Here is a 557,176-nt window from a genome sequence, read left to right as displayed (position 1 = left end):
CTTTCAGCAGTATCAAGAAACAAAAAAATGGATACAGGCTACAAAATGAATGAACCTTAAAGAAACCAAGTGCATAACACATATTGTATAATTATGTTTATATCAAATGTCCAGAAAAGGCAAATATATAGAAACAGAAAGTATATTAGTGGTGCCTGGGGCTAGAGGTAGAGACAAAGGTGGACTGCAAATGGGCATGAGGGATCATTTTGTTGTGAAAGAAATCTTCTAAAACTGGATTGTGATAATGGTTGTACAACTTCATAAATAGATCAAAAACCATTGAATCGTACGTTAAAACTGTATGTAAAATGGTAAAGATGGCAAATTATATATGTATGTTTTACCTCAATAAAAAAAAGAAATAAAATTAAATGGTACGTAAATTACACCTCCGTGAAACTTTTCATTTATTTATTTTTTCTTTTCTTTTTTTCTTTTTTTCTTTTTTTTTTTTTTGAGACAGAGTCTTGCTCTGTTGCCCAGGCTGGAGTGCAGTGGCGCGATCCTGTCTCACTGCAACCCCTGCCTCCCAGGTTCAAGTGATTCTCCTGCCTCAGCCTCCCTAGTAGATGGGATTACAGGTACATGCCACTAAACCTGGCTAATTTTTGTATTTTTAGTAGAGATGGGGTTTTGCTATGTTGGCCAGGCTGGTCTTGAACTTCTGACCTCAAGTGATCCACCCACCTCAGCCTCCCAAAGTGCTGGGATTACAGGCGTGAGCCACTGGCACCCCGCCCATTTATTTATTTTTTCAAGACAGGATCTCACTCTGTCCCCCAAGCTGGGCTCCAGTGTCATAAACTCCTGGGCTCAAGCCATCCTCTCACCTCAGCCTCCCAGGTAGATAGGACTACAGGTGTCTACCACCACGCTGAGCTAATTATAAAAAAAAAAAAATTATAGAGACTGGTCTCAAACTCCTGGCCTCAAGCAATCCTCCCGCTTCAGCCTCCTAGAATGCTGGGATTACAGGTGTGAGCCACCATCTCCCACCTCAGTGAAGCTATTTTTTTTAAATAACAACAACAATAATAATAGGGTAAATGTAAGACTGGACAAATCTGAGTAATTAGTGAACTTGGAAGATAATACTGAAAAATGCATTCAAAACACATCACAAAAAGAGATAAAACTATGAGACAGGACAGAAAAAATAACGTACAATTAATTGGAGTTCCAGAAGAAGAGACTATAAAGGAATTATAGAAAAACAGCATTAAGGCCATGTGCGGTGGCTCACGCCTGTAATCCCAACACTTTGGGAGGCTGAGGCGGCCGGATCACCTGAGGTCAGGAGTTTGAGACCAGCCTGGCCAAAGTGGTGAAATCCCATCTCTATTAAAAATACAAAAATTAGCTGGGCATGGTGGCAGGTGCCTGTAGTCCCGCTACTCAGGAGGCTGACAAAGAAGAATCGCTTGAACCTGGCAGGGGGAGGTTGCAATGAAATCATGCCATTGCACTCCAGCCTGGGAGACAGCAAGATTCCGCCTTGAAAAATTGCACTGAAAGTGATAATAGCAGAGTAGACTCAAGAACTAAAGGAACATATGAATCTTCAGATTGAAAGTCCACTTCTGCAGGATAAAGAAAAATCCACACCTTTATATCCAAACACGTAGGCTGGGCATGGAGGCTCACGCCTGTTATCCCAGCACTTTGGGAGGCTGAGGCAGGTGGATTGCTTGAGCTCAGTAGTTATAGACCAGCCTGGGCAACATGGCAAAACCTCATTTCTACAAAAACTACAAAAATTAGCCACGTATGATGGTGTGCGCCTGTAGTCCCAGCTACTCAGGAGACTGAGATGGGAGGATGGCTTGAGCCCAAGTTGGTCAAGGCTGCTGTGAGCTGAGATCACGCCACTGCACTCCAGCCTGGACAAATAAAAAAAAAAAAAAGTAACACTGAAAAACATCAAAGATATAGATAAATTGCTAAAAGTCTCTCTAATAAATTATCTATTAAAAATTATTATACATATAGGAATATTGCTTCAAATTGCTGAAAGTAAATACAGTCTTTTCTCAGTACACACAGTGGATTGGTGCCAAGATCCCCCACCACCCACCGGGTATATACCAAAATCCTTACATACTCAAGTCCCACAGCCTACCCTGAAAACCTGCATATAGGAAGTTAGCCCTCCATATAAGTGGGTTTCACATCCCACTAATGCTGTATTTTCATCTGTGTTTGGTTGGAAAAAATCCCTGTAGTAGTGGACCCATGCAGTTCAAACCCATGTTTTTCAAGCGTCAACTGTAATTGTCAACCTAAAAATCTATATGCAGCTAAACTATCATTCAAGAGTGAGGATGGGCCAGGCATAGTGCCTCACGCCTGTAATCCCAGCACTGTGGGAGGCCGAGGTGGGTGGATCACTTGAGGCCAGGAGTTCGAGACCAGCCTGGCCAACATGGTGAAACCCTGTCTCTACTAAAAATACAAAAATTAGCTAGGCATGGTGGCGCACACCTGTAATCCCAGCTACTCAGGAGGCTGAGGCAGGATAATCACTTGAAGCCGGGAGGTGGAGGTTGCAGTGAACCGAGATGGCACCACTACACTCCAGCCTTGGCGACAGAGCGAGATTCTGTTTCAAAAAAAAAGTGAGGAAGAAACAGCATATAAAGAATGGGAGAGAGTATTCTCTTCTGAGCCTCACTGAAAGAACTACCAAATGGTGTGAGTTAGCAAGAGAAATGAACTTTAAAGGAGCAGGACATAAGGCATGAGAGAACATAGAACTTGATAAAATATGTTGTTAAATTTAATTAAATGTGAACTCTAAAAATAATTTTTAGAAGAAACTAAAACTAAAACTAAAACTAAACTGAAACCCTGGACAAAAATAAGAAAATAGGGATAGGGAGTGTTCAGTGGATAATTATAGCATGAAAAGGTTCAGTAGAAGGGTAAAGATAGTGAAAAGCTTTAGCCTTTGGAAGTTTTTATATTTAAGTAGCGTGGTAGCAAGCCTCCTATGATGGCTCCCAATATCCTCACCTCCTGGTATTGTCACTTAACCTTGGCTTCCCAGTGTGCCAGATAAAATATAGCAGAAGTGAGACGGCTTTGACTCCTGAGGCTACTTCATCAAAGATGTGGCAATTTCCACCTTGGTCTCTCTCTCTCTCTCTCTCTCGAAGCATTGGCTCTATGGCAATGATTCTCAATTGTGGATGATTTTGTCCCCCACGCTCACCCCAGGGACCATTTGGAGATGTCTGGAGAGACGTTTTTGATTGTCACAACTGGGAGCACTACTGCCATCTAGTGGGTAGAGGTCAAGGATGCTGTTAAACATCCTAAATAGAACAGTACCTCTGGCCCCCTACAGCAGCAAATTATGAAGTACAAAATGTCAATAGTACTGAGGTAGAGAAACCTTCCTCTAGGGAAGACCAGACGCCATATCATGAGGATTATCCAACAGCTGTATCGAGAGGTTCACATGGTAAGGAACTAAGGCCTCCTGCCCCAACAACTTGCCAGCTACAGGGGTCCTTGAGAGTGTCCTCCAGGCCCAGTGAAGCCTCAAATGACTGTAGGCCAGCTGACATCTTGACAAGTCATGAGAGATCCCAAGCCAGAGCACCCCAATTAAGCCCCTCCTGAACTTATTACCCACAGAAGCTGGGTGAGATAATACATGTTTATTGTTTTTTTCTTGTTTGTTTGAGACTGAGTCTCGTTCTGTCTCCCAGGCTGGAGTACAGTGGCACAATCTCAGCTCACTGCAACCTCTGCTTCCCAGGTTCAAGCGATTCTCCTGCCTCAGCCTCTCGAGTAGCTGGGACTACAGGTGCCTGCCACCACGCCCAGCTAATTTTTGTATTTTTAGTAGAGATGGGGTTTCACCATACTGGTCAGGCTGGTCTTGAACTCCTGACCTCAAGTGATCTGCCCACTTCGGCCTCCCAAAGTGCTGGGATTACAGGCATGAGCCACCGTGCCCAGCCAAATGTTTATTGTTGTTTTAAGCCTCTAAATATTGGGATAATTCATTAGACAGCAATAGATAACTGATACAAATTAGTGAAGTTAAAGATTTAAGGATATGATTAAAAGAAGAGAAATATAGCTTATAGTTCCCAAACTAGCAAAGGAAAATCAAAGGGGAACTATAAAAAATGTTAATAATCCAACATAAAGCAGAGAAAGAGAAAAAAAAAAAAGTACCAGAATCATAAAATATACACATATAAAGTTAAAGGTATTAGTAATCACAATAAATGCAAATGCATTAAACTCATGTACTAAAGAGGAAAAACTCAGACAATGGATTAAAAATATCCAACCACATACTTCTTACAGAAGATAATCCTGAAACAACATAGAAAGATTGAAAATAGGCCAGGCGCAGTGGCTCACACCTGTAAACCCAGCACTTCAGGAGGATGAGGTCAGTGGATCCCTTGAGTCCAGGAGTTTGAGACTAGTCTGGGCAACGTGGCAAAACTCCATCTCTACAAAAAATACAAAAATTAACCAGGCATGGTGGCACACACCTGTAGTCTCAGCTACTGGGGAGGCTGAGATGGGAGGATCACTTGAGGAGGGAGAATGGCTTGAGCTCAGGAGGCGAAGGTTGCGGTGAGCTGCGATGGCACCACTTCACTCCAGCCTGGGTGACAGAGTGAGACCCTATATCAAAAAGAGAAGAAAAATTGAAAATAAAACAGAAGCAATTACAAATTACAGAAAATACATATGAACAGAAAGCTAATAGTAAGTAGTATCAGACAAAATAGAATTTAAGGCAAAAACAGCAATAAAAGGGGAACTACAAAAAGATTAAAGGAACACAACACGTAATAATAAATGTATTTGTATTAGTTATAAAACAGCCTTGAAACATAAAACAAAGCAAAGACTGATCTACAGAGAGACATTGGCAGAAATCACAATATTGGCAGGTATTTGCAGTTGGCATTTATTGAGAAAAGACATAAATATTTATTTATGTATTAATTTATGATGTATGTATGTATTTATTTATTTATTTTGAGACAGGGTCTTGCTCTGTCACACAGGCTGGGGTGCACTGGCATGATCGCGGCTTACTGCAGCCTTGACCTCATGAGCTCCAGGGATCCTCCCACCTCTGCCTCCCAAGTAGCTGGGACCACAGGTGGGCACCACCACACCCAGCTAATTTTTAAAATTTTTTTGTAGAGATGAGATCTTGCCATGTTGCCCAGGCTGGTCTCAAACTCCTTGGTTTAAGTGGTCCTCCCACCTCAGCCTCCTAAAGTCCTGGGATTATAGATGTGAGCCATGGAGCCTGGCCAATATGTATTTAATAGATAATGCATGTGTATGTTAAAAAATTGAAAAGGTACAATACTGTTCCCTGAAATGAAAGCCTCTGTTCTGTCCATACCCCTTAGCCTCTGAGTTCCTCTCTTCAGAGGGCAATACTATTAACACTATTAACTGTTTCTTATGTATTCTTCCAGATATGAGTCCACATACTTAAATACATAATCATACATATTATTTTCCCCTTTCAAACAATAGCAAGCTACATACAGTATAATCTGGTGTCTAGCTCTGTTTAATTTTTCTAAAGTATCTTGCAGTCATTTCCATAGCAGATATGTATTGATCCATCATTCTTACTAACAAGTGCAATGTATTCCACTGCATGACCATACCATTGATAAATGTTTAGGTGCCCATCACTTTTGCTGTTATAAACAATGCTGCAATATCAGTTCAAATAATATTTCCCATAGACATGTTATTATCTACAAGAATGAATGGGATTTCTGGGTCAAAGTGTCTATACATTATAATTTTAGTATGCATTTTCAAATTGGTCTTCATTTATGTCAATTTATACTTCAATTTACAATGCATGAGAATACATTGACAACATATTCTTGACAACACAGCAAGTTTACAAACTTTTAGCTCCTTGCCAACCTAAAGCTCCATGATCTTCAAAATGAACTTGATAACCAGATTGTCATGCCTGAGATAAAAGATTTACTGGCACAGGAGATGATTAGTAAGCTATGGCCTTTATGATGTTGAGCCTTTCAATCAAGGAACATCTCTATTTATGTCAACCTGTGAGTCTTTCAAAGTGGCTTATAATTTTCCTTTTGGGTGTATTAAATATTTTTTGTTTAGTTCAAACATAAGTCATTTATTTATTAATTTATGCTATGGCAAAGGTCTTCTATTCTATCTTCTAACTGGCTTTTCTTTGTAATATATATGAAGCTATTGGGTTTTGTGTATCAGTTTTAACACATGTTATTTTATCTATTATCTTATTGTTTGTAGCAGTTGATTCTTTTGGGTTTTCCGGATACACAGTTATATCATATCCAAATAGAAATAGCTTAACCTCCTTTTTTCACAATGCTTCTCCCCCTTTCTCTTATTAACACCTATACACTGTTAAAGACAGAGAAGCTAGTGAGCGTTCTCTATTTCTGACTTTAGAAGGAACACTTTTCATAAGTAAATGCTGTCTTTTGGGCTGAAGTATGTATGTGTGTGTGTATACACACACATAAATATAGTCATATTAAGGAAGCGTCTTTCAATTCTTATTTAGAGTTAATATTAAAGGATGTTGAATTTTGTCAGATAACTCTCCTGCATTTATGGAGATCGTGATATACTTGTTCTCCTTAGTTCTTTTAGGTTTTCTGTTTTGTTTTTTGTTTGTTTGTTTGTTTAGACAGTGTCTCGCTCTGTCGTCCAGGCTGGAGTGCAGTGACACAATCATAGCTCACTGCAACCACAAACTCCTGGGCTCAAGCGATCCTCCCACCTCAGCCTCCTGGGTAACTAGGACTTGAACCACCATGCCAGGCATTTTTTTTTTTTTCAAGAGATGGAATCTCACTATGTTGCCCAGGCTGGTCTCAGACTGCTGGTCTCAAAGCAATCCTCCCACCTCACCTCCCAAAATGTGGGATTACAGACGTGAGCCACTGCACCTGGCTGCTTTTTTGCCTTAGTTCTATTAATAAGATGAATTACACTAATGAATTTTGTAATAATAAAACACCCTTGAATTTCTGGAATAAACTCTTGGTCACAATGTATTCTCTTTGCAAAGTGCTGTTGAATTTTGTTTACCAAGATTTTATTTTAAACTTATGCATCATATTCATAGAAGAGGTTGGTTTGTAGTTTTCTGCCGAGACAAGTTTTTGTCAGGTGGGACTGAAAGTACCAACTCTCTAATGATGGCTTAATCTTTCCAGTGACTAGCCCCCATCCTGAAGTTACCTAGGGGAGGCCAGCTATCAGTCAACTTGTTAGCTCTCAAAAAGTCACTTATCACTTCGGAGTTACATGCCAGAAAACAGGGAGGAAGACCAAATACTGTATATATTTCACAATATCACAAGCCCAAATGTCCGTTAAGAACAAAATGAATAAACCAGTGTGGTAAATTCAAACAATGTAATATTACATAGTAATTAAAAAAAACAAATTACTGATATATGCAACAATATGGTCAAATTTCATAGATGTTATTATAAACCAAAAAGTATCTGAAACAGGTCTCAATCAATTTAGAAGTTTATTTTGCCAAGGTTAAGGACATTCTCAGAAGACAAGAACACAGAATCATAAAAAGTCTGTGGTCTGTGTCTTTCTCCAAAGAAGAATTTGAGGGCTTCACTACTTAATGGGGAAAAGTGGACTGGAGGGAAAAGAGGGAAGGTATAGTAATCCACATGTTGCAAGAGAAAAGAAGCAGGTAGGGGAAGGGTCAATTATGTACTGGTCTCATGCTCAGTAAATTGGCACTTCACATAAGATAAGGTGAACATAGAGTAGCTACCAGTGGAGATGCTGAGTCTTTCATCTGTAGCTCTCTGCTTATGAACAAAAGGAAAGGCAGCTTCTTGCATGACTCAGCTTTCAGCTTAATTTGTTCTCCCTTTGGCCTAGTGAATTGGGGTTCTGAGTTTTTATTTCCCTTTCACATTATGCTGTATGTTACTGTATTTTTCAGAGTAATCAACACTATCTGCCACAAATGACAAACCTCCAAATTGTAGTGACTTTATATCACAAAAGTTTATTTCTCAGTCCTGTGACACTTCTCGTGGTTCGGGAAGACTTCCACCATGCTGTAGCTATACCATCCAAATCATGAAGCCTCTAAGGTAACAGGAGTAAAGATAAGACAGGAAGGTTGCCCAAGAAGTTTTTTTGGTTTCATTTTTGTTTTGATTTTGAGACAGGGTCTCACTCTGTCACCCAGACTGGAGTGCAATGGCACAATCACAGCTCACTGCAGTCTCCACCTCCCAGGCTCAAGGAATCCTCTTGCCTTGGCCTCAAGTAGCTGGGACTATAGTGCCTCTATACCAAGCTAATTTTTTATTTTTGTAGAGACAGGGTCTCATTGTTGCCCAGATTGTTCTCAGAGTCCTGGAGTCAAGCAATCCTCTCATCTCAGCTTCCCCAAATGCTGTGATTACAGGTGTGAGCCACTGCACCTAGCCAGCCCAAGAAGTTTTTAAGGGCCAGGGCCTGAAAATGGCTAATATCAGTTCCACCCACAGCTCACCAGCCAAACTTCTAGAAAGGTTGCAACCTAACTGCCTAGGCACCCAGGAAGAGAAAAGTGAACATATAGCATTATCTGTGCCACGAGTGTCCACTTAAAGTTATTAATGGAGAATGCATAACAATTGAGGAACTTCTCCTTAAGGATGTGGCAGCTCTACAAAGTAATTACAAAAATATGAACAGATGGAGGGATCCTCCCAAACTCTAACACAGAACAAATTCATATTGTTTACATGCCTACATAGAGTAGAAATGTTCTTGACCTGCATCCTTTTACTTAATGCATGGTAGTAAGCTACATTCTCACTATTCCCTTTGTAAAATAGGCTAAAGTCATGACATACTGAACACTTTCAACTAGTAGGCTATTTTCCAGCATAATCATGTACTTCTGCTGCCAGAAGTTGGGCTGTATCCTGCTTGCTATTAGTCATATGGATTTGCTCCAAAACCTGTTTTTCCAGTCGTACATGTTATACGTTACTCTAATTATGTAATTTAATTAAATATTCCTGAAGCCCCAGAAATATGAGTTCCAAAATTCAAAGAAAAGGCTTTTCTCCTTTGAAAACCCATGGCTGGGTCTGACGCTCTGAAACTTCAAATAGGCTTGTTGAAGCCATATGAACTGTAATCCAGAGTATTAAATTATGGCACCATAGGGATTTCCTCATATAATAATAGGGTAGACTCTTAAGCAGGGCTGTGGTTGCCTCACTTGCCTCGCTCCAGCTTTAAATGATATAAAAGGCAGCTAGCCTACTGCTCTAGCACTCCTGACCTAGCAGATTTTTCATTTCCAAGGGCATCTCAGACTGTCGGCCTTTGGGTGTACCACCATGAAGAATAAAGGTAGGCTTTGGGGAACCACATTTATTCATATCTTTGGTCGTGTAAATATTTTGTTCACTGCTTTCGTACAGGTTCGGTCGTGAATAAGGAATCACTTACGTGATCATTCTCACCAATCTTTGAACCTAGCCTAGACAAGCCCTTCCGTCCAGACTAGTTCAATCATACATCAAAAGATTGGTGAACATTTTTATGTTTTAAATTAAAATATTTAAAAATAATATACCATTACTAAAATGGCAATAGAGTTGTAGCAGAATTAGACCAAAAAAAAGAAGACAGCTGATTAAAAATCTCAGCTAAAATCTGTTGACTTAGAGTTACCTATTCAATACCAATAATAAGAAAGGACAGTCTTCCCTTCTGGGCATCAGGTAGAATCATCCTGGGAGCACGTAGCCTTCAGGTTCCACATCCCAGTTTGAACCTGTGGCAGTAAGTAACTATTCTATCATATATTCTTCAACCTAGAAATCTCTGCTCCCTTGAGATGACAAATCTCCGCATCCATTGTTGTGTGACTTTATAACCATCAAACGGCTTAGAGTAAGTTTGGAGATAATTAATTAAAAATCTTAAAATTTAAGATTTAGATCTTAAATATTTAATGCTTTGTCTAGAAAATGGCCTTGTATGTTTATTATTTAAAATGTTATGCTTAAGAAAATATATCAGTGGGGCGCAGTGGCTCATTCCTATAATCTCAGCACTTTGGGAAGCCGAGGCAGGCGGATGGCTTGAGCTCAGAAGGTCAAGACCAGCCTGGGCAACATGGTGAAACCCCGTCTCTACAAAAAATACAAAAATTAAACGGGTGTAGTGGCATGTGTCTGTAGTCCCAGCTATCGGTGGGGGGTGGGGTGCTGAGGCAGGAGGATTGCTTGAGCCAGGGAGGTGGAAGTTGCAGTGAGCCCTGATCCTGCCACTGCACTCCAGCTGGGCAGCACAGAAAAACCCTGTCTCGAAAAAAAAAAAAAAAGTAGGCACCTCGTTTGGAAAGTTTAACTGTAAAAGGAAAGACAGGAATAGGAAAAGAAGTTCAGAATTTCCCTCCCTGCCAGTTCTTTTCTTCTTCTGTCATTTGTTTTTTTGAGACTAGGTCTTGCTATGTTGCCTAGGGTAGTCTCAAATACCTGATCTCAAGTGATCCTCCTGCCTCAGCTTCCTGTGTCGCTGGGATTCAAGGTGCTCACCACTGCATCCAGCTCTCTCCTTAGGATAATCCTGAACTTTAAGGTTCCTAACTTTAAACTCAACTCACTTCTTTCCTCACCATGAATCTCTTTCTTGATTTGTATTTTGTATCTCAGGAAATGTCATGATTCCGTATCCATTTGATAACTAAGACCTGTCGATTCTACTTCTGGAATTCATCCCTTCCCACTCCACCTCTTTTAACACACCAATAGCTTCCTAACGGGTCTCTCTGCCTCCTTTCTTACTTCAATGCACGTGGGAAACTGCAGGCTACTTCTCCAGTCTCATCCCTCCCCATTCCTCTCCCCTTGCAGCATACCTGCAAAGTCTTCACTGCCGCATCCTTGCGCATGTCTCCTTATTGCCCCACGTTCTTCTGCTCTCTCCTCCATTACCACTTCTTCCATTTGTCTCATCTCTTAAAACTCAGCTTAGATGTCGCCTTCATTAGGAAGTGTCCCAAATTTATTTTAGGGCTGATAGATCTTTTCTATTTTGGTCATCGTACGGTAGTTTAGTATTTAGATTGTATTATAAATGTTAGTTTGCTTATTTCTCCACTAGACTGTCCTTCGGGGCCTCTTTTGTATTCATTTCTGTATCCTTATTGTTGGTCCATACCTGGCAAGGAGTGGGCATTCCAATGATACACACTGAGAGCAAATGCTGTGTTCTTAATAAAGTCTTGTTGGAGAATCCCATATACACTCTTCTCCTCAATACACAGCCTTTTCTTAGCCCAGTACAGCTCTGAGCAATCTCCTTTTCCTTCTTCGCTTCAGTATTTCAGCCTACTTTTTGCTCCCTTGTTTATCCTTTGGAAATCCTCTCCCCCAAAGTCAACTTTCAGACTAAGTCACAGATTCCTCAGTTTCCTACTTTCTTGCTTCTTTGTACTGGTTATCTATTGCTGCATAACAAATTACTTAGGAGTGTAACACAAAAATAAACATTTACTACTATATACAATTTTTCTGAGTCAGGAAGTTAAAAGTAGCTTAAGTGCATGTTTCTGGGCCAGGCACGGTGGCTTACACCTGTAATCCCAGCACTTTGGGAGGCCAAGGCAGGTGTATCACTTGAGTCCAGGAGTTTGAGACCAACATGAGCAACATGGAGAAACCCCAACTCTACACAAAATACAAAAAATTATCTGGGTGTGGTGGCATGCACCTGTAGTCCCAGCTACTTGGGAGGCTGGTGGGAGGGTGGCTTGAGCCTGGGAAGCGTAGGTTGCAGTGACCAAGATTGTACCACTGCACTCAAGCCTGGGCAACACAGCAAAACCCTGTCTCAAAAAAGAAAAAGAAAAAGAAACAGAAAAGTGGGTGTTCTGGCTCAGGGTCTCTTATAAGGCTATAGTCAAGATATTAGCTGGGGCTGCAGTCACTTAAGGCTTGTTGGGACTGGAGGATCCCATTTCAAGATAGCTGACTCAAAGGAATGGTGAATTGGTACAGGTTGTTGTCAAAAGGCCTCAGTTCCTTGCTGTGTGGACTTCGCCTTAGGGCTACTTAAGTATCCTCACAACATGGCAGATGGATTCTTCAAGAGCAAATGACCCAAGACAGGGAAAGATAGAGGCCACAATCTCTTTTATGGCCTAACGTTAAAGTTCAAATCTATCATTTTCTCAACATCCTGTTGGTTGCACAGGTCAGCCCTATTCAACATAGGACAGTGCTACTTGAAGATGTCAATGTTGGGAGAAAGAATGATTGGGGGCCATCTTGAAGGCCATCACACCCACTTTGAAGATTAGCATACCAGTAGTTATTCTTTGGTAGGTTTAAAATAGATACCAGAAGGAATTGAGGATTAACAAAGGTTGAGCATTCATTACATGTTAGACACTTCACATACATTGTTTAAGTTTTAAAAACAAAAGTATAGCACCATCTGTTCACCTCAGAAGTAGAATTTAAATTCATGATTATATGGCCCCAAAGCCTATGCTTTCCATTTTGACCTTTTTTATTATGAGTATAATATACATAGAGAAATTTTAGAAAACACAAATAGGCTGAATGCAGTGGCTCAAGCCTGTAATCCCAGCACTTTGGGAGGCTGACGCAGGCGGATCACCTGAGGTCAGGAGTTTGAGACCAGCCTGGCCAACATGGTGAAACCCCATCTCTACTAAAAATACAAAAATTAGCCAGGTGTGGTGGCGTGTGCCTGTAGTCCCAGCTACTTGGGAGTCTGAGGCAGGAGAATCGCCTGAACCCAGGAGACGGAGGTTGTAGTGAGCCGAGATCGTGCCATCGCACTGTAGCCTGGATGACAAAGCGAGATGCCATCTCAAAATAAATAAATAAATAAATAAATAAAATATTTTCAGCATTCCAGAAGCCTTGCACATGACTCTTCCCAGTCCCTACCCTATACCTCCCAACTATATTAAGCACTATCCTGACTTGTATGGCAACCACATCCTTGTTTTCCATTACAGACTTACTACTTCAGTATATATCCCTAAATATTACAATTTGTTTTTTCTTGTATTTCAGTCATATAAATGATATGATACATTATATATTATTTGACATAATGTAAAAGAATTTACATCATGTACTTACATAAGGTAATTTATTTCAACATCATTATAATTGCTTCATATTAATTATTGTACAGTATTGCATTGTATGAATATACCACAATTAATTTATCCATTCTGCTGTTAATAGATATTTGGGTGGTTTCTAGGTTGTGACTATTACAAATAATGCTGCTATGTGTATTTGTTTTTCTATAGAGCATATACTTAGAAGTGAATTTGGGGCCGGATGTGATGGCTCATGCCTATAATACCAGCACTTTGGGAGATGTAAGTGGGAGTATCCCTTGAGTTCAGGAAGTCGAGGCTACAGTGAGCCATTACAGCACCATTGCACTGCACCCCAGCCTGGGTGACACAGTGCGATCCAGTCAAAAAACAAACAAACAAACAAAAAAACCACAAGAAAAAAGAAGTGAATTTTTGACTCAAAGAATATAAAGAATATATGGTTCTATAACTTTATTAGATAAGTCTAAACTATTTGTTAAAGTGTTGTATCCAATTTTTTTCTCCTAGTATTAAAGAGTTCCAATTATTCCATATTCTTGCCAAAACCTAGTATTGTTCTTCTCTCTGATTTAGGCATTATGCTGGAGTATAAAGACATAACATTGCAGTTTTAATATGCAATATCTTGATTACTAATGTTTGATCACTTTTTCATATATTTATTTAAATTATGTCTGTATATATATGTAATGTTATATGCACACACACACACACACACACACACACATATACCATTTGAATTGAATTTTCTCTTTGGTGAAGTGCCTTTTCAAGTCTTGATCATTTTTTTCTTTTCTTTTTTTATATTTTATTTTTTATATTTTTTTAAGACAGGGTCTCGCCCTGTCACTAAGGTTGGAGTGCAGTGGCTCGATCTCAGCTCACTGCAGCCTCTGCCTCCCGGGTTCAAGCAGTTCTCCTGCCTCAGCCTCCCAATTAGCTGGGACTAGAGACACATGCCACCGTGCCCAGCTGATTTTTGTATTTTTTTAGTAGAGACAGGGTTTTGCCATGTTGGCCAGGCTGGTCTCAAACTCCTGGCCTTAAGCAGTCCACGGGCCTTGGTGTCCCAAAGTGCTGGGACTACAGGCATGAGCCACCACGCCCGGCCTTGATCATTTTTATTCTACTGGGTTTTTTTTTTTTATGTGTTCTTTGAATATGGTGGTTATGAACCTATTGTTATCTGTGTTTTAAATACCTCTCCCTTTTGTAATTTGTCTTCTACTCTCTCAGTGGTACCTTTTAATGAGTAGAAATTATTAATTTTAGTGTAGTTATTTATATCAATCTTTTTCGTTGTAGGTGGTGCTTTTTGTGTCCTTATAAATATTTTCCTAATCCAAGGTCCTGATAATATTTTCCTAATACTATCTTTGGGGAGAAACAAATCTGAGGACTGATTTCCTCCTCCCTCTGGTAACTTAGCTCAGTATACAAGCAAGCTGACAGCAGAAACTGAACTCCAAAAGATCCTCCTTTGCAAAAAAGACTACTTTCTGGCCCAGGAAGCTCCACTATTACACAGTAGACTGACTGCTGTCCCCACTTCCCTAGAATAATGTAGAGCATTAAGGTGGTGATGTCCTTGTCAACTGGATTCCTTTCCATGCTTCACTGTGTGTGCCCTTTTTACTTCTTACCTTGTATGTTTTTCCGCTAACATTTCCCATTTTATACTTGCACACTGAACACTAGTGGTATTATTGTTTTGCCTCATATTCATGTCTCCAATCCACATGGATATTTTTTTTCATATTTGGTGTAAAGTAGTAATCCCAATGTAATCTGTTGAAAAAGTTGTCCTCACATTACCACTCTATAACGCCACTTTTGTCTAAAAGCAGGTGCATGGATCTGTTTTGGGTCCCTCTATTCTGTTCCATTGGCCTAGTTGTCAATCTCTTTGCTAACACCACATTTTAAAATAATGCTTGATGTACCATAGAACAAATGCTGATATCATTTTCCTTCCTCAAAACTTTTTGCTTATTCTTGGTCATTTGCATCCCATGTAAAATTTGAAAAAGTTTCTCAAATTCCGCTCCAAAAAAATGGTTAGTATTTTGATTGAGTCTGAATTGATAAATATATTGATTTAGGATGAACCGACATCTTTACAATATTGAGTTTTCAAAATTCATAAACCTGATACCTCTCCATTTATTTAAGTCTTTAAAAATTTTCTTCCAGGCATGGTGGCTCACGCCTGTAATCCCATCACTTTCAGAGGCCAAGGTGGAGCAGATCACCTGAGGTCAGGAGTTCCAGATCAGCCTGGCCAATATGGCAAAACCCCATCTCTACTAAAAATACAAAAATTAGCTGAGTGTGGTGGCGTGTGGCTGTAATCCCAACTACTTGAGAGACTGAGGCAGGAAAATCGCTTGAATCTGGGAGGCAGAGGTTGCAGTGAGCCGAGATCCTGCCACTGCACTCCAGCCTGAGCAACAGAGCAAGACTCCATCTCAAAAAAAAAAAAAAAAGGGCCGGGGACAGTGGCTCTCGCCTGTAATCCCAGCACTTTGGGAGGCCGAGGCAGGCAGATCATGAGGTCAAGAGATCAAGACCATCCTGGCTAACATGGTGAAACCCCGTCTCTACTAAAAATTAAAAAGAAAAAAAAATTAGCCGGTCATAGTGGTGGGCGCCTGTAGTCCAAGCTACTTGGGAGACTGAGGCAGGAGAATGGTGTGAACCCGGGAGGTGGAGCTTGCAGTGAGCCAAGATCGCTCCACTGCATTCCAGCCTGGGTGACAGAGCAAGACTCTGTCTCAAAAAAAAAAAAAAAAAAAATCCCAATAAAGTTTTGTGTTTTCCATGTAGAGTCTTCCACATATTATTAGATTTGTCCCTAGAGACGTGATATTTTTGATGTTATTTAAATGTTATTGTAAATATATAACCAGGTTACATTTGATTGAATATTAAAAATTTGGCTGGACGCGGTGACTCACACCTGTAATCTCAGCACTTTGGGAGGCTGGGGCAGGCAGATCACCTGAGGTCAGGAGTTCGAGACCAGCCTGGCCAATATGGTGAAATTCCACCTCTACTAAAAAATACAATAATTAGCTGGGTGTGATGGCGGGCGCCTGTAATCGCAGCTACTCAGGAGGCTGAGGCAGGAAAATCGCTTGAACCCCGTAGGCGTAGGTTGCAGTGAGCCGAGATCACACCACTGCACTCCAGCCTGGGTGACAGAGCAAGACTCCATCTCAAAAATAAATAAATAAATAAATAAATAAATAAATTTCACTTATTTATTCTACTTGTGAGGTAAAGAAAAAAATTTTAAATAGTGTATTTTTTAAAATTTTATTTCGTTGGCTGGGTGCAGTCCCTTACACCTATAATCCCAGTGCTATGGGAGGCTGAGATAGAAGGATTACTCAAGCCCAGGAGTTTGAGACCAGCCTAGGCAACATAGCAAGACCCTGTCTCTACAAGAAAAATTAAAATTAAAAAAAATTAGCTGGGCATGGTGGTGTAAGCCTGTAGTCACAGCTACTGCCAGTACTTTGGGAGGATGAGGCAGGAAGATCACTTGACCCCAGGAGTTTGAGGTTACAGTGAGTTATGTTCATCCTTGTAAATAGCCACCATGCTTTAGCTTGGGCAACATAGTGAGACTCTGTCTCTTAAAAAAAAATTCATCTTATTTATGGCTGATACATGGTAATGCAATTCATTGCTGTACACTGATATTGTGTTCAGAAACAAAGCAAAACTCTCATGAATTCTAATAATTCCTTTTGTAATAACATCATCTGTAGATAATGACTTGATTATTGTTTTCAGTCATATATTTTGCTTTCCTTGCCTCATTGGCCTGGCTAGGGTCTTCCATTGTACTGTAGGACAGTATCGATGTGCTTCCAATATCAAAGGGAAAAATAATAATTTTCACCATGTTTACTATAGTTTTTTTTTACATCCTTTATCAGGTTAAAATAGTTTCCTCTATTTTTACTTTGCTAGGAGATGTTAAAATCTTTAATGAATTGGCTTTTATCAAAGACTATTTGATAAAAGACTATCTTGATCTACTGAGATCATCATATGATTTTCTTTTCTATTTATTTATTTTTTTTGAGACAGAGTCTCACCCTGTCGCCCAGGCTGGAGTGCAGTGGGGCAATCTCAGCTCATTGCAACCTCCACGTCCCGGGTTCAAGCAATTCTCCTGCCTCAGCCTCCTGAGTAGCTGGCATTACAGGCGGATGCCACCATGCCCGGCTAATTCTTGTATTTTTAGTAGAGATGAGGTTTCGCCATGTTGGCCAAACTGGTTTCGAACTCCTGACCTCATGATCCACCTGCCTCGACCTCCCAAAGTACTGGGATTACAGGCGTGAGCCACTGTGCCCGGCCGATCATATGATTTTCTTTAATCTGTTAATGTGTCGAAGGACATTGGCTGATTTTTCAAATGTCTAACCTTCCATTCCTAAAATAATGCCAATTTGGTCATATGCATTACCTTTTTAAATATATTGCTATATTCAGTTTGCTAATATTTGCATCTGTTTTTGGTAAATTGTATTTATTTATTTTTGAGACAATGTCTCACTTTGTCACTCAGATTGGAATGCAGTGGTGCAATCCCGGCTCACTGCAACTTCCGTCTCCCGGGTTCAAGTGATTCTCCTGCCTCAGCCTCCCAAGTAGCTGGGATTACAGGTGTGTGCCACCATGCCCAGCTGATTTTTGTAATTTTAGTAGAGACAGGGTTTTCCCAAGTTGGCCAGGCTGGTCTTGAACTCCTGGCCCCAAGTGATCCACCCCCCTCAGCCTCCCAACGTGTTGGGATTACAGGTGTGAGCCCCTGCACTTGGCCAAATTGCAATTTTTCTAGGAATTTTAAATTTCATCTAAATTTTTTTTTTTTTTTTTGAGATGGAGTCTCACTCTGTCACCCAGGCTGGAGCGCAGTGGTGCGATCTCAGCTCACTGCAAGCTCCGCCTCCTGGGTTCACGCCATTCTTCTGCCTCAGCCTCCTAAGTAGCTGGGACTACAGGCGCCCAGCACCACGCCTGGCTAATTTTTTGTATTTTTCAGTAGAGAAGGGGTTTCACTGTGTTAGCCAGGATGGTCTCGATATGACCTTGTGATCCACCTGCCTCGGCCTCCCAAAGTGTTGGGATTACAGGCGTGAGCCACCGTGCCTGGCTGTAAATTTTCAAATATGTGGCCTGAAGTTGGCTTCCTAATACCTCTCTCTTATTTTTAATGTCTGCATGATGTGTAAAATTTTTTCTTATTCTTGATATGAATTATTTGTGTCTTTTCTGTTTTTTCTTTAAATGCCAATCTTTTAAATTTTATAAGTTTATCAAAGTGCCAGTTTTTGGCTTTGTGGATCACTCTATTGTATTTTTATTTTATATTTCATTTATTTCTACTCTTATCTTTATCCCCTTCCTTCTACTTCTTTTATTTTGCCATTCTTTTCCTAACTTAATGAGATATATACTTGGCTTATTTTTAATCTTACTTCTTTCCCAATAAGTGCATTTAATTCTATAAATTTCCCTCTAATTACTTCTTTAGCTGTTTTCCGTCAGTTGTGAAATGTTGTATCTTCATCATTATTGTGATTTCTTCTTGACCCTTGGTTTATTTCAAAGTGTATTTATTAATTTCCAAATGTATGGTGATTTTCCAATTATCTTTTTGCCTTTACTTCCAGTTAAATTGCAATGTGGTCAGAGAACATATTCTGTAATTTCAGTCCTCTGAAATTATATTGAGGCTTGCTCTATGAGTAGTACAAGATCAAATTTCTAACTGCTCAGGAATGGTTTTAAAAATATATATTCTACATTTGTTTGTCTACTAGGTCAAATTTGTGAACTGTATTGTTCAAATCTCTTATGTACTTACTGATCTTCTGCCTGTTTGTTAAATTAGTTACTGTGAGAAGTGTATTAAAAATCTCCCACAAAAAAAATTCCTACAAAAATTGCAGATTTGTCAATTTCCTTTGTAGAACTGTCAAATGTTATGTACTTTAAGGCTTTGTTATTAGGTGCACAGAAACAGAATTGTTCCATCTTCCTGGGGATTTACTCCTCAATATTAAGAGAGTCTTCTATCTTTAGTGGGTTCCCCACCCAAATGCTACATAGGTTGAGTATTCCTAATCCAAAAATCTGAAATGCTTCAAAATTCAAAACTTTTACTTTCCCATAAGTTATTGGGGTACAGGTGGTATGTGGTTACATGAATAAGTTCTTTAATGGTGACTTGTGAGATTTCTTTGCACCCATCACCCGAGCAGTATACACTGCACCATATTCGTAGTCTTTTATCCCTCGCACCCCTCCCACCCTTCCCCCCAAGTTCCCAAAATCCATTGTATATGCCTTTGCATCCTCATAGCTTAGCTTCCACATATCACTGAAAACACACGATGTTTGGTTTTCCATTCCTGAGTTAATTCACTTAAAATAATAGTCTCCAATCTCATCCAGGTTGCTGCAAATGCCGTTAATTCTTTCCTTTTTATGGCTGAGTAGTAGACCATCATATAAATATACTGCAGTTTCTTTATTCACTGATTGATGGGCATTTGGGTTGGTTCCATGATTTTGCAATTGTGAATTGTGCTGTTATAAATATGTGTGTGCAAGTATCTTTTTCATATGATGACTTTTTTTCCGAGTAGATACCCAGTACTGGGAATGCTGGATCAAATGGTAGTTCTACTTTTAGCTCTTTAAGAAATCTCCACACTGTTTTCCATAGTGGTTGTAATAGTTTACGTTCCCACCAGCAGTGTAAAAGTGTTCCCTGTTCACCACATCCACACCAACACCGACGTTTTTTGATTATGGTCATTCTTGCAGGAGTAAGGTGGTATTGCATTGATGTTTTGATTTGCATTTCCCTGATCATTAGTGATGTTGAGCATTTTCTCATATGTTTGTTGGCCATTGTATATCTTCTTTTGAGAATTGTCTATTCATGTCCTTAGCCCACTTTTTGATGGAATTGTTTGTTTTTTTCTTACTGATTTGTTTGAGTTCTTTGTAGATTCTGGATATTAGCCCTTTGTCAGATGTATAGATTATGAAGATTTTCTCCCACTCTGTGGGTTGTCTATTCACTCTGCTGACTGTTCCTTTTGCTGTGCAAAAGCTCTTTAGTTTAATTAAGTCTCAACTCTTTATTTTTGTTTTTATTGCATTTGCTTTTGGGTTCTTGGTCATGAAATCCTTGCCCAAAGCAACTTTCAAAACTTTTTGAGCACCAGCATGATATTCAAAGGAAATGCTCATTGGAGCATTTTGGATTTCAGGTTTTTGGATTAAGGATGCTCAGCTGCTAAGTATAATGTAAATACAGTTGATGCTTGCACAACATGGGTTTGAACTGCAGGAGTTCACTTATACACAGATTTTCTTCTGCCTCTGCCACCACTCCTAAGACAGTAAGACCAACCTGCTCATTCCTCCTTCCCTTCAGTATGAAGATCATGAGGACAAAGACCTATATGAACATCCACTTCCACTTGATGAATAGTATTTTCTCTTCCTTCTGATTTTCCTAATAACATTCTTTTCTCTAGCTTACTTTATTATAAGAATATAGAATATGATACATATAATATACAAAACACATGTTAATTGACTTTACGTTATTGGTAAGGCGTCTGGTCAACAGTAGGCTGTTAGTAGTTACATTTTGGGGGAGTCAAAAATTATACTTGGACTCAGGGGCTTGGTGCCCCTAACCCTGAGTTGTTCAAGGGCCAATTACATTCTAAGATCTGGAAAAAGAAATCCAAAATCCAAAACATTTCTGGTACCAAGCATTTCTGATAAGGGATACTCAACCTGTACCAGCTTTGTCTTGGCTAGTGTTTACAAAGTGCATCTTTTCCAAACGTTTGCTTTAAAGATAGATATATATATATTTTTTTTTTTTTTTTTTTTTTTTTTTTTTTTGGGATGGAGTCTCGCTCTGTAGCCCAGGCTGGAGTGCAGTGGTGCAATCTCAGCTCACTGCAACCTCTGACTCCCGGGTTCCAGCGATTCTCCTGCCTCAGCCTTGGGAGTAGCTGGGATTACAGGTGCGTGCCACCACAACCGGCTAATTTTTTGTATTTTTAGTAGAGACGGGGTTTCGCCATCTTAGCCAGGATGGTCTCGATTTCCTGACCTCGTGATCCGCCTGCCTCGGCCTCCCAAAGTGCTGGGATTACAGGTGTAAGCCACTGCACCTGGCCCATTTTTGTATATTTCTTAAATGTGTTCTTCTAACTAGTTAAAAAACTTCTGGACTGACAATTATCTTTTACCTGGAATAGTTAACCCATTAATCTTTAATGTAATTGCTTTTATGTTTGTTTTTAAATGTTTATCTTACAGCATGCTTTCTATTATCCCACTGATTCTATGTCCCCTCTTCTGTCTTGTTCTCTGGAGGATTTTTTTAATCTTAGTTTGAAAGTTATAGAGTCTTTTAATATTTGACTAGTGACTACCCTAGAAATTAGGACATGCATCTCTGACCTTTCTGTGATCATTTTCTTCTTTCTCAAGATATCATTTAGTATTTCCTTTAATGAAGATCTACCCATTGTTAATTCCCTCAGTTATTATTTGCTATTAGCTATAATTTTATTTAAGTATGGGTAAGACATCAACCTGCTATCTTCTGATTTCCTTTTTTGCTGTTGAAAAGTAAATATTCGCTGGGTGCAGTGGCTCACGCCGGTAATCCCAGCACTTTGGGAGGCCCAGGTGGGTGGATCACGAGGTCAGGAGTTCGGGACCAGTCTGGCCAACATGGCAAAACCCCATCTCTACTAAAAATACAACTAACTGGGCATCGTGGTGTGCGCCTGTAATCCCAGCTACTCAGGAGGCTGAGGCAGGAGAATCACCTGAATGCGTAAGGTGGAGGTTGCAGTGAGCCAAGATCGCAGCACTGCACTCCAGCCTGGGAGACAGAGTGAGACTCCTTCTAAAAAAAAAAAAAAAAAAAAAAAAAAAGGCCCGGGCGCGGTGGCTCACACCTGTAATCCCAGCACTTTGAGAGGCCGAGGCAGGTGGATCATGAGGTCAGGAGATCAAGACCATTCTGGCTAACAAGGTGAAACCCCATCTCTACTAAAAATATAAAAATTATCTGGGCGTGGTGGCGGGCACCTCTAGTCCCAACTACTCGGGAGGCTGAGGCAGGAGAATGGCATGAGCCCGGGAGGCGGAGCTTGCAGTGAGCCGAGATTGTGCCACTCCCCTCCAGCCTGGGCAAGAGAGCAAGACTCTGTCTCAAAAAAAGAAAAAAGAAAAGTAAACATTCAGCCAGGCGCAGTGGCTCATGCCTATAATCCCAGCACTTTGAGAGGCTGAGGCTAGGAGATCATGAGATCACGAGATCAAGAGATAGAGACCATCCTGGCCAACACGGTGAAACCCTGTCTCTACTAAAAATACAAAAATTAGCTGGGCATGGTGGCATACACCTGCAGTCCCAGCTACTCAGGAGGCTGAGGCAGGAGAATCGCTTGAACCTGGAAGGCGGAGGTTGCAGTCAGCTAAGATCACACCACTGCACTCCAGTGGCAAGACTCCATCTCAAAAAAAAAAAAAAAAAGTAAACATTTATCTTATATTTGCTCCTATGAAGGCAATCTAATGTTTTTCTCTGCCTCCTTTAAGATTTTCTCTTTGATCTTCTTCTGTAGTTTCACTATGATGTGTCTTGCATGATTTTAAAATGTATCCTACTTGGGCTTTGTTGAACTTCTTGAATCTATGGATCGATATGTTTCTTAAATTTTAGAAAATTTTCATCTATGATCTCTTCAGAGATTGGTTTGACCCCATTCTCTTTTCTTTCTGAAATTTCAACTACAATTATTTTGGATTTCTCTCTGAATTCTGTCTGTCCCTCACTGTCTGTGCTGGATATCTCCAATTTCTCCCTTCTCCAATCCTCTATTCTGTGTCCTAAGAGGCAGATATTTATTTATTTATTTATGTTTTAGATGGAGTCTTGCTCTGTTGCCTAGGCTGGAGTGCAGTGGTGCAATCTCAACTCATCGCAACCTCTGCCACCCGGTTCAAGCGATTCTCCTGCCTCAGCCTCCTGAGTAGCTGGAACTACAGGCGCCTGTCACCATGCTTGGCTACTTTTGGTATTTTTAGTAGAGACGGGGTTTCACCATGTTGGCCAGGCTGGTCTCGAACTCCTGACGTCAGGTGATCCTCCCGCCTCGGCCTCCCAAAGAGCTGGGATTACAGGCGTGAGCCACCGTGCCTGGCCTAGACACTGTAATTTAAAAAATATTTGTAAAAGCAACTTGTGAACATAGGTAATTTGTTGTATGTCCCTTCAAGGATAATTTACATTTGCTTCTGCTAGGTAGCAGTGGCATTAATATGACACCGTTAGGTCTTACAACATGACTTCATGTCATTAGCATGACATCAAGATGGCTGCAGTCTTTGCAAGGCTTTCCTTACTCTAAGTTCATGTTTTCTTCTAGAGAGCAGTCCTTTAGTGTCTCAAAAGTAAGTCTGGGGCCAGGCACGGTGGCTCATGCCTGTAATCCCAACACTTTGGGAGGCCGAGGCAGGCAGAGTACTCGAGGTCAGGAGTTCGAGAACAGCGAGGTCAGGAGCATAAGACCAGCCTGGCCACCATGGTGAAACCTCGTCTCTACAAAAATACAAAAATTTAGCTGGGCACGGTGGCGCATGACTGTAATCCCATCTGCTCAGGAGGCTGAGGCAGGATAATCACTTGAAGCCGGGAGGTGGAGGTTGCAGTGAGCTGAGATTGGGCCACGACACTCCAGCCTGAGTGACAGAGCAAGGCTCCGTCTCAAAAAAAACAAAGTAAACAAAAATACCCCAAAAAACAACAACAAAAAAACTAAGTTTGGGATGGCAAATCAGGCCCCCTTCCTTTGGCAGACTCGGCTCCACCTTTTATCCCTTAAATCACCCAAAAGTGGTGCTCAAATCTCACCTGTCTTTCAGCATTAGCAAACAGCTTCTTTTATTCCAAATGGTGGTCTCATCTCTCTAGATTTCAGCCTTCTCTCAAATTTTGGCCCAGTAATTTCTCATTACCTTGTTATTTCTTTTATGGTTTTTATGTTTTAAAAAGTTTCAAAATGTAGGCCGGGCGCAGAGGCTGACGCCTGTAATCCCAGCGCTTTGGGAGGCCGAGACGGGCGGATCATGAGGTCAGGAGATCGAGACCATCCTGGCTAACACGGTGAAACCCTATCTCTACTAAAAATGCAAAAAAATTAGCCAGGCATAGTGGCAGGTGCCTGTAGTCCCAGCTACTCGGGAGGCTGAGGCAGGAGAATGGCGTGAACCCGGGAGGCGGAGCTTGCAGTGAGCCGAGATTGTGCCAATGCACTCCAGCCTGGGCGACTGAGTGAGACTCCATCTCAAAAAAAAAAAAAGTTTCAAAGTGTTTTGTCAAACATCTTCATTATCTTCAGAGAGACATCTATATGATTTATCTCCCCATCACTATTTAATATAACCTATGTGCTTTTCATTAAGATAAGTACACAATAATGTAACTATTGTCAAAAGGAAATAGCTGAGTCAAATGAAGATGTTTCAAGGTAGGAAAGGTTTAAAAGCCTGTTCGGGCTAGGTGTGATGGCTCACGTCTGTAATCCCAGCACTTTGGGAGGCTGAAGCAGGAGGATAGTGTAAGACCAGGAATTTGAGACCAGCCTGGGCAACATAGTGAGACCCTGTCTCTACAAAAAAAAAAAAAAAAAAAAGAAAAGAAAAGAAAAATTAGCTGGGTGTGCTGGCATGCTACTTGAGAGGCTGAGGGGGAAGGATCACTTGAGCCCAGGAGTTTGAGACCAGACTGGGCAACAACGTGGTGAAACCCTGTCTCTACAAAAAATACAAAAATTAGCCAGGCATAGTGGCAGGCGCCTGTAGTCTAGCTATTCAGGAGGCTGAGGTGGGAGGATCACTTGAGCCTGGGAGGTTGAGGCTGCAGTGAGCCATGATCACGCCACTGCACTCCAGTCTGGGTGACACAGTGAGACCCTGTCAAAAGAATAAAAATAAAAACAAAAACAAAAAAAAGAGAGAGTGTAACTGTAAGTTCCCAGATAAATCTCTTAAAATCTTGAGGGCTGGGCCAGAAGATTTTTTTTTCTTTTTTTCTTTTTGAGACGGAGTCTAGCTCTGTTGCCCAGGCTGGAGTGCAATGGCGTGATCTCAGCTCACTACAACCTCCGCCTCCTGGGTTCAAGCGATTCTTCTGCCCCAGCCTCCCAAGTAGCTGGGATTACAGGTATGCACCACCATGCCCGGCTAATTTTTTGTATTTTTAGTAGAGATGGGGATTCACCATGTTGGCCAGGCTGGTCTTGAACTTCTGACCTCTAGTGATCCACCCACCTCAGCCTCCCAAAGTGCAGGGATTACAGGCATGAGCCACAGCACCCAGACTTTTTTTTTTTTTTTGAGACAGGATCTTGCTCTGTTGCCCAGGGTGGAGTGCAGCGGCCGGATCTCACTGCAACCCCTGCCTTCCGGGTTCAGGTGATTCTCCTGCCTCAGTCTCCCGAGTAGCGGGGATTACAGGTGCTCACCACCACACCCGGCTAATTTTTGTATTTTTTGTAGAGACGGGGTTTCTACTAAACCCTGTATCTTGGCCAGTTTGGTCTTGAACTCCTGACCTCAAGTGATGGGCCAGAAGATTTCTAAGGAGTCTTGCATTCTAAACTTCTATTATTGTGAATCCAATGTTGTAGCAGAGACAGAGCTGGATTTGGAATCAGGAGCCTGGGATTTGAGCACAGCTCGGCCACATACCAGCTGTGTGAACATGGGCAAGTCATTTAATCTCTCTAAGCCTCACGGAGATTTACTTGACAGACTTGGGAAGGATTAAGGGGGTTACTGTACGTCAAAGTGCCTTATAAACTGTAAAGAACTACCCTAATGTCAGGTATTCTTTTATAATGTCCAGTCTTCCTTTTTTTTGAGCCAATCAGAAAAAGTAACCTAAAGTGAGTCAGATCTCAGGAATTTAAGTTGTAAAACCAGGAAATACAGTATAGTTAATTGTGCATCATAATCACCTTATGGAATTTATAGAATCGTTTTATTTTATCAATGCTTGCACTTTGATAATGAATAATACAAGGTAAAATTACAAATAGGTACTCACTTGTACAGGCCGATCCTCCATAAGAAGATGCTCACTGTTCTTGGAATCCCAAATTTTGGGGGGCAAAATAGTGAACACAGTATATGATAACGGCAACAAGTACTTATAAGCTAGTTTTCTCTTTCATTGAACAATTTCGTGTTGAGCCATCAGGTCTACCGGGGAGGATAGCAAACCTGAGGCCAACAAGAAAGAAGTTTTCCTGTTTTTCAAGTGAGGAAGGGCAGCCCTAGAATAACCTAAGCTGCCATGGGCAGGGCGATGATGTTTTCTCCTGAGACAGCCAATGAGCCATGTGTCAAAGGCCAGCCCTTCCTATTCTTTGGACTAACAGCCCTAGAACTGCTTTGAGGTCTTTTGAATGGAACTCGGGGAACCTAGTTCGTTGGTGCACACCGGCGACAATTTTTCGATTATTCAGCAGAACTGATAAAGTATTTCCTTGAGAGGTTCAGCGCGCGCACGCGCCCCCTCGGTTTGTGTTGAGTAACGCGCGCACTATGTCATTCAGTGCCCGCACATCGTTGTTGCTCAAGACTCAAGACGTTGCAAGAAAATGGCTAACGAAGCGACGAGAGAACGGCGGCGCGGCGGACGTTGCTGCGGTAGGACGTGCCCGACCTCCCAGTCCACACAAGGGAGCGCACCGCCCAAGTGGCCGCGGCCCGCTCGACCGAGCGCGCCGCTGCCGGTCCCTGCGCCAACGCGCACGCGCGGCCGTCATCCGGGTGCTGGCGGCTGCTGCTGCAGGTTGCGCTAGGGTGGCGGACCGGGGGAGGGGCCAGCGGCTCATTGTGCGCAGCGCTGCGCGGCGCCGGCGGCCGCCGAGGCCTGGGTGGAAGTTGGCGCTGCTGCCGCCGCCCTGCAGCCCACTCGCTGCCTCGGCAGCGCGCTGCTCTTCTAAGATGGCTGCCGCTACCGGTGCGGTGGCAGCCTCGGCCGCCTCGGGTCAGGCGGAAGGTAAAAAGATCACCGATCTGCGGGTCATCGATCTGAAGTCCGAGCTGAAGCGGCGGAACTTAGACATCACCGGAGTCAAGACCGTGCTCATCTCCCGACTCAAGCAGGTGAGGCCCGGCGAGGACCGGAAAGGACCGGGAAGGGGAACTTAGGCCGCGCCTCGGCGCCCCGCTTCCGCCGCAGCCTCCGGCTGCCCGCAGCCGCTGGGACCTGCGGAACGGCATGGTAGGGAGGCCAGGGGCGGCTCCCGCGAGCGTGGAGGACGGGGACCCTTCCGCGGTGCCCCCGCCCCGCGCCCCGGGCCGGGCCGGGCCTGCGAGGGACCGGCCACCGCAGCCCAGCGTGCCTCCGCCTCCCCGGGACGTCCCCGCCAGGCTGCGAGGGTTGCGGCCGGCCGGCGCGGCCTCCCAAGGGCGATCGCGGAGACCTGGGAGGCGCTGGCTCCCCAGCCTTTAGCCATGGTGAGCGTGTGCATTTCTTGGCCTCAGAGGGAATGGTTACTTTGGTGACTTCTGCGAAGTTACCGTTTAATTGTGCCCAACCGTTTCTTCCCCATCTTGAGGGGGAATTGGTAGTGGGAGTTGATGGGTGGGTGACAGAGTTTTTGTTTTCCACTAGGCTTTTAGTTTTTGCATCAGCGCAATAATTACTTTTTCTTTCCTGATTAGCTTTCTGGTTTGAGTGAGCGTTGGAATTGTAGCAGAGGAGCAGTAAGTTTGCATTACAGAAACTAGGAAAACTCTTTTTAGTTATTTACTTTAGTAGCTAGCAACTTTTCTGCAATAGAACATATTTGGATTTTTGGCCAGTATGATGTGATATTTAATTATCTTGACACGGTAGAATTTAAAACTCCTTGCGATTTTGATACCTAATGATTTTTTTCCCCTGAAAGTTTCTCTCACTCTTTCGTGTAGTTTAATTGCTCATTTTTGAAGTCGGTTGATGAAATGACTGGCAATTCTAATGTCTTGAGGCTTGAGGTTTGCTAAATTTTTTTTCATTTCGTTTTTATAAAATAAGTTTAGATAGATTGTGTAGCATATTAACTTCTCTTTCTAATGTAGGCTATTGAAGAGGAAGGAGGCGATCCAGATAATATTGAATTAACTGTTTCAACTGATACTCCAAACAAGAAACCAACTAAAGGCAAAGGTTGTTACGAGTTATGAACATGTTTTAAAATATATTTTGGTTATATAACTTGCCTCTGCTCTTGTGCCTCTTGCCCTGTTTATATAGTGCTACTCTTTGCTATTTCCCTCTGGCAGTCTGCCTTCTTGGGTCAAGGAAGAAAAGTTACTGTTGCCAGGCTTTGGGTGACTTGTAGCCCTTAAGATTCGGCTGAAGCTGATTAGAAAGTGAGAACAGTTCTTTATTGCTTCCGGAAAAAATTACAAAGTCAAGTTGTGTAATGATGCTTCATAGTGTGAAGACCTGAATAAAATACAGTTTAACACATGTCTACCTTGCCCCACAATTGGCAGAGTTTTGATGGAATTCCTACCAAATCTTTTACCTTGCCTCCTTGCTGTTTTCTTTAGTATATTAAAATTCTATAACCTTTATGTTTAGTACTTTGTTTGACTTGGTGAACTTAATTTGCATTTATGCCATTATACCTCCTAATTTTTAGTGAAATTCAAAAAGACCTCACCAATCATACTAACAAGGTAGAGGGAAAAATCCATGATTAATTAGCTTAAAAAAGTTTTAAATTATAGGGATGTTAAAGATTCTTATTTTTAACTTTTAAGCTAGAGCAAAATATATTTATTTCTAGGATATAATGATTTAGTGACTAGCTAAAAGTGGTTTTAAATGAACGTTTTGCAGTATGAATGGAACTTAGGTATTTTTTAAAGCTTCTTGGTAAATGAAACCTTTATTTGAATAACTGCAAATTTCTCCCTCCTATAAGGACAGTGGCAGAGGGTGGACATGATATATCTGGATTCTGGTCTTTACCTACAATTTTCATGCAGAGTTTGTCATGAACAGCTGCTGCATTTTTTGTAATCTAATTTTCTTTACTGCTTTAAGTGATCCAAGTGTTACTCCCAACCACTGAATGATTGCAACTAAAATAAAATGAATGGATTAATATTGAAAAGGGAATATTAAATTTTGATCTTAAGCACACCTGGGTATCAGAGATGAGGACAACTCACTATTTTAAGTCTTCCTAGGTTAGGAGAGTCCCCTGTTTGTGCCAAAGGAAATTGAAAAGGGCTAATAAGCATTCCCTGGGAGAGGTGGGGATGTAGTTTAGAGAAGTAAAAAAGTTATCTTAAAGGTAGCTTTTAAGATAACTCTGACTCAGTGTATCACTTTGAGAGATACATTTTCTGTATTTAAAGAAGCTTGTCATGAGAAGACTGCCAACAAACCAGAGGCTATTTCAAAATGGAAAACGATAGAAATTCAGAAATAAGTATATCAGGAATTAACCATGTGTCTTGCAGTAGTTTTGATTCATATCTTTTACCTAGCATGCTGTGCTAGTTTGACAGGTACTGTGTATTAATCATAGTCCCAGGTTGTTTGAGTTGACTATTATTTTAGCATTGAAAATAAACATGATTTATTCCTTTCTCACCTACTTTTAATTTCTCTGTATATCCCTTTTTCAGTTTTGACTAGGAACATCATTTATCTCTTATTATTAGAAATAATTTCAGCAATATAAAATTTTAAGGGTTTTTTCAATACATTTTATGACAGGTATATATATCTATATATATGATATATAGATTATATATAGGTGTATATATATCATATATGATATATATATATATTTTTTAATAGGGTATTGCTCTGTTGCCCAGGCTAGAGTGCAGTGGTGCCTAGCTCTTTGCAGCCTCAAACTCCTGGGCTTAAGTGATCCCTCCCACCTTAGCCTCCCTGGTAGCTGGGACTACAGGCATGTGCCACCACAACATTTTAAATAAGTAAACATTATTTATTTTTATCAGTATGTTTGCTAATTTTTTTCTTTGTATGGGTTATACTTGAACTTTATTCCATAACTCTGATGTTAAGAGGTCTTAAGGTATTCAGTTAGAAGTTGTAACATTTGGGGGCCGGGTGCAGTGGCTCACGCCTGTAATCCCAGCAGTTTGAGAGGCTGAGGCGGGTGGATCACCTGCGGTCGGGAATTCGAGAGCAGCCTGGCCAACATGGCCAAACCCCATCTCTACTAAAAATACAAAAAAAAAAAAAAAAAAAATAGCTGGGCATGGTGGCGCGCGTGCCTGTAGTCCCAGCTACTCGGGAGGCTGGGGAGGCTGAGACAGGAGAATCGCTTGAACCCAGGAGGTGGAGGTTGCAGTGAGCTAAGGTCACTCCACTGCAGTCCAGCATGAGACCCCATCTCAAAAAAAAAAGAAGTTGTAACATTCAATCATTTGTTTGTAGCAGGCCTCATTCTAAGAGATGCATGACAAAAAGCTCTAGTCTTCTTGAAATCCGGCTATCATTGTTATGAAAATCTTGTGAATTACAAAGAATATAATGTAAATCTCCAACTCCAAACAGTTTGAATTAATTTACAATAAAGATGCTTATTGATTCAATTATTTTATTTTTATTATTTTTAATATGAGAGATTTTGAACCCAGTTTACTTATTAAAGAATGCTCTTGTCTCAAATTCCAAGCGCTACTGATCATCTTTAGAGCCAGTTTTGCTTAAATGCGTCATACCAACTCAGTTCTAGCCTTCTAAAATGGCAGAGTTCTAAAATGGCAGAGATGTTTTCTCTGCCATTTTACAAAGTGATAAGATTATTTTAGGCCGGGTGCAGTGGCTCATGCCTATAATCCCAAAAGGCCAAGGTGGGAGGATCGCTTGAGTCCAGTAGTTCAAGACCAGCCTGAGCAACATAGTGAGACCCTATCTCTATTTTAAAAAAGAATTAAGATGTTTAAATAATAACTTTTAGAAACCAAATTTGTATAGGGAAACTTATTAAAATATCAATAATGAACAGATTTGAAAACCAAGGATATATTAAATATTGTTTTAATGTGATGTCCGTTTTTCTTTTCTTTTCTTTTTTTTGAGATGGAGTTTCGCTCTTGTCACCCAGGCTAGAGTGCAATGGTGTGATCTCGGCTCACTGCAACCTCCGCCTCCCGGTTTCAAGCGATTCTCCTGCCTCAGCCTCCCGAGTAGCTGAGATTACAGGCATGCGCCACCACTCCAAACTAATTTTGTATTTTTAGTAGAGACGGGTTTCTCCAGTTGGTCAGGCTTGTCTTGAACTCCCAACCTCAGGTAATCCTCCCGCCTCGGCCTCCCAAAGTGAGCCACCGCACCTGGCTGATAATCAGTTTTTCAATCAAGTTGCTGAATTACTACATTCAATTCTTTTTGCCAGATCTTGTTTTACTTACTGGTATCTACATTGAAAATAATTTCATCTTGGTTATGCCACTTTTCCTTCAGTGCGCCTGTTTTCTCTTTTGTAAAACTGGAAATTTTACTAGGTCCCCTGTAAGGCTCTTTTAGTTCTGAAATTTAATAATTATATAGACAAAAATGAGAAGAAAATGCTTTCTGTTTAACTAAAATGATGTTTAAGGAAGCAACAGGTAAGCTCATAGGAAATCAGTATCGTTTTTCTTCAGCACAAATTATTAGAAAACGAAAAGTGCCAAGAAGGGGATTACGTAGAGGTAATTATGTAGACATCAGCGAGACATAATATATAATAGCTGGTCAGGAAAAGAAATGATTCTTATGACAATATTAAGGTAGTGAATAAAAGTTAAATGACGAGAAGCTTCATAGGTATGGAAAAAATACTTTGGTGAAACATTGAGCTTATTCTTTTATAAAATAACTATAGGGTAACTTTCTTTTAAAAATGTATGTTAAAATGATTCTATTTAGAGAGGTTAGAGGGAAAGGAACCTACATTTTTAAGTTTCTCCTAGAATATTTTTTAAATGCAGCTATTACAAGCACAAACAATGTTGATAATGTTATAGTGGGCTCTGACATTTATATCAACATATTTATAAAATTCCTTTACATGTAGTTAATAGAGTAGATGTTTGTATCTTAGAATGGCTTTCCTGAGTCTTCACACTCTCTTTGTTATGAACTTTTAAATAAGTAACTTAGGAGAAAGCTTCACCCATTGAAGTTTACGGTTATATTAATTGGGTGTGTGTTTAAAAAGTAGTTAAACAGGTAGAGCTAACTTCTCATTAGGTTGTTTTAGAGATTATAGATTTAAAGACTTTTGGTTTACCTGATGCTGGCATATCCTTTTCTTTTAAAATTTCAACCTTTAAAGTCACCAATTAACTTCAGCAAAAGTGATGTGGTTAATCAGTACAGTATTTAGAACTATATGTAATGCAATACTTACCGACATTAAAACTAATTTGCAATACCTGGCAGCTTTAAAAAGACTAAAAATGATGTGTACAATCTGATTTTTCTTCTATAGAAACAAATATATTTTGAGGTTATAGGTTTGGCCAAACATCTAATGTATAATTTTTTGTGGAAAATACCACAGACTACATATTTATAATTAAGTACATGTTTACTCTGTAAAGCTTTCTAAAACTGGTATCAATTAAATGTAGTAATCAGCCATATAAAGCACATTTCATATAACACAGTATCATAGTGTACTGTAATTAGCTTTTTTCCTCCAGCTGTAGTATGTTCAGATGTTAAGTAACACTTTAATCAGAACTGTGGCATTGAGGAGGACTTTGGGCGTATAATTGTTATAGATATTTCTTAGGTACCTGAAAGGCTGAAAGCTCTGAAGGCCAGGACATAGTTTTTCATTTACCTCTGTCTCTGTAATGCCTGGTGTAGAGCATGGCACGTAATAAGTGCTCAAAAAATATTTGTTGAATGAATACTGAGGGCCTTTTTGGGGCTTTCTTAACTGCTTTTAGAAATACCTCTTTTGGGCCAGGCGCATGGCTCACGCCTGTAATCCCAGTACTTTGGGAAGCTGAGGTGGGCGGATCACCTGATGTCAGGAGTTTGAGACCAGACTGGCTAACATGGTGAAACCCCGTTTTTACTAAAAATACAAAAAATTAGCTGGGCATGGTGTTTCGCATCTGTAATCCTCGCTACTTGGGAGGCCGAGGCAGGAGAATCTCTTGAACCTGGGAGGCAGAGGTTGCAGTGAGCTGAGATTGCGCCATTGCACTCCAGCTTGGGCAACAAGATCATCATCTTTAGATAATCTGTTCATCTTTAGAAACTTGGTCTCAAAAAACAGAAAACAAACAAAAAAAAGAAATATCTCTTTTGGTGCCTATTTTAATTGCATATTTCTTTGTAAGAAGCAGGTATATCAGGGATTAATAGTTTTTATCTTTTTTTTAAAGGTGCCTCTCTCAAGAGCATAATGGCTTCTCCTTACACATTGATATGTAAAATATACTTACTTTTAGAACACATGAATCATTGCATCATCCTTTTATTCTTTACCACATTGATGCTGTGTTGAAAAGCCTCTGAACCTTGCTGGAATACTGTCCAACCTCAGAGGTTGTATATGTCATTTTCATTTCACAAAATTAGCCCTTTTATCGCAGCCATTAAAACATACATTTGGCCAGGCGCGGTGGCTCACACCTATAATCTCAGCACTTTGGGAGGCCGAGGTGGGTGGATCACAAGGTCAGGAGTTCGAGACTAGCCTGGCCAACATGGTGAAACCCCCTCTCTACTAAAAATACAAAAATTAGCCAGGTGTGGTAGCATGTTCTGTAATCCCAGCTACTCTGGAGGCTCAGGCAGGAGAATCACTTGAACTTGGGAGGAGGAGGTTGCAGTGAGCCGAAATGGTGCTGCTGCACTCCAGCCTGGGTGACAGAACAAGACCCTGACTCAAAGAAAAAAAAAAAAAAAGGTAATCCAGAAAAGTACAAAAAAGTGAAGATTACCCGTAATCCCACCACCCTGAATTTATCATATGTAGCATTTTACATATGATATATATACATGTTTATAATTAAGTACATGTTTACTCTGTAAAGCTTTCTAAAAGTTAATCTAATATAGTAATCAACCACATAAAGCACATTTCATATTACAACACATGTTGATCTAAGTTGTGTAGGTGTATGTGCAAGTACTTACAGGAGGTTTATGTTTAAAGGTTTTTTCCCCCCTTTTCAACAACTAAAATAGATTCACACCATACATGGTGTTTTGTTGAAGGTAGATAGAACTTAAATATTTCTGTAGTCTGGAGAATCAAAAAACAATAACCTTCCGTCTATATTCTTCTCAACAGCTTCTGTAAATAGATTCACTTGTCTTAGTGGCTCATGATCTGCACTCTGCGTTAGTCATTTGAATTTTAAAAAATACAGATAGCAGGCTTTCACTCCCCATAGAGTTGGTTTGGGTTGTTATGTTGGGGGCCCAGGCATCAGTATGTATTTTCTAAAAGCTCCCCAGGTGATTCTTACATACACCTGAAGTTAAGAACTAACTAATCTAAACTAAAGCTTGAAATTTAGCATCATTTTTATTCATCTCTCTGCTGGTCAGTTTCTAGATTATTTTATATACTTTTCAGTTTTCGGAAAACTTCTACATTGCTTTATTTGATTCTCACAACGGTGCTGAGAGTTAAGCAGGACTATTTTCTTTTTACTGGTAGAATAGAAAGGTAATTCATTAAGAACCCAGTTAAATTACCTTTGACAGTCTTGTGTTTGTAGGCACACCTGCCTGAAGGAGTGTGCCGGAATTGTTTATTCTGTTCATCTTTAGATAATTAATGTAAGATATTTGAAAAATATACCTTTGGCATATTCTAGGTTTATTATAATGAATGTGAATTATCTTTGTAGTAATTTTTCAAAGTGACCTATTGGGCCAGGTGGGATGGCTCACTCTTGTAAACCCAGCACTTTGGGAGGTGGAGGCGGGTGGATCACTTGAGGTCAGGAGTTCGAGACCAGCATGGCCAACATGGTGAAACCCCATCTCTACTAAAAATACAAAAACTAGCTGGGCATGGTGTTGGGCACGTGTAACCTTAGCTACTCAGGAGGCTGAGGCAGGAGAGTCACTTGAACCCAGGATGCAGAGGTTGCACTGAGCTGAGATTGTGCCACTGCACTCCAGCCTGGGCAATAGAGTAAGACCCTGCCACAAAAACAGAAACAAAAAACTCAGAGTGACCTATTGTATGACTGTTGTGTTTAAGACAATGTGCAAGGCCTTTCAGAAAAATGATTTTGTTAGTAAAATGTCAGTTTAATAGAAGAGAAGCTAAAACACTTGCAAACAATACAAGGCATGGCCTGTGATTAAGATACTCCATGCAATTGGGAAGAGGTTGTTGCTGGAAACATTTCAGTTTGGCATATCTTCTTAATCTTCCCCTCCCTTGCAACAGAAATTTTATAACTAAGCTTTTTTTTTTTTTTTTTTTAACATTTTATCGTAGCTCTTGTGAATGTTTAAGGGGAAAAGTTACTCAGCCATAAAGTATTTTGGCAAAATGATTTTAAAATTTCCTTAGGCTGGGAGCAGTGGCTCACGCCTGTAATCCCAGCACTTTGGGAGGCCAAGGCAGGAAGATTGCTTGGACCCAGGTGGTTGAGGCTGCAGTGAACCATGACTGCCCCTGCACTCCACCCTGGGCGATAGAGCAAGACCTTGTCTCAAAGAAAAGAAACTAATTATTAAGTGGGATTTGTTTTTGTTTGGGAGGTATTTCTGAACTTAAAAAGGAAAATTGCAAACCATTATAGGGACTAGTTTGCCTTTGGAGGAAAAGGAAAATTGCAAACCCTTATAAAGACCAATTTGCCTTTGGAGGAGAAAGCCAATTTATCATCCAAAATCCTCAGAATTCTCAAATACAAAAAGTTCTGAAAACTGAAAGTTTCTTCTTAAGTTTGGTGGCAAAAGTTATTTATAGTCTTGACTTATCCCATTTGATGTGAATCTGCTTACATTTCATTGCACAAAATGTTTCTGTGATTGTGAAATACTGTTCCAGAAGCCACTGGGAGGTTTAACTTAATAAATAGTATATGCAACGTTTTACTCTTCTAAAATCTGAAAATTGTGAATTCTGAAACATATCTCAGAGGGTTTCATTAAGAATTTTTGGGCTTATACAAATTTATGCTACATAAATGTTTATAGTCTTGTCTTTCTCTGGTATATACGTTTTTACTTTGCCATTTTACTTTAGGCCCTCAAATCATGCAAGTTATATTTTAGATTTTGTTTTTGTCATTTCAAAATAGCTATGTTACTACTATGATAGTTTAGGATGTGATAGGTTAATCTTGCTTTCATTTTTTATTTTGTTATTCAGATTATGTTTACTGCCCAATTTATTTTGTAGTTTTTTCCTCAAAGCGTAAAAGTTTGGCTTCAGGCCAGGCGTGGTGGCTCACGCCTCTAATCCCAGCACCTTGGGAGGCCGAGGCCGGTGGATCACTTGAGGCCAGGAGTTCGAGACCAGCCTGGCCAACATGATGAAACCCTGTCTCTATTAAAAATACAAAAATTAGCTGGGTGTGGTGGCATGAGGCTATAATCCCAGCTACTCAGGAGGCTGAGTCAGGAGAATTGCTTGAACTCGGAAGGCAGAGGTTGCAGTGAGCCAAGATAGCGCCTCTGCACTGCACTCCAGCCTGGGCAAGAAGAGCGAGACAGTGTCTCCAAAAAAAAAAAAAAAAAAAAAAAAAAGGTTTGGCTTCAATCTGCCTTACACTTTCAGTTAGTTCCTTTATCCTGGTCATGCCACTTTCACAGTTTTGCGGCAGTTGCTAGATTCCCTGTAGGACAAAAGAGGTGAAACTATTTAGTTGATTTGCTGTAGGAGCTTTAATAGCAAAGGTTTAAATCGGGTAGACATAAATGGTTACTTGACTCTACAAAAATGTGCTGAAGATAGTGCCGCTTGTCGGAATTTAAGGGTGATTTGGTCTTTAAAATTCTTTCTCGTGTGTGATATTACAAAAGTTAGGGACCTGCAGAGGTAGTGACAGGATGTATTGACAGGATGGGGTTACACACAAAGTTAGTTGAACTGCCATGTCACCCCTTTCTCCCAGTTGGGCCAAATAGAAATCCAGACCTTGTTTTCTTGTTTTTAACTTTTAGAGATTATTTTATTTATTTGTTTGTTTTTGAGGAGTCTCACTCTGTCACCCAGATTGAAATTGAGTGGCACAATCTTGGCTCACTGCATTCTTGACCTCCTGGGCTTATGGTATCCTCCCACATCGGCCCCCCTAGTAGCTGGATGGCAGGTGCACACCACCACGCCTGGCCAATTTGTGTGTTTTTTTGTAGATACGGGGCTCCACCATGTTGTCCATACTAGTCTTGAACTTCTGACCTCAGTTAATCCTCCTGCCTTGGCCTCCCAAAGGGTTTGAGATTACAGGTTCAAGCTACCATGCCCGACCTGTTTTCCATGTGTCCAGCATAGGACTTACTCCATTATCAGTCAGAAAATATATAATGCGGCTAGGTGCAGTGGCTCACCTCTGTAATCCCAGCACTTTGGGAGGCTGAGGTGGGCTGATCACTAGAGGTCAGGAGTTCGAGACCAGTCTGGCCAACTTGGTGAAACCCCATCTCTACTAAAAATACAAAAATTAGCTGGATGTGGTGGCAGCACGTGCCTGTAATCCCAGCTACTTGGGAGGCTGAAGCGGGAGAATCGCTCGAACCCACAAGATGGAGGTGGCAGTGAGCCAAGATCACACCACTGCACTCCAGCCTGGGTGACAGAGTGAGACTCCATCTCAAAAAAAAAAGAAAAAAGAAAGATACAATGCTTGAATATCGGTTTTATATTATATATTTTATATATTTTTTATATACGCATATAATATATAATATATATTTTATACATGTATATAATATATTTTATACGTATATAATATATATTTTATACGTATATAATATATATTATATACATATTATATACATATAAAATATATTATATACGTATAAATTTTATACGTATATAATATATAATATGCATATTGTATATTATGTACTATACATATTATATATTATATAAATATATATATAGTGTTGTACTAGGTTCTGAGCTGGCTGATAAACATTATAGCTTTTTTTTTTTTTTTTTTTTTTGAGGCAGAGTTTTGCTCTTGTCACCCAGACTGGAGTGCAGTGGCATGATCTCGGCTCACTGCAACCTCCACCACCCGGGTTCAAGCAATTCTTCTGCCTCAGCCTCCCAAATAGCTGGGATTACAACCATGAGTCACCACACCCGGCTACTTTTTTGTGTTTTTAGTAGAGACAGGGTTTCACCATGTTGGCCAGGCTAGTTGCACACTCCTGACCTCAAGTGGTCCACCCACCTCGGCCTCCCAAAGTGCTGGGATTACAGGCGTGAGCCACCTCACCTAGCAACATTATAGCTTTTTAAAATGAGTTATATTTTGTATGGAGGGGAAGTGTTTTTTCACAAAATAAGAAATTACAATATAGTCGGCTGGAGTCAGGAGTTCGAGACTAGCCTGGTCAACATGCTGAAACCCTGTCTCTACTAAAAATACAAAAATTAGCTGGGGTGGTGGCATGCGCCTGTAATCCCAGCTCCTTGTGAGGCTGAGGCATGAGAATCGCTTGAACCTGGGAGGCGGAGGTTGCAGTGAGTTGAGATCATGCCACTACACTTCAGCCTGCATGACAGAGTAAGAGTCTGTCTCCAAAAAGAAAAAAAGAAAAAAAGAAGTTAACAATATTTACCATGTGTAAAGTTTGTAATTTACGATGTGTAAAACAAGCCAAAAGTTGCCAATTATGAAAGCAGTCCAAAGCTAATGTGAGATTTCATTTTTTTTGAATACTATGTATCTATCAGGTTGTTACTCCAGTTTCATCACTGTTTGACAATCTTGTCCTAATGTCTTTTAAGATTACAAGCTGAAACATTAAATGTCCAGTGTGATTGTATTGTAACAGCTGTTGGAAACAGTATGGGACAGCAAAGTTAGACCATTTTTACATACCCCAGTGCTGCCTCTTGTTGCCTGTGCGTCATCGTCATTGGGCAAGTGAGTCTCACATTTTAAAATTTCATACATGTGGATTTTGGAACTTCTGTTTACACTAAAAGAGATAATATTTTAAACAACTGGCACATTGTAACTCCTCAGAGATCGAATGGTTTTGAGGAATGGAAATTGGGCTGCATTTAAATTGAAGCACTGCCATTTACTAGCTTTGTAATCTAATTTTTCAGACTTAGTGTCTCTTTTGTAAAAGGGGCATAATTGTTTCAGAGGAGTTGTGAGGATAAAATTTTAAAATACAAGTACATAAATGCATATGAAGAATTTATCCTAGCACCTGGACCATAGATGCCACTTCAGTGGTAATGACTGCTGTTTTTGTTGCTGAAGTGTAATTTGATTTTCCTGTTTTTCACTAAAAGAAGAGAAATTCGACACAGAGTGTGCATACTATGCAATTTGTCATTATGCTGAGGACTGCCATTTCAAAGATAATACCTTTATTTTAAAAATTTTTTATTTTTTATTTTTTTGAGATGGAGTCTCACTGTGTTGCCAAGGCTAGAGTGCACTGGTGCAATCTCGGCTCACTGCAACCTTCACCTCCCGGGTTCAAAGGATTATTCTGCCTCAGCCTCCCGAGTAGCTGGGATTACAGGCGCCCATCACCACACCCGGCTAATTTTTGTGTTTTTAGTAAAGAATGGGTTCACTGTGTTGGCCAGGCTGGTCTCGAACTCCTGACCTCACGTGATCTGCCCACCTCTGCCTCCCAAAGTGTTGGGATTACAGGTGTGAGCCACCACGCCCAGCCAAAAAATTTTTATTTATTTATTTATTTATTTATTTATTTATTTATTATTTTGAGATGGAGTCCCATTCCATTGCCCAGGCTGGAGTGCTGCGTTGCTATCTTGGCTCACTGCAGCCTCCACCTCCCGGGTTCAGGTGATTCTCCTGTCTCAGCCTCCCAATTAGCTGGGATTACAGGCATGTGCCACCATGCCCAGCTAATTTTATATTTTTAGTAGAGATGGGGTTTCACTGTGTTGGCCAGGCTGGTCTCAAACTCCTAACCTCAGATGATCCACCTACCTTGGCCTCCCAAAGTGCTGGGATTACAGGCATGAGCTGCTGTGCCCAGCCTTATTTATTTATTTTACTTTCAAGACAGAGTGTCGCTCTGTCTCTCAGGCATGAGTGCAGTGGGGCGATCTCAGCTTACCGCAACCTCCACTTCCCCGGTTCAAGTGATTGAACCCAGTGCCTCAGCCTCCTGAGTAGCTGGGATTACAGGCGTGCACCACCATGCCCAGCTACTTTTTTGTATTTTTTAGTAGAGGTGGGGTTTTGCTAGTTGGCCAGGCTGCTCTCAAACTCCGGGCTTCAAGCAATCTGCCCTCCTTGGCCTCCCAAATTGCTGGGTTTACAGGCATGAGGCACTGCGCCCGGCCTCAAAGATAATTAAGTTGAATTAATTCACCACTCCTTATTAGAATAATGTGTTTTATACAGGTCATAATAAGATATAGTGGCAGGACAAGATTGGTCACGAAATCCTGGCTTCAGTTCTGACAGCACCATTTTCAAGTTTTAGGCAAGGTATTTAACCTCTCAGGCTCATTTTCTCTTTTGTAAAATTGTGATAATGGACCTATGTACCATCATAGGGTGCTTGGACAAATCAACTGAAATTTTTTTTAAGTGCTTTGCAAATTATAAGGCAGTTTGTGATTATAAGGAATAAATAGCATTTATAAATGATCTACAGGAATTCCCCCAAAAGTTCTGCTCTATAGGCTATTTGGTGGTGAGTGTGTATGGGAGAGGATTTGATGTTTTGGTTTATTTTGCTTCTGAGGTAGGGTCTCGCTCTGTTGCCCAGGCTGGAGTGCAGTGGTTGGTATAATTACAGCTCACTGCAGCCTTGCCCTCCTGGGTTCAAGCAGTTCTCCCACCTCCTGGGTTCAAGCAGTCCTCCCACCTCAGCCTCCCGAATAGCTGGGACTACCGGCATACACCGCGACACCCAGCTGTGTTTAAAAAATTTTTTTTTGAAGAGATAGGGATCTCACTGTGTTGCCTGGGCTGGTCTCAACTCATGGGCTCAAGCGATTCTCCCCCTCCAGCCTCCCAAAATGCTGGGATTACAGGCAGTAGCCACCGCTTCCAGCAGGATTTGATATTTTAAAAAAGCATTTTTCTCCCAAAAAGTAGCCTCTTTAAGGTTTTTGTATTATGGAACTTTCTCTAAATGTAATAGAAGAATTTAATTATCTGGGCGTGGTGGCTCACGCCTGTTATCCCAACACTTTGGGAGGCCGAGGTGGGTGGATCACCTAAGGTCAGGGGATCGAGACCATCCTGGCTAACACGGTGAAACCCCGTCTCTACTAAAAATACAAAACATTAGCCATGTATGGTAGCACGCGCCTGTAGTCCTACTACAGGAGGCTGAGGCAGGAGAATCGCTTGAACTCGGGAGGCAGAGGTTGCAGTGAGCCGAGATTGCGCCACTGCCTTCCACCCTGGGCGACAGAGCAAGACTCTTGTCTCAGGAAAAAAAAAAAAAGAATTTAGTAGTTTTCTTTTTCAGGAAAAGGACATCTTTAGTTTTTTTTCTTTCTTAGTGATTGCCCTTTTAGTAACTTCTAATTTTAGATTTTAGGGCAACATAATCAGATAGACTTGTTGTTATGTGAAATTCTCATGTACAAATTAAGTTTAGTGATAAAGAGAATGATGACAGTAATTATAAAATTATATGCAAAGCATTAATCTACAAAGGGAATAGTAAACCAAAAAGTTAAACCAAAAAGTTATGTTTTCCCCAAAATGCAAACGTCAACATTGTAAATAGAAAGTTAACACAACACCAAGCGCCACACTTCATTTCTTGTTTGGTTCTCACAAGCCTTCAGCTACTAATTGAGTAAAAGAAAAATCCCCACTCCTAATCTTGTTTTTTACATACTTGGAAGGACTAGCATATCTTTTCCCCTTTTATCACTCATTTGCGGAAATGACTTAGAATTGGGAGTAGATGACAGATAGGAGCTACCGAGGAGACTAGGGAAATGCAGGTTTACTAACCTTTAAAATATTTATTCCAACGGCTAAACCTCTACCCTGATTACTGAAGCTTGAACTAGGTAGTAGCACTGTCTGTGCCAGTTGTAGGCAAAGGGAAAAAAGTTCATTCGTTGGTCTTAGGAAAGAACATCCATTCATGTTTCAAAAGAAATGAAAAAAAAAATTTTTTTTAATAAACTTCCAGCAGATGTCTTTTTTTTATGGCATTTCTAGTACATTAAGGATTTTTAAGTAGGATTTTGTGGACTAGCCTGAAAACATAATAATGTTTTAGCATTGCCTCTGTGGAAAACTTTTTTTTTTTTTTAATGTGGAAAATTATTTTAAAGTTCCAACTACCAGCTGGGCGCAATGGCTCAGTGCCTGTAATCCTAGCACTTTGGGAGGCTAAGGCGGGCAGATCACTTGAGGTCAGGAGTTCGAAACCAGCCTGGCCAACGTGGTGAAACTCCATCTGTCTCTACTAAAAATACAAAAATTAGCCAGGCATGGTGCCTCGTGCCTGTAATTCCAGCTACTTGGGAGGCTGAGGTAGGAGAATCTCTTGAACCCAGGAGGGGGAAGTTACAGTGAGCCGAGATTGCGCCACTGCATTCCAGCCTGGGCGACAGAGTGCGACTCTGTCTCAAGAATAAATAAATAAATATTCTTAAAAAAAATTTCTAACTACCAGGTTGCAAAGTTTTGAAGATGGGCAAAGAAGGTCTGTAGTTTGTCGGAAAGCTATTAACAGTTTTCACTCTGCAGTAATTTCTGCATGCCTTAAATCAGTTATTATGTTAAGTGGCCAGCACTCTTTATATTTAGGCTTTTGGAGAAATAAATAATTAGCATAAAAGTAGTCACTGTATTTAAAGAATTTCTTCTCTATGAAGAGGCAAGGTGTACTAGAGACAGAGTACAAGGCAATATGTAATCAACCACCTGATGGATTGTAAGATGAAGATTAAAGTGTGAGGATTTTTATTTCAGAGAATGCTTGTTGAAGAGAAGAACATAGGAAAGGCTTTGTGGGAGGTACAGATCTTGTACTTAGCTATCAGGTGTCTATATATATAGTTAGTAGAATGCCATTGAAAGGTATCACAGCTTCTCAGATAACTGAGGATAGAAAATTCAACTGGTGTAAAGAAAAATGCACCATATATGTCAAGTCAGTTAAGCTGATGGGTTCATATGTAGGATTCTGTGCACGGTGTATTTCAATGAAGCAGCATGACATAGGAAAGCTTTTTTTGTTTGGGACAGCTCTGAGCAGGTGGTTTAGAAGCAGTTGACATTAGCTTTGTCAGATAGTTTGGGAGTGGAGAGTGCTATTGCAGGGTAAACTCTGAATATTTTTTGTTCTTAAAGTAATAAAATATTGGTTGTTAGCCCATTTTCCTTCTTTCGCAGGTAAAAAACATGAAGCAGATGAGTTGAGTGGAGATGCTTCTGTGGAAGATGATGCTTTTATCAAGGTAAAGTGTTAATTACTCAGGTTAAGATGCTTATTTTAAGCCTAGTATTTTGCATCATGAATTTTGTGCTTTTTGTTGAACAATGGTCACTGAAGTATGTAGGTTAAAGATAAAGACCTATGTAATATTGACAACGTTTAATATTGTCAATCTCATTAACTCTCATAATTGAGAAATATAGTAAATAACTTTTTCTTTAGTTAAATGAGATACAAAAGCTAAAATTAATAATCTCTCCAGGCCTTTAGGTAGAAAGCTGGCCAGGGGAATAGCTACGAGACAATTGATATACATGTTAGTTCCTGGATGAGATATCACAGGGAAGGATATTGGTAATTTGTTTTTTATCTGCCATTGCATTTAGCTTTTGTATATAATATACAGAACTTAGATTAATGTAGACCTTAAAATACACAGAGAAAATTGCTGATGTGTTACTACTTGGTAAAGATCAAATTAAGGGCCAGGCGCCGTGGCTTACGCCTGTAATCCCAGCACTTTGGGAGGTCTAGGCGGGCGGATCACTTGAGGTCAGGAGTTTGAGACCAGCCTGGCCAACATAGTAAAACCCCATCTCTACTAAAAATACAAAAATTAGCCAGGTGTGGTGGCGCATGCCTGTAATCCCAACTACTTGAGAGGCTGAGGCAGGAGAATCGCTTGAACTCGGGAGGTGGAGGGTGCAGTGAGCCGAAATTGTGCCAGTGCATTCCAGCCTGGGTAACAGCAAGACTCCGTCTCAAAAAAAAAAAAAAAGAGAGAGAGAGAGATCAAATTAAGAAATTTATTTTGCCCTTTAAAGATAAATAAGCTAGGCCTTTTGGGGCCGAAAATGAGTGTATTTCAAAACTGGCTGGCCAGAAAAATTATGGATGTAATTTTAATTGGGGTTGTGGCAGTTCTATATACTACAGCTATAGAACAAGCTATTTTTAATTGTAGTTAGGGTTTTTTAATTTTTTTTTTATTTTAATGAAAAGTGATCTACTGCTTATTAGGTCTTAAGTATTGTGGTATTTGCAGGAATTATTTCATGAGTATAGTTCCTCTTGAATTATATACATTTATGTCCCCATATATTCTGTTTTCTGGGTAAAACTAGTCCATATTGTCATCATGTCTCTCGATGTTTGTGTTTTCCATAGAGTCAGCTCATGTTCATTTACCCACCCATCTCTCCTGCCTCCTAGCTCTCTTCACTCTCCACGCTGCACACACACACACAGACACAACCCCACCCCCAAAAGATGTTTTGTTGAGGAGTTAGCCCTGAAATCAGTTAATTTTAGGAACTGTTTGCCCAGGGATCCGTTAAAATTGATGATTGCATGCCTGTAATCAGCTTGTGTTTGAGCCTTTAAGTTTTGGTATTCTGTTACCCTTACTATATATCTTCCATCAGGTTTGTTCCTTTGTTCCTATTTTCTCCAGTTGTCTTCACCAGTAAGTGTATGATTAAGCAAAGATTATCCATAAGCTGTAAAAACATTGTGACTCAGTAAAAAATCTTTTACTTTTCAAATTTGTTTCTTTCAGCTCTTCAGTTTATAAAAATGTTACAGTCATTTGAAATGGCCTAAGGAGATATATACGTCTATTGAGACGAACAATAGTACTGTCTCTTATATGTGCCACAAAGGATGCTTTTGTGTTATGATTAAATAAACCTGGTCATAATGTCTAAAAGAACAAGGGAACTTTTTTTTTGTTTTTGTTTTTGTTTTTGTTTTTGTTTTTGTTTTTTGAGATGGAGTCTCGCCCTGTTGCCCAGGCTGGAGTGCAGTGGTGCGATGTCAGCTCGCTGCAACCTCCACCTCCCAGGTTCAAGAGAGTCTCCTGCCTCAGCCTCCCAAGTAGCTGGGATTACCGGCTTACCGCACCAGGCCCGGCTAATTTTCGTATTTTAGTAGAGACGGGGTTTCACCATGTTGGCCAGGCTGGCCTCGAACTCCTGACCTCATGATCCACCCGTCGGCCTCCTAAGATGCTAGGAATACAGGTGTGAGCCACCATGCCCAGCCCTAGGAGCTTTTTAAAAATTCTGTGTAAAGATATCTTCAGTTTATTTTTGGAAGTATCAACATATGTGATGTATTTGATAGAAATTAAGTGAATATATTTTCTCATCTCCCACAGTTGATAATTTTGGAATTTATACAGTAATGGTTGGTAAATATCACCTATTGCCTAAATACCAGAATAGTATAGAAATTGCTTCTGTAAATAAGTGAGGAGATTGGTCAAAGTTGGCACCTTAGAATAGGTGAAGTTTCCTTGGTAACTTCCCTTGATCTTTCTTGCACCTATTCTTCTGCCATAATACAGCCATGTACTCCATTTTCATCCCCTCACGCTCCCCTACTCATGCTGTAGTACATTTGGTCAAACAAGAGATCCCCTGCTCCCCAAGGACTCCACCTTCCAAAACAGTCATATTCTCTATGCCCACCTCTCGATAGAAATTTCCATTTCCTCACTGCAGTTTGGCTGTGAATGATTAGTAGTCATGCCTCTGCCTCTTTCACCTTTTAACCCAGAAACCTTTTCTTAAATCTGCTGGATTTACCGTAAGAACAGGAAAAAAGGAAGTAATGTTTATTGCTTTCACCCCTTTTCTCTTCATTTAATCAGGAAATTAAGCAGATTGCTGATTTTGTTTTCACTGAAGTACCATATATTCATAAACTTTGAAGGACAAACAGATCCAATCCCAACCTATGTTCCTCTTCCTAATTGACATTTGGCACAGTGGTAGATTTCAAAACAAATACATTTCAATTAGTTATTTGCATATTTTTCAAGAACAGACATTGATGCAGCAGTTGGGAGTTCTTTATTATTAGAAATAAACTTTGTTTTAATGTATAAGACTTCCGAAGTCTTTGAAGTTAAATCAACATATGGCACATGGAAAAATGAAGCCGTATTTTTTGGACAGCTTCTAGAAGCTGGCTTGGTAAATATTAAATAACTGGAATTTAGAGCATCTCTAGCAGCAATTTGATTAGTGTGCATTTTAGTGTGAGAAATTTGAGAACTCAGATTCGTGTTTGATGATCTTGGTATTAGACCTATTTTTAAAGACACAGTAAATATATAAGGTAAAATGAATGAACTTTGGGAATATTAAAATATGATCAAATTTGACACATTTAAAGGTGTAAATTACCAAAAACGTTTGGTGGATAGCCCACACTACTTTGCCTCTAGTTGTACCAAATTTTCTTACCATTAAAAGGACTGTGAATTGGAGAATCAAGAGGCACATGAGCAAGATGGAAATGATGAACTAAAGGACTCTGAAGAATTTGGTGAAAATGAAGAAGAAAATGTGCATTCCAAGGAGTTACTCTCTGCAGAAGAAAACAAGAGAGCTCATGAATTAATAGAGGCAGAAGGAATAGAAGATATAGAAAAAGAGGACATCGAAAGTCAGGTCTTTAGCCAGTTTTTTTTAAAACATGACACAGATAAATTAAGTTTTAAATAATAAAAAGTATTTTTTTCTAGTTCAATTTGGAAGTCTCAGAATTTTTAAAAGATGTGTTACTAAAGCTACTTATAAGTCATCTAAAATCCTACCACCTTAGGCAACCTTTTAAATTTTTGCTTATTTCATATAATATATATTTATACATAGTTGTTATAGAGTAAGTTCCTATTTATTCTGTATTTTCACATGACGTATAATTTCATAATTTCCCCATAATTTATTAGACTGCTTTCTACATATCTAATAGACACTCCTTTAATTTTGGACATTTTAAGTTTTAAGGCTTTTTTCCTACTCCACGATGAATGAATGTACCAATTTCATTCTGGCATTGCCAACATTACTTGGTGGTAGGGTTTTTTCCCCTTTCTGCTACCTTAGCAAGTATAAAAGGTTACTTTAATTTACATTTCTTTGGTTATATCAAGGGTGGGGAATTACTTATGAAAGTTTAATTTTAAAGCAGATAATATTTCAAATATTTTCTTTGAAATAGACCATTTGTCCTGCCTTGAAGTATGTTAGTACATTTTAAGAAAGTCAGTGGGTTAAGGAGTCAGTGCTGTTAGTATTCATGCTTAAAACACTTCCCTTCTACCTACCCTAATAAATGAGGGGCTCAAGAGAAATATTTCTAATTCTCTAGCGACATGGCTAATTTTTTTTGGCATAAAAAATATAGTCTGAATATTAAGCATTGATTTAGTACCCATGGTATCGCAGATATTATACAGAACACAAGGCAAATGATAATCAGGTGTAAGCATAAAAGCATTCTCACGTTACCCCGATATTTTATAAAGCAAAGCTATTGTATACCCTTTTACTTAGGAAATTGAAGCTCAAGAAGGTGAAGATGATACCTTTCTAACAGCCCAAGTAAGTTTACATTTAGTCCTATGAATTCGATATTGTGGGTGGACGGGCTTGGAAAAGGAATCTTATTTTGACTTCATAATTCTTTAATTCATATAACTGTCTTAAATTTAATACTGAGTTATTTACGTGATGTACACAAAGTACTTAAAACTATTGGCAAGGTCGGGCGCGCTAGGTAGCTCACGCCTGTAATCCCAGCACTTTGGGAGGCCGAGGCGGGCGGTTCACGAGGTCAGGAGATCGAGACCATCCTGGCTAAGATGGCGAAACCCCGTCTCTACTGAAAATACAAAAAATTAGCTAGGCGTGGTGGCGGGCACCTGTAATCACAGCTACTCAGGAGGCTGAGGCAGGAGAATGGCATGAACGCAGGAGGTGGAGCTTGCAGTGAGCCGAGATTGCACCACTGCACTCCAGCCTGGGCGACAGAGTGAGACTCTGTCTCAAAAAAAAAAAAAAAAACTATTGGCAGCTGAAATTTTTGTTGCCAGAAAAATAATTGGAGTTACTATGAGTTTCCTGTCATTTTCAGAGTTTTAGAAAAAAGTCCATCCTTTCTGTAAAACCTAACTCTGGTTACTAGTCTTTTGAGAAGTCTACATTCTTCTTGATTTTTTTCTTGTCACTTGATATAAAATAAGTCATTTAAAAGTACTAATATCCTTTTCAAAGCTTTATTTGAAATTTTGTTAATGTAACACTCCTACAACAGGCATAGTCTAAAAATGATTAAAAATTTCTAGAAATTTACTTGGGGTGTGTGTGTATTGAAAATGACTGCACTTCACTGTGTAACAACGTGTTGCTGCTATATGTGATACACATAGTGTACATTTTAAAGTGACTTACAGATGCTGTAAGCAGACATCTATAGATCAGTTTCTACATAAAAATTATCCATTGTCTTTTTCTCATATCTGTGACTAAAGAACCCTTTGTTTTTGTGTCCTTAATTTTTTATTTTTATTTTTAATCTTATAAAAACCAGAGAGGGTTTGGTGGTTTTGATCTGAGTTGGTTTTCATCTGATAAATGCATGCATCCCCCGTGAAGGGAGTCAGCGCCCATTGGTATGTGTTAGCTCTAGAATTAGCACAGTTACCCAAGTAGGACAGGATTATGTCCTCTTTAAATGGTGTACTTTCAAATAGAGATATGGGTTCCTTTGTTTACTAGATTCAGAAAAAATAATGAGGAGGTCAGTTATTTCCTCTGGGTAGTATTTCCTAGAAGAGTACTTGGGCTTGTGTTTGTGGACTACTTAGTTGATTGTCTCAGCATGCTTTCTTTTCTGCAACACTCTTGCCTTTGAAATGCTAGTGAGCCACAAATGCTTCTGAGGCTATATATTGCCTCTCTGTCACAGTGGAGGAGAAGTTGTATTTTGGAGAAAAATTGCATTTCTGGGAGAAATGTTGCTGATCATTTGGAATATTCGGGAAGGAAATATTAGAATGGTGAAAGTCTGTAGGCCTGTCCCTAAGTACATTGATTTCCTAGTGATAAAGAATCTATGAGGGGCCAGGCATGGTGGCTCACACCTGTCATCCCAGCACTTTGGGAGGCCGAGGCAGGCAGATCACAAGGTCAGGAGTTGGAGACAAGCCTGGCCAATATGGTGAAACCTGGTCTCTACTAAAAATACAAAAAATTAGCCAGGCCTAGTGTTGGACACCTGTAGTTCCAGCTGCTCAGGAGGCTGAGGCAGGAGAATGGCTTGAACCTGGGAGGTGGAGGTTGCAGTGAGCCGAGATTGTGCCACTACACTCCAGCCTAGGCAACAGACCGAGACTTGTCTTGAAAAAAAAAAAAAAAAAAAGAATCTATGAGAAAAATTAACTCTCAAATTGAGAGAGTACCTTTTCTAGATTACTGATTTGCAAAAAGGGGAAGTCGAGGTCTTTATATTATTTGGCAGCTAGATATTAGCTTCTGTCAAGGACTACTCCTATAGTTTTGCACTTTGTGAGTTGCATGAAGGCATCATAGCTAAGGATCCCCACTTAAATAATAAACTTCATTACGAACAATTTTTAAACAGATGGAAATATATCTGAAGGAAGAACAGTTATGTATTTCTTATCAGGGAGCAAGATTTTGCCATATTGTATCAAAAGATGAGGTTACATTTTTAGAGAAGTTTTCTTTAAAATGACCTTTTTCCTCTTTCTAAATAATGTCTAGTGGAACATCTAGAAACATAAATGTATCTAGGTTCCATTATGATCTAATGCTTCTAAACATGCTTACTGAGTATATTACTATGTGCATTCAGGGATACTGCATAGTGTAACAATCACCTCGCTTCAGCTGTTTTCAAATAATGGCCAGTCTTATTTTCCCCTATGCCTCTGTTTACTTTCTCCCTTCTGCATTATTTTGAAACAAATCCAAACATATTTCCCTTGAAAATTTTCAATATGTATCTCTAAAAGAGAACTCTTATTTTTTATATTAGCACTCCTAAAATAAAAATTTTAATATTATGAAACATACAGTTAGGATTCAAATGTTCAATTTTCTGTAGATTTTTCTCTATTATATGCTGTTTAAATCCAGATACCAGTAAGATCTGTATGTTGTGATTGATTGAAATGTTTTAGGAGGTTTTCCCTTCCATCTGTTTTCCTCTTACTATTTTATTTGTTGAAAAAAGCAACTTGCTTATCCCATAGAGCAAGGGTTGGCAAAAACAGGCATCTCATGTAGTTTGCCAGTTGCTGCTATAGAGCTTCCAAGGCCTGGATTTTGCTGATTACATTCCTGTGGTGGTGTTCAACATATTCCTTTGTTTATTGTATTTTTTGTAAATTGTTAAGGTGGTTGTAGCATCTAGAGGCTTGCTCTCAGATTCAGCGTTAACACCCCACTCCAGCACACACACAGCCACCTCATAGGTGTAGTACTGTATTCTTCTATTTGGATGCACATAATATCTGGTTGTCTTTTTGTGATGGTACCAGTCATTGATGATTCATACCCAATTAGGGGTTGCAGAGGGATGCTATTCTAATTCTATCATTCTTCTTTATTGGTTGGACTGTTTCTAGAAAGAGAAACTTTCCCTTATTTACTATTTGGTTACCCAGTGGTATCATTTACACAGGAAAGCCAGGATATATGTTTGATTCTTTCCTTTTTATTTACCAATTTTCAGAATATTGAGCTGCTTCACTGGCATCTCTGACAGTGGCCAGTTAGTTCTTAATTTTTCCTTTTTTCCCCTTTAGATTCATTTTGAACTCATGGATTTGAATATATGTAATGTATTTTGGTCCATCGCAGTTATTATCCTTAATGCTTAAATTGTTCCATACAGTGAGAGCCTCATCAAGTTGGCTCTTGAGTCTTCTCAACATGATCCTAGTAGACTTTGATTGATTCCTTGCTTGCTGGTATGTAAAGATGTGCCATTTCCTGCTCTAGACCTATAATTAGGCATTTCTTCTTTATAGTGGTAAATGGTATTTCAAGACAACAATCTAGGTGGTGGAGGTGTTCGCTACTACTGAATTGTTCATTGTTTCTAGGTCTTTTCAATGTACAATGCTAGAGAAAATGTTGGAGTTGTTTTCTTTGTTTTTGCTTATTTTTACTTTTAAGATAAAATAGACCTTCAATTCATACGTTAGTTCCAAGATAACCATTTATCTCACGGTACACATACAACAACTTTAGAATGATAATACCAACACTACCACCAATGTAGTTACTGAAAGTAATTTAAGATTTTTTTAAGACATATTTTTTGCAAGGGTGTTTCCCTCTGGGGATGAACACTGTGTTTTAAGTTCTTTCCGTTCTGTGTGGTTGTATCACCCACTGATACATATCTAGGTTGATTTGTTTCATTTATTTTCAGTATTTAGGTATTGCTTTTGAAAGTTTAGTCTGGGCTGGGTGTGGTGGCTCCTGCCTGTAATCACAGCACTTTGGAAGGTTGAGATGAAAGGATTGCTTAAGGCCAGGAGTTCGAGACCAGCCTGGGCAACATAGTAAGACCCTGTCTCTATAAAAAAAAAATTTTAAATAGCTGGGTATGGTGGTCTGTGCCTGTAGTCCCAGCTACTCAGGAGGCTGAGGCTGGAAGATCACTTGACCCCAGGAGGTCAAGGCTGCAGTGAGCCAAGATCACACCACTGTACTCCAACCTGGGCAATAGAGCAAGACCCTATCTCAAAAAACAGTAGAAAATTTAATCTGGCTGGATGCAGTGGCTCATGCCTGTAATCCCAGTACTTTGGGAGGCTGAGGCGGGCTGATCACTTGAGCTCAAGAGTTCAAGACCAGTCTGGGCAACAAGGCAAACCCCCATCTCTACAAAAAATACAAAAGTTAGCTGGGTGTGGTGGTGCACACCTGTGGTCCTAGCTACTCAGGAGGTAGACCGAGGTGGGAGGATTGCTTGAGTCCAGGAGGTTGAGGCTGCAGTGAGCCGTGATTGTGCCACTGCACTCAATCATGGGCAACAGAGCAAGACTCTGTCTTAAAAAAAAAAAAGAAAGAAAAAGAAATTATGTATATGTACACACACACACACACACACACACACACACACACGCAGCATGTTTATATAGGGATATATCTATTTCAGGAGCCAGTCCTCAGGCTTTGACTAGAAGTTAAAATCTTTAGGCATTAGCCTCTAGGAAGTTATACTAGGTAGACTTTAGTTCAGATTCTACTTCTATTAGTTAATTACAATACTGTGATTGTGGCAGGTTCTCTATTAGTCAATTTCTATGTCTACAAAATGATTATAATTCTTACTCAGTTGATATAGGGATTAATCATAGATTCTGATGTAGTATATGTGCAATTAGTAGTCATTTGTAGTGTTGTTTTACTAGCTTGAATATACTGCTTACTTGAGAAGTTTCTGGAGCTTTTTCTCTAAAATCTTGTTTGCTAATACTTTAATTTTGTTGTTGTTGTTGTTGTTGAGACCTGGTCTTGCTCTGTCGTCCAGGCTGGAGTGTGGCGACGCGATCTCCCCTGACTGCAGCCTTGACCTCCTGGGCTCAAGTGATCACCGCACCTCAGTCTCCTGGTAGCTGGGACTACAGGCGTGCGCCACCACACCCGTCTGACTTTTGTATTTTTTGTAGAGATGGGGGTTCGCCTTGTTGCCCAGTCTGGTCTCAAACTCCTGAGCCCAAGCAGTCCACCCATCTCGGCCTCCCAAAGTATTTGGATTACAGGTGTGAGCCATCATGCCTGGCTTTAATATGCTTTTATTCTTAAAAATTTCCTCTAGTTTCAAGAACCTCTTCAGTCTATAACATCATGTATATTCCTTTTTCTATTTGCCTTTGCACCTAATGTTTCACTAACATGAAAAATCTTACTTTTTGTTATATAAAAATCTGTATACCTCTCACAGCCAGATTCACCTCTTATCTCCTCCACAAAGCTTTCTTTCATCTCTCTCTTTTATGTAGTGCTTTACTATTCACAGAGAGCTTTTTATATCCATTACCTTACTCAATCCTTGATATATCTTATATGGTTCACATGTGAACTCCATTTTATAGGTAAATTCATCTAGATAGATGACATATCACAGAGTAAAACTATTTCAGTGATAACGACAGGGTAAATACCTAGGTGTGATGATGCCTAGTCTGATATTCTTTTCACTAAATAACTCCACACTAGGAAATGTTTTCTGAGTTCTATCGTACTTAACATAGTGCCAAAGTTAAGTGCTTCAGATACATGAAAATCAAGCAGTTAGTTCAGTCTTTCCAGCTAAAAACAGCAGTCTTACACTACATTTATTTAGTAAATTCATTCAACAAGTATTTTTTGAGTACTTATGTGCCAAGCATTTTGTATTTCCCATGATGTTTAGCATATTCCCCGATAGGTAAGTAGTGGTTTAAAAGTTATTTTGAAAGTTTGTTTTAAATGTCAGTCTGAATACAGTGTTTACATTTCAAGCCAGGGGAAAGGAGGTCTTCTTGCTTAGCCTATACATGTACAGATATCATAAGATAACCTATGGGGAGTAGTAGAATTGGATATGTAGTAAATACTTGGTTCACTGAAAAATAAGTCCTAGGCTTGTCTTTGTCTCTTAGTAGTCATTGCTGCTTCTAGGATGAAATGAAAGTAAATAAAGGAGCTTTATGTATTTTAGCATTTGACTAAGGATTGCACATCCCACTGTGAAGATAAACAACATGAGTACTTACCTTGTAGACATTTGCTTCATCTTCATATGTGAAATTTTTTTTTCAAGACAAACTTGAGTGGTTAATTTAAAAAGATGCTTTACATTTGACAAATAAATGTTTTACATTTACTTGCTATATTCCTCATTTGGAAAAAAAATCTGTTTTCAGTGGGAGAAATTGTTTTCAAATAGTTGCATATCATGTCTGTGCATATATACCATTTAGACAGGGAAAGTTTCCCATTGTATTTCTTGGTTTGTTTCCTTATTGCAAGTATTTTGGATTCTTATTTAGGACTTATGGTTAGTGCTATGCTTGCTGCACATACTGCACAGTAAAATCAATAGGCATTTACGTGTGGTTCATCTTTTCTACTTTACCCAAGTTGTTTTTGTGCTCCAACCACATTGTAATCAGTTTTGTTTTCTAGAAGCTGGGTCAGACCATTTCCTACCGGCATATAAATGTATGTCATAAAGTTTGCCTTTAAATTATGAAACCCTTCAGAAGACATGCTGAATTATTAAGATAAATATCTAAAAATTCTCCAGCAAGTAAGACAAACCTTACTAGTTACTTTAGCAACTAGAAATAACATTATAATTGACAGGAACTACAATAGAATACAGTTTTTTTTTTTACATCATAGTATTTTTACTATTTTACTTTTTAAAATAGCCAATAATTTGGACATGTTATGTTTTTTTCTTGAAGCTATCAGTTTTGCATCTCTAAAACAATAACTTGGAAGTGGTGTGCTCTTCGCATCTGAGGTAGATAAGGGGAGTCAAACTGCATTCTTTTTTAAAAAATTATTTATTTTTTTAAAATATATTTTTCTAAAATAGAGATAGGGTTTTACTAGGTTGCCCAGGCTGGTCTCAAACTCGTGGCCTCAAGCAAACCTCCTGCCTCAGCCTCCTAAAGTGCTGAGATTACAGGCATGAGCCACCACGCCTGGCCACATGTTGCATTCTTTAAGTTAATTTAGTCTGCTTTAAATACAAGCTCAGGTGTCTCAGTTTATTTATTCCTTCAACAAAAATTACTAAACTAAAAGAGAATGTGAAAGAAAAAGATTTATCCATAATTCAAGCATAACTCATTCTTTCCTTGCTGTCTCTGTCTACCATTCCACCCAAGTTAAAGCGTTTTTCTTTCCTTTCCAAATATTGCAAATTGGACACATAATGCTTAAAAGTAATATTCTAGTAAAACAATTTATTAAGACATTCTTACAGGCTGGGTGCAATGGCTCCTGCCTGTAATCTCAGCACTTTGGGAAGCCGAGGCAAAAGGATCACTTGAGGCCAGGAGTTCAAGACCAGCCTGGCCAACATGGTGAAACACCATCTCTACTAAAAATACAAAAATTGGCCGGGCATGGTGGCTCACGCCTGTAATCCCAGGACTTTGGGAGGCCGAGGCAGGCGGATCATGAGGTTGGGAGTTAGAGACCATCTTGGCCAACAAGGTGAAACCCCATCTCTACTAAAAATACAAAAATTAGCTGGGCGTAGTGGTACGCACCTGTAATCCCAGCTACTTGGGAGGCTGAGGCAGGAGAATTGCTTGAACCAGGGAGTCGGAGGGTTCAGTTAGCCGAGATCGCACCACTGCACTCCAGCCTGGGAAGCAGAGCGACACTCAGTCTCAGAAAAACGAAACAAAACAGACAAAAAAAAATTGGCCGGGTGTGGTGGTGCATACTGGGAAGGCTGAGGCATGAGAATCCCTGGAACCCGGGAGGCAGAGGTTTGCAGAGAGCTGAGATCGTGCCACTGCACTCCAGCCTGGGCTGACGGAGTGAGACTCTGCCTCAAAAAAAAAAAAAAAAAATTCTTAGAGCACAGTATAATGGTCTTAGATAGTGATCGAATTTACACTGTTATCAATTGATCATTTACTTGTTCTGGACTATTTTACTTCTTAGCTTATGGCCGAGCTTTTTAGTATTTTTAGTTTCCTTCATGTTACTTTAGTTGTAAAATAGTTAGTCATTCCCTAATTGGCACACTTTAACTTAGTCCAAATATCATTTATTAATAAAATGACTTCATAGAAATTATTGTTGGCCGGGCGTGGCAGCTCATGCCTGTAATCCCAGCACTTTGGGAGGCCGAGGCAGGTAGAGCACCTGGGCTCAGGAGTTCGAGACCAGCCTGGGCAACATGGTGAAACCCTGTCTTTGCCAAAAAAAAATATCAAAAAAATTAGCCAGGTGTGGTGGCATACACCTGTGGTTCCAGCTACTCGGGAGGCCGAGGCCGGAGGATCAACTTGAGCCTGGGAGGCAGAGGTTGCAGTGAGCTGAGATCACACCACTGCACTTCAGCCTGGGTAACAGAGTGAGACCCTGTCTCTCACACAGACACAAGTTTGAAAAAGAAAGAGAGAGAGAAAATACTTAAAAAAAGAAATTATTATCCAAATGTACTTTTGAGCACATTGTAAAATATTTGACATTTTAAGAAGTGCATGCTTTTATATGAATCTAAAATTGTATTATAAATAAGCTGTTTACAGTTCTACGTACATTTCCATTTTTTTCGTCTTTTTTCACTAAGGTTGTCACTCTGTAAAGGCAGCAATGCTCAGTGTTTGCGCTGTACCAGCAGCATTAGTTTCACCTGGAACCTTGTTAGAGATGCACATTCTTTTTTTTTTTCCATTTTAATCTTTTTATTATTATTATTATTATACTTTAAGTTTTAGGGTACATGTGCACAACGTGCAGGTTTGTTACATATGTATACATGTGCCATGTTGGTGTGCTGCACCCGTTAACTCATCATTTAGCGTCAGGTATATCTCCTAATGCTATCCCTCCCCCCTCCCCGTCAGATGCACATTCTTAAGCCTCATTCCAGACCTTCTGAATCAAAATCTGTGTTTTGTTTTAACAAGCCCTCCAGGGGATTCTGATGCATGCTCAAGTTTGAGAACCACTGCTCTAAGGCTTTGTATGTGGTAATTTTACAACAAGCTTCACATCACCTGACTTTAAACAGCGTACTTCTGCTTAGTTTTCTAAGCAGAAGTTATTAAAGGCCAGGCACGCTGGCCCATGCCTGTAATCCCAGCACTTTGGGAGGCCGAGGTGGGTGGATCACCTGAGGTCAGGAGTTCAAGACCAGCCTGGCCAACATGGTGAAACCCCGTCTCTACTAAAAATAGAAAAATTAGGCTGTGTACGGTGGCTCAGCTTGTAATCCAAGCACTTTGGGAGGCTGAGGCGGGTGGATCACGAGGTCAGGAGATCGAGACTGTCTTGGCTAACATGGTGAAACCCCATCTCTACTAAAAATACAAAAATTAACTGGGTGTAGTGGCACACGCCTGTAGTCCCAGCTACTTGGGAGGCTGAAGCAGGAGAATCGCTTGAACCCGGGAGGCGGAAGTTGCAGTGAGCCAAGATCGCACCACTGCACTCCAGCCTGGGTGATAGAGGGAGACTCTGTCTCAAAAAATAAAAAATAATAATAATAAAAAATTAGCTGGGTGTGGTGGCAGGTGCCTGTAATCCTAGCTCCTTGGGAGGCTGAGGCAGGAGAATTGCTTGAACACAGGAGGCGGAGGTTGCAGTGAGCTGAGATCATGCCACTGCACTCCAGCCTGGTGGACAGAGCAAAACTCTGTCTCAAAAAAAAAAAACAAGACAAAACATACAAAACAAGTTATTAAAACATTTGGTAGGGCACAGTGGCTCACACCTGTAAATCCTAGAACTTTGGGAGGCTGAGGCAGGAGGAACGCTTGAGTCTGGGAGTTCCAGACCAGCCCGGGCAACATAGCAAGACCTCGTCTCCACTTAGAATTAAAAAAAAAAAATTCGCTGGACATGGTGGCACACATCTGTAGTCCCAGCTACTCAGGAGGCTGTGGCAGGAGGATCACTTGAGCCCAGGGGTTGAGGCTGCAGTGAGCTATGATTATGCTGCTGCACTCTAGCCTGGACGACAGAGTAAGGAACCTGTTTAAAAAAAAAAAAAAACAATCAAAACATTTCTTAAGCCAAGCGTAGTGGTTTGCATCTGTAATCCCAGCTACTTGGGAGGATAAGGTGGGAGAATCAGCTTGAGGCCAGGAGTTCGAGACCGCCTGAGCATCAATAGCAAGACTTGTCTCTAAAAAATAAAATGATTCTTTAATTTTTTCAGTTATTGAGATTATAATGCATATTACTTTATTCTTTATAGTCTTATATTTGGGAAAATGTTGGTTCTATGTTGGTTTGATTACTTCAGTGATGTTTGCATTATTTGCTTGGTAGAACAAATTAAGCTTCTCCCTTCCCTTTATGACTCTTCTGTTTTTAAGCTAGCACATTCTTAATTTTAATTTTAGCCAAACTGTCAAATATGTTAAAATTAAAGTCATATTTTAAAAATGTGAGGGTTAACTTGTTTTAATTACTTGTCACACAAATACCATTTTAAAATTGGCTTTGCCATCGGTATATGTGTGACAACTATGAACTTTTTTTTTTTTTTGAGACAGGGATTTACTCTGTCACCCAGCTGGAGTGCAGTGGTTGATATGAACTCACTTTTAACACATTAAAAGAATGAATAATTTGAAACTGACCTAGTAACTGTTCTTCTAATGTCTGATATACTTAAAGGGGAGTATTGTTTGTTTGTTTGGTTTATTACTGTGTATTCAAGCACTTGAAAGTTACGTCTACAGATTATACTTTCTGGTACTGTTTTGAATAGTATATCTTAGCTAAGAGTACCTGTGAACTGAGTGACGTAAAATACGTCATCAGGTCAGCCTTCTTATTGACAGCTCTTTGATATGAGGAAGAATTGGATTATATAAACTAGTTTTGAATAGTGAAACTAATCCAGTTTGTTATTTATGTACTCATTGATAGATATACCTGTTTTCTAAAATGTACCAAACTTGTGCCACATATCTCTCTACATGGACTCTGGTTCTGATTGGAATAGCCTATTTATTTGTTAGTGTTAGGTATCCCTAAATAATATCATTAAATTATCCACCAATTTTAACTTGGCTGATTTTGTACTATTACTAAAATCTAGTTTTATGTGAATTCATTTTACATTTGATTATTCTTTGAATTTCAGGATGGTGAGGAAGAAGAAAATGAGAAAGGTATGTTTGATGCTAGAGCTTAAAAATTGCTAAAATTTAGAAAAACAGTAAATTATGTAAAAAGCACTCCTTATTTGAAATCTTATTTTTGAAATTAGTTTATTTTCAAATTTATCCATTTAGTGAATTAAGTTAGCATCTTGATTTTATTTTCCAATTGGTTTTAATTTTCTTTTGAACACTAAAGATATATTGCAACTTAATAGTACATATCAGTTACTGTAGTGAACAATGCTATTTTTTATTTAACCCAATTTTAATTTTATTTTTAAAATAACTTCTGGTATACGGTAAGTTGATTAAATTCTTAAGACTGACACTGCAGTAACTCATGTGTGCTTATTGGAGTCCTAGTGCATAACTCACAGTGAATTTTACAACTAGTCCTAAAAATGATGAATGACCAGGAGACTGACTTTGTGTTTGCTGCTTAGAGAAACTTCCATACAGTCGTCTGACAATTTTAGTTTAGACGAGCTGTCTCATTCAATACAATTACAGGGGCAACAGTAGCAATACATGTGGTCAGTAGGAGGTTATGGAAGAGTCCTTGGACAGAAGTCAAAGGATCCTACTTTGGACTAGAAAGGACATGGAGCAGGGTTAAGCAAGGCAAATAAAAAGCCTAGAAGCAGTGATGAAATGAAGCTACTGACTGAAAATCTCACATGCCCGAAGCCTTTCTGTTTTGGGGGAATGCAAGACATCTTTGAAAACGGTAATTGCAGACTGACTGGACAGGATGAAGACTGGAAATAACCAATTTCCTGAACGTCACGGAGCAGGAGCATCTTTGGAGCCTTCTGTACCAGTTTTCCCTACGAATCCGGACTACTCAAGCATTGAAGAGTGGAAAAGATGGGGCTCTGAAATACTCTGAAGACTGATTGATATCCTCAGACTGTTACCTGTCAAGAAGTCACCATGGGAGTTCTGAAGGTCACTAGGGTTCAATCCCAGGATAATTCCAGCATTGAACAACAATCTGCACTTTTGTCACTGTCACATGGAGGAACAAAATCTTCCATATGCCATTAACTTATAACCAGAAATGAAGAGCTGGTATCTTCAGGATGGAACCATTTTCTCACTATTGTTGTTTGGTGTTTGTATGTAGAGATCATTTTTTCCATGAAGAATAAGTGATCCTGGGTAAAGGATGGTTTATGTTAGTTAATACCCTTGTGTTTTTTTTTTTTTTCCCTAACTTCCATCAGTGCTAATAACTGGCTTTATATTTTCTAGGTCCTATTCTAGCTTATGAATATGAAATTGTTTAAACTTCTTGTTTTGCCATATTTATTCCTGTTAAATCCTCTTAGATATAGCAGGTTCTGGTGATGGTACACAAGAAGTATCTAAACCTCTTCCTTCAGAAGGGAGCCTAGCTGAGGCTGATCACACAGCTCATGAAGAGATGGAAGCTCATACGACTGTGAAAGAAGCTGAGGATGACAACATCTCGGTCACAATCCAGGCTGAAGATGCCATCACTCTGGATTTTGATGGTGATGACCTCCTAGAAACAGGTAAAAATGTGAAAATTACAGATTCTGAAGCAAGTAAGCCAAAAGATGGGCAGGACGCCATTGCACAGAGCCCGGAGAAGGAAAGCAAGGATTATGAGATGAATGCGAACCATAAAGATGGTAAGAAGGAAGACTGCGTGAAGGGTGACCCTGTCGAGAAGGAAGCCAGAGAAAGTTCTAAGAAAGCAGAATCTGGAGACAAAGAAAAGGATACTTTGAAGAAAGGGCCCTCGTCTACTGGGGCCTCTGGTCAAGCAAAGAGGTTTGTTTTTCTATGTCAGTTCTTTACGATACTGAATTCCAGCATTCAATAAGATCACTCTACATTAAGGGGGTGGCTTCAAGAACATGTACAGTAATTAGTGTCTTATGATCCTGCCTATAATATTTTTGACCGTCATAAGTTACTTTTAAAAATTTTCAAGATCTTCATAATAATGCAGTGTGTTCTACTGATTGCATTGTCGAATGTCAGCATATATTTGGTTTTTTTGTTGTTTTTTGTTTTTTGTTTTTTTTTTTCAAATTGACAATTTTTTTGTGTTTTATTTTTTAAAATCCTTGTGATGATGGTTAATGAACAACTATCAGTTCTAAGAACACAAAATGAAGTCAAGTCCCAGTCCTGAAATCTGGAGAAGATGGCCATATTTCCACTGAATAGAATTGTCAGAAAATCTAGATCTTCAGGCATCTTGGGGAAAATCAGTGCAAGAATCCTCAGGGAGTCATTTGTTCAAATAACCTAATCTAGGCCTTTGGAATTGTTAATTTGTATGAATAGCACTAGTTTGAAATATAGTAAATATCAAGCTGTTCTGTTTTGGGTTTGTTTTTGTTTTTGTTTTCAATTTTCTTCTGGTGATTTGCCTCTTTAGCTCTTCAAAGGAATCTAAAGACAGCAAGACATCATCTAAAGATGACAAAGGTAAAGAATTTTTTTCCCTATTTATTTCAGTGTTGACATTGTGTATTTTCATTAAAAAGTAGTAGTTGCGCGGTGTTTTCTTTGACATTTAGTCCTTAAAAATTTTATTGACAGACTAGAAACTTGAGATGGTCTTTATATAAACTGTGGAATTATATATATTACAGAAAACTGATTGATGTGTTACTGTTTACTTTGTAAACTGGTAATGGGGTACGTTAAAAACCCATTAGCTAGGGAACACTTACCTGGTGTGTTCTAAGGGACTGTGTTGAATATTAATAGATACTTTCTTACATTATAATTTCAGAACTATTTTATCTTTTGTTACTCATTTATAACTACTGTGTATCACCACAACCTTTTTCCTGTTCTGTCTTTAAATAATACTTGTGTGTATTTGTGGAGTCTAGTGTTCTTTTTTCTTTTTTTTAAATTCTTGTAAGTTTCAAAGTGCAATATTTAGTTGCTTTCTGATACTGAGAAATCTCTGGTTATCTCATGCCCATGAGCTGTAGTTTCATCTTGTACATGTGCTGTGTTTACTTGAAAAATACTTAATTTCTAGAAAAGGATTTTAAGGGAAAATAAAACATTCAGGTACTGCAAAGCTTTTAAATACCTCCTAAATGTGTAAAGGAGAATTGTATGCATCCTCCATAGTTTATTTTAAATCGTTAGAAATCATAAGGATGTGATTTATGAATTGGTTGGTCTTGCTTAAAAGAATGTGAAATATAGAAATTGTTCCTTTTAATTGCTTGTATACTGTTTCTCTTAAAGTGAGTAAAAATTATTTTCCAAATAAAGTCAAGTGAATGAAAATTTCCCTTTTATTACAGCACATTTGAAGAAAAGGGTGACTGGCTAGGCCTGTATCCTAAGATATGGCCTCTATACATATGAAGCCATAATTTATGTGTGACATAGTACAGAAATGATTCATATAATCATTTACCTATTATAAAGGATTTTGAGACCTCTGATCTTAATCTTGTAGTTGTTTTGTTTTAGAAGATTGTTTCTTATCGAATCTAGAGTTATCCAGCTGCATATAATTCCCATTTTGTCTTACTTATTCTCTAATATGGAATGAAGGTGTACCAGTTGGTTCGTCTTTGTTATTAATCATATAAATTCTTGAAAAATGTATACCTTGCTCTGACTTTTTTCTTCTTCCATTTCAATTTCTAAGGATCTAAAGCCCACAGCAGATGTGGCAACTAAACAGTCTGTTCATTCCTAAATGACTGCTTCCTAGTTGTCTCTATTCAGTGCAGTGGTAGACTATAAATTATTAAAACTGAACAGCAAAAGTCTGAGACATGTAATTGATTTTTTTACCCTCTTCAACTTAGAACTCATACAATAGGAAATGTACATACGTTCAGATTTTTTCCCCTCACTAGTCATGTTGTCTGTTTGATTTCAATAATAGTAAACTCACAGGATTTTGATATAGTAACGTCATACTATCAAAATTATAGTTTTGAAAGAATGTGGCCCTTATAGTTTTGTATAAAGATTCTGATTGAGATACTTAAACATCTGATATTAAATCTATTCTAGGAAGTACAAGTAGTACTAGTGGTAGCAGTGGAAGCTCAACTAAAAATATCTGGGTTAGTGGACTTTCATCTAATACCAAAGCTGCTGATTTGAAGAACCTCTTTGGCAAATATGGAAAGGTACATTCTTTTTACCTTTTTATCTGTCTTTCTGGTGTCTGCATTTGAAATGAGGATTGTATTCTAAATAGTATTACATGAATATCTTCTAATTTATTGTATCTCTTAGGACTGTTAATAGACATAATTATTGAGTTCTGTGGTAATGGTAGATGAGAGTTAGGGGATAAATAGCATTTCATCATTTAATCTCTCTCTGAGCCTTGGGAATCTTTGTATTCCAAACTTTAAACCTATTTAAGCCAAGGACTAATAAGTTTATTCATCATGATACTTTGTAGCACGTAGCTTGGGATCTAGCATATTGCTGAGCCTGATTTGGACATCTTGAAAATACATTTATATTTAGACTATTATTAGTCAGTGGGATACATAATTCACGGGGGCCTGGGGAGAACCAGATATGATCCTTGTTACAGATTTCTAGTCCAGTAATGGAGAAAAATATAAAACTGGCTATATATATAGGCATGAGAATGGTTTAAACTTATATAAAGTTATATATAAACATATATCTACATTAAGTTTATATATAAACTTTTTTTTTTCTTTTTGAGACACAGTCTCACTGTGTCACCCAGGCTGGGGTGTAGCAGCGTGATGTGGGCTCACTGCGACCTCTGCCTCCCAAGTTTAAACGATTCTCATGCCTCAAGCCTACCTAGTAACTGGGATTACAGGCATGAGCAACTGCACTGGGCTAATTTTTGTATTTTTAGTAGAGATGAGTTTTTCACTATGTTGGCCAGGCTGATCTCAAACTCCTGGCTTCAGGTGATCCACCAGTCTCAGCCTCCCAAAGTGCTGGGGTTACAGGTGTGAGCCATCGCACCACGCCTAAATATATAAACCTAATCAGAAGTTGTTATAAGTCTTGTGAAGGAAAAGTACACAGGTGTTAAAAAGGGGAGGCTTTCCTGTGGTTAGTTCATCAGGAAAAGTTTCTCTGGCAGTTAAGGGGAGACCTAAAGGAAGAGAAGGAGTAGTCAAAGAATACTCAATTAATAACAAATGCTTTGAATTGTGAGCCGCATCCCTGACGGCTCTCAATACTGTCTACTTACATTATAGTTTTTCATATACATCAAATAGTTAATGTACTCCAGTGTAAGCTTTTTGAGGTCAGGGACCTTATTTAGTGTACTTCATGTGCACATGATAGGCTTTCAGATATTGAAATTACTGAATTAGTGACCATTATTGGTAAATAGCCATTAATATTACCAAAACCTGTCCTCTTGATTTTTGGAGGGTTTTTTTCCTGCTTCAATTAGTGAGTTGCCTGAGTGTAAAGGAGGTTCTTGTAGGTGTCAGAAATAGAACACTGAGAATTGTAGTCCCATGATAGGCTGTGTTATATTTTTTCTTCTGTTTTCAATAATGTATTGTTAGAGATGTGAAAACAATATTTTAATGTTGGTATTTATTAGTAGTAAAACTATATGAGGATACCATTTATTTGGTAAGAAGACCCGTGGAGTTAAAAAATAAATGGCTATGGAGCAAATCAGCCTTTCCTAGGGTTGAGGTAAAAGTTGATTTGTTCCAGCCACCCATACCATAAAACTCCTGATTTTCCTGTTTACTTCTTCCCAGCTTTATGTCTTTACTCTTCTTTGTTCAGCACCGAATCGTTCTCTCTCTTTTCTTCTCACTCATCCATCCCTGCTTTGTCTCTCTTAACTAACCATCTTACACAATTGCAATTATTTGTCATGTTCATATACGTTTTAAAAGCACATAGATTGAAAGTGTTGTCTTTCAAGCTTTAGGGTGTTTTTCGGGGGATGCATTTTTAAGTCCGCTTTTTTATATGTGATTGGTTCTTTACTCATTATAGAAAAGTGTTAACACTCATCAATAAAATACTAGAAACTTTCTCTAAAGACATTCAGGGTGGGCCTATGATAGGGATATTTTGGTTCAAATCCAATTTATTTGCTTTTATTAATTGTGCCATTACTTCATTGATGAGATTGTGTTTTGGCTACATATTTGAGGGGAGGAAATAAATATAAAAAGGTTAAATTGCTTTTTGGCACTTTAAATTGTTCCCCTGAATATTTACTAAGATGGGTAACGTAGATGGTGATCACAAGAATATGAAATAGGCTGGCTGCAGTGGCTCATGCTTGTAATCCCAGCACTGTGGGAGGCCGAGGTAGGCCGATCACCTGAGGTCAGGCCTTTGAGACCAGCCTGGCCAACATGGCAAAACCCTATCTGTACTAAAAATACAAAACTTAGCAGGGCATGGTGGTGCATGCCTGTAATCCCAGCTACTTGAGAGGCTGAAGGAGGGGAATTGCTTGAACCCAGAAGGCAGAGGTTGCAGTGAGCTGAGATCACACCACTGCACTCCAGCCTGCGTGACAGAGTGTGACTCCATCTCAAAAAAAAAAAAAAAAACATGAGACAGAATAAGATACACCCTGAATTAATATATAGTTTCAGTTGTGAAGTTTCATGTATTTAGAAGTCTGTGTACTTGGAACGTTGTAAAACTCTCTAAAGTACAGTCTGATTTTATAGGTTCTGAGTGCAAAAGTAGTTACAAATGCTCGAAGTCCTGGGGCAAAATGCTATGGCATTGTAACTATGTCTTCAAGCACAGAGGTGTCCAGGTGTATTGCACATCTTCATCGCACTGAGCTGCATGGACAGCTGATTTCTGTTGAAAAAGTAAGCTTCCCTAACTGTTTATCAAAGCAAGTCTAATTTGATGGCTAGTTCTCAACTCATAGCTGTTAACAGTAGCAGGGAGTAGAATTTGCAGTGATTTTTAATTTTTATGTATTTGTAGTTTTTACTCTCCTTATATTTTTCCTATCGTTTCCAAATTTTCTGCCATTAGCACACTTCTTATAATCACAAAAATGTAACCATATGTACAAATTGTTTTTCTGGTTCGAACCTTTCAGGTAAAAGGTGATCCCTCTAAGAAAGAAATGAAGAAAGAAAATGATGAAAAGAGTAGTTCAAGAAGTTCTGGAGATAAAAAAAATACGAGTGATAGAAGTAGCAAGTAAGGATTTATTTTTATTTATTTATTTTGATAAGCAGATAGACTTTTTTGGTACATTATGAAGTACTCATTCTGTTTTTTTGTCTGGGGCGGTATGGTCAGGACACAAGCCTCTGTCAAAAAAGAAGAGAAAAGATCGTCTGAGAAATCTGAAAAAAAAGAAAGCAAGGATACTAAGAAAATAGAAGGTAAAGATGAGAAGAATGATAATGGAGCAAGTGGCCAAACATCAGAATCGATTAAAAAAAGTGAAGAAAAGAAGCGAATAAGTATGCTATACATCTTTTCAATCCCTTTCTAATGCATTCTACTACTTAATTTTTACAGTGGAAGGGAAAACCTGAAATTCTAATCCAGATATAAGCTTTGTTGTTAGGTGTCATTGTGGTAGGAAAGGAGGTCTAGTAGGAGTAATTGTCTTCTTTTCTACTCTGGGGAAACAAACAAATGTATTCTTCCAGCTAAGCTCCTTTGCTATTCTGGGCTGACTTAAAATGGTCATTGATTAGTACTATTGAATTAGGATCTTTTGGTATCACTGAAAGTATTTATGTTAGCAGACTGAACTGTTTAAAAAACTCTTTGCATTGAAGTTCTTGTAGAATAAGTAGTTTTTTTATTTCATGTATTGGTGTGTGACTATCAGAATTTAGCATTTTTACATACATATTTTCTTTCTCAATGAAAAATTTTAGACATTGTTTTATATAATTTTTTTCCCTTAGGTTCCAAGAGTCCAGGACATATGGTAATACTAGACCAAACTAAAGGAGATCATTGTAGACCATCAAGAAGAGGAAGATATGAGAAAGTAAGTCTCTGATCAGGATGGTTGTATACTACTTCAGCTGTTTACAAAAGAAGATAATTCTGTTTTTCCATAACCATCTTTGCGTACTTGCATGCTAGCAAACCCAAGAAAAAGGAAATGTTACTAGTCATTTGAACTTTTTAAATGACCTACTAAACTTGAAAAATAAAGCCCCAAAATATTTTAATTTCTAGTGTTCTTCTAATTTTTTTCTACAGATTCATGGAAGAAGTAAGGAAAAGGAGAGAGCTAGTCTAGATAAAAAAAGAGATAAAGACTACAGAAGGAAAGAGATCTTGCCTTTTGAAAAGATGAAGGAACAAAGGTTGAGAGAACATTTAGTTCGTTTTGAAAGGCTGCGACGAGCAATGGAACTTCGAAGGTAGGAAGAGAGTCTGTTTTATACCTGTCTTTAAATATAGGTAAATATTTAACACTAGTTGTAAGCCATATTTCTGGAAATTGTATTCCCACAGAAAACTGTTTGCCACCTTAAAGAAGTTACGGTAGCATCTAATGATTTCTTAAGTTTGCATAGCACTTTACAATTTACAAAGTGCTTTTCCATCTGTTGTCTCCAACTCAACAGTTCTGTAAGGCTAGTTATGCCCATTATACAATTGAAAAAAATGGAGGCCCAGAGAGGCTAAATGACTCTTCCAATGGCCACATGGCTAACAAGTGGCAGAGTCGGGACTCAGACCCAAGTCTTCTGACTCCAAGTCCAATGCTCTTTCCTCAACACCAAAGCTGCTGCCATAAAAAACATGACTTCAAAGGAAAAATTTGAGATAAGATAGTTTCAAAGTAGCTACAGTGTTCAAATACTGTAATCTGAAATTTTAACAAATTTAGCAAAAATTTATTGTTTGCATTAGTGCCTAAGAGAAGGAAGATTTGCCCTGTGAGCCTAATGGTATTCGGATTATATCCCAAAGCAAGCATTCTCTTTAAAACAAACGGAAAATATAAACAAAGCAAGATGTTTCCATTTTTAGTGGCCATATCTCAACAGTTCACGAGTGTCAGTTTACTTTTGTATATCAATTTTTGGATGCCACTTAAAATAGTCTTGTGGGTGTGTTTTATAGTATATTATTTCAAATGTTAAGCTGTCTTGTCCAGGGGTTACTTATCATGGGATTTCATCCATTCATTGACGACAGCGTTAGGAACTACCAGAGATACTTTTAGCAACTTAGATTATTCTGTACAATAATTGACACACAACTTTACTAAAAGGAAGTAATCCTTGTAGCACATAGAACCCATTTTCTCTTTTTTAAGATGAAGTCCAAATGTGCCTAGCTTCCTGTGTATTTAGTTGACAACAGATTGAGAGGAGAGTGGGATTGAGGAGCAACTAGACCAGTGATTCTCAAACCCTATGTGACCAAATTCCCTTTTATATTAAAAAAAGTTGCAATGCCTTTACTCTCCTGAAATGAAATTGATGTATAACATACTTAAGCTATACTAACAATTTCAAAAAAAGAAAAAAATGTAATGGCTTAACTATAATATAAAGGAGAAATAAAAGTAATTTATAATAAAAATATGTATTCCAGATATGAAGGTTTAGGCATGACTTAATGAAGTAGTCAGATGTTTGCATCCCTATTTAGACTCACTGAGAATGGGACAGCTTCAAATACAGACTGACGTTGTATGTCATTTAATATGTTGTATTGGTTAGTAAATACCAGAAGTAGTGTTGACATTATGACATGATTTCTGAAATGGTGAGCAACTCTTGGTAAAAGTCGCAAGAAAGTATAATTTTCCTTCTATTTATATGGAGTTGCATTATTGGAAATTCTAGATTATAGAAATAATATCAAAGCAAACAGTATTTATTAAAAATGGGGTTGAGTTCTAGACTGACATATTATTTTTGCTTAAGGTGTTTGGTTGTTTTTAATGGTGTGCATGTCCGTTGTGGCATCTGAAAGGTATGAGAGGTGTTGGATGGTTCTTGTTGTGTACGACTATCCTCACTATTCCATGCATCAATAAGATACTTAGATACCTTCATCCTCATACACTAAACACTAGTATCTGCCCCATGGTCATTGTGATAATTAAAAATATCCCATTGATTTCTGTAGAAATAGTACTGACCCATTGAGAACCACTGGGTTACTAGAGAAAGACATGCTGATGACAGAAAAGGATGCTGACTACCTTACAGTAAGAAAATAACATTAAAAGTCTAATACAATAACAATTCAGTTCAGTGAACAATTGAACTACCTCTGACTCAGAAAAGCATGTTACCTGGAGCCATCTATTATAGGATAGTAAACATTCCAAAATAGCCCTTAAGGACACCATTTTGTTATATGTAGTATTTGCTATTATTGATGTTCATTGTTATGATCCCAAATCATCAAAGTATGTACTTGTTTAAGGAGATACAATAGAATATATAATAGGGATTAGAGCTTTTTCCATCAAAAACAAGTGTTGGAAGTTGTAGTTTTGTAAATTTACATATGCAGATTACATCCTTCTAAAATGTCAATTAATTAATGGACTATTATAGTAATTTTTATTTAAACAGGAATCATCTAAGAGGCAACTACTCTATATTATAAAATTTAGCTGCTCAGTTGACAGTCTTATTTATAGATAAGTGAAAATATTGGGATCTGTTTAAAGTTTTACTTTGAATTCTCTTTCCAATTACATTAAAACTACTTAGATTGAGTTGAAATTTAAAATTGCCAACCTCAAGGAAAAATTCAAATTCAAAGCTATTCTCTTTCACACAGTGCTAGCATAATTTAAGTATTTCTAAATACTGATTTTTGGTAGACGAAGAGAGATTGCAGAGAGAGAGCGTCGAGAGCGAGAACGCATTAGAATAATTCGTGAACGGGAAGAACGGGAACGCTTACAGAGAGAGAGAGAGCGCCTAGAAATTGAAAGGCAAAAACTAGAGAGAGAGAGAATGGAACGCGAACGCTTGGAAAGGGAACGCATTCGTATTGAACAGGTGCAGTCAGAAAATCTTTTCATCTTAAATAACTCACCTTTTTCAGACTCTGTGATTTTAGCCCTAAAACTTGCTTTACTTGTTGTAAAGCGTCTATAGAATGAGTTTAGCTAAGGAGCTTTTAAGTGTCCCTGAAAGATAACAGTGAATTAGGTACTAGTTAAAAATAGAATTAGTAGTGACTTTGTTCTAGATAACTGGTAATAATTCTAGCTCTGCAATATCATGGCAGCCTAATAGTCTGAGCATAGGACTATGAGTCCAGAGTAGTTGTAATCCAGGCTCTGTCACTATCCCAGTCTTAGAAAATAATAACGATTTCCTTACATATTATAGTGGGAATGATTTCCCAAGGCTGGAAGGAAATAATGCCTCTCTTTGCAGAATTGCACCTCAGGGTTTTAAGGCACTTAGTCTCCATGCATATTAAGAATGCTATTTCTAATTCCCTTTAGGTGCTTTTGTTTTAGTCGAATGATTAAACTAAACTTGACCTTCCCAAATACTTGCCAACTTTTACCACCCAGTCCTTGTTATTTTTAATGTTGCAGAACAATAGCTACAGCCTAGATTATTGAAATCAAATTTAGGTGTCATAGGTTTGTGTTTTGCCTGGTCTTTGCTTATGATGGTTTCTTAGCAACAGGATTAAAACAAGGTTGCATGTATACTTATCTTATGTTTTCATTTTGCCTTGGTTGGTTCTTCATTCTGTGTTGTCTGAAGGAACGTCGTAAGGAAGCTGAACGGATTGCTCGAGAAAGAGAGGAACTCAGAAGGCAACAACAGCAGCTTCGTTATGAACAAGAAAAAAGGAATTCCTTGAAACGCCCACGTGATGTAGATCATAGGTAGTTACTCATTTTATTCCTTAACAGTTAACCTTGCTGTTTTATTCCCTTTAGGCTAAGACTAGAGAATTAGAAAGTACAGGCTCCCATCACTGGAATAAAAGTCATGATCAACAGGGATGGGAAGGATTACAGTACTGGGGTAGACCCAGTGCACTAGCAAGTGGGAACAGTCTGTGTTTCTTTCCCTGTCTACCTTTCTGATGCCAAATGTTTTTCATTATGACTGGAAATACATTGTCATAGTAGGCTTCAATAATAATTAAACAGATTTTGAACATTCTTAAAAAGGTAGTGCAGGTAGTATAGAAATGGAAGTCATAAACTTGAGATTGAAAGATAGATTCTATTGTGTGTTTGGATTCATACTTCATATAGATTTAAAAACATAAGTATGCCCATTTAATCTTCTTAACATAAATTCTATGAAACTGAGTTGATTGTGTAGAGAAATAGGTGGAATGAATGAACTGTGCTTCTGACTTACCACTCTAACGTTTCCAAAGTTAAGGATAACTGAAGAGGTTGTGTGAACTGGTTAGAATTTTATTATAAAGTGGTTTCAGGTATTTTATTTGTCTTTTCCATTTAATGGTATCATTTCTCCTGAATGCTAAATGTCTTTTCCATTTAATGGAAAAGACAGGCAGTTTTTCAACTATTTTCTCTCCTGTTAAATTCCTCTCACACTATTTGACTTTATGTAATTCAACAATTAAGTCTTTGCTAGTTTGTACTCCTGATGTGTTATGTCTTGAGTTTACTAGCCCTGTTATGTCCACAGTTCTAACATGTGGTATGTATGACTCCAAGTAAATGTCGTTTGATTACTGTAGAACTAATTTATGTAAATAAGCAAATATTTCTCTTCAAGGCGAGATGATCCTTACTGGAGCGAGAATAAAAAGTTGTCTCTAGATACAGATGCACGATTTGGCCATGGATCCGACTACTCTCGCCAACAGAACAGATTTAATGACTTTGATCACCGAGAGAGGGGCAGGTTTCCTGAGAGTTCAGCAGTACAGTCTTCATCTTTTGAAAGGTAGATATGTTGAAAATTGTTATATTTATTTTATGAGCCTTGCTAGTGATAACTCTGTTTCTCCTAAAATCTTAACTGGAAGTACCAGGTCAGAACTGAATGCTCAGAACAATTTACGTGGTTTTTGTTTCTGTTAATGGGAATGTGATTCAGTATTCCAAATTAATTAACTAGAACACCATTAAGCAGGTTGGCTTTATCTTCTTATCTTTATTCTATTTTAATTTTTTTTGAGACAGGGTCTCATTCTGATTCCCAGGCTAGAACGCAGTGGTGCAATCTTGGCATACTGTACCTCTGCCTCGTGGGTTCAAACGATTCTTGTGCCTCAGCCACCCAAGTAGCTGAGATTATAGACATGCACCACCACCATGCCCGGCTAATTTTTGTATTTGTAGTAGAGACGGGGTTTTGCCATGTTGGCCAGGCTGGTCTAGCACTTCTGACCTGAAGTGATCCACCCACCTCAGCCTTCCAAAGTGCTGAGATTACAGGCCTGAGCCACCACTCCCCGCCTCTTCTTATCTTTAAAACTGTGGAAGCACTGATTGCTTTGGATATGCCTCAACTGTTAAGAACAGTAAAACATTCTTCAGCTTGGTAGTGACTTTTGAGTGTTCGGTATCATTTCTCCTGAATGCTAAAAAACCAACCTTTAGGCTAGACACTTAGTTCAGTTTAAAAGAAAATGAGTTGTAATAATCAATAACTAGCTTTTTTCCATGGCTTTGCCTTAAGTTCATTTTTTGGTTTCATTATTGTAGGTTATGCAGACAAAGTTAAGAAGAATTAAGCACTCAAGTAAGCACTTCTTGGACCTATATTCTTTGTTTCTAATCAATAGGCGGGATCGCTTTGTTGGTCAAAGTGAGGGGAAAAAAGCACGACCTACTGCACGAAGGGAAGATCCAAGCTTCGAAAGATATCCCAAAAATTTCAGTGACTCCAGAAGAAATGAGCCTCCACCACCAAGAAATGAACTTAGAGAATCAGACAGGCGAGAAGTACGAGGGGAGCGAGACGAAAGGAGAACGGTGATTATTCATGACAGGCCTGATATCACTCATCCTAGACATCCTCGAGAGGCAGGGCCCAATCCTTCCAGACCCACCAGCTGGAAAAGTGAAGGAAGCATGTCCACTGACAAACGGGAAACAAGGTAGCTGTGTACTATGTAATGCTTTCCTAGTGGTCTCATGCATTGGGGTTAAAAAAAGTTAAGATTACAGTTTTGATCATGTATGTTTTTATGTTTTGTTTAACAGAGTTGAAAGGCCAGAACGATCTGGGAGAGAAGTATCAGGGCACAGTGTGAGAGGCGCTCCCCCTGGGAATCGTAGCAGCGCTTCGGGGTACGGGAGCAGAGAGGGAGACAGAGGAGTCATCACAGACCGAGGAGGTGGATCACAGGTAAGTGCTGCGGGAGGCTTGCCGCGAGCCTGCACACATACATTTAGAGGATTCATGAGCTACTCTGGATATACAGTAGCATTTTGATGTGGCTTAGATTAGCTAGATTGGAATGATTCAGAGGCATTAATTTTTTATTTAAATTTTTAAAATCTGAATTTTTCTCATACTTTACTGTCAGTAGTTGACCATCAGTAGTCCAAAGAGTTAAGGTACTAGCCTTGAAATACTCCATTTCGATTAAACTTCCCAGTGAAATTTAAGAATTGTTAATTTGGTAAGTGAGCCTATCTAATGATAACTTTGGTTTTATTTCTTTTTAAGAAATTGAGGCTTTCAAACTGCATCTGAAATCTTTGGCCCCTACTTGTGTTTCCTTTTCAATAAAATATTCTTGGCCGGGCATGGTGGCTCATGCCAACACTTTGGGAGGTAATCCCAACACTGTGGGAGGCCGAGGTGGGCAGATCGCCTGAGCTCAGGAATTTCAGACTAGCCTGGGCAACATGGTGAAACCCCATCTCTACTAAAAATACAAAAATTAGCCGGGCGTGGTGGTGGGCGCCTGTAATCCCAGCTACTCTGGAGGCTGAAGCAGGAGAATCACTTGAGCCCAAGAGTTGGAGGTTGCAGTGAGCCAAGATGGTGCCACTGCACTCCAGCCTGGGCTACAGAGCCAGACCCTGTCTGGAAAAAAAAAAAAAAAATACACACACACACACACACACACACACACACACACACACACACACACACTCTTCTTTTTCTCCTGCTTCATTTAAGTAGCTTAAAGTGTAAAATTGAAATAGAACTTTTGTCTATTTTTTGTCTTCTTATCCTAAAGGTAGATGAGTGTAATGTTACATATTTTTAAATTTTTACTCTTGTGACACTTTATTGACTTGAATATTTTGTAAGTTAATGAGCTGGACAGAGGAAAGTGTCTTTATCTTTTAGAGACCGAAATGAACAAAAACCTTTTGCCTCATTTAAAAGTATTCTTCTACTGATGAAATACTGGCGTGTGGGTTGATAGTAGCACAGTTAGGACATACTTTCATAAATTATATACCAAAAAGAATTGTGCAGTGTGTGTGTCTCCATTATATGCTGGTGTTTGTTTTGTATTTTAATACAGTGTGTGTGTGTGTGTTGTTGTTTTTTTTGTTTTGTTTTGTTTGTTTGTTTTTTGAGATGGAGTCTTACTCTGTCAAACAGGCTGACATGCCGTGGTGCGATCTCGGCTCACGGCAACCTCCGCCTCCCAGGTTCAAGCGATTTTCCTTCCTCAGCCTCCCGATTAGCTGGGACTACAGATGTGCGCCACCACGCCTGGCTAATTTTTGTATTTTTAGTAGAGGCGGGGTTTCACCATGTTGGTCAGGCTGGTTTCAAACTTCCGACCATCCACCTCTGTCTCCCAAAGTGCTGGAATTACAAGCATGAACCATGACGCCCACCTCCTAAAAAGAATTTTTAAGACTGAGTCTATAATCCAAATAAGTCTGCCTTGTTTATAGTAAAATTTAAGTATCAAAGACTAGCCCTCCGCATTCAGAGGTCCTTTTAGAAAATGTGTCCTGAGGAGGAGATCTTGTATCCTCCCTTGAAAATTTTCTTTTTCATAATGTTAGTCTGTAAATTGTTCTGCCAGTATTATATCTAAGCCTCTCTGTGGGTACCTTCTGCTTTCTTTCCTGTAAGCTAAGTATCACAATGCTTGCTTTCTCTTTCCATAGATCTCTAGTTCTACAGTTTCTGTTTCTTTGTGTTTGCTACTCTGTTTTCCATAGTTATGGATGTAGCACCTTGTAAGTGCCATAGCACTAAGTAGTACAATGTAAAATAAGTTCACAACTCCTGTTTGCTGTGCTGTCTGCATGTTGTCCTGATAGGCTGATCATAGGCCCTGCCGTGCCTTGTCTTAAGGTTTTGATCTCTGGCTGTGCCTTCTTACAGTCAATATAAGATCCAAGTATTTGAAATAATCAAGGGTCAAAAAGCCCTTGGGTGCTAGAAAATACAGAAATACAAATTAATGGCCAGGCCTGGTGGCTCGTGGCTGTAAACCTAGCACTTTTGGAGGCCAAGGCGGGAGGATTACTTGAGGCCAAGGGTTCGAGACGAGCTTGGACAATATAGTGAGACCCCCATCTCCATAGGAAAATTAAAATTAAAGATGGGCATGGTGGTGTGCACCCTGTAGTCCCAGCTAGGCAGGAGGCTGAAGCAGGAGAATTGCTTGAGCCCCAGGAGTTCAAAGTTGCAGTGAGTTACGGTAGCAACACTGTACTCCAACCTGGGCAACAGTGTGATCATGTCTCCAAAAAAAAAAATTATTTTTTAAAAAAAGGAATTGGCCAGGTGTGGTGGCTCACACCTGTAATCCCAGCACTTTGGGAGGCCTAGGCGGGCGGATCATGAAGTCAAGAGATCAAGACCATCCTGGCCAACATGGTGAAACCCCGTCTCCACTAAAAATACAAAAATTAGCTGGGCGTGCTGGTGCATACCTGTAGTCCCAGCTACTTGGGAGGCCGAGGCAGGAGAATCGCTTGAATCCGGGGGGCGGAGGTTGCAGTGAGCCGAGATCGCGCCACTGCATTCCAGCCTGGCAACAGAGCGAGACTCTGTCTCAAAAAACAAAACAACAACAACAAAAGTATTAAATCATTTCCTCCATACCCTTCCCTGAGACCTGAGTAGCTTCTCACTACAAAATAGATATAAACTCTTTTCATATGCTGCTGCACTACTCATCCTTTTATCTTCTCAGACATCTTATTAATTTGCTTCTGACATTAAAAGCACACCAATATAAGTTGGTATGAGACCAAGACTGAGGGTATTGTGACTTCTCCTTTTTTTTTTTTTTGAGATGGGGTTTCACTCTTGTTGCCCAAGCTGGAGTGCAATGGCGCAATCTCAGCTCACTGCAACCTCTGCCTCCCGGGTTCAAGTGATTCTCCTGCCCCAGCCTCCTGAGTAGCTGGGATTATAGGTGTGGGGTACCATGCCTGACTAATTTTTTGTATTTTTAGTAGAAACGGGGTTGCACCATGTTAGCCAGGCTGGTCTCGAACTCCTGACCTCAGGTGATCCGCCTGCCTCAGCCTCCCAAAGTGCTGAGATTATAGGTATGAGCCACTGCGCCCGGCCAAGTGACTTTTCATATGCTATTCTTTTAGCACTATCCTGAGGAGCGACATGTGGTTGAACGCCATGGACGGGACACAAGCGGACCAAGGAAAGAGTGGCATGGTCCACCCTCTCAAGGGCCTAGCTATCATGATACGAGGCGAATGGGTGACGGCCGGGCAGGAGCAGGCATGATAACCCAACATTCAAGGTAAATAACTAACCAGTTTTTCTGCCAGCACACAACCAACACTTTATCCTTTCCATAAAAGTCATTATAGTTTCTGAGAGACTGAATTGCAACTACTGAAAACCCTAGATCTGCCTGAACATTTCCCTGTATCAACCCGTAGTCTCCAAAAGAGTGTTTGCAGAACAGCTGATATTAATGTGTTAGTTTGTATTCTTCCTTTTAAATGAATTCAGTGACGTTCTGGCAAGTTGATATAGATATGGGTATGTACGTATGGCAGGATCCAGTAAACAATGAATTCTTTTGTTTTGTTTTGTTTTTTGTTTTTTGAGATGGAGTCTCACTCTGTCGCCCATGCTGGACTGCAGTGGCGAGGTCTTGGCTCACTGCAACCTCCGCCTCCTGGGTTCAAGCAATTCTCTCATCTCAGCCTCCCAAGTAGCTGGGATTACAGGCATGTGCCACCATGCCCAGCTAATTTTTATATTTTTAGTAGAGACAGGGTTTCACCATGTTGCCCAGGCAGGTCTCGAACTCCTGACCTCAGGGGATCCGCCTGCCTTGGCCTCCCAAAGTGCTGAGATTACAGGCGGGAGCCACTGCACTCAGTCTAGATAATGAATCTTAACCTCACATTGGAACCATCATCTTGTTCTCTACCTAGCATTCCTCAAATTCTTAGGAAGAAAATACTGAAAGTGTGTTCTGTTTCCTCCCTTTTAAAATAACTCTTGGGAAGGCTTTTAGACATTTAACACAAAATCTCTTCATACGTTAAGAGGCGAGCTTTACTTTCTCTTCACACTGAGGTCGGATGTGGCCCTTCAGCCAGCAGGTCTTCAGCTTCCCCATCTCTTTCATGTCCTCCTTTCTTTCCCATTCCTCTTTCTTAGGAGAGTTATTGGCTTGACTCAGTGACCCAGGTCACTACTATTCCATGGTCACTTCTACCATCAAACTTCAGTAAGTGTGCTACTTCTGCCTGCACAAGCTCAACATTCATTGTATCTGGTTTGTAAAGGTCACCGATGACTTTTCTCTTGATAAATATAGATTCTTTTATTTTCATGGTTGTCAGACTCCTTGGTGGTTAAACACTGTTTCACACGGTCACTTATCTTTATTTTGAGGGAGTCTGTTTTCTAGGGCACCATCATTTTCTTTCTGCCTTTGTGACTGCCTTTGCAGGCTCCTTCCCGTGGCTAAGCTTTAGACACTGCTGTTTCCTTTCAGCTTCATGTTGCCACTGCCATGTAAGTGCTTTGCTGTTTCCATGAATTCAAGGTCACAGTCAAACTCATTCCTCTCCTTTTTCAAACCTTTGTGTCCCTTTTGTTGCCTCCAGTTTCTTTCAATTTGATAGTGCCACCATCCATTTCATTCACCCTGACTGGAAATACGGGGCTTGTCCTTACCTTTCTTCATTCCTAGTATAAATTTCTAAGTGTGGTTTTTTTTTTTTGAGACAGAGTCTTGCTCTGTCCAGGCTGGAGTGTAGTGGTGCAGTCTCGGCTCGCTGCAACCTCTGCCTCCTGGGTTCAAGTGAATAGCTGGGAATACAGGCGTGCACCACCACGCCCAGCTAATTTTTGTATTTTTAGCAAATGGGGTTTCACCATGTTGGCCAGGCTGGTCTTGAACTCCTGACCTTGTGATCTGCCCACCTCAGCCTTCTAAAGTGCTAGGATTACAGGCATGAGCCACTGCGCCCGGCCGTGTGGCTCTATTTTTTTTTAAATGTTTCTCAGGCTGGGCACAGTGGCTCATGCCTGTAATCCCAGTACTTTGGGAGGCCAAGGTAGGTAGATCACTTGAACTGAGGAGTTTGAGACCAGCCTGGGCAACATGGTAAAACCCTGTCTCTACAAAAAGAAAGTTTATCATAGCTATCCCTTATTCCTCATTTTAGCTTCTATCTGATCTTCCCAATTATTGTGTTCCATTACCCCATTTGTAAATTGAACTGTTGAAACTCCCATTTTATTATACCATTTATTGCTCTAAAACCACAACAAGCAGCTGCTCCAGGTCACAGGATTGAGCCCAGATTCCTCAGCCTGGCCCTTATAATCTAGTTTTATTCTGCCTGAACCATTTCACTGTAGATTTTTTTTTTTTTCCAAGACGAAGTATCTGTCCCCCAAGCTGGAGTGCAGTGGCACTATCTCAGCTCACTGCATCCTCCGCCTCCTGGGTTCACGTGATTCTCCTTCCTTGGCCTCCCAAGTAACTGGGACAACAGCGTGTGCCACCATGTTCAGCTGATTTTTTTGTATTTTTAGTAGAGATGGAGGTTTCACTTTGTTGGCCAGGCTGGTCTCAAACTCCTGTTCCTCAGGTGATCCTCCAGCTTCAGCCTCCCGAAGTGCTGGTATTATAGGTGTGAACCACCACACCCGGCCTTCACTGTAGATTTTTATCTCCTGGTTTGTTAAAGTTTTTTCTTTTTTGAGATGGAGTCTCGCTGTGACACCCAGGCTGGGGTGCATTGGCATGATCTCAGCTCACTGCAACCTCTGCCTCCCGGGTTCAGGCAATTCTCCTTGATCCGCCCGCCTCGGCCTCCCAAAGTGCTGGGATTACAGGCGTGAGCCACTGCGCCCGGCCTGTTAAAGGTTTTTTGTCGGGGGAGGGGGTCTGCTTTTTTGTGTTACTAACATCTGCTCTGTTGCATTACACATAAAGATTCCAGAAATATTCTTAAATGACTTCTATAATTTAGTTCACAAGCTTTAGCAAACAACAGAATCACCTGGAGGGCTTGTTAAAACACAGGTTGGCCGGGCGTGGTGGCTCCTGCCTGTAATTTCAGTACTTTGGGAGGCCAAGGCTGGCAGATCTTTTGAGCCCAGGAGTTCAAGACCAGCCTGGCCAACATGGCGCAACCCTGTCTCTAAGAAAAATAAAAAAAATTAGCTGAGCATGGCGGCACTTGCCTGTAGTCCTAGCTACTCTGGTGGCTGGCTGAAGTGGGAGAATCACCTGAGCCCAGGAAGTCAAGGCTGCTGCAGTGAGCCATGAATGTGCCACTGCACTCCAGCCTCGGTGAAGTGAGTGAGGCCCTGTCTAAAAATATATATATTTAAAAGAACAAACAAAGAAAAGCACAGGTTGCTGGGAGTCCCACCCTCAGTTTCTTTCTCTGTGGTCTGAGATGGGGGTGAGAATTTGCATTTCTAACAGGCACCCAGCTGGTGCTGCTGCTGCTGGTTTGGGGTCCACACTTAAGAGATCTGCTGCTGTAGTCCACGTGCAGATCCACAACTGGCTTCTGAAGTAATGGGGCTTCAAAGTGAGATTGCCCAAGTTCAAATCTCTGCTTCACCATTTTATTAGCTCTGTGACCTTGGAAGAGTTCCTCAACCTCCAGATCTGTTTCTTCAGTAAAGTGGGGTTAGCAATGGTTCAGACCTCACGGGACTGTTGAAAAGAGTAAATGATTTATTTTGGATAAAGTACCAAGAACAGTGCCTGGTATTTGCAGTGATGATTTGTTCTTTGTTCTCTGATGTTTTTTTCTTTTAAACCTTTTTCAGTAACGCATCCCCAATTAATAGAATTGTACAAATCAGTGGCAATTCCATGCCAAGAGGAAGTGGCTCCGGATTTAAGCCATTTAAGGGTGGACCTCCGCGACGATTCTGAAAATGAGCTCTCTGCCAAGGTTTTAAGATAATTTATTGAAATCTCCTGTAAACTTTACTTGACTACTTATGAAGAGGACCTCTGACTTGCTTGAGAGTTCTGTCAGACTTTTCTTTTTAAAAATTTAACATGATTGCTTTTCTCAATTTTGGAGAAGATGTTTAAATAGTTCTGTTGTAACTTTTAATAGTTTTGTGTATCATTCAACTTTTTTTCTTGCAGCACCGAGGCACATTTGAAAAGATGGAATTGAAGTCGTTTTGTTTAACGCTGTGTGAATATAAAGAGTAGTTTGCAGCTGTGTGGTAGTGGTTTAATTTGCAGCCTTAGCTCTGTGGTGTCTGGCTCTAGAGTTACTTCTTTTTACCAAGCATTTTCAGCCTCCATTTTGAAGGCTGTCTACACTTAAGAAGTCTTAGCTGTCTAATTTTTAGAGAATAAGATTGTTCATTGCATTTCTGAGTATTATGTAACCTATTTTTGCAGAAGGTACTGTTACATTAAGTGCATCTGTGTATCCTGGTTTAAAAAAATGTAATCTTTTTTGAAATAAACCTTCATATTCTGTATAGTTGCTAAAGTGTTGAGAACCTTTTTAATTGTAAAATGAGAACCGATTTTCAGTTTAGTGTAGCAGCACACTTGTTCAGGTTTGCATGGTATGAAACCAAATAGATTCATGAAACCTTGGCCATGAGGTTTGTTTCACAAGGTTCTTAGACCGAGTTGTGCAGGTAAGTGCACTTTTAGGTAATCTGCACTGTTTGTTTGATGGATAAATTCCATCTCTGGGAATTGTGTGGGTATTAATGTTTCCATGTTCCCAACTATGTTGAGAAGTGGAAAAAAACCCAGGTTCTAGATGGGTGAATCAGTTGGGTTTTGTAAATACTTGTATGTGGGGAAGACATTGTTGTCTTTTTGTGAAAATAAAAATCCACACCTGGAAGTGTATGTGTCTTTGTTTTCAGCGTTTTAGGTGTTAGTCGTCCAGTTCTTTCTGTAGTTCAGCCCAAGGTGACTGACTAGATATAGAGCTATAAAGGCATTCTTTTGGTCTTTGTTCTTCAGAAATAAATCTAGCTTAGACTCTTCACCTCAGTAGCTGGGCAGCACATGCTGTTCACATGTTAGAGACTTAACCACTAATCCTATGGCTTTTTTAAAGGCATCTCTTTTAGGAAAGCCCTTCAAGGTAAATGCTGCTCTTTCAAAAAAGCTTCCCACATCCCTTTATATAAATCAGTGAAGAAAAATCCAAATGGTCTAGATTTTGGTAAATTCAGCACTCTCTATGCTCAATACGGTCATGCCCATGAGATGGCTCACACTTCTGAGTGCCGTGGGGCAACCAAGGTTCTGTGGTCTCTGGTCCTTTGGGGAACTTCTCTGGATTTCTTACGTTTTCTGCCATTCCCAGTCCTACAGCTGTGGGAGCAGGTTGGGTGTCTGCGTTGGTGTAGGGGAGGTCTACCTCATTTTTGATCACTACGTGTTGTAGAGTGGCACAGGAGAAGCCTCAGTATCCATTGGAGTGAATGTTGGTGACTTTGGGTTAGAATGTCACTTCTCGTTGTTTCCTCATTTGTAGAGTGGGACTGTGCTTCTTAGAAGGGATTATCATACAGCTGCAAACACTGGCTAAGCGCTTTACGTGCTGGGCAATGTGCTAAGCGTTTGACATATGTTCCCTTGCCTAATACTCAGAAGAATCCTCCTAGCCACAGGTAGAATTACTGACCTGACCAGTTTTCAGATGGGAATCTGGATAGTAACCTGCCTTTTAAACATTAGATCCTTGATTTGTTTCAGTCTTTTCTACACTTATACTGAAGGGTACAAGCCTACAGACACTATAGGTAATTATTTTTTACTCGAGTTGCCATGGCGATGGCTTTAAGTTCAGAAAAGCTGACAAAACCACCTGATATGCTGGCATTGAGGTTGAGTGGCCCTCAACCATCATGGGCAGCAGCTAGCAGCGATCTGGCTGGCTCAGGGTCAACAGTGAAAACCAAATTTGGAGGTTTTTGTTTTGTTTTGTTTTTGTTTTTGAGACAGAGTCTAGCTCTCACCCAGGCTGGAGTATAGTGGCACGATCTCGGCTCACTGCAACCTCCGCCTCCTGGGTTCAAGCGATTCTCCTGCCCCAGCCTCCCGAGTAGCTGGGATTACAGGTGCCAGTCACCACGCCCAGCTATTTTTTTGTATTTTTAGTAGAGACGGGGTTTCACTATGTTGGCCAGGCTGGTCTCGAACTCTTGACCTCATGATCTGCCTGCCTCAGCCGCCTAAAGTGCTGTGATTACAAGCGTGAGCCACCACGCCTGGCCTATTTAGAGGTTTTGTTGTTGTTTTGAGGTGGAGTCTCACTCTGTCTCCCAGGCTGGAGTGCAGTGGCACAATCTTGGCTCACTGCAACCTCTGCCTCTCGGGTTCAAGCAATTCCCCTGCCTCAGCCTCCCAAGTAGCTGGGATTACAGGTGCCTGCCACCACGCCCGGCTAATTTTTTCTATTTTTAGTAGAGACGGGGTTTCACCATGTTGGTCAGGCTGGTCTTGAACTCCTAACTTCATGATCCACGAAGGAAGACAGATTCTTCAAAGCCAAGAGAATGGAGGAAAATGTGCCATTCCCCGTGTGCTTGATGCGTAATCCAAATGTTTCGCCACAGGACAATGGCATCAATGAGTCAGAAGCTACAGACAGCTCATATGATGCAAAAAAGATTCAAGAAAGATAGTAGCCAGTCTTGGTAAGTTGGGCAAGATGCTGACGTCAGAAACTACACATGCCAAAAATAATTGTAAAATAAAATTAAAAGCTTAGGAATTACATAGAAAAAATCTCAAGCTCTTAAATGTATGAAGTAATGAAAACATTTAAAACCTTTCTGCCTGGATTGTCAGTTAACTCAGTTCCTCCATACTTAACAGGTCCTAACAAATACTGAATCCTCATTGAAAAAATTGTCAGATTTTTTGCATTTATAAAGAACCTCATCCAATCCATCTAACTAAAGATGAATCTCTTACAATACCTCCAATAACTGCTTAATTAGCATTTCTGTCAAACACCTCAAATTTACCATGTGTAGTTACCCCCAAAAACTCATCCTCTCAAATATTTAATCACCACCTTCAACTCAGTAAGGGCATTGTAGGTAAAATTAATAATATCCCCTAAAACGCACCACTCAACAAATACTGTTTATTTTTATCTGAAACAAATTGTTTCCTGAAATCCTTTAAGTGCTTCCTACAGATAAGCCTTTATCTTTCCTTTCTCTTTCCTTTTGACTTAGCTATTCCAGCCAGGCCTGAGGGGCAGGTATCATCTAGTTAATGTTCACCTACATACTCTGTACCAAAATCACCAATATCTATGTCTTCACCGCTGCCCCTCTTACATTTTTCTCTGAGAAGACCAACTTCCCCTCCAAGCCCTCTAATGTCTCTTCATCTGTAGAATACATTCAGTCTGTCACCTCATTTCCTACTACTCTCCTCCTTGTTCACCTGGTTCCACACTGGCCTCGTCCCGTGTGTTGACCACAGCATCTCATCTCAAGCCTTTTGCTTGTGCTCACTCCTTCATCTGAAACGCTCTTCCTCAGATAGCCATGTGGGCTCGCTCCCTCATTGCTTCAGTTCTTAGCTAAAATGTCATTTTCTCAACCATGCCTTCCCGATTTTATTTAAAATTGCCACACTTAGGCTGGGTGCAGTGGCTCATGCCTGTAATCCCAGCACTTTGTGAGGCAGAGGTGGGCGGATCACCTGAGGTCAGCAGTTTGAGACCAGCCTGGCCAACATGGTGAAACCCCATCTCTACTAAAATTACAAAAAAATTAGCCGGGCATGGTGGTGGGCGCCTGTAATCCCAGCTGAGGCTTAGGCAGGAGAATTGCTTGAACCCGGGAGGCGGAGGTTGCAGTGAGCCAAGATGGTGCAATTGCAGTCCAGCCTGCATGACAAGAGCAAGACTCCCATCTCAAAATAAAATAAAATTGCCACACTTATTCCCTTTCTCAGCATTCCCCCTCCTTCCCATCTAACCTATTTATAATCCATCTTCTCCTACTTCATGTAAGCTCCAGAAGGACAGCTGTTTTTGTCTATTTTTTCTTTTCACTGCTGTATCCCTGACGCCTGGCTCTTAGTAGCCACTCAATAAATATTGGATGAATAAATAACCATGTGAAGGATTCAGAATTTTTATAATAGGGACTTAGGGAAAGCAATCTGGTTGGAATGGGGGAGCCTGGGCTTTGTCTTGAAGTTGGTGTAACATTGGTGTAGCATTGCTGTAGCAAACACACTTTTTTAAGGCTGAATACTTAAGCCACCCCATTGGTGCAGCCATCAGTAAGAAATGGGATTGTTTAGGGACAGGTTGCCCAGACCAGCATCTCTAAGCCTGGAATTCATACTGTCTGAGGTGAGATGCCTGCCCCAGGCATAAACATTAGCCATGAAGTCATCTTGGCTCCATGCTCACCATGTATATAGTTTCCCACCTGGATTTGCCAACAGGGTTAGGAAATGAGTATGAAATCTACTCACTGGTTAAATTTTCATCAGTTTATGAGACAGCCCATCAAAAGCTCAAGCAATAACCTTTCATTTGGACAGAGACAGTTTTCCTTCTCTTTTTTTTTTTTGAGATGGTATCTCACTGTCTCCCAGGCTGGAGTGCAATGGCATAATCTCAGTTCACTGCAACCTCTGCCTCCCAGATTCAAGTGATTCTTATGCCTCAGCCTCTCAAGTAGCTGGGATTACAAGGCACCTGCCATCACACCTAGCTAATTTTTGTATCTTTAGTAAAGATGGAGTTTCACTATGTTGGCCAGGCTGGTGTCAAACTCCTGACCTCAAGCGATCTGCTCTCCTCGGCATCTTAAAGTGCTGGGACTACATGGTGTGAGCCACCATGCCCTGCCCCTTCTCTCAATAAATCTAGTGATGTCCATCAAACTATAAAATTAATTTCCTCACCACATTTCAGGCATTTGGAAGGTGGATTGCAGGAGAAATGGGTCAGATACCATGACAAGAAATGGTGCATCCCTCAAGGACATGGTAATATAAGGCTAAAAATTCTAAGGAATTCTGATCCAATGAACTAACACCCTAATTTTCTAAAATTACCAAATTATCTGTTAGCTTCTTTAATGACTTTATTTCCTATGGATCTGCCATCCTAGGCCTCTGGACAGGTAGCCTGCTAGGATTTGCTTCACCTGGTTGACAGCTCACTCCCTCTGAACTACTCAAAGAACAATCAAATTTATTAGATAACATGGTACTACAGGGAAGGCCCTTGCAGCTGGGACAACGTGCAGGGGCATCCAGTCTAGAAACCATAGGCTTCAGAATGTAGAGGAATAAGGACTCAAAAACCAGTCTGCCATTTACTAGATGTGTTCAATTATGGGCAATTTATCTGTATGTCCAGAATACTATAGTCAACTTTACTAGTAGGAACAGGGCTATTGTAAGGGTTTAAGTGGGAAAATATGTGTCAAATACTGAACAAATTCTGCCCATTGTTTTTCTTGTTCTTGCAAAGTCACCTTGTGTTCCCTGATTTAAGACAAAAGAGACAACCTCATTTGTAAAAGGTCGCTGATCAAATAGAGAATTAGGCAGGGCGTGGTGGCTCATGCCTGTAATCCCAGCACTTTGGGAGGCCGAGACGGGTGGATCACCTGAGGTCAGGAGTTCAAGACCAGCCTGGCCAACACAGTGAAGCCCTGTCTCTACTAAAAGTACAAAAATTAGCCGGGCATGGCTGTGTGCACCTGTAGTCGCAGCTACTCAGGAGGCTGAGGCAGGAGAATCGCTTGAACCAGGGAGACAGAGGTTGCAGTGAGCTGAGATCATGCCACTGCACTCCAGCCTGGGAGACAGAGTGAGACTCCGACTCAAAAAAAAAAAAAAAGTAAAAATAAAAACAAGATAATTGGCCGGGTGTGGTGGCTCACGCCTGTAATCCCAGAACGTTGGGAGGCTGAGGCGGGAGGATCATGAGGTCAGGAATTCAAGACCAGCCTGACCAATATGGTGAAACCCCATCTCTACTAAAAATACAAAAATTAGCTGGGCGTGGTGGCGGGCGCCTGTAATCCCAGCTACTGGGGAGGCTGAGGCAGGAGAATTGCTTGAACCCGGAAGGCGGAGGTTGCAGTGAGCCGAAATCGTGCCATTGCACTCCATCCCGGGTGACAGAGTGCAACTGTCTCAAAAAGAAAAGATAATTGAACTGGCATATATGCTAAGTGGACAAAATCTGAGGTCTAATGGGTGATGAGCCTGGGCCACACCCCCAGAGGTTCATGGATGGAGTCCCAACATGTTTTACCCCCAAAAGTTCCTCCACAGGATTCACATGTACAGCAAGTTTTGACAATCACTCTGGAGATGTAGCTCAGAGTAGGAAAAACCAAATGCTTTTTACAAGCTGCTGGCAATCAACTCTGGGTTTTTGCCAGTGGGATGAGATGCTCTGAATAATGTAATTTTGTGGTTAAATGATCAGTTCCTCTGTAGAGCTGAATCACCCAGGGTGGGAGTGGAGGACCTCTGCATCACCTTTAGGAACTTGGGTCCAGAGCTTTCAGAACTGTCCTGCTTGCCGGGCATGGTGGCTCATGCCTCTAATCTCAGCACTTTGGGAGACTGGGGTGGGAGGATCACTTGAGGCTAGTTTAAGACCAGCCTGGGCCAAATAGTGAAACCCCGTCTCTTTAAAAACAAAAACAAAACCGAACTGCTTTGGTTAAGCTGTGAAATATTAATATTATGTATTATTTAGATAAGTAATACTTTGTTTTCATTATACTAAGTAGAGAATTCTATTTAAGTAGAGAATCACCTTTGAAAGAAGTGTAAGAGGTCAGGCGCGGTGGTTCACGCCTGTAATCCCAGCACTTTGGGAGGCTGAGGTGAGTGGATCACGAGGTCAGGAGTTCAAGACCAGCCTGGCCAAGACGGTGAAACCCTGTCTCTACTAAAAATACAAAAATTAGCTGGGTGTGGTGGCAGGCACCTATAATCCCAGCTACTCAGGAGGCTGAGGCAGAGAACTGCGTGAACCCTGGAGGCGGAGGTTGCAGTGAGCCGAGATTGCACCACTGCACTCCAGAATGGGCAACAGAGCGAGACTCCGTCTTAAAAAAGAAAGAAAGGAGTGTATCAAGAGTCTCATTTTGCATCAACTAAAATTTTCATTCACTAAGCAAAAATATTACACTTTCTATTTTACACACTGTTTAACTATTTTTTTCAAGTAAATTTTATCTTATCTGCTTTTTTTTTTTTTTTTGAGATGACATCTCGCTCTGTCACCCAGACTGGAGTATAATGGCACAATCTTGGCTCACTGCAACCTCTGCCTCCTGGGTTCAAGTGATTCTCCTGCCTCAGTCTCCTGAGTGGCTGGGATTACAAGTGCCTGCCACCACGCCCAGCTAATTTTTATATTTTTAATAGAGACAGAGTTTCACCATGTTGGCCAGGATGGTCTCGATCTCTTGACCTCGTGATCCGCCTGCCTTGGCCTCCCAAAGTGCTGGGATTACAGGTGTAAGCCACCGCGCCTGGCCTGCTTGACTATTTTTAAAATTTAAACACAAAAACTCCAAGTGGTCACATAGAATGACAAAAGTAAAGTTAACTCAAATTCTAGTTTTCAGTGCATAGGTTTTACATCTACCTCTAGTATTTTGTTTGATGCTATTATAAATGGACCTGTTGAATTTCAATTTTCAATTGTCCATTGCTAGCATACAGAAACAAAAGTATTTTGAAGTAAAATTTACAAATAGGCACACATTTTAAGTGTACAGTACATTGACAAATGTATACAGCCAAGTCATTACCACCATGATCAAGAATATTTCCATCACTGAAAGTTTCCTTGTGTCCTTTTCTGGTCATCCTAAACCACATCTCCAGCCCCAGGCAACCACCTACCTGCTTTCTACCACTGGAGACTTTATGTCTCCTAGAGTTTCATATAAACAGGATCATACAGTAATGTCTTATTTTGTGTCTGGTTCCTTTCACTCAGCACAGTGTTTCTGCAATTCAGCCATGTTGCTGTGTGTATCAGTCATTCCATCTTTTTGTTGCTGTGTAGGTTTCCCATGTACGGATGTACCACATTTTTTTGTGCATTCGCCTATTGATGGAAATTTGGGTTGTTGACAATTTTTGGCTATTATGAATAAAACTGCTATGAATATTTGTGTACAAGTCTTTGTGTGGACACGTTTTCATTTCTCTTGGGTAAACAGGATTGGATATATGGTAGTGTATATTTAACATTACAGGAAACTGCCAAAGAGTTTTCTGAAATCGTTGTACCTTTTTGCATCAGCAATGTAACGGGTTCAAATTGATTCACAGATGCACCAACACTTGGTATTGTCAATCTTTTCAATGCTAGCCTTTTTTAGTGGGTGTGCTGTACTATTTCAGTACAGTTCAATGTAGTTTTGTTTGTTTTAGTTTTTGAGATGGAGTTTTGAGCTTGTTGTCCAGGCTGGAGTGCAATGGCACGATCTCGGCTCACTGCAACCTCCACCTCCTGGGTTCAAGTTATTCTCCTGCCTCAGCCTCCTGAATAGCTGGGACTACAGGCACGTGCCACCATGCCCAACTAATTTTTTGTATTTTTAGTACAGACGGGGTTTCACCATGTTGGTGAGGCCAACTCCTGACCTCAGGTGATCCACCGGCCTTGGCCTCCCAAAGTGCTGGGATTACAGGCATGAGCCGCCGTGCCCGGCCCAAATGTGTTTACGTGTTCTTCTGACTAACGATGTTGTACATGTTTTTATGTGCTTATTGACCATTAATATATCTTCCTTTGTGAATTATTATTATTATTACTATTATTATTATTATTATTATTATTTGAGACGGAGTCTCACACTGTTGGCCAGGCTGGAGAGCAAGGGCACGATCTCGGCTCACTGCAACCTCCGCCTCCTGGGTTCAAGCGATTCTCCTGCCTCAGCCTCCCAAGTAGCTGGGATTACAGGTGCCCGCCACCACACCCGGCTAATTTTTTTTTTTTGTATTTTTTAGTAGAGATGGGGTTTCACTATGTTGGCCAGGCTGGTCTCAAACTCCTGACCTCGTGATCTGCCCACCTTAGCCTCCTAAAGTGCTGAGATTACAGGCGTGAGCCACCGCACCCAGCCATGAATTATTTATTTAAATCTTCATGTTTTAACATTTTTGTAAATTATTTATTTCTTCCATGATGATTTAGAGAGACTATCTTCAAGCCAGTACAAATATTTCATAAATGGTATGTGGCCGTTTTCTAACCAGTTGAGTAATTTGTTGCACAATAAGCCACCTCACATCTTTCAGCAAGAAATACATTAAATTTGAATAGTAAAGACATTACACACTGAATTAGGACACAACTAAAATTTGCTTTAAATATTTCTTTGGGGGAGAGGACAGCACCCTCTACTCAATAAAGACAAACTTTTTTTTTTTTTTTTGAGACAGAGTTTTGCTCTTGTTGCCCAAGCTGGAGTGCAATGGCGTGATCTCGGCCCACTACAACCTCCACCTCCTGGGTTCAAGCAATTCTCCTGCCTCAGCCTCCCGAGTAGCTGGGATTACAGGTGCCTACCACCGCACCTGGCTAATTTTGTATTTTTAGTAGCAACGGGGTTTCTCCATGCTGGTCAGGCTGGTCTCGAACTCCCGACTTCAGGTGATCCGCCCGCCTCAGCCTTCCAAAGTGCTGGGATTACAGGCGTGAGCCACCATGCCCCGCCAAGAGAAACATTTTTTACAGTGCAGAGGTCTTTTATTTTTTTAAAACACCTATTATGCTATGAATTTGTAGGGAAGAGGTTCCAGCAGCTCAGACTCCTTCCCATTGGTTCTCACAAAGTGTGCTTCTCTGGGTAGAGGCTGCTGCTTCAGTTGAACCCAGGTAGCTTTCTCTTTGGCTTCTTTCTTTTTCTGATCATTTTCCTTCACATGTTTCAGGAAGCTATCTCGGCTCTTAGAGTGCTTAATGTGCTCAATACACACATTAATTCTCTTGGCAAGAATCTTGCCCTTAACTGTTTGTTTACAACAGTGTCAACAGCATGCTGGGTAACATTGTAGACTCTTCCAGTTTAGCCGTGGTAACACTTGTGGGGTATTCCTTTTTGAACAGTACCCATTCCCTTGATGTCTACAATATCACCTTTCTTATAGATTCGCATATATGTGGCCAAAGGAACAACTTCATGTTTACTAAAAGACCTAGAGAACATATATTGGGTGCCTCTCCCCTTTCCCTTTGTGTTCGTCATTTTGGCGAATTACTGGAAGATGGCGGTTCCGGCCGAAAGGTTTACTCCATCTTTAATTGTGTTTTTAGATTTCGATGAAGTGGGCTGGGCGCAGTGGCCAGGAGTTCGAGACCAGCCTGTCCAACAGGGTGAAACCCCATGTCTACTAAAAACACAAAAATTAGCTGGGTGTGGTGGTGCACACCTGTAGTCCCAGATGCTCGGGAGGCTGAGGCAGGAGAATCGCTTGAACCCAGGAGGCAGAGGTAGTAGTCAGCCGAGATCTTGCCACTGCACTCCAGCCTGGGCGACAAACCAAGACTCCGTCTCCAAAAAAAAAAAAAGAAAAAAAAGAAAAAAATCCATTTCTAGTTAACTTATGTATGGCATAAATTAAGGATTAAGGTTCATTTTTATCTATATGTGTACCAGTGCATTCTCACATTACTATAAAATAACTGAGACTGGGTCGTTTATAAAGAAAAGAGGTTTACTTGGCTTATAGTTCTGCAGGCTGTACGGGGAAGCATAGAGGCTTCCACTTCTGGGGAGGCCTCAGAAAATTTACAATCATGGCGGAAGGCGAAGGGGAAGCAGGCACATACCACATGGCCAGAACAAGAGCAAGAGAGCGAAGTGGGGAGGTGCCACACACTTTTAAACAACCACATCTTATGAGAACTGTATCACAAGAACAGCACCAAGAGGATGGTGTTACACCATTCATGAAAGATCCATTCCCATGATCCAGTCACCTCCCAGCAGGCCCCACCTCTGGAGATTACATTTTCACATAAGATTTGGTGGGGACACAGACCCAAACCATATTAATATGGATATCCACTTTTTTCAGTATTATTTGTTGAAAATACTTATTTTCCTGGCCAGGCATGGTGGCTCATGCCTGTAATTCCAGCACTCTGGGAGGTTGAGTTGGGTGGATCGCTTGAGGTTAGGAGTTTGAAACCAGCCTGGCCAACACGGTGAAACCCAAACCAGCCTGGCCAACATGGTGAAACTCCGTCTGTAGTAAAAATTCAAAAATTAGCCAGGCGTGGTGGCGGCCCCCTGTACTCCCATATACTTTGGAGGCTGAGGCAGGGAAAATTGCTTGAACCGGGGAGGCGGAGGTTGTAGTGAGCCGAGATCGCACCACTGCACTCCTGCCTAGGCGACAGCACGAGACTCTGTCTCAAAACAAAACAAAACAAAACAAAACAAAAAAACAAAAAAGAGTATTGAATCTGTCAATCCATAATTAGTGTCTCTCTTCATTTAGTAGACCATAGGCCTTCATTAATATCTCTCAGTAATGTGTTATAATTTTCATTGTATAGGTCTGACACATTTTTCTCTAACTCTCACTGCATCCCAAATGGAAGGGATTGGTTTTATTTTGCAAGATATATACATTAAAAGTGATATATACATTAAAAGCAACAATAACTACCAAGTGTACTTTTACCATCTTTTCCTAAAAGGACATTTTAATGCCAAAGAAACAGATGGCATGAGGTCAGAGCAGTAACAGTGGCTGAAATCTACCTATTTGGCACCCACGCCGGCTCCTGTTCTGAGGAGTCACGAAAACTGGAAAGGCAGTAACCCTGAGGCCGACAAATTCCATGTTAGTTCTATTCCACCTCCAGTTCACCCTGTATTCCTCTCATCTCTATGGCAGACAGAATAATGGCCCAAAGACATACATGGCCTGATCCCCAGAACCTGCCACATGCTGTCTCACAGGCCAACAGGGACTCTGCAGACGGGAAGGAATTAAGCATTGACACGGGGAAACTATCCTAAATTTTCCTGATGGGCTCAATGTCATCACAGGCATCCTATGAAGTGACCACAGGACCTAAGAGGGTCAAGGTCAGAGGAGAGATAGGGAGACGGAAGCAGAAGTTGGAGTGCAGCACTCTGAGGACAGAGGAAGAGCCATGAGCCGAGGAATGCAGGCAGCCTCTAGGACCTGGAAAAGGCAGGAAACGGATTCTCCTCTAGAGCCTCAGGAAGGAACGTGGCTCTGCAAACACCTTGATTTTGGGCGGTGAGACCCATTTTGGACTTCTGACCTCCAGAACGATAACAGATGTGCGTTATTTGTAAGCTGCTGGGTTTGTGGTGATTTGTTACAACCCACTTTAGGGAACACTGACCCGGAAGGAGGGTGAGGATAGAGAAGCCAGAGTCAGCACAGAGGTGCTGGGAGGCGGGAGCAGAGGAGGGGCGAGCTGTATCCCAGACAGTAAGAGGGGAGAGTGTTTGGGGGCTGGTCAGGCTGCATAAGAAGGCAGAGGGACAAGGCCACTGAGTTGGGTGGCGCAGAAGCCAAGTGGCAGCCTTGACAGGAGCTGTTCCCTCTGGAAGAAAGGAAGGACCCCCGGCTGCTGTGGACTGAAGGCTTTTGCTCGCTTTGCCTCACCTAGATGCCCCCTTTCTGCTGCTACATCCCAGCACCCAGCAGGCACTCGGTACACACCTACGATGAACACCCGACTGCTCTGACTCTTCACCCTCCCACCACTGGTGACTCCAGCCTCACTGCTAACACTCCCTTACTCACGGGCCCCTCTGCTGCTCGAGGCGCCTCAGGGCCTTTGCACTGGCTGTTCCCGTGGCCTGGACCACTCTTCTCAGAGGTCTCTGCGTGGCTGCCCGCTGCTCATCACCCAGGCCCCACACAGCCCCCACCGGGCACGTGAGAGTGTCAGGTATTGAAAGGACAATATTTTGAAGACATTAGGGTCAACGAGCAGATTATCAAAACTAAATTCACCTGTTTCTTTTCACTTTTTTTTTTTTTTTTTTTTTTGAGACGGAGTCTCGCTCTGTCGCCCAGGCTGGTGTGCAGTGGCGCGATCTCTGCTCACTGCAAGCTCCGCCTCCCGGGTTCCCACCATTCTCCTGCCTCAGCCTCCCAAGTAGCTGGGACTACAGGCGCCCGCCACCACGCCTGGCTAATTTTTTTGTATTTTTAGTAGAGACGGGGTTTCAACCTGTTTAGCCAGGATGGTCTCGATCTCCTGACCTTGTGATCCGCCCGCCTCGGCCTCCCAAAATGCTGGGATTACAGGCGTGAGCCACCGCGCCCGGCCTCTTTTCACTTTTTTTAACGTGGCGACTAGAACACGTAAGATGGCGTCTGCGGTTCACCTTACACATCCTCCCTGGAGAGCGTACTCTAAACCAGGATGCAAGCTTCCCCTACAGGGCAAGACAGGAAATGCTTCCAGCTTCTCAGGCTCTCTGTCATAGTCACGGTGGCAAGAGTCAGCCACAGATGACGTAAGTGAATGGGTGTGGCTGTGCACCAAGACTTCACAAACACAGTTGCTGGGCTGGGCTGGGCGGGCCCCAGACAGTGAGTCGGCCCATACCTGCTGTGTGAAAGAATCCAAACCTGGGGCCGGGCGCGGTGGCTCACACCTGTAATCCCAGCACTTCGGCAGGCCAAGATTAGGCGGATCACCTGAGGTCAGGAGTTCGAGACCAGCCTGGCCAACAATGGTGAAACCCCATTTCTACTAAAAATACAAAAAATTAGCTGGGCATGGTGGCGGGCGCCTGTAATCCCAGCTACTCAGGAGGCTGAGGCAGGAGAATCACTTGAACCTGGGAGGCGGAGGTTGCAGTGAGTCGAGATAGCGCCACTGCACTCCAGCCTGGGCAACAAGAGCGAAACTCTGTCTCAAAAAAAAAAAAAAAGAAAAAAAAAAGAAATAATAAAAAAAGAAGAATCCAAACCTGCCCAGAGAGAGGCCTGGCTTTTGCCCTCCGCCCTCGGGAAGTCATCTCTGAGCCCTTGGTGTCTCGCGCATGAGGAGGGTCTGACTGCCTGGGGCCCTCAGGCCAGCCCGACAGCAAGATGGATTTGGGGTGGAGTTTGGGCCAGGTGGTATCCTTGAGCTTCCGGGGCTGGAGGCTGAGGTCAGCCACACAGATCGGGGAGGAGTCCCCAGTAAGAACCCGGGACACCAAGATCTGAGGAGGGTCCCTGGCTGGCAACACTCCCTGCGTGCCGGGAGGAGTGAAGGGAGAGGACAGCTGATAACTGGTCTCCGTGGAGCCTTCCGGGCCCTCTTCCTGGCTGCTTCCAGCGCGTCCTTCTCTGTGATAAGCCGTGACTGTGAACATGGCTGTGAGTCCTTCTAGAGAACTCGCAAGTATGCCAAGGTCTTGGGGGCCCTACTGACTTGCAGCTGGTGTTGGATGGAGCCCCACATGGACTGTCCCTCCTTGCTGCGCCATGGCCTCCCCACCGTGGGTCACACTGGTTTTCGGGGGCTAAGCAGCGGTTTTCCCTCCGCTTCCTCCTGGCTTCCCCGCTCCCCTGCCTCCTCCCCTCCCCCGTCGCAGCCCCGTCAGGCTCACCCAGAACTCTTCCAGCAGGGCCACCGCCTCCTCCCAGCTTAGCGGCTGACGGCTGCACACCCAGGCCTGCGTGTCGGCTGGCAGCGCGCTCAGAAACTGCTCCAGCACCAGCAGCTCCAGCATCTGCTCCTTGGTGTGCACCTCGGGCCGCAGCCGGTCCCGGCACAGGGCGCGTAGCAGCCCCAGCGCCTCGTGCGGGCCCGGCGCCTCGCCCAGGTGGAAGCGGCGGAAGCGGTGCCACGAGGAGCCCAGCGCCAGGCCCTCGGCCTCCTGCTTCAGCGGCACCGTCAGCTCCATGGGGCCTCCTGGACGGCAGCGCCTGCCCCGCGTGGCCCAGGGTGCAAAGAGGTCTCTGTGAGGGGCGGCGCTCACTCGGGCGGTGAGGAAAGGGTGTCTGTCTCGTGGGATCCCACGGAGTCAAGTGCCGGCTCTGCCCCTCGTTGGGCCCCTTCCGCGGCTTCTGTACCTCAGTCCTGCAGCTCCTCCCGCAGCCTGTCCTACAGCACAAAGGCTCTGGAGCAAATTCCAGCTCTGCCTCCCACCAGCTCTGTGTCCTTGGACAAGGTACAAGGCACCTTTTGTAATACACTGTCTCTCCATGTCCTTGGCTCACTCTCTCAGGCGAGGCCTCCCAAGCCTCTTTACCTCCGCGCACATGTGCACAGAGCTCACCGGAACTCCTCTTACACATTTTTGATTATTCGTTGCTGGTACCTAGAAATACTATTTTTGTGTATTGATCCTTCTAGCCAGTGACTTTGCAGAATTTACTTATTAATTCTAGTAGCTTTACTTTAGATGACTTAGGGTTTTCCATGTATACGATCATGTCTTCTGGGAATAAAGGCAGCATTATATCCTCCTTACCAATTTCAATGCCTTTTCTCTCCCTTGCCTTGCTGCATTGGCTGGTGTCTCCAATAGAGTGTCGAAAAGAAGTGCCGAGGGTAGACATTCTTGCACAGTTCCCAATTTTAGAAAGAAAGCATTCGGGCTTTCACCATCATTAAGTGTGGTGTCAACCTTGAGTTTGTCACTTACACCCTTTATGAGGCTGAGGAAATTCCCTTCTGTTCCTAAAATGCTCAGTTTTTATTACAAATGGGTATTAAATTCTGTCAAGGGCCGGGCGCAGTGGCTTACGCCTGTAATCCCAGCATTTTGAGAGGCCTAGGTGGGCGGAGTTTGAGACCAGCCTGGCCAACATAGTGAAACCCCGTCTCTACTAAAAATTCAAAAAAAAAAAAAAAAAAAAAAAAAAAAGCCAGGCGTGGTGGCACTGGCCTGTACTCCCAGCTACTTGGGAGGCTGAGGCAGGAGAATCTCTTGAACCCAGGAGGCGGAGGTTGTGGTGAGCGGATATTGAGGCATTGCACTCCAGCCTGGGCAACAGAGTGAGACTCGATCTAAAAAAAAAAAAAAAATTCTGTCAAATGCTTTTTCTATATCTGTTGAGATGATATGATGGTATTGACAGGGGTTTTCCCCTTCATTCTGTTAATATGGTGAATTACATTGATATTAAAATATTAAACCAATCTTGTAAGTCAGGGAAAATTGACACTTGGTTATGGTTATATATATATATATCTTACTGGATTTGATTTGTTAAAATTAAAAACTTTTCTTTTTCGAAACCACTTTATTGGCCTGGTGCAGTGGTGCACGTCTGTAATCACAGGACTTTGGGAGGCTGAGTTGGAGACCAACATGGACAACATGACGAAACTCTGTCTCCACTAAAAATACAAAAATTAGCTGGGGGTGGTGGTGCACGCCTGTAGTCCCAGCTACTCAGGAGGCTGAGGTGGAAGTCACTTGAGCCCAGGAGGTCAAAGCTGCAGTGAGCTAAGATCCCACCAGTGTACCCCAGCCTGGGAGACAGAGCAAGACCTTATCTCAAAACAAACAAACAAAAAACAAAGCAACAACAACAACAAAAAAGCTGCTGCAGTGGCTCACGTCTGTAATCCCAACACTTTGGGAGCGTGGGGGGGGGCGGGGGGGGTGGATCACCTGAGGTCAGGAGTTCGAGACCAGCCTGGCCAACATGGTGAAACTCTGTCTATACTGAAAATACAGAATTAGCCAGGTGTGGTGGCACACACATGTAGTCCCAGGTACTCGGGAGGCTGAGACAGGAGAATCTCTTGAACCCAGGAGGTGGAGACTGCAGTGAGCTGAGATTCCACCACTGCACTCCAGCCTGGGCAAGACAGAGCAAGACTCTGTCTCAAAAACAAAACACATACACACACACACACACACACACACACACACACAACCAGATTATTTTATTGAGATAGAATTCATATGCCATACAATTCAATTCACCCACTTAAAGTGTACAATTATTTTAGTATATCGTCAGATACACACAACTATCACCACAATGATTTTTAGAACATTTTCATCACCTCATGAAGAAATCCTATACTTTTCTCTTTATTTTGAGACAGAGTTTGGCTCTTGTTGGCCGGGCTGGAGGGCTGGGATTACAGGCGTGAGCCACCACCGCACCTGGCCAGAAATCCTATACTCTTTAGCTGTCACTGTTGACCCTCTCTCCCCGAGGCATAAACATCCACTAATCTACCTTATCTTCAGAGTTTACTGTAGAGATTTTATTAAATGAAATAATATAAAATGTTATCTTTGCGACTGGCTTTTTTCCCTTAGCATGATGTTTTCAAGGCTCATCTGTGTTGTGGTATACAGCAGTACTTCATTTCTTTCTCGATTTGAATAATGTTCCATTGTATGATCTACCACATACTGTTCATCCATTCATCAGCTGATGGGCATTTAGGCTGTTTTCACCTTTTATCTATTGTGAATAATGCCATTATGAACATTCCTATACAAGTTTTTGTGTGTACATGTGTTTTTATTACCTTGGGGGTATGTATCTGGGAATGAATTGCTGGGTCATATGGAAACTCTGTATTTAATCAATGAGAGAACTGCCAGATTGTTTTCCAAAGTGACTGCACCAATTTATATTCCCATCAGTCATATATGAGGGTCTGATTTTTGTTTTCTCACCAACACGTACCTTTTTTTTTGACACAGGGTCTCACTCTGTTGCTCAGGCTAGACTGCAGTGACATGATCATGGCTCACTGCAGCCTCAGCCTTCCTGGGCTCAGGTGATCCTCCCACCTCAGCTTCCTGAGTAGCTGGGACTTCAGGCACATGCTACCACACCCAGCTAATTTTTTAACATGGTTTAGAGTTAACTGTTTACTTCCTGGGAGTGGGGAAATTTTCTCTTTATCAAAAGTTGGCCCTAATATTCTAAGAGTTATAGGTAAATGTGAATCAATATGTCAGTTCCCCATCTCCCCGCTCATCTTTCTTAACTTTGTAGCTTAATGACATGAATATACAGAGCGAACAGACTTTGGTCTAAATATCAAAGTTTATTGAAATAAAATATAATCTATAATAAAAAATACTACAGGTGTTATTCACTGGTTACAGTTTTAAGTATATTAACAAAAACAGCCAACATTTTAACCCAACAATGACACTATCTTTGTGGTACAATAACAAACATGAAAGTAAATGTTGAATAATACTGAATAATTCTGTCAGAAATATTTTATACTTTACCATCTATGTATGCCTTTTAAGGAATATCCTCCCAAAGTGAAAGTTTTGAAACTGATGACATTGTTTTTAAGAATTAAGTAGTTTTAAAATAATTAGTATTTAAAACAAATTTATTTCACAGAAATTCAGTTCAACCCTAAGCTGGGTAGATGGTTTTAGGTATCTTTATGCAAAAAATGTATTTCAATGCTCTTTCCTATGAATCTCTAGGGTTGTTATTATTCCTCAATTGAAATTAAAGCTGGTCATAAAGCAAAACAGATGAATTATTTCAGAAGTAAAATGGGTATTAAGATAAAAAATGAAAGGAGGAGGAAAAAATAGGCACTCATACGTAATCTATATATTAAAACGCTTTGAGAACTCAGTAGCCAGTCTTGGCCTGGCACAAAGAGATCTTTGATATGTCACAGCAAATTGACCCAATTAGTCCAACAATAAAGTGGAGAAAGAAAACTTGTTTCTCTTCCTTGCTATATTTCAAGATAATTTTCTCTGTAGTCATTATACCATTCCACTTGCTACTCCTCAAAATATGTGCCTCAATCCAATTATTCTGCACAATTCAAGGAAAAGATTCACACGCACTAGCTTTAGGAAATGACTTTCAGGGTACCTCTGAAGTTTCACAAGCAAACATGATTCCTTTTGCTGACTGTTTTGTAGCATTCACACACCAATCTCCTGTTATACTGTCCTACTTGTAATGTGTGAATCTGTAACAAGCTGTCATTTATTAAGCAAGATAGTCTTTTAACAAAAACCTCTGAGGGCTTTTCAAAACCTCATCTTTAAAAATCTGTAAAACAAAGATACCCTATGTACCCTGAAAAAACTGCTTATTTCACATATGTGAAAAACAATAATAAAAATTCTGACAAAATTGAGAGACATACAAGACAGGTCTTCAAGGATTAAATACTGTTTGTCTTAAAACATGTTGCAATTATGTTCACAATGTAAGGTTCATTAAAAATTTTTAAAAAACACATTGCATTAGTTAGAACTGCTTTGTAAGGTATTTCAGTTACAAGGCCTATTTTGACAGATCACTGATTTGAGAACTTAAATGGGAATTTCAGTTTCTTGACTTTTTTTTTTTTTTTTTTTTGAGATATAAGAGTCTCGCTCAGTCGCCCAGGCTGGAGTGCAGTGGGGCAATCTTGGCTCACTGCAACCTCTGCCTTCCGGGTTCAAGCGATTCTTGCGCCTCAACCTCCCCAGTGGCTGGGATTACAGGCATGTGCCACCACACCCAGCTAATTTTTTTTGTATTTTTAGTAGAGACAGGGTTTCACCATGTTGGCCAGGCTGGTCTCGAACTCCTGACTTCAGGTGATCCACCCACCTCAGCCTCCCAAAGTGCTGGGATTACAGGCATGAGCCACCGCACCGGGCCAGTTTCCTGACTTTTTATTTTCAGCTATAAAACAATTATGAGAGCCAAAGGAGCCAGGATCACCTTCCAAAACATTTTGTTTTGTCCTTCTCTAATTTATGAGGCATTCTTTCTTCTCAAAGCAGGATATTACAGTGCAGATTAAAACTGGATATTAAAGTTAATGGTGACAAATTATTAAGTAGTTTGAAGAAATCCTTAGAATATCAGATAAAGAGAGACTTAATGGCAGAAGAAGAAGTCTACTGGGGTTCAAAGCTTAGGTTTTATATTTCTGCCATGGTATCTCAACACTTTCTCTGGGATAGTACGATGCCCTAAAAAATACCTGTGTTAGGCAGACAAGTCTAAATCTCCTTTCTCAGGACAATAGGACAAAACTGAACTTGAGGCAATAGTTGAAGAATTTTACCCCGTTTTTCAAGTTTAATTTTCTTGAGATCAGAAAAGTAAAATTAGAAAGTAGAATCCTTCATGTAAAAAAATATATGCGTATCACAATTTATTAAACTCTAACATCTAAGAGCAAAAACACCAGGATTAAGTAAGAACATGCATGAACTAAAATTTAGATAGATATTCAAAGTAAGTTAAATTTACCAGAGTCCTGCATCTGGCCTCTCCCATGCCATTATCGCTATTTTGCAATTTGTTTTGTTCAGGAAGCCTCTGATTTTAATATTTAAAGTGTCACCTGAGAAGAGTAACCTCAATTCTTCATGTTTTCTCAACAATCTTAGAGGTGTTGGACATCATTAATAAAATATACTAAATTATCAGAGAACTTAAGAACGCTAAGATTCTGATGAGTTCCTTTACCATTTTCAGTCACTTTCTAAAAGGGATTTAACTTCACATTATCAAATAACATTTTACACTAAAAACACAATTTATATAGCCCTAAAATAATATTACTTGAGAGATCTAAATGAATTCCACCAATGCAAACGAAGTTTATATACTGTATTAGTAATTTGATACCACCGTATTCCATGGAGAAAAAGGCAAAGAGAATCTAAATATTTAGATCTGTGAAAGATACTAGAAAAAAATAGATTTTTAAATGCTTCTGATCCTCTCAAAATACTCTTGATTTTGACTCTATAGTCTATAGAACACACAAAAAACTGTAAAATGCATTTGGGAAGAGATCACGCCATACTCAAAGAAAATTCTACAAATTTTGACAGCATTAAAAAAACTGACTTAAGATATATTTTGTTATTGAGAAAAAAGTGTGCACATTCAAGAACATAGGATGTGTAATATTTGTGATAAATTAAGTCATACTTTGTGCTTATACTATGCCCTTTATTCAGGAGTGCAAAACACTTAATCAAAAAGAGCATCCTTCACATATTTAAAGAGTACATTGAGGCACAGAAAGTTTGCCCAAGGCAAGATAGAAAGTCGGGTTTATAGACACAAAATGATCTAGAATTCTTCATGTCCAATTCCTTAAAATACAAACTGTAGACTATTTGTAATGCCTCCATCTTATTTTATCAAACATTAGTAATTTTACTATTATAAGTTTATGCATAAGTACTGTGTGATAGGTAATGCCCATAAGGTTTTTATCATGTTTTAAGGTAACTTGTGCATGGAATAGGAAAAGTTAATCAAATGTAATCAATTCGCTTTTGCTTTTTAACAAAACTTAAATAAATGAGCTATTTGAGGACAGTTCTGGAAATTCTTGCCTTGATTTTTCTCCAAGATTTTAGATATGTAGTTCACATGTGAACATTAATATATGAACAATTATTTTATTTATTGGCCTCTAGTTCTCTTTCCTCTCATGATCTGTCTCTTAGTGAATTGACTTTCTGATTCATTGAAAGCAAAATGCTAAGAAGGTTTTGTGCAAGTGCAAAATGTTTAATCTTGGGTTCAGTCAACTAGTCTCTGATACTAACTTGCTTAGTTAAGCCAAGATCAAGAAGTATGAGAAAGAACTTGAAATATGATAAAGAATTTGAAACAGAATATGGGATAAGTAGTCAATATCAGAAATGTGAGACAATAAAAACAAGATATATTCCAAAGCCTAATCCTAAATTTAAATCTACACTTCATTCAACTCTGAACCTGACCTTGAAACATGGAAGAAGTTACTTTACCTAAGCACACTGCACCAGTGTAAAACCAATGCCAATTTTAGCTGCTTTATACTGCTTAATGTGTATATGTACACATGTATTCTTAAAATGGTGATTCTTAAATTGAAGTTCTGAATTCTTTTGAGAATCTAACAGAGGTCATGAAAACTTGCTTCAGAAACACACATATGTAAAGTACTTTTAAGTGTTGATCATGTACTATAAATCACAGCATTGTGGATGCAATGGGATTAGACATGAAGAAAAATTTTATATTTTTAATAAAGACTGGTTACTAACCTTAAGGAATATACTTAGACTCTGAAAGTAAAAGGAAAGTGCAATGACCATATTTGTTCATTCATCTGCCTATTTTCAAATCTAATGATGATTTGGTTGATGCAAATATGTCCCTAATCTAGGCTATAAATGATAAAAACAAAAATGTTTAAGTTCTAACTTTTGTTAGCAGTATACATCTAAGAATTTTCAAGTATTACAAAATACTTGGAAGGAAAGACTTTAATATACCACTTTCAAAATCCTATGTACCCAAACCAGCAATGAAGTGGTGGGATATATAACGTTACCTTGGGCAAAATTTAAGAAAATAAAGACACAATAGCTCTAATTTTTTTTTTTTTTTTTTTTTTGAGACGGAGTCTCGCTCTATTGCCCAGGCTTGCATGCAGTGGTGCTATCTCAGCTCACTGCAATCACTGCCTCCTGGGTTCAAGCGATTCTCCTGCCTCAGCCTCCCAAGTAGCTGGGATGACAGGTGCCCGCCACCATGCCTGGCTAATTATTGTATTTTTAGTAGAGACAGGGTTTTGCCATGTTGGCCAGGCTGGTCTCGAACTCCTGATCTCAGGTGATCCACCTGCCTCGGCCTCCCAAAGTACTGGGATTACAGGCATGATCTAAATTCTTTATACCCTTCAAGGGCAGGAAACCAGTATCTCTGAAAAGCTTGTTTGTTTTAATACAATTGAACATTTCATCTTTCCCCCCACAGTAATCAAAGCAAACATTTTATCATTATTATTCTTGGTATATCAAAGTAAATTCCAGGAATGTAAGAAAGTCTGACTTGGAAATATTACATAGAAAAAGGCTGAATTAACACATTACATTTTTTAGTTTTTCCTTGTAAGTATACATTGACATCTACTTATCTGATAGCAGCACTGCTGGTTTTGAGTGAGTTTTGTTTTGTTTTGTTTCCTTCCAGAGGGAATGCAGTATGGCAGCATTTTCTTTGGAACAAATTAAGAAGATAGTAACAAATAACAGAAGAAATACTTCTACACATATATTTTCCATGGGCAATAAACAGATAAGTATATAATTATGAAAAAATATGCCTCAACTATGCTTTTTAAAATTTCTCAAGGTATACTGGTTTGTTTTTCTTATTCAAATATAATGCACTATCACTACTATCTGTCCCGGGAAAAACAAACCCTGAGGTTTGAGTTACCTCCTTCAGCCAACAGAGTGATATCAAGAGTAAACTTGGATTGAGGTCAACCTGTTTGAGCCAATAGAGAGTTCTGTAGTATATCTGGTTATTTTACTAACGTATACATATTCTAGGTTATAATCAAGATACTCATTAAATATTTTCTATCAGAGTTTTATATCCCAAACAGGTTCTTTGATGATTTATCATGCTACCATAGGAAATTTGAAGAAATAACAAATTGTGTAACAGAAATAGACATGCAATATAAAGGACATAAAAGATACAGCTTGACCCTGGATTTTTCCCTTAGAATAATTCCTTCCATAAATAAGACTCTATTTTTACATACAGATTCATCCTATAACTGGTCTTGGATCATAAAGTTAATGACATAGTTGAAAAAATCCAGACCACACATTTTTGTGGTCTTTTGTCACCCCAGACCACACACAAAAAAAACACTCTCCAAGTGGATGCTCAGGTCAGATTATGATGCTCTTAAATAAATGTACTGAAGCTTAGAATGTAAAGCACACAACTATTTGCAGCAGCAATAGTCTTTCAAAATAACTAAAACAAACTTTTAAATATAAGGCATATAAAACAGACTATTAAGGATAGTTTTCCAAACTATATATAGAAACACAGGAAAATATGTGTGGCCTCATAATAAAGTTAAATAAATATTATTTCTGAGTTCTTATAAACACTATGAGGTTATAGTTTTATTTGGTTCCCATAAATTAAAAACTCTGATTGCTTTTACATAAATTCTTAGCTACTCTCAGACTTTTTTTTTTTTGAGACGGAGTCTCCCTCTGTCACCCAGGCTGGAGTGCAGCAGGGCGATCTCGGCTCACTGCAACCTCTGCCTGCCGGGTTCAAGCAATTCTCCTGCCTCAGCCCTGAGTAGCTGGGACTACAGGCACGCACCACCATGCCAGGCTGATTTTTTGTATTTTTAGTAGAGACAGGGTTTCACCATGCTGGCCAGGCTGGTCTCGAACTCCTGGCCTCAGATGATCCGCCCACCTTGGCCTCCCAAAATGTTGGGATTACAGGCGTGAGCCACTGCGCCCGGCCCTTTCAGATTTTTATTAATGTCTTTTTATAAGACACAGAGATTATCTCTAACTTCATTTCAGAAATGTGCTTTTTCATTGGTTTTAATAAGTACATTTAATTTTCTAGCAATGAACATGACTTAAAATTTAAGGTTCAAGGTAGTTCTAGAAAAAGGTAGACACTGAACTATCTGCTTTTCTACATCCCCATATTTACAAAGCCTAGCATCCACTGTGCTTTCCTCCATACACTCAATCACATTGTCAATAAATAGTAACTGTGGTCCAGGTTACCTATGATAAAGACTCCAAAATTCCTCAAAATTTTACAACACTACAAAGTCATTAATATCTGATATTGATAGGTTATAAGTATTAGTGTTATGTAACTTTTTGCTATTGGAAAAGAAATACAAATCTTTATTTTTGCTATCTAAATTAAAACTAAGCTCCATGATCAAGATAATACCTAAAATGTACATTCCTAAATAAAGGTAAAGCTGTTTAAGGGCTGAACTAGTCCAATATACAATTAAGGGTTATTTATTCCTATTCTTTTGTTTTTGTTTTTTTGAATCCCTATGTTAAACCCGTGGTTTCTCATGAATTAGATCATAATTTAACATTGTAAAATTTCAGAAACTATTGTGCTAATATTTAGATTTCAGGAAGGAATCAGACTAAATCAATTACCTCCATTCATTGTTAGAACAGAAGATATAATAGCTTACTAACTGATATGAGTTATGAATGTCACTATGACACAAAATTTGCTGTGATTTGCTAATCTGGCTACAAGTGCAGTATTTTTCATGAATGTCAACACACAGCATTTCCAACTTGTAACATGAAACTCCAGCTCATAAAGAGTGTATTGTGTGACTTGAAAAAGTCTGATTGTAACTAAGTAACAACCGTTCCCCTGAAAAAACGAACAAAATCCATTAGGAAATCAGGCACAGACGGTATTGATCGGTTTTTCTTCCTTTCCTCCTGTGGTTTTGTTTCTCAAGACATATAGGTGGTTCCAACAGAAGCCAACACTTGTTACAAAATAACACAGCTATTTTTTTCCTTTTCTTTTTCTTTATCTTTTTCTCGTGGTTCCTTCCGTTTACGTTCACTATTCCCAGATTGTCTTCCACTTGATGGAGAGGCTTGTGCTGGCTGGCCCTGCTTTAAGAAAAATATACAGCAAGAAATTACTCTAACTATTCTGAGGGACTTACTCATGGTTATCTAGAAAGGAAAACTGTAACAGTGGAAGGAATCACTGATGGAAAAAGAAGCTAGCTATTGGCATACAGATTTGTTATATTACATGGTATCTGAGCCATTACCGCTACCATTCTGGATATAATTAATGTATTCATTATTCTGAATAAATAAAATTTCTTTTCCTTTTTTTTTTTTTGAGACAGAGTCTTGCACCGTCGCCCAGGCTGGAGTGCAATGGTGCAATCTTGTCTCACTGCAACCTCCACTTCCTGGGTTCAAGAGATTCTGCTGCCTCAGCCTCCCAAGTAGCTAGGATTACAGGCACCTGCCACCACGCCTGGCTAACTTTTTGTATTTTTAGTAGAGACGGGGTTTCACTATGTTGGCCAGGCTGGTCTCACACTCCTGACTTTGTGATCCGCCCACCTTGGCCTCCCAAAGTCGGTATTTCAAACAGTAAATAACGTAAGATTATATTGCCTAAAGTCAAATTGAAGACACATTTGTTAAAAGTTTAGAAAATGTTAAGGAAAGTGACACCTTTTGATAAACTATAATAGTTCTTCAAAACCTCATTAAATTCCATAATAAACAGACTTTTTTTTTTTTTTTTTTTTTTTATTGAGATGGAGTCTCACTCTGTTAGGCTGGAGTGCAGTGGCACAATCTCGGTTCACTGCAACCTCTGCCTCCCAGGTTCAAGCGATTCTCCTGCCTCAAGTCTCCCGAGTAGCTGGGACTACAGGTGCACGCCACCACACCCAGCTAATTTTTTATATTTTTAGTAGTGACAGGGTTTCATCATATTGGCCAGGCTGGTCTCGAACTCCTGGCCTCGAGATCCACCTGTCTTGGCCTCCCAAAGTGCTGGGATTATACGTGTGAGCCACCGCACCAGCCATAATAAACAGATTTTAAAAGGAGAAAAGAACCCCTGAGAATTGGGAGTTTGGAATAAGTGTATTTAGTGAAATAAGACACCTTTTTTGAGTGAAAACCTACACATAACATGGTAGGATTTAACTATTAAGCTTGGAGTAGTCAATATTTGAGCTAGAAATAGAAATTTTATACTTATTTTAATGGGGACTTCTATATTTAGTTTTATGAGACTTAAAAGGGCATCTTGCTTTCTTGTATGCCCAAATCAGAATTTCTTATGTATCTGAATCAAAATGAACAGTTTAGGCCAGGCGTGGTGCCTCACACCTGTAATCCCAGCACTTTGGGAGGCCGAGGTGGGTGAATCACTTGAGGTCAGGAGTTTGACACCAGCCTGGCCAATATGGTAAAACCTCATCTCTACTAAAAATACAAAAATTAGTTGGGCATGGTGGCACACACCTGTAATCCCAGCTACTTGGGAGGCTGAGGCAGGAGAATTGCTTGAACCCAGGAAGCAGAGGTTGGCAATGAGCGAGACTGCGCCACTGCACTCCAGCCTGGGCAACAGAGTGAGACTCTGTCTTAAAAAAAAAAAAAAAAAAAAAAAAAAAAAAAAAAAAAAAAAAAAAAAACAGGAACAGCAGTCTGGCATGGTATAAACATAAAAAAGGGGAATATTTTTAACTTAATGAAATGAGATTTAACATGTAGAATCCCACCATTAAATTTTCAGTGCTTTAAACCGTTTAACTACAGAAAGTGAAAAGTAGGGAGATGTCAACCTTTGTTGAATGCCTAGTACATGTTAAAAATTGGGGTAAGTGCTAATATTATTTGTTCTTCACAACAAACTTAAGAGTTCTTCTATTTTACAGATAGGGAAAATGAGGCTAAGAGAGGTAGAGGACGTCATCCAAGAGGTTGCAACTAGAAGGAGAGACAGGAGCAGGAAATGCAAATCCACATTTATCTGGCTCCAAAGTCTATTTTTTCTAGTAGTACCTCATACTGCCCTCTAGTTGATTGAAAGGACTTCGTCCAAATTGGCTTATTTTCTTTGCAGCTATTACGAATTTTAAAAATAAATTTGAAAATCAGAACCTCAGGAGAAAACATTTTACTAAACGAGATACAAGCTTAGGACAACGTCATAAAACCCATAGGTGCTAAAATCCTAACAAAATTGAAGAGTTAACACCTAATTTAAAATTTTTTATCTCAAGCGAAATTTACTGCTAAAGTGATCATCTTTTTTTTTTTTTTTTTTGAGAAGGAGTCTTGCTCTATCATCCTGACTGGAGTGTAGTGGCACAATCTCAGCTCGCTGCAACCTCTGCCTCCCAGGTTCAAGCAATTCTCCTGCCTCAGCCTCCCAGTAGCTGGGATTACAAGTGTTCACCACCACCACGCCCGGCTAATTTTGTATTTTTAATAGAGATAGGGTTTTGCCATGTTGGCCAGGCTGGTCTCGAACTCCTGGGCTCAAGCAATCTGCCTGCCTCAGCCTCCCAAAGGGCTGGGAATACAGGTGTGAGCCACTACACCCAGCCATGATCATCACATTTAAGACTCAAAACACTAGTTTTTACCTGAGCCTGTGTAGAAGCAGCAGCAGCAGCAGCTGCTGCTTGTTCCTGTTCCTGATAGTATTGAGAAGCCCGTCTGTCCTCTTCCTCTTGGAGTTTCTTTGCTAGTTCCAAATCACTGATTCCTTCCGGGATTTGTTCCCAATTGATCTCTTGGCTCTGCTGTTCTTGTTGTAGAGATAATGCCATAAGATAATCCTAATAAATTAAATTATAACCATCATTAGCTATGAGATTTTACCCAAGAATGAATGACTGCAAATACAAACGTTATATCTATAAAGCTGTAAGAATGGCTATTAAAAAATACACCAGGCCTGGGCAATATAGCAAGACCCTGTCTCTACAAAAAAAGTTTAAAAACCAGCCAGGTGTGGTGGTGTGCACCTATAGTCCTAGCTACTTGGGAGGCTGAGGCAGGAGGATTGCTTCAGCCCAGGAGTTTGAGGTTACAGTGAGTTATGATCTCCTCACTGCACCCCAGCATGGGTGACAGAGAGAGACCCTGTCTATAAATATGAATAAAATAAAAACAAAAAAGAAAAAGAAAACAATATAAAATAACAAAATAATTAAAATAAAATAAAAAACATTTTATTTTAAACATTAAAATGACAGTTATCTTCCTAAGTATTTCCCTTGGGGAGCTATGAACTTATTTCAGTGATTCTGTCATTGTTCTAAATATTTTTGGAGGCCAGGTGCGGTGGCTCACGCCTATAATCCCAGCACTTTGGGAGGCCAAGGCAGGTGGATCGCTTGAGCCCAGGAGTTCGAGACCACCCTGGCCAACATGGTACAACCCCGTCTCTATTAAAAACACAAAAATTAGCCAGGTGTGGTGGTGCACACCTGTAATTCTAACTACTTGGGAAGCTAAGGCAGGAAAATCACTTGAACCTGGGAGGCAGAGGTTGCAGTGAGCTGAGATCACGCCACTGCGCTCCAGCCTGGGCGACAGAGGAAGACTCAGTCGTGAAAAAAAAACAAAAAATTGGGGGAATGTATTTGAAATTTTTTCTGGAAGCCATATATAGGCAGCCAAGAAAGCTAAAAACAAAACCAAACAAAAAGTAGCGGGGAGCCAGGTACAACGGCACACACCTATATTCCCTGAACTTTGGGAGGCTGAGGCAGGCAGGCTGCTTGAGCCCAGGAGTTTGAGACCAGCCTGAGCAACATGGCAAAACTCTGTTTCTGCAAAAAACACAAAAAAATTAGCTGGGCATGGTGATGCATGCCCATGGTCCCAGCTACTAGGGGAGGCTGAGGTGGGAGGATCACTTGAGGCCAGAAAGTTGAGGCTGCAGTGAGCTGTGATCACACCATTGCACTGTAGCCTAGGTGACTGAGACCCTGTTTCATATATAAATAAATAAGTAAATTGGTTTAAAGAATTTTTTAAAAAGTTCCCCATTTACAAAAGAAACATGCCTATAGGCAATTCAGACAAAACTGAAAACCATAAACAACAAAGTTTAAATCACCATAATATCATTACATAGAGATAACTACTGTTAACAGTAGTTTATTATTATTTTTCTACATTCCCATACAAATTCAAACCAACCCTGTGAAACTACTGTAATGTTTTCTTTTCCACTTAGTGTCATAAAAGTCTTCTGTTTAAGAAAATAAGAATTTCCCAAGATTATTAAATATTCTTCTAAAAGATGACTTTTAAAGCCAACACAGTAGCCATCATATAGTCTTACTCAATTATTTAACCATCTCCTCCCTCCTCCCATGTACACACTCAGATTAGTTTCTATCAGAAACAGTGCATTTTGGTCAAGCATTAACTTAATATCCACTTTATTAAGAGTCGGTGTTGACTAAAATTTGACCAGTCTGTGTACCTCCTCCCCCATCTACCCTCAAAATAAGATAATTTTAAATAATACAGAGGATGGGTAAATGGTTTTTGCCTGTGGTCAGGTGCAGTGGCTCACGCCTGTAATCCCAGCACTTTAGGGGGCCAAGGCGGGCACATCACTTGAGCCCAGGAGTTCGAGACCAGTGTGGGTAACATGGCGAAACCCTGCCTCCACTAAAAATACAAAAATTAGCCGGGTGTGGTGGCACATGCCTGTAGTCCCAGCTACTCAGGAGGCTGAGGTGTTTGCTTGAGCCTGGGAGGTGGAGGTTGCAGTGAGCCGAGATCGCACCACTGTACTCTAGCCTTGGTGACAGAGTGAGACCCTGTCTCAAAAAATAAAAAAGGTTGTTGCCTGGAAAGATCTTGTCATATATATAGCATGACTATCTCATGGATATAAAGATATAAAGAATTTGTCCTTCAAGTTCTTCTGAATTCTTCAAACTCTGCTCTTTATGAAGCCTCATGGTCTTGAATCCACCTCTTTCTTGCTGCTTCCAGATAACAATCTCAACACCTTATCTGGACTACTGTGACAATCTATCACTCTGCCTTCATTCCCCTTCTCCAGTTTTTTTCTTTTTTGAGACGGAGTCTTGCTCTGTCGTCCAGGCTGGAGTGCAGTGGCGTCATCTTGGCTCACTGCAACCTCTGCCTCCTGGGTTCAAGCAGTTCTCCTGCCTCAGTCTCCCGAGTAGCTGAGACTACAGGTGCGTGCCACCATGCCCGGCTAATTTTTTGCATTTTTCTAATTAAAGACGGGGTTTCACCATGTTAGCCAGGATGGTCTTGATCTCCCGACCTCGTGATCGGCCCGCCTTGGCCTCCCAAAGTGCTGCGACTATAGGTGTGAGCCACCGTGCCCAGCCTTTTTTTTTTTGAGACAGACTCTTGCTCTGTCACCCATGTTGGAGTGCAATGGCATGATCTTGGCTCACTGCAACTTCCGCCCCCTGGGTTCAAGTGATTCTCTCACCTCAGCCTCCCGAGTAGTTGGGGTTACAGGTGCGCACCACCACACCTGGCTAATCTTTGTATGTTTAGTAGAGACAGGGTTTCGCCATGTTGGCCAGGCTGGTCTTGAACTCCTGACCTCAGGTGATCCACCTGCCTCAGCCTCTCAAAGTGCTGGGATTATAGGTGTGAGCCACCTTGCCTGGCCCAGTATTTTTTATATAGAATATAATGCTTAGAAAAATCTCGCATATTTCTCTTAACGTTTAAAAAACAACACCCCTGTATAGCTTCTGAAGGAAAATGAGCACGACTTTCAGAACTGTTTTTCAAAGAAAAGTCCTAGAAAGATGCATATTTGTTTGAATTAAATATTCTTTTTTTTGTTTTGAGATGGAGTCTCGCTCTGTTGCCCAGGCTGGAGTGCAGTGGCACGATCTCGGCTCGCTGCAAGCTCTGCCTCCTTGGTTCATGCCATTCTCCTGCCTCAGCCTCCTGAGTAGCTGCGACTACAGGCGCCCGCCACCATGCCCGGATAATTGATTTTTATATTTTTAGTAGAGACGGGGTTTCACCGTGTTAGCCAGGATGGTCTCGATCTCCTGACCTTGTGATCTACCCGCCTCGGCCTCCCAAAGTGCTGGGATTACAGGTGTGAGCCACCGCACCCGGAGAATTAAATATTCTTTTGTGTACTTGATAACTGCTCTTCAAATTGCCATTATAGAACATATAACATGAGTTGGTCAAATATCTGCCTTCCCTACTAGGCTGCATCTTTAAGGACAGGACTCAATGATTTATCTTTGTATCTCTAGGACCTAATTATAGTGCCAGGAATACAACTCCTCAGTGAATATTGGCTAACTGAACAGTCTTTGTGCACTTAAATTGTTATGAGTGAAATATATGTCAACTGTTTAACATGACCATATTTTTGCCTCAGTCAGGGAAGAATTCACATCACCATCATATTTCTAATAATAAACAGACCTGTGGCTCCAAGACTGCCCACTTATGGCAGGCAAAAATCTCATCTGTCAAAAAAAAAAAAAAAATCTCATCTGTCTCATTTCTAAATGCAACTTCTATTCCCTAGTGTGTCTCCTGCTACAAATGTCTACTACTCCTCCTTACCTTGGCCTCTAAGGTTTAGAATATCCACCCATTCTTTATACACTATATGCTACCTTCCAGATTCTCTCTCCTCTACTTTTTCTAACTAGTCAAAATATAGCTCAGATATGTGCTCATCTCTTCATCTCTACCACCCAAGGCTAAGCCATCATCAGCTCTTGCTTGGACTATTTGTCTCTGCTTAGACCTGTTTCCTTCTTATGTATTCTCCAAATAACAGTCTTTTAAAAAGGTAAAGAAGATCCCATCACTTCTGTGTTTAATACTTGACATAGCTTTCCTACTGCAATTAGAATAAAATTCAAACTTCTCACCATGACCTTCACAGTTCAATATGATCTGGCCTTCTGCACCAAAGTACATAATTAATGTACATGTAGAATGATCACCAACTATTCAGGAAGTGTCAGGAAAATTTCACAAGCATATTGATGAATTAATCTTTAGTTGAAAAATTTTGGATACATGAATTCACATTTGAAAAAAATCAGCATTTTAACCACTATAAAGACGACAATACAAATTTACCTGATCTATCTGATCTTGTTGTCCTTTGTATACAGTTTCAGGATCTGAAGGAGGTCGAAGATGAAATTCTGAGTCACAGAAATTTCCATCACCATCTACGTTGTGTAGGCTTTCCCAAACAACTTTCTCTTCAGTAAGAAACCCCTGGTCCGTTACCAACAAATACAGTTGACCCTTAATAAGAAGTAACAAAAGAAAAAGGACTGTTAAATTGATCAAAACTAGTAATATAATATTTAAGGAAAGTTTTACAATCTGTATCTTCAGAATATATTAAACATTCCTACTGTTTAGATCTGTACAACACAATAAATAGACCAAGTAGATATTTTACTTCCTCAAATCCACTCGGCTTTGAATATAGTTTATAATTGGCACACTACACTATAACAAGAAATAAGAGCTCTTGGCATGTTCAGCTAATGTATGACTTATAAACACCTTTGGGGGGGTTTATAATCTCATTTCACAAAATAGAAAAATACCATACAAATTCCTGAAAAATACATTACAGTCACAAAAAATGATACCATGTTGCCTGTTTTTTTTTCCAATTAAGCCTACATGACTAGTCCAATCCACACCAGTTTTTCCTTTCTCTACACCATTAGTTGCTCTTCTTTTATACACCAATAATACTTTGTACCTAGTTTGTATTATCAGTGTACTTCTTTTGTATACCAATAATAGATACAACACAATTGTTTTGTACGTGTTTCGTAGCACCAAATTGCCCAGTATTGATTGTATTTTCCTGCCTTATCACATAAACTCTGTACGTGCATACAAATTTTTTTTTAATTTTTAATTTTTGTGGATACATAGTACGTGTATGTATTTGTGGGTTACATGAGATTTTTTTTTTTTTTTTTTTTGAGGAGTCTCACTTTGTCATCCAGGCTCAGGCTGGAGTGCAGTGGTGCCACCTCAGCTCACTGCAACCTCCGCCTCCTGGGTTCAAGCGATTCTCCTGCCTCAGCCTCCTGAGTAGCTGGGACTACAGGCGTGTGCCATCATGCCCAGCTAATTTTTTGTATTTTTAGTAGAGACAGAGTTTCACCGTGTTAGCCAGGATGGTCTCGATCTCCTGACCTCGTGATCCACCCGCCTCAGCCTCCCAAAGTGCTGGGATTACAGGCGTGAGCCACCGCGCCTGGCCTACATGGTATTTTGATACAGGCATGCAATGCATAATAATCACATGAGGGTAAATGTGGTATCCAGCCTCTCAAACATTTACTGTTTGTGTTACAAACAATCCAATTATACTTTTAGTTATTTTAAAATGTACAATTAAATTATTTTTGACTATACTCACACTCTTGTGTTAGCAAATGCTAGGTCTCAATCATTCTGTTTTTTCTTTTTTTTTTTTTTTAACATCCATTAACCATCCATCCTGCCTGCCTCCAAATATGCATCCCAGCCTCTGGTAACCATCATTCTACTCTCTATCTCCAGGAGCTCAATTGTTTTAATTTCTAGCCCGCAAAAATAAGAAAGAACATGCGAAGTGTGTCTTTCTGTGCCTGGCTTATCTCACTTAACATTATGACCTCCAGTTCCATCCATGTTGTTGCATTTGACAGGATGTCATTCTGTTTTGTGTGTGAATAGTGCTCCGTTGTGTATGTGTACCACATTTTCTTTATCCACTTGTCTGTCAATGGACACAGCTTGATTCCACATCTTGGCTATTGCGAATAGTGCTGCAATAAACCTGGGAGTGCAGATATCTCTTTGATATACTGATTTCCTTTCTTTTGAGTATATTCTTAGGAGTGGGATTGCCGGATTGTATAACAGCTCTACTTTTAGTGTCTTGAGGAACCTCTAAACTGTTCTCCATAGTGGTTGTACTCATTTATATTCCCATCAACAGTGTATAAGGGTTCCCTTTTCTCCATATCCTCACCAACATTTGTTATTGTCTGTCTTTTGGAAAAAAGACATTTTAACTGGGGTGAGATGATATCTCATAGTTTTGATTTGCATTTCTCAGATGACCAGTGATGTTCAGCACCTTTTCACATACCTGTCTGCCATTTGTTTATCTTTTTTCTTTAAGATGGAGTCTCATTCTGTTGCCCAGGCTGGAGTTCAGTGGTGTGACCTTGGCTCACTGCAACCTCCATCTACCAGGTCCAAGTGATTCTCCTGTCTCAGGCTCCTGAGTAGCTGGGATTACAGATACCCACCATCACACCTGGCTAATTTTTGTATTTTTAGTAGAGATGGGGTTTTACCATGTTGGCCAGGCTGGTCTCGAATTCCTGACCTCAAGTGATCTGCCCACCTGGGCCTCCCAAAGTGCTGGGATTACAGGTGTGAGCCACCACACCTGGCCTCATTTGCATGACTTCTTTGGAGAAATGTCTACTGAAATCATTTTCCCGTTTTAAATTTGATTATGAGATTTTTTTTTTTCTAGAGAGCTGTTTGAGCTCCTTATATGTTCTGGTTATTAATCCCTTGTCACATAGGTAGTTTGCAAATGTTTTCTCCCATTTTGTGGGTTGTCCTTTCATTTTTTTTTTTTTTTTTTTTTTTTAGGCAGGGTCTCAGTCTCACTCTGTCGCCCAGGCTGGAGTGCAGTGGTGTGATCTTGGCTCACTGCAGCCTCAGCCTCTTGGGTTCAAGCGACTGTCCTGCCTCAGCCCCAAGTAGCTGCAACTATAGGAGCACACCACCACGCCTGGCTAATTTTTGTATTTTTAGTAGAGATGGAGTTTCACCATGTTGGCCAGGCTGGTCTCGAACTCCTGACCTCAGATGATCCACCGCCTCAGCTTCCCAAAGTGCTGGGATTACAGGTATGAGCCACCGCGCCTGGCCTGACGTTTATTTTTTTAAAAAAACTATAACTGGTTCACTGTCAACAATGCAGATTTTTTTTTTTTTTTTTTTTTTTGAGACGGAGTCTCGCTCTGTCGCCCAGGCTGGAGTACTGGAGTGCAGTGGCACAATCTTGGCTCACTGCAACCTCCGCCTCCTGGGTTCACCCCATTCTCCCGCCTCAGCCTCCCAAGTAGCTGGGACTACAGGCGCCCGCCACCATGCCCGGCTAATTTTTTTTTTGTATTTTTTAGTAGAGACGGGGTTTCACCGTGTTAGCCAGGATGGTCTCAATCTCCTGACCTTGTGATCCACCCGCCTCGGCCTCCCAAAGTGCTGGGATTACAGGCGTGAGCCACCGTGCCCGGCCAACAATGGAGATTATTAGTCCACAGTTCCTTTATGTAAGTATAGCATAGAATAGCAAAATATCTATGACTATAGTACTAGTTTAGGCCCATCTGATCCTGAGAGTCTATGGTTAAATCACTATCAAGAATATTTCTTGCACTGATATTCCAGCACTTTTGCTAGATTATGCAGTCAATGCTTTCTTAAGACTCAAATCTTCCTTCTAATTTCATCAGTTTTTAAAATACTGAAAAATTTCATAAATAATAATATAGAATAGGTTTTAATGCATTAAATTCTTAATTGTGTATTAGTTCAAATTATATAAATGTCAATATTGTCACAATTTGTAAATTTATAAAATATTATTAAATTTGACAAGTTTTCTTCTACTTTATCAATTTACAAATTGTGATGATATTGTCAGGATTTTTTTTTTTTTTTTTTTTTTTGAGACAGAGTCTCACTCTGTTGCCCAGGCTGGAGTGCAGTGGCGTGACTTGGCTCACTGCAAACTCCGCCTCCCAGGTTCACGCCATTCTCCTGCCTCAGCCTCCTGAGTAGCTGGGACTACAGGTGCCCACCACCACGCCCGGCTAATTTTTGTATTTTTAGTAGCGAGGGGGTTTCACTGTGTTGGTCAGGCTGGTCTCGAACTCCACTGTCAGGTATGTTGTTAATACAAGTAACTACTCCATGTAGAATTAATTTACGAGGGTATTTCTGGACAGAATAGGTTTTCATTCCGTGTTCTTTTGTGATCCAATATGGAGGAAAGCACTGGCTAAATATTTTTGGTTAACTAGCTCGGATTCAAATTACTTAACATCTCTAGGTCGGGTGTGGTGGCTCACGCCTGTAATCCTAGCACTTTGGGAGGCTGAGGTGGACATATCACTTGAGGTCAGGAGTTTCAGACCTGCCTGGCCAATATGGTGAAACCCCGTCTCTACTAAAAATACAAAAAGTTAGCCAGGTGTAGTGGTACATGCCTGTAGTCTCAGCTACTCAGGAGGCTGAGGCAGAAGAATCGCTTGAACCCAAGAGATAGAGGATCCAGTGAGCCAAGATTGTGCCACTGTACTCCAGCTTGGGCGACAGAGCGAGACTCTGTCTCAAAACAAAACACCAACACACCTAAACACAAATTACTTAACATCTCTAGACTTTAGTTTTTTCTTCTTAGAAATTTTGAAGTTTCTAAGGTACTTTATAATTTGAAAATTTATACATTTCTAAGAGAGTTTCTAAAGTATTTTAAGTATCAAAAATGAAATTACTACTCCTACTTAACAAATGTAGTCTTATCCAAAAAAGCACTTTCTTATCCACCCAGAGAGGCAGTGAAGCATAGTTGTTGACTTGAAAGTCAAGTTGAAAGTGGACTTGAAAGTCACACTGGAAATGCTGATAAGCTAAATGGTCTTGGGCAAGTTACTTAGGGTCTTTACATGTTCCCTCAGCCATTAAGTGAGAATAATAATATCCACTCCTCACAGAGGAGTTGTGAAGATTAAATGAGATAATCCATATAAAATGCTTAATATAGTACAAAGCCTCTAACTGCTTCATAAACAGAAGATATTATATTCATGAGTATCATCTAAATCGATCTCAATTTCTGTGTCTATCTGCTTCTATCTCCTATTTAAGAGAAAAAGATGAATCTCTCTGCTTGTACTATGGAATCATCACTTTCCTTATTCCAGTTTCCAAATTCTGCCCCCTCCCCTTTTAATTTAAAAAGTGACAATTTTTGATATATCAACCAGCTTTAAAAATAGCTAAACTTAATGGATTGTTACTTAAATGTAGCATTCTGTGAAAAAAATTTCCACTATGGCCTTAGTCAAAGAGGAAATAGAATAAACAAATTTATTTCTTTAACATGGTTTTAGTATTTATCCAGAACTGTACCTCCTTCTAAACTACTTTTCACTTCTAATCCCTAAACATAGAGTAAAAAAGCAAACAGAACCAACCTCATACCATCTGACTGAGTTTATGGTAAAAAAGAAATAACAACAACAAAACAACCAACCTCAAAAACGTTGGGACTGAATATACTTCAGAGATGTCAGTAATTTAAAACCAAGAGATAGGGGAAACAGTTATGACATGAATATAAAGGTTGCTATGGTAAAAGGACAATCAAGAAGTCATAATAGGAAAAGAGCTATGCAGATATCATTATATGAACCAAAGATCTAGAAGCTATGTGATCTAGACAGGGGCTATGTAATCTTAGTTAAGAGCAAGCAGAAGTTATCAGAGGGTGGTGAAGGAGGGCCATAAAAATGAAATGCAACAACTAGATCTAGGATATAGAATTAGGTAAGGATAGGAATCCAACAGTCATGATCATATGTATAATATGAGAAGCAAAACTGACTTAAATGAGTCTGTTTCTAGGACAGAAATGGTTTATTTACAACCCATCTTTACACTTTCAAATTTCCTGCATGGATAAATAGTCATCTCACTATCTATAGTGACCCACAGGAAAGCATTTGCTCTCTTATGGTCTCCTCACTCTGCTCACAGAAATCAATCTAGTTATGCTGTTGAAAAGCACAGATCAGCCGGGCGCGGTGGCTCACGCCTGTAATCCCAGCACTCTGGGAGGCCGAGGCAGGTGGATCACCTGAGGTCAGGAGTTCGAGACCAGCCTGACGAACATGGTGAAACTGTGTCTCTACTAAAAGTACAAAATTAGCCAAGCATGGTGGTATGCACCTGTAATCCCAGCTACTTGGGGGGCTAAGGCAGGAAAATTGCTTGAACCTGGGAGGCAGAGGTTGCAATGAGCCAAGATCACACCATTGCACTCCAGGAAGGGCAACAAGAGTGAAACTCTGTCTCAAAAAAAAAAAAAAAGAAAAGAAAGGAAAAGCGTATTATCTTCATAGAATCATAAACCTTCCAAAGTGTTGGGATTATAGCCGTAAGCCACTGTATCTGGCCCCCAAAATTGAAATTATTTATAAGAAAATCATGAAGTTGGCTCAGTGCAGTGGCTCATGCCTGTAATCCCAGCACTTTGGGAGGCTGAGGTGGGTGGATCACTTGAGGTCAGGAGTTCAACACCAGCCTGGTCAACATGGTGAAACTCTGTCTCTACTAAAAATACAAAAAATTAGCTGGACATGGTGGTGCGCGCCTATAATCCCAGCTACTCAGGAGTCTGAGGCATGAGAATCTCTTGAACCCGGGAGGCAGAGGTTGCAGTGAGCCAAGATCATGCCACTGCACTCTAGCCTGGGTGACAGAATGAAAGTGTCTCACACACCAAAAAAAATTAAAAAAAAAAAAAAATTGGCCAGGCGCAGTGGCTTACACCTGTAATTCCAGCACTTTGGGAGGCCGAGTCAGGCAGATCACGAGGTCAGGAGATCGAGACCATCCTGGCTAACACGGTGAAAACCCATCTCTACTAAAAATACAAAAAAAAAAAAAAAAAATTAGCTGGGCATGGTGGCGGGGGCCTGTAGTCCCAGCTACTCGGGAGGCTGAGGCAGGAGAATGGCATGAACCTGGGAGGCGGAGCTTGCACTGAGCCGAGATCACACCACTGCACTCCAGCCTGGGTGACAGAGAAAGACTCCATCTCAAAATAATAATAATAATAATAATAATAATAATAATAATAATAATAAGTAAATAAATAGTGAGGTCAATGTGTATTTCACAAAGAGGATCCGCCCAGTTTAATTGTAGAAGACCAGGTGGATGTACAAGGAAAGAAGTGATATAAATGATAGCAGAAATTAGGGCTATTCCTATTTGTTGCCAATAGATAGATGAGGAATAAAAAGTTTAATGAAGGGTTCATGGAGGATGTTATTACAAGTAATAACTAACAGAGATGGATTTTAGTTTGCTAATAATGAAAGAAACACAGAGGTATTTTTCCAGAATTTAGCAACAGTAAACCACAAAACTAGGAATGATAAGAGGACTTTCCAACAACAGGAAGTCAATTAATATCTGTGGTCAGGGAAAATGTCCTGTGCAATAAAAATCATTGTTTGTACTATATTCGTTCGGAAGTGTGGTAGATATTATTCACAAAAAATGGATCAGTTTGATTACACATCCATTGTGACCTCATGATGGCAGAAGGCTTAAAAAAGTATGTAAAGATAAAATCGAGGCCAAACGCGTGGCTCACGCCTGTAATCCTAGCACTTTGGGAGGCAGAGGCGGGCAGACTGCCTGAGGTCAGGAGTTCGAGACTAGGCTGGGCAATATGACAAAACCCCGTCTCTACTAAAAATACAAAAAATTAGCTGAGCGTGGTGGCACACACCCATAATCCCAGCTACCTGGGAGGCTGAGGCACGAGAATTGCTTGAACCTGGGAGGTGGAGGTTGCAGTGAGCTGAGATTGCTCCACTGCACTCCAGCCTGGGTGACAGAGTGAGACTCTGTCCCAAAAAGAAAAAAAAAAAAAAAGATAAAATCAGCTGTGGTAAAAATAAATAAATAGATAAAGATGAAATCATGAAGTTAATAAACAGAGAATACTTTGTCCAGGTGCAGGTTTTAGAAACAGCTATATACTTTTCAATGGTTTGCTGTACTGAAACACCACCTAGTGGTCCTTTAAACACCACTTTGGTGTATAGAGGATCACCAAAAAGCCTAACCCTAGGCTGGGTGCAATGGCTCAAACCTGTAATCTCAGCACTTTGGGAGGCCAAGGTGGGTGGATCATCTGAGGTCAACAGTTTGAGACCAGCCTGGCCAACATGGTGAAACCACATTCCTACGAAAAATACAAAAATTAGCTGGATGTGGTGGCAGGCACCTGTAATCCCAGCTACTCCGGGGGCTGAGGCAGGAGAATCACTTGAACCGGGGAGGTGGAGGTTGCAGTGAGCCAAGATTGTGCCACTGCACTCCAGCCTGGACAACAGAATGAGACTTCATCTCAAAAAAACAAACAAACAAACAAACAAAAAAACAGTCTAACTTAACAGAGAATTTGCTCCTGCTTCTATACAATATCTAGAGATGGGAGTTAGAATAGAGATGTAAACAATACCATTAATAACTAGAAAGCATATATACCTCCCTTCCCCTCTTGTCAAAGCCCACAGCTCAAACATCTCTAGAATTCCAAAAGACTCTGGATGACAAAAGATTTTAACGCACACTCAAAAAAAAATTAAATAAATAAATAAATATTTAAAAAAACTTTTCATATATAGGGTTTAGTAAATTCCTATAGAAATTGGTACAACCAGTAAAGAAACTGGAGGTGACCCTTCCTAGGTAATCATTTTTGTCCTGCCATCATGGACTTTCCCCTGTTGGCCTAGGTCTTGAGATGATAATGATATAATATAATCATGAATACTTAGAAGCATAAAGATCCTCTGAAAAGTCGTAATAAAAATTAGGCCGGGCTCAGTGGCTCACACCTGTAATCTCAGTTCTTTGGGAGGTCAAGGTGGGCAGATCACTTGATGTCAGGGATTTGAGACCAGTCTGGACAACATGGTGCAACCAATCTCTACTAAAAAAAATAAGCCAGGAGTGGTGGTACCCGCCTGTAATCCCAACTACTTGGGAGGCTGAGGCAGGACAATCGCTTGAACCTGAGAGGTGGAGGTTGTGGTGAGCTGAGATTGTGCCACCGCACTCCAGTCTGGGCAACAGAGTGAGACTCCATCTCAAAAAAAAAAAAAAAAAAAAAATCCCTAAAAAGTAGCCCCACTAACAAAATAATAGAAGTATAGATATTTATGTCTGATTGCCTGTTTATTACAGACTGGCAATTTATTATTATAAGCCCCTAGTTGTAAACACCACTGAAGTGGAAAAGTATTCTATCTAGATGTTAAATTTTGTTTGCTGAAAGTATATCTTTTTTGTTTTTTTTGAGATGGAGTCTCGCTCTGTCACCCAGGCTGGAGTGCAGTGGCATGATCTTGGCTCACTACAACCTCCGCCTCCTGGATTCAAGCGATTCTCCTGTCTCAGCCTTCTGAGTAGCTGGCATTACGGGCACACACCACCATGCCCAGCTAGTTTTTGTATTTTTAGTAGAGATGGGGTTTCACCATGTTGGCCAGGCTGGTCTCGAACTCCTGACCTTAAGTGATCCACCTGCCTTGGCCTCCTAAAGTGCTGGGATTACAGGCGTGAACCACCACACCACACCTGGCCTGAAAGTATATCTTGAATTCTGTGGGATGAAATGTATTTATGCGATAGATGTTCCAAAGAGAAAGAGTTCACAGGAGTAGAAAGATGGAAAACACTGTGACGATTAAATATAATTTTTCCTTTTTTTTTTTTTTTTTTTTTTGAAAGAAGGTCTTACTCTGTCATCCAGGTTGGAGTGCAGTGGCATGATCACAGTTAACTGTAGCTTCGATCTCCTGGACTCAAATTATCCTCCCATCTCAGCCTCCCAAAGAGCTGGGACTATGGGCACACACCACCATGCCTGGCTAATTTTTTTAAAGTTTTTTGTACAGACAAGGTCTTACTTCATTGTCCATGCTGGTCTCTAACTACTGGGCTCAAGTGATCTTCCCACCTCTGCCTCTCAAAGTACTGCAATTACATGTGTAAGCCTGGCTGGTCATTAAATATGAATGCATAAGATGTCCCTCAAAATCAGGGTTTCTCAAAAGTGAAATGCTAGAAGGCAGTAGGAAGATATGGAAGATGTAATGTAGATTTAAAAATAGCCATAGTTTGTTTAAAAAAGGTTTCCTTTTTTTTTTTTTTTGGTGCCATCATGGCTCACTGTAGCCTCACCCTCCTGGGCTCAGGGCTCAAGTGATCCTCCCACCTCAGCCACCCTAGTAACTGGGACTATAGGTGCGTACCACCACACTGGCTAACTTTCAAAATTATTTGTTGAGATGGGGTCTTCCTATGTTGTCCAGGCTGGCTTTGAACTCTGGGCCTCAAGCGACTGTCCAGCCTTGGCCTCCCAAAGTGCTAGGATTACACACATGAGCCACCATGCCCAGCCTCTATTTTTAAAAATTATTATTTGTGTCCTTATTAAATCACACATTCTCTGGGGCTCAAGTTTATAAAGTGCTACAAACAACTCAGGAATTAGTAGGAGAGAATAATAATCTTAATGATGAACAGCCTTAATAGAACAAAGGCACAATCCTCTCTCTGCCTTATTCCCTTATTAAGCAAATGGACACCATGCTGGAAGAACCCCTTCCCTAAATTTTATTTAGCATTCATTTAGTATTTTAAAAGTATTCCTTTAGGGGTTCTATTCTACACCAACAGCCAAAGTGTTATAGATTCTGTTGTAAATCAGGTAATCTGTCACTGGGTCAGTGAAGAAGACGTGCTTTTGACCCTTATAAAGAATGCACTCATGTCTGGGTGTAGTGGTTCACACCTGTAATCCCAACACTCTGGGAGGTTGAGTTGGGCAGACTGCTTGAGCCCAGGAGCTCAAGACCAATTTGGGCAACACAGGGATATCCTGTCTCTAAAAAAAAAATTTTAAATTGGCCAGGTGTGATCGTGTACACCTGTAGTCCCAGTTGCTTGGGAGGCTGAGCCATGAGGATCGCTTGAACCCAGGAGGCAGAGGTTGCAGTGATCTGAGATTGCAGCAGCGCACTCAAGCCTGGGTGACAGAGCAAGACCCTGTTTCAGGGAAAAAAATAAAAAATAAAAAAAGCACTCACTGGGTACTCTGTCAGAAGTAAAGCAGTGTCTTATCTAAAGACTCAGGATTGGAAAGCTGGTACAATAGGAATATAGGAAATAGAACCAAGAATTGTAATGGGGCATAAATAATCATCCAAATGCCCATAGGATCCCTGAAGAACACAAGATTTGGATCATATCAAAATGGAGTTACTCTATCAAATGCAATGCATGGTCTTTGATTAGATCCTGGTTTGAACAAACCATCCATAGAACTATTCTGGGGACAAGTGGCAAATTTGAATATGGACTAGATTATTAGATACTGAGAATGATAGTAGCCACTGCACTCCATCCTGGGTGATGGAGTGAGACCCCACCCTGTCTCAAAAAAAAAAAAAAAGAATTATAGTTAATTTTGAGATGCAATAGGCCGGGTGCGGTCGCTCACGCCTGTAATCCCAGCACTTTGGGAGGCCGAGGCAGGCAGATCACGAGATCAGGAGATTGAGACCATCCTGGCTAACACAGCGAAACCCTGTCTCTACTAAAAATACAAAAAAATTAGCTGGGTGTGGTGGCGGGCGCCTGTAGTCCCAGCTACTCTGGAGGCTGAGGCAGGAGAATGGCATGAACCCGGGAGGCGGAGCTTGCAGCGAGCCGAGATTGTGCCATTGCACTCCAGCCTGGGTGACAGCAAGACCCCATCTCAAAAACAAAACAAAACAAAACAAAACAAAAAACCCAAGACTTTACAAGATCTAGTGCCTGGCTATCTATTTGGCCTTTCTTCATTCCTTTTACTTGCTATGTTTCAGGGACACTGACTTTCTTTTAATTCCTCAGGAGTCAAGCTGTTTCCTTCCTCAGGGCCTTTGCATACATGTTCTATCTGCTAAGTTAACTCTTTTTTGGCCAACTGATTAAACTAGAAGATTCACTTTTTAGGTATCATTTTATTTTTATTTAATGAATTAATTAATTACTGAGACAGAGTTTCGCTCTTGTCGCTTAGGCTGGAGTGCAATGGCACATTCTCAGTTCACTGCAACCTCCACCTCCCAGGTTCTGGCGATTCTCCTGCCTCAGCCTCCCAAGTAGCTGGAATTACAGGCACCCACCACCATGCCCAGCTAATTTTTGTATTTTTAGTAAAGACGGGGTTTCACCATGTTGGCCAGGCTGGTCTCAAACTCCTGACCTCAAGTGATTCACCCGCCTCGGCCTCCTAAAGTGCTGGGATTACAGGCGTGAGACACCGCACCCAGCCTCAGGTATCATTTTAAATGTGACCTTCTTAAATAAATCTTTCCTGACAATCCCTAAGTTATAAGTCCCAATAAAAGCAACTAACTTATAAATCCTGATAAAAACACTCACAGCTTGTGATATGTATCCTTAACAAACTGTATCTCAATAGAAATAAATTAATAATTATTTGTGTAATTATTTAATATCTGCCCCTTGTCAAACTACGAGGTCCTTAATAGGCAAAAACCATAGCTTCCTTGCTCATGGCTGTATTCCTACTACTAGTGAGCACCCAGACATGATACATGCTCAATAAATATTTGTTAAATAAATGAATAAATCCTAGACTTGAGAGGTCAGGTTAAGTAAGAAATAAAATGATTTAGCAGTATTCACCATGTATCAATAAATCTGATCCTTATGTCCTTTGGCCTTAGATTTCTGAGGAGTATGGATGACTCTGGGCCCACATCTGACATACATCTAGCTAAAATGTTGAAGTTATACAAATGAGCTGTTGCTATAACTAAGATAGGAATGGGAGAGCAACGGCTTTAAGGGTATTCTTACATAAGCAAACAAGTCATTATTTTATACTACTTTGTGTAATTCATTGACTAAAGTGTTGAAGAAAATATGAAGATGTAATTCACGACTTTAATAAGCCACTTTCATTTAGAAAAAAATGACATATTTACATGGAAAGAAAACTGGTAATTAGGTATTAACCAATAAGGGCTAAAAAAAGATGATGTAGCCAATAACAGCTAGATGATGGTTAGAGAATTGTACTCTGCCTTAGCTGCACATTAAAATAACCTGAAAAGCACTCAAAATTAATGATGCTCAGATCCCACCTCCGGAGATTCTCATTTAATGGAGTTGGTGGTAGGTTCTGAGGATTGGCAGTTTTAAAAAAGCCTCCCATACAGTTTTAGCATACAATTTGGGTTGAGAACCACTGGTTTGAGGAGAGTAGAAGTAGCTTTACTAAAGAGTTAGTATTTAAAAGCTTCTTAAAGGATGGGTAAAATTGGGACAGGCAAAAAGGAATGAGAAGACCTTTCCAAACAGGGATTAAGGAGTGAGATATTGTGGGGAAAAGAGAGAGAGATCAGATTGTTACTGTGTCTGTGCAGAAAGTAGACATAGGAGACTCCCATTTTGTTCTGTATTAAGAAAAATTCTTCTGCCTTGAGATGCTGTTAATCTGTAACCCTACCCCCAACCCTGTGCTCCCTGAAACGTGTGCTGTGTCAACTAAGGGTTAAATGGATTAAGGGCTGTGCAGGGTGTGCTTTGTTAAACAAATGCTTGAAGGCAGCATGCTAGTTAAGAGTCATCACCACTCCCTAATCTCAAGTACCCAGAGACACAAAACACTGCGGAAGGCTGCAGGGACCTCTGCCTAGGAAAGCCAGGTATTGTCCAAAGTTTCTCCCCATGTGATAGTCTGAAATATGGCCTCGTGGGAAGGGAAAGACCTGACCGTCCGGCAGCCCGACACCCATAAAGGGTCTGTGCTGAGGAAGATTAGTAAAAGAGGAAGGAACGCCTCTTTGCAGTTGAGATAAGAGGAAGGCTTCTGTCTCCTGCTTGTCCCTGAGCAATGGAATGTCTTGGTGTAAAGCCCGATTGTATACTCCATCTACTGAGACAGGGGAAAACCGCCTTAGGGCTGAAGATGGGACATGCTGGCAGCAATACTGCTCCTTAAGGCATTGCGATGTTTATGTATATGCACATCAACAGCACAGCACTTTTTTCTTTACCTTGTTTATGATGCAGAGACATTTGTTCACGTGTTTACCTTCTGACCTTCTCTGCACTATTATCCTATTATCCTGCCACACCCAATAATGATCAATAAATACTAAGGGAACTCAGAGGCCGGTGCCGGCGTGGATCCTCCGCATGCTGAACGCTGGTCCCCTGGGCCCCCTTTTTTCTTTCTCTATACTTTGTCTCTGTGTCTCTGTCTTTTCCAAGTCTCTTGTTCCACCTAATGAGAAACACCCACAGGTGTGGAGGGGCAACCCACTCCTTCAAGATATGGCAGTAAAGTGCAGAAATTAGAAGGTATAGTGTGTGTATGGGATGGAGAGTTATCAGTGAATAGACACCATTTTGGCTGAAGTAAAGTGTTGGCAAATAGAACATATCTTGTATTTTTATCCCCACGCATGAAGTGCTACTGAACATTTTCGGTATATTACTGATGGGATCAGAACAGTATTCTACTGTACTACTGAAGAAATCTATGTATAAGTTGACAAACTTCTGAACTAAGTGACAGCTGTAACAACAAAAAGAATGGCTATAAGAGATAAAAAGAGTAAAACAGTAAATGTTTTTGACAGAGCCATAAATGGCACTACAGGAAGAATTTAAAGCCACACATTATTAAAGAATTTAATGTTTGGTCACATTAAAGTCATTAAAGTTTAATAATAGCAAACAGTATCATAAAGGCAAATCATCTAAATAAATAAATAAATTTATTTCTTCTAAATTCCTTTAGCACTGAAATATAAACTTCCATGATTAGATGTCATCCTAGTTCTGGCCGCACACGGTGGCTCAAGCCTGTAATCCCAGCACTTTGGGAGGCTGAGGCGGGCTATCATCTGAGGTCGGGAGTTTGAGACCAGCCTGACCAACATGGAGAAACCCTGTCTCTACTAAAAACACAAAATTAGCCAGGTGTGGTGGCGCATACCTATAATCCCAGCTACTCGGGAGGCTGAGGCAGTAGAATTGCTTGAACCTGAGGCGGAGGTTGCGGTGAACTGAAATCACGCCATTGTACTCCAGCCTGGGCAACAAGAGTGAAACTCTGTCTCAAGAAAGAAAAAAAAAAAAGTCTGGGCATGGTGGCTCACGCCTGTAATCCCAGCACTTTGGGAGGCTGAGGCGGGCGATCACCTGAGGTCAGGAGTTTGACACCAGCCTGACCAACATGGAGAAACCCCATCTCTCCTAAAAATACACAAAAATTAGCCAGGCATGGTGGTGCATGCCTGTAATCCCAGCTACTCGGGAAGCTGAGGTAGGAGAAGCGCCTGAACCTGGGAGGCAGAGGTTGCAGTGAGCCGAGATCACGCCATTGCACTCCAGCCTGGGCAACAAGAGCGAAATTCCATTTCAAAAAAAAAAAAAAAGAAGTCATCCTAGTTCTATCTCTAGGGTTTATCTTTTTTTTCTCTCAGAAAGAAAATAATAAAATACTTCTTACTGCAAAGATCTGTGAAAAAGAAGTTGAGAATTAAAAAACAAAAAGTGATTTGAGGTAATGCTTCAATTGTTAATCCATCCCATCCTTAAGAAGTACTGTATTTAATAATTACCTTCATAATTTGATGGTTAAGAAATATTACGCTAAAATCTTTTATTTATAAGCAGATCAAAAGACAACTCTAAATCAAGCTCCTTTGATTTAGAATCACGATTAAATAGCTATTTCTATATCATACCTTGTATTTGGTCATGGTGCTAAAATGATTATTCCGAAAGAACACACAAAGTTCTCCTTCCTGAACCGTTGAAGTTAGTTCACATAATCCATGGTATGTCAGTTGAGTGGCTGTGTTATTTAGAAACTGCTCAGCTACAAAGCCTATAGAACCAATGCATAACATTAGATAGAAGAATAATTTCAAAATCAAAAAGTTATTCTTTTTCTATTTAAAGTGTGTTCCAAGTATGGAAAAAGGCCAATAATTATAATACTTTCCCTACTACTTTATGATGGCTCCAAACTGGACATTTGTGTTTTTAATTTTGCAATGAAATATGTGTATACAGACATTCCTATCCTAAATAGTTATGTGAAATTCTTTTTTATAAACAAATGCATTTACTTATACTTCACCTACTATTACAAAGGATTTCATGCAGGTTGCAGTAAAAAAGCAGACACAATAAAACTAAAAGCCATGAAAGCAAGTAAAAAGACAGGTGTCAGGCAATTTTAAAAATGGGTGGGAAAGAAAAATGTCAGTCAACAGCTACCTCCCAATAGCAAGGTGTTTTCAAATTAAAAGTAGCCCTAATAAATTGAGTAGCTTAAGATTTCACAAAAATCCTAGATAATTCTTAAGTTGTAAACTTCTCAATTCTTGCTTTAAAACTAAAAGTAGGCATAAGGCTGAACAGAAAGCCGTGGGATAAATGATGCCATTTTTAATGGTTTTTTATGCCATTTTTATGCTAATCTCCTCCAACATATGCCACTCATGTAGATGTATCAAGTTCGGAAATAGATATTATGGCTTTTGTTTTTGAAATACAATAAAATATACAGAAGTGATCCGGGGTATAATTTAAAACATATATATATATATATATACACACACACACACACACACACACACAACTGATCTTCATATACACAATCGATCCTCATTGCAAGTTCATATCTACAAGTTCATCTAACTGGCTAAAATTTATTTAGATCCCCCAAATCAATACTTGCAGCATTTTCATGCTTGTTTGTGGACATGTGAAGACTGGTGAAAATTCTGAGTGGCCCAATGTGCACATTCCCAGCTGAGGTCAAACAAGGCAACATTCTGCCTTCTTGCTTCAGCTCTCTCGCATACTGTAAACAAGTGTCCCTTTCATGGTCTATTTAGTGCCATGTTTTTCACATTTTTATGCTTTCTGTTGGTGATTTTGCTGTTTCAAACAGCATCCAAGCATAATGCCAAAGTGCTGGCTAGCATTCAGTAGACAAAGGCTGTGATGTGCCTTATAGAGAAAATACATGTGCTAGATAGGTTTCGTTCAGGCATGAGTTATACAGGTTGAGTATCACTTATCTAAAATGCTTGAGATCAGAAGGGTTTTGGGTGTGGATTCTTTTGGATTTTGGAATGTCTGCATTATACTGATCAGCTGAGCATCCCTAATCTGAAAATGAGAAATCTGAAATCCTCCAATGAGCATTTCCTGTGAGCGTCATGTTGGTGTTTAGATTTTGGAGCATTTTGGATTTTGGATTTTCAGATTAGGGATATTCTATCTGTAGTGCTGTTGGCTGTGAGTTTAACGCTAGTGAATCAACAGTATATATTAAATAAGGTGTGTTTAACAGAAACACACATAAAACAAGTTTATGTACTGATCAGCTGATGAAAATGTTACCAAATGCTCCTTAAAAACTCACTCATATTTATCCTAGGGACAGTGGTTCAGCATTCACTAATTCAGTGTTCACAGTAACTTTATAGAACATAGCTACCATGAATAATGAGAATCAACTGTATACATATTTTTTAAACTTGTATTTCTCTTCTTCTTTCCCTCCTTCCTTTTGGAGTAAGTAGAGATGTCTCGGAAGCAATGGGGGAGGAGGGAAGGGAATGCCCTAAAAAGTTTCATAAGTGATCTGAGAGATATAGATACAGGGACTAAAGATAAATCTGTGGTATGAAACTAACACTTCAACAATAAATTGAAAAGAAAACTTGGTAGTGCCAGAAGCAGATAACATAGGTTTATTCCACTCCCTCGACATCCCTTAGTGTCAAACCATAGTACTTCAAGCTACAAAGTGGTTGTAAAAACTTACCACACTATAATTATCACACTATTGCAAGGACTTTGTTATGATAGAAGTACAAAAACTATAAAGAGGTCTACAGCCAAAAGAAATTCATTGAATACTTGCAACTTCTTGGGTATGCCTGTGCTGAAAAGTACCACTGCCGTCTGTAATATCTGTATTACTAAATGTTCCCTTCAGAAAGATGTTTTTAAAAGCCCCTTCCATACCTTACTCACCCAATATCCTCTCCACAGATCCCTTTCAAAAAGACACAGAAATTCAGTGGAGATATAGCACATTACTTTCATGTTAGTGTGAAATCCAAAAATTCAACATTAGAAAGGTCTTTCTCAGCTACTTCTTTTTACAGAATAGGACATAGGCTCAGAGAGAATAAGTGACTTGCCCAAGGACATCAAACTAGTTATGGCAAAGGGAAGACAGTAACCTAGGAGAATTATTATGGATATTAAATTTTAAAATTTATTGCAGATGAGTATTATAAATGCCACTTGAATTATATCTCTCCCAAAACCATAAAGCATAGCTTATTAAGAACTAGAAAAAACAATGTTTCGTAATTCTCCTGTCATCTCTTAAACAGTGGTTTTAGTGGAAAAGGCTAACCTAGTTTTAAATTTTTATAATTAATTAGCCTTTATTGAAAAGCTCAATCTAGTTTCAACTTTTTACAACTATTTAAACAAATTTTGGAAAACAACTGTAAGTGTTACACAGCAGTTTATTTATTTGTAAACTTATCAGAGAATCATTATAACGCTCAAAGAGGTGTTATTGATTCAAATAATCCAGTTTATTACAACATTCACATTAAATCTCAATTTTATTGTTATTGTAATTGATGATACTAAAGGTAAAAAACTTAATGATAATAGAGTATTATTCATGAAAATAAATTTAAATTAAGCCTTATTTTCCTGAGAAGATTACTATATTTGAAAATATTTCTTACATTCAGAAATTTAAGACTGGGCGCAGTGGCTCATGCCTGTAATCCCAGCACTTTGGAAGGCGGGCGGATCATGAGGTCAGGAGATCGAGACCATCCTGACTTACCTGGTGAAACCCCGTCTCTACTAAAAATACAAAAAAATTAGCCAGGCATGGTGGCAGGCGCCTGTAGTCCCAGCTACCCGGGAGGCTGAGGCAGGAGAATGGCGTGAACTGGGAGGCGGAGCTTTCAGTGAGCCGAGATCGCACCACTGCACTCCAGCCTGGGTGACAAAAAAAAAAAAAAAAAAAAAAGAAATTCAATAATAAATTAGTTCATTAAACTGTTTTCCTCTGTTACTGGACAGTTATTAGAGAACATGAAAGTGATGAATGCCTTAAAGATGGTGAAGTTACAGAGGTACTATAATTAGTCAAAAAGGAATAGAAAGTAGAAATAGGAAGGAAGGAAACTTGATTTATTTTAAAATGTTGCCTAGATGTGGTCCTGTCTCAGATTTGTGTTCAAATTTAAGCTTAGTGAGAACTTAACTTGTCACTGTGACAGCTTTAAACAATCTAACTTTTAAGAATTTAATCTACATTTAAGTTTCAAAGATCAAATACATTAATGTATTTTTTCCTCAAAAGGATGGGCAAAACAATTTATTTTAATGACAAATGCCCAGATTTTACTTGAAAAGATAAAAGCTCATATGATTTTTTTTTTTTTTGAGATGGAGTCTCACTCCGTTTCCAGACTGGAGTGCAGTGGCGCTATCTCGGCTCACTGCACACCCAGCTAATTTTTTGTATTTTTAGTACAGACAGGGTCTCACCATGTTGGCCAGGCTGGTCTCGAACTCCTGACCTCAGGTGATCCACCCACCTCGGCCTCCCAAAGTGCTGGGATTACAGGCATGAGCCACTGCGCCCAGCCCACTCATATGATTTGATTCCAGGAGTGCAGTAGGGAGCCCAGAACATTTTACTGTGCCAAAAAATAAGTGCTTAAGTAAAGATGAGGAGATACAAAAGAACACAAGACCCAACTTGAGGGCATCCCACTGGCCATATCACATTTAGAACAATTAAAGCATCAAAAAGAATAATGATAATGGATTATAATACACTGAATAGGCCAGGCACGGTGGCTCATGCCTGTAATCCCGGCACTTTGGGAGGACGAGGCGGGAGAATCACGAGGTCAGGAGATCGAGACCACGGTGAAACCCTGTCTCTACTAAAAGTACAAAAAAATTAGCCGGCCGTGGTGGCGGGCGCCTGTAGTCTCAGCTACTCGGGAGGCTGAGGCAAGAGAACGGCATGAACCCGGAAGGCGGAGCTTACAGTGAGCCGAGATCGCGCCACTACACTCCAGCCTGGATGACACAACAAGACTCCGTTCTGTCTGAATAAAAAGGAATCCATGAGTTTATATGGATACAATTTTTTTTAATGGGGAAAGAGGAGAAGGAAGAGAAGGGAAAACTGTTCTGTTACAGAAGAATAACAACTAATAAACAGAAGGAATAACAGAAATTATAACCACCACAGTAATAACTGATTCAGGCAAGAACCAATGGATGCCAAATCTACCTGGTTAAAGATTATTAACGAATAGCATATTCACACAGTTCAAAGAATAATATCACAGGTGACTTATTAACTACCAAGGGAAAAGGACATCTTTACAATATAAAAACCTGGCAGATATTATCTTATCATATTTGAACATCACCAATAATGAGATAATCAGGCTCATGTGCCCCCGATTTGATGCACTGGGAAAGACACAATGTCACCTACGTAGCATCCCTGCCAAAAATATATAACCTGAATCTACTAATGAGGAAATAATCAGATGAATCCAAATTGAGGAATATTCTGTGGAACAACTGGCCTGGACTATTTTAAAAAGTCAATGTCATAAACGACAAAAAAGGAAGGAAAGGAGGGAGGAAGCAAGGAAGGAAAGGAGTGAGGAAGCAAGGGAGGAAAGGAGAAATGAAGGAAGGAAGGGAGGAAGGGAGGGAGGAAGGAATAAGGTTACAGAACTATTCTAGATTACAGAAGACTAAAGAGATGTGACAACTAAATGATCCATAATTGGAGCCTCCATTGAAAAAAATTAAAAGCTATTAGGGGCATTACTGGGAAAACGGGAGAATTCTGATATGAACAATATATTAAATAATATTGTATCAATGCTAAATTGCTTGAAATAATTGCATTGTGATTATATAGGAGAATTTATATAAGAGAATTCCTTGTTCTTAGGAGACAAATGATGAAGCATTTACAGGTAAAGTGCTATATTTGCAATTAATTCTCACAAGATTTAGGGAAAAAGAGTGTGTGGGGCCAGGTGCAGTGGCTCATGTCTGTAATACCAGCACTTTGGAAGGCCAAGGCGGGCGGATCACCTGAGGTTGGGAGTTCGAGACCAGCTTGACCAACACAGAGAAACCCCATCTCTACTAAAAATACAAAATTAGCCAGGTGTGGTGGCGCATGCCTGTGATCCCAGCTACTTGGGAGGCCGAGGAAGGAGAATCGCTTGAGCCTGGGAGGCAGAGGTTGTGGTAAGCCAAGGTTGCGCCATTGTACTCCAGCCTGGGCAACAAGAGCAAAACTCCATCTCAAAAAAAAAAAAAAAAAAAAAGATTGTGTGAATACAGAAAAAAAGAAAACATTCAACATATCAACAATTGGTAAATTTACATAAAGAGCATATAAATGTTCACTGTGCTATTACAACCTTTTTTATAGGTTTGAGATTTTTTAAAATAAAAGTTGAAGAAAGAAAAAGAAAAGGAAACCAATATTATTTAATAAAAATAATAATAAGCCAAACTATAATGTTCAGTGTCTATGGCACATAATAAAGGCTCAATAAATATTTGAATTAACGAATACATATCCTAGAAATATTTTTATAAGCATATTTTTGTCCTAGGAACAACTGTTAAAGAAACATTCCTAGGCTGGGTATGGCATCTCACGCCTGTAATCCCAGCACTTTGGGAGGCTGAGGTGGGAGGATCACCTGATGTCAGGAGTTTGAGACCAGCCTGGGCAACATGGTGAAACCCTGTCTCACCTAAAAATACAAAAAATTAGCCAGCGTGGTGGCGTGAGCCTGTAGTCCCAGCTACCTGGGAGGCTAAGGCAGAAGAATTGCTTGAACCTGGGAGGCAGAGGTTGCAGTGAGCCAAAATTGTACCACTGCACTCCAGCCTCCAGCCTGGGCAGCTGAGCAAGACTCTGTCTCAAAACAAACAAACAAACAAACACCACACAAACAAACAAACAGACAAAAAAGAACCATTCCTGAGAGCATCTGGAATTAAATGAATAGCTATGGTGAAGTCTGGCTGCTGGTACTGCGCTTTTTTTTAAACTTGCTGATTTTTGCTGCCATGAAAAATCAGCATCATCACAACCAGATTCAAAAAGGTATTGTTTCTATTCATCATTGTACTGGAAAAGAAGTAGAAAATAAAAAAGGTATCGACACCCGAAAGCAGTGTATTCTACAATTAAGTATTCTACGTAAAGTAAAAGTTCTGCACCTTTACTTATAAGGCATTAGAATCAAGGAAAGCAAATGTTATCTAAAAGAAGTTGAAAGAACACCTAACTCTATTTGATTATTTGCTAAATAACATTTCTTTTCCCTTAAAAAGGAATGTTAGTGAATGTATTTCTTATTCCTCATACCTTGATAGGAAATAAAATGTTTGAATTTTTAAAAAGTTATCACCTGTGACCAAAACTTATTTTTTAATAAAGATTAGAAACAAGTCGGCTTTGAGGTATTTTATTGATTTAAAGGGAAAGCTACAATTGCAGGCTAAACAGAAAATGAAAGCAGATTACTTTAACTGAACACCACTCAAGATAATATGATATATGATGGGCTGGGCGAGGTGGCTTATGCCTGTAGTTGCAGCACTTTGGGAGGTTGAGGCTGGCGGATCACCTGAGGTCAGGAGTTTGAGACCAGCCTGGCCAACATGGTGAAATCTCATCTCTACTAAAAATACAAAAATTAGTCGGGCATGGTGGCACATGCCTGTAGTCCCAGCTACTCAGGAGGCTGAGGCAGGAGAATTGCTTGAATCCATGGGGCAGAGGTTACAGTGAGCCGAGATCGTGCCACTACACTCCAGCCTGGGTGACAGAGCGAGACTGTCTCAAAAAAAAAAAAAAAAAAGATAATATGATGAAGAAAAGCTAATTGCTGCAAAGTAAGTAAAAATGTCTATTACGGTCTTTTATTTTCCATGATTTCTTAGTGTCTTATACAAGTAACCATTGGAGTTAAGTAATTATTTCAAATGAACTACAAATTTGTAGTTACTTATGAACAAAAATCTAGTTTAGCTTTTTAATTATGCTAAATGACACATATAATTATTCTTTAATATGGAAATATGGTATGTAGAATTTCATCATTATGAAATTTATATATCAAGGAAGTAATAAATATGCCCAGCAGATATTCCCTAAAAATTCTATACCATTTTAGAGGGTTTCTTTCTTTGCTTTCACCATGATGTTCTTCCTAAATTATCAATAACACATATATTAACTATAGTTTTTCATTATCCTGAGGAATCAATGTCAGAGAAATAATAATATTTGTGACATCAGGTTAAGGAAAAAGAAGTAATGAAGGAACTGATTTTTTTGTTCATTTTGTTAATTATTATAGTACTAAGTCCTACCCTTACTGTATTTGTAGCCAGAATTGGGAAAGATGTTAACAGTGTTTCACATAGCTTCATACTCCATAAGTCAGTTTATCCAAGTATTACTTCTTGGCTAGCATTCTGTCTGTTACCACTTTCTGAATCCTATTGTTCCTTCAAGTACTACTGAATAGCATACTCTGGTATATTGGACATTACTGAAAAAGAAGGATTCCGTAGATAGACATTTTTAAAATAGGAGCTTCTTTTTAGTAATTATCTATGGTAATGAGAGCTTGTATAGGAATGCAAACTTCTAGTGAGTGGAATTTTTTTCCCCATACATTCTAGCTCATTGAGAAGGAATTTTGTTAATTGAGAGAATATACTTTTGTAATAGTTTTTATTGCTTCTTTCTCTCCTAAAATTTGAACACTGCTGCCTCATGCTGTAACAAAAGAGTTGTCAGATGAATCAATGATCAACGACTCTATACTGTTTTTTGTTTTGTTTTGTTTTGTTTTGTTTTTGAGACAGATTCTGTTCTGTTGCCCAGGCTGGAGTGTAGTGGCATGATATTGGCTCACTGCAGCCTTGACCTCCTGGGCTCAAGTGATCTTTCAGCCTCAGCCTCCCAAGTACGTGGAGCTAGAGGTGCCTGGCTAATTTTTTATTTTTATTTTTTAGAGATGGGATCTTGCTACATTGCCCAGGCTAGTCTCAAACTCCTGGGCTCAAGCAATCCTCCCGCCTCAGCCTCCCAAAGTGCTGGGATTACAGGTGTGGGCCACAATGTCCAGCCTGTCCCTGTATCTTTATATGTTTACTGCAAGTAGAAGAATAGCATAAACCTCCCAGCTTGACCAACATGACAAAATCCCATCTCTACTAAAAATACAAAATTATTGCATGCCTGTAATCCCAGCTACTCAGGAGGCTGAGGAAGGAGAATGGCTTCATCCTGGGAGGCGGAGGTTGCAGTGAGCTGAGATCGCGCCATTGCACTCCAGCCTGGGCAACAAGAGTGAAACTCCGTATCAAAAAAAAAAAAAAAGAAAAAAAAAAGATTAGGATAAACCTTAACTAAAATACTATGCATTTTCTTCTTATTTTCCTCTTTTGCAAAAATGTGTTAAACTTCTGGATAATTAAGTAATGTAATTAGTTGGATTCTGATTAATATAGATGGAATTCATGTACATATCTTTTATATGCTCATATGCTCCTGTAGTCGTTAGTTTTAATTCTTAAAAATGTGATAATTGTAATAAACTTTTATTATATCTTATGTAAAATAATTGTGTGTCTGAGAGAGACTAAAACTCATGCCCTACTTCTCATGATTTCTCTTTCTCTTTTGTTTCCCTTTCACAGACAGAAGAATTATAGCCTCAGTATTTATGTATATTTTTGAAAGAGTGAAGTGGGGACTGAGAAGGTATATCTACATGCTATGCCTTTTGATAGCATTCTGTTTCAAATCTCCTTTTCTCATCATTGACTGGAACACAGTTGAAAAAATATTAAACTGATTTTGTGACGATGAATTTAGGAATTCCAGTTAGCTAAGGATTAGAAAAACTGATTTTCAGAGGCATACTCTGATCCAGAATGGGGCTTTAATATTGTATTATACTGAAATATAAAGCAGAGGTCTACTAAAATCTAGAGTACTTGAGCACCATAATACTCATCTCAGTCAGTTGAAGTATTCAGGATCAATGATAAAGTCCATTCAGGACTCCTAAATAATAAACATTTTTTAAGAAAGTAATTATCAGTAACCTCTGGGTACCTGACCATACCAAAGTTAGCAAGTGATTCCAAAAATTTTTAATAGAATCCAGGCCTGATTTTACAAGTTAAATGAAAAAGAGTTCTAGGAAAAACCTTTCATTGGCACCTTTATGAATGATTACTTCTTCTTCTTTTTTTTTTTTTTGATACAGAGTCACTCTGTTGCCCAGGGTGGAGTACAGCGGCGCAATCTCGGCTCACTACAACCTCCACCTCCTGGGTTCAAGCGATTCTCCTGCCTCAGCCTCCTGAGTAGCTGGGATTACAGGCATGCAACACCATGGCCAACTAATTTTTTGTTGTATTTTTAGTAGACACGTGGTTTCATCATGTTGGCCAGGCTGATCCTGAACTCCTGTCCTCAGGTGATCTGCCTGCCTTGGCCTCTCAAAATGCTGGGATTACAGGCGGGAGCCACTGTGCCCAGCCTATGGATGGTTACTTCTTAAAATTCATACAAGTAATATAACATGTGTTTTTTAGAAGTCTTATTTAAGAAATTTGAAAGATATTAAGTTATAAGAAAAATTATCTTGCCAAGAATTTCAAAAGTCAGGAAATAGCAGCACTCACCCACCTTCACTAACCAGCTCACTATTGTCTGACTGTTTACAAGAGATGATCTTCTCCACTAGTTGGTTGTAGCTGCAGTTACCAACAGCTTTTACAATGTCATCAATCTAGAAAACAAATGACTGTCTCACTAATCATGGTAAGATTAGGAACAAAACAAAAGAAAGCCATATCACTCTTTAGAATTTTATTCTAATATAATACTAAATATAAAACTATTATTTACGAAAAACAAAATCAGCACTAAAATCAACACCCAACAGTTTCCAAGTTTGTTTACAGCTCAGTAGGACACATTATGAAAAATACTGCAGTTGTATTATTTTAATTATGCAAAATAAGATTAAATGGGATTATTACATGCAACTTTATTTCTTAAGGTCATAAACATGTATTTAAGTGATCAAAATAAAACATAAACTATTCCAGAAGAAAAAATAAGAAAATATCCATTTTTTTCTCCCAGCATAAAGTATCAAGTTTTTTTTTTTTTTAACTAAAAAACAAATGTTGCACATTTAAAGCAAGGCAACTTTAAATATGTTAATTTATAGGATTAATAAAATTATTCCATTTTATTACTTATTTCCTAGAAAAGTATAGTGGAGATATGAGTAGAGATAACTAATGTTATTTTCCTGAAGAAAAGTTAATATATGTTAATGGGGGATGGGATATGCGCCATGATTCTTATTTAATCTTTGTTTTTAGAGGTACAGCAGTACAGTAAACTTAAACTTTTAAGCTATAGGAAAATAAAATTGGGCTTCTCTCTCTCCATTACACTTTGCTTTGACTATAGAAGAAAAAGAGGTTTCTACTGTCTAAACAACTTATATAGTTGCCTTTCCATATATAAAAATATATTTATATTTATTTATAAATTATTTATGTGTATTGCTGTATAAGTAAGTTATATATCTAATAAAACAAATACAAATTTTAGAATTACATAAATAAAAATAAGAGGGCCAATGTTTTCTTCCTACATTCAAATGATCACCTTGAAGACTTACTCTTTGAATACCACAGGTCTCAACATATATCTGCACAATACTCACAGCAGTGGTTTTCAAACTCGGGGAGCTTGTTAAAAAGATGTAAAAGAATTTCAGGCTCATGTTGCTTCTCAATTGTCTAAGTTTTCATTCCACTGCCCAGGTGATTCCGATGCATAGCGAAGTTTGAGAACCACCATTCTATGCTATAATTTATTTTCCTTGTTTATGAAAAAGTCTACAATACTAAAAGCCTCTTAACTCATACAACTGGAACTGATGATTGGTTGAGTAAACAATCAGTTAATTCAAAAAGTCACAGCAGGAAATTGTGGAAAATGTTTACAGGCATAAATATCTTAAACTTTTTTTTTTTTTTTTTGAGATGGAGTCTCACTCTGTTGCCCAGGCTGGAGTGCAGTGGTGTGACCTCGGCTCACTGCAACCTCCACCTCCTGGGTTCAAGTGATTCTCCTGCCTCAGCCTCCTGAGTAGCAGGGATTACAGGCGCCCGCCACCACACCTGACTAATTTTTGTTTGTTTGTTTGTTTGTTTGTTTTGAGATGGAATCTCACTCTGTCGCCAGGCTAGAGTGCACTGACACAGTCTTGGCTCACTGCAACCTCTGCCTCCTGGGTTCAAGCGACTCTCCTGCCTCAGCCTCCCTAGTAGCTGAGACTACAGGTGCACGCCACCATGCCCAACTAATTTTTGTATTTTTAGTAGAGTTGCGGTTTCACTATGTTGGCCAGGATGGTCTTGAACTCCTGACCTCAAGTACTCTGCCTGCCTCAGTCTCCCAAAGTGCTGGGATTACAGGTGTGAGCCACTGTGCCTGGCCCATATCTTAAACATTTCACATTAACTTAAAACACAAAAATGTATTCAATGGTCAATCTTTTGATGCAGTGCCAAATCCTTTTCTTTGCGAGAGGATCCTTGGGATAAGATTCTATGTACATTGCACAAAAAAACATCTATGAGTTCCAGCTTTGATTTATGTGAAATGAGAAGTTAGACCCTTAAGAAACAATTTGAGGGCACAATCTGTTCAGATGTTATTTTCCTCAACACCTTTACTTTATAGTGCTTTTCATTAGTGACTCAACTTCAGTAAGTCTTTTCAAATAATCTGAATTTTCAATTCTAAGAAATCCACAAAAATATAGCTACACTAAGTTGGGTGTGGTGGCTCACACCAGTAATGCAAACAATTTAGGAGGCTGAGGCAGGAGGGTATCTTGAGGCCGGGAGTTCAAGACCAGTCTGAGTAACACAGCAAAACTCCTGTCTCTAAAAATAAAATAAAAATATTTTTGAGATTTTTTTCTTACTCTGTCTCCCACGCTCTGTCACCCACGCTGGAGTGCAGTGGTGTGATCTGGGTCTCACTGTGTCACTCTTGCTGGAATGTAGTGGCGTGATCACAGCCCACTGCAGCCTCGACCTCCCAGGCTCAAGCAATCCTTCCACCTCAGCCTCCTGCATAGCTGGGACTACAGGCAGACGCCACCACACCCAGCTAATTTTTAAATTTTTTGTAGAGACAGGTCTCATTACGTTGTCCAGGCTGGTCTCAAACTCCTGGGCTCAAGCAATTCTCCCATCTTGGTCTTTCAAAATGTTGGGATCACAGGCGTTAGCCACCATGCAAGGCCTCTAAAAAAATTTTTCTTTTTAATTAGCTGGACATGGTGGTGCACGTCCATAGTCCCAGCTATTCAAGAGGCTGAGGAAAGGATCGCTTGAGTCCAGGAGTTCAAGGCTGCAATGAGCTATGATCATGCTACTACACATCAGCCTGGGCAATGCAGCAAGACACTGTCTCTAAAACAAAACAAAACCCCCCAAAACCCAACTACAATAATAAACACAAGATCAATAGGCTGGGCATAGTGGCTCATGCCTGTAATCCCAGCACTTTGGGAAGCTGAGGTGGGCAGATCACCTGAGGTCAGCAGTTCCAGACCAGCCTGGCCAACACGAGGAAACCCCATCTCTACAAAAAATACAAAAAATTAGCCAGGCGTGGTGGTGGGCACCAGTAATCCCAGCTACTTGGGAGGCTGAGACAGGAGGATCACTTGAAACTGGGAGGTGGAGGTTGCAGTGAGCCGAGATCACACCTGGGTAGCAAGAACAAAAACACTGTCTCAAAAAAAAAAAAAAAAAATCAATATACAAAAATCAAATCTATTTCTCTAGAGTACCAATAAAAAAAGATGTCAAATATTCATAGACAGAATCTGTACATTAGTATTTCACTCAAGGCCAGGTGTAGTGGCTCATGTCTATAATCCCAGCACTTTAGGAGGCTAGCAGGGGAGGACGGCTTCAGTCCAGGAATTTGAGACCATCCTAGGCAACATAACAAGGCCCTGTCTTCACAAAAAATAAAAAATCTAGCCAGGCATGGGAGTGTGTGCCTATAGTCCCAGCTACTCAGGAAGCTGAGACAGGATTGCTTAAGCCCAGAAGTACCAGGTTGCAGTGAGCTATGATCACGCCACTGCACTCTAGCCTGGGTGTCAGAGTAAGATCTTGTCTTCCCCCACCCCCAGAATTCCATTCATCCAATTTATTTGGATGCCTATTACATACTACTACATGCAAGGTGCCACTAGAGAATCTACAGACACAACAGTGAGCAAAATGGTTTATGCTTTCATAAAGCTTATATTCTAGAGTAAAAGCAAATAATAAACCAAATCAACAAATACATAATGTAAGGTTGTTGTATATAGTGGTATGCAGATGTTTGTTTTCACTGTAGTACAGTATTCCATAGAATATACCATAATGTGGTTACTCATTTGTCTTTTGATGGCTATTCAAGTTGTTTTCAGTTTCGGACTATGGCAAATAACACTGCTGTGAAAAATTCTAGGACGTTTATCCTCTTTCACTCATCAAGAGTGTATGCCTTGCCAAATTGCTGAGTCTTAAGGAATGCTTAGCATCAACTTTAATGGATAAACCAAACTGGTTTCAAAAGTAGATGGCCAATTTCCACTCTCATCACAAGGAATGAGAATTCTCTATGCTGCACATCTTCACCAACATTTAATATTGTCAAACTTTTATTTTTTTATTTTTGTTTTTTGAGACAGAGTCTCGCTCTGTCGCCCAGGCTGGAGTGCAGTGGTGCGATCTCAGCTCACTGCAACCTCCGCCTCTCGGGTTCAAGCAATTCTCTGCCTCAGCCTCCTGAGTAGCTGGGATTACAGGCACCCACCACCATGCCCGGCTAATTTTTGTATTTTAATAGAGACAAGGTTTCACCATGTTGGCCAGGCGTCTCAAACTCCTGACCTCAGGTGATCCACCTGCCTTGGCCTCCCAAAGTGCTGGGATTACAGGTGTGAGCCACTGCGCCCAACGTAATACCATCAGACTTTTAAATGTTAGCCAGTCTGATGTATGTACAGTGGTCTCTAATTCTGATTTTAATTTGTATTTCTCTGATGACCAATTCATATGTTCATTGGCCATTTGGATATCTGTTTTTGTGAAGTGCCTATTCAAGTCATTTGCTCCTTTTTTTGGCTGGGCTATCTTTAAAAAATTATCTGTAGGAGCTCCTACTTTCTGAATATTAATCCTTTATTCATTTTTTAAAGTTGCAATTCATCTTCTACTCTGTGGCTTGCTTTTACATTCTGTTTGGAATGCCTTTAGATGAACACAAATTCTCAGTTTTAAGGTAGTCATGTTTACTAATGTTTCCTTACAGTTAATAGGTTTGTATCTTGTTTTTGAAATCCCTCCGTACAGTGATGTCATAATATCAGGAACATAGTTTCAAACTTTTGTAGTTTTATTTTTTATAGTTAAACTTTTTTTTCCCCCTCCATGTTTGTAGAGCCAGGACCTTAGTATATTGCCCAGGCTGGAGTACGGTGGCTATTCACAGGTGCTATCATAGTGCACTGCAGCCTCAAACTCCTGGCCTTAAGTGATTCTCCTACCTCAGCCTCCTGAGTAACTGCGACTACAGGGATGCCACCTCACCTGGCTTTTACAGTTAAAACTTTAATGCGCATGGAATAGAATTTTGCGGTGTGAGTTGTAGGAAACAGTTTCATTTTTTCCCTCTATGTCTACCTAATTGTCTTAGAACCTTTTGTTTAAAGGATTGCCTTTCCCCATTGCTCTAGAGTGCCCTAGTTCTATCTGTATAGTGATCTTTTTAGGCCTCTATTCTCTGTCATTGGTTTAATTCTTAATTACAATATTTAAAATACTTTGTATGTGAGCTGGGCATGCTGATGCACAACTGCAGCCCCAGCTACTTGGGAGGCTGAGGTGGGAGGATTCCTTGAGCCATCTGAGGCTGCAGTGAGCTATGATCACACTACTGCACTCTAGTCTGGGCAACAGAGCAAGATCTTGTCTCAAAAAAACAAACAAGCAAACAAAAAAAGAATTAAAAATAAAAAAAAGAATTCAGGCTTACATTCCTCAGACTGTCATTCTTCACAATCTAAATTATCTGGCATTGATCTGCCAGAATCCAACCTTGGATGTATAAACTGCTGGACATGTTGAGACTTTTCAGTGAAATTCTCAGAGTTGCCTTGCTTATAGTAAGCCATCCTTCCATTCTCCTGAATCCCAGCAGCTTTTACCAATGGACAGAGATGAAAAAAAAGCACTGCCAAGTCCTTGCTATTATGATCTCTGGTTTCCTAGAGTTAATGGATGCACACATGTATGCTGCATTCCATCAGTCAATATTTACTTATGTGCCAGGCACTGTTCTAAATACTATGCTGAGTCCAGCCCTTATAAAACCTATATTCTAGTGGGAGATGACAGTTAACCAGGTAAAGAAATAATAGCCTTTTGGCTGGGCGTGGTGGCTCACGCCTGTAATCCCAGCACTTTGGGAGGCCGAGGCAGACGGATCACGAGGTCAAGAGATCGAGACCATCCTGACCAACATGATGAAGCCCCGTCTCTACTAAAAATACAAAGATTAGCTGGGCATGCTGGTGCGCGCCTATAGTCCCAGCTGCTCAGGAGACTGAGGCAGGAAAATCACTTGAACCCGGGAGATGGAGGTTGCAGTGAGGAGATCACGCCATAGCACTCTAGCCTGGCGACAGAGTGAGACTCTGTCCAAAAAAAAAGAAAAAGAAAAAAGAAAAAGAAGGAAATAATATCCTTTCTTCTTGAGCCAAGCACAGTGGCTCATGCCTGTAATGCAGCACTTTGGGAGGCCAAGGTGGGAGGATCGCTTGAGGCTAGGAGTTTCAGACCAGCCTGGGCAACATGGTGAAATCCTGTCTCTATAAAAAATACAAAAATTGCCAGGCGTGCTGGTGTGCACCTGTAGTCCCAACTACTGGGGGGCCGAGTAGGGAGGATTGCTTGAGCACAGGAGGTCGAGGCTGCAGTGAACCAAGACTGTGCCACTGCACTCCAGCCTGGGTGACACAGAGAGACTCTGTCTCAAAAAAACAAAAAACAAAAACAAAAAAACCCCATAAATACTTATAAGTTTTAAATCTTATTTTAATTAAACTGGATGCTTTTAAGGCAATGAGGAGGGAAGGGTAAAGGGAAGGATTTATTTTACAAAGTTCATGCTAAGTTCAAGACAATTCAACAGGGTAAGAATAACCTTTTCAGCAAATGGTACTAGGACAACTGGCTATCTACATGTATATGAATAAAGTTGGGCCCTTTCCTCGAACCACATACAAAAATTAACCCAACATTGACCATATTCATAAATGTAAGTGCTAAAACTATAAAACTCTTAATAGAAAATAAAGAACTAAATCTTCTTGATTTTTGGTTAGGCAAAGCCCTCTTAGGTAGGACACCAAAAGCATAAGGGACAAAAGAAAAAATAAAGTGAACTTCACTGAAATTAAGTCCAGGCACAGTGGCTCACATTTGTAACCTCGGCACTCTGAGAGGCTGAGGTGGGAAGACTGCTTGAGGCCAGGAGTTCAAGACCAGCCTGGGAGTTCAAGCGTGTCATACAGTGACACGCCGTTTCTAAAAAAAAAAAAAAAAAAAGTTAAAATTAAAGAATATTTCCAAGTCATATATCTGACAAGAGATTTGTGCTTAGAACACATCAAGAACATTTGCAACTCAATTACAAAAAGACACATAGCCAAATAAAAAAAATGGGGAAAAGGGCTGGACATGGTGGCTCACAGCCGTAGTCTCACACTTTGGGAGGCTGAGGAGGGTTTGAGCCCAGGAGTTCGAGACCAGCCTGAGCAATATGGCGAGATCTCATTTCTACAAAAAATTAAAAAGTGAGCAGGGTATGGTGGCATGTGCCCAGCTACTTAGGAGGCTGAGGCAGGAGGATCACATGAGCTCAGGAGTTTGAGGTTGCAGTGAGCTATGATCATGCCACTGCACTCCAGCCTGGGTGACTCAGTAAGACCCTGTGTCAAAAAAAAAACAAAACCAAAAACAAAACTCAACTGTAAAGAACCAATCTAATTAGAAAGTGGGCAAAAGACATGAAGAGACATTTTACTAAAAAGAATATGCAAATGGCAAACAAGCACATCAAAAGATGTTCAGCATCATTAGCCGTTAAAGAAATGCAAATTAGGCTGGGTGCGATGGCTCACGCCTGTAATCGCAGCACTCTGGGAGGCCGAAGCGGGTGGATCACCTGAAGTCAGGAGTTCATGACCAGTCTGATTAACATGGTGAAACCCTGTCTCTACTAAAAATACAAAAAAATTCACTGGGCATGGTGGTGGGCGCCTGTAATCCCAGCTACTCGGGAGGTCGAGGCAGGAGCATCACTTGAACCTGGGAGCAGGAGGCTGCACTGAGCAAAGATTGTGCCACTGCACTCCAGCCTGGGCAACAGAATGATACTCCATCTCAAATTAAAAAAAAAAAAAAAAAAAGAAATGCAAGTTAAAACTACAATGAAATATTGCTACCTAAGAATGGCTAAAATAAAAAATAGTGACAACATTAAGTGCTGATGAAGATGCAGAGAAACTGGATCACTCATATGTTACTGGTGGGAATGTAAACTTTTCTACAGGTAATCTAGTAAACAGTTTGTCGCTTTCTTAAAAAAAAAAATACACAAGTTAACGGGGCATAATGGTGCATGCCTGTAGTCCCAGCTACTTGGGAGGCTGCGGCAAGAGGATCACTTGAGCCCAGGAATTCAAGTCCAGCCTGGGCAACAAAGCAAGACCCTGTCTCTTAAAAAACAAACAAACAAACACACAAACCAACAAGCAACTATGATATAACCCACCAACTGCACTCCTGGGCATTTAACCCAGAGAAATGAAAAACGTACCTGTACACAAATGTTTACAGCAGTTTGAGATAGAGTCTTGCTCCATCACCCAGGCTGGAGAGAAGTGGCACGATCTTGGCTCACTGCAGCCGCCACCTCTTGGGTTCAAGTGATTCTCCTGCCTCAGCCTCCCCAAGTAGCTGGGATTATAGGCACATGCCATGACAGCCAGCTGATTTTTGTATTTTTAGTAGAGATGGGGTTTCGCCATGTTGGCCAGGCTGGTCTCGAACTCCTGGTCTCAAGTGATTCACCTGCCTCAGCCTTCCAAAGTGCTGAGATTACAGGCGTGAGCCACCGTGCCCGGCGGGAAAACACCCAGATGCTCTTTAACAAGTAAAACTGCGGTAGGTCCACACCACAAAATACTACTCAGTAATGAACAGGAGCAAACTACTGATAGATGCAACAATCTGGATGATGCTTTGGAGACTTATGGTGAGTATGAAATGCAATCCAAAAAGATTACACACTGTATATAATATTCTCAAAATAACAAAATTATAGAAATGGAGAAAGATTAGTGGTTGTCAGGGGTTAAGAAGAGGGTAAGGGTGTGAGAGAAGTGGGTGTGGATATAAAAGGGCATCAGGCGGGATTCTTGTGTTAACAGAAATGTGCCATATCTTGATTTTATTTATTTACTTATTTCTCTATTTATTTTGAGACAGGGTCTCGCTCTTTCTCTCAGGCTGGAACGCAGTAGTGTGATCACAGCTCACTGCAGCTTCAACCTCCTGGGCACAAGTGATCCTCCCACCTCAGCTTCCTGAATAGCTGGGACTACAGGCATGTTCCATCATGCCTAGCTAATTTTTTATTTTTGTAGAAATAAGGTTTTGCCATGTTGCCCAGGCTAGTCTTGAATTCCTGGGCCCAAGTGGTCCTCTTGCCTTGGCCTCCCAAAGTTCTAGGATTACAGGCATGAGCCACTGTGTCCAGCCATGTATCTCGACTTTACTAATGTCAATTTCCTGGTTTTGATATTTTACTAAATTTTGCAAAATTACTAAATTTTCCCATTGGGGAAAACTGGGTAAAAGGTATGAGGGATCATTCTTTATTATTTCTTTTTTTTTTTTTTTGAGACGGACCGTTGCTCTGTTGGCCAGGCTAGAATGCAGTGGCACCATCTCGGCTCACTGCAAACTCCACCTCCCGGGTTTAAGTGATTCTCCTGCCTTGGCCTCCTGAGTAGCTAGGATTACAGGCGCCTGCCACTGCACCCGACTAATTTTTGTATTTTTTAGTAGACACAGGGTTTCACCATCTTGGCCAGACTGATCTCGAACTCCTGACTTCATGATCCACCCGCCTCGGCCTCCCAAAGTACTGGGATTACAGGCGTGAGCCACTGCGCCCAGACTGTTCTTTATTATTTCTTACACTGGCATGTGAATCTATAATTACCTCAAAATAAAAAGTTTAATTTATAAAAAAGGTAAATTCTCACCTCATACCATAAAACAAAATAAATTTGAAAGGCATTGGCTGGTATGATTCCTTTGTCTTTTTCTTTTAAAGTTTACAATTAACTAATATTATTTTGAAATTTGAATCTTACTTTATGTTAAAAAATGTAAGTAAGTGAAAATAATATTAAAACAGTATAGGAGTAGACATAACACAGATCAGTGGAAAAGAGAAGACTCTAACCTATTTAAAAATTTAGTATGTTACAGTAGAATTATTTTTTCCTTTCACCCTTCCAATTGACTCTCCATTTCTTCTCTATTCGGGAGACTAACCTCTATGGACTGCAGCAACTGGAATTCCTACTCTCTAATAATCAGTTGAATTTGGCCAAAGGGAGCTACTAGAGGAAATCAGAAAGTGGGAGTCAGAGAATGTATTACCTATGCTCTTTCCCTGCTGGGCCATAGCTTGGGGGTAGTATTCCTCTCCTGAAGGTCACATCTCCTCGTCAGGAGCTCTGTGCTTTACTAATCAATCTTGCTGTGTTCTGCTAAGTATTCCCTCTCCTTATCTCTTCAGAGTTAGGAGTGGCAATTATTTTCTGCTGTTGCTAGGTCTAAGATGCTACACCATCTCTTACTTGTTGTTCCCCTTAACTTTGCCCACACCTTTGTAAATAGTCTCTTCATTAAACTTTTGACAGTTATCCTTCAGTGTGTCGTCTACTTCCTGCCAGGACCCTGATACGCTTAACAAGAGGCAAAATCTGGATTGCTAGACTAATATACCAAAGGTCAATGTACATTTAGAAATGTACAGTTAGAGTGATGGATATATGGGGGTGCCTTTTTAAAATAAATGTTTGGGTAATACAAAATCTCTTTTCAAAGCTATGCAATAAAGAATACGGTCTTGCCCAAAGAGAGGTTTGACCTTTGTCCCAGCTCCTATGAAATAACTTCTAAATCTTGGCATTGCTGTACCAATAGGAGTGACTGTGTTATTTATTGTGGGCCCCTTGGGCCACACCTGCAGTTTATACTAATGATGGATCCCTTGAACCACATGGTGTCAGCTCAGCTTCCAGGGAGGGAAGGGTAGGAGTCTGGGTTCAATTACATGGGCAATAAATTAAATCCTACCTACATAATGAAATCTCAATAAAAAATCTGAACACTGAAGGTGGGGTGAACTTCCAGGATTGGCAGCACTCCATGCATATTTTCATACATCAGTTCCAGGAGGGTATGATGTCCTGAGGATCCAGGGGAAGCTTCACAGTTGGAACCCTCCTAGATTCTGCCGTATGTGTCTCTTTCCTTTGCTAATATTAACCTGTATCTTTGCCCTGTAATGAACTGTAATGGTGAGTATAATAGGTTTCAGGGAGTCCTGTTAGTCACTCTGGTGAATTACTGAACCTGAGGGTAGTTTTGGGAAACCTCTGAACTTGTGATTGGTGTGAGAAGTACGGGTGGTCTTCTATGAGCTCTTCCCTCTAACCTTGTAGTTGGGCCCTAGCTCCTTAGAGTTGGGGTCAGAAGCCTTGGGCAGACTTAGTAGTCTGGAGGACTCTGTTCTTAACCTCATAGTTTGGCTAATTCCAGGCAAAAGTACAAAAAAAGTAAGTAACAAAAAATATAAATTGAGATTAATTTGCCAAATTAATACATTTTTCCTGTATTTGTGTTTACATAATTTAAATTCTTCGACTTACCTGAGGGTCTACTAACCACCCATGGTACAAAGGAATATCAAGAAGATCAAATACTATGCATTCTGGTGTATATTCAAACACTCGAACACCAGTGAATCTTACATTTACATCCAGGCCTGTCTGTAGTTTGTGCAAAATTGCCATGGCATCACTCATATTCTGAAAATAGAAAAGGGGAAAGTTCTAATTCAGAAACATCAAAACGAGAACAAAAAAGATATTCAAGTACAAGCACATTTACTTTTAATTTTCCATTTTATCCAATAAATTCAATTCAACATATTTTTATTATTGAGTATCTACTATGTGTCAGAAGCTAGTTGGAGTTTGAAAGATACAACAATGAATAAAACAGACACTGAGGTGGGCGGATCACTTGAGGTCAGGAGTTTGAGACCAGCCTGGCCAACATGGTGAAACCCTGTCTCTGAAAATACAAAAATTAGCTGGGCATGGTGGCATGCGCCTGTAGTCCCAGCTACTTGGGAGGCTGAGGTGGGAGGATCACTTGAACCCAGTAGGTGTAGGTTGCAGTGAGCTGAGATTCTGCCACTGCATTCCAGCCTGGTCAACAGAGCGAGACTCTGTCTCAAAAAACGAAACAAAACAAGACAAAGTCCATGCTCTTATGCAACTAACATTCTATTGGGAGAGATAAACATGTATATATATAAAACAATGTCAAGTATTAGCAAGAAAAACTGAACAAGATGGAGTTGTAGAGAGTAATAGAAATGAAGGACCTATTTTAGACCACAAAGTCCAAAGTCAAATGTTTTTCAAGTCAAAGAGGAAGAAGGCCTCTCCTACTGGTGAATCTAAAATAACTGAAAGTAGGATCTTGAAGAGATAGTTGTACACCCACGCTCATTGCAACATTATTCATAATTCTTTATCTATTCTTAGTTACAACTGACAAATGAATAAAGAAAATGAGATATATACATACAATGGAATATTATTCAGCCTTAAAAAAAAGAAAGAAATCCTGTCAGATGCTACAACCAGATGAACCTTGAGGACATCATGCTGAGTGAAATAAGCCAGTCACAAAAGTAAAAATACTGTATGATTCTACTTATATGAGATATTTAGAGTCATCAAAATCATAAAAACAGAAAGCAGAATGGTTGTTTCCAGGGGACTGGGGGAAGTGGAAAAGGGGGGTTGTTTGATGAATATAGGGTCTCACTCTGTTGCCCAGGCTAGAGTGCAGTGGTATGATCATGGCTCACCACAGCCTCAAACTCCTGGGCTCAAGTGATCCTCCCATCTCAGTCTCCCATGTAGCTGGGGCTACAGGTATATGCTAACATGCCCAGCTAATGTTTTTGATATTTTGTAGAGACGGGGTCTCACTATGTTACCCAGGCTGGTCCTGAATTTCTGAGCTCAAGTGATTCTCCGCCTCAGCCTCTCAACGTATTGGGATTACAGACATAAGCCACCATGCCTGGCAAGTTTCAGTTTTAAAGATGAAAAAGTGGCTGGGCACGGTGGCTCCCACCTGTAATCCCAGCACTTTGGGAGGCTGAGGCGGGTGGATCACGAGGTCAGGAGATCAAGACCATCTTGGCTAACAGGGTGAAACCCCATCTCTACTAAAAATACAAAAAATTAGTCGGGCATGGTGGTGGGCACCTGTAGTCCCAGCTACTCGGGAGGCTGAGGCAGGAGAATGGCATGAACCCAGCAGGCAGAGCTTGCAGTGAGCCAAGATTGTGCCACTGCACTCCAGCCTGGGCGACAGGGCGAGACTCTGTCTCAAAAAAACAAAAACAAAAACAAAAAAACCATATATTTTATAATATGTGGTTTTTAACACAATTAAAAAAAATAGAGATGAGCTATCAAGCCATGAAAAGACACAGAGGAAACTTAAATGCGTAGTAGTAAAGAAAACAAGCTAATATGAAAAGGCTACATACTGTATAATTCCAAATGACATTCTGGAAAGGGCAAGACTACAGAGACAGTAAAAAAGATCAGTGGTTGCCAAGGATTAAGGGAAGGGAGGAATGAACAGGCAGAGTACAGAGAACTTTTAGGACAGTGAAACTATTCTGTATGATACTGTAATGGTAGATACGTGACATTATACATTTTTCAAAATCCACAGAATATACAGAACCAAGAAAGAGTAAATTATAGACTCTGGGTGATAATGATGTGGCATTGCCAGTTTATCAATAATAAATGAACCACTCTGATGCGGGATGTTGACAGTGGGGGAAGCTGTGTGTATGGGGTTAGGAGGAACAGGAGGTATATAGAAAGCCTCAGGACTTTCCATACTTAATTTTGCAGTGAATGCACTGAAAAGGAAGGAAGGATGGAAGGAAGGGAGTGAGGGAGAGAGGGAGGGAGGGGAGTGGGGAGTGTAAATGGGAGAGGAAAGAAGGAGAGGGAGGTGAGGGAGACAGGCCTCCTTGAAAATGACACTAGAATAGAGACTACAGGGAGCACTAAATGTTAGGAAGCTCTGGGCAAAGAGCATTCCAAAGTAGATGCCAGTGCAAAAACGAGTTTATTACTGTGTCCATGGAATAGCATGGGGCCCAGTGCGGCTGGGACAAAATAAAAGTGAAAAGTTGTAGGAGATAAAGTCTAAGAGACAGGCAGAGGCTGGATCACAAAGACTTGTTTGTCAGATTAAGGAGTCATTTTGTCCACATCAGTTTTCTCAATAAATGTAGTCATATACATCTGGAATAAAGACTATTTTAGGCCGGGCGCAATGGCTCACGCCTGTAATCCCAGCACTTTGGGAGGCCGAGGCGGGCGGATCACAAGGTCAGGAGATCGAGACCATCCTGGCTAACACGGTGAAACCCCGTCTCTACTAAAAAATACAAAAAACTTTTAGCCAGGCATGATGGCGGGCGCCTGTAGTCTCTCTCAGCTACTCGGGAGGCTGAGGCAGCAGAATGGCGTAAACCCGGGAGGCGGAGCTTGCAGTGAGTGGAGATCGCGCCACTGCACTCCAGCCTGGGCGACAGAGCAAGACTCGGTCTCAAAAAAAAAAAAAAAAAAAAGACTATTTTAAAATGCTTTTCTAAGCACGTTAACACATTAAGTATGGACATATGTATAGAGAATACATTTGAAAGAATAAAGAAAAACCAATACATAAAATTTAACACACTTTTACTGAATCCCTACTGCTAATCAGACACTGTACAAGATACTAAAGACACAAAATAAGAACAGTAGACTATAGTTTGTAGAGGGGTTTGATAATAAAAAGGGTGAAAATGAAGGAAATCTTACATTAAAACTACGGATTCTCTTTGAAATTTGAAAAAGACAAATTTAGGTTACAAAAATGAAGTTCTGTTTTATGAAATAATTCATAAAATTCCATTCTAACAGACTGTACAGACTGTAAACAGAAATCATTCAAATGTTTTAAATTAATGAATGATGCATTTATAATAGGATAACATTGTTATACTGCAGTCTTTGACCTTTGTCAGTTTCATCTCTTCTACTGTTCCCCCCAAACAACATATTTTCTCAACCTTCCCAAAAATTAAACGCTTAAAAACAACCAGCTTACATTTTTTCCCTTAAGTGTTTTAGAACTTTTCTTAAATCTACAGCAATGATGAATCTGAAAAAATAGTAACAACAGTGAGCAATCTAAGAATTATAGTTTTACAACCACCAGATTTTCCTCTATTTTTGTAAATTCTTGTTTGTCAACCACCCAACTTCCTTTAGGGGCAATATGATTTCTAATGGCTCTGGGCTCATGCTTATACCTTCATATATTTGCTACAATTATTCCCCATTATTTAATATTAAAACAACTAAGTTAACACCATTTGATATCTTCATAAAGATTAATAAAACGGTTAAAAGAGGCCAGTTAACAGTGGCTCATGACTGTAATCCCAGCACTTTGGGAGGCTGAAGTGAGCAGATCACTTGAGCCCAGGAGTTTGAGGCTGCAGTGAGCCACGATAGCACCACGGCAAACCAGACAAAGTGACAGAGTGAGACCCTGTCTCAAAAAAAAAAAAAAAAAAAAAGTTGGCACGTTGACTCACGCCTGTAATGCCAGACAGGTGGATCACTTGAGGCCAGGAGTTCGAGACCAGCATGGCCAACATGGTGAAATGCCATCTCTACTAAAAATAAAAAAATTAGCCAGGAGTGGTGGCACATGCCTGTAATCCCAGCTAATTGGGAGGCTGAGGCATGAGAATCTCTTGAACCTGAAAGGCGGAAGTTGTACTGAGCTGAGATCATGCCACTACACTCCAGCCTGTACAACAGAGGGAGACTTTGTCTTTTCTTTTGTTGTTTTTTTGAGACGGAGTCTCGCTCTGTCGCCCGGGCTGGAGTGCAGTGGCGTGATCTCGGCTCACTGCAACCTCCACCTCCTGGGTTCAAGGGTTCCATCTGCCTCAGCCTCTCGAGTAGCTGGGACCACAGTACGTGCCACCACGCCCAGCTAATTTTTTGTATTTTTAGTAGAGATGGGGTTTCACTGTGTTAGCCAGCATGGTCTCGATCTCCAGACCTTGTGATCCCCCCGCCTCAGCCTCCCAAAGTGCTGGGATTACAGGCATGTGCCACTGTGCCCAGCCGAGACTCTGTCTTAATAAAAAACAACAACTGATAAACCAAACAAACTTATTTTAAAAGGGTTTTAAACTCTTGGGTAAGTATTTTGCCACTTTGTTCCTAATTCCAAATTATACTTAATATTACAAAATATAAATGTGAGCTATGGTTGCTTACCTCACAAGAAGGGAGTACTAGTGGATCCTTTAAGGCAATGGTTAAACTGTTTCTTAGAACTCTTTTCAAATGAACTTTTAACATGGTCAAATATTTTAAATTTAAATACAAAATATATTTTAAGAATATATTTGCACTCATTAAAAATTTGTTATGAATACACACATCATGTTTTCTTGTGCTGTCAGTACACTATTAGACAAAACTGGAAAAAATAGGCTCTTTGCTTACATTACAACTTCTGGTAAAGAGTTTTAAATGGGAATATTGCAGCTCTGTGTTGGTCTTTCTAAAATTAGGTTTGAAGACATCTGTTCACGTAAAATTACACAAAAAAGAACACTATTACATCACACTTGTGGAACATTACACATTAGCTTAGACTCAGCCCAGCCATATAAGCTTGACATACACTATTTTCAAAACAGTAATGTAATAATAACACCTTATAGTTTCATTGTTTATTTTAAAAGCAGGGTACTTTTTGCCTGATATGTTTATGAGAAATGCAAGCAGTTGTTAGATATCCTTTGTTTCAACTTTGAGCCAATATTCCAAATTCCCTTCAAGAATCCTGATCAGTGTAATGGGAGTGTATTCCAATGCAAGATGGACTTAAACCAAATGCTGATAACATTTGCAAGCATTTTTATTTTTCTTTCTTTCCTAATTTTTTGAGATGGAGTCTTACTATATCACACCCGGATTGGTCTTGAACTCCTAGGCTCAAGTAATCCTCCTGCCTCAGTCTCCTGAGTACCTGGAATTACAGCTGTGAACCACTGTAACTGGCTGCAAACAGTTTTCTTTTCTTTTCTTTTCTTTTTTTTTTTTGTAACAGGGTCTCACTCTGTTGTCCAGGCTGGAATGCAGTGGTGTGATTTGGCTCACAGCAACCTCTGCCTCCTGGGCTCAAGCGATCCTCTGACCTCAGCCTCCCAAGTAGCTGGGACTATAGGCGTGTGCCACCATGCCTGGCAAACGTTTTGTATTTTTTGTAGAGACAGGGTTTTGCCATGTTGCCCAGGCTGGTCTCACTACTGGGCTCAAGCAATCCGCCTGCTTTGGCCTCCCAAAGTGCTGGGATTACAGGCATGAGCCACCACGCCTGGTGCTTGCAAACACGAAAATTAAGATTTTCTCATTTCAATCAAGATTTTCTCAGGATTAGGCAACGAAAGTAAAATGAATTTGGAGGTTGACATCAGACTGCAGCTATCATCCGCAGTCCCTAATTTTAAGTTTTTAATAAAAATAGCTTCATGATTTCAGTAAGAAATGATATAAATTTCATAAATACATGATATAAATTAAACTTTATCACTTTATACTTATCATGTACTGGTTTTATATATTGGAAGCTGGGATGAGATTTCATTTGAAAAGAGGTTTCTATTGCTAAAAATGTTTAAATATCACTGTTTTAAGATACAAATTCCCCTGATAAAATTTAAATCACTTAGAATACAAATCTGGCTTTAGCTACAGATTTCCTTTCTTTTCCTTCTCCTCCTCCTCCTTTTTTTTTTGTCGCCCCGGCTGGAGTGCAGTGGCGCGATCTCGGCTCACTCCAAGCTCTGCCTCCCAGGTTCACGCCATTCTCCTGCCTCAGCCTCCAGAGTAGCTAGGACTTACAGGCGCCTGCCACCACGCCTGGCTAATTTTTTGTATTTTTTTTTTTTTTTTTTTTTTTTCAGTAGAGCTGGGGTTTCACCATGTTAGCCAGGATGGTCTCAATCTCCTGACCTCGTGATCCGCCTGCCTTGGCCTACCAAAGTGCTGGAATTACAGGCGTGAGCCACCACGCCCGGCCTCTTATTTTTTGAGGCAGAGTCTCCCTCTGCTGCCCAGGACGGAGTGTAGTGACGCAATCTCGGCTCACTGCAACCTCCGCCTCCCTGGTTCAAGCAATTCTCATGCCTCAACCTCCTGAATAGCTGGGACTACAGGTACATGCTATTACACTCGGCCAATTTTTGTATTTTTAGTAGAGGTGGGGTTTTTCCATGTTGAACAGCTGGTCTCGAACTCCTGGCCTCAAGTGACCCATCCACCTTGGCCTCCCAAAGTGCTGGGATTATAGGCAGGAGTCACCGCATCTGGCCTAGATTTCCTATCTTATGATATAATGCAATGTAAGTTGTTGATTCTTCTTCTTTTTTTTTTTTTTTATGAGACAGAGTCTTGCTCTGTCACCAGCCTGGATCATAGTGGCGCGATTCCAGCTCACTGCAACTTCCGCCTCCTGGGATCAAGTGATTCTCCTGCCTCAGCCTCACGACTAGCTGGGACTACAGGCGCGCATCACCATGCCCAGCTAATTTTTTTTGTATTTTTAGTAGAAATGGGGTTTCACCATGTTGACAAGGATGGTCTCCATCTCCTGACTTCGTGATCTGCCCACCTCGGCCTCCCAAAGTGCTGGGATTACAGGCTTGAGCCACCACGCCCAGCCAACTTGTTGATTTTTCAAATTTTATTAAGACTAGATTATCTGAACATTAAATTCAAGAAATTTTGCAAGACAAATGAGTTATGCTTTCTTTTTGCAAATTTGATACTGGTGAAAGTATGTTAAAAAAGGTTGCTTTGAAAGTAAATATGAAGGTTCCAACGATGTCTCTTTCTTCCCTGGCTAATACTTCCTTCCACTCTAAGAAGCCAATTCCTTCTTGCCTTCTATTACCAAGTAAAGGAAGAATACTGAAGAAAATGAAGCTCCGCTTGCTTTTTTCCAGCACCAATAATTTTAAGCCTAGTGATACCTCCTACATTGCAGAACAGGATCTCTAAAGAACATGCCAAGAAATGTGGATACTGAAACTATCAAATAGCAAAACTTGTCCTAATGACATACCATATACATCATTTGTTCAACTTTCTCCTGAACATAACTTAATTGTAAAATATAAATAAAATGAGGACAGATACATCAATGACAAATTGACCTGGAAGTCAATTTTTCAAGAAAAACACTAGGTTTGATCTCTCATGGAATGAGAAAAAAAAGGAAAAATACTGAGAAAAAAATGAGAAAAAAAGGAAAAATCTGGCTGTGAGCTAAAAATGGATTTCATATTTTTAAAGAGGCATAAAAAAAGAAAACAAAGAATATGTAATAGAGACTGACCACATGTGGCTTGCAAAGTCTAAAGTGTTTACTATCTAATCCTTTATAGAAAAATGCTGCCAGCTACTAATAGAAACCAATGTATATATTTAAACTTTAAAATTATATACTTTAACAAAAACTGTTTATTACCTGTTCATAATTTAAACGTTGAATTTCTGAAATTTCTTTTGGCTTTGCATCAAGCATGTAATCTCCTGTAAAAAAAAAAAAAGAATTGTAAAATTGCCTTTTAAAAACTTGTTTTTCTGATTACAAAAGTAATAGATCTTAATTATAAATGTTAAAACACTGTAGCTATAGTTGACATATAAAATTGACTCCCCAATCCTACCCAGAGAAAATCAATGTTAACTTTTCCTATCACGTCAAATATTTTTTCAATGTATATACTATAGTGCTTTGAACTTTTTACTTCCATTTTATATTTCAGCATCATTCCATGTTATTATGTATAAAGGTCCCAAAGGTTATAACAAATTTCACTGCTGTCAACAATATAACTATTTCTGATTACCTCACCAACAATGGGTATTATCAGTCTTCTAAATGTCTGCAACACTGAGAAGTAAAAAAAAGAAGTTTGGCATCTGGCTGGGTTTGGTGGCTCACGCCTGTGATCCCAGCACTTTGGGAGGCTGAGGTGGGTGGATCATCTGAGGTCAGGAGTTCAGCCTGGCCAACTCTACTAAAAATACAAAAATTAGCCGGGCATGGTGGCGGGTGCCTGTAATCCCAGCTACTTGGGAGGCTGAGGCAGAAGAATCGCTTGAACCTGGGAGGTGGAGGCTGCAGTGAGCCGAGATCGCGCCACTGCACTCCAGCCTGGGCAACAAAGTGAGACTCTGCCTCAAAAAAAATTTCTTTTCTTTTCATTTAAAAAGATGGTATTTTTATATACGAGTTTTTATTTGGTATCACCTTTTAAATATATGTATAACCTTTTGGTATATGTGGCAACTTTTAAATATATGTAGTACCTTTTAAAAATATGGATCACAATTTTAATACTTTTAAATCTACGTATTATCTTTCAAATTATGTATTAACTGTATGTACATACTTTTTTCTTTGAATTTTCTACCTATATAATTATCATCTTTTTTTTTTTTTTTTTTTTTTTTTTTTTAAGAGATGGGGTCTTGCCATGTTGCAGCCTCCCAAAGTGTTGGGATCACAGGCATGAGCCACCGTTCCTGGCCTATCTTTTCTTATTGAACTGTAAAAGCTAAACTGGGCTGGGCATGATGGCTCATGCCTATAATCCCAGCACATTGGGAGGCCGAGGAGGGTGGATCACCTGAGGTTAGGAGTTTAAGACCAGCCTGGCCAACATGGTGAAATCCTGTTTCTAGTAAAAATACAAAAATTAGCCAGGCGTAGTGGCATGCACCTGTAGTCCCAACTACTCAGGAGGCTGAGGCAGGAGAATTGCTTCAACCCAGGAGGTGGAGGTTGCAGTGAGCCAAGATCACGCCACTGTACTCCAGCCTGGGTGATGCAGCGAGACTCTGTCTCAAAAACAAAAACAAATTTTATTTTTAAAAAATCTTGTCAACTGGTTAATCTGTCTCTACCCTTCCAGACAACTAGTTAACTGATTTTTTGTGAGAGCTAGACTTAGTGATGTAACTGAGATGGCACATTTTAGAAGACTTTTTTTTTTTTTTTTTTTGAGACAGAGTCTTACTCTGTTGCCCAGGCTGGAGTGCAGTGGCGTGATCACGACTTGCTGCAACCTCAACCTCCCTAGACTCAGGTGATCCTCCCACCTCAGCTTCCTGAGTAGCTGGGACTAAAGACACGCACCACCACACCTGGCTAATCGTTTCAAAAAAAAAAAAAAGCTAAACTGGATGCAGAAAAATGAGCAAAACTTGGAATGGCAATGGGAGAAAAAGCATCTTTTGAGGGGAAGAATGAATGGAGAAAGCACATATAAGAAAGATCATGTCACACGAACAGCTTATACAAAGAGTTAATACAAAAGATTTATATTGTAAAGTAGTGGCAAACATGGTTGAATGAGTAAACTTGAACAGATTTTAGAAAATCCTAAATAATATGCTGATAAGTTTGGCTGACTATAAAAGATCACAGGGATCTTTATACTTTTAAGTAGAGGAGTGAAGAATGAAATTGATGCTTTAGGAAAAGTACACTGATATGTAGGCTAATTTAGGGACAAAGAATGATACAGTTTGCAGGTAAATCAGGTTGTGAAATATGAGCATACAGAAAGAGAAAAAATTTCAAGGAAAGAATTAAGAAAACCTTGCTACTAATGGGATATTCTAAATAAACAGAAAACAAGAAACCAAAATTTGATAGCTACTTTAGGCCAAAAAAATGGAAGAGAGGGCTTGGCATAAGTTAGCTTATACCAGGTGAACATTTGGAAAAAAGGAAATACAGGCAACTCTGGGCGAAATTAAAATGCTTCAACATTGACCTCGCTTTATAGCGTATTTATATTCAAAAGATAAAATAATTTTTTAAAAGTAAGACAATGCCACCATCTCTATTATTTTTCTTAACTATGCGCCCCCGCCAGTCTCATCATCATACTAACAATTTTAGATGGCTGAAGTCACAATATACATTCCAGTTTATGTTGAGTTTCATATTCCTGCCCATTTCCTGCCTTCTCCCTACATCTCTTCCACACCTTACTTTATTACACTTCCTAACACTTCCTAGGTATCGTGTTTCTTTCTCTATGCCAAAGCCCTTCAAAAAGCCATGTCCATGTCTGGCTCTGCTCTCATATTCTAGTGACAGAAATTTCCAGATTGAAATTCACTTCTTCTCCTCTAACCTTTGCCAATCAAAATTCCCATTTCCTTGGGGTACTTCAGCTAGGTATTAGGAAAGCAATTAGTGGTTTCTCTTACAATCCCTCTACTAGTGTTTGCTTTTTTTTTTTTTTTTGAGATGGAGTCTCGCTCTGTCGCCCAGGCTGGAGTGCAGTGGTGCCATCTCGGCTCACTGCAAGCTCCGCCTCCCGGGTTCATGCCATTCTCCTGCCTCAGCCTCAGCCTCAGCCTCCCAAGTAGCTGGGACTACAGGCACCCGCCACCACGCCTGGCTAATTTTTTGTATTTTTAGTAAAGACAGGGTTTCACTGTGTTAGCCAGGATGGTCTCGATCTCCCGACCTCGTGATCCGCCTGCCTCGGCCTCCCAAAGTGCTGGGATTACAGGCGTGAGCCACCGCGCCCAGCCGTGTTTGCTTTTTAACTCAAAAACATCTCTTTTTTCTCCAGAGAAATGGAGTAATCTCAACAGAACATCTAAATAGCTTAGAAAATTGAACATTTGTTCTGGCACGACTGGCCCTGAATAAAGTTTACTTTTGGTGAGGCAGAGCCTTCAGAATTTCTTTGCCTACATCATTCTTGTTCACTTCTCCCCCACCTCCCATCAAAATATTACTTTTACATGTCCCTAGTAGCTAAGTCCTCTCACCAGTGATTCCCAAACCTCTTTAGCTACACCAGGTCTAGCTATTTCCTAATTTTTCCTTTTCCTTATTAAAATTATCTGTCCTATGTTCTGCTTCCTCAGGGCTTTGCTAGCTAAGAGTTAGATAAATTTAACATACCAAGATGTGTTAACTTTTTATTACTCTTTCCAAGAAAAATCCCATGCTGACATTTTCGTGGTTAGAGTATACTTACACAGCCCCACTAACTACATGTTGACACCTCCAAATAACTAGCTCACAATACATGCTCAGTGAATATTTACTGGATTGCTGGGCGTGGTGGCTGACGTCTGTAATCCCAGCACTTTGGGAGGCCAAGGCGGGCGGATCACCTGAAGTCAGGAGTTTGAATCCAGCCTGGCCAAGATGATGAAACCCCATCTCTACTAAAAATACAAAAATTAGCTGGGTGTGGTGGCAGGCGCTTGTAATCCCAGCTACTTGGGAGTCTGAGGTGAGATAATCGCTTGAACCCAGGAGGCAGAGGTTGCAGTGAGCCAAGATTGTGCCATTGCACTATAGGCTGGGTGACAAGAGTGAAACTCTGTCTCAAAAAAAAAAAAAATTTTTTTTTACTGCATTAAAAAAGGCAAGAAAAGGTCTGGGTGTGGTGGCTCACGCCTGTAGTCCCAGCACTTTGAGAGTGTAAGGTGGGTGGATCACGAGGTCAGGAGTTCGAGATCAGCCTGGCCAACATAGACAAATCCCATCTCTACTAAAAAAAAAAAAAAATACAAAAATTAGCTGGGCATGGTGGCGGGCGCCTGTAATCCCAGCTGCTCGGGTAGCTGAGGCAGGAGAATTGCTTGAGCTTTGGAAGCGGAGGTTGCAATGAGCCAAGATCGCACCATTATACTCCAGCCTGGGCGAAAGAGCAAGACTCCATCTCGGGAAGAAAAAAAGAAAAGAAAGAAAAACACAAGTAGAGGAACTTTCAAATATTACATCAAAAACACTTTGGGATTGTAGAGGTGTAAGAGGGATGTATTTTTGAGCATATGAGCTTTTCAGCATACTTTAAATCATAGAAGGTGCCCAGATGGAGACAGCACATTAACCCCTCTGAACATTGGTTTCCTCTTCTGTAAAACAGAGGCATTACAATTTTGTGATGGCTTTATTTTTGCACCAATCTCATCCTTTGTACTATTAGTACTTCTGCACTTATGGCTCTGCTCATCGGTTCTCTGCCACCACAACTGTATCTCTTCATTTGCAGAACTCATGGCAAAAGAGCTCATTTTGTCTCAGAAGGTATGCAGACAAAGTCAAGTAGAGTGCTAGTGATAACGAGCAGGGAAGAGGTTAGGTAAATGGTATCAACTTGTTATAGCACAGAAAGTAGAGCCAGAATGAAGATAAGAGCTATGGAGTGGCAGCACAGTTTAACACTGTCCAGTTGAAATATAATGCAAGCCACGAATTTGAGCTCAAATGTAATTTTAAATTTTCTAGCAGCCACATTAATAAAGGTCAAAATAAACAGGTAAAATTAATCTTTTTTGTTTGTTTGTTTGAGATAGGGTCTCACTTTGTCACCCAGGCTGGAGTACAGTGGCACAAACATGGCTCACTGCAGCCTTGAACTTCCAGGCTCAAGTGATCCTGCTGCCTTAACCTCCTGAGCAGCAGGGACTACTGGTAAGCATCATCACACATGGCTAATTTTTTAAATTTTTTGTAAAGATAGGGTTTTGCCATGTTGCCCAGCCTGGTCTTGAACTCCTGAGCTCAAGTGATCTGCCTGCCTCAGTCTCGCGAAGTGCTGGGATAAAAGGCATGAGCCATCACACCTGGCAAAATTAATCTTAATAATATATTTTATTTAACTTAGTACATGAACATTTCAACAATCAATATTTTTAAATTACTGATATTCTTTTTTAACCAAATCTTTGAAATCCAGTGTATATTTTACATTTACAGAACATCTCAATTCACACTGGCCACATTTCAAGGACTCAATAACCACATGTACCTAGTGGCTACTATATTCTTCAGTGCAGGTTTAGGTGATATATGGCAATGATCTAAGAAAGAATAGTAAATGAGTCCAATTTGACTCAATCTGCCTTACACAATTCCATCTGAGAACAAGGAAAGTAGGGTGGAGAGTGGATGGATATGGAAGAGCTGGATAGGAAACAGGGTCAGAAATACATGTAACTCATTACTTAAATTATATATAGTTATATATAAATGGCCAGGTGCAGTGGCTAATGCCTATAATCCCAGCACTTCCGGAGGCCAAGGCAGGTGGATCACTTGAGGTCAGGAATTCAAGACCAGCCCGGCCAACATGGGGAAACCCCATCTCTACGAAAAATACAAAAATTAGCTGGGCATGGTGGCGGTGCCTATAATCCCAGCTACTCAGGAGGCTGAGGCAAGAGAATTGCTTGAACCTGGGAGGCAGAGGTTGCAGTGAGCAAGATCGTGCCACTGCACTCCAGCTTGGGCAACAGAGAGAGACCCAGTTTCAAAAAACAAAACAAAATGAAACTACATTTAACTTGTTATTATCCCATTTAGGAAACTAAAATAGATTAAGCATCCTATTACAGTAAATTCAAACTTCCTGCCTGGCTCACAAGACTGTCTTGCCACAATCTACTTAATCCAATCTCTATTTCTCTAACTATACAACATGCAGATTTACCAACTATAGTCAAATTAGACACATACACTGTTCCTTCAATATGCCTTACATATTTCCACCTCTAGCTTGAGCTTAAGATAGTTTCCAACTAACCCTCAAACAACCTTTCCTATTCTTTACAACAGCATAGATTCTAACTATGCTTCAAAGCCGGATACAAGTCACATGTTCTCCATTAAGCCTTTTCCTACTCCTTACCCACTTCCCATACCCATTTGTACCCAAACTTCTCAAAAGTTTTCTGCCCTTGAGGCTCCATTTCCTTGCCTCCCAGATACTCTTCAACTCACCACTCCATTTCCATCTCATCACTGCAGTGACACGGTTTGATGAAGGTCACAATAACCACACTGCCAAGTCATAAAGAGAGTATTCTCCAGTATTCAATACCCTTTCTCCTTTCTTCTAACAATCTTCACCCTCTCTTGACTTCATTCTACCACTCTGTACTGGCCTTTCTCCTATCTTACCAGCTACTTCTTCACTATTTCTCTGTCCTCTACTTCATGCATTTTAGCAGAGGTAATGTTGCACTTAAAAGGGGCAAAAACTGGTTCTTGGTGCAGGAGGGAGGGTGGCCAAAAAAAAGAAAAAAAAAACTTAGACACTATAATGGTTTATAGCCTTCAAAGGGCCACAGTACAAAAAAACACATACGATAGGCTGGGCGCAGTGGCTCACGCCTGTAATCCCGGCACTTTGGGAGGCCGAGACGGGTGGATCACGAGGTCAGGAGATCGAGACCATCCTGGCTAACACGGTGAAACCCTGTCTCTACTAAAAATACAAAAAATTAGCTGGGCGTGGTGGCAGGCGCCTGTAGTCCCAGCTACTCAGGAGGCTGAGGCAGGAGAACGGCGTGAACCCGAAGGTGGAGCTTGCAGTGAGCTGAGATCGCGCCACTGCACTCCAGCCTGGGCAACAGAGCAAGACTCCGTCTCAAAAAACAAAACAAAACAAAATAACACATACTATATATCTACAGTATTAAAATGTCCTGAAGTGAGCCATTAGGACAAAAGTGTCTATAAAGGCCCCTCAGAATGGCAATAACGAAAAGAAAGTTGAAACACTGCTCCACCTAATCTCTGCATGCTGGGAAACTTCAAGGGAGAATCTTGGACCCCTCTTCTTTTCTCTATTATCTTATCAACTTCCACAGATTTATTTATTTATTTATTTATTTTTTGGAGACGAGTCTCGCTCTGGTGCCCAGGCTGGAGTGCAGTAGCGCGATCTCGGTACACTGCAAGCTCCGCCTCCCAGGTTCACGCTATTCTCCTGCCTCCGCCTCCCGAGCAGCTGGGACTACAGGCGCCCGCCACCACGCCCGGCTAATTTTTTTGTATTTTTAGTAGAGACGGGGTTTCACCGTGGTCTCGATCTCCTGACCTCGTGATCAGCCCACCTCGGCCTCCCAAAGTACTGAGATTACAGCCGTGAGCCACTGCGCCCGGCCCAACTTCCACAGATTTAAATACCATTTTTATACTGATGACTTCTAAATTCTTATCTTGAATTTCAGTGTTCTCTGTAACTCATAGTCTGCCATTAGCAAATTCCCTAGGTATTCAACTCCTCTGAATGTTCCCTTCACCTTATTATCTGAGTATTTGGCTCTGTCTTGACGACAATGCAGTTCTCTTAAGTGATAGTTCTGTTCTCTCTCATACTTCTTTTACCAGTGAACCTCAAAGTGGAATAGGTATCCACTTGCTCCTGTCATTCTCTCCCCACTTCCTCCCTAAACTCCTCAGTTTTAAAACTCAGATAATTCTACCCATTATCTACCCACCTTGTTGCAGTTATCTCCTGACCTTCAGGCCAATCCCCTTTATTCTTAGCTCACTTTCTCCAACAAAAATCCCATAATTTTTGGTAATTTCAATATGTATGGAGATGTCTCTTCCAATACCCTGCCTGTCTGTTCCTTGACCTCTTCTCCAACAAAAATATTTTATTCTTAAAACACACACACACACACACACACACACACACACACACACCCCAAAAAAAACTTTTATTCTACTTTATCTCAGAAACTCATTTCCCATGGTAATACAGTTTCATTATTACCAAAAATTCCTCAGCTCTATCAGGAATCAAGACCTACAATCCATTAATCTCATTACATTTTCCTTCAACACACTTACATCATTTCCTCTTTACGCAGCTTAAATTCTATGGCCCATAATTATAATCACTCTCTATACACACCTTCATACCTTAGATTCCTCCCCTCCTCCCCCACCGCACAACCCTGGCCCCACCACTGGCAACATGTAGAGCAACATACCCTAGATTCTTTCGTCAACACGCTCATCAGGCAAAAGTCCAGCTCTGGTTAAATCCTGGCCTCCCATTATTCAGGCCTGGACTCGTGCAGCTGAACGTGACTGAGAAAACATAACACCATGCTGGCTGGTTTCACTAACCTCAAAGGTAACACCCAAAAATCATACCACAGCTCTCTAATCCATTCAATCTCCCATTTCTCTAACCAATTATTTTATACCTTCCCTCTTACTTTCAACAACTCCTCCCCTCATCCTCACTCCCAGCTGATGACTTTGTTTCCTATTTCATTGAGAAAATAGAAGCACTCAAGAGACGCGCTGCAACCACATCCACCCACCTACCTGCACCTATTTGTAATACAGTCTGTCTTTCCTCCTATTACCATGGATGAACTATCTAAGGCTAATTTTTCTATTTGTATAAAGTATTTTTTGCAGTTCCCTTTCTCTAGTTTTCTCTTTTATAAAATGGCTTTGAGGTATAATCCACATACGATACAAGCTACTCACTTAAAATGTACAATTCAATTATTTTTTGTTGTATATTCACAGGATTATGAAACTATCATCATAATCTAATTTTATTTTTTAAATTTATTTATTTATTTACTTATTTTTTGAGACAGTTTCTCACTGTCGCCCAGGCTGGAGTGCAGTGGTGTTATCTCCACTCACTGCAACCTCCGACTGCTGGGTTCAAGCGATTCTCCTCCTCAGTTTCCCAAGTAGCTGGGACTACAGGCATGTGCCACCACACCCGACTAATTTTTTGTATTTTTAGTAGAGACGGGGTTTTGCCATGTTGCCCAGGCTGGTCTTGAACTCCTGAGCTCCAGTGAACCACCCACCTCAAGCACCCAAAGTGCTGGGATTACGGCGTGAGCCACTGTGCCAGTCCCATGATCTAATTTTAGAACATTTTGGTCTTCCCTAAAAGAAACCCTGTACCCATTAGCAGTCAACCCCCATTTCACCCCATCTCTTCCCCAGCCCTAAGCAACCACTAATCTACTTTCTGTCTCTATAAATGTGCCTATTCTGGTTTTTTTAAACTTTCATTTTTTAGAGATAAGGTTCTTGCTCTCTCACCCAGGCTGGAATGCAGTGGTATGGTCATAGCTCATTGCAGTCTCAAACTCCTGGGTTCAAGTGATCCTCCCACCTCAGCCTCCCAAGTAGCTGGGACCATAGGCACGCACCACCAGCCTGGCTAATGGATGTTTCATATAGATGGAATCATACACTATATGGTCTTTTGTACTTTGCCTCTTTCACTTAAAAGTTTCAGGGTTCATCCATGTTATAGCATGTATTCGTACTTCATACCTTTTTATGGCTGAATAATATTCCACTGTACAAATCTATATTTATCTGCTCATCAGTTGATAAGACATTTCGGTTGTTTCCATTTTTTGACTACTATGAATAATACTGCTTTGAACATTTTTCTTTTTTTCCCCCTGAGACAGAGTCTTGCTCTGTCGCCCAGGCTGGAGTGCAATCGCATGATCTCGGCTCACTGCAACGTCCGCCTCCCGGGTTCAAGCGATTCTTCTGCCTCATCCTCCCGAGTAGCTGGAATTACAGGCATGTGCCACCACGCCCGGCTAATTTTTATGTTCTTAGTAGAGACGGGGTTTTACCATGTTGGCCAGGCTGGTCTCAAACTCTTGACATTGTGATCCACCTGCCTTGGCCTCCCAAAATGCTGGGATTACAGGCGTAAGCCACCGCGTGTGGCCTGAACATTTTTATACAAGCTGTATGGACATACGTTTTCACTTCTCTTGGGTAAATACCTAGGAATGATATTTCATGGTCATACGGTAATTCTGTTTAACTTTTTAAAGAATTGCCAAACTGCTTTCCAAAGTGGCTGTATTATTTTACATTTCTACTGGCTAGGTGTGAGGGTTTCCAGTTTTTTCTTGTTTCCAGTCAGGTTTTCATTCCATACACTCATCAAGGTTATCAATGACCTCCTTATGGCTAAATCAACAGTCAATTTTTAGTATTCCTCCTGCCTGAGCTATTAGCAGCATTTGATTCAGCTCATCTCTCACTCTTCCTTGAAACATTTCTTCATTACGATTCTAGGAAATCACAGCCTCCTATTTTTCTTCTACCTGGCTGACCGTGCCGGCTCTTTCTCCTTCCCCACCTTCTAATCACTGGCATATCCCAGACTCGGTCTACTGACCTTTTCTTTTATCTACTACATTCCTTCCCTTAATGATCTCACCCAATCTAACTACTGTTTATATATGTTGTCTGTAAATATATATTTACAGGCTAGACTTGTACTGTCTAATACAGTAGCCAGTAGCAATATGTGGCTATTAAATTTAATTTATATTATATAAAATTAAAAATTCAGTTCCTTGGTCACATTACACACACACACATACACACACACACACACACACACACACACACACACACACATATTTTGAGACAGGGTCTTGCCCTGTTGCCCAGGGTAGAGTGCAGTCTTGTGATCTTGGCTCACTGCAGCCTCTGGATCCCAGGCCCAAGCAATCCTCCCACCTGAGCGTCCCAAGTAGCTGGGACTACAGGTGCACACCATCACGCCTGGCTAATTTTTGAATTTTTAAGTGGAGATGGGGGTCTCACCATGTTGCCCAGGCTGGCCTCAAACTCCTGGGCTCAAGACAGGAGCTACATTTTAAGAGCTTGAGGACCGCATGTGGCTAGTGGCTACTAACCTGGACAGCACAGATACAGAACATTTCTATCATTACAGAAATTTTAATTGAAAGTGCTGATCCAGACCTCTCCTCTGAACTCAAGATATATATATATATATATATATATATATATATATATATATAAAATTGCTTTCCTGATGGCTCCCTTTTTTTTTTTTTGAGAAGGAGTCTCACTCTGTTGTCCAGGCTGGAGTGCAGTGGCGTGATCTCGGCTCACTGCAACCTCCGCCGCCTGGGTTCAAGCCATTCTCCTGCCTCAGCCTCCCGAGTAGTTGGGACTACACGTGCCCGCCACCACTCCCAGCTAATTTTTTGTATTTTTTAGTGGAGATGGGGTTTCACCGTGTTAGCCAGTATGGTCTCGATCTCCTGACCTCATGATCTGCCTGCCTCGGCCTCCCAAACTGCTGAGATTACAGGCGTGAGCCACCACACCCAGCCTGATCGCTCCATTTTGATGTAAATAAACATCTAAAAACAAAAATCCTGCAATTTCTCCCTAAAAGCCTTGCTCCATTTTTTCCTGCTTCAGTTTTCCTATTTCCATCCTTCTACTTGTTCAAACCAAAAATGAGATAGTCCTTGACTCCACTTTCACTCTATATCCAACTGATCAGCAAATTCTGTCAACTCTGTATCCAGTATCTAACCACTTCTTACAAACTTCACTTATTTTACCTTGTTTAAAGCCACCATCTTTTGCTAGTTGTAATAACTTCCTAAATAGTTTTCCCACTTGTCTTACCCCCCACTAAGGTCTATTGTCAACATAAATGCTAGAGAATTCTTATTAAATCCAAAGTTAGATCATGTCAGTCCTCTGTTCAAAATCCTCCAACAGCTTCCCAGCTTACTCATGGCAAAAACCAAAATTGCTGTTACATCTTTAGGGCCCCATATGACCTGACTGCATCAACTCTCTGATCTCATCTCCTACAACTCCCCTTTGTGTACTCCTTGACAGTCATATTGGCTATTCCTCAAAATCACCCAGCATATTTCAGCCTTCCCCATAAAATATAACTTAGGAATCACTAACTTTAAGAATCATTTATCAAGTAGAGTCCCATGGGGAAAAAAAAACTTAAAATAATAATAAAAATAAAAAGAATCACTAAGCTAGCCTAAAAGAGGGATTTTCTTTTTAAGGCGATTTGCAGACATCTAGGTATTCAGAGTAATCTACCCTTAACTATGAGGTCCCTAGCCAGTGAATGGGGATTAAATGATATGAATTATATTTTCTAAAAAGGGTCTTCCTGCCGGGTGCAGTGGCTCATGCCTGTAATCCCAGCACTTTGGGAGGCCAAGGTGGGAGGATCGCTTGAGCCCAGGAGTTCAAGACAAGCCTGGGAAACACAGTGAAACCCAATCTCTACAAAAATAAAACTTAACCAGGCACGGTGGCTCACGCCTGCAATCCCAGCACTTTGGGAGGCTCAGGTGGGCGGATCACCTGAGGTCAGGAGTTCAAGACAAGCCTGACCAACATGGAGAAACCCCATCTCTACTAAAAATACAAAATTAGCCACGTGTGGTGGTGCATGCCTGTAATCCCAGCTACTCGGGAGGCTGAGGCAGGAGAATCACTTGAACCCAGGAGGTGGAGGTTGCGGTGAGCTGAGATCACGCCATTGCACTCCAGCCTGAGAAACAAGAGTGAAACTCTGTCTCAAAAAACAAAAAAAACAAAAACAAACCAAAAACCCAAAAATTAGCTGGGTGTGGTAGCATGTGCGTGCAGTCCCAGTTACTCGGGAGGCTGAGGTGGGAGGATCACCTGAGCCTAGGGAGGTCGAGATTGCAGCAAGTCATGATCACGCCACTGCACTCCAGCCTGGGCAATAGAGTAAGACTCTGTCTCAAAAGAAAAAAAAAAAAATCTTCTAAAATTTCCTGTCTCAGTTATATCACTAAGTCTGTATCTCACAAAAAATGAGTGAACTAGTTGCCTGGAAGGGTAGAGACAAATTAACCAGTTGATAAGATTCTTTTGTTTTTGAGACGGAGTCTCGCTCTGTTGCCCAGGCTGGAGTGCAGTGGTGCAATCTCGGCTCACTGCAAGCTATGCCTCCTGGGTTCACACCATTCTCCTGCCTCAGCCTCCCGAGTAGCTGGGACATCAGGCGTCTGCCACCATGCCCAGCTAATTTTTTGTATTTTTTAGTCGAGACGGAGTTTCACCGTGTTAGCCAGGATGTTCTTGATCTCCTGACCTTGTGATCGGCCCGCCTCGGCCTCCCAAAGTGCTGGGATTACAGGCGTGAGCCACCGTGCCCGGCCCCAGTTGACAAGATTTTTTAAAAATAAAATATGTTTTTGTTTTTGAGACGGAGTCTCACTCCATCACCCAGGCTGGAGTGCAGTGGCATGATCTTGGCTCACTGTAACCTCCACCTCTTGAGTTCAAGCAATTCTCCCACCTCAGCCTCCCGAATAGTTGGGACTATAGGTGCATGACACCACGCCTGGCTAATTTTTGTATTTTTAGTAGACACACAGGGTTTCACCATGTTGGCCAGGCAGGTCTCAAATTATTGACCTCAAGTGATCTGCCTGCCTTGACCTCCCAAAGTGCTGGGATTACAGGCGTGAGCCACCACACCTGGCCTAAATAAAAATTTAATTACTGAAAAAACTGTAGAATATGGATTAAGATTTCCTATTTGGTGATAGTATAAATATATAAATTCTTATTTGTCAGATTATAAAAGGCCACAATGTGATGTACAACTGCTTGCTCTCTAAACAAGTTCAACTCAATGTAGCCAGTCTACAAACTGTACTACTGGTCTGTTTTGAAATAAGAAGCTTAGAGAAGAATGCAATTTAATACATTACTTCCTTCAACAAGAAAATTTCCCTATAAAAAAATTTCAGTTGAAATAAACAGTGTGCTTACTAATGTAAATATTTTACATCCTAGGAGAAGATTCTACCTCACTGTAGCCTGATAACTAACATTTTGTAGATTGGCATAGGTCCATGAATCACACTTTCGGTAGCACTGCTCTAAATCACCTCCTTTGTCTTTAATTCAAGTCTACCCAATATTTTTGAACACTTTCTACATGCAATGTCAGCGATTCTGTACCATCTCCCATTCTACAATTTATTGGGATTAAGATGTATCTTGTTTTCTAGACGTTACCTAGATTCCTTATGGGTATTACAGAATTTTAATGCTGGTCAGAAAGAAGACTATACCATCTAAGAACAGTAACATACTGATAAAAATTTTTAATTAGCAGATTCAAAACTATAATTTTAAAATAGATTATATAATAGCACTTCAGAAAGGTGAGACTGGGTAATCAACTAGCTTTGAAAACTTTTGTTTTGAAAGAGATATAAAATCCACTTTTCAACACTAACCTAAATATTCCATCAGCTGCTCAGCAGTTATGATTTCCATCATCGGTGGAAGTTTCACCTGAAAAACAAAATATTATTTCTATAAAATTAAATGTTTTAGGTGACTAAAGTATTTCTTGCAGTCAGAAACACAAATACTTATGTCTAATTATGTATCTACTATACTTATACATTAACATTCACATATATTAGAATCTTTATAGCCAGGCTTTTTTTTTTTTTTTTTTGAGACGGACTCTCGCTCTGTTGCCCAGGGTGGACTGCAGTGGCGCAATCTCGGCTCACTGCAAGCTGCGCCTCTCCGGTTCAGGCCATTCTCCTGCCTCAGCCTTCCGAGTAGCTGGGACTACAGGCACCCACCACCACACCTGGCTAATTGTTTTGTATTTTTAGTAGAGAGGAGGTTCTACCTGTTAGCCAGGATGGTCTCAATCTCCTAACCTTCTGATCCACCTGCCTCGGCCTCCCAAAGTGCTGGGATTACAGGTGTGAGCCACTGCACCCAGCCTATAACCAGTCTTTACTGTATTATTCTATTTATTAGGTTGGTGCAAAACTAATTGCGGTTTTGCTATTAAAAGTAATGCAAAGCTTAAAAACAGGCAAAATTTAACTATATTGTTTAGAGCTGCACACATAGGAGATAAAACTATTAAGAAGTAAAGAAATGGGCTGGGCACAGTGGCTCCTGCCTGTAATCCCAACACTTTGGGAGGCCAAGGTGGGCAGATCACTTGAGGTCAGGAGTTGGAGACCAGCCTGGCCAACATGGTGACACCTCTGGCCTGGGCAACAGAGTAAAAAAAAAAAAAAAAAAAAAAAAGTAAAGAAATGGGCTGGGCATATGGGCTCACGCCAGTAATCCCAGCACTTTGGAAGGCCAACGCAGGCGGATCACGTGAGGTTGGGAGTTCGAGACCAGCCTAGCCAACATGGTGAAACCCTGCCTCTACTAAAACTACAAAAATTAGCTGGGCATGGTGGCGCATGCTTATAATCCCAGCTACTTGGGAGGCTGAGGCAGAAGAATCACTTGGACCCGGGAGGCAGAGGTTGCAGTGAGCCAAGAATGCACCATTGCACTCCAGCCTGGGTGACAAGAGTGAAACTCCATCTCAATAAAAAATAAATTACTAAGTAAAGAAACGGACGCTATAAAAAATCAAGATTATGGTTATCCCCAGTGGTAACAGAAGGAGTTATAGTTGGAAAGGGGCTTTTAAGGGGATTCTGAGGTGCTGACAATGCTCTGTTCTTCGACCTTCTTGACCTGCAATAGTAGTTCCAATGATGTTTGCTTTATAATAATTTATTAAACTGGATATCTGTTTTATGTATTTTTCTATGTGTTATATTTCACAATAAGAAGGTTAAAAGTAAAGATACGTTATAGTGATATTTAAACTAAAAACCCCAGAAAATCCATTAAAATTAATTCAGCTGCAACAACACATTAGTCTAAATTAATTGTTCAAATGCGTTGTCAAATGAATGACATGGATATTACAGTCAATGATTGTAAATACTTTAGCTGACAGTGACGAGCACATTCCAGGATATATTTATAGACTAGGAGAAAAAATAAATACTGTAGGATGGAAACTCAAAGTAATTACTATATCAGTGATAGAAGAATAGTAACATTGTTAAAAATTCTTCACCAATTATTTTGTGTTCATCCAAAGAAATCCTTTAAATCAGCAATTTCTCCAACAATTCCCCCAAATGTTGAAAAAGGTCCTCTAGGTGTTTACGTTATCAAATGTAATAATGTCACAATTTTGTTTTAATCAACAAGTAAAATAAGTTTTTAAAAAGATCCCTATAAAACAGAATGGTTTGAAGCCATCTGTAAGCATATATGACAGTCAATAGTTATATTTAGTCATCCAGTAGATTTATTATTCAGTAAAAACCAAGAGATGTCTTTGAAGTTTGATCATCATTTCATTCTAAATTATTTTTATTCTCTGTGACATTTTTAAATAATTTCAGGTCAGGCCTGGTGGCTCACACCTGTAATCCGGGAGGTTGAGGTGGGCAGATCACTTGAGGTCAGGAGTACGAGACGAGCCTGGCCAACTTGGTGAAACACGGACTTTACTAAAAAAACACAAAAATTAGCCAGGTGTGGTGGCGCACACCTGTAGTCCCAGCTACTTGGGAGACTGAGGCAGGAGAATTGCTTGAACCCGGGAGGCGGAGGCTTCAGTGAGCAGAGATCGTGCCACTACGCTCCAGCCTGGGTGACAGAGTGAGACTCTGTTTAAAAAAAAATTCGATAGATTATTTTTTTAAAGCAGTTTTAGGATTTACAGAAAAACTGGGCAGAAAGTACAGAGAGTTCCCATATATGGCATATTTTTAAACTGAAACTCCGGCAAATTACTGTCGACTGTCTGTTTTTCTAAATAAACGTTTTTTTGGAACACAGTCCCTCTCATCTGTTAATGTACCATCTCTGGCTGCTTTTGCACTACAATGCAGAGATGAATTTGTGCAGCAGAGACAGTATGGCATGCAAAGCCTAAAATATTAGTATTTACTATCTGATCCTTTACAGAAAAAGTTTGCTGATCTCTGCATTAGATGATTTTTTTTTTAGAAGCAAATACACAAATATTTCGACTCACTTACTTACAAGCAAAGTCAGTAGTATATTCATTTCCTGAATCATAGCCAGTAAAGTACTTTGGATGTTTATTAAAACTAAAAAGTGCCTACTTCACACTAATACTGTGGAGCCATCCACAGATCTTAATTATTTTTTTAACCATCTAAGATCTTCCCAAAAGCTTGCTTTTCTTTTTTTTTTTTTTTTTTTTTTTGCTTTCCTTCACCACCATCACTTCAAAAGCAAGTGCCAAGGGTTTTCTTAATGACCTAATAAGGCTTGTACTCCTTTGTCTTTTTAGATTTTTTCAAAGGAGAAACAGGTTATGAGATAGTTGGCTAAGAATACAGAATTAACAGTTGTGGCAGTCTGTCTGATTTTCTAAATTTTAAGCTTTACAATGAAAAAAATAACAGGCTGGGTACGGTGGCTCACGTCTACAGTCCCAGCACTTTGGGAGGCTGAAGTGAAAGGATCACTTGAGCCCAGGAGTTTGAGACCAGCCTAAGCAATACAGGGAGACCATGTCCCTACAGAAAAAGTCCCAAAACAAACAACAAAACTTAGCCAGGTGTGGTGGCACGTGCCTGTAGTTCCAGCTATTTGGGAGGCTGAGGTGGGAGCACCACTTGAACCCAGGAATTTGAAGCTGAAGTGAGCCGCTATCATGCCACTGCACTCCAGCCTGGGCAACAGAGAGAGATCCGATCTCAAAAAAAAAAAAAAAAAGGAAAGAAAGAAAGAAAAGAAAGAAAAAAATGACAAATCAACTATGACCTATTTTAGTAATTATCTACAACATAAAATAAATAAGTACTTTAACATATACAAAGGCACTTGGAAGGCACTTTAAGTAGTTTAAATATTCTCCGTAAAATTTGAACAAAGTATCTCAACATATATTAACAAATAGCTCCCAATTAATAGAGGCCAAATAAATTTTTATTATCTAGGAAAATGTCCTACCCTATAAATATTACTGAATTAACTAGATTTCCTGAGGAAATTATTATTATTATTTTTAAGACATCATGTTCTCACTGTCCTCCAGGCTGGATCGCAGTGGCAGGATCATGGCACACTGCAGCCTTGACCTCCCCAGCTCAAGCAGTCCTCCCACCTGAGCCTCCCAAGTAGCTGGAACTACAGGCACGCACCACCACACCTGGCTAATTTTTGTATTTTTTATAGAGGTGGGGTTTCACCATGTTGCCCAAGCTGGTCTTGAACTCCTGGCCTCAAGCAATCCTCCTACCTCAGCCTCGCAAATTGCTGGTATTACAGGTGTGAGCCACTGCACTCGGCCCTGGAAAATTATTAATATAAGCACAAGAATATTTAAATTAATAAAAGAAAATAGCTACTCCGACTCCAAATATTCCATTATAAGGTAAAACCTCAAAAATTTAGCCCAATTATTCTATCGTCCAGGCTGGAGTGCAGTGGCAAAATCATGGCTCATTGTACCCTCAACCTCCCCGGGCTCAGGTGATGCTCCCACCTCCACCTCCCACATAGCTGGGACCACAGGTGTGCGCCACCATGCTTGGCTAATTTTTTGTATTTTTTGTACAGATGGGGTTTTGACATGTTGAACAAACTCCTGGACTCAAGCAGGAGCCCAGACTTCTGCTTAAATCTGCCTGCCTCAGCCTCCTGAAGTGCTGGGATTACGGGTGTAAGCCACCATGCCCGGACCATTCTGTAATTCTTAATCATCTAAAGAGTAAAGTAAATTTGGGAATAGACTCAAGCAAGACCAAAAATACTAACAACAAAACCTTCTGTTTAAACTGTAAGTGAAATCTTAAACAGGAATGTAAAACATCCTAAGAGTGATATGCCAAGGTTTTGACACCTATGATTTTGATAATCCAAAGGAAAAGATAAATGCAGGGGACTCAGCAATAACTAAGAAATAAGAAGCAGTTTATGTAGGTGATGACAAGTACAAAAATTACTACTAGCCAAATAATGTTTTTAAATGCTTAACAATTAGAATACCAATATAATAAGTACTCAACAACACACAGTTTGAGTTCCAACACCTCTTCAAAGTTGGAAGATATTTGAGAAAATATAAAATTGAGTATTTGCCAGTCTCTGCTCTTTAGAAAAAAGAAGTCAGGGGCCGGGCAGAGTCGGTCACTCCTGTAATCCCAGCACTTTGGGAGGCCGAGGTGGGCGGATCACCTGAGGTTAGGAGTTCAAGACCAGCCTGGCTAACATGGTGAAATCCCGTCTCTACTAAAAATACAAACAATTAGCCAGGCGCGGTGGCAGGTGTCTGTAATCCCAGCTACTCAGGAGGCTGAGGGAGGACAATCACTTGGGCCCAGAAGACAAAGGCTGCAGTGAGTAAAGATCACGCCACTGCACTCCAGCCTGGGTGACAGAGCAAGACTCTGTCTCAAAAAAAAAAAAAAAAAAAAAAAAAACAGAGAGAAAAAATTAAATATATTGAACATCTACTAATTGTCATTCAATTTTATGTTACCTGAATCCTCAGCAATCCTATGAAGCAGGCATTATTACCTCCATTCAAAGAATAAACTAAGGCTTTAAAAAGTTAATTTAGCCAAAGTAAGTAGAAGTACTGTGATGAGAAGTGAGATCAGACACCAAAGCCAATTACCAAATTACCAATTACCAAAGCCAATTATCAATACTCACAGACTTTTTTAAGAACAGCAGAACACTTTCCACTCAATGAAATCTTATACAAAACATAATTGACAGAACTTTGTGACCAGTGAAAAGTGAAGCACGATGAGGAAAGAATAATAAAAGTTGACTCTAAGGCTCAGGAAACTCTGAAAATTAAGATCCATACAATTGATAACAATGGAAATTTGGCAAGTGAAGATTAAGTTTGTAGAAGAAAATGATGTCTGCTTTGGAACTGTGACATTTTTAGTTTGACATTCAAACAGGGAGTTGAATTTGGAACACAGAAGATAAGATTTTTATTTTGCAGTCTATTTTTGCATTACTTATGTAAGGCAAAATGGACGCACTAAATAATAGTCAAAATTTCACTAATTTGAAATATGCAGTGTATATACACATGTGTGTATATATGTAGCATTTATATATTCAGCATGAATATATAGTATTCATGATTTTTTAGTAGAAATTGTAAAGAAATTATTCTTTAGAAAATATTAGAAGTATTAATGGGAATCAAAGAGAAGCTTTACCCGCTTTTTTCAAAATAAGGACTCAAAAACTTAAGGATTCTTTTAACATGCCTTTAATTCTGGCTCCAGCAAATAAAAATTTATGTATTATAAGCTATTACACATGTTTTACATTTTAATTTCTTGTATGTACTATTCATTTACTACTAGTAATACTATACTTAAAAATACTCAAATTCAGACTTTTCAGTGAATCTAATTGGCTTTCTACTTGCCATCAGTATTTCTTTCTTTTTTTTTTCTTTTTTGAGATGGAGTCTCGCTCTGTCACCCAGGCTGGAGTGCAGTGGCACGATCTTGGCTCACTGCAAACTCCGTCTCCTGGGTTCAAGCAATTCTCTGCCTCAGCCTCCCGAGTAGCTGGGATTACAGGCGCCCGCCACCACACACGGCTAATTTTTGCATTTTTAGTAGAGACAGCGTTTCACCATCTTGGCCAGGCTGGTCTTGAACTCCTGACACTGTGATCCACCCGCCTTGGCCTCCCAAAGTGCTGGGATTACAGGCATGAGCCACTGCGCTTCGCCACCATCAGTATTTCAAAACAGGAAAATTTTAGGAGACAACCCACAAGTTAAAAAGGCTTTGAAATTCTGAAACACTTTCATCAGTTTTTATCATAATTTAGACCCTATCCTCAGAGTAAGACCAAGGCCTATTTAAAACTGTCAGAAACTGCAGATATATTCACACATATTAAATTTGCAAGAATGTCTTATTTTATATGCACTTCAAAGTGTTTTAGAGCAATAAAGAATGTTGTTGCAGTGAGATTTACTAATAAAAGATTTACTAGTAGGCTGGGTGCGGTGGCTCATGCCTGTAATCCCAGCACTTTGGGAGGCCAAGGTGGGCTGATCGCCTGAGGTCAGGAGTTCAAGACCAGCCTGGCCAACATGGTAAAACCCTGTCTCTACTAAAAATACAAAACAATTAGCTGGGCATGGGGGCAGGTGTCTGTAATCTCAGGTACTTGGGATGCTGAGGCAGGAGAATAGCTTGAACCCAGGAGGTGGAGGTTGCAGTGAGCCAAGACCACACCATTGCACTCCAGCCTGGGCAACAAGAATGAAACACTGTCTGGAAAAAAAAAATTAACTAGTAAAAGAAGGCATCTTCCATTCAGAATTCACTATTTATATTTAAGAAGCTCAGCAAGCTTACTAGGCTGAAATATCTCCCCCCTCAAAAATTGATAATAAAACTTTTACATTAATTGCTTGAAAGATGAGAATAGGGTAAGACAAGAGACCATTTTGAAGGCTACTAAGGTAGTCCAGGTGAGAGATAAAGGCCTGAACTAGGGTAGTAGCAGTAGAAACAGAAGTTACTAATGACTGAAAAAATCCAAGAATATATTTAATAAACTACAATGGGAAAGGCCAGCTGATTCACCTTAGTGCCCCAAAGAGACTCTGAAACTAGAAGTGTCAGACACTTCAGGAGACATAAGATAAAGTACAGAGAGCTAAAAACCGGAGTCTGTATAAAGACCAACTGGTACCAAGATCCCAGGAATCGATCTAAGGAATCATGAAGTCCATTTCTGCTTCTCTGACTTTATCATTGGCTGTCCCACCCTGTTTTGCCCCAGACCTACTGTCCACCAGACTTATTGCTATCTTGAACTTTATCTTCCCAATCAAACATCCTGAGTGAGAGCTCTGGTTCTAGAGTGGGTGATAATCTTACCTTGGACTAGTTATTTAAACTTTATGCACTTCAATTTTCTTTCTTTTTTTTTTTTGAGATGGAGTTTCGCTCTTGTTGCCCAGGCTGGAGTGCAATGGCGCTATCTCGGCTCACCGCAACCTCCCTCCCAGGTTAAAGTGATTCTCCTGCCTCAGCCTCCCGAGTAGCTGGGATTACAGGCATGTGCCACCACACCCGGCTAATTTTGTATTTTTAGTAGAGAAGGGGTTTCTCCACGTTGGTCAGGCTGGTCTCAAACTCCTGACATCAAGTGATCCGCCTGCCTCGGCCTCACAAAGTGCTGGGATTACAGTGTGAGCCAACCACACCTGGCCTCAATTTTCTATATATATAAAATAAGAACAATAGTCTACATAAGGATTTCATGATGTGGTTGAGAAACTTAAAAGAGAAAACACATACAATGCATGTAAAATAATGCACAGTATCTGGACACAAAAATAACTGAGTACTTACTATTATTATTCAAAGCCCCTATGATTGCTAGTACCACCTGGGCCCAAATGTCCTTCACCTGGGACTCAACAGACAAGGTTGAATGGGGAGTGAGAAGGTTTTTAACTAAAAGACTACTCATACCAAGGGGAGAAGAAAAAATGAACACATCTATCACTATTAGAGGGCAACTCCTACTGGCGGTATTTATACTCTCCTCAGCCCTTGTCTACCTTATCTTACAAATCCAGAGTTACAACACCAATTCTAATTCTTGGAGGAGACTGGGAATGAAAGCCTCAGAAAATGTTACTTAAGTCTTTTGTGTAAACAAAACCCCACAATTGTGTGAAGTTTTAATCTCTTTTTACAGGATCTATATTTAAAAACAAGGTGGGCAGAGGCTAAGATGGAACCTTTGGCTCACCATCTGTTTTTCCTTTTTTATAAGTAATAAACACACTTGGAAAACCTCAAAAGAGCTCTGTGCTACTTCAGGAAGAGAAAATTTGTGTGATTACAATGTTTCTGCAAGTCAGAGGAAAAAGCATAACCTAGATGGAAACTAGGAGAGTATGTGAAAGAATCTGAGGGAAAAAAGTCATCAAGGAGGTAGGGAGAAATAGAGCAAAAACTCAGCCCTGGCAAGAGGCTCACCTTCATGGTGCCTCACTTTGCAGGTGATGAGACAATAGCATACGTCCATTCGAACTTTGAATTTTCTGTTAACAGCCTTTTGTTCATTTTGCCATTGTGCTGTTCACCCTTTTCTAATTTATAAGGGCTCTTTGTAAATTAAGAAATTAGGGTTGGCCATGGTGACTCACGCCTGTAATCCCAGCACTCTGGGAGGCTGAGGCAGGATTACTTGAGGCCAGGAGTTCAAGGCCAGACTGGACAACATGGTGAGACACATCTCTAAAGAGAAAAAAAAAAAAATGGTTGGGCACAGTGGCTCACGCCTGTAATCTTAATAGTTTGGAAGGCTGAGGCGGGCAGGTCACTTGAGGTCAGGAGTTCAAGAACAGCCTGGCCAACATGCTGAAACCCTATCTCTACTAAAAATACAAAAATTAGCCGGAAACTGCATGAACCCAGGAGGCAGAGGTTGCAGTGAGCCAAGATCGTGCCACTGCACTCCAGCCTGGGCGACTAAATGAGATTCCGTCTCAAAAAAAAAAAAAAAAAAAAGAAAAAAAGAAAAAAAATTAGGTGGGCATGGTAGCACACACCTGTGGTCCCAGCTACTCAGGAGGCTGAGGTGGGAGGATTGCTTGAGCTCGGGAGGTCGAGGCTATTCGGAGCCATGATTGCACCACCACACTCCAGCCTGGGTGACAGAATGATAGTCTATCTCAAAAAAAAGAAAAAAAGGAAATTAGCCCTTAGACATATAATCTGGCAAACAGTTCCCTTAGTTTTTAGTGTGTTTTGATTTAGTTTATGGTGAGGTTTTTTTTTTTGGTGTGTGTCTGTTTTTTTAAGCTTTTTTTTATTTTACAGAATCAAATATATTAATCCTTATTTTACAGTTTCTAGGTTTGATGTTTGGAGAAACCAACTTTATATAAAAAAAATCCTGCTTCAGGACCCTGGCATTCCTCCCATGACTTGGAACAGGAGATAATCTCAGCTTATACTAAGCAAAGAAAAAAATTGGGAAAAGAATTCCCTACCAAAAAGAGTTAAGAAGGAAAGGAGATGTGTTTCCAGCATCTTAAATTAGTGCATTCATTTTTCTACTAAAATGCTATACAATGACTAGATATTGCAATACTCTATCTTCTCTATCACAATGTATAGTATAGGTTACATGTAAGTTTTTTGTATGTATGTTGGCCTCAGAACCTATAACATTCTTTCTAAAATAAAAAAAAAGTATAACCAAGTAGGGATTCCCTCTATTACTAAAGAAATATCTTTGTAAGCACTAAAATATATATGTTATATACCTTCTGGCTTAACTTCATAAACACCTAATTACATGGGTCACAGCCCTCAAATAAACCTATAAATAGCACTTATTACAGCTAAAATAAGATTTTTAAAAACTATTAAAAATCAAATATAGTCAAAAAGAAGCAAAACAAAAATGTATTCTAAGTCATACATTTTGATAAATTTACCTGGTATAATTTGTAATTTGAGCCCAGGAGTTTGAGACTAGCTGGGGCACTATAGTGAGACCCCGTCTCCATAAAAAAACAACAAAAAGGAAAAATACAGAGGTAGATGAAACTATCTCTTGAAAATGAGAGGTAAACAAAATTACAAATTTGAGCTCGAATTAAATGTAATAAATAGATGTCTTTCTTGATGTTAGAGCATCACAGCTCAACTATTCAACAGATTTTCTTTTTTTATAATTAAAAAAAAGTTTTTTTTTCTTTTATAGAGATGGGGTCTCATTATGTTGACCAGGCTGGTCTCAAACTCCTGGGCTCAACTGATCCTCTGGCCTCGGCCTCCCAAAGTGCTAGGATTCCAGGCGTTAGCCACACTGCCTAGCCAACTACTTAATAGATTATGAATGATCGCCTACTCTCTAGCAGTTCTGAACCAATACTTTCAACTCAGTCCTTACTCTGTTTGATCATTTTTACTGTCACTTCTCATCCAGAACCACTACACTTACTCCTTTGCTCAAATCCTCCCGGTTTGTTCAGTCTATTGATTTTCTAATAATTTCAGATGATCAGCTGTTTTCACTTTCAATTCTCTAATTCTCTGCCCCTATACCCCAGGTGTCAGTTCTTGAAAGAAAAGCCCAAGTCTTGATAACTCTAACCAGTCATTCTTCCTGCTCCTATTTCCGGACATAAGCGAACTAGGGAAAGACCAAAAACAAAGCAAAACTGATATGCTAATAGTTTTTAAAGAAAACCTCAATTTATTCATGCTACTAATTGTCAGTCTTTCTGTTTGTGCCTCAAATTCCTAAGCATAATCTCCACTGAGATTCTCCTTTAAAATGCAATATGCTTTTCTCACAAAATTCACCGGGTCAAATGCTTTACAATCTTAATTATTAATGAGTTCAATAGTTACTACTTATTAGTTCAATGGTTACTTTGCCAAACTGAAAAATATGAGGCTTCAATTTTCATCTACCTCTCTTTTTTCCTTATTATAATTTTTTTTTACAGAGATGGGGGTCTCACTATATTGCCCCAGCTGGTCTCAAACTCCTGGGCTCAAGCGATCCTCCTGTGTTAGCCTCCCACAATGCTGGGACGACAGGCATGAGCCACCACACACGGCCTACCTCTCTATCTTAACGTGACCTTGTCTCTGTATTTTTCTTGTTCCATTCCTCCCACTACTTCAGAAAATACGGTTGTTGTTCCTTTCCTCTAAAGAGAACTGAGGATTCCATGTTATCCTGACTTTTCAGTGACCTTGTCCCTACACCTGTCATTTTCAGCAGAATCTTCCCTACTCTATTAGCTCTCTGATGCTGCTGCATTTGACAATAGTAATGTACTACATTTTTATTACATTCTCTTTCCCTGAATACTATCATGACATTGCCCTATTTCTAGTTCTCATTCCACATCTCAAATTGTGCCCATGCTGGTTTTTCACTCTCTCACCCTTAATATTCTTCCCCTCCTTCCCCAGTGTAATCTTTATTCCTCTGTTTTCTCTCTGTCTCCTGGAGAATGAGGTAGGGGAGGAGAGGGAATGGGGAGACTGAGGCAGGATGGAGAGGATGTTTCTGCTGGCAATTTGTCACTCTCACATATATTGGGATGGAAGAAAAGTTGAGAACTATTGCTCACTACTCTCTGGAGAATTCATTTAGTCTCATATTTACTCTATGTAGTACTACCATATTTACTCTATGTAGTAATTTCCCAATTTGATTTTTCTCTATAATTTTATAGCCTCTTGCAGGTGGATCACCTGAGGTCAGGAGTTCGAGACCAGCCAGGCTAACATGGTGAAACCCTGTCTGTACTAAAAATACAAAATTAGCTGGTGTGGTGGCACACATCTGTATTCCAGCTACTCGAGAGGCTGAGACAGGAGAATCACTTGAACCCGGGAGGCAGAGGCTGCAGTGAGCCAAGATCCTGCCACTGCACTCTAGCCTGGGCAAGACAGAGTGAGACTCTGTCTCAAAAAAAAAAAAAAAAAAATTTAGCCTCTTTACTGAGACCCAGTCCATGCTTCTAACAGCATAACGAACATTTATATTTTTATGCCCCCCACTGGACATTTCCAACTCAACACAACCAAACTTTGGCATCAACTTTCCCATCTAAAATAATTCCCTTCATACCTTCCCTATCTTTGGAAAGATCCAGCCAATCTCTATTACCCAGGTTTGAAAAATGCTGTTACTGTCTTCACTTCTTATAGTCATCATTGGGAGAAGTCATCATTGGGAACGCTACATTATCCTCATCAAAGAGGGGGACAAAGAACTCTCTAACCAAAGCGCTATCTGCATCAATTCTTCGTGCTACACTCACTACAATCTTACTTCTAGCCTAATATCAAAGTAAAAGACCACTTTCTTCATGTCATTTCTTTATCTAGCAATTTATAATAGCTCCAATATCAGCTATATATAAAGTCTAAACACCTATAGCCATGGGTCCTCTGAAATCTGACAACCACCTTCACACCCCATTTACTGTTTTTCTCTACTAAAGCATTTCTCAAACTTTTTGTTCCCAGAGCCCTTTACAGTCTTAAAAATGATTGAGGACCCCCAATAACTTTCATCTATGTGGATATCTATCTATATCTACCTTATTATAAATTAAAATTGAGAAAAATTTAAAACACAAAGTACAGAGGCACACATTGCATTAACTGACAGAGCGATGTCATTACATCATGTAGCCTGAAAAACTCCACGGACACTTGTAAGAGAGTAAGAGTGAAAAAGGCAAATAACATCTTAGTATTATCATAAAAATAGCTTTGACTTCTAGTACCCCTGGCTCACTTTGAGAATACTGCTCTACTTTGCTTCGCTTATCCATCTCTTCATCAATGATTACTTATGACTGGTTTTTGTGGGCATCAACAGGCTGGAGAAAAAAAACACTGATAACCACAGATTTACAAAATAATCTCCAAATTCATTAGCATGCTTGCTCATTCACAGTCTGATAAAACCCATCAATTTTATGTCCTGCTATTACCACCATTTCGTTTACCTCCTATGCTGCACACTTCAACCAAGGTTGAAGGTTCCAAGTAGAAGAAACCCTTTTCTGCTTCAGTATCTTTCAATACACTATTCTCTTTGCCCAGAAGGTCTTCTCTCACTCATCCTTTGGATCTAGTTCACAGGTTATCTCTTCTATGAAGTCTTCCCTTGATAATCCCCTCCCCAATTACCGTTTTCTCTGCACTTCCATAGCATATTAGAGCTTCTCACATTGCACTGTAATTATTGTTTATATGTCTGTCATCCCACTAGATAGTCAGCTACACGAGGGCAGATTTGCATCATACTCATCTTTGCATTTCCTTTTTTTTTTTTTTTTTTCTTTTTTTGGGACGGGGTTTCACTCTTGTTGCCCAGGCTGGAGTGCAGTGGCGTGATCTCGGCTAACCGCAACCTCCACCTCCTGGGTTCAAGAGATTCTCCTGCCTCAACCTCCCAAGTAGCTGGGATTACAGGTGCCCACCACCATGCCCGTCTAATTTTTTGTATGTTTAGTAGAGACGGGGTTTCACCATGTTGGCCAGGGTGGTCTCGAACTCCTGACCTCAGGTGATCCACCCGCCTCGGCCTCCCGAAATGCTGGGAATACAGGCGTGAGCCACCGCGCCCGGCCTCATCTTTGCATTTCTAGTACCTCACGCACAGTGGGAACCCAAACACTTGATCATTCACTTGAATCTGTCTGAATTGAATGAGTCAGTTTAATATGCATCTATCCCCAAATACTCCACACCACAGTACTTGCCCTTTCCTCTGAATTTCTGCAGTACTACATAAGAAAAAAGACTAAAGGAAAATAATAGTTATTCCTTCCTACAAAAAAGATTAGGGACTCTGGCCCGTTAGAGCAAGTCTAACTAACTCCCTAGTTGAGGGCCCTTATCAAATGGCTCTTGTTCACCTTTTCAACCTTATTTTTCATTATTCTCCAACATTAGCTTACCACTTCTGTCATGTAATAAACATATAAACACACAATATCCATTCTATTTTCATTCCTTTGGTTTATACTCTTCTCTCCCCTGGGAATTCCATTTCCCTGTTATTCTAAATTCTCTTCCTTAAAAGATCTGTTAAATTGCTCTAATTTGTCTTTAAAACAAACAAACAAACGAAAAAAAAAAAGATTGGTTCAAGACCCATAAATCCCATGAAGTTTTCTAGGACTACGCCATACCAAAGGAAAATGTCCCCTTTTTGAATATCAAATGCATTTCCACAGATTTACCACAGTTTACCTACCACTTGTCTCATATAACTTACTATTTCTTGTTCTTAAACAGTTTCCAGTAAGTTAATGATGCCACCTCAAACAGCTTGACAGCCTTTTAAGGGCAGGTACTGTCTTCACTTAAAACATCTCAGTGCCATTATGCACCAGACAATGGCAAGGTTTCTAATTTTATTTCTTTTCTATCAGTCCTTGCTAGCGACAGGAAGATAAAGGCATGTTTGATAAACACTATTCCCTTTACTTGATTTTCTACCTAAGTGTTTAGAAGAATCCAGGTTATTTTTCTTTTTCTTTTAATATAGGGTCTCACTGTATTGCCCAGGCTGGTCTCAAACTTCTGGGCTCAAGCGATTGTCTTGTGTCAGCCTCCAGAGTAGCTGAGCTTACGGAGTAGCTGGGATTACAGGCGCACACCACCACACCCAGTTTGTTTTGTTTTTTTTTCCTAGGAAACATTGCATCTACAGATATAATTATCAATTTGAAAATAAAATAGGTGCTGTGAGATGCATCTTCTCAGCACCCTAACACTGCAAGCTTAAATGAGACACTTCATTTGACAGGTAACTCGCTCTGAGTCCTCAACATACCTATTTTTAAGGGTCTTTCCCTTTTTTGCTCCTTCACCTTAGACATACCTTTTCTTATTTTAGTTCTTTAGAGTTTTAGCTCCCTTAACACATTCGGATGCATGGTTACTGGTAATAATGCCAAACCATTTAAGGAGAGCCAAAGAAATGAGGCAAGTAAAAATCATGCATAAAATGAAAACAATCTTTGAAAACCAAGAAGTTACGGTAATTGGGTCTCAGACCAATGCTTTTCCTTAAATGGAATTTGTCTAAAGAGCCACATCTTCCCCATCACCATTCTCTTAAGTATCTACACACAAATGGGGCATTAGTTGGAAATCAAACTAAATATAACCATGAAAACTTAGTCCATGATATCACGGATTGATGGTAACTTCTGAAGATTACTTTCTCCAATTCTTCACTTTTTTGCATATGTGATAAGGTCAGTAAGAAAATGTAGGAAATTATAGTTTAAAATAATCATAAGATTTAAGATGCTCTAAGTCCTTCTTGTTTCTAAGTGTATCAACCACAATTGAATGTTGAACTCTTAAACACTACAAGAGAAGACTGAGGTTAGGGGCAATTCTTTTCGATATATGTATAAAGGAATATTCCTTCAACATGGAAGTCTTGGAATGAATTTCATGTAAGAAGGGGACTGATGAATGAGGAAAGAAAGGAAGCCATCACCTGACATGCAGCAGCTCCCTCACCCCGTTTTCCTCCACCCCAAAAGCTGTAGGAAGTAGAAAGCTGCAGAATGTACCTTCCAGGCCAGGAGCAAAACATTGAGGATGGCCAGCAAGGGGCAGGGTCCGTTCTCATTCTGGGTGATGATGGGTGTGTTCTCTTCCTTCCACTGGATCCACTTGATGTGATACACAGATTGTCCCGGGAAGCGTTCCTTGGAGGCCGCCAGCACCTGAGCGGTCTCCTCCCCCTCCTCCTCCTTGCACAGAGGAACAGCCCCGGGCAACACCGCCGCGCCCTCCTCCTCCTCAGGGACCCTGTTCTCCGCTCCCTCCTCACTATTGAACTCGCAGCTACTGGGAAAAGAATGCAGGTTAGAGAACGACTCCAGAGAGTCCAGGCTCGGAGATTCCCCAGGAGGGCTCGGGTCGCTGCAACTGCTGCTGAGGCCGCCGGCGCTGCTGGGCTCTTCGGAGCCGGCGGCGGTCAGTTCTGCTTGGCAGGTGCCGGCGAGATCCGGGCGGGCTCCCGCGTCTCCGGCGGTACCCAACTCATGACCCACTCCGGCCACGGCTGTCTCCGGGGAGGCGGTCACCTTGTACTGCCCTCTCAGAGGCGCCTCGGCGGCAGCAGGACTCTCCAAACCACTGTCCTTCAAGTCCAAACCCGCGGAGGAGCTGCAGGGTCCGGGAACCTCAGGAGAGCCCGCGGGAGAAGCCGAGTCCGGGAGGCTCCTCCTGGCGGCCGCCGCCCCCAGCCCATTCCCGCCGCTGGTCTCCGCCGCCCATACCCCAGGACCATCACCAGCGGCGAGCCTGGTCTCCTGTAGCCCTTCCTGCGAAGAACCTGTCCCTGACGCTGGCCCGGCCGCCACCCCGTGTTCTAGCGGCTGCAGGCTCTCGGGGCTGCTCTCCATACCGGGCCGCCCGCCCCCAGCTCTATGGAGACCGCGGCCACTTCTCCGCAGCCAGCGCCTTGGACGCCATGACAGCTGTATTGGCAGCAACAGCGCCCTGGCGCGGCCTCGGTCAGGCACGTCACCGGGGAGAGTACTAAGAACGCGCGCGGGCGCGCGCTACCGCTCTGTCCGTGCGCTCTGAGCTTGCCTCCGCCTGACTGCGCGCTGAGAGGCGAAGGCGAACCACTCAGCAGCCGCCCACGTGGCCCAGCCCTTTCCGTGCGTCCGACCGAGCTCGCTCTCGGAAGGCCGGGCGTGGAGGGCGTGGCTAGGAGGGCGCGGCCGGGGGGCGCGCCCCCGCGGCTCAGCTCCAGTAGGAAAACATCCTCTCACTATGTGGCCGGAAGTTGAACTCCCGGGCAGCTCCCTTGTGTGCGGCTTCTTTAAAGGGAAGGCAGGAGGCGGACAGCTTGGCTGTGACCCTTTAGCGCTGGGTCGCGTGTGGCCCACCCTCGGCCTGAGGCATTGTTGGGTGGTTGGAGGTGGTTGTAGTATTTGGAAAAGAACTTGTCCCTGAAGGGCTCAGGGGACTTGGTTTCTCAGCTCCTAATATGGAAAATTAAGGCATTTCTTACGAGATGCAGATTTTAAAGCAGGCATATCTACTCGACGGCTTTGGATTACTGCACTGCACAAATTCCAGTCTCTGTCGGTTTTGGCTGAGAAGAGCTGTGCTTCTCACCAGCTACTGGTGAGACATTCGCCCTACAGGAAAGGGTCGGTATGATTGTGGACATTGACATGCGTAGCAAAAGAAAGTGGCTAATTTGCGCCAATAATAATAAATTAGCTTGTATTTGAATTAGCCAAGTCTTTGCGGTTTTGCTAACTTGGCTTCACTTTGCATGGAGTGGGAAGCGCCTGCTTCTGAAAAGGTGACTTTTTTCCTAATTAGAATGGACTCCTCTTAAGGCCATGCAGTTTTCAAAGAAGAAAGACAAGCTGGACGTTTTGTTAGTAACAAAATGTATGTGGGTCCTATTCTAACTTGTTACAGAAAAGGGCTTTTTCCCCCATCTTTTTTCTTTCAACATTTTCTAGGCTGTTGGGGATAAAAAATTAACGAGACAGGTCTTCCTTCGCAGACATATAAATACCTGATACATAATTAGAATGTGATATTTTTGCACCTCTGTTGGTTAGAGAAGGCAGACAAGATTGCAAAGTAGTATTTCATTCATTCCTTTAATACATTTTAGTACCAAGTAAGTTGCTGGATGCTGTCTGTCACTGGAGATGCCATAGTGGATCACGGAGCTTATATCTTCATGGAGCTTACTGTCTTTTTTTTTCTTATTGCTATTTTTTAATACATACTTATATGTTTTTTTGTTTTTGTTTTTGCTTTTGTTTTTTTTTTTTTTTGAAACGGAGTCTCTCTCTGTCGCCCAGGCTGGAGTGCAGTGGCACGATCTTGGCTCACTGCAACCTCCGCCTCCCGGGTTCAAGCGATTCTCCTGCCTCAGCCTCCCGAGTAGCTGGGACTATAGGCGCCCGCCACCATGCCTGGCTAATTTGTTGTTGTTGTTGTTTTTGAGACGGAGTCTTGCTCTGTCGCCCAGGCTGGCGTGCAGTGGCGCGATCTCGGCTCACTGCAAGCTCCGCCTCCCGGGTTCACGCCATTCTCCTGCCTCAGCCTCCTGAGTAGCTGGGACTACAGGCGCCCGCCACCACGCCCAGCTAACTTTTTGTATTTTTAGTAGAGACGGGGTTTCACCGTGTTAGCCAGGATGGTCTTGATCTCCTGACCTCGTGATCTGCCCACCTCGGCCCCCAAAGTGCTAGGATTACAGGCGTGAGCCACCATGCCCGGCCACACATAATATGTATTACATATAATACATGAATGTTGGATACTTATATTCTTGTTTACCTGAGAATGCAGAAGACTGTGCCCCTTTTTTTTTTTTTTTTTTTTTTTTTCCCACTTGAGACGCAGTCTCGCTTTGTCACCCAGGCTATAGTACAGTGGCGCCATCTCAGCTCATTGCAACCTCCACCTCCCGGGTTCAAGTGATTCTCCTGCCTCAGCCTCCCAAGTAGCTGGGACTACAGGCGCACGCCACCAGGTCCAGCTAATTTTTTTTGTATTTTTAGTAAAGACGAGGTTTCACTACCTTGGCCAGGCTGGTCTCTAACTTCTGACCTTGTGATCCGCATTGACATGATACTATGGTATATGTCCAACTGTAGGGTCCAGCCTTACGGGGCTTAGCGGGTGTTCTCCCCGTGTTCAGAGACGAGAGATTGTAATAAATAAAGACACAAGACAGAGAGATAAAGAGAAAACAGCTAGGCCCGGCGGACCGCTACCGTAAAGATGCGGAGACCGGTAGTGGCCCCGAACGGCTGGGCTCGCTGATATTTATTGCATACAAGACAAGGGGGCAGGGTAAGGAGGGTGAATCTTTTAAGTGATTGACAAGATGAAGCAAGTCACGTGATTACAGGATGGCGGGGGCCTTCTCTTTTAGGTAGCTGAAGCAGAGAGAGAAGGCAGCATACGTCAGCATTTTCTTCTCTGCACTTACAAGAAAGATCAAAGACTTTAAGACTTTCACTGTTTCTTCTACCGCTATCTACTACGAGCTTCAAAGAGGAACCAGGAGTATGGGAGGAGCATGAAAGTGGACAAGGAACGTGACCATTGAAGCACAGCACCACAGGGAGGGATTTAGGCCCCAGGACTGCAGGCAGGCCTGGATAATATCCAGCCTTCCACAAGAAGCTGGTGGAGCAGTGTTCCCTGACTCCTCCAAGGAAAGGAGACTCCCTTTCACGGTCTGCTAAGTAACGGGTGCCTTCCCAGACACTGGCGTTACCGCTTGACCAAGGAGCCCTCAAGCGGCCCTTACGCGGGCGTGACCGAAGGCTCACCTCTTGTCTTCTAGGTCACTTCTCACAATGTCCCTTCAGCACCTGACCCTATACCCGCTGGTTATTCCTAGGTTATATTAGTAATGCAACAAAGAGTAATATTAAAAGCTAATGATTAATCATGTTTATAATAATGATTGATAATTGTCCATGATCATCTCTATATCTAATTTGTATTATGACTATTCTTATTCTAACTATTTTCTTTATTATACTGAAACAGTTTGTGCCTTCAGTCTCTTGCCTCGGCACCTAGGTAATCCTCCACCCACATCCTACTCTTGGACAACAGGAAAATTAGAAAAGATAATGGAGAGCTTTTTCAGAATGTTGAATTTAGGAGTTGTGTGTGCTTTTGATCTCCATGTCAATCCATAAACAATAAATCCTGTTCTTAAATTTGAATTTTCTGCCTAAAAAAGAATTGGAGATGTTAATAGATTAAAATATATGCTGCTGGTTTAAGCATTTTACGGTATTTTAGGCCATGAAATATAAATAAGAATAATACAGATTTCAAGGCCGGGCGCAGTGGCTCACGGCCTGTCACCTCAGCACTTTGGGAAGCTGAGGCAGGCAGATCACCTGCAGTCGGGAGTTCAAGACCAGCCTGACCAACATGGAGAAACCCTGTCCCTACTAAAAATACAAAATTAGCTGGGTGTGGTGGCACACGCCCACAATCCCAGCTACTTGGTAGCCTGAGGCAGGAGAATCGCTTGAACCTGGGAGGCAGAGGTTGCAGTGAGCCGAGATTGCGCTATTGCACTTTAGCCTGGGCAGCAAGAGTGTAACTCCATCTCAAAAAAAAAAAAAAAAAGGAATACAGATTTCAGGAAATTTAGAATTTAGCATAGTACCTCAAATGTAAAAAGGAAATGTATAAAGCTGTGTTATATGAATAAATTAAATGAATGAATCATTTATAGGCCTGTGAGCCATAGGAGAGCCAAAAATCATGGCATACACTTCTCAAATAATGGCCCTTCACCATTTTTCAAAACCTTTACTTGGATAAACCTGTACTTGCTGTGGTAGTTTTTATTGGTATGCGTTTCAAATGCTCACATGGCATCATTTAATATTTTTTTTGTAACAAACAGAACCAGTTTTTCTTTTCATGCTGTTGTCAACAATTAAGCCTAGATAAACAGCTGTGAAAATATAGGTAGTTATTTAAGTTCATGAAAAGGTACATAGTTATTTTTTAAGGGAGGTGGGGAGTGGCATCTAGGGAGAATACCAGAAGACAAACTGATATTTTATTCTTATTTTGCGTATATGTATCTTTAGGTAAACTCTGAGGTAAGATTGCTGTTTTTAAGTTAAATAGTACCATCCAAATTTTATTTAATTAAATTAATTTATTTATTTAAGACAGGGTCTCACTCTGTCAACCAGGCTGGAGCACAGTTGCGCAATCATGGCTCACTGAAATCTCAACCTCCCAGGTTCAAGTGAGCCTCCTGCCTCAGCCTCCTGAGTAGCTGGGACTACAGGTGTATATCACCATGCCCTGCTAGTTTTTAAAATTTTTGTAGCATATGTTGCCCAGGCTGGTCTTGAATTCCTGAGTACAAGCAATCCTCCCAACTTGGTCTCTCAAAATGCTGTAATTATAGGCATGAGCCACTGCACCTGGCTGCTATCCAAATTTTAAAAATTATTTTTCAAAGTTTCAGATATAATAGTCTTAAAAGTTAAATAGTTTATATAAAAACGACGCACTTCCCTGTTCTGTCCTTCCAGACCCTTGAGTCCTGTTCTTTATAAACAGCCTCACAGTCTCTTTCAACTCATAGCTGTTTCTTTTTTTTTTTTGAGACACGATCTCACTATGTTGCCCAGACTGGAGTGCTGTGGCTATTCACAGTGGCTGTTGTGGCACACTACAGCCTCTAACTTGGCTCAAGCAATCCTACTGACTCAGCCTCCAGAGTAGCACAAACTATAGGCGCTCACCACCACACCCAGCCTCATAGCTGTTCTTTAGCTCTTTGTACCCTTGCTTCTGAGAAACATGTTTACACTCTGGTTTCTACATTTAACAGTTGTAGGCTGAGTGCTGTGGCTCATGCCTGTAATCCCAACACTTTGGGAGGCCAAGGTGGGAGGATTACTTGAGCCCAGGCGTTCGAGGCTGTAGTGAGCTACGATGGCACCACTCCACTCCAGCCTGGGTAACAGAATAAGATCGTCTAAAAAAACCCAAAACACTGTATTGCATTCACTGGACAGAAAAAAATAATTGTATATATTGTTTATTGATTTATTCCCATGGAAGATGAGGATTTAGTTCTTTCCTTTCATATCATTCTTCCTCCTATTGCTCCAATCTTCCAGTTATTAAACAATTTTTTATTACATACTCAAAGATTAAAGCATTAGAGCTATGTAAGTATTCACCACTAAGTCAGGTATTTTACTGTGATTTATTTTTGTGTTAAACTTTTTGTCTGTCTTGGAATTAACAATTGCCTCAAAGAAAAAAAAGAACAAACAAAAAACAAAAGTAACCCAGTTGCCTCATTATTTTGTTTATTTGCTTAATTCTTCTCTTCCCACTAACTTAGCCACAGAGTTAGCAGTATGATCAATCATACCAAGTTATTCCTTAGGTCCATTTTAATACTGGGTACATCCTTCCTGGAACACTCACTTCTCTTGCTCTGCTCCGGACTTCTCTTTTATAAGCCTGCTACACAGGTGTCATCCTGGGATTTCTCTTGATCACTTTTTGAGGAATCCCTTCTATGTTGATTCCTTTGTTTCTTGGATCTCCTTTTTCTAAAACGATGCATTTTTTTTTTTATAATAGAGATAGGGTCTCCCTCTGTCACCCAGCCTGGAATACAGTGACATGATCGTGGCTCATTGCAGCCTCAAACTCCTGGGCTCATGTGGTCCTCCTGCCTCAGCCTCCCAAGTAGCTAGGATTATAAGCACATGCCACCATACCTGGCTCATTTAAAAAAAAAATTATTTGTAAACATAGGTTCTATGTTGTGCAGCCTTATCTCAAACTCCTGGCCTCAAGTGATCCTCCTGCCTTGGCCTCCCAAAGTGCTGGGAATATAGGTATGTGCTATGACACCCAGCCAAACATATTCTTTTTTATTTTTATTTTATTTTTTATTTTTGTGGGTTGGAGTCTCGCTCTGTCACTAGGCTGGAGTGCAGTGGTGTGATCTCAGCTAACTGCAATCTCTGCTTCCCGGATTCAAGCGATTCTCCTACCTCAGCCTCCCCAGTAGCTGGGACTACAGGCACGTGCCACCATGCCCAGATAATTTTTGTATTTTTAGTATAGATGGGGTTTCACCATGTTGGCCAGGATGGTCTCCATCTCATGACCTTGTGATCTGTCTGCCTTGGCCTCCCAAAGTGCTGGGATTACAGGCGTGAGCCACCACACCTGGCCTTTTTTTTTTTTTGATATGGAATCTAGCTCTGTCGCCCAGGCTAGAGCGCAGTGGTGAGATCTCGGCTCACTGCAACCTCCGCTTCCTGGGTTCAAACAATTTTCTGCCTCAGCCTCCCAAGTAGCTGGGATTATAAGCGCCCACCACCATGTCCAGCTAATTTTTGTATTTTTAGTAGAGATGGAGTTTCATCATCTTGGCCAGGCTGGTCTTGGACTCCTGACCTTGTGATCCACTCACCTTTGCTTCCCGAAGTGCTGGGATTACAGGCATTAGCCACCGCGCCCAGCCCAAGTGTATTCTTAATTAGCTTCCCGAGGAAGAGTGCAAGGGAAGTAAATTTTTGTAGATCTTGTAGGTTTTTACATTTTATAGTTTGGCTGGGTATAAAATCGAAGGTTGGAAATACTTTTTCTTCATTTTAAAGTAATTATTCAATTGTGTTCTAGCTTCCAGGTAATTATAGAGAAGTCTGATGTTACTGTGACTCCAGAAACTTTGTATATAACCTCTTCCTTCTCTCTGAAGTTTATTGATCTTCCCTTATTCTTGATGTTCTGACATTTCAGTATCTGATATATCTTTGTGTGAGTCTTGCTCTGTTTATTGGGCTGGCTACTTGTGTGATCACATTCAGTGTAGAAACTTATGTCCTTCAGTTCTGTGAAATTATCTGGTTTTATTTTATAATTCTTATCTTTTCTCTGATTTTACACTCTTCATCTTTTTCTTCTACTTTACATATTTAATTTCCAATAAATTATTCTAGTTTTTGTTTAATGGCATCCTCACCTTTCATCTTTTAGAATATTGATTATGACTTTTAATATATCCTTTATATTTTTCAAAAGATATCTGAACAATACACTTCAGAAAAGTATACTTAGTGAACATATAGTTAGTGATTGTGCTAGGGAGAGAGATATGGGGGATATGAGTGTAAAACATTGGACTTATTCTTTGGGAGTACAAAGTTCTTTGGGGAATTAAGAAGTATGTTCACATGAAATGATCACTGAGAATAAAACTCACTTTATAATGAACACTAAATGACTAGCACAAACAGTAAATGTTATAAAAGTTCAGATGAAGAAAAAAGTTTTTGTGTGAAACAATGGAGATTTAAGCTATACAGTGCTTGTCTAATTAAAATAACAGGCTGATTATTACCTCAGGCTTAAGAAATCCAAAAAATATATCAAAATGATTATTCTTTTAAAATTCAGTTTTTCTTTTTTCCTTCTTTTTTTTTTTTTTTTTTGAGAGAGAGTTTTGCTCTTACTGCCCAGGCCACAGTGCAATGGCACAATCTCGGCTCACCGCAACCTCTGCCTCCCAGGTTCAAGCAATTCTCCTGCCTCAGCCTCCTGAGTAGCTGGGATTACAGGCAAGCACCACCATGCCTGGCTAATTTTATATTTGTAGTAGAGACGGGGTTTCTCCATGTTGGTCAGGCTGGTCTCGAACTCCCAACTTCAGGTGATCTGCCCACCTCAGCCTCCCAAAGTGCTGGGTTTACAGGTGTGAGCCACCATGCCCAGCCTAAAATTCAGTTTTTCTTAGTTGAATCATAACATTTTTAGCTACAATGACAGAAAATTTGGTGCCATCTTTGATTTTTACGCTAGTTTACTGTTGACTATCTCATCGATAAAGTCTTGCTGATATTGTATACCCCTTTCCTTCATTCTCTTTGGGGCCACTCCCGAGTCCTTATCTCCTTGCCACTAGAGTGTAATAGCATTCTAATTATTCCCCAGCCTATGATCGCTTCCTTATCTTATTCTGCATAAACCTACAAGAGCTATAGTTCAAACATCTTGGCTTTATTATGTTGATGATGCTATGGAAAATAAATTGATTGTTCTTTATTGTCAGCTGCATCAAAATTAGCTCAGACCAGAAGATTGCACAGGTACAGGGTATATATACATTTACTCCTCCTCTTTTAACCTTCTCTTCAAGATATGTGAGAAAATTCTGAGTTAAAAATCAAAGGTTTCCATGTAACTCAAATTGCCCTGGCTCTGGCCTTCAATTGCTTGCAGAAACTCCAGCCTCCTGCAAAGAACATCCCCAACTCAATTATTTCTGAGAGCCCCCATGGGGAGTCCCACACCTGTTTAGAAACAAGTCCAATCCTGTGATATTCCACCAGGTGCTGCCTCTACTCCATGCTGTTTTACCAGATGCCCATCTGTCCTGGTAATGTTAAAAATACATGATGGTGAATGGAGGGAAATATTTTTCTCTTCCCTCTTATTATAGCCCTAATGTGCGACAGTATTAATGAAACAGTTCTCTCAGTTTTACTTATGTAGTCCTTTATGTAGTCCTTTTTAAAAGTGAGACTGAAATGTGATTCCAGGTAGGTTGCACCAGAAATGAATTTAAGAAATATATGGCATCTTCAACTTAGAATCCCTACTTCCCTAGTCTTATGGCCAATGGTTAAAGTTTTGTCATTGAATCACATGTATTATGCCTGCCTCATTCTTTCCTTAGAACTTTTCTCAGAAGTACTTCTGCCCTGCCAGCCCACCAGTTTGCCAGATATCTGTTAACTCTAGTTCTCAAAGTGTGGTTTTTGGGTTGGTAGTGTCAGTATTACCTAGGAACTTGTTAAAAATGAAAATTCTTGAGCCCTGCTGCAGACCTACAGAATCAGGAGCTGTGTGTTTTCACAAGACCTCTTGGTGATTCTGATCTTTGATGAAGTTTGAGAATTACTACTCTAGCATTAGGGGAAGCAACCCCTTCTCACTTGCATGACAAATAAATAAACCTTAGCAAGAGACAGCAAGAGGCTTCTAAATTCACCCTCTATTCACTATTATTTTTCATTACTATGCAATGCTCTTTTGGCCATGCTTTTCTATACACTTTCCCTTGAGGGGTGTGTGTGTGTGTGTGTGTGTGTGTGTGTGTGTGTGTGTGTAGGTAGGTAGATATATTTTCGAAGTAATGTCTAAGACTATATTTATCATCCTGATGTCAAATTTTTTTTGGTTCTTGTCTGTCTCATGTTTTTTTTCATATTAATATCATTCTCTCAGTCAAGTGGTTCTGTTTGATTTTTCTCACATTCAAGAAGTCCTATTTTGAAATTTATTTATTTATTTATTTATTTATTTATTTTGAGATAAGGTTTCACTCTTTCGCCCAGGCTGGAGTGCAGTGGCACAATCATAGCTCACTACAGCCTTGAACTCCTGGGTGAAGCAATCCTCTCACCTCAGCCTCCTGAGTAGCTAGGACTATAAGCATGTACTACCTCACTTGGCTAAAGAGAATGGGATCTTGCTATGTTTCCCAGGCTGGTCTCAAACTCCTGGCCTCAAATGATCCTCCCCCTTCAGCCTCCTAAAGTGTTGGGATTACACCACGCCTGGCCTAATTTTGCTTTCTCAAAACAAAACCTAAACATACCCATTTTTTAGAAAAACTAGTAAACCACTCTTTTCTTCAAAAGCTGCTATTAAATCAATGGTGTATCTTACAATTGAGGGTATCTTAGAATTGAGGAAATATATCCTCTTTTCTACTATTTTTATATGTTGACACTGACTTTCCAGAAGTACCTGGTCTTTTATTTTCACTATATCTCTTACTGTGTTTGTTTAAAACAGTGGTTGTCAAACTTTAGTGTAATTAACTCTCATGTGGGAAGTCTATTAAAATGGGTTTCTGGGCTCTATCCCCAGGAACTCCATTCATCAGAACTGGAGAAAAGCTCAGTAATCTGCAGGTTTTTTTTTTTTTTTTGAGATGGGGTCTCACTGTGTTGCCCAGGCTGGAGTGCAATGGTGCTATCAGGGCTCACTGCAGTCTTGACCTCCTGAATTTAAGTGATTCTCCCTCCTCAGCCTCCAGAGTAGCTGAGACCACAGGGGTGCGCCACCACACCTAATTTTTAAATTATCTGTAGAGATGAGTTCTCTCTGTATTGCCCAGGCTGGGGACTCTGTGGTTTTGATAAGCATCCTAAGTAACTCTAATGCAGGTATTTCACTAGCTATACATTGAGGAACACTGACCTAGAATGATATCAGTCAAAAACTACTTGCATTGTTGAGAAGTATAGTTGTCAATTGTTAATATGCATACAGTAAGAATTCTGACCCATTTGGTTTATAATCACAATAATGAACCTCCATAATTTTCACTGACTATCTAGATGTGGTGCTTTGGGGCACAAAAGAGAATATGAAGCATGGTCACATGGAGGCAACCCAATGTAACCGAAAGTGTGATGAATGGAGACCACAAGAACCTGGTCCTGCCACTGACTAATTTTACAAGCTTGGGTAAAATTAAATTCGTAAATTAACCTCTCTTCAGTTTTCACATTTTGTAAAAGAAAAAAAAAAAGGAAGACTATACTTTCAGGGATCATTTGTATAGTTCGTTACTAGAGAATTTTCTCTGAATGTGTAGAACACCAGAAACCACAAGGAGGAGGCGCAGCGTTCTCTCCTGAGCGTGAAGCCGGGTCCTGGTGTTGCTTCACTGCAACTGCCATTTGCCATTGATGATTGTTCTTCTCTTCCTTTGGGAGAGTAAGAGGCAAAGGATGCAGTCTGAATGGTTCCTATTAAAAAAACAAACAAAGAAACAAAAACCAGGAGGAAAATAGCTTGGTTAATTTTGCTGTGTGGTACTGTGAAGAAATGGAACTTATAATAAAGAGTTTATAAATTATAAAGATATTTTCAAATATATTATTATTGCCACTGCCCTCAAGTTGGTCACAATGTGGTTAGGAAGACAAAACGTAAGTGTCTACAAGTAAAATAAAAATATGACCCCTATAGACATTGCTTAAGGGGTAGTATGAAGTGCTTCTCAGTAAGATGATAATTAACCAAATCAACAGAATGAATCAGCTTAGCTATTTTTTTTTTTTAGATGGAGTGTCACTCTTATTGCCTAGGCTGGAGTGCAGTGGCACGAACTCGGCTCACTGCAACCTCCGCCCCCCGGGTTCAAGCAATTCTCCTGCCTCAGCCTCCCAAGTAGCTGGGACCACAGGCACCTGCCACTATACTCGGCTAATTTTTTTTTTTTTTTCTGAGAAAGAGTTTCACTTTGTTGCCCAGGCTGGAGTTCAGTGGCATGGTCTCGGCTCACTGCAACCTCTGCCTACCGAGTTCAAGCAATTCTCCTGTCTCAGCCTCCCACGTAGCTGGGATTACAAGTACTTGCCACCACGCCCGGCTGATTTTTTTTTTTTTTTGGTATTTTAGTAGAGATGGGGTTTCACCATGTTGCCCAAGCTGGTCTCGAACTCCTGAGCTCAGGCAATCTGCCCATCTCAGCCTCCCAAAGTGCTAGGATTACAGGCATGAGCCACTGTGCCTGGCCTAATTTTTTATATTTTTAGTAGAGACGGGGTTTGACCATATTGGCCAGGCTGGTCTCGAACTCCTGACCTTGTGATCCACCTGCCTTGGCCTCCCAAAGTGCTGGGATTACAGTCATGAGCCACGGTGCCCAGCCAGCTTAGCTATTTGTAACAGTTACTTTAGAAGATAGGATTCGTTCAGTGTTTAAAAGAAGTGAGAGTAAGGCTGGAAATAGAATCAAAGTCTGAATAAATGCAAAAAAAAGTGGTCTAAACAATTATATTATTCCCAAAGAAAGCATATAATAACTGGAAGGGAGACGGTGGTCTGCATGGAGTCCAGAGAATATCCCACAGTGTAAGGGTTTGCTGAAGTATGCTTTGATCACCATCTATTGTGGAGGTCCCCTGAACATGTGGATGGTCTGGTACCTATCTATTCCCTCGATAGATTCTACTGTGGCATGGTAAGTTGAATAGTTGGATGAATTAGCCAGCAAAATCATTCAGTTAATTTTTTCTTCAGTGATGCCTTGCTTACTAAGCCACTTTGAATTATGCTTTAGCTTCTCAACTATTGACAAGAAATAATGCATTGACTTGCTAACATGAATAGCTAACTCATAAAATTATGAGGTGACATTTTAAGACCTAAGTCCCTTAAGAGTTTAGCTCCTATAAATTAGTGCTTGTCAGTTGATCAAATCAGGTTGCACTGAGAAAAATCTAGCTTCTGGGCCTTGAAAGCTAACAGGTAGATTCTGGACCATGGCAATGATAATAAGGATGCATTTACCCAGTAATTCAAAAGACCAGACTACAAGATTTGGAGTCAAACAAACTTCGATTAGAAGCCTGGTCTGCCTGTTTCCTCATCTGTTAAATGAGATATATCTAATTCATAGCATTGTTACAAAGAGTAAATGGAATCATGTACATAAATTTCTTACCAAGGTACCTGGTACCATGTCAGGATCATGTTTTGTTTTGTTTTGGTAATCTGGAAATCCCCATAGTAGGAACAAAATAAATACTTGTCAAATGAATGAATGATTATTATCATTGCCATCCTGTAACGTTGTGGGTTGTCCTCTGCTTTGCCTCAAAACTTTCCTATCTCTGCTGTCCTTAACACTGGGATAATAGAATTTCCAGAAAGTAACACATGGTTAATTGCAGATGAGAGATATAAATCATAGGTGTTTCAGACTAAAATGTGATTGAGATTACTATGGCAAGGGGGATCTAGGAAAAAACTTCAAGGACCATTTTGAACTTGGTCTAGTTTTTAAAACGGGTCATAAACTCAAATACTGACAGGGATAACTGGAGTGGGGTTAGATTAGACAAACCCTGTCCAAAGAGGGCAGCCTCTACTCAGTTTCTGCCAATTGATTCTGTGCAAGAATCTAGGTCGGCTTGACCTTTCAGTTTCCACAGAAAATCTAGAATCTTGGTTTAACCATGAAACCTTACAATTATTTAATATTGATGAATAATTGAGAAAAAAAATTTTTGGCCAGGCTCGATGGCTCATGCCTATACTCCCAGTGCTTTGGGAGGTTGAGGAGGGAGGATCACTTGAGCCCAGGAGTTCAAGACCAGCCTGGACAACATAGAAAGATCCTGTGTCTACAAAAAAAAAAAAAAAAAAAAAATAGTGGAGCATGGCAGTGCATACCTAATACCTATAGTCCCAGCTACTTAGGAGGATGAGGCAGGAGGATCACTTAAGCCCAGGAGCTTGAGGCTGTGGTGAGTCCCACTGTACTCCAGCCTGGGTGACAGAGCAAGACTGTCTATTCCATTAGAATAGACATTCTAAATAGAATAGGGAAGATATTTTAAAAAATACAATATAGTTTGATAAAGCTACATTAGAATTATGTAAATGGTAGACATTAAGTTTTGTCTAGAGGGCAAGTTTAAAATTTTACAGAAGGGAAGAAGCCTGAGCCATATATTTAAGAATGTCTATTCCTTTACATTTTAAGGGAATGTGTTCTAATTGCTGTAAGTTATAAATACCGTATTTCACTGTTCTCTTTTCCCTAGACGTGGATTTTTTTTTTTTTAATTTTGAGACAGGGTCTCACTGTGTTGCCCAGGCTGGAGTAAACTGGTGTGATCATAGCTCACTGCAGTCTCAACCTCCTGTGCTCTAGTGATCCTCCCACCTCAGCCTCCCAAGTAGCTGGGAGTACAGGCATGTGCCACCATGCTCGGCTAATTGTTTTATTTTTTGTAGAGACAGGATCTCGTTGGTCAAGCACGGTGGCTCATGCTTGTAATCCCAGCACTTTGGGAGGTTGAGGCGGGCAAATTACCTGAGGTCAGCAGTTCAAGACCAGCCTGGCCAACATGGTGAAACCCTGTCTCTACTAACAATACAAAAGTTAGCCGGGAATGGTGGTGCATGCTTGTAATCCCAGCTCCTTGGATAGCTGAGGCATGAGAATTGCTTGAACCCAGGAGGCAGAGGTTGCCTTGAGCCGAGATTTCACCACTGCACTCCAGCCTGGGTGACTAAGTGAGACTCTGTCTCAAACAAACAAACAAAAAAGGTCAGGCACAGTGGCTCATGCCTGTAATCCTAGCACTTTGGGAGGCCGAGGCGGGTGGATAGCCTGAGCTCAGGAGTTCGAGACCAGCCTGGGCAACACGGTGAAATCCATTCTCTACTAGAACACAAAAAATTAGCCGGGCGTGGCAGCATGTGCCTATAATTCCAGCTACGTGGGAGGCTGAGGCAGAAGAATTGCTAGAACCTGGGAGGCAGAGGTTGCAATGAGCCGAGATCATGCCAGTGCACTCCAGCCTGGACTACAGAGCAAGACTCCATCTCTTAGGAAAAAAAAAAAAGAAAGAAACAGAAAAAGAAGACAGGGTGTTGCTATATTGCCCAGGCTGGTGTTGAACTCCTGGACTCAAGAAATCCTCTTGTCCGGGCCTCCCGAAGTGCTGAGATTACAGGCATGAGCCCCCGTGCCCAGGCCCAGAAGGGATTTTTAAAGTCCTTTTCTTCTCTGATTCCTCTTTTATACAGAAAGTAAAATCCTAACAAAAAAGTGTCTTAAAATGAATTATTGAAAGGATTCTCTGAGCCTAATTTCATAGAATTTATAGGATAAATGGGAGAAGCATTCCTCCTGGAGGGAATAACATGTGCAGAGATGTCGAAGAGGAAAGTGATATGTGTTTGGGAAACCAACTGCAGTTGAACAGCAGCATATTGTGATTAAAGCACATGCTCTTGAGGCAGATCTAACTTTAGGCATTGGTTCTGCCATGCACCAGCTTTCTGATTTTGGGCAAGTTATTTAAGTTGCCATTACCTTACCACTCCTCGAACTCCCGACCTGCTAGCTATTATTGTTATTGTAATTTTTGCAATTGCTACTTTTAGAAGATAAAGTAGGAAAGAGCTGGACATTGGGGACAGCAGACTTTTCATCCTAGAAACATGGCCCAGTTTGTCTAAAACATTACTGAGAAGGCCCCAACACCACCAACGAACACTGCTGTGACTTACTTGAAAACCTGGTTGGCTATATTTTGGCACTGTGCCAAGGTTGAGCTGGTTCCTCCAAGTCCTGCTTAGATTCCTAGTTATTCAGAGCTTTAAAAAAAATAGCTGGGCACGGTGGCTCACGCCTGTAATCTCAGCACTTTGGGAGGCCGAGGGGGGCAGATCATTTGAGGTCAGGAGCTCGAGACCAGCCTGGGCAACATGGTGAAACCCTGTCTCTACTTAAAAAAAAATAGAAAAATTAGCCGGGCATGCTAATTACGTGCCTGTAATCTCAGCTACTCTGGAGCCTGAGGCAGGAGAATTCCTTGAAGCCGGAAGGCAGAGGTTGCAGTGGGCCGAGATCGCGCCACTGCACTCCAGCCTGGGTGGCAGAGCGAGACTCTGTCTCAAAACAACAACAAAAAAACCACTCAGTAACTCTCAAACTGATAGCTTCAAACAGCTCACAGTTAAGGAAGCTATGCTGAATGGTTTGGTGGCCACTGAGGTGTGGATGTGATTTTATATCCAAGAGCACAAAGGCAAACATGGCATCACTGGCTATAATGTTTGAAGACCAGTCTTAAACATCTGATTCTCTTTCATTTATTTTTTGAGTATTCTTGGACTATGTGTGATCAGACTGCTTTGTGTCAAAAAAAAAAAAAGAGTGGTGAAAGACAAAGCTGGCAAGGAAAACAATGACTAGATCATGAGGTCTTGTTTTTTTTGTTTTTTTTTTGAGATGGAGATGGAGTTTCACTCTTGTTGCCCAGGCTGGAGTGCAATGGCGCAATCTTGGCTCACCGCAACCTCTGCCTCCTGGGTTCAAGCGATTCTCCTGCCTCAGCCTCCCGAGTAGCTGGGATTACAGGCATGTGCCACCATGCCCGGTTAATTCTGTATTTTTAGCAGAGATGGGGTTTCTCCACTTTGGTCAGGCTGGTCTCGAGCTCCCGACCTCAGGTGATCCACCTGCCTCAGCCTCCCAAAGTGCTGGGATTACAGGTGTAAGCCACTGCGCCCGACTGAAGGTCTTGTATTTTATCTTGCAGATAAAAGGATCTATATTTTCAAAAGACTGGCAGGTGGGGAAGCGGTGGGCAGGAGGTCAGGCAGTGGGTATGTGAGACAGGAAGACCAAGGCTTGGGCAGTGGCAGTAAAGGTAGGTAGAGGGACTTCATACAATGGAGAATAAAGGTGACTTGATAATCTATCTACTGGGATGGGAGTTTAGGTAATTGAGTGGATGGTGTTGCCATTAACCTAAATAGGGAATTTAGGAGGAAGAGAAGGTTTGGGTAGGTTGATGTAGGGGTTTTTCAGTTTGGGACATGTTACGGAGTATGGCTGTGTAATTTCAGGTAGGAGATGACTAGTAAGAGTTGGATATGTAATAATAACAACATCTAAAATATTTTATAATAGTAATTGTATGCTATGCACTGTTCTTAGTGCTTTACATCTGTTAAATTATTTGACTCCTATAGCAACGCTCTGAAGTAGATACCACTATTTTCCCCATTGTAAAGATTAGGAAACTGTGCAACAGGTGCCTTAACTTACCTAAGGTCAGGTGGCTAGGAAGTTGTGCAACTAGGATATGGGTCTTGGGTTTGGGGGCATAGGAAATGTTCCAAGAAAAAGTGATTGGAATACTGTTCCAGGAAATGTGCTGACAATGTGATAGGCATTGTCAAGACAGACCCAGGCTTTGTTTTCACGGAGTTTATAGCCTAATGAGTTGCATACATTTGGGGGTAGTAAAATATCATGCAAGTGAAAATGAGAAGATAAGAAAGCCAAGGGTAAAATCTTGAAGATCACTAATTGTGCAGTAAAGAGAAGAAAAAGTCACAGGAAAAAGATGTAGAGGAAAGTACAATTAAAGTAAAGAAGAAAGTCCAGAGTGAGTGAAGGTTTGGAAACTGTTAGAAGAGGGAGTTTTGAGGAGAGAGTGTTGTCTGAAAGGTCCAGTAAGATAAGGAGTGAAGATGTCTAGTGGAATTGATCACTAACACATCTTTGATGTCTTTGATGGCCCTAGCAAGAGTAGCTTCTTACAAAGCTAGGTGGGAACAAATTGCGGTGGATTAACAAGCAGTTTAAAAGCAGGACCAAAAGGAAGAGAGACTGGAGTAAGGGATATAAGTTAGGTGTTCTGCAGCAATCTAAGCTAGATAAAATACTATAATTAAAGTAAAGCAGTGGTCCAAACTTGTAACACTGGAATAGTTTCAGAGTGCTAGCCAATCAGAGCAACAGCAGTGAGAAGGGGAGCATTAAAGGCACAAAGACATTTTTAGGGAATAATCAATATGACTTGGTGACAAAAGAATAATCTAAAATGATTCCCCCCCTTTTTTTTTTAAATAGAGATGGGATCTCACTATGTTGTTGAGGCTAGTCTCAAATTCCTGGGCTCGAGTGATCCTCCAGCCTTGGCCTTCCAAATTGCTAGGATTTCAGGCGTGAGCTGCAGTGCCCAGGCTAAAATGATTCCAGGTTTCTGGGATAGTGGTAGTGCCAGTATCAGAGATAAGAAGTTAAATATATTGAGTTTGGCATGACAGTGGGACATCCAGCAGGCAGTTTAGTAGAATTTGGAAATTCACAATGTAATTGTTGAAATGTTTACCAGCATTGGCCTTCGGTCTGTGCAACAAGCATTCTCCTCTAGTATTACTTGTCTATTACACTGTATAATATATGAGCATTTGCTTAAAAGCTGAATTTCCCATTACTAAAACTTGAGGATAACTTTTATTATACTGGTAATATCAAAACTGTATTGTTCCTGAGGAAATAATGCTATTAAAATAATTACGGCTTTCAAGTGGATGTTTGAGTGTTCATGCAGTGACCATAATAGTTACATTTTTTTTACTTAATAGTTACATAGCAATTATTATATTCCAGGTCTATTAACTAATATTAGAAGATAATTAGTTAAAATTATTAGTTAAATTAGTTAAAAGTAACTAATAACAGATATTAACTAATTTAAATGTAATCATCAAAACAATCTGCTGAGGCAAATATTTTTTCATTGTCATTTTACAAAAGAAATATTGAGGCCAGGTGCAGTGGCTCACACCTGTAATCCTGGCACTTTGAGGGGGCCAAGGTGGGCAGATCACTTGAGCCCAGGAGTCTGAAACCAGCCTGAGCAACATGGTGAAACCCCATCTCTACAAAAAATACAACAAATTAGCCCGGCGTGGGGCCCCCCCATCTGCAGTCCCAGCTACCTGGGAGGCTGAGGGGAAGGATCACCTCAGCCCTGGAGGCTGAGGCTACAGTGAGCTGTGGTTGCACCACTGCACCCCAGCCTGGGTGACAAAGTGAGTTCCTGTCTAAAAAAAAAAAAAAGAAAAGAAAAGAAAAGAAATATTGAGGTTAGAAGGCAAAAAAACTTGGCAAAAGTCACACGGTTTATAGATGGCAGAGCTAGGAGTGAAACCCAGGCAGTCTGTGATAGTGTAGATGCAGACCTTATACTTTAATATTTCATCAGTTTTCCATACATTTGCAAAATATCAATAATGAATTAAGTTAAAATAGTAGCCCAAACTTGTAACACTGGAATACCATTCATTATCATGCTGGTATGTAATGCCATTCGTGCATGCTGGTATGTAATGCCATTCGTGCTTGACAAATAAAAAAAATACAGTTTTTCTTTTTTTTTGAGACAAGGTCTGTCTGTGTTACTCAGGCTGGAGTGCAGTGGTGTGATCACAGCTCAATGCAACCTCAACCTCCAGGGTTCAAACAGTCCTCCCATCTCGGCCTCCCGAGTACCTGGGACTACAAGTGCATACCACTGCACTGGCTATTTGATTTTTATTTTTAATTAATTAATTAATTAATTTTTTTGAGACAGAGTCTTGCCCTGTCTCCCAGGCTGGAGTGCAGTGGCGCCATCTCGACTCACTGCAACCTCCGCCTCCTAGGTTCAAGTGATTCTCCTGCCTTAGCCTCCTGAGTAGCTGGGATTACTTGCTTCAGCCTCCAGAATAGCTGGGATTACAGGCACAGGCCACCACGCCCGGCTTTTTTTTTTTTCCTAGCTCTGTCGCTCAGGCTGGAGTGCAGTGGCGCGACCTCGGCTCACTGCAAGCTCTGCGTCCCGGGTTCACGCCATTCTCCTGCCTCAGCCTCCCGAGTAGCTGGGACTACAGGCGCCCGCCATCACGCCTGGCTAATTTTTGTATTTTTAGCAGAGACGGAGTTTCACCATGTCGGCCAGGCTGGTCTCAAACTCCTGACCTCAAGTGATCTGCGGACCTTGGCCTCCCAAAGTGCTGGGATTACAGCTGTGAGCCCCGTGGCTGGCCAAAATAAATACATTTTAAAAATTAAAAAAAAAAATACAGTCTTTATAAATGTAATTTTCAGTAATCATCTTAGTAATGCAAAATATGGCTTTGGAGTTTTTTCCAGTTGAATTTTAAGGGAAAGTGCCATTTGCCTCTAATCACTGGAATTCATTATAAAAATACTGTGCAACAGAAAACATGCTATAAGGTGGTTTAAGAGCTGGAAAATAAAAATATCATTTGTTGACAGCACTACCACAAGAGATTAGTAAAAAGCACAGGTGATATGAGATGTAATGTCTGCAGGTAACTATTTCCTAAGACTGAATATTTTAATGAAGGAAAAAAAAACCATTCGTGAGATTCTGCCATCCTTTGATGATTCCATGTATCTCATTATAAATGGATACAATTATGATGGTTTTGAAACGTCCGTTTTTGAGCCTATTAATGTTGCAGCAAAACTAGAATCATTCATTTCTCAAACTGAGAATTAAAGAAGACTCTTATGGCCAGGCTCGGTGGCTCCCACCTGTAATCCCAGCACTTTGGGAGGCTGGCGGGCGGATCACCTGAGGTTGGGAGTTCGAGACCAGCCTAACCAACATGGTGAGACCCCGTCTCTATTAAAAATACAAAAAATTTGCTGGGCGTGGTGGTGCATGCCTGTAATCTCAGCAACTTGGGAGGCTGAGGCAGGAGAATCGCTTGAACCTGGGAGGCAGAGGTTGCGGTGAGTCGAGATCACACCATTGCACCCCAGCCTGGGCAACGAGAGCGAAACTCCGTCTCAAAAAAAAAAAAATTCTCTTCACTTATGTTAATGGTAATAAATGGTATAAAATATACAGGTAACAGTATAGGAATTCCAGTTTATTACAGTATCAATAACATTAAGGCCGAGCGCAGTGGCTCACGCCTGTAATCCCAGCACTTGTGGGAGGCCGAGGCGGGAGGATCGCTTGAGTTGGAGGTTACAGTGAGCTATGATCACACCACTGCACTTCAGCCTGGCGAGACAGCGGATACCTTGTCTTTAGAAAGCAAAACAAAACAATTTACACACACACACACACACACACACTCTCCCTAATTCGGCTTGAGTTGGAGGTTACAGTGAGCTATGATCACACCACTGCACTTCAGCCTGGCGAGACAGCGGAGACCTTGTCTTTAGAAAGCAAAACAAAACAATTTACACATACACACACACACACACGCACACACACACTCTCCCTAATTCGGCCTACTCAAGCACGATACCAAATAGATGAAGAATATCTAATTAAATGGCCATAAAAAGTTCTAGTTCATGACATCCAAGTTTAAAGAATCAAAATGAGTTACGAGAAAACAAACACAAGCTTTAAGAAGTTGGGGAGAAGATGTGCGTGGATTCGCTTCAAAGATGTGACAGAGAGAAAAGAGGACATTTTCTGGACTGGAGATTCAAGACAGTCTGGTTCAGGTTGCATGCTTTTGCAAAGGCTAAAGCCTTAGTCTGTGACATAAATTTGTAAAGAGCTCGGAAAATTACATCTCGGACATGGTGTCTTTTTTTCCTGCTGCTTGAAGGTCTTTGCATTTATGTTCGCATCACTGGGGCAGCTGCCGCTATAATTACTGCTTGTTGGGACTTTTTGTTTACTTGGTAGCTGTGGTGCACCAAGAGAGGCAGAAAAAGAAGAAAAAAAACCTCTGTTACTTGTGACGTTAAGAAGTCGAAAGCAGCCCTGCTTACATCTTCCACGGACCATTTTAGCCCAAGGGAAGGTCCTCAGCAGCTCTAACACGTAGCGGAGCACTATCTCCGCGTAGGAGCGCTCCCGCCCCGGGGCGGGACCAGGACAAACCCCGCCTCCCAAGCCCAATCCCAGCTCTCCGCCGGCGGACAGGAAGCGGCGGCAGGCCTAGCAGCACGGGAACCGTCCCCCGCGCGCATGCGCGCGCCCCTGAAGCGCCTGGGGGACGGGTAGGGGCGGGAGGTAGGGGCGCGGCTCCGCGTGCCAGTTGGGTGCCCGCGCGTCACGTGGTGAGGAAGGAGGCGGAGGTCTGAGTTTCGAAGGAGGGGGGGAGAGAAGAGGGAACGAGCAAGGGAAGGAAAGCGGGGAAAGGAGGAAGGAAACGAACGAGGGGGAGGGAGGTCCCTGTTTTGGAGGAGCTAGGAGCGTTGCCGGCCCCTGAAGTGGAGCGAGAGGGAGGTGCTTCGCCGTTTCTCCTGCCAGGGGAGGTCCCGGCTTCCCGTGGAGGCTCCGGACCAAGCCCCTTCAGCTTCTCCCTCCGGATCGATGTGCTGCTGTTAACCCGTGAGGAGGCGGCGGCGGCGGCAGCGGCAGCGGAAGATGGTGTTGCTGAGAGTGTTAATTCTGCTCCTCTCCTGGGCGGCGGGGATGGGAGGTGAGGCACGACTGCGAGCGCCGGGGGCGCCGCGACCACGGCGGAGCGGCGGCCGGGCCGAGCGGAGCCCAGTCGCGCCTCGCGGCGTGCGCGTCAGTCAGCCCAGCCGGCCAGCGGCGCCACTCTGGCGGGCCGCGCTCCCCGCTCCCTATTGTCCCCCGCGCCCCGACCGCTTTCCCTTCGGTGGCGGGCCGAGGAGGCTCCCAAGCCTCCGGCGAGGCCTTCCCCGCCCCCCACCGCCCTGGCGGCCCCGGGAGGCGGGGGTCGCCTCCCAGAGAAGCGAAGTCGGGGCATCCGCGTCGCCTGGTGAGAGCGGTGGAACCCAGGCTGGTGGCTGCATCCCTCCAGTCTGCTCGGCGGGCGCCGGTGCAGGCAGCCGCAGCGAGGCTGGCGGTCTCGCCGTCCTCGTTCAGCGCTCATCCTGCTCACCATTCCTCCCCCAGCCCCTGCCCGGTGGCGGATTCCGAAGTCCTCTCCGCCGCCGAGACCCGCCGCGCAGACTCGTGGGAAGTTGTGTTGTTTGCAGCTGGGCTCGTGTATTGTTCTTTACCCGGCGCGCCGGTCCTGACCGACCCCATTCTGCAGAGGGGCCGCCCGTGGAGTGGCAGCAGTCATCACCCGCTTATCTGAGACTAGTGGCCTCGGTTCTTCCTGTGTCCTGTGTTTGGAGAGAGATCACAGGAGGGTGTGTTGGTGTTCTTGAAAACATTCTGTCGCCCAGGGGAAAGGGTTTGGTCGGGAGAAGGGTAAACCATTTGGGGATGTTCTTTGATTTGTAGGCTGGATTGGGTCTCTTAGAGTAGAAGTTCGGTCCCTGGGTGACCCAACTTGAAGAGTTTCGTTAAACTTTCAGGTGGAGTAGATGTACAGTGTAGTTAGTGGATTGTCAAAACAGTGCCCCCTCCCCCCTGCACATGAAAGTCAAATTTGCTAAAAGCATGTCATTTCTTGTTTCGGGTTTTGAAGACAACGATTTTTATTTCCGGTGTGTTCTAGGACCAGCTGCATCATTTTATTCTTGCTTAAAGTGCTTTATTTTAGGTAAGCTTTTTGACTTGCCCCAGAGTAAACTTAAAAACCTCAAGGTGTGCCTAAAAGCAACGATTGAAAAAATTTGAGGAATGCTTTGGATGAGTGTCTGTAGCCTTTGATAATTTAGAAAATATCTATTTCATGTAATGTATTGTTTCTGTTTTTTTCTTTGCCACTTTGACTTATGACTGCAGGACCAAGTGTATTTCTGTCCTGTATTCTACCGAGTCCGAGGGTGGTACTGCGTAGGCAGACTTCTGTTATAGTTTGTAGTGTTCATTTTTTTGTTACACGTTTTATTTAATTTTTTTCAATCCAATTCATCAAGCAAGACACACATTATAGATTAAGAGCTGATAATAGATGTTTAGTTTTAAAAAGGATTATGTGCGGGAGACTCTCTGTTAGAGGAGCCTTTTTCATCTGACATTTGTTATTTCTGTTCTAAACGTGGCTTTCAACAAATCGTTTTCCTATCTTTTTTCACTTTTTGTGATTAAATTCAGGAGTTAAGACACTGTTCTCTATAAGGTAATAAAAAGTAAGACAAACACATGAGGCACTTTACTGAGTAGTAGTATACTAAATGTTCTTTTAAAAATAATGAAAACAGTAAGAAACTGATGTAGTCTTATATTTGAAGAAAAAACAATTGAATAACATGTTTGTGGGTTAAAACTCTTATACAAAAATTTTCTAAATTCATATTTCCAGAGTCCTTTATTGCATTAAGCATTGGTTAAAAGGCTAATTTTTGGTGTTTTTGTTAAGCAGAACTTTTTCAAAAAACATAAGACAAGTTTTATTAGTTTTATTTTAAAATTAGTATCAAGATTCTAGCTTTTGGGTACTTGGAGATACTTGTAATTTTATTGTAACTATGGGGTATTTTTATCTACTAATCTGAGCTATTTTTGGTCACTTGTAAGATCTTTGTATGATGATTTGTAGACTTCAGCACATTGAGATTGAATGTATTTGTTTTAGCATATGAGAGAAAGGAGAAATTTGTGTAGATTAGAAGTTGTGGTGGAAATTTAACTTAAAATGTAAATCATTTTCAGGTAGTTAATAAATCCTTTTTGTTGCTTCCACCTCCCCAATTTGTCAGTCACTGTTGTGTGTGAAATTTTTCTTGCTCTGTATATTACTAGGATGGGAAGCTGGAAGGAATAATTAAAGTGTTTAGAATCATAAAACAAACTTTCCTAATGGTGTCCATTTCCAGCACAGCCCCATCCTATGTTGTAGTTGTAGGAGCAAACCATGTTTTTTTATTTTATTTTTAAAATTTAACTGGTGTGTTTGAGAGCACAAAAGGCATTTCAGCTGTAGCAGTAAATTCCATAATGTTTTGGTTTGATGAAATCATGCCCGAAATGAACTTCAGAGTATGATATGTCTCTTACATTTAAAAATCTGATGTAAGTGCTTAGCTTTGTACATTACTGCTCAATAGAAATAAGTTTTCTGGAAACTTGACCAGAGCTTTAAAGGTAGTAGAGCTTAAGCAGTTAAACTTTCTCTGACTCTGAGTCGGAATCTACCAGCAAATAAGAATTTAATGAAAGAGACAGACTAATTTTGTCTTTATCCTTAAGGATCTCTGACTCTTCATCTTTTTAAAACTTCAGTTTGAGTCCAGTTAACTCCATCATCTTTTTTAAAAAATGTTTTATTTTGTTTATTTATTTTAAAAAGTAGTGATGGGGTCTTAATACGTTGCCCAGGCTGGTCTCAAACTCCTCGTCCCTAGCGACCCACCTACCTTGGCTTCCCAAAGTGCTGGGATTGCAGGCATGAGCCACCCTGACTGGCCAATTCCTTGTCTTAAGACATTTTTCTTAACAAGAAAAATTTACATATTACATATTACTAGGATGGGAAGCCAGAAGGAAGAATTAAAGTGTTTAGAATCATAAAATGTAAACTTTCCTGATGGTGCCCATTTCCGGCACAGTCCCATCCTATGTTGTAGTTGTAGGAAGGTACCATTGCCTACATTAATGGTATTTTCTGTGTGTATGTGTACAGCCTCTCCCAGCAGGCATGGCAGGCACTTCTCTGATGTGCTTTTAGTAACTTGTTTAAGATCTTCAAGGATGTGTATTATCTGATCTCTTTAAAATTTTTCTAAGGACCTTAAGGGTTGTAGGGCTTGGGGCAAATGGAACATTTCCATGATGCCTTTTGTGTGTCTAATACTGTGTTAGGAGTTTCACTTTTCAACAGTTATGAGAGAGGGGTGATAGGCAGTTGAAGAAACAGACTTGGAAATATAATTTTTCTAGCATCATCCACCACTTAGTGGTGAATTGGACATTCGAACTCAAGCTGGTTTGACCTTAAACCCTAATAAGCTTTTTATCCATTGCCCCTTCATGCCTTTTTTGAAAGCGGCTTTCATACATTAGCTCAAAGGTGGCCTCTGGACTAAACTACCTTAGAGATATGTTTTATTCACAGTGTCTTTAAGTTTGAGCTAATGATTAACATTGAAAAATTGGGATATTTCTCAGTGAAATTCATGGATTTCTGGATTTTCGGGGAAGACTTGGAAATCCAGATACTAGTGGGCTGTATTCCTATTGTGCAGAGCTGAGCAGTAGGGCAGTAGCCACCCTCTTTAAACTGGGTATGTGCTTACCGGTTACTGCAGTCCCCATCATTCCTAATGATACACCTGGCCTTTTTCACTCATTTTTGTTACCTGCTTGGGTACTGTGGGTATGTTGTTCCCATCTCTGCCTTAGCTTTATCTTGTATAGATGGCTCCAACTTTTAAAAAATGTTTGACTGTGACCCCTTATCCAACTTTTAATATTTTTTTGCAATGTTTTCTCTGTAGTCTTAAAGATTTGTTTAAAAAGAACATGGTATACACAATACTTTTTATTCAGCATTAGGTTATTAGATGTTTTTTAAAAAAACCCGTTTTCATAATAGTAGCAGCTTGAAGGTCTTTAATATAGAATGATCGTTACAGTCTCTCCACATTTCTTTATCTAAATGGGTAAGTAAGAAACCATTTCTTTTTCTACTGGGATGAGAACCACAGAAAAAATTAGTTGAGGGTCATATTAATAAAAACCAATTTAAGAATAGGATACAAACATAAACTCTGCTTTTGAAATTAAGGTGATGAAATGGAGGAACAATAACTTCAGCAATTAGCTACATTTTCCTAACATTGTTGGCAGATCAGTGGTTCAGATATGAGATGATGTCCATATAACAAACTCTGGGAATACACTTTTATTTTTTTGAGATGGAATCTCGCTCTGTCACCCAGGCTGGAGTGCAGTGGCACGATCTTGGCTCACTGCAACCTCCGTCTGCCAGGTTCAAGCGATTCTTCTGCCTCAGCCTCCAGAGTAGCTAGGACTACAGGTGCGCACCACCACGCCTGGCTAATTTTTGTATTTTTACTAGAGACGGGGTTTCACCATATTGGCCAGACTGGTCTCGAACTCCTGACTTCAGGTGATCTGCCCGCCTTGGCCTCCCAAAGTGCTGGGATTACATGCATGAGCCACTGCGCCCCGCTGGGAATACAATTGTAAATTTTTTGTGTTTTTGTTGTTGTTGTTGTTGGTCTTGGTTAGAGATGAGGTCTCACTAGGTTGCCCAAGCTGGTCTTGAACTCTTGGCTTTAAGCAATTCTCCAACCCTGGCCTCCCAAAGTGCTGGGATTACAGGTGTAAGCCACTGTGCCTGGCCAGTTTTGGGTGTTTTTGATGGAAGTTTTTCTAAAATGTGGAAAATTTACTGTAGACACATTTACTATCTCCTTAAAATGGACTGAATTTAACCTTACATGATTGAAGTTTAATATGGAGAACAGTTGTTATTCTGGGTTCTATTGTAGTTTCTGTTTTTAATTTTTCCAGAAATGACTGAAATGGCCTGGTAGTTTATTATTTTTCTAAATTTATTCTAGATGATTGTGGATTTTATTCTTGGATCTAGTTGTAGCAATATTTCCAACTTTTTGGTTAGGTTTCTTTGCTTTCTTGTAAACTTTGAAGATGTTACCTTCTAATTGGTTGTTTCTAGTATGTTTTATGTAGGAAAACTAAATAATTATATTTGAGAAACATGCTTGCATGTGAAATGAAATAAATAAATTCTAAATCTTCTGTGGAATGAAGTACATGGGCTTTAGGTAGTTTTTTCTTTCTCCCTGCCCCCCACCCCTACCCCTCACCTTTCAATATGTATAGCTTGGCTTTGTAGAGTTTAGCATTGAGGTTGCCTGGATCGTAACTTTCTAAACAGTTGGAATGATGTGGTACTAATGTGTTTTGCTAGTTACAGTTAGACAGGGAAGAATGGAGAGAAAAAACTGATGAATAACCAGGCAGGTACAGCAAATAAAATGTATTCTCATTAGGTTGCAGATAGATCGTGTCCTAGAGCTAAATCATGAGTACTCTGGTTTTATACTAATATACTAGATTATTGGTATTAAACATACTCTAAAATGTCCAACTGTAATATTTTCTACAGGAATAGAAATTGTGAATTAAGAAAAAGTGTTGGCCAGACACAGTGGCTTACGCCTGTAATCCCGGCACTTTGGGAGGCTGAGGCAGGCGGATCACCTGAAAGGTCAGGAGTTCGAGACAAGCCTGCCCAACATGGCGAAACCCCCTCTCTACTAAAAATACAAAAAATTAGCTTGGTGTGGTGGCAGGCGCCTGTAATCCCAGCTACTCAGGAAGCTGAGGCAGGAGAATCGCTTGAACCCGGGAGGTGGAGGTTGCAGTGAGCTGAGATCGCACCACTGCACTCTAGCCTGGGCGACAAGAGTGAAACTCCGTCTCAAAAAAAAAAAAAAGTATTTTGTTTAAAGGAAAGTCAGTGAAAGGTAGATGACAGGGGCTTATGGTACTGTGCTGGTTTCTAGTAAGTAGCTGTGTTACAGCAACTGTGTTACCATTTTGGTGATTTTTACATTTGTATAAAGTTAAATTTCTTGTCTGTCTTTAATTGTATTACATTATAATGGTTAGAAAAAAATTTGCTAAAGTTGGGGCATTGTTTTGGAAGGGTCTAGCTTAAAATATGGTCTATGTGGAGTACCAGAAATGTAGTTTGTGTGGAGAAGGTTGTGGGCAAGGGCAGTCATTGGCCACTGCTGCCAACACAAAGTTTCAGTGAGAGGCCTATGTGAGATAAATTGTGGATAGGAAAGGCTGCAGACAGAAAAACACATAGTGATTTCAAATCTGAACCCCCGCCCCCCGCCACCGAAGCCCAAAATCACAGGGGCAGGCCTTCCAAATTGTAGGAATGATTTGCATTTCATTTGGTTTTTACACGGGCAGCTCTATGTGACATGCTGGGGTAAAGAGGCCCAGGTTTTTGTTGTTGTTTTGTTTGTTTTTGAGACAAGGTCTCTTTCTGTTGCCCAGGTTGAAGTACAGTGGTGTGATGTCAGCTCACTGCAGCCTTGACCTCTGCAGCTCAAGCAATTCTCCAACCTCAGCCTCTCCATAGCTGGGACCACAGGCACACGCCACCATGCCTGGTTAATTTTTTGATTTTTTTGTAGAGATGAGGTCTCACTATGTTGCCCAGGCTGTGTTGTTGTTTTCTAAAGGAGTAATTGATTTAATTAATGATCGTTAATGCTCTTCCAAGCAACCCTAAAAACTCTGCTTGTTCTGAACAAAAATCTAGCAGTGGTAATTCTAAGTAGTCTAGCTGTTGATTTTTATATTAGGAAAAAGGAAGCAATGTTAAGGACAAGTGGAAAAACTATAATAACCCTACCACTTGGATTCCTGTAAGGGCAGTGACGTTGCTGTCCAGCAATGTGAAGATTTTGCGTTAGTATTAGGATAGCCTGACCCAGCTAGTTTGCAGGAAATAGCGGTGCTGAGAATATTTCTCAGGGAATGTAGTCTCCCTTTGATGCTGAGTGAATTCATTTTGAAGCTACTACAGATGCTCCTTGACTCATCATAAGTTGAAAATATCGTAAGTCGAAAATGTATGTAATGTTGGCAACAGAGATGATGGTTCAGTGTATGATTTTTCAACTTTGTGATGGTGAGAAAGTGATACACGTGCAGTAGAAACTGTAACCCCATTTAAGTTTTAAGGAGCTCTCCTCCACTTAATGTGGGGTTATGTCACAACCCATCATAAGATTGAAAAATACGAATCATAGTAAGTTGGTTAACATACATACAGTCCACTTGTACTACTGCAAGTAAACAATGTGAGATGTATACAGTGAGAACATTGCTGTTTAGTCACCAGGATTTATTATGTGTCTATGACTGTTAGGAGTCGTGAAGCCACAGTATTAAGTGAGAAGAAAAGTAAAAAATACTGAGTTTGTTGGAGTAAATGAAATGCCAAAATATAAAAATATACTTCCAATTATATATTGTAGTTGCACCTGAAATGAGGATTTGTTAAGCTTGAGGGACATCAGCAAGCGGGGAAGGCTTTCTGAGGTGGAAGAGAATGACACATAAGATGCTTGTAGGTTTACTTGCCTGGAATCGATAGTCTGTGTCAGGAAATAAGGAGAATTGCTAACTGGGCCATGATAATCAGGACTGATTATTCTAGGCCATGATAACTATGAGATAGAATATTATGGACTGTTGGGTGGAGTCCCTGTTGAGGAGTTAGGTTATGATTGACAAATTGGGTGATTGAGTCTTGGATTAGAATGATCGTAGAAATAAGTAAGGATAGAACAAGAAATGACATGGAAGAAAAACTGATAAAACTGGGCAAATGTTTAACGTGAAAGTAACAAAACTTATAGAGGGCTCACTCTGTTGAATTTAAATATTAGGCTGTTTCATTGGAGTGAGTGTGGTTTTATAAAACTTTGAAGACCTCAGTCGTTGAAGTTGAAAATGTCTTAAGATTTTGAGTCTGGATAGAAGCTTATAGGTTGGGATGGGTGTCAGCGTCTGGGATTTTATTTTATTTGCATGCTAATACTTGGGAACTGGATAAAACTTTGCATAGATCTTTAATCTCTGGCTAGTTATTTGGGAAGCAGTGCTTTAGGTAGCTGGATTATAGAAGTTTAGTGAATTTGGAGTGGAGATAGAGATTAGTTTAAAGATATACTAACACTTTTTTTTCTTACTTAAGTTGGAATTAGGCTATTCAGTTCAAAAATATGATTGACACTCTTGATTTCATGTGAACTATGAACTTCTGTTTCCAAGACAAATAGGGGAAAATAATGCGATCTTTGCATTTTAGGCAAATTTGCATATGTGATTTGTGGAGCAGAATTTGCTTACCATCTGTTTTTGCTTGTATTGATGATGGCAGGACACACGTGTGCATACATTTGAACTTTGAATTTAGCTTTCAAAAGAACACATAGAATTCTCTATGATTTGATGGGGTATTAATTTACTACCCCTTTTCCTAGGAATTAAGTGGGATAATTTGTAAAAGTGCTAAAGACTTTAAAGTACTATATAAATATTATTAAAATTATGTCGTTTCCAGACCTGCTTTCATTTGGAATCTATTAGTTACAAAATACAGATGGATAAAATCTATTTTTAGTAGTTGGAATATTAGAACATCATTACCAAACATTAGAAAATAGAATTAAAGAAAATCCGTAATTCCTCCTTCAACACAATTTTATCACTTTTTAATATTAATCATGTAGTCTTTTAAAATGCCTATTACGAATTTATAGTATTTGTGTAGTTCTGTATACCTTTAAAAAACTAATGTATAGTTAATGGCTGGGTGTGGTGGCTCATGTCTGTGATCCCAGCACTTTGGGAAGCTAAGCTCGGAGGATTAGTTTAGGCCAGGAGTCTGAGACCAGCCTGGTTAACATAGCAAGACCCTGTTTCTATGCCAAAAATAAATAAATAAATACAAGAAAAATGTAAAGTGTAGTTAAAACGCATAAGTATGCAAAGCAGACACTGAGATATGTATAAGTAGTAAAAAATGAAATCATGTCATTCCTGTTTATACCATATTTTTTCTATTTTATAGATATTGCTGTTCTTTTTTTTTTTTCTTCCCTAGAGACAGAGTCTCGCGCTGATGCCCAGGCTGGAATGCAGTGGTGCGATCTTGGCTCACTGCAGCCCCTGCCTTCTGGGTTTAAGCGATTTTTGTGCCTCAGCCTCCGAGTAGCTGGGACTACAGGCACTTGCCACCAGGCCCTTCTCATTTTTGTATTTTTAGTAGAGACGGGGTTTCACCATGTTGGCCAGGCTGGCCTCGAACTCTAGACCTCAAGTGATCCTCCTTCAGCCTCCCAAAGTTTTGGGATTACAGGCATGAGCCACCATGCCGAGCTTTGATATTGCTGTTCTTTATTTCAAGCTTTATAGTTAAGTTACTGATCTGTGTCTTCACTAGAAAGACAATGTTAAGAGGGAAGTAACTTTATTCTTAGTCTTCATGTTTTAGGACCTAGCACAGTGTCTCACTCACATTAGGATTTTATAATATGTGTTATTAAGACTACAGAATTGTTAAATACATTGCTTAGGAAGTGGACTGGACTTCTGGATACATGTTATGCACCCGTTTTCATTCAGCAGATATTGGCATTAGTGAAGCAGCCTTCATGGTACTGGCTGTCAGCTATATTATGGAAATAGTCTCATTACATGAAACTGAATGTCATAATGATTTTTGTTAAAATTGGAATATTGCTGTAGTAAAATTAGAAAGTGACCTCCTCCAATTAGTACAGCATATTATCAGAACCCTCAAATGTGTATTATAAAGGTTAGGTATTCTAATCTAGCATAACGGAGAGGACAGTTTTGTTGACAGCTTTGGAGATGGATTGGCACTGATGCTTATAAATTGGTTCGGAAATCAGAATTTAATTTTGGCAAGAATTTATAAAATTTAAGAATTTATTTTTTGAAAATATTTATTTATTTATTTATTTATTTTTTTGAGACGGAGTCTCGCTCTGTCACCCCGGCTGGAGTGCAGTGGTGCTATCTCGGCTCACTGCCAGCTCCGCCTCCCAGGTTCATGCCGTTCTTCTGCCTCAGCCTCCCGAGTAGCTGGGACTACAAGCACCTGCCACCATGCCTGGCTAATTTTTTTTTTTTTTTTTGTATTTTTGGTAGAGACGGGGTTTCACCATGTTAGCCAGGATGGTCTCAATCTCCTGACCTCGTGATTCACCTGCCTTGGCCTCCCAAAGTGCTGGGATTACAGGCGTGAGCCACCGCGCCCGGCCCAAAATTTAAGAATTTATAAATTTTCTTGGTAGCCCATAAAATTCACTTGTATCCATCCAGTAGCAGAAATCTCTTAGTAACTCCATGATCTCTAGGAGCAGTAGGCCATTTAGTAGGGAGGAGCCCTTTTTCTTTAATGTAGAGCAAGCTTTGGCATAGTGGTTCTCAGCTAGGGGCAGTGGCGGATGTTTTGGGATATCTTATGGGAAAAGGGTGAGTTAATGACAATGGGTTTAAGATGAAATGCAGGGAGTGGGACAGATGTATATCAAAAGTGAGGTGGTGGCTGTGTGAGTGTGAAAGTGATGTAGGCAGGTTGAAAGTCATACTCTATTACTGTCTGTACTTGTGTCTTATTAGAAATTGTATAAAAGATTCAATATAACCCACAGGTTCAGAAAAAAAGAATAAAAAAAGATTGTATAAAAGAATTTCAAATCAGCATAGAAATCTTACGTACACATTTCAATTTTTTGATTTTTAAATTGTATTTCATAAGTTAGTGGTATAAATTTAATACATTCAATAGATTTTAATCATTCGTGTTTTCAGCCCTTTGTATATAATTTATAAAAGAGCTACTTAGACTTCTGAGCCAGCTTGTGTTATTTTTACTTCTTAGAGACTAGCTGATTTCAAAAAGTGGGTATGTTGAAATAGGCTTTTAATTGTAGACACTCCCTCCTATCTTGAACTTTAACTTGTAACTGTTAGGTGTAGCTGTTTGCTTCTAGAAGATGATTTGACTGATTTCTAGTGAAAAAATAGGTACTGGCTTAAGTTTGAATTCACATTGTAGAAGTAGCTTTTCAAAGAGTGCATTAAAGGCACTTAAATATATTGCTGGAATATAGGGCATGATAGTTCCTGGAAGCCTACCTTTGTCATACAGGAGAACAGTTTTGTTAGTGGTATTTAGTGCCTGAAGATCTGAGTGAATATGTATTATCAAATAAAGGAAGCATTGGTCAACACAGTATGATGCCTATGACATGTAGTTGATGACTCAGTAGGAAGGAAATATATTTTTATGTTGGGGAAAAATGCTGTTGGTACCTCATTTTGAAATTATGCAAGTGAAAAGTCTGTTGAAAACAAGTTGATTACAAGTAATTTTTTTTGAGGAATGCAAATATGCCATGCTTAGCTTACTCTTATATCCTCTCATTTATTGTAATTGAGTTTTTCTGTAAATAGGAAGATCTGTAATATCAAAACATTATTGCAGATTTTCCTCTCCCATTCTTAAGATTGTATAGCCAACTTTTTGGGTATAGATAGGAAAAAACTTGCTTGTTATATGATATTTCTGTCTCACACCAAGGTGATGATGGTGACCCACTATCAGAGAGTTATTCTTTGTTTTTTCTCCTGATGTTAATGAAATTTTCATTCCGTATTTTTTTGCACAATTCTTTAATTTAGTAGATTGGAACAGAAGATTGTAAGTTTTGGGTTCAAGGATTGGGAAGGAAGCTTTTGCTTAGAAGGGTACTTGGGAAGTAAGATGCTACCTACCCATGGAATATGGAAAAAAATCACAATGGCTGGCATTTGTTGGGGTACTTAATGCCAGGCACTGTTGTTAGATCATTTTGTGTATCATATATTAACTTGGTCTTCACAGCATCTCTATGAGATACGTGTTGTTATTTTCATTTTATAAATGAGAGAGGAGGATCAGGGAGGGTTACTTATCCAGAGTCAGGAAAGTCAAATAGTAGTTATCAGTTGAGGGAAGCCAGATCTTGCCTTTACATGTAGGCTAATTTTACCCTTAAAGCGTAATTTAGGTTCTTTGTACTTACAGTATTTGAAGAATTTGCCTTTTAGTCAGTCAGGTTCTTTATAGAAGGTATTTTATTTTTTGGATGTGAAAAAATGTTTACATTTGAGGGGAGAAAAGCAGCTTACAGAAAGAACACGCATAAAACCATTTCAGTTTTGTCATAGATAAATATATATGTAATCATTTTTAGAGAACAGATACCAATTTTCTGGGTAGTAAGATTCATAATGCACTTCTGTGATTAGGAAAAATAATTTTTTAAAAGGCGGATTGGTAAATACCAGTATCCTGGCGACTTTGAGAAAAATTAAGGGAAATAAAAATACTGTTCTCAAATTGTAAAAAGGGAGAGCTCTCCTAAGCTCTCCTGTGACAAGGAGGCCAAGTTATGTTTTTTCTATTTCTTAGAACCTGCTGGTCATTTTTCTGCCACTCTTGCATGTGATTTTTTGGTATTACTTAGTCTTCCCCCTTAAAAAAAAACTAGAGATGGGGTGTTACTGTGTTGCCCAGGCTGGTCTTGAACTCCCGAGCTAAAGTGATCCTCCTAAACAATCACTTTCGACTTCCCAAAGTGCTAGGATTACATAAAATTTGATAAAGGATCTGTTTTCTCTATCTCGTAGATCCAATCTAGTTATTCTTCTGGCAGTTTTACATAGAGGCTTTTTTCGATATACTGTGTTTCTTTTTTTAATTCTTGAAAATTTTTATACTTTCTAAAAGATTGCAGGTATGCTAGTAGTTAATATTTGTATGCCTTTCACCTGAATTTATGAATGGTTACCTTTACCACATTTACTCTCTTTTTAATAATATATTATTTTTTTCCCTCTGTTTCATTTGAAAATAAGTTGTACTCTAAATACTTCAGTATGCTTGCATTTCATAAAAGTAAGGACATTCTGCTACATAACTAAGGAGATTTTTTTCTTAAGTGTGGAGATGTTCAAATTTCCCATGGGGCTTATAAGTATTAGGTGCCATGTGACTGTAGTATATGCTTTGTAGTATATGCTTTTCAGATTTCCCATGGGGCTTATAAGTATTAAGTACCATGTGACTGTAATATATGCTAGCTTTTTGGCAACTAAAACTGAGAACAAGAAAGTTAAATGCTGTTGGTGCGCTTTTCTGTGTAGGTGAAATAAAGTAACAGAAGAGAAAGGAGAAGACGTTGACTTTGCAGAGTAACTATCTTGTAGGGTGGAGCTGTTTTTATGTAGGAATAATAGCACAATAACATAGCCTTGAGGTTACTGCATCATTATGGCCTCTTCTGGTGAAGATGTTAATAAGGATAAGCCTGGCTTAACAAGAACATGTTAGAGTAGGAGGAAAATTAATCATCCATCAAATAGAAAGATATTTAGCAAGATATAATTACCTAGAAACTGTCCTTAGTGGAAGCTGTCATTTTCCATTGATGTCAGATTAGTAACATTTTATTGTCCTCTAGGTTAAATGTATTTTATTTTCATCATTGTCAGGTAGCATGTATTTCTCCACTGTTAAAGTCTTTATGTGAAAATGCCTTTTGTAAGTATGTATAAAACCATTTCAGTTTTTTCATAGATAAATATATATGTAATCATTTTAGAGAACAGATACCAACTTGCTGGGTAGTAAGATTCATAACGCACTTCTGTGATTAGGAAAAATAAATTTTTAAAAGGCAGATTAGTAAATACCAGTTGACCCTCTGTGTCTGTGAATTTTGTATTCATGGATTAAACCAACCACGAATGAAAAAATTCAAAAAATGAAATTGAGTCTGTACTTAACATGTACAGACTTTTTTCTTGTTATTATTCCCTACACAACACAGTACAACAACTATTTATATAGGATTTACATTGTATTGTGTATTATAAGTAGTCTAGAGATTATTTAAAATATACATGGGTATGTGCATAGGTTGTATGCAAATACCGCGTCATTTTGTCAGGGATTTGAGCATCAATGGATTTGGATATCTGTGGGAAGTCCTTGAACCAACCCCCCAGGGATACCAAGGGACAATTTTATTTTATTCTTTATCAGGAGGGATAAAATTAGGAATTAAGATTGGCATTCTTTGAGTCCTTACTTGTTGTTCGTTTTGTCCTGCGTAGGTAATATATCTAATAGTGATGAAAGAACCTGGACTGGGAGAGTCTAGCAAGTAGTAAGGATCAGGATAGAGTAGGTGATAAGGAATCGGAGTAAACGATTAGGCAGCTTGGAACTAGGGAATCAGGAAGATCTATAACAAGGAGAGATTCCCAGATACAAAGGTGAGTGGGTCAGAGGCCAAGCTGTGTTCAGATAGAGATGGGTGAATAGTTAACATGTTTCAGTGAGATTTGATGATACCACATGCTCTATCTATACTTTCTGAGCTCTTGACTGATTGCTAAAGTTTAGAAATAAATCTCAGTTGATAGGTCCAGTCTCTGCATGTGGGAACAGGCAATTTTGTGATGTCTGACTGAGGTAGTAAGCAGTACAAGGGTTGAAGATTAGTCAGGGCTCCTGTGGAGTAAACCATGCCCATTTCAATCACTAGCTGTGGAAATCAAGGGTATATGTATATGTATATTTTTCTGTCTATAAGAAGTATATTCTTCTTTAGTATTGCATTGCTTGTTTTCCCCATCTTAGAGGTAGACGTCAGTTTAGTTTTTGAAAGGTTTTTGCCATGTGCTGTATTTTGATAATTTTTTTTCTTTTCAGTTTTTTTTTTTTTTAATTTTGAGACAGGGTCTCACTTTGTCACCCAGGCTGCATTGCAGTGGCACGATCTTGGCTCACTGCGGCCTCTACTTCCCAGGTTCAAGCGATCCTCCCACCTCAACCCCCCAAGTAGCTGGGATGACAGGTGCATGCCACCGTGCCCGGCTGATTTTTGTATTTGTTGTAGAGATGGCGTTTTGCCATCTTGCCCAGGCTGTCTTTTCAGTTTTTTGTCATATCAGAAATATGGTGACTTACCTTGTTTATGATGAAGGTAATTCGACTCATCGTAGATTAACATGAAATCATTGAAATCAAAGTTGAGTTCTTGGCACTGCCTCCTGTTTGCTATGTGACACTGGGTTTGTTACATATCACTCAAACCTCAGTTTTCTTTAAAATGGGCTAATAGTTCTCACTTGATTGGGTGGTTTAAATGAAAAAAATGTAGAGCAGTACAGAGCCTGGCAGATAGCAAGTGCTTGATACATTTTAATTATCATGACATCCAATTTATAAGCATTATTGTTTAATTTAGTTAAACAAGAAATTGATGTAATCAGGATATTGTTCTGTACATGGTAAGATTTCAGGGTACATTTAAGAAATTAGGATACTTTTAAAAATAAAATAGGATATATAGTTTGGGATTTTTAATTTTTCCCCTTTAAATATGTGAAATGTGAAACTTAAAAAATCATTTAAAAATGTTTGTTAGCCAGATTTTAATGTGAATTTGAATATATTGGATTTCTAAAACAAGAATGAGAAGCAACAGCCTTAGTGTAATATTATTTTTATATATATATATATAATGTAATGAAAAACTAAAGATATTCTATTAAAGTCAGGGACAAAGTGAACATGCCTACACTTGTTATTCAGCATGGTTTGGTACTCCTAGTTAGTGTAGTAAGTTAAAAAACAGATAAAATTATAAATAGATGAATAAAAGATTTAAATATGCAAAGCAGAACCAATAAAAGGCCAAGAAAGAAAATAAAGAATATTTTTGGAATTTTGCCTGCAAAATTTAGGGGCTCATGAATCCCCTATAGAGGTTATGCAGTTTCTCCCTCAGTATCTATGGGGATTGGTTCCATGAATGCTCAAGTCCCTTATATAAAAAGGTATACTATTTGCATATAACCTGTGCACATCCTTCCCTGTACTTTATTTTTGTTTTAAAGGGTTAAACAATAAGGCCTTTATCTGCACAAATCAGGGTAGAATGAGGCAGGCAGTTCCAGGATTGGCTGATTCGGAAACTGGCTAGACAAATCCATCTCAGCTACCATTGTCCACAAAAAAGGGGGACCTCTGGAAATCCACAGCAGACCCCAACCCAGGTCTTTTGGGCAGGAGCTGGGTCATTTCCACACTGAAACCACTCTGAGGGAGGGGATGAAGAACCACCAGGTTTTGTTCACTCACCTAGTTGTAGGTAATCTCTACATTGTGGATAGATGGAGCAGTTCAACTTCTGGCTGACAGCTCACATTCAGAGGTCACTGTCAGCTCTTCTCTTTTATGATCATGCTATTTTGAACAATGAGACAACATCTGCCATGCACTCTTAAGGCCTCTGTCCAGTGTGAACTCTAATGCCTAATGAGGTTAGGCCTTGACTGTATGCTTTTTTACATCCGCTACACTTCTACATTTATAAGGCCTTTCTCTGTGTGAACTTTCATGTGCCAAGCAAGGTGGAAGTTTCTGCATTCCCATATTTCCTGCATACATAAGGCCTTGTTCCATCACGAATTCTCTTATATGCTGTAAGATAGGAATTGTGGCTGAAGAATTTTCCACATTTACAACACTTAGAAGTCTCTTTTCCAGTGTGAACTTTCTGGTGCTCAACAAATGTGTCTTTATAGATAAAAAGACTTGTCACATGATCTGCACTCATAAGGCCTTTCTCCACTATGAATTCTCTGCTGCTGAACAAGATAGGATCTTCTAATAAAGGATTTATCACATTAAGCTCACTCTTTTTTTTTTTTTTTTTGAGATGGAGTCTTGCTCTGTTGCCCATGCTGGAGTGCAACAGCAAGATCTCGGCTCACTGCAACCTCCGCCTTCCTGGGTTCAAGTGATTTTCCTGCCTCAGCCACCCAAGTAGCTGGGACTACAGGTGTGTACCACCATGCCTGGCTAATTTTTGTATTTTTAGTAGAGACGGGGTTTCACCATGTTGGTCAGGCTGGTCTCGAACCCCTGACCTCAGGTGATCTGCCCTCCTCAACCTCCCAAAGTGCTGGAATTACAGGCATGAGCCACCATGCCTGGCTTTAAGCTCATTCTTTGTATGACCTCTTTAAAGTATGAGGGTTGGAGGTGGAGCCAAATAATTTCCCGCAATCACTGCATTTATAAGGTATTTCTTTGCTGTGAATTCTTCTTTGTACTGTAAAGTAGGAGTTGTGACTAAAGGTTTTCTCCACATTCACCACACTCCTAAGGCTTTACTCCGTCATGGATTTTCTGTTGCTGAACAAGTTTATCTTTGCAGTTGAAGGCTTTCCCACATCACTGCACTTGCAGCCCCTTTGTCCAGTGTGAAAGGCCTCCCTACTCTCAGTACTTTGGTGTGGCTTCTTCCCCATTGGGAGGGGCCTGGTGCTTGAAAACTTCAAAGCTATTCAAGAAGTATTTTCCACCCTTCCTGCTAGTGAAAACCTTCTTTGACATGTAGGATCTGCAGATCTTCACAAACACCAGGCTCTTTTCCTTCTAGAAGATTTCTGTCTGCTGCCTCTGAATCTGGTCTAGGTTACAGTGAACCAGAAGTCTCCACCCCATGACTCACATGTGTGTGGTTGCTATTCAGAGAATGTTCCCCTTGTCCAGCTAGATGGAAAAACGTCTTTCAAGACCAGGCCGCACATGTCATGGGGTGGGCTTTCTGACCTGCCTTAGGAATTCTCACCTGTGACACTCTTAAAGAAACACCCTGCTTGGAAGGTGCATGTTCATCCTCCACTCCATACCAGTTACCTTGGGTGGGGTCACCTCAGGGTGCTTGTTGCCTTCTGAGCCTCACTGCAAAATGCCCTCTCATACTTGAATTTTAATTTTTTTATTTTTTTGAGACAGGGTCTCACTCTCTCACTCAGGCTGGAGTGCAGTGGTGTGAATACGGCTAACCCCAGCCTCGACTTCGTGGGCTCAGGTGATTCTCCCACCTCAGCCTCTTGAGCAGCTGGGACAACAAGTGTGTGCCACCACACCTGGCTAGTTTTTTGTATTTTTTTTGTTGTTGTTGAGACGGGGCTTTGCTATGTTGCCCAGGCTGGTCTCTAATTCCTGGGTTTAAGCGATCTGCCCGCCTCGGCCCCCCAAAGTGTTAGGATTACAGGTGTGAGCCACTGCACCTGGCCCCTCCCATATACTTTAAACCATCTCCAGATTTCTTATAATACTTAATATAATGCCAGCACTTCATTTGTGTGGATTCAGCATAGTACTCAGTGTACAGCAAATTCAGGTTTTGTCTTTTGGAACTTTGTGGATTTTTTTTCCCCTTCAGTATTTTGAATCCACAGTTGGTTGAATTCCACTAATGCAGAACCCATGAATACAGAGGACTGACTCTATCAGTGAGGGTTTTCCAGAGAGACAGAACCAATAGGATATACATATGTACAGATAGATACATGAGAGAGGATTTATTAGGGGAATTGGCTTACACGATTATACAGACTGAAAAGTCCCATGATAGGCAGTCTGCAAGCTGGAGACCCTAGGATGCTGGTAGTATGGCTCATTTTAGTCTTAATGTCTGGGAACCAGGGAAGCTGATATTTTAACTCTGTCTGAGGCTGAAGGCCGCAGAGGCTGGAGTCCTGATGTCCCGAGGGGAAAGAGAGGGAGAATTTTCTTTTCCTCCACCTTTTTGTTTTTTTCCTGGCCTTTAGCCAATTGGATGGTGCCTGCCCACAGTGCAGGTGGATCTTCCCCAGTCAGCCCACCACTCCACCCGCCAGTCTTCACTGGAAGCACCCTCAGAGACACATCCAGAAATAATGCTTTACCAGCTCTCTAGGTCTTCCTTAATCTAGTCAAGTTGACACCTAAAATTAACTAACACAGAGGTTTGTGGATTTCAGGTTAGTATTCCTCTTGTAGAGGAAAAAAAGGTGAATTATAACCAAAGGCAGATGAAACTAAGTGTTTAAGTGACTTACCAAAGATTTGATACCTGTTCTGTAACATTTTGTAGGATGAAACTAAGTGTTTAAGTGACTTACCAAAGATTTAATACCTGTTCTGTAACATTTTGTAATACTTCGCTTATTCAACTCTGCTGTTGTGTGAAAGCAGAGATAGAAAATATGTAAATGAATGAGCATAGCAGTGTTGTAAAAACAGGTGGCCAGCTGGAACTGGCCTTTGGGTAACAGTTTGCCAACCCTTCTTCTACGTTATTTGGAAACTTTTTCTACTCAGTATATTGCCTGAGACATCAGTTGAGGTATTTTTTGCTTAAATGGTAGCACCCATGGTGTACCTATCCCTATTAATGTATTGTTAAATGCTTACATTAAAGCAAGTGTGTAGAAATAAGGATATACAGGTTGAGTATCCTTATTTGAAATACTTGGAACCAAAAGTGTTTTGGATCTTTAAATTTTCCGATTTTGGGAATATTTGCATTATGCTTACGATTTCCTAATGTGAAAATCTAAAGTGCTTCAATGAGTTTTTTTTTTTGTTTGTTTGTTTGTTTTGTTTTTGTTTTTGTTTTTGTTTTTTTTTACAGAGCCTCGTTCTGTTGCTTACGCTGGAGTACAGTGGCACGGTCTTGGCTCGCCGCAGCCTCCGCCTCCTGGGTTCAAGCGGTTCTTCTGCCTCAGCCTTCCAAGTAGCTGGGATTACAGGGGTGTGCCACCACTCCTGGCTAATTTTGTATTTTTACTAGAGACGGTGTTTCGCCATGTTGGCCAGGCTGTCTCAAACTCCTGACCTCAAGTGATCCGCCTGCCTTGGCCTCCCAAAGTGCTGGGATTACAAGCGTGAGCCCCTGCGCCTGGCTGAGCTTTTCTTTTCAGCATCATGTTGGAGCTCAAAAAATTTTAGATTTTGGAACATTTTGGATTTCAGATTTTTGGATACTCAACCTGTATAGCTGCTGGTAGAAGTCACGGAATTTCTGAATGAAGAAAGGTTACAGTGCTTCTCAAACTTGAATGTGCATACAGATCACTCTGGGGTAGTCTGGGGTAGAGCCTGAGTCATTTGTGGGGTCAGTAGATCTGCTGGGAGCCTAGGATTCTGCATTGCTAACACTTTCCCCGGAGATACCTATGCTGTTAGTCGCTGAAAAACAGTTTGAATTAACAAGATTCTGTGTTCAGAAAATTGTAAAATGCTAGATACGGAACAAGATTTAATTGGATAAAGACTTAAACATCCATAAACACAATTTCCAGTCTCAGTGATAGTAGTTGAAAGAACTTGTTAGTTGAACACATAGTGAGTAGTAGGCCTCCATATTTTCTTTTCTTTCTTTTTTTTAAAAAATAGAGACAGGGTCTCGCTATGTTGCCCAGGCTGGTTTCAAACTCCTGGGCTCAAGCAGTTCTTCTGCCTTAGCCTCCCAAAGTGCTGGGATTACATGTGTGAGCCACTGCACATGGCTCATATTTTCTTTTATTTTAGATTCAGTGTTGAATTGGACCTTCTGGTCTTCTAAGAAGTTCTTGAAAATGGCTTAGTTGCTGTTTTCTCAATGGATATTTTGCCTTGATGTTGGTTTCCCCCAATGTTCTTTTAAGACCTGTGGTCACTGGTTGTCATTTAATCTTTTATTTCCCCATCTCTTACTACTTATGTCCTATTAGCAAACTACAGTTATGTAGGAATATTGAATCATTACAGGCTGCTTAGTATTGGAAGTAGGTAGAATGTTAATTCATTTATTTTACTGAGAAGATAACTTGGAATATTTTGAATTCTCTTTTTGATTTGTCTTTGTTTTTGATCCTGGATTTTAAAAAATTTTGTAACTTAGGGAAATTTTATAACTTTTGTAACTTTATAAATTTTATATCTTAGGGAAAAAGTAGGAAGGCCAGAAACCCATATACCTACCACTTTGCTGCAACATTTTTCTTTTTTCTTTTCTTTTTTTTTAAAAAATAGAGATGGAATCTCGCTATGTTGCCCAGGCTGGTCTCGAATGCCTCACCTTAAGCTGTCTTCTTTGGCCTCCCAAAATGCTGGGCTTATAGGTGTGAGCCACCACACCTGGCCTCAATATTTTTATTTAAAAAAAAATCTAGTCAGCTTTATTGAGGTATAGTTTACATACAATAAAATTCAACAATTTTTTAAGTGTACGAATTCATAAATTTTGAGAAGTATATTTACTTGTATAACTACCTCCATAATCATAGAACATTTATATCAATCCAAAAAGCTCCCTGGGCTATTTGCAGTCAACTCAAAATACTTTCTAATTTCCATTTGATTTCTTCTTTGACCCATGAACTACTTAGAAATGTAAATTCCTAATATTTGGGGATTTTCTGCATATCTGTTATTGGCTTAATTCTCCTGTAGTCAGAAAACATACTCTTAGATTTTAGTCTTTTAAAATTTGTGGAAACGTGCTTTGTGGCCTAGGATTAAGGTCTATCTTTGTGACTGTTCCATGTGCCCTTAAAAAGAAATATATTCTATCTATCTAGTCAAGTTCTTTGTGTTTAAGTTTTTAATAATCTTACTGATTTTTTTGTCTGCTTGTTCAGAAAGGAGTGGTATGATTTCCAACTCTAGTTACAGAGTCTGCTTTTTTCTGTTCTATCAACTTTTTCTTCACATACTTTGAAGCTTTTTTTATGTACATAAATACTTAGGCTTGTTGTGTTTTCTTCTTGAATTAGGAAATGTCCCTCTTTATCCCTCATAATTTTTTTTGTTTTGTTTTGAAGTTTGTTTTTTCAGCTATTACTGTAGCCACTCCAGCTTTCTTTGGATTAGGGTTTGGATGTTATATATTTTCCCGTCCTTTTTACTTTAACTCATCTTTATTTTTGTGTCTGTTAGCATATATTTACATTTTCCTTTTTTAAAAAATAACAAGGCTGGCGTGTCATCTCATGCCTGTAATCCCAGAACTTCGGGAGGCCAAGCCAGTAGGATTACTTAATACCAGGTGTTTGAGACCAGCCTAGACAACATAGCGAGTCCCCATTTCTACAAAAAATAAGAAAGATTAGCCAGGCTGGGCGCGGTGGCTCACACCTGTAATCCCAGCACTTTGGGAGGCCGAGGTGGTTAGATCACTTGAGGTCAGGGGTCTGAGACCAACCTGGCCAACATGGCAAAACCCTGTCTCTGCTAAAAATACAAAAATTAGCTGGGTGTGGTGGTGCATGCCTGTAATCCCAGCTACTGGGGAGGCTTAGGCAGGAGAATCACTTGAACCTGGGAGGCAGAGGTTGCAGTGAGCCGAGATTGCGCCGTTGCGCTACGGCCTGGGCAACGAGCGAAACGCTGTTTTTGGGAAAAAAAAAAAAAAAAAAAAAAAAAAAAAGATTAGTCAGGCATGGCATGGTGGTGCACCAGTTTCCAGTTACTCAGAAGGCTAAGGTGACTGGGTTGCTTGAAGCTAGGAGGTTGAGGGTACAATGAGCTATGATCACGTCACCACACTCCAGCCTGGGCAATGAGTGAGACCCTGTCTCTTAAAAATCAAAAAGCGAAATGACAGCTTTTGCCTTTTAATTGTTATGTTAGATCATTTACTTTCCCTTCTGCTTGCTCTTCCCCTTCCCCTTCGTCTTCTCCTTTTCCCTCTCCCCTCCCCTCCCCTCCCCTCCTCTCCCCTCCCCTTCGGAGATGGAGATCTCTCTCTGTTGTCCAGGTTGGAATGCAGTGGCCGTTCACAAATGTGATCATAGTGCATTGCAGCCCCAAACTTGGGCTCAAGCAGTCCTCCCACCTCACTCTCCTGAGTAGCTGGGACCACAGGTGCACACTAATGTACTCAGCTGGATCATTTACTTTTAATGTAATTATTCATATGGCTGAGTTTTAAACTGTCATCTTTCTATTTGTTTTCCATCTGTTCATAGTTCTTGTCCCCCTCTTTTCTTGCATTTTTCGGGAGTAATATACTTTTTTTTTTTTTTTTTTTTTTTTTGGGAGACTGAGGTCTCGCTCTGTCGCCCAGGCTGGAGTGTAGTGGCGCGATCTCGGCTCACTGCAACCTCTGCCTCCTGCGTTTAAGCGATTCTCATGCCTTAGCCTCCTGAGTAGCTGGGATTACATGCACCTGCCACCATGCCCCATTAATTTTTGTATTTTTAGTAGAGATGGGGTTTCACCATGTTGGCCAGGCTGGTCTCGAACTCCTCGCTTCAAGTGATCCACCCGCCTTGGCCTCTCAATATAAACTTTTAAAAATGATTCAATTTTATCTCTGCTATTGGCTTTATGATGATATACCTGTTGTATTTTTTAGAGGTTGTTCAGTGTACAATATCTATAACTTATCACTGTATACTTTCAAATAATATTACTTCACTTCATATGGAGTATATGTACACTGTGTTTCTCCTCTGTTTTCTGTTGTGCTGTTATTGTTACACATTTTAATTCTGTGTGTCATAAATTCCACAGTAGATTGTGTGTTTAAAAAATGTATTCGCTTAACTTTGAAAGAGATTAAAAATGAGAAAATAAATCCTTTTTATTTTCTTATATATTCATTATTTCTGTCACTTTTATTATTTGCATCAGTGTAGGTTTCCATCTGGTATTATTCCTTCTATCTGAAAAACTTTATCATTTCTATTAATGGAGGCTACTAGTGATGCATTGTAAGCTTTGAAGCCCAGAAGGGCTTCGTTTCACCTCCTCTTCTCACCTTCATTTGTGAAAGTTATTTTCACTGGCTATAGAATCTTAGGTTGATAGAGTTCTTTTTTTCTTGTAGTACTTTAAATATGTGGCTGCATTTTCTTCTGACTTAACATAGAGTGTGCTGTCAGTTTTATCTTTGTTCCTCTGTTTATAAAATGTGTCTTTTTTTTCTGGCTCCTTTAGTGCTTCCCTACCCACAGATGATTTTAAGAATTTTTTTTTCTCCCTAGTTTTTAGTCATTAGCTTATGACATGCCTTTATGTGGTTTTTGTTTATTTATTTATATTTTTAATTTTAATTTTTATTTTTGAGACAGGGTCTCACTTTGTTGCTGAGGCTGTTGTGATCATAGCTCACTGCAACCTTGGACTCCTGGGCTCAAGCGAACCTCCTGCCTCAGCCTCCTGAATAGCTGGGATTACAGGTGTGCAATAAAAAGTATTCCTGGCTAATTTTTACTTTTTTTTTTTTTTTTTGGTAGAGACAAGGTCTTGCTATATTGCCCAGCTGATCTTGAACTTCTTGGCCTTGAACAGTCCTCCTGCCTTAGCCTCCCAAAGTGCTGGGACTGCAGGCATGCACTACCATGCCTAATTTTCTTTTATTTTTTATATTCATATAATAAATACGATTTATTTATTTATTTATTTTGTTTGAGACAGGGTCTTGCTCTGTTGCCCAGGCTGGAGTGTGGTGGCACGATCATAGCTTACTGCAGCTTTGACTTCCTGGGCTTCAAGCAATCCTCCTACCTCAGCCTCTCGAGTAGCTGGGACTGTAGGCATGTGCCACTGTGCCCAGCTAGTTTTTATATTTAGTAGAGACAGGGTTTGGTCATGTTGCCCAGGCTCGTCTTGAACTCCTGGGCTCAAGCAATCCACCCGCCTTGGCCTCCCAAAGTGTTGGGATTATAGGTATGAACCACCGTGCCCAGGCTCTGTGGCTAATTTCACTCCACTAGTAAGGTGTTATTTTTCTGAGGACTGTAGCAATGCTCCATACATTACAAGGTCTTTCTTCTCTAGATGGTAGAAATATGAACATTTTCCAGCCCTGTGTGAGCTTTGAGGATTGTTTTGCTTCCTTCTACTGGTGGTTCATTTTTTCTGAGGCGGGAGTTTATTTTCTCACATGCTTAGATCAGTAGTCAGCCAAACCCTTAGGGAACCCCCACTTGAGGTGGCTGGAGCTCTCTCTCTGTTCAGCTTCCTCCTTTCTGACACTCTGGCACATAGATTCTAAATACCTGATCTCCCTGAACTCAGAGGTTGTCTCAATTAAGTGGAAACTTCAGGCTCTTGGTTTCTTCTCCCTGTCATTTGGCCTGGAGACTGCTTACAGGCAGTAAGCTGGGCCAGTTGTAGTAGATCTCACTTCATTTGTTTCTCTTGTCACATCTTTTATCTAGTTTTCTAATTGTTTATGGTGGTAGGCTAAATTCAGTCTCTATTACTCCTGAAGTAGCTAGTGATTTAATAATTTGCATATTTTTTTCTTTTTTACCCTGCCTCCCACCCTAGAATCTGTCTAGTGTGAGTTATGGACATCGTGTCATTTTACCCTTAAATATTTAAAATGAACCTCCCAAAATTTAGAACCTTCTCCTTATAATAACAATGTTGTTGTACTAAGGAAAATTAATATGAATTTCTTTCTTTTTTTTTTTTTGAGACGGAGTCTTGCTCTGTTGCCTAGGCTGGAGTGCAATGGCACGATTTCGGCTCACTGTAACTTCTGCCTCCCGGGTTCAAGCAATTCTCCTGCCTCAGCCTCCCGAGTGGAGACAGGGTTTCACCATGTTGGCCAGGCTGGTCTTGAACTCCTGACCTTGGGTGATCCACCTGCCTCGGCCTCCCATAGTGCTGGGATTACAGGTGTGAGCCATCACGTCTGGCCAATATGAATTTCTTAATATAATCTAAGACTGATTCTGCTTTGTCTAGGATTGTTTCCAAATGTCGTTTGTTTTCTTCTCAATTGGATTCTTTTTCTATTTTCCTTTTATTGTTTCTTTCATGGTTTTTTTCTCCAGTGTGTTTTTACAATGTTATGTTCATGGTTGTGTGTCTCTTCTCTACCCAGTTATTCTTTTTGCTATGATATAAAGTGGGTGAGTTTATTTTTTATTTTTTATTTTTTGAGGTGGAGGCTCACTGTTGTTGCCCAGGCTGGAGAGCAGTGGCGTGACCTTGGCTCACTGCAACCTCCGTCTCCCGGGTTCAAGAGATTCTCCTGCCTTAGTCTCCCAAGTAGCTGGGATTACAGGCGTCAGTCACCACGGCAGGCTAATTTTTTTTTGTATTTTTAGTAGAGACTATGGGTTTCACTATGGTTTCACCACTCTGTTGGCCAGGCTGGTCTCAAACTCCTGACCTCAGGTGATCTACCCACCTCAGCTTCCCAAATTGTTGGGATTACAGGCATGAGCCACCACACCCGGCTTGTGATTTCTTTTTTCTTTTCTTTCTGCCTCTGAGACCAGTGTATTTTTTTTCCGCCTTCCAATCTTAGTTTGAGGGGCTGATTATTTTGTGTTTTATTCACGTTTCTGCAGTCACGGGGCTGTGATCATATATAATTTTTTTGAGAATTCCAGGACTCCCATTCTCTTGAGATTTTTAAATAAGTGAATTGTGTGGCATCTGAGGGCTAGGGGCAACATCAGAAGTCCAGTGTGCCATGCTTTCCTACATTTTCATTAAAATATTATTTCATTCCTTGGCTGCCTGTTTGAAAGATTATATTATTAGGTTATGACCAGTGTTGTATTTAGCACACTGTCTTGAAAAAAGAAAAAAAAAATCCTCTGATTTGGCTGGGTATGGTGGCTCACACCTGTAATCCCAGCACTTTGGGAGGCTGAGGCAGGAGGATCGCTTGAGCCCAGGAGTTTGAGACCAGCCTGGTCAACACAGTGAGACCCTGTCTCTACAAGAAATACAAAAGTTAGCCAGGCATAGTGGTGCGTGCCTGTAGCCTGAGCTACTGGGAAGGCTGATGTAGGAGAATCACCTGAGCCCTGGAGGTCAAGGCTACAGTGAGCCTTGATAGTGCTACTGCACTCCAGCCTGGGCAACAAAGTCAGACCTTGTCTCAAAAAAAAAAAAAAAAAAAAAAAGTTCTCAAATTTGTAGCCTTTTCAATGTCAGTTTCCATGGTGGTGTAAATACTCCCTTCATGGCTGATTTCAAGCTACAAACATAATGTTACAGAGCATGAAGTTGGGAAGGGAACTGACACTCATGAGCATGTATCAGCCAAATTGCTTATCTTTTTTTATTTGATTTCAGTTCTTTTCTTTTTTTTTTTTTTGAGATAGGGTCTCTGTCATCTAGGCTGGAGTGCACTGGCCGTTATCATAGCTCACTGTGGCCTTGAACTCTTGGGATTAAGTGATACTCCCTCAGCCTCTTGGGTAGCTTGGATTACAGGTGCATGCCATCATTCCTGGCTAGTTTTTTTGTATTATTTATTTATTTATTTTTACTTATTATTATTTTTTGTGACAGAGTTTTGCTCTTCTTGCCCAGGCTGAAGTGCAGTGGTGCGATCTTGGCTCACTGCACCCTCCACCTTCCGGGTTCAAGTGATTCTCCTGCCTCAGCCTCTTGAGTAGCTGGTGTTATAGATGCATGCCATCACGCCAGGCTAAGTTTTGTTATTTTTAGTGGAGACGGGGGTTTCACCATGTTGGCCAGGCTGGCCTTGAACTCTTGACCTCAGGTGATCCACTCGCCTCGGCCTTCCAAAGTGCTGGGATTACAGGCATGAGCCACCGTGCCCGGCCTATTATTTACATATATATATTTATTATTTCAGACAGAGTTTTGCTCTTGTCACCCAGGCTGGATTGCAATGGTGCGGTTTTGGCTCACCGTAACCTTCGCCTCCCGGGTTCAAACGATTCTCCTGCCTCAGCCTCCCGAGTAGCTGGGATTACAGGCACCTGCCACCATGCCCAGCTATTTTTTGTATTTTTAGCAGAGGTGGGGTTTCACCATGTTGGCCAGGCTAGTCTTGAACTCCTGACCTCAAGCGATTCACCCCCCTCAGCCTCCCAAAGTGCTGGGACTACAGGTGTGAACTACCACACCCGGCCACCTGGCTAATTTTTAATTTTTTGTAGAGACAGGGGCCTTTCTATGTTGCCTAGGCTGGTCTTGAACTCCTGGACTCAAGTGATCCTCCCACTCTGGCCTCTCAAAGTATTGGGATTACAGGTGTGAGCTACTGCATCTGACCTGATTTCAGTTCTTGAAGTTTGTTCTATGTGTGTGTGGGGTGGGGGCAGAGGGGCAGGTAGGCTGCTTTATCCTCTACCCATGGCCCCCTTATTTCCCTCTTCATTAAGTATTAGGGAATAGAAATTATGTAATTCAATTTCATACATTATCTTAATATAAGTTTTTTTCCCACAGTACTGAGATTACACAAATACTGATATTTAGGCATAATTAAGATAAACATTCATAGGTCTTATATAGAAGATGATAATGAGATGGACTTGGTAACTGTGTGTCCCGGGGAAGTGTTTTTAGCTTTCCCAATTAAACCCTATGAATCATGTTCTATCTCAATTACAAAGATTCAGAAAATCATTACTCAGGTCTTTTGCCAGTGAAAGTGAATAGTATGTTGCTTTTATAAAATTTGTGTGTGGGACAGAGAAAAGATGACTTTGTTTAATAACTCTCCCAGTAGAATTTCAGCTGTGTAAATCGTTGAGCTTTTGTCATGAGTGCTTCAGAACAGCAATAGTTATTGTTTTAAGTTATCAAAAGTGACAGAATACTTTATCTGAACTGCGACTTAAAAACTTGACTTTTTCCTGATTTAAGCAGCAGAGACAGAAATAAAAACCAGCTTGACGCCTTTGGTGCCGAAAAAGGAGTGGAATCCACAGTTCTGCAAAGCCAAGCTTGTGCTATGGCAACTCAGACCACTTAAATCCAATTCAGTAATCCAGTGGAAATTTTCAAAATGAAAGAAATTATTCAAAAGTTCTCATTCTTCCCCATTATTGATTTCTTCTTTTTTGCTAAACTCAATTATACTACATTTATAAGTATGTTTAAAGGATACAGAAGATGCATTGGTATATTTGATTCCATTATTTAGTCTTGATTTTTAAAAGTTCCATGCTAGGCCGGGCGTGGTGGCTCATGCCTGTAATCCCAGCACTTTGGGAGGCTGAGGTGGGCGGATCACGAGGTCAGGAGATCGAGACTATCCTGACTAACATGGTGAAACCCCGTCTCTACTAAAAATACAAAAAATTAGCCGGGCGTGGTGGCAGGTGCCTGTAGTCTCCAGTTACTCGGGAGGCTGAGGCGGGAGAATGGCGTGAACTCAGGAAGTGGAGCTTGCGGTGAGCCGAGATTGTGCCATTGAACTGCAGTCTGGGTGACAGAGCGAGACTCTGTCTCAAAAAAAAAAAAAATAAAATAAAATAAAATAAAATAAAATAAAATAAAAGTTTCATGCTAGTGGGTTTTATTATCTCTTAGACATTGGCTTCACTGAAATTTCTTTGCTACTTGTGAAGATAGTTTTGGACTCATTCTTCTCACCTCTCTTGGGAGGAGTGTGTTCAAGAGGAGAAGGAAGTAACTCAATAGTAGTTTAAGTTGAATTGTCCTTTTATGCCGCTCTTTGTGCTCGTAAGCATTTTGCATGCATTTAAGGTAGGCATTGTTGTCTCCATTTTACAGATTAAAAAACCACCTCCTGAGATTTAAAAAAGTTAAATAATTACTTAGCTCATGTGGTTATGGCTAGGAAGTGTCAGAATTCAACCCAGTTTTGTTTTTTCTTCCTGAATTCTTGGCTTCAGTGTGTGTATATTGGTCTGAAAGGCAAAGTGTGGGAGAAGGAAGAAAAGGAGGAAGGGGGAAGAGATGATGATGATGGATAATTTATTGAACCTTGCCTCTTTGGTAGGCTCTCTAATATTAATTGTCACACATGGTTTAAATCATTTAATCTGTGAGTCTTAAGAGAGAGCTACTCTAGTTTCTTCATTTTATGGACAGGAGACTGAACCTGAGTAGTTTTCTATTCGATCTGGGAAACAACTAATGATTGAAGGTAGTGGTATTCAAACCCAGATCATTTTTTTTTATTCTAGTAAAAAATGCTTAAGGTAAAATGTACTGTCTTAACCACTTCTAAGTATACACTTCAGTAGTGTTAAGTATATTCACATTGTTGTCTAACAAATCTTAGAACTTGAACCCAGATAATCTGACATCAGAGTTTATGCCCTTAACCACATAGTGCATAAACAGAAAATTTAGTGTTGGATCACAGAATTTAGTGTTGGATAATAGATGAACCATTTTTAGACAACTTGTTTTATAAAAGAGGACAATTTAGTTAAAAATTTTACTTGATTTGTCAAAGAATCACTTTTTTTTTTCTTCTCTTGAAGATGGAGAAATAAGGATTAAATTTACTTTCCTGCATGAAAGGAAACAAGGAAACCAGGAAAAATACAGAAAGACAATTTTTTTTTTTCTTTGAGACGGAATTTCACTTTCGTTGCCCAGGCTGGAGTGCAATGGCATGATCTCGGCTCACTACAACCTCTGCCTCCTGGGTTCAAGTGATTCTCCTGCCTCAGCCTCCTGAGTAGCTAGGTTTATATGCAGCCACCACCACACCCAGCTAGTTTTTGTATTTTTAGTAGAGATAGGGTTTCACCATGTTGGTCAGGCTGGTCTCGAACTCCTGACCTTAGGCGATCCACCTGCCTCGGCCTCCCAAAGTGCTCGGATTACAGGCGTGAGCCACCACGCCCAGCGAAACAATGGTTTTTAAGGCATTGGTCATCAGGTAGTGAAGGACCCTGAGAGGGGAAACAGTAAGGTTGGCCCTTCGATTGTGCCAGCTTTCTGCCTTGAGAGATTTATGGGTTGTGGTACTATGAGAGGGAACCTAGGTAGAGTCCAGGGAACTTCCTCAGTTGAAGAGATGAAGCTGAGGGTCAGGGGAGACCAAAGTGGCTGGAGTTCACAGACAGAATATCAGGGTGAAGAGAGAGCTGCACAGAGGATCCCTGAGATCTGCAGAGGCTTCCACTGTAGTGTTCAGCAGAGCTCTAATCAGCCCATATGTGGAAACTACCTGAGGCTAAAGAATCATCCCAAAAGATTAGATTGAACGGTACCTGGTGCTCAGATAGGGCTATAAGTAGTGCCTTTTCTTACCAGGTAGACTGGAAAAACTCAGTTCATGGAGCATTGGGTAGACTACTGAGATAGGTCTTGCCTCAGTAGTGGGAAATAATTAGCCCCAGACTGAGCACTCATTCTACATAAATTTGTCCAGAGAATTGAAGAAGAGGTAATACTTCTCAACACATTTTTTTTTTACCCCAATACCAAAACTTGACAAAGATAGTACAAGAAAAGAAAACTGTAAGCCGGTATATACCCTGAACACAGAAAACAAAATTCTAAACAAAATTACAGTAAATTGAATCTGACAACATGACCAAGTAGGGTTTATCTCAGTAATGCAAGGTTGGCTTAACGTTCAAAAATCAGTAAAATTTAATTCACCATATTAATACATTAAAAAGAAAAAATATGATCATCTTAATAGCTGCAGAAAGAGCAGGTACAGAAATAAGCATTTGTTCCCGATAGTTTTTTAACTTTTTATTTATTTTTATACTTTTTATTTATTTTTATTTTATTTTTTATTTTTATTAGGGATGAAGTCTTGCTATGTTGACCAGGCTGGTCTGGAATTCCTGGCCTCAAGCAGTCCTTCCATCTCAGCCTCCTAAAATGCTGGGATTACAGGAGTGAGCCCCTGCACCTGGTCCTGATAGTTTTTATCAGCAAAATGTGAATAGAAGAGAACTTGCTCAGCTTGATAAAGGACATCTAAAACAAACCTATGGCTAACATCCAAACTTGTGTGTGCGGTTGGAATTACCCTCACAATAAGTTTTAATAATATATGTGTTAATATTAATGCAGAATTCATAATAGTGCTGGGATTAGGGAGAAGTTGTTTCATACATATTCATAGATACTTGAATAATCGTGTTAGAACTAGAAGGGGTCTTCAAGATGATACTAATTCAGAATGTTGTTTTTTTTTTATAGGTCAGTATGGGAATCCTTTAAATAAATATATCAGACATTATGAAGGATTATCTTACAATGTGGATTCATTACACCAAAAACACCAGCGTGCCAAAAGAGCAGTCTCACATGAAGACCAATTTTTACGTCTAGATTTCCATGCCCATGGAAGGTAAGTAAATTTATTGCTGACTGTGTCTGAAGTTCCTCTATATTCAATCTAAGTTAAAGAGGAGATTTATATCCTTAATTTTCCTTCTCTAATGCAAGGTCTTCATTTGGAAATTCCATTTCCACTGGAATTTGGTATATGCATTAAAAAATGACTTATTTTAAAATGGATTGCCCTTTTATATTGTTGAGGAAACAGTCAAATTTAAATGTTTTTGAATTTATGAATCAGATCTTACATTAGTAAAAGATATGTCTTTAAAGAAGATTCTGTGTACATAGTTTCTGACTACTTTTTATATGTTTTATGGTCAATATATCTATCTACTGGTGCCAGCAGTGAAGGTAACTACTTATATGCCATTGAATACATCATTTACTCAGTTTTACCAGTTCTAAAATGACAGCTGGTAGACAGATTACCTGCTGTTTTGTTCAGTTCTCAAACAGAATTGTTAAGTGATAAAGGGGAGTCAAGGGAGAGAGGTTAAAAAAAATCACTTATTGAGTACCTGTTGTGTTCTAGATGCTTTATATGCATTTTCTTGTTTAATCTTCTCAACATCCAGACAGAGGTAAATAGCTTTTTATATCCGAGGAAACTAAGGCTCAGAGAAGTTAAATAACTTACACAGCACTGATTTTACCGAGACCTGGCTGAACACCCCTTATTTTTTCTCTATCTGTTAGGGACACTTACAGAATCTTGGGGATCTTTGTGAAGCCCTCTCTGTCTTATGTGTAATTATTAAATCTATTCCTTTTGTACTTTTTGTACTGATGTAACCCTGATTGATTACTGTAGTGTTCACTTCCTAATAAGTTTCCCCGCTTCTGCTCTGTTTATCAATAAAGCTATTCTACTGCTATGAGATGACTTTTCTCTAAATACTTCTTTTTTCATGTCAGCTTATTGATCTAAAGTCTTCAATTAATGATTGTTAGCCAGATTTTCTTAATTTGACTTTTAAGTTTCTCTGTAAATTAATCCTAGTCTATTATTCTAAACTTACTTTGTTTTACTTGCCAGCATCAAGTGTGTATTTCACCCAGAATGATCTTCTAGTCTGTGAATATACCATGTAAACTTTGTTCTGTGTCATTTGTCCTAAATCCTGATCATCTTTTAATGTACAATTCAACTTCTGCCTCTTAGACACTTTACTTTTTAATTCCGTCTAAACTTTAAAGTTACTTATCTGAATCATTGGCATCATTTGTGCCCTCTTCCTTTTTGTGGGTACTTCTTATTAATTTTTCCATAACCGTGTTTTCTGTTCCTCACAGCAGGCATCCTGGCTACTATTTGGTATTATCCATTATATTGCACATATGGTACACGTGCTTAAACATTTTAATGGATGAAAAATCAGATAATTAGGAATGCTGTGAAACTTAAAGTATTTTGTACATGAAAATAAATGTGTCACTTAAATTAATGTATTTTCCGTATTACAAAAGTAATGATTATTGTTGAAAAAATTACTTTTAAGTTATAAAATCTTCTTTATCTGAAGGAGGGAAAAAGATTTATTTCAGGGTCTTTTCTTCTAGATAAACATTTTAGTGTATTTATGTACTATGAAATTACAAGCAATCATTAGTCTTACTGTTTTTAATGAGCATCTCAAAATATACTTAGTATTATTAATTATATTAATCTATACCAAATATGGTTTGACTGCCAAAAGGAAAAGATTTTAGCTGCTTTTGGCTTAAATATCTATTCCTATTATATAATTAGATTTTTGTTAGCTGTGTCATGTAATTCATATTGAATAAATGGCAAAACTAAATCCCTAGCTCCTTTGTGTGTGTGTCAGTGAGTGAGAGAGAGCAGGGAAAGCGAGAGAGTTTGCATGAGTGAGTGGGCTGCCATGTAGTTGTCCAAAAAATGTTTACTGACTGCTAGTGAAAAGTTACTTAGTATAGACTGTGGGTGATAGAAACATAAATCAAACATAGATCTCATAGGAGCAGTTAGATGTGCCTGTTATTGTATAAGGCACATGTGATGTGTTACATTACAGATAAAATGCTATAGATATTCAAAGGAGGGAGAACTTCTTGCTGAGGCACTAAAAAAGGACCTGAAACCAGGAAATCTCATGTAATGTGGTCTCATTTATACAGGTCATTTTAGGGTACTTTTTTTTTTTTTTTGAGACAGAGTCTTGCTCTGTTGCCTGGGCTGGAGTGTAATGATCCTCTCTTGGCTTATTGCAACCTCTGGGTTCAAGTGATTCTCCTGCCTCAGTCTCCCAAGTAGCTGGGACTACAGGTGTGCGCCACCATGCCCGGCTAATTTTTGTATTTTTAGTAGAGACGGGGTTTCACCATGTTGGCCAGGCTGGTCTCGAACTCCTGATTTCAAGTGATCCGCTCACCTCGGTCTCCCAAAGTGCTGGGATTACAGGCATGAGCCACCATACCTGGCCCATTTTAGGGTGCTTTTAACACAAATCTGCTTAATTAACTATACAAACTTACTGTATTTTCTGTAATTCATCCAATTTCAGATATTTTAGTTTATTTTCCCAATTTTTATATATTCACTCTGTCTCAGAATTTCTGCCCTAAACCGTGGTCATTTTAATTACCTTTTAAAATACTTTACTTAAAAATGTAAAGGGCTGATGATCTTGTTCCTCCCTTTCCTTGAAAATAGGCCTACAAAATGACTGGAGTAGTATAATTACAGATTTCCTGCTAGGTCTTTCTTCCTCTTCTATCGTCTAACAAATATTAGTCTTGGTACACTGTAACTCCTCCTAACAGGATTTCTATCTGTATATAAATTATTTATTATTTGTTAATAACATTTTGTATTTTATTTTTATAAATTTTTATTTTTTGTATTTAATACGAATATGTTTTATTTTTATTTTTAGGTAGATTGGCTCAACACATAATAAATATAACTTTGAAATGACTTTGAGTTAGAGTTACTTGTAGCCCAGCCTATAAGATGTGTACTATCTTGTAGCCCAGCCTATAAAATTGTACTGTCTTATACATTGTGGCTAGAATTGTTTTCTGTATTTCACCCTTTAAAAAATATCAAGTAGAGTTTATTTTTTTTATTCACATAATAGGCTTTAGTCCCCTAGAATCTGATCAGTATACTTTAACACATAATAGAATATATTAAATACTGTGCAGTTAACTTAGACATACCAAGAAGAATATACTTGGAAGGGGTTTTGCTTATACAGTTGTGACTTACATTTCTGGGTAGTAGCACAGCTTCTGTGTGTGTGTGTGTGTGTGTGTGTGTGTGTGTGTATGTGTATGTATAAGTATTAAAGTAATTTTTTGTGGTTTTTATGTCTAAGCACATGAACACACTTTCAGCATGGCTTCCAAGTTTTCTGATTAACAGAGTATATTATATGCCATGTTTACAGATGTTACTGTTAAATGAAGAAACGTTTATATTTTTCCAAACCAAAAGTCCATTCTTAAGAATTCTATGGCCAGGTGCGGTGGCTCATGCCTGGAATCCCAGCACTTTGGGAGGCTGAGGCGGGTGGATCACGAGGTCAAGAGATCGAGGCCATCATGGCCAACATGGTGTAACCCCGTCTCTACTAAAAATACAAACAATTAGCTGGGCATGCGCCTGTAGTCCCAGCTACTCAAGAGGCTGAGGCATGACAATCGCTTGAACCAGGGACACAGAGGTTGCAGTGAGCCGAGATCACGCCACTGCAGTCCAGCCTGGCGACAGAGCAAGACTTCATCTCAGAAAAAAAAAAAAAAGAAAAGAATTCTATGAAAAGCTGTTGCTCTTGAAATAAAGCTTAAAGTTGTTTGAAAATAAAAGTACCATTTGAGTCAGTGCCATAGTCGTTAAGGAAACAACTCCAGTAATACTTACTAGAAGATTAAACTGTTTTGATAATAGATATTAGGGTAAAATACATCTCTTAGCTTGGCTGAGAAATTAAGAATCAGTTTTCTGAGTTTCAGAAATCACTGAATAAGTTCTGATGAATTGGATTGCTCACTTAGCAATGCTGTATATATGTCAGTTATGGCATTTATTTTATTATAACTTTATTTACATGCATATGTCCTCTACTCCTTGTGAACTTGAAGTGCAGAGTGTGAATCTTACTCATCTTTTTGATGTCGATGATGGTCATTTTAGTTATATTGAGTGAGTGAATTGCTGGACATGGTGGCTCATGTCTGTAATCCCAGCACTTTGGGAGGCTGAGGTGAAAGGATCACTTGAGCCCAGCAGTTTGAGACCAGTCTGGGCAACATGGCAAGATCCTGACTCTACAGAAAGATTAGAAGAAACTTAGCAAAGTGTGGTGGTGCATGCCTATAGTCCCAGCTACTTGGGAGGCTGAGGTGGGAGGATCACTTGAGTCTAGGAAGGTTGAGGCTGCCGTGAGCCATGATTGTGCCACTGCGCTCCAGCTTGGGCGACAAGAGTGAGACCCTGTCTCAACAAACAAAACACCACCAACAAAACATTTAAGTACATAGATACTAGGAAACAGATTTTCTTCTTAAATATTTTATACTCTATGTCATCCTCATCGGTAATTGTTCTTAATGACTAAGTAGTAAGCAGATTTGTCATATTGTGGGATGCAGGATTTTTGTTCGAAATTTGTTTTCTCTCAGTCCTCGTGTTCATGTGAAAGTGCGTGATGTATCAGGGACTGTCTTGTAATTTCCCTTCTCTTGTTCTTAGATACCATGTTGTCCTGCCGTTCCTGTCTTGTTCTTTTTTTTGAGGCGGAGTCTCGCTGTGTCACCCAGGCTGGAGTGCAGTGGGGGGAACTTGGCTTACTGCAAGCTCCCTCTCCTGGGTTCATGCCATTGTCCTGCCTCAGCCTCCTGAGTAGCTGGGACTAGAGGCGCCCACCACCGCTCCCGGCTAATTTTTTTTTTTGGTATTTTTTAGTAGAGACGGGGCTTCACCATGTGAGCCAGGATGGTCTTGATCTCCTGACCTCATGATCCGCCCACCTTGGCCTCCCAAAGTGCTGGGATTACAGGTGTGAGCCACCACGTCTGGCCTTTTTTTTTTTTTTGAAACAGGGCCGGGCTCTGTTGCCCAGGCTAGGGTAGAGTGGTGAGATCTTATTTCACTGAAACTCTTGCCTCCTGGACTCAAGCCATCCTCTCACCTCAGCCTCCTGAGTAGCTGGGACTACAGGCACACACCACCATGCCTAGCTAATTTTCATATTTTTTTTTGGTAGAAATGGGGTTTTGCCATGTTGCCCAGGTTCCCTTGGCCTCCCAAAGCTGGGATTACAGGTGTGAGCCACCGTGCCTGGCCATTCCTATCTTAACCATCATGTACTTTAGCATACTATAATTTCCAGAAATTTTTCTTACGTGGTTTTTGTAAAATGCAGGTTAATATTGTTTATGTTTTGATTCTATATAACATGTTGGAATATCTCTGTATCACCTATATTGATATAGGTGAAAATAAGAATAAATATCTGTCTTAGATTTAACAAAGGTTATTAATATAGCATGAGAAAAACTTCATTGCAAGATTGATCGCTTTTATAGCTTTTAGTATGATTCTTACGTTGTATGTATATATATATTTTAACTTATGCCTTTTGTTTGCACCTGTCATTGAAGAGAAGCATAAGGGATCACTCCACTCTTTCTTCTTCCTAATAGAGCTTGTAGGAATTTTCTGAAACACCGTTTCAAAGTGATAATTAAAAAAATAAGTAAAATGAAGTATCTGAGACTCTTACTTAAAACGATTGTCTGTTATGATATAGTTTATCTTTTTGGTAGGAAGTATATATACACTATTATATTGAATTATTTTTGTGGTTGTATGTATATGTACGTTTAAACCTTTTCATTCTTCATATCTTGTTTTCCAAATTATGTACTTTGGGGTAGGCATCTTGTCTTTATTTTCTGGTCTTCTCGCCACTTTGCTAACTTGACTGTCTTTGATAGAGTTGGTAGCTTACAGCCACCAACTTTGCATTTGAGTAGGAAGCCACTTAGTAAAGAATTTTGTGATTTTATATATGTATTGGAGTAGTCATAAACTGGATGGAGAAAGGAGTAGTGTGGTTAATTCAGACTAATTGACTTTCCTTCTGACTTGACATGAAATCTAGAGATTTCTTCTGAGCCTCAGTTTCCTCATTAGTAAAACCTTGAAGTTTAGACAAGATAATATTTAAGCTCCTTTATGCTTTAAAATTCTACAAAATATATTAGTATACTAAGTTTAAAACATTAAAACACTAGTCAGTAATAAACCATATTTTTCTGCCTGTGTATTTATTTGGGTACCTCAGTCCATACATCAGAAATGATTTTTATGTAATATGTGATTTGTATATAATATAGAAGAAACCAAAAACTTTCCTTAAGTGCAATATAATTGTTTGGAGAATATACAACTTTATTTTTTTCTGAATTGACAAGGTAATTCTTCCTGTAGCCTTAAGAGTAAATTTCCAAACTGTTTAAAACAAATGATTAGACATTTGGTTGGAAGTTTTCTTTGTGGTTTGGGATTTGAGTTCTCCCTACTCCTGAAATATGAAGGTTTCAAGAATATGGCCCAGGTAACCTGTAAAAGGCATAAATATTCCCTTCACTGGTTCTTGCCTGGAGTTGGGTTAGTCTGGAGATGTCTGTGACTTAATCTCTGTTATATCATGAGTCAGGTAGCAGAAATCTAGGGCACTTTTAAATCTGTAGACAAACCAGCAGACTTTGAGAAGCAGAGGTAAGAATCTAGGGAACACAAATGAATGCCTGATCATAGAGAAGAGCTAGGGAATAAATTTGAATGGTGTAAAAATACTATTGTTATAGATGTTTAAAAACAAAAATTTAAAAAATACTGATGGTAGTTAAATCTCTTCCAACAAAATTTGAGCAAAAATTCCCAAAGGAAAATAATATTTATTTAGTACCTACTTCGTGTCAGGTATAGTGCAACATACGTTAGTTAAAGTACATTTTACATTGCTTTTTATCTCAGTATTGGATTTTCTAGGATATGGTATTCTTTATTCTTGCCTGATTCCGCTTTATACGGAAATTAAAATCCCAAGAAAGCTGTTTGTAAAGAAATCTGAAGGGATAATGGCTACTTGAATTACTTACTGAAGCATAAGGAAAAGGAAAAGCTGATCTGTGTTCATGTTATTTTTGTATGACTAAAAGTAACTAATATTGCTGACAAAAGGGTATGTGAATTTTATATGACTAAAGGTTATTAGGAGCTGATCATTGCTTTGAGTTTAGTGTCTTAGATATAATTTTAATATGAAATATCAATTTTATTTTCCACATTTTTTTCCAGGCTGGGGTGTAGTGGTGTGATCTTGGCTCACGCAACCTCTGCCTCCTGGGTTTAAGTGATTCTCCAGCCTCAGCCTCCCGAGTAGCTGGGACTATAGGCGTGCACCACCACACCCAGCTAAATTTTTGTATTTTTAGTAGAGATGGGGTTTCACCATGTTGGCCGGGATGGTCTCGATCTCCTAACATGATCCGCCTGCCTTGGCCTCCTAGAGTGCTGGGATTACAGGCGTGAGCCACTGCACCTGGCCTATTTTACATGTTTTTAAGCACTAACCAGGCCTTACCTGGAAGAGAGGGAATGAGGGTTTTTGTTGTTGTTGTTGTTTTAAAATATAAACTCAACTTTCTCCCTCCTCCTTTGAAAAGGGTATGGAAGTAAGAGCGTGAAAGTATTTTTCTGGCTGTTTTTAATTCTTTGGAGAAATTGTTTCCTCTAAAAGGTAATCTAAAACAGGCTTATATCTGATGGCTTATTTAGTGGTGTATTTTTTATTTTTTATTTATTTTTTGAGGTGGAGTCTTGCTCTGTCACCCAGGCTGGAGTGCAGTGGTGCAATCTTGTCTCACTGCAACCTCTGCCACCTGGGTTCACGCAATTCTCCTGCCTCAGCCTACCTAGTAGCTGGCATTACAGGTGTGCACCACGACACCTGGCTAATTTTTGTATTTTTAGTAGAGATGGGGGTTTCACTATGTTGGCCAGGCTGGTCTCGAACTCCTGACCTCAGATGATCTGCCCACCTTGGCCTCCCAAAGTTCTGGGATTACAGGCGTGAGTCACCGTGCCTGGCCAGTGGTGTAGTTTTTAATGCCAGAGTTTCTAGAGTTGGTGACCTAGACAGTGAATGTCAGAAATTACGTATATGCCTAGTAGAAAAGCCTATATATTGTTTTTCTTAATTATGTTATATTTCATGCTAAAATGTTTCATGTTCAGTTGGATCTTTTGTGAGATAAGTACCCTAGCTCAGATTTTATCTAGATTCATAGTCAACCTTGGATTTTTCTGTTGTTCAAGTGGTTAAGCTCCTTATAAGGTTGTTGTGGCGTTTTCTTAAAGGTGCAGCAAGGATTTTATGTGACTAAAGGTTCTTTTAATGTTTATCCTATTTCATTATACCTGAAAATCTTTTATAGTAACTGTGTTGAATATGTTTAGTTTATTGGTTTGAATATGCTTGTTTGGTGTGTTTTATTAAGCATCAGGGAAACCTTGTATTATAGTGTAATAGCTTTAAACTGATTAAAAATTCTTTGGTCATCATATATACAGTTCCTTTTAGATATAGCTTCTGAATACTTATTCTTCAGTTAATTGTATTATAACCTGTTTAATTTCTTAAAGTCATTCTGTACCTCTGCAGGTTGACATACATTTTTGATACTTGTATGCAGGAATAAAGTTGTTAATTTGTGTGCATCTCTGAAATCTGAAATTATAATCACTTTGCACTAGTAAGTTTCCAAAATAGTCTATATTGAACCAACAAGTCAAATATAAACACAAGGTCTAGCAAATCAAGAATCTTAGTTATCATGGTGTGGGACAGATAGTTGTGTTATATGCCAGTATCAATTGCCAGGTTGGTATTTTATTATTTATTTAGGATGGAATGAATGACAGGGTCTTGCTTTGTTGCTCAGGCTGGCCTCAAACTTCTGAGCTCAAGCAGTCCTCCCACTTCAGCCTCCTGAGTAGCTGGGACCATAGATGTGTGCCATTATGCTCGGCTAATTTTTAATTTTTTTTGTAGATAGGGCTTCTTGCTGTGTTGCCCGGGCCGGTCTCGAACTCTTGGGCTCAAGCTATCCTCCTACCTCAGCCTCCCAGAATGCTGGGATTACTGGTGTGAGCCACCGGGTGTGGCCTCAATTATTTTTTTTTTATCTGTCACCAGGAAGATGTTCAGCATTTTGCCATCCTGGGGGCTCCCTTATATATCCTAAGCAAGGAATTATAGTTTGATGTGACGGAAAGACTGTTTCAGATTTAAACTCTGATTTTGTGTGCTCTTGGTCAAGTCCACTTCATCAGTTTGTTAAATTAGTAAATTTAGGTGATTGTTATTTTATACAGTTGGTTTACATTAGATACCTGAACAGTGGAAGTCTCCCTCTATTCTTAAATCCTGTCATTGTTTTATTGTTTTGTTTTTGTTTTTGTTTTTTTTTGAGACCGAGTCTCGCTCTGTTGCCCAGGCTGGAGTACAGTGGCGCGATCTTCACTCATTGCAACCTCCACCTCCTGGGTTCCAGTGATCCTTGTGCCTCAGCCTCCTGAGTAGCTGGGATCATAGGTGCTCACCACCACGCCTGGCTAATTTCCATATTTTTAGTAGAGATGGCATTTCACCATATTGGCCAGGCTGGTCTTGAATTCCTGACCTCAAGTGATCCACCTGCCTCGGGCTCCCAAAGTGCTAGGATTACAGGTGTGAGCCACTGCACCAGGCCCTTAATGTTTTATACATAGTAGTTTACTTGCCAATTATTTAATTACATAGTTGTGCGAGGTTGGAAAGTGTTTATAGAAAACTTTTTTCTTTTCAGTAGATAAATCAACTTATTCTGTAATCATGTATAATAGGTGTAACCATGTGTTCTGTAATTATGCCATCATGACAGGTTCTTTCCATTGGCCCTCCTTTACGTGAGACTCACGTTGTTGTTCTGTTTGTCTTCTTACATAGGATGAAGTTACTCATTTTAAGTTTTAGTTTTACTTTTATCTTCCTTAGGAACTCTTGTAGATTTGTGTTTATGTATTTTTGCTTATTTTGAGGTAATTCATTTACTTCAGGGCCATCGGTTAAGCCTGGAACTGTGTTTTCCTTTTCCTTTTTCTTGTTCTTGTTTTTTTTTTTTTAGATGGAGTCTCGCTCTGCTGACCAAGCTGGAGTGCAGTAGCGTGATCTCAGCTCACTGCAGCCTCCACCTCCCAGGTTCAAGTGATTCTCCTGCCTCAGCCTCCTGAGCAGCTGGGATTACAGGGGCACGCCACCACGCCCGGCTAATTTTTGCATTTTTAGTAGAGATGGGGGTTTCCCCTTGTTCCCCAGGCTGGTCTCGAACTCCTGACCTCAGGTGATCTACTGGCCTTAGCCTCTCAGAGTGCTGGGATTACAGGCGTGAGCTACTGTGCCTGGCTGAGCTTTTTTCCCCCCCCCAAAGTTTATAGCCCTAGAATTTCTTTTCTTTTCTTTTTCTTTTTATCTTTTCTTTTCTTTTTTTTTTTTTTTTGAGATGGAGTCTCACTCTGTCACCCAGGCTGGAGTGCAATGGCGCGATCTCAGCTCACTGCAACCTCTGTGTCCTGGGTTCAAGCGATTCTCCTGCCTCAGCCTCCTGAGTAGCTGGGATTACATATGCACGCCACCATGCCTGGCTAATTTATGTATTTTTAGTAGAGGTGGGGTTTCCCCATGTTGGCCAGGCTGGTCTCAAACTCTTGACCTCGTGATCCACCTGCCTTGGCCTCCCAAAGTTCTGGAATTACAGGCATGAGCCACCGTACCTGGCCGAGCCCTAGAATTTCTGTGGAAGATGCCTGGTGGGGTGTACATTGGCTGACTCTCTACCCTTTCCCCCTTCCTCCTCTGCAGACCTGTTCCTTTCCCTTCCAGTTCCTCTCCTCTTCCCCTCCTCCTCTCCTTTTCCTTTCCCTTCCCTATGATAACTTGAAAAAATGACTTTTCTATTTTAAAAAGTATACTAGTGGAAGATAATTGGCTCAAAATAATATTTGTTGTTAATATTGGCAACTTATCTTAAAAAATAATTTGAATGGAGACTCTCTCAAGCATCTTAATTAGGAAGGTGAAAGTTAAGAGGAAATGAGTATCTGGAAACATCAGAAATGCCTTAGTTAAGTACAGTTACTCCTAGTAACCACTAACCCAGGCCTGTCATAGGCCTGCTTCATTTTAGATATGATAGAACTCTATTCATGAACACACTGCTTGTCTCTGGGACTCCTGGATTACTCTGATAGTACCTCGAAGCAAGGATTTTGCCCTCAAATTTCCTCTCTGTATTGGCAACGTACTTCATTAGTTGGGGCTTTATGTCCCATTATGACTTCAGTTAAAAGGATGCACCCTGTATTTTGTTTTCTTCTGAGTATTAGAACCATACTGTCTTTAGCTAAAATAGCAACCCCTTGGGAAAAGGCAACTTCTTTTTAGTCTACAGTAGTCCATCCTTGTTTGCAGAGGATAGGTTCTAGATTCCCCAATGAATGCCTGAAACTGTGGATGGTACTAAACCCTAAATATATTAAATTTTCCTTTACATAAATACCTATGATAAAGGTCAGTTTACAAATTAGGTACAGTAAGGGATTAACAACAATAACAAATAACAAAAGAGAACAATTATGATAACTACTGTAAGTTATGTGAATGTGGTCTCTCTCAAAATATGTTACTGTCCTGTACTCACCTATTTTCAGACCACAGTTGACTGTGGATAACTGAAACAATGTGGGTAAGAGGGGACTACTCTATATTCTAACTATTCTAACCTATAGAAAGTATTTCTGTATATTAAGATGTAGGAGGTACATAACCTTCCTGAAAACTTATGGAATGACATCCTAACATAATTTATTTTGTTGCTCTGCACCAAAGGTGGTTCTGGTATGTCTATTATTTGTCTGGTTTGGATGTAAAATGCTTTTCTAAAGCTTGAGAAAGAAAAACCAGCTATTACTACGACGTGGTAAAACTGCATATTCAGAGCACTAAGACTAGGGACTCAGTATCTGTTTGGTGCATTTTAAAAATTTGCTATCATTTGTTAAACTGATTTTGTCCTCCTATAACTTCACTCCATTCTTTACAATTTTACTACTTAGCCAATGCCAAAAAAAGAATCATAATAGAACCGCTATAATCAAGATGAGAAACATAATACTTACTGATTCATAAAATCAATACAGTGGTTAAATCTGAGGGTAGGAAAACATTCCCAGTGGAAATAATGTTCTTTATACAGGACATCTTACCTCCTCAAGGAAATCTACAGTTTATTTTTGATGACGGTGTAGTATATTATAAAATAATAAAAACTAAACTTGCTGAAAGAAACATAGTAGTGGACAGAGTTTAGCCATAGTCTTGAAAGTGGCTCAAGCATTAAAAATCAAAGAGAGTTTTTTGTGGTAATATTGTAAAGCACAATTTTCAGTGAAAGCCAAATTAGGTTATAATTTTTATTTCTATATCTTACTTGCATTTGTTCAGTTTTCAAAGACTTGCTGGAGACTAATGATGTTACTTTAAGACTACTACAACACTCCGCATGTGTTAGCTTGACTTTTTCCATCATATGCTTGAGAGGCATTCTTGATACAGTAGAAAGAGCAATATGCGGCAACCAAATACTAGAGTTCTACTCCTAATTTTAGTCTTACGACCTTGAGTCATACCCTTTGATTAAAATATTCATCGTGTCTCCTTTGTACTGTTACTCTGAGGGTAAGATGCAGTAATATATGTAAAAGTGCTCTGAAAACTGCAAGCCTCTATGCTGTATACATTTAAGAAGAATGTTGTAATCTCATCATTATCTTCACATACCATCTTCCCAACCAAATCCCTTGAGACTTTAACCATTATGAAACATGGCCACACAATTTGATTTTATACCCCAGCTTTTTGGAATGCAGTGATTTTTAAAAATTTATTTTTATTGTAGTAAAATGAAAAGCTACCATTTTAACCATTTTTAAGTGGTAAAGAGCAAGATTTTTGCCCTGTGGTTTCCTCTCTGTATTGCCAAAGTTCATTGGTTGGGGCTTTATGTCCCATTATGGCATCAGTTAAAAGAATGCATTAAATGGCATTAAGTACATGCACAACGTTGTGCAACCGTCACCATATCCATCATCACAAACAGAAAGTATGTACTCATTAAACAGTGACTCCCCATTTTTCTCTCCCTCCAGTCCCTGGCAACCAACTATTCTACTATCTGTCCCAGTGAGTTTGCTATTCTAGGTACCTCATATATGTGGAATCATGGATTATTTATGACTGACTTATTTCACTTACTGTATTAGTCCATTCTCACATTGCTAGAAAGAACTACCTGAGGATGTGAGGGCAATCTGGCTGCAACATTTGTCACCCCATTAATCTCCAGCGTTCATTCGACTGATCTGGCTGGCTAGATGGGTGTCCCCTTCCTCCCTCACTGCTCCATGTGCATCCCTCCTGAAGCTGCATGCTTGGTCGAAGAGGACGACCATCCTCGATAGAGGAGGACTGGTCTTTGGTCAAGGGTATATGGGTAGCTGTGCTCCCCTGCTAGAACCTCCAAACAAGCTATCAAGAACTACCTGAGACTGGGTAATTTATAAAGAAAAGAAGTTTAGTTGCCTCATGGTTCTGCAGGCTGTACAGGAGGCTTGGCTGGGGAGGCCTCAGGAAATGTACAGTCATAGCAGAAGGAGAAGGGGAAGCAGGGACAATCTCGTGAGAACTCACTCGCTATCAGAAGAACAGCAAGGGGGAAATCTGCCCCCATGATCCAATCACTTCCCACCAACTCTTCCCCCAATACTGGGAATTGCAGTTCAACATGAGATTTGGGTGGGGACACAGAGCCAAACCATGTCACTCACCATAATGTCTGAGTTATTTCACTGACTTATGTCTGACTTATTTAACTTATCATGATGTTTTCAGGGTTCATCCATGTTGTAGCAAAAATCAGAGTTTGGTTGCTTTTTAGGGCTGAACAATATTCTATTGTATGTATACATACATACTTTAAAAAAACCTATTCATCTGTTTGTGAACATTTGGGTTGTTTTCATTTTTTGTCTGCTGTGTTGCTATGAACATTGATGTGCAACTATCTGAGTTCCTGCTTTCAGTTTCTTTGGGTATATACCTACAAGTGGAATTGTTGGATCATATGGTATTTCTGTGTGTTTTTTTTTTTTTTTTTTTTGAGGGAATACCAAATTGTTTTCCTGGAATACAGTGATCATTATAAGGCAATATATACTGCAGTTTTTCTGACTGTTGAGTCGAAGTCTAAACAATTAAAGAATCTGGTTGTTTTCAGATAGCTTTTTATTGAGGGCTTGTTAAAAAACTAAAAAGGTAGTATGTGGTTGGGTTGTTCCTGTCAGCTACTTTTTATTATTATTTCATGACATGTTATCCAACAGGAATATTGCAAAGATTTACATTTTATAAAATGCTAAAATAGCATAAAGATGTGGACTGTCAAACAGATTGTAGTAGAATTAAAATTAGAAAGCTATAATCCAGTCGCTTGGTTAACGGAATAAATTATGTCAAATTCCTGATTATTCATTTGTGGTTTTACTATTTTATGGATTGTGACAATCTTTAATTTGTTCTGGCTTCTTTCTACTATTTACCTGCCTTCTGGGCTCTCCCTCATTCCTTCTTCTGTTCATGTATGTTTTAGATACAAGTTAATTTTGATGTTAATAGAAGCAGTGAATTTTGATATGTGATTTAAATTTGATTTTTAAATTATCTGCACTGCTACTTGACTGCATATATACTTGAGAACTGATTTTATATGTGGTTTTAATCCAATTTAAATCAATACTGGGAATGTTTTGTATCTTAGACATTATTTTGTTTTAAAAATTATTTTAAAAAATTTAAATACATAATACTTGTACATGTTTCTGGGGTACTTGTGATATTTTGTTACATGCATACAATGTGAAATGATCAATTCATAGCATTTAGGGTGTCCATCACCTCAAGTATTCGTTATTTCTATGTGTTGGGAACATTTCAAGTCCTCTTTTTTTAAACTATTGTGAAATATACAATGTATTGTTGTTAACTGTAGTCACCCTACTCTGCTATCAAACATTTGCACTTTTTACTTCGATCTAATTGTATGTTTGTACCCATTAACAACCTCTCTTCATCTCCCCTCAAGCCCCACCCACTCACCCTTGCTAGCCACTGGTATCTATCATTCTGCTGTCTACCTTCATGAGATCAACTTTCTAATCTCACCCATAAGAGTGAGAACATGGGATGTTTGTCTTTTTGTGCTTGGCTTAGTTCACTCAACATAATGACCTCTAGTTCCATTCATATTGCTGCAAATGATAAGATTTCCTTTTCTTTTTCTTTTTTTTGAGACAGAATCTCGCTCTGTTGCCCAGTCTGGAGTGCAATGGTGCGATCTCGGCTCACTGCAACCTCCGCCTCCCTGGATCAAGCGATTCTTCTGCCTCAGCCTCCTGAGTAGCTGGGATTAGAGGTGTGCGCCGCCACGCCTGGCTAATTTTTGTATTTTTGGTAGAGATGGGGTTTTGCTGTGTTGGCCAGGCTGGTTTCAAACTCCTGACCTTGAGAGATCCGCCCACCTCGTCCTCCCAAAGTGCTGGGATTATAGGCGTGAGTCACTGCTCCGGGCCTTATTATTATTATTTTTAATAGTCAAATTGTACTCCATTGTGTATATATGCTACATTTTCTTTAAACATTTATCCGTTGATTCACACTTAGTTGATTACATATCTTGGCTATTGTAAATAGTCCTGCACTAAACATGGGAGTGCAGGTATCCTGTTGACATACTGATTTCTTTTCCTTTGGATAAACACCCAGTAGCAGGATTGCCGGATCATGTGGTAATTCTATTTTTGTTTTCTTGAGAAATCTCTATGCTGTTTTGCATAGTGGCTGTACTAATTTACATTCCTATCAACAGTATAGAAGAGTTACTGTTGCTTCACATTCTCGCCAGCATTTGTTATTTATTATCTTTTTAATAACAGCCATTCTAACTGCGGTAAGATGATATATTGTGGTTTTGATTTGCATTTCCCTGATGGTAAGTAATGTTGAGCATTGTTTTTTATACCTTTTGGCCATTTCTATGTCTTTTTCTTCTTTATTTTTTCATCTCAAAGGACACAAACCAACATTTCTGTGTCTTCTTTTGAGAAATGTCTGTTCATGTCCTTTGCCCACTTTTTAATGGGATTTTTTTTTAAACTATTGAGTTCCTTGTATATTCTGGGTATTTGTCCCTTCTCAGATGAATAGTTTGCAAATATTTTCTTCTATTCAACAGGCTATTTCTGTTTTTTTTTCTTGATTAGCAAGTGGTCATTGATTTTATTTATCTTTTCAAAAAAACTTGGTTTTGTTTATCCTTCCTATTGTTTTTTGAGTGTCTGTTTTGTTGAATTCTGCCCTGTTTTTTTTTTTTTGTTTTTTTGTTTTTTTTTAAGTTGGAATTTTGTTCTGTCTCCCAGGTTGGAGTGCAGTGGCATGATCATAGCTCATTGCAAGCTTGAACTCCAGGGCTCAAGCAGTCCTTCCACCTCAGCCTCCCAAGTAACTAGAACTACAGGGCTCTGGGCTGTTTTTTTTACATTTTTTTAGGGATGGGGTCTTGCTATGTTGCTCATGCTGGTCTCGAACTCCTAGCCTCAAGTGATACTCCCATTTCCACCTCTCAGGGTGCTGGGCTTTCAGGCACTGAGTCACTGAGTCACCTTGATTATTATAATTTATTTTCTTCTACTAATTTTGGGTTTTGTTTGTTCTTGCTTTACTAGTTCCTTGAGGTGCTTCATTATATTGTTTATTTGAAATCTTTCCATATTTTTTGAGGTAGGCATTTATTGCTGTAAATTTCCCTGTAAGCAGTGCTTTTGTTGTATCCCATGGATTTTGGTATGTCGTGTTTCAAATTTTCATTCGTTTCATTTGTTTTTTGATTTCTTCCTTAATTTCTTTCTTGATCAGTTGTCTTTCAGGAGGATGTTTGTTTAATTTTCATGTATTTGTACAGTTTCCAAAGTTCTTGTTCGTGGTTTCTAGTTTTATTCTTTTGTAGTCTGACTTGATATGATTTCTATTTAAAAAAATTTGTTGAAACGTTTTGTTTCCTAACATATGGTCTATCCTCGAGAGTATTTCATGTGCTGATGAGAAGAATGTTGTGTACTCTAACTGTTGTATGAAATCTGTAAATGTCTTTTAGGCCTATTTGGTCCAATGTGCAGTTTAAATCCAATGATTCTTTGTTAATTTTATGTCTAGATCTGTTTAATGCTGAGAGTGGGGTGTTGAAGTCTACCAACTATTATGGTATTGCAGTTGATATCTCCCTTTAGATCTAATAATATTTGCATTACGTAATGGGTGCTCTGTAGTTGGGTGCATATATATTTAGCTACTCCTGCTTGCTTTTGGTTTCCATTTGCATGGAATATTTTTTTCCATCTCTTTACTTTCAGTCTGTGTGTGTCTTTACAGGTAAGATGAGTTTCCTGTAGGCAACATATAGCTGAGTCATGTTTCTTTTATCCATTTAGCCAATCTTTATCTTTTAAGTGGAAAGTTTCATCCTTTTACAGTTAAGGTTATTACTGGTATGTGAGCGCTTATTCCTGCCATTTTATTAATTTCTTGTTGTTTTGTATATTTTTTGGTTTTCTTTGGCTTTTTTGAGATGGGCTCTCACTGTGTTGCTCAGGCTGGAGTGCAGTGGTGCAATCACACATGGCTTACTGCAGCCTTGACCTCCTGGGCTCAGGTGATCCTCCCACCTCAGCCCTTCATAGTTGGGACTAAAGGTGTACGCCACCATGCTTGGCTAATTTTTAAAATTTTTTGTAGAGATAGGGTTTTGCCACATTGCTCAGGCTGGTCTCAAACTCCTGGTCTCAAACTCCTGGCCTCAAGTGACCTGCCTGTTTCGGCCTCCCAAAGTGCTAGGATTACAGATGTGAGCCACTGTGCCCAGCCTGTATATTCTTTGTTCCTTTCTTTTTCTCTTATTGTTTATCATTGTGGTTTGGTGGTTTTCTTTAGTGGTAACATTTGACTTCTTTTTCTCATTTGTGTATCTGCTCTACCAGTTAGCTTTATATTTCTGTGTGTTTTCATGATGGTGATCATCATCTTTTTGCTTCCAGATGCAGAATTCCTTTGAGCATTTCTTGTACAGTTGGTCTAGTTGTGTCAAATTACCTGTTTTTGCTTGTGTAGTAAGGACTTTATTTCTCCCTCATTTCTGAAAGAAAGTTTTCCTGGGTGTAATCTTGGCTGCCAGGTATTTTTTTCTTTTAGCACTTTGAATATATCATCCCATTTTCTCCTGGCCTGTAAGGATTCTGCTGAGAAATCTGCTGTTAGTCTGATAGGAGTTCCCTTGTAAATGATGAGATGCTTTTCTGTTATTGTTTTTAGAATTCTCTCTTTGTCTTTGACTTTTCACAGTTTGACTATAATGTGCCTTGGCAGAGACCTTTTCGAGTTGTATCTATTTGAAGGTCTCTGAGGTTCCTATATCTGGGTGTCAAAATTGCTTTCTAGATTTGGGAAGTTTTCAGCTCTTATTTTGTTAAATAGGTTTTTTATCCCTTTTGTTTTTTCTTTGCCTTCTGGGGCACTGAAAATTTGAATATTTGGTCACTTTATAGTGTCTACATGTCATGTATGCTGTGTTTATTCTTCTTTATTTTTATGTTATTGGATTATTTCAAAATACCTGTCTTAAAGTTGTGAAATTCTTTCTTTTGCTTGATCTAGTGTATTGATGAAGCTTTTGAAATAATTTTTGTATTTCATTCAATGAATTCTTTACTTCCAGTAGTTGCATTTCGTTCTTTTTTATGATATCTGTCTATCTTTTTTTTTTTTTTTTGAGACAAGGTCTCACTCTGTTGCCCAGGCTAGAGTACATTGATGCGATCTTGGCTCACTGCAACCTCTGCCTTCTGGGCTGAAGCGATCCTCCCACCTCAACCACCTGAGTAGTTGGGACTACAGGTTCACGCCAATATGCTGGGCTAATTTTTTTTTTTTTTTTTTTTAGAGATGGGGTTTTGCCGTGTTGCCCAGGCTGGTCTCAAACTCCTGGGTTGAAACGATCCACCTGCCTCAGCCTCCCACAGTGCTGGGATTACAGATGTGAGCCTAGCCCTATGATATCTGTCTTTGGTAAATTTCTCATTCGTATTCTAAATTTTATGATTTCTTAGTATTGTGTCTGTATATTGTACCTCACTTAGCTTTTTAAATATTATTTTGAATTCTTTTTCTGGGATCTCATAAATTTCTTTTTCATTGGAATCTATTGCTGCAGAATTATTTAGGTCATATTTCCTTGCTTTATCATGTTTCTTGGGTCCTTATTGCGCATATGGTATAACAGTCACTTCTTCCCAGTTTTTTGAATTCGCTTTCTGAGGCGAGGGCTTTTTCCTGAAGATGTGTTTATGATGTTGATTGGGTAGGGCATTTTGGCATGAATCTGGGTGCATGCAGTGGTGTAGTCTCCGTATAAATTATTCGGCTGTTTACAGCGTTAATAGTGTCTGATTTTCTCAGTGATGTAGGGTTTGGTTTGTTAGTGGAGTCTGTGGTGAGGCTTAGCTGGGGACAGGTTCACCAAGTGGGCCTGTCCTTGGGCCTTAGGGCAACATATGCTGGCACTGGTGTTAGCAGGTCCAGGTGGGCTGATTCTTGGGCCTCCAGGTGGCTTACTTGGGTGTTGGTAGGGGCAGTGGTTGGCCAGTTGGGTGGGCAGATTCTCAGGCTCCTGGGCAGCGTATGTGGCATGGTTGATAGTGGGAAAACCCTCTGTTTCCCAGGTGGTCTGTGCTGATAATGGCAGTGGCTGCAATGGGCTGGGCAGGCCAGTCTCCAGGCCTGCAGGTGGTGCATGTGGTTGGGGACCAGCTGTGGTATGTAATGGCAGATTGAGTGGGCTAAATCTCAGGCCCCTAGGAGAAGTGTTCACATGTTAACGGTGGTGGAGGGGGCTGGGTAGACCTGTCCTCAGGCCCACTAGTAATGTGTGTGGGTGTTGGCTGTGGTAGGCAGGGGTGGGGTGATCCCCATGGCCCCAGTGGAGTGCTCGAGTGGGGCCCTGCCACTGGGGAGGGAAGGGTTGCTTTCAGTGGCACCAGACATAAACATTCAGCTGATGAGTGGGTCTTTGGGCCCCAGGTGGCAGCTGTGGGCAGGGTAGTCTGTCCTCAGGACACTTGTAAAGGTGTAGTAGCTCCACTGCTTGGGGCAGCAGGGTCACTGCCAATAGTTTGTGGTTTAGCACCAGTGGCAGCAGCCAGCAGGAGTGGTGGCTTTGGGTGGTGGGAGTCTTACAGTCTAACTTAGGCCTCCTTGGGGCACATGAAAATGCATAGCAGCTCTGCTGCTGGGGGCAGTGGGGTTGCTGCCAGTGGTTTACACTTTGGCTTGGGGGCAGCATGGGATCACAACAGTGGCTGTAGGTGGGGATGTAAGTGGACTCCAGGGATATGGAGATGCCGGGGCTGTTTGGCCCCAGGGCAGGGTACAGCCTTGTTGGGGCTGGGCTCTCAAAACGTGCTGTGCTCTAGCTGCTTAGGACTAAGGAGTGGAGGGGACCGTTCATGAGCAGTATCATCGTGTGGTCCCCAGGCAGCTCCCTTTGTCAGTATGAGATGATTTTCTTATTATGAAATCGATATTGGCCAGGTGCGGTGGCTCACACATGTAATCCCAGCACTTTCCCAGGCTGAAGTGGGTGGATCACCTGAGGTCAGGAGTTCGAGACTAGCCTGGCTAACATGGTGAAACCGCATCTGTACAAAAGTACAAAAATTAGCTGGTCATGATGGCAGATGCCTGTAATCCCAGCTGCTCAGGAGGCTGAGGCGGAAGAATCACTTGAACCTGGGAGGCGGAGGTTGCGGTGAGCCGAGATCGCTGCATTGCACTCTAGTCTGGGCGAGAGAGAGTGAGACTCATCTTGGGAAAAAAAAAAAAAGAAAGAAAGAAAAAAAGAAATCAGTATCAAGGCTGTAAGGGGCCTACTTCAAGTGTTCTTAACTTCTGTTTTCCTTCTAAGTTGTTTATCTAGCTTGTACTTAGACACCTTAATAGATACATAAATATTTCTTTGGGTAGGGTGTATAGCATACAATGTTTTTTTTTGTTGTTGTTTTTGAGACAGGGTCTCACTCTGTCACCCAGACTTGGAGTGCAGTGGCGTGATCTTGGCCCACTGCAACCTCTGCCTCCCGGGCTCAGGATTCTCCCATTTTAGCCTCTCGAAGTGCTGGGAGTAGCGTGTGCCACTACCGCCCGGCTAATTTTTGTATTTTTATTTTAATTTTTGAGGTGGAGTCTCACTCTTGTTGCCCAGGCTGGAGTGCAGTGGTGCAATCTTGGCTCACCTTAACCTCTGCCTCCTGGGTTCAAGCGATTCTCCTGCCGCAGCTTCCCAAGTAGCTGGGATTACAGGCATGTATCATCACAACCGGCTCATTTTGTAATTTCAGTAGAGATGGGGTTTCACCATGTTGGTCAGGCTGGTCTTGAACTCCTGACCTCCGGTGATCCACCCGCCTCGGCCTCCCAAAGTGCTGGGATAACAATTGTGAGCCACCGCACCCTGCTTAATTTTTATATTTGTAATAGAGACAGGGTTTCACCACGTTGGCCAGGCTGATCTTGAACTCCTGACCTCAAATATCTATCCGCCTCAGCCTCCCAAAATGTTGGGATTACCACCAATACCGTGCCAGGCCAGAATGTTCGTTCTTTTTTTTTTAGACAAGTCTTGCTCTGTTGGCCAGGTCTTATATTAAAACTTAAATATCTTTTTGTAGCTTTTGCCCTCAATTTTTTTTTACCATATAGAATACTAGTGCTTTCATTTAACAGGGGTTTCAGGGTGCAATTTTGCTGAATAATAAATTTTAATGACGATGCTGTTTTGAGATAGTGTTTTTATAGTAACTGTAAATGTGTAAATATGATAATGATTTTTCAAAATAGTGTGTACCTTTATAAACATAATTTATGTATTTACAGTCACATATATGGCCTAGAATTTCCTATCAGTTTGCAAAAGTAATTTTATGAAAATACATGATAGGCAGCAAAAGTTGAGGCAGGATACTTGTTTGTTCAGGAGAGTCTATTTTTAAGTTTGTGGAGTTCTCATTTAGAAGATGTGTTGGGCTTTGTTGATTACTTAACAGCAGTAGCTTGGGTCCTTAAGGCTTTAAGTAGAAAGCCTGGAGTTCTTGTACCTGGGAAGCCCTGGGAGTTATTTGGCAAGAGGAATGTGAGTACAGCCTCAAACTAAAAGGGTGCCAAGACTGACGTGAAATGAAGGAAAAGAGAAAATAGACAATGTTTAAAAATGTACACAGTTTTCAAGCTAGTAAATGTATGCTACTGACCCCTACTTACATAAAATATATTCATGTTAGGTATATAGTTAGAGGTGCATTTTGGCAAATGTATATACTTAGGCAACTGCCATTGAAATCAAGATAAAGAATGTTTCTGTCGTATCACAAAATTCCCTCATTACTTTTTACTCTTAGTCTCCACCCTAGGCAACTACTGATTTGCTTCCTGTCACTACTAGATAGATTTTGACTGTTCCAGAATTACATATCAATGGAATTAGACTCTGCATTCTTTTGTGTCTTAACAAAAGTGCGTGTTTTCAATAGTTGGCTTTTTTTTTTTTTTAATTTCTGAGTAGTTTGCCATTATATGAATACATCTTTCTCTTTACTTGTTGATAGACATTTAGGTTATGTTCAGTTTTTGGCTATTATAAATAAAGCTGCTGCTAACATTTGTGTTCAGTTATTTGTGTGGATATATGCTTTATGTTTTCTTTTTTCTTGAGTAGAATTGCTGGGTCATAAGCTTTTTTTGTTTGTTTGTTTGTTTTAGATGGGGTTTCCCTCAGCCTCCCAAAGTACTGGGATTACAGGCACTAGCCAACTCGCCTGGCCTTGTTTGTTTTTGTTTTTGTTTTGAAAGGGAGTGTTGTTCTGTTTCCCAGGCTGGAGTGCAGTGTCGTGATCTCGGCTCACTGCAACCTCCTCCTCCTGGGTTCAAGCAATTCTCTTGCCTCAGCCTCCCAAATCACTGAGATTACAGGCACCTGCCACCACACCTGGCTAATTGTTGTATGTTTAGTACAGACGGGGTTTCAAACATGCTGGCCAGGCTGGTCTTGAACTCCTCACCTTCAGTGATCTGCCTGTCTCGGCCTCCCAGAGTGCTGGGATTATAGGCATGAGCCACTGTGCCTGGCCTGGTTTTTATATGTTTGACTTTGTAAGAAAGTGCTAAACAGTTTTCCAAAGTGATGTTGTCATTTTCCATTCCCATCAGCAGTGTGTGAGTTCCAGGTACTCAACACCCTACTAATATTTGGAGATGTTATTCTAGCAAAGGGTATGTGATAATATATTATTCTAGTTCTGATTTACATTTCTTTGTTGACTAATGATGTTATGTAGGTTTCCATATGCTTGTTTGCCACCTGTGTATCTTCTTTGTGAAGTATTTTTTCACATTGTTGTTTGTCTTTCAATGGTTGTCTTATTATTGATTTGTAAGAGGTTTTTAAAAAGATATTCCGAATATAAGTTCTTTGTCAGACCATATGTATTGCAAATGTTTTCTCCCAGACTGTGGCTTGCCTTTTTTTTTTTTTTTAAAGCTATTTCTCAGCGGAAGTTTTGAATTTTTAAGAAGCCCTTTTAATGAAAAAATTTTTTTCTTTTATGATTTTTGCTTTTGTTTCTTAAGGTAGCATTGACTACCAAGGCCATGACAGTTTTCTTCTAGATGTTTCCAGTTACAGTTTTACATGTAAGTCTGTATTGCAATTCAATTTAATTTTTCTTTATGATAGAGGTAAGGGTCAAGGGTAATATTTTTCACATGGATATAAATTTTTTAGCATCACTTTTTGAAAAACCTATCAATTCTTTGAATTGCCATGATCTATATATGTTGAGACCTATTTATATATTCTTAGGTCTTTCATTTCATTGATCTGTCTATATTTTTATGCCACTGTTTGGTTACTGTAGCTTTATGGTACATGTGCTAAGCAAGGTCCATTTACGAGGCAGAATCCATACAGTAAATTGAAGAATGAAATTTTAGTATAAAGAATTAGCTCTTGAGTCACCCCTGTGCAGCCTTGGTGCCGTGTGCATTTTGGACACTCAGCCCACCTTGCTCTCTAGTACTTGTAAGCCTTTTCCTTTCAAGATGCCTGCAGAGGTGTACCATGGAGAAGGGGAGGTGGCGACTTTTGCCTTTTAGGCAGAAATTGCCCAACTCATGTCTCTCATAATCAATACCTTCTATTCCAACAAGGAGATTTTCCTTCAGGAGTTGATCTCTAATGCTTCTGATGCCTTAGACAAGATTCGCTATGAGAGCCTGACAGACCCTTCCAAGTTGGACGGTGGTAAAGAACTGAAAATTGACATCATCCCCAACCCTCGGGAATGCATCCTGACTTTGGTCAACACAGGCATTGGCATGACCAAGGCTGATCTCATAAATAATTTGGGAGCCATTGCCAAGTCTGGTACTGAAGCATTTATGGAGGCTTTTCAGTCTTGTGCAGAAATCTCCATGATTGGGCAATTTGGTGTTGGCTTTTATTCTGCCTACCTGGTGGCAGAGAAAGTAGCCATCACAAAGCACAATGACGAAGAACAGTATTCCTGGGTATCTTCTGCTGGGAGTTCCTTCACTTTACATGTTGACCATGGTGAGCCCATTGACAGGGATACCAAAGTGATCCTTCACCTTAAAGAAGATCAGACAGAGTACTTAGAAGAGAGGTGGGTCAAAGAAGTAGTGAAGAAGCACCCTCAGTTCATAGGCTGTCTTATCGCCGTTTATTTGGAGAAGGAACCAGAGAAGGAAATCAGTGATGATGAGGAAGAGAAAGGTGAGAAAGAAGAGGAAGATAAAGATGATAAAGAAAAGCCCAAGACTGAAGATGTGGGTTCCGATGAGGAGGATGACACTGATAAGAATAATAAGAAGAAAACAAAGAAGATCAAGGAGAAATACACTGATCGGGAAGAACTAAACCAGACCAAGCCGATTTGGACCAGAAACCCTGATGACATCACCCAGGAAGAGTGTGGAGAATTCTACAAGAGCCTCACCAGTGCCTGGGAAGACCACTTGGCAGTCAAGCAATTCCCTGTAGAAGGTCATTTGGAATTCAGGGCATTGCTGTTCATCCCTCATCAGGCTCCCTTTGACCTTTTTTAGAACAAGAGGAAAATGAACAACTCTGTGTCCATCATGTGTGGATCATGGACAGCTTTGATGATTTGATGCCAGAGTATGTCGGCTTTGTCCGTGGTATGGTTGACTCTTAAGGATCTTTCCCCAAACATCTCCCGGGAAATGCTCCAGCAGAGCAAAATCTTGGAAGTCATTTGCAAAAACATTGTTAAGAAATGCCGGCTGGGCATGGTGGCTCACGCCTGTAATCCTAGCACTTTGGGAGGCTGAGGCGGGCAGATCACCTGAGGTCAGGAGTTCAAGACCAGCCTGGTCAACATGGTGAAAGCCCGTCTCTACTAAAAATACAAAAATTAGCTGGGCACAACGCCTGTAATCCCAGCTACTTGGGAGGCTGAGGCAGGAGAATTGCTTGAACCTGGGAGGCGGAAGTTGCAGTGAGCCAAGATCATGCCACTGCACTAAGCCTGGGCGACAGAAGAAGGCTCTGTCTCAAAAAAAAAAAAAAAAAAAAAAAAAGAAGAAGAAGTGGCTTGAGCTTAGCTTCTCTGGGCTGGCAGAAGACAAGGAGAATAACAAGAAATTAGATGAGGTATTCTCTAAAATCTCGTGGCTTGGAATCCATGAGGACTCTATTAACTGGCGACACCTGTCTGAACTGCTGTGGTCTCACACCTTCCAGTCTGGAGATGAGATGACATCTCTGTCAGAGTATGTGTCTTGCATGAAGGAGGCACAGAAGTCCATCTGTGACATCATTGGTGAGTGCAAAGAGCAGGTAGCCAACTCTGCTTTTGTGGAGCAAGAGTGGAAGAAGGGCTTCGAGGTAATATATATGAGTGAGCCCATTGATGAGTACTGTGTGCAGCAGCTCAAGGAATTTGATGGGAAGAGCCTGCTGTCAGTTACCAAGGAGGGTCTGGAGCTACCTGAGGATGAGGAGGAGAAGAAGATAATGGAGGAGAGCAACGTAAAGTTTGAGAACCTCTGCAGGCTCATGAAAGAAATCTTAGATAAGAAGGTTGAGCGGGTGACAATCTCCAGTAGGCTTGTGTCTTCACCCTGCCGCATTGTGACCAGCACCTACAGCTAGATAGCCAATATGAAGTGGATCATGAAAGCGCAGGCATTTTGGGACAACTCTATGATGGGTTATATGATGGCTAAAAAGCACCTGGAGATCAACCCCAACCACCCCATTGTGGAGACACTACAGCAGAAGGCTGAGGCAGACAAGAACAACGAGGCTGTCAGTGACCCGGTGGTGCTGCTGTTTGAAACCACACTGCTCTCTTCTGGCTTCTCCCTTGAGGATCCTCAGACCTATCCAGCTGCATCTACCACATGATCAAGCTAGGTTAGCTATTGATGAAGATGAAGTGGCAACAGAGGAACTCAGTGCTGCTGTTCCTGATGTGATGTGTTCCTGAGGATGTGTTTCACATGGAAGAAGTAGATTAAGAGTTTATACCTGCAAACCTTGTGCCCTTGCATAGTGTCCCCATGGCTCCCACTGCAGCTTTGAGTGGTCCTGTCCCACCTGGCTCTCTCTGCTGATATCTAGTATTTTTTCTCTTCTGTCCTTGTGTCTAAGGCAGGAAACAAGGGCATCAAGCCCCATTCCCTCTCTACTTTGACAGCAGAATTGGATGTTGTATATCCTGTTTTTTTGTTGTTGTTTATTTTGTTCTGAAAGTATGTAAAATAAAGAATATGCTGTTTTTATACAGTAAAACAACACAAAAGATTACCATTTCTGGGGATTAGCAACTAAAAGAGGATTATTTTTCTTGGCTTGTTGTGGTATCTGTAACATCATACTTAATGTTACAGAGTTGCATAAAAGTGGCAAGTGTGAATATCTTTACCTTCTTCCCAATCTTAGGAGAGAAGCATTCAGTCTTTCATCTTTAAGTATGATGTTAACTGGAGTTTGTAGTTGCATTTTATCGGGTTAAGGAAGTTCCTGTCTCTTCCTAGTTTGCTGAGAATTTTATCATGAGTAGGTGCTGAAATTTGTTAGATGCTTTTTCTGTACCTAATGAGATGATTTTGTGGCTTTTCTCCCCTTTGAATGCGGTGAATTACATTGATGATTTTAGAATGTTAAGCCAGCCTCTTATTACTTCATTTGCTTATGATGTATTGTCCTTTTTATTTATTGCTTTGTTCAGTTTTCTAGTTTTTGGTTGGATTTTTTTGTTTATGTTCATAAGGAATATCAGTCTTTTTTTTTTTTTTTTGGGGGGGGTCTGTCTTTGGTTTTGGAATCAGAGTGAGCCACATAAAATGAGTTGAGTACTCTTCCCTCCTGTTTTCTTAAAATAGTTTTATAGGACATCAGGGGAACCATCTGGCCCTGGTATTTTTCTTGTGGAAAGGCCTTAAATCATGAATTCATTTTCTTCAGTAGATAGGGGCTTATTCAGATTTTCTATATTTTGTGATAGTTTTCATAATTTGTACCTTTTAAGGAGTTTATTTTATCTAAGTAATTGAATTTATTTTCATTATGCTCATAATATTACTTTATCACTCAATGTCTGCAGTACTGGAATGATGTTTTCTTTTTTATTCTTCATTGACAATGTATTTTTTAATGATCTTTTTTATTGGCTGTAGAATTTGGATTGACATTGTTTTTCTTTCAGCATTAAAAAAGTTACTCCAATAATTTCTAGCTTGCATTATTATTATTATTATTTTTGTGGAGACAGAGTCTTGCTCTGTGGCCCACGTTGGAGTGCAGTGGCATGATCTCAGCTCACTGCAACCTCTGCCTCCTGGGTTCAAGCAATTCTCCTGCCTCATCCTACTGAGTAGCTGGGACTACAGATGCACACCACCATGCCCGGCTAATTTTTTGTATTTTAGTAGAGACAGGCTTTCACCATGTTGCCCAGGCTGGTCTCGAACTCCTAAGCTAAGGCAATCTGCCCACCTTGGCCTCCCAAAGTGCTAGGATTACAGGCGTGAGCCACCACGCCCGGCCTGCTTGCATTATTTCTAATGTTAAATCAGCAGTCACTCTGCATATAATCAGTCTCTTTGATGGATTTTAAGATTTTCTCTTTAACGCTGATTTTCAGCAGTGACTGTGGTGTGTTTTGTGGGTTTTTCTTTGTGTGTATCTTTCTTGGTGTTTGTTGAGTTACTTAGACTTGTGTTTATAGTTTTATCAGTTTGGAAGTTTTTTATCATTTTATCAAATTTTTTTTTCTGTCTCCTCTCGCTTCTTTATTTATTTACTGTTTGATAGGTTACTGAGGCTCTGGGTTTTTTTTTTTTAAACTCTTTATCTCTCTGTACATCAAGTTAGATAGTTTTTGTTACCCTGTCTTCAAGTTCGCTGATATTCTTTCTTGCAGTATCTCATCTGCTCTTAAGTCAGTCCAGTGAGAGAGAGAGATATATATATATATATATATAATTTTTTTTTTCATTTTAGAAATTATATTTTCCAATTCTGGAAGTTTCCTCCCCTCTCATTCCTTTCCCTCTCTCCTCTCTTCCCTGTCCCTCCCCTTCCCTCCCCTCTTTCGACAGTTTTTGGTTTCTCCTTATTGTGCTTATATTTTCCCCATAATTCTTTAACATATTTACAATATATAGACACTAAATCACTAAATCCTTGTCTGCTAATTCCGTTATCATTCATTCTCACTTTTTTTGGGGGGGACTAATTTTCTTCTTCTTTGTCACATTTCTTTATAGTTAGTGGTTTGGTTTTTTTACCCCTTGTTTTTTTTAATAGTTTGTGGTTTTTAATTGGATATTTCACATTTTGATTAATATTTAGTGTCTTTTTGTCGTTGTTTGTTTTTTTTAAAATTAGAGATGGAGTCTTGCTACATTGCCCAGGCTGATTGAAAACTCCTGGGCTCAAGCAATCTTCCCACCTTGCCCTCCCAAAATACTGGGACTACAGGTGTGAGCCACTGTGCCCACCTGTGTCTGGATTTTTAAAAAACTTTTAATTTAAAAATAATTGTAGAGTCACAGGAGCTTCTACTGGGAAGTCCTGGACATCTTTCCCCCAGTCTCCCTCAGTGTTCACAATTTATATAACTATATTACAACATCAAAACCAAGATTGATATTGGTACAATGCATAGAGTTTATTTGGGTTTCATCAGTTTTACATGTACGTGCATGTGTGTGTGCCTGTGCATAATTCTGTGCAATTTTGTCACATGGGTAGTCTTGTGTAATTATCCCTACAATCAAAGATACTCAATGGTAGCATCACCAGACTCCCTTGTGCTATCCCTTTATGGCCACATTCATCCCCTCCCCCATCTATAATCCTAAACAACCATTAATTGGTTCTCCATCTCCATAATTAGATTATTTCATGATTGTCGCATGAATCGTATTATGCAAGTAGTATCTTTGAGATTGACTTTTCCACTCAGCATAATTTTTTTGAAGTTTGTACAAATTGTTGTGTTTATCAATAGTTTGTTCCTTTTTATTACTAAATTCTATCCTATTGTATGGATATACCACAGTTTAACTGTTCGTATTTTTTTTTTAAAAAGTATGGAGTTTTGTTTGTTAGATAGTTGAGTAACTTGTGGATCAGCTTGACCCTTTTGAGCCTTTTTTTTTTTTATGATTAATTAAGCAGAAATTTTATTTCCAAGCTCTTCAAAGACTGTTACAAACACAAATAATGTATCCTTCTAAAAAAGTGTCCCAAATTAAATCAGATTCACATCATCAAAGTAAAACCCTTGTGAAGTTAAGAATTCTTTTAGGTTGTAATGTTTTTATGTTAGTTTTTAATCATTTACAATGTTCTGTGGGTCACATTTTAAACATTTTTAAATATATGAAATTCTGTATTTCTTTAAGTACAGCCACAGCTACAAAGTAGAGGAACGTAAGAATACAAAGACCAAATCTGCTTCATTTATATACACGATGGGGCAGCCTAATGCACATCATAACATTAACTTTTCCAAACAAGTTTGCTAAGAATCTGCTCCCATAATTAGTGTTAAAAATAAAACAATCTTCCCATTTAGAAAAATCAAGACATCAGTTGATTAGTAAAGCCTATTCTTCCTCCCAGCAATTTGTACTTTCTGGTCTTCATTTAGGAATTGTAAATTCATGAGAAAAGAACAAATTTTTTATGGTATAAATATCTTCCAGGAACAACAGTTTACAAGTATTCGATTGTTTAAATAAACAAAACTATTTTCCTTCCTAAAATGTAAACATCCAGTAAATGAAACATACATGATATTCCAGGTATAGAAATCTTAGTAACTCACTTATGAAAGAGGTGCATTTTGGTATGTTTGGTGGTAAGGTTTTTGTTTATCTTATGTATAAAAGTACTTGCACAAAAAAACAAGCTATTACTATTTAAAACTCTATTCCTTCACCCAGTTTCCTCACTCAAGTAGAAACTCATGAATTTCTGTGATTTTGGCTATAGGACGGGGCCACAGGAAAGGGCTGAAATATCTCTAAAAGTTAGGGAAAAGTGTTTTCTTGAGACTTGAAGGCAGTCATTCATCACTTTGTGCTTGAAGGCATTCCTCAGCAAACTTCTCTCTTAGAGTCTTCAGAGTAAAGCACAGGATCTGGGTTCCCAGAAGGGGTTACTTCCAGCTAGAACACCCACCAGCAGGGCATCCTTGCAGGCATTCTGCATACAGTACTGTTGAAGCTCTGCGGCTGCCTGAGAGACATTGATCCTCTCCACGCCAGCCTCCAACTTGAGCTGCTCCACCAGGCACTGCAGGGCGCTCGCGCTAGCCCCAGAGGACATGGTGGCGGCGCTGGGCTCCGAGGGCCCAGCCTTGTTTTTAAGCTTTATTAGGATAGGTTTGAAGTAGCCTTTATTCTAGGAATAGTTTGTTCCTATTTCCAAGGAGTGGCTTTTCTGGGTTCTCTATTAAATGACAACAAAGTCTGTCTTCTGTGCTTGATCACAACTTCGATGTATCCCTGTCTCTTGTAAGATCCAGTAATTGGTCAACTAACAGCTCCTTAATAGTTGTTTTTGGGCCCACCTTTGTGGAGTCTCTCTTTATGCATCCACGATAGTATTGAGCCACAGACTACAGGTGAACGCCTGTGCAGATTTCTGGAGTTCTTTCTCATTGTTGCACCTTCCTTTTTTCTTAAATCATAGTCCTTCACTGCTTGTTGTCTATTGTCTGAAAGCAGTTGTTTCATTTATGTAACTGAAAAACTGTATTTTTGAGGTGGGTAGGCAAGTCCAGTAATGGTTTCTCCACCATTGTGGCAACAAAACTTTTTGTTTATTTCTAAGTTAGTAATTTGAAAGTCAAAATTGATTCATCTGTCCAAAGAGCAGTAGTTTTTGTTTTGTGTCTTAAGATGTTATTTTAACTTACATTTTATTTTTTGAATAAGAAATATGCTCGTATGTTTTAAAATTTAAATGCCACAAAAGATATACAATGAGGTATCCTTCCCTCCCTTATTTCCCAGTCACCCACTTTCCATTCTTGGGGACAACCATTGTTACTAGTTTATTGTGTATCTGTCAAGAAATTTGATGCACATTCTTATAATGTGTATCTTACTCAGAAATTCTCTACACAGAAATGTGGAGATATGTATATATACATATATATATATATATATATATATATATATATATATATTCTCCTTCATATTCTTGTTTTTAAAAAAAGGTAACGTACTATATTCTTTTTTGTATCTTATTTATTTATTTATTTATTTATTGGAGATGGAGTGTTGTTCTGTCACCTAGGCTGCAGTGCAGTGGCGTGATCTCGGCTCACTGCAAGCTCTGCCTCCCCCGGGTTCACGCCATTCTCCTGCCTTAGCCTCCCAAGTAGCTGGGACTACAGGCACCCGTCACCACGCCCGGCTAATTTTTTGTATTTTTAGTAGAGATGGGGTTTCACTGTGTTAGCCAGGATGGTCTCGATCTCCTGACCTCATGATCTGCCTGCGTCGGCCTCCCCAAATGCTGGGATTACAGGCGTGAGCCACTGCACTTGGTCTTTTTTTTTTTTTTTTTTTACTTAATATAACTTAGAGGTCTATGATTTGATTACATGTAAATATTTTATATATTTTTTTCAGCTTTGTAGTATACAGTTATATGGGTATACCCATAAATACGATTATGTACCATAAGCAAATTAACTAGTTCTGTTGTTACTAATCATGTACTATTTCAAATAGTGCTAAGGTGAATAATCTTTCTGGGCTATTTTCCAACACCAGCAACCAATTCTCTTGATTCTCCAGACACCAAGTGGGTGTTCAACAATTCAGCGTAATTCAGTTCTCACAGTAAATATCTGGAGCTAGTGCAGACCCCACAGCTTAAGGGCCCATTCCTACAACACTGCTTTCCACTTCAGACACCATTTGTAAGTCCTGCGCCACCTGTACTTCGGACCACCTGCTATAAATTGGGGGTTCCCTCAACCTCCTCCTAAGGTTAGATAATTTGTTAACCTGGCTGACAGAACTCAGGAAAACAGTTTACTTACTCTTGCTGGTTTATTATAAAGGATACAACTCATGATCACCTAAGTGGAAGAGATGCGTAGGAATGTGGGAGGCAGCACAGAGTTTCTGTGCGCTCTCTGGGTTCACTACCCTCCAATCAACTCAGTGTGTTCAACCCTGGAAGCTGATCAGATCTCATTGTTCAAGAGTTTCTATAGAGCTTAATCTCCTGTCTCTCCCACCTCACTTTCTGGGGTGGAGTCAGTGGCTAGGGCTGAAATTCCATTGCTCTTATTATTTGATCTTTCTGGTGACCAGCTCTATTCCAAGGTCATCTAGGGGCCCCACTCTAAGTCACCTCATTAGCATAAACTCAGATGTGAGTGAAACAGACTCATTATGAATGAGTGAAGAGACACCTATCACTGAGGATATTCCAAGGGTTTTAGGAGCACTGTGCCAGGAACTGGGGACAAAGGTCAAATAGATTTGGCCCTCTATATCTGTGGATTCAGTCAGCCTTGGATTGAAAATAATTCGCATGGTTGCATCTGTACTGAACATGTACACTTTCTTCCTTGTCATTATTCCCTAAACAATACAGTATAAGAACTATTTACATAGAATTTATACTGTGTGAGGTATTATAAGTAATTTTGAGATGATTTAAAGTGTACAGGAGGATGTATATATACAAATACTCTACAAATACATTTGTTATATACAAATACTGTACCATTTTGTATAAGGGACTTGAGCATTTTTAGATTTTGGTATCCTTGGGGGTCCTGTAACCAATCCCCCGTGGATACTGAGGGATGACTTTATATTTCCTTCTCTTTTTTTTTTTTTTTTTTTTTTTTGAGATGGAGCCTCACTTTGTCACCCAGGCTGGAGTGCAGTGGCATGATCTTGGCTCACTGTAGCCTCCACCTCCCAGATTCAAGCAGTTCTCTTACCTCAGCCTCCCCAGTAGCTGGGACTAGAGGTGCAAGCCACCATGCCTGGCTAGTTTTTGTATTTTTAGTAGAGACGGTTTTGCTGTGTTGGCCAGGCTGGTCTTGAACTCCTGACCTCAGATGATCCACCTGCCTCAGCCTCCCAAAGTTCTGGGATTACAGGCATGAGCCACTGCACCTGGCTTAACTTTATATTTCTTATTATGCCACATTCTTTGTAGTATGGAAGTAATTTCACTTACATGCAAGTATATGTAAGATACATTTCTAGAAATGGAATTCTTGTATCAAAGGCTATGTACATTTGTAATTTGGATTTTTTAAACCAGTTTTCCCACCATAGAGATTGTACCAACTTATTCATGTCACAAATGTGTGAAGTGACTGTATGTTTCCCCATACAACTTTATGTTACAAATTTTTATTAAGTAATTTAAAAAACAAGGTTCTTATAGTACTCTGCAAAACATGTATATGTAAAAAAAAAGACGTAATACTTTGTTGTAATTGTCAAAAAAATTAAGTAGAAATTCTATTATGTTCACAATTATAAAAGACTTGATATACTTTTAACAGAGTTGAGTAATGTTAGCTAATTTGTTGCCATTTTATCATATATCTCCAATGTGCCAGGTACTGTTATGACTTTATATACGTTATAAAATCTCTAATATTTAAAGTAATTTTACAAGGTGTATAGAATTTATATTACCTTTATTTCACAGACAGGAACCTGAGCTAGTAAATTCTAGGCTTAAGATTTGATTCCAATTCGATTCTAAACTCTAGATTTTTGTCATATCTTTAATTAATTTTACTTTAGTATTTTGATCTTTCCCTTTTTTGTGTAGAGGACTAAAATTCCTCTGATTTCAGCCATTATCCTGGTCTTTCGGCATTCCCAAATTGAATTAAGGAAGATTTCTATAATTTGCAAGAATTAGAAGCCCCAGGGTAAAACAAAGAGCATACACACTTGTCTTTCTGAGAAGAGATGTTAAATACCCCATATAGATGCTGCTTTCTTCTGTATTTTCTTATTTAACTTGTAGAAAGTAAGGGAGAATAGCAAAATAGCAGAATTACTAGAGAGAGAAGACAGGCAGTGGTAGATAATAGTAATTGGGTCAGGAAGCCTGTTTTAATCTCCAAGTAACTTATTTGCTGTTTGAATATCTTGTTTTACCATGTAAGAATCAGTCTATAGGCATTTATTTTTAACATCCTAGACAGTTACTGTTTAATTTTATCTCATTTAGAGTCCTACCACAGCTACTAAGTTGACTTTTAGAGCAGAATATGTCTTTAAAAATCTTGGTCAGCGTATTTCACAAATAGACAAATTTCATAACAGTCCACATTTTGTAGACTTTTTAAAATAAAAAATAATTGTTTAAAATTTGGATCTTTTTAATTTCAGTTGTTCCCCCTTCCCATCCCATTTTACAGACATTTCAACCTACGAATGAAGAGGGACACTTCCCTTTTCAGTGATGAATTTAAAGTAGAAACATCAAATAAAGTACTTGATTATGATACCTCTCATATTTACACTGGACATATTTATGGTAAGTTGGACCTTAACAGAACCCTTTTCTTCCATTTTTTTTTTTCTACACAAAGATACTCATTTTGAAGTGTAAGCAAATATTTCAGAAAAGGTTATAAATCCAGAGGAGGTTGAATTCATATGAAGGGTAATGGTCTTTGAGAAATGAAGTAATGTTTGGACCTATCTTTACATGTATGTTTAATAGTGAATTATGAAATATCTGGCTTCTGAAAGGGGTGAAATTTTGACTCAGTACCTCTAAACTGTTAGAGTTTTCAAAAGTTTTAACGACTTCTGTAATTTTCTGATTTTCCAAGTAAGAAATTAATAGTAACTTTGCTGTGTTTTATAAGAAAACAGGAAAAGTCTAAAAGGAAACAGTAAAGATGATCTTAGCCAAAAATAATGTGACAGAGTCATCTGTAGGAAAATCCTCCCAAGGCCCTTCTTCCTCAGAATCTATTTGCTTTATTCACAATTCTAACAAATTTCTCTTGCTGCATCAAATTGAAAATGCATGTTGGGGGGCATCAGTGGCACACTTAACCCAATAGAAAGTTACATCTACTAGTAGTGTTGAAAGAACAGAACAACTATAGAAGTCATAAAAAAGCTTAAAAAATGAAAATCTTCTGGGGGTGTTGGAGAGAGGCAAAATGTCATTGTTTTATAACTGTACATTAGTAAGTACTCAAGATGATTCTCACTTAAGACAGTGTTAAACTGTTTGAGATTATTTCTACACGAGTGATTTCTACTGAAAATAGTAACATGAAAAATTAAATGCTTAAAGAATTTTTTCTCATTTTTCGATTGTGCCAGATAAATGAGGCATTTCTATACTTAAACTTTCTCATTTGTAGAATAAACCTAATCATTAAATTCTTTAGCTTTTTTGTACTCTTACAATTCTGTAACCAAAATGAAGCGTTTTTCATCAGTAGATTTTCAATGTCAGACTTTAGTGTTATATTGTCTTCTTGATTATTTATCTTTCTGGGCAAATAACTTAGTAGTTCCTGCCCTTTTTCGCTAGGTGATGAGATCAAGAAAAGTCCGAGGCCGTAAATGAGATTGCAGATAAAAATCATGTTATTTAGGCCAGGCATGGTAGCAGTTACACCTGTAATCCCAGTGCTTTGGGAGGCTGAGGCAGGAGGATTGCTTGAGACCTGGAGTTTGAGACCAGCCTGGGCAGTATAGTGAGACCTTGTCTCTAAAAAACATAAAAATTTAGTTGTGGTGGCACACCTGTAGTTTCAGTTAGATGGGAGGCTGACGTGGGAGGATTGCTGAGCCCAGGAGGTTGAGGCTACAGTGAGTTATGATTGTGCCACTGCACTATAGCCTGGGGGACAGAGAGGGGCCCTGTCTATTTAAGAAAACAAAACAAAACAAAAAACTCCAAATATCAGCGTCTTGGGCTCTTACCTCCAGTCTATGATTAATTCAGAGGCAACTAATTAATGTTATTCTACAACTTAGAAATTGTGGAAGTCCTGATTTTTATTTTAATCAGAGAATCGTAATGGGTAAATTCAAGGTTTAAAGCCCTCTCCCTCTACTTTCACCCTTTATGTCATTTGATTTTGGTGCTCACCTTTTCGTTGTGATTATATTAAGAACCAAAAGTACCTTTTTTCCTATTATTTCCTTTCACTGGAGAAGTGTAATTGATGGGATAGTATTACAAATCTTTGTCCAATATCTTTAAAAGTACTGTTGGTATACTTTTGTTCAAAGTGCCCATGAAATATTTGACACTGTTCTATTTAAAAATGTGTTTATAGGCTGGGCGTGGTGACTCACGCCTGTAATCCCAGCACTTTAGGAGGCCGAGGCAGGTGGATTGTTTGAGCCCAGGAGTTCCAGACCAGCCTAGGAAACATAGCAAGTCCCTGTCTCTACCAAAAATACAAAAATTAGCTGGAGGTGGCGGTGCACGCTTGTAGTCCCAGCTACTAGGGAGGCGGAGGTGGGAGGAGTGCCTGAGCCCAGGAGGTTGAGGCTGCACAGAGCCATGAGCTCGTCACTGCACTCCAGCCCGGGTGACAGAGCAAGACCTTGTCTCAAAAGCAAAACAAAACAAAACACAAAACAAACCCCTAAGCATAGCGCAGAAGCCAAAAGGCCTGGCCCATGCACAATATATCGGATGGAAAAGGAGCTTTTTTCTTGTGGTACCTGTAGCAAAATTTTCAAAAGATGCTTTGGATGTCTTTATTCTGAAAGTGTGTATTTTATCAGTGGGTTTGCTTGCTTCTTTTAAGTTAATTTAACAATTAATTGTTTTGTTTTGTTTTGAGACAAGGTCTTGCTCTTGTCACCCAGGCTGGAGTTCAGTGGTGCCATGTCAGCTCACAGCAACCTCCGCCTCCAGGGTTCAAGTGATTCTTCTGCCTCAGCCTCCTGAGTAGCTGGACTTACAGACATGTGCCACCAGGCCCAGCTAATGTTTTCTGTGTTTTTAGTAGAGACAGGGTTTCGCTATGTTAGCTAGGCTGGTCTCGAACTCCTGGCCTCGAGTGATCTGCCCACCTCGGCCCCCCAAAGTGCTGGGATTATAGGTGTGAACCACACTGTGCTGGGCCAATTTACAATTATTGATGACTACTGCATACATGCTAGGCACTCAGCTAGGTGCAAGGAATGTGGTTGGTAACAAGGCAGATACTCTATTTTTCATTGCTGTTATTAGTAATTGTATATATTTTAACTAAATACTAGTTGCTGTTCACATCTCACATTCTGCTTGATATATTTTATGTGAAAATTTCCATAGTAAATTTATATTCAAGATTTAACCATATATATGTGTATATATGTATGCATGTGTGTATATATATACACACATATATACATATATATGAATGAATTTAACATTCATGTGCAAATTAAATTGTCAAGAATTTGTTGCTTTCATTAATAGGTGAAGAAGGAAGTTTTAGCCATGGGTCTGTTATTGATGGAAGATTTGAAGGATTCATCCAGACTCGTGGTGGCACATTTTATGTTGAGCCAGCAGAGAGATATATTAAAGACCGAACTCTGCCATTTCACTCTGTCATTTATCATGAAGATGATATTAGTAAGTACTTAAGTTTTATCAAGTAGCCTTTTTCAAAAGGCATATGATAGTTAAAACTGTGTGGAGACAAATGAAGCATTAGCTGTTTTCTTTCCTGAGTTACTAATCAGGCTAGAACATAGTTTTTACTAGCAATTGCTATTTAAGGAATAGTAGATATATGTAATGAGGCAATTTCCTTGTCAGTCCATTGCCAGTACTACTTTGCTGATATGACATAACTAATTCTGTTTGAACTGTGTGAGTCAACCAAATCTGACGGAACTGGAAATCGTATATTTTGACATCAGCCAGTCTGTGTAATGCTAATACCTTTGTGTGTATGACCTATTGAAGGTAGAAGAGCATCATTACTACTTACATAAATTTCAGTGTGGATATTTGTGTAGTGTTTAAGGAATATTTTAGGTATTTTTGTAATTTTTAAGTCCATTGAGTATTTCTTTTTAGAATCTTAAGGTAATGACTTGACTTCAAGAGTCCACGTTTATCATGGATTTTGTTCTCTACCATCTTTATATGATGATATTTTTCTAAGAATAGAAAATGTATTTAGACTTTACCTTTTAATTCTATTGTCCGTATATCCACAGTTATCCAGTTATTGGGAATGCTTCTTTGAAGTACCACAGAAATAAATTTCTCTAATTTATATAGCTCTTGAATACCCATTTATTATTTTTTGACTGTAATTAGACTAGTCTCTCAATTTTTGCCTGCTTTCCTAACTTGGCAGCTTCTTCCTACATACGTTTTCCTTTGTATAGACAGAAATTTATTGTCAATGATTTTATTCTTACCCCTAGTAATACACTGACAAGCATTAACCATTTTGACTTTTTGCTCCATCAGCTCTGACAGTTTTTGTACTTCATCTGTCCAACTGCTTGTTATCTCTGCTGCTAGATTGCTATAGAAAATAACATATGTATACTAGGTAGGATGCATTTATGATTTTTAGCTACTTGTTAAATCATAAGCTCATTAATGCTACTTCCCTGTATTTTCATTCACCACTATTTGATTCCTTTTCCAGTTTTAACTCCTGGTATTTCAAACTCTACCTTTCTTTTCAAGCTCTAAGCTATCATCCTCCTTCATAAGTAGGAATATGAATTCCTTTGCTTTCGTTTCTTTCTGCTGACAAAATTATTATTTACCTGGTTTGTGTCTTGCTTTGTAGCTTTCTTAGTAATTTAACCTTTTTTTGCAGGGTTACCTCCCCTATCAGGGTATGTAAGTTCTTCAGGTATAGTTTCTGTTTCTTTTGCTCCTGTAATATTGCAAGTATCATTTGTCTGTGCAGCAGGCTTTTCATAAATACTTAATGAAATACTGGAATATTTTTCTAGAATGTTTTATCAAAATCAAAGAAAACCTTTTGAGGAATGAAGGAGAGGAAAAGCGTAATCTGCCAGATTATTTTTTCCTTTCTATCATATTGTAATTATACTTTCTCCATTGCTTTCTACTTGCTATCAGTGCCCTCTACTGTATTTGTTCTGCCTGTTTTGACTTCTGTTATTGTGCCTCTCTCATGTTTTCCTTCTTCTGTTATCTACTTGTGTGTAGTTTAAGAATATTCTTTTTTCCCACTTTTCTTTCTTTCTTGTAATATAATTGTATTTTTTGCATATTGCATCCAACAGTAATTTCCAAATATCTTAATAGGTGTCAATCTTTTTTTTTCCCCAAAGATGATGAGTTAGCTTGGAGGATGAATGACACTGGATGTTACTTGATTTTTTGTTCTTTTTGGCATTTAAATGCTTTATCATTGATATCAGCTTTTATTTTATACTTGTTTAAGTAAATATATGTTTGTGGTAAGGAGAACTTTTTAACATTCTTTTTATTATTACATATCAGTAGTGGGGTTAGAATTTAAAAGCAGCAATCTTTAAGGTGATTTTATTTGTAGCTTCTCAGGTAATTGAAATTGTAGGATATGAGGATGGGAGTACGGAAGGAGTTCCCTTAAACAGAGTTTTTAATGTTTGCAAATTTAGACAATTACTTGTGAAAAACTACCTAAAAATCTGTCAAGTGAACCATGGTTTAAGACAAGAAAACATTCATGTATTAGTCTTTTATTCTAAATAGTTGCTATATTTATATTCTAGACCGTGGTTCGCAAATTCTCTGCAGAGGGACAGAGAGTAAATATTTTTGGCTTTGAGAGCTGTATGTTTTATTGCAGCTACTCAGCTCTGCCATTGTAGCACGAGAACAGCCAAAGAAACACATAAATAAATAAGCATGGGTGCTTTTTTTAAAGAAATTATTATTTATTTATCTATTTTTTTGGAGACAGAGCCTTGCCCTGTTGCCCAGTCTGGAGTTCAGTGGTGTGATCATACCTCACTACAGCCTCAACCTCCTGGGCTCAAGTGAACCTCCTACCTCAGCTCTGTGAGTAGCTGGGACTCCAGGTATAAGCCACTGCTCCCAGCTAGCATGGCTGTTTTTAATAAAACTTCATAGACACTTAAATATTAATTTCATATATATTTCATATGACATAAAATATCATTCTTTTGATTTTTTCTTTAACCATTTAAAAATGTGGAAGCTACCCTTAGTTTTCATGTCAAACAAAAACAGATGGGAGGGCTCACTAAATTTAATAATTACTTTAATTGGTTCTTTAAATTCTCTGTGTAGAATATGACAGGTTCTAGAAGTAGTAGTAGTAGCAGCAGTAGTAAGAATAATTATTATGGCTTAATATATACCTGACAGTGTATAAAAATCTTTACTTGCATTATTGAATTGAATTCTCAAAATAACGTTATGAGATACTGGCACACCTATTATTCCCACTTTATAGGTGAAGGCTTAAACTGAGGCTTAGAAAACTTATGTCACTTGATTGTGGACCTCCTGTTCTTTACCCTGTGCTCTTCTGCTTCACTCATGGAAGAAAGCTGTAAATTCTCACTGCCTTTACTTCAAGGATTTCTGGGGCTTTTCTGAAATCTGTAAGCCTCTCTAAAATCATACATTTGCATCTATTGCTGTTTTAAGCCAAACTCTCTCCTTAATATATTTAGCAGTGTTTATTTTATAACTAAATGGCAAAGGATGCCCTTTAATGTGTATTATTATTTTTATATAATTGGTTTAAGTACTAATAATTTATTTTCAGAAGTAAAGTACTGCATTATTGTATCACTGTGAATGTTCTTAATTGGATTTGGTATCGTTGTATATGTTATCCTTACCAAAAAGAAGCAAATGGTAGGGGAGGCATACTAACCTTGGATATACCTTTTGATGAGAATTTGGCTACCCTCTTCTTAATACTGTTTTTGCAACTGAAGGCATAAATGTATAGAACCATCATGAAAAATGATACTGCTATTCTCCAGAACCTTGGGGAATGGCTTCTGAGACTGTACCAGAACACAGGGATAGTTTTCACTGAAAATACTTAATAATTTCTCTAGATGTGATAGTGATAAATATATATTGTTATCAGCTTAAAATGCATACTTATTTAATTCTGTACTTAGTAAAAAACACTCTCTCCTAGGACATGGTAGTGTGAACAGTTAATGACAAGGTAAGAATACCACTTAGTCCTCTGCCCCTTAGCACAGTTTATTTTAAAGAAACTGAGAAAAACATTGTTCCATAAACTAGAATAGTATTGTTATTAACATGAACAGGTTTTAGGAATATCTGACTATATGACTGCTTGCAATAATTCCCTTACACCTTTTTTGTGTACTACCTATCCAAGAGCTAAAGGTCTGAGTAATTTTTTTATTCTATACTTATAGAGAAATACTTAATCTCCAAATTAAAAAATATATTTTAATTGTATATGAAGAGCTGCAGAATAATTTATTTGGGTTTATTGCTTTCATTTCAAATTTATTATTTATTTTCCTTTGTGGGGTATAGAAAAGCCCAGAGAGGTTGAATTTGCCTATACCTCCGTCGCCCAGGCTGGAGTGCAGTGGTGCCATCTCAGCTCACTGCAACCTCCGCCTTCTGGGTTCAGGTGATTCTCCTGCCTCAGCCTCCTGTGAATAGCTGGGACTACAGGCATGTGCCATCACGCCCAGCTAATTTTTGTATTTTTAGTAGAGACGGGGTTTCACCATGTTGGCCAGGATGGTCTCGATCTCTTGATCTCTTGACCTCGTGATCCGCCCGCCTCGGCCTCCCAAAGTGTTGGGATTACAGGCGTGAGCCACTGTGCCCGGCCTGAATTTGTCTATACCTTATAGTAGTAGGGCACCCCTACTTTAGAATGTGTGTTAGCCATACCTATACTTATTTCTTCTTTCTCTTGTGCTTCAATGGGAAGACCTCCTATTTCTTGTTCTGAAAAATTAAGATTGTTAAACTTTATTTTACCATTTCAAGATGGAGGCCTCTTCATTCATGTAGAAGCTTCCTCATTTGTGGAAATGTCAGGATGTTGCATCTAAAACTTTTAAAATGTCAATTAGTTCCATATTGTGTTTTTGAAGTTGTTTTCTGTCACTGTTAGTGACAGGGAGAGACAAAAGGAAGGAATACAAGAGGGAAGAATAATTGAATTGGTAAGTATTGATAATAGCTAGCATTGTTTGTATCATTCACATATAACAGGAAAACTGTTTTAGAAAGCATTCTGGCTATACTTAGGTCCAGTCTGGAGATTGGAAATCTGCATAAGCATATTGAGTTGTGACAAACTATGTAGCCAACTGGAAAAGTTGAGATGTGGAGTGCTCTGATTGTTTGACTTCTGAACTCCCACAGTGCATACAAGTGTATTGGTTAATCTCTCTACTATATGTTTTGAATTTGTATGCTTTACTAAGCATTGATGTTAGATACTGAACTTATTTAAGCACAGTGATAGTATTTGAAAGAAATATAAAAATTTAGTGGTATTGTTGACTCTGTCTTTTCCTTTTTTCTGAGTTAATCTCTTGGGAAGTATAAATTAATTTTTCTAAACAACTCACAGGCACAGAAGCCGAAAAGTTGAGAAGGCCACAGATATGGGAGTTATTTTAAGAATAATATTTAATTAGAAATGTAGGATACTAAATTGGAAAGTTAAAAAAAAATCACAAAAAAAGAGGCAGTGGCTGGGTATGGTGGCTCACGCCTGTAATCCCAGCACTTTGGGAGGCTGAGGCAGGCGGATCACGAGGTCAGGAGATCAAGACCATCCTGGCTAAACAGTGAAACCCCGTCTCTACTAAAAATACAAAAAGTTAGCCGGGCGTGGTGGCAGGCGCCTGTAGTCCCAGCTACTCGAGAGGCTGAGGCAGGAGAATGGCGTGAACCCGGGAGTCGGAGCTTGCAGTGAGCCGAGATCATGCCACTGCACTCCAGCCTGGGCGACAGAGTGAGACTCTGTCTCAGAAAAAAAAAAAGAGAGAGAAAGAGACAGTGAGGGGCTTAATTCTTTTTAGCAGAATCTGGAAAAAATATGCTTAGACTTTTCATATTATGCATATTATGCATTTCATATTACGTAACGTTATATAAATAGGATAACAGTTGAAAATTTTAGATCAAGTTCTTTTCTGATTAGTTATATATATGTATGTATATGTATACATGTATATTCATATATATTTATCTTAAAACATCAATATAAAATATTTTAGCTATAATGAAATACAATGAATTATTTCAGAAATATAAGATTTTTAAAATAAAAAATTGTTATTAGAAGCATTTACAGTGTCAAAAAAACAGCTGCAGCTTTTTTTTTTTTTTTTGGCAATTACAGAGTGGTATTCAGTTAAGAGTAATACTTATTTTGTATAAGCTGCATCAGAGAGAAATGAAGGTGAAAAACTACCATCTCCATATATAACTCATTTGTGCTGTGCACCAATAAGAACCTGCTTTAGATTTTCATGCTGGCTTACAGCTCTCATACTGTTTCAGGCAAAGTTAGTGGTTATTGAAAATACCACCAGGATGGGCTGTCTGTCCGTCTGTCTGTCCTTCCATCCATCTGTATTTTTTTTTCTTTATGCTCTCTCATCAACTGACTGTCAAGGATGGGCTATCTAGAGACACATTTGATAGTGTGGTTAACTGTTAGTGTGTTAACTGTACAGTTTAAAAACAAAGCCTTACCTTTAAAGGTTTTTCTTTAAAAGGAGTGAGTTGTGTACAGGGGTGCTAAATAATTTATAAACAAGGACAAACACTGCACTAGAACCAACTTATTCATTATGATCATCTTCATCTTTCTTCTCTTCCTCATCCTCTTCATCTTCCTCCTTTTCCTTCTTATTTTCAACTTCCTCACCTTCCTCTTCTTTTTTTTTCAGCATTGACATCTCCCTTTTTTTTTTTTTTTTTTTTTTTTGCTGCATGAGGCCTTCCTTTAGCTCAGTATGCAGCAATATCCATTTCTTAGTTTTTCTTCAGCTTCACAGCCTTTTCATAAGGCTGCTTGTCATATGCACCATATCCACATCTTTCCCAGTTTCTTTGAAACATCACGAATGGATAGGTTTGGATATTCTCCTTAGATTTTTGGGCAGTACTCAGGGCAAAATGAAAAGACTGAAGGAGCCCTCTTGGGTACATTGGGATCCCTAAACTTTTTTGTTTCTTCTTTAGGAGGGATGTAAGTTTCTCTTTAATAGCCATCCTTGTCCCCCTTTGCCATGTCTTCAGATTTTCCTTTCTCTTTAGCAGATACGGCTTTCCACCTCTCTGAGCATTTTTTAGAAAATTCCGAGAAGTTAACTGAAGCATGAGTGCTGCTTCTTGTTCTCCTCCTGGAAGTTTGCACAAAGAATGCATATGATGACCTTTTGCCTCTTGGCTTCTTAGGATCTTCTTTTACCAAGTTTAGTTATTTTTCCTCAGAGAAGCACAGAGTCACCTAGTGCACATCTGGCTGCCATTTGCCCCAGCACTGTCTCCATGGAGGTCAATGTACTGTAATGGCTATCAGAAATACATGATTATATGAAAATAAAAAAAGCTTTCATGTTGTAAAGCAACTTTGAAAGTCACCCTAACAAGTAAAATTATATTTGAAATTTTTGTTTTTTCTTTTGAGAACTATCTTTTATTTTGTTTTACAAATAAATTGAGTAAGGAATTTTATAATTTTAGTATTGTAAAAGGCACTAGATTCAACACTCTAAAGATGACGGAAACTGAAGTCTAGAGTTATAAAACTTGTGCAGTATGACATGGATCCATGTCTTTTGGCTGCCACTCCAGTGCTTTATTTCTGTTACATTCTGAGTTAGGAGAGTTTAAAGGCTGCTAAAAGGCCAAGAACTTAATGACAATAGAGACAATGACAGTAAGGATTAAAAAAAAAAAGTTATTTTTGGTATCATTGATTTTGAAGGTGAGCCATATTTACTACTGAAAAAGCAAATTTATATTTTAGGCTCACTTTAAAAAATATATATATTTATTAATAGAGACGAGGTCTCACTGTGTTGCCAGGCTGGTCTCGAGCTCTTGAGCTCAAGTCATCCTCCTGCCGCGGACTCCTAAAGTGCTAAGATGACAGGTGTGAGCCACCATGCCTGGCCAAGGCTCAACTCTTATAAGTGATGAGTTACAGAAAAACTAGAAGAAATAGCATTTAGGAGTATGTGTGCGTGTATGTCCTAGAGATACTCGGAGCTAAACCTCAGCCTTTCACATCTCTGATAGCATAATTCATAGATTTATGTTTGTACCAGTGACCTTATAAGAGTGCCTGAGGACATTGGTCCAGGACTCTGGCCCTCTAAAAAGCTGCTTCTAAAGAGGCATTGTGAGATCTGGTTTATTAAAGACATGTTATATTCTGTTCATGATTTATAAATTGGGGGATTAGATAATCTCCATAAGCAGTCTTGCTATCTTGTATTTATATTTGAACATAAAAGTCTAGAATTTATAGATGTGGATTTTACTGGTTTTAGCTTCTAGAGACTTCTTAGAATCATTTTTTATAGGCAAGCTTGTAGATCTACTAGTTAAAACTGTTTTTTGGTTTAATTTGTTTGCTCAAGATCATACAAGTTAGTGGTCTTGGTACATGGTAGGGAGAAGGCACAAGAGGTAATATGTCAAAGAACTGAGGCATGGCATATATATGAAAAGAGTTAGAAATGAAATCAAGGTGATATGTTAGAATAGCTTTATAACCTTATACAGGTAATGTACTTTTTCTTGGTCTCATTTTCTTCAGGTATAAAATGAGGGTGTTAGATCATGGTGCTAATATCTCTTATCTCTTCTAAAAGTTAATGGTTCTAAACTACTTTTCCTTTAAAGTTGGAAATATCTTGATTGATCATGGCTGACAAATAAAAAGTAAAAATAAAAATATTTTTGTGCTGATTGGGAAATGACTATATAAAATGGCTATTCTTGTATGTAAATTAAGTATTTTTCTTAAGTAAATTAAGTATTCTTGTATGTAAATTAAGTATATTAAGATGAAATGTGTCCACCACCATTAACATTTTTATGAATAGCCCTTCAGATCTCATATACCATTTTAAATTTCATGTACAGTTATATCTTAGATCTCTTTCTGTGTCAATAAACATAGCTCTACATTTTTCCTTTAAATGGCTACATAAAATTCTGCTGTTTCCTTGATAAATGTATTATTTACCAGCCTGCCAACTAATGGATGTATAGATTGTTTCCTCTTTTTTACTGTTAAAAATTGCAACAGGTAACATTCTTGCACATATTTTCTCCCCTCAATATTTTTATGGTTATTTCCTTAAGATTAATTTCCTAGAAGTAGCATTGTCAGACATTTGCATTTTGATACATATTGCCAGATATCTCTTTAAAAAGGTTACACAGATTTATACTCTTACACCTATAAATTAAATATTGACTTAATAATACCTTCATGTATAGTCTGTGGACACACTTCCCCAATTACTTCACAAAAATGTCTCCTATTTTTTTTTTTTTAATACAGGATTTAATCAGGGTCTACACATTGCCTTTGAGTGTCACATCTCTGTAGTCAGTATTACTCTTTTAACAGCTTAATTGAGGAAAAATTGATAGCAATAAACTGCTTATATATAAAGTTTATAATATTGATAACTTTTGACATATGTTTATGTCTGTGAAACTATCATAGCATTTAAGATAATAAACATGCCCATCACCCCCAAAAGCTTTCAGTGTAATTCTTCTCTCCTCTACTCCCCGCTACCCTCTTGCACTAATCTCTAGGTTAGTTTGCACTTTCTGAAATGTTATATAAGCACAATTATACATTATGTACTCTTTAAGAAAGTCTGGCTTTAACTCAGCATAAATAGTTTGGGATTCGTCCATGTTGTATGTATTAAAAGTTAATAACTTTTTGTTGATAAATAGTAGTCTGTTGTGTGGATACCATGATTTGTTAATACATTTGCCTGTTAATGGACATTTTGGTTGGGTTATTACAGACAAAATTAAGGTTTTTAATATTAACTCATCAAGTATTGGTCGATTAAAGAGAAGATAAATTTTGAAGAGGCAAGGGGATGAAATAACTACTAAGGACCAAAAAATCTTGCTCTGTTGCCTGAGCTCTAGAGAGGGGGCATTTGGAAACAAGACAAGCAAAATACCCAAAGAATTTTAATTTAAGCTAGTAGCATATACAGCATGTACATTCTCTCTCCTCCAAGCTGATAATACAACTTAGGTGTAATCTCCTAGAATTTTTTCCTGACCTCACAGTTCTGGGTATCCTCTCTTTACTGCTGTTTATGTGTTGATAAGTCTTCCCTATCTTTTGAATCCAGTGGTTTACTGGTCATTGATCATATGACTGACCTTTGAGAGGCATGGAAGGAAACCAGCTGTTGACTGGATGAGTAAATTAAATTCAACCAGTGTTTAATAAACTGTGGATGATTGCCGGGAGACCTTAACACTTGGGAAGTTGGTACTTAAATGCCATGCTTGTTTACATGTCAGACACCTCAGCTAGACTGACAGCTCTTGAGAGTGCATGTTCTATGTCATTTATTTTTGTATCCCTTTGTTTGGTATATAATAATTTTTCTTAATTGTTTGCTTAATAAATTAATGCAGTTAAAAATAACATTGACATATGATTAGGAGATTTATGTGTACACAGCTGTTAATTTTGAATGTTCTGTATGTTATAGTCAATCTGTAAAGCAGTTAGGAATTTAGAACACACTTTGCCGTAGAAACAATTTAAAGTGTTAGACAATTCCTCTTTATTGTAGGTGGAATGAAGGCTAAAAGGAGGTTATGGGAGCCAGCAGTTTATAGGTCTTTGGTTAATGGATGACCTTTGAAAAGAGGCATAGAAACCACATACTGGCTGAAAAATTAAATTCAACAAGTATTTATTGGTTTGTGAATATACAGGAAAGAGAATTTTAAAATTTCCCCTGAAGATTAAAAACCTTCAGGGGAATTTTCAGTAATAGAGAGTCAAAATGTGGTAAATGCTATAACAAAAATGTTATCAAAGCCCTGGGGTAGTGCATACTACCTCAGTGAGGGAGCTTTAGGGAGATTTAGGAAGACTTCCCTGGGGAGGTGGAATTTGACTTGAACCTTGAAGATAAGGGGTAGACTTTTGATTGCTAGAGGAGAGAATCTGTGATCACAGGAGAAGCCTCAGCCCTATTACTCTGGCTGCAACAATATTTCTTTTCAGTTGTCACAGCTTGGGAACTAAAGAAAGGAAAAGAGATTCGCATGTTCTTTGGCCTAGTCACCCATTCACCCCTGTGTATAGCTGTATAGTCCCAAGTCAAATACACGTAAATAATGGTCACTTAAAGTTAGTATGTTACAAGTTTTCATTCCAAGTGTCAGTTGTAAGTTTTACAGGTTTAACAACTGATTAATTTGTTAATAAACATTTTTTGAGTGCCTAATCTGTACAAGACACTTTTAGAAACTATCCATACAATAATGAATAGGGCAAAGGTTCTGCCTTAAACACTTTAGAGTCTAGTAATTCTGTTTGTCATTGATCAGAATAATAAAGCAACATTTCTCTGGTTGACCTGACTCCCATTATCCTTTGGCTGCCAATAGTAACCCTTTCTTTCTAAAACCCATGGGGTGAGAAGGGACATGTCTGGCCCTCTTCCTCATCTCTGTTTCCAGAGAGATCAGTGTTGTGAGTGCTTGTGGAAAGTGGGGTCATTTTCAACTTCCTCCTCTTTCTAGGGACAATCACTCTGTGCTTTTCTTATGCCCACTTACCCTCCCAAAACAGAAATTAGACATGGGGATTGGGAAGACATGAGAATTGGTACCCGGGAGAAACGGCCTCCCATCCACTGGAATTAGGAGGAAGAACATTTGGAGTTCTTTCCTGTCTCCAAACTTTTCATTTCTTCTCAAAAGAAAAAAAAAAAAGCCTATCCTTTCTTCTACTCTCCATCAGTGAATCCTTGTTGATGTAGGCAACTTTGGGAATAAATGACGATTTTCATGGACAAGGCCCCCACCTCATGATACTCTGGATACTAACAAAAATAATTTTTATGCATAATAATATTATTCTATAGAAGTCATTCTATTTTAAATTCAATTAATGCAGATTTTTAAAAATTGGCTTTGGTGATTCATGGCATATTATTGGAGGGATTACCATCCAGTTTTGACTATTAGAGGGTCATCTCATAGCCAAGGCCTTGGATGTTTGCAGTTAAGTTTCTGAGCTGCTAGTCACATAAGGCTGAGGGGTACCCTGTTGGAGGTAGTGAGGGTGCAAAAAGTGAGTATTTTATGCCTAGTTCTGTTGACAGAGAATCTGAACTGTAAATATTCCTCCTTGAAAGAGTGGATGATTGAGAGTTAACTAGAGCTATTTCCTGCTTGAGTTAGAGTCACAATATATGTACTATTTATATTTGTGTCTTGAACAACAAAACAAAAGCAAGAGGCTGGCAGAGGAACTGGAAGAAAGGCAATAGATCTAAAGCTGATCTTTGTTTTAAATAGGCCGAATATTCTACACCCATGACTCATTGTTTGTGAAAGAATATGCTGTTTGGCCTTTTCAGGGGAACTACAGTGCATCCTATGATTTAGCATCTCAATGAGGGCTTATTCATTAGTTGAACAAAGGCTTTTTCTAGAAATGAGGATTATATTGTTAGTAATTTTAGAGGGAAAATGTCATTGTCCATTTTTATAGTTAATGTGGTGTCCAAGGAAAACAGCATCTTTTAGAAATTTTGAAAGTATATGGGAAAAATTGCATGCTTGACCCTTTCTATTGGGAGAGTTTTGTGCTGACAGAATTTGAAGCATATATAAATACTGTTTTGTTGCTTTGGAAATATTTGGAAATTTTTTTTACCCTAAGTTTCAAGCTTTCAAAAGGAATTTATATTTTTAATTCGTGATATATAAAATTCAGTTTGCGAAGAAATAAAACACTAATTCTTTTAAAATCCCAATGTTTTAAGTAACAATGTACTAAATAAATGTTTTTTTTTGTTCCCCTATACATTAATAACCAATGGTAAGTGAGTTTTAGGGTTTTGACGAAAGATTTTAAAGGTCACAGAACAGTTGTAATTTTTTCCCCATTGATTATTAAGATCATTTTGCATAGTTTCAGCTTGCATGGTCAGTTTTATGACTGGCACTTACTGGTGTGGCAAAGCAAGGACTGCCTGGTGTTAACTAGGTGAATGAAATTGAGAATAGACTCTGGAAATTCAGTTGCTAGCTGGCATTAAGGAACTGCTTGAGGTTATAGATCATGACTTTTGAATGAGACTGGAATTACTAGTTTTTCTTTAGCCTCATTCAGCTTCAGGAGGAGCTTCTCTCTTTCATAGTTACACTTCTGAAGTAAGTAAGACACCACTGCATTCACCATCAACTCCCTTCAGGGGCGTTGGGGTGGAGCACAAGGGAGTTGATGGTGAATGCAGTGGTGTAATTATAATAATAATTGACTGTGGGATTTAAACTGAATAAGGAAGAGAAAGAATATCTGGTGATAGACAATAAGGTGGTAGCATTGGTGGATTAAAGGGTCTCACTGATGTTAAAGGGTTGATGGAACCTAGAGGGAATGTGCTGAAAAGATAAGTGGTGGAAAGAAAGTAGAATACTAGAAGTTGAGATTATGAAGTGCTTTCAGTTATCAATAGTGACAAGTTCAGAAGAGTAACTATGGAAATGAGAAACTGAGGTAGGAAAAAATCATTGGAGAAAAGAACTGAGTGTAGTGGAAGGATCATCGTCATGAATGATGAATGATGATGAATGAATGATGAATGATGTCATCAGTCATGATGATGAGGTGGTGTCAGAGAGACTGACAGTAAGTCAGGATCTAAAAATAAGGAAATAAGGGCAGTAATGACTTGGGTGACAACAAATGCCTGTAATAAGTTGGGGTAGTCAGTGATACAGTCACGTAACTGTAAAACTGAGCTACTATGAGAATAGTCTTAATGGTCCTAAGGGAGAAAGTGGTAGATAGTTGTGTTTTGTGAAATGAGGGGTGGGGAGTATCTTCCCAAGAGTAGGAAGAGTTTTGGGGTTCTCTTTTATATTTGCTAGAGTCCTCCTGATGGAGCTCAGGAATACTGCAGAAGGATTCTCTTGACCCCTGCCAGATGATGGTCCAGAAACATAGATATTCTCTTGGTGACAGCCGAATGCAATATATTGGTGATAGGGTCAGAATAATGAGTGGTTATTGCCCTTTTTTAGAATTCACAAATCATCTATATGACAAAAAGCTAAAGACCAGTGGTTTTTATTGAGGGAGAGCTTAGGAACCTGCTAGGTTTTAGCATTAAAATGCCTAGCATAATGCCTTTTCCATAGGTGCTTAATAAGCATTTATGGTTTTCATTAGTTAAGACAGTTAAATTTTTACTTGTAATTCTCATTTATAATTGGTTATACCTAAATGTGTGATAGTAATGACGTTTCTTCTTTGTATTTTAGACTATCCCCATAAATACGGTCCTCAGGGGGGCTGTGCAGATCATTCAGTATTTGAAAGAATGAGGAAATACCAGATGACTGGTGTAGAGGAAGTAACACAGGTAAGGATTTTAACACTAGCTTGCATTTAGGAAATGGAAATGAATTTGAGGATGTATATCTACATTTAAAATATATGTTCTAGGATTTCTGAAAGACTTAACACCACTGTGGGGAATGTTTTTTAATGCTCAAAGAGGCCAGGTAACGTGCCAATAATAAAGAGATAGGACTGAGGTTTGAATACAAATATATGTGACCCAAAAGACATTACAAGTCTAAAATATACTATCCTTTACATGTTTTGTTATAAAAGAAAACAAATGTTTTATATAAATGTAAATATTTTTATTAGCATTAAAATTAGAGTGACCACTTGCCTTGGTTTGCCAAGGTATTCCTCATTTTTAACACTGAACGTTGTGTGTCAGCAGACAATCTGGTTGGTCATGTTAATAAAAATCTCAGGACTTTTCGTATTTTAATTATTTTTTTCCCTTCCTTTTTCTTTAGTCATAGGTGACAGGTTATAGTTATTCAAAACATAAGTTCAAAATGAGAAAACATTTTTTCTTTTATGATAAAACATTTATCATATATTTTGGACATCCTTTCTAAAAGTAGTATGGTAGAGTTATGTTTCTTGAGCCATGAATATTTGTATTCAGATCTATTCTTTGATCTGTAAAATGGCATAAACAATTCTGTTTCAGGTGGGTCTTTCTAGTGTTAAGTGAGATTTTATTCTTATATGTATTGAAGAAGTACATATTGATCTTCTGCCATATGTCAGAGACTGTGGAAAGTTCTGGGAATATGTGGAGATTAAGATGAAGGCTATTCTCAAAAGGTTATCGTTTAATTGGAGACACAGAGAAACAATTTAGAGTAGTAGGAGAGGGTTAAGTATAGGATGATATTCTACACACAAGAGGAATAGCTAATCTAGCCTTATAAGTATTTGAAGGCAATAATCAGACCTTAAGAATAAGTAGGAGTTAGGTTAGCCATGAGGATATGGAAAGACTATTCCAAGCAGGAGGAACAGTACATACAAAGGCCAAGGAGACAGAAAGATCAGTAAAGAATTTTTAACATGAGGGTAGAGTTTAAGAGTAGATTTTAGGAGACTAATGAGAAGTTGTTGTAGTTATTCAGTTGAGAAGTGATAGTGGCCTGTACTAATGTATTGGCAATTTGGATAGAGGGGTTGAGATTATAGACTGTTAGATATGATAGAATTTAGCATGGTGCTTGATAAAATATTAATATACAAAAGTAGGTTGCATTTATTTATACCACGAGTAGACTACCAGAAATATAATGAAAGGGTGGACATTGTTAATAATGTCAGAGAATATTATATATTATAGAATAAATGTAACAAAGAATTATAAGACCTATGTAAGGAAAATCAAAACTTTATAAAAATATTAAGGAAGATTGATTTTAAATGAATGGAGAGATATACCATATTAATGGGAAATAATAATATTATAAAATTATCAGTTCTCCCTTTATTGATTTGTAGATTCAATGGTAGTCCAATACACATTACAACAGGCTTATTCACAACACTCAATGGGTCAAAAATGTTATATGGAAAAGTAAGGACTAAGAAGAAGTAGGGCCCATTTAAAGACGATGAACAGGAAAGAGGGAAAGAGGGATTTACCCTAGGAGGTATTAAGACTTGCTATAATAATTGAGAGTGTGATAGCACAAGGATGGACAAATTAACTAGCGGAATAAAAATGAGTGCTTAGAAAAAGACCCATGCGTATATGAAACTTTGTTATGTGGTAGAGATGCAATCTCAAATTAGTAAGGAAAAGTGAGGACCATTGAATAAATGGATCCAGAAAAAAATGTTTATCTATTTGAAAAAAGATGAAGTTGGATCACCATCCTACAACAATAAAGTCCAGGCTGTAAATGAAGTCCATATTTACAACAAAAAAGTCTAGATGGATTGAAGTTTTAAATGTCTAAAATGAAAACTTTGAAACTTGTAGATTTCCCTTTCAAGCTGTGATAGAGTAACTGATATCTAACTAGGCTTTCTACAACAAACAACTAGAAAACCAAACAAAATATTTCAAACAATTATTTTCAAACATTAGAAAACAAGCATTGCAGGATTGATATCTGAGTGAGGAAATAAATATCTCTGTGATTTCCCTGCCTTCTTGGCTGGAGTCGAAATTTCAGATATGACACACAGAAGGAGATCTCAAGAAGGATAAAAACACAGCAGTGTTGCTGAGTTGAAGAGTTAGAATTAAGAGTTCAGGAAGACTGAGGTGTCTGGACTTACGGGCGCAATACCTGAGAGGAGAGAGCTGTGTTGAGAAAAAGCTCCAGATATCTGCACAGGTGTTGCTTTCCTTGAGTCTTAGCTGAATACTAAGCTGTGCCTGCCTGCACGGGATGAAATTCTTTGAGAAAACCATGAGACAAAGAAAAACTACCTGGACTCTGTGAAATGAACAACTGTCAAAAACAATACTTGGGCCAGGTGTGGTGGTTCATGCCTGTGAATCCCAGCACTTTAGAAGGCTGAGGCAGCAGGACCACTTGAGGCCAGGAGTGCGAGACCAGCCTGGGCAAACTAGCCAGATCTCATCTCCATAATAGTAATAATTATTATTATTTTTAATTAGCTGGGTGTGGTGATGAGCATCTGTAGTCTCAGCTACTCTGGAGGCTGAGACGAGAGGATTTCTTGAGCCCAGGTGGTTGAGGCTGCTGTGATCCATGATTGTGCCATGGCACCCCAGCCCGGGCAGCAGCGCGAGACCCTGTCTCTAAAAAAATTACACTTATTAGATATCCCAAGCCGTGGTAGTAGCAGGGCTAACCTAGCCCTAGAGTAGAAGCTACTTCAGACCTGCCCTTCCTAAGCAGAAAAACAAACCTCAAAAATGTCAAACTGCTTTTCAAATAAATTAGCTGTCTGTCAGAGAAAAGCTCAATAATATTTGTTAAAGGAGGACACTAAGTCCAGTTACTCAGCAGTATAACATTCAGTGTTCAGCATTCAAAGAACATTACTAGATGACAAGAAACTGAAAAACGTGATTCATAATAAGGAGAAAAGCCACCTAAATAGAAACACAACGTCTGTTAATTACAGATGTTAACAGGCAAGGACTTTAAAACAACTATTATTAGTATGTTCAAAGAATTAAAGACATGAACACAAAAAGGAGAGAATGGAAATTCTAATAAAGAACCAAATGGAACTTCTAGGGTGAAAAATATATTATCTGAGGTAAAAAATTTAGTGGATAGGCTTAAAAGAAAATTAATTACTGCAGAACTCAATATGAATATACTTGAGTAAAGGAAAATAAAATAGACAGTATCCATATCTAAGCACAGAGGGAAAATAATTGACGTCCAGCAGGAAGAGATGCAGAAAAAAATATTTAAAAATTAATGCCTCCGAATTTTTAGATACTAGGAAAAATTTCAATTCATGGTCCAAGAAACTCAATGAAACACGTGCAGGATAAACACAAAGAAAACCATACCAGGGTATGTTACAATTAAATTATTGGAAACACCTGAAAATCATAAAAAACCATAAAAGCAGGCAGAGAAAAGGAGATACATTTACATACAGGGGAACAAAGATAAGTATAACTGGTGACTTCTCATTACACAGTACAAACTGGAAGACATAGAATAACATCTTCAAAGTGTTGACAGAAAACCTGCCAAACTAGGATTCTATATTCAGTGAAAATAATTTTCAAAAACAAGGCAAATTAAAGATCTTTTTAAATAAAAATTGAGAGAATTTGTGTCTAGGTGACCTACACTGTAAGAAACATTAAAGGAAGTTCTTCAGGCAGAAAAAGATACCAGATGGAAACTCGGATACACACAGAAGAGTGAAGAACATAAAATAGTAACTATATAGATAAATATTAAGCAGTTTTTTCTCATTTAAAAAAACCTTCAAGAGATTATTACCTAAGTCCAAATAATAAGGTATAATGGATTTTGTAATATACAGAGAATCAAAATTTATGACAGTAGTGCAAAGGACAAGAGAAAGAAGAATAGAAGTATGTTTCTTAAACAATTTGTGAAGTGATGTAATTTTGACAGGTAAACTGTGCCGTGATAAAGATGGATATTGTAAACCGTAGAGCCGGGGTCAGCAAACTACGGCCTGTGGGCCAGATGTTTGCTTTTGTAAGTAAAGTTTTATTAGAACACAGCCACACCTATTCATTGATAGGTTGTCTATGGCTGCTTTTACATTATAGTGGCAGAATTGAAGAGTTGTGATAGAGAACAACTACATGTTGTTCAAAAGTCTAAATGTTTACTATTAGGCCTTTTCAGAAAAAGTTTGCAGGAATTTCCTCTGCCCTTGGAGCAACCATTGAAAAAAGAAGAGGAAATAATTTAACATGTTAATAAAATAAATCAAATGTATTTAAAAACAGTTAAGAGAAGTTAGGAAGAAGAGAAAAAGGAACAAAAAACTGATGGGATAAATAGAAAATAAATAGCAAGGTGGTAAGTTTAAATCTAACCATATTGATGACTGCATTAAATATAAATGGACTGCTGAGGTGTGAAGATTGCTTGAGGCCAAGAGTTCAAGACCAACCTGGCCAACACAGCGAGACCCTGTCTCAATTTTTTTTAATTAAAAAAATATAAATGGACTAAGCACGTTAATTAAGAAACTGAGATGGTTAGAGTGATTAAAAAAAAAAGACCAAATGAGCGTAAAAGAAATGCAATTTAAATGAAAAGACACAGTTTTAACATTTAAAGAGCTAGGTGAGATGGTTCACTCTTGTAGGCCCAGCTTGTCAGGATGCTGAAGTAGGAGGATTACTTGAATGTAGAAGGTTGAGACTGCAGTGAGCCATGATTGATTGCACCAGTGTACTCCAGCCCAGGCTGCAGAGTGAGACCCTATTTAAAAAAAAATAAAAAGAAAAAAAAGAAAAGAAAATAGCTAATTGTTTTGGATTTGGGTCATAAAATGATGGAACAGAAATTGGGTTTAGTTAATTATGCTATGAATTAATTTATGGATCCATATTCTCAGAGTTTATCCTTAAAGACAGTCTTAAAGTCCTTAAGAAAATAAAGAGAGAACGGCCAGGCGTATTGGCTCACACCTGTAATCCCAGCACTTTGGGAGGCCGAGGCAGGCGGATCACAAGATCAGGAGATCGAGACCTTCCTAACACAGTGAAACCCTGTCTCTACTAAAAATCCACAACCAAAGTTAGCTGGGTGTGGTGGCGGACGCCTGTAGTCCCAGCTACTGGGGAGGCTGAGGCGGGAGAATGGCATGAATCCAGGAGGCGGAGCTTGCAGTGAGCCGAGATTGCACCACTGCACTCCAGCCTGGGCGACAGAGTGAGACTCTGTCTCAAAAAAAGAAAGAGAAAACTTCATAACACATTTTATGAGGGCAGTGTTACTTTGATAGTCATACCAGAGACATTACAAGAAAACTAAGCTACAGGGCAATATTCCTCAGAAATATAAAAGTAAAATTTCTTAAAATATTAGCAAGTGAAATCCAGCAATATATATAAAAAAACACATTATGCTCAAATGAAGTTTATACCAGAAATGCAAAATTGATTAACATTAGAAAATTTGTGTAATCCACCACATAAACATAATAAAGGATGAAACCCCTCTGATTATCTCAGTAGACTAGTAAAAAAGCATTGCCAAATTTCAGCACTCAACACATGGCAAACTAAAAATAGAAGGAAGCTTTCTTAGGCTAGTAAGAGCTTTTTATAAAAAACCTACAGCTGATACCATGCTTAAAAGTGAGAGACTAAGTCCTTTTCCTTTGAGACCAGGAATAAAAGCTTTTTTTTTTTCTTTTTTGAGACGGATTCTCGCTCTGTCTCCCAGGCTGGAGTGCAGTGGTGTGATCTCGGCCCACTGCAACCTCCACCTCCCGGGTTCAAGTGATTCTCCTGCCTCAGCTTCCTGAGTAGCTGGGATTACAGGTGCGCACCACCACGCCCACCTAATTTTTGTATTTTTAGTAAAGATGGGGTTTCACCATGTTGGTCAGGCTGGTCTTGAACTTTTGAACTCATGATCTGCCTGCTTCGGCTTCCCAAAGTGCCGAGATTACAGGTGTGAGCCCACTGCGCCCAGCCAAGGAATAAAAACTTCTACTCAGCATTATACACAAAGTCCTAGCCACCATAATAAGGCAAGAAAAATAAATGAAAGGCATACAGATTATAAAGGAAGTAGTTAAAGGTAATACAAGAGTATACCTAGAAAAAGTTACTAGAATCAATAAGCAGACTTATCAAGGACATAGGCTAAAAGTTGGTATAATCAGTCGTATTCTATATACTGGCAATGAATATTTAGAAAATGAAAAAAATTAAAATAGCATCAAAATATAAAATATGTAGAATAAATTTAACAAAATATGTGCAAGATGTGTACATGAAGAACTAGAAAACATTGCCAAGAAAAATTAAAGATTAAATAAATTGAGAAATAAACTTTGTTTGTGGTTGGAATCCTCAATGTTAATATGTCAGTTCTCCCCAAATTGTTCTGCAGATTCAGTGCAGTCAGTATCAAGACTTCCAGTGGACATTTATCTAGTAGTTGACAAACTGATTCTAAAAGTTATACTGAAAGGTAAAAGATCTAGAATAGACAAAACAATTTTCAAAAAAGAACAAGGATGGAAGATTTAATAGTATTTGGTTTTTAAGACTTAGTATAAAGTTACAGTAATCAAGATAGTGTCATCTTGACCTAAGGGTAAACATGTAGGTAAATGTAGCAACATAGAGAGTCCACATGGTCAGTTGATTTTTGCAAAAGTCCCAAGGTAATTTAAAAGAGGAAAGAACAGTCTTTTCAACAAATGGTACTGGAACAATTGGATATCCATATGAAAAAAAAATTGAGATTCACCTGTACTTCACACCTTATACAAAAATTAACTCAAAATGGAAAATGGACCTATATGCCAAAGCTAAAACTAAAACTAGGAAAAAACATAGGAGAAATTTTTGTGACTTGTGATAACAATTTCTCAAGGCACAAAAATTCCCTATGAAAAACATGTATAAACTGACTTCATCAAATTGAAAAACCTTGCCTCAAAAAACATAGTTAAGAAAAATAGGAAAACAAGCCACAGACTGAGAAAATGTCCACAATGTCTCTGATAAAAGGCTTTTTTCCAGAATAGTAAAGAACTGTTATAACTCAGTTAAGAAAAAAAAAAAAACACAAACCCCAATTAAAAAATGGACAGTGCACCTGGAAAGCCTTTCCAAGAAGGACAGGCACAAATAAGCCCAGACTGTGAGGACTACAGTGAATACGTAACTCTTCAATGCCCAGACGTGAACCAACATCCACAAGCGTCCAGACCATCCAGGAAAACATGACTTCACCAAAGAAACTAAATAAGGCACTGGGGACAAATCCTGGAGAATGGATCCAGAGATAGGTGACCTTTCAGATAGAGAATTAAAAATAGCTGTTTTGAGGAAACTCAAAGAAATTCATGATAACACAGAGAAGGAATTCGGAATACTATCAGATAAATTTAAAAAACATTGAAATAATTAAAAAGAATCAAGCAGAAATTCTAGAGTTGAAAAATGCACTTGACATACTGAAGAGTGCATCAGAGTCTCTTAGTAACAGAATTGATAAAACAGAAGAATTAGTGAGCTTGAAGACAGGCTATTTGAAAATGTAAAGTCAGAGGAGACAGAAAAGGAATACTCTAAAAGAATGAAGAACACCTATAATATCTAGGAAATAGCCTCAAAAGGGCAAACATAAGAATTATGTCCTTAAAGAGGAGGTAGAGAAAGAGATAGGGGTAAAAAGTTTATTCAAAGTGATAATACCAGAGAACTTCTCAAACCTAGAAAAAGATATCAACATTCAAGTGTAAGAAGGTTATGAAGCACCAAGCGTATTTAACCCAATGAAGACTAACTCAAGGCATTTAATAATCAAACCAGCAAAGGCCATAAAGAAAAGATCCTAAAAGCAGCAAGAAAAAAGAAACAAATAACCTACAATGGAGCTCTGATAAATTTGGCAGAAGACTTTTCAATAGAAATTTTACAGGCCAGGAGAGAGTGGCATGACATGTTTAAAGTGCTGAAGGAAAAAATTTTTTATCCTATAGCAGTATATTCAGGGAAATAGCCTTCAAACACGAAGGAGAAATAAAAACTTTCCCAGAGAAACAAAAACAGATGGATTTCATCAACACCAGACTTGTCCTACAAGAAGTGCTAAATAGAGTTCTTCAGTCAGAAAGAAAAGGATGTGAATGAGCAATAAGAAATTATATGATGGTACAAAACTCATTGGTAATAATAAGTACACAGAATATTGTGTATCTGTGATTATGGTATATAAATTACTCATATCTTGAGTAGAAAGACTAAATGATGAACTGATAAAAAATAACTCTTCAGGATATAGACACTACAATAAGGCATGAATAGAAACAAAGTTAAAAAGCAGGGGGACAAAGTTAAAGTGTAAAGTTTTTATTAGTCTTCTTTTTGCTTCTATAATTATGCAATCACTGTTGTCATCAGTTTAAAATAAGGATTGTAAGGTAGTATTTGCAAGCCTCATGGTAACTTCAAATCAAAAAACATATGATAGATACACAAAAAATAAAAAGCAAGAAATTAAATCATACCACCGGAGAAAATCAGCTTCACTAGAGGGAAGTCAGGAAGGAAAGAAGGAAGAGAAGGCCGCAAAACAACCAGAAAACAAAAAAACAAAGTGGCAGGAGTAAGTCCTTACTTATCAGTAATAACATTGAATGTCAGTGGACCAAAGTCTCTAATCAAAAGACATAGAGTAGCTAAATGGATTAAAAAACCCCGAAGATCCAATGATCTATTGCATACAAGAAACACATTTTACCTGTAAAGATACACATAGACTGAAAATAAAATGGTGGAAAAAGATATTCCATCCCAGCGGAAACCAGAAGAGCAGGAGTAGCTATACTTGTATCAGTCAAAATAGATTTCAGGACAAAAACTGTAAGAGACAAAGATAGTCACTATATAATTATAAAGGGGGCTGGGCCTGGCAGCTCACGCCTGTAATCTCAGCAGTTTGGGAGGCTGAGGTGGGTGGATCACCTGAGGCCAGGAGTTTAAGACCAGCCTGGCCAACATGGCGAAATCCTGTCTCTATTAAAAATAGAAAAATTAGCTGGGTGTGGTGGTGGGCATCTGTAATCCCAGCTACTCAGGAGGCTGAGGCAGGAGAATCACTTGAACCCAGGAGGTGGAGGTTGCAGTGAGCTGAGATCCGGCCACTGCACTCCAGTCTGGGTGACAGAGCAAGACTCTGTTTCAAAAAAAAAAAAAAAAAAAAAAGAATATATATATATATATATATATATATATACTATATATATATATACTATATATAATATATATATGTATGTATGTATGTATGTATGTATGCAAAGGGATCAGTTCAGCAAGAGGATTTAACAACTGTAAATATATATTAATATAGTTTGGATATTTGTCTCAGCCCAAACCTTCTGTTGAATTGTAATCCTCAGTGCTGGAGGTGGGACCTGGTGGGAGTTGTTTGGATCATGGGGGCAGATCCCCCATGGCTTGGTGCTGTTTTTGTGATAGTGAGTTCTCATGAGATTTGGTGGTTTAGAAGTGTGTGGCATCTTCCCCCACAGACACTCTTGCTTGCTCCTGCTTCCAGCATGTCATGTGCCTGCTCCCCCTTCACCTTCTGCCCATGCTTATAAGCTTCCTGAGACCTCTCTAGAAGCCAAGCGGATGCCAGCACCATGCTTCCTGTAAAGCCTGCAGAACGATGAGCCAATTAAAACTCTTTTCTTGATAAATTACTCAGTCTCAGTTATTTCTTTATAACAACGCAAAAATGGCCTAATACGTATATGCACCCAACACTGGAACACCCAGATATATAAAGCAAATATTATTAGAGCTAAAGAGAGAGAGATAGACTTCAATACAGTAATAGCTGGAGACTTCAATACCCCACTTTCAGCAATGGATAGACCTTCCAGACAGAAAATCAACAAAGAAACATCAGACTTAATCTGCAGTATAGAACAAATGGACCTAACAGGTATTTATAGACCATTTCTTCCAATGGCTGCAGAATACACATTTTTTTCTCCTCAGCACCTGGATCATTCTCAAGAATAGACCATATGTTTGGTTGTAAAACAAGTCTTCAAACATTCAAAAAATTGAAATAATATCAGGTATCTTCTCTGACTACACTTGAATAAAACTAGAAATCAATAACAAAAGGAGTCTTTGAAACTATACAATCACATGGAAAGTAAACAATATGCTCCTGAATGACCGATAGGTGAGTGAAAAAATTAAAAAGAAAATTGGAAAATTTCTTGAAACAAACGATAATGGAAACACAACTTACTGGCTAGGAGTGGTGGCTCATGTCTGTAATTCCAGCACTTTAGGAAGCTGATGTGGAATGATCATTTGAGCCCAGGAGTTTGAGACCAGCCTGGGGTCTATAGTAAGACCTTTTCTTTGCAAACAGTTTAAAAATTAGCCAGGTGTGGTGGTGCATGCCTGTAGTCCCAGGTCCTTGGGAGGCTGAGGCAGGAGGATTGCTTGAACCCAGGAGGAGGAGGTTGTGGTGAGAAAGATTGTGCCACTTTACTGCAGCCTGGGCAACAGAAGGAGACGCTGTCTCAAAAACAAAGAAAACACAACATAACACAACGCGTAGGATACAGTAAAAGCAGTACTAAGAGGAAAGTTTATATAGCTATAAATGCCTGCATCCAGAAAGAAAACTTCAAATAAATGCACTAACAATGCATTTTGCAAGAGCAAACCAAACCCGAAATTAGTAGAAGAAAAGAAATAATAATAAAGATAAGAGCAGAAGTAAATGAAATAGAAATGAAGACAGTATAAAAGATCAAAGAAACAAAAAGTTGTTTTTTGAAATCGTAAACAAAATTGACAAACCTTTAGCCAGACTAAGAAAAAAAAAAGACCTAAATAAATAAAATCAGAGATGAAAAAGGAGACATCACAAGTGGTATAGATGAAATTCAAAGGATCATTAGTGGGTACTTTGAGCAACTATATGCCAATAAATTGCAAAATGTAGAGAAAATGGATACATTCTTAGACACATACAACCTACCAAGATTGAACCATGATGTTCAAAACCTGAACAGACCAATAACAAGTAATGAAATTGAAGCTGTAATAAAAAGTCTTCCAGTAAAGAAAAGTCTGGGACCCAGTGGCTTCACTGTTGAATTCTACCAAATATTTACAATATAACTAATACCAATTGTACTGAAACTATTCCAAAAAATAGAGGAGGAGGGAAAACTTCAAACTCATTCTAGGAGGCCAGTATTACTCTGATACCAAAAGCAGATAAAGGCAGCAAAAAAAGAAAATGACAGGCCATTATGTCTCATGCATATTGGTAGAAAAATTATCAACAAAATACTAGCAAACTGAATTTAGCAATTCATTAAAAAGATCATTCATCATGACTAAGTGGTATTTATCCCAGGGATGCAAGAATGGTTCAACGTATGCAAATCAGTCAGTGTGATACATCATAATGGAATGAAGGACAAAACTTATACGATAATTTCAATTGATGCTGAAAAAGCAGTTGATAAAATTCAAAATCCTTTCCTGATAAAAATGCTCAAAAAATTGCGTATAGAAGGTACGTATCTCAACATAATAAAAGTAATGTACAGTGAATCCATAGCTAGTATCATACTGAATGGGCAAAACCTGAAAGCCTTTTTTCTAAGATTGGGAACACAAGAAGGATGCCTTCTTTCAGCACTGTTACTCAACATAGTACTGGAGGTCCTAGCTAGAGCAATCAGAGAAGTGAGAGAAATAAAGTGCACCCAAATTGGAAACAAAGAAGTCAAAATATCCTTGTTTGCAGATGATATAATCTTATATTTGGAAAAACCCATAGACTCCACCAAAAAACTATTAGAACTGATAAACAAATACAGTAAAGTTGCAGGATACAAAATCAACGTACAAAAATCAGTAGCATTTCTACTGTTGTTTCCAGCAACAAACAGTCTGAAAAAGAGAAGCAATCCCATTTGCAGTAGCCACAAATAAAATTACATACCTAGGAATTAACCAAAGAAGTAAAAGATCTCTACAATGAAAAGTATAAAACACTGTGAAAGAAATCGAAGAAGACAGAAAAAAATGGAAAGATATTCTATGTTCGTATATCGGAAGAATCAGTGTTGTTAAAATGTCCATAATTACAAAAGGCAATGCAATTGCTACCAAAATGCCATTGTCATTCTTCACAGAAATAGAAAAAGCCATTTGAAATGTTTTATGGAACCAGAAGAAACTCAGAATAACCAATGCTATCCTGAGGAAAAAGAACAAAATTGGAGGAATCATATTACCTGACTTCAGATTATACTGTAGCGCTATAGTAACCAAACAACATGGTACTGGCATGAAAACAGACACGTAGACCCATGGAACAGAATAGAGACCTCAGAAACAAATTGATACACCTACAGTGCATTTTTTACAATGGTGCCAAAAACATCCATTGGGGTAAAGACAATCTCTTCAATAAATGGTGCTGGGAAAACTGGATATCCGTATGCAGAGGAATGAAACTAGACCTCTATTTCTCACCGTATACAAAAATCAAATCAAAATGAATTAAGACTTAAATTTAAGTGCTCCACTGTGAGACTGCTGCAAGAAAACGTTGAAGAAACTCCCCACTTTCATGTGGACAAAAATTTCTTGAGTAAAACCCCATAAGCACAGGCAACCAAAGCAAAAATGGACAAATGGGATCACATCAAGTTAAAAGCTGCGGCTCAGCAAAGGATACGATTAACAAAGTGGGGAGACAACCCATAGAATGGGAGAAAATATTTGCACACTACTTGTCTGACAAGGGATTAATAACCAGAATATATAAGGAGCTGAAATAACTCTATAGAAAAAAATCTAATCTGATTAAAAAATGGGCAAAAGATCTGAATAGACATTTCCTAAAAGAAGACATACAAATGGCAAACAGGCATATGAAAAGGTGCTCAACATCATTGATCCTTGGAGAAATGCAAATAAAAATTACAGTGAGATACCGTCTCACCTCAGTAAAAATGGCTTTTATCCAAAAGACAGGCAATAACAAACGCTGGTGAGGATGTGGGGAAAAGGAAACCGCCACACACTGTTGGTGGGAATGCAAATTAGTACAATTGCTATGGAGAATAGTTCGGAGGTTCCTCAAAAAACTACAAATAGAACTACCATAATCCAGCAGTCCCACTGCTGCACATCTACCCGAAGAGATACATCATAGAGATAGCTGCACTCCCATGTTTGTTGCTGCACTGTTCACAATAGCCAAGATTTGGAAGCAGCCTAAGTGTCTGTTAATAGATGAATGGATAAAGAAAATGTGGTACATATTCACAATGGAATACTATTTAGCCATAAAACAGAATTAGATTCTGTAATTTGCGACAACATGGATGGAACTGGAGGTCATTATGTTAAGTGCAATAAGCTAGGCACAGAAAGACAAACTTCACATATTCTCACTTATTTGTAGGAGCTAAAAATTAAAACAATTTAACTCATGGAGATAGAGAGTAGAAGGATGGTTACCAGAGGGTGCAATGAGTATTAGAGCAGTGGTGGGGGAAGTGGGGATGGTTAACGGGCACAAAAACATGTTAGAAAGAATGAATAAGACCTAGTATTTGAAAGCACAGCAGGGCAACTATAGTCAATAATAATTAAATTGTACATTTTAAAATAACTAAAAGAGTGTAATTGTATTTTTTGTAACAAAAAGGATAAATGCTTGAGGGGATGGATGCCCCATTTAACATGATGTGATTTACACATTGCATTCCTATCAAAGTATTATATATCTTATGTACCCCATAAATATATATACCTATGTATTCACAAAATTTAAAAACAAAAAATAAAAAAATTTAATAGATAATGGGCAAAACATTTGAAAAGACACTTCACAAAAGATATTATAAAATATTTTGGATTTTGATCTGGAGAAATGGTTTGAATATGTAAGACTTTTCAGTATAAAAAAGATGAATATATTTCACTATATGAATATTAAAAATAAAAGACACCTTAAAGTGAAGACAAGTTATAAACTTTGTATAAAATTTTATGCTTTCACAATGTATAAAATTAATAAAGAATTGTTTTTAAGAAGTAGAGAACAACTGATTAGTACAACTAATATATAGCAACCTGGCCTGAAAATAAAAATATTTTAAAAATATATGTGTATGTATATTTCCATATACGTGTTTTGTATATTTGTGTGTATTTATTTGAAGGCATTGGAAAGATAACATGACTGTGAAGTAGTACGCGGCCAAGATTTCAGAAAAAAGTATACAGCTAGAATGGTGATACTGGTATTTGGTTCTACCTTTTCTCCAGGTGTGTCTTTGAGTTTCTGAGGAGGTGGCTGAGAGACTGAGAGGGAGAGTAGAACTGTGCAGACACATGAGGCTGAGGATGAAAATATTGTTTAGGATCTGCCCAGAAGAGCTTTTGGTTGGGACCTTGAAGGACTACTCCCTAAGAATAAGGGTATAAATTATAAAATGTTCAGTCTCTCTTCACAGGGATTAAAGTTTCACACCACATCTCAGTCCCTAACTGGATTAAGGTGATCCAGGATTACTAGTGCACCAAGCCTAACTCTGCTTACCAGAAGTGAAAGTAAATCTTTTGAGAAAGGTGTCAATCACAACTTCACATCAAATCTGTGGTTATCCATATACATAGCCTGGCACTCAGTTCAATGTAACCAGTATATGAACAAACAAAACAACATGATGGAAGAACAAGAGAGTCAACTGACAAAGGAAATGGTACCTGGATAAGAAAATTATCTGACACAGACTTTAATATATTCAAGTCATAAAGACTAAATTTAAAATTTTAGCAGAAAATTGAAAATTAACAAAAGAACTTGATGGGAAATTTAGAATTGACAAATGTTAACAACAAAAATTAGGAATTTGATGGATTTAGATTTGGATAGTATAAGAAAATAGAGCAAACTGCTAAGAAAAGGATGGAAAATACAGAAAAGAGCATAAGAGAAATAGATGATACCTTCAGAAGGTCTGATATATGTATTATGTAATTGATGTCCTAGAAGGAGGAAAATGGAGAGTCAAGGACAGGTAATGGCTGAGAATTTTTCCAATGTAACAGAGAGATATCAAACAACACATTCATTAAGCCCTGTAATTAGGGCAGGATAAATGCTTTACACTGAAAACAATACCATAGCACATTATTTGAGAAGTCCGAAAGCCAAAGATATAATCTTAAAAGCAGCCGGTGAGAAAAAGTTTAATCACTCTTAAGCAACAGTAAACATGGCAGCTCATTTCTCATTGGAAGCAGTTAAAAAGACAGAAGACAGTAGGATATGCTGAAACAGAGAAACTGCCATCCTCTAGGATGCTCTACTCAGAAGAATAGATCAAAGTAAAATTAACACATTTCAAATGGAATATATAACCATCTGACACGCTAAAAGTAGTTTTTTTCCTGTTGAAAAGATTGCGGGCTCAAATGCTAACTTGTAGATGAAGTATTGAATAAAGAACACATTAGATAATTTTGAGTATTGACTGTATACTACAAAGCACTAATAGTAAAGACTTGTAGGGTGGTATATATTTGTATGTTGTGTATGTGGATATAGAGGGAGTTAAAATTGGAGTGAGAAAAATGTAATTTAAGTGTTCTGAGGTTCTTTTCTAGGAACAAGTAAATGTTATAATTTATATTTGATTTTGGTAAGTCAAGTATTAGTAAAATATATAACTAACAAGCTAATGGGGGAAGGGATAGAATAAAAATTCAAAATCCAAAACAAGGCAAGAAAGAAGTTAAAGAAGACTATTGAACAGGCAGGACAAATAGAAGATAATAAAATTGGAGATTTAAACCCCAAAATATCTGTAATTATATTAAAGGTAAATGGATTAAATGCACCGATTAAAAGATAAATATTATCAGATTGGATTTAACAGCAACAAAACCCCACAAACTGTTTTACAAAAACTGCTCCTAAAATATAAGGATGCAGAAAAGATGGAAAGTAAAACAGCACAAGATGTAAACTTTGATGACTCTAACAAAAATATGTCTATTATCAGCCAAAGTAGATTTTAAGGCAAAAAAAAAGCATTACTAAAATAGATATGTCATAATGATAAAAAGTTTAGTTCTCCATTATGTTATAGCAGCCTTTAATTTGTATGTCCGTAATATTATAACTTCAGAATATGTAAGGCAAAAGTTGACAAAACCGGAAGGAATAATAGAAAAATCATATGATAAATAAGAGAACAGTTGTACAAAAAATAAAACCCAGTGAAGATATGGGAGAGCTGAACTACTTGATATAATAAACTTGAACACCTTTATGTTATTTTTTTCTGCTTGGAACACTTTTTCATATTTCAGACTGTTTTCTTATTTAAAACCTTTCTTTAAATAGAATTTTCACATTAAAGCATCCAGTTTTTTTTCCTTTGGTCTGGAGTAGAAAATCTTTCACACATAAAACTTCACCATTAGCTAAGATAAATTCCTTTTTGTGTGGAATAACATGATTGTAAATATAAACTGCATTTCACAAATAACATGGATTTGAAATACTTCTCAATGTTTGAGTCATTTACAAACTGTGTAAACTGAGACCTGGAGACCATCTAAATCAAAATCCTGAGTGGAACAGTATTCAAGGTAGGCTTTGGGGACAGTTCCCCCAAATGTTACACTGTTTCAGTAGTGTTGGTACCCATCTATAATACAAATTGTTTTAAAAATAAGTTTTATTGTGTATATATCAGGTATATTACATGATGTTATGGGACACATATAGATAGTCAAAATGGTTACTATAGTGAAGCAAATAAACATTTCCATCATTTCACATAGTTACCCTTTTTTGTGTGTTTGGCATATAATACAAATTTTTCATTTTGTGTATGTTCACATGGAATTATTAAGGGAGAAGGAAATGTCAAGGAAGAAGAAATTGTGACTTAAAATTCAATTTGGGTTCTATATTACTGTGCCATCAAAAATACTTAAGATGATCCTTTTAGGTGTTCACAAATGTTTGACTGGATTCAATAGCAGTGGTAATTCTTTGAAGAAATACTTAATTGAGGCCAGGCACAGTGGCTCCTGCCTGTAATCCCAGTACTTCGGGAAGCTGAGACAGGAGGATTACTTGAGACCAGGAGCTCATGACCAGCCTGGGCAACATAGGAAGACCTCCGTCTCTACAAAAAAATTAAAAAATTAGCCAGGCATGGTGATACATGCTTGTAGTCCCCCAGCTACTTGGGAAGCTTAGGCGGGAGGATTGTTTGAGCCCAGGAGTTTAAGGCTGCATTGAGCTGTGATCATGCCACTGCACTCCAGCCTGGGTAACAGAGTGAGACTCTCAAAAGAAATACTTGGCGGGGGTGGTGGCTCTGTAATCCTAGCACTTTGGGAGGCCGAGGCGGGCGGATCACGAGGTCAGGAGATCGAGACCATCTTGGCTAACATGGTGAAAACCTGTCTCTACTAAAAATTCAGAAACAAAATTAGCCAGGTGTGGTGGCAGGCGCCGGTAGTCCCAGCTATGCCGGAGGCTGAGGCAGGAGAATGGCGTGAACCCGGGAGGCGGAGCTTGCTGGGAGCCAAGATCGTGCCACTGCACTCCATCCTGGGCAACAGAGTGAGACTCTGTCTCAAAAAAAAAAAAAAAAAAAAAAAAAAAAAATACTTAGTGTCTACTCTTTGCTGCCAAGCCTGTGTTAGGTGATAGCATTACAGTGAGGATCAAACAGAGATAATTTCTTCTTTCCAGAACTTACATTCTAGTGGGTGAAGTGGGATGTGGACAGAAATTAAATAATCCCACAAATAAATGTAAGGTTGCACTATGTAAGAGACATTGGTGTATGATTCTATGGAGTGGTATAATGGATGAATTGACCTTCTCGAAGTCTAAGGAAAGAAGGAAGCCATTAACAAGATCAGAAGAGGTAGTGTCAGCATGTGCAAAGACTGGCAGGAGATAGACTGTGTGTGGAGGATTGGAAAGAAAGCTTATATAGCTGTACCACAGACAGCTAGAGTTGGCTAATGTAGGGTCTCTTTGTGAAGTAATGTGGAATGAGAAAAGCTGGATAGTTAAGTAGAGGCTGTGTAATGTTGATATTTAGGGGAGCATATAAAGAATATTGGGCTTAATCTTTTAGAGCAATAGGAAGTCATTGAAATACATTATTGAGGTGGATGACATATTCAAATTTGCGTTTTGAAAACATTGCAATATGGAGAAGAGATGTAAGGCCATTAGTGGCTATTGGTTGATTAAACTGATCTTACTGCAGTACTCTAGGTAACAAGTAATGGTAGCTTGGGCTAGAGTGGTGGAGCCAGAGATAATGGGTAGATACCTTAGGTATTTAGGAGATAAATTTGACAGAACTGGATGGTAGATGGGTATTAGATGTGAGGTAGAGAAGATATCAAAGTAGTATAAGCTATTATACAACTTGCTTTAGATTTAAATGAATACATATTAAAATACATGTTTTGAAAATGTTTAAAAGTGAAGGAGTTCCTTGAATAGATAGTAAATAATCTATATGGAGAAGATTATGAGACAAAGTGATTTTATGAACTTTTAATGGCAGCAGAAATACCTATGGTGTTATATAAAGCAGAATATGAAATTGTTTATAGTATGTATTCTTAATTAGATAAAATGATAGTATTGAAGCATACTAATTGTCAGAAATGACTTTTTGATGTATAGATACCTCAAGAAGAACATGCTGCTAATGGTCCAGAACTTCTGAGGAAAAAACGTACAACTTCAGCTGAAAAAAATACTTGTCAGCTTTATATTCAGACTGATCATTTGTTCTTTAAATATTACGGAACACGAGAAGCTGTGATTGCCCAGGTATTTATGATTATGCGCTATTTTAGTAGTTCCCATATTGTTTTATAATGCCTATTCTTTCCTTTAAAAATTTAAGTTAGTGTATTCTCTTTTTGGGAAAAAGTATGTGTTTTCAGTTGTGATGTGATAAAATGTGTAAGATAAGTACATGGATAACTGAAAGACCAGTTGGGATATTTTAGTGTCAAAAGAGAGGGGTAAGACAATGATTTCCTGAAGGAGATGATGACACTGAAGTTTAGCTTTGGAAAGAGAGTTGAATTTTCATTTGTGGTCTTAAAGGAGGGAAAGTTGGAGGAATCCTTCCAACTGGAAGTATTTAATTTTTTTTCTGTATTTTTATTGTATGTAGCACTTTCTAAGTTACATTATTATTTGTACTTGTGTCTTCTCAACCCTCATTAAAGTATAAATATTTTGAGGGTGCCCTTCAAAATGTCCTTCGTGTGGAAGGTACCCAGTGAGAATTTGATGAATGAACTTTTGACTCAAAGGATTTGAAATGGAGAAGATGGAGGTACGACTAGTATAAATGAATCATTTTGGTGGTGAGGATGAACTTCCTTTTAAACATGTATAAAAGCTAGGTAGTTCTTCCCTTAGGATTTTGAAAATGTGAAACTAGAGCTTGAGGGAAGGGTAGCCTTGAGAGATTGAATGTGGAAAGAATGAAACCAAAGGAGAAGAAATTGGAGCTATCTGTATATGGTGAATAGGTTGAGGAAGAGAAGCTAGTGAGGAAAACATAATAGTAATAAGGTAGGAGATTTTGTAGGATTTACCAAGGAACAAATAAATTTCAAGACAAAATAGCGTGAATTTTATAATGAGCCCTATGAGCAGTTAGGAATTTCATTAGCAGTGTTTGGCAGCGTGGGCTACCTTTGAAATGATTATTGTTAATGCTTTTACTTGACCATCTTGTTTTATGTTTTATGTTTATGTTTTTACAATTTCTTTGAAAATAACTTTGAGACTATACATACATGTTTTCACATAAATGGTAGCAAGAGTACTTTTTGTAAATGAAGTTGGGAAGGTTGTTTACAGAGTGGTTTAGAAGTCAGAAAGTTTAGTTGGGGGTCAGCTAGGTAAACGGATACTTTTGGGTTTATCATCGTTTATCTCCTTGTAGAATTTAGCAAAATCTGAATGTATGTTTATTATATTTGTATTATCTCCCTCCTTTCTTCCGCTACTAAAGTAAGCCTCTGTAAATTTATAGGGACCTTCTGTATTTTGTTCACCACTATATCCCCAGTGCCTAAAACAGTGCCAAGAATATAGAAAGGGGTCAACAAAGTTTACAGAATGTGCAGCAATAGAAGGATTAAAGTCAGGGAATGACTGTGTGTCCTGAGCCATCAGGGAAGTTCTTATAAAAATGTTTGAGCTGAGTCTGAAGGATAAATAGAGAAGGATACTCTACGCATAGGAAATATGTGAAAAGGAATGGACGTGTGACGTTGTAGGATTGGATTGAGGAAACAAAATTTTTATGTGACTGAAACAAGAGTATATGTTTAGGCCAGTTGTGGTGGCTCATGCCTGTAATGCCAGCACTTTGGGAGGCCCAGGTGGGTGGGTCACTTGAGGTCAGGAGTTCGAGACGAGCCTGGCCAAGATAGTGAAACCTGTCTTTACTAAAAATACAAAAATTAGCTGGGCATGGTGGTAGGCGCCTGTAATCCCAGTTGTTTGGGAGGCTGAGGCAGGAGAATCACTTGAATCTGGGAGGCAGAGGTTGCAGTGAGCCGAGATTGCAACACTGCACTCCAGCGTGGGCAACAGAGCAAGACTCTTGTCTCCAAAAAAAAAAACAAAAAAAGAAAAAAAAAAACCGCAAAGAAGTATGCATGTTTATTGTTGGCCAGAGGAGTCTGGAAAAGAAAGTAGAATCTCCCTTCCCAGCGCAGCTCACTAATCTTTTTTATATTTATGTCCAGTATATAATGTTGACATTTTAAAATTTGAATGTGGCAGGACATGAATAATTACTGATTTTGGAAATGGAAATTTATAATCTTTTTCATATTTCAACATTGCCTCTAAAATGTTCTTTTTTTTAAATCATAGATATCCAGTCATGTTAAAGCGATTGATACAATTTACCAGACCACAGACTTCTCCGGAATCCGTAACATCAGTTTCATGGTGAAACGCATAAGAGTAAGGAACTTAAATAGTTAAAAACACTTAAAAAGTGAAACAGTCCAGACTATGTTTACACACACACACAAAAGCTTGCTTTTAATTTTATCTTTATGAATTAAGTAGTTTAGTTTAATTGTATCTGTTGATGCAGTTTTTTACTCCTGGCATTTACACACCCACACACACACAGATACTTGGGTTTATGATTTAAGAATTAAATGTATAAGGTCTTAATCCAGTCTACAGTAGAGGTAAAGTGTGTATTCAGTCTGTCTGATTAACATATTATTAAGAAAGCTCTGACCCTTCAATAACTATGGCTATAGTGCTTGACTTTTCCCCAATTATCCCTCAGTTTCCTAAAATTTGCTTTGTGCAGTGTTTTTCACTGTATGTTCCATTTGGTGTTCCAGGGGAGAAAAAGGATAAATACAGTGTTTAAATAAAATTGGAAGTTGGAAAAACCCTTAGTACTATAATCTTCTTGAAAATTCACAACTCACAGTAACATATATCAAGTTTTGAGAAGTCTTTCAGGAAAGAAACCCATATTTTTCTAAATTTTTGACCATGAAACTTTTTTTTTAGAAAAAATATATTAACATCAACAGATTCCAAAATACTTTAGGCATTTTGAGAAAAGCTGATCCGGAGCCATAGGGTCACGTAGTATGAGTTCTAATGTTATAAATTACAGGTAAATAAATAAATATTAAATTACTGACAAATTTAGGCTATTTTTTCAAAAGATTTCTGAATATTCTAAATATATATGTATAGCTTTTAAAGAAACAGTATTTATATGCTAAATAAACAACCGAACTTAAAAAAAAATCATCCTTTCACAAAAGTATTTGCCACAGGGTTCCTTAATATTTATGCTTTCCTATTTTTCTTCAAATGTGGTTGGATAAAATGTCTATACTAGAGAAGTTTAGTATATACATTCAGCCACATAGCTGTAGGTAGTCCTTAAATTTAGAAGCAGTGTGATTAAATCTTAAATTGGATTTTCTTAAGGTGAAATATGATTTATTGATTTACAGTATAAGAATTGTTCATAATTAATTGCTTTCATGTATTCTGTGAACAATATAAATCCTTAAATGAGCAAGTAACAGTGATAAGAGGTATAAGTGTTGCTGTTTAGTAGGCAGAGCAATAAAATGCAAGTAATGAAAAGTAGAGAGCACCTGAACACATTTTAGTGACGCACCTTTGAGGAAAATGATATGTATTATGAAGAAATGCATGTATATAAGTAAATGATGTGGTAGTTGGTTGTTTTTAGACCTTACCTCTTATTAAAACTTTAGTAAAGTTTTATCTGTTGAAGATTGTTCATAACCTATTAATTTAAAATTTCTGTCAGCTATATTAATAATCCATTTAAATATAGGTAATTAAAATTTAAATGCAATTTGTTTTTTTTTTTTGAGAAGGAGTCTCACTCTGTCGCCCAGGCTGGAGTTCAGTGGCGCAATCTCGGCTCACTGCAGCCTCTGCCTTCCAGTTTCAAGCGATTCTCCCACCTCAGCCTCCCGAGTAGCTGGGATTACAGGCGTCCACTGTCATGCCCGGCTAATTTTTGTATTTTTGTAGATACAGGGTTTCACCATGTTGGCCAGGCTGGTCTTGAACTCCTGACCTCAGGTGATCACCCGCCTCGGCCTCCCAAAGTGCTGGGATTACAGGCGTGAGCCACTGTGACGGGCCTTACATGCAATTTTTATTTATAGCCAGTATTAGAGAATTACTAGGAAATTTCATTTTTATATTTAGTGGGAGAAAGCCATCTACAGCATGTCTTCAAGCATGGACTATCTGTAACATACAGTGTGCTTGCTTTTGAATTGTTTTAGTGTTAAATGGCCGTAACTGATTGTTTTTCGTTAATTGTTAATAGATAAACCAGATGTTCTGAAATCTGTTCTTAAGCAGTTGCCCTCAATGGTGTTTTTGCCTCCCTGCTTCTGAGCCTCTTGGTTTTACTGGAGAGTACAGGTCATAAAGAGACCTGTAGCTCTTGTTGTATCAACCATTATGTCATCCTCTTACTGCCAACATTTTCAAACAGACTGAGGTTTGCCTTTCGGTAAAAACATTTACTTTCATATTGTAATTCCTTGGCTTACCTGGGGAAAGCCAAATCGTTCTAGGACTTCAGAGGAGACACACAGGTCTCTGAAAGGATGCAGGGGCTAATAAATAAAAGCTTTTGTTTAATAGAAGTCTGGTATTAGAACAGATTATTCAGATTCTGAAGGAGGAACCTGTGGTAGGAGTATAGTAGCTAAGTATCAAAAGAAACATTCTGGAAGAACTCAGCTTCAAAGAGTAAAAGAAGTGAGTTTAAATTAGCAAAATTCTTGCCCACATTCAGGAAAAAAAAATAAATTTGCAGTTAGTTTGGCTTGGCTCATGTGACTCTCTAGGCAAGGAAAACCAGGAAAATGATTTGTCTGCTGAACTGACAGTCTTGGGTTTGATACCTATTTTATATTCTAGTAATTAGTTAAAATACAGGGTTTTATATCCTTGTAAGTGTCACCATATGTAGGAGATTAGGACTAAAGGAGACTTGTTCAGAGAATTAAATTTGAAAAACTATACTTCCTTTACTAAAGGTTTTGAAAGCAAAACTTGTTTTTTCTTCCCAAGTGTTCAGTGTTCAGGAATCTGGTGAATACTTGCTCAGAAATTTAACATCTTCAATTTTAATTTCCCTACCTAGCCTTTCTTTTTTATTTGTTGTTATTGTTTTGCCTTCTGTGATCAGCTCAGGGATGTGGGCAGTGGGAACAACCTTAGAAGCCTTAATTCAGGCCTGATTTCCATGGGAGCATATTGTCCAGGTGTACGCAGAAGAAGGTGAGCAGACATTCACACTAAAGCTCTGCTAACATTAATTACTTACTAAATTATTGTTTTGGATTTTAGATCAATACAACTGCTGATGAGAAGGACCCTACAAATCCTTTCCGTTTCCCAAATATTGGTGTGGAGAAGTTTCTGGAATTGAATTCTGAGCAGAATCATGATGACTACTGTTTGGCCTATGTCTTCACAGACCGAGATTTTGATGATGGCGTACTTGGTCTGGCTTGGGTTGGAGCACCTTCAGGTAGTTTATCATATTAAATATGTCTTAACTTACTACTTGAAACAAAGGGGAGTTTTCAGAGAATGTTGAATTTTCAAAGTATAGGAGAAAGTGATGCCTGTATAATATCCTAATTTATGCTACTTGAGTTAGGCAAGACTCATAAGCATAATGTAAAAGCCACAATAGATGAAGGAGCTTTTTATTTTGAAACGCATACAGGGAAATATCCTGATTCCTGACATTTGAATGGACCAAATGAAATAAATAATTTTATGAGAAAAAGTGGTAATTCTGAAACCCAAAGGGAAATTTAATTTTTCCACAAAAGTTAATAAATGTTATATATTTATTAACTTTTTTCCCCTCCAAAATAGGGTACTTAGAATCAAAAGAGGAAAACTGTGTCTTGCTCTCTCTTCTGTAGTGAGATAAAGAGGAGAGAAATCCTCATCAAGAGTGGCAGGTAAAAGGAAAAGAAAGCCTGCCTTTATTATTTTATTTCTAGCCTTTATTTTAATAAAAGGGAAGCACTGCATGAAAGAGATGTAGGCAGGAAGCCCCTGGTACCCACAACTCCATTGACATCATCACCTGGGTTCATACTCTGCCGAGTCTCTGCCTTAGCCATGAAAGCTATTGTCATTGATAATGTTGGGATGGGACAATACCCTTCCCATTACAGTGGGGGTGGAGTGTTGTGGAGGAGCTGTGATTTACTGTATAAGTTCAGTTGCCTAGTTTAGAAATCCAAATTTATTAATTGAAAGATGAGTGGAAAGGACCCCAGGCTCTTTGAATATAAATTGTGCCAAGTAGAGTTTAATCAATAGTATATTATCTTCTGAGCTATATACAACAGATTCTCCTTCTGATACTTCATTTCTATGTTTTTTTTTTTAAAAAAAACTTCTGCTTTATCCAGAGTAAGAGAAGCTTTTGTATTCCTATTCTTATTAGTTTATTCTTTGATTTGTTTTGTATATTTTAAGATCTTAAGTAGTGCTGTATTTTCCTTTGTATTTCTTTCTCCTTTTTTAAAAGTCAGTATCTTAAGTCAATACTTTTACAATTTCCATAGCTTCTTTTGTTTTTCTTCTATGTTTTAAAATGTACTCAATTTCATGATGTCATTTTAAAGTATAAGTTTATGTCATGGGCTGCATATTAATAGTGCAGTACTTTTGGATATTTGTCTTTTATGATAATCTGTACTTTTTTGTTACTTGGATTAGTCAGCAGATTGTACAGCTCACTCTTTCCTATGATTTTTCATGTTCGAAACTTTCATACTCTGAAACCTCTTTGCCCCTTCAATGGTTGGATGATTTTATCACAAAGTCTGTGATTTCTTCTCCCTATTCATTAGTAAGTACTACTAAAAACTCAGGGTCTCATATGATTTTATTTGTATATTATCCATTAATACAGTAGCTGTGAAGTCTCAAACAAGTGGTTCTCCAAGTGTGATCCATGGACTAGCACCATCAGCATCACCTAGGAACTTGTTAGAAATATAAGTTCATAGGCACTACCCCGGTCTCTTGAATCAGAAACTATAGATGTGGAGCCCAACAGTCTTAGTTTGAACAAGTTCTCAAAGTGATTCTGATGCACAGTGAAGTTTGAGAAGCACCACATTAATATTTTTGTCTCTAAAGCTTGCTCACAAAATGCCTCCTGGGTAAGTGAGTATGTGATCTTAAACTAAAAACTTTCTGCCATTTTGCATTTTCAGTTACAGACTATTGTACTTAAGGATGTAATGATTCTGTAGGAATTTGGTAAAATTCTTCCTAAATCTTCAGATATTCTCATGTCTTTAGATTCAGCTACTCATTTTGTTGTAAAAAGTAAGCTTTATTTTTTAGAGCAGTTTTAGATTTACAAAAAATTGAACAGATTAGGTATTCTCAAATCTCCTTCCTCCCTCCCCTGACAGTTTTGAGGAGTACTGATGAGGTATATTTTAGAATGCTCCCCTATTTGGAATCTGTCTGATGTTTTCCTTATGATTAAACTGTAGTTATGGGTTTTTGGGACACTCAGTGTTTATGTCTCATTGTTTGTGATATTTGGATCACCATTTGTGATGCTGCTCATTTTCCTGAGGTGGGGAGAGTTCTGGATTGAAAATGGTGGGGCATGTTACTTGTATTTTCTTTTTTTTTTTTTTTTTTTTTGAGACAGAGTGTTGCTCTGTCACCCAGGCTGGAGTGCAGTGGCGCGATCTCCGCTCACTGCAACCTCCACCTCCCGGGTTCACGCCATTCTCCTGCCTCAGCCTCCCGAGTAGCTGGGTCTACAGGCGCCCGCCACCATGCGTGGCTAATTTTTTATATTTTTAGTGGAGATGGGGTTTCACCGTGTTAGCCAGGATGGTCTCAATCTCCTGACCTCGTGATCCGCCCGCCTCTATTTTCATTATTAGGGTCTTCTTAAAGGTGAAACAAGATACTTCCTGTGTACTTCATGAGCAAAAATATGGTGATTGGCAACCAGAATAGAAAACGAAGACTCCCGTTGTCAACTTTGTATCCCCATTTTCCCCCCCTCTGCTTTTTTTCCTTTTATATTATTATCTCTCTTTCTTTCAGACATTAGATGTCCGCTTCCATTACTCTATGTTAAACCCCCAACTTCAGCTCTTGGAAGCCATCTTCTAAGAGCTGCTGGGGAGGGGCTAGGCAGGCACAGAAGAATAGAGGCCATAGTGGGAAAGAAAAGGGATCTTTGTTCCTTTGGTCCAACTTTTTCGAGTGTAGGTTACCTGCCTTGAAATAACACTGCCAGCTTCTTCACTTGTCTTTGCACTTACTACTAGCTGAACTGAGTTTCATATTTGACATTTTTTTTTTTAAAACAAGGAATGTTATATATTTATTCTTGATTATTTCAATACCCTTATGAGGTGTAGGTATTATTGTCTCCCTTCTACAGATGAGGAAACTTGTGTTCAGAAACTTTGTGACCAACCTAATACCACACAGCTAGAGGTGGAACAGGATCTGGAATCTGGACCTTTTGACTCCAGATTCAGTTCATTTGGTAATTATATTACTAGGTATTTTATATATATATAAATACAATCTACACACACACACACAGTAACATCTTAGCCTTTTCTTTGATGTTTCAAATAAGAAGCTGAAATGTTTTCTGCTTCTTAGTAGAGGTTATACATTGGTGGAATCTGTTTTCTTCTTTCTTGAGAGAGAAGAGTTATAAAATCATACTAAGCTATAATATTTTGATATAATTTTGGGTAATTGTCATGGCATAATGGGAAGAGCAATGGACTGAGAGCTGGGAGACAGGATTCTTGTGTGTTTTCTGTCTGTAAATTCAGGAAAATCATTTTGCTTCTGGCTGTTTTTTCATTGTAGTTCTGTCTTTGCCCTTCTTTTGAGTCTTCATGTTTCTACCTATAGGTCTTATCAGTTAACTGAATGAACATAGTCTCAGTTCGGCTTGGTCGTTGAATGAGGCTGGCTTTGGAATTCATCTCTACAGTTAGTCCTGAAACCTTCAGTACTCCTCTATTTGTGAAGAACATCTTTTGAGGCATTTCATTTGGTAGAAATAGTCTCTTCTGTTTTCTTTAGATTAGATGTTTTAGTTTGATATTACATATTAAAATTTGAGAGCGTACAGAACTTAACACAGGGTTCTCGGGATAACCCACAGCTTATTGAATTCTTAACCCATAGTTTAAAAGTATAACTTCAAATGCTGGGAAAATTACATCATTGAAATATTGCAATAGGACACTTGCTATTGGCATTTAATGCTTGTCTGGATCCCTTGGATATTTAACATCTTTGATCCCTACCCATTGCATGTGAGTAGTGCTCTCCAGACTTGAAAGCCAAATGCCTGTGCTCTCACATTTCCTGGTATCACTTGTGGGAGTATTACTATGGTCTGGTCCAGAATTATTGCTTACATTAATATTGTATGATCAGCATGCTACTATTAATTTTTGGCCTCCTCACATCAAAACTGTATTTATGGAATATGTCAAGGTATCATATTACTCTTGTATTTTTTTCTAAGACTTTTTTTTGGGGGGTGGGGTGGAGTGGGTCTGTTTTGAAGTTTAGGACAGATACTCTAACTTTAGCTCTCAAACTATCCTGTAGATAGAAAATTGTCATTATACTTCTTTGTTGCTTATTGAATCCTTCATCAATAATTACTTTTGACCCGAATTGAAAACGTTTCACCCTTCTCATTGTTATTCACAACTTATGTATTTGTCAGTGATAAATATATGTATAGTAAAATCTTAAATTTAAAATATATAGCAATTGAGTTTGAGTTAATGGTTTAGCTGTGGGTATATATGATACCTCATTACTGAGTTTTCTGGCATATCAAAACTAGTTGCAGTATTTAAAAAAATTAAACCATAACTTTCAGAGTTACAAATAGTATTTTATTTCTTCCTGTATAATCAAGTTACTCCAACATATGCTATTAGCCTGCAACAAATATTAAACTTCCTTTTTTTTTTTTTTTGAAACGAAGTCTCGCTCTGTTGCTCAGGCTGGAGTGCAGTGGCATGATCTCTGCTCATGGCAACCCCCGCCTCCTGGGTTCAAATGATTCCCCTGCCTCAGCCTCCTGAGTAGCTGGGATTACATGCATGCACCACCTCGCCTGGCTAATTTTTGTAATTTTAGTAAAGATGAGGTTTCAACATGTTGGTTATGCTGGTCTCCAACTCCTGATCTCAGGTGATCCGCCTGCCGCCGCCACCCAAAGTGTTGGGATTACAGACGTGAGCCACTGCGCCCGGCCATTTTAAACTTTCATATAAGCGATAATCATAAAGACCAAAAGCAGTTGTTTAAGAAGTTAGGCAATATATAAATTACTATATTTCAGAATAGTATATTCTAATTTATGTATACTCTTCTCTTAAATTAGCCAGACCCTAAAAGTGCAGAAAAATGTATATTATCAGAGATTTAAAAATATGCCTATTTACTTTTTTTTTTTTTAACTGATAAAGATTTGAAGTGTGGAGTCTTCTATGCTTAATTCAAGTTTGACAGTACTGCATTGGACCAATTTGCACATGACAAATCTTCACTAAGGCAGGATATTAATTTACTATTTGTTTAAAACTATGCTGTGTGTACAATAATTATTATATACAGAATACTTATTTATATATTTTCTGGTTTCCAGAAATAATGATGTGCTTCTCAGGACTGAGCTCCAAAAGTAGAACTAGCTTGAAGAAAATATATTAAATTCTCACAAATTATTTGGTATTTTCTCTCTACTCAGTTGTCAGTGTAGAAAAGGTATTAAATTTTGAATATCATAAAAGTTCTCAACCCCTTGCTGGGTTAAATTTGCATGTGACTCCAGCTATTTGTCCGGCCTATAGTCTCAGGTCACTCATTTTAATGTGCATATACATCACCTGAGGTGGGCAGAGTTCTGGATTGAAAATGGTGGGGCATGTTATTTGTATTTTCTTTCTTTCTTTCTTTTTTTTTTTTTTTTTTTGAGACAGAGTCTTGCTCTGTCACCCAGGCTGGAGTGCAGTGGCATGATCTCTGCTCACTGCAAGCTCCACTTCCTGGGTTCACGCCATTCTCCTGCCTCAGCCTCCCGAGTAGCTGGGGCTACAGGCACCTGCCACCATGCCCTGCTAATTTTTTGTATTTTTAGCAGAGATGGGGTTTCACCGAGATGTTCTCAATCTCCTGACCTTGTGTTTCTTTGAAACACATTTTTCTTTTCAGCTTTCTGAATTTTAACAGTAATTCAAATTTGTATTTTGTTGCCATATATTTATTATATTTAATGGGAGCAAGGCAACAGTCGTAGTATAATGCTGTTCTTGCAGACCTATTTTGAATTGCCTTCTGTTACATGCTTTATTAGGGATTCTAAATACTAGACTTGTTTTTGAAGTGGGGAGAATGGGAAGGGGAGGAGAAGCAATATTAGACTTTTTTTAAATGGTTTAGTAACTTTGTTGTAACTTGTCTATAGAAAGCTAATTAGAGCAGTTATCGTAATACGCTTATCCATTTGATTGTATTTCTTTTAAAAATCAAATAGGGAAAACTTTAAGTATAAATATAAACTAAATAACTTCTCACTGAAAATCTTATAATAAAGTTAATTAAAAGAAAATATGATCTTACCAGTGTAATGTCTATATAAAGGCATGAATTGACCAGATGGTTTCTGATTTTCCTATTATTATTTTTCTGATTTCTCTTAATTGATTTTAGCTGTGAAAGCACTGTCATTTGCTGTTAAATTCTAAAGTCCCTGTTAATGAATAGATGAAGTACAAAATGATAAAAATATTTAAGTGGAAATATGGTTTTTCTTTTAAAATTTGATAGTGTCCTAAAGACATACTGGAACAATCATAATTCAGTTTTTAATTTTTTTTTGAAGATTTCAAACCTGCGGAAAGGTTGCAAGAATAGTATGGTGAAATTCTTCTTCTTTTTTTTTTTTTTAGACAGAGTGTCACTGTGTCGCCCAGGCTGGAGTGCAGTGGCACAATCTCAACTCATTGCAACTTCCACCTCCTGGGTTCAGGCAATTCTCCTGCCCGAGTAGCTGGGATTACAGGTGTGCACCACCACACCCAGCTAATTTTTGTATTTTTAGTAGAGATGGGGTTTCACCATGTTGGCCAGGCTGGTCTCAAACTCCTGACCTCAAGTGATCTGCCTGCCTCGGCCTCCCAAAGTGCTGGGATTACAGGCGTGAGCCACTGCGCTCAGCAGTGGTGAATTCTTGATGGATTAATCAATTATTAACCTTTTGTCGCATTTGCTTTCTATCTCTCCCTTCCTTCCCACCCATCTTCTCTTTTTCCTTCTTTCCTCTACCCCCTCTTTTTTTTTTTTTTTAACCTTCTTGACATGATTATTTTCTATTTTTACAAATACATTGTATGTCATATCTCAGGACAGGGAATCATGTGCTCATGTGCCTCACTGCTTCTTGTAGAAGTGACTTTCTCAGAATCTTCTTGAGGATATTTTGTTCAACTTTCATTTAACTTAAATCATAAGATTTCTTTTTAAAAGATGAAAGGATGTACACTTTGACTTAGTGTAAATACTGATATATTCAAATTGAAAGGAAATGTAAATATTTGTTTTCCTAAATTAATGGGAATAACATTTGGGGGACATTTTGATTGTGAAGAACATTTTGTAAAGGCTGTGTACTCAGTCCTGGGAGTTTCTTTCTGAATGTCATTAAAACTTTTATATGAAGTGACTTCTTAGTCTTGGACCAAAGAAACTTTTGCATATGTGATACGTTTGAGTACCAGTTCTATTTTAGATTAAAATATAAAATGTTTTCATTTAATATAGCATGTATTACCTTTTTGGGGGTAAGGGGAAACAGATACTAATTTAGCCATTTTTTTGTTCTGGATTAGGAAGCTCTGGAGGAATATGTGAAAAAAGTAAACTCTATTCAGATGGTAAGAAGAAGTCCTTAAACACTGGAATTATTACTGTTCAGAACTATGGGTCTCATGTACCTCCCAAAGTCTCTCACATTACTTTTGCTCACGAAGTTGGACATAACTTTGGATCCCCAGTAAGTATTGTCTAATTATTAGCTTAAAAAATACTTATTAGTCTAATTTTTATGTTGAGTGATTTATTTAAAATTCACCGTGAAAACAAATGTACTTACGAGTGTTTAGTTTTTATGTCAGAGCACAGTAATGTATTTGACCATACTGAAAGGGAGGAAGATAGAATGTTTGTGGTTAAAGTAAGAAAAGTAAGCATAACAGTGCTAGAATTCTGTGAAGGCAAGGGATTTCATCTGGCTTATTCAGACAAAATATCTATATCTCCTGGCCCTAGAACAATGCCTAGTACATAATGTACTCAAATATCTTTTGAATGAGAATCATTATTCATTGTTTAAAAGTACATTTTGAATGTTCAGCAAATTGTGAGAAATTCTTTTTTTGTTTTGTTTCTGTTAAAGCATTTTTAGGGAATGAGATTGATATTTTAAAATCTTTTCTCTACTGTGGAATGAGATTGATAATTTAAAGTATTTTCTCTACCGTGGAATGAGATTGATATTTTAAAATCTTTTATTAGGAAAAAATTCTAACATACACAAAAGTAGAACAAATAGTGCAACAAAGCGTTATACGCCCATGATTCAGAACAGGGATCAGCAAACATTTTCTGTAAAGGGCCTACTAGTAAACATTTTAGGCTTCAGGGGCAGTGTTTGGTTTCTGTTGTACAGTCTTTGTTGCTTTTACAATTTGTTAAATATGGAAAAGCCATTCTTAGTTAAGCCATATAAAAACAGGCTGCTGGCTACTTTGTCAACCCCTAATTCAGAGCCAATAATTGTGAAGATTTTGACATATCTTCTATCTGTATTTCTTTTTCTTTGCTAAGGTATTTAAAGGAACTCTATCTATCCTTACGTATTTCAGTACACATTCCTGAAAAAATAGACATTTTCTAATACAACTACAATGTGGTTATTACACCTAACAAAATTAACAGCGATCTTTGATATTATCTAATATCCAGTCCATTATATTGATCTTTTAAGTGACCTTAAAGATCAGTACAACACAGAAATATGAAATACTGAATGATACTCTGTCTTTGTGATTTTGGTAGAGCTTATTAAAGATAACATTTTGAAAATGTACACTTGAAAACTGTATGTAAATTCATTTTACTTTCACCTTATCACTTGCAAAAGTGCAAATTTTTATGATTTTAAAAATAAGTTGTCTACTTGTAGCTTAAAATCCCCAAATGCACTTCTCTAATTTTTCCCATGTTTGTAAAATAGGTGCCATCTCACTAAGTTGCAAGTCTTTCTTCTTCTACATCCCAATCAGAAATTGATAGATTATTATTAATGTTCTTGGATAAGGTATTTAAAATGTGCTTAATCTCTGTAACTCTTGACTGCTTTTGTGATCTTCTCTTAAAAGAGTACTTGGAATTTTAGAGATGAGCAGAGAATTATTGTTCATAGTTGATTTGCATTTTCAAGAGCAGATAAGTGTCCTCTCTTCTCCCCAAGTCATCTTGGTTCCAGGCCTTACCAGGGGAATTTTAGTACTCCTCCAGCTACTTGTCTGGCCTTTAGTCCCAGGTCACTCATTTTTATGTGCATATACATCACCTGAGAATCTTAAAACACAGATTCTTTTTTAGTAGGTCTTTGATGGGGCCTGAGTTTCTGTATTTCTAACATACTCCCACATAATGCTGCTGCTGCTGCTGCTGGTGCTCATCTGTGAACCACACTGCAGTAGGGAATCTAGACCATTCTCTTTTCACTTCTTGTGTAATCTCTTTCCTACCTAGCTGCCAGTGAGATGTTTTTATTCAATTAATGTTATATTATTGTTTAATGGAGAAATTGGTTCACACTCTTTGCCTACCACGCTCAATCGTACCCCATTCTTTTGCACATGTTGTTAATTCTGCCATCTGTATCCGTAGTAGATGGTTGTCTTCATCTGTTTTGTGTTGTTATAAGGGAATATCTGAGGGTGGGTAATTTATAAAGAAAAGAGGTTTATTTGGCTCATGATTCTGTAGGCTGTACAAAAAGCATGGTGCTGGCATCTACTCAGCTTCTGGTAAGGGCCTCAGGCTGCTTCCACTTATGATGGAGGGCAACAGGTGCTGGCATGTGCAGAGATCACATGGTGGGAGTGGAGGTGGTGGGAGCGTGGGGTCAAGGAGAGAGGAGGTACTAGGCTCTTAACAGCCAGCTCTTGCAGAAACTAAGAGAGTGAGAATGCACTCACCCACCCACCTCCAACCCTTCAGGAAGAGCATTAATCTATTGATGAGGGATCTGCCCCCATGACCCAGACCTCTCTTGTTAGGCCCACTAACAACTTTGGGATCAAATTTGGGGGGACAGACATCCAAATTATACAATGCTTAATAAATATTTGTTGAGTAATTTAATAGTAAGATCAGCCAGAATCATAAACACCTGAACCTGTCTCCCTTAACATCTTTATCTGAAATCTCTTTCTCTCTTATACGTTTGTAGTAATGTCAATGTTACTTTTTCTGAGTGGTTCACATTATTTCTTAAATGTATTTATCCTATCTGAAATATTTATTGTGCACCTATTATAAACTGCTTTATAAACTTTGTTGTAGGAAGTTGTAATCATAAATGAGACAAAGTTCCTGTCTCTCAGGGTGAAAATTCTAATATGTACCTACTCTCACCAGATTCACCTTCATGTAAATACAGTTCTAATAATGCCACTTCTGCTTACTAACTCACTTCTACTACTTTCTAATATTGCTGATACAATTTCCTTATCTTAATGTTTGGGGTGTTTGATAATTTGGGGTTTAAGTATATTTCTAGTGTTATCTCTCCTCATCTGTCAAATTAATTCACAGACCTTTAAAACTTTCCTCCGCTAGGAAGTCAGTTCCTTCCCATGTCTGCCTGTTGAAATCTTGATCCGTGTTGTTATATGATGTAAATGAATATGGCCCTTAATAAAAATTAAGAAAATATGACCATCATAGTTTTATTTATAATACCAAAAAGTTTTAAGCAGCCTAGATGGCCCTACAGTATGAAAATACCACGGAATGCTCTGCAGTCATTTAAATACCAAGTTTTGCAGTGCTCATTTTATACTGTTAAGCTGAAAGAAAGGTGTGTATAACTGTACACATGGAGGGTAGCTGTGGTGACTCACACCTGTAATCCCAGCACTTTGGGAGGCCGAGGTGGGCAGATTGCTTGAGCCCAGGAGTTCGAGACCAGCCTGGGCAACATGGCGAAACCCCGTCTCTACCAAAAATACACACAAAAACAATTAGCTGGGTGTGCTGGACTGCACCTGTAGTCCCAGCTACTCGAGAAGCTAAGGTCGGGGAGGATGACTTGAGTCCAAGGTTGCAGTGAGCCAGGATCACGCCACTACACTCCAGCCTGGGGGACAGAGTGAGACTCTGTCTCAAAAAAAAAAGTTATAACTGTACACATGGTATAGTCCAAATTTTAAATTAAAATGTGATACAGCTAGATATAAGTCAGATAGGAAATAGATCAAAATTTTAATAGTTATAGTGCATGGTAGATTATGATTGAATTTTTATTTATGCATTTTTGTTTTCTTAATTTTCTTTCTTATAGTTAGACAAATTTTTCTGTTTTCTTGTCACAAAGATTATAGTTTCTTAGTGAAACGCTTCTCTTGATTTGAACTCTGAATACTTGTGCGAGTCCAGTCAAGATGGCCTTTATGTTCTGTTTTGTGTTTTGCTTATTCATGTGCTTGTTTTATTCGTTATCTGAGGATGGCAAATAGCTGGCATGCTTGCTTACAACCTGTTTCCCCTTCTATTCCTGTTAATGGTGATCTATTGTAATATCTCCTGGCCTAGTAAAATAATAATTGACTAGCAATATCTGTAATGGATTTATGCAGCAGCAAGTCAGACTAAGCAGTTATGTCAAGATTTGCTATCATTTAAAAATAGAAGGTAAGTGCCTTGAAGGCTAGGGATAATACTTTTCTCATCTTTATATTTTTATATTTTAGTGCCTCCTTTTATAGCACTGGACATTCATTAATATTTACTGAATTGAAAAGTGGCAAGATATTCTGTGATGACATCAAGAGTTATACAGAATTGGGATTTTTTTCTTTCCTTTCTAAAACTCTAATGCTGAGAATAATTCTAGTGCTACACCTTTTTCAGAAACTGAGTTGAATTTTATAGGTTGAAAACATAAAGCAAGATAATATTGGTGAATAGTATAGAGTTGCTAAATGCTGCATCTAGATTCAGAAGAAAGGCAAGAGGTATCAGGAAGAATAAAGGTGATAGTAGAGGACACATTTTTTAATTTAACAGTTGCCTCAGAAGAGGGAATAGAAAATGAAAGTAACTTAGTTGGGCTCTAGGAAAAAACAGAACGTCCTTGGGCAGTCTTTTTCTTTCTTGAGAGTGGGGTTGTTGGGTATTTAAAACAAGATTTTAATTAAATAGCACAATTACTCTAGTGTCCAGTGTTTTTTGCCCCTTCTGATGTGTTCTGAATTGTTTGAGGGGCATTGTGAGGGTTGTTTTAGTGCATATCCCCAGGATGGTAGGGGCTGCTGGGATCTGGTAGTAGTGTTCTGTTGCTTGGTCTCATAAGCATTACTTTGAGAAAATTCAGGGAGCTATGCTGTATGTATCTGACTCTTCAATAAAATTTATCAAAACCGAACACCACTTATGTGCATTTATATGTTACGTGTACACAGAACTCTGTTTATTTGGCAAAGCAGTATTTTGGTTTTATCTCTAGGCTTTTACCATTTTTCATTTAAAAATATATCATTGTGTTTCTGTTCCTAGTCAGCATTTTTACTTACCTTTCCTATATATTGGCTATTAAGTTAGCTGTCTTAGATTCCTGTTCTGTGTGTATTTAGCCCCATGTCAGTCTCTTGATTCTTTTGTCTTTCCCCACCTCTGTCTTCTCTGAACTATTCATAACATGTAATTTAACATATGTGTTAGAGACTATTTAGTAGTTTTAAAGTAGTTTATTTTACTGTTACTAGTTTTAAAAGTATGTGAGCTTATTTTTAATAGACTTTTATGACAGTCTGTCCTCAATTCTAGTCCCTGCTTACAAAGCTATAAATTGTTATGGCTAGACCTCCACTGATTTTCCTCCTTTTCTAAGACAGTGACCCCTAAAAGAGCAAATTCTTTTCCTACTCAAGGTGTAAAACAATTGTAAGATCCTTTTTAAAGGAGAGTCCACAAGCTTCCATTGTTTTCCTGATGAGAACATTACGTTTAATCAGTTGACCTGAAAACCTTATTTTACTTCCTGTTTATGTAACTTTATATTCTTTTTGACAGCATGATTCTGGAACAGAGTGCACACCAGGAGAATCTAAGAATTTGGGTCAAAAAGAAAATGGCAATTACATCATGTATGCAAGAGCAACATCTGGGGACAAACTTAACAACAATAAATTCTCACTCTGTAGTATTAGAAATATAAGCCAAGTTCTTGAGAAGAAGAGAAACAACTGTTTTGTTGGTATGTATATTTTCCTAACGTTTTGTTATGAACATTTTCAAACATTCAGACAACTTGAAAGAATTCTATAGTGATTACTGACATACCCACCACCTGCATTTTACTATTGCTAACACTTTGCTGTATTCCCTTTATCTCGTTATTTCTTAATCTTGCCATCTCTCAATTCATGTTTTATTGCAATTTAAAGTAAGTTGCAGCCATCAGTATACTTCACACCTAAACATTTTAGTCTGCAAATCATTAACTAGAGTTCAATATTGTTTATAGTTCTTTTTCTGTTTTCTGCATAAGTGAAATGCACAAATTTTAAGTGCATCATTTGATGAGTTTTGACAGATGCATTTACCTTTGTAAACTACCTATCAAGATACAGGACATTTCTGTCACCCCGGAACTTTCTTTTATCACCCTTCCCAATCAGGCTCTGTCCCAACACACCCTCAGAGGCAACCACTATCTGATTTATTTCACTCTACATTGGCTTTGTCTTCATATAAGTGAAAGTATACAGTTTATACCCTTCTGTGGAAGGCTGTTTAACTCAGTATACAGCTTTGAGATTCATCTTTAGTATTATACTCCTTTTTATTGCTGAGTACTATTACGTTGTATGAATATGTCCTAGTTTGTACATCTACTCTCCTATCATGAATACCTTGGATTTGGGCTAATGTGAATAAAGTTACTATGAAATTATTTCTTATTTTAGTAAAATATATATAGCATAAAGTGTGCCATTTTAAACTGATTTTAAATGTACAGTTCTGTGACATTAATTATAGGTACAATGTTGAATGTGAATGTAATCAATTACATTCACTCTTCATTTGCAAACTTTTTCATCATCCCAATGGAAATTCTATAACCATTAAGCAGTAATGCTCTGTCTTCCCCTCAGCCCCTGGTAACCTCTAATCCACTTTCTGTCTTTATGAATTGGCCTATTCTGGGTATCTCATGTAAGTGGGGACATACAATATTTGTTCTTTCGTGCCTGGCTTATTTCACTTAGCATAATATTTTCAAGGTTTATCTGTGTTGTAGCATGTATCAGAGTTCCATTCCTTTTCACGGCTGAATAATACTCCATTGTATGTATAGACCAGATTTTGTTCTTCCAGTCATCTGTTATGTCTTTCTTGCGGCATTGAACATACTCTAAATATTTACTTTGTATTAGGGTTTTTTTGTGTGTGTGTGTCCTTGTCCTATTTCACAAGACCATAGGTTTCTTTAGGGGAAACACTGAGGCCTATTCATCTTTGTACATTAAGAGCACTGAAAGAGGGGTTAAACATGTGACAGCAAAGGAGAAAGAATTCAGGAAGATTTCCAGATAAGCATGGGATTTTGTTTTTAATTGAAATTTTATTGAGATAATTAATAGATTCACATACAGTTCATAAGAAGTAATAGATTCCCTGTACCCTTCACTCAGTTCCCTCCGATGGTAATGCCTTGCAAGACTGTAGTACAATATCATGACCAGGATGTTGATATTGAGAAAATCCATAGATACTATTCCAATTTCCCTAGTTTTTTTTTTTGTTCTCATTTCTCTTTGTATGTATTTAGCTCTATACAATTTTATTACATGCGTAGATTTATGTATCCACCATCACAATCAAGAATCAGAACAGTTCTGTCATTACAAGGATCCCTCATTGTTTTATAACCATGCTTACCTCCCTTCTGTTGTCCCTTCCTCCCCCCTGCTACCCTGTTCTCCATATGTAAAATTTTGTCACTTCTAAAAAAGTTATATAAATAAAATCAGACAGCATACAACCTTTTGGAATTGCCTTTTCTCACTCAACATAATTCCCTGGGGATTCATCTAAATTATTGCCTTTATCAATAGTTCGTTCTTTTTTATTTCTGAGTAGTATTCCATGGTATGTATGTACTGCAATTTGTTTAACCATCCATTTGAAAGACATCTGGGCTGTTTCCAGTGTTTGGCTATTATGAATAAAGCAGCTGTAAACATTCATGTACAGGTTTTTTGTATAAACATATAAGTTTTTACTTTGAGATAAATGCTCCCAAATCGAATTGATGGACCATATAGCAATTGCTTGTTTTGCTTTGTACAAAACTGCCAAACTCTTTTCCAGGGTGGCCATACTATTTTATGTTCTCACCAGCACTGCACAAATGATCCAGTTTCTCTGCATGTTCACAACCATTTGGAGTTTTCACAGTTTTTTATTTTAGCTGTTCTGATGGGCGTGCTGTGATATCTCATGGTTTTAATTTGCATTTCTCTGGTGGCTAATGATGCTGAACATCTTTTCATGTACTTATTGGCCATTTATAAATCATCTTTGATGAAATGTCTGTCCATGTTTTTTGGTCATTTTAGTGATCATTAGTGGGACTTTTTTCTTTTCTTTGGAGTATTGAGAATTCTTTATATAGTCTAGATACTAGTCCTAGATACTGGTTTGCAAATATTTTCTCCCAGTCTGTAGCTTGTCTTTTCGCCCTTTTCACAGTTCTTTCGTGGAGCAAAAGTTTCACATTTTGATGAGGTCCAGTTAATCAGTTTTTTATTGTATTGATTGGCATTATCTTTTTCTTTTAAAAGGGCAGATTGAAATTACATCTTCAATCTTCAAAAACTGATGTTATCATTTTTGTTATTGTTATTGTCAGTGGTTGTTTTTCTAATGCTTCTTAATGTACAGGTACATTAAGATTCTTCATTTGTAAACTGGGTTTTCACAGTAAACCTTCTGAAATAAGTTGACTTTTAAAAATGTACATATTGCTTTGTAGGTATTAACAGGAAAGAAAATTTTTTCTTAAATTATAACAAAATGTGTACCTATTATAATTTTTGCATTTAAACAGTATTTTTAGGCCAGACAGAGTGGCTCATGCCTGTAATCGCAGCACTTTGGGAGGCCAAGACAGGGAGATTGCTTGAGGCCAGGAGTTCGAAACCAGCCTGGCCAATGTAGCGAAACCCTGTCTCTACAAAAAATTAAAAAATCAGTGAGGCATGGTGGCGTGCGCCTGTAGTCCCAGCTACTTGGGAGGCTGAGGCACAAGAAATTGCTTGAACCCAGGAGTTGGAGGTTGCAGTGAGCCAAGATCGTGCCACTGCACTTTAACCTGGGCAACAGAGCGAGACTCTGTCTCAGACAAACAAACAAACAGTACCTCATTGTTGTTTAAACTGTTAGCAAATAACTAACTTGAAGTACTAATTTTATATGAAATAAAAATTAATATGTAGTAAATAATGTATGTAACATTTTCTGACTTCGTTATTTGTTTTCTTATAAATTACGTGTCATGTGAATTATAAAATTATTACTAGACTTGTAAAAATCATTATTCACCTAGTATATATGTGCAGATGCATGTTTCTAGTTTTTTTTGTTTTTGTTTTTGCTTTTTTTTTGAGACAGAGTCTCGCTCTGTCACCAGGCTGGAGTGCAGTGGCACGATCTCGGCTCACTGCAACCTCTCCCTCCCAGGTTCAAGCGATTCTCATGCCTCAGCCTCCCAAGTAGCTGGGGCTGCAGGAGTGCGCCACCACGCCTAGCTGGTTTTTTTGTATTTTTAGGAGAGACGGGGTTTTACCATGTTGGCCAGGATGGTCTCAATCTCTTGACCTTGTTATCCACCTGCCTCGGCCTCCCAAAGTGCTGGCATTTACAGGCGTGAGCCACCTCGCCTGGCCCCCCCTTTTTTTTTTTTTTTAAATTTCACTTTAAGTTCCGGGATACAAGTGCAGAATGTGTAGGTTCATTACATAGGTGTACGTGTGCCATGGTGGTTTACTGCACCTATCAACCCATCATCTAGGTTTTAAGCCCCACATGCATTAGCTGTTTGTCCTAATGCGCTCCCTCCCCTCACCTTCTACCCCTGGACTGGCCCTGGTGTGTGTTGTTCCCCTCCCTGTGTGCATGTGCTCTCATTGTTCAACTCCCACTTATGAGTGAGAACATGTGGTGTTTGGTTTTCTGTTCCTGTGTTAGTTTTCTGGGTATGATGGCTTCTAGCTTCATCCATGTCCCTGCAAAGGACGTGATCTCATTCCTTTTTATGGCTGTGTAGTATTCCATGGTGTATATGTATCACATTTTATTTATCCAGTCTATCATTGATGGGCACTTGGGTTGATTCCATGTGTTTGCTATTATAAATAGTGCATGCTTCTGGTTTTTGAGAACGAAAGAGATGGTTTAAAGTGAAACAGGGATGAAGCTTCGATGACCTCCAAGATTTTAAAAAATAGTCGATGTGGTTAAGAATGAACTTTCTGCTTTCATCTAGGCCAGTCTGGCTCTGGAGAGCAGGTGCCTCCACAGCAACATCCCTGGGGGCCCTGAAATCAGGGTTCAGCTAGGCTCCTATGTGCCCTGAGGGTCTGGGTTCCCAGTCCTGTTGCCAAGTGGCTTTGTCCCAGATCCTTTCTTCTGGGCTGATGTGAGTGCATATGTTTGTGCCAAGCTTCTGTTTTATATTGCACATATAAATAAAGGAAGATAATTTACCATAAAGAAATAATTATCTGAATATAAAGCCAGTCTTTCTAGAACATTTTTGATTTAGATAGGCCTCATGTGGGTTTCCTGTGTTGAGATGTATGGGTTCCTGTGTTGAGATGTATGTGTTCCCTTCTACTTATTCAATTCGCAACTTAAAGCCTGTACAATGACTGTTTTCCATGTCGATTTGGTGTAGGAGAAAGAAAAGAGCACCAGATCGTAGACCTAGAAAACCCTAGATATAGTCTGTGTTTTGCCTATACTGGGATATATGGTCCCTAGCAAGTTACAGACTCCTTGGAAGTTAGTTTTATTTCCTAGAACATTTAAGGCATTTGATTTTTATCATTCTCTGCAGTTGCTAAAGCTCTTTGATTTTATGATCTTACAAAGAGGAGCATTTCTATTCCAATTTTAAATTCCATTGACAAAAATCAAAGAACTTTAGAAGACTGCTGAAGAAATTTTCTAAAATTATTCACTATGCTTAGATGAGACTGTCTAATCTTAATCAACCAAGATCTGGCTCAATACCATTAAGGTCTGTGAGAATACAGAAGATATAAATAATACATGTTTGTTCCCTTAAGGAGCTTGGTTTAGTTCAGCAGCAAAACTAATGTACATAAAAAAAATTACCTACTGATTGTATTACAATCAGCTAAATAGAATGTGGGACATTTCATAGACAAAATCACCCAACTTCTTTAACAGATCAATGGTGTAAAAATAAATAAAAATGGAGAAATCTATTACACGTTAAAAGAACATAAGAGACCTGTCAAAAAGCAACCATGAGGGGAGGAGTTGGGGTTAGGGGAACCTTGGGTTTGAAACTTGATTCACAGCAACAAATTGTAAAGAGACATTTGAGGAAAATTGAACATGGCTTGGCTGTTAGATGTTATTAAGCATGCTATTAATTTTGTTAGATATGATCATGGTTATTATGGTTAGGTTTAAATAAGAAAAAAACTTTATGTCATAGTGATACATTCTGAAGTATTTACAGGGACAATAATATGTTAGGTGGGGTTGTTTTAAAATACTCCAGAAAAAAACTGTGGGAGTAAGTGAGACAAGAACAGCATATTGTTGTTGATAGTTGTTAAAGATGAGTGATTGGTACATGGGAATTCATTGTACATATTCTTTTATTACTTTTAGGTGTGTTTGAAATTTTCTGTTGCAAAAAAAGGCTTAATTTTTTTTTTTCCTGGTTAGTGAAGCACTAACTTGGTTTGTATTTGTGTGATATGAATAGAACAGTCAATAAAGCTCAATGTAGCATGGCCTAAGTTGCAAGTTACAGCTTCTAGAAGGGACCCTCTGTCAAATCCTCTCACTGTACAGATTGAGAAACTGAAGACCCCAAGATTGCATTGCTAGTTAGTAGCAGACCCCCTGTTAGAATTAGGTCTCGTAATTTCCAGATTCCTAGTTTGTTCTACTTATTCATCAAAGTTTTCCTTTATCCCTTTGTTATGATGATCTAAAGAATTTGTGAATTTTAAATAAAATTAATGTGTGCACACAATGCTTACTTTGTCTTGTTTATTTTCCTCAGAATCTGGCCAACCTATTTGTGGAAATGGAATGGTAGAACAAGGTGAAGAATGTGATTGTGGCTATAGTGACCAGTGTAAAGATGAATGCTGCTTCGATGCAAATCAACCAGAGGGAAGAAAATGCAAACTGAAACCTGGGAAACAGTGCAGGTACCTTGCTAATTTCAGTGATGTTAACATTCTTGTAAAGTTACCTCAATGCAGTTATGACAAATTTAAAACTGAGATTAAGAGATGCATATGGTTTTGAAACTTTGCTTTTATCTGTTGTTTGTTTTCTTTTTCTGAAGTAGTGTTGGTTACTGCTCTGTTATTGGCAGATTGAACTACTTTTTTTTTTTTTTTTTTTTTTTTTTTTGAGACAGGGTCTCGCTCTGTTGCCCAGGCTGGAGTGCAGTGGCATGATCTCGGCTCACTGCAACTTCCACCTCCCGGGCTCAATTGATCCTCCCACCTCAGCCCCCTGAGTAGCTGGGACTATAGGCATGTGCTACCACACCCAGCTAATTTTTGTATTTTTTTTTAGAGACAGAGTTACGCCATTTGCCCAGGCTTGTTTGGACTACTTTTAATAGTAATTTGTGTGGTGAATGTTAACAAAAGGACATACTCAAAGGACATACTAAAAAGAATCCTAAAAAATACATATTCTTGGCCGGGCGCGGTGGCTCACGCCTGTAATCCCAGCACTTTGGGAGGCCGAGGCGGGTGGATCATGAGGTCAGGAGATCGAGACCATCCTGGCTAACAAGGTGAAACCCCGTCTCTACTAAAAATACAAAAAATTAGCCGGGCGCGGTGGCGGGCGCCTGTAGTCCCAGCTACTCGGGAGGCTGAGGCAGGAGAATGGCGTGAACCCGGGAAGCGGAGCTTGCAGTGAGCCGAGATTGCGCCACTGCAGTCCGCAGTCCGGCCTGGGCGACAGAGCGAGACTCCGTCTCAAAAAAAAAAAAAAAAAAATACATATTCTTTAGTTACTTATTGTGAAAATGTAACTATCTTCCATATTTTAAAAATCTTAACTTTAAATATTTAGTTAATGTGGAATCCATTTACTTTTCTAACTTGGCAAGTTATAACTATTTCACTTGTCAAATTTACTTTGGTAGCAGTGTAAGCAATTGTTTGCACAATACTTTTTTTTTTTTTGAGATGGAGTCTCAGAAAAACCTGTCACCCAGGCTGGAGTGCAGTGGCATGATTTCAGCTCACTGCAACCTCTGCCTCCCAGGTTCAAGCAATTATCCTGCCTCAGCCTCCTGAATAGCTGGGACTACAGGTGTGTGCCTCCATGCCTGGCTAGTTTTTTGTATTTTTAGTAGAGTTGGGGTTTCACTATGTTGGCCAAGTTGGTCTTGGACTCCTGATCTCAAGTGATCTGCCCACCTTCGCCTCCCGAAGTGCTAGGATTACAGGCATGAGCCACCGCACCCGGCCAGTTCAATATGTTTTAAACGGCTGGTCTGTATATCCTAGTTTGATTTTAGTATGAAAATGGGAGAGAAAGCGATAAATTAACTAATGTGTGATGTAACTGAAAAAATACTGATAAATTGCCTAATATTAAATCCATTTTCCATTGTAGCCTTTTCCTAAAGGTGAACAGGGCAAGAATGTGGAATGTAGTATGCTTTGACTATTAAAAAAAAAAGTCGCACACTTTTCTTGACTGTTTGGCTTAGTAGCTTCCTATTCCTTTTTTTAAATTTTTTTTTTTGAGATGGAGTCTTGCACTGTCGCCCAGGCTGGGGTGCAGTGGCGCGATCTCTGCTCACTACAAGCTCCGCCTCCCGGGTTCACGCCATTCTCTTGCCTCAGCCTCCCAAGTAGCTGGGACTACAGGCGCCCGCCACCACGCCTGGCTAATTTTTTGTATTTTTAGTAGAGATGGGCTTTCACCTTGTTAGCCAAGGTGGTCTCGATCTCCTGACCTCCTGATCCTCCCGCCTTGGCCTCCCAAACTGCTGGGATTACAGGTGTGAGCCACTGCACCCGGCCCCTATTCCATTTTTAATTGATACATAATGATTGTACATATTTATGAGGTATATGTGATATTTTGATACATGCATACAATATCTAATGATCAAATCAAGGTAATAAGGATATTTATCTCCTCAGATATTTATCATTTCTTTGTCTTGGGAACATTTTAAATCTTCTATTTTGAAATTTACAATTAGTTATTGCTAATTGTAGTAACTTTACTGTGCTATCAAACACTAGAGCTCATTCCTTCTATGTGTTTGTACCCATTAACCAATCTCTCTTTATCCACCTCTCCACTACCCTTCTCATCCTCTTGTAACACCATTCTACTCTCTAACCTCTATGAGATCAACTTACTTTGCTCTCACATATGAGTAACAACATGTGCTGTTTGTCTTTCTATGTCTGGCTTATTTTATTTAACATGATGACTTCTATTTCCGTTCATGTTATTGCACATGACAGTATTTTGCTCTTCTTTGTGACCAAATATATACCACCTTTTCTTTATCCATTTGTCTCTTGGTGGACACTTAGACTAATTCTGTATCTTGGCTATTGTGCATAGTGATACAGTAAACGGGGCTGTAGGTATCCCTTTTATATACTGACTTCCTTTTCTTTGGATGTATACCCAGCTGGATCATATAGTAGATCTATTTTTAGTTTTTAGAGGAACTTCTATACCAGTTTACACAGTGGCTATACTAATTTATATTCCCACCAGCAGTAAACTAATGGTTCCTGATCTCTGCATCCTTGCCAGCATCTTTATTTATTTATTTTTTTGATCATTTTGATAATGGTCATTTTTACTGGGTGTATCTCACTGTGGCTTTGATTTGTGTTTCCCTGATGATTAGTGATATTGAACATTTTTTCATGTACTTGTTAGCAATTTATATGTCTTCTTTTGAAAAATGTTTATTTAGGTCATTTGTCTACTTTTTAATGAGATTATTTAGTTTTTTGCTGTTGAGTTGAGTTCCTTGTACATTCTATCAGTCCCTAGTCAGATGAATAATTTGAAAATGTTTTCTCCCATTCAGCAGATCGTCTCTTCACTCTGTTGATTGTTTCCTTTTCTGTGCAGAAGCTTTTTAGTGTGTGTAACCCTATTTGCCTATTTTTGCTTTTGTTGTCTGCAGTATTGAGGTCTTACTCAAAAATCTTGGCTCAGATCAATGTCCTGATATCTTTTCCCAATGTTTTCTTTTAGTAGTTTCATCGTTTCAGGTCTTAAATTTCCATCACATTTTGATTTGGTTTATGTATGTGGTGAGACATAGGGGTCTAGTTTCATTTTTCTGCATATAGGTATCCAGTTTTCCCATCACCACTTATTGAAGAGACTGTCCTTTCCCCACTGAATGTTCAAAAATCACCTCGAAAATCAATTGGCTGTAAATATATAGATTTATTTCTGAATTCTCTATTCTGTTTCATTGGTTAATGTGTCTGTTTTTATGTCAGTATCATGCTGTTTTAGTTGCTATAGCTTTGTAGTATATTTTGAAATTAGGTGGTGTGATGCCTCCAGCTTTATTCTTTTGGCTATTGGCTTCTGTGGTTTCATATGACTTATAGGATTGTTTTCTCTTTATCTGTGAAGAATGTCATTGGTATTTGGATAGGCATTACATTGAATCTGTAGATTGCTTTTGGTAGTATGGCCGTTTTCACAGTATTAATTCTTCCAGTCCATGAACATGAAATGTGTTTTTTTTTTTTTTTGACTTGTTCAGTTTCTTTCATCAGTGTTTCATAGTTTTCCTTCTAGAAATTTAATAAACTCACCTCCTTGCGTTTATTAAACTTACTCTTTTTTTTGCAGCTATTATAAATGAGATTGATTTTCTGCTATTTTCTTGTATATAGAAACACAACTGGTTTTTTAATGTTAATTTTGTATCCTGCAACTATTCTGAATTCATTTATCAATTCTAAGAGTTTTCAGTGGAGCTTTAAGGGTTGTCTATATATATAAGATTATGCTGTCTACAAACAGGAACAGTTTGGCTTCCTCCTTTCCAATTTGGATGTCCTTTATTTTCTTCTCTTGCCTAATTGCTCTGGCTCAGACTTCCATTACTATATTGATAACAGTGGTGAGAGTGGACATTCTTGTCTTGTTCTAGTTCTTTTTTTCTTACTTATTTTACCTGGTGATCAGGAAGTATTGTTGGGAAACTTTTTTTTAATTACTGATTCAATCTTGTTACTTGTGATTGATCTGTCCAGGTTTTCTATTCTTATTTCAATCTTGGTAAGTTGTATGTGTCCAGGGATTTATTAATTATCATTCGGTTTTCCCATTTATTGGCATATAGTTTATTGTAATGGTTTCTAATGATTCTTTGTATTTTTGTGGTATCAGTTATAACGTCTCCTTTTTTGTTTCTGATTTTATTTGGATATTTTTTCCTTGTCTAGTTAATGGATTGATGATTTTATCTTTCCAAGAAACCAACTGTTCATTTTGTTGATATATTTTTATTTTATTTTTTTATTTTTTTATTTTTTGAGACGGAGTCTCACTTTTTTCCCCAGGCTGGAGTGCAGTGGTGCAATCTCGGCTCACTGCAAGCTCCGTCTCCTGGATTCACGCCATTCTCCTGCCTCAGCCTCCGGAATAGCTGGGACTACAGGTACCTGCCACCACGCCTGGCTAATTTTTTTGTGTTTTTAGTAGAGACGGGGTTTCACCGTGTTAGCCAGGATGGTCTCAATCTCTTGACCTTGTGATCTGTCCGCCTCGGCCTCCCAAAGTGCTGGGATTATAGACATAAGCCACCGTGCCTGGCCTGATTCTTTGTATTTTTTTAGTCTCAATTTTGTTTATTTCTGCTCTGATCTTCATTATTTCTTTTCTTCTACTAATTTGGGGTTTGGTTCGTTCTTGCTTTTTCCTGATTCGTTGAGGTGCATTGTTAGGTTGTTTATCTTTCTACTTTTTCTATGTAGACATTTATTGCTATAAACTTCCGTCTTAATATTGCTTTAGCTGTATCCCATAGTATTTGGTATGTTGTGTTTTTCTATTTTCAGTTGTTTCAGAGAGCTTTTAAACTTCATTTTTAATTTCTTCATTGACTCATTGGTTGTTCAGAAGCAAGTTGTTTAATTTTTATGTGTTTGTACAGTTTCTAAAGTTCCCCTTGTGATTGATCTCTAGTTTCATTCTGTTGTGTTCAGAAGAGATACTTGATATGATCTCTGTTTTTGAACATCTGTTGATAATTGTTTTATAGCCTAATATGTGGTCTATCCTGGAGAATGTTTCATGTGCTAATGAAAAGAATGTGTATTCTGCCACAGCTGTTGGATGAAATGTTCTGTAAATGTCTGTTAGATCTATTTGGTCTAAAGTATAGTTCTAATCCAGTGTTTCTTGATTTTCTGTCTAGATTATCTGTCCAGTGCTGAGAATGGGCTGTTGAAGTCTCCAACCGTTACTTTATTGGAGTTGATCTCTCTCTTTAGATCTAATAGTATTTGCTTTATGTATCTGGGTGCTCTGGTGTTCGGTGCATATAGATTTAGAATTGTTATATCCCTTTGCTGAATGGAACATTTTATCACTATATAGTGATCTTTTTTGTCTCTTTTCACAGTTTTTTTTTGGAGACAGGGTCTTGCTCTGTCACCCAGGCTTGAGTGCAGTGGCATGATCTCGGCTCACTGCAACCTGCGCCTCCCGGGTTCAAGCGATTCTCCTGCCTCAGCCTCCCTAGTAGCTGGGACTACAGGCATGTACCACCATGCCCAACTAATTTTTGTATTTTTAATAGAGACGGGGTTTTGCCATGTTGGTCAGGCTGGTCTTGAACTCCTGACCTCAGGTGATCTGCCCGCCTCGGCCTCCCAAAGTGCTGGCATTACAAAATGAGCCACTGTGCCTGGCCCTCTTTTCACAGTTTTTGACTTAAAATCTGTTTTATCTGATACAGGTATAGCTAGTCTTGCTTACTTTGTTTCTGGTTGAGTGAAATATCTTCTTCTGTTCCTTTACTTTTAGTCTATATATGTCTTTAGAGGTAAAATGATTTTCTTGTAAGCAGCATATAGGTGGATGTGTCATGTGTTTGGGAGGCCGAGCCGGGAGTTTTGCTTGAGCAGGAGTGCAAGACCAACCTAGGCAACATAGTGAGATCCCATTTCTACAAATAAATGAATACATAAGTAATTTAAAAGCTACAGAGGGAGAAGAGATTAAAATAGGCCCATTCAGCCAGGTTGTGTCTTTTTAAGTAGGGGGATTTCATTGGTGTATATTCATGATTGATATCAGTAGGTGAGGACTTCCTCTTATCATTTTGATAATTATTTTCTGGTTTTTTTTTTTTTTTTTTTTTCTTCAGACGGACTCTTGCTCTGTAGCCCAGGCTCGAGTGCAGTGGTGCAATCTTGGCTCACCACAAGCTCCGCCTCCTGGGTTCACGCCATTCTCCTGCCTCAGGCTCCCTAGTAGCTGGGACTACAGGCGCCTGCCACCACGCCCGGCTAATTTTTTGTGTTTTTAGTAGAGATGGGGTTTCACTGTGTTAGCCAGGATGGTTTCGATCTCCTGACCTCGTGATCTGCCTGCCTCGGCCTCCCAAAGTGCTGGGATTACAGGCGTGAGCCACTGCACCCGGCTGTTTTTGTTTTGTTTTGTTTTGTTTTTGCATATTCTTCTTTCTTTTTTTCTCTCATTTAGCATTGTGGTTTGGTAGTTTTCTGTAGTGGTAACATTTGACTCTTCTTTTTCTCATTTGTATATCACAGTGGCCTGTATTGTACAGCTTTGTGGTAATGGCGGTGTTGGTGTACGTAGGTTGTTAGCATTATAATTCTGTGTGTTTTCACAATGGTGATTATTGGTTTTTTTTGCTTCCAGGTGCAGGAATCCCTTGAGTATTTCTTGTAGGGTCAGTCTAGTGGTGATGAATTTCCTATTTTTGCTTGTGTGGGAAAGACTTTATTTGTCCCTCATTTCTGAAGGTTAGTTTTGCTGGGTATAGACTCTTGGCTGCTAATTTGTAAACTATCCTTCAGAAATGAGGGACAAATAAAGTCTTATAGATTCTTGGCTGCCAATTTGTTTTTTCTTTCAGTACTTTGAACATATTATCCCATTCTCTCCATGCCTGTGAAATTTCTGCTGAGAAATCTGCTGCTAGTCTAATAGATGCTCCCTTATATGTGACTTGATACTTTCCTCTTGCTGTTTTTTTTAGAATTCTCTATGTCCTTGACTTTTGACAATTTGACTATAAATCCTCAAGGAAGACTTCCATTTTCAGCTATTATTTTAATAAATAGGTTTTCTTTTTTTTTTCTTTCTTTTTTCTTTCTTTTTATTTTGAGACAGAGTCTTAACTTCATCACCCAGGCTGGAGTGCAGTGGTACAGTTTGAGCTCACTGCAACCTCTGCCTTCCAAGTTCAAGTGATTCTTGTGCCTCAACCTCCTGAGTAGCTGGTATTACAGGTGCGTGCCACCATGCCCAGCTAGTTTTTTTCGTATTTTTAGTAGAGACGGGGTTTCAAGCTCCTGACAAGTGATCCACCTGCTTTGGCCTCCCAAAGTGTTGGGATTACAGGTGTGAGCCAGTGCACCCCAGCCAAAACAAAGGTTTTCTGTGCCTTTTTAAATCTCTTCTCCTTCTGTAGCTTTTAAGTGATTGATTGATTGGTTGCAGAGATGGGCTTTCACTACATTGCCTAGGTTGATCTTGAACTCCTGGGCTCAAGTGATCCTCCCACCTCAGCCTCCCAAAGTTCTGGCATTACAGGCATGAGTTACTGCACCCAACCTTCTGCAGCTCTTATAATATGAAAATTTATTCACTTGGTGGTGTCCCATAAGTCTTATAGACTTTCTTCCTTTTTTTTTCCTTCCCCTAAATGAGTAATTTCAAACATTCTATCTTGAAGTTCAGAGATTTTCTTTTGCTTGATCAAGTCTGCTGTTGAAGCTGTCTATTATATATTTTTATTTTATTCACTGAATTCTTAAGCCACAGGATTTTTGTTTCTCTTTAATGATATTTATTACTTTTTTGAATTTCTCATTCATATGAATTGTTTTCCTAGTTTCATTGAATTTTTTATCTATATTTTCTTGTGTCTTTTCCCTCAAATCATTATTTTGAATTCCTTTTTAGGCAATTTATTGATTTCCTTTTCTTTGGGACCTGTTGCTAGAGAGTTAATTATGTTCCTTTGGTGGTGTCATATATATTTGTTTTTTCATGTTTCATGAGTCCCTGTGTTCATGTCTGTGTGCCTGTCTGGTGGAACAGTCGTCTCATCTAAATTTTCTAGAGTGACTTTCATGGAGATATACTCTCACCTGTAGCTAGGTCTTAGTGTGCTGGTCGGGAAGGGTGTGGTGCTTCTTTTTCCAGGTAGGTGCAGTGGTATAGTCTCCATGCAGCTTCTTCAGCTGTATTCAACATCATCAATAACTGTAGGCACCTCAGTGGTCTGTGCTGTAGAAGTTTGTGGTAATGGATGCTGGTGGTGTAGGTTGTTAATGTCCTCAGTGGCAACGCCTTTTGGGGCCCTCCTATTCTCATTTTTCCCATAATGGTGAGACTTAGCCAAGGGGATCCCTCTTGGTGTCAGGTCTGACATGGCCTACGAGCACCTGCTGCGGTGCTGGCTTCCAGTTGCGGATGCGTAGAGTAACTGTGGGGCTGGAGTTCTAGGCTCAGGATCTCACAAACCTATTATGGTACTTGTGTCTTGCAGTGCATGTTTACTGTCTGGCAAGATTGAATGTAGGTTGCCTATAGCACCAGGATCTGTGACTCTGGGTTACTCCCTAGCACCTTGGGCCCAGCGGGCCAGTCTGTAGCTGGGATTATACACTTTGTGGGCAGGGTATAGCCCGGGCTTGGGTCCAGGGAAGAGGTGCTCTGGAGATTTGAGCCCAGAGCACAGTGCATGGCAGTAATTTCGGAGCCTGAGCCAATAGGACTCAGTGACGAGTTGGGTCACCGGGGATGGAGGTGGTGGTGAGTCTAGACCCTGGGATGGTGGGGCTTGGTGGTATCCCAAAGTCTGTGAGACCAGGTGCAGCAACAGCAAGTACCTCAGAATGTTCAAGCACAGCTGTCATTTGGGCCCTAGGGGGCAGGGAACAGCACAGTGATGACTACTGTGGGGAGAAGGGTGTCTCAGCAGCTCAGACTCTAGGGGGCTAGTCTAGCTCCAGGGAAGCAGGGTGCTAGAGTTGTTTGGCCTGTAGGCATAGTATCCCAGTTCAGCCACTGATATTTCCCTGGGATGTGAGTTACTGTGTTGGCTTAGCCCTGGAATGCACAGCTCCTCAACTTGGCCAAGGCATTATTACCTGAAGGAGCAATGTGCTGCTTTATCTCATACCCTGCAGGGTGTGACTTTTCTGTGTAGGCCCAGGCACTGTTTCTTTGGGACACACGGCTCCACCAGTGCACTGTTTACTCAGGAGGGCGGTGTGCGGTTTCAGTTTTTTGAAGTTGTATACCAGTAACATACTTATCATTTAAGTGATGAGACTTAGGATTTAAAAATTGGTACTATGTCTAATAATGTGGATCTAATCTAATATCTAATAGTATATAGGGAATAACTAGTGATTTACTTTGTTTAATCACTTAATGTTTCCTCTAGTCCAAGTCAAGGTCCTTGTTGTACAGCACAGTGTGCATTCAAGTCAAAGTCTGAGAAGTGTCGGGATGATTCAGACTGTGCAAGGGAAGGAATATGTAATGGCTTCACAGCTCTCTGCCCAGCATCTGACCCTAAACCAAACTTCACAGACTGTAATAGGCATACACAAGTGTGCATTAATGGGGTAAGCATTTAACTATATGTTTTAAAATTTAATTTTAGAAAACTTGTTTTTCAGAAGAATTATTGATGCTTAAAGCTACATAGTTAAAGTAATTAATCTTGGTCTCTGTTTAAGTAATATTCCCTCACAAAACCATGAATATATTATGTGGCATTCAATTAGCTACTAATTTGTCTTTCATCTTTCCATGTACATGTGGTTGATATTCTCTAGAGAAACATAGTTGTACAACTCGGCATGTGATTTGTCTATAATATTTAAGTTTTATAAAATAATATTTCAGTAGCCTAAATAAAAGAACTCTTTGGTCATCTTCTCTGAATATCAAACCTTCAAAGCTTTTGTGGCTGAATATCACTTTGCTCTACAGGAAAAAAATTTAATTTTTCTTTCTTTATAGAAGAGCCGTAATAACCAACATAAAATCGATCCTCATCTAATCTCTTGCTCTGCTTTTATTTCATTTTTTTAAGTTGCCATTGCTTTAAAAGATTTACTATCTTTCTTGGATTTACTGTTTTTCAAATTTTTTCAAATGTATTTATGTAATTCAGTTTTGATACTCATCTCTGTTTGTTTTTCACTTTCATTTCCATTTAAATATTTTGACATTGGAAGCTCATACTTGCCTGTCTGTTACTATAAAAAATAGGTTTGACTGTATAGGGATTAAACAATTTGTCTTTTATTTTTCTTCTAGCAATGTGCAGGTTCTATCTGTGAGAAATATGGCTTAGAGGAGTGTACGTGTGCCAGTTCTGATGGCAAAGATGATAAAGAATTATGCCATGTATGCTGTATGAAGAAAAGTAAGGCTTTTAAAAACACAAGAGTATAAAATTTGCCTCAAACTATTATTTTCTCCTAAATTTTAAGTGTAAAACTTTGACCTACAGTTTGGCCAGATAATTTCCAGCTAAATCTGTCCTCTTGAGGAGATTATAAATGTAACGTAGCATTGTGTCTCTATTATTATGGTCTCTACAATGTTTTAAAAATGATAAACTAGACAAAACGTTGCCAGCTTTACAGCAGTAATTTACATAAACACTGTTAGACTTTAAGTCATCGTGGACACTGAGTCAAGACTTGCTGGTTGCTTGTTTACATTGTAACATTTAATATGAATTACTGATGGCGTTACCCAGCCTAACTAGAGAAGGTCTGTATAACATGTTATGGTAATGATTTCAGTTTTTTTTCCCTCTTTGTATTTGCACAACTGGAAATCTGATCTTCAACTTATATTTGAATCTGACCTTCAGCTTATATTTGGCATTTCTTTTCCAGTGGACCCATCAACTTGTGCCAGTACAGGGTCTGTGCAGTGGAGTAGGCACTTCAGTGGTCGAACCATCACCCTGCAACCTGGATCCCCTTGCAACGATTTTAGAGGTTACTGTGATGTTTTCATGCGGTGCAGATTAGTAGATGCTGATGGTCCTCTAGCTAGGCTTAAAAAAGCAATTTTTAGTCCAGAGCTCTATGAAAACATTGCTGAATGGATTGTGGTAAGTATGTTTTTTATTTACAAAGAAAACTTAAAGTGGTTTGATCTTAATTTTACTTGGCCAGAAGTCATCAAAGTTACGAGAAAACAACTTAACTATTTATATTAGAATTACTTTATATGAAGATTTTTAAAGTTCTAATATTTCTGGTTATTATTTCCTTCTGAAGTGATCAGAATCATGTGTATCATTCATAGATTGCTTAGTAGGTGATGGGAGTCATTCTGTTTTACCGTGCTCCTTAGTTCATCTCCTGGATGGGTTACTTCTTTTGGTGCATATTATTAGGGCATTTTCATGGGACTTAAAAAACATTTTTTTTTGTTGTTTTTCAAGACAACTTATTTGCCCAAATCGTGGACTAATTGGTGATTTTTCCTGATCTTTCAGTATAATCTCTGGGTCTTTATCTTGTTTGTAATAGGAAATGTTGAACAGAATAAGATCAGATACACAGCCTTTTGTAGATCTACTAATGATTATGGATGTTCATCCAGCAGTAATCCACTGAACGCTTATTTTTAAGCCCACATATCTCCAAGTTGTACAAACACAGAATTACCTGATGTTTTCTTAAAAGATTGTCAAGATTGACTATCTCAACTTAAGTGTTCATGCTTTAAAAGTGATAACATTAAAATATCTATAGGAAGCTTGCAAATGATATATTTGAGAATGTGCTATAATTGAACTGAATGTAGTTTGCTTTGGAAATTGACTTATAACTCACATTCCCCTTTCTCAAATTAGTGTGTATGTGTGTGTGTGTGTATGTATGTATGTGTGTGTTCAGAACTATGGATGCCTTAAAGCACAAAAGATGTTGTTTGTGTGGGATGTCAGCCTTTTTTGTACTCTTCTAATAACATTCTAGAGTAAAAATTTTATAGTTAACCCCAGCATTTAAAATGATGTTTACCGTTCCTAGGACACATTAGGATATGTGGTTTTTAGATATGTAATGATCATGGAGTAGAAGGATTGTTGAAATTGGATTTAGGAGATCTACCTAGGTTTCAAACCAAATACTTGAGCAGTTGACTTAACTTAGGTTTCCTTAAAACATGTTACTCTTTTTTTAAATTCCTGTGCTTGTTGCGTGGTAAGTTCTAGTAAATACCTGTCAAACTGAAGTTGTCTTCTGGTACCATGGTGCAGTGGAAAGAGCACATGTTTGAGAATCACGTAAGGATTCAAATAATCTTTCTGGTGTTTATCAATTCTGTGACTTCAAGCAGCTTACCTTTCTTGGCCCTTCTTTATTTTCAACTCAGCTATTTTTTTTTCTGATTGTCTCTAATAAGAAAAGTTGAAATTTGGTATACTTGTCTGCTGTAGAAGACAGTGTATACAGAAAACGAAAGGAGATCTCAGAATTACATTCTACTGAGTATATATTGTGCTAGATATTTTAGATTTTTGGGGTACTAAGTCATATCTAAACATAGCATTTTTTTACTTTTCTCTGTTATCTCTAATTTTCACTCATTACATTATTTAGAATTTCAAAAGCCCATTTATTTTCACTTTAAAAATATTTAATAGACATGATCTTTTAAGTATTTTTAAGACCTTTTCTCCCCATATTTTAGATGTGAGGATTAATGAAATGTTTCACAATGAATTGGCAACATGAAGTCCTTTCTTGTGCTCTGGAACTAATTAATCAGACACTTTCAAGTTCATAGACGTTGACTTTAAGTGTGTGTGGGATAGAACATGCCTTTATTTTATATCATTGTTGACAGGCATATGCCAGTCTTTCGAATAGCATGCTCATAATGTGTGAAGAGTACCGCTAGGCTGTTGGTGCATTTGTGGGCATTAACCACATCAAGCAGTAAGATAATAAACATCTGGTCTTTACAAGTTACTTGTCTCATTTGCTTATGTGCATAGTTTACTTGCATACCGGGATTTATCATGTTAGGGAAGTGCCCTTCCAGTTAGTAATACAGATTATCAGGATGCTCTTGTGTAAGAAGCTGTGAAAGAAGTGAGGGGTTAGTTTCACTACTTTCCTTTCCAGTGGTGCCTGGTGGCGTTTTGTCTTCTTTCTGTGTTACACTATGGCAGCTTTTCTCCTCATGCAGGGTAGAGTAGGAAGAACCTTAACAATTTAGAACTTCAGGGCATGGGTTATTGACTGCTGCTACTGGTACCACGGAAGTGATACTTTCTTTTCTGTGTTGACAACTATGTTTTGATTTTTCCAAATACATTTACTGTATTTGCTGAGTGCCTACTGTGTGTTTGGACAGGATAAAATGATAAACATCCTTTGGATTTATCAAAGAGTCATCTAGTTCTTGAAACATTTAAGAGCATTCATCAGTAAATCTGTTGAGACCTTATTTCAGCATCTCCTTTTCTTTAATTAGGGATTGAGGGCATTGGTAATTCATTTCCAGTTTCTTCTATAGTTGATGTGTTCTGATTTTCTGTATCTTTCATGTTAGGTTTGACATTGTAGAAAACTACCTCTTACCTTGACTTTTATTGTTCAAATGTATTGTTGTGTTTCCCCTCCTTTTAAAAATCATTGCCTGATGATTTTGTGGCTTTTTTCTTTTTAACTTGTTCAGATTTATCAGGAGTTTGTATTTTTGTATTGCTAATTTATCAAGAGTCAAACACATTCTCATTTTAAAATTAGTTTCTGCTGTCATATTTTGCTATAATTTTATGCATCTAAGTAGTAAGTATCTGGTATTCTTTATGAATGAAAGATTTAGAGCACTGTTTCCCAAATGCTTAACAGAACACTAGTTCCATTAGATGTTCTGGGCCTTCAATGGTCAAATGAATCTGGAAAACTACTCCATACTATAGACCTTTCTTGGAGATTTGTGAGAAGACCTGCAATAAATAAATCGTTTAAACTTCATTTTCCAAACTTACCTAACCCTAGAAACTTTTATGATGAAAAGACTAAGTCCTAAATATCCTTAGATGTCATTTGGAAAAATATTGATTAATAGCAGTAGTTCTCAATCCTGATTGTATACCAGAATCACCCTAGGGTTTGGACTAATTAAATCAGAATCTCTTGGGTTTAAGTATCTGGGTCTTTTAAAACTCTCCAGTTAATTCTGATGAGGAGCCAGGGTTAAGAACCACTCATCTAGAACAGGGGTTGGCAAACTATGGCCCATGGGCCAAATCCAGCCCGTGCCTATTTCTGTATGGCTCAGAAGCTAAGAACGGTTTTTACATTTTTAAATGATTGAAAAAAATTTAAAAATTATCAAAACATTCTTTTAAAAATCATATGAAATTCAAATTTCAGTATTGATAAATAACATTTTATAGGAACATGGCCACACCCATTTGTTTACACATTGTCTTTGGCTGCTTTTGCACTTTGAGTAGCTGCAACAGTGACTGTATGGCCCCACAAAACCTCAAATGTTTATCTGGGCTTTTATGGGAAATATTTGCCAACTCCTGATCGAGAGCGGTGATCTCAAAGTGTAGGCCTGAGAAGCAGCATCAGCATCACCTGGGAACTTCATAGAAATGCAAATTCTTACGTTCCATTCCAGACCCACTGAGTCAGTAGGTGATGGTGCGTGCTAATAGTTTGTCTGCCATTTTTTTCAGTCTCTGTGATATGTGACTCCTTTTTAAAAAGACTTGTAACAGAAATTTTCCATTTTATCATCTTGATATGTTGAAAATAGAAGGTGGTTTCATTGCTTTGTGGAACAGACCACATAGCATAGCACTTAATGAAACTTTAACAACAAAGATATAATGATATTGTAAGGTTTTCAGCATATAGTGAGGACACAGTATACATTTGCTAGATGAATGAAGCAGATTTCTCAAATGTAATAATTTATATGGAAAAGAGTAAAACTTGTGCATATTAACTTTGAAACTGGAATGTTTTCAGGTTCCTGTTAGTGGTATTTTATCTTACTTGCCCAGGTTGAGCTTAAAGTAACCAAAAGTTTAGTAGCAAGTTGCTTTCTGCTTGGCAGATCGCTGTTGCTGCTGCTGCTAGTGGTGGTGGGAGTTTGAAGGATAGGAGGAGTATATATTCAAAGCCCAGACTATAGTATTATGTCTTCTGAAAAATTGAAAGGAAACTTTCTGCCCCTATAGGGATGACATAATCAGTATCATGGCAAGGAGCTCTGGGCCCCACATGGTCTTGTGACCCATGGGAAGTCCAGAATGCATTTGCTGAGAGTGAGCGTTGTTGAACACTGCAGTATTCATTGAAAGGATCATATGGTTGACTTTCTGGAGGTCTTTAAGAACAGTAGATTATCTTATGTCTGAAGAGACTTGAGTGCATGTCTTCCCTGTCCTCGCTCATGCACTTTTTTTTAGATGATACTTGCTTTGTCATTTTGTTACCATATAGGTTCTTTTTGTTTATATTTAGATTATCAAATTAAATACTATTGTAATTAATACATAATAAATTAGACTATTTAATTTTGACTTTTTACTTTATTATTGGCTATGTTTAAGTGCCTGTATTGAACATCATCTCTCTTTTTCTTATGTAGAATTATTTTCTGAGTTGAGAAACTTCTTGAGTTTTTGAAAAATGGTTGGATGTCTTCTCTTTGTCCCTAAAGTTTTGCTTAACACCCTTGTCTCTGGGATATAAGACCCTGGCACTCAGTTTACGCTCAGTAAATGTTCATTGAATGAATGACAGCTCCCCTTTCTTTCAGACTAACAGGTGGGCAATTTGTGATCTTTTCTTTTGAGAGAAATGCATATTTTACATTTACTACCCTAGTTAGTATTCCTTTCCCTGATTTTATAGTATATTTAAAGGGGATAGCATGTAATTTAGCATTTAACTCATTCTTTTTTTAAAAAGGAAAACTATAAAGGTGGCCGTACTTACTAATATTTTCAGATGCACTATTTATTTTGTTTAGTTTTTCTTACTGTCTTTTGTCTATTGCCATGTTCCATTTCCCCACACGCTAAATTCACAAAAGCTACTATCATTGGCACTAAAACATCTCAAGCATTGGGCTTGTGAGATACATAGTTACCTGAAAAAATTTAGAAGAAAGCCAGGAACACTGTGCTAGAAGGAACTGGAAGTTCTGAAGGGCTTGAGTGCCATATTTTATTATACATCTGTTGATCTAAACTGCGACTAGGTTCTTTTTACCTTTGTTTTCTACAGTTTTAACCACTACTAAATCTGGGCTTTCTGTCTCCAATCTGCCTCTCTTACTGCCATAGCGTGTACTCGTATGGCTCTTTATTTAAATCTATAGGCCAGGTACAGTAGCTTATACCTTTAATCTTAGCACTTTGGGAGGTTGAGGAGGGAAAATTGCTGGAGACTAGCAGTTGAAGACCAACCTGGACAATCTAGCAAGACCTGTGTGTGCAAATAAATAAATAAATGAATTCGCAGGGTGTGGCGGCATGTACCTTGTAGTCCCAGCTACTCAGGAGGATCACCACAGCCCAGGAGGGCAAGGCTGCAGTGAGCCGTGATTGCACCACTGCATTCCAGCTTGGGCAACAGAGCAAGATCCTGTCTCTTAAAAGAGAAAAAAAAGAGTGTGTAGGTACTAAAAAGACTATCATTAAATATATCCAAACCAGTTTTACTGTCCTATCTCTGTTGTAACGGCCTTGTCACATTATTTGTATGTGTTAGGCAATCTGGAAGTAATAAATGAGCTGTTAGTTATGTTTCAAGGTCAATATTTAAATAATGACTTACTTGTAATAACTAGTTCAACAGGTATTTTGTTTGTTGGGTAGGTACTGAGGTAATAGGATATAAGTCCAGGGAGCTCACAGGTCAGTTTGGGATAGAGAAGACAGGCCAGAGAAACATATCTTCAGTCTGTGTGCTGTTTTCACAGAACTGGGAGAACCTATTAGGAAAAGCCTTTAAGGAGATAACGCCAGAGCTAAGTTCTTTGTTTATTTTTATTTTTGAAATGGAGTCTCACTCAGCCACCTAGGCTGGAGTGCAGTGGCGTAATCTCGGCTCACTGCAACCACCGTCTCCCAGGTTCAAGCGGTTCTCCTGTCTCAGCCTCCTGAGTAGCTGGGATTACAGGCACCTGCCATCATGCTTGGCCAATTTTTGTATTTTAGCACAGATGGGGTTTCACCATGTTGGCCAGGCTGGTCTTGAACACCTGACCTCAGGTGATCCACCCGCCCCGGCTTCCCACAGTGCTAGGATTACAGACATGAGCCACCGTGCCCGGCCAAGCTAAGTTCTTAAGAATTAGTAGAAGTAGAGAGTACAGAAATATTTTATGGGGACAGAGCATGTGAAAAAGTCACAGAAGTATGAATTTTGCAAAACATTTTTTTCTACTTTTTTTCTTTTGAAAAGTTTGATTATTCTTTTTTTAGTTGACAAAGTAATACATTCTAAAGTAGGCCTTTTTTTTTTTTTTTTTTTTTTTTAACCCTGGACCCCCAATCTTTCTAGGATGGATTTCTTGTGTATTCTTCGAAACTGTCTATACCACTGTAAGGATATTTACTTTTTAAAAAGGTGGAATCATATACACTTTGCTGTACTTTATCGTGTGCTCAAGTTTTTGCTTTTGCTTTTTTTCCTCTCTCCTACATAGTGGTCTATCTTGGAAATCTTTGGTGGGAAGCATTCGAAGAAGGGTTTGACATGAAGGAGTAACATGGTCAGTTCCATATTTTAGGTAGCCATAACACTGATGGCCATATTTTCATAAAAATGAAAGTAAAGATGAAGGAAGGAAATATATTGAAGATGATAATGACTTTAGGAAGAGAAGTGTGTCTCCTGTACCCAACTTGCCCATCATCGTGAGAAAGCTAGTAGGAAAACTCTTAAGCCTTTGTACTCATGGATTGGCTCACATTAGAGGTGTTACCACTTCCCCAGCAGGTGTTTGGAAATGTACGGTTGTTGTCAGAGTAACTGAAGGGGCTCTACTGGCATTTGATGGTTGGGGGCCAGGGATGCTAAACTTTCTGCATTACTCAAAATGGTCGTGTACTGCTTTGACAGACTGAGGGTGGCCTTCTACCCTGTCTTGCGATAAGTAGCAGGTCTGTTATTTGAGGATGAATAAAAACAAAAAACAATAGGAGTCTATGGAATACCTATATAATAAAGGAATGGGAACATCATCCTAAAGACTAACAAGGAGAGCAGAGCTCTGAACACAATTTTTATAGAAAACAAAATAAAACTTAAAAAAAAATCTGGCAGTCTCAAGAAGTGGCTTTTAGAAAGTAGATTGTAAAGTTTTAAATTCCAAGCCAGATTCAGCCCTGTCAGCATGTTTTGTGTATTCTACACATTGTTTTAAGAAATTTCTCACAAGTTTGCCAGCATTTAAAAATAGATTTTAAATAAAAATTCGGATATATTGCTTCTCTTGAAAAATCAGATCTTTAAGCAGTAAGGTTGAATTGCATTCCACCTTACCTTCCATGTAAGCTTTTGAGTTTGCCGTCCCTGCAATAACAAGCAATGTGAGGGACAACCATGATACAGTTTTTACAGATTGAACAATAAACATGAAAATAAAGAGAAGAAAGGTGTCTGTGGGACTCTTCTGTATAGAGATCTAATCTGAGAATTAAATAAGACTGAGAAATGACACTCAAGTGTAAATCATTCTAAGTTTGATTTTAAAATTGAATATATATATGAATATGTGTGTGTGTGCATATATATGTACGTATGTATATATCTCTTTCCCTTTTTTATTCCCTCTCCTTTTTTGAAGCAGTTAATTCCTAAAGCCATTAGGTGAGCCCAAGCAAGGTAGGCATCCACGCCAAAGTTGGGGAGCTATAGTGGCACAGAGCAGAGTGTTGGAAGCTGACCAGGTTCAGAAGGTGTGGGATGGGGAACACTACCAGTATGGGGTTTCAGAGCCCAAGCAGGGTGAGAATTGCACCCCTGTGGAGGAGTGACTGGCATGGGATGTCAAGAGTGCAAGTAGGATGAGGAAGGTGTCTACATAGGAAGGGTAGGACTAAAAGAAACCAGGGCTCTTTGGCAGGTTCCAAGGCTGGGGTAGGGAAAGAACAGGATAAATCTGGAACTTCTTGTTGGGCCAGAAAGTAAGAAAGTGCTCAAAGAATGATGAGGACATGTCCAAAAAACACAATAATGTCAGTAATTGATTATATATTTATAAAAAATAGGAAACCATGAGGGAATAAATAAATGAATACATTGAAAGTTTGATGAAGAACAGGATATTTACATACTTCCAAATTAGGTCCCTACAAAATTTTCATTGTCTACAAAAGAGAAACAAGAATCATGGTAAAATTTGGCAGATAACACCTTAATCCAGTGATCAAGTTAACATCAGCAGTAATGAAATAAAAATCACGTGTTACTTGATAGGATGCAGCGAGAACACAGCATCTGTGATATTCTTACCAAAGATGTGTGACCTGAATTTGATCACAAAGAAACACCAGAGGAACCCAAATTGAAGGACATTCCCATGCAAAATAACTGCCCTGTAATCTTCAAAAGTATCAAGGTCATAAAAGCCAAGGAAACACTGGAATTTTTCCAAATCAAAGGAGAGAAAAGAAACATGGTGGCTAAATATAGCACACGATTCTGAACTGGATAGTATTGGGACAAATGGCAAAACCTGAATGGGGTCTGAGGATTAAATGTTAGTAATGTATCAGCCCTGATTTCCTGATTTTGATGATTGTCTTGTTATCTAGGAAACCACCCTTATATTGTAGAAATTATATGCTAAAATGTTCAAGAGTAACAGCATGGTGCTAGCAACTTACTCTGAGGTGCTTCCAGATTTTTAAAAGTTTTTCTTTTTTGTTTTTGTTTGTTTGTTTATTTGAGGTGGAGTCTCACTCTGTTGCCCAGGCTGGAGTGCAGTGGCACAATCTCGGCTCACTGTAACCTCTGCCTCCCTGGTTCAAGCGATTCTCCCCCCTCAGCCTCCTTAATAGTGGAATTACAGGCACCCACCATCATTCCTGGCTAATTTTTGTATTTTTAGTAGAGACGGGGTTTCACCATGTGGGCCTGGCTAGTCTCGAACTCCTGACCTCAGGTGATCCACCCGCCCCGGCCTCCCAAAGTGCTGGGAGCCACCTGGGAGCCACCGTGCCCGGCCTCAGGTTTTTAAAAGGTACTTGGAACTTTTGAATTGTACTTGCAACTTTTCTTTAAGTTTGAGACTCTTTCAAAATAAAACAAATGTTTAGAAAGTAGGAAAGGCTTTGTGTACACAAAGAAAAAGTGGCTTGGGATATTTTGCTACAACATGCCTTTTAATTTTAGCATTACTCTCATTAATGCTAAAATTAGCATTAGTATTACTTTAATTATATAAACACTGCTGGAAAAACTAAACAGTGTAGAAGTAGTACCCAGTTTGTTGTAAGTCCCTAAGTCATAGACAGTCTTCTTAAATGGGAGTTTTGCTGGAAACTATTAGTAGTAATTATATATGTTACAGTAACCTGTGTTAAATAAATGTAAAGGTTCAGTTTTGAAGCTGTAAATATTTTGTATGATGTTTATTAGTACATGTGGTCTTAAAACAAAGTTTGAATATTTGGAATTGCAAAATATAATTTAAGACTAGACACAGTAATTTTCCTATAAATTTATCAATAATTTTTGAAGGTTTTTCTGTTTGGCTAATTGATTTGTTTAATATAGGTCAGGTTAAAATAGAAGTTTTGGTTTCTTCTAAGACGGGATGAACTTTGCCTGCTGCTAAAATATGTATCTTCTTCCACTTTTCATATTTAAAAAGATAGCCTATAAACTAATGAATACAATAAAGATATTATATATAATGTAATGAAAACTAATGTATATAAAAAGTAATTTCATAACTAGTCCGAGTCTCAAATTCCAAATGAAATAAAAGAGGAAAAGGGTGTCTCAAAGAGATAGAATTTCAGTCTTAACTTTGATAATTAGAAAGCAATGTAGGTTAAAGAGTAATTTTTAAATCTATTCACTAGTAGAATTTAAAGCAAGTTACATGCTTTCTAAGCCATGGAAAGTATAAACGCAATCAAAACATAGTCTATAAGAGTAAGAGGAGATCCTTTTGTAGTTCATAAGTGTGATGATTGGGTTTGCACACTCATATGTGAGATGTGCCTTCCTCAAACCTTGTTAGGGCATTGGCACATTATCCATTTGAGGGAGAAAAAAGAGTAAGGGGAAAAAACAAAGGCAATATTTAAACCAGAAAATATTTAATAACATGGGAAAATGCAATATAACTATATGCAAGATGACCCCAGTTTTGTATTTGTGTTCATGTGTATGACAAATGTTGTTATATGTAAAGAGACTAAAAAAAATCAGATTGAGCGGTTTCCTCTATGAGATGAAATTATGGGTGATTTCCATTTTCTCCTTTAAACTTTTTTTTATATTTAAATAATATATATGTGCAAATATCTAACATATGTATACAACTCCTAAACAAATGTTCTTTAAAAATTACAATATACTGTGTTCTATTCTATGTTTTATATACTGTAAAAGATACTCTAAAATATTTTGTAGTTTTTTTTTTTTCAGTGGAAAAATCTGTTTATTTCTAGGCTCATTGGTGGGCAGTATTACTTATGGGAATTGCTCTGATCATGCTAATGGCTGGATTTATTAAGATATGCAGTGTTCATACTCCAAGTAGTAATCCAAAGTTGCCTCCTCCTAAACCACTTCCAGGTAAGAATATTTGAGCAAGATACATATTTATGTAACTCAGAATTGTTTAGCAGGTAGAATTGAATTATAAATGAGTCTGTAGTAACTAATGTTACAGTACTTTCTCCGTAAGAATGGGATTATTGGATGAATGATTTAGTTGATATTTGTGTGCTTTTTGTCAATCCAATCTGGCCAGTGACTGCTAAGTTAATGCTAATTTATCTGAGTGTCTGAAAATATTTAGAACTAGAAATTTTAAATTTTGCTTGGTATTTGTTTTCTTGTTTTTTTTTTTTTAAATATATTCTAACATATTCCCTTGCCATGATTATGGTGAACTACTTTAAAATTGTTGATCTTTCTATTCTAATAGTTGTGCTTCTCATATTGTTGTCCTTCATTCCTCCTTCCTTCCCTTCCATCTTCCCTCCCTCCCGCCCTCCCTTCCTTCTTTTTCTTTTTTCTTTCTCTCACTGTGTTGCCCAGGCTGGACTTACTCCTGAGCTCAAGCAATCCTCCCCACTTTAGCCTCCTAAGTAGCTGGGACTATAGGCGCGTGCACTGCACCCAGCTCTCTTATCGTTTTTAGTGTTTGTGCTCTTGAAATATTTTCTGGCACATAAGCTTATTTTCCCCCAGGGTGATGCTTGTGGGGACATACAGATCCCAGTCTGTGGGAAAGTCTTAGAGTAGAGGATTCATTCATCAAATAAGCACAGTCAAGTATTCTCCATTCCTGAAAACAACTCTTTAGTTCTGGTCTCCACCTTTTACCTCTCAGGGAGACATAGCATGAGGAAGAACCCTCTTTAGATGAGCTGTGGGCATTGGAAGGAGAAAAGGACAGGAAATAAACCCTTCGTATTGTTTAGTTCCCTCTGTTTATCCCTCCCCTTCTCCAAGGTATTCGTAGCTATTCTCTACAGGTGTGAGGACAGACATTGTCTCAGGGCAGCAGCAGGGGAGAGCCAGAACTAAATGACAGCAGTTCCCTCTCCTGCCGCTCTCAGACTTCTCATAAGATGTCTTGCCTCAGGCAAATCCACTACCTTATACAAAGTAGTTCAAAACTAGGTTTCTTACACTTTTTCTCTGTTTTCCCTCAGTTGTTCACCTGCATTTACCTGTCTGGGGCAAGATGGCCCAGTAGTCATGCTAGGACAGTATCTTAGTGAGAGTTAGAGGAAATTTGATTTTTATATCATTGCTTTTCTTAAGTTCACAATGTTAGTTAGCACTCTGGAACTTATGTTAGTATTTAAGGAAGTTCTAAGGGCCACATGACACTTTTTAGATGCTGTTACCAATTGTGGTCTTATTCAGTGAAACATTTTATGTGTATGTTGGTTTCATTTTAAGTGAATAGCACCTTTAAAAACTTAGAAAACTAGCTGTCATTTATTGAACCCTCACAAAAAGTGTTAAACATTTTTATATGAATTATATAATCTTTACAACAGGCTATATACGTTAATTATCATCCTTGTTTTACAGTGTAGGCATCTGAGTCTCAGGTTAAGGCATTTGCTCAAAGACACTTAGTAATTCCCTCATATGGATTCTGTCCAGAATCTGTGATATTAATCTGGATTAATCTAATACTTGTGGCTGCTGAGCACTGAATTGTTGCTAGTTTCCATTGAAATGTGCTGTTTTAATTAACATACATACCAGACTTTGAAGATTTAGTATAAAAAAAGAAATATTTTGTTAGTAATTTTTGTATTGATTATATATTGAAATGATAACACTTTGGCTATATTAATTTAAATAAAATAAAAAATATTATTAAAATTATTTCACCTTTTAAACCTTTTTTATTGTGGCTATCAGAAGATTTTAAATTACATTGATGGCCCATATTATTGGACAGCACTGAACTAAAACCTTTCTTATTGAAACAGCAGCTTTGCTTTTAAAGATTAAAAAGCTCATGATAAATAAATCTGCTTTGCTTTTATTTGTGGCTCACAGGCACTTTAAAGAGGAGGAGACCTCCACAGCCCATTCAGCAACCCCAGCGTCAGCGGCCCCGAGAGAGTTATCAAATGGGACACATGAGACGCTAACTGCAGCTTTTGCCTTGGTTCTTCCTAGTGCCTACAATGGGAAAACTTCACTCCAAAGAGAAACCTATTAAGTCATCATCTCCAAACTAAACCCTCACAAGTAACAGTTGAAGAAAAAATGGCAAGAGATCATATCCTCAGACCAGGTGGAATTACTTAAATTTTAAAGCCTGAAAATTCCAATTTGGGGGTGGGAGGTGGAAAAGGAACCCAATTTTCTTATGAACAGATATTTTTAACTTAATGGCACAAAGTCTTAGAATATTATTATGTGCCCCGTGTTCCCTGTTCTTCGTTGCTGCATTTTCTTCACTTGCAGGCAAACTTGGCTCTCAATAAACTTTTACCACAAATTGAAATAAATATATTTTTTTCAACTGCCAATCAAGGCTAGGAGGCTCGACCACCTCAACATTGGAGACATCACTTGCCAATGTACATACCTTGTTATATGCAGACATGTATTTCTTACGTACACTGTACTTCTGTGTGCAATTGTAAACAGAAATTGCAATATGGATGTTTCTTTGTATTATAAAATTTTTCCGCTCTTAATTAAAAATTACTGTTTAATTGACATACTCAGGATAACAGAGAATGGTGGTATTCAGTGGTCCAGGATTCTGTAATGCTTTACACAGGCAGTTTTGAAATGAAAATCAATTTACCTTTCTGTTACGATGGAGTTGGTTTTGATACTCATTTTTTCTTTATCACATGGCTGCTACGGGCACAAGTGACTATACTGAAGAACACAGTTAAGTGTTGTGCAAACTGGACATAGCAGCACATACTACTTCAGAGTTCATGATGTAGATGTCTGGTTTCTGCTTACGTCTTTTAAACTTTCTAATTCAATTCCATTTTTCAATTAATAGGTGAAATTTTATTCATGCTTTGATAGAAATTATGTCAATGAAATGATTCTTTTTATTTGTAGCCTACTTATTTGTGTTTTTCATATATCTGAAATATGCTAATTATGTTTTCTGTCTGATATGGAAAAGAAAAGCTGTGTCTTTATCAAAATATTTAAACGGTTTTTTCAGCATATCATCACTGATCATTGGTAACCACTAAAGATGAGTAATTTGCTTAAGTAGTAGTTAAAATTGTAGATAGGCCTTCTGACATTTTTTTTCCTAAAATTTTTAACAGCATTGAAGGTGAAACAGCACAATGTCCCATTCCAAATTTATTTTTGAAACAGATGTAAATAATTGGCATTTTAAAGAGAAAGCAAAAACATTTAATGTATTAACAGGCTTATTGCTATGCAGGAAATAGAAGGGGCATTACAAAAATTGAAGCTTGTGACATATTTATTGCTTCTGTTTTCCAACTACATCACTTCAACTAGAAGTAAAGCTATGATTTTCCTGACTTCACATAGGAGGCAAATTTAGAGAAAGTTGTAAAGATTTCTATGTTTTGGGTTTTTTTTTTTCCTTTTTTTTTTTAAGAGTATAAGGTTTACACAATCATTCTCATAATGTGACGCAAGCCAGCAAGGCCAAAAATGCTAGAGAAAATAACGGGATCTCTTCCTTGTAAACTTGTACAGTATGTGGTGACTTTTTCAAAATACAGCTTTTTGTACATGATTTAGAGACAAATTTTGTACATGAAACCCCAGATAGACTATAAATAATTCTAAACAAACAAGTAGGTAGATATGTATGTAATTGCTTTTAAATCATTTAAATGCCTTTGTTTTTGGACTGTGCAAAGGTTGGAAGTGGGTTTGCATTTCTAAAATGGTGACTTTTATTCTGCAAGAGTTCTTAGTAACTTCTTGAGTGTGGTAGACTTTGGAACATGTAAATTTTTTGCTTGTAATGTTATCCTGTGGTAGGATTTTGGCAGGTACACACACTGCCCTATTTTATTTTGAGTCTAAGTTAAATGTTTTCTGAAAAGAGATACATGCACTGAACTCTTTCCACTGCGAATCAAGATGTGGTAATATAAAAGGATCAAGACAAATGAGATCTAATACTACTGTCAGTTTTAATGTCCACTGTGTTTTATACAGTATCTTTTTTTGTTCACTTTGGAAATTTTTACTAAAAATTGCAAAAAATAAAGTATTGTGCAAAGATGTAAGGTTTTTTGAAACTTGAAATGCATTAATAAATAGACGATTAAATCAACTTGAAGGTTCTATACTCTTTGAACTCTGAGAACTATCACAAGAAGCTTCCCACAAGGCAGTGTTTTCTTACAGTTGTCTCTTCCTACAAAAGTATAGATTATCTTTATTCTTAATACTTTGGAATCCATGTAGAAAATTTCCAGTTAGATACTCTGCGTACACACAATAAACCTTTTTAAAACACCCAACTAATCTCAACTGCATTACATTGTTTCTAATCAATATTCAGTGCTTGTCTTGGTGGAAGAGGTGAGTCATTTTGAAAACTTATGGTCTTGTTTTTATGTGTTTTTCAAAGTTTTGAATGCTAAGTACCTCATTTATTTTAAAAAGCCTAGTTTAATGATAAGTTTGTTTAAAATTTTGAGCCATCATTTTTCTCTTCATAGCAAATAAGGAGAGAATTGACATTTCAGTGTTACCTAGAAAAGGAATTGTAAGCCCAGAATAATTCCCTGCATGAGGTAATCTGCTTCAAATTCTTTTTTTAGTCAAGGTTAGCTATAAGTAATACTTGTTAAATGAGTAAATATGTAATACTTTGTGAATTACTTTGTTAATTTAGGAGCATCAAATGTATATTATGTTTAGTTATTTATGAAACTCTCAATATTGATTGATTTGGGTAATTATAAATTAGTTATTTTTACTTGTAATTGAATGCTTAAATTCTGTTTACAGTCCGTCCTCTCTCCCTCCATCCCTCCCTCCCCAGTTTTATAAATTCAGGTACCAATTCACAAACAAAATCAGAAATAAAATAAATTTATTGACTGCTTCTGGATTTAGCATTCCCTGTAGTGTCAAGCAATGTCATGCAGTTTGGGGAAGCATTTATTTAAGGAAATGACAACTTTCTCTGATCAGTCTTGTTTTGTGAGGTGTCTTCAACACTTTATGCTTTGGGTACTTCGTGTTTGTCACAGTCTTAGGATAGTGAAATCTGATTTGTCCAAGCGGAGCAAACTACTCGACCCTCAGTCCTTGTATTTGTCCCTGTAGTAAGACCTAATTATTATTATTTCTTAAAGATGGGATTGGTGTCCTTGGCAACTATGAAATTTCGGGGCTTGTGCATGAGAAGGCATTTCTTATTAAGTATTTCTAATTGAAGGTATCAGAGTGTCAAGCATTACAAACCTGGACAGTTCACCTGGAGGAGTACAAGAAGAGATATTCATTATCCATATTTAAAGGGTCAAGGTTTCCCAAAACCAGGGTGCAAGCCAGATGTAGTTTTAAAGCAGCTGCCAGGGACAGTTCATCTTTAGAGAAGTCACTAAAGTTGTAAGAAATTTTAGTTTCCCCAAAACCACTTTCAACTTCTTAGAAACTAGAAAGACAATTGGTTTGCCCCACAGAGGACAACTTCAGTTTCAGCATCTCTCATGTTGTGTTCTTGATTAAAAACAACTTCCATTTGATATACTTTTCCGTTTATTACCAGTTTAGTTTTTTCACTATTGTTTCTGTATTCAACTCTTTATATGATTAGGATAGAAATTTAGCCCTTCTGTTTTATATTACTATATTGTTTGTGTGTCTTAGATATATACATGTATGTACTATTTTCAGTAGAAATTCATGTATTTTATAATTGGTAAGTTCTTCAGAGCATCTCTTCTATAAAAAGCAACAGGATGCTAGGTAAAACGGAGCATTGAGCAAAATACTGATTAGTTTTTGCTTTTTCCTGAAATCTACACTAAAGTGATAGGGTGTGGGGTAATCCAACAAGGACAAGGTGAATTGAACAAGAACGAAATCTGGAAGCAGATGAAGGAGTACTATTGATTGGGCAGACCCAGGGAAGTCAAATCCTAAACCAGCAGTGGGAACACAACAGAATGGTGTAGTTTGCACTGGTAAGATTTGGGTACCTGGCAGGGCTGGGTGCGGTGGCTCACACCTGTAATCCCAGCACTTTGGGAGGCCAAGGCGGGTGGATCACTTGAGGTCAGGAGTTCGAGACCACCCTGGCCAACATGGTGAAACCCCGTCTCTACTAAAAATACAGCTGGGCGTGGTGGCACATGCTTGTAATCCCAGCTACTCGGGAGGCAGAGGCAGGAGATTTGCTTGAACCCGGGAGGCAGAGGCAGGAGATTTGCTTGAACCCAGGAGGCAGAGGCTGCAGTGAGCCGCGATTGCGCCATTGCACTCCAGCCTGGGTGACAGAGCGAGACTCTGTCTCAAAAAAAAAAAAAAAAAAAAAAAAAAAAAAAAAAAAAAAAAAAAAAAATTTGAGTACCTGGCCTTTGTTACTTTTTTTCTATGTGTGTGACAAAAACATAATATGCACACTTTTGTAACCCACCTTTCTCATTTAATGGTACATTGATAATGTATATCACATTAACTACTCTAAATATTTCTGTGGATGTATGTTTTTTTTTTTCTTAACCAATTTCCCATTGTTTGGACATGTAGGTTCCACATTGTTTATTATTTTAAACAATTCTAAAGAATTTTAAACAATTCTTAGGAAAATCCTCAGCCTAATAATGAAATTAATTCCTAAAAGTGGAATTGTTGGGGTAAAGGTTTTTTGAGGGACATTGATAAAAATTATGGTACTGTCTCCCAGATAGATGTACCAAGTTATACTACCACGATTTAATATATATATATATATATATTAAATCAGAGTCCCATCCTTAGAAATCCACATATATGCAGCCACATGAATGTATTAGAAACAATAATAGAAGACTCATGCTTAATTCAGTTGATTAGCTTTAGACATAATTCAAATGCAAGTCAAATTGAGTGCCCTAATTGTGGTCTCTTAAGTACCATTTTTCTTCAAGGGAACCAGACTCCTTTGGATAAATCACTAATTCCACCTGTAAGAAAGAAATGTACAAGAAGAACCTAGGAAACATTGTTTTGTACCAGATCAGAAAGATTCAGGAGGCACCTTAGAAGTTACCACTGGCCAAGGCTGAGATAACTTTAGCATCAGCAAGGATAATATCTGCAAGAGATTGAAACTCATAGTATTGTATTTAACTCTGTGAGTTAATGATGGTAGTGGACAGAATTATAGTTACCTTTGGGATACGCTTTTAAAGAAATTCCAGGTAATAAGAGAAATGATAGAATTAGGATATCACCATTTTACCCCCCCAACAATTTATGGATCTAGACAATAATCGCCAGTGACTGCTAACCTCACAAAGTGAGAGCAATCAGATTTTGTGCCTCCTAATGGAAGTACATATACCACCTATGAAGCAGTTCTGCCAAAAGTCACATCTCATCATGATGAAGCCTCCTGATCTAACTACCCCTTCATTAGAAATACAGGGGACAGAGGGACAAATAATATACAAGGGACTCAATCAGCAAAATCCAGACTCTGGAAAACTACAAGACATATGGTCCTGCTTCAACAACAGAAATGCAAAGAGAAAAGACAACGATGGGTTAAAGGAGACTTAAGAGCTACATCTATCAAGACAATTTATGGACTTATTTGGATACTGATTTGAACAAACTGTTGAGACCATTGGAAAAATGTGAAAAGTGGATATTTGATATTAAGGTTTTTAATTATTTTTAGGTGTGATAATGGTATTGTTACATTTTTTAAAGGACCCCTTTTAGAGATGCAAATTGAAACACTTAAAAAATGAAATGATACGATGTATAAGTTTTTGCTTAAAAATAAGGATTGAAGTTGGCTGGTGTGTGTGGATATAGTTGAAACAAGATTGGCTGTGAGTTGATAATTATTGAAGCTGGGTGATGGGCACTTGGGGATTTATTATACTATTTTCTCTACCTGTGTTTATATTTGAAATTTTTCATAGAAGTTTTAAAATGTGGCCAGTTGTGATGGCTCATACCTGTAATCCCAACACTTTGGGAGGCCAAGGTGGGAGGATCACTTGAGCTCAGGAGTTAGAGACCAGCCTGGGCAAAATAGTGAGACTCCATCTCAAAGAAAAAAAAAAAGTGTTTTAAATGTGAATCAAATTCCTATAGAAGCTGATTCATTACTGTTTTTATTTTAGCAGTAATTCATGATAATGACCTGTATTCATAATGATTTTCATAATGATTGTTTTAGTGGAATTAAACTTGAACCAGTCAAGCTAACATAATTATATTCTGCTCCAGTTACAATGAATAATTAATTGATTTCAACTGCTAGGGTGAACTCTTGAAGCTATCAGTCATCCAGCAATCTTAGCAAGCAGGCCATTGGGTCCCTGTTTGCTCTGTCTCTCTCTCTCTCTCTCACTGTTGAAGGGCTTAGCTAACTACTTAAGTAAAATATTTGTTCTCTGTTAAACATGTCAAGGAGTATGGTCAGCTTATCCACATTAAGCCTGTGTGTCCCACGTTGGAGTAAATGTTAAGTAGCTCACTACAATAAACTAGATTCTTCTGCCCTCTCTTGTTTAAATGATCATGTTCCCTGGAGGTGGAAATAGATCTTTAAAAAGATATTCTGTAGTTGTTTGTTCTCAGTGTAAAAAAATGAGAATAATTTGATAAGAGTGTAGGTTGTCTTATATAAAAAGTGGTTCCATTTGCATGAATTTTAGAAAAATCATTTTGGAAAAATGAAGGCTATGTGGTTATACTGAACACATTAAGCAATTTTATTCTTTATTTTAAATGAATATTTTATTATCGTTTTCTTCCCTTGCCCTTTGGGTATGGGAGTTAGCCTTTGTGTTTCTAAATACAACAGGCCGGTTTTTATAAATTAAGGTGTCAATATATTCTTCATTATTTAGTTTTGTGATTGTGGTTAGTTTTCATTTTTCTTAAGTATCTGCTAGTAGCATCTGTAATTAAGTGAAGTGACCTGTTAACCATTTTCCTCTTTCTCCTCCTTTCCTCCTCCTTGAAACATATCAGAGCATGTTTGAAATTCTTTGGCTTTTATGGTATGCATTTGCTGATATGCATTGACCAGTTACCTTACTCACAGATACTTCTTAGGCACTTGATTGTGCCAGGGCCTTGGCTAGATGATAAGAATACAGTAGTGAACTTAACAGTTTCCCTGCCCTGGTGAAGCGTATGGTCTTGTAGGTGAGATAGATATCAGATAATCATGTGAATAAATGTACAATTCCAGCTGTGATACATGCTGAGGAGGAGGTTTTTGGTGATCCAAGAGCTGATCATGCAGAGATAGGACTGAGAAAGGAGGGTGGGACGTTGTCACAGCTGATAATGCAGAGATAGGACTGAGAAAGGAGGGTGGGACATCAGGAAGGTCAGAGAATTCCTTATGAAAGTGATGCTTGAGTCAAAATATGATGGATGAAGAGAGTTTAAATAGATTACATAGAATTTTTAATAATGTCGATTGGTTATATACTGGGCACTGATAGCTGATTTTTCTTTGGGGAAAGGTATGTCAGCCTAGTCATTCAGATTCCTTTATTTTTTTAAATGTTTTTTCATTTTTTGCTTTGCATTGCATTCATTTGCTGAAGAGCTGGCTTGTACTTTGGCAGGTGTCATACTTGGTTATTCTCCTTAGGATATTGGCCCAACAATCTGGGAGTTGTGAAAGGCGCTTCGCTTTTCAGACCTGGGCGTCTGTATCATGACTATCATAAATTTAGGATTAAGACACCTAGCCTCCTACCAGGATGAATGAGGTGTCCATGTGACCTGCTGTGCCCTGGAATTTTATACATCTTTCTCTCATAGCACACACCATATTACAATATAATCCTGCCTCATCTAAGCCAAACTTTCGAGAGAATCATTTACACTCAGTGGCTACTTCAGCTCCCATTCACTTATCAACCTGCTGCAATTTTTCACAGCCCCCAAAGGACTGCAGTCTGTGCCTTCAGGGAGCTGAGGGTCTAGCGGAAGGAAAGAAACCAGCAGTTACAGTACAGAGGGGTTTGTGTTGGAAACTCTACAAACACAGGATGCCCTGGTAGCTCAGAGGAAGTGCATATCGAGCATGGTAGGTAGGTAGTGGGAAGAGCCAAGATGACTTCCCAGAGGAGAAAAGCTGGACCTGAGTTTTGGAGTTTCGGTAAAAGTTTGCTCTAACTAGTCCAAGCTGCTGTCACAAGCTTTTAGAAATGATGTAACCATGGGGCAGTTGACTGTCGTCATGTTCTTTGCTATTTTCATGACTCTGGATGTGCTTTTCCTATTCCCTGGATTGCCCTTTCCCTCGATTCCTCTGCAGGACTGGGCTTTATTAATCTCCATTTCCTTGAGCTTGGCTATAGTAGGTGTTCAATAAACATTTGTTTTGTTGTGTGCTTTGTAAATAGGCAATGAAGCTGATTTCACAAGATAGGCACAAAAGTTAGTTTCATTACAACACATTACCAACAGCTGTATTTTTAACTTTTAACATATCTCATTCTAAATCCTGTGGCAGCACAACCTCCTTCCGTCATACCTGGAGATAAATTTTCTTTCAAAATCTAATATGCACTGTATTTATAGAATATGAAACATACCGACCATGTTTTGCAAAAATGGGAAAGGCATAACTTAGCTTTGGGGCATGTAAGTAACAACTCCTGATAGGAGAAGAAATGTATTCAGAAAGCTCAAATTAGAAATAAAATGGGAGACTCTAGATTTGTGTTTGTGGATGAATGTTTTCTTTAGCTAAATCATTGATGTAATGTTTATTTGGCTATTTCATAGTGAAAGGTGGAAGTTAAACGTTTTGAAGGTATTTTCCTGCAGTAAACTTCCAGATTAACATTTTCTGTTTTTTCACAGAAATCTAGTATTTTTTTTTTTTTTTTAATAACAGGTTTTTAGACAAATATTCAGGAAAAAACAGGAGGTATAAATTCCAGGGTCAAATGGAAATGCAGAGTTACACGGGTTTTTATTTTGTTCTGTTGATTGATTTTTTAAAAAATGAGGTATTTCTGAGAGCCTCTAGTATGCTAGCACTGATTGTGATCTGTAAAAGCATCTTATAATATGCAGTGCTCCCAAACTAGTAAACTCTTCTGCTGTTTTCTCCCCTAAAGAGTCTTGAGTTCTGCAGAACACGCTGGGTGTTACTTCTTGGATAGCTGGTACTGTAGTGTGCCCTGCTGGGGACAGGTTCTCCTTACCTAAGGAATTCTCACTGGGCTGGGACTTCCACATCTGTTATGACACTTGGCACTGACAATGGGGTTGCAGAGGTTCTCAGGACAGGCTGGTTAGCCTACTCCCTCACCCTTACAAGCAACTCTGCTCTCTGTGGCACTCATCAGAATTGCTTTGCACAGTGGTCTCCAACTTTTTTTTTTTTTTTTTGAAATAGGTTTTCTGTAGACCAGGCTGGAGTGCAGTGGCACCATCATAGCCCACTGGAGCCTACACCCTCTGGGCTCAAGCAAACCTCCCACAGTTGGGATTACAGGCACATGCCACCACGCCCAGCTAAAATTAAAAAAATTTGTAGAAACGGGTGTCTTGCTGTTTTGCCCAGGCTGATCTCAAACTCCTGGCCTCAAGTGATCCTCCCACCTTGGCCTCCCAAAGGGCATGAACCATCGCATCCAGCTTGTCTCCAAGTTTTTTGATCTTGTATCTTACACTTAAAAATCTTGAGTACACACTCCTAATATGGAAATATGTATAAATAATATGACTGTGTTACTGCACTATGATGATGTTTTAAAGTATGCCACAATTTTGAGGGATAAGAGAAAAATGAACGGAGATCATATTTCTTCCCACATTCCAGTAGGCATTTTGCACTCCCTACTGTGTACACAATCCACTTTGTAAGCCTCTGGCTTTTGAGATAGAGTCTACTTACAAGCCAACTAGCTGTCGCCCTCCCTTCGTTCCTGGGTTAAGTTTGCTTTCCAGTGAAACACTCTGCAACCATTGAAGAATGCAGGCTACCTGCAGGTATTTGCTTCTAAAGAAGTCCAAGAAGTACTAAGTGGAAGAAGCAAGTATTAATATATATGTATGGTCTGATTTCTTGTGTGAAAATTTTTTACATTTGTAAAAATGTATAATTTATTCAGAGAAAATCTCTAGATTGATACATTAAAAGCTGTTAAGTTATTTCTGAGCACTGGGATTAAGGGCCTTGGGAGAGTAAGAAGATTTTTATTTTTTACTTCACTCTTCTGCACTGCTTGAATTTTTAATGAACCGGATTCTTTTCGTAATAAATAATTTTTAAAATCACTAAATATATTAGGATGTCAACTATGTTACAATGCATTGCCAATGTTGATTGTTGAAGTTGGGTGATGGGCATGTTGGGTTTCATTGTATTCTTCTCTACTTTTATGTGTATTTGAATATTTCCATAATAAAAACTTTAAATAAAAAATGCGCTGCAAAAGAGTCTATAGAAATACACTACACAGTTAACGTGGTTATCTTAAGGGTGGGAGGACAGAAGAAGGGTTGAATAGAACTTCAGATACCTTCTGCCTCAAATGTTTTATAATGGGAAAACCACTGATACACACACACACACACACACACACACACACACACTCACTGCAGAGCCACCAATGCAAAGAGTTTCATATGTAGAAGGGAGTAGAAAATACTTACTTGATTTCCTAGATAAATGTTAGTTCCTAGGGAAATCTACAAAATAAATGTGTAAGTCGAGTGTTTCATATGTAAGGCTTGGCTGTTCCATATTAAGATTTTTTTTTTTTTTTTTTTTTTTGAGACAAAGTCTCACTCTTTTGTCCAAGCTGGAGTGCAGTGGTGTGATCTCAGCTCACTGCAACCTTCACCTCCTGGGTTCAACCGATTTTCCTGCCTCAGCCTCCCAAGTAGCTGGGACTACAGGCCTGCACCACCATGCCCGGCTAATTTTTGTATTTTTAGTAGAGACGGGGGTTTCACTATCTTGGCCAGGCTGGTCTTGAACTCCTGACCTTGTGATCCACCTGCCTGGGCCTTCCAAAGTGCTGGGATTACAGGCGTGAGACACTGTGCCCGGCCCCATATTAAGATCTTAAGGCTTGTTTTATAAAAAGGATTCCTGGGCATGTTGTATAATCAAAGGTGAAACTCCACAGCATAGCCACATGCCTCTGCACAGTCTCAGCGGCAGCAGGGAGGGCACAGCTAGTGGTCTGCCATGAATGATTTGCACTTATAGCTGGTTACCAAGCTCCATAACATGAAAAGACAGTGTCTTAAAGTACAATACCTAATTATAGCTCTCACATGGGGTCCAAGGGAGTTAATATGTAAAGGACATTTTCTGTTGCTGACTGCAATGGTAGGCTGCATTCATGGACACAGAATCTATAAAGAGGGAAATGATGGTCCATTAGCCGTGTGACCTTGTAAAAGCTAAGCTGTAGGTACCTCATCTGTGAAACAGGGATAATAGTTTTAGCCACCTCAGGGGACTATGATGTGGATTAAAGGAGAATGTATGTAAGGCACCTTGCATATGGTGAACACTCGAATGTCAACTGTTCTGGTTTTCATGTGAAAAACTGCTTACTGAACTGGAACATTTAGCTTGCGAGCAGGTGTCCCCTGATTTTAAGTATCTTCTCCTCTAACAGACATGTGGTTAGGGTCCTTGGTCTGTGGTTAATCTCATTACCCTTGCCAAGTTTAGGAATGGTCATGTCACCTAATTTTGGCCAGTGAGATAAGAGGGCTGTCTCCCGCATGATGTCTACTGTTCCTTCTCTGGATGTTACCATGCCTGAGTGAGCTGCCTGCAGTTGCAGTGGGCAACTTGGTAACAGCCTGAGGATGAAGCCAACATCAAGGATGGTGGAGCAGAGAGAAGGAAAAACACTGCATCTTCATAACATTACCAAGCAGCCCAGTCAGCTCTTCCTGAGGCCCCACTCTACCTTGGAACTTCCTTTTGTGTGAGATTTAAAAACAAAACAAAACCAACCAAACAAAAAACCCTCTTTATTTAAGCCAGTTTGAGTTAGCTTCCAAAGGCATCATGATTGATTGAACCTGCACCAGACAGGATTTGAGGTAGGGGTGGTAGCATGTATTCAGTGATGTTTATTAAGCACTTTAGAATGCAAAAATAAAGACATCAAGAAGTTCCGAGACATGAGGAACTGGGGGTTCTGGAATGATAGCAGCTTGAACTTTTTTCTACTTGCAGTTTAACCCATTTGCCTCTCCTGAGAAAAGCAGCTGCTGGGGCTTGCCGGGGGAAGATAAGGCCTGGGATGTGAATGAGGCTTCGGGCCACAGCAGAATCCTGTCAGAGAGCTGGGGCAAGATTGTCTTCCTGCCTGGGAACCATATCATAAGCCTAAGGAGGGGATCCGGGGCAAGGTCCTCGTGAATGTGTGGGTCTCCCTGCTTCTTGAAGAGCTGACCAGATGGGTTGAGTTGCCTTCACTGCTATGAAGGTGTCTGAGAGAGGTGAGGAGACTAGAAAGGGGGCAGAGAGGCTTCCTTCAAGTCCCTTGCCAGAGGACTGGCAACCCACATGCTGCTAAGCTTGAGCCTGGGAGGCTGATACTGCTGTTCCTTCTATCAGGCTGCGAATGCTGTCTCTTAAGGTACCTCAGTATCTGGAACAGAGCCCCAGTGATCAAACAAAGGAAAAGAAGATTCCTAATGGAGTCCAGTAGCCAGGGAGAATTACAAGCAGAACCCTCAGTACAGAAATAGCTGCTGACATAGATAACTTGAACCAAAGAATAAGAAAAGGAGACATAAGTGCAGCACAATAAAACTGATTCTCTGGAACCAAAAAAGGATGATTTTGAACCAGAGCTTTCAAGAGATAAATCGAAGGAGAAAGTGGTCACTGTTGATGTCTGAATTAGTGTCAGAGAAAGACATCTGAAAGCACAGAGCAAGATTACAAGGAGATAGTAAAAATCCAGAACGGAGGTGAAGGATGTAACAGAAGAGAGATGTGAGCGAAAATATTTAAAAGGTTTCTGAGATGAAGAGAGAGACTGGCCTCTCAGAGTTCTAGGAGCTGGGCGTGGTGGGTCATGCCTATAATCCCAGCATGTGGGGGAGGCAAAAATGGGAGGATAGCTTGAGGCCAGGAGTTTGAGACCAGCCTGGATAACAAAGTGAGATCCTGCCTCTGAAAAATAAAAACAACAACATAAAAGAGAGTTCCAGGAAGGAATGATGATCAGAAGACACGCTTCTAGGCATATTGTATCTCTGAGCTACAAGAGTAGAGAACAATCTTAAAAGTCTCTACAGGGAAGAACAAGTTACTCCTAAAGAAGAAAGAGTCATCCTGGCAATGGACTGCTTACTTACAACACTGGAAGTGACAATATGGAAAACTGCCAACCACGGAGGGAAAAGGACTATACGGAAATCAACCTAGGCAGACCTGCAGCTTGGCTCTCCAGTATCTTCAGTCCGCTCTTAAAAAAGTATCCAAGAATATGTTATCAGTTCCTTTTGCTTGGTGATAAAATAAACTGTCAAAGTCTCCAGTAGAGTTGGGAAGGATCAGAATATAAAATCTTAGAATAATAGTAAAGGGGATCATCACCCAAGTCAAAATGTATTACCAGCTCCTGGACACTAAAGCCCACAGAAGCTCATCCCTCGGATTGTGAATGTTACTGGGTCCTCCACTCTGTAAAAGTCTATTCTTTTCCTGAGTTGATCACATCACCATCTGCCTTGACGACTCTTCTAAAAACAGTCTGGTGCTAAAAATAATAAGTGAATCTCAGCAAATCTGGGCATCGGAGGTGGGTGGGAAGGAGGGAAATGTTCCAAAGTTCTCATCTGGGTAGTAGCTGTGCAACTGGTAGGGGAAGTGAAAGTATTCTAAAGTTTGGAATGGGGAGTGGAAGCAGTGGACAAACAGTATTTGGTGGGAGAAGTATGTGTCTGGTTTTATATAATGGTAAAGAAATATGTATCTGATTATGAGCAACAGGAAAGGGAAACTAGCTGGAAGTAGAATGAAAATCTACAAGAAAAGTTGTATCAACAAGATGGAAAGGGGAACTATCAATTTGATCAATCTGCAAAAATAAGAGTACATAAAAGGAGAAAATAATTAGTAAAGTAAGGCAATAAATAAGATAGTAAGAGTCCAATCATTTCACTAAATGTAAATGGAATAGATTTTCTTATTAGAAGTCAGAGACACTTAGATTGAGTTAAAAATATAAATAAGCCAGCTATACTTTATCTAGAAGAAAAATATCTAAAATTTTTAAAGAAACAAAGTATAAAGAAAAGTTGAAAATAAAGAAATGAACAAAGATATCAAGAAAATATTGTGAAAAAGAAAATAGGATTAGCAAAATTAATTGTCAGACAAGGAGGAATTAAAGATTGGGGGCACTAAAGGAGGAATGTTATCTAACAATGTAAGGCACATTTTGTGAGGCAGAATTAACATTAGTAAACTTATGTGTACCAAACAATGTAAATACAAATATAATTTGATCAAAATAGAGATTTTAAAACACTTTTAAGAATCACATCTAATATACAAAAAAAGGCTATAGAAGAATAATACAGTCAACACACTTAGTTTAATAGATATATGATCTTAAATTTCTCAAGTAAAACATAGAATTTTTTCACATATCCAACAGAATGTTATAAAAATTGACTATGTACTTGATCACAAAGAAAGGCTTAGCAAATACAGAAATGAGAGATTTTTGTAGCCACATTCAATAAAACTAGAAATAAATAATTTAAAAGTGATCAGAATAGCCTATTTATAAATTGAAGAATACTTCCTGGGTAATCTTTGGAGCAAAGAGCAATATAAAGCTAATACTAAAAAACTACAGTGAAAAGAAGGCTTTATATTAAAATCTGTATATTACAGCCTTACATACTATTATCATTAAAGAACAATGACTAAAAATAAAAGTACTAGTTGCTTTTCTATGGAACAAGTTCCATGGAAAGAATAAAATAAAGCAAAAGAAAATATGAAGAAGGAATTAATATAAACAGAACTGGAACTACAGAGAGGCAAGTGAGGTGCCTAGGGCACAAAATTTAAGAAAATAAGGTTGTGCAAGTGCCAGCCCTGGCACCCAGGCACCCCACTCCGTAGGAAGCACCCGATTTCACACATGGGTTAAGGGAGCAGCTGGCACTTGTACAGTATCGCTTCCTTGAATTGTGTGACCTATGTGCCTTGCTTCTCTCACCCTAGTTCTGGCTGACTATAAAAGTAAAAGCTTCCCTCCTGGGGAGAAAAAAAGAATTTTCTTCTTTTTTTTCTTCCTCTTCTCCCTCCTCTTCCTCCTCCTCCTCCTCCTTTCTTCCTCTTCCCCTTCTTTCTTCTTCCTTCCTTCCTTTTCCTCTTCCTTCTCTCCCTCCTCTTCTTTTTTTTTTAAATTAACAAAACTCATAGTAACCTAGATGTAATTTATACTTACTGTGGTCTTTGAATTTTACTACTTTTATCCCAGCCTAGAAGATAGTGGAGCCAAAAGAGGTCTTACAAAAACAACTTACTGTTACCCACTAAATGTTTGTTTTTAGCAACTCATTTTTTAAAAAGTGCATTAGATCTCTTACCTTGTTTTATATTCCTAAATCAATTAGCCTATTTTATGGGCCCACACATGTCATTGTATGTCATTAATGAAAAACATAAATAGTAATAAGACTATCTGTACATCTTATTTCATTTAGAATGTCAGGGTTGGCCGGGTGCAGTGGCTCATGCCTGTAATCCCAATACTTTGGGAGGCTGAAGTGGGAGGATCATTTGAGATCAGGAGTTTGAGACCAGCCTGGGCAACATGGCAAAACTCGGTCTCTACTGAAAATACAAAAATTAGGCCAGGTGCAGTGGCTCACGCCTGTAATCCTAGCACTTTGGGAGGCCGAGGTGGGTGGATCACCTGAGGTCGGGAGTTTGAGACCAGCCTGACCAACATGGAGAAACTCCATCTCTACTAAAAATACAAAATGAGCTGTGCGTGGTGGCACATGCCTGTAATCCCAGCTACTCTGGAGGCTGAGGCAGGAGAATCACTTGAACCCGGGAGGCGGAGGTTTCAGTGAGCCGAGATTGCGCCATCGCACTCCAGCCTGGGCAACAAGAGAGAAACTCTGTCTCAAAAAAAAAAAAAAAGAAAAGAAAAAAGAAAAAAAAAAGAAAATACAAAAATTAGCCAGGCATGGTGGTGCGCACTTGCAGTCCCAGCTACTGGGGAGGCTGAGGCAGGAGAACTGCTTGAACCTAGGAGGCAGAGGTTGCAGTGAGCCGAGATCACGCCATTGCAATCCAGCCTGGGCGACAGAGCTAGACTCCAAGAAAAAAGAAAATGAATGTCAGGGTATAAGGTAGAAAACAGACAAACGTGGGCTATTTTGTGATCATCAACCAGTCAGGGAATGAACCTACCAATTACCCAAGAATTGAACAAACTTAAAGTTATTCTAAATGTGCTTTCTAAACGGATACCATTTAAGTATGCTCTTAAGGAGAATATTACTAGAAATTAGGAGGAATATTATCATTGTCCAACATAGTTTCTCTTGACAGTTAACTATTTAGCTTTTCAGTTTTTTCCCTTTTGTGGATTATGTCTAGATTTAATGTTGGATAGAACACTATGTAGCATTTCTGTAGTTTATCTTGTTTTCTGTGATAAATGCGTCCATTGATTCAACTACCCTAGGAAGAATTATTAGAATTTCAGAGTTTACTTTTGGATTTTTTGTCTGTGCTTTAAGGTTATGTCTTCATTTACTCATTATTATGCTCTTATATAACTTTGTGCCTCTCTTGCTTGAAGATATTTCACAAAAATAATTTTAATAAATGTTATATGCAAAAGGCAAGTACAAGCTGAAAATCTAAGAATATTACATGCAAAAGCACAAGGACCAGATGGTTTCACAGCTGAGTTTTAAAAAGATTTTTTAAAAAAAGATCATCACAATATTATCTAAACTATTCAAGGCCATAGATAAAAGCTGTAGAATATCAAAAGCATGAAATGATAGACCCCCTAAAAAAGGCGTGGATCAATTTCATGTATGAGGCCGGGCGAGGTGGCTCACGCCTGTAATCAGCACTTTGTGGGGCGGATCACTTGAGGCCAGGAGTTTGATACCAGCATGGCCAACATGGCAAAACCCCATCCCTACTAAAAATACAAAAATTAGCTGGGCCTTGTGGCTGGTGCCTGTAATCCCAGCTACTCAAGAGGCTGAGGCACAAGAATCGCTTGAACCCAGGAGGTGGAGGTTGCAATGAGCTAAGATTGTGCCACCGCACTGCAGCCTGGGTGACAGAGCAGGACTCTCCAAAAACAAAAACAAAAACAAAAATTTCACTTATGAAAATAAAGGCAAAATTCTAAATAAAATCAAGGAAAGTCCAGCAAAGTTATGAAAAAAAAAAAAAAATACATGGTAAGCAAGGAAGGTTTACTCCACGAATGCAAACACGGGCCGGGCGCGGTGGCTCACACCTATAATCCGAGCACTTTGAGAGGCCAAGGTGGGAGGATCACGAGGTCGAGAGATCGAGACCATCCTGGCCAACATGGTGAAACCCTGTCTCTACTAAAAATACAAAAATTAGCCGGGCGTGGTGGTGGGTGCCTGTAGTCCCAGCTACTTGGGTGGCTGAGGTAGGAGAATCACTTGAACCTGGGAGGCAGAGGTTTCAGTGAACAGAGATCGTGCCACTGCACTCCAGCCTGGGCAACAGGCAAGACTCTGTCTCAAAAAAAAAAAAAAAAAATGCAATGTGGCTCAATATCAGGAAGTCTATCAACATATTGTAATCTATGAATAAAGAAGGAAGAGGCCCAGCATAGTGGCTCATGGCTGTAATCCCAGCACTTTGGGAGGCCGAGGCAGGTGGATCACTTGAGGTCAACTTGGGTTGCCAGAAAGGTGAAAAAAAATGAAATAAACAATATAAACTGTGGTTGTTGGTGACGAAGTGGTTGTACAACGTAAAATTCTAGTATAAAAAAGAACAAATAGAATTAATATCATTAATTGGATAAGGTGGACAAATATAGAATAAACAACCAAAAGCTGTTCTTTATACTAGTAATAAGCCCTATGAGATAGAAATGGAATGGAATGAAGGGTTCCATCACACTCGTGACAAAAAATTAAAATACTTAGGAAAAAAAAAAAAACATGAACTTTTATTGAAGGATATGAAACAAGACCCAAACAAATGAAAAACATACAATGTCCCTCTGGATGACATAATAAAAAAGTTGGTTCTTTTTTTACTAATTTCTTTTTTTTTTTTTTGAGACAGAGTCTCGCTCTGTCGCCCAGGCTGGAGTGCAGGGGTGCAATCTCCGCTCAGTGCAAGCTCCACCTTCCGGGTTTACATCATTCTCCTGCCTCAGCCTCCCGAGTAGCTGGAACTACAGGCGCCCGCCACCACACCTGGCTAATTTTTTGTATTTTTAGTAGAGATGGGGTTTCTCCATGTTGGCCAGGATGGTCTCGATCTCCTGACCTCGTGATCCACTCGCCTCGGCCTCCCAAAGTGCTGGGATTACAAGTGTGAGCCACTGCACCTGGCATTTGTACTAATTTCTATATTTCATGTGCCACCCAATTAGAATATTTGATTTTTGGGAAATAGAGATTTTTGGGAAATTACTGTAAAGTCTGTATGAAAGACTAGATGCTTGCAATCAATTAAGTGTGATTACAATAGAAATAATGAGAAATAGAAATAAAGAGATCAATGCGGCAAAACAGAGGATTAAGAAATAGTTCACATGTACTTTAAATTTATGATACAAGTGGGATCTCAATTCAGCATGAAAAAGTTTAATAAATAACGTTGGCTCCACTTGTATCCATATAGAAGAAAATTAAGTTGTCATTCTATCTCACACTATATACAAAAATAAATCTCAGATGGATTAAGGCTTTTAAGGAACAAAACCAAAAATCTCAGAAGAAAATATTTATTTTCAACAATTTGCATTTCAATGGTGACTTCAAGTCAGAAATTCCATATAATAGAAATGTTAGATTTTTTTTGACCTAAAGGAAATTAAACTACTGTACAGCAAAGAATACTATAACTAAAATCAAGGCTGGGTGGGGTGGCTCTTGCCTGTAATCCCAGCACTTTGGGTGGCCGAGGTGGGCGGCTCACTAAAGGCCAGGAATTTGAGACCAGCCTGGGCAACATGGTGAAACCCCGTCTCCACCAAAAATACAAAAATTAGCCAGAGGTGGTGGTGCATGCCTGTAATCCCAGCTACTCGGGAGGCTGAGGCAGGAGAATAACCTTGAACCCGCGAGGTAGGTTGCAGTGAGCTGAGATCATGCCACTGCACTCCAGCCTGGGAGATGGAGCAAGACTCTGTTTCAATAAAATAATAAAATAAAATAAAATAAAATAAAATAACCCGTAGCTAAAATCAATAGAGAAATTAACTTAGAAAGTTATTTGCAAAGAAGCTGAACAATAAAAGGTTACTATATGTCATAAAATATGTAGTTCTTACAAACTGGCAAGAAACAGAAGCGTTCTAAAAGAAAATGGGATTTGAACAATTAATTCACAGTAAAGCAAATTCAATAAACATATGCAAAGATTCTCAATCTCAGCAGTAGGCAGGGAAATGTAAAGTCACAATGAAGTCACAACTTGCACCCAGCAGACTAGCAAAAACTAAAATGAGCAATAAATATTTCTGCCTTGGAAAGAAGTAGGGAGTGGGAAATAGGTGTTCATACACTGCTGGTGGAAGTGCAAATTGTGATAATGTTTTAGGAAAGCAATGTGGCAACATCTATTCAATTTAAAAATATATATCATTTGACTTAAAAAATTCTACTACTATCCCAGCACTTTGGGAGGCCGAGGCGGGCGGATCACCTGAGGTCAGGAGTTCGAGACCAGCCTGACTAACATGGTGAAACTCCGTCTCTACTAAAAATATAAAAATACAAAAAAAAATTAGCCGGGTACGGTGGCGGTGCCTGTAGTCCCAGCTACTCGGGAGGCTAAGGCAGGAGAATCGCTTGAACCCGCGAGGTGGAGGTTGCAGTGAGCCGAGATCACGCCACTTCACTTCAGCCTGGGCAAAAGAGCGAGACTCCATCTCAAAAAAAAAAAAAAAAAAAAAAAAAAAAAAAAAAAAAAAAGGGCCGGGCACGGTGGCGGTGGCTTACGCCTGTAATCCCAGCACTTTGGGAGGCCGAGGTGGGTGGATCACGAGGTTAGGAGATGGAGACCATCCTGGCTAATATGGTGAAACCCCGTCTCTACTAAAAATAGAAAAAATTAGCCAAGCATGGTGGCATGCGTCTGTAGTCCCAGCTAATCGGGAGGCTGAGGCAGGAGAATCACTTCAACCTGGGAGGTGGAAGTTGCAGTGAGCCAAGATTGTACCACTGCACTCCAGCCTGGTGACAGAGCGAGACTCTGTCTCAAAAAAAAAAAAAAAAAATTATACTACTAGAAATATTTCCCACAAATAGGTATATGAGAATACATGTATAAGGATGTTAAATGCAGCACTTTTCAGAAAGGCAAAAAGCTGGAGAAAAGTGAAGGCACATCAGTATGAGACTGACAATAAATTAAGGTTCTGTCTACAATGGGGAATATTATGCAATCATCAAAAGTAGTGAGGCTGGGTACTGTGGCTCACACCTGTAATCCAAGCATTTTGTTTGAGGCCAGGAGTTTGAGGTTGCAGGGAGCTGTGATAGGGCCACTGATCTCCAGTCTGGACAACAGACTGGAGTTCTAAAAAATTAAGAAAAAAATTAAAAAATAATAAGATCTGTACCAATTGACCCAGAAATATTTCAGCTCATATTGTTGAGTAAGGAAATCAATTTGCTGAAAAGAATGTATAATTACATGTTTGTGAAACAGTAACAAGTCCCTTCTCTTTGGGGATGTCTGTATATGGTAGTATATATGACTATAGAAAAACTTCAGAATTACACTCCTGGTTATGAACATGGGTCAGGGGAGAGGGCATTGACCCAAGTAACAAGAGGAGGAAAAAGATTGCACTAACCCCTCCAGCATGTATACTTCTATTTATAAAAAAATATTGTATAATAGGCATACAGAAATTAGAAAAAAGGGCTGGGAGCAGTGGCTCACGCCTGTAATCCCAGCACTTTGGGAGGCTGAGGTGGGCGCATCACTTGCGGTCAGGAGTTTGAAACCAGCCTGGCCAACATGGTGAAACCCCATCTCTACTAAAAAATACAAAAATTAGCCTGGTGTGGTAGCAGGCGACTTAATCCCAGCTACTTGGGAGGCAGAGGCAGGAGAATCGTTTGAACCCAGGAGGCGGAGGTTGCAGTGAGCCGAGATCGAGCCATTGCACTCAAACCTGGGGGATAAGAGCGAGATTTCTCTCAAAAAAAAAAAAAAAAAAAAAAAAGGAAATTAGAAAAAAGATCCATATCTTTTAGCATGTAAGGATACGAATAAGTCACTAAGACAAAAAAAAAAAAAAAAAAAAAAAAAAAGAAGCAAAAACAGAAACAAAAAGCAAGCAAGTTGAGCAAGTTGTAGAGTAATATATATACGATGGTTCCACTTTGGTGAAAACAACAAGCAAACAAAAGCCTTGAGTGTGGATAAATGCTTGTCTATGTTCGAAGGAATAACGTTGCCAGGCTGTTACCAATCTTCACTTCGGGTCGCTGGGGTGGGGAAGAAGGTGGGTGCGGGGAGACGGATGACCAGCTTTCTCTTTACATATCTTTGCATTGTTGCACTGCTTTTATACTCTTATAAAATATCTTTAAAATGAGAAACCTAAAATAACCACATAACAAAACCTAAAAATACATTACAACTTCTGCCCTCAAGGGGCTCACAGTCTCCTGCAGACTGTCTTCAGATAGCTGATGTGTTTGATTTGCTCTCTATGGCTTCCAGGGAAGAAAGCGAGGGGAGAAGGTACGGCAAGGTAGGGGAAGCTCTTTCCCTGGCGGTGCTGGGCCACACCTGTGATATTCTCTTGAGAGGAAGGTGTTGGACTCCGTCAGTGTTGCCCCAGTTTTCTGAAGAGATGAATTAGCCCGGGTACTTGTTGAAAAGAAAAATCTTTAGGATCTGTCCTTGACCCGCTGAATTCGAATCTCCAGGGGAGGAGTCTGGGAAGCTTTATTTTTTAGTGCCCAGGTGATTCATATCATTGGGGAAAGTTGGGAAACACTGGTCTACATTCACGCTGCTCAGCGTGGCCTGGGAACCAGCCGCAATGGCATCGCCTGAGAGCTTGTTAGGAATGCCTGCTGTCAGGATGTGCCCCAGACCTACGGTGACAGAAATGCCAGTGAACAAGGTGCCTGTGCACAGAATGGGTTGAGAGGGATGTTGTAGATGACCCTTACAGTTATTCTCTAATTCTATCTTATTTGACAGGAAGATAGCTCCAAGACACTGGAAAATTCTTTTTGTGATAGACGTGTTTCAAAAGTAAAAATGTAGTCAAGGAACCCAAAGGGATTTTGATGAACTGATTGAGGCAGAAACTGAGCTAACGTAAGAGGAGGCCGGCAGGGCCAAGAGATGAGGGAGGGAGGAAGTCAACCGCCTCGCCAACCTGGCTTTGTTTCTAAGCTGAATGAGGAAGCAGTGAACTCTATCTTGGACAGGTGTGGTAGCTGAAGCTTCTGATTTAATCAAGAGGAAAAAAATACAGATAAGAAGAGATACCTGTCACTTATTAACTCAGCAAGCATTTACAGGATGCCAACTCTGTACCAGGTGATAGGCTGAGCACTGGGAATAATGCAGTGAACAATGAGAGCCTCTCCCTGACTTCACCAAGCTTCAAGGCCAGTGGGGGAGAAAGGCAGTAAAGAAACCATTTCAAAGATCAGGCCTACGGCTAGGGTAAAGCTAGTGAAGCACTTGCCTTGAGTGCAAAAATGTAAGGGGGCTCCAAAAACTCAGTTATCAAGAAAATTTTTAATGCAAAAATTTTTCTAATGGAAATGAATGCAAAAATCTATGATACATAAAATATAAACATTTTGCTGTCATGGTGGCTCACATCTAATCCCAGTGACTTGGAAGGCTGAGGCCGGAAGATTGCTTGTGTCCAGGAGGTTGAGGCTGCAGTGAGCTCTGATTTGGCCACTGCACTCCAGCCTAGGTGACAGCAAGATCAGGCTGGGTGCAGTGGCTCACTCCTGTAATCCCAGCACTTTGGGAAGGTAAGGAGGGTGGATTGCTTGAACCCAGGAGTTCAAGACTAGCCTGGGCAACCCTTGTCTTTATAGAAAATATAAAAATTATCTGGGCTTGGTGGCATGCACCTGTAGTCCTAGCTACTTGGGAGGCTAAGGTGGGAGGATCCCTCGAGCTCAGGAGGTTGAGGCTGCAATGGGCTGTGATCATGTTACTGTACTCCAGTCTGGGTAGCAGAGTGAGACCCATCTAAAAAATAAATATATAAATAAACACAGGTTCACTATTACTGATTTTTCCTTTTGCCTCAGGCTCCAATGTGGCTCTGCATGGCATGGCCACAAATCATTTCACCAGGAGAATAAAAAAACATTGACTATGGATGGCAGGGTGAGCTGCTTGAAGCTCGGGTAGGATGAGATAATTGTTAAATGATCTCCCAAGCAGTAACACCTAACTTGGAGCTGCAAGCATGCAATGGAGGAGAGGTGGGAGTGTAAGCAACAGAAGGGGCCAAGGAGAGAGCTTTGCGCTTTTGAAGGAACTGAGGTGGCTGGTGTTGTCTAGACCTCTGGGTTTCAAACTTAGTGCATATTAGGATCACCTGGGGAGCTTTCAACAGTCTTAATCTCCGGGCCCTGCCCTAGTCCAATTAAGTAAAAAATCTCTAGGTGTGGGGCTGAGGCAGGGCTAGTTTTTAAAGCTCCTCAGGCATTTCTAAAGTGCACGCTAAACCTGGGCAACATAGTGAGACCCCTGTCTCTACAAAACATTTAGGAATTAGATGGATGTGGCAGTGTGCACTTGTAGTCCCAGGTACTCGGAAGGATGAGCTGGGAGAATTGTTTGAGCCCCAGGAGGTCAAGGCTGCAATGACTGTGATTGCACCACTGCATTCCAGCCTGGGTGACAGAGTGAGACTTTGTCTCCAATAAATATATAAATAAATAAAAATTAAAAATAAAATGCAGGCTGGGCGGACACTCCGTGGGTGGAGCTGGACAATGGCCTAGTGAGTGACAGACAGAGAGTAATGGGAGGCAAGACTGGGGAGAAAAGTAGGGGCTTGACTGGGAGCCTTGAAGGCCAGGGTAATTATTTTGGACTTTTTCCAAAAAACGTGGGAGGTCATTGGGAGGGCTTTATGCAGGAAAATGATATAACCTTTTTTTTTTTTTTTTTTTTTTAAGATCACTCTGGTCGCTGTGAGGGGAAGGGATTGAGAGGGAGGAGGGTGTCTGAGGGATGAGTTGGAAAGTTGTTGCAAATGTCTGGGTAAGCGATAGTTCGGCTTGGGCTGGGTTGATGGCAGTAGAGGTGGGGAGACATAGACACGCTTAAGAAATAAGAGTAGAATTCATGGAATATGGTGATCATTGGATTGTGAGGGGCCAAAGGGGAGGACACATAATGGATGACTCCCCAGAGTCCACCACCAGCAACTGGGTGGGTGGTAATGACCTTCAAGGAGATAAACAACAGAGAGAATGGGGATGAGCAGGTTCCAGGGGCAAGAAACATCATGCATTCATTTTTGGATGCAGGGAGAGATGACACAGCGGGAACTGTGGAATGGACAATTGCATAATATATGGGAATACGGGTCTGGAGAGAAGGCCCAGGCTGGAGCTCTACACTGAGAATGGTTGGCCTATGTGGTTGATCATAAATAAAGCCATAGGAGTGGGTGAGATTGCCTATAAAGAGAGAAACGTGCGAGTAGGGAAGGAGGTCTGGGCTCCCCTGGAATGGTTGAATGGAGGGCAGGGAGCAGCAGGGAGGCTGGGAGGTTGGAGGGGAATCAGCGGGGCACAAATAACTAAAGGCCAAGTGGATGGCGGAGAGCGTCACTTATGTGATTGCCAGGCGCTCAGAAGAGAGAAAGATCTCTGTGGCCTGGCCAGGCTAGGAGGCAACTGGTGAAAATAACTGGGCCTGGGTAGATAAATAGGACTAAGTTAGGCAGAGCAATTCCAGGGGAGAAAAGAAAAGGAGGAAGGGATAAGAGAAGGGAAGGAATGAGATGTGTCGGGAGCCATTAATCATGTACGGATCATTGGGATTCAAATAGAAGTATGTATTATGGGACCATGTAAATGGTCCCTTTTGGGACTGACTTTCTTTAGTCTTCATCTTGCTTGTCTATTTCCCATCCCTCTGACTTTACTTTGGTCCAGCCTCTGTGGGAGGGCAAGCACAGCACTGGGCAGCTTTACCCCTTGCCTTGCTGCCCCACAGACGTGTATTGCAATCCAAGCTTTTGCAGTATTTGCGGCCGACATGACTCAAGGTGAACATTGAGGACAGGGAGCTTTGCGATGCAGCAGAGTGCGTTCATTTTAATGTTGAATGGAGTGCTTGTTTCCTTCTCTCTCTGACTTACTCACCTCAAAGAGCCCAGCTGCAGTGTAATCGACATTCCATTTCTTTCCCAGTGCTCTCTTACAAGAGAAGCACAAATAAGCTTTTGCCTAAAAGGCAAGATGCTAGTGTTATCTTTCCTGAGTGGGCTCATAAATGCAGATTCTTTGGAGAGAGGTGTGTATAATCAGTTCACGAGCCAGCATTTTGCATGTGCAACGAACAGATGTGACTGCATTATTCAGTTTCCCAATTTGACTTCCCTACTCGAATATACTTAAGAAAATGTGATGTCGATGAACACATCCCTCCAAGTGAAAATAATCCACCGACAACAGAATTGGCAACCAGATTTGGACATGCCAAGAGGAGTTTCAAATGTTCCAGTTAACCACTTGTCACGTTGGATGCTTGTTGAATTCTCTGCCCAAAATGTTACCATGTATTGTGGCACTTCAAGTTTTCTTACTAAAGATGAAATAATTTCTAATTATATTGCTTGTGAAACTATATTACTTTTGAAACATATCACACTATAGTAGAAACATGTTTGTTTAACTCTGCCCTTTATTTTCCCTTTTTAATTTTCACATTGTGAAAGGTGACATTCATACTAAAAAGTGCGTGAAATGTAGATGTATATAGAACGGTTAAATCAGTGAACGTGTGTGTACCCACCACCTGGAGTAAGAAGTAGACTATTGCTGGCACCTGGAACTCCAGGGTGCCCTTCCTCTTTCCTGGGATTATCACAGCCTCACTTTTGTGATAATGATTTTATTGTTTTGTTTCCTTTTGTGATAATGATTTTATTGTTTTGTTTCCTTTTGGTTTTTTTTTTTTTTTTTTTGAGACGGAGTCTCACCCTATTGCCCAGGCTGGAGTGCAGTGTCGCGATCTCAGATCACTGCAACCTCTGCCTCCCGGGTTCAAGGGATTCTTGTGCCTCAGCCTCCCAAGTAGCTGGGATTACAGGCATGCGCCACCATGCCCAGCTAATTTTTGTATTTTTAGTAGAGACCGGGTTTCACCATGTTGGCCAGGCTGGTCTCGAACTCCTGACCTCAATTGATCAGCCTGCCTCAGCCTCCCAAAGTGCTGGGATTACAGGTGTTTATCCATTGTTTGTATCATACTATACCTTTTTTTGTGTCTTTGTGCAAACGAAAAATGCATGAGTGCTTCCTTAAATGTTGCTCCCTAGATGCCTCGCTGCCTCACGCTGGCCCCAGCTCTGTTCTTTTGTGTGTGTAGCTTTGGCTTATCTTTCTTACGGTTGTACGACAGTCCATTAGCAAGACTATAACCCAGTTCATTTCTGCATCGTACTGGCAGACATTTGGGCTGTTTCTGGCTGCGATGATTTCAAGGCTCACATACATGTCTCCTGGAATACATATGCATGGACTCTGTTGCATATACAGCAAAGAGTGTTTCCCTGTTGTTTTTCAAAAGTGATATTCTAAATTCCTTCTGGATCGTTAATGATAAAACCTGGCAATCCAATGCAAACATTTTATTGTAAACCTTAGTATTCTAGACATAATGGGAAATGTTCATTTTATTATCTATCAATTTTAGACACACACTCACACACATTCCCTAAAAGTAGGGTCAAATACTTTTGCAGGTAAGATTAGCATTCAGGACAGAATGCTTCATTTGGAAACATTGACCAGCTGTTCTTCCTATCCCACCACCCCATAAGTTTTAGATTTCTAGGTCTTTCAAAGGGAAATAAAAGTGAATCATGCAAGATAATTTTAAATTGATTAGTCAGAGGCAGACATCTTTCCAGGATTTTTGTTTTCATGAGCCCCAGTTTACCCCGCTTTGGTGAAGAGAATATGAATTATGGTCTGTATATAGCTGAGCCTAAGTGCAAGTTAGGTTAGCTTGTTTAATGTGCATAACATGTTCCTCCTCTCTGAATTATGTAAAACACATATCTAACTGATTACCATATTTAGCGTCCATTGTCACCATGTGCTTTGTGATGGAATTTGCTGGTCAAAACATTATTATTTCACTTATTGGACAGTTTGAAATTTGACATCTAACTCTCTCAGTTAGTTCAGGCTTCTATAGCAAATTACCATAGTCTGGATGGCTTAAACAAGAAACATTTATTTCTCACAGTTCTGGAAGCTGAGAAGTCCAAGATAAAGGTGCCAGCAGATCTGGTAGTCTACTTCCAGGTGAGGGTCAACTTCCTGGTTTGCATATAGTTGCCTTCTCATATCCGCACATGGCAGAGAGTTCTGATCCTTTATCCCCTATAAGGGCACTAATCCCACTTATGAGGGCTCCACCCTCATGACCTGATCACCTCCCAAAGGCCCCACCTCCAAACACCATCACATTGGGGATTAGATTTCAGCATATGAATTTTGGGGTGACTCAAACATTCAGTCCATAGCAAATGCTTTGAGACATTCCAAGTTTTTAAAATTAGCTTTTGTTGCAAGCATTAGTAAGATATAATAATTATGTTTATTTAATTTGTAATTCCATTATTAAAATGACCACATGTCTAGCTTTCACTGTTATCACAAGTAGTTTTAGTAGAATTCTACTTGTAAGTGTTTGGTTCTGTGAAATCGTTATATGATTTGTATAAATATTAGAATAATTATAATTTTTCTTCTTTTAAGAACTGTATTGTCTTAAAGGATGTGTATTTGGTATACACAACTAGTGGTGATTAATTAGAATCTTGCTTTATTGAAGCACTAGTTACCTAATAAAAAAGTATCTTTCTAGCATGGTTCAAAAATGGGTCATAATAAACTAGCAAGGACATGTGGGAAACTTAATTATAAAAGACATTGTAAATTAGAACAACAGATCTAAAATGGCTCTTGCATTTGTACTTATTTGCATATATTAACATTTAACCAGAGATAAAATTGGGACATTTTTGGTTGTACTGATACTGGAAAATAGTTATATCATATCGTTTTTAAAAGCTCAGTTTATGAGAGTGAAACATACCCCCCTTAAATCTAAACTTTATTTAAGCTTTGTGTGAGATTCTTTATGTAATTTTGGCTTCTAAATAAGGCAGCCATTCCAGATAAGGAGTAAGATTCATTTATTCTTTACACTGGGTCTTCATTAAATCTCATCTGATCTTTCGCTTTGATGTTTTAGACTTTATTTCACATTTCACGAAGATTTTTTCCTGGGTTGGGCGAAGTAGTAGGTCATCTGTGTTTTCTGAACAAAATGTCATTCTGAATAGAAAACAGGAAGCAAACACAGCATTAAGTTTTAGGTGGAGCTTATTGAAGTGTTTCATTCTTTATCAAATTTCACTCAATTTGTGTAAGGCATGTGATGTCTTTTTTTAAGTTAGATTCTTATGTTCGCAAATATTTTTGTAACTTCAGAGAAAAACAAAACCCAAGTCAGTGAAAGCCATCAGTGTAAGACTTCCTGGAGTTCTACACTGGGGTGATTTCAGTTCTGTAAGAAGGAAAGTCCTGGGGCAGCCCTCCTTTGTTCTCCCCTATGACAGCTCATCGAAGATTTGAGGGTGACTATTGTTTCCTTGACCACATTTGCCTTGACTTCAGGGCAAACATTTCTAGTTCCTCAACCCTTCCTCCTAAGGCAAGCTTACCTCCTCAGCCTTCCCTCCTTGGACAAGCTCCAGTTTGTAAATGCTGTTCTTAAAGGTCCTTGGCATGAGGCCAGTGTCATCGGTTTCTGCCTGGCTCAGCCCTGTAAGCCCTGCCCCTTCCTCATATTGGAGCTGACATTGTCCACTAAAGAGGACACTACTATGTGTTTTGGAAACAACAACTAGACTGCTTTGGCTGTTGGCTTGGCCCGAGATACCATTTTGTGTTATTATTTCCAATTGCATCTGTTAAATATATATCTATAGATATATCTGTAGAAAAATTCTAGTTTATTACTTCTTTTTTCTTTGAATTGCGTCTAAGGTCAAGTCTTCACTAAACTGGACTTTTAAAATTTAAAAATGCTATGAGTAATTTGTGAATGCATTCTTGAAAATTCAAATGGTAAAGGAATAAATGAAGCCAAATAATAAAGAACCTCTTCACCATCGGCCTTCACTAACATCACTCCCCTCTCTACATTTATGATTTGGTTTATGCATTTCCAGACTTGTTCCTATGCATTTACATATATTGAGTGGCATCATGTTGTGTATGTTTTCCTGCAATTTTTCCTGTTACCAGAAAATGGTACTCAGAGACTTGCTCATATCAGTAGGTAGAAGTCTATTTCACTATTTTTCACCTGCTTCATGACATTCCATTTTAAGGATGAACCACAATGCATTTTCCTACTGTTAGACATTAAGATTTTCTCAAGAGTTTACTATTTACTTATTATGTATAGTATTTATTTAATAGTACTGCAACAAACATTCTGTACATATGTATTCATATATAGCCTTTGTGCATATTTTGATTATGTGCACAGATACTCCAGAAAGATGATAAGACACCTAGAAATAAAATTCTGGCTCAAAGTAGTATGCATATTTAAACATGTGATAATGTAAACTTCATGAGACCAAGGACTCTGTCTGTTCACTATATATATATATACATATACATATATATATATACATATACATATATATATATATACACATATACATATATATGTATATATATATGTATATATATATACACACACACACACACATATACATATATATATACACACACACACATATATACATATATATATATATATTTTTTATTTTTTTTGAGACGGAGTCTCGCTCTGTCGCCAGGCTGGAGTGCAGTGGTGTGATCTCAGCTCACCGCAACCTCTGCCTCCTGGGTTCAAGCGATTCCTTTGCCTCAGCCTCCCGAGTAGCTGGGATTATAGGCATGCGCCACCACGCCCGGCTAATTTTTTTGTATTTTAGCCCAGCCTGTCTGTTCACTATTATACATCTGGTGTCCACAACATTGTCTGGCATAAGGTAGGTACTCACTAAACGTTAGTTGTTGAATGAAATTCCCCTACAAAATGCCTGTAATTTACACTCTCACTAATAGTGTATGAGAATGCCCGTTTCTCCACATCTTTACTAACTCTGGGTGTTGTCCGTTTTTGAATTCCTGCCAAACTAATGAGTAACCAGTGATAATTTCTTTGATTTTATTTTGCATTTATATGAGTACTGTGGAAATTGAATGTCTTCTCATTAGGTTTAGCCAGTTATTATACTTGGTCTTGCTGTAGGGCCAATAATTTCTTCTCTTTCTCTTCACCATCTCCACAACCCTACTCATCCCTGATTTTGTGCCTTTGGGGGAAGAAAACCACCTTCCACTGAATTTCTTCCATGGAGGCACAGAGCAAGTTACTTAACCTACTTCTTTTCCCACTTGCACTTAGCAGCGATATTACGAGTGTAGAGTTTAATGTTCCCATCCCGATTCTGGGATTTTGGTCTGCAAAAGGCACTAAAAAATTAGTAGTTGTTATTAGTCTCATGAAATGTATATTATGATTCTCGTTTATCACTAAACAACTGAGTCTTGAAGAGTGAAGTTATTGTTTGAGGCTACACAGATTGTGAGCAGTGAAGTTAAAATGTGAGTTTAGGACTGGCTGACACTGGAGTCCATCCGATCCTGCCAGCCATATTGCTTTGCCGGCTGCCTGTCTCCCTGGGAACACCTCTTGGCCTCCTCAAAGCATGTTGCAGCACAGCCCCAAGTGTACGGGTCTGAACTTTCTTCTTACACTTCCCGGGTTGTGTAATGCTGGACTCTCACTATTCAAAGTGTGGTCTGTTGACCTGCAGCAACAGCATTGCCTGGTCGCTTGTTAGAAATGCAGAACATCAGGCTCACCCCAGACTCACTAAAGCAGAACCTGCATTTTAACATGATTCCCAGATGCTTTGTATGCTCGTGAAAGTTTGAGAAGCCCTGGGATGGACCACACCGTTAGTAAAATTAATTCATCTTATTTTCCTGGTTAGGTCCTGGAGTTTATTTCTACCAAGAGCCACAACTCAGATTTTTTTTTTTTTTTTTGTATTCTCCGATAGTACCTGGCACTGTGTAGACACAGAGGAGGCACTCGGTATTTACAACCTAAAAAAAATTATAGCTCCCATAACCCGCATACAGTACCTCCTACAGCCCTAAGGATGGGTTTGATGCATACATATGTTAATGTCCAGCACTGCAACTCTGCTAGATTAGACTGAGAAAATTCAGATTAATGGAACCAAAACTAATGGAAGAAGGAACTGTTGGAAACAGCACACCCCCAACAAATGGGTAATAAATCAGACAAATCCCAGTCAAATCTGGACTGGGACAATTTTGAGCAATGTCCTCAAGCTGTGTAACTTCTGTGAGCCTCAGGTTCCTAATCTGCACAGCCAATACTACCCATTTCAGGATCACAGCAAAGATCACGTGAGACCAATGCCATGGAGCACCTGCTTCAATGCTCACCCCGTGTGGGAGCCCTGGAAGGGCCAGGCCCCTCCCTCTCCTCATTTCTTCTTCCGTACCACATGGGTGTGCCCCAGTGGAGAAGGTAGTGTTGTGCTTTAGCCACCCTTTCAGGTCAAGCCACATGGGATTGTCAGGGTGAGCAGCCACCTAAACTGAGGAATTACTCTCCAGCTAAGAGCATCTGGGCAGGGTCAGAGCTCAGAAGCAGCGCTGCTCCAATGGGCCAAAGAGTCATGTGAGAAGAGCTCAGTGCAGAAGAGGAGCGAGCAGTTTAATCTTCCCAGATTGATCCTGTTGGGAGATCTGTTGGCAGACGGCAGAGTATGCTCTCAGTAATTGCCAGGATTTTGCATCCCAGGGAGATAAAATCTCAGAGTGCGGTTGTATAAAGGGACTCAGGGGCATACATCTGCCACAGGCCGGCATCTGGCAGTGAAACCCAGGGGGTGACGGAAGAGGGTAGTTCAGAGGTTAGAAACCTGCTGTTTTCCACCTCTATGAGGACAAGCCAAAGAGAAACATGGCCTTCGCGACAAGTGAAGGTGGGAGAGGAGAGACCGTTTCCTGAATAGAGAAGGGAAGAGAGAGGAGAGGGCCCGGGGATGCCTGGAATTCTGCCGTGGAGAACCACGGATGACCGAAAAGCACGGTTGCTATGGCAGGGTGTGCTGGGCAGCCCTTTCTTTTGCTGGGAGGACTTCAGGAGCGCTGGAGCATCCTTCCTTTTCTTTTCTATTATTATTATTATTTTTTGAGACGGAGTCTCTCTCTCTGTCATCCAGGCTGGAGTGCAATGCCGCGATCTCGGCTAACTGCAACCTCCACCTCCTGGGTTCAACTGATTCTTCTGCCTCAGCCCCCCGAGTAGCTGGGACTACCATTGTGCGCCACCACGCCCAGCTAATTTTTGTATTTTTGTAGAGACGGGATTTCACCATGTCGGCCAGGCTGGTCTTGAACTCCTGACCTCAGGTGATCCGCCCGCCAAGGCCTCCCAAAGTGCTGGGATTACAGGTGTGAGCCACCACGCCCAGCCCTGTCCTTCCTTTTCTTTGCTCCCCACCCCAGCTCCTTCGTATCCCTGGAGACTTTGGGGCCACGGGAGATGTTAAATCAAACACAGCAGCATTTCTTTCGGGTGACCCATTGTTCTACATTGGAGTTTCTTAGGGCTCTGATTCAACAACAGGCATCCTGGACCCCTTCCCAAGCCCACCATGAATCTGCGGGTAGGTCCAGGAATTCTGCAAATGTGTTTGGCTTCCCAGTGATTCTTTGGCAACTGACATTTGAAAGATACGACCACAGAGAGAGAGAGAGAGAGAGAGATACATCGAGATTTTTGATATTGTGATCTGTTAAAAGATTTTCTTTGGGCAAACAATAAAAAAAAGATGTTGCATCTACCACAGCACCTTGGACTGGCAGCACTGACATCACCTGGTGATTCACCTGCACCGAAGCTTGAGAAGCCTGGGGTTCGTGTGATGGTCCTCAGGCTCCAGAGGCAGGCAGCGTTAGCCACGGGCAGTGGGGAGACCCTGGTGTGTATTCAAAGACCTGGGTGTGAATCCTTGTCCTGGCACCTGTGGCTGTGTAAAGTTGGGATAGTCACTTCACCTTTCTGAGCTTCTGTACTCCATCACTAGGGCCTAATAATACTCACCTCACATGATGAATGTGAGTATTAAATTGTGAGACTGCCTGGCACAAGTGGGTGCTTAATGGACGTTAATAGGAGATTGAATCAGCAGTCACCTTTGCTGGGTTTCTCCTGCTTTGACTCTGATCGTCTTCAGAACGAGGCCTGAGTGGCGCGGCCCTGTGCTCCATGGGATGATGGTCTGGACCGTGTCCCAGACATTGGCCCACACTGCACTGTTTTCCCACTTGAACTTGATCATGATCAGCTCGCCGATATCCACATCCAGCGTGATAAGAAAGGAATACGTTTTATTACTAGCAATTCCTTTGCCCCTTGAATACACAAAGAAAATCAGACACAATCAGTTTAGTCGTAACAGCAAAGTGACGGTCACACACATTCAGGATGTGTTGTGTTTCCCTGAATGACTTGGGATTTTTGCTGCATTTCCCAAACTAGTGTTCAACAGACTATTGATAGAGTTAGCAGTAGGTGTGCCAGGATAAAAAAGGGATTTCCAGATAATAAAATTGCGAAAACTATACTATTTTCTGGTTAACACATCAAAAAGGCTCCGAGAAGTCCCACTATAACAAATCTAGTTAACTTTCTCTAGCTTAGCTTCTAGGAAGAAGCCGCTGTGGAGACAGTGGGGCTTTGGCAACGGCGTCTGGACAGTTCAGCTCTCTGTAGGTTTAACATAGTATGCCTGCAGCATGCACTCTCTCCCAAGTAATGCTCCTCCCCCCATATAAATAGAAACCTCTGTTAAAACAGTGAGGCATAACAGTAATAGAAAAACTACACATAAAAAGGATGCACCGATTTAGAGCAAGATTTAAATGCAGACTCTGAGGTATCATGATCAGCTTTACTCACTAATCTCCAAGACACTAAAATATCCCAACGTTGACAGAGCAGCGAGATGCCCTTTCCACTATTGAGAACCATCCCCTGGGAGAGATTTTTGGCAGTGCAGAGGCAGCAGTGGATTTAGGGCGAGGCAGATGGATGGTGGGGTTGGGGGGGGGTCCCTTGTGTGGCTTGGCATAGCTCTTCCCGAGTATGCTGTGAAGAATTGTTTAGGAATCCCCCCGCCCTGCCAGGTTGTGAGCATCCAGAGGCTAGGGTCCTCTGTATCCTTAGGTAGGTGTTGGACAGAGCATCAACAAATGCTTGCTGAATGACTGAATCAGTGTGATGATCAGAGATCCAAAGCTGGGGGCAATTTTCGGGAAGCTCAGGATCATCTCTGGAGTGGGTGAGGGGCTAGTGTCACTTTCCAGGGAGAGTCCATGCTGAGGGTTGAGAGGCCAGAGAGGCTGGGGAGCCTCAGAGTGAGCAGGTGGGTAACAGGGTGAAGGACAGATGGGGAGGCTGGCAGAGCAGGCTGATTGAAATTGGAAATCTGTGCCAAGTCAAAAGATACCACTTGAATTTCTGGGTTATGAACTCACTGGAAAGGCTCTTGGGACCTCTTGGGAACACCTGCTCCGCCCCTCACCACCTGCCTCTGCACTGCAGGCCCTAGTGGGGCCATCTCTGGCTTCCCTGTCTGCTCAGCCCACAGTGCATAACATTGAGCAGTTGGTGGGAGCTGGAGAGGCTGAGGAGGGACGTGAGGGTTCGGGCTTGGGTGGATGTCCTGTCTGACCAGGATGGCCATGTGGGATGGGCTGTGTTTACTAAAGGGGTTGTTTCTGAAGCACCAAATATTTATTTATGTTCACAAAAAGAACCAAACACTAAGAGTTGACTTGTGGACCAAGAGTTTTCTGCTGTAGGTAAGAGCTAGCTCAGGTAGTATCTGGCGCCTACCACAGTGCCCTGTATGTGATTGGTGCTTAAATGCTCAAGCCCATGTAAACTAAAAATAAAATTCTAAGCCCTCCAACCATCTGAATGGACCCCTCCTCTCAGCCAAGGGCATTCCAAAGTTCAAGCCATGGTGGGAAGGGGAGGTGGGACACGCCTCTTTATACTCTCCTCCCTTTGGAATTCAGGCACAACTGACCAGCATTAACATTAAAACCCAGATTTTAAGACTGATGAAGCAGACTTTTTGTAGCAATAAGACACCAAATTCCAGCCTGACTCTAGTATAGCATCACATGACAGACAGCAGGCCCTGAAAGAAATTAAACTATTTTACCCTAAAATATATTTCTTTGACATATTTTGAAAGGGCCCTGAACAGCTGTCTTGTGGTGGGAAAATCTACATTCTGTAGAGAATTCCCTTCCCTATCCAGATCTTTTCACTGATCTGGGAGAGAATGAACTAAGTCTGGCACCTTTTTAAGTCTGATAAGAAACATTTACAATCAATTGTCTCTGAAGCCTGCTACCTGGAGGCTTCTTCTGCATAATAAGAACCTTGGTCTCCACAACCCCTTATCTAATCCCGACACTCTCTTCTATTGATTCTAGATCTTTAGATAAACTCATTCAACCAATGCCAATCAGAAAATCTTTGAATGCACCCATGACTTGGAAGCTCCCCTGCACCTCCAACCCCAAACCACTTTGAGTTCTCCTGCCTTTCTGGACCAAACCAGTGTACATCTTACAAGTACTGATTGATGTCTTATATCTTCCTATAATGTATAAAACCAAGCTGTAGCCTGACCACCTTGGATACAGGTCACCAGGACCTCCTGAGGCTGTGTCACGGTAATGTCTTTAACCTTGGCAAAATAAACTAAATTGATTGACATGTGTCTCAGATAGTTTTTGGTTTGCGTCTGGAATAAAGTAGTTGTAGCTGGCCTGACTCTTGAAAATTACAGAGTCCATTTATGTTCTGCAAGAAAAATAAGTGTGTCATCACCCTAGGGGGCTACACCTCCTACTCACAGAGTGATGGGAATTTTCTGCATTTTCTCTTTTGTTCCGAGTAGTGACATGGTAAAAGTTGTTTGTATTGGTGTCTCAGTTTGGTTGATGAACTGGATCTTGAACTGGTAATGATAAACTAGAGAGAGAGACAGAGAGAGAAAGAGAGAGATAATTTAAGCAGTGATTTTAAATTTAAAAATCTCTTATTTCTTAAAATTTAAACATGCAGAGGGAAGAGTTTGGATAGATATTAATATGTTAACAACATTTTTTTGCTCCTAAATGGTGGTTTATCTTCTTGTTTTTCCTTCTCTGTATTTCCTAAATGTCTATTCAGGACTTATATTGTGTTTGTAATGTAATAATGATAAATATTCACCAACAAAAGATGGCAGAATAGGAGTATAGGACATCTGGCATTCTCACTGAGTTCTAGATGCAAGTTCTGCTGTAATATTTCATGTGTTTGGTGAGGGTCTCCTTTCGTAAATCAAAGAATATATGCCTTTTAGGCATTTGACAAGGCAAGAGAGAACACATTGCCATTTTACATTATTGCTGCTCTCTGATGGGGTGTGTTTCAGGGTGGGGCAGAGCTCCAGCCAAGAAATATATGCCCTAGTGACCAAGCGTTTATATTCCGGGGCAGTTCCTGGAAACAAGCTCTGTGAGTTTCAATAAGTGTATTTCCTAATGGAAATAAGATAACTGTAGTTCTAGAACTTGGGCCTAAAATCTTTCTGTTTTATCACATGTCTGGAATGTCCTCCTACTGATGGGTTGGTTGGAAGAGGATAATTTATTTTATTCTTCTTTACCTAATACAGTCTACATTTAGTTACTGAAAGCAAATGGCTTACTATTAGACAGGCGTTGTTAAATACATGGCATCGTTAAATGATAATACATTTTTGCATTGTTGAATGCATTGCATCATCTCATTTACTCATCACAACGCTATGATGTAGGCATTGTTATTATCACCCCCATTTTATAAATAAGAAAACTGGAGCTCAGATAGATGAAAGTGACTTGCTTAAGGTCAAATAGCAGCATCTGTGCTCTTAGCTTCCCTCACCCTAGATGGTGTTTGCTTAGCTTGCATGGTGGCACAGCTATGGAGCTGTTTTGAAAATTATCCTACCTCATTCCAAAATGGCTGATTACTGCTTGGACTTCTTTCTCTTGTCTCCATATTCTCCCCAGTGGATTCCCCAGGGTTGGATGCAGGGTCCAGCTTCCAGACCAGGATTGGCTTTTGTTTTTGTTTTGGGTTTTTTTTTTTTTTTTTTTTTTTGAGACAGGGTCTCTCTCTGTCACTGAGGCTTGGGTGCAGTGCCACCTTGGCTTACTGCAGCCTTGACCTCCTGAGCTCTCTTGTCTCCATATTCTCTAAGCATCTACAGTGTTCTAGCTCCAAGATTGCAAACAGGTTTAATACGGCATGTTAATTCCATTTGATTGATAAGAACTGCCTGGATCCCTCTGTTGAGATGGATTCTGAGGCCATGTCCGGGCTTGGGGCAAGATGAGTGTCTGGTTTGGGAAAAGGATAAGGGATTTATGGAATACTTGCTGCGTATTTGCCTTTCCTGTTTAGACAATGGTTAATCCACGAATCCTAACAGTGCCTTGCACACAGTAGGTGCTTAATAAACTTTTGTGGGATGAATGAACTGATGGTTTGCTTGGGGGTGACGTATCACAATGCACATTAACATCTAACAACATGGAAATCACCTCTGAGGATTCAAGACCTGAGTTTCAAGCTTTGTCATAGGAGAATTTCAAAAAATTAGATCACGGTAACTAGCCACTTGACTATCCATCCCTTGTACCCAGCATGTGGAAATTCATCTCTTCATCAATCAATCTACTAACTCCTAAATGGTACTATTTCTACCGGAGGTTGGTAGCTATACAGCAAGCCCAGCAGAGGGTACTGCCAGCTCCAGTGTCCTGGTATGCCTGTATTGCCAAGTTTCTAGATTACACAATCCTATCCTTGGCATAAACTAATCTTCCCATTTGGATTTTGTATATAATTTGCTCATGTGAGTGGGGATATCTCTTGGGTTTACTAAAGGGGTTATCTCTGAAGCACCAAATGTTTATTTATGTTCACAACAAGAGCCAAATACTAAGAGTTGATTTATTGGCCAAGAGTTTTCTGCTTTAGATAAGAGCTAGCTCAGGTAGTATCTGGTGCCTACTACAGTACCCTATACACCAGCAGTCCCCAACATTTTGGGCATCAGGGATGGGTTTCATGGAAGACAGTTTTTCCATGGACCAGTGTGGGGGCAGGGGGGATAGCTTCAGGATGAAACTGTTCCACCTCAGATCATCAGGCATTAGATTCTCATAATAGTTCACAATAGGGTTTGCGCTGCTATGAGGATCTTATGTTGCCACTGCTCTGACAGGTGGAGCTCAGGCGGTTATGCTTGCTCGCCCACTGCTCACCTCTGGCTGTGAGGCCCGGATCCTAATTGCCCACTGTCTGTAGCTCGGGGGTTGGGGACCCCTGCTGTAATACAATAGATGCTCAAATCCCAAGCCTGGAATAAAGCAATGTGATGCCCTCAAGACAGCAAAAGAGGCTGTGGGTGAGAAGTAAGAAAACAGCTGGCTGGGCACGGTGGCTTGCACCTGTAATCCCAGCACTTTGGGAGCCGAGGCAGGTGGATCACAAGGTCAAGAGATTGAGACCATCCTGGCCAACATGGTGAAACCCCGTCTCTACTAAAAATACAAAAATTAGCTGGGTGTGGTGGTGGGCGCCTGTAGTCCCAGCTACTCGGGAGGCTGAGGTAGGAGAATTGCTTGAACCCAGGAGGCAGAGGTTGCAGTGAGCTGAGATTGCACCACTGCACTCCAGCCTGGTGACAGGGCAAGAGTCTGTCTCAAAAAAGAAAAAAAAAAAAAGAAAAGAGCTATAGGCGCAAGTCCTGGGAAGGGTCCCTAAACTCTTGGGTGGCACCACTGGAGAGAGGGACTTAGCCTGTCATCCCAGAAGCCTCTGGAGAGGTCTTACACTATTTGGGGGTTTGTCAAGGAAACTCTGTAACAAATGAACAGTCTTGTAAGTCAAACTGAGACAAAAAGAAAGTTCTTTCCAAAGTGGGGGAGGGGGTAAGATGTGGGAGGACTGGCCTTGGGTTAACCTCCTTATGAATAGTCAGGGTACCTTCCAGAGTTCTCAAGGAACACTCATAGTAACCGATCTTCAATTCAGTTTAATATGATATGTATTAATTGGAAGTCTACTGTGTGTTTAGCCCAGTGCTAAATGCAATTAAAAGCATATAATGAGGCCGGGCGCGGTGGCTCACGCCTGTAATCCCAGCACTTTGGGAGGCTGAGGGGGGCGGATCACGAGGTCAACAGATCGAGACCATCCTGGCTAACACGGTGAAACCCCGTTCTCTACTAAAAATACAAAAAATTAGCGGGGCGTGGTGGTGGGTGCCTGTAGTCTCAGCTGCTGGGGAGGCTGAGGCAGGAGAATGGTGTGAACCCAGGAGGTGGAGCTTACAGTGAGCTGAGATCGCGCCACTGCGCTCCAGCCTGGGTGACAGAGCAAGACTACATCTCAAAAAAAAAAAAAAAAAAAAAAAGAGCATATAATGGCAGTATGCATGATAATAACATTGGCTAATATCTATTTTGGTTTTTGCCAAGTGCTTTGCTTCTGTCATCTCACTTGACCCTCAAACAAATGATACGATTATTATCTCATTTTAGAGAAGAGGAAACTGAAGGACAGAGAAGTTAAGTGACTTTTCTCGGATCACACAGCTAGTAAGTCGTATATGGCTGGGGCGTCGGCTCACACAACCTGACTCCAGAACTTGAACTTTTACATGTTTATACCCAGGACCACTAGCTTTATATATTCTAAGGAAAAAGTTGAATTGTGGAAAGAGATTTCAGTTAAAAAATGTCCTAACATTTGTGTAAAAATACACTGAAAACACCTGAAATATTCAGTAATAGAGGGATGGCTATGAACTAATAACAGCAATTATGATAACTACTATTTAGCGCTTCACTATGTCCCAGACATTGAGCTAATAGTTTCATATAATTATCTCATTTCTCTTTACAACAACTTTATAAGATGCCTACTTTATCTTCCCTCCCACATCATTTTGCAAAGGAAGAAGCTGAGGCTCAGAAAAAGTTAAGTAACTTGTCGTTGTCACGTGGCTAATAACTGATGAAGCTGCAATTAGAAGTTAGTCTGCTGATTCTCAGTTCATTGTCCCAAACATGTGATTTACTCTTATGAAGCCATTAAAAGCTATTTTTGGAATGATTTCAATGCTTATGAAAGAAGTGAAAAAGAAAACAAAAACAAAAAAACACAGGCTACGAAACTGTCTAGTATGAGACCAACTCTGCAAAACAGAATGCATAGAAGTAGGGGAATTCACAAAAATATTAACAGTGCTTATCTCTGGAGAGGGCAGAGTGGTCATTTTTATTCTCTTCTTTATGTTCTTCTGCAAGTTTCACATTTTCTGCAGTAAACGTGTATTCTAATTGGAATCCTATTGGAAAAAGAAAGAGCTTTTACAAGTATTGAAAAGGAAAAAAAAGAGAACTAGAAGTTGTGGTCCTTTGTGGCCTCTGCCTTGTCTCACGGGCATCTGTGTCCATGTCTTATCTCCCCAAAGGCCATCTCGGAACCACACTACTGCTTGTATCTCCACAAGGGCACAGCACACACTAGGCCTCCAAGGAGTACTTCACAGGCTCTCTGAGTGAAGAACAACATGCATATATAACTGCATTAAAGACACCAAGGATGATAAAATAGCTCCCATTTGTTGAGATCCTACTATGTGTTAAGCTACATACTAAGTGTTTTACATACATCATCTTTCTCCTCATAACAGGCTAAATAATGATGCCCTGCTGGGTAGTGCCCATCTGCTCCCTCTACCCCTGCTGTCCTCATCCACTCTGCCCTCCACTGCTCAGCTCTGAGCCCCAGGATGGGATCCCTTAGGCTGCATCTGCCGGGCTCCCTTGTCGATTGGTTTCTGGTTGGGTGTGACCACTGGAGGGAGAGGCACTAGCAGGAGATCAGGGCGGAGAAGAGAGAGGCAGGGGCATTTTCCCTCTGCTCCCCCGTGCTCTGGAGCCTGACTGTGCAGCCACTGCCCTCCCACGATTATCAGCAGCCCCTCCTCCATGGCTCTGGTTTTCCCACAGCTAGTCCCTTCCCTGGCTCCATCTGTCCTGCTGTTAGAGGCAGGGAGTCGCCTCAGTCCTTGTTGGTTTCCTTAACACTGCCCACCCTGTTGTAAGGAGTCCCACTTGCTTTCTTCAGCTGATCCAGGCCAGTGGAGTCCTGTTTTCTGCTGAGACCTAGACCGACACAGTGTTAATTATCCTGGTGAATATAAATAAGGAAGTGGAGGTTTGGAGACCTATAGTTATCCAGATAGTTCAGTGGAGCAGGATTCAAAGCCAGGTGTGTCTAATTCCAAAAGACTCTTTCTATATCGCCTGCTGTTTTCGTTCTGCAAGCTGAGTCTGTCCCTTGAAAGCAAATGGCCAACAGCCCCTGAAGAAAAGCTGTGGTTCAACACCTGCTTCTAATGAAGCCACCAAGACAAACTGCCTGCCAGCTCTGACCCCTTGACATCCATCCTGGGCTATCGCTGCCACAAAGGACGCTCTCCTGTCCCCTAAACGTCTGGCCCCTGAGCCGGGGAAAATGTTTCATGCCCTTGTCTTGGCGATACACTTTTTCTTCCCTTTTTCTTAAATTGTGAGTAGGAGGAGATTGATTTCTGCATTTGAGATGCTATGGTTCCACGATTTTAGGAGAAAGTGCTTGTGTAAAACCCAGGAGTCAGCTTTAGAGGATGCAAAGGCCCCTTTAGCTTGCACATCCTATGAATGAGAATTGCCTATTTCTACAACATGTGTCCCTAGAGTAGCATCTCTGCAGGAGGATGGAACGTGCCAAGGTGTGTGGGCTGTGAAGAGCCAAGCCAGCATGCTTTCTGAGGCTCACCAGGGAACGGGCTGGGGACGGAACCTGCGCTGATGGCTGAGGCACCCTTGAGTTTGCAGGAGCACTCCTGAGAAACTCCATGTCTGCACGGAGAATCTTGCATGACTGCCCTTTTTTGGAGAAATCTTTAAATGAAATTAACTTTAAATATAAATGAGTCTTTCAGGCTGAGAACTGGTTCCTGCTGAGAACTAGTTCCTCCTCCTCCTCCTTCTTCTTCTTCCTCCTCCTCTTTTGTAGAGATGAGGTCTGTATGTTGCTCAGGCTGGTCTCAAAATCCTGGGCTCACACAATCCTCCTGCATTGGCCTCCCAAAGTGTTAGGATTACAGGTGTGAGCCGCCACACCCAGTCCTAATTATTTACTCTTATTTGGATTTTTGTAAGTGTTTTTCTTTAAAAAAAAAAAAAAGGAAGAAAAGAAAAGACAATTTGCCTATCATTCTACCCTGCCACCCCCAGCACAATGATGCTATTACAAAGATTAAGGAAAAAAGTGTGAGTGATTTTGCCCACTTTACCTTATGACATGTTTAATAAGGACGTTAAAAAATGATTTGGGGAAAACGCTTTTAATCCTGTGACTGCAAAGAGACCAGTACAACATACTCCCAAGTTCTGGCAGGAGAAATTATTTCAGGTCTTAAAGATGAAAGGCATGAAATAGTCCATTGACCTCGAATGTGATCAGGGAAACTCCATTTACAGCAGAAATCTGAGGCCTCCGGAGAGTCTCCTCACTAGGAAAAATCCTGGATTGTAACCCTGTGTGGACCCTGCTGGTGCCATTTAAAAAAGAAAAAACTTACATTTTCTTTTCACAAGATCAGGTTATTGAATTTATGAAAAGAGAATATATTTCTTTCTATTTTTTGCCTCCCAGAAACAATGATTCTGAATCATTAGATGTTGGCTCTGGGAGATATTATGACTCTCTTTGCAAACATCAAAGAGGGCTTTTTTTTTTTCCCCCTCCGTGTATGGATTTCTCTCATGGAGATGGTAGGAATGAGACCTCTTGTGTTTTCTCCAAGCCCAGAGGGCTTGTTCCTAGACCCGAAATGCCTCTAACTCAGAGGGAAGCTGAAGATCATAGGATTGAGGGGCCCAGGATGGTGTTGTCCAGGGTGTTGCTGCCCAAAGAAGGCAGCCAGTGCCGGCAAGGCTGAATGAAAGTGAATTAACTCAGAGCAGGCGCGAGTGAAGAAGAAAAAGGGAAAGTGATTTTGTTAGCCTTTGTATGTAACACCTGTATGTGTCGGTATTTTCGTGGCCACATTTTGGTTTAACAGTACAGTCCCATTTAAGTGATGCCCTGATGTCACGAGACTGGATGCTTGCCCCTTTCTTTTTAAAATTAAATTGAATTTTTTTGAAACAGGGTCTCACTCTGTCACCCAGGCTAGAGTGCAGTGGCACCATCATGTCTCACTGCAGCCTTGACCTTCTAGGCTCAAGCAACCCTCCTGCAGTCTCCCAAGTAGCTGGGACTACAGACATGCACCACTCTACCTGGCTAATTTTTAATTCTTTTGTAGAGATGGCGTCTTGCTTTGTTGCCCGAGCTGGTTTGGAACGCCTGGGCTCAAGAGATCCTCCCACCTTGGCCTCCCAGAGTGTTGGGACTTCAGGTGTGAGCCACCGTGCCTGGCCAATGCCTGCCCCTTCTGTGGGGGTCTGTTGCTGCCTGCGAGCGGTGGAGATGGGGGAGTGTGTGTGTGCGGCCAGGACTGTTGTGCTGACTGGCGTCCTGTTGCCAGCTCTTTGTGCTGTGGGTGGAATAAGGGCCCTCAACGGATAGACAGAGCCCAGGGTTTGAGTCCTCTCTGATGCCTGCTTCCTTGTGATCTGGAGACCACATAGCCTTTCTGGGGCTCGATTTCCTCATCTGTGAATGCAGGTTAGGAACTTTCTTGTAGTGTCGCTGTAAAAATGTGATAAGATGGCGATGAAAAAATGCCTGCCTTCCAGAAGGTGTTAATCGGGTGTCATCTACTTCCTTCCTCCACACTGAACTGACCGGGGCAGGTTTTGAGACCCACCTGCAGGTCCCGTGCTAGTGGTTCATCCCCATGTCTATTCACACCTCTTCCTTGGTGCCCACATAGGTTTTGTCATTAGGTCAAGGTCACATAAGTGGTTGGCAGCAAGGCCAAGATTCTTGACACTCCTTATCCCAACCCCAAGCCTGTGCTGTCTACGACACCCCCTGCTTCTTCTGGAACTCTCCCTGAAGTCAGTGGAAACCTTCCAAAGAAGTAGCTGAGAGAAGCCAAAAACAGACCGACTGCCCGAGTCACAGCTTGGCTCGTCATCTCGCCGACCAGCAAGGAAGGGTGCTCTCATGGCTGCGGCGAGCAGCAGAAGCAAGTGCCCCTCACCCCCGACCCAGGGAGCCTGGAGTGCAGGGCCGTGGGTGAGGGGGCGGGGGAGGGGGAAGGGCAGCACGGGGAAGACAGGAGAAGAGTGGAGGAGATATGGAAGAGGGAGTGTGGAAGGAGGGCAGAGAGGAGGAGGCGGGACATGCAGCTGGAATGCCGCAGGAGGGAGAGGCACTCAGTCGAGGGCCTTGGTCCTACGCCGAGGCCAAGTGCAGTAAAAGGAGCAAAGGCTGGGATTCAATGCGATGCTTCCTGCTCACAAATTGTGTGACTTTGCCCTGACCGTGTCTCTGTGTGTGCGTGTGTCTCTCCCTGTCTGGGGGTTGCTGTGAGGATCAAATGGGAAATGAGCTAACGTGTACAACACATCCAGCCCAGTGCCCGGGCAGAGTGCCCCCCGAGGGCCCCTTCCCTCCTCTCCACCCGGTTACCTCATCTGACTGCTCTGAGGATGAAATGAGAGGAGGCACTGGCGAAACAGGATTTACTCCGTACAGATCCGTTTCCCTCCCCCTCCCTTAAAAACAGGCTCCCAAACTGGTAAAGGTTCCTTGTGAGAGAGTGAGAATGGAAGTGGGCGATAAATTGCCTCGTTTCACTCGGCGACTGTTTCCCAATTCTCTCTTGCTACTGCTGTACTCTCGCAGTGTTTACCCGAGTTCTGGTGTACAGTTGTAGAAAATAGATCCTTTGATGGTTTTGTCGAAATATCTTGGGAGCCAGAGGAATTCAGGCCAAGTTAGTCATCCTTTGTGAAACTACAATCAGGAGGCGATGTTTATCTTGCCCAACCAGACCCTGCACTAAAATACATTGTACAATTAGATGTTTTTGAAAAATGGGGATTGTGGTTTCTCTGTAGGCCGGGGTTGGGCAAGTCTGCTCTTTTAAGAGTGTAATATGTATTCATCAAAATGCTGGAGGTGGCTGGTGGAATAGGCTTTGGGGGCCCAAGTCAGTTATGATCACGGTTGTGATGGGCAGGGAGTGGTGTAGCTGTGGTGGCCTAGATTAAAATCTTCATCCCAGCATCACCAGTAGAACTCTCCGCGGCGATGGAAATGTTTTATTTCTGTGTTCTCTGATGCAGCAGCCACGTATTTGAGCACTTGAAAGGTGGCTTGTGTAACTGACAAACTGAATTTTTGGTTCCATTTAATTTAAAGTAACTTAGATTTGGATTTAAATAGCCACATATGGTTTGTGGCTACCACATTGGATAACATAACATTATATAGATAGCAGTATCCCATGAGCAGCTGCTTCAAACAGGCGAGTCTCGCATGAGTGCACTTTCCAGCCATGCCCAGGGTGGCTTGATGTGACCACAGAGACGTTACTTTCCACTAGCAAGTGAAACTGGGTTGAGCGGGTGAGGACTTTGCTCACTGGAGGGGCTGCAGGAGAACTGGGGAGAATTTGTGGGGGAGCAGAAAAGGAGAGGGTATGGGCTGGGCACAGTAGCTCACACCTGTAATTCCAGCACTTTGGGAGGCAGAGGCGGGTGGATCACTTGAGGTCAGGAGTTCGAGACCAGCCTGGCCAACGTGGCGAAACCCCGTCTCTACTAAAAATACAAAAATTAGCTGGGCGTGGTGGTGCACGCTGGTAATCCCAGCTACTTAGGAGGCTGAGGCAGGAGAATCACTTGAACCCTGCAGGTGGAGGTTGCAGTGAGCCAAGATCACGCCACTGCACTCCAGCCTGGGCGACAGAGTGAGACTTGGTCTCAAAAAAAAAAAAAAAAAAAAAAAAAAAAAGTAAGAAAGAAAAGGAGAGGGTGTGGTACAAGCCACAGCTCGGCACTGGAACCTCCCTCCAGCCTGGGGCTTTCGGTTCCTGACCAGTTTCAGTCAGTCCTGCCCTTAACCTCCTCCTCACTAGATGTCCCAGGAGCAAGATAAGTAGTCGGTAATAAAGAGACACAAATGTGGTCTCCAAGGAACTCATCGTGGGTTAGTCTCCACCGAGCCCCCTGAGGGTAGGACTGTGTTTGAAGAATATACGGATGGATGAGTACGTTGGTTTTGGTAGCTGGTGGGTGAGATAATGATGCCCTAATGCAATTCTTTGGTCTTCCTTAATAACAAAGGGATCCTTGTGAGTTCACATCAGCAGTGTATGGTGGTCGGGCAGTGGGGCCGTTGGCAAATGGGAGAAGCTCAGCCTGGTTCATGCCTACTGCTCTTGTTTCCCCTTCTTCCTTCTCTTGATGCTTCCCTTCCCAATCTCCAAGTCCCCAGTAGATGTCCTAGGGCTGGGCCAAATCAGATGAAGTGCCCAGTTTAGCCCTGGAAGATGAAAAATGACCTCTTTTCTTCCCAGGTGATTTCAAGGAGAAAGCAATTCCCCCACCCTTCTCTTCCATACCCCTCTTATCCCCATAAACAGACCAGCGGCAGGTTTAGGAGTTTTTAAAAATCACTCTGCTCACTCTTTGGAGGCCCCAGGTCTAAATGCCAGGTCTGCCAAGAGCTTTTTGTCTCTGGACAAATAATTTTCCCTGCCTAGGCCTTGGTTTCCCCATCTGAAAAACGGCAGGGTTGAACTGCTCCTCATGATGCGAACATTCCATGATTAAAATAGATCCAGTGAAATGTGATTATCTAAGAGGCTTAATCACTCCAGGCGGCATTGCCATTTAAAAGAGGAGCTGGTTCACCCAAATGAGTCTTTAATTGGCAGCCTGCAGCGGAGGAGCTCCCCGAAGCAGGAGGACTTCCAAATTCCCTCACCTGCGTGCTGCCATCTCCTCCAGCCCTAAGGGACAGCCAGTGGAGGGACCCTTTGGCCCGAAAGATCCTGCCCTCACACCAACTACTCTTCAGATGCTGTGCGCACCCACAAGAAATTTCTGTCATTCCTAGACCTGCTTGACTCAAGGGAGGGAAACCTGACTGGAGAGCAAAAGTTCCGATACACAGAGAAATCCTGTGCCTCAAAAATAAGCTGCCTGGGAGTTTGAACTCACGACTGAGAGTCAGGTGGCCCTGTTCCAGGTCTCCTTACAGCTGCACAGCTGTGGGCACCCCACGCGAGTTTTGCTTTGCTCCTCTTTAGAATGGGATAATAACCAGCCCTGCCATCCTCGCCTGGCTGTTGGGAGAACCACAAGGAGCTGATGGCTGCATCGAATGTTTTGTGTAAAATGCTCCCTAAAAGCAAAGTGGTGGTGACGGCCTGTTTACATTCTCCAGATACAAATATCTGCCTGGTAATAGTCAAACAGCACATCAGATTTCTTCTCCCAGCACTGGAGAGGCTGTGCGATGAAACAGTGAGATGCTAAAGCACTCCCGAGCTGTTTTAGGGATTAGGCAGAAATGTTAATGGCAACAGATGTCGGCTTGTTCCCTCCAGGAGGATTTAGGTTTCAGTGGAGTATTTCTCTGCTGGCCTCAGCCTAAGACGTGGTCACAGCCCTTTCTACAATCTTCCATTCAATCCAGAGAGCTGCTGGGCCCACTTTCTGCCCTGTGGTTAAAAATCTGGCTGGGAAACACTGGAAGCTGAATCTTGTCTTGGGAGTGCCTCAGGGTGAATATCATGTCCTATCAGATCAGCTGATTCAAATCTTAGAAGAAATGAAATGCAGTCTAGAATCCAGTTTTTTCATGGGGGCCGTGAACAGAGATGAAAGAACTGGGTTCTAGGATGTGTTTGGAGATGCCTGACGTCCCTGTACAGTGAGATCCGGGTGGCCCAGGTAAACTGCGTGTGGCCTTGCAGATCTAACATTCTAGGGGAGCATGAAAATGGACAGAGAGGCCAACCCAAGGATCGTTTCAGAAATGGTCGAGGTTTCTCCTCCTAGCCCTTGGCGGCAAGGTGGCCACACTCTTGGGACAGGAGAAAGGCTGTGTCAACGTTGCTGTCTGGAGCCTGCACAGTTTCAGAAACACCGCAACAGCAGAGCTGAAGCACCTCCAGGAAAGAAGCCAAGGGGACTTCTGAGCCCTTTGGACAGGGGACTGCATCCTGCCCTTCTGAAGGCTCCCCAGCTCCACACTCACCTTTGAAGGGGGACTGGGCTCGCGTTACGAGGAAGAGCCTCTTGCTCTTGCTCCGCGGCTCCTGGCGGACGTGGTAGCCCAGCGTGTTGCAGCGGCCCTTCTTGCAGCTCAGGCACAGGCCCTGGCTGAAGCTGTTCATGTCACCACACGGGTAGGCCATGCTCTGCGTGCCGGCGTGCAGCAAGGAGTCGATGAAAAGGTGCACCGATCGCTCGTGGGAGCATTTTATGGTCTGGGTGATGGCTGGAACACAGGGCAAGAAGGACGTTATCACCCCTTAACCCAAAGCAGCCTCAACTCAGAGGATCACCTTGGTTCTCATCCCACAGGAGGTTAGCAGTAGCACACAGAACAGGCAAGGGTGGGCTTGTCAAGGCAGACCCCTTGACAAGAGCAGGATGTGACAACTGACTGAAACTAAGGGAAGTAGACCCTCTGAGTCATGTAGTGTCAGGCAAAATCCCGGGCACTGCCGGGATCCTGAGAGCACTCCTTTATGACAGCGTGTTACAGTAGGCATTTTAATAGGCACCCAAGTCACTAAGGAAAGATCAAATTCATTAAGAGAGCAGGTTAGTGTAATTTATTATAGAAATATTTCTATCTCAAATGAGATAATTTAAAATGCCCAGGTGCTGATGCCTGGAGGGTGGGTTTTCTGGAACAGGCTTGCGTGGGACTCCTCTTCTCTTAATATAACTAGATACACGAGACAATCCCGTGGCACTCTGATGGTCTGGAGAACGCTGAGGCCTCTCGACAATGTCTACCTTGTGTCCCAAAGCAGCCATTGCATCCCTTAGGTAACAGGCCTGTGAAACCAGCACAAGAATTGGATTTGGAAGGACATTGCCCAGTAACCAGATCTGGACAGGCCTCACCCCCAAAACAAGCTTATGAGGTTGATCTACTAAGGATTTGACCTTTTTTTTTTTTTTTTAACTCTCCAAATTTTAACCTAATCTGTGGTAAATAATTCTCAAGGGATGTTGAGGAACCACCACAAGATATGTGAAACACTTGCTGTAAAGGGACAGCACAGGTGACTTTGCCAAAAGCTATTTCCCCAGTTGTCTGGAGGCTAAATGCCAAGATTAGTCACTGCAGTCCTTGGACGCTAGCGGCTGCATTCCTTGGGCACCTACTAGGAGGCTGTGTATGCTGCGTGCCCTCCGCTCCTCCACTGCCTGCATCTTCACTGCAGCTCCTTGAGGCCGCTGTTTTCGACGAGAAAACTGAGCTTCCAAGACATCCACTAACTCACCCAAGCTCATCCACCCAGGAGGTAGTGAAGGTGAATCTGCAGTTATCCAGTGAGCCCCTGTGCAGCTGTGGCTGGGAGAACTACCCCAGGAACCCTTTCAAACACAGGGGTGAAGACGACTGAGAAAAACCAGCCCAAGCTTGGGCAAGCTGAATACCTACATTTGGTTCCGTCACTTTGAAGTTTAGCACAAAAGAGCAAATGGTAATGATTGGTCAGAAATGTGTTTACCAGGAAAATAAAGCCCATACACCATCCTGATGGTCTGTACTGAGCTTTGTTGGGTGGGGTGAAGTTTGGGATGAGGGCTGGATGGTCAGCTGGGAACTGCTGGTGGCTGGAGGGGAGGTGTTGGAGTGGGGGAGGTGGGAGGGATGTAAGCAATGATAAGGGCAAGTTCCCAGAAGGCTCTCTCAGGCCTGGGCGGTGGAAGGCTGGGAGTCCAGCCAAAATGAGATGATGCGGAGTGTGAAGGTCACTCTGATATTGGAGAGGCGAGGATGGTGTCATCACAAGAGAGTGTGTTCTCAGCTGAGTGTTGGATGATCAGGGTGAGGTGGCTTGTAGGGGTGGAGGGCTCTACTTGGCTTGGAGTGATTGGCATGTCTTAATCAGGGTGATATTTTATAATAGCAAGAAATTTGGAATGCCCGTGGAATGTGCTGCTTCTGCTGACATTTTTGTTCTTTAATCCTGTGCATATTATCAATGTGCATGTTAATATTTCGGTTTTAGGACTTGAGAGAGAAGTGGGATCACAACCCAGATAACAGCACATTCCGTGTCTGCCCTGAGGTAAAGGGCATAACAAGGACATATTTGAAGCTGAATTTCCCATTGGGACAGTCTGAGTAATTTCCTCAATTAAACTGATGGGGTGGGATGAAGAGTGAGACCTTCATCGAGAAGCCACAACCTATTAAGTGGATCCTCATGTGGTTCAGAATAGAGGCGGTCCCTGGAACGAGGAAACTTCCAGAGAAGGAAGAATAACCACAGGCATCCGGACTCAACTCTCAGAAGAGCTGGTACCCCGGGAGAGGGTTTGCCTGGGCACATGGGGCTGGAGTGAGAAGTGGAGGTTCCTGTTGGTGCCCTCTGTTCATCCTCAGGGCGTGGCGTTGGCCTGTTGCCAGGAGTGGCCTGCTGGGGGACAGGCACCCTTGCCCACTCCAGCATTCCTTCTCTCTGGGTGGGCTTGGTGACCATACACCCTGGGCCCCTATCCTTGCTGAACTCTTCCCTGAGTCCCGTATGTTGGTAGATTCCGCTGAATTCCAGAGGCCCCATTGAAATGTAGGCCGGTGCTCCCGGCCCATGACTTCATTCTCACCATTGAAGCCGTGCTGGGCAATATGTCTGTAGAGCTCTAGGAAGTGGCAGCCAGGCTGGAAGGAGCCCCCGTTGGGATAGAAGTCATAGTGTCCTATGGGCTGTTTGATGCCCACGCTCAGGCCCATGTGCTCCCGGGTAAAGGTATGAATGGCATCCACAAAATTGGCATCATCTGGAGAAAGACGATTGCTGGGGGCACTTCCCTCAAACAAAGGTCCCGCGGCATCCAGCCCTAATGGGAAAGCAGGGGTAAGGGTTACGCAGGAGCAAGGAGAGGGGAAGAGAGATGTGCTTTTTAGCTTTTGGATATTATTATACATCAGTGAACTAGCAGGAAGAAGAAACACGTAGGGCTGATCCTTCCCTAGAAAACCTCGCCGTAACCTTTTCTCAGTAAAACCACAGTAGTTCATGGTGCTAACAATGACACACAGGCTGGGCATTAGCTAGCGGGGAAAGAGGTTTGCGGAAACTCTCCAGTGGTAGACACAAGGTTATGATGCCTGAGGCCAGGAGGCCTGGGCAGCATAGTGAAACCCCATCTCTAAAATAAAAAAGAATACAAAAGTTATGTGGATGTGGTGGCCTGTGCCTGTAGTTTCAGCCACTCAGGAGGCTGTGGCAGGAGGGTTGCTTGAGCCCAGGAGTTTGAGGTAGCAGCGAATCATGACTGCACCACTGTGACCCAGTCTAGGCAACAGAGGGAGATCCTGTCTCAAAAAGAAAAAAAAAAAGGAATAAGGTTATGAGGGAATGCTTGATTTACTTGAGCAAATCAGTTTTGAGTACCTCTCAAGCTACTTTCAAGACCATCTGTTTGCATACAAAAAAAGCCAATATGCTCATTATAAGTAGTTCCAACCTACCTATCAAAGAATGAAATTTATTTGCCTGTATGTTGTCAATAATTTCCCTAAACAAGCTGATTTTTCTCCTAAGATGTCATTTCATTAGAACGTCCAGAACAGCCGCGGGACATTTCACTGTATGTGAAAATGTTGTGTGCAAGTAGGGGAGCTCAAAGCTCTGGGCCTCAAGTGACAGATGTCTGTGCATGAAGTAAGGTGGCACCTCCTGGCTGACTGTGGTTGGGGAGTATTTATGCGCTCCAAGTTTTTTTTCCCTGTCTTTCTTCCTCTGCCTTCTCTGGAGGACCCTCTGGTGTCCCACCCCAGCCCTGGTTTCCTTCCCTACTTGGGGGGCGAAGGAATTGAGAGTGAGCCGTGAGATCACCCGTTCTCCAGCCCTACCCACAGTGACAAATGAAAAATGTCCTTGGCCGGGTGCGGTGGCTCACGCCTGGTAATCCCAGCACTTTGGGAGGCTGAGTCTGGCAGATCACCTGAGGTCAGGAGTTCGAGACCAACCTGGGCAACATGACAAAACCCCGTTTCTACTAAAAATACAAAAATTAGCCGGGCGTGGTGGTGGACACCTGTAGTCCCAGCTACTTGGGAAGCTGAGGCAGGAGAATCACTTGAACCAGGGAGGTGGAGGCTGCAGTGAGCCAAGATCATGCCACTGCCCTGTAGCCTGGGCAACAGAATGAGACTCTGTCTCAAAAAAAAAAAAAAAAAAGAAAGAGAAAAAGAAAAATGTCCTGATATGATTTCTGTTCCTTTCTTTATCAGGCTGATGACAAGACGGCAAGAGGGTGTTGAGCTTTCCTGCTGTCTCTGAGGTGGGTGGGCCCAGCTGATACGCCTAATGTGACCCACAGCACCAGTTGGATGGAGAGGGTTCTGGGCCTTGGGCCTGAGGCTGCCTCGCTGGGTGTGGACTCTGACCTCTGGCCCTGCTTCTTCAGTGGGAGGGCTGCTCATCCCCAGGCTATTGTGGGTTAAATCCATGGGGGCCACACGCCGGTCTGTGACCAGGCTTCCCCAGTGACCAGCAAGATGAACAAAAAAGCATGAGGAAATGAGCTGTCATAATCACAAGTGTATTCTGTTGAAACGTCTGCCATTATCCCCATTCTTTCTCAAGTTAAAAGAAATTCTTTTATAAAGGAATGGTAATAGCAGATAGTAGTTGTTTGTAAAAATGTCCTCATGGCCGGCCGTGGTGGCTCACGTCTGTAATCCCAGCACTTTGGGAGGCCGAGATGGTGGATCACCTGAGGTTGGGAGTTCGAGACCAGCCTGACCAATATGGTGAAACCCCGTATCTACTAAAAATACAAAAAAATTAGCTGGGTGTGGCTTAGCTACTCGGGAGGCTAAGGCAGGAGAATCGCTTGAACCCGGGAGGCAGAGGTTGCGGTGAGTTAACATCATGCCATTGCACACCAGCCTGGGCAACAAGAGCGAAACTCCGTCTCAAAAGAAAAAAAAATGTCCTCACTTGATAAAATATAAATTCGCAACAACTTTGTTATTCATGTAAAATGCTCTTTGTTTTGGCCTGTGAAATATTGTTTGAGCCTGCTGGGTCTTGAAGGATGAGGAGGAGTTTGAGTGGCTGAGTGGTGGGCAAAGCAAACAGTGCATGCAAAGGCCCAGAGGCACAAGAGGCCATGGTGTGTTTGTGAAGTAGAGAAAAACCTTGTGTCGTTGAAGCCTAGAGCTATGGGAAGGGATCAGCAGGAGGAGAGGCTGGGGCACTCTGGGGCTTCCACACCGAGAAAGGCCTTGCCTGTGCCTCCCGGGTTTTATACCTGTGGTATCAGTGGGCCTCAGACTTGGACTGGGGAACAATCTCACCAGCTGTGTGTTTTTGGATCCAATGCCTGGCAGTGTGAAGGGTGGGGTTGGTGTCACGGAAGCCTGGGAGGAAGGCCTTCCTCGCACATGTGCAGACCTTCCTGGATATCTTGGGCCATTTCTGAGTGTGTATGGAGTTTGGGGTGAAGTTTTGGATGCAGAGCTCCCTCCCTCAACCCAAATGGGTCCCAGACTAAAACATACACGTTTCACAAATGTGGAAACGGAGGCACTAACGTGGCTGATGAATTACAGCAAATTAAGGCTGTGATTCTTCACTCCTTAACTCGCCCAAATTGGACTTTGTAAATTATAGATTAAAAAATAAGACTCTTTCTTGCTAGAAAAGTCCATCTTTTAGTCCCATTTGGCACACCAACATGAGGTATTCGTTTGAGGGCAGGCAATAGGAATTGAGGCTATAATTTGCTCTGAATTCTCTGGAACAGCAATCCATGACATTGGTCATGTTTGAAAGAATGTCACAAGTCCTCTCATGAGCGCTGATCCCTCACAATAAGTGTTGGGGTGTTTTAATGATGAGCCTGTTGGAAAAGCAGGTCCTTGTTGGATGCCCCTATGGAGTGGAGATCAGTGTGTGAGTTATTAGGCATGGTTACCTGTGATTCTCCCAATCTTGTGCGTTCCACCGATGGAACTGCCGGCAAATCCTGACACGTGTGCACCCAGGCTGTACCCAATTAGGTGAACATGGCTTCGAGAGAGTTGCACAGATTCCTGGAAGACAGCAGCGGGATGGGGGCAGGAGAAGAGCTGCCTGGATGAAAGCCTTTTGCGGTCCAGTGTGTTGTGGCGCCCACCCTGTTCTTCGTGCCTGCTCAGAAATGAGGTGCCTTATTCACACTCCAAACTGAAACTAATCTCTCAACTGGCTGACTCTCCTGGGACTCAGGTACCTGTGACCTCGCCTTGTAGCTGCAGCCTCCTGCCTGCCTGTCTTCCCCTGGACACTAATGCCCTACAGAAGTGATCCCACTCATTTGTGTGGGGGCTTGATAGCTTACAGGGTGTGTTTGTATCCCTTAGCATGTCTAAGGGGGTGAGCATAAGAGGAATAGTGGATGAGGAGAGGGGAGAAGGTGGTTCTGTGAAACAGGGGTTCAAGGGAGGCGTCTGAGAGAGCCCTGGGGTCTGGTGTCAGTCCTGTGCCTTCTCATTCCTGTGAGCTGAGCATTAGTGCTTCTCCTGCCTGGGCTGCTGTTGGAGACCAGCTTAATTCATTCACTCTCAGAGGAAGGGAAAGGAGGGAAGGGAGGTGAAGGAAGGATGGGGCAGGTCGGTACCTCCAGCCACCGGAGAAGAGCCGCGACCTCCTTGCCCACAAGGCGGGTGTTGCGGACGGCGATGGTGTAGTGGTCGTGGGCCAGGGTGATCCAGTCCACCAGCCCCACGTTCACTGGCTGGGCCGGCTGAGACTTCAGCGCGGCCACCATCTGCCAGATCCAGTTTTCTAGCACGCCGTCCACCTGAGGAGGGGACAGAGGGAGGGTCGCACTAGTTTCCTTTCTCCCCGCTCACCCTTCTTCCTTCTCCAGCTCCTGGATAATGCTGGAGGAAGGGCTTGCTATGACGTTTCTCAGCCATGCACAGTTGACATTTTGGGCCAGAGAATTCCTTGTTGTGGGGGCTGTCTTGGGCATTGTACGATGTTTAGCAGCATTCCTGGCCTTCACCAACTAGATGCCAGCAACACCCACCCACTGCCCCAGGTTTTGAAAACCAAAAATGTCTCCAGATTTTTCCAAACGTTCCCCCCCGCCCCCTCCCGAGAACAATTATCTTAATGTTTTTCCTCTTAGGGACTTTCTAAACCTTAAAACAGTGGAGAAATATGTGTAAATCAGGTCCTGGAAGCTGACCTGTCCCTTAGGGCCATTTGTACGCCTCCTTCTGCGTGCAGCTGCCCCACCTCACCCCTAAACCCATAGCACTGGCTCTGCCCTGCAGACTGCGTTATGCTGGACTTAGCGGGATGGGCACTGTGAGCCTGACATAGTAGGAGGTAAAAAATGTTTACAGAGAATTGTTCTGTGTGTGTGCCTTGTTTGAGAACCAATTTGCAGGGCACTCCTAATGGATTTACAGAGCAAAGACACTTGTGCTGGGCCTTAAAGGATCAATAGGAGTCCAGTAAGACGAATATGGGTGGGGGCTGGGCGCGGTGGCTCATGCTTGTACTCCTAGCACTTTGGGAGGCCAAGGCAGGGGGATTGCTTGAGCCTAGGAGTTTAAGACCAGCCTGGGGAACATGGTGAAACCCCATCTCCACAAAAAATACAAAAGTTAGCCAGGTGTGATGGTGCATGCCTCTAGCCCCAGCTACTCCAGAGTCTGAGGTGGGAGGATGGCTTGAGCCTAGGAGGTCGAGTCTGCAGTGAGCTGAGATCACACTGCCCTCCAGCCTGGGCGATAGAGTGAGACCCTATCGCAACAAAACAAAACAAAGAAACAAAAAGAATACAGGTGGGCAGGTGAATGTGGTAGTGGTGAGGTCTAGGGCATCCCAGGCAGAAGGAACAGTGCGTGCAGAGTCACAGAATCATGAAAGGGCAGTGTGGTATGTCAGGGGAGAGGAGGAAAGTTGGTGAGGTGAAGGCTAGACAATAGGAGGTGAAGGCTTGACAATAGCGGGTGAAGCTGGAGAGCTCCCCTGAGGGCCTGTCATGCCATTCCAGGGTAAGATGCATTCCTTTACTAGATATTTACCAAGTGCCTTCTATGTGCATGGAGCATCTTGGGTTCAAATCTAGGCTCTCCTAGTTTCTAGCTGAGTAACCTTGGGCAAGTTATTTTTCTCTGTGCTTCAGTTTTCTCACCTGGAAAATGGGGTTAATAATGCTCTCCTTCCAGGATTGTTATGAAGGAGAAATACGTTAATAGATCTAAAGCGCTTAGAGCAGTGTCTGGAACATAGTAAGGACTCAACAAATGTTCGTTACTGCAGTTGTTGTTGTTATTAATATTAGCAGTAATAGGAGGAGGAGACATATACTAGGTTGGACAGAATTTTGATAATGAAGAGTGCATTTTGGTAAAAGCATCCTGGTAAGAGGCTCCTGTGGTCCTCATGTTGCATTTATAAACAAGACTCATTCATTTGATCTTTAATTCAGTTAACAAACATTTTGGAGCACTGATTACATAATGGATAGTGGCCCACAGTAGTCTATTAGATGAGAATAGGACAGAATCCTTCCCAGGGAGAAGCTTACGGCCTAGCAGAGCAGAGAAACACAGACAATTAGAAAGCCGAGCTGCAGAGCAGTGGTGGAGAGTGCTCAGGGCCACACGGGAACTCCCGGTGACACTGAATGCCCTGTGGGAGTGCTGGGATGAAGGCAGCAATGGCTTGCAGGAGGACCTGTTTGGGACTGTGTCTTACAGGAAAAGTGGGAGTTAATCAGGAAAAGAGGAGGAGAAAGAACACTCTAGGCAGAGGGCACAGACTAAGCCAAGACCAAGAAGAGAGAAGGCAGGTGCATGGGGTGTGGAGGAAGCTATTAATACAAGCAGTTAGATGTTGCTGGAACGTCATGTGGGAGGCAGGGAGAGGTGAGGGGAGGCAGGTGATGGAAGGGTTCATTTTCCTCTCCAGGATAGGATAGATGGGGGTTTCAAGAGTACTTTTCAACTAGATGGCAGGGAAAGGTTTCTAAGTCATGAAGTAGACACCAAAATCTCTGGAGGGTTCAAATTGTGAACTATGCTTGAAATCATGGGTGGGCTAGACACTGGGGAGGCAGGATTTCCTCTTGGAGACAAGTTCTCACATGGTTTGACTTCATCTATTGCCAATAATATCCTTTCTCTCCTTCTTCCATAGTAATAGAATTTTTAGCATCACTAAAAGGCTACATTTTCTTTAACAGCCTATACTTCTCAGCCACCTTTCCACTTAGATATGGTCAATGGATGTAACTGGGAGAATTTCACAGAGGCTCTGGGACACCTAAAAAACACTCTTTTATACCAAAAGCCATTGAATTGTGTAAACTTGAAATGGATAAGTTGTACGCTTTGTAAATTATATCTCAATAAAGCTCTTGTAAAAACCTTGCTTTTGACTCCTTTGTGTACATCTTTTACTACATTGTGCTTCCTGGAATAAAGATGTGATGGCTAGTCCTCTAGCTGCCATCTTGGACTATGAGGATGAGGGTCACACCCCAAGATGGCAGAGCAGTGAACTGGAAGGAGCTGGGGCCTGGAGGACTTCACTGACCAAAGCTGTCTAGCCGGTTTTTGGGTTACATATATCTTTGGAATATTTTGCGAAATGAAAACAAATTTCTGTTTTCTTTGAACCACTGCTAATTTGAGTCTCTGTTATTTGCTGCTGAACTTAAACCTTGCTGATACAACATTTCATTGGGAGTCCATTCTTCTGGCTTCCTATGTCCCCCTGTGTGTAACATGCAGATTCAGGAAGGAGGCTTCTTCCTGCACGGACTGCAATCCCTTGTGGGCCCCAATGGGCTGTGTGGCCTCTTTGAGCCACATTCTATCTGAAACATGGAGATAATTATATTTTCTCACGCTGCTTACTCATGGAATCGAGATAATCAATGAGCTAATGCGTGGGGAAGCACTTGGAAAATTAGAACGTGCTTCATAAACATTATGCATGGAGTTGTTATCACCAGCTCCCTATCTTTTTATGAACATGAACACGCTAGAAAGAAAAAAAGAAAATGTGAAATCGGAGAGAAAAACGGCATGTCAGCATTTCCTACCGACCACCCGTGGATTATCATCACCAGAGGCAGGGAGGAGTTGAAGCCGCACTCCTGTAACGTGTCCGGATGATTGATTCGAATCTGACAGCCCTGATTGGTTTCTCCAAAGAGCAGGAATCTGGTCTTCATCTCATGCAGCGTTTTGTTTGTTTCAACAGCTTGAGCTCTTCTTCCAAATGGCTCTGCAATATAAGATTGGGGACGGTGCTTAGCCTGGCATCTGCTTCATCTGAAGCCCTCCGTCTTCTCAAAGGCTGCTTCTACAAGCACAAGCCAAAGAGGTTACTGGGAGATGCTGGAGATCAGAATGAGCCACAACTGTGGGGAGCCCCAAAGACTGTTTCCAGTGGAATGGCCAAGTGATGGAGGGTGGCCTAGGAGGTTGAGATCACCAGATCCTCTAGCCTGTTATCCCAGTGACCAGCCAATCAAGCACTAGAGTCACCCTCTAGGTCATAAGGAATATAGGCAAGGCAGTTTTGGAGGCTCGGTGGATAAGCACCTCACCCCAAATCACACTGCCAAAAACTGATAGAGACAGGATTTGAACCCAGGTGTCGCTGTCTCCAATTTCATCCCTACATCCCTACCTAGAGAGACAGTGAATAGAGCATCTTAGCTGGGTGACACTATGTATTAGCTCCTGAGGCTCAACTTGTCCTCACGTGCAGACAGATTATATCAGGTAAGCCTTGCAGGGACAAGGTACAGGGGTGAGTGTGGGGCAGGGTTGGGGGAATCACAGAGGGAGTAGTGGATGCCGCTTGAGGGAGGGTGTGGCATTCAGGGAGGGCTTTTCAGGGAATGTGATGTTGACCCTGGCCTTGCAGGATGATTGAGTGTGTGTGTGTGTTTTGTTGCGGGGGTCAGGGGTGGCTGAGGGAGCAACATGAGTCGAGGCTCACAGGCATGCAACCTTGCATACATAAAGAGGCAGGAGACAAGGCCAGGCAGGCCAGAGCATGGAGGGCCCTGGGATGCTGAAGAGTCTGGCTTCATGCTCCAGATGCCAGGCTGCTGCTAAAGAGTTTGCAACAGAAAAGAGTAGAGGAATGTCCATTCGGAGGCTTTCCAAGGCCGTGGGAGGTGGAAAAGGAGAGGAAGATTGTTTTTAACATATCACCTTCTGTTGTTTGACCGAAGGGCCTTCCAGCCTCTCTTCTGGGGGAGCCTCACTATGACCATGAGCCACTTTGGAGGGGTGGGTGAGTGGCCATCCAACTCTGCCAGGCAGCCCGACAGCTGTCCTGTCTGTGGTGCTGCACCAGAGACGGACACCTCTGCCAAGAGGCCTGGTAGAGCCTGGCAAGGTGGCGCGTTTCCATGGCGTGGCATGTCAAGATGGGCGCATCTTTTCTGCCAAGATTAGGGATCAGGCCAAGAGCTGGGAGAGGAAGCTCTCATCCCTTCCTTCTGGTAGAAGGTGGGCTCCCCTGCGGCTGAGGAGCAGACACAAGGCCGCTCTGACCTTTTTGGTCAGTGAACTCAATTCAGCCCATTTAATAAGGACCCTGATCATTCTTTCTGAGAATAAAATCATTCAGGCTTCTCAAATAATATGTCTTGGGCTTTTGGTTTCAGGGGACAGCAGGACCAAGAGATGATGAACCTACAAAGTGCAAGGGGAGGTGTTAATGAAACCAATTTTCCTACCCAAAGGGTATTAACTCAAAAGGTTATTAATTCTCAGCAAAGGGCAATGATTTTTCACTATGAAGACAGAATGAAATGCATCATATTTTATTAAAAGGAGGTGTGAGCAAGAATTTGAATAACTTTTCTGAGATAATGAAGAAAATTTCTGCCGCTCTCTTTGGCTTTTCTGAGCTTATAGAGAGTCTCAGCTTGCCCTCACTCCTGGAAGCCTGCTTCCAACCTAGCCTGCTGATTTCACTGGCTGCCCTCCTGTCTAAGTCAGAAGCCGGGGTGTCACCTTGCACTGCTATGCCAGCTTCTCGATCAGTCCAAAGCTTCAGGTTTCCTAAATATCCCTAGAATCCTGTGCCTTAGTTCCCGTGCACACTGTGTCTTGCTTGGTTTATTACAGCAGCCTCCTAACTGGTCTCTCTCTGCTTGGTCTCTCTGTCCTCCTGCACACAGCTGCTCAAAGAGTCTAAAACAGAAATGACTATACCTGTTAGTGACTTTCAGCTTCATGGTATTGCAGCCAAGGCCACCACCTGAGTGATGATCCCTCATCCCCCACCTCCTCCTCTCTTTTCGTTCTCCTGCTACCAACAGTTCCCAAATGCCCTTTTGGATGCCGGTACCTTTGCACCTCACCTCCTGCTCTGTCTCTGCTGCTCCATTCATTAAAATGGAACTGAGACTTCACAGCCTCCAGGAAGCCTTCTCATCTAGTCAGAGATAATTACTCCTTCTTGCTCTCAGCACCGTACTGCCTCCCTGATCCTAATACACTTGCCCTGCAGCGGGGTGATTTATTTATCCAGGTGTGTGCTTCCTCCACCTGTCAGCGAACTCATGGAGGGTAGCCCTGGGCACAATGGTGGGTGCTCAATAAATGTTAGTGAGCGGTGAGGTGTCCTGCCAGATCCAGATCTTGGATCAAAGGCTGGCACTCAATCTTCAGCCATTTATACATTGGACCTAATGTAGCTCATTTTCTTTTATTCAGAGACTGAAACACTACACCTTTCTTCATTTTAGGATAGCTGCCTCAAATGTTAAGAGGGTCATATGAAAATAAAATGGGGATAAAAATAGTGCCTATCTTATGAGGTTGTTAGGAGGATTAAATAAGATATTTGTAAAGAGCTCAGAACAATGCCTGACATGTAATTAGAACCTAGAGAAGAGAGCGTTGTTAGAATAAGTACCAATTGGAGCATCTAGCATCTTACATTTCTGATCAGTGAAATCCTTTCTTTCTGTGGAAATTCACCCCAGTTGTCCTCATAGGACCAATTCTGTCTTGTGTATATTTACTCTGGATTTAGCTGTGAGATACGCTCCAGCCCAGGTGGCTGAGGCTTCGAGGCTGTTCAGGAGAGACCATGGAAAACAGTTGTCAGATGGAAAGCCCCACAAACAACTGGACTGAACAGGGCCCTCTCTTTTCTCCCTTCCCGGAGGCTTTAGCTCTCTTTAACATGTGTATGAGCGAGGAAGCTGTATACTGTATACAGGTATGTGCTCATTCATTTATTCACTTCCTCAACAAACACTTATTAAGCATGTATTATGCCCCAGGCCCCCTGGCTAGGTACTAGTTGGAGGCAAAGACAGCATGTGGCTCCTTTCAGGAGTCCCCAGCCCCATGGTGGGGTGGGGGATGCAAGCTTGAAAAGCAACTATTAAAAGTGGTTGCTGTGTTGCAGCGGAGGAATGCCCTGCGTAGGGGCTTTAGGGAAGAGGTCGAGAGAAGATAAAGCATCAGTCAAGTCTAGATGGAGGAAAGACTCTTTAAGAGCTCATATCCACGAGCAATTGTTAAAGAAAGTGGGGCTCTGGTGCCTATAAAAATAAGATTGGGAGGATGACATGAGAGTTGAAGGGCTGTTGTGGAGAAGGTAGACTAGACTTATTTTGTGTAACTTCAAGAGGTAGAAACAAACAGAATCACTGGGTGGGCATGACATGGAAGAACATTTTTAACTTGAAGTAGTTGGCAAAAATTCATAGTTGAAGAACTTGGGACAAAGAGAAAATAAGGGCAGTAAAACAATAAAGATAGGAATGTCAATATTAACACCCAAAAATGTACACTATGTGATCTTATAAGGCTGCTGAAGATGGGCCACAGATTTTTTTCTGAGCTTCTTTTTGGCCACATCAAAGAGGGAAGCGGGATCAGTTATAGCATTCCTGGTGGCCAGGCACTCACACTTTTTTGGTCCTGAAACCCAAGATGGTTTCCCTATGTGTTATTGAAAAAGGAGGTTACAAATATATAGCAGCAAGTTTTATGTGGTTAACTCTGAGAGCCCTGTAATCTTCAGTGAAATAGCAGCCACAGCACCAAATAGCGTTTAAGTCACCGTGAGTCTATAAGAGATTCTTCACTGTAATTGAGCAGCAGCCTCTAGGACTGAGGGAGGCAGGGGCCACTTCAGGTCACATTTAGGGGTGGAAGGAATAGAGCCCTGAAGCCCAGGGGTCTGAGCCTCCATGAGATCAGAGTCTGTCGCTTATTCCTAGAACACTTAGGACACTTGGGCATCCTAAGGGAAGCCCGTGGCTTCAAGGACTCACTGCTGTGCCCACCCTCATACCTTTACTGCAGTTTCTTCCTACAAGTTTTAGCTTTGCACATCACCAGCTCTCGACTGGGCATCTTTGCCTGGGTACTCTTTGGGCACTACAGACTCAGCAAGGCCAAACTAAATGTATTTTCCTTCCTCCCAACCCATTCTTCTTCCTTTCTTCCTACGTTTCCTATTGTGGTTCATAACACCGTCATTCATCTCTATGCCCAAGGTGGAAAGCTTAGAGCTTATGCCCTCTCTTGCCTCTCTACTGGGTCACCAAATACTGAGGACTCAGGCTCAGAATGATCTCCTTTGTCTGCCCAGTGGCCTACTGTATGTCCTTAGCCTTTTTTTTCCCCTTCAAATTATAGTGTTGCAATAGACTTTTAACTGTTTCATATTTTATTTTGCTTTTTGTAGAATTAAGGGATGCTCATTGTATGTATGCTGAAAATATATTTCAGTATAATTTGAAAAGTGCTGAAAAAATAAAGAATATTATTATTTAGAAAAAAACACAAATAACATTTGGAGTATATCTTCATAATGTTTTCTTATGGAGATATTTGTTCCATAGATTCTTATTTACAGTGTGTATAATTGAGATCATGTTACATAAATGGTTTTAAATCCTTCTTCACTTATCATTATCATTTTCTCATAGCATCAAAAATTCTTCAAAACGTACTTGGAAAAAGTGCCGTAATTTATTTACTTATTCCACTATTGTTGAAAATGTATGCTGTTTCAAGGTTTTATTTGCCCTATTACAAACAATTCTCTGATGATATTCTTTATGTATAAATATTTATCGGAATCTATTAGTATTTTCTTAGTGTAGTTTCCTAAAAGTAGAATCAGTTCCTTACGTGTGATCCTATTTATATCTCTTTATATATACATATATATTCAAATTGATCTTCAGCATTTTTAAAAGCTGATATATATTGAATGCTTTCTCTGTGCCAGGCACTTTTCCAGCAGTCTTATTTGTATTGACTCATTTAAACCTGGCCACTCTATGATAAGCTGTGAGGAAAGGATATGCTTTAGCTATGAGTGAAGAAATTGGTTCCATATTGGATAAGCTAGAAGCAGCACATTCTCCAAGCATACCTTCTGAAACTGGAGCTTTTCTCATGTCTTCAGAAGAGGTAGTCACACCAGTGATAAGAATCTGGGGATGATACTGTGGTTTTAGGAGGAGGAATATTAAATTGAGGTAAGTGATCAAATCCATCAAGGGATTCAGCCCCTGTATCCAGGAAAAGGGGTTGATGGACTAGGGAGGCTTGGGGTTGTCCTCTGTATGACAGTAAGTTCCTAGAGCAGCAAAACAATCCTTAAAATTAGTTAGAAGGAGAAGCTGGGTCCAGCCATTACATTTCTAATATTATTTCTTACAGCAAGTGATTTTTCTATTCCTAGTTAACTCCTAGGTTTGAGGGTTCCTGATATTTCATACAAGAAGAAATTATTTCATTTTCTTTTGGGTAAGGACATCAGCAGATGGGTGACTGCAGGCAATTGAGGTGGGGCACCTTCCATGGGAGAGAACCAGGGATTCTACCATAGGAGGCCCGATTGGAGTCAGGATCTGCCTCCCGCCCATGATGCCTGGGCTAGAAGCTGTTGCTCAGTTCAGTGTTTGTTGAGCCCTTTCCATGTATTGGCTGGTACTGGGCACACAAGTGCATAAGAAAGAAGCCTCGGGTATTGCTATGCCCCTCACAAGGTTTTTCATACAACATGCATTATTTAATTTGCTAATGTGTGTGTAGGGGGGCTTTTGCTTTGTAAACATCCACTGCTGAAAATATTCCTAGACCTGGCAAGGGTCCTCTGGAAGACCGAAATTTCATAATTGCCCTGAAAACTCTCCAGGCCATGTACTCTGCTCAGGATGGAACAATCCTATGTAATAAATGTAACCGCAGCTCTGTCCCTGGCTTCTGTGGTCAGGCCAATGATCTGTAGCTGGGCAATGTTGGCTTCAGAATTTCTTGCACGATGGAAAGATGGAAACATTTGTGTGGGAATTTAGTCACTGCTGGACCTTACAGATTCAGCTCCTAGCTGTTGCTGAGCTTTGTCTGGAGATAAGCAGATTCTGCCCAAGGCCATGGTGAGGAATGTTTCTCCCACTCCCACCATCTTGAATTTTGCCCTGACCTGGACACCTGACCCTCCCATTTACTTTTTTCTTGAAAGTAATTCTGTGTCTCAATTTCTGAATGTGCACAATAGTTACTAAACTTTGTATTGTCCTTCACCTCTTGTGACACCCTAGCATCACTTCACTATAATGTCGAACCTCAATTACCCAAGGTATAATTCACTCCTAAGGAGTGAATGAGGTGCTTTGTAAAGCCGTGGTAATTTTTCAGGTCATTAAGATATTGTTTTGAACTCAGAAGAAATTCCTAAGTTTGTCTTGAGTGGGTTTCTTTTCTAGCTATTCTTTACAAATAGCTTTAGGTTTAAAGCTGCTGAAATTAATTTATTACATTTTGGAGGTTGCCATCTTCCCATCATTTTTTGCATTCTTGTTTCACCTCTTCTTTGTTGTTGTAGTTGCTCTTTACTATTTTTTTGTCAAATAAGAAAATGAGATACGGGATGGAAGGAAAGTTATTTTCATGTCTGATTTATTCTGGGGTTTTTTTTTTTTTTTTTTGAGTCCATTTTGGCTCCATACTACTGTAGCCTGAGGCCACAACTTCTTCTTTTGTGGATCCCAGGGAAAAAAGTAAGTAGAGTCTTTTTTCTTGCCAAAAATTTTTTCCTTCTAAACTTTTCTCTTAAATTCTCTTGAATTCTACTGCACTTCAGGCTAGAATCAGAATGATTTTTTTCTTTTAAGAAATCTGGTTATGAAAGAGTATGCCATTCAGAAGAGCTTTCCGTTTGTACTGGAATCCTCTCTGGGGAAAGTGGGGCTTGCTTCCCTAAAGTCCTTCCGAGGTCATAGGCACATTCCACCCTGTGTAGGTTCAAGGTAGGGTGAGAGAACTGAACAGATATCCTTAAAAGAAGATACACAAAGGGCACATGTGTACAAGAAAATGTGCTTAACATCATTAGTCATGGGAGAAATGCAAATTTAAAACACAACGGAATATCACTTCTCTCCCTTTAGAATGGCTAAAATTAAAAAGACTGACAAAACCGGGTAGAACTCCTCATAGATTGCTGGTGAGAACAAAAAATACTTTCTTTGGAAAACCGTTTGACAAGTTCTTTAAAGGCAAATGTACACTTACTATAGGACCCAGTAAACTTCAAGCGTTTACTCAAGAGAAATGGAAACATATGTCCACATAAATATTCAAATGTTCATGGCAGCTTTATTCATAATAACCCCAAATCTGAAACAACCCAAATATCTATCAACTGGTAAATGGATAAACAAATTGTCGCATATCCATCCAATGGAATACTACTCAGCAGGAAAAAGGAACAATTGCTGACACATGCCAGAACATGGATACATCTAAAATGCATAAAGCTAAGTGAAAGAAGCTAGATTTAAAAGGGTACAAACTGTGTGATTCCATTTACAGGACGTTCTGGAAAAGCAAAGCTATTGTGATTGAGAGCAGATCAGTGATTTCCTGGGTCCAGGGAATGGGGTGGGGATTAACTAGCAAAGGGCAAAAGGGAATCTCTAAAGAGAGATGGAAATATCCTACATCTTGATGGTGATCATGGTTACACAAGTGCACATTTAAAATGATTGTTGGAATACTGCACTATAGTCAAGCAATAATGTGGTTTCTCCACATTGCCCTTGATCCAGGTTGAGCGGCATAGGCTGCACAGCAGGCCTTCTGTGGTAGTTACTTGCATAAGTCAGGGCTGGGCCTGGCTGCTCCTGGTTTGCAGGCCTGAGAGGACAGGCTGTTTCTGAGTTTTCTGGAGGTTGGGGTCAATTGGCAGACATAACTCCAGGACTGACTTTGAACCAAAAGACCAGGTCGGGGAGGGAGCCAGCCCTCATGGAGCAGGGTCTCAGGGAGACTTGGCATGTCCGGAAGGTCTTCCCTGATTCCTTCAGGCCGGAGATGGCCAAGGGTTCCCTGGGGACTACCCTGTGGAGGCCAAGTTGTCCAGCAAGAGGGTTAGAAACACAAGGCGCCTGGAGACCATGCAGCGTCGCTGCACCCAGCCTGCATTTCAAACAACCTGTACTTATTGAGGAAAAATTCATTTTCCTTCTCTTATCAATCAAGGATATAGGTAACACCACCCATCTACACTTCCAGTTCTCTGGCGAGAATCCGTTTTACCACACCAAGTGGATAGAATTCCACAGGTAAGCAAACCAAGTCAACATTCAGTTGTCCTGTGCGATATCTTTTACGATGTGTTGGAAAATAGCTGGGCGATGCCCTTCTCCCACTCCAACCACTGCTCCCCAAGGACCAGGGACCTTTTATTGGTAGTGATGATCTAGTCTACCTTCCTTATGTCACAGTTGAAGAAACTGGGACCCAGAAAGGCCACCTGACATGCCCCAAACCATGCATCCAGGTAGAAACTCTGGGCTCTCCTGACATTCAAGCCAGCATCCTTCTACTGTGCTGGAGGACAGAGGTTCCGACCCTCTTCCCTGCCATGTTCTAGGACTCTTCCTATCTCTGTTAAAGCTCAGAGGGCTTACATTCCATGCCACATAAAGGCCGATGCCTCCAAATAAGGCCTCTGATCGGCACAAGAGGAAACAGGTCTTGAATCACAGAAGACAGTAGACTGGGTCTTGAATCACGGAAGACAGCTGACTGGGGCATCCTCTTGTCTATGGAAAATACCCCGAAACAATTGGGGTGACCAGGGTAGTAAAAACAGAGTCCCATGACCTTCACCCTTCAAACACCTGGCAGAGCTGCTGTCTGCTGGTGTCATTCTCAGACTAGATTTTTTTCTTTCTCTCCCAGAGGTAGCACTAGGAGAATCCTTACCCAGCTAAGGGGGCTGTGATGCTGGCATCTGACCACGGTTAGGCCAGGGAGGCTCCCCAGGAGCTGGACAATCACAGGCCCTTCAGCTGCTCTTGCCATGAGAGATCTTGGCTTACAGTCAAGTTGCCAAGCGCTGTTTTGATTGGCAAATTAATCCCATTGTGTTCTTGTTCCAAAACTTTATTTGATATATCATGACTATCTAGCTCCTGGCTTTGAGCTTCATTTGACCTTATCCTTCATTCCTGTACCAGACATAAACTACACAATTGCCAAGTGAAGCTTACAAGGAATAGAAGGAGGGGTGGGGGCAGAGGACCTTCGACATCACAGTCAAGGGATCTAGGAATATGCAAGTCCTGTCTCAGCCCAGAGCCACCTACCTCATGAAGTTACTGCTGGAGACAAGGATCCTGGGTGCCCTGGCAGGTAGGGACAGGCACTGCTTTAGTATTGGCAGTGATTGTACCTGTAAAAGGAAAATCAGGGCCACTCCGTCCTCCAGGTCAGCTGCCAGAAGATGAATTGGGTGCCTTATACTCAGTGAGAAAAGAAGAGAAGATTGCTGCTTCCTTTCCAGTCTGGACCCGTGGATGGAAGAAACTCAAGTTGGGCCCATGCCCTGAGCGTGGCTTGTTACTGCACAGCAGAAGCGGTTAGGAGCTTGGGCTCTAGCTGGGTATGGTGGTGCGTGCCTGTAGTCCCAGCTACTTGGGAGGTTGAGGTGGGAGGATCACCTGAGCGAGGTCGAGACTGCAGTGAGCAGTGATTGTGCCACTGCACTCCAGCTCAGGTGACAGAGCCAAACCCTGTCAAAGAAAAAAAAAGGCACCGAGCTCTGGAGCCAGATTGCCTGGCTTAAATCCCAGCTCTGCTACTTATTAACTGTGTGACCTTGGGCTAGTTATTTAACCTCTCTGTGTCTCAACTATATAATAAGACTAACAGTAGTACCTACCTTATAGGATTATTATGAGTGACAGATATGTGCCCCTGAGACGTGTTTTTAGGCCGGATTTAATCATGCAAAAAGAAAAGTGAGAGTGAGAGCAGAGGTGACCTGGGAACGCCTGGCTGTTCTGCAGGAATGTTCCCCTCCCTGGAGCTGGAATCTGGGCAAAGATAAACGCTTGCAGCATGAGGAAAGCATTAAGCATTAACTTGGCCAAACAGCCCAAGGTTATTCTTTTTTTTTTTTTTTTGAGACAGAGTTTTGCTCTTGTCACTCAGGCTGGAGTGCAATGGGGTGGTCTCGGCTCACTGCAACCTCTGCCTCTCGAGTTCAAGCGATTCTCCTGCCTCGGCCTCCCGAGTAGCTGGGATTACAGGCAGTAAACCGTGGGTGGGGAGTGTGGGCTGAAAGCATGTTGGATGTGCTCTTTGGGGCAGAGGTTTGGGGGCTGCCTGATGAGAAAATGGGCCTGATCTAGTCCTTGAACCTCCCTAGGGCTTCCCCATGTGCGGACCTGCGGCTGAGAGGGCTGGCTCTTGGGTATGCTTTTAGAGACTGAAGGCCCACCCTGATCCCATTCATTCATTCATTCATTCATTAATTCATTTATTCATTCAACCACACATTTATTAAGCACCTACTATGTGTCAGGGATTGTGAATACACTGTGATACCTAACAGTGAATAAGACAGACCATGCTTTCAAAAAGCTCATGGTCTTATGGTAGAGGCAAGTAAATAAACAACTGTCACACAGTTTGGAAAGTGTTGTGTTGGCCGAAGAATAGGAAAGTGCCCACCCAGCCATAAGGTGGCTGGTGTAAAGGCAGCCAGATGAACTCCATTGGTGGGTGGTACCGCCAGCTCCTCAGATAATCTTGGGAATTTTAATCAAAGGCTGGCCCTGATGGGAGGGAAGGATTATGAAATGTAGGGGGAAGGTGAGCTTATGTGTGGCCAATATGGTCACCTCTAGACTCACAGAGGTTGAGGTCATGGCTGCAGCATGCACCCTGTGCCCTTCAGCTTTCCTGAGGCGCTTGGTGACTCTCATCTTCTTTGAGACTTGCCTGACCCTGGGGTCTGCAGCACAGCGGTTCCTATCCTAGGCATGTTAATTTCCTCATGAAGAAATAAGGAGGGGTTCAGTGACTGCCAAGGCCCACAACTGGCTAAAAAAGCAAACCAGGACCAGAATTCGATTTCTCCGCACATCTAAGTTCTGAGACTATAAAAGTTTTCTGGGCATGTGCACTATTTCCCCTAAGATATTCTTTTGGACCTGTATCCTCCCTTCACCACCCATATCTGGAGGCCCAGCTGACTGCTGCCTGCCCACTTCAGACCACGGGCAGGTACCCGACAGTTTCCAGGTTGCCATAGGGAGCAATGGCAGAGGCAGGGTAGTGGAGTGGCCAGTGGGGCGGGCACTGGCTTTGGAGCCAGTCAGTTCTGTGTTTGATTGTTTAACACTTATTAGCTGTATGGCCTTGGGAAGCTTGCTTAACCAGTAGGAGCCTCAACTTCCTTCTTCTAAGTTGGAAATAGGAAGACCGTCTTGTGTGGGTGGTAGTGAGGATGAACGAAGTTGATGAAATATCTAGTCCAGGGGTTGGCATTCAATGTGTTGTTTCCCTTTCCAAACTTGCCTAAGATCTCTTCCTTCTCATGTCTCAACCCAACATAGTTCCTTCCAGATATTTGTGGGTACTTATCCACCAAGGTCTTTGCCAGCCTATTTGGTACCTCTCTGTGAATTCTGTGCACCTGCTTTAGGTAGCACACTGCCTTAGCTGTGTAGCTTGGCGCGGTGCCTTTGTGCCAAGAAAAGGAGGCCCCTCCTTGGAGTGAGGATTTCAGCCTCCCATCTTCCATTTGGCCAGGTTGTTCTGGGCAAGAGAAATCTACTGGGCTTAGGTGGCAGCTCTGGAGCCTACTTGGCTGAGTCCCTACCTCCACCAGCTAGGGTGCTCCAGCTGTGGGATGCTCTGTCTGAATCAGGCACCTCGAGGAGCCAAACTAGGCTACCGGTTAACACTCTCTGCTAATGAGGAAATCAGTCTGACTGCAAAACACTCCAGCCAGGGTTCTGCCCTTACACCACTGCTAAGGAAACACTCATCCTCACAGCCTCCCTGATATATTACCTAACTTTTTACATTTGTGAGCAGTGGTTCTCATGTATTCATGTGCTGGAGATGCAGACTCCTGGGTGCCATTCCCAGAGCAGCTGATTCAGTAGGTCTGGGAGGCCTGGGAATTTGCATCATCCCAGGGTGGCAGATCATTCTGAGAAGAAGTTGCCCAGTGGTGAAGAGTATGAGTTTTGGAACCAGGCTGGGATCCAAAGCTTGGCTCTGCCGCTAATGAGCCACAATTCTGGGCACGTTTACAGATGGTTTCCTCATGGGGTTGTAAGTGAATGAGATAAACGTGTAAAGTACCTCCCACAATGCCTGGTATATAGCAGGTTCTCAATGAATAAAGGTGGCCCTGGTGGCATTGGTGGTAGTAGAAGTAGGCATTGATATTGCTATTGTAACATCTTCCTCCTTGAAGGGTTCTTCTGCACCTGATCAGTAACAGATCATGAGGAGACAGAATATCAGACAGGATAACTCTTTATGTTGAGGTTATCTGGGATCACCCTCATTTAAACAGATTGGATGGACCAGAAGATCAGTGCTGAGAATCTTCAGGGCAAAGTCCAAACCTCCAGGAAGACATAGGTCTCCTATTTGGCCTTTCCCCAGAACACCGGCCTCAAAGGGGTACATAGACATGGCCTACTGGGACTCTCCCAGAAGGCCTTGCACCCCTGCCTCTGCCTTGTTTGGGGAGTGGGCTGTGCTTGCCTCTTTCCCTGGTTGGATGCCTGCAGGCATATATTGGCCTCCTTGTAGGAGAGAAGAGAATAAAACATGACAGTGAGCAAGGAGAGCCCCAGTGACAGAGCTCAGCTTGCCAGTAAATGGCCAGGGGAGCTCTGAACTAAAAAGGACTATGGGGGAAGATTTGTCCTATTTCATACTAACACGTACCGTAAAGATTCAGTAATTCAAGCTGTGTATACAGGAGCTTGGATAAAGAAGCAGAATAGAAACCCAGAACACTCAAATGCATATGTTTGCATTCAGTATTTGATAGAAGTGACTTCTCAAATTGGCCAGGTTGTTCTGGGCAGTGGAAATCTAATTTCTCAAAGTGCTGGGGTAAAGATGGACTTTAAAAAATAGTATTGGGAGATCTGGAAAAAGATGAAAAGTTATAAGTTTGGTCCATACCTCTCATCATACATCAGGAAAAACTCCAAATGGATCCAATTTTTAAATGAAATAACAGGAATCATAAAATGACCAGAAAAAAAATATGGGCTAATTCCTTGATAACCTTTTGAATAAGAATCTCCCTCTGTGATTCAAAATTCAGAAGCTGTAAAAGATTGTTAAATTAGACTACATTAAAGCAAACAAAAAACTTCTGTATGACCAACTAAATTAAAAAAAGACCATAAGCAGAGGCAAAAAATGAACAATAAAGTGAGAAAAAATAATTGCAACTCATAACACAAAGGGCGAATATCCCCGATATCTATAGAATGCCTAGAAATCAAGGAGACCAAGGACAGCAACCCACAGAACAAAAAATGGGCCAACCAAGGACATGAGGAGCCGTTTCACAGAAAAAGGAATATGAATGGCCCTTTGACATATGAAAAGATCCTCAACCTCACTCCTAAGATGAAAAATACAAAGTAAATATATACTGAGACACAAGTCTCAACCATCAGATTGGTAAACATTAAAAAGTGTGACCACACACCTTGATGGAGACACTGGCAGGAATGCAAAATGGTGCAACTCCAATGGAGAGGGATTTGGCAACAGCTATGAAAGTTACAAATGCATTTTCTCTTTACTCAGCATTTCCTGCATGGGACTCTACCCTGTGGCTATATCTGCACACTTACGAAATGAAATTAATGCAAGGTCATTCATTGCAGGATTGTCTGTAATTGTAAAATACTGGAAACATCCCAAGTGTCCATCTAGTGTCTAGATAACTGAACGGGGACATATCCCTCAATGGAATACTTTGCAGCTTGACTAAAGAAACACTCTGTACTGATTTGAAAAGATTTCTAGAATGTACTGCTGAGTTGCCAAAGTAAGGTGCAGAACAGTATCTAAAGTGTGATACTTTTGTGGAAGGGTGGGGGCATAAGTAAATAACTCCATGTTGGCTTTCAGCTGCGTAAGGTTATGTTGGAACGATACAGATGAGATGAATATAAGTGGTTACCCATGGTGGGAAAGGGGGAGGAGGGAATGGATATGGACATCGTGGGATGGGGGTGAGATTTTGCAAATCTATTCTATTTTACATTCTTTTAATTTCTGAGCCATGTTAGTATTTACTTCCTTAAAAGAATTTCTTTTCTTTTATTTCTTTGTATTTTTAGAGACAAGTTCTGGCTCTGTTGCCTGGGCTGGAGTGTAGTGATCGTAGCTCACTGCAGCCTTGACCTCTTGGGCTCAAGCGATCCTCCCTCCTCAGCTTCTCAAGTAGCTGGGATCGCAGGCACATGCCACCAGCCCTGCTCCACTAGCTAATTTATTTATTTATTTATTTATCATAGACACAGGGCCTCACTGTGTTGCTCAGGCTGGTCTCAAACTCCTGGCCTCAAGTGATCCTCCTGCCTCGGGCTCCCAAAGTGTTGGGATTATAGGCGTGAGCCTCTGTGCCTGGCCTGAAAAATAATTTTAAATAAAAAAAAAATCCCAGCTTGTTTCCTGCTTGCACTTTCCATGATAACTATTTCTCTGGATGCTGTTCACCTACCCCTGCAGCCCCTTCATGCCCCAGAGAACTCTGGGAGTAGCTCTCTTGCTGTCTGACTGTGGAGTCAAAGGGTCCACTCACCTCGTCTGTCTTCTTGGCTTACGTGTCTGTCTAGCTAGATGCTGACCTTCTTGCCTTCAGTTGCACCTTCACCGACTTGGGTCCTAGTGGCCCTTGATTTCAGCTATTTAATAGGTCAGGGGGTCAGTTTCCTTCTGAGAGTAAAGGTGACCTGAGAGAGGAAAGGTGGCCCCCACAGAGAACTCCCCACATCAGCTGCTTCATCTCTGGCAGAACTGACTCGGCAGATGGCAAAGTGCTTGGAGCCACCGGAAGCCAAGGTGCAGAGAATTCTGTGGAAGGAAGCTGGCTTGCAGCTCAGAAGCTGGGCAGCGAGGGCTGCTGGAACATAGAGGTGCCCGCTCATTTGGCAGGGGTGCCCAGAGCGAGAGGAAGTGGGGCTCCTCAGTTAGGAAGCTTTGTCAGACATCCCCCTACTGCCCCAGGGCTTCACAGAGGCCCTGGAGAGACTGATGCTTCCCCAGCAGCCGGTCCATCTGGGCTGGTGCTCACGCAGCTCTGGGAGCTAGGATATTTTAGATGTGTCAAAAGTGACGAATGTTGGAAAGTGCCACGGGCATCTCTGGGAGCTCACAGTTCACACTGGCAGCTAAGATGTGCCGAGCTTTTTGGAAGAAACTGAACTCTGGAGGAAACTGAGAAGTCTTTTGCTGTCCCAGATGTGGGTGGCAATGGGATGGGCTCTGCAAGGGGACAGAGCCCCGACATCAATAAAGATGGGGCTGGGCCATAGCAATGCCTGAGGTCTTGGCAGAAAGAAGTGGCATTCTGAGAGGGCAGCAGGGGCAGGAAGGAGCAGGAACGTGTGGATTTAGAAGCAGGCACGCAGGGGCCTGAGGTTGGAGTCAGCAGAGCTTGCAGCTGGCAGCACCGGGGGCTGTGGAGTCGGGCCTGTTCAGTTCCGCTTGCCAGGATGGAACAGGGGCAGCAGCCAGAGCCAGCCTGAGGCTGGAGGTGAGCCCGGGGCCTTCGCCCACAGTGAGGCTGGAACAAGGCTCCAGTGTGTCTGGATTTGAAAACACCCCAGGGAATGTGTTACTAGAATTCAACATCTACCCCGAATATAATGCATCCTAAGACGAGGGTGCCTTGGTGTTCTGTTTGCAGCATGGCCTTGGTTTGCGTGTAGTGTCACTGGTTCTCTGCCTCTGCAGGGAGATGGCTTGTCCCATGCTACCCAGCCAGGGAGGTGGCTCGTCCCAAGCTGGGGGTGGAGGAAGCTGAGGCAGTGGCTGGGAGAGAAGGTGTAGGATCAGGCTTAGGCGAGTCACAGAGAAGGAGGAGAGTCAAAGAGAAGGGATCCTCACTATGGACCAGTGGGGTTCTGGGGTGGTGGGGGTACAGGACCAAGTTGGGCCAGCCCAGCCTGTCTTCTGCTGAATGATGAATGGGGCTGGGGTGTCAGGGATGGATGGAGAAGCTAGCACCAACTCTACCTGCCCCAGGTGCTTTCTGATGAAGACGCAAACTCTCTTCTGGTTATTGTTCTTCACAACCTCCCGTCTCCCTGCAAACTCACACAACCAGGAAGGAAAGAGAGAGAGAGAGAGAGAGAGAGATGACAGAGCGTTCCTAGTCATCTTTGTCATCCTCCCCATCATGATTATGATCATCGTCATCCATGCCTGGACTTCTTATATAACCTGCTTAACTTGTTGAGGGCTGAACTTGTCTTTCCACCTCCTACCTTCAACCAGCTTTTGCTAACTTCCTCATTCTGCTCACACATTCCTCTCTTCCAGGCACTGGCTCACCCCCCACTGAGTCATCTTCCACTCCCCCTTCCTCTTTCTTCCCCTCCTACTATCAGCAACTCACTGTAGCATGACCGCCTGCAACTGCTTCCTGGGAGGATCCGCTTCCAGTCCCCTCTGTTCACACGCTCTCCATCCTGCGACACGCGGCTCCAGCCATAGCTGCTCGCAGGTCCCGGATGCCTCTGTGCCTTTGCTTCTGCAATTCCTTCTGCTTGGAACCTCTCTCCTCTTCCTACACCTTAGCCCTCAACCTTGGAGGAATTAGAATGTATGGATAGTTCTCTTGACAGCTGGTCGGGGTGGGGCCCTTCTCTGTGCTCCCCAATCCCCTGTTCAGACCTTGAGGATGGGGCTGTTTATTTCCCATTTCATGACTAGGCTCTAAGCTGTACGTGTCTTATGCATCTGTGTGGTCCCAGCACAAGGCCTGCACAGAGGTGGGTTATCTGCTGAATTGATTTAACAGGATAATTCATTTTCTGCCCTTCCTAGGGAAAGATTTGTCACGGTGAGCCAATACCAGGGGGAAGGGGAGAACAGAGGCAGGGGCCTGCTCTGCTTTACTTCTCACACCCACAGTCCCCTTCCTATGGTCAGGAGCCACTGGCCAGCAACACAGCAACTCCTGCCTCTGTCCGCCCTCTAGGAATGAGCTGAAAGAAAGGCACCAACAGACAACAAGCAAGTTCCGGATATTCTTTGGAATCATGGGTGGTCCTTGTTTCGCCCTCATCTTAAAGCCCTCCAGACCCCAAACCAGTGTCCTTCTCCCTCCTCCCTTCCTTTTCTAGAATTCCTCATTTATTTTGAGCCTTATAACTCAGTCTTTAAAAATTGCCTTTGTGAAGGCTTTTCTGATCTCAAACTGTTTCCTGTGATATTAATAGGAGTTATGGGGAAAAAGGAGTTTTGTGGCCAAATAAATATGGGAAGTGTCGTATTAAGCGGCATTAATCAGGCTTCCTGCTGGCCCGAGAGAAGAAGCTACTGTGAATTTAATCTCTAGAAGGGGCAGATGGTATACAGCGGCTCTCAACCTCAATTACTTTGAAGCAAGCTGCCCCCGCCCTCCGTATTTCCTTTTTTGGCCAAGCGTTTCTGGGACTGATAGTCCATAGGATGCAACTGAGGAAATTCTGTCTGGGGCAGCTTTCCAGCGGGCTTGTATACTGTTGAGCTGTGCTCACACTCACCTCTGTGTGCTGGGGTTTCGAAGGCTAGTCCTCCCTGCTTTCATGGAGGCAAGGCTTTATGTGTAGGGGAGAGGGCTGAGCGCTTTAAGAGCAGGAAATGAGTTTCTAAATAGGCACATCGAATGGTTTAGACGTTGTGCTCTAGCATCCCAAGGCCAAGGATCTTGTGGAACTACTTTGGGGGCTGCTACAGGAGATGGCAGAGGACACAGAAGTTAAAAGGGTGGGTTCCTGACTGCCCGCCCACCTTGTTTCAACCCAAACAAAATTGCTTTTAGGTTTTAACATTTGCTGCTTGAGATTCTGTTTGTAGGAAGGTTTCCATGGCTGACACACATTCAAAGACCACAAATCTAGACCAATCACTTCAATTAACAGATTAAAAAAAAAACAAAAAAAAAACAGCCCAAAACCTGAGGTGCCGAAAAGCTAAAACAGATATCAATCAATCACATCACTAGATGCTGGATGTAGAGTCCAAGTTTCTGGACCTACCATCTAATGCTCTTTCTACGCACCCTTGCATTTGTTTATTTCCTTCTGACTCGGCCAGTTTCAAAAGAGAAGAATAAAAGATAGCAAGGAGCAAATAGCAGCGAAGATAACGGGATAAATCCACCAAGAAATAGCGGGGGAAAGGTAAAGAGAAATCCCACCTGCCCCCCATCTGATCTGTTTCACTGCAGTTCTTCTTATGCTCCACCTTAAAATGTAAAGAAACGGATGCTAAGAGCAAGGGCTGCTGATGCCAAGAATAACTCCGGAGGAGACACAATACACCACCCCAGTCTCCAGTGAAATGAACTGTTTAATCAAAACTGCGCTATTCTGTAAATATTCAGTCTATTGATGAAGAGCTCTGCAAACAGGGGCAGCTCCTAAGCAAGGCAGAGAGAACCTGGAAGGAACTGAAGAAGACAGAGAAAAATGGCAGATGTGCCTGTCTTGATGGTTGGGGTGGGAGGACTTACATATACACTCTGTGTTCAATGCATGGGAGGTGAGGCAGAGGGGGCAGCAGAGAAATTCAGAGTAACTCTCTTAATCCTTGGCTTTGCCTGACTGGCTAGAAGTGTAGTTCTTTTTTTTCTTTTTTTTTTTTTTGAGACAGAGTCTCTCTGTGTCACCCAGGCTGGAGTGCAGTGGCACAATCTCGGCTCACTGCAAGCTCCGCCTCCCGGGTTCACGCCATTCTCCTGCTTTGGCCTCCCGAGTAGCTGGGACTACAGGCACCTGCCACCACGCTCGGCTAATTTTTTTTTGTATTTTTAGTAGAGAAAGGGTTTCACCATATTAGCCAGGATGGTCTCGATCTCCTGACCTCGTGATCTGCCTGCCTCGGCCTCCTGAAGTTCTGGGATTACAGGCGTGAGCCACTGCGCTTGGCTGAAGTGTAGTTCTGTTAATTATAATGATGCAAATACTTATTGTGCACTTCCTGTATACCCTGTGTAGTTTATTAACTTTTCACAAAATGCTCTAAGGTAACCAGAGTCATCGTCAGGGATGAAACTTAGACAATTTGGTTCTAGAGTCAACATTCTTTTCTTTTCTTTTTCTTTCTTTTTTTTTTTAGGTGACGAATCGTAAGTGTATAGCTCTGTGAGTGTTGTGAGTGTCTATTATGTTTACAACCACCGTAACCACCACCACCATCAAGGCAGAGAACATTTCTATTCTCTGAAACGTGTCTCCAGGCAACACCACCAGCAGATGTAACTGTTCAGACTTCCATCACCGGAGATTAGTTTTGCCTGCTCTTGAACTTCGAGTTAGTAGATTCACACAATAGATGCTCTTTTGGGCCTGGCTCTTCTCACCCAACATTAAGTGAGATTCATCCACGTTGTGGTATGTGCAGAGCCTGCATCTTAACTGCTCTGTTCTGCCTCTCATCACATTAACTAATTCCGTGTTGCCTTCCAGAAATGTTTCCTTGGAAAGTGGATTGGGTTTTGCAGAGCTGACTGAGCCTGAAGGAGTGGAGCGAGAACACAGAAGGTTAAGTTCAGAGGGTGGCCCAGAAGAGAACTTTTTAGATAACTCCCTGGTGCTGCACAATTCTGTCTCTCACGGCCAAGTTTCGTGGTCCCAGACTCACTGGTATCAGCACAAGTTCCTCTTTTGATTTTGTTTCTCCTTTCACAGAACTAACTTAATCACCACTGCTTTCTCAAACACGTGGACAGCATTCTCAGGCATCATTTAGGGCAGTGGTTTTCAACTGAGGGGTAAGTTTGCTCTGCTGTTACCTTCCCCCACCTTGGGGCATTTGGAAACATGGCAACACCTGGAGATAGTTTTGGTTGTCAAAACAGGGGGCAAGGGGAGTTCTACTGGCATTAGTGGGTAGAGGCCAGGGATACTGCTCAACACCCTTCAATGCACAGGACAGCCTCTCACAACAAAGAATTATCCAGCCCCAAATGTTAAGTGTGCTGTGATCAAGAAGTCCTGGTCTAGGGTCAACACAGGAAGTTGGTGGCTGTTCCCTTTTCTGATATAGTAAGAGAGCAGACACAGCGGAATGAATAGAGCTCTTGACCAAGAGTCAGAAGATCTGGGTTCAGGGCCCCACTTTGCACCAACTAGCTGTCTGACCTTGTTGAGATCATTTAACCTCCGCAAGGCTGATTTCCTCGTCTGTCACTTAGGAGCTGTGACGCCTGCCTTTCTTACTTACACGCTTGTTGTCAGAATCACAAGTGAGAATGTCAGTGGAATCTCTTTGAAATGCTTACATGTTATTGTTTTATTTGACTGTGACAGCAAATCAAGCTTATATGGGTGTTTTTGTGTCTAATGTCAATGCAAGAATAGTTTCGGCAGGGTTTCTGTTGCCCTGTGTTCAATTTCCAGGGTCATAGCCTCCTTCTCACATTTGTGTGGGAAAGGAGCTCATATACAAAGGGTGTTTCCTGGAACTGTGGGCAGGGCTTCAAACATCCCTGCAATTCTCTAAGCCTGCAGCTCTCCACACTGAAACTTGTGGTCTAGAAATTCTCTTTTAAATGCTTGTGAGACCTCTGAAGGGGTTCGCTCCAGAAAAGCAGGGCCTTTTTAGCACTGAAAGTTGGATTTTATTTTGCCACATAAGAGACTTAGGGCTGTCGCCCCTCCTGGGTGAAGATATGCAGTGTTATGGCAACATCAGTCTGATAGAACGTTGTTGAGCTCAATGTGCTGTGCCACATAGTGGAGAGAGGGGGCACAATTCTCTCTGAGAGGCAAGAGCCCTGGTGCTGTGCAAGCTGGCACCAAAACAACATTGGGTATTGGTCAAAACCTTGGGGATCTTTGCCTTGTGAATACACAGGAGAGTGAGGTGAGGCAGTTAACAGTTCTACTCAAACACAATTGTTGAAGGGAGACTTAGTAAGGAATAGTGTGGGACATGGATATTTTGTCATCATTAACAACATAAACAGTGTTTGGATTCAAGGGGCAAATTTGCCCTAGACTAAAGGCTGTTCTGGTCCCATCTAACAAAGTTTTAAAGCAAGTCTCAAAAGGGTCAAACTATTTCCAAGTAATTTAACTGCACCCCAGGACAAAGCTGAAGAACATTTAAAATAATGTAGGAATACCCAGCACCAATTAGGTAAAATTCACAATGTCCGGTATCTAGTCAAAAATTACCAGGCATGCAAAGAAGCAGGAAAATACAACCCATAATGAAGAGAAAAATCAATCAATCAAAACCAACCTAGAATTGTTATAGATGGTAAAATTAGTCCACAAGAACATTAAAACAGTTCTTATAACTATATTTCATTTATTCAAGATGGTAGAAGAAAATGTAAGCATGCTAAGAAGAAATATGGGAGATATAAGAAGTCTAAACTGAACTTCTAGAGATTCAAAAATCAATGTCTGAGATATGAAATACATTAGGTGGGATGAATAACAGATTACACATTGCAGAAGAAAAGATTAGTGGACTTGAATTCACAGCAACAGAAACCATCCATTTGAAACACAGAGAATAAAGGCTGAAAATAAATTAACAGAACATCAGGGAGCTGTCGGGCAATTTTAAGAGGCCTCATATATATGTAATTGAAAATTCCAAAGGAGACAAGAAAGGGGACAGAAGAAATGCTTAAAGAAATAATAATGGTGGAAAAATATCTACGTTTGATGAAAGCACTAAATACATAGATCCAAGATGATCAATGATCTCAAAACACAAAAAATATGAGGGAAACTACACCAAGCCACAGAATAATCAAATTGCTGAAAACCAGTGACCAAAAAAAAAAAAAAAAAAAAAAAAAGAAGCTAGAGGTAAAAAGTCAAACTGCATACTCAGTGACAAAGATAAGAATTCAATAGACGTCTTCCCAGAAACGAGGCCTACCAGAAGACAATGGGGCAGCACCTTTAAGGTTCAAGCAAAGATGCGCAGAAAATCCCATTGCCTTGGGCTCCTTGTATGTTGGTAGATGTTGGGATGGAAACTCATCCTCAAAGCCTAGCCAGGTGTCAGCAAGAAACACAGTGCACTAACATGTGGTGGTCAGACGATGATTACAGCCCCGTGTTCGCGCTTATGAGAGAACAGGAAGTGAGATGAAGTAATGGAAAATTTCACAGTGACACTAAGAAGAGATCCGAGTTCTAGAACACACTGAATACATATTTTCCCTCAAAAGTGTCTTTCCTCTATCTGTCCCCAGCTCTGTGAGTGACATCCCCAAGCCATGAACTTTAGGCACCCTTGACCCCTACATTTCTCCTACCCTATTGCCGTTCAGCTCACTGATTTTTCTCAAAAATACCTCCATTTACTTTTTTTCCTCCAGATCTAATTCAGGCCCTCATTATGTCTCACAAACTCCCTATTTGACACTGGGATAGTTGTATTACTCCTCTGCCCCTTTATAGAATAAGGGGATTGGCTGATGATCTCCAAAGGCCCTTTTTGTTTTTTAAAGTATGGGTTTTGGTGATATTTTGAGATATATATATATATATATATGTGTGTGTATATGCAAAGACCTCTTTTATATCACACTAATGAAGCTCGATTCTGATGTGGTTATATCCAGAGAGGAGGAGGTTATGAGTTATGAATGTGCCCTGCACATAGTAGCTGCTCTATGGTATTTGCTGAGTAAAGAAATGAAAGAGTTTAAAGCAAAGCAAACAAAACTCCCATTCTTGCTCCAAATAGCTATGTTCTGCAGAACAGGATCCAGTTTATGGTAGGCTGAATAATGACCACCTCCAAATTTGTCCACATCTGAATCCCCAGAACCTAGAATATGTTACCTTATATGGAAAAGGGACTTTGCAGATGTGATTAAGGTAAGGATCTTGAGAGGGGGAGATTATCCTTGTTTCTTTGAATGGGCCCAATGTAATCACAAGGGTTCTTATAAGAAAGAGGCAAGAGGCTTAGAATCAGAGAGAGAAACTGGAAGATGCTATGCTGCTGGCTTTAAAGATATAGGAAGGAGCCACAAGCCAAGGAACGTAGGTGGCCTCTAGAAGCTGAAAAAGGTGAGGAAACGGATTCTGTCCTCAGAGTCTCCAGAAGAAACACAGTTCTGTTGACACCTTAATTTTAGGACTTTTGACTCCAGAACTGTAAGATAGTGTCAATTTAACTAATTAAATTTGTAGTAATTTGTTAACAGAAGCAATAGGAAACCGATATGCAGCCTTATTTCTGCATTAACTTTTTTTGAGATGGAGTGTCACTCTGTCGTCCAGGCTGGAGTGCTGTGGCACCATCTTGGCTCACCACAACCTCTGCCTCCTGGGTTCAGGCTGTTCTCCTGCCTCAGCCTCCGAAGTAGCTGGGATTACAGGTGTGCACCACCATGCCTGGCTAATTTTTGTATTTTTACTGGAGATGGGGTTTTGCCATGTTTGCCAGGCTGGTCTCAAACTCCTGACCTCAGGTGATCCTCCCGCCTTGGCCTCCCAAAGTGTTGGGATTCCAGACGTGAGCCACTGCACCTGGCCTGCATTAACTTTTTATACTTACTAGGAAAGAGGTTTAACCTTTCTGAGTCTCTGGTCTACTTTCAATCAAATAGCATTAAAAATGTCTTCTATATGAGATAAGGGTATAATGAAATAGTGCATAATCCTATTTGAAATAATATAAAATACTCCTTATAATACCAAATACTACTACTACTTCTACTACTACTGGTACTACTGGTACTGCTAATGCTTTGCAAATGCCTTATAGACATTGTTTGACTTTAATCACTAAACAATCTTATGAAGTAGCGATTGCTATCCACCTTCCACAGATGCTCAGCCAAGACTTAGAAAGGGCGAGAAGCGTGCTCAGCCACACAGCTAGAAAGTGGAGGAGCTGGAATCCCCATTACAAACAGGTGTTCTGGCTCCTTTAGTTATGCTGGCGATGATAAACTTGATGCCAGTGGGGGCTTTTACGATGATGCTTATTACTGTACCACTCTGTTGTCATTCTCTTCTCATGCCTCTTTCCTGTAACAACATCTGATTGCTTCACTCATCATATTCCAGCCTGTCACCAGCTCGTCACGGAAATGATTGAAATGCTACTAATTCTGCATTATGGCCTTCTGGCTGGGTGAACTTGGCAAAGGCTGGGGAGATGTTTGTGTATCTAAGAGCAAATGGCCCCGAGGTTTGGAAACGGAAATGCTCCTCCCACCACACCCAAGAGAAATGTGCATGGTGAGGAGTCCTGGGGTTCTCAGCCCCTTGTGAGTGGAGCCAGGACATAGATGCCAGCTGCCGTGGGGTTTCTCCAGAATTCTCAGCTGCACAACTGTGAACTGAGGGAGTTGCTTTGAGGCAGTGTGGCATACAACACCTTATCCTTTTATTTGAGGGACGTGCTAAAAGTTTAAGTAGTCAGCTTTCCAATCCTCATCCTCCTTCTTTCATTTACCTGTTTCCTCTTCCTTTTTCCTCCCATCACCTTTGATTCTGAATATTTCCCTCTGCTGTTCTGAGGTCTGTTTTTAGGGGGCTGGCTTGGCTAACAGGAGTTAGGACAGAAAGGGCCGGCTCTGCATGAGCTCTGCTTTCTGCAGCCCAGAGCAACGGTTTGCTTTGAAGATTGTTGAGAATATTTGGATTAATAAGATTTGTTCTAATATTTCCCTTCATTTCTGATCATCAAAGTGCTTGGAAGGTTTGAGCTGGTGCAGAGTTTCTTCTAGTTTGTCCTTGGGAGCAAGTGTCTGGAACAGGGTTGATTTAAAAATGTTTTCTGACTGAAGCCTTGTTAATGGGGCAGGCTGCAAATTCACATCAAGGGAGTGTCATCTTTCAAAGCAGCTTCTTGGCAGAAGGGGATGTGGAATATTAGAGAAATCTGAATCTGTTAAGCTTCCATTAAATGAACCCTTGATTCCAGACTGTGCTGAGCGGAACCTAGGGACTGTGGGCCGTGAGTAATTGACTTCTTCAGTGGCAGGATGCCTGAGAAAGGTCGAGCGTCCTTTGGGATGAAACATCCACCAGTTTGAAGGAGGTTTTTGCTTTTCTGTATTCCTCTGTGTCTCCTTTTCTATGTACTTTTACTTTTTTTTTTTTTTCGTTGATGCTTTGTGTTTTGCCCAATATAATGGAGATGAAAGGCGGAGGTCTTGTGCCGGGGTCTGGAGGATGTGTGTGGAACGACCCTCGTTGTCATAGGTCATCATTTTATGGCTGTCAGCCTTCCTCACATTGACTGTAAGTACCTTGAGGACAGGGGCAGGATTTTACCTTCCATCCCCTTTCCCCGCCTCCTACCTCGTTCCAGTGCCACTGTTGCTCAACCCATATTTGGCAACTTATCCCAGGGCGCCTCTGTCTGCTGAAGCTCTGACCCTGTGACCAGGCCACTTTAAGATGGGTGGGACAGGTCTGAGACTCCATCTGCCTTCCTAAAAGACTGCTGGATCTGGAGATGTCACCCTGTGGGCTGTGATTCCCGTGGCTTTTCCAGGTAGTCTCGCAGACCCAGCCGGCCCAGGCCATCCTTCTCACCTTCTCATATTGCTCCTGGTTCAAAGGCCCCATCCCCATTTTTCACATCTATTCCTGACTGATTTGCGTGGACTTTCTGTCTTAAAAAGCAAAATAAAACATTGTAGAAAACTTAGAGAAAAACAGCCAGGTGCAGTGGCTCATGCCTGTAATCCCAACAACACTTTGGTAGGCCGAGGCAGGTGGATGACCTGACGTCAGGAGTTCGAGACCAGCCTGGCAAACATGGTAAAACCCCATCTCTACTAAAAATACAAAAATTAGTCAGGCTTGGTGGCTCATGCCTGTAGTCTCAGCTACTGGGGAGGCTGAGGCAGGAGAATCGCTTGAACCTGGGAGAAGGAGGTTGCAGTGAGCTGAGATCATGCCATTGCACTCCAGCCTGGGGCAACAGATTGAGACTCCGTCTCAAAAAAAAAAAAGAAAAAGAAAAAAAAGAAAACATAGAGAAAATCACCAAAATTACCTGTATTCCCATAATCAGAGATAACTATTGTATTATGGTTGTGATTTCCTTCTAGGTTTTAAAATGCTGTGTGTGTCTCCATGTGTATGTTTGAGTTTAATTGTGTGTATGTGTGTGTATATATATAATTTAGAATCCTGATTTTATAACTCAATGTTTTGTCTTGAACACTCCCCCACGACATCAATAATTGGCAAGAGAGAATCCTAACGTGTGGTTGTACCAGAATTATAATATTTGAACAACCCTCTACTGTTGTAACTTAAGTTACAACCACAGTTTTTTCCAAATGTAAACCACACTGTGATGCAATCTTATTCATAGACCTTTCTCTATATCCCAGATTAATTCTCTTTGAATGAATTCCTGGAAATGGGATTACTAGATTAAGTGACATCAACTTTTAAAAAGACTCTCAATACCTATTGCCAGTTGTCAGCGCCAATTTAGCTTTGCTCATGCAAACCAGCAGGGTGCCCTTGTCTTCTGGACATAGTGGGTTTTACCAGTCATATGTATAGCTCTCCCCTGAGAACTTGCCTGGGCCCTAACCCTTGGGATGTGGTATTTATCATTCATGTTCCTGCAGCATCTGATGCCATCCCTGGAGAGCCCCACGTATGGGTAAATGCAATGCAATGGTAAATGCAATGCAATGGTAAATGCAATGGAATGATTTATTGCCTGCATCTCCTTGCGTTAGGGCCTTGGGGTTAGTGAGGATTCAGTTACTCTGCTTTCACCACACTCCCTCCCCAGGCAGATCCCCGAGACAGAGAAGAATGGGGAAGAGGACTGAAGGATGCCTTTGAGTTGAATGAACAGCTGAGAAGTCTTAGCTGGAAACATGCCAGAATTACACAAGACCATGGATAATCATTTAATTCGTATTTTGTACCATTTCATGTAGCCGAGAAGAAAAACATAGGATGTAGAGTCAGGAGCCCTGGATTCTAGTTTTGGGTCTTCCAGGCATTAGCTGAGTTATGTTAGGGAAGTCTCTTAAGCTATTTGAGATCCAGTCTCTTCATCCGTAAATATACAAAATAATAAGGCCTTCCAGGTGCGGTTGTTGAGATGCTGAAATGAGACGTCATCACGTGACAGCACTTTGTATACTAAAGTATTTCTGGAAGGAAGTGCTGTTATCCTCACCAACTCCATGTGGAACAATGTGCATTACTTGGCAATGTGTCACTCTTGCTGAGAGGTCCTTTCAGGACGTGTTATGATCTTATGTTTTGCTTACTTGTTTATTATAGTATTTCATTGAATCCAGTATACACAAATAGCATGATATACCATTGTTTAACATACCACTAACAAGGAAAAAAGCAAGTTACAAGTTAAAACCTGATGTCTTAGTGATAGTCTTATGTGAATTGGTCACAGTGCCTCTTGTTGTTTGGAGATTTCTTTCCCCTACTTTAGGGTTTGGCAGTTTCTCCTACTCTTAGTTGCTTTGCTTAGAGCCTGATGGGCAATCCTCTTGCATGTGCACCAGTAAAGCACAGCTTCATATATTGTGATTACATTTCATAAAACACTTTTTGTTACTTTGTAAGAAAACATAGGATGATGGTTACTCTAATGATGAATATCAAATTTATGCCTCACCTCTGTCTCTGTGCCTTTTTATGTGCAAATAATGAGTTAGTCTTTTCAAAAACCTTCTGAATGGAAATTAAGCTCAAGCCATGCACTGCCACTCAAAAAGGCAAGCAAGTCAACTGAAGCGATGGCAGTTAAGAGCCCTTTTTATCAATGTCACAACCATGCCCTAGCCCACAGCATTGTAAGATATATTCCACATTCAAAGATATTAAATAGGAACAACAGTGGACCTTACAACTGAAGACATAAAGTATCTGTTTCCCATACCAGGGAGCTGTGTCCTTGTCTATTGTGTCTTCCACCCTATGCCCAGTACCTAGCACCATGTTGGCATTCAGAAGGTACTCAGCAAATACATGTTTAGTAATGGAGAAAACAATACAATTCTGCGCATGTACATTTTATTAACAGTGGAACTGGATAAAGTCTTATGGAATGAAATAGTATATAAATAGCTTCTTCTTTTTCTAAACTCTTTTTTTTTTTAATGATTCAATAGATCCAATGGTACAAAAACCCCTTTCTTATAAAATTTTTTAATTGGTGATACCAGTTATAACAACTAAAATTTTGACTGGTAAATATAATAATAGATATCCATTGACAGCATTCCTATCATATTATGTAATTTTGTATAACACTTGTCTGTTTCTAAATGCAGACATGATATCACTAGTAATAGGGACAGAAGTGATTCTTGGTCACCAAGCAGGGTAAATTTGGGAGTATAGGAAACAATTTCATCCATGTAAATGATGTGGCAAAACACTGCGTATACAGAGAGTCCTGGCTTACTGGGGAGTTGGTAAGCCATAGTATGGCTATTATATGTTAAAAAAAAGAATAAAGATTGTGTTTGGGAAATGAATTTTGCAGGGAAAAATAGAAAATTATATTTATTTACTGAACACCTATTAGGTTAGCACGTGGTCTTTTAATCTTCACAGCAATCCTTGGAGTAGATAGCTTTGCTTCATTTTGCAAATGGGGAACCTGAGACTCAGAGAGAGTAACCTGCCTGTGGCTAGTAGGTAGTTGCTCCAGTATTCCAATTTCAGTCTTCTTGATTCTACAGCAATTGCTTTTCCAACCATTCTATGCTGACTCAGAAAACCTGAGAGTTTCGGAATACCTAATAGGAGTTAATGAACATTTAGGAAGACTGGGGCCAGCCCTGGAGGTGGAGTGGAGAAAGTGGCTCATCATCTGAGGAGGAATCAAGCTGGTGACATTGATGGATTCTATTCTATCTAAACCATTCACAGTGGATTGATGTATTTCCCAGACAACACTGAGGAGAATGTGTGGATTTGGGTACAATAACAAGAGAGGATTCTGGTGATATGTTCCCACAATTGCCTGCATACATATCCTCTTCATTTTGCTTTATTTGGCTCAGTTTTGTTCCTTCATTCCTTTAGCAGTTCTTAAAAGAGCTACTGTATAAGGTTTGCTTTGATACAGGACAAATACATTGGGATGTTGTGAATGAGGGAGCTCTGCCTACAAGTAGTACTCAACAGAGAGGCTGGGTGAGAAGCCTAGGAGAGAAGAAAGGATGCACAGAAGAATACTAAAAAATTAAAAAAAAAAAGTAGCAGGAATGAAGGGTTGAAAAACCCACAGCCCTTTCACCAAGGTCAGGTTGGTTGGTTCTTCCTGCACAGTGCTGGAGAGGGCAGAAGGATGTGAATGCGGAGGAAAAGGTGTCCAAAAAAAAACTGGGACTAATGAGAACCTTGTTGGGGACTATGTCAGTCGTAAGGACTCTCCCTCAGCCCCCAGCATAGAGTTTGGGGATGAATACATTTTTGTTTCAGAGCAAAGTTGATACATCCAAATGTTCCCATATTAACTAATTTGTTCAGTTCAATACTAATAAAGGGATGGAGGGGGGTCGGCCTATAGGAGAGGAAAAGAACCAGCTAGGAAAGGCGTTTCGTATTTTATCAAAGTATGTGGGTTAATGATCTCCCTACCTCCAAAATGACCACAGCGAGTAAGACTCGCTGAATCCTGTGTTCAGGTCATTTGTCATGAGAGGAACTGGACTGGACTAATATTGCTTTGGGGATGATCGGCTTAATTTGACTATGGGGTGGCAGTTGTTGGGGCTCAGCAACTGTTACCCCAAAATATGGTGCTTTGACATGCTGAAATAAGAAGAGCCTCAGGGTCTCTCTGATCTTCACTCCCTACCCCCCACCCTTGGCCCTACCCCATCTCTCAATTCTTCATCTCTCCCAAAGCTCTGGATGAAGTTGTTCTCTTCATCCCTTATCTGCCTAAAGTCTGGAAATACCAAGGAAGAAAGCAATTACCTCTAGTCTCCTCCCTGAGTTTTCATCAACTGAACCCATATCACAGGAAGAAAGACTGAAGTCTGTCAACACACCTGGACAGTATTTTGTCACAAACCATCGTCTTCTGTTTTGGTGCTCATTCAGTATTTCAAAGAGAATCATTTACCAGCCCTTGTCTGCTCTGAAGTCCCAACAGACTTCGTCCATGGCCATTGTAAGTTCCCCAAGTCCACTCGTCTCCCCCTAAAAATCATTTACCATCCCTCAAATTGCCACATTTCCCCCATCTCCCCTTCCCCTATGAAGAAGGGTTAATGGGTAATTGTTCTCTATGGATCCTCCAGTGCTAGACATGTTAAAATAAATTCGTATGCCTTTTCTTCTACTAATCTGTCTTCTGTGAGTTTTCAGTGAGCTTTCAGAGGGCAAAGGGGAAGCTTTCCCTTAGCCTCTACACAGTGCCTGGTGGAGTATGGAAAAAGGTCGCTAGCCAGCTACCCTTTCTGTATTCCAGAATTGTACAAGCTGAAATTTGTCCTAGAGGCCACTCTCACCTTATTATAAGAGGGACCACTTTAGTGAGCTCTTTTCGTTTTCCAAAGTAAGGCAAGTACTGATTTGTGTGTGGCCGGGGGAATCCTTGATTCAAAGAAATAATTCAATCGTAGATATGTCGCAAGACCTTATGCAGATGACTGATCACATTCCAAGAACAGGAATTTTCTTATTTGCATGTTTAATAATGAGCTAAATCAAGTCAGTTTGACCTTCCTTTCTTCTTTGCTTCCTTCCTTCCTTCCTTCCCTCCTCCTCTCCCTCCATTTTTTTCTTCCTTCCTTCTTTCCTTCTTTTTTTAGAGAAAGCAAAAAGAAAAGTATATTTCTCTTTTGCTTAGAAATACTCTCAAGAGGATAGGGAAAGTTTAGCTATTGTGAAAACCAATTTTATTTCCCTGTTCTCCTGGTTTCCCCACTCCTATGATTTGCCTGTGTCCCCACCTAAATCTCATATTGAATTGTAGTTCCCATAATCCCCACATGTCCTGGGAGGGACCAGGTGAAGATCATTGAATCATGGGAGTGGTTTCCCCCAGCTTGTTCTTGTGACAGTGAGTTCTCACGAGATCTGATGGTTTTATAAGGAGCTTCCCCTACCCCTTCGCTGGGCATTTCTCCTTGTTGCCACCATTTGCGGAAGGATGTGTTTGCTTCCTCCTCTGCAATGATTGTAAGTTTCCTGAGGCCTCCCAAGCCATGCTGAACTGTGAGTCAGTTAAGCTTGTTTCCTCTATAAATTTCCTAGTCTCGGGTATTTCTCAAATATGTCTTTATTAGCAGTGTGAGAATGGACTAACACACCCCCACACCTGTAGCATCTTCCCCCACGTCAGGGTGGGGGGCAGAGGGAGCCAGCAGGGCTTAGGAGTTGGGAACACAGCCAGCTTTGAATAGAGCATAATTTGAGCCTGTGTCTTCAGGGAGAATACTGGTGCTTTGTTAGGGGAGCCTCTCAGCAGTCTGTATCATGTAGAGAAAGAAAATCTTGTCGCCTACCTGGATATCTCAGAAGCTAGGGCTCTGGGTTTGGAATTGTGAGTGGAGTTAACAGGGGAGGGATAGGGAATAGGCAGAGTGGTTTGGGCCACCTTTGCTGTGCCTTCTCATCAGCACCTGCTTTGCCCTGGTCAAAGGCCTCTCTCCTGATCTGGACTGTCTTGGAACAGTGGTCATGTGCCTTCTGTGGGAGGGTGCCCTTTCAGTCGTGGCAGGAGAACTGAGCCCGTTCAATGTGCCCATGCCAAAGAAGACTGGGTGTGGCTGGCTTCTATTTCTGTTCTCCTGCATAGCTGTGGCTTCAGAGATCTATGGAAGGAGCAAAACAACACCCTTGCCCCAAGGGTGTCATAGAAGTCTCCTTTCTGCACAGCCTCTCCCCTCCTGGGCTAAGGAGAGCCCCGTTGTGAAGCACGGTACTGGGAAAGGAGCCCCACAGGTGTGTGTTTGAGACAAGAACAGGAAGAGGTACTACAGGCACCCAAACACAGCCTAGGTGGGGCACACACCACAGAGACAGAGTGGGGAGGGGCGGCTGCCATCCACTCTATGGAAGTTCCTCCAAGTTGGTGAGTAAGGATGAGACCCAAGCAGTGGAATTCCTCTATCCAAAGCCCAGGAGCTCTGGCACAAGGAGGCAACAGCCGCCTCTTGTGAGGAGGGAGCTCGCGGGTACTGGCTGTATGGTACTGGCTCCCTAGGGCTGACCAGCAACCTGCAGCCACGTCAGTGCAGTCCCCTAATGAAAGCAGGATACTCAACTCATGATAGAGGTGATGGTTTTTGGCCTTGGAATGTTGGCTCGGGTGGGAACTGGCTTTAGAGATAGTTGTTTAGCAACTTGAGCTTGTTCCAAGGAGGGTGACTAAGAGTGAGGGGACTGGAAACTGTGTCATTTGAGGATGTGTTGAAGGGAGACTTAGTCCAAAGAAGGGAAGGGCTGGTTGACGTTGGGTGAAACGTGAAGGAAACAGATCTTGGTACAATAAAGAGAGGAGCTGCCAATGGCATTAGATGAGTATCATCTGAACAGTCTATCTTCATACTCATGAAATGTTTGTCCCACTTCATAGACATCCCTACCAAGCTGGCAGACCATTCACCACCACCACCAATACCAACAGCAGCTGTTGAGCACACTTTGTGTTGAGCCCTGTTGTCAACATTTTTTTGTATATTAAATCATTTGATCCTCACAACAACCCTATAAAGTACATGAATCTTTTATTATCCCACTTTTTAAAGATGAGGAAACTGAGACACGGGGATTATCCCACTTGCCTGAGGCCGCATGGCTGGTGAGTAGGGGGGCTGGGACCATATGTAGCAGAGGCTGGAGTTGGCATGTGGCCTCCGTCTGCTCCTGCCAGCCCTGCTGTAGCCCAGCACCCTGATGGCCGGCTGTAGAGTGGTAGCCTTTCCCCTTAGGTCCTGGCCTATTCGTGGACTGTTGGCCTCTCCCAGTGCTGTCACATCAAGTTTCAGATGCCCCAGAAAACTGGGGACCTGTGCTGTCTAGCATAAGGGAATTTCCATTCTCTTTGCCTTGGTGGTTCCTCCAGCTTCTGCATGACTGTGGTTTTTGTAGCTTGGTTTGACTGAAAATAACTGGCCTCATGAGTTCTATTCTTTATCTGGCTGTTATTGGCATCCCCAGTGCTACATAACCAGGAGATTACTGCTTTGCTACCAGAAGCATGGCAGGCCATGTAAAACAGGGTACAGCATGCGCAGCTCTCCTCGAGATAGGATAATGGGGCCATTTGGAGTTACACACTGGGTCGTGCTTAGAGATCTGCTACTCTCCACGTGTGCTGCTGTCTGGTGAAGAGAACACTAGTATTTGAGGATGGCCTTTTACTTGTCTTGTTTCTGACAATAATGGTAGAAATTTCCTTTCTTCTGATACATTTGAGATTACTGGGAGGAGAAAAAGAAGAAATCCAAATTTGTTCTTAACCAAAAAGCTACAAAATGAGTTGTTGGAAGTGGGAGAAGGCCAGGTCGATGCTGGGCCTCAGGCTGAATGTAGCAGTGTAGTTCTCAAGCCACCCTCTGCTTTGTTTTGGCCTGTTGAGTGCTGTTCCTGGCCATCTGGAAGACCCCTTATTCATACAGAGAGGGGGGTGTTGACGTCCAGAAACAGAACTGGCCAAAATGGGAATTTCTTTGTGATTCGGCTTAAAGAGTCACTTGCTTGAGACTCAAAAAGCATCTTTTCTGAATGGTCCACAGGTGGCCATAATGTATAATAAAGATAAATTCAGAATGAGCAGGTGTCATCACTTCTGCCCTGGGCTGCCTGACAACAGCCTGTTTATTTTCCTCTGCTCTGAGAGGTTACAACCCCAGATGGGGTTGGAATGACCCCACCATCAAGAGGACTTTTATGCTGGTGGGCCTAGAATCTTGAGGGGGTTTGGAGGGAGCTTGTTCACTCCAGCCAGGGTGCCCTGTGGCCCTGCACTCTGGCTGGTCTGTTGGATGAGACTTGAAACTGGTGTATGGATTTCTGTGGTATACAGGGCTTTCTGAGAATTTTTGTTTTCTCCACTTGGAAAATGATGTCCTGTCATATCTTGAAATGGGTCATGGACTTGCTAGTGTCATTGGCTTTCTTCTGAAAAATGTCCATCTGAGGAAACGGGACTGGTGCAGTGTGTGTGTTTGGGTGGGGGTGTGGGTGTGTGGGTGTGTATGTACATATAAAAAGTCCACCCTGGTGTGGGCCCTGTGCCTGGAAACTCAGAGGCTGCTGGAGACCTGCCTGGCATGCCTACTCCTTGGTTTCTGCCACTGCTGTGTCCAGGTGACTTGCCCTCAGACACTTGCTCTGTGCCCTGTCTCTGGCAGGTGCAGGGCCTACTTAGGCTCACAGAGACAGCACTCACATCCCCTCTGCCTTTGGGGCCACCCCGGGCTGGGTGGTGCGGCCCAGTGGAACCCTGCCCTTCACATTCCCTGGAGTGAGTTGGTGAATTGGAAGGTTGATGTGCTGGTGCTGAGACACTCACAGGGTGCTGCCTGTTTGAATGTGTCCAGTAGGGTGCTGATATGCGCCAGTATCAGATGCGAGGTGCTGCCCCATGCAGACCAAGTCCTCATCTCCCAGAGTCCTGCCAATGATTCCTTGGTACCACCAGGGTCCCTGTTATCCAGAGGCTGGCGCTGCCCCTAAAGCCTTTCACAAATCACCTCTCCCTGACTCTTAGTGTCCTACCTTGGACTCTGCCCCCTCCACTCCTTCTCCAGCCTCTGAATGCACAACAGGCAAATCCAGTGACAGATCCTGAACAGGGTTTAAGGAACCCACCAAGTTCTCTTACACCAGGAAGACAAATAAAATCTTGGTTCTACCACTTAAGAGGCTGTGTGACTCTGGGAAAGTTAACTTTTCTGCACCTCAGTTTCCCCCTTTTTGACATGGGATTAGCAACACTGTCTGAATTGTGAGGGTTAAGAGATTGTCCATAATAATCATTTATTGTCCATAGCTCAGTTATTATGGAGATAAAATGAGTTAATATTTATAAAGCACCTATACATATTATAAATAATATGTGTATACTATTGTCAATGATGCATGGCACATCTGATAGAAGTGTTTGCACCTGGGCTTTTTTTTTTTTTTTTAAACAATGTTTCAGCACCTCAAATACCTGTTGAATGATTAGGAAAGCTCTACAGGCTGAGAGTTGCTTGGGGGTGCTGATAACCATGTCCTCTTCATCCTTGTGCCTCCCTAAAGCCTGTTGGGCTGTCTGGCACATGGGAGTGCCCTAAAAATTGCTCTTTGACTGTGTAAGTGAAGGACTGAGTATGCCTTTCTCATTTTGTACATTCTCTTCAGCATTGGAAGCCTTAGTTTTAGAGAACTTATTTCTAATTTGGGAACATATTCCCCCAGTTCTCACACATTAAGGAGATAATTAGAGCTCAAAAGGGTGGAGCCTTAACCCAATAGGAATAATGTTCTTGGAGGTGACTTGGAGTTAACCACTTTGACATTTGTGACCTCAAAGCAAGAGTTAAGGCAGGCTAAATGATACGTTTTCATAAAAACAAACAAAAAAAAAAAAAGAGAAAATTACATGGAATTCAATGCAAAATTTGCAAACCAACCCAACGGTAGGAGCTAAGTAGGGATGCGACACCACCTTTTCCTTGTTTTGAAGGAATACTACCTAGCACCTGCGTGTGCCAGGTAAAACTCGGGATGGCAGCTAAGTCACAATCCTGCTGTCCAGGTGCATCCAATCTGGTGGGGAGGGTGGGTTCTGTAGCAGCACAGGAATGGAAATGTTTCCAGAGCAGAGCCAAAGTGCTGAGCAGCTTGTGTGGAAGGAAAGAAAGGGCTGATGAATTGGTGAGGGGGCATCTGGGGAACGGCAGAGAAGGAAAGAAAATGAGAAGATGTCATGGTGTGCCTGCTTCTTCCTGCCCCACTCTGGGAACTGTAGTGTCACTAACTCCGTGCAAGGCTCTCTCTCCCTGGCATTGCCCTCTGGTCACTAAATCACCTTCAGGTCCAGCCTCAAGCATCTTTGGCTGCAGCCTCACCCTCGGCCCACGCATCTCAAGCATCCCATTAAATTCTAGCCTCCCCAGGAGAGTGGGTGAGCTGGAATTTCACTCCCACTCCCTAACATCAAGAGACATAACAGATGTCTGGTTTTTCTTTGCATCCTCAAGTTTTCCTACCTCCTTCAGGGTGCAGAACATTCCTGAAGGGTGGAGAGGCAGAGGCTCCAAGATAGCATCAGTGTCTGTCCTCAGGCCACAGTGTCAGAGCTGGATGAACTGGGTTAGGGTAAGAAAGAAATTTGGGTTTGCTTGTTCTAAAAAAAATCTTGGTAGGGTAATTTTCTTGTAAGAAAATTGGCTTCTGTAGAGATTTAAAAATGGTATTGTAAAAACTGGTAAATATATTCACGGCAAGTTAATGTACTCTTCCTTGTGATTAGGCCCAATCAGATGTCATATTCCAGTTCATTCAGCGCTGATGGAAGTTCTTATAAAAACTAAAGCTAATTAAGTTTCCCTTTTCTCCCTCCCCACCCCATCATCAACTATGATTTCTTTGTTCACTGACGCAGATGTTAAAAATACATGGAAAATGTTTCTAAATTCTTTGTCATTTTAGGAGAAGATCTGTCATCAACAAAAAAATACTGGTGGGTAGAGCTGGAAAACAAAAAGGAATAAACAAAAAAACTTCAGGCATTAAAAAAAAAAAAAAAAAGTATGAGAGGCCTCTAGGTAATGATCACATTGGGAGTAGGTGGAGACATGTGAATATACATAGGCTGAGCCACCTTAAATCCCTCCCAGAAAGAGTCTAGGTATATAGGCGAGGGGGCCTGTTAGGAAATCACTGCAATGTTCTGGGAGGAGATGACAAATCCCTGTGAGGCGTGCGGTTGTAGAGACGCAGAGGAAAGGGTGCACAGGAGGCATTTTAAGGTGGAGTCAGCAGGACCCAGAGGCTGATCAAATGAGGGAGTGAAAGGAGAACAGAAGGGTCTGGGAAGCAGATTTGCTAAGGTTTCTCAGTGATGCCCATGAGGAAAGATGGGAGAAATATGGATTGGCTGCGAGAATGGTAAGGTTGTGTCACTAATGGGAGCAATGCACCCCAAAAGTATCAATGAATGGCCTGGTGTGTCTTCCAAGGGGGTAGGGGTTCCTGTGTTTTGACGTGGCTTTGTCTTAGTCAAGAGTTTTGTCATTGATTTGGATAATATAGAGGATGAGTTCACCACATTTCAGATGTCAAGAAGCTAGAAGAGATATCAAATCTAAAAGTGTCAAAAAGGATGAGAAGGGGGGTGGTGGGGGGAGAGGGGGGTGGTGGGGGGAGAAGAGAGAGGGAGAGACTAAATCTGAAAAGACAAAATTTAACAGGGCTACACGTGGATCCCAAATCTATCTGCTCAAGGTCAGGGAGTGGTAGCTTAGTAGCAGCACATATGAAAACAGTCAGGGACTTATTGATTATAATTTTCAACAGGAGTAAATATTGTACAGCATCTTCTCCCAGCCCTCAAGTGACTGTAGACTGCGCTGTCTGAAGCATGTGTTTCAGAAAAGGAAGGTGACAGCCTCATTCAGTTTTGTGCTGGTTAAATGGCAATGGATTATTGCTTTTGCTTGTGGACACAAGAGCAACATGGAGACATGGAAGCACGTTCAGACGAGAGCAAGCGTGACAGTGAAGAGGCTAGAGTCACCTGATTCCAACATCGTCATCACCACCATCTGTTGGGCGCTTACATCTCACAAAATCATCTCACAGCCTATGCAGCAGTCATTTCCATTCCCACCTTACCTACGAGGAAACTGAGCCTCAGGGGATGACATCACTGTAACACTACTGCTTCTGGCTCCACGGTTTTCATGAGGGAAGACATACCCAAACCCATGCTCTTTCCACCCCTCCTTACTGTGTCCTAAACCTCACCATCTGAGGGACTGTTGAGGGATGTGGGGATCCTTACGTTTCAGTTGGAATCAGACTCTGCCCCGTGCCCTGTCTCTGAGGTCCAATTTACTTTGTCCTGTCTCTGCTATACCTTACTCTCCTTACTCCAGCTGGACACAAGTTCTGGATCTCTTGTACCAAATCAGACCTCCCCAACTCATGTCTTCTACCGAAACAGACCTCCCTGATTCGTGATCCTGACATCCACTGGCATTGTGAGGGGCTACTGCCTAGGACACCGTGACCACATCCTATTTATCACTTTACCTCCTCCCCAGGACACAGTTTTCCTAGACCACTTCTGTTATCCAACCTCACTTAGACCAGGGCTATACAGTTATGACAATCCAACTTGTTTAGCAAGAAGACAGATTTAGCATTTCGGGTGGCTCCTGGGCTGGACAGGCAGAGCTGGGGCCTGGATAAGAAATGGATCCCCCCAGGAGAGACACAGGGACCAGTTCCTAGGTGCTCAGAGAAACCGGAGCGGAAGAGTTGATCCACTGGGATCAACTTATAGGGTTCGGTGGCTGACTGGACATAGTTTCTAAGGAAGAAATGGGAATCTGGTTTAGAGATAGAGGAGACTATTGGTTCTTTTCAGGTTGATGGTAGAAGAATTATGAAAGCTGCTTCAGGGAAACACAGATCTTCCCTTTCCTGTTACATACTCATTCCTAAAGAATCCTAGTTTAGGGCCTGGGAGATTGGACACATAGTTAACAGAGACACAAGACTTGTAACCCAGGAGTCTGGTGGTTCCCACTATGTGTGAGTCTGTTTTTGAGCCAGCATAACATTAAAGTAGACTCAGCCTCTTTTGGCTCTACCCCCAAAGAATCTGCTGTCCCCAAAGGCATTGTTTAGAGGCAGGCGACAAAGTACAAAATTCTTAGGGGTGGTGAAGGAATTTATAGAGCTGCCTCTGAGAACACTTGCTCAAATCAGGATCGATGTGCATGTTCCCTGGTGTTCTCGCCCTGCCCCAGCCTGTCACTGGCAGGCACTGTCTCTCCATTCTTCCCACCCCAGCCTGGCCTCTCTTGTGCCGAGTAATCCTGCTCTGCCTGACACGTGCTTTTCCATGCTCAGCGAAGCAAGGCCGTTGACAGGCCCAGCCTCCTTGGGAGATGGTTTAATGTGTTGCTTTTGCTACTCAACAATGCCCTGTGGAGTATTGCTCACTCCTATTTGTATAAACAACCCCCTCATGTATCTCTTCCAAGCACGCACAGCATTCTTTCCCTGGCAGTTTTGGTTGTAACTTTGTCTCTTTCAGTACAGAAGCTGAAGTGGGTGTGGCTGGGAAGGCCTGAAGTTACTGCAGAGCTAGGATTTGAACCTGGGTTTTGTGACTCCCAGTCTAATGCTTCTTCCACAGTATCAGATGGTGTGGGCTGCAGGTCTCTGCAGGTGAGGGCTTCTGGCTCAGCTGCTGGGGAGTAAGCACCAAGTAGGCACTTGGGCCAGGTCAGTGTTTCTCAATGTTTTATCATGATTGCCCCCCTAAAGAGTCTTTCTAGACATTTTTACCCCCTAATTGTCTACCCGTGAAGTTTTAGCACCAGGGATATACTGCACCCTGTTTGTGTACTGTATATATATGTGTGTGTGTATATATATATATCTGCTTTATAATAAAAACTTTTTTCATCACCCACCTCAAGATACAATTTCACCCTCTTGGGGGCAATATGGCCCCTATTGATAACGCAGGGGCTCAAAGTGATTCTCAGAGTGAGGGCCTCGGACCAGCAGCGGCAACATCACCAGGAATTTGTTAGAAATGCAGATTGTAAGTCCCGCTCTAGACCTATTGAACCACATCCTTGCGAGGTGGGGTCCAGCTGGCTGTGACTTAACAAACCCTTCCGAGGATCCTGGATTTGAGATAGGGGAGACTATTGGCTTTTTTCAGTTTGATGGTAGAGGAAGAATTAGGAAAGCTCGCCTGAGAGAAACACCAATCTTCCCTTTCCTGTTAATCACTTTCTTAATTAATTGTAATCATGGTCAGGATCCATTCTCTTTGATCCTTCAGCTCTTATTAAACACCTAGTGTGTGCAAGGCATGTTGAGCTCTGTAAAGATCATATTTTGGCCGGAAAGAGCCAGGTTCTACAGAGCCTGAATCTTAGATATAATTTGGAGGTCCTCTTTAAGAAAAAAAATACATCATGAATACATAATTGTGTGTTGGGGGAGAGGAGGTTGAAAGGGGCTTGTGCAAGTGAAGGATCTTGACACCTAAGCTCCATTGGCTCCATGGCAAGTCAGCTCACTGCTGAGCCCAAGGGAGGACCCTGAAGGTGGTCGCACAACAAAGACAGGCAGATGGGCAGGGCTGAGCTCCTGCCAGCCAGGCATGTGAAGGTGTCTGCGATGGAGACAGGTATGCATTTGGGGAATAGAGTGGGGAGAGCATTGTGCTGACCTGGAGCCTGGGAAAGGCATATCATGGGAGGTATCCAGAGGGCTTTGGAGAGGTGTACCAGTAGAGACAGGAAGGGTTTGGAAGAGCGGCGGAGCACATTGCTTCCAGGAGGGAGGAAGATGAGAGGATGTTTCCATCTGACGGTTTCAAGGCATTTTCTAGATGCTCCCCATAGCTTGAAGAGAGCCCAGACAAGCTCTCCCTGACTGGTCATTGAGCATTATTTGCTGTGGAGGGCAGGAGCTGCATTTCCCAAGAAGGTCTTTGGGCTCAGAGACCCCTTCTCCTTGCCCAATAAACACAGCCTGACTTCCCCCACTTCCCCATCCATTCCTGAGAATTAGTGGCTGCTGACAGATTGTCCCACCACGGGTGGCAGGGGAGGGGAGGAGTGGTGCATCACCTGCCAGCTTGCTCTGACGGGGGAGCCATTTGTCATTCGGTCGGGGGTGAAGCATGAACTGCATTTAAAGATTTGGATTTACTGCACACTGACCACTCAGGCCAGCCTTCTTCGTGGCTCAGCTGCCTTGGAATGAGAGCTGCCTATTATGTCTTCCTCAGTGGCAGCTCTAACTACTGCCATCTTCCCAATGGACACCTCCAAGGAACCAGTTACTTTTGTAAAAGGCAGTGCATTTGTACCTCACGGACTTCATCATGTCCATCAATCAAGATTTACTTTAAAAGGGCCGGGCGCGGTGGCTTATGCCTGTAATCCCAGCACTTTGGGAGGCTGAGGCGGGTGGATAACCTGAGGTCAGGGGTTGGAGACCAGCCTGGCCAACATAGTGAAACCCTATCTCTACTAAAAATACAAAAATGAGCCGGGTGCAGTGGCGCAGACCTGTAATCCCTGGAGAGATTGAACCACTGCACTCCAGCCTGGGTGACAGAGGGAGACTCCATCTTAATTTTTTTTTTTTTTTTTGAGGGGGAAGACTTCTGTAGCAGGGCTTGGGTTCTCTGCTTAATTTTGTGAGTATTCGTCTAAATTGTGCTAACGCATAATTAAGGTATTCGGAGTTAGTCTTCTCTCTGGAATGATATACAAGAATTGATTTCAAACAGTCAGACATCTTCTGTTTTATGAACAGAGGTCTTGATTTATAGTGTTGGACTTTCTTTGCCTGCCAGGAAAGCCTGATATCTTTTTCTGTCATTCTTTCCCTTCCTTTTCTCCCTCTCTCCTTCCCTCCCTTGTTCAATGAGCTTTTATTACGTGCCAGGCACTTCTCTGAGCACTGGAGCCAAGGATGAATAAGACAAGGTGTCCAACTGTAGATGACTGCTTGTAAAGATACAGAAACAAAGAGCCTTAGAGGAAGTGGTAAATCCCACAGAATGGATCTCTCAACTTCAGAACTATTGACATTTTGGGCCACATGATTCTACTGTGAAGGCTGTCTGGTGCATTGTAGGATGTTTAACAGCACCCCTGGCTTCTCACTAGATACCAGTAACATCCTCTTCTCCAGCTGTGCCAAGCAAAGATGCCCCCAGATATTGCCAAATGTCCCATGGGGTGAGGGAGCGAAACCATCCCAGTTGAGAACCACTGAGAACCACTGCCCTAGATCCAACTCGTGATAGGGATGAGAAGGCTTGGGTTTCTGTCCTGGTTCTGCAGCAGGGAGCTATGTGGTCAGAAGTAACTTAATCTCCTCAAGCTTCCCTTTTCTTATCTGGAAAAGAAGAGTTGAGAAAAATCCCTTCTAAATCCCACGAGTCTTGGAAATTTTGCATTTGTCTGCTATAATATATCAGAGCATATGTTCTGGAAAGGTAGGGACAGAGTTTATGCTTGACCCTACGCTTAACATGCCTAGAATTACAGAAACCTGTAATCAGTTAACAAAGACTTGTAGATGCTGACTGTGTGTAAAATAAACAGGGCCTGTGATTAAGAAATTTACATTCTTCATGGGGAAAGAAAATCCAGTCCCAAGACAGCGTGCTTGGGTTCTGGACTGCTTGGGCATGAATCCTGGCTCTGCCTCATGTGGGCTGGGTGACTTTGAATAAGTTACTTACTCTCTCTGAGCCTCAATTTCCTCATCTATAAAATGAAGATGATAATAGCCACTTCAGCGTTGCTGTGAAGTTTTAATGAGGTAGAACAGTGCCTGGCACACAGAGCAAGTACTTGACAAGAGTTAGCTATGGTGGTTGGGAAGATGAGGCTAAATTTCCAGCACCAAGCCTTGCTGGTTTCACACCCAATGCCTAGAGCATATGGTTAAGTCCTGCCAGTGCTCAGAAGGAAAGAGCCCACAGGGAGAGAAACAGATTCTATGAAGAGTATCTACGAAGGTTGCATAGGCTTTGTTTTTGGCAGGGAGCTGCAGGGCAGGAAAGGGAGGAGGCCATAATAGAAGGCCCAGAGGTGCTCAGTGAATAATGGGTAGAATCACCCAGTCTTTCAAAACCAGAACTAAATCGCTCAGAGCAGTGAAGTGACCTGCCCAGCCCACACTGCAGTCAAGGATGAGAGTCGGGATCAGCACCCCAGGTCTTGATGCGTAGTCCAGTGCTCTTCTTGCTTGACCAGCTCTGTGGGGATTTTAGAAAGAGAGATTCCCTGGTGAGAAAGTCTTCTGTGTTCTAAATGCCCAGAGTTAAACAGGTCTGTCTTGAGAGCCCTTAGGGCAGGGTAAGGGGGCAGGGGAGGGAAGGACCGGTGGAACGGTTGATGTTGGATCAATGACATGAGGGCTGGGTGTTTTGGAACCTGTGATAGCCCAGTGAGGGACTGGACTAATATTTAATTTTGTATTGTCAATCAAAACAGAAAAACCAGGGTTGCTAAGGAAATCAGATGAAGGGAGGACATTCAGATGAAGAAACAGATCATTTCCAAGCAAGAACTAGCAAGAACTCCAGATTCCTTATGTGCATTCAGGTAAAAAGCTAACTATAAATCAGTTTTAACAGGTCATTAAAGAGATCCCACCCAAGCTGTATTTTGCAAAACTTCATTATCTGACGCTGGGTATTGGCAATGTGAAATATACATTGGCACTGATTGATACAGGTGGGTCAGGGCTGTTAGCTCAACAGAATAGGAGTCCTCACAACTATGTGCTACTGGTACTAGTAATTACAATCAAAACCATGTTGTCTTATATCTGCAGCATACTTCCCTTTGTTCAATGCACTTTCATAGGCATTGCCAAGCCCTGACGAGTCTATTATTCTCATTTTCTGTAAGTGCAAACAGCGTAAATGAGGTTGGATGACCTGCCCAAGGATCTATGGCTGCAATCTGGGCACCTCCTCATGTGGGCTCACCATACTCTGTACCTGCTGGAGTAACCACCCTTCAAATGGCCCAAGGGCCCCTGCCTCCCAGGATTTGTACCCTGTGTGGTCCTCTCCCACATTGCACCAGGGTTGGTCTGACCAATAACAGAGCAGAAGTGATGGGTATGTCACTGCTGGGATTAGATTGTGAAAGACTAGGCCTTCCATTGTGGAGCCTCTTGCTCTCTCTGGGGATTCTCTCTCTTGCTGTGGGAGAAGCCAACTGCCATGTTGTGAGCAGCTTTAGGGAGAGGCCCCCATGGCAAGGAACTGAAGCCTCTGTCCCAGTAGCTGCAGGGATCTGGGGCCTGCCAATCTCCTCATGAGCATTATTCTCCAGCCTCAGTGGAGTCTTACCTCTGTACTAGGAGGCAAGGTGACCTCCTCCAGAACCCCTACTCTCATTTCTTAAAACCTCTCCTCCTACCTGGGGTTGTTCTAGTAAATAAAGTTCCCCCACAAGCAATTCATTCCTTTCAGTACCCATTGCCATCTTCCTGTGCGTCTCATGAAGAAAACACCCGTGGGAGTTGTTCATGCTTAAGGAGGTTTCAATTTCTTTTATAGTGAGCCATATAAATATATATAAACTTATATATTCAAATATATAAATATTATAGATATATTAACATTTAAAAAATATTTCACATATACAAATATATACAAAATTTTGTATAAATTTTATTTATACGTAATAAATTTTGTATAAATTTTATTTATACGTAATAAATTTTGTATAAATTTTATTTATACGTAATAAATTTTGTATAAATTTTATTTATACGTAATAAATTTTGTATAAATTTTATTTATATGTAATAAATTTTGTATATATACAAAATACATACTTTTTTTCTAGGTGTGTATATATGTATATATACACAAAAAAATATATATATATTTTAAATTGTGAATGGCAGGATCTAATGTGTGCATAGTGAGCCAAACTCGGGTGTGGGCCAGGCACATATGGAGTCTTTATTTCTTGTCTGTTTTCCTAGGTTCCCTACGATGCCCCAGTTTTGTGACATAATTTCAGTGGAGTTAAAGATCCCACAGCACCAGCTGCTAGTCCAAACGGGCAGACAGTAGGCAGGCTGTGGTGGAGTGCTGGCGGGAGGAGGTGGCCGGCAGAGAGAACCTCCTCGCCTTGCTAGTTATGTGAGCTTCCTAATCATGTGAAGTTGATTTTGCTGAGTCATCACTGATGAGGGTATGGGTTCTTTTGGTCTGATGATGATGTGAGATACCATGGGGGGCCAGGGTGGATGGGAAGCTTCCTAAGTATGAGTTTACTTATTAAATCAGTTTTCTTCATGACAGCAAGAAAGTTCTGGATCACTGGGAGAATGGAAGAGCACCTGGCGCCAGGATTTAGCAGAGATATCATTTAGGAATCCATCAGGAATGGAAGAGCATGTAGAAAATTAGGGGCATACGGGGGAAAATAAGCTCTGATGTAATCCTGCAGATTTGCCCAGGGCCCCCTCTCCTGTTCTTGGCCAGCTGTCAGGAGGAAAAGGCTCTGTGAATGATGTCTTACTCAGGCACCTGTTTATGGATTTCCATCCTGTCCCAGGGATATTTGGGTTTAAGGAGGGGGGTGAGTGAAACTTTAAAACAAAACAGAACAAAAAACAAAAATAGAGGAATTCCAGGCACCAGGTGGAGATTGGTGGGACAGAGCCCTAGATTTGGTTTTAGAACTCTACCACTGGCTTGATTGGCTTTGGGTGGCTACATTTGCAGAGCTGGGTGGCACAGAGCTAAAAGAATGGGCCTGAGTGGGAACTTGGGCTCTTGTGGACTGTGTGGCCTTGGGCAGGTAACTTGGCCTCTTTGGATTGTCCTTGTTTGTAAAACGAAATTCAATGATAGTTCATAGCTAATACTTTTGTGGGGGTTTAGAGTAGGAGAATGCTTAGTACAGACTTGCCACATAGTAGAATAAAGATAAGCTATTACAGCTTTATAATGTGTTTATATTATGGCTATGTATATTATAGTAACATTACAATAATATCAATTAATGACAGTAATATTAATATACTACAGCTATGTAATAATACCTAGGAAGCTTCCATGGCCATAGAGAGCATGGTTTTAGGTTTCTTCCACTTGCCTGACCTTTCCTACCTGCCATTCACAAACATCAAAGCAGGCCAAGTTGAGGATCTGCTAGGAACTGAGGGCAGGGTGGGCCACAGGCCATCTGGGGAGGGTGCTTGTTCTTCTGGGTAGAATGCTTGGGGAGCCTCCCCTGCTGTCAGATTCTGGGTGGCACCTCTGTTCTTGGCAGGGACAGTCCCTCTCTGGGGCTGGGGAAGGCTGTACAATGGGTGCTCTGTTGCTTGCTGGGACCATGTCAAGGTATCCAACTGGGTCAGAAATGCAGCTACAGAGCTGGGACCCCCTGCTCCAGGTCATGTGTGAAAGTGTGGGCAGAGAGACCTCCAGCCTCCAGGCCTGTTAGCATCTCTGGAAGGACCAATAGGAATCACGTGGCAGGCAGTGTTTCTGGCACCCTGAGCTCTCAGTGGGGTCAACAGTCCTGTGGTACCCCAGCCCTCTTAGGTCAGGCCAGGGATGAGGGAAGGGCCAGTGCTTTGTACCTCTGGTCAGGCAATGGCAGTTTCCCACTAAAGCCCTACGACTTTGACTCTTGTCCCAGAAGTTTTACCACACACTGAATAAAAGTACGACTGTGAAGTTGTTGCTGCCTGACAGCTGGTTGCAAAACTGTGCCTTGCCCAGCACCTGGCACCAGTATTTGGCAGAGATATCATTTAGGAATCCATCAGGAATTTGGTCTCTGGGGTATGAAACTGAGGTGGGGAAGGAGAGGGTGGAGAGGGTTGGTTTAAAGTAACTTTAGCACCTCTTATTGTTTTAAGTAGTCTGCCAGGCAGTGACATTCATTTGGTCTTTTAAACCTGACAACCAAGATAGTATTATAATTATTCCCACTCTACAGGCCAGGAAACTGAGCCTCAGAGAAGCTGAGTGACTTGCCTTGGTGACACATCTGGGGAGAGTAGAGTGAGGATTAAAGCCTGCTGCTGTCTGCTTGAAATTCCCATGCTCTGACCACTCTATGGCACTGCCTGGCTGGACTAACTATTTCCCTATTGTGTTTGGCAGGTGCTGTCATTTCATGAAAGGCCAGTCTAAGTGTCTAGCTCTAGAGCTTTCTTTGGCGATGGGGCGGGCGTGTGTGCACGGGATGTCTGTCCTCTTGCGGCCTGGCTGTCAGGAGCTAAGAATTCAGACCAGGCTCCCTTTACCTGTTCTTCAAGGGTGCTTTTGTTCCTTGACCTCCAGATTTTAGGAGATAAATTTGAGAATGACTCTGAGGCTATAATCTAGAAATCTAATCCCCTGTGAACTCCATTCCTTCCTGGCTATTTAATGGGCTCGCTCTTTCCTTAGGAGGTGAGCTGTGGCCAGGCTTCCACCTGGGTGTAATTAGTATCCTCCACACTTCTCAGGCTCTGGGCTCTCAGAGACCTGAAATTTTTGCAAGTGCTGCCCTCCTCCCTAATAACTGGCTGGCAGTGGTTCATCAGAGCCGGAAGCGACCAGGTAGCACGTCTCACTGCCTCCCTTTCCGTGTCGCCTGGGAGACAAATCAGGCGCTCCACCCACTCCCAGCCCCGGGTTCAGAGAGCTGGAGATGACGGGAGAAAACATTTCTCCATATTTCATTGTTGTGTTTTAATTTATATTCACTGGAGAGTGGCAGATTAGAGGTTGTGAAACTATGAGGGGAAAACAGCTTCTAAAAATAAGTGGTGCTGGCGTGACGGGCCAGATTTGGAAGGAGGGCGCCTTGCATTCTCTCCGGAGGTGAGAAGACTACAGGATAATTATCCCGCGAACGGCGCCGGCTCTCAGTGGAGCAGCAGGGCCAAATGTTGGTGATGCCGTTTCACCCACTCAGCTACAAAGGGGCATTCAAGAGCCCTGTAAGAAATATGTTCAGATTAGCCGGAGGAGATACGCTCTTTTGGAAAACGAATAGCATCAACGTTCTTTCTTTCCTGGCAGAAGCTCTGGCTGTCCTTATGGAGGTGACCGGCTCTTAGAAGAAGTTAAGTAGGCTGAGTGTCGCTGGCTCTAGGGCATCTCCCCTGGCCTGATACCCTGTGCCTGCCATCTTCCCGACCCCACGCATGTTTAAGTCCTAACCCTGTCACTCATGTGACCTTTTAGCAAGTTTCCTAAACATCTCGAGACTCATTTTCCCAGTTTCAAAAATGTGCTGAATAGTAAATCCTGTCTCAGACTGGTTTGAGATTAAAAACAAAATTAAGTATTGCAAAGAACCTAGAATATGCCTAAGGCCCAATGAGTACTGTTTTTTTCTTTTCCCCACAGTATTAGCAGGTCACAGTGAAACTGCCTTTGTGAAATGATGACAGAGAAATCTGACATAGTTGACTCCATCTTGCTTTTAACCTCCAAGCTGTCCTTGGTCATTCCTAGGTGTAGGCCAAGCTAACTTTGGGAGGAATTTAGTTTATAGTTGAACCTTACAGCAAGGATAATAGCCACTCCCCAAACTCAACCACTTTTGCAAAACCAGTGAAAGGCCAGAAGGTCAGGATTATGAAAGGGGCCTGAATTCTGCTAAGATATAGGCAAATTTTCTATCATCCCTTACTGCTCAGGGGTCATGTGGCCAGAGGTCACAAGATTTGTGACTTGCCTAATTGCTTCTGTAGATAACATCACTATTGTAGAGCCTAAGATGGATCTTTTGAGTTGTTTTTTAGACTGACTACATCCGGACTTGAGGCTCATGACTCAGCCAGTCTTGGGGCCCCCACCCAGAGGCCAACTGAGTGCACAAGGACCGTTTTCCATAACCCTATGATTTCATCCCCAACCAATCTGCAGCACCCATTCCCTAATCCCCTGTACATCAAACTATCCTTGAAAAACCCTAACCGCTGAGCATTCAGGGAGACTGATTGGAGTAATAACTGTCTTCTGCGTAGCTGGCTTTGTGTTAAACTCTACTACAATAGCGTGGTCTTGGTGAACTGGTTTTGTCTATGCAGCGAATAGGAAGAACCTGCTGGGTGATTACAACAGCTATTTAATAGAGTGCTCCTGAACCCTGGGAAGCTTGTAAGCCGCCCCCCCGCCCCCGCAACAAAATGAATCCCTAATGGTTGAATTTCAGGCCAGCAGAAAGATGCTTTGGAGAGGTGAAACTTTCTGGTGCTATTCAAATACTACCATGGAGGCAACCATCTGTTCAGCTTATCTGTAAGGTCAGCTCAGTATTGTTGTGAAGTAGAAGGCGGCCCAGAGAGAACCACAATTATTTTTGCAGTTTACAATGCACTTGCAGATGCACACTCTCATTTGGCTCACAGACAGCTTTATTAAGTAGCCATCAGGACCACTTGCCTTTTGCAGATGACAAAACCAGAAGTCAAGATTAAGTTCATTTAGTGATTAAACCAGAACTCCCAAATCCTGTTTTTCTCCCATCCTGAGATGTAATAGGGAATTCATCCCTAGATTGTCAGAAAACACTAGGGTATGGCCCTTTATGGGAGTGGTCTTTGGGTCATGCCAAAGGGAAATACCAAGGGGAAGAAAGGTGCTCATCTGTACAATTCTTTTTACCTTAAGACTGGATAGTGGGAGGCTGGGATTTCTTCACTCCTAAACTACTCCCTCTCAAGACTTGGGCCCTTTGTGCTGAATGCCCCATGCCTGGGCTGTACTTCGGACACTTTTCAGAAAATGGGGCAGTTCAGAGAGGCTGCCCCCAGTGATTCCAGGTTCATATAGGAAAGAAATGAATGTGGGACTAAATATTTTCCTTCCAAGGGGGCTAACTCTGGAGGTGAGGACATTCCTACAGGTTGCTGAGATAGGATAGGCCTGAGAATGACTCTTCCAAACACCTAGCACAGTGCCTAGTGCCTAACAGGGATTGATACATAGCTGTTAGATGAATGGCGTAGATAAGGAAACTGAGGCATGTGCCTCCATGTAGTTCAGTGGTCAGCCCCAGTGTGGACGTCAGATTGCTGGGTTGGAAGGAGTCTCAGGAATTGAGCAGTCTAACTTCTTAACTTTATTTATTGAGATGGAGTCTCCATTGCCCAGGCTTGGGAGTAGTGGCATGATCTTGGCTCATGCCACCTCCGCCTCTTGGATTCAAGCCATCCTCCTGCCTCAGCCTCCTGAGTAGCTGGGATTACAGGTGTTTGCTACCATGCCCGGCTAATTTTTGTAGTTTTAGTAGAAATGGGGGTTTTCCATGTTGGCCAGACTGGCCTTGACCTCCTGACCTCGAGGGATCCACTGGCCTTGGCCTCCCCAAGTTCTGGATTACAGGTGTGAGCTACCGTGCCTGGCCACTTCCTTACTGATGAAGAAACTGAAGCTCAGAGTTGAGTAGTGGCTTGCCCCAGGCCATATGGCTACTTAGTGGCTGAGGTGGCTTTCCTGACTTTAGCCTTCCTGCCACATTCCCACCATGCTCCTTGGCAACAGGATTTCATGATCTATCCAGGGCCAACACAAGATGACCTCGGGCCCTGCAAGTACCTCTGCTGAATTTCCTTAAAATAACTGCTGTGATGAGCTTTAATGTGTTAGAGGTGCCAGGGGTGGGGATGGGGAAAGGAAATCCTTTTAAACTTGCTAATTGCCTGTTAATTTCAGTCCCCACTCTACAGAAAGCTATTTCTGGATGATGGCATGTACTCTGGAATTGCAATAATTAGCTTGTTTGGGCCAGAGCAAGACCATCAGGTAGTAAATAATATGTCCAACAACTGAGAAGCAAAAATGCATTCAGTTTTAAATGACATGCTGTCTGGAAGCTATTTATTAAGGGGCCGTCTATTGCTTCAGCAACCTGGTGGAATGCCCAGATTAGCTACACAGCTTTAAATGCCAAAGAAAAGCAGTGCTATTACCACCACTAAAAATAATAGCTTTGGTTTATTGAGCGCTTACTTTGTACCAAGCAGTCTGCTAACTGTTGTGCATACCTTCCCTTCGTTTAATCCTCACTGTGAGCCCATGAGGGAGAGATGTTATCCTTCATTTGCCCATGAGAATGGAAGCTCTACAAGGTTAAGTCATTAGCTACTTAAGATCATTTAGTTATGAAGTGGCGCAGCTGGGACTCACCATCTGGGGACTCTTAAGTTAGTGTGTAAGAACCACCTTTGAAAATCTCATAAGTACTTGAAAGTATGGGGTTCAGCCAATGTTTTTCCCAGTTGATTACCAGATAAAGGCATTTTCTTAAGTTTAGGGACCAGGTTGCATGAAAAATAAGTGACTTTGTATGCCAGAACCATAATCATCCTAGCACAGTGTGAGGTACACACGCAGGAGGGAAGTGTGCCCCCGTTGTCCCGCCTCACACCCACTGTGGGCCCGTGCTCACCAGGTGGCACTTCTAGTGGAGCCAACTGCCATCTGCCATCTAAATTATTTCCTTCTCTCTTGGGCCTGTTCACTATTTGATTGTTTGCCAAGCACCTATAGTTGAATTATTTCAAGTTAAAACCTATCTGTGAAGGGATTCCACTAAATTATCCCCCACGCTTCTGACTGGCAAATGAAACAAACAAGCAAAACCAGTTCTTTGGCATCTGTGGGCCAGGGTTCAGTTATTCTCAGGCCCTGTGTCTTGCTCATGTGCTGCATTGGTAGATGTCCTCCGCCTGCGTTGCCTCCCCTCTCTAATTGCTGGGTGGTAGGAGCCATCTCCTAAATATGCTGAGTCTGGGCTCGTACGTTCATTGCACAAACATTGACCACACAACCTGGTCTGTACCAGGCCTAGATGTTGAGAATACAGTGATGAACAAGGCACAGGGCTTCATCTCAGAGGGTCATAACTACTTTTGGGGAAAGAGCAGAGGAGAGAACCAATGAGTGCAAGACAGCTTGGATACTTGCTGGGCTTGCCATAAGCAGGGGCAATCCACATGCCTAACTAGGGTGACCAACCATCCTGGTTTGCATGGGATTGAGCTGATATACTACCCAAAGTCCCACAAACCAGAACATCCGTTAGGCCCAGTCATACTAGGACAGCTGGTCACCCTACACCCAGCCTGAGGAGATGGGGGAGGGATGCTCTGGGTGAGACTCATCCAAGGAGTGGGACTCTCCAGGCAGATAAGAGAGGAGGAGGAACCAGGCAGAGGGACAGTGACATGAGAGAGTGGCACTGTTAGAATAGAGCCGTCCATGTCAAGGAGTGGCAGGTCAAGGAGCAGCATGGATTCACCAGCATGGTAGAGACACACAGCTTTTTCTTAGTTATGCTGTGGGCTTTCTGTTCACTGGAACCTACTTCTAGGAAGAACAGGGAGACCCTGGATACCTGAGGCTTGGGAAGTGCTTCACTAGATGAATTCTAGAGATGAAAGAGGGGCATTTTCTAGCCATCTTAGTCTGTTCCCTTGCCGACGTCCTCACACAGCCCACAGAATGTGCTCCAGAAGTTCTCATTGTTCTCAACCGTAATCTACATGGAAAGTAACCTCAATGCCTTTGAGAAGAAGGGGCCTCAAGGGCCAAGCCCACCTCTCCCTCAGTGTGGCTGGGAAGGCAGCGCTGGGATGTCAGTGGGCTCTCTCGCTTATGCCACAAATGACAGGGCAGCTTTGGAACTTCTCTGATTCTCAGTAGTCTGTAAAACAGGCATAGCAATATCTTCTTTGCAGAGATGTTGTGAGATCCAAATAAGTGCCTGGTCCAGTGTCAGCGTGTGATGTGTATGGAGGGAGAGACTTTCAAGCTGAATCTTACAGTATGAAAGGTCTTCAGTCGAAGGAAGGAAACAGCCCTTAGCCCGAGATCAGCACGTGCGAGGGTCTGGAGCCCTGAAGCAGCCTGAGAGCCAGGGGAGTGATGAACATTGCATGTGGCTGTTGCACGGGACTTTCTTCCCCTCCGGCACCCAACAAACCTGTGACAAACAAGTGCTTCCCGACCCTGTGAATACCTAGAATCTTCAGAGCCACCATTGACTCCTCCCTCTCCTCACCCATCATAAGCAAACATGCAGCATAACATGTTGATACTGTCTCCTAAAACTCACTTGAATCCATTTTTATCCACCTCCAGCCCATCCAAGGGAGTATCAACTCTCTCCTTGCTGCTGCCTCCCCCGGGGTCTCCCTGCTTAACCCCGCCGTCCTCTTCCAATGCATTCTACATGTCAGCCCAAGTGATCAGTGGATGATGCATAACTGATGCTATTACCCCTGCCAAAGCTGTTAGGTTCCTATCATTCTTGCGGAACCCAACTACGGAATGACCCTTGGCCTGTAGTGAGGGTGCTGAATGCTATGGTTGCTGCTCATGTTTTAGCCTCTTCTTGAGCTGTTTTCTTCCTTCTTTTCCACCCTCCTTTTCTGGTGGCCTTGGTGAGTTCCTGGAACACATTGCACTCCTTCCCCACCCAGAACCACGGCTTGCAACCCACTTCCTCCCCTGTTAGTCTAGTTAACTCCTGTTCATCATTCAGATTTTAGTGTAAATGTCACTTCCTCAATGTGTTCTGTAGCATTCTCAGTTGGCATACTCCATTTGTAAGTGGTTTTAGTTATGTGTCTCTGAATTTGGCGAGAAAGTGTGTTGTGAGGCAGTGTGGCCCGACGGTAGGAGTGTGGGCCCTGGAGTCAGAGTGTGTGGGCTCCAGGGCCCATGCCCCATGAGCCCCACCTGGAGCTGACTGGCTGTGTAACCTTGGGCAAGTTATTTCCCTGCTCTGTGCCTCAGTTTCCCCACAGTACCAAAGGATAAGAATAGTATTCATCTCAGTGGGTTGCTGTGAGGATTAAATGAATTAATATTGGTAAAGCCCTTATTAGCATGATGCCTGGCCCATAGTAGGTGCTGTAGAAGCATTTGTGACGTAAATAAAAAGAGTTGTCTCTGAGCATTTTGCTCATATCCTGGATACACCCTCCATGATGTTGTGTTTAGTCAGATGTGCTCGTGTCCACTTCTTCTTGATCCCAAGGCCCTTTTGAGGGCAGGGACGAATGCTAAGGCATTTTTCTATATGCTGGTGCCCAGAAGGGTGCCTAGCACACAGTGGATTATCACCAAATGGAGTAGGAATGGAATAATGAGGTGAAAATAAACAATGTATGATGCAGAAGAGGTGGAGGTGAAATGCCAAGGACAGCCTTGCTATAACCAGGTATCAGAGACAGGCCTGCATGCTTGACCCTGTCCACACCTGTGTTAGGATGTTAGGCCAAAAAGATAGAGCCAGAGGGTCAAACCTTTCAGCTTTTAATGAACTGTCTTTTTGGAAAGACTGAACACTGTTGGTAGATTCACCCCAAATTTCCATCATTTTCTGAAACAGCTCAGTCCCCAAGAAGAGAGCCCATGTTGGACATAAATTTAAAAGCAAACAATAAACCTCAAGAAGTAATTTGGAACGGCTGGGAAAGTCACTTTAAAATGCCCCCTTTAAGTATGGAGGGAATTAAGATATTTGATTAGCAGTCAAATCTCCCAGAGAATAAATTAGAAAATACTAAGTTTTCTTGCTTCAGAAGCACTTTTTGCAGAGCTATTAAATTATCAATACTAGGTAGGAAAAAAGAGGTCTCATTAAAAAAAATTGATGTAGGACAACTTGCCAAGAGATATTTTTACTCAACGGGCATGGTCTTGGAGACAGCTGTGATCTTTAACTTCCTAGATTTACTTAGAAAATAGATGAAGTATCTTTCTACTTTGTATCTGTGGTTTATTTTGGGCAATGGACTGTGAATGCTGGATGGTGATATGGCAAGATAAACATGGTGAAGGGACAGAGGTTACCCCCTTCTACCCTCACAGCAGCCTCCTCTCCAACCCCACCCACATCCTGCAAAACCTCTGCCAGGAGCAAAATCTTCTTCTACCCTCAGGATCGTAGGAATCACTTTGTAAACTGCAGGGTCAGTGTGCCAATTGCTTACTTGCCAAATATCCGATCTGAGCCCCTTGGAGTTAGAAGGAACCTTAGAATAGCTCTCCCCACCTGCCACATAACTGGTCTACATTGGTAACTTTTGTTACCAAGGGTCATTTCTTAATCCCTGTGACTTTAGTAACCTGGTGTTTGACAGAGGGAGGGTTATATGTCAACTCTATATGGCCACTGTGATTTACATTGAATTTCAGTAATGCTAAAAATGAACTAGAGATATTTTAAATAGCCACTCCCTTTTTGAAGAATTTAAATTTGTTACCTTGAAGAATTTAGTGTGTTCTATACCCATGTCATTTTATGTCCATGGTAGGGAGATAGTTTAGCCTGAACAACACACTCTCTGTCTAGAGACTCAGCCAGCTATGCTTTCGCTGAGTGAAGGGCTCCACTAACACATCCCTGACTGACGCTATAAGGCTGGCCAGGTTCTGGGCCTCAGGAATCACCACCCAGTCTGTGCAAGGCTTGGGATGAGAAGCGAATCACTCCAGGAGGCTCAGTTAATGGCAGAGTCAGGCCTCAAATACAGGTTTCCTGATGTCTAAACCTGGGCCCTTTCAAAAGCCCCCAAACCCAGGGAGGACTGGTCTTGATCATGAGCTCCTTAAGGTTTTTTGCTTGCTGTAGAAGTTTACCGTAAAATGTTACCTCAGAAATACAGGATGTACTTCTCAGGGGATTAGGGGGACATCCAGGGGTCTTGGGGTCTCTGGCTGTGCCCAGGAACACTGCTCAGTGAGGATTGGTCCCAGCCATGGAGGGTGCTGGTGCCCAGAAATTTAGAGTGGCTGTGGCTAAGTGACCCATATGCTTTTCATGGACTGTTTCTTACCCTTATAACAACCTAAGAGCCAGGTATGAATTGTCCATTTTATGGATGAAGCCATAAGACCTAGAGAGGTTAGGTCAACTATTGAAGACTCAGGTTTGTCTGACTCCAAAGCCCAAGGAACTCTTTTTCACCACTCCATACACGTAGACAACCCTGTGTGAAAGCTTGGCTCTGGAGAACAGAGCATGAGCTGGAGAGGGTGGTGAGGTCAATGGAAGCTTTCTCCCAGTTCACTTCATTGTGATTATTTTAAAAGAAAATCTCTGCAATGCATGGACTGTCTCTAAAAAGGGCAGAGGAAAGGGTTCCTATTAGGTGTCTCTAGGCTGGAAACTGGGTGGCTGGGGACAGGGCTGGGAGGAAGACGTTTTACCATGTACCATTTTGTACCTTTCATGATTTTGTGCATGTGACTTCATCATCTGATTAAAAATAAAGTTAAAATTTAAAAGAAAGATAATGCATGCACTTGCTAAAAAATTTAGTCCATATGAATGAGAATACCGAATATAGTGACAAGTCTCCTCCTGCTTCTGACCCCAGGCTCTTTCCCTGCTGCCCCAAGTCAGCCGTTGCTATTGTTCTGGAGACAGGATAGGCACATACAAGTGCACATGTGTACATCTCCCTTTTTACATAAGCTGGATGAAGCCATGCATACTGGTTGGCACCTTGTCTTTTCACTTATATCTTGGAGAATATTCTACACAAGTACATACATTTCTACTTTATTCTATCTATTTATTTAGAGATGGAGTCTCGCTCTGCTGGCCAGGCTGGAGTGCAGTGGCCCGATCTCGGCTCACCGTAACCTCTGCCTCCCAGGTTCAAGCAATTCTCCCTGCCTCAGCCTCTCGAGTAGCTGGGGTTACAGGTGCCAGGCCTGGCTAATTTTTATATTTTTTTAGAAGAGATGGGGTTTCGCCATGTTGGCCAAGCTGGTCTTGAACTCCTGACCTCAGGTGATCTGCCTGCCTCAGTCTCAAAGTGCTGGGAGTACAGGTGTGAGCTGTCGTGCCTGGCCAACTTCAGTCTTTTAAAAGGCTGCATAGTGTTCTTGTACATGGATATATCCTGATTTATTTATCCAGTTACCTGTTGATAGACATTTGTTTCCAGTCTTTTGCTACTACAGATAACCCAAAAGTGAATCTTCTCAATGACTTTTCTCATACATGTGTAGGTCAGTCTGTGAGATAAACATTTATAAGTGCAATTACTGTGTCAAAGGACATTTATGGTTTTTTTAATCTTTTAAAATTGTATGTGCATTTAAACTTTGAGAGTCATTGTCACTCTGTCCCCTGAAGAGGTTGTACAATTTCCCTCCCACCACAAGTCATGAGGATATCAGTTTCCTTACAAATGGGAAGATATTTAGCGAAATGGAGCAAACTTTCTACAGAAGACAAGTCTTCTGTACCAGTGTCTTTGGCCCAGTGTATCCCATGGAGGGCTGTAGGGCTTGTAATCACTGTGGCCTCTCCAGGGCATCTGACCATCTCCATGGGAATTGGACATTTCCCCCAGTCAATCTGTGGATGCTTATGGAACATCTGTTGTGTGCCATGCTCTTGACTAGGGGCTGTTTAAATCACCAGGAACCGAAGTCTCTGGACCTGCCTCCGAGAAGCTTGTGACATAACTGAACAGCTAAGAAATCCTTTGAGAGGGGAACCTACAGTACAAGGCCATGAGTCCCAAGTTCTAAATCAGGACAGTCCAATCTTTTGGCTTCCCTGGGCCACATTGGAAGAAGAATTGTCTTGGGCCACACATAAAATACACTAAAACTAACGGTAGCTGATAAGCTACAAAAAGAAAATCATGAAAAAATCTCATAACGTTTCAAGAAAGTTTATGAATTTGTGTTGGGCTGCATTCAAAGCTTCTGGACCAAGGCAGTCCTGGGCTGAAGGTTGGACAAGCTTGTTTTAAATGAAACTTATAGGCCGGGCACAGTGGCTCACACCTGTAATCCCAGCACTTTGGGAGGCCAAGGTGGGGGCGGATCACTTGAGGTCAGGGGTTTGGGATCAACCTGGCCAACATAGTGAAACCTCATCTCTACTAAAAATACAAAAATTAGTCAGGTGTGGTGGCAGGCACCTGTAATCCCATCTACTTGAGACGCCAAGGCAGGAGAATCGCTTGAACCCAGGAAACAGAGGTTGCAGTGAGCCGAGATTGCGCCGCTGCTCTCCAGCTTGGGTGACAAAGCGAGACTCCATTTCGAAAATAAATAAATACATAAAATGAATGAATGAATGAATGAAGCTTATGGACAACACATGTCTTAGGAGTTTAGGGAGATAGATCACTTCTAGTTGGTGTGGTCTTGGGAAGGTTTCTCAGACAAAGCAGAATGTGATGTTAGCTTTGAAGAATGCGTAAGATTTCACCAGGCCAAGAGGAAGAAGATGAATGTTACTGGTGGGGAACAGACTGTTAATTTTTAAGCAACCATTAATTATGCTGATCACATGCCAGATACCATACAAGAAACTGACTTATTTGCTCAAGCAACATGTACTGTGTGCCTTCTATGGGCCAGGCCTTGTCTTAGGAGCCTGGGGAACTTAGATTGGAGGCACTTTCATAGTTTTCTGCCTCATTTTACAGAGAAGCAAACTGAGGCCCACGGAGCCTAAATGACTAGCTAGTGAGTGGTCAAGCTGGGGGGTTAATGGTGATTTTATGACTCTAATTTTTGTCCTTTCCCTCACCAACAGCTAGAGAGTGAAGGTATTGGAGAAATGTACAAGGCACATTTGGGAAACAAAATATTGGTCTATGAAAGATGAATTGGGCACCACACCTGAGGTCTCTTCTAATCGTCCAAGCCACATACCCTTGTAACAAAACAATTCTGTAAGAAAAGATGGCATTTCTGTGGTCTTAAATTTCATGCCTGATGCAAGCAGTATTTTTTTCCTACAAATTACAATCTGCATTGACATTATTAAGGAAATCACATGGACCCAGCAGAAAACGAAGAATCCAGTTGATTATTTTTATTGCTATAGAAGTCCTCTGTAGGCGGACCAGGCAGAGACCCAATTTCATTTGCCTGTAATATTGCAAACACTGCTAATTGCCTGACTTTAGTAAAGGATAGAGACAAAGGAACAATCAAAGGTATTTATTAGAAATTCTGTTTGGACAAATGCGCTTCACATTTCAATGATCTTTATCTTAGGAACACTAGAACTCTGCATTAATAAATGACAGTCACAACATTACCTTTCCTACTGTTTGTACAGTTTTCGACAGTGTCACTACAGTGCTATTGCATTGATTATTTTCAGGCTGATTATTTTTTCCTGCAGAAGTTGAGCTACCAGTAGATTGCCATTCAATTCAATTTAGTAGTTATGACAGTTGGAAGAACTACATTGCATCTTAAGGTGTGTGTCTCATGCATAAATCACACTGTTTGCTGAGCAATAATGAACAAAGCAGCAGCTAGGAGACTGAAAAGCAGTCCTCGATAGAAGACTGTCTTCTAGGTTGGAAAGTGGGAATTCATTGAACATCTGAAAGTCCAGTGGACCCTGGCTTCAACTCCGAGGCCTAGAGCCCGTCAGAATGTGGACCACACGGTTGGTGCTTAATGTGTTTTTGTTGACATGGCATCCTTTTAATGTTTGTAAAAGTTGCCTTAACTCTCTAGTCTGTGGGTATTTTCTCATTCATTCATTTATTCATGCATTGATTGCTGGTGGCTCAGTATTGTGGGAGGTGTGAAGAATCATGCATGGCCTTTGCCCACTGAACTATAGTTCTGTAAATGTTACAAAACAAGCGTGCAGTAGTTCTAGTAGCTCAAGGTGCTCTTGGGAAAGGTGGTATGAGTTCAACTCTTGGCTCTGATACTTATCAACTATATGACCTTGGGTAACTTGCATAACCTCCCTAAGTCCTAATTACCTCCTCTATGAAATGGGGATAAATCATAGTAATACCTATATTATATGGTTGTTCCAGGATTAAGTTGAGAGTGAGCTGGCTGGGCGCAGTGGCTCATGCTTATAATCCTAGCACTTTCGGGAGGCCAAGATCGGTGGATCACTTGAGGTCAGGAGCTCGAGACCAGCCTGGCCAACATGTTGAAACCCTATCTCTACTAAAAATACAAAAATTATCCAGGTATGGTGGTGTGCGCCTGTAGTCCCAGGTACTTGGGAGGCTGAGGCCAGAGAAAAGCTTGAACCCAGGAGGTGGAGGTTACAGTGAGCCGAGATTATGCCACTGCATTCCAGCCTGGGTGATGGAGCGTGACTGTCTCCCAAACAAACAAACTAACAAAAAAAGAAATGTGAGAGTGAGTTTGTGAAGTGTCTGGCTCTTAGCTCAAGAAATGTGAGCTACTATTATTTATTCTGAGAGTTCACTCATCACTTCCAGCTTGGACCAAGACAGGTTGTGGTGGAGTTATCAGAGATGGCTTTAGGATGGGCCAAGCTTGGGTACACTGAGCTATGGGGGGAGGTGGGCATTTCTGGGGTAGGAGCTGAAAGCCAGAGCCTGGGACAGGTGTGCATGGGGTGGGTATAGGGTGCACGTCCCCCTGGCTGGAGAGGAGGGAGGTGAGATGAGACTGGGAAGACAGGTACTCAGATCATAGAGGGACTTGTGGGCACCTGCGGACTGCCATGTGGCTCAAATTTTCCCCAAGACTCAGGTCAGTTCCCACAGGTCTAGGGGGAAGTGACATGGTAAAAATCCATCTATTGAGGCCTGGCTTCCCTGGAGATCAAGTATTTTATCCTATAAATGAAATTCAGTCACTTTTCAGTCAAGCAGTTTCTTAAATTAAGGCAAGCAGGAAACACAGGCATTTTCTAACTTTTACATCATCCATCTCTAAGACACTGGGGGAGCTTCCAATGGAGGACAGAATGAGTGGAGCTGAAAACCGGAGAGCTGTCTTCTACAAGGGTAAAGGGAGAAGCGCTCCAATTATTTTCTAACCCTTTCATTTTCCTCTGTGTTGTTTTGTACCCTTTAAAATGACATGACAAATATTTTCCCTCCAAATGATTAGACTTCAAAATTGCTTTGGCTCATAGAATGTCCATAAGCTCCACCCACACTTCCCCTCTCTCAGTGCTTTTCATTTCTGTCCCTAACAGCCTCATCTGTTGGGGTCAAACTGCTATGCAGGCATTCTGCAAAGCTGGGCTCCAGCCCCGGAACTGTGGTGGTCTCAGCTCGGCTTCCTCTTTCAATTCTCTCTCCAGCTACAACGTGGCTCACGTAGCTTCCCTCAGAAGTGCTTTACCCCATCCAAAGACATATCTTGGCAGACAAAATCAAGGCAGATTTTGTTTAAAAAGGTAGGAGATAGCAAAGCTGCTTTCCTCCCTGGAAGAAAGTCTACATACAGACAACCTGCTAGCTTCATCCTCTGATGCCTGTGGACTATAGTCGAAGGGAAAATATCTTTAAAAGAAAAATGTGGCCGCCTATAGGAGTTTGTAGGGGAAAGATCCCACCCGGCTTAGCAAACATGGATGAAGTGGGAAGGCAGCTTAACACCATGGTGGTGCAAGACCAGTTCTGAGACCAGGTTGTTTGATTTGAGTTAGAATGACCCTGATTGTTGTCAGAGAGCAGGACGTGCCCTGGGTACAGGGCAATCCGACAGAAACGCACAGGCAAAACTAGCTTTCCTCTGAGCTCCCTACTAAGGGCAGCAACTGAGGAACATTTTACAGCTTCTCAAGTACAGAGGCACATTCTGACCACAGCCTTGTGAGGAATGAGCTCTCTGGCTTGTTTCATAGGTGGGGAAAAAGACTCGGGCCAAATGGCTTGCCCAAGATGTCCCAGAGCTAGCACCTGGCAGAGTCAGGGCTTCTGGGGGTCCAGCTGCACACCTCACGTTTTTTCTGTGGCACCATGCCACTGTCATTTGGAACGCAGCCGGCAGGGTGAGGTCCACACTGCTGGTGGGCTGACCCCATGCCTGAGTTTTGTATGATTGTCTTAGCTCCATGTGAGTAACTAAAATGGTGTTGGCTTCAGTTTCCCCAGCTGCATGCAGGAGGGGACTGACTCCAACTCACACCTTCCCAGAAGGAAGCATAACTATGTGGCACACAGGAGAAATCAGGAGGAACCAGACTGCATGGCTTCCTGTGACTTCTGTCCCTTAGAGGATGGTGTGTTAAATGTGATATTAGACTAAATGGGACAGAAAAAGAAGCCTGCTAGTCCCATGTGTTTCCCCTGGATATTTCATCAGGCTGTGCCTGAAAAACCTGGCCTGCTTTCTTCTCAACTGGACTTTGGCACCCTGCTGTACCAGAGACTCTGAGAACCTGGGTGCCAGAGCAGATGGACTGGGGATGGAAGACCAAATCCACTACTTCCGAGCTGAAGACTTTGAGCAGATCGCTTAGCCTAGCCAAGACTCAGTATCTTTTTCTGTAAAATGGGGACAAACAGGACTGCTCTCTTCCTAAGGTTGTCATGAAGAGTGAGACAATGTATGGACTGTGCTTGGCACGCTGCCTGGTGTAAGAACCATCCCGTAAATGATCTGTCACTTTTCTTGCTAACGTGTGTTCAGTGCTTATACTGTGTCAGGCACTGTGCTACCTGCTTTCCATTAATTAACTCAGTCCTTTCTAATGACAGAATCTAGAGCTTCACGTAGTTCCTGGCACATAGGAAATGCTCAGAGTGGTGCTTATTGTTAATGGAATGTCCTGCATAGTTAAGTCTGCCCAAGTCTGGACCCTGCCCTGAGCTGCTGCTTCCATGGGGACTAATTGCCATGACTTGGCTCATGTAATCTCTCAGTGGCTCCCTTTGTTGCAAATCCATTCATTGCACAAGGCCTGGCTCAGGAAGCCACTTATTCACGGTTTAGTGGTTTGCTGGTAGAGACAGATGTGTGAGCCAATGGTTGCAATGCAGTGCTCCAGGAGTGCCTGAGCACAGGGGTAAGTGGTGGGGTGGCTGTGGGGAACCAGAGGGGACAGTCACCTTTGTTTCTGGGGGGTGGTTCAGGGAAGATCTGATGGAGAGAAGGTAATAGTTGAGTTGGGTGTTGAAAGAACGGGAGTGTGTTGGGCAGAGGCAGGGAAAAGGTATATTCAGGACACTGCAGGACACTGGAGATGGTCAAGAGGCAGATGGTGAAGGGCCTGGGTGGCCGGGCTGTCTGCCTTTTCTATGGAGGCCACAGAATCTTTTGACAGATCTTGAGCAGGGAAGAAACATGATTACCTTTGCCTCTTAGAAGGATCACCTGGATTATGGTGTGGAAGATGGAGGGGAGAGGGCAGCCAGCTTCAAGCCTGTTGTTGTGGGAGCACAGGCCAGACACTGAAGAGGGCAGTGGCAATGGAGGGGAGCCAGGGGACACATTTGAGAGACAGACAGGAGAAAAAGCCAGCTGGACTTCCTGACCACATGAGGTGGGGGAAGGAGAGAGAAGCCCACAGTAACTTCCCCTGTGGGAAATTCTGACTTGGGGAAGGCCTCTCAGGGTGAGGGCTGAGAAGGGGCCACCACAGGTGGCATTTGAGAACTCATTGGTTTCCTTAGAAAATAGGTGGAGGGATGGTAGCTGGAGATGTGTCCTCTCCTTTGGTCACTGGACAGAGGCCCAGAATCCACGAGGACCTAGCAGCAGTTGCTCTCTGGGATGGGGCAGGTCAGGAGGCTCATTGGCTAGTTGTACTTGCCTCCATGCAGGAGTAGCTTTGAGAAGCCAGGGGCAGCTGGGAGGGCCATGAGTGGAGGAGAATTGCATGCTGAGAGGAGAGCTGAGGTCTCTGAGGATGCTCACCCTGGGCAGAGAGGCCAGGGAACGACCTCGAAGGTTGTCACCCTCAGGGATCCTGCGTACCTCCACGCAGGGATGCTCACTGTGTTCCCCAAGGTCAAACTGATTTGGGCTCAACGTAGGGGAGACCTTGTTTCCTCCTCTACAAAATGCTGATAAATTACCTACATCAAAGATGGTGGAGGGTGGAATGTGAAATTCGTGAAAAGCCTCTTTTTTTTTTTTTTTTTTTCCTGAGACAGGGTCTAGCTCTGTTGCCTAGGTTTGAGTGCAGTGGTGCAATCATGGCTCACTGCAGCCTTGACCTTCTGATCCTCTTGCCTCAGCCTCCCAAGTAAGTAAGTGGGACCACAGGTGGGACCATCAAGCCCAGCTAAATTTTGTATTTTTTTGTGGAGATGGGGTCTCTTTATATTGCCCGGCTGGTCTCAAACTTCTGGGCTCAAGTGAATCACCCTGCTTGGGCCCCCAAAGTGTTGGGATTACAGGCATGAGCCACAGTGGCCCACGTAAAGCCTTTTTACTGCCCCCAGCAGAGAGGATGCACTTCCCAGGGGTGAGATGCCCCTGAAGAAACCGTCCCCTCTTCCCCCACCAAAGGGCCTAGTCCCCTGGAGATTTCAGCAAAGGAGGGTTGGTTGCTTGATGATTGATGTAGAAGGGCTTTGGACCAAGTAACTTAGATGTTACTTTCTCACAGTACGTCTTTGCTGAGTGGGCACATGTACCTGATGTGGCTGCAATGTGTTTTGGCTGAAAATGAGTCATTAATAAAAAAGGTGGGGAGTTTCCTTACCTGGTTTGCTTCAACACAAGATAAGGAATGCAAAACAGCTATAGTCTGGCAGGAAAACTGGACTGAGTGGACTAGCTTGGGGATCGTCAAGACTCTTGATCTTATTGGAGGCAGCTTGGTACATTGCAATGAGGGGGAGATTTGGGATCAGGGAACCTGGGATGGAGCCATGTCTTTCTCCCTTCCCAGCTGTGTAACCTTGGACAAGTCACTTAACCTCCAAGACTCACTTTCCTCCTTCATCAAGTGCTGTGTGAAGAATGCAGGAGAGTGATTTAAGCAAAGCCCCCTAACTGCCTGGCGTCTAGTAAGTACACAGGTAATTTTAGCCAAATCTATAGCTGAACCAGCCGATGCCAGAAAGATATTAACTGGAGCAGTTTTTTCTCCTCCTACCTCCCTGCTGCGTCTTCCTATGCTGTCCCCAGACATTTCCCCTGGAGTTGTGTCTGTGGGTTGTCATTTTGTCTGCTTGCCTTTCATCCTCCAAACGTCTTGTTAATCGCACAGGAAGTGGGTGGGTAATGGGCTTCTCTGTTGTTCCACTGGCCTCCCATTGAGTCTTACAGTTTTGCTTTCCTCACCACGAGGGCTTCTCACACCCTCTAATGACTGTTTTCCTTTCGGAAATGGCATATTTTTAGACAAAAAGCATTTCCTGGGGCTCATCACTGATTCCCTGGCAGATCTCTGACTTCTCAGCAATTTTCCCTGCTTCTCTCTGGTCACATAAAACCCACCCTGGCAGCATAAACATAGGAAATGCAGGAAACACAGGCCCCCAGCAGCCTTCACTACTCTGAGCCAATACCCAGTGCTGATCCTTGGTTGAGGCATGAGGTCCCAGCTGCTGGGACTGCAGAGGCTGTTGCTTCTGGCTGCCGTCCTCCCCCTCCCCAGCTGTCCAGGCGTCCAGCTCCCCTCTGCCAGTGCTAGAGGGTAGGGTGGTAGTGTTTTCAAAGTTAACAAAACCATGCCCCTTTCTGAGTGAAACCCAAGTTCAGATGATTCCCTTCCCCTCTTAGTAACAGCCGTAGTCAGACACACCTGGGTTTGAGTCATGGCTTAGCCCTTGGCTAGCTTGAATGCTCTAAGCCTCAGTTTCTTGGTAAAATGGGGGCAATACTAGCAAACCTCATAAGGCCGTTGTGAAGACAACATGGAATACAGTGGGTGAGTACAATGCTTAGCCCCATGCCTGGCACTTACTTGCCTTTATTTTTTCTGATCTAAATTATTACAATGATTTAATTATAATTTTAAATTTATACAATTTGTTTTATAATTCTTTAAATATAATTATATCTATTTTCCCTCTCCCACAGGCTGTGAGCCCCTTGAGGGAAGGGGCAAGATTTTTTTTTTTTTTTTTTGAGACAAGAGTCTCACTCTCTTGCCCAGGCTGGAGTGCAGTGACAGGATCTTGGCTCACTGCAACCTCCATCTCCCAGGATCAAGTGATTCGCATGCCTCAGCTTCCTGAGTAGTTGGGATTACAGGCGCATGCTACCACACTTGGCTAACTTTTGTATGTTTTGGTAGAGACAGGGTTTCACCATGTTGGTCAGGCTGGTCTTGAACACCTGGCCTCATGTGATTCACCTCCCTCGGCCTCCCAAAGTGCCGGGGTTACAGATGTAATCCTGCTAAGATTTCTTTTTTTTTTTTTTTTTTTTTTTGAGACCAAATGTCACTCTGTTGCCCAGGGTGGAGTGCAATGGTGCAATCTTTGCTCATTGCAACCTCTGCCTCCCAGGTTCAAGTGATTGTCCTGCTTCAGCCTCCCGAGTAGCTGGGATTACAGGCACGTGCCACCATGCCTGGCTAATTTTTTGTATTTTTCGTAGAGATGGGGTTTCACGATGTTGATCAGGCTGGTCTTGAACTCCTGACCTCAGGTGATCCACCCACCTTGGCCTCCCAAAGTGCTGGGATTACAGGCATGAGCCACCACACTTGGCCTGATCTAAGTACCCAGTAAATGTGTAAGGGGCTGAGAAGGGTGAGCTAATGCCTTTATGGCCCCAAAGAGCTATGTCCCCTGCCCTCAGGGAGCTTCACTGGGGAGCCCAAGGGTCATTGAGAGGGGTGGGAAAGGGCACGTGGCTGGACTGGTAGGGCAGTAAGGGCAGTTGTGATTGGGTGAGGAGGGTGGAGGAACTCCAGGTGCCTGCCCTTTCTAAGCCTCTCTACATAATAAATATTGAATAGTCATGCATTTCTATTTGGCTCAATTCATTCATTTGGTTGATTCAGAGTTTTGGAGCACTGACTCCAGAAGTTTCTTTTAGGCAAATCTCCATTCACTATTCAGCTCACCCCTAGATTACTGCAGTGTATGGCACTCAGACTGCCTCTTGCTGCTGCCATGACCATGACAGATAAGGCTAATGGATTACAGCATTCTGTCACCCTTAGCCTGATGTAATCTTAGAGTTCTTCTGCATAAAGCAGCCATTCCTGATGGAATAGAATCCTCACTTGTGTTTAAAGCTACTTATCAGCTGGGTGTGATGGCTCACACCTGTAACCCCAGCACTTTGGGAGGCCAAGGCTGGTGGATCATTTGAGGTCAAGAGTTCGAGACCAGCTTGGCCAACATGGTGAGACCACCCCCCCCCATCTCTACTAAAAATACAAAAAAAATTAGCTAGGCATGGTGGCGAGTGCCTGTAATCCCAGCTACTCGGGAGGCTGAGGTAGGAGAATCGCTTGAATCTGGGAGGTAGAGGTTGCAGTGAACCGAGATGACACCACTGTATTCCAGCCTGGGTGACAGAGTGAGACCGCATCTCAAAAAAAAAAAAAAAAAAAAGAGAAAAGAAAAAAAAAATCCTACTTACCATCTCTGGCCTAGACCTTAGGTCATTGGGTATGTCCTGAGGCCTCCATAAATTTCAAACCTTATAATTTCTCCTGCAAAAATACTACCATGCTTCAATTCTCTCCACCTTTCTTTATGGAAGCTTTTCTTACCCATTTCTAGAAAGATTAGAGAGGTGTTAGGTATTAGGAAGATGAAAAGGAGGCAGACAAAAGGACGAGTCTTCCTCTATCTACTCATACTTTCAAGGTGTTTGGCAAAATCTGAAGTTTTGACTTGGGCGGATCACGAGGTCAGGAGATCAAGACCATCCTGGCTGCTAATAGAGTGAAATCCCATGTCTACTAAAAATATAAAAATTAGCTGTGTGTGGTGGCTGGCACCTGTAGTCCCAGCTACTGGGGAGGCTGAGGCAGCAGAATGGTGTGCACCCGGGAGGCGGAGGTTGCGGTGAGCCGAGATCTCGCCACAGAACTCCAGCCTGGGTGACAGAGCGAGATTTCGTCTCTACCAAAAAAAAAAAAAAAAGGAGTTAAATGCAATTCTTTCTGTATTTTTGTCTTTTCCAATTCTGTATTAAGCATGTACTACTTTTCAAAGTAGGAAAAATGTGTTTTATAAAATGAGTAATTTTATGAAAAAGTAATTTTAAGTTACATTTAACAATTGAGTAATTTTATTAAAATTTTTATTTAAAATTTTATAAAAATGCTTTTTACTTCAAAAACTTCATAAAAATTTCTTAGACTTATTACTATATACCCTTTCATACCTTTGTGACTATAATACCTAATAAAAAATAAAAGCTGGTCTTTGGTTTTGTACATAGGAAACACCCTCTTCTCTGAACAAATCTCTCATTTACAGTCTTTTAAAATTCAAAGAATGCATTCCAGCTGGGTGCGGTGACTCATGCCTGTAATCTCAGCACTTTGGGAGGCTGAACCCGAAGCACTGTTTGAGGCCATGAATTTGAGACCAGCTTGGGCAATGTGGTGAAACCTTATCTCTAAAAAATTACAAAAATTATCCGGGTGTGGTGGTATGTACCCGTAGTCCCAGCTACTCAGGAGTCTGAGGTGGGAAGATCCCTTGAGCCTGGGAGGTCAAGACTGCAGTGAGGCATGATTGCACCACTGCACTCCAGTTTGGGTGATAAAGGGAGACCTTGTCTCAAAAAAAAAAAAAAAAATTCCATGAAGATGAGGAAGGTGATGGAATGTCATCCAGCATTGAGAAAAATGTGACGTGCCCATCAGCTCCTCTATTCTCTTGGGGGAAGTGCTGCCGCGGGGAGGTCCTAGCCATTGTTCCATTCCTTTCTTGCATCTTCTCAACGAGCTTTGTTAGTAACTGGAATCCACTGGGCCACGTTTTTAGTAGAGGGTAGGGTCACTTCACTCAAGGAGTTTTGCAACGGCCACAGTGTTTCTCTGCTCTGGGCTGTAAAGCCTGGTGGCCAGTCCTCCCGAGGGCAGGCCTGAAGGTCCCAGTTCTCTTACCTGTCTATCTGCCTGGTGACTGGGTGAATGGGCAGCCCCAAGCTTCTCAGCTTCCCTGCCTGAGCCAGGTTGGAAAATGAGGGTGGCCTGTTTTTGGGAAGCTGGTGATCTTTAATTGAAAGGGGGTGGAGCAGAAAGCATCACTATGGCTTTGAGCCCAAGCCAAATCCCCTCTCCCACACTGAGGAAGAGGAGAAAAGCTGATTTTCTTCCTTTGTGCTCTTCCTTTGGTAATCAGTACTCTAAATGGTTGAGACCCAAGTGGGCCAAGAGCTGAGCTGAGAGTTCTGAGTACTCCAACATGCTCAAAAAACTATATTCCTTAGGGTGGGTATGGTGGTTCATGCCTGTGATCCCAGTGCTTTGGGAGGCTGAGGCAGGAGGATTACTTGGGCCAGGAGTTCAATGTTAGAGTAAACTACGATCATGCCACTGCACTCCAGCCTGGGCAACAGAGTGAGATCCAGTCTCTTAAGGCGTACACACACACACACACACACACACACACACACACACACACAAAATGTTCCCTGAAGCCGTTTAAGTTATTAGAAAAAAATAGAACTATGGTGAACTAATGTTTAATGCTTACCATACCTCATCATGACGTTTTCAGATCAAGTGGGATAGCTCTGGGCAGTGGAGCTTAGGTACATTAAGCAAATACTTCATAAACGTTAGTAGCTGTGCAAACAAGTGGGCATGAGGTGGAGGCTTGACCAGCCAGAGTGTCCAAGGTTCATAGGGAGGAAAGGAGCCAATTTACTGGACCTGGGTTGTTAAACACATAAACCCTTAATGAATTAAAAATATTACCAGCCTAGCAGAGTTCCATGGAGTCTGGGTGGCAGCTCTGTAGTTCTGTGGTTGTCAGTCCAGGCTGTCTTTAGATCTGAACTGGTCTGGGGTGGGCCTTTCTGTTATAAGTTCCCTAGATGATTCTAATGAGCTTCCAAGGGTAAGAACCTCTGCCACAGTTAAATGGTGTCACTATGTATTAATCACAAATCCCCTGATAACGTCACAGGGTTGGACAGCTTAACTCATGTTAGGAATCACATTGAGATTTGTGGACCATCCATCTCGAGTGGGCGGCAGGGCTAGATCCAAAGGCAAATTAGTATTCCATGGAGCTTTGGTTCTCAAACGGGTGTGCATCAGAATCTTCTGGAGATCTTGCTAAAACCCAGATTGTGGGCCCTCATTCTCAGAGTTTCTGATTCATTAGGTCTGGGGTGAGACCCTAACATGTCTAACAAGTTCCCAGGTGATGCTGATGCTGCTGGTTTGGGGACAACACTTTGGGAATCACTGTCATGGACATAGGTGTTCACTCTGAGAGGCGCTGCTGGGGAAGCAGAGAGAGCAAGGGTCTGGGAGGTGGCCGTGACCTGGGTTCAGGTCCATGATTCATGCAGGTGCAGTATAGACAAGGGTAAGCCAAGTGATCTCTTTTGAACCCAGTATTCTTATCTATAATCTGGGGTAATATTAGCTGCTTTGCCTTTCCCCAAGCATTGAGTGGGATAATGAGTAATCACTGGGCTTTTATCATGTACCGAGCATTTTACATGCATCATTCCCATTAATCTTCTCAACATTTATAGGAAGTGGGTCCTATTATTTTACAGACCCAGAAACTGAAGTTTAGGAAGCCTCAGTTCTTTGTTAAGAGCGGTCCTTGTGTTAGAAGCAGTTCCAGCTGACCCCGGAGTCCAAGCTCTCAACCGCTGTGCAGTCCCTGACCCTCAGTGGGAAAACCCTGTGAACACCAAGAGTTGCCAAACAACTTTTAGCTGTGGTTTTTCTAAGCGGCGGACAGGATTTGATGTAAGGGATACCTGGTAGGCAAACCACTGCGCAACAGTGAGCAAATACCAATTCAGATATGAGCAGAGTGGGAAGTTTCCAAAATAAAACATAGAACATCAAGGACTCATTTACTGCATTTGAGAATGGGCCACTCTGATAAGATAGAGGCATTAATTAGGAGGAAAAAGTAGCCGAGCAAATGTCGGCAGGAAGGCCAGGAGGGTCTTTAACAGCCTGACGTAAGCCCAGGAAAGCTGCTTCCCAGAAGGCCTAGTACCGGATCATAAACTCTGCAGCTGACTCATTAAACCCGGTAAAAGTGGCTGCAAAGCTCTCTGGGAAAGGACGGGTTTGAAGAAAGGATAACATTGCTTCTATGAGGGGACCAGAATAAGCAACGGAGCGGAAACCAATACGTGCAAATCAGGCACTGTGAGCTCAAGAGCGGTTCTGAGGAGCTCACAGACACAAGGAGCCCGCAAGCAAAGGTTCTGCTCCACAAGCAGGAAGCCCCTGAGAGACATGCACGTTTTGGCCGCTGTGAACAAGAGCCTACGGTCAGGGATGAGTGGGTCAGGTGATCACGGAAGTCCATTTCAGCTTTTAGTTCTAACCACCCTCTGTGAGTTGGATTCATGCTTCATTGGTCTACTGGATTTATTTCCCAGGGTCAGTAAACATTTGGATGGGAATGCAATGAATGAAAAACAAAAGAAACTATCAGAATCTGATGAAACGTCATGCCAAAGTTTATTAGGAATAAAAAGTTATAACTATTATATATAAGTAGGAATGCTGTATAATCTATAAAAAAATGAGGTTGTCATGAGGATTCAGACAAGACAATGGGTGTCTGAAAAGTGTCTTGAAAACTGGAATTATTCAATTAGAATAAAGTTATATATAACAGTTGGGATAATTTTCTGGATGAAGATATGTGAAAATCAACTTTACGAAGTGATTACAGTAAGTACTGTGTGAGCATTTCATATGACCTGCAAAGAGAAGAAGGAAACCATGTGCTTTGCAGGAGGTAAAATGCTCAGCTGACTGAGATGCTGGAAGGTCTTATGGGGTCATATGAATGGGCAGGAAAATAGAAGATGACCTTTGATGCAGACAAAGCCATTATGTGTTTAGGGAAAAGTAGCCCAAACAACATAGAAAGTGGTTGCCTCTGACCCAGAGTGTATAAACCAGAGAAGAATTTTGGTCTTCGCAGCTTGTTTCTTACCTGTGATGCTAGTTTGGTCAAGATGGCTAACCAAGTGTTTAAAATTACCATACATCCTTAGAATAAAGAAGCCATAGAGATCATGTGATCTATTGATGGATTTAATTTTATAAGATGAGAAAACTCAGGCCCAGAGAGCTAAGTGGCTTGTTCAAGGTTCTATAACTACTTAGAAAATGTTTTGTATACCAGATGGAAAACATCAGTCTACCTTTCACGAAACTAAGACACCTGACAAAGGCTGCCTTAAAGAGTGTGGGGGAATTTCCAGAACCTTTTTACTTCTAATCACTCTCTATGAGTCACCCGCTAGGAGTTCTAATCACACCACCATTAGGTGGAAAGTTGACCAAATGGTCCCTCAGCACGTCCCATCGCATTGCTGTAAAAGTCAAATCATTGAGATGGATAGATATCTCACGACTAGTAACATTTTCTACATAATCTTACATAAATGATTCCTAATAAATTACACAGACAGGACTTCACAGTGAAATCACAAGTGAGTTTAGTACAGGCATAATGATGACAGCCCAAACATCTGTTGGTTTTGGAAGTAAGTTTTCCTATTTTAGAACTAGCACTGAATCATCAGGAGATGGGGCTTGATAGAACTTCAGAGGAATTTTAGATCTCTACCAAAAGATCTAATTCCTCTGCCCTGTATTAATTAGAAACGGTAGACATCGAGGGCTATGATTGTCTCCCTAGTTTCCCACGTACCTATTCCTTCCTTGACAACACACCAGAGAGAGTAGAGAAGACAGAAGATTAGAGAGCTTTGATGCTTTTAGTGTGGGACCGGTGATGACTGCCCTCTTGGACTCTATCTTCCCAGGACGGGTCCAAGCTTCCTGGTCCCCTTGCCTTGTCTGAGCCTTCCTGCCCCAGCTGACTTCCTAGGCCTGTGAATGCCTAACCCAAGTACTTACCTGCTTCCTCCAACTTCCTGGATTCACTTGGGACTCCATCCGTTATGTTACGGTTCTGACCCGTAATCTACACCTCACCTCTGCCCTTGGTTGAGCATTTGGTCTTTGTCTCTTCCTCCCAGCCCAGCCCTACATGTCAGTCATGTCCTACAATCTATAATTGATCACTGTAATGTCCCATTTAAATTTTTTTCTGTTGTTCATGTGGAATTTAATGGAACTCTTTTCTAAAAATGTGAATTTGAAAAACCTTCAGTCTACACTAAGACTATTGAAGAGCACAGTCTGTGTTAAAAGCCAGATGTAAAAACTGTTGGCTTTCATAAGAGGTACCAATTATAAGTAAATATCCATCAATCAATAAACACATCCTGCTCCAAGGTGCAAAGATTAGGGGAGCAGTCAAGTGGGGGAAATGAGTTGTTCTGATTGGAAGAAGGGGGGTGACATGGACAGATGTAGGGTGCACTTGACACAGAATCTTCTTTTTCCCCTGGTTCCTGAGGGGATAAGACATAGGAACCCAAAACATCAGAAAAGTAAGGTAGCAGTGATAGGGCTTTTCTTTCCTCCAGTGCAAACCAGCCATAGTATTATTCTTTTATTCGGACTTTAGATGAGAAGCCCTATATGTTTTGTTGTGTGGTGGGCTCCCCCCTCGCTCCCCATTTTTGAGACAGAGTCTCACTCTGTTGCCCAGGCTGGAGTACAGTGGCACAGTCTTGGCTCACTGCAACCTCCACCTCCCAGGTTCAAGCGATTTTTCTGCCTCAGTCTCCTGAGTAGCTGGGACTACAGGTGCACACCACCACACCCAGCTAACTTTTGTATTTTTAGTACAGACCGAGTTTCACCATGTTGCCCAAGCTAGTTTTGAACCCCTGACCTCAGATGATCTGCCCGCCTTGGCTTCCCAAAGTGCTGGGATTACAGGTGTGAGCCACCATGCCTGGCCACCCTGTGTGTTTTGATGTGTGGTCAAGCCACTGAAATTTCTAGAAAAACAAGGAGCCCGGGAAGGACTCATCCCAAGAAGTTGAAGGTGAGTTAGAAAATTGGCTACTACCCAAGTTAGACAGAATTCAAGGACTGGCATAAGCTGTGATGAATAGCAACTAAAGAATGGAGCTCTGATGCTTAATGTTTATATGTCTTTAAACCTTGCTTTAAATAAAATGCTTTATTTGTACTAGTTAAGTATTTGCTATGATGTGTTGCTTTAATGAAAAGCTCTGTTGAACTCTGTTGTGTGGGAAAGCAGGTTGGGCTTTGATTGGATTAACCATGCAGATAGGGAGTTAGGCTCTTTGGAGCCGAGTTGGTTCACACAGGCGGCACTACCCACCTACAGGTGTCCATCGCACCTGCGTTATGAGTACTGCTCCTAGGAAACCAGGCTCTGAGAGTACCAGCCTAGGAAACTTGAGCCAATAAAGTCACCACAAAGACCACAGCACTTAAAGATAGAAAGGGGCAAGTATAGAGGGGGTTGGGAGGGTGACAGGTGCATGCTCCTTTTATCATGATTTTAAAAAATAATACAGTGCTTTTGACAATTTTTTTTTCAAAAAAAATGAAAGCTTTGGATTTTTCAGGTGGGGTTATTTGCCTTTCATCTGTGTTTTCTCTACTGTTCTATTTACTGATCCATTACTTTCATCTTTGAAACCTGTCATTGTGGACTCTTGTATCAATGTAACTATCTGTTAAAAGGCTTTTTGCTTTTCGGGTCAGAAGTGTTTAATATCAGACATTTTAAATGATTTTATTTGTATTGACCTCAAACTTGAAAGTTATGCAAGAGGTACTGTAAAATTAAGTATTCAAAGAGATGAATGCCTTTATTGGACTTTTTTGATGAGCAGAGAGGTTGAGGGGTCCTAAGGGAGTGATGGAAAAGTGGAAAACTGACCAGGACCCAATGCCTAGGTCGCCGAGAAACAGGGCAAGAAAGAGGTCAAGGAGATGGGAGTGGAGCGGGTGAATACCTGCGCAATCTCAGGACACAGAAAAGACCTGATGGATTCTTTCCTTTCTTTCCTGGTTAGAGGAGGGGCATGGGTGACCCAGTCTGGCTGCAGGAGCTCAGGTAGGATAGACGAGTTTGGGGCAAAATGGTGGGTGCTGTAGCTTAAAGGGGAGCAGTGGGCGGGAAGTTGAGTCAGCCTGGGCTGGTGCATTGTGGATATAGCACAGCTTGAGAGGGTGGAGAGGAGTGGGAGAGTAAAAGAGCAGAGCAGTTTCTGAAAGCTTGGTGTGGTCTGGGTCACAGACTCCTGCAGATGTTCTGAGGGATCAAGCCCTTTTCCCGAGGCCCCAGAGCTCACTGAAGCTAGAACCTAGACTGCAGGCCCTACCAACATTCTTTGCTCTACGCAAGTGGCCATCAGGACCCTGGAGTGAATGACACATAAGTTCCCCTCCCACCTCCATGTCCATGGAAGATGAGAACAGAGCAGTCAGGCCGGAAGGCAAACACCATCCCAACGTGCAGGTGTGCGGTAGAAGCACAATATCACCTTTCACTGGGGAGCTGGCCCTTGGCTGCCACTCTAACAGCCACACACCCCCAGTGCTGCTCCAGGGGCAGTCCACGCTGGGAGAGAAGAGATTGGAATCGACTTCTTGGAGTCTTTTACAAGGACTTCAAAAGGAGGGATGAGTCTGCAGTGTTCTGGGGGCCACTTAGCAATAAAGGAATAATCCACAGCCTGTGCAGTGCTAATGAGCACCAAGAATAACTCCGCCAATAACTCTGCAGGCAGGGCCCAGCGGACCAGCAGAGCTCAGCTGGTCTTGGAAAGGGTTCTTCAGGCCTGCCCCCTCTGCCGAGAGGCCAGAGCTCAGCCAGTGGGTTCCTTATAGGATTGCCTGGGAGGAGAGGATTGCCTGGAGTGGCCTCTGAGTCAGGGCTGTGCTCCTCCCACACAGGAGGAGGAAGTCAAGGGCTGTGTGCAGGTGAGCAAACCGAGCTGACAGGAGCCTGACTTCTAAGGTGCTGGCTTTGGTTCCTCTCATGCTGAGGATTAATTTATCTAAGTGGAAACAGAGCAGGAGAGGGGACATTTATTTCTTTGGCTTTGGTCTGGGGTCCAGTAAGGGAAGGAGAGAGAAAGAAAGAATGTATGTGTGAGTATCTAAACCAATTGGATGGATTAAGGGCAGGGCAGAAAGTGGACCAGTGGTACCAACTCTTCAAAAAGGTGCTGAAAGCCTTTATCATAAACACTAAATGTAATACTGTTTAGGGGGACAGAATAGGGTTGGTGCCAGAAGGACCCCTTTCCTGGATCCCGATGTTCATTTATTCTTGTGTTCATTCATTTGATCCAATCAATCAATCATGTCAATTCAGTCATCAACATTTCTCCAGCATCCACTATATGCCATGTGCTGCAAACAGACTGTACTAAGGCCCAGCCTCTCTCTGCCTTCAAAGCACTCACGATCCTATAGGGAAGGTGGAAATATGAACAAGCAGTCAACAATAGACATAATGAACACAGTGCAATGCATGCAAGAAACAGGAAAATAGATGACAGAAGCAAAGAGGAAGGTGGGCCTCACTTGGACACAGAGGGGTACAGACATTTGGCATGTAACTTGGATGATCCAGTGCAGGCTGTGTGATGGGTGGGACTGAGGATGAGGGAGAAAACACATTCCAGGACTTCCATGAGCAGGTTTGAACTGTGGGGGTGGAGTGGGATGTGGGGGCGGGGGGACAGCACGAGGCAGGTGTGGAGGGGTGGACAGAGTAAGGTGTGAAAGTTTAAAGGAGCTGGAATTTGAAGGGAATCGGAACCGGGGGGAGACAAGGGCATCCAAGGCCAATGGGTGTGAAAGGCAGAGGTCTGGAGGGGAGTGTTGTTCCTTTCTTCGGCACATAGATAGGAGGCAGAGTTGCACGGGGATTAAGAACATAGGTGGCGGGGCCCAGTGGCTCACCCCTGTAATCCCAGCATTCTGGGAGGCCAAGGCAGGCAGATCACTTGAGGTCAGGAGTTCGAGACCAGCCTGGCCAATGTGGTGAAACTCCATATCTACTAAAAAAAAAAAAAAATCAAAAATTAGCCTGGCATGGTGGTGCACACCAGTAATCCCAGCTAATCGGGAGGCTGAGGCAGGAGAATCGCTTGAACCAGGGAGCCAAGCAATTGTTGCAGTGAGCCAAGATCGAGCCACTGCACTCCAGCCTTGGTGACAGAGTGAGACTTTGTCTCAAAAACAAAGAAACCATAGGCTCTGTACTGAGACTGTGTTCAAATCCTGGCTCTGGGAGTTGCCAGCTTTGTGACTTTGGGCAAGTTTCTCTGCCTCTATAAACTTCAGTTTCCTTATCTATAAAGTGGGAGCAATGATAATTCCTGCAGCTGGCTGCTGTGAGGATTGGTAGTTGAGCACTTGGTGGGATAACTGGTATAGCCTTCAGTAAATGTTAGCTTTTTTTATTGTTACTATTGCAGCCAATCTTTAAATGCTGTTAGTTTTTCCTTTGAAGTGTTTCCTGGGTCTTGTTATGACGTCTCCCTCCCAGCAGTGACCACTTCAAGCTCTGCACTTGAGAACTGCCGTCCTCACCTCACTTCTGGGTTTCTGCACATCTTCAAATTGGCCTTGGTGGCTTTCTTCCTTCCTCTGTAACCATCCTGTGGACCAACCCCAAACAAACCCCTCTTACATGCCATGTTCGGGTCAGTCCCTTGGTCAAAACCACTGGTACTTTCTCTCAGAGAAGCACCAATCTGGCCCATTGTCCTCTTGCAGATGAGAAAACTGAGAGCTAAAGAGGCCATGGGACTACGCCACCTGCCAAGGAAGTCTGTTCCTGAGCTCTGGGTCTCCTGACTTCCCATTCTCGCTGGCTGTTCTCTAACAGCTGCCCTCTTTTCCCAGCTCCAGAGCTTCTCTAAACTCTCCCTGGAAAACATCATGGCGAGTAGGAAATGGACCTGTGTGAGCTCTGCAGTGGGCCATTGAGTTTGCAGCCCAGCCTGGCCCTTACTGGCTGAGTGACCTTGAACAAGTGATGTCACCCATCAGAGCCTGGGTTTCCCAGCCGTGGAGAGCAGCGTTATTCTAAGAGCTCCCTTACAGGGTGAGAGTGAGGGTGGAAGACGTGATTATTACCTAAGTGGAGGGCTTGGTAGAGTGTCTGGCACGCAGTACGAGGCTGAGATGTTGAAGGCTACTCTCTGGTTGGGAGGCCATCCTGGCCCAGGGCCCACCTTAACTGTGCCCACCCTGCCTCCCATCCAGCCTTCACCTTTCCTTTTGCACATCCACATCCCAAGTCGGCCCCAGCCTTTCCTCTCACCATGAGCTGTTCTCCACTTCCTGAATTCCTCAAAGTCCTACCTCACTGCTTCTCCTGCAGAGTTAGAACTCCAGGAAAAAGCCAAAACTTTATTTCAGAACTCTGTTATAAACATCCTTAAAGACAGATGCCAGGTGGTGGGTGGGGCCGAGGCCCTGAGAGTGGAAGGGTTTTGGGGATGTTCATCGGCTTGAACAATGCTCATTGGGAGCTGAAAAGACTTTCAGAGCAGAGCCCTACAGGGTGCTCAGACGTAACCACCGTGGGCTTGGAAGCTGCAGTACGGGACCCATACAGCCTTCCCTTTGGGCCTCCAGGGTGAGCCTTGAGAGTTGTTTTCCCTTCTTAGGAAAAAGGGAGAGGTAGGTTCTTGCTAGGTGTGAGCCTGCTGCACCCACCAACTGGCTACCGTTCTGATCTCATAGCAACGCAGTGGCCCCACTCAGGGCCTCCCAGGGCCCCGCCTGTGAAGGAGGAAGCTGAGAGGAGTGCCCAGGGCTGAATCCCTCAGATACCTCTGTCCTTCCCCCAAGGGGTAAGGGAGCGGGCATCTGTTCCCGTGCAGGCGTCCTTGGGGACGGGTGTGGATTCCTTCCTGTGACAGCTGCAGAAGCCACCAGAACACGGTGCAGAGCACGAGGCTGATTTTCAATCCCAGTGTGGGCCACACCCTATGTGGGGGGAGTGTTTGCTTTTCCATAAATGTAAAAATTGCTTAATATGACTCCAGAGAAGACTAAACACCTGTTTGCTGGTGGACTCTCTCTCGTTTATTTTTTCTGTTTTCAGGAGCGGGTGGGACTTCCTCCAGAAACTGCTGGTTTCCTGAAAATCTGGACCATGCCTGAGACTTTTTTATGAACTTTTAGCTTTGTTTTGATTTATTTATTTATTGTGAGCTCTCTAAGGGACATCAAAAAAAAAAAAGAAAGAAAAAAGTCGATTCTCCAAAAGATTTTCACTCAAGCTTAGCAAAGGACAGAACTACAATGTCACCAGCAAATGTTTGCCCCTCACTGAGCATTCTCCAAAGTGAGGTCTCTAAAAAGACACTGTCTATGTCACTTCCTGCTTGCTGGGAAAAGCCAAAGTTTCACTAGGCTTTGACCCAGAGGTCGTCTTGCAGTGAGGGAGGCCATCTCCTCCTGATGTCCACTGGGCCTTTGGTTTTCAATGACTGAAAGCTGTTTTTGTCCCAGCAGAACTACAAAATACATACCTCACCTAAAAAAATAGGAGGCATGACTACCATCTCTCCCTCTTGGAATGTATTGCACCTATAGCCAAGGGGAGATGTATAGCCTTCTCAATGTTCTATGACCTAGCACCTTTTTCTCTTAAATATTCACTAGAAAACTAATAAAGCCATGGACATACTCTGATGTTATCGATGGCAGATTTTGGGGTTGACCTAATGTACTTTTTCCCCACTTAACGCACAACTTAATCATCTCCTGAGGAACAAAGAGATGGTGGCAAAAAACCCTCTGTAAAACCTTTTTCCTGTTCCACTGGGAAACCAGGATCAAGGACAAGGGACAGGAATGGTGCAGGGACAGGAGCTAGTTGTATAAGATGTGTAATTTTGAGGGGCAGAGGGGTGACCAGATTCTGCTGGCAAGGGCTGAGAAACAGGGAGTTCTTTGGTTTCTGATGGGGAAAGAAACCATAGAGTGTTATTTAGCCCTGTTGGAAAGCTGGTCTCTGAAAACTGAAAGCACCCAAGATAACGGGGATAAAGATGGGAAAAGGTTAGAGGTGGGAAGGGTTAGAGGTTGCAAAGCCTCAAGTAAGACTTATTCTTTGGGTGGTGTCATTCTAAATGTTTTGACTTGGAGGAAAGAGCTGGGAATGAGGACAATGTCCCTGCTATTATAACAGCAGCATATGCACCAACATAAAGAAAAATCCTGTTTAAGAAAAACCTGCCTGGGCTGTGCTTTAATTGCAAGAGGTAGAAGGACGTGGTGGGGGAGGCTCAGCTGCTGGTCTAACAATAGCATAAGCCGACCTTGCTCAGGGGAAGTCCATTGCTAAACTTCAAAGTTCAGTCTGTGAACTTCACATTTAGGAAGCACTTCCTGATGACCTCATTTAAAATTTTATTCTTCCAAGGGACACAGTACAGAATATATGGACTTACATTTTTTTTTTTTCTCCAGCAATTTCCCTGCTTCTGTAGGAGTAAAAAAACGGAAACAGGTGCTTATGTATTTATTTTTAAAGCTCCCTAGCTACTAAGGACAGCAAGGACTTTTGCCATTTAATTTTTGTTATTGTCTAGCTCATGAAAATGTATTTCTTAATCCTCCAGCTACACATATTCCTGATGAGAAAAAGTATAAACTGGTATGTCCTATGCACTCTAGGAGCCCTTGATTTAAGACTAACCACACGGCATGTACACAGACAGCCATGTAGAAAATGCCTGCAGAGCCAGCATCAGGGGCAGGATGGAGACATGGGCCCGGGATAGAGTGGAAAAGGAATTGTGTGAATCACGGAGGTGGACAAGTGTTTATGTACAAGATGGAAATCCTTACCATATATCCAGTTCAGTCAGGTTTATGTGAAGGAAATGACCAAGCCAGTGCTACTTGCTCTTTCGATTACCAAATGGGATTGCTTGGCTGGTTTAGGGAGAATAAACACAATAATAGTGAAAGTAGTTGACCACAAAATGATGCGGCCTGAGTCATAGAAAGCTTTATGGAGAAGATAGCATCTGAAGGTCCCATTCAGCAATGGGTGGGGCAGAAGTGGTCTTACATGCTGAGGGGATGTGGGGCACAGAGAAACAAGGACTGCTGCTGCAGCTCTGCCCTGAAGGAGCCAAGTGGCATATCGTAAACGGGGTGCCTTGTAGGCCTTCTTGCTGTCCACAGGTAAATTTGAGGAGTGCTTAGAATACGTCATGTCTGCCGGGCGCGGTGGCTCACGCCTGTAATCCCAGCACTTTGGGAGGCTGAAGCGGGCAGATCACCTGAGGTCGGGAGTTTGAGACCAGCATGACCAAAGTGGAGAAACCCTGTCTCTGCTAAAAATACAAAAATTAGCCAGGCGTGGTGGTGCCTGCCTGTAATCCCAGCTACTCAGGAGGCTGAGACAGGAGAAATGCTTGAACCCGGGAGGTGGAGGTTGTGGTGAGCCAAGATCGCACCTTTGCACTCCATTCTGGGCAACAAGAGTGAAACTCCGTCTCAAAAAATAATAAAAAAATCATGTTTTCGAAGCCAAGGGCTGCTCAGCCCACATCGCCCAGTGCTGTTTTGGCCTTGTCTGATGATACCTGCATGCTGACAAAGGAGGTGCCCGGCCCTGGGCATCATCTCTGCTGGAGCCTAGTTCTCACTTAGCTCTGTTTCCCTGGGTATGCCACTTGACCTCCATAGTTTCTATTTTCTTATTAGTAAAATAAACGAGTTGAGCGAGATGTTCTCTAGAATAACTTCTGTTTTTCCCATTCTACGCATGGTAAAGTATACTTAAACATATGTACATATTTCTTTAGTTGGGAAAACAGCAGTGGTGAAGCCCTAAAAAGACAGAGGACCTCTCGTTTTCCCCAATTTGTTGCCTTTATGAATGTGATGGGTTGCGGGGGACATTTGCAAAGAGAGACCAGACATCTACCTGAGGCTATGAGGTAGCGGGCAGATCCCCAGTGTGGACAGGGCTACTTAGGCCCATGGGGGCAGGAGGCCTTAGCATTGGCTACCCATGTGCTCCTGCAGTCCTCCTAGGAGGGAGTGACACCCCTAGTCTCTATTCACCCCCCAGCACCTCCCTCCAGGGGCCTCTGGGCTGCATCAGGGGAGATGTGCCCTGTCCTTAGCTATGGCTTCAGGTTTGGCTCAGTGCTTTTTGCCCTTCATACTGGAAAAGCTTATTTTTCCCCATGAATATCAAAGTAATACAACTTCAGAACAACAGGAAGGTACAGAAAGCATTGAGGATAAATACATAATCAGCTATCATACTATCACACAGAGCAATTTATTTAAGTGCATTTTCTTCTAACGTGTTTTTTCCTTAATGCAAATGTAAAATTTTGCATTCTACTTTTTCTTTTCTTTTGGCTTGATCTCATAGCATGTTTCCATGCCATTACATATATTTGACCCCACTTCATTCCCTTCTGCTTCCCTATGCTCACCCTCTTGTCTCGGTGTCCCTGACTTCAGCCTCGCCTCCTGCGCTCATGCTGTGTGCCTGTCTGAAGTACAGCCATTCTTCATTTGTCATTGAGTCCTACCATGCTTTACGGCTCTCTGTCCCCCATGAAGCCTTCTCAGACCACCTTGGAGAACTTTCCAGATTGTCTATCCATCCCTGACCCCCTTCCCTTCCTTGGGGTCTGGACCATGCCTTGGGTCCTTAACAAGTGCTGCTCTGGGCTGTTAGGTCTCTTTTTATGTAGACACCCCTCAGGCAGTGGTGCATTGGTGGATACTCAGCAACTGGCTCTCTGGAAGAAAATATATTCATATATATATACACGCATACATGCATATATTGTGCATTTCATTGCTATCAAGGTATTATACAATTTATAAATAATAATGAAATATACAGTATTCTTTATTGTAAACTCCAAATAGCAATTGATTTTCACAGAATACTTTTGCTGATGTTTGTTGGACCCTTGTCTCACTAGTCAACCTATGGTGGCAAATGACAAGTGTAGGTTGGCTGACAGGTTTATTTACATTAATGAAGAAGACAAAAATGAAATAAGGACACATTGAAACTCAATCATTCAACAATGACATGAATTCTTTGCTCAATCAAATCATTGTTTTTGAGCACTGGAAGAATATTTCCTTAATGTTTTGTGCTAGTTACAATTGGGACAGTTCTAAATTTAATCTTCATTACTAACATTTTTTTTCTATGGCTCTCTTAAGTCTAGATGAGGGGCTAGCAATCCATGGCCTGACAAATCTGGTGCACCATGTGTTTTTGTGAATTAGGTTTATTGGAACACAGCCAGGTCCATTTGTGTGTCTATTGTCTGTGGCTGCTTTTGTGCTGCAATAGCAGAGTTGAGTAGTTTTAACAGACACCTATGGCCTACAAAAGGAAAAATATTTACTGTCTGGCCCTTTACAGAGAAAAGTTTGCTGAACCTTGCTTTACACAGTCAACAAAACAATACATCAAACCCTAATCTATAATGTTTGCCAATGTCCATGTATAAATACAGCCATCATGGCTGCTGTTAAGCTCCCACTGTGATGTTACTGATAACGGAGTTGGGAAGAGATTCACTTTGGTGTATCATTGAATAGTATTTCCACCACACAGTACGACAGACGGAAATAACCTTACAGACAGAGACAATAGTAAAATGAGAACAGAGGAGTTTTGAGTATTTATTACTGTCATTTTAAACATTTGTTTCATTGTAAGTTCTATAATGTAATTTTAAAATAATGGCTATGTTTAAAAATCAGCTTGCAAAATTCTTGAAAATTTAGCAATTGGCTTTGTGAGAGGGTGAGGGCTTTCATCTTCCCTGGGGAAAATATGATCCCAGCCCATGTGGGCGACACATCTCACCAAACCCCAGGCCCTGGGGGTGAGCGCTGCACGTGGTAAGGGCATGGGAGGGTCTTGTGAGCATCAGAAGTCTTAAACTTGAAGAAAGAAGCCTCTTGTGTGTAGCAGAGGCCCCAACCCCACCTGTTGACTAGAAAATTGCCATGCACTGTGGTCACCATGTGGGAGTAAAACCATGAACTTCCACCCACCATAGGCAGAAGTGAATCATTCAGACAGAGCCATCCAGAAGGCACAGATGGCTTCCTGACCCCATTTGACCTGGGCTGGGTACTCCATGGAGCTCAAGCTCAAGGTCAGCTCTGTCAGCCCCAAACCCCAGCTTTCTGCTTTGGAAGTACCAGCTTATATCCCCACCCTTTCCCCCAGCCCAGGAAGGGAGTAAAGCCAAAGGGGTTCCAGGGGAACCTAAGACCTTGGCCTGGGAAGGTGATGGTTGGGACCCATGTGACTGGGCATGACCAGAACGAATTGGTGTTTTCCCTAAGGAAATCCCTTGCCCCAAACTCTCCCCTGCCAGCTGCTCTGTGGCCTTGGAGACAAGCTATTTCTCTGGTTATTTGCTCCAAGTTCACCCAGAGCTGGAAGACAAGTGTGGCTGAGGCACCTGCATGAAACAGCAGGGAGAGAACAGGTGCTCAGGAGTCACTGGGCTGGGTTCCCATCTTGCCATCACCTCTGCATGTGTGACCTTGGGCTTGTCACTTAATCTCTCTGAGCCTGTTTCCTTATAGGTTAAACACCTCACAGAATCACTGTGGGGTCAACTGAGATAATGTATGTGAAGACGCATTGCAAATAGCAAATGTGGCACCAGGACATCTGCTGAAACAACAGGTGCTAAGGAACCCACATTCTATCCATTTTTTTTCTTTTTCTTTTCTTTTCTTTTTTTTTTTTGAGACAGGGTCTTGCTGTGCATGATCATGGCTCACTGCAGCCTCGCTCTCTGTGGCTCAAGCAATTCTCCCACCTCAGCCTCCCTAGTAGCTAGGACTATACCAGGCCTGGCTGATTTTTTTTTACTTTTAGTAGTTGGGATTTCACCATATTGCCCAGGCTGGTCTTGACCTCATGGGGTCAAGCAATCCACCTGCCTCGGCCTCCCAAAGTGCTGGGATTACAGGCATAAGCCACCGCGCCAATGTACGGAACCCACACTCTGTAATGAGAGTTGCCAGCAACTGGGGCCAAATTCTTCAAACTCCAGGGCTCTCAAAGAAGCAGTCTCTATTCCCATCACCACCTTCCCCCAGCCCATGTTAGACAGACAAGTGGGAGAGGGAGAGTAGGAATTGCTGGGAGAATAATTTAGTTCTCTTCTTCCCATTGTTAGTCTCTAGAGTTCAAGTTGGGGGACCGATTAGAATCACTTACCGAGAATGCGGAATGAGGGTGCCTGCAGGAGGCAGAAATGGTCATATTGTTCCAGGCTGTATGCTGGCTGAGACGTTGCTATTCTAGGTCCCATGTGGTGCTGGGGATATGAGGATGGAGTTTTGGAGAGAGACTGACCTGTATCCATAGGAGTTTATGGGACTGTGTGGCAACGTGGGGGTTGTGCCTGTTTTAGCCATCTGAAGAGAGGAGGCTCAGCCAAGCGGGGAGAAGAAATACTATGAGGCAGTGTACCTGAGGGGATGGGTCCCCACACCTCAGCTCCCATCAATCCTCAGAGGCGGGGAAGAAGACCGAAGTCATTTCTGAGACTTTGTACAGGAGGACAGAGTAGGAGGGGCATGGACCTTTGGAGAAGCCAAAAGGGGCCACAGCTGTCCTTAGTGACAAATGGGCTGGGCTCACACCGATAGGGCCCTCAGAAAACCACATCCACATCTTCACAGGCCAAGGCCACCAGCAGCAGATGGGACCACAGTGAACCAGAGCAAGAGCAGACCACTCACAAGAGATGAGGACCTCTGTGTCCCCCAGCTGTACCCTCACTACCAGCTCCCAGTCCCATGGGGGTTGGGCTCTGAAAAATGAGGGGCAGCAATCCCAGGACCAGGCCTCACCCTGCCCTCCCACCCCATCCCACTCCACCCTACCCCACGGTGCTCCAGAGAAAAGAGGAGTGAAAGAGCAGAACTATCCTATCCCCTCCCCACTGCAGATTCCATCTTCTTTGAGTCTAGCTCATGAGAGAAGGGAAGAATGTCAAATCAGATGTGAGATTGAGGCTTTAGAATAAAGTAAAATAACTTAATAATCGAACTGACCAAAAGTTAAAGGAATCTGCCCAGGATGCTATAAAGGGATGGAAGCATATAACTTGATAGTGCGTGGCTGAAGGCTGGAATGGGAGAAATAGAAAACTGTTTCACGTTCACACTCTTCTAAATTCAGACTGCTCAATAAACCCTGAACATAAGCCTTAGTTTTTATAGTAGGTGGTCCCTTTGAACTTGATGGATTGGATCAAATACATTTATAGGCAGACGTTCTCAAACTTTGGTGCCTGTTTCAGAATCACCCAGAGGGTGCGTTAAAACCCAGACTGCCGGGCCCCATACCCAGAGTTTCTGATTCAGGAGGTCTTGAGTGGGATGGAGAATTTGTCTTTCAAACAAGTTCCCGGGGCATGGTGATACTGTTGGCCTGGGGGCCACAATTTGAGAATCACTGTGGAATAGACTAAAGCATCACTGAAATGTGTATTCAACATACACAGCCTTGAAAATAGGGCCCCGAGCATCCTAGGATGCCAATGAAAGTGTGGTTTTATTTATCTCACCCATCTGCTTCCTCTGGGAGGAACGATGCTTGAGCATTGTGTTGGTTCTCCAGTGTGTTACAGAACTAACTGAAAATCCCTTTGCCCTACAAATGAGTCTGTTATGCTGCCCAGGATTTTCCCCACACTCACGAGGTCTGCTCTGCCCAGGTAGCTTAGCTACGATAGCCCACCTTCTAGCGGGGAGCAAGGTGCAGAGCCACAGCTGTGTGAGCAGGGCAGGAGCATCCTCCTGCTCGCCTCTGTGGAAGCAGGAGCCGCCCTTGCCTCCCGCTCATCCTCGTGCCTCACAGCCAGTCCTCCACGGTCTGCTGGCATCTCCTCCTCCAAAGGAGCGAACCTCCCATGTGGATCCTGATCAGTCCTGTTTGGGTAAAGTTGATCCTATCCAAGTGGTGGATAGGATGTTTCCCAAATCAGACCAATCAGACATCCCATTCTCCTGCCTGTGGCCATCTATTCAGGGGTGGACACCTGGCCAGAATCATTTCTGGAACATGTGCCATAGGTATGTGATGAAGTGTGGTCTCTCTGGAAGTTTGAGTTCCAAGGACTGAGGAATCTGGCACTCTGAAGTGTTATGAAGGGAGAAGGGGGTGGGGAGCGAATGAAGAAACATGGTGACTTTATTAAGGTCATAGATCCAGCTGTCCCTGAAGCTTATAATTTGGACATCTATGTTACATGAGTAAATAAATTCCCCACAAGTTAATTTGGTTTGGATTATTATTCTTGTGACCCAAAGTCTCAACGAATACAATTACTTACCTGCCTTTTTCGTATCTCCAAATATGTTGACTTTCCTCCACCCCACTGCTCTACCTGTCACTCGAGGCCTGGGTCTCAGCAACAGCCTCCCAATCCTGTGCCGGTCAGGGCCTTTGATTGCTCTGGGGATACATGCCTCCAAGTAATGAATCCCAACCGATTGCTTGCCCAGTCCACTAGGCTTTGATGGGGAGGGTAGCCTGCCTTCAGTAAACCATGATTCTTCCTAGTACGTTGCCTGGGGAAGGAAGGCAGCACTGATAAATCGCAATTGCAGCCTCATCATGGCTTATAATGTGAAGTCCCGCTGCAAAGAAAAAGTTGTCTGCCTCCAAAGACCTCTAGTATTCATCAGGAAACTCCCAGAGTCCTTAGACTGTACCCCTTTATTGCCCTGGGCCCAGTTTTACCTGTAAACCCTGACTGCTGCAGGGAAAATCGCTTAGGGACCATTGGTAAAAACTAGCACGGTGGGCTCTTATCAATACCAGGCATTTCTTACTACTTTCACTCAATAAAGTTAGCAAAGCATCCCGGTGGCAAGACTGTGACCTACTCAGTACCTTGACCTTCCTAGTACCTAGGTATAGCAGACCACCAGTGGGTAGCTTGTGTGGTCCCAGACCCATGTAACATTTCAATGCATTTCCAAAATACATAGATCCACATACTTATGGAAATTGACCTTTAACTGACGATTTCCTACAAAAAGATTTAAATTGCACATTGTTCACTGAAACTTAATAAAATTCTCCTTTAGACGGTGCTGTTCTTTTTCCCAAGTGCCAAACACTGCCAGCAGCCTCATCTCTCCCATGATTGGTCTCTAATGCTTCCCACTCTTGTTCTGAGGCAGTTCTTCAGGTGGGATGCAGGACCAGCAACAGAATCAGCATCACCTGGGACATCGTTAGAAATGCACATTCCTGGGCCGCACCCTAGGCCTATTGAATCAGGAGCTCTAGAGTGGGGGCCACAATCTGTGTTTTAAAAAGCTCTTCAGTGGGTTGTGATGCACACTCAAGTTTGAGAACCAGTGACCTAACTGATTTAGCTCCTGACTCAGTTTCCACACCACGCTCAGAAACGCGAAAGACCAGAAGAGGCAAAGGGGACAACCTATTGCTCCTTAAGTAAGCTCCTTGGGGGTCTTGACTCTTGCCCCAGATCATATATGAGTGGTGTCACCCCATAAGACAGGGGCAATTTTTCTACTAAGGTGCTAAGGGTCTCTCCATACTGTCATACTGATGACTCTGGACAGAGGACAGGCTGGTCCCTCTGGTCTTTGTTCCAGAGCCTCGGAGGACATTAGAATATCTGATGGTGGGTACAGGGTGGGACCAACATCACCAGACAAAGCAGAATGGAGTGGAATAGAAAGGTCTCCAAGGGAAGAAACAAATGCATTTAAAACCCAAGGCCGGGCATGGTGGCTCACACCTGTCTGTAATCCCAACACTTTGGGAGTCCGAGGAGGGGGGATCTCTTGAAGTCAGGAGTTCAAGACCAGCCTGGCCAACATGGCGAAACCCTGTCTCTATTAAAAATATAGAAATTAGCAGGGTGCGGTGGCGCAAGCTTGTAATCCCATCTACTTGGGAGGCTGAGGCAGGAGAAGCTGGAGGCGGAGTTTGCAGTAAGCCAGGATCGTGCTACTGCACAGCGTGGTTGACAGAGTGAGACTCTGTCTTAAAAAAAAAAAAAAGAACAAATGCATTTAAAACCCATTCCTCCCAGCAACCTGCATGGATTACAAAGCCACATTTATCTTTCAAAGTAAATAGCAATCAGTCCCAAGCAGCAAGGAGACTCAAATAATGGCCAGCATGTGTTGATATTGACAGTGACCCATAAATCTTCATGTCTTTGGCAGAGAATGTTGGGTGGCATTTTAATTCCAAGCCATCAAATGAGAAGGAGAGAGATGCACCTCTGCTGTGGATCTTAGCAGAGCATCCTTGCAAATACAACCCAATGAGCATAGAGTTTAGTCCTAATCGATGGCTGCCAACATGCTTCATAACAGTCCATTATCCAGATGGGTTGCATGGTGGCTGAAGCATGGAGCAGCTGAGCGTGGGGTGCTCGCAGACTGGCGTCTGAGTAGCCATCTAGGAAGGACAAAGGGCCCTTGGAGCCTCCCCAGCATGACTAATCGCTCCCTCCTCCCCTGGGCTCCCACCTGTGTTTGAGCCCCCACTGCCCGTCGTGTGCACCTAGCGCTTTCCGGCCTGCCAAGCCCTCTTCCAAAGTCTCTCCTGCTTCTTTTCTCACAGTTTTCTCGTCATGTGTGGCCAGTCCCAAGCCTGGTTTTTGTCCTTCAGGGTAGACAAGCCTTTCTCCCACTTGTCAGTTTTGTCTGAGAGTGCAGATTACTGGCCCCCACTCTCTGTTCTGTCATTTGAAAAAGGTATTTTAGTTACCGTTTAGTTACTACTTGCCACTCTGCTGAGTATTTTTGCATATATTTCACTGAATCCATATTAGCTGTGTGATGTTGGGCCAGACATCTGACTTTTTAAGCCTGTTTTCCCATTTTTAAAATGGGGACAATACTAGCATTTTCCTTTGAGGGTTGCTGGGCGTTACCTGGAATCTTCCAGGGAAGCTCCTAGCCAGGCCTGGCATATGGTGAAGGCCCACTTAGGCCTGCCGGCCTCTGCCAGTGCTGAGTGAGGTGCTCTCCTTCACACTCTGAGAGCCTGAGCCAGCCACGCAGCAGGGCACCTGCGGTCTGTTTTAGGTCTCCTCCCCAGGGAGGGAGTGCATCTTATTGACCTTTGCCTCCCTGTCCTTGAGCACAGGTTTGATGCAGAGTATGTGCTTGATAAATGCGTGTGAAGTTAGGAAGGAAAGGAGGAAGACTGTAGGTGAGCCCCAGAAAGCCCCAGTCCTGAGCTAAGAAGAGGGGGCTGGGGGACCCTGATGGGGACATAACACTTGCCTTCACCTGGCTTGATGGGAAAACTGCAAGAAACGGCTTGGAAACTGCTTAGAAACCTTTTGGCAGACAGGAAGGGACTTGAAGAGCTCCCAACCCTAGTCCACGTGAGAGGAGAGTGATTTATCCAAAGTCACACAGCCATTTGGTGACAACATTTGGGCCCTAATTTATGGCTGAAGTTTGCTAGTGTGCCCAGTATTTGATACCATGTTAGGAACTTGTTGCAAAGGGCTTGAGCATCAGCAGGAATACACATTACCAGAAACAGCCAGAAGACCCTAGGGGAGGCAGCTTGGAGTAACTTTTTAGGTCCCACTTAAGCAAAATGCTAGACGTAGTATAAAGGGATATCCAGTTGGATTTGAGTCAAAGGCCTGTGTCTTATTCTTCTTTGTATTTCTTCCCATTTCCTTGTTCCTCCAGTGCTAGAACACTGCCTTATATTTAGCTGTAGGTGCTAATTACCAGTTCACTGAAGAAATGAGAAGTTGTTTTGTGACCTTTAGAACTTCGCTTCTCAAAGTGTAGTTCAGGGACCAGTGGCACTGGCGTCACCCAGACCAACTGTTAGGAATTCAGGATCCTGGAGCCCATCCCAAATCTACTTTTAAAAAAACATTCATTGTATCAAGCTCTCCAGATGATTCAAAGGCACATTAAATTTTGAGAAGCTCTGGCCTGGAAAGCACAATTTGAAGCTGGGAGAACTTAAAACTCTCATTGAGGTCCTGAGCATTGTGGTGAAGTGACACATGCAAGAAAACAATGCAAACATGATATGCATGCGCCTCTTCTCACTCCTGCTGGTCCGGAAGTGGTTTTCTGGTTCCACAGAAACTCACAAGACTTGGAATCACTTCTGTAAGACCTATAATGGGAACACAGCCAACTTCTCATATACGTGTGTGTTTTCCAGAGAAGACTTGTGGTCTGGAGGGCAGCTCTCCCTCTCAGTCGATGGTCCTGTCACAGATGTCGAGCACAGACTAGTCGAGAGTCCAAGCGATTTCAGAGCCCCAGTGGCCACTTGTAGATGGGGAAGTAGGGCAGGGCCTGAGCTAGGTCACCTGGGTCTCTGGGATGCTTTCCATGAGCTCCGGCAGGGGTACAGAATTTGTCAGATGAAATTACTTAAAACTCATTTCCTTTTTTTTTTTTTTTTTTTTTTTTGAGATGGAGTCTAGCTCTGTTGTCCAGGCTGGGTGCAGTGGCGCAATCTCGGCTCACTGCAACCTCCACCCTCCTAGGTTTGAGTGATTCTCCTGCCTCAGCCTCCCAAGTAGCTGGGACTACAGGCACGTACCACCACACCTGGCTAACTTTTGTATCTTTAGTAGAGAAGGGGTTTCACCATATTGGCCAGGCTGGTCTCCAACTCCTAACCTCAAGTGATCTGCCTGCCTCTGGCCTCCCAAAGTGCTGTGGTTACAGGCATAAGCCACCTCGCCTGGCCAAAACTCACTCACTTTTTAAAGGTGTGTGTTGCTTAGCCCTCTGATGAAGATTCAAACATGCAACAGTCATTTGCCACGTGCCTGCTCCATGCCAGGCCTGTGTGGGTCCTGGGGAAACAACAGTAGCTAAGACTGGCCACTGCCCTTGGGGTGCTTATCCTCCAGCAGGGAGAGAGGTGTGCAAGCAGATAGCTGGGTGCAAGGAGCCAGCGCCATGGGAGAGAGGTCCGCAAGAGGCCATGGGACGGTGGGCAGCACAGATGAGTGTGAGAATTGGCAGCAAGTAACCAAGATGCTCACAACCTCAGACACTGGGGAGACATGGCAGAAGCTCAGCAAACAGGGCAACAGGAGGATCTTGAGTGGATCCCAGTCTGAAAAACGCTATCAACAACTATCTTGGGACAACTGGGAAAATTGGAGTAAGGTCTGGATATTGGATAGTATAAAATTATTTTTAATTTTCTGAGGTGTGGTGATGGTACTGGGGCTATGTAGGAGAATGTCCTTAGTAAGAGGCATTCATTCCAGCTACTCAGGAGGCTGAGGCATGAGAATCGCTTGAACCCAGGAGGTGGAGGTTTCAGTGAGCCAAGATCATACCACTGCACTCCAGCGTGGGTGACAGAGTGAGACTCTGTCTCAAAAAAAGAAAGAAATACTAGCGTATAAATATTTAGAATTGAAGTATCATGATGTCCACAACTTTCATATGGGATATGTATGTGTGTGTCTTTTTCTCTCTTCCTTTCCCCCTCTTATCTCAACTGGTTTTACAAGTCACACACATATAAATATGCACATACAGCAAATATACGAAAATGCAAACAGTTATTGAGTCTATCTGGAGGGAATATGGAAATTCATTGTATCCTTTAAACTTCTTTCTGTAGTTGAACACTTTTGTAATAAAAAGTAGAGAAAAACACTGGGAGTAGCATATGAATCGGGTGAGTATTATATGACTATTTAGTAAATAGATGCGTACACACGTTAGTTTTGTGACCAGCAATGGATAGTTTCAAAGTGCGTTCACTTACGTGGTCTCATTTCACCCTCAAAACAGCCCAGTGGGGTCTCTATAATAGTAATCTTCTCTTTACTAATGACTGACCGAGGTCTGCAGGCCTTGAGTGATTTGTTCAAGGCCACGTGCTGGGAAGTGATGGAGCTGGGACTCAGGCCCAGGTCTTTCAACTCCAAATCTGGGTCTCTTTTCTCACCCAGAGTCTCCCTCAGGGACCCATGGTTTATTTCCGCTGTGCCAGGAGCCCCTGTTTATGCCAGGATCTTGTAGCCCAGACATGAAGAGGAGCCCAGGAGTTTGTCCTCCTAGCCCCAGCTCTGTCCTCAGGCACCAGCCATCATCCCACCCTTCTAATTTGGGCTTGACCCTTCTATGTGGGAAGGGAGGCAGGCACATGATGAGAAAGTGGCAGCCGGCCTTGGCCCTTTCCCCTCGTCTGAGGCCTGGGCGAGTCTAGGCAACCCCCTGGCTGAAGCCAGCCTGTATGGGAGAAATACCTCTCAAAGCCAGAGGGAGCAGGTTTGGGGTCCACACTGAGCACACCCATGCAGAGTTGATAGTTCCATAAGGCGCCAAGCCAGAGGGTGAGTTTCATCACTCACTCACACATGAGCCAGCTAAACGGCGCCTTCTTGGTCTCCTGCCGGTTATTGCTTATGCTGCCAGAAAGTCCCAATCATTCTGTTGAAGAGGGAGGATGCCTCTCCCCAGCCCAGGCTCCCTGAGCCCCCACTCCCCATCCCACCCTGCTAGCGGCCGGCCAGCCGGCTCCTGTGTGTCTCAGCAGGGCTGCTGCTTCCTGCACCTTTCAGCACAGGCCCCCTGTCTGGGCCTGGTGTGGACTTACTACTCACTTTCAAATTTCCTGTGTATTTGTAAGCCTTTTTTCTAACGCGGAAGCCTTCCGGAGAGTTGCTGAAGCTCAAATAGAACAAAGAGAGATTTGCAGTTTCCACTGTATGCCCAGTGCCAAGCCCAGGACCCGGGTCACAGCAGGGCCTAGCAAAGTGTTTGCTGGGTGTAATGGGCTGAACTTTGTGTTCCCTCAAATTCATACATTGAAGTTCTAACCCTCAGTACCTCAGAATGTGACTGCTTTTGGAGCCAGAGTCTTTAAAGAGGTGATTTGGGTGAAATAAGGTCACTGGGGTGGGCCTTAATCCAATATGACTGGGGTCTTTATAAAAAGAGGAGATCGGACACAGAAACATAGAAGACTGTGTGCAGACAGAAGAGACGCAGCCATCAGAAGACAAGGAGAGAGGCCTCAGAAGAAACCCACCCTGCTGACCCCTTGACCTCAGACTTCTCACTTCCAGAACTGTGAGAAAATACATTTCTGTTGTTGAGGCCACCCAGTCTGTGGTCCTCTGTCCTGGCAGTCCTGGCAGACTGCTAGACTGTGTGAATATCGAGTGACCATGTTGGGGTCCTAGCACAAGGCCTGGCACAGAGCTGGTGTGTGGCGAAATCTCTGACATCCAGAAACCACCCTCTGAGTATGGAGAGCCACACTGGTCGTTTGTTTATCTTCCAGGAATGAGTGGATAGGCTCACTCACGAGTGCCTTCTTGCAGTTCTTCCTGCTTTAACACCTTCCCAATCATTAACCTCAGGAAGGGGAGTCCCTCTATGCGGCACAAAGGTGGGGGCCAGGGCATGAACAATAATACACCAAGAGTGCCCAACTGTGGAATAATTCCTAGACCTGTGTCGCAGGCAGGAAGGAGACTGTCAGGCCTCTGAGCCCAAGCTGAGCCATCGTAGCCCCTGTGACTGGCACGTATACACCCAGATGGCCTGAAGCAACTGAAGATCCACAAAAGAAGTGAAAATAGCCTTAACTGATGACACTCCACCATTGTGATTTGTTTCTGCCCCACCCTAACTGATCAATGTACTTTGTAATCTCCCCCACCCTGAAGAAGGTTCTTTGCAATTCTCTCCCCACCCTTGAGAATGTACTTTGTGAGATCCACCCCCTGCCCGCAAAACATTGCTCCAAACTCCACCGCCTATCCCAAAACCTGTAAGAACTAACGATAATCCACCACCCTTTGCTGACTCCTTTTTCAGACTCAGCCCGCCTGCACCCAGGTGAAATAAACAGCCTTGTTGCTCACACAAAGCCTGCTTGGTGGTCTCTTCACATGCGTGAGACAGAGATTTGCATGAAAGGAGCTTTCTCAGGTGTTGTCTTGATACTACTAAGTCACCGAGGAGCCGTGGAGGGTCCTCTTCAGCTCATAAAAACAACCTGGAAGATAGAGGATTCTTGGATGGAGGAAAAAGCTTCAGCTCTTTCGAAATATCCCTGGTGACCTTAAAAGTAGCCCAGAATTTTTAAGCTTGACATCACAGGGCTGTGCCTTCTATGGGCTGCCTGGGTTTGTGCTCACATCTGTGTTTCTGGGCTTGACTTTGGGTAGCCAGGGGCAGTGATGGAGGCTGAGATGTGAGGGGTCCAGGGCTTCATCCAGAGGTTTTTCCCCTTGGGCCACTGAGGCTGCTCCTGGCCATCACTCACAGTTGTGTAAGGTGAGCAGAAACTTCTGATAAGTAGTGGCCAGACCCACGGAAGTTGAGAATATGTCCCAGGCTCCCCTATCCAAAATGGGATATCTCGGCCAGGCACAGTGGTTCAGGCCTGTAATCCCAGCACTTTGGGAGGCTGAGGTGGGCAGATCACTTGAGGCAGGAGTTCAAGACCAGCCTGGCCAACATGGAGAAACCCCGACTAAACTAAAAACAGAAAAATTAGCTGGACATGGTGGTGCATGCCTGTAATCCCAGCTACTTGGGAAGCTGAGGCATGAGAATCGCTTGAACCCTGCAAGCGGGGATTGCAGTGAGCTGAGATCACGCCACTGCACTCCAGCCTGGGCAACAGAGCGAGACTCAGAAAAACCAAAAACAACCCCCCAAACCAAATGAGATATCTCTGAAGGCTCAGATACCCATGTGGGCTCTGAGAGGGACACCAGAACCACTAGAAGTAGGCATCAATGAGAATCACAGGACCTTGGGAGGTTTGGAGGCTTCTTCTGCCTCTGCCCTTCAGGCAAGCCCATGTTTCAGCTATACCAGAGAGGAAATTATTAGCTGAGTGGTCTAAGGAGAGTTTGCAACACTCTGAGCCACAATTTCCCCATCTGTGAAGTGGGGATAATACCTATCTCACAGGGTGTTTTTCTGGATTCATTGACATAAATAGGCAAAGAACTTGGCACATTTAAATATTCTTAAAAATAATGGTTTCTGTTGTTCTGTACATCTTAGTTCAATTCAAGAAATGTAAGAGTTTTCTTCCAAACAGCATCAAATACCTATTTTCATTGTCAGCACTTAATCAAACACTGCTGCATGTCAGGCCCTGAATAAAACAGTTCCGGGCAAGAAATGGCATAAGGGTCATTGACTGCGTGGGCTGTTCTTACAGAATCCCATCTTTGTCCTCCGGGTGTCTGGGAATCTTTGAATTGCTAGAGGCAAATGAGTCAATTAAGGTTCAGTTAGGGTAAAAGGTCACATGCTTAAAATGGATAGAACTTTGCTTCCACATTTCTCTTTCCTGATAATATTTAAATAGCTGATACCAGGGAAGGTCACCACTGCAGATCTCCTGGCACCACGATGACCATTCTAATCAGTCCCATTCACACCCAGAATGTCAGTGTGGAAGGGACACTATTACTCCTGAGAGATCAGAGGTAAGGAGGTAAAGGGCATCACCCAAAGCTGTGCAGCTAGGGCATAGGTATTAAGAGACCTCAAACGCATTCCCCAAGTCCCTTTGGGAGAGACTACACGAAAACACAGCACAGCAACAAAAACCAGCTCTGCCGTCAGCCAGACCATAATATTCACAAGTGAACAGAGACAATGCCCACCGAACAGAAACATGTGCAGCACAGACCCTCCACATCTGTGTTTGCATCAAGACAGGGAGGAGGCCACTCCAAAATCAAAAAACATGACTAAACATTTCCCTCTTCTGACTAACAGGAATGACTTGTGTTGCTGTATCAAAGCCAGCTCAGCCCTGTTTTCATCTTCCCATCTGCTAGATCATTTATTGATTATATTAAATAATAATTAGTGATAACTATTAAATTATTATGATGCCGAATCATTGAATTGGACTCCTTTTTGACAGAATCCAATCCAGAATTCCCCTTGCTTTCCACCCCTTCCTTAGACTCAACCAGCACAAGCCCAAGTCTGGAGTGAGCTCTCCCTTGCTGCAGTAAACCACAGAAACTGACTTGCAATTGATGTCAGCTGTGTTCCCCATGGTCCGCGGATGGTGAATGTTTACGTCTCTAAAATGGGAATAAGAATTCCTACCCAATATTCTTTACAGGGCTACTGTAAGAATCAAGTCATATAATGCAGGTGGGAATGAATTTTTAAAGTTGAAATTGCTGTTAAGTCTATAAGTGAGTATGACGTGGAATTTCCAAATGGTTCTCTTTTCAGATGTAGAATAAGATATTTTTAAGATGGAAGATTCATATTAAGCTCCTGTTATGTGCTCCTGCTTCAGTTTCATGGGTGTTAATCTTTCCCATGATTTAGTGTTAAGCATAGCAATTCATAAGAAAACTTCAAAGAGACTTGCTCCAAGCCTTGAGGCTTGTCTTGGAGGAAAAGCTGAGTGTTTGCGGGTGTAGGGCCAGGTGAGCTTGCAAAACTGGTCCCTGCTGGGCCCCACCCCTGCCCTTGCCTGCTGGGAACCTTGTTCTCTATCAGGGAGTGGCCAGGGTTTTAGCCAGGCTGAGATAAGTCTATCAATCCATCTGGGAAAGGCAGCCTTTTAAAAACAACCCCCCTCATCAGTGGTCTGCCCTGCCTCCAGGATGAGGACAAAACTTCTGAGGATGGCCCTTCCTGTCCTTCCCTCTGGCCACTTCTTTTTATGTACCCCATCCAGGGCCACCCCAAAATCTCAAGAATTCCCAACTTCACTCTCCCTTTTCCAGCCTCTGAGTCAAGCAAGGCTGGTTCATGTTTTTTTTCCCTCTGCTTACAATGTCCTTCCACTTCTTGAAGGAAACTTCAAGATTCAACTCAGATATCACCTCCTCTGTAAAGGCTTCTCAGCTAACCTGCGCTGCCTCAGGGCTCTTGTAACATTTTGCATGTAGTGTTATTTACAAACTAATTGCATTGTGTTGAAATTATGCGCCTCTCCCAATCTCCAACCTCCCTGCCCCCACACACACCCCATAAGGGGCTAGAGACCCTGGCACAGTGGGAAGTCCTTGGTGAGTGGATGTACGCTTTTTCATTTTTGTACCCTCAGGGATATACTTTCCTACTGACCATGGGGCCTGGTACACAGCGGACAGTTTAATAAATGCTGTCACAGCTGCTGTTGATCTTGTTATGTTTCAGTATAAAGCAGTTTGTTTTCTTACCACTTTAGTTTCTCTTGGGACAAGGAAGCTGGAACATTTGTCACTGGAAAGTTTTTGGCAGTCACGGAAAGGTCAGTCCTAGTCAACGGATAACCCATAGGCTCTGCCCTGCTTTGATAATGCCTCACTCATAGGAAAAGAATTTTCCTGATCATATTTTCAGGCCTGCCAAGGAGCCGCTCAGGGTGGATGGTTAATTAGCTTTTGCAATGATTATTTTTCTACCAATTACAAGTAATGCTCAGCTTGGGAATTTTTGTTCATTTCAAGGACTGCTTTCTTTTTAGCATGTAGATATTTTATTTTGGACAAATACATTTTCACAAATATCTTGGGGTTTTAAATACTTTTGGGGTTGTAGCTACTGGGGAAGAAGTCAGTATCCAGGAGCAGTGGATGTTGATTCTCACCCCTTCAACCCTAGAAAGTTAGAAGTGAAGTGAGGTTTGCCCTGTAGCCTCGTGTTGTTTCTGTAGGAAGCACCCTAGCCTGGAAGTCAGTAACCTAGTTTCAAGTCTTGGTTCTTTTGTTTTTTCTCTAGTGGTTCTCTGTGGTCCCCACACCAGCAGCATCATTTGGGAACTGCTGAGAAACGTAAATATCCAAGTCTACCCCAGGCTCACTGAATCAGCAACTCTGTAGTTAGGGCCCCAGAATCTTATTTTAATAAGCCCTGGCCGGGGGCGGTGGCTCACGCCTGTAATCCCAGCACTTTGGGAGGCTGAGGCGGGCAGATCACGAAGTCAAGAGTTCGAGACCAGCCTGGCCAACATGGTGAAACCCCATCTCTACTAAAAGTACAAAAAATAGCTGGGCGTGGTGTTGTGTGTCTGTAATCGCGGCTACTCAGGAGGCTGAGGCAGGAGAACTGCTTGAACCCGGGAGGCAGAGGTTGCTGCGAGCCAAGACTGTGCCACTGCACTCCAGCCTGGGCGACAGAGCAAGACTCCGTCTCAGGAAAAACAAACAAACAAAAAAAGCAGCCTTTTAGGTGCTTCATTACCCACTACAGTTCCAGGATCACTGATCTAGTCAAACTCCTTTATTTTATCATTTCGTAGTAAATTTATTTTCTGATTATTTAAATCATGAAAGTCAATATACCATATACATACTATAACATTACATAAAGAGGGGAAGAGACAAAAGTTCAGATACAAACTCAACGGACGTATAAACATTTTCATGCATCTTCTTCCAGCATTTTTTCTCAAACACATGTATTTTCACACAGTTGTAATCACAGGACACACACAATGAGGCCTGCTCTTCATGTTGGGACATAAACACTACTCAGCGTCGCCACCTACACATCTTCCTGAGAACTATTTTTAAGGGCCACTGCCAGTCCACTGGAGAGCCGTGCCAGAACTGACTTCACCAGGCCCTGAATATGAACCTGCACAAGTGGAGGTGAAAACGCTGTAGACAAAGAGGCCTCCGCTTGCATTCCATGCATTTCCTTCTCTTCTCTTCACTTTTTCCCCATGCCTCCCCACCCCTAGCCAAGCCCCACTGGGGAAAAAATGAAATGAGGAATGCTTCTGGAAATAGACCCCTAAGTGGGAAGGAAAGGGAAGTTAGCCAACAGCCTCATCTTCCAGTCACCCAGAAACTCCATTCTCCTGAGCCAGAAACCCTCTCCTGGAACTCCGAAGCAGCTGAGATGTCACTGCGCTACTTTGTGACCATGTTTAGGAATTGCACCTTCTGTGGGGCAGCCGGGTGGGCGCCCTGACTCCTCCAGGGCTGGAGTGACTGGATTTGGTCTTCTCGCCCCAAGTAGGTACCTGAATGTAAGACCCGACTGCCTTTCTTACCGCGGCTCCTCCACCCGCTGCTGGACAGACTAGGCTCGGCCCCCTTGTTCTAGTTATCACCTTGGGACTGAAGTCCAGCCTGCTGGGCAGGGATCTGGAGGGTCCTATTGGCCCCTAGTCAGCCCTTTTCCCTGGTGGGTTGGACCCCATTTCCCAGCTGAGAGCGCCCCACTCGAAACTGGTCACTGTCCTGGGGGCCAGCGCACAGTACCTTCCTGGCTGTGAGAATCGCTGTGACCTCTGTTCTACGTGGAGCCCGTGGCTGTCAGGGACACCCAGGCTGAGGCCTGGGTGGTTGCATTCCCCTCATGATGAAATGGGGACTGTTCTGCCCTGTCTCGGGGCCCAGCCTCTTTCTGCCTCTCTCCCTGCTGTGCCAACTGTGATGACCCAGCATGCCCGCAGCACTGTGGCAGCTGATGTGGAGAGGAGGGCAGGGAGAGGGCCATCGTGGGTAGCCAGGTACCAGATTCTCTTGGCTTTTGGCTGCGCACTCATTTGGCGATTCATGTTTTCGGGTCAGCTTACAGACCCCATGCCTTCAACCGTCAGCCCTGCAGTTTCTCTCTCCAGCTCAGAATGAAAGAATATGGGTTCCAGTCCTGGGTCTCTGTGAGAGGCAAGCAGAGTGGAGGACAGGCTGCTGTCCCCCGTCTCTCCAGGGTGGACCTTTCAGCAGGACCACAGACCTGCTCAGCTGTAGGGCTAGGAAGGATGGCCATGGATGGGAGGGTCTCTTGCATGGGAAAGATAGAATTTCCCTGGAATGCTGGGGGCTGGCCCTCTGCTGATTCCAGAATAGTACGCACTCTTGGAAGAATGAGTTTCATCTCCGGACTCTATCTCAAATATTAGTCATGGGTGACATTCCATGTAACTGTGGAGGCCTCTCAGAAATCTGACAGACCCTGCTGGGGTAGTGATTTTGAGTGTGGCTGAACCTGCAAAGTTGGGTGCTGGTGGCAGGTCGGAAGGACAGTGGAAAATCCCTTTCCCGGGGGTCGTCTTGGGATGACCAATCTAACTGTAGCTGATCAGGGCCTTTTTATTTTATTTTTCTTGTACATTTAAGTACTTAAATCCTCCAAACCTTAAAACCCTTTATATATCTTTAAATATACTTAGAATCTCTAGCAATATACAGCATGTGTCTACAGTGTTTTCATAATTATGATTCAACATGTAGATTATTTAGTCCTGTTTTTTTTTCCCTACATTATTGCATATACAATTTTCTTATACTTGTTTTACAAAGCTGCAAGACCAGTTGTTACTGAGCTTTTTCAGAGGTCACAGGTCCCTTTGATAATTTGCTGAAAGTTATGACACCTGCTCCCCACTCAAAATGCACACACACACAGCCTTGGGCACCATCTCAGGAGGCTCAACGACTCTTGGAAACCCATCCTCTGTGCTAAGATCCCTGGTGTTAAACTGTGAGTGCTTAGGGGCCAGCAATAGGCTTTTGTTTCTGAACTTCATCATTATTGCCCCCAAAAGTTTCTGTGACTTCTAGTAGTAGGTATTCAAAACCATGCCTGTTCGAAGTTGGACTTAGCAGTAGCTGGAGTCCCCAACTTCAGTGGTTTGCACTTGGGCATTCACATTGTTTCCAGTTTGTTGCAGTTTAACAAGTGTTGCTATCAACACCGTTCTATGGGATATTTTTTCTTTTTCTTCCTAGATGGTCTTTTTTGAAAGGTATTTGGGCTTGAAAAGCACATGTACTTTATCAGCTGTGTACCTCTGCTATTGTACAAGGAAAGCCTCATTCTCTTCTGTCCGGATACCATCCTTCAACACCCTACTCAAATGCCGCCTCCTCCAAGAAGCCTTCTTCCCTCCACTTGGAAGTAAAATCTGCTTCTCTACTCATTCCTCTCTCATGGTCCTCATCTCATGCCATGTTCTGTTCTAGCTGATAACATTTACATATGTGACTCAGTGGTATACCTCATGTATTTGACACACAGAACGGATCATTTTAATGACCCTCTGCTCTATAAGACAAAAGTATTTTCAGTCATATTTATGTAAAAATCAGCAATCATCACTACTTTCTCGATTTCTTCTTTAGTTATAAAGCAGTGAACAATTTTTAAAAAGACAAATACATTTTAACTTTAAGATATTCAAATGCAGTAAAAATATTTTTCGTATGAGTCCAAATTTTTACCTATCAAACAAGATGTTACAACTCATTGTTCACAATCTGTTTTGTTGCTTTAAATTTTAAACACATATGAGAAGCTTACAGGGGTCACCTAGGATGAGAGAATTGAAATAATTCAAGTTCTGGTTTTTTGTTTGTACAACCACTACGCTATCATTTTTTGTTTCAAATCTACTGTTTACATGCAGAAGCAGGTAATAAGTGCCACTGAGGTTGGAGACATAAGGACGTCAAAGGATCTGAACCATCGCACACTTACTCTTGCAACAAGAACACGCCCCTGAGTCTGTGCATGTTGGGGCCAAGTGCATAACCGGGAGTTCTCCAGATTAATGTCAATGTAGAACACAATATTTATGAAAGGATAAATAATAAAGATGTGATGAATTTGAAGCTTACATATACTTACTACATAAAATCCAACAGTAACCACGGAGATTGTTTAGAACTTAGGCCATAAAACCATTTTTTTCTGGAAAGAGCTTTGCCTTTATCGCTGATACTCTTTCTTTTGGGATGGAGTTTCACTTTGTTGCCCAGGATGGAGTGCGACGGCGCCATCTCGGCTCATTGCAACCTCTGCCTCCCGGGTTCAAGCAATTCTCCTGCCTCAGCGTACCAAGTAGCTGGGATTACAGGTGCCCATGACCAAGCCTGGCTAATGTTTTGTATTTTTAGTAGAGATGGCATTTTACCATGTTGGCCAGGCTGGTTTTGAACTCCTAACCTCAGGTGATCCACCCACCTCGGCCTCCCAAAGTGCTGGGATTACAGGCGTGAGCCACGGCGCCCGGCTGACATTCTTTATAATTGTGATAATGACAGGCAGATCAGCTTTTGGTTATATTTGTATTTAAATTCTCCACAGACGGTTGCTCTTTTATTGATGGCACATCCCCCCTCCACCCAGTCCCATGGCCCCCTATTCCCTCCCCACCCCACTCCCACCCCATTTGACTGTAAATTCCTGCAAGGTGGGGACGGCTGTGCAGCCCCCTGTTGTACAGTGCCCACTGCACAAGCGCAGTGGTTTGCAGGCCAAGGCCCCAGGGAGATCGCCTTAGGATGTCCTCCCTTTTCCTCTATGGGAGGCCAGATTTTCTTCCTACATTTCAAACAAAGCAATACATCACAACAGACTGAGTACAGAAACAGGTAAGATAATCCAGCTGTCTTGGGAAGCCAGATATTAGAGAGATTTGCAACATTTCTTTGTAAAACAATGTCACTCTTCTCCATTTAAAACTTATTTGGAAAATACAAGTTATTTTTCATAAAATTACATTATATGTGTTAATATGCAAGGGTTTATTATCATTTTAAAAAGTGTTAGCAGATTTTAAAGATTTCTCAGTTTTAATTTCTAATGAAGGAAATATTGATATCTCACATAATAAACACTGTTTGGGGTCCTCAGTGATTTTTAAGAGAGGAAACGTGTGAACAGAGTGTGTGAGTTGTACTCAGGCACTGCGTTACGTATGGCAGGTGCTCATGTATGCTTGTGACACTCATGAGGGACTGACTGAATAGGTAGCTTTCAGCTGCTCCTAGGATTTGCAAGCTGAGGCTGGGGTGGAGGGGAGGGAGAAGGTGCCTGTTGATAGTGGGCCCAGTACCGGGAAGGTGGGACTTGCCAGGGTCTAGGAGCAGCGTTGGCTCTCATGGCAACACCGACTGGGGAACCTGGGTCTCAGGCATTGGGGCTGGGCATAAGTGTGATGTGCCATGTGGGCTTCAAGCAGCTCACGCTATCCAGTCCCCCTTAGTGCTGAAGGGCAGGAACAACTGTCTAAATCTCCCTCTCTGTGAGAGGAACTGAGCAGAATGTTTTTCTAGAAACCTCTGGCTGTCAAATCACTGGGTGTGGGCTCGACACAGAGCACTGCGGCCTCAGTAGACAGATTGAGGCTGCAGGTACCTCTCCCTGCTCTGCCCTGACCAGCTATGCGACCGCCGGCAAGGCACTTAACTGCCAGCTTACTCAACCATATGGTGAGGATGAGATAAAATGTCCGTGGAGTGCCTGGCACATGCTGGGTGTGCAGCACATTAGTGACTCCATTAGTAAGATGTCATTAATAATAAATACTCAAAAGAAGTAGGCTGGGAGGAGGGGCTAAAGAGGAAGGGTCCTTGAGGGAGTACTTCCTGGTGCTCGATGAGTGACAGTTGAAGCTTGGCATAGATCATGGTTTCTCAGCCTCTGCACTAATAATGTTTTGGGCCAGACAATTCATTGTTGTGAGGGCTGTCCTGTGCATTGTAGGATGTGAAGCAGCTTCCCTGGCCTCTACCCACTAGATGCTGGAAGGGAAGCACTCTCTCCCTGGTCTTAACAACCAAAAACCAAAAATGTCTCCAGACATTGCCAAGTGTCCCCTGGAGGGCAAAATTGCCCCTGTTGAGAACCATTGGTGTAGAAACTTTCCTGACAAGGGCTCCACCACAGGACACCGGCTTCCCTGCGGTTTCCCCAGAAAGACATCATACCAGCCACATGCACACAGATTGGGCTCACTCATTGCAGAAAGAATTCTGCCAAGAGATTCTGCTTCCAAGAGAACAAGAGGCCTCCTGACTTGGATCCTCTTTTCTGAGGAACCCTCTTGCTAATAGTGGCCACTTCTCTCAGCATTTGCACAAACTAGGCCCCGGGGAAAGAAGCAGGCTGATCAGGACAATGAGATTGCTCAAGGAAAATCTGGACAATACCCAGAAGCCTGGGGGAGGCCATCCCTCCCTTCAACCTCTATCTCAGCACTGACAGCTTCCAATTCCCATGGCTCCATTGCAAAAACAGTCCTGGCCAATCCACAGTAGAATGGATAAAGGAAGTGTGGCATGGTCCCGCAGTGGAATGCTACAGCAGTGAGAATGAATGAGCCTCAACTCCACGAAACTGCATGGTTGACTTTCACAAACATAATGTCGAACGAAAGAAGCCAGACGCAAAAGAGCAACTGATGTGTTTCTATTAATGAAAAATCTCCCCAAAGGAAAAAATCATATATGTTAAGGCTCAAGGGGCACACAAGGAAGGCTTTGGGGTACTGGTTCAGTTTGTGAGAACTCATTGAGGATTTATGATAGAGGCCCTTTTCTAGAAGTGTGTTATAAACTTCATTAAAAAGTAAACAAACAAATACAACATTCCGGGGCAAAGGGCAGGAAAGGCCCTTTAGCAAAATCACTATGAACCAAGGGAATAAAGATTACCAGCAATTTTACCTGTATGGCTCTAAATTATTATGTAAGGGTCATTTTTGGATGTGGCTTTATAAATGAGATGATGTGTCAAAAATAATTAGTATAGTGCTTGGCACAGAAAATACTTAGTGAATGGCAATAATTAATACTGCTACTCAGTTATTAACTGGCCTATGAAGTAAAATAGTCAAATACAAAGGAACAGCCTTTTTCTTAAAGGGGAAAAAAGCTTCTGAAATTTTTAGGTACATCCCGTTAGGGAATTTCTAATTCTCAAAGTTGTCGGAGCTCTCTCCAAGGCTAGTCTTAGAGAAAAGAAAAATCTCAGACTCTACCTTAGCGTTACTAGCTCCTGACCAGTAACCAGTACCAAAACAAATTCCCAAACACCTGTCTAGTCTGGCCAAATTGTTCAATTAACTGATCCGTCATTTATTGGTCCACTGCTTAGCCTGGAAGCTGGGCTCCACTCTACTACCTTCCTGATAAGGCATTTGATCTGTCTTTCGCCATCAATCTAGTTTGTGAATTTACAAACAAAACAGGCAGGACGGCTGTTGGATTCTTCAGCCTCAGACTAAAATTTTGGCAGCAAAACAAAGTCTAGAAATTGTGCAATGATATCTCTACTTTAGACCTGACTGGAAATAGAACTCTCATAAATTCCCCTCTCTTCTGAGAGAGGCAGGCAATTAGACAACCCCAACCCGACAGAGCATTTCATTGCAAGCCTGGCTCCCCGGTTGCAAATTAGATGCCACATTAACTCTCAGGAAGATCTGAATCGCTTTCATATCATTTGCCGCTGAATAACTTTTAGCATGACTGTTTCCATATCAGATACGCAAGAGACTTCACTGCTAGCTGCAGGCACTCTTAGAAGACTTTTAATCCGAGGATGATTTTCTAAAATTTCATTTCTGTTTACAAACGGCTACGTGTCCCTGTGAACCTGTGAGGTCGTGTATAGAACCACCTGGCACGCTCTGAAGCAAGCTCTGTCCCATACAGTCAGAAACCCCTGGATTCTTTGTGACACACGTTTTAAAAAGAAAAGTTCATGCCCATCTCTGGAGAAAAGTCAGGCTCTTACCTGGTTTCAGGCTTTGTCCAAGGGCACTTGATTGGATAAAGATGCATAAAACCAACAGAATGGAGAAACACAGGGGACTTGTGTCCATTTCTCCGTTTCACCCGGGGTCCAGGCTTTCTTGGTAATTTCTGAAGCCAAAGAGACCACAATGCCTATTAGATACTTTGTTAGGGAAGACTGCCCATTAATAATTAACCTCTCAACATGTTATCCACTGTTCAGACCCTTTCTTTACTGCCCCCAACTGCAAATCTAATTATATCTATTTTAAAAAGGTCGATTTACAGAAGTGCTTCTTATCCTGACACATTTTGAGAATAAAATACCTTGTTATGTATTCTTACCTTTTGGGGCCAAGGTCAGAGTTCCAAATTAATCAACTTAAAGCTACTGTGTTGTGTTTGGAAATTCTGCCAAAGGTCGGGGTAGGTGGCTTCCACGTGGCTGCCTAAGCCTCCCTGTGACAGCGCTGCAAGGGGGATGCTGGCTCAGGAAAGTGGTGTTTCAAATTGCAGCCTAAGCCCAAAGAAAAAGAAAAGGGCCCTGCCACGCAGAGAGCCCCCAGAGGGTCCAAATTTCTGTTGGGTTCAGTGAAATTGGTGATGCTTGTGGTCAAAGTGTGGTGCAGAAAACCCTTCACCCCCGTGTCAAAAGGAGCTGACGAAGAAGCAAAGATGCCCTTGCCAAGTGACCCATTGAGAGGTGATCCTAGAGTAAACACACTTCTTCCCCCTCTGTGTTCATTAATGTTCCAGCTGTGTAGAGGACTGAAAAGTAAGGCCACTCAGCAAAATCAGGTAGGGAAAAGGCGACCATAGATGGCTTTTGTGATATTTTTGGACCTCTAGTTTTACTTTAACTTTCTTCATTTGTTCAACATTTATATATTTTGGTATGCCTACTAGGTGCCAAGCACTGTTGCAGGCACGTGGGGTATACAAGTCCTTATGTATCAGTGGAGGTTCTTACCTTCTGGAGTTGGATAACGGACAGTAGACATAATAAAGAAGAGATTTCTGGCCAGGAGCGGTGGCTCACTCCTGTAATCACAGCACTTTGGGAGGCGAGGAGGGCGGATCACGAGGTCAGGAGTTCGAGACCAGCCTGACCAACATGGTGAAACCCCATCTGTACTAAAAATACAAAAGTTAGCTGGGCGTGGAGGTGAGTGCCTGTAATCCCAGCTACTCAGGAAGCTGAGGCAGGAGAATCGCTTGAACCTGGGAGGCGGAGGTTGCAGTGAACTGAGATCGCGCCATTGTACTCCAGCCTGGGCGACACAGAGAGACTCCGTCTCAAAAAAAAAAAAAAAAAAATTAGGTAGACTGGTAGAATGTAATGGGAACCACTACAAGAAAAGCAGGGGGTTGGGGAGAAGGTAGGGATTTTAAGCAGAGTGGTTAGAGTGAATTGCATTGGGAAGTTAAACTTTCAGCAAAGGTTTGAAGGAAGTGAAGGAGTTGCCCCTGTGGACGTCTTGGGGAGGAGAGCTTCGGGCAGTCTGTGCAAAGGCCCTGAGGTAGGAGTATGCCTGGTGTGCTCCAGGAATAGCAAGGAGGCCAATGAATGGGGAGACATTGTAAGGACTTTGACTTTTATGCATTGACACATGGGGGGCGACTCTGAGCAGAAGGGTGATATGATTTGTATTATAGTTTTAAAATATCACTCTGGTTTGCAAGTGAGCCAGGGTGCAGTGGGGAGATCTGTTAGAAGGCTATTACAGTGGCCCAGTGAGAGGTGATGGTGGCGTGGCCCAGCATGGTAAAGGGCAACTGCGGAGTGGTGGATGGGTGGTGGATATATTTTGAAGGTAGAGCCCACAGGATTTTCTGACTGCTGAGTTGTGAGATGTGGGAGAAAGAGAGGAGTTAAGGATGACTTCCAGGTTTTTTGGCTTGAACAAGCAGATTAATGGGGTTGCTGTCAGCTGAGAAGGGGAAGCTGTGAGTGAAGCAGGTCTGTTGGGGGAAGATTAGAGATTCAGCCTTGGCCACGTGGGGCTTTGAGATGGCTCTTAGACATCCAAGTGGAAACGTTAAGCGGGCAAAATTAGATAACATGGTAATTATTGCCTGGACGAGCCTCATTCAAAGGGCCTTCTGAAGCCACCACCAGACTTGGACGATCTTGACCCAGTCTAAAGCTGTGTTCTGTCCTATGACTGTACCTTCCTCCCAAGCCCCGAAGCTTGCGGACCATCCCGTCAGATATACAATTTCTTTTTCTTTTTCTTTTTTTTTTTTGAGATGGAATCTTGCTCTGTCGCCCAGGCTGGAGTGCAGTGGCGCGATCTCGGTTCACTGCAACTTCCACCTCCCAGGTTCAAGCGATTCTAGTGCTTCAGCCTTCAGAGTAGGTGGGACTACAGGTGCCCACCACCATGCCTGGCTAATTTTTGTATTTTTAGTAGAGACGGGGTTTTACCATGTTGGTCAGGCTGGTCTCTAACTCCTGACCTTGTGATCCACCCACCTCGGCCTCCCAAAGTGCTGGGATTACAGGCGTGAGTCACCGTGCCCATCAGATATACAATTTCTGAGCAAGGACTTCTGCCTTGGATACTTGGCTGGCTCCTGCACAGTTAAGCAGAATCTGAAAGTTCCACTTTTTTTCCTATAAAGCTGGCACGTAAGACCAGCTGGCTACCCATCTCGGGCTCCTCTCCCCTGTGCCCACCCTCATCTCCTCTCCTCTGGGTACTGCCAGTAACCACCGCCACTCCCCATTTTATTCGGGACACAAACTCATCAAAAGACACCAGTGAATCCAAGTGCCTCTGAAATACCAACCGTGTGCCCCCACCCGCCCCCCAAATTTCTGCAGAGTACACTTTCTTACCACTTTCTACGTGGTAAGAACACTTTCAACATGGGAAGAAGCCTTCAAGATTGTTTCTAGCTCTTGTAGTTCCTTTACTTGCACCACCCCAAATTCCTCTAACATCATCTCATGCCAACTCAAATTCTATAAGGCTCTCCTGGAAAATGACAAGGAGGAGTGGGTACCTGTCCCCTTTCAGGGTGTTGTCTGCTTTCACCTCTACCTAAGCTCTTCCAGCCTGCCCCATCACCGGGTCTGACCTTCCAGTGGTGGTTTTAATGCACAAGCTCTGTTGTGTTTTCTTGAAGCTGACCAGGGAGGCTACTGGCAGGGAAGAGGGGAGGACTTCACAGAGTATGAGATTTCCTGAACTGGGGGGGTCCTAGGCCTATCTACTTGCTGTATATAATATTATATAACCTTAATGAGTTCAATCTCCTCACCTATAAAATGGGGACAACATGTATCTGAGATAATATTTTGAGATATCAACTTATTTTTCTCCCAAACTGTCTCCCTTCCACTTAAGAGGGGCAAAGTAGAGAGAAGGCTACAAATCTTTTGTCTTCCAAAAATATAGGACCTTAGGGCAAGTGAATTTTATTTTATTTTATATTATTTTATTTTATTTATTTTAGAGACAGGGTCTTCCTATGTTGCCCAGGCTGGCCATAAACTCCTGGGCTCAAGTGATCCTCCTGCCTTGGCCTCCCAAAGTGTGGGCAGGTGAATTCTAGCCAACAAAGAAAAGCAAAAGACTAACATTTCTTGAGGGGATGTGAAGGGAGAAGGAACCCCTCACCTTGCCATCACTAGAAAGACATTCTCTTGGGCTTTGCAGGTGGTGTGGAAGGGGGAGGTTTGTCTATGGGTCTGAGAGCAGAGGGGACAGTACCTTGCTTCCCAGAAATCCTGCTGGAAGAGAAGAACCCAGGGAGGAAATGGCTGTGTTGGCACATGGGCAAAAGATATACCTGGCTTGATGTAGGGTGGGAGAGCAGTGAGTCTCTGGGGCCAGCAGGTCATGTTGATGGGAGGATGGGCCCCTCAGTGGCCACCAATGTGGACTGATGACAGAGGACTAGGTCACACTCCCCTGACCCCATGCCTGGCTATTGTATTTGTCCAGAACTATGGCATAACTACTGGGGTTGGGGGTGGGGTGGGGAGAAGAAATCCAGAAGGCCTGAAAATAGGGGTTAAGAGTCAGGAATTTAGATGGGTTACAGAGAATAGAGAAATTTATTGCACATCAGAATCTCTGGACTGAAATTAATACCTCTAGGAAAAGAGGTATGCCATGAATATTAGAGATTTGTGTGTAAGGTGTCAAGCCAAGTGCCTGGTTCATAGTAGAGGGTCAATAAATTATAATGACCTATTTTGTGGGCAATATACTTAGTGGTCAAGGGTCCATGCTTTGAGGCTGGGTGCAGTGGGCAGTGGCTCACACTTGTAATCCCAGTGCTTTGGGAGGCTGAGGCAGGAGGATCACTTGAGGCCAGGAGTTTGCGACTAGCTTGGGTAACATAGCAAGACCCCATCTATATAAACATAAAAACCAAAAAATTAGCCTGGTATGGTGGCACACACCTGTAGTCCTAGGTACTTGGGAGGCTGAGGCAGGGATATTACTTGAACCCAGGAGGTGGAGGCTGCAGTGAGCTATGATCACACCACTGCACTCCAGCCTGGGTGACAGAGTGAGACCCTATCTCTAAAAGAAAAAAAAAAAAAGAGTCCAGCCTTGGGAATCCGACAGATACAGGCTTGAATTCCTAGTCTGTCACTTGTGCTTACTAGCTGAGTGAACTTGGATAAGACATTGTGACTGAGCTTTAGTTTTCTTCACCTGTATAATGGGACTAATAATACCTCCCTAGTCTGATTAAGTGAGGCAATGCATGTGAAGCCCTCAGCAATCCTAGGCCACAGGAAATAATTAATGGTAGCTAATTTTTTTTAATGTTTAAATTCACTGAGGGGATCACGAAGGTGTCCAGGAGGTAGATAACAATAAGACCACAGTGATATAATTGTAGCAAAAAATGTAAGGGGCAGGAAAACACAAGGGTCTGGATCAGTGGCTGCAAAATCCAATTGAGCATGAGAATAAGAGTCAGCTGGGGAGCTCAGACAATGACAACTTATGGGCCCATCCCAGGAATACTGAGTAATGGAATCAACACTAGGGTCAAGGCCCAGTGAACCTTCATTTTAAGCAAGATCTCCAAGTAATTCTTGGTTACACAAAGTTTGAGAACCATTGCCTCAGAATGGTGCTTGAGAGATCTTCTGGGGCAAAAGAAGAAAATAATATAGACCTTTCAGATTTTTCTTTGTATTTCCTTAGACAGTTCATGTTTGTGCACGTATAATGTTTATAGCATATAAGTACTATATAATTTGCAGGTGGTACTACGGAATATACTAGTGCTATATTATTTATAAACAAATAAATAGATATTGGGGATAAGATGTGTTGTCAAAAAATGGGTAAAGCCTCTGCCTTAGAGAGACAGAATGGCTCCCAGGGCTGCCAGACCTGACTGTCATGTGCTTGACTCCAGCCATGCATCTGAGCAGTCAATAGATCCATTCATAGCATCTTTGGTCATTTCCATGCCCAAGGAAGCCCAGCAGTTTCTTGAGGCCTCTTCATTTCCTATTAGCTAAAGAGGAGGCAAGCCTGAGCCTCTTAGAGTTTGGAGCCTCCAATGGAGTGATCAGCATGGTGCATGTTAGCAGAGCTCTGTGGCTTCATCCTTTGCAATTCTTTTATTTATTTATTTATTTTTTGGGGGGATGGAGTCTTGCTGTGTTGCCCAGGCTGGAGTGCAATGGCATGATCCCGGCTCACTGCAACATCTGCCTCCTGGGTTCAAGTGATTCTCATGCCTCAGCCTCCCTAGTAGCTGGGATTATAGGGTGTGCCACCACACTTGGCTTTTTTTTGCTTTTTTTTTTGTATTTTTAGTAGAGATGGGGTTTCACCATGTTGGCCAGGCTGGTCTAGAACTCCTGAGCTCAAGTGATCTGCCTGCCTCAGCCTCCCAAAATGCTGGGATCACAGGCATGAGCCACCATGCCTGGCCTCTTCCTTTGCAATTCTTTAAAGACGTTTCTATTTTGGGTGACATTGCACTCTGGTCTGCAGTCCTCTATCTAAAGTAATAATGGTTTTATAATTAGGTTTTTAAACATTGCCCAGTTCTTGCTCTGTCTTAATTTACAGAGCTTCTTGAATAAATAAAGATTTCAAGAGAGTGGCATTTGATGACCTGAGAATGACCTTTTTCTTTAGTGTCATGGTGATAAGAAAGTTAATTAGGAGAGAAGAAACAGATATTTTACAAGGATAAAGCAAGCAAATCCCAAGAGGAAGAGGCCAGGGGACCAAGTTGAAGTTCACTGATGACAGAAACAGAATTTTATACCCAGAATCAGGTTTTCTTCTTTTCATCTTCAGGAACTGGGATATCTTACCTGAGAAAGGCAAGCTTTTGTTGGTGTTATAATAAAATAATACTTTAAACAATAAAATTTGACACTGTTATTTCCTAATTTTGCAGTTGAGATTTAAGAGGTTGGGAACTGGTACCAAACTGTATCTCACCAGTAAAAGACAGAGAGAGGAGAAGTCAGGGGATCTGAGGCCAAGTTCTGTTCTCTTAACAACCACAAATCCTTAATCCCTATGTATCTGGCTTTCCCTGGGACTGAATCAGGTTTCTCTGCACATCAGCCTAGTCCACTTCCAAGATGAAATGAATTTCCTTGGATCATGTTATAGGAAAATGACTCTATCCTCTTATACTCCTGCTTGGGGCCAGGGTGCCATGAGGAGAATGACCAAGTTTTTATTGGGTCACTCACTGATCTGTGTGGACATTCTTGCGCCATGAGGGAATATGGCAAAACAAGTAGGTAAACCTCGTTAATTTGAGTTAGCCTGGAACGTCCTCATTTGGAAAGTGGTTGGACTGGAGTTTAACCTTTTCCTTATCTGTGTTAGAAAAAAAAAAAGACCTGATAAACAAAGGAAGGGTGAAAACAAGATTGCAGAGGACATTTTAGACTATTTGGAAGAATTAGGTGTTTCAAGCATTTCAAATAGGTATTTATTCATCCAAGATTATCACTCCTGGTGACCAGGGGTGTCTTTGCATCAGCTCTGTCTCCAACTTGTTGTGTGACCTTGGGCAAATTCTGTAACCTATCTCTGCCTGTTTATTCCCCCGTCAAATGGGGTTATGAAGGTTAAATTATTATCACATGAAAATGCTTATAACAACTCTCTGCATAGTCAAGCCTCTTTTGATTTTCTTAACAAATAAGGTAGGAATTATTTTCCCCATTTTACAGATGAGAAAACTGAGGTTCGGATATTCCTTACGCAAGGTCACATATCTAATTGATATAGATTGGATATAAGGACGCTAGGTCCCTGGAAGATCTAATATTCTGATTCCCAGAGTCTCAAGTTATGCAGCCAGGGAGCAAAGAGTTGAGATCCCCTTTCTTCTTATTTTTATGTTTCCTGGTCTGTGTTGGCCCACGGACTCTCCTTATCAGGATTTCAGCTGCCAGATTGTAGAACAATTGGGAAAATCATCATCACAACAACAACACCCTAGAACCAGAGCAGTCTTTTTTATGACTAGATACTGTGGAACCAGCAATGCATTTTATGATCTTAGAAATTCCAGTAGGATGGAAAACCTATTTTCACTCTTTGTATTATGCTTTGAAGCAAAAGGAAATAAAGATTCAAGTTGGCTTTGAACACCAGGTAGATAGTGAGTATTGTTGGCTCCGTAAAGTTTGCCCAGGGTTTTCCCCTTTGTGGGGAAGAGGGGGAGTGTAGACTAGAATTCGTGAAGTGTCTACTCTGTGTCTGCTTCCTCCAGCTGCTGGGGTGCTGGCCAGGCTTTGTGACTGGTGACCATGCTGGCTCCTGAGGGAGACTCCCCGCAAGCCATGAACTGAACTAGCTGCTTGCAACAAGCAAGGACAGTTTGGGGAGGGGGGCACCAGCACACTGGCTGTGTCTCTTGGTCCTAGTGCTGCCAACCATGGGGTGTTCAGGGGCACAGTCCTCACCCTGGGTATCAGGGACGGCTGGGCACTGGTCAGATTGCAACGGCCCAAGCCTCCCTGCAGCAGGATGCCACGTCGTCATCTCACAAAGGCTTGCTGAGTTCAGCACACAGGATCCATGGCTGCCGGAAACCTGGAATTAATTCCCCTTTATTCTCTTCATTCCCAATGATGTGTTTCAAGTTCTGAAGAGCTGCCAATGAGTCATCATTTTTCTGAAGACAGGGTATCTTGCTGACATGGTTCATCATTTTTCCTAGGCAGGCCTAAAAGTCAGGAGTTAACAATTCAGGAGCCAGCGTCCAAAGTGCCTGCACAGTGCCAGAATCTCCATGTGATCTCATTCACACTTTAGGAAGAATCCTATGATGTAGCATGATTTCCCCCAGGGGAAACTGAGGCTCAGGGAGGTTACTGAATTGCCCAAATACATACTGTAGTAAGTGGTGGAATGAGACTTGAATGATGTTTGACTTCAGAGTCCATACAACAAAAAGTAGTTTTGCCAAGTATAGTAGGGATTGGCTGTGAGATCTTTGTGTATCAGTTGCTTAAAAAGATGGAATTGTGTCATGCTCTTGCTCTGCGTATAAAGACATATATCGTGCATTTCATTTATATATGAAAGGGAATTTATTAAGGAGTATTGACTCACACGATCACAAGGTAAAGTCCCATGATTGGTCGTCTGCAAGTTGAGGAGCAAGGAAGCCAGTGGTGGGTCAGCTCGAGTTCCCAAACCTCAAAAGTAGGGAAGCCGACATTGCAGCCTTCAATCTGTGGACAAAGGCCAAGAGCTCCTGGCAAGCGACTGGTGTAAGTCCAAGAGTCCAAAAGCTGAAGAACTTGGAGTTTGATGTTTGAGGGCAGGAAGCATCCAGCATGGGAGAATGGTGAAGTCTGGAAGACTCAGCAAGTCAAGTCCTTCCCATCTTCTTCCTGCTTTATTCTAGCCAAACTGGCAGCTGATTAGATGGTGCCCACCCAGATTGAGGGTGGGTCTGCCTCTCCCAGTCCATTGACTCAAATTTTACTAATATTTCCTTTGGCAATACCCTCACAGACACACCCAGGAAAAGTATTTTGCATCCTTCGATCCAATCAATTTGACATTCAATATTAACCATCACATCACATGTTTATTATTATTTTTAAAACAAATGTTCTCAAGCCTTTTCTCAGCTATTTAATGGCGATAGCTCTGAGATAAACTACGAGACATAGCAGAAGTTAGAAATAATGGAAACATTATAATGGGACATAATCATATAATTTATATGCCAATTACTTTTCCTCAATCAACAGTAAAGAAGACCAGCCAGGAAGAGGGGACCGGGGCCTTTGGCCATGATGCTTTGTCCCGGATAGAGCAGAGTGTTTGAAAGGAAGTTGTCAGGACAAGGCTGTGCTTCTCAGGACCCAACTGAGAACATCATCAGTTATCCAATTACGCCTGAAGTCATTCATTTGAGTTAGATCATGCCTGGGGTCCTTCAGAAAGTAACAAGCAAGATACTTTTGACATGCTTTCATAATTCCATTAAGAGATAATTTTTTAAAAAACGAAGGTAAAATCATGACTCTCAAATATAAAAACGAGTACATGGTAAATATTTTACTTAACTAATTAATGAGGCAAGTGGTAAGGGTGTTATAACCAGTTCAAAGGAGAAGCCAAAAAACCACACAAGTTTATATGAGTAAAGAAATGTTGGCCAGGTGTGGTGGCTCATGCCTGTAATACCAGCACTCTGGGAGGCCGAGGCGGGCGGATCACGAGGTCAGGAGATCGAGACCATCCTGGCTAACACGGCGAAACCCCATCTCTACTAAAAATACAAAAAATTAGCCGGGCGTGGTGGTGGGCGCCTGTAGTCCCAGCTACTTGGGAGGCTGAAGCAGGGAATGGCGGGAAGCCGGGAGGCGGAGCTTGCAGTGAGCCTAGATCGCGCCACTGCACCCCAGCCTGGGCGACAGAGCGAGACTCCGTCTCAAAAAAAAAAAAAGAAAAAAAAAGTTGCAATGAAGGTACAAATGGCAAATGGATACAGAAGTAGCTTTTTCTGCAGTGTGGCAGTGAAGTCAGTGTAACTTCTACAGTATAGGACAGAATTTGCATTTTGCATTGCTATTAGTTATCTGCAATTTACAGAGTTGCAAAATGCTTCAAGGGCAATGAAAGCTAGAATCAAATAACCCAGGGAGGCTGTGCCGTATGTAGACAATACATCCTTTTCCATGGAAATACAAAATGTTCCCTATATTTAGTATTGTTACAAAATGGTAAAGGAAGTATTTAGCTACAGAATTCTGATGATAACAGGATAAGGTTCTTTCTGGAGGAAAAAGCTGTCTCTTGCTGCATTTTTGCCTCCTGAGTGAAGACTCTGATCGCTGAGAACCGGATTTCGAAGCTTGGTTTCTCGGTTTTTAGTCCCATTAAGCAGGCAGATTATTTAATAGCTGGCACCTCAGTTTCCTCATTTTAAAATAGGAGTAGTAAAATTATTTGCCTCACAGGGCTTGGGGGGAGATAAAATGAGAAAAACCATGAACTGTGCATACCATAGTGCCCAATAAATACGTATCAGCCATTAGTGTTTTTATGTATTACTGCAGTTTTTCGGCATGGTTTTTATTTCTCCCATCCCTCACCTGATCCTTCCCTTTCTTGTTTCCTGCCCATTTAACTGAAGTAGTAAAGAATAGGAGACTTATTTACAATGTTTTAAAGAAAGTATAGAGTCTATGCTTCCTGTTCTTGATTTTAAAATCAAGTTGTTATGTGTTCCTTTCTATTTAAAAAAGAAAGCAAGCTGGGTGTGGTGGCTCATGGCTGAGCCCAGGAGTTTGAGACCTGCCTGGGCAGCATAGTGAGACCCTGTTTCTATAAAAAATTTTTTAAAAAATTAGCCAGTGTGGCAGTGCACAGCTGTAGTCCCAGTTACTTGGGAGGCTGAGGTGGGAGGATGGCTTGAGCCCAGAAGGTCAAGACTGCGGTAAGCTGTGATCATGCCACTGCACTCCAGCTTGGGCAATAGAACAAGATCCTGTCTCTATCTTAAACAAACAAACAAAAAACAAAAAAATAACTAAAGAAAAGAAAAATAGAAAGCATCTTTACCCCCAATATTGCTTTCTTGTTTTTGAGTAATTCTTGTCACCTGTCTTAGCCCAGCTAACTCTGAATTTAAACAAGTGATTCATTTTCTCAGGTTATATATTAATCACCAGAGAAAACAGGTTGGGAGAGTGGGAAAGACCCTCTTTGGGGTCTTCTCAGCCCAGCTGGGGTTAGGAGGCCAAGGCCAGGAGGTGACACACTGGAGCCAGGTCATCCAGAGCTCCTCGGTGAGCCTCTCCCCCATCTGCATTCTCAGACCCCAGGGGCCATGTCCACGGGCCAGAGAGTCTGTGAGCAGCATGTGCCCGGTACCAGAGAAAACTCTACTCAGCCCCGTCCAGAAGAGTTGGTATAAACGTGCCTTTGCAAAGTTTGTTTTTCACTTTTGGGTCTGATGGAGGGGGAATTCTTCAACCTCAGAGGGGAATTCCTGTATGTCTAGGGTCAGGGTGCCTGATGGATTGACCCTATCAGCTCCTATTTCAAATCTGGCACCCCAAGAAACTTCCAGATGATTTGGGTGAAGCTCCCAGGATCTCCCTCTTTGCTCAACAGCCTGGATTCTTCGAGGAAAAAGAAGGCATTTGAGCAAGGATTGGGGAAGAAGCTTCGCCTCTGGGCAAAGTTCAGGGATAGGAGGACAAAGCTATCACAGTGTCTAGGCTTTCTTTACATGTATGGCAACTGGAGTGACACCTGGAGAGAGCCATCTTCACTCCACAGTTCTATTCCTATCACCGAATCTGTCAGGCTCTGGGGAGGACTCCTAGAGAGCAAAACATACTTTCCACACATTAGCAAACAGCATGATTCGATCTCAGGGGTCAGCCAGGAGCAGAACACAGGCAGATGCATACAGGGCTCCCTGCTTCCAGGACTATTTCTTTCTGTTACATATCATCTCTAAAGCAAAATTGCTTGTTTCAGCTCTTGATAGAAATGTAACTTCCCTTGTCCATTTTCCACAGGCAGTGTGTACACAAGGAAGGAAATGGCAGGCTGTTCATATGCAGCAAGATCCACACTTGGCCAAACCTGGGGTCACAGAGATGGACATGGAATCGAGGGCAGAAGATCTGGGTTTGAGTCCAGCAGTGCTTTAGGTAAGTCGTAATCTTTACACAACGGGGATAATGAAACCTGGGATGCCTGCCTCACAAGGTCATAAGCAGAAGAGATGAGGCCGGGCGCAGTGGCTCATGCCTGTAATCCCAGCACTCTGGGAGGCCGATGAGGGCGGATTACTTGAGGTCAGGAGTTCAAGACCAGCCTGGCCAACATGGTGAAACCCTATCTCTACTAAAAAAACAAAAATAAGCTGGGTGTGGTGGTGTGGGCCTGTAATCCCAGCTACTTGGGAGGCTGAGGCAGGAGAATCTCTTGAACCAGGGAGGTGGAGGTTGCAGTGAGCTGAGATTGGGCCACTGCACTCCAGCCCCGGCAACAGAGAGAGACTCTGTCTCAAAAAAAAAATAAAAAAGAAGAAGAAGAAGAGATGGTAGATGCCCAAACATCCTTAAGCAATGAAAAGACCCATGTAAAGCAGAGGCCCCAGGCTGGGATGAGTGGATGAGTACATTGGTGGAGCAAAAAGATCCTGAGATTTGGGAGCCCAAGAGGTTCTGCTTTCTGGCATCAGACCAGAGTGCACCTTCTTGTCCCAGATTCCCAGGGTGACCACCAACAGATGGACAGCTCTGGCTTCTGGCAGGGCAGGGCAGGGCTCTTGGAGGTACCCACCTTCAGTGGGCTGTCTCACAATAATTCCTTCAGGCTTTGGAGATGGTGGTCAGGGCCAGCTGAGATCTGGTGGCCTGCAAGTGAGCTGAGGGCTACTGCAATTAGGCAATTCCTGGGGACCTCACTGATAAGCTCTGGTAGATCAAGCCTGGATGTTTTGTTATTGCATAGGGGTTAATATGATGACCAAGTTCACCTTGGGCTTCTCTCTGGATGTCTTTGCTGGTCTCTCTTTCCTTCATTGCCCTCTCTGACTGAGGTCAGAGTCCTTGAATGGCCCTCAAGCTACCCCTACCCCACTCCCAGGAAAACCTCTGCTCTGGCCTCTTCTCTCCCTGGAGCCCATGCTGAGAGAGCCTGTGGCTCCTCTCACCTGCATAAATAGGTGAGATCACCCAGACACTGCCTCTGGGTGGAAAAGAGAAGGTGTCAAGGGACTGAGCCCTGGGTGTTCCAACATTTAGAAGTAAAGGAGATGAAGAGGGACCTTTCTCCTTTAGCCAAATTACTTCTTAAGAATCGATTCTTGGCTGGGTGAGGTGGCTCATGCCTGTAATCCCAGCACTTTGGGAGGCCGAGGCGGGCGGATCACCTGAGGTTGGGAGTTCAACACTAGCCTGACCAACATGGGGAAACCCTGTCTCTACTAAAAATACAAAAAAATTAGCTAGGTGTGGTATCGCATGCCTGTAACCCCAGCTACTTGGGAGGCTGAGGCAGGAGAATCACTTGAACCCAGGAGGTGGAGGTTGTGGTGAGGCAGAGATCACGCCATTGCACTCCAGCTTGGGCAACAAGAACGTGAAACTCTGTCTCAAAAAAAAAAAAGAAAAGAAAAAAAAGAATCAATTCTTAGTGGTAACATTTCTGGTAAAAGGACATGAACAATATGGTTATAAATGAAGGTATGGATAAATTTCTGGGTAGCTCCACCATCAATGGATATTAGCATTTGACATTTTTTCTTGTTGTTCCATTAGAATATGTAAACTGGCATCTCCAGACTGCTTCCATTTACATGTCTTTGATTTCTGGCAAGAATTAACATTTCCCCACTATGTTTATCTACTAATTGTATGCCCCTTATGGGAATTGTCCAGTCTTTGACCCATTTATCTTTTGGAATCTTGACATTTATTTTACAAATTTGAATTAGTTATTTATGATGGATCTTAATTCTTTGTAATGTTTGATAGAAATATTTTCCCTCTTAAAAAATCTTCAGTAATGCTAATTTTTATAGTGCAATCATTTCAATTGCTTCAAAGCTGAGAAAGTTAAAATTACCCCAGAGAGCTGATAAACTCTCTTTCCAGTTGTCTGCAAGTTCTATCATAATTTGATTTTATATTTAAATCTTTAATCAACCAAAGCTTATTTTGTTGCACGTTTTATTTTTAATAACTTTTCTATTATAAAATCAATAAATGTTTATTATTGTAAAATAGGAAAATAAAGAAGAACAAAAAGAAAAACATACATAGGTCTGTGATTTCACATTTAGAGATAAGCACTGTTGACATTTTGATGTGGATATCCCCAAGTCATTTTTTCTATGTATACAATTATTTAAAAAAAATAACTGTAAACACACTGTACAAAGTGTTTAAATACCTGTGTATTAACAACACATTAATGGCATATTTCAGGGGCATTAAATATTCTTTTAAAACATTATTTGAAATAGCTACAGAGTACAGTTACACTCTATAGATGTACCATAATTGGCTTAATTCCCTATTGTTTTTTCATTAACTGTATTTAAGATAACACTATTATGAACAATGCTATTATAAACATATGCATAAATCTTGGTCCACATGTATGATTTTCTTTGTATAAATTATTTTTTTAGTAGCTTAAAAAAATTTTAGATTCTGAGGGAACATGTGCAGGTTTGTCACATGGGTATATTGTGTGATGCCGAGGTTTGAGCTTCTAATGGTTCCATTGCCCAAGTAGTGAATATTGTACCCGATAGGTTTTTTTAACCTTTGTCCCCCTCTCCTTCTCACCCCTTTTAGAATGCCACTGTCTATTATTTCCATCTTTATGTCCACTTGTACTCAATGTTTAGCTCCCACTTATAAGTGAGAACGTGCAGTGTTTATCTGCTTTTGTGTTAATTTGCTTAGGATAATGACCTTCAGCTGTAGCCATGTTGCTGCAAAGGATGTGATTTTGTTCTTTTTTATGGCTGCGTAGTATTCCTTAAAAATAATACTACAGATCATATATGTACCACGTTTTCCTTTGTATAAATTTCTTAAAGTAGAATTGCTAAGGCAAAGGTTTTATATCTAGGTATCTATATCTACCTATATATTTTGCCTTTACATATACACTGCTACGTTAAGTAAATTTCTGTCATTTTAAGTACTCATTAGCAGTGAGTGTACTCCTCCTCTGTCCTATCCTCCACCCTTGTTAACATTAGCTATTAACATTTTTGTAATTTTATGCTAAATTGATAAGCCAAAATGGTATGTGCATTTTTAAATTTTTCTTTAAAACCAATGGGTTGAAGTTGAATTTACCACCACTTCCATTTTTATTGCCTTTTTTCTTTCTTTATGAATTATCTGTTCATGATATTTATATATTTTACATACTTTATATGTTTTTATATGTAAAAACTGAGGTGCTCACTTAAGAAATTATAATGATTTCAAACACACGCATGCGTATAATGCATAGTTTTGAATACCACCTACTTCCCAGCTCCATCAAATCCTAATATTTTGCTGTACTTGCTTCCTATTTTTGCTAAAAAATAGAGTGCTGTACCTGTATAACTGTGTATCTCTTCTCAAGCCTGATCTTATTTTTCCTGTCTCAGAGGCAACGCCACCCTGAGTTTGGTGTCTTTCATTCTCATCTCTGTGTGTATATGTTTGCAGCATATGTATGTAGCTACGAAAAATATACAGTAGTTCCTCAGTATCTGTGTGGGATTGGTTCCAGGACCACCCACTGATGCTCAAGTCCCTGATACAAAATGGTGTAGTGTTTGCATATAACCTATGCACATTCTGTCATATGCTGTAAATCACCTCTAGATTACTTATAATACTTAATACAATGCCTATACATCCCTTCATTTGCCTGGTTTTAACATGGTACTCAGGATGTGGCAAATTCAAGTTTTGCCTTTTGGAATTTTGTATAATTTTCCCCCCAAATATTTTGCATCCTCGGTTGATTGAATCTATGGATGTGGAATCCCATGGATATAGAGGGATGATTGTACCATTATTTTGTATGTTTTCAAACTTTTATACTCTACACATCTATCTGCAACTTGTTTTGTCACTCAGCAGTGTATTTTCGAGATTTATCTCTGTTGATAAAACACCTACAAATGGTCCCATTTTAAGAAAGTATCAGAATTTGTTCATTGGGTTGATGGATACTTGTGTTATTTAGTTTTTTCATTTTCCTATTACAATATTGCAGTAGACATTGCATCATCCACAAGTGAAAGCTTCTAGAGTTTATTCCTAGAAGTGAAATTGCTGGATTGTAAGATATATGTCCCATCAGAGTTAGTAAGATGTTGACAATTTATTCTTCAAATAAATTACTTCCGTGAAAGTATCGTTGGCAAAATGTGAGTGTTCCTTCAGTTTTTCCACCTCATCACCAACACTTGAGGAGTGTCAGATTATTTAATTTTCACCAGTTTGATGGATGTAAAATGGTATCTCATTGTTTTAATTTTAAATTTTCTGATTACTGGTGAGGTTGAACATTTTCTTACGTGTGTGATTGTTCATTCAAATTTCTGTTGCTGAGAATAGCTTATTCATATCTTTTGTCCTTATTTCTATTAGTTCATTGCAGATATCCTCCCAGTTTGCATTTTATCTTTCATATCGCCTGTAATGTCTTGTTTCACAGAGTTTACATTTTTGTTTAATGAGATTTACACAGTCTTTCCCTTCAGGAATATCCTTAATGTCTTCATTTCTTCAATTTTCCTTTTTTTTTTTTTTTTTTTTTTGAGATGGAGTCTTGCTCTGTTGCCCATGCTGGAGTGCAATGGCGTGATCTCTGCTCACTGCAACCTCCACCTCCCGGGTTCATGTGATTCTCCTGCCTCAGCCTCGTGAGCAGCTGGGATTACAGGCATGCACCACCACACCCAGCCATTTTTTTTTTTTTTTTTTTTTTTTGTATTTTTTAGTAGAGACGGGGTTTCACCATGTTGGTCAGGCTGGTCTTGAACTCCTGACCTTGTGATCCACCAGCCTTGGCCTCCCAAAGTGCTGGGATTACAGGCATGAGCCACTGGGTCCAGCCCAAATAGTAATTCCTTTACAAAAGATATTCTGTGATTTGTTATAATCTTCTGGCATCAGTAGAATTTACCTTAATTAGTGGCTACATGCTATTGTTTTAATTTATAGCTGTATTTTATAAGCTCAGTTAAAAATGATTTTTCTGCCTATGCTCCTTGAGTAACCCATGGATAGATAAAATTTATTGATCAATAAAATTTAGCAAATAGACAGTATGCACAAGCCATTCCTGCCTTTTAGGTCTTTAGTAGATGTTGCTAATTGCCTGCATTATTTTCTTCATCTGTGTATTCATATATTCACTTATTCAGCAGCTGTTTTGGGAAAATCTGCTAATATCTTTGAGCCTGGTTCTAATCATTTCGAGCCAGTTTTATAGGAATTGGCACTTGTGCACATTTGCCATCCTAAGACCGTGTGTTTATGTGTGTGTGCGCCTGTGTGGTATTTCTCACAGGTTTGTGGATGGGGATAATACTCATCTCTTAGAATGAATTGGGTATCAGATCTTGTTTTTCTGTGATTTGGAACTGATTACATAATACAGAAAAATCTGTTTCTTGAGTATGTAGTAATATTGTTCAGTAAATTTGTTGAGGTCATAATATTTCTTGTGGTAGATGAGATTTTTTTAAATAACAGCTTTTCAGTTTCCTTTGCCTTCATCATTATTTTCATGTTATCTACATTTTCTCTTGCCAGTTAATATTTTGTGTTGTCCATTTGGCTAAGCATTTCAAGTTGATTATCATAAATTTTGCATTGCAATCATTTATATTTTAAAATCTTTTGTATCGGTTGTTAAATCACTAGCCTTGTTTTTAATTTTGTTGATTTATACCTTTTCTTTTATTTATTGTATTTCCAAGGGATTGATCTATCTTATAATCTTCTCACAGAATGAGCATCTAAATTTATGTATTATTTCCACTGATTTCCTCTTTTCTAGTTTATTTCTGTCCTTACTCTTTATTATTATCTATTTTCCTTTATATTGACTGTCTTCATAAGATTTTAAGTCAAATGTTTATTTCATATTTCTAAAATAAAAGCACATAGATTTACGCCTTAACTTCTGGGCTCTGATTTATACAAAGCCCCCTCCCTTTTGATATGGGGTGTTTTCAATTTTATAAACATCTCAAAAGTTGTTATCATGTTCTTAATTATCTACTTCACTGGTCCCTAACATTTTTGGCACCAGGGACCAGTTTTGTGGGAGACAGTTTTTCCATGAATGGGGGTGGATGCGTGATGGTTTCAGAATGATTTGAGCATATTGCATTTATTGTGTACTTTATTTCCATTATTATTACATTGTTAATATATAATGAAATAATGATATAACTATAATCTACTCACCGTAATGTAGAATAAGTGGGAGGCCTGAGATTGTTTGCCTGAAACTAGATGGTCCTGTTTGGGGGTGATGGGAGACAGTGACAGATCATCAGGCATTAGATTCTCATAAGGACCATGCAATCTAGATTCCTCACAGGCACAGTTCACAATAGGGTTTGTGGTCCTATGAGAATCTAATGCCACTGCTGATCTGACAGGAGGCGGAGTTTAGTGTGAATGTGACTGATGCGTAGCGACTGTAAATACAGATAAAGCTCTGCTGCTCACCTCCTGCTGTGTGGCCAGGTTCCTAACAGGCCACACACTGGTACTGGGGGTTGGAGACCCCTGTTCTACTTGAACTTGTAGTTTAGGAAAGTTTTTGTGGTTGTTAGACATTGATACCCATTAATTTGTTGCTGCTGTAATTTTTTATTAATATTTTAATATAATTTTAAACTTACAGAAATGTTAAAAGACTAGTATGAACTCCTATACACCCTTTACCTAGGTGCACTGTTGGTTTGTATTTTTCCCTAGTTATCATTCACTCTGTCTTTATGGATATGTGAATGTTTTTCTGAACAATTTGAGAGTAAGCTGCATACATACATATATATCTAAATACTTCAATATATATTTCTGGACACAAATATTTTCTTTTATAAAATTCAAGAAATTTAACAGTAAAATCAGGAAATTTCATGATACCATATGATTAATCCCACCATCCACATTCAAATTGTCAGTTATCCCAATATTGTGTTTTTTAATATATATAAAACATATATTAAAAACATATATATAAAACATATATAAATATAAAATATATGTGTGTTTTATATATGTGTGTGCGTATACGTGTATATATGTAGAAAGACAGAAATTGAGGGTATTTTAGAATTTACAATGACAGACAAGAAACTGAGATGGCTGTATGCCTACCGCAACCACCATCTGTAGGCCACCCAAGAGTAAATATTTATTTTCTTCTTGTACTCTGTTTTTCAGAAGTTCATGTTTATTTTCAAATTTACTATTTTTTATTATTCACATACTATATATTCATAGTAGAAAAGATAAAGCAATATAACAAAAATTGGCAGAAATATCAGTGCACAGAGATAACCACTGTTAGTATTTAGATGAATATTTTATAGACTTTTGCTTTCAATCGACAAAAACTCTAGATACTTTTTCTAGTTAAATATGAGTACATTAAAAATGGAGTTATATTGTACGGCTTACGGTTTTAACTCTCTTTTAAGTCTTAGTTTATTTGACATACTTATAGGTAATCTTCATAACAACTTTGCAAGGTAGAGCCTCATTTTTAGATGAGGAATCCAAGGTTCAGAGAGGTTCAGTAAACTGCCCAGGTCACACTGCAGTAAGGAATGTAGTTTATAATCTAAACCCCGAACTGTTTGCTGCAAAGGCTCTTGGTTAGATTATTCTTTTGCCCAAGGCTCCTTTCATTGCTTTTACTTATTCACATTTAGCTTTATTGCATGTGGTGAGAAAATATGTATATTTTTTCCTCTTGATTCAATTTTTAGGGCCTTATTTGAGAGTTAGTATATATGTACCAATGCCCCCATATGGAAAAAAATGTGTAATCTATGTTGGTATTGAGTTCAGTGTATGTCTATTGGTTCTAACTTATCAATTGTATAACATAACCTCTATTGTCTATTTTTGTCACGTCTTCAATGTCTTCTAAATTTTTGTCTATTTAAATTTGTCTTTATTTTTTACTCTTGTCTATTTTTTTCTTAGCCTTGAAATGAATTAAACTCTCCCTTTACAATTGCTTGTTTTTTATTCTATTTCTCTTTGCATTTCTGACTTTAGTAACCTCTGTCTTCACAGTTGATTTTCTATTTTTTATCATAATCAGGAGCTTCTTTGTATCCTCTCCCTGTGTTTTTGGCTTCAAAATCTCTTTTATATGCTATCAACTTTACCAACTATTTTCTTTTTGTCGTATGAGTTTCCTCATTAAACCTTTTTATTTTAGCATTTCTGCATTTTTTGGGTAACAGATTCCTATTTTTAAGCAACATACGTATTGTTGGGTCTTATGTTTTAATCCAATATGAGAATTTGTCTTTTTAGAAATCAATGGCCTAAGGCCGGGCGCGGTGGCTCACGCCTGTAATCCCAGCACTTTGGGAGGCCGAGGTGGGCGGATCACAATGTCAGGAGATCAAGACCATCCTGGCTAACACGATAAAACCCCGTCTCTACTAAAAATACAAAAAATTAGCCGGGCCTGGTGGCGGGTGCCTGTAGTCCCAGCTACTCGGGAGGCTGAGGCAGGAGAATGGCGTGAACCCGGGAGGTGGAGCTGTGGCAGTGAGCCGAGATGTTGCCACTGCACTCCAGCCTGGGTGACAGAGTGAGACTCCGTCTCAAAAAAAAAAAAAAAGAAATCAATGGCCTAAATATATAAAGTTCTTTGGGGAGAAGCTAGTGTATTGATATGAGATGGGCTCCCAGCTACTAGCTGTGGACTTTCTACAAGTTCCTTAAATACCCTGTGAGGAAGCTACTTACAGGCGTCTTTATCTGTAAAATAATGTTAATAAGCACACCAACGTGATAGAGTTGCTTCGAAGATTAAATGAGATCAAGAGCAATCAGAAATAGAAGCATATTAAAGCATATTAAACTGATTATTTGTAAAATGCAATTGTCAATATTTGCTATGATAGACATTATGTCTGGAAATACCATCCAAAGCAAGTTTCTTGGCAGTTAGAAAGCAAGTTGGTTAAACGATGATCTATGCTCAAAATGGGGATAATCAGTTCTATACTTTTCTCCAACCATATTTTAAATTTTTCTTTGAGATAATGGGAATAACTTACAAGAAAAACTGCTGAGAAGCAGTGGTCCAAAGCCTTTTTAGAAGCTCTCAGGGTTCAGTTCAAGTTGTCCATCTCCATTTCTGGCTGCACCTGGAGCTTCACAGCTTGACTTAAATTCGGCCATGTCAGGAATCACTCACTGCCTTGCTTTCCATTTAGTTAATTAAGTGCTTAGGTTTACAAATAAGTTATTTGCTCTCATGACGGGTATGGAAGCTGCAGGCTTTGCTGTGCCTTGGCAATTCTCATCAGGCGTGGAAAAACTGAAACTAAGAAAAACCAACCAAGCGATGATAGATTTTCCACTTCCTGGATTGTGTGACTTGCTCATCCAATGAAAGGCAATGAGGGTGGGGTGGGGGGCAACCAGAGATGAGGACTGATTCTCAGCTTGTTGTTCTCCTCAGCAGTCCTCCAGCCCCTGTACAGCTGGAACCTCTGCATCAGTGAAAGCTGCTAGGAATTCAAAGTGCGTTCACATTCACTTCTGCTCCTCAGGATCAGAGGCAGTGAGGAAAGCTAAAAAAAAGTCTGAGGTTTAAATTGGAACCCATTTTTAACTTTTCAAATGTTCTTGGTATTTTAAGATCCAGAAAACCTTAAATCAGACAATTCTATATTACCAAACTGAAGAATAGTCTATAATATCATAATCTGATATGCTCCAGACTGACCTGATTTATTTTTACTTGTATGAACTTCAAATCTGATGGCTTTTATTTGATCCCTCAGAGGATGCTGTAGGTCCATTTCCCATCTGATGCAATAGAGGTGTCTTTTTTTTTTTTTTTTTTTTAAACTTCTCTGATAATAATCATCATCTGGTGTCTTGTTACACAAATGTTTCTAAGTTCCTCCCTAGAGATTCTGCTTCAGTGGGTCTGGGATGGGGCCTCAGATTTGTGGTCTCTTTTTCTGTTTGTTTGTTTGTTTTTTTGAGACAGAGTCTCACTCTGTCATCCAGGCTGGAGTGCAGTGGCGCGATCTTGGCTTACTGCAACCTCCACCTCCTAGGTTCAAGTGATTTTCCTGCCTCAGCCTCCTGCTTAGCTGGGACTACAGACACACACCACCACACCCGGCTAATTTTTGTATTTTTAGTAGAGACGGTGTTCTACCATGTTGGCCAGGCTGGCCTCAAACTCCTCATCTCAAGTGATCCACCCACCTCGGCCTCCCAAAGTGCTGAGATTACAGGCATGAGCCATCGTGCCCAGCCGGATTTGTGTTCTTAACATTAGCTTGGGCAACAGTGGAGTAGACTGAGGGGATAGATTCTACTTTTACAATTAGAAAGCCTTGGGCTCAAGTCCTGGGTCTTTCACTTGCTCGTTATGTGGTCTTGCACAAATTACTTAATCTTCCTCAATCTCATCTGAAAAACAACTGGAGATAAAAATATCTAAAAGTGTTGTCAAGAGGATTAAAATAACTAACACCCTTGATAGCATCCACTTTTCTCAGTATTGCTAAATCATTTCTACCCAGGTTAATTTGAAGATTATCTGTGAATTTATTTAGCATGCAGGCATAATGTTTTTTACTTATTTTCCTTGTTTATTTGGTGTATATTTGTGAAGCTTTTGCTGTGTGCCAGACACTGCGATTTTTAGAACACACTGAGCACTCCCTGATGGTATCACCTGCTCACATGGTCCATCTCAGGTTGTGTTTTCGTTTTTGTTTTTTGAGACAGAGTCTTGCTCTGTCTCCCAGGCTAGTGTGCAGTGGTGCGATCTTGGCTCACTGCAACCTCCACCTCCCAGGTTCAAGCAGTTCTCCTGCCTCAGGCTCCCAGGTAGCTGGGACTACAGGCATGCACCATGATGCCTGGCTAATTTCTGTATTTTTGGTAGAGATGGGGTTTCACCATGTTTGCCAGGCTGGTCTCGAACTCCTGATCTCAAGTGATATGCCCGCCTCAGCCTCCCAAAGTACTGAGATTACAGGCATGAGCCACTGTGCCCCATCCATCTCAGGTTTTTGAAAGTACTACCCAGCTTTCTTGTGTGAAAGAAAGCAGGCCCCTAGTTATTCATGGAGCTTCTTGGATTAGGAAGGCCATGTCCTTATTCCTCCTTTGTACCAGAAATTCAATTTTTCTTGAATCTAATCGTGTATTTTTTTCAAAAGAAAATATATATAAAATTATTCGATTTGATTTTACACAGAATATGTTCCAGGTACTTTGCATTAAGTGAATTGTCTCTTTTTGGACAGAAAAACCTTTGTACTTTTCCCCCTCCCCTCATAATAGCAAGAATCCAATGGATTTTTGATGATTATGCCTATGTTTTCCTTATATTTAGTTTTGCTTCAAAAGAATTTAAAGCACTTTTAAAAGATAAAAACAATGCAAGACATTAAGAGGAAAATTAAGTAGGAAAAAAGGATGGGAAAAATATAGTGAATTGATAAATGAAATTACACTTCAAATATATGTTGTACAGTCTTTTATACTTCCCAGTGATGGGCCAGATATTTGGCTCTGAACTCTCTAGCTCTCATTGCAAACCCTCTGCAGACAAAAGATGGAGGTGATGATTCTCAAGCCATGTAGATGATTATTGGGATCATCATCTATATGAGTCTTGAACTTTGTTTTAACTTTTCCACTGGCCCAAGACTTTGGGTCCTAATCAACATTAGGGTCATTAAGAGTTTACAGAAGGGTCATGAGTACCATGGAAAACTATGTGCTCGCCAATCTTCCAGCCAAACACAAAATAGATCAGGGAATAAGGAGGCCTCCTGCTGCAGAGGAGATGATAGCCAGGTGGGAGAGCTGGGCCAAGGATCAGCCAATTTTCTGGTACAGAAAGTGTAACCATGGCAACAGTAGTGAAGGTAGCTCTAGTTCCATCAGCAATGACACCCTTAAGAGGTACCGGCAGAGAGAGAAGCCTGTTGTACATCTGGGCAAGGGTCTCGGTGAGGGAAGTTCATGTAATTTTTAAGCATAATCGTTGGGAGAAAATAAACAGCCTCTTTCATGTTAACCTTGCAAACTCAAATAGACAAAGTGAAGGCCAATGACTGGCGGTACTGCCTGGCTGAGGCTGGATGTGACTGCCTTGCCTGGGAACCTGTAGCCTGCCTCAGGTTTGCCTTTTATTCTCTTTACTTTCTAGTAACAGTGCTCACAGGACTTTCAATAAGCAAAGCCCAGAGGGGGAGAGTTGCTTTTGAAGCCACACTCTTGTCTGCCTCATTCATTTCAAACAGAGACACTTCTGAAAGAGACGAAGGCCTGTGTACAAACAACAATGCCCACTGCATTCTGTTGCCTTCAGCTGTGATGTGGTGGCTTTTGATTCTACACAGAAGGTCCTTGTTTCAGACACTGATTGATGGGTCTTCTGAATGGAGGAGGCAGCAAGAACAAATGAGCAAGGCCCCTGGTAAGGCCAGGTGCTTCAAGAGGATGGGCTGGAAAGTGCTTAAAATAAAAGGTAAACACAAGCCTCCACAACAGCAAAAAATACCAAGGCACTGAGTTCTGAGTGGTTGATAATTGGTAGTTCCTAAGGATTTCCACATGTTTGTGCAAACACATATAAGCTCCTTGGAGAACTCTGACCTGGAATTTCAGACTTTTTGGTGGAGGAACCAAAAGTTAAACCCAAATAGATGTCATAAAACAGGTAAAAGTAATTGAAATAAAGAGCACTGGAGGTCTGAGTCTGGTTTGAGGCAGTGAAACAGAAAATAATGCAGTGAAAGAACAGGTGATGGGGCATCTCCGTCTCAGAGAGGGTTGTGATTTTTCACCAGAAACCCATGGAAAGCCACATAAAGGCTCATTCTAAACACAATGGACAGTGTTAGGACCTGCTGTGAGGAAGCTGTATGAGATGTGCCTCCCTTCTCCATCAACCCTTGTCCTTCCGTTTTGCCTAACAGAAACAAACCAGTGAAAAATCCACATGAGAAATCTGGCTATACTCAGTACTTTTGCAAGAAAACACTATGAAACTCCCTGTGAGTCTGCATTCTTCATAGTCCGTGGGGGAGCGTGGTGCAGGCTGAGGAGATGGGGTGGGGATAGTGAGGGTGGAGGGAGAGGACGGGAAAGTTAAATGAAGCAGGGATCCTTGTCCTGATCAGTGGTTTTTATACATTATGTTCTTATAAAAAAATAATTTTCACCAGCTAGATGATGTTCTACTGTTTAACTAAATTAGGGGTGTTAAAATAGAGATCATAAGAATGACGGAATGGACTCTTTGTGGCAAAAAGATACTAAATTATAAACAAGACCCAAGGCCATGCCAGGGTAGGGTTAAGTCACACATCCCAACACTTAAAGAATAAACTAGGTTCTAATAGCTGCAAGGTTTTTCTTTTTCTCTAGCCGCTAAATAAGCACTGGCCTCTGGAGAAGCAATATTGAAATAATTGCAGCTCACCAACCACCAGACACTAACTCATCCATCTCCCTACCCCTTTTCTGCAAGCCATAACTACTACTTTGATTGGATAAGAGACTGATTTCAGTAACTTTCTCCTGGTTAAGAGTCCACTGACCATAGACTGGTTCTGGCCAGTTTACAGAGGCTTGCACAGAGTGCCTTCCTGTCCCCTGCTTCACCATTTGACCTATAGGACCTAATTGCAAGGAATTTAAATGTTAAGTCTGTACCCCAAAGTGAACATGGGACGCATGTAACATGCATGTTTGTTTACTAGGCATGTGTGTACCTGCCTTCGGGAATATTCATAGCTCTTCCTATAACCTGTTGAATATGTGTACTTAGCTAACCCGTTCATCACAAATTCCTGTTCTACTCTTTCCTCCCTCAAAGTGCCTGCTTTTGGTTTCTGCTGGAGGCTGTGCTTCCAAGCCTGTGGGATTTCCAGCCTGCAGGCTGCAACCCTTTATAAAAAACAAACCTCTCCTCTCCAATATTATAGCTCTGTGAATTTATGTTGACAGGTTAATAACTCAATTTCACAGAAAAAAATTAAATCAGACACTCTTTTTTGCCCACCCAACAGCCCTTCTCTCCTTTAACTTTTCACTTGCAGAGTCCTACTTTTGATTGGCAGTCCACCTGTCCCTGTCATGATTCAGGGAAACTTGACCCTATCCTGAACTCCAGGAATAAGTCCTAATTACATATTTTTTAGTGGTAACTGTGGTAGGTAAAATTTTAAGATGGTCTTATGATCTTTACCCTCTGGTGTCACATCCATGAGTATGGCAAAAGGCTTATTATCTATATTATTATCTAATCACATGAGCCCTCTTTGGCTAGTGGCAGAAGTGGGGAAGTCAGAGAGATTCAAAGTATGAAAAGGATTCAGTACATCATTGCTGACTTTGAAGATGGAGGGTGCCAGGTACCAGGACTGAGAGTGGCCTTTGGCATTGAGACTAGTCCCTGGTTGACAGCCAGCAAGGCCATGGAGACCTCAGTCCTACAATTGCAAGGAGCTGAATTTTGCTCACAACCTGATTGGGTGTGGAAGTGAATTCTTCCCAAGTCTCTAGATGAGAGGTTAGCCCTGCTAACACTTTGATTCTAGCCTTGTAAGTACATGAGCAGAGAACCCACTCAAGCCTTCCTGGACTTCTGACCTATATAGAACTGTGAGAATCTAAGTGGGCATTGTCTTAAGCTGCTAAGTCTGTGGTTATTTATTTTGCAGCAATAGCAAACGAGTAGAGCAACAGATATATAGTGTCAAGAAATCCAATCCATATTTCTGTTCAAGAGGAATTCGTTTTCAGCTCTGACCCTGACCAGGAATCAGAAAGTTACCTATGGTAGAAGGGGTGGATTAGTTATCCAATAACCCTCTTGACTTTTTTCCTTATGCACAGCACCACACACCCACTATGAAGGTCACAAATACTGGATTCTTGCTTTCCTAGCTACCCTTGCTGCTGGAGTGGTCATGTGACTGGGATATGCCTTTGGCCACAGACCTCTGAGAACACTAGACTAGAGCTGTAGCAGCCATTTTATAGCCACGAGGCAACAAGTCTAAGGATGGTAGAGTGGAAAGAAAGGAAGGTCTTGTTTGTTTCATGACAATTTTGAGCTAAGGTGCCATCTCTGGAATTGCCTGCATTCACATCTTTTGTTATATAAGATAATTAAATGTCTTTATTGCTTAAGTCTTTGTTAGTTGGGTTTTCTCTTGCTTGCAACTGAACATGTCCTTACTAATACATTACCCTTCCCAACAAAAAGTATAGAAGGCAAAATGCAGAGACATCTGAGGTAGAGCGAGTACAGAGTTGAGGATCAGGCTTTTGGCACAAGTAAGAAAAATTACGTAGGTATTCAGGGGCATGAAGACAAGTCGCCTTTGGGTGACATCTAGAACTATTAAAAACTAGTGAAATTCACACATTGGGAGACTTCCATCTCAAGATGTTCTCTGACTCTCCGTTTTCTATTTTTTGAGATTCTTGCCCATTGCGGAAAAGTACAGATGGTCATGGACTGATGATATACTAAGCCTTAGTCTTATGACTGGGATCATTCCTCTGACCCCAGTGAGCATCAGTTTACTCATCTGCAGAGTGCAGATAGGATAATAACCCCTTACGTCACTTGGTTTTGTGAGAATCAGATTTGAGTGTGTACGTGAACTTGCTTTGGAAGCTTTAAAGAACAGCTTTGGTGTGATGTCAGAACCTAGCTTGGTGTCTGGCACATAGTAGGTGTGCTCATTACATATTTGTTGGATTACTGTGCCGTGCCTATTTGTCTATACCAGCTTTGTTTGCACTGCACCATGAGCTTGCTGTCTGACTAATTGCTCCATATTGCATCTACTCTAGATAAAACTTAAAGGATTTTATTAAATGCTTTCTTCTTGGCAGTGGTATATTAGGTACTGCAGCCTGGATGGAGAATTTAGCATTTGTTTCCTATGTATTTTCCACTAAATATGCTGTGACAAGATGTCTGTTTTGATCAGGGACACTGTCAATTATTCCTCTCTCAGCCCGACTTTCTCTATGATGTAGGGTGTGAAGACATCTGTTGGCTTTAACCTATCACTCTTGTGTGAGATGCCTTGGCTTCACTCAACAGGGCTGTGTCCAAGGCAGGCTGGCCCCCCGTGAACTCTCAGGCTGCCGAGTCAGTCATCCGCCAGGTGACAGGTGGTGCCTTTGAGACACTGGGGAGCAAAAGGAGA

The 557,176-nt window shown here is 41.1% G+C and overlaps 4 protein-coding genes, 2 long non-coding RNA genes, 1 other non-coding gene and 8 pseudogenes across 45 annotated transcripts, besides 35 other annotated features; 9 read left to right on the top strand and 6 right to left on the bottom strand.

Moving 5' to 3' along the window:
- Window positions 26,712-26,801: an enhancer, noted in NCBI's record as "active region_9482". NCBI's record gives its function as "activates an Ori minimal core promoter by ATAC-STARR-seq in GM12878 lymphoblastoid cells {active_cell/tissue: GM12878}" and the evidence as "EXISTENCE:reporter gene assay evidence [ECO:0000049][PMID:35858748]".
- Window positions 26,822-26,961: an enhancer, noted in NCBI's record as "active region_9481". NCBI's record gives its function as "activates an Ori minimal core promoter by ATAC-STARR-seq in GM12878 lymphoblastoid cells {active_cell/tissue: GM12878}" and the evidence as "EXISTENCE:reporter gene assay evidence [ECO:0000049][PMID:35858748]".
- Window positions 26,992-27,171: a silencer, noted in NCBI's record as "silent region_6485". NCBI's record gives its function as "represses an Ori minimal core promoter by ATAC-STARR-seq in GM12878 lymphoblastoid cells {active_cell/tissue: GM12878}" and the evidence as "EXISTENCE:reporter gene assay evidence [ECO:0000049][PMID:35858748]".
- SLTM (SAFB like transcription modulator) lies at window positions 27,158-81,787 on the top strand. Of its 25 annotated transcripts, none has more exons than NM_001013843.3 (21): window positions 27,158-27,433; window positions 28,394-28,481; window positions 43,838-43,902; window positions 47,141-47,338; window positions 48,227-48,274; window positions 59,550-59,577; window positions 60,954-61,368; window positions 61,985-62,034; window positions 63,604-63,722; window positions 66,255-66,404; window positions 66,644-66,747; window positions 66,850-67,016; window positions 67,473-67,558; window positions 67,777-67,940; window positions 70,376-70,556; window positions 71,283-71,407; window positions 72,282-72,452; window positions 73,297-73,611; window positions 73,718-73,862; window positions 77,051-77,211; window positions 80,730-81,787. In NM_001013843.3, exons 1-21 carry the CDS (start codon window positions 27,272-27,274, stop codon window positions 80,836-80,838), a joined length of 3,051 nt encoding a protein of 1,016 aa, NP_001013865.1. In that variant the 5' UTR covers window positions 27,158-27,271; the 3' UTR covers window positions 80,839-81,787. The 25 variants fall into 25 exon arrangements, 23 of the variants coding, with proteins under 23 accessions (NP_001013865.1, NP_079031.2, XP_011520325.2 ...); NM_024755.4 differs by having other exon boundaries at window positions 60,900-61,368; XM_011522023.2 differs by having other exon boundaries at window positions 43,817-43,902.
- Window positions 27,252-27,491: an enhancer, noted in NCBI's record as "active region_9480". NCBI's record gives its function as "activates an Ori minimal core promoter by ATAC-STARR-seq in GM12878 lymphoblastoid cells {active_cell/tissue: GM12878}" and the evidence as "EXISTENCE:reporter gene assay evidence [ECO:0000049][PMID:35858748]".
- Window positions 27,542-27,801: a silencer, noted in NCBI's record as "silent region_6484". NCBI's record gives its function as "represses an Ori minimal core promoter by ATAC-STARR-seq in GM12878 lymphoblastoid cells {active_cell/tissue: GM12878}" and the evidence as "EXISTENCE:reporter gene assay evidence [ECO:0000049][PMID:35858748]".
- Window positions 32,956-33,455: an enhancer, noted in NCBI's record as "H3K27ac hESC enhancer chr15:59219581-59220080 (GRCh37/hg19 assembly coordinates)". NCBI's record gives its function as "activates a minimal SCP1, AML or CMV promoter by ChIP-STARR-seq in primed H9 embryonic stem cells {active_cell/tissue: H9 hESC(primed)}" and the evidence as "EXISTENCE:reporter gene assay evidence [ECO:0000049][PMID:30033119]".
- Window positions 80,219-80,308: an enhancer, noted in NCBI's record as "active region_9479". NCBI's record gives its function as "activates an Ori minimal core promoter by ATAC-STARR-seq in GM12878 lymphoblastoid cells {active_cell/tissue: GM12878}" and the evidence as "EXISTENCE:reporter gene assay evidence [ECO:0000049][PMID:35858748]".
- Window positions 82,460-82,660: a silencer, noted in NCBI's record as "peak2357 fragment used in MPRA reporter construct". NCBI's record gives its function as "represses an SCP1 promoter by STARR-seq MPRAs in K562 erythroleukemia cells {active_cell/tissue: K562}" and the evidence as "EXISTENCE:reporter gene assay evidence [ECO:0000049][PMID:32103011]".
- RPL21P14 (ribosomal protein L21 pseudogene 14) lies at window positions 90,670-91,218 on the bottom strand (annotated as a pseudogene).
- On the bottom strand, window positions 95,527-96,028 carry ZNF444P1 (zinc finger protein 444 pseudogene 1; annotated as a pseudogene).
- Window positions 96,029-98,936: 2,908 nt separating this feature from the next.
- Window positions 98,937-189,535, bottom strand: MINDY2 (MINDY lysine 48 deubiquitinase 2). 13 transcript variants are annotated; one of them, XM_011521687.3, is made up of 10 exons: window positions 188,602-189,535; window positions 172,874-172,931; window positions 158,460-158,524; window positions 154,008-154,061; window positions 150,449-150,607; window positions 139,018-139,120; window positions 128,921-129,063; window positions 113,367-113,540; window positions 108,872-109,066; window positions 98,937-106,355 (listed from the first exon to the last, which is right to left on the bottom strand). In XM_011521687.3, exons 1-10 carry the CDS (start codon window positions 189,439-189,441, stop codon window positions 106,227-106,229), a joined length of 1,920 nt encoding a protein of 639 aa, XP_011519989.1. In that variant the 5' UTR covers window positions 189,442-189,535; the 3' UTR covers window positions 98,937-106,226. The 13 variants fall into 13 exon arrangements, with proteins under 13 accessions (XP_011519989.1, XP_011519990.1, XP_011519991.1 ...); XM_011521688.3 differs by having other exon boundaries at window positions 98,937-106,352; XM_011521689.3 differs by having other exon boundaries at window positions 150,551-150,607.
- Window positions 126,510-127,277: an enhancer, noted in NCBI's record as "OCT4-NANOG-H3K27ac-H3K4me1 hESC enhancer chr15:59125759-59126526 (GRCh37/hg19 assembly coordinates)". NCBI's record gives its function as "activates a minimal SCP1, AML or CMV promoter by ChIP-STARR-seq in naive H9 embryonic stem cells {active_cell/tissue: H9 hESC(naive)}" and the evidence as "EXISTENCE:reporter gene assay evidence [ECO:0000049][PMID:30033119]".
- Window positions 189,581-189,860: a silencer, noted in NCBI's record as "silent region_6483". NCBI's record gives its function as "represses an Ori minimal core promoter by ATAC-STARR-seq in GM12878 lymphoblastoid cells {active_cell/tissue: GM12878}" and the evidence as "EXISTENCE:reporter gene assay evidence [ECO:0000049][PMID:35858748]".
- Window positions 189,581-190,598: a biological region, named in NCBI's record as "NANOG-H3K27ac hESC enhancer GRCh37_chr15:59062438-59063363".
- Window positions 189,673-190,598: an enhancer, noted in NCBI's record as "NANOG-H3K27ac hESC enhancer chr15:59062438-59063363 (GRCh37/hg19 assembly coordinates)". NCBI's record gives its function as "activates a minimal SCP1, AML or CMV promoter by ChIP-STARR-seq in naive H9 embryonic stem cells {active_cell/tissue: H9 hESC(naive)}" and the evidence as "EXISTENCE:reporter gene assay evidence [ECO:0000049][PMID:30033119]".
- Window positions 189,863-192,765, top strand: MINDY2-DT (MINDY2 divergent transcript). The gene is made up of 2 exons (NR_135474.1): window positions 189,863-190,450; window positions 191,958-192,765. It is a non-coding gene; the product is annotated as an MINDY2 divergent transcript (long non-coding RNA).
- Window positions 200,156-200,371, top strand: SNORD3P1 (small nucleolar RNA, C/D box 3 pseudogene 1; annotated as a pseudogene).
- On the top strand, window positions 204,590-205,208 carry LOC100289091 (ATP synthase membrane subunit g pseudogene; annotated as a pseudogene).
- Window positions 210,511-210,690: an enhancer, noted in NCBI's record as "active region_9478". NCBI's record gives its function as "activates an Ori minimal core promoter by ATAC-STARR-seq in GM12878 lymphoblastoid cells {active_cell/tissue: GM12878}" and the evidence as "EXISTENCE:reporter gene assay evidence [ECO:0000049][PMID:35858748]".
- Window positions 210,761-211,050: a silencer, noted in NCBI's record as "silent region_6482". NCBI's record gives its function as "represses an Ori minimal core promoter by ATAC-STARR-seq in GM12878 lymphoblastoid cells {active_cell/tissue: GM12878}" and the evidence as "EXISTENCE:reporter gene assay evidence [ECO:0000049][PMID:35858748]".
- Window positions 211,130-372,028, top strand: ADAM10 (ADAM metallopeptidase domain 10). 2 transcript variants are annotated; one of them, NM_001110.4, is made up of 16 exons: window positions 211,130-211,357; window positions 243,110-243,260; window positions 278,523-278,641; window positions 281,555-281,713; window positions 295,640-295,740; window positions 314,633-314,782; window positions 316,859-316,951; window positions 319,877-320,060; window positions 327,478-327,641; window positions 332,954-333,137; window positions 339,216-339,366; window positions 348,846-349,029; window positions 349,730-349,838; window positions 350,320-350,540; window positions 361,113-361,239; window positions 363,196-372,028. In NM_001110.4, the coding sequence occupies exons 1-16, from the start codon at window positions 211,303-211,305 to the stop codon at window positions 363,288-363,290; spliced, it is 2,247 nt and encodes a 748-aa protein (NP_001101.1). In that variant the 5' UTR covers window positions 211,130-211,302; the 3' UTR covers window positions 363,291-372,028. The 2 variants fall into 2 exon arrangements, with proteins under 2 accessions (NP_001101.1, NP_001307499.1); NM_001320570.2 differs by lacking the exon at window positions 316,859-316,951.
- Window positions 211,362-211,997: an enhancer, noted in NCBI's record as "H3K27ac hESC enhancer chr15:59041039-59041674 (GRCh37/hg19 assembly coordinates)". NCBI's record gives its function as "activates a minimal SCP1, AML or CMV promoter by ChIP-STARR-seq in primed H9 embryonic stem cells {active_cell/tissue: H9 hESC(primed)}" and the evidence as "EXISTENCE:reporter gene assay evidence [ECO:0000049][PMID:30033119]".
- Window positions 211,381-211,670: a silencer, noted in NCBI's record as "silent region_6481". NCBI's record gives its function as "represses an Ori minimal core promoter by ATAC-STARR-seq in GM12878 lymphoblastoid cells {active_cell/tissue: GM12878}" and the evidence as "EXISTENCE:reporter gene assay evidence [ECO:0000049][PMID:35858748]".
- Window positions 211,781-211,910: an enhancer, noted in NCBI's record as "active region_9477". NCBI's record gives its function as "activates an Ori minimal core promoter by ATAC-STARR-seq in GM12878 lymphoblastoid cells {active_cell/tissue: GM12878}" and the evidence as "EXISTENCE:reporter gene assay evidence [ECO:0000049][PMID:35858748]".
- Window positions 236,255-236,474: an enhancer, noted in NCBI's record as "active region_9476". NCBI's record gives its function as "activates an Ori minimal core promoter by ATAC-STARR-seq in GM12878 lymphoblastoid cells {active_cell/tissue: GM12878}" and the evidence as "EXISTENCE:reporter gene assay evidence [ECO:0000049][PMID:35858748]".
- On the top strand, window positions 256,683-256,922 carry RN7SKP95 (RN7SK pseudogene 95; annotated as a pseudogene).
- Window positions 267,230-270,364, top strand: HSP90AB4P (heat shock protein 90 alpha family class B member 4, pseudogene; annotated as a pseudogene). The gene has a single exon (NR_073415.2). The product of NR_073415.2 is annotated as a heat shock protein 90 alpha family class B member 4, pseudogene (transcript).
- Window positions 273,260-274,450, bottom strand: LOC100289060 (G protein subunit gamma 10 pseudogene; annotated as a pseudogene).
- Window positions 274,408-274,590: a silencer, noted in NCBI's record as "fragment chr15:58978446-58978628 (GRCh37/hg19 assembly coordinates)". NCBI's record gives its function as "represses an EF-1alpha promoter that drives an FKBP-Casp9 reporter gene in an ReSE screen in K562 erythroleukemia cells {active_cell/tissue: K562}" and the evidence as "EXISTENCE:reporter gene assay evidence [ECO:0000049][PMID:32094911]".
- On the bottom strand, window positions 287,739-288,556 carry HMGB1P51 (high mobility group box 1 pseudogene 51; annotated as a pseudogene).
- Window positions 360,602-360,705, top strand: LOC124903600 (small nucleolar RNA U13). Its single transcript, XR_007064827.1, has one exon. It is a non-coding gene; the product is annotated as a small nucleolar RNA U13 (small nucleolar RNA).
- Window positions 374,663-374,892: an enhancer, noted in NCBI's record as "active region_9475". NCBI's record gives its function as "activates an Ori minimal core promoter by ATAC-STARR-seq in GM12878 lymphoblastoid cells {active_cell/tissue: GM12878}" and the evidence as "EXISTENCE:reporter gene assay evidence [ECO:0000049][PMID:35858748]".
- Window positions 374,933-374,982: an enhancer, noted in NCBI's record as "active region_9474". NCBI's record gives its function as "activates an Ori minimal core promoter by ATAC-STARR-seq in GM12878 lymphoblastoid cells {active_cell/tissue: GM12878}" and the evidence as "EXISTENCE:reporter gene assay evidence [ECO:0000049][PMID:35858748]".
- Window positions 375,293-375,372: an enhancer, noted in NCBI's record as "active region_9473". NCBI's record gives its function as "activates an Ori minimal core promoter by ATAC-STARR-seq in GM12878 lymphoblastoid cells {active_cell/tissue: GM12878}" and the evidence as "EXISTENCE:reporter gene assay evidence [ECO:0000049][PMID:35858748]".
- On the bottom strand, window positions 390,993-528,846 carry LIPC (lipase C, hepatic type). Its single transcript, NM_000236.3, has 9 exons — window positions 528,717-528,846; window positions 422,320-422,504; window positions 418,870-419,052; window positions 418,186-418,303; window positions 414,862-415,095; window positions 412,265-412,507; window positions 399,856-399,973; window positions 397,114-397,332; window positions 390,993-392,121 (listed from the first exon to the last, which is right to left on the bottom strand). Exons 1-9 carry the CDS (start codon window positions 528,802-528,804, stop codon window positions 392,010-392,012), a joined length of 1,500 nt encoding a protein of 499 aa, NP_000227.2. The 5' UTR covers window positions 528,805-528,846; the 3' UTR covers window positions 390,993-392,009.
- Window positions 399,120-399,649: an enhancer, noted in NCBI's record as "NANOG hESC enhancer chr15:58853387-58853916 (GRCh37/hg19 assembly coordinates)". NCBI's record gives its function as "activates a minimal SCP1, AML or CMV promoter by ChIP-STARR-seq in naive H9 embryonic stem cells {active_cell/tissue: H9 hESC(naive)}" and the evidence as "EXISTENCE:reporter gene assay evidence [ECO:0000049][PMID:30033119]".
- Window positions 411,689-412,327: an enhancer, noted in NCBI's record as "H3K27ac-H3K4me1 hESC enhancer chr15:58840709-58841347 (GRCh37/hg19 assembly coordinates)". NCBI's record gives its function as "activates a minimal SCP1, AML or CMV promoter by ChIP-STARR-seq in primed H9 embryonic stem cells {active_cell/tissue: H9 hESC(primed)}" and the evidence as "EXISTENCE:reporter gene assay evidence [ECO:0000049][PMID:30033119]".
- Window positions 438,353-439,552: an enhancer, noted in NCBI's record as "CDK7 strongly-dependent group 2 enhancer chr15:58813484-58814683 (GRCh37/hg19 assembly coordinates)". NCBI's record gives its function as "activates an origin of replication core promoter dependent on BRD2, BRD4, P300/CBP, MED14 and CDK7 cofactors, with strong dependence on CDK7, by STARR-seq in HCT116 cells {active_cell/tissue: HCT116}" and the evidence as "EXISTENCE:reporter gene assay evidence [ECO:0000049][PMID:35650434]".
- On the top strand, window positions 462,102-525,936 carry LIPC-AS1 (LIPC antisense RNA 1). Its single transcript, NR_120338.1, has 3 exons — window positions 462,102-462,198; window positions 465,954-466,064; window positions 523,925-525,936. It is a non-coding gene; the product is annotated as an LIPC antisense RNA 1 (long non-coding RNA).
- Window positions 496,604-496,693: a silencer, noted in NCBI's record as "silent region_6480". NCBI's record gives its function as "represses an Ori minimal core promoter by ATAC-STARR-seq in GM12878 lymphoblastoid cells {active_cell/tissue: GM12878}" and the evidence as "EXISTENCE:reporter gene assay evidence [ECO:0000049][PMID:35858748]".
- Window positions 500,755-500,814: an enhancer, noted in NCBI's record as "active region_9472". NCBI's record gives its function as "activates an Ori minimal core promoter by ATAC-STARR-seq in GM12878 lymphoblastoid cells {active_cell/tissue: GM12878}" and the evidence as "EXISTENCE:reporter gene assay evidence [ECO:0000049][PMID:35858748]".
- Window positions 500,845-500,984: an enhancer, noted in NCBI's record as "active region_9471". NCBI's record gives its function as "activates an Ori minimal core promoter by ATAC-STARR-seq in GM12878 lymphoblastoid cells {active_cell/tissue: GM12878}" and the evidence as "EXISTENCE:reporter gene assay evidence [ECO:0000049][PMID:35858748]".
- Window positions 502,520-502,579: a silencer, noted in NCBI's record as "silent region_6479". NCBI's record gives its function as "represses an Ori minimal core promoter by ATAC-STARR-seq in GM12878 lymphoblastoid cells {active_cell/tissue: GM12878}" and the evidence as "EXISTENCE:reporter gene assay evidence [ECO:0000049][PMID:35858748]".
- Window positions 511,261-511,761: an enhancer, noted in NCBI's record as "H3K4me1 hESC enhancer chr15:58741275-58741775 (GRCh37/hg19 assembly coordinates)". NCBI's record gives its function as "activates a minimal SCP1, AML or CMV promoter by ChIP-STARR-seq in naive H9 embryonic stem cells {active_cell/tissue: H9 hESC(naive)}" and the evidence as "EXISTENCE:reporter gene assay evidence [ECO:0000049][PMID:30033119]".
- Window positions 521,582-521,822: a silencer, noted in NCBI's record as "fragment chr15:58731214-58731454 (GRCh37/hg19 assembly coordinates)". NCBI's record gives its function as "represses an EF-1alpha promoter that drives an FKBP-Casp9 reporter gene in an ReSE screen in phorbol 12-myristate 13-acetate-treated (for megakaryocytic differentiation) K562 erythroleukemia cells {active_cell/tissue: K562(+PMA)}" and the evidence as "EXISTENCE:reporter gene assay evidence [ECO:0000049][PMID:32094911]".
- Window positions 530,533-530,827: an enhancer, noted in NCBI's record as "tiled region #12189; K562 Activating DNase matched - State 5:Enh". NCBI's record gives its function as "activates a minimal TATA promoter and a strong SV40 promoter by Sharpr-MPRA in K562 cells {active_cell/tissue: K562}" and the evidence as "EXISTENCE:reporter gene assay evidence [ECO:0000049][PMID:27701403]".
- Window positions 530,533-530,827: a silencer, noted in NCBI's record as "tiled region #12189; HepG2 Repressive non-DNase unmatched - State 23:Low". NCBI's record gives its function as "represses a minimal TATA promoter and a strong SV40 promoter by Sharpr-MPRA in HepG2 cells {active_cell/tissue: HepG2}" and the evidence as "EXISTENCE:reporter gene assay evidence [ECO:0000049][PMID:27701403]".
- Window positions 536,444-536,493: an enhancer, noted in NCBI's record as "active region_9470". NCBI's record gives its function as "activates an Ori minimal core promoter by ATAC-STARR-seq in GM12878 lymphoblastoid cells {active_cell/tissue: GM12878}" and the evidence as "EXISTENCE:reporter gene assay evidence [ECO:0000049][PMID:35858748]".
- Window positions 550,073-550,367: a silencer, noted in NCBI's record as "tiled region #6038; K562 Repressive non-DNase unmatched - State 2:TssF". NCBI's record gives its function as "represses a minimal TATA promoter and a strong SV40 promoter by Sharpr-MPRA in K562 cells {active_cell/tissue: K562}" and the evidence as "EXISTENCE:reporter gene assay evidence [ECO:0000049][PMID:27701403]".

Source organism: Homo sapiens, chromosome 15, assembly GCF_000001405.40.
Source record: "Homo sapiens chromosome 15, GRCh38.p14 Primary Assembly".
Taxonomy (NCBI): Eukaryota; Metazoa; Chordata; class Mammalia; order Primates; family Hominidae; genus Homo; species Homo sapiens.
Note: the sequence above shows the minus strand (reverse complement) of the source record. Positions and strands in the feature narration are given on the sequence as shown.

Bases quoted from the DNA above. Each gene is read 5' to 3' on its own strand.
- MINDY2 (XM_011521687.3), bottom strand. From the start codon at position 189,441: ATGGAGAGCAGCCCCGAGAGCCTGCAGCCGCTAGAACACGGGGTGGCG. The intron at 139,121-150,448 runs GTAAGTCGAAGA...TTTGTTTTCTAG, and splicing joins GGTGGTTAGTAGACCCTCAG to ATTGATGACATTGTAAAAGC. The intron at 113,541-128,920 runs GTATGATATAGA...CTTCTTATTAAG, and splicing joins GCACCATGACCAAATACAAG to GGTCAACTGTATTTGTTGGT.
- ADAM10 (NM_001110.4), top strand. From the start codon at position 211,303: ATGGTGTTGCTGAGAGTGTTAATTCTGCTCCTCTCCTGGGCGGCGGGG. The intron at 295,741-314,632 runs GTAAGGATTTTA...TTTGATGTATAG, and splicing joins GTGTAGAGGAAGTAACACAG to ATACCTCAAGAAGAACATGC. The intron at 349,839-350,319 runs GTAAGGCTTTTA...TTTCTTTTCCAG, and splicing joins TGTATGCTGTATGAAGAAAA to TGGACCCATCAACTTGTGCC.
- LIPC (NM_000236.3), bottom strand. From the start codon at position 528,804: ATGGACACAAGTCCCCTGTGTTTCTCCATTCTGTTGGTTTTATGCATC. The intron at 419,053-422,319 runs GTAGGAAATGCT...TCCCCTCCTCAG, and splicing joins TGATAATCCACGGGTGGTCG to GTGGACGGCGTGCTAGAAAA. The intron at 397,333-399,855 runs GTGAGTAGGAGG...TGTGTATTCAAG, and splicing joins CAGAAAATTCCCATCACTCT to GGGCAAAGGAATTGCTAGTA.
- SLTM (XM_011522022.2), top strand. From the start codon at position 27,272: ATGGCTGCCGCTACCGGTGCGGTGGCAGCCTCGGCCGCCTCGGGTCAG. The intron at 67,017-67,472 runs GTATGCTATACA...TTTTTCCCTTAG, and splicing joins TGAAGAAAAGAAGCGAATAA to GTTCCAAGAGTCCAGGACAT. The intron at 72,453-73,296 runs GTAGATATGTTG...TCTAATCAATAG, and splicing joins CAGTCTTCATCTTTTGAAAG to GCGGGATCGCTTTGTTGGTC.